Source organism: Saimiri boliviensis, chromosome 2 (genome assembly GCF_048565385.1).
Source record: "Saimiri boliviensis isolate mSaiBol1 chromosome 2, mSaiBol1.pri, whole genome shotgun sequence".
Classification (NCBI taxonomy): domain Eukaryota; kingdom Metazoa; phylum Chordata; class Mammalia; order Primates; family Cebidae; genus Saimiri; species Saimiri boliviensis.
The window spans coordinates 32028996-32605711 of NC_133450.1; the positions used below are offsets into that span (position 1 = coordinate 32028996).

Sequence of the window (576716 nt, forward strand, 5' to 3'; positions counted from 1 at the left end):
GAGAGGGCTCTGAATCACCATTTTAGTAAAAAGGGAAAATTAAGTTATTTTTTCTAACTGAATTTTCGAGTTACAATTTAAGCCTGTTTCTTCCTGCAAGGTGCTCTGTGGATGGTTGTCAACATAATACTCAGTTATCTGGACAAGGTAAGTGCCTCTTACCTTAGTTTCTATTTCTTTTAATACTAGCACCAATGGCTATTCTCCTGTTAACCTTATTCTTCTAAAGCATAACCTCGGAACTTGCGGAACATTTAAATATTTTCTACTTAACAGCTGCACAATCACAGATCCTGGGGGTGCAGCCACGTGGCCTGTCTAGACAAACTCTCCAGGTGATTCGGATGCAAGCTCAAGTCTGAGTCACTGTTTTAAAGTTTATAGCAAAGGGTTAAAAGCATCTGACCAATATTAAGCAAAGTGGATGAGCTCATTCTGACTCTTCTATCCCTTAAGCAATTCTATGTAAGGAAAGACAGGACCTGGTGCTTGTCGGGGAGTAGGGTGTAGACTCACTGCTAAGGATTCAAAAAACTCTGCTATTAATACGTCAGGGATCTGTCCTGGAAAAATAACATAAAAGCATGAATGTATCAGAGATGTAGGACAAAAGAAGCCACTGATGTTTACTGAGTGTGTACGATTTGCCAGTCATTGCCTTTACACGTCTGGTTCTGCTTAGTTCTTAAAACATGAGGCTGTCCTAACGACTTTACCAGACGAGGAAACCATGCTCGGAGATTAGGTAATTTTCCTAAGAACGCAGATGGTAAGTAATGGATGGGCTTTGAGCTCCAATCGAAGCCAAATGTCTTTTTCTCAAAAGACGATGATTCCTATGGAAGAGTCATTAGTGACAAAATTCATACATAGAAAAAGTATCCAACATTACTGTGGCATCCTTATTCTTTTAAAATCACACAGGTCATATTTAGTACCGCCCAAGTCTTTTGTTTTTTTGAGACAGGGTCTCACTCTTCACCCACACTGGAGTGCAGTAAGGCAATCACAGCTCACTGCAGCCTTGACCTCCTGAGCTCAATCTATCTTCCCACCTCAGGTAGCTGGGACTACAGGTGTGTGCCACCATGCCCAGCTAATTTTATTTTTTGCAGAGATGAGGTCTCACTGTGTTGCCCAGGCTGGTCTTGAACTCAGGCAATCCTCCTGACTTGGCCTCCCAAAGTGTTAGGATTACAGGTGTGAGCCATCACACCTGGCCAGCCTTCACTGGTCGTTTCTGACCCAGGTATGCCATCTTGCACTTTAATCTCCTTGGTTTAGTTTGGAAACACCTCATAGTTGCTCAGACATTGCACTGTGAGTCTGAAATCTGGTTTCAGACCATCATTTTACATTTCACTAGAGGCAAATAGGGCGTTTGCTGGGCCTGTGTCCTTTGCCCTTGGACTAGTGTTCTTATCCCCACCCAAGGAGTCAGTAACCTAGCCCACCTTATCACCAGCACCAGATCTGGAGCACAACCATGGGCCTTCCTACTCAGCTCACGGATGAAGATCTTCCGTCAATGCAGGCCTAACAGCACCTTCTCCCAGGAGCTCCCAAGCCATGTGCCAAGCCCTACAGAAATGACCAATAAAACCTCCGGACCACATAGGAATTATGATCTAAACAGACCTTTTCAGCTTTTTTGTTCACCGTCATATTCTGTGGCATCGTCTTATCCTAGTCCAAGAGTTCTAGAATCTGTAGAATTGTTGAACCAAATAAAAGAAACTCTACTGCCAGCTCTCAATTAGCTGCACCGCTGGAGAGGAACAGTGATGTGGTGGATTAAAAAAAAAAAAAATTGGTTCGGTTTGACTTTGGAATGCATTGATTTTTTTTTTTTTTCAGTAGATTAACTTTTCTAATTATATTTTGCACAGCCTAGTATTAGCAGGCATTTGTATTCCCTGAGCACACAACATCTGACATCGAAAGCTGGGAGATGCCGTCCAAAAACGTGCTGGTCTCAGAGAAGAACAATGTTATGAAAAATCCACACGTGGATAATGAAGAGGAAACTAATTATGAAGTGCTCTGCAAATATTAAATCATAAGCAGAGAAGGCAAAATAGTAATTCTCTAGAGACATGTGGACAGAGTAAAAAAGTTTATTAACATTCTGAAAAGGACGGAAATTTTCAAGAATCATCATTAGTGTTAATGAAGCTTGATGAAAAAATTAGGATGCAAGGCGGGTCAATGAATTATTGGGTAGTCTTTCAAATAAGCAAACCTCAAGCAATAATACCAAAGCATTTTAAAAGAGCGTTTAAAATGAATTTTATTGTTTGAATTTTACAAGTAGTCTTTAGAGGCTTCAAACAAGAACTCTGTTGCAAAACTCTAATAAATAGCTTGCCCCAAGTCCCCAAACAAAATGTAAAACAAAATGAGAACTAAACTCAGAAGGATAAGCAAGACTTCAGAATGCTTGGATGTTAGCAGTATTTCTCATTTACAAAGAGATATCAGGCAATGTACAATCTCCTTCATACAAGTCAAAGAGAGAAAGAGACAGACAACTGAAATCTTTACACAAAGCACTCCGAAATCTTCCTATTTCCATGATAGAAATGTCACCAGAAAAAAAAAAAATCCCATGGAGAAATCACAATCAATAATGAAACTGTAGCATAAAAATCCGGTAGTGGATGTAGCGGGGAGAAGAGAGGAAAATCCATCCTGTTTCTTTCAGGGATGGAGAGAGGAAGGAATTGAGATTAATTGAGGGAGGGAACTTCCAAGCAGATGCCACTAGAGTGCTGAGCGTTCCCTTAGACCAGAGTTGCCACTGAAAGGGCAGAGAGGGGTCAGTTTAGTGACAAGTTATGAAGGCAACAAACAAAGAGGTCTCCTCAGGTCAGTCAGCACTGGTCAGCCCTATGTCTCTGTGCTCTACAGCAGTGAGGGCCTTGGAACAGTGACCCAGGGGCCCAAAGCAGCCTGCATCACAAGACAGGAAAAATAGCACATCAATAATTTCTGCAGCAGAATCCTTTGGATGGCCACAAAAGGATGCAGAAAATGCCGTGCTGCAATTTCACACTGGGACATGCAGATTTCAAAAGCCCATTCTACTATCACAGTCATTGCTCCTAACAAGCAAGGATTAAAATTCACAATTAAACATTCACTGTTAGCTTTTCCTAGTTACAAATACTGGTGAAGTCTTGCTCTGGAGAGAAAGATTAATTTAGTGATATGGTCATTTTGAGCAAGCTAGAAAACCAATTGCGTCACATTTTTATCTTTAGAATCTTTAAAACAACGTAATACTTTGACCAAAATTCATTCAAAATGCATACAGATAGTAAGTTTTTAATCTGTGGGGAATTCCTAAATCAATTAATGTTTGGAGCCAGGAAGCTGTAGAGAGGTTGATTCCAATTTAGTGGGGCTCAATTAAGCGGAAGATAAAGAAGAGTCCTGCAGCAAAAGTGGGAGCATCTCCCTGGGAGAAGCAGGAAGTGACCTCACAGTGTGGGACTGGAAAGGGGTGTGGCCTGCAGGCACTGCAGAACTGCTCTGGTTTACTGACTTGCTGATAATAACCCTGATCCTGCTGATCTCTGGAGGACAGATACAAACAGCACTAGCTCATGCACAAGTCATTCAAGGGAGGTAGGCATTTTCTCAAAGCAACTCCCTCTCCAGGCATTTTAGGGAAGAAGGTAAGGAAATATCCCTCTCTACTCCCCAAACAAGTTAAAAAAACATTCTTTTTCTAGGAATAATGACATTTGTTAGGATAACAAGGGAAAGCCTGGGTTACCTGAAATTGATAAGAAAGCAGATGGGAATAGAGGCAGATGGGCCAGGGAGCACCGTGGTCCAAGGCCCAGTTTCTTCTTAAATACATAACAGATAAAGATATTGTGCAAAAAAATAAAGACATTCACATTTTAGCAGTTAACCTTTTATTTTACTTTTTAAAATCTTTATTTCCTTTTTTTTTGTTGTTTTTCTTTTCTACAAAAGGCAGGTGATGATTGTTGATCTGCAACTGTTGTGCTGCGCACTCCCTGAAAGGGGGCGGAGTAGAACGCCGGGGAAGGTGCTCTGAGGATGCTTTCTATGGTGGGATCAGGGCTGCAGGACACGGGCTGGAGGGAGTGTCCGGCCCTTCTCCTGTCCTCCTCAGCCTTCCCTAGCTCATGTCTATGGTGTTGAAGACCCATTCCGTGAACTTCTTCAGCTTGTCCGAGGCGTTCTGGGACTCCTCCTGCAGCCTCAGGTTGTCCTCTCGCAGGTGCTGCACTTCCGCCTGAAGGTGCGCTTTGTCTTCTTTTTCCTGGGAGGGAGAGTGAAGTGGAAAGGAACGAGGAGGTGGGGCCCCACCTTGCCCAGCTCTTCTGAGAAGTAGCTATGGACCTGTTTTGATCTTTTGCCCATTTCTATTCTTCGTTCCTCCGAACACCTGTCTAAACGGCCTGGTACCAGGTACTAAGACACTCTAAGCTCAGGGAATGGGGCTTCTAGAGAGATTCAACCCTGCAGGATTAGCTGTAAGTAATCCTGGAATGTAAGTAGGTACATTAATGTGTATTTCAACGTCCTTGTTAGTCAGGACTGTCTTAAGTTTTAGACAACTCTTTTGGTGGCTGATGTCTTGATATAGTCAAGGCCACCCAAGAAACAAAACATTCAGTTCTCTTGGTAAAACAGCCCCAGTAACACCGACTAGATGGGAGTCTGGGCTACTGACACATTACACAAGGAGGAGGGTGGCCAGGAGAGGACCCAGATGGGGCTGGCTGAGGTTCAAAGCCTTTCGCAAAATAGTGAACAGCTTTTCTGTACACCTGACGCTGAACGCCTCCTTGCACTGTGTGTTCCAGTGGCAACTGAGATCCCTGCAGCCCTGGACATGTGCAGGCAAAGGGAAGACACCCGCATCTTACTTCACTACACTACTTAAAAAGGACTCTCGCCGGGCGCGGTGGCTCAAGCCTGTAATCCCAGCACTTTGGGAGGCCAAGGCGGGTGGATCACGAGGTCGAGAGATCGAGACCAACCTGGTCAACATGGTGAAACCCCGTCTCTACTAAAAATACAAAAAATTAGTTGGGCATGGTGGCACGTGCCTATAATCCCAGCTACTCAGGAGGCTGAGGCAGGAGAATTGCCTGAACCCAGGAGGCGGAGGTTGCGGTGAGCCGAGATCGCGCCATTGCACTCCAGCCTGGGTAACAGGAGCGAAACTCCATCTCAAAAAAAAAAAAAAAAAAAAAAAAGGACTCTCACGGGTCAGGGGCAGTTTGCAGGGACCGAGCAGTTAGCTTTGAGAACACGTGTTTACCTTCTTCAGATCTTCCCGAAGCATCTTCAGCATACCTTCCAGCTGGTCCACTTTAGAAGCCAGAGTGGGAGAGGAGTCTTTACTGCCGGGAACAACAAACAAAAGACCATGTTGGCAGGGGCCTCCATGGCTGTTTTTTTTAATTTGAGAAGTCTGTATTTATACAATGGTTTTCAATGTCAAATTACTCAGAATGGTGACCCAATGTGTATTTTTACTTTAAAAAAGAAAATGGTAATCTTAACAAAAGGTAATACAAGCTTGAACTACAGCCAATCAGTAGCTTCCTTTGTTAAGGATGCTGCATCTTCACGACAAAAGAATAAAGGACAATAGTGAAAATGGTCTCTTTGGCAGCACAAGAGGTACTTTCTGGCAGACACAATTGTCAGACAGTAAAATGATTCCCCGGGAGGCTCTGGGATCTCTCTGGTGGGCTAAAGGAGTTACTCCTGTGTGTGTGGGAAGAAAGCTGGGGAGGTGATGTGACAGGGCAGTCGTCTCTGGTCCCCAAGTGTGGTCTTGGCTACTCATGCAATTGCAGCTAAGGTATCATGCCTACATCTTAAACCACTGGTCTAAGTATCTTGTTAGCCTAGCCTTAATGTCTTAAATTCTGTGCTAGTTTGATCAGAAAACAATTTTCTTCTCATTTTCTCACCTTTTGTTTATGGCATGCTAATAATGCCATGCTAGTGGAGTACCGAAAGAAGCATGAGCAGGGGATGGCAGGCCAGCCAGCTAGCCAGACAGATGGCACGGCTGGGCACACTCTCACCGCAGGGTCCTATGGCTGAGAGATTGAAAACTTTTCTTGCCACATTCTCCTCTGCCTGAGTTCAAGCTGCCAAAAGTTTCCTGATTCCTGGCCAAGCCATCCACCTCCGGGGTACACCACAGAGAACCCAAAGTCTTCCATTGGGAAAGCGTGCAGCAGCCTCTCTCCAGGGCCGAGGGGGAAGAGCTAAGTGACTGAATTTTCTGGGTCATGGAGTAAAAGGTATTCTTTACCTTAAAAATCAAGGTTCACGTTAGAATTCCTGACCTCATATGAACTGTGTTGATGTCTTCTACTAACTCTAAGGCTACAACAGGCCCCAAAAGGCAAAACCCACTGTGGCACAGAATGTGGCAAGGCTGTGGGCCGATGGAGTGACCGTGACCGCCAAACTCTAAGACAGGGGTGCAATGAAAGGCTGACAATGAATGGGTTTTAAAAGGGACATGGTCAGCTGCCATCCATCAGTGCACAATATAGTACAGCAGGCTGGTCCGATTTTGGGTGGGCTGAAGGCCACAGACGTGGTAGAAAAGGGGCGGTGTGGGACAGATACAAAGAGGCTGGGGCCAGGCAGCACTGGTGTCTTTTGCAAAGCCACTGCAGCTCATCAGGACTGCAGCCGTGCTTAAAAGCATTCCACTATTCACCTCCATTTGCATTTGTTCAGTCCACGCTGACCCAAGAAAAGAGCCCATCATCATCCTCATCTGCTGATTTTTTAAATAATCCTTTTTCAGGAAAACAGTCTTGGCTCCCTCAGACTTGTCTTTCCTGGAGGCTCCTTCCTAACAAGGCACATCTGGGGCTCTCCTCCGACTCTGAGAGATCTATTTTGAAAATTCTCAGGCCGGGCGCGGTGGCTCAAGCCTGTAATCCCAGCACTTTGGGAGGCCGAGGCGGGTGGATCACGAGGTTGAGAGATCGAGACCATCCTGGTCAACATGGTGAAACCCCGTCTCTACTAAAAATACAAAAAATTAGCTGGGCCTGGTGGCGCGTGCCTGTAATCCCAGCTACTCAGGAGGCTGAGGCAGGAGAATTGCCTGAACCCAGGAGGCGGAGGTTGTGGTGAGCCGAGATCGCGCCATTGCACTCCAGCCTGGGTAACAAGAGCGAAACTCCGTCTCAAAAAAAAAAAAAAAAAAAAGAAAATTCTCAGTAGTGGACCTGATTCCTGCTCTCCTCACCCCAGCAGTGCCAGTGATGAGTGAGCGTGCCATCTCTCCTACGCTCATAACAAATGATCCGCTACTCTTGTGCCTTCTCCCTGAGAGCACTTCCTTGCAGACTTGTTCAGGGAGGTCCTCAAGCACAAGCCCCACAGTTTATCTGTGCCACTTACTTCAATTGCCTTTCCTGTTCTTGTCCGTTTCTGACCAAGTTTTATAGATACCTGGAGTTTTAATCACCCGTGAAAGGTTTTTTTTTTTCTTTCTTTTTTTCTCTTGAGACAGTCTCGTTGTGTCACCCAGGCTGGAGTACAGTGGTGTGATCTCGGCTCACTGCAACCTCTGCCTCCGCCTCCTGGGTTCAAGTGACTCTCATGCCTTGGCTTCCTGAGTAGCTGGGACTACAGGTTTGCACCACCACACCTGTAGTGTGTTTTTGGTAGAAACGTTTTGGCGTGTTGGCTAGGCTGGTTTCAAACTCCTGAGGTCAGGCAATCCACCTGCCTCGGCTTCCCAAAGTGGTGAAATTACAGGCATGAGCCACGGTGCCTGATCTCAACAGGTTTTAAGAGAAGAGATTTCAAATGAATGAAATGATTATGCAACAAGAAGTGCTTACCAAATGCTCCATGCCTGACTGACGGGATGCTTTAACATACAGAAATTAGCATACATAAATCCAGCAACCTCAAAGAGTCAGCCTATCCATAAATAGAAGTTGTAAAGTCCCTGCTCCTGACTCAGAAAAAAGCCCTCAGGACCTCAGTTATTGCCTACTTTTCCTCTTCCATAACATCTTAACACATCCTGGCGATTTAGCTTTCCAACACACAGACGTGAAGCAGCACACTGGGAGCCACTAAGACTCAGCAAGCGCGTGTACAAGCATGACCATCAGCGACACAGGGGAAGAGTCCAAAAACCCAGACTGCAGGACAACACAGCACAGAGCTTGGGGACACTTACAGTAAATGGTCTCTCCTACTTGACCCAACGGGCCCCGGGGGCATAAATGTATTATGGCCTTAAATAATGAATATTCATAATTATGGCCATATGAGTCATCAAGAATAGATTAATTATGTCTACAGTATTTAGTTACAAAGAATTCCGACTAAAATGTAAAGTGTCTGGCCCTGCAGTGATGAGCTTCCCTCAGCTCCTCCGTGTGGCTCCCATCTCCCCTCCCCACAGCTGTGGTCACTGGCAGGTGTGACACAAGGTGCAGATATACAAGGATACACAATGATATAGACTGTCCTCGCACGGGAGACCAACCTGCTGTAAGGCTTCATCTGGGCCAGAGCCTGTTCCTCCAGCTGATCACTGTTGGATGCAGCACTCAAGGGGCGATGGTTTTCATCACTAGCAGCGAAAAAAGAGGCTCTCTGGACTGGAAAGGAGAGAAGAAACCATTTAGTATTCGAAACCACACCCCTGGGCCCTATCTATCAAAGTCAACAAGTAGTCTAGTGGGCAGTCATGTCTAGTATTTCCAGTGCATCCTGCATCCTGCATCCCGCACTGGAAATCTTATTTCCCAACCCTCACAGGGAAAAATAGGACTGTTTTAGCTTTAAGAGGATTGTAGCATTGTAATTTCCCTTTAAAAAACATTTGTGAGTCAATTCCTAGTCCCCCGTTTTCCCTGCTCATCAAAGTAGCATTCTATGAAATGTTTCTCTGGAAACAGGCCTTGTGCCAAATTTCCAGACCAAAGCTTTCCACTCAGCAATGATATAAATGTATTTGAGAGCTAGTATTACGCTTCTTAAAACTTCCTGAGGTATGTTTTCCACAAGATTCCTGGCCACTCTGGTTGGCTTTAACATAAATCCATACCACCTGTGTTCCCAAACATATCAACTTAAAATTTAAGCCAAGAAAACACAATCAAATTTAAAATAATCTCCCATTAAAACCCAAAACTTACACCATTTGTATAGGAAGGAGATTGACCAACACACTGAAAAATCAAGTTAGATCTGGAAATTTCCATCTGCTAAATAAAGAGCATGAAGGTAAAAGGATTCGCTGCTGACCACTCTATGGGTGCCTGACTTAGATAGATTCTGTGGCCTGGTAAATTTCCCCCCCAAAATTACAACTTGACTAGCAATTTTCAATTCTCCCAATTAAGAGCAACAACAACAACAACAAAGCAAGAAAAATCACCTGCTATCATAATTTTGTAAAGAGTATTTAAAAACTAAAAATTTTAGAAAGATCTTTAGACTTAAGAAAAAAGTCTTCATTTAAAAAAAAGCTCTAACATAGGTGTCAAAAAAGAAAAGAAAAAAAAACCCCAGCTGACAATCTTATGTCAACATACATATACTGCACTACTTTTGTGTTTTCATGACAGTAGACAACATCATCACCAGTGTAAGCACCTGCATTTAAGAACCACCAGTGTAAAGCAAGCACATGGGTGGTAGGCTGGCAGAGACAATGCTGGCAGACAACGTGTTACTGCAAGCGGAGAGACAAGGAGAGGGGCGAAGGAGGTGCCCCACATTTGTCAGGATAGGCGCGGGGCCAAGCAGGACAAGCACTGTGATGTATCTGACTGTGTATTTAGCAACAATGTCTGCAACGTGATGAAAGACCCTCTCTGGATACATGTTCTTTTCAGTCAAGGGACAGCTGGGATTCCTCTGCCTGCTGCCCTTCCCATATACGGAGGAGGTGAGGCATTCATGTTATGAATCCTGTGGAGGAAACACCAGGTGGCATCTGATTACGTAAGATGTGCCTAAGTGTCCAGCCTAGGGGCTGGTCCCTACCGAGTGCTCAGTAACTGGTAACTTGTCTGGTGAGGCACCTATGTTGTGAGTGCGTCCAGAGAAGCAGAGTGGACAGAGACTGCTCACTCCGCCAGCCCACCACAGAGTGGCCCTGCAGGATCCTGGACTGCCCTGTTGGATTCGGTGGACTCACCCTCATAGGCTTTGGCAGCATCTACCAGGTTGGACCAATCCAAGTCTGCAGCAGCATCAGGCAGGGGCATCAGGCCAGGGTCGGGCATAGGCTGCCTGCGGGTCTCCTGGATGTCAGTGAGGGAGCTGTCCGAGGCCGAGAACTCTCCTGCAGGAAGGGAGGAGCAACAAGATGCTTCTCGTGCCTGTGGGAAAGCCACTCAAAACCCACCTACTTCCTGTTACAATAGATTTGTAAGCCATTTGCAACTATCATCAATATCCAGTTTAGCCGACTGTTTGTGGTCATTTGAAAGCTGAGTTGAACTATGCATGGGCTTCCTCTAGTCTGTCTTCATTTTCTTACAATCTCCCATCATCTCGTTTCCAGCAGTGAGTCATGGCAAAGTCAGTTTTGCACTGAGGCATTAAGTCTGCTTTTGTGAGCGGTCTGTCCACAGAAGGGCCTGGGCACTGCTGGCATCTGCTTTCCCACACAGAGTCCAGGGATTTGGGCTGGGAAGAAGGGGCCTACTTCAGCAGAGAGCTGGACTTTGGAGCCAAGCCAGGGATGTTTCTTCCTATTAGAGGGGACAATAAGGCTTATTTTTATCTGGCCTGGGAGTGGTGAGAGACAGATGGCCCATGCCTGTCCTGTGTACTATTCAGGAGCAGCCCACTGGGTTTCATGGTCAAAGGTATCCAAGCGGGTGTGAGGCAAATCAGGGGATGTGAGTGTGCTGGGTTACACGGACAGAGCTAAGACAGGAAGGTGATTTTTGGATGGAACTGGCATTATTCTTCCCAAGGATGTGGTCCTCACGAGGTATTCTTTGGATCAGTTTTGGGTTGTAGCAGTCTAACATCCCGAGCTCTTCCTAAGGGGACAATTTGTTGAACACAAATACTAAACAAATGTTTAACAACAAACTGACATCCTAACAACTAAGCTCTGCTTAGCCTGGAGTAGGGAGCAGGGAGGACTGGGCACTGAGCCACCCTGTGCCACTGAAGGCAGCTGCTACTGCTCAGGTTCGTGCAGCCAGACAACAGGAAGGGTGGGCTGCTGGGGGCCAGGGAAAGCATCGCTCATGACATGGAAATGCCCTCCATGGGCAGAAGCTGGGTGGACCAAGGGCAGAGCACACCACCCCACAAGAGGGAGCACCCTCTGAAGGTGACTGCAACACTCAGGTCCATGCAAACACACAGCTAAAGCTAAACGCTCAGCTAGAATATTAACGTGACTCTAAAAAGACCTGCTTACAAGGAGTTAAAGAGTCTCATGTATTAAGACAGCCCAGTAAGCTAGTGTATTAAGTGCTTGTTTTCCCTTTCAAATTACAAAAACTGCTCTGAAGTACAGCTGCTAGTTGTTACTGTGCTTAAAAGTAGCAAAATTATGAGTAAATGGAAGTTAAATACTACAAAATATTAAATGTTCAGTTTTAATTAAATGTGCTCCCACCAAGGGTAAGTAGGAGGAACAGATAATTCTGTGTGTCACTCACAACCCTTCTGCCCTTTTATCTCTGGGGTCCAAATTTCCATGTGGGGGATAAAAGAAGTCACCCTTCCTTATCCCCCAAACACACTTCAGTGGAAGTCACCAAGCAAGGCAGGGCTGAGGGATCAGCCCAATGAGGACTGCTTGGTTAGGATGTGAAATCACTGCAACTGCTGCCTCATTCAGGAAAACAAGAAAAGGTGATGGGAAGGGGCTCGGAGAGGGCTGCCTGTTCCCTCCTTCAGTGGTGGACTCACATGGGGCTTTTGGTCCCCGGAATCCTCGTCTGGACAATGATCATGTGTTGGAGGCAGATTTCTGGACTGCTCTTTCAGAGTGTAGGCTTCTATTACTCAGGGCCTACTCTGATATGACACATGCAGAGAAGATTTCACAAAGGGGCTACTGTTTTTACACTGCAAAGGTAAAGTTAAAAGTACAGGGAATACGAGAGCAATCAAAGTAAGGCAGGAAATTGTAGGAATAATGGAATTCAGGGAAGAGTGACCCCGATGCGGGGAGAGAAGGAGAAAACAAGGTTAAGGGCAGGAGATCACTTCCAGAAGGCTTGTTCTGGAGTCTGATGATAAAACGTGGTCATTTCATGTGCCAACCGTGGTTCATTGCAGGTGACTTCCTGGAGCAAAGAGGACCCAGATTTAAGCTGCAGGTAGATGGGGGAGGGAGCAGGGGAAGCCGGCATGATCCTTGCATGATTCCTGCCAGGGATGAGCAGGACAGGTGGGATTGTGCTGCTGAGCAGTGAGCAGGGCAGAGACAGTGAGGAACATCCATGAGCATGGACTGAGAGGTCAAAAATAAGGCAGTAAAAGCAAGAGATGTAAAGAAAATACCGCTTCAGAGAAGCAGCAGAAGGAAAAGAAATGTGGGTATGAATGGACACCAGAGATATAAAAGCTGCAGAACTCGCAAAAGGAAAAAGGACAGAAGGGAGGCAGGGTGACGTCAGCGCGTTTGGTAAATGATCAGGAACATCAGTGCGTGACAGGCATCTGCTGTGCTGGGCCACAGCTGTGAGGGGATGTATAGAGCCCTGGAATGGAGTGGGACAGAGACAGGACAAAGGGAAAGGCCAAATCTAAATCCAGAGTCCCAGAAAATGGCCCATAATGAATGTGGGATTTTGCTGGGTCACAAAGCAAACAAGGCATATATGGACCAGGTGCAGGAATATGGAGGTACTCCTTACCCACAGGCCTTTTCCTTACATAAGGCTTGCCTGGCTCACTGCATGAATAAATGAGTCAACAAACGAGTGCTTGACACCACAGGCAATTTTCTTAGTCTGGGAAAGACCAAGAGCAATGGCAAGTCTGGGTTCTTATGGTGGCTACAGAAAGCAGTGGATACAACTCTCTATGAAATAACTAATCTAATGCTAGCCAAATGTGCTCAATCATAACAGCAGCTGGCATGGTTGCTAAGAATATCAATTCCCAGCCTACTCTTTTGGGGATTCAAATTCAGTGGGTCCTGGGTCTAGTGTGGGACTCTGTTATTTCTAGCAAGCAACCTAGGTGGCCATGGTGGTATGGGATTACAGGGGAGAGAGGGCGAATAAGGGAGGGGCAGGTGTGCCGAGACCATCTGAGCATGGATACAGAACCCCTCTCTGAGCACATCGAGTGGCAGCCACATCTGGGGACACTGACCATCATCAACAGGGCTGTCCAGGCTGCAGCTGAAAGACCACTTACCATGCAACGACTTCATTCCTAAGGTGTAAGAAGGCCTTCTCAATGGGAGAGACTTGGGGAGAGAAGGGTACGTGCTACTGAAGAGGACGTCGTTGGGCAAGGCTTGGTCCAGAAGTGAAGCCCTCGAGGTGAAAAAGTGCTCCCTCTGACCACTGTAAATGCTCTCGTCCGACAGTGTTCTGTGCAAGGCCCGCCGCGAGGTGGGGGTGCTGGGGAAAGGAGACTGAGGAGAGGAGAGTGCGTGGAACTGAAAAACAGCATCGAGACAAAAGAAAGTCAATTTTCTGGTTCAGATCCCTGAGACCAAGGTTGGGGGAGGGTGCGATAACCAAGTTACTGCTCCCGACACACCTCCAGCAAGGCAGCTTCAGGGCCCATCATCTATTTCTACATCCGCAAGGAGCTAACCCAAGAGTTCCTGGTCATTATTCCTCATAGCCTGGCATGCTGCCTGCAGTCTATCAGTGCTCTCTATGTGATTCAGGTAAGTGATTAAGGGGACCTATCAAGACCGTATGTGGTTAAAAACAAGACTTTAAGATCAGACAGATGTGAGTTTTATTTGAATCCCATGTCTTTGACCAAATCATACAATCTCTCTGAGCCTAATTCCTCATTTGTAAAATGGGAGCACAAAACCTCTCAGGATTACCACAGGGATTAAACAAAATGCTGGAATGAGCACAATGGCTGGTGTCAGTGGCATGATGAAATGGTGTTACCACCCCTGGGAGAACAGACAGCCACAGTGCCAGGAGGGTATCCTGACAAGCTTGTCAGATGATAACATGCTTGCTGGGCAACAAGGGTATTTGATCATCAAAACACATGAACTCACATGGCAGGTAGCATTTGATTAACTACTAACTTACGCCAACTGAACCTATCAAGGTAGATACACTTCATGAGTTTCGGAGAACATTTATTTTTTGAAGATGCACTTCTATTCACGAACTAAGAATAGGGTAGGCTGAGCGTAGTGGTTCATGCCTATAATCCCAGCACTTTGGGAGGCTGAGGTGGGCAGATCACATGAGGTCAGGAGTTTGAGACCAGCCTGGCCAACACGGTGAAATCCTGTCTCTAATAAAAATGCAAAAATTACCCAGCTGCGGTGGCGTGCGCCTGTAATCCCAGCTACTCAGGAGGCTGAGGAAGGAGAATCGCCTGAACCCGGGAAGCGGAGGTTGCAGTGAGCTGTGATTGCGCCACTGCACTCCAACCTGGGTGACAGAGCGAGACTGTCTCAAAAAAAGAATAAATAAATAAATAAGAGGGAAGTCTACTTTATAAATGACAAATAATTACACATTTATCTATACATGACAAATAGTTCCAGATAGATCTCTCTCTTATTGACACCTTTTGCCTTTGTGACCAAATTTGATTCTACTTGAGATTTTTTTCCTGGAAATAGCAAGCTTCTGAAAATCCCTTGCACTGAAGAACAGGACACACTTAAAAATATTTAAATATACGGCAACCGGAAGAGTCAAAGAGCATTTGGCCCATGAACAATAAAGTTATTATTATTCAGTTCCTCTGAGGCCACCGTCTGCCCCTATAGGGGAGACAATGTGGAGCGCAGGTGAAGATGTGAAGAGGCTGTCCCTGCTGACTGAAAGCCACCCTGGGACTTCCCCTGACACTCTGAAGGGGCAGGAAGAGAGAACAATTTAGCAAATGCTCCATTCAGTGGGCTGATTACAGACCCAGAAATCCACAGTGGATAGACAGGGCCTAGCCTGCTTCCACTCAATGAGCCAGGAGTGAATCAGGTCCAAGCCATTCTCAGTGTGGTAAGCACAGCTGCTGCATAAACACCAAAAGATGATTAATCAAACACATTGTGGATATAACCAAGGTGTGACCAATTGGGCCAAAAATTATGTTCACTTTAAAAAAAGATTCATGATGAATTAAATCCAAGGTACATATGTACTTGTCTAGAAAACTAAACTGCTGTGCTAAAAGCTTTGAGAGAACTTGGAATGAAAACTGACAATTTCCCTTCTCTCTTTGTGGAGAAAAGTGTGCATTAGAGCCATTATACGGCTTGCTGACTGTAATTTTCTTAAAAAATAAAACCAGATTAAAAATAAAACCAAATAAAAACATCTCCACCTGCAAGGTTCTAGGACTATCACATAAGGCTCCTGCCTGCCAGGTCAGAGCTCAGATTCCTGTATTGAAAAAACTGCTGCTAAATAGTTTTCAGCACCTCAGTTTTAGTAAAGGGATTTCCTTTTCCAGTATCCCCACCCTGATGGTTTTACAGGTGTGAAATCCTCCACCAATTCTAGTTTCAGCCTCTTTCAGAAATGTTAATATGCTTCAAGGCCATGAACAGCTACCTTGAAGAGCTCCTTTGAGCAGACAAAAGAAACTTCTTAGGAGAAGTTAAAACACCCTGCACCAAAGGAAGGCAGGACAGGAAGCAAAGGAAGTAACCTGCCTGGAGGCATGCTGCTCATTAACAGGAAGGAGGACCCAGCCTTGTCCAAGAATGCCAGAACGGCCCCTCGCCCCATCCTTTTCAACTCCAGTCTTAAAGGTATACAGAACTATCCACTTCCCAAGAGCAGCCCCTGCCTGCCTTGCCTGTGATTACCCAGGAGCACTGCCTGGTGCTGCCAGCACTTGGAAAAGAGTCACAGTGGAGTGGGACGGCAGACCTGGAAGGGATTTCAGAGGCCATTCAGGAAGGAGGCTGGTTCTGACTTGTGCTCCGAGGAGTCCTAAGGGTTTCTTATAGCACCACTGCTAGGGAGAGGTTCAGGTGGGACCCAGGAGTCCAGGCCATCCCACCCCTCCCATAAGAAAAATTCTGCTTTCTAAGTTCTATATAATGTGGTTCCATGTGTGATTAAAAAAACAAAAAGGCTTCCTGAGCTTTAAGACTAGCGGGGCACCACTGATCTCCTTTGGTCCTCTATCTCACAGTTGAGGAACAGGGCCTGGAGACGTGGCAATTTGCTTCATGCCAGTCTCCTGTTCTCTCATTCTTTTCAGTGCCCCTGGCTATTAGTGACATGTGTCACCTGCACTCACAAGAAGCTCTTCCTAAATACTGGAGCCACACGAAGCCTCTTCCTTTGGTGTATACCTGAGAGCATTGGCACTACTGTCTCTTCACTTGTCAGACTGTATGCCACCCTTGGGGAAAATAAGGTTATCCCGTCTCTACTTGCTGGTGAGGTTTCTTAGAGTGCTGCAGCTCTGCCACTGTTCTTGAGGTCCATTCTCTGCGGGCAAATGAGCCTGGGAGTGACCCTGCCACTCGGTATTAACAAAAGCTCATAGGTAGTACTGGCTATCCAGGAAAACCAGCATGGCACATGAGTGGCTTCGGAGTGTCATAGCCCAGAGCTGGCCAGGATGCTTAGTACCCTGAAGCCTGAGGCAGCAGCTTGGAGCCTTGAGCCAGGAGTGGCCTAGAAGACCTCTCAAGGGCATGCCAGCCTTACTGACACAGCAGAGCCTCCAACATTCAGATGACGACTCTCAGAAGACAAAGGGAGCTACTAAGCTGAACTCACCTGAAACTAAACCTGCTCAAAGAAGATGAAACTGGAGAGAGAAAACCTGAGCCCATTCCCAGTTCCTGCTTACAGCCTTCTCACTGTGACAGTTTAGACAGCAGAAGCACTTTCTTCACAGAGTCTCACAGTAACACAGTCACAACATAAAGAAATCACACTCCTATTTCAAATAGGAATGCTAAAGTAATTCATTTCGGAAATAAAAGCCAACACCTTGAATAAGGACAAAGTCAGACATTTGCGTTCAACTATTTCTACTGCATAAGTAAATCAAAAGAATGAAGGCTCTGAGCTTGCCTCTTGCCAAAAATATTAAACTAGGAATTGGAAGAAAAACTCCATTCAAGGCAGGTTTTATTTTCCTTTAACCTCAAAGGAAACATCTGAAATAATTTTTTATTTTGAAACTGGTGCTTAAACATTTTAATATACCTCTTTGGGTTTTGATGGATAAAGAAGTTTCAAGCACTATCTTTCACAAGGTTGCTAAGGAAACCGTTTGTGCCCTGAATGATGAGTCAGAACTGTTAAGTGCCGGCTTATGAGACAGAAATTACAGAAATCAAGAATGGCTACATCTGTACAAGGATTTATTAACATAAACCATGTTAATAAATCATTTATTTCTCAGCAAGACCCTAGAGTGGTCCTTGAGGGTATATTCAGTTCCTAGGAAATGTTGATTTTTTGGGTTAGGGGTTTATCTGGCCTATCTAGGAGATGTATGCACACGCACACACACTCTAGCATGGTGCTGGGACAGCCTGAAGGCTACACCCCCACACAGCTGCTCCAGCCCGCCACGCCTCTTGCACTCTGATCACAGTTTGAAGCTGGTGTGTGGTTTAGGAAATAGTCTAGCTTCTAGCTTCCATTTCAATCAATTTAATTCTCAAAGTTCTTCTTAAAGCCTTCTAGTCTCTTCAAATAGACTGCAAATCATCCAAGAACCTAGAGATCAGAAAACTTCAAAGTTTGCTGCCATGATCTTTCTGGGGGTACAGTACCTTCTGCCAGGAGACCCAGAAAACCTCAGACAGAAATATCTATACTCAGAGTGACATACCTTCAGGTCCAGCTCAATAAACACCCATTCCAATCCCCAGGAGTGTGAGACTCCACACTTAGAAGACCAGAAAGGAGACAGCCGTAGGCGAGTTTTAAAGGTCCTACAAGCTGTGGCGAGTATACCAATTTTTCCATGTGGTCACATAAAGGTCTGGATGACACACAAACATACACACTGGACAGGTATTCAGGACTTGGTACACAGAGACTGAATTTTAGAGACTGAAGACATTTTTAGTCTGGAATTCGGAGAGCAAAACAGAAGGCTGTATGAAGTCAGGAGAGTCTGGAACGTTCTGAAGGTGTGCAGGTAGACTTAGACTGCGGGACTGAAGAAGCAGCTGTGCGTTTCCTTTTGGGGTGTGATCATGGCAGTGACTATTGCAGGCAGTTCTGCAATAGTCTGAGTGAAGAGCTCATCATGTAGGGCCAGTAGGTTTGCTGGACACTGTCACTAGCAAACAAGGCCATTTCTGAGAAGAGGAGGAGCCTCTGGGAAGAAGACACTAAAGCCCTTATAGAAAAAGTTCTAGCTTTCCACAGGAGCCACAGGCGTCTCTGCAGAGTTTCTAAGAAGCCATATCACCTAAGTGATGTTCAGGGAATCATGCACTCTGAGCAGGATGCAGTAGAAGAATCAACAGCTGTAGGGTTAGGACCAAGTTAAAAGAAACCATGACTAATGAGACGTGGCTGCAGGGACAGAGCATTGTCAAACACTGTGGACTAGTTATGGGGAAATGGGATGATAGCAGGCAGTGAGACTCAGTAAAGAGCAGTAGTAACGAACCCTTTCTGGAAAGTGTGACTATGGTTAACAGCCCCATCATGTCTGGCTTGTTTCTAATTGCTATCTACCCTGAACTCTGTCTTGTACCTTAAAATTCTTCTGTGATTCAGGGGTTGGGCTTTCAAGGTCGATCAGTTTCTTTAGATCTTCTTCAATGGTGGACTTGGAGGTTGGCTTAGGAGATGCCCGGAGGTCTCTGGTTGAGGCACGCAGCCTGGTGTGGGCTATTTCATTGCCATCACTCTGGTGACGCCTGGAAAGAAAGGGAAGAGAAGATAGATACCAAGGCAATAAGGTTGACTCGAACGCGATGGGCTCCAAAGGATGTAAGTCAATCGAGAAGTATTATGTGGAGAAACAGATAATTACTTGTGTTTATATCAGAATCTACTCATATAAATGCTTACTGAAGAAACAAAACCAATTTGAAACACAAAATAAAATCTGATGAATAAGTCATTTGTTTAAAGCAGGTGTCCCCAAACTACAGCCCGCGGGCCGCATGCGGCCCCCTGAGGCCACTTATCCGGCCCCCCCACTGCACTTCAGGAAGGGGCACCTCTTTCATTGGTGGTCAGTGAGAGGAGCACAGTATGTGGCGGCCCTCCAACGGTCTGAGGGACAGTGAACTGGCCCCCTGTGTAAAAAGTCTGGGGACACCTGGGTTTAAAGAAAGCTATTAGTTTTACTAAGCCAAAATTACCAACAGACTTACTCAAAGACCACAGAGTATACATCCAAAATGCAAACTTTGCACAAACGAAAACAAAATAATTGACTCATTTAATTTTTTCCTGTACTACCTTGTCAAAAAGGCCTTTATTTTCAGGGGTACTCACTCACTTTCTAATATTCCCTCTGGTGCCTACTGGCCTAATTAAGAATTACATGGGAAGGGCTGTGATTGACATAATCAAAGGGAGGACTGGTATGGTCTTAGCACTAGAGGGGCAATTATTCTGAAGTGTATTCTTCAAACACATCCTTTTCGAGATGTAAGATTCGCAAATCCTAACATTTTGCAACACATCTAAGGAATGAGGCAGAGAAATAATTTAAGAAAATTTTACTTAGGAAAAAAAATAATCCCACCAACAGACCAACTCCTCCCAACCCCCTGGCCTGGCCTCTTTTGTTGCAAGAGATCTCTTCAGATTCTTCTGTTGTCATGTTAAAAGCAAGCCACCAGCAAGGAAGCAAAATGACTCTTACTTTCTCGTATCCATAAATCCCACAGAGTTTATGGTTCCTTCAGGCTTTTTCCATCCAATTAGGTACTTGCTAGTAGCGCCCTGGCGAGGGTAAAAACTTCTAGGACCCGAGGAGGAGGAGGAGGAGGAGGAGAAGGACGGTGCGAGCTGTGAGGAGGCGGCTGGATGAAGCTCTTCTTTAGGTGAACTGCGGGCACTGGTGAAAACCACTGGGCTGGCAGAGTGTCGGGAGCTCATGGTACTGAGGAGAAGCAGGGCAAAGACGTGTTCATCAGGACCATTATGTCAGCTATAAAAGTGTTGTTCAGGGTAGAGGTGATGGTTGGGTTGAACAGGAGTGAATTTTTCATAAACTATTAATGGTGATGGCTGGCTGGCCTTCCTGGCTTTCTCACTATAATTTAAATGTCTGCTCTCCAAATCACAGATGGCCACTAGGGCTTAGTCTGCACTTTAAGTTAAAAAGTAAAAATAGTTAAGACTGTCAGGGACACCTTCAAACACACCGGCACCACTGACGTTTGTCACAGGGGAGTTCAACAGTGGCCACAGACAGGAGAAAGAGAAGTGAAAGGTCCAGTCATCTCCATGCCTCTGTCTTGGTTTCCTCATGACTAGGGATTGTGGTAACACTCTCTAGGACCAAGCTGAGGAGGGGAGAGGACACTGAATCAGGGGTCTGGCTCTTCAGACTCACATCCAAGGCCAATGGGCACAGTGAGCGCTCCCTCCCCACGGTAGCTGACGTTTTTATCAGCTCTAGAAGCTGCTCATCAACATATTTCAAACACTGGTTAAAGATTACATAACTAGGTCCAGGCATGGAGGATCACCTGAGGTCAGGAGTTTGAGACCAGCCTGGCCAACATGGTGAAACCCTGTCTCTACTAAAAGTACAAAAATTAGACAAGTGTGGTGGGGGGCGCCTGTAATCCCAACTACTCGGGAGGCTGAGGCAGGAGAATCACTGGAACCTGGGAGGCGGAGTTTGCGGTGAGTGGAGATTGCGCCATTGCATTGCAGCCTGGGTGACAGAGGGAGACTCTGTCTCAAAAAAAGATTACAAAACTGAAGTCTACGTGGCTAAAGAGTCCAAAACTCAGGGGTTTCAGGAGTTCCAGAACAGAAAAAGGCAGGATTTTCAAAATAAGAGATGAGAGTTTTAGACTAAAACTTGAGTTAAAGGTGGAAGGCTTTTCATTGCAGGATTTCCATACTTCCTGCCCAGTGGTCTCACAGGACCACACTATTTGAGTCTTTCTGAGTTCTCTAGCATGAGGTGAGACCAAAGACAGCTAACTCTTACTACAATGGACTTTCAGTTATTTTTACTTGAGGTTTATTTAACAATATGTGGTCCCAAAGCATTCCTCAATGGCACTTTGATTTGTCAAAAATGAAGGGTACTGACCTAAATGAAGCATGGACTTTAGTTAATGATATTGTATCAATATTGATGCTTGGGAAACCCTTGGGGAGGAAGACAGCTGGATAGAACCCTCTAACAAATGGCCCTCCACAGGAACACCAAATTGAACAACTATCCACACAAAGAAGCACCTTCGTAAGAACCCAAAATCAGGTATGCAATCACAGTACCTGCTTTTCACATCGTATCAAGGAAAGAGGCACTGAAGAGGGTGGGAAAGAGGGTCCTGCATTGTCTAGGCCCGCCGCCCCCCTCCACCGCCCTGGCACACCAGCTTGGAGAGAGACTCTCTGCACGCTGGGGAGGGAGAGGGTGTGGGACTCTGCATTGGAACTCACTGCTGCCATGTCGCAGCACAGCACAACACGGAGCGGAATTCTGCTGGTACCTATGGACAGAGCATTTAGATCAGCTCTGGGCCAGGGGAGAATCCTCAACCAGAGTGGGAGGAAGCAGAGTCCCAGCTGGTTCCGCCACCATCTAACCAAGGTGGCCTGGGGTCCTGAATAAATAAAAGTGGCAGTCAGGCTACAGGAACCGCAGTCCTTGAACAAGCCCCAGAACTGCGCTGGTCTAGGAGGAAGTGGACTTGGGGTGCACATGACCCCGTGAGACACCAGCTGTGGTGGCAAAGGGAGTGCCTGCACTACCAGTCCTCCAACTCCAGGCAGGGCAGCTTGGGGAGAGGCTCCTTCCACTTGGGGGAAGGAGAGGAAAGAGCACAGAGGACTTGGTCTTAAAACCTGAGTGGCAGCTCAGCCACAGGCAAATAAAGCAGGAAGACTCCTGAAGCCCTCAATTCCAGAACTTTGCTCCTGAATGGCTTTCCAGATCCACCCAGGGGTCTGGAAGAGAAGCGAGAAGAGAGTCTGGTGCCCTGGAGGGAAAGACCCAGACCCAGGAGGATTCACTACCTGCTAACTGGCCCCTGGGCTTTAAGTAAACATTGGTGATAGCCAGGCAGTAGTCACCATGGGCCTTGGGTAGGACCCAGTACTGTGCTGTCTTCAGGTCTGAACTTGTGCAGTGCCAGCTGGGGTGGCTATGGGAGTGCTTGAATCACTTTCTTCAACTCCATGCAACCCAGCAGAGACAGGGTCCTTCTGAGAGGGAAGAGAGTAAGACTGTCTAGCAACCCAGAGATTCTCCCTATCCTGCCCAAGCCCATCAAGGCAGTGTGTCTTGGAGTTGGTGAGAGTCATACTGTTCCTGGGCTTAGGGCGCTCCCTAGTGCTGATACATCTGCAGCCACCACAAGCTTATATCACATCAATCTCATCTGAGTATGTGGAAAGCCTTCTCCAGAAGGACGGGTACAAACAAGCTCAGGTTGCCAAGACTGGAATATATACCTTACTCTTCAATGCCCAGACATTGATGAATGTACACAGGCATCAAGAACATCCAGGAAAACACAACCTCATCAAATGAACCAAATAAGGCACCAGTGACCAACTGGAGCGTGACACAGAATTCAGACAGAGAATTCAAAATGCCTGTCCTTGAGAAAGTTCAATAAACTTCAAGATACCACAGAGAAGGAATTCTGAATTCTATCAAAAATTAACAAAGAGATTGAAATAGTAATTTAAAAATAAAGCACAATTTCCAGAGTTGAAAAATTCAATTGACAAACTGAAAAATGTATGTTTCTCAACAGTGGAAGTGATCAAGCAGAAGGAAGAACTAGTGAGCTCAAAGAGAGGCTACAGGAAAATACACAGTTAGGCCAAGTGCGGTGGCTCACGCCTGTAATCCCAGCACTTTGGAAGCCTGAGGTGGGTGAATCATGAGGTCAGGAGCTCAAGACCAGCCAGGCCAAGATAATGAAACCCCATTTCTACTAAAAATACAAAAATTAGCCAGGCATGGTGGCAGGTGCCTGTAATCCCAGCTACTCGGGAGGCTGAGGCAGAGAGTTGCTTGAACTTGGGAGGCAGAGGTTGCAGTGAGCCGAGATGGCGCCACCGCTCTGCAGCCTGGGCAACAGAGCATGACTCCAGCTGCAAAAAAAAAAAAAAAAAAAAAAAATAGAGGAGAAAAAAAATGAATGAAACATGCATACAAGATTTAGAAAACAGCCTCAAAAGGGTAAATCTTTTTTCTTTGAAACAGAATCTCATTCTATCACTCAGGCTGGAGTACAGTGGGAGTATCTTGGCTCATTGCAATCTTCACTCCTGGGCTTTTCTGCTTCAGCCTCACAAGTAGCTGGGATTACAGGCACACACCACCTGGCTAATTTTTGTATTTTTAGTAGAGATGAAGTTTCACCATGTCAGCCAGGCTGGTCTCAAACTCCTGACCTCAAGTGACCTGTCCACCCTGGCCTCCTAAAATGCTAGGATTACAGGCGTGAGCCACCATGCCTGTCCAGTCAAAAGGGTAAATCTAAGAGTTACTGGCCCTAGAGAGGATGTAGAGAGAGAAAGAGATCGGGGCACAAAGTTTATTCAAAAGAATAACGCAATTTTCCAAATCTAGAGAAAGATATAAATATCCAGGTACAAGGTCATAGAACTCCACAAAGATTCAATCCAAATAAGACTACTTCAAGGAATATATTAATCAAACTCTCAAAGGTCAAGGATAAAGAAAGGATATCTAAAAGCAGCAAGAACAAAGAAGCAAATAACATAAAAAGGAGCTCTAATACATCTGGCAGCAAGCTTCTCAATGGAAACCTTACAGGTCCACAAAGTGTGGGACAACATACTGAAAGTGCTAAAGGAATACTGATTCTCCAGCTACAAGAAATGTACTACATGAATGTAAGATGATGCCAAGAGGAGAAACCTGGTGAATGGTTTATGGGAACTCTATCTTTGCAACTTTTCTGTAAATATAAAACTATTTTGATATTTAAAAAGTCCTCAGATAGGCCGGGCACAGTGGCTCACGCCTGAAATCCCAGCACTTTGTGGGCTGAGGCGGGCAGATCACTTGAGGTCAGCAGTTTGAGACCAGTCTGGCCAACATGGTGACACCCTGTCTCTACTAAAAACACAAAAATAGCTGGGTATGGTAGCGAGCATCTGTAGTCCCAGCTAGCTACTCAGAAGGCTTAGCCAGGAGGATCGTTTCAACCTGGGAGGCAGAAGTTGCAATGAGATGAGATCAATAAACACAGGTGCTCAAATCATCAGTTACCAGGAAAATGCAAATTAAAACCACAATGAGGGACCACGACACGCCTACCAGAATGGCTAAATTAAAAAGGCTTATATACTATCAAGTGACAGAAAGGATGTGAAGCACAAGAGCTCTCATCTCATACACTGCTGGTAGGAGTGCTACTTGTTAGAACCACTTTGGAAAACTACTTCAGAGGCTCTACTAAGTTGAACATATGTGTATTTTATGACATGGATATTGTATTCCTAGAAACTCAAAAGAAACACATACGTATGTGTACCAAAGGACATGTACAAGAATTCTTTTTTTTTTTTTTTTTTTTTGGGACGGAGTTTCGCTCTTGTTACCCAGGCTGGAGTGCAATGGTGCGATCTCGGCTCACCGCAACCTCCGCCTCCTGGGCTCAGGCAATTCTCCTGCCTCAGCCTCCTAAGTAGCTGGGATTACAGGCACGCGCCACAATGCCCAGCTAATTTTTTGTATTTTTAGTAGAGACGGGGTTTCACCATGTTGACCAGGATGGTCTCGATCTCTTGACCTCGTGATCCACCCGCCTCGGCCTCCCAAAGTGCTGGGATTACAGGCTTGAGCCACCACGCCCAGCCTAAGAATTCTTAATATCAGCTGGGCGCAGTGGCTCACACCTGTAATCCTAGCACTTTGAGAGGCCAAGGTGGATGGATCACTTGAGCTCGAGTTCGAGACCAGCCTGGGCAATATGGTGAAACGCTGTTTCTATGAAAAAAATGAAGAAATTAGCCAGGTGTGGTGGTGTATGCCTATAGTCCCGGCTACTTGTGGGGCTGAGGCAGGAGGATCGCTTGAGCTCAGGAAGTTGAGGCTGCAGTGAGCCAAGTTCACACCACTATATTCCAGCCGGGGCGACAAAATGAGATGCTCTTTCAAAAAAATAAAAAGAAGAAAAAGAAAAAAAATATTCTGAATATCCCAAATTGGAAACAATCCAAATGTTCATCAACAGCAGAATGGATGAGTTCTGCTATATTCTCACAGTGTCAATATAATATAGCAATGGAGATAAATTAATGTTACCTGTAACACATGGATAAATCTTAGCAACATAATGTTGACTTAAAGACACTGGACACAAATTAATACATGATTCCATTTATATAAAGTCTCAAAATAGACAACATAAGGCTATGATTTTCTTAAATTTTTTTTTTGTTTTTGAATCAGGGTCTTGCTCTGTTGCTCAGGCTGGAGTGCAGTTGTGCAATCACAGCTCACTACAGCCTCCGCCTCCTGGGCTCAAGCAATTCTTCCATCTTAGCCCCTGCTAAATAGCCAGGACTAAAAATGCTCACTGCCATGATGGGCTTACACGGGTATTCTTAAAAGGATAACTGCTTAAATAAGATCAACCCCGATTCCTGGTTTTACCTGTGTATACAATGGGCTGACACTAGCTCCCGGGTGTGAAATGGCAGCACACTTCTGTTCACTAATGGTTATAATTGAGACAGCACTACTTAATGACTGATTAGATTTAGGCACAAAGATACAAGAGAAACAAATGAACCATTCACTGGTATGACTTCCTTCTTTAATGCACACAGATCACAGCATGCAGCTGGGCCTTTAGTACACGTGGCCTGTAATTCAGTGGGCCTGTGAGCATCCCCCGGGAGCTCTTCTAAAGCATACTTTCTTATGTCCCAATCTTAGGTATTTTCATAAAGGAGGAATGATGCCTGGAAGATATGTAAAATATCCTCTAAGTGTTTCCACCAACTGAGACCTACTGCTCACTCATATCCTGTTGAATTGTACACACTGCTGTGACTTGGTCAAAATGTAGTTCCATATTGTCTAGCTGAAAAAGGTGAAGTTGTGGCAGCAGTGTTTCTCAAGCCACAGAATGTGGCCTCCTGTAGGTCTTGATGTAACTGTGGAGTCCTGGGCTCACGGCAGATCTTCCAGAGCCCCAGAAATCTGTATTTTAACACAATTCCAAACTATTCTCGTGTTTTTTGGGGGTTGAAGAACTATTGCATTAGCCCTTCAGCTTACCCACTCTAAAATGAGTCTGCCTCTGGGCCCAGCTGTGGGTGGGCTCCTTGCAGCTGACCAACCCACTGGCCTGAGACCACCGCAAAGGTTGTTCACCCACATACTTCACCTAAGAATCTCTGAAGTAGATTTAATTACAATACAACTAATATGAAGCTACCAGCTTCATACTTTTTAGGGGGAGCTGTGTGGTGGGGCTCTTTCATTATCCTGGAAATTTCATGTTAAATTAATAGGCTGCAATTTCATTTTACCCACAGAAAGTAAAATCTCTTCATAGGAATTATGTAAGAAGGGAATGAGCCAATAATAACCAACAAAAGGAAAAGAGCACTAGATATAACAGGAAATAACTGTAATATCTGTTACTTTTCTCTATGTATAAGAAGTGAGTTTAACTGAGTATGGCAAAATTGGAATCACTAGAAATTCAGTCAAGGTGTCTCTAAATCCTATATGAAGAAACTACTAACTTTAATTTTTCTATCAACTATAGGGCACTTCTCCTTTCCTAAAAAGGAACCACCTTAGATTCTATTCGGCCATGTCAGGACGTGAATTTTGCAAAGGAAGAGAGGATACACAAGTACATGATAGCCCATATAAAAAGAGGAAAAGTGGCCAAGTGGTGGCTCATGCCTGTAATCCCAGCACTTTGGGAGCCTAAGGTGAGTGGATCACAAGGTCAGGAGATTGAGACTATCCTGGCCAACATTCTAAAATCCTGTCTCTACTAAAATACAAAAAATTAGCTGCGTGTGGTAGCATATACTCGTAGTCCCAGCTATTCAGGAGGCTGAGGCAGAGGAATCGCTTGATCCAGGAGTTGGGGGTTGCAGTGAGCCAAGATCACACCACTACACTCCAAACTGTCAACAGAGTAAGACTCCATCTCAAAAAAAAAAAAAAAAGGAAAAGAGGCAATGGGGTCACTGAGGATCTGGGACAGCCTTAATCTGTCCAAACTTCTCATCTTGACCTAATGCTCAAATGAAACCATGGACCACATGCGCTGCAACCTGGTGATTTACGCTCCCAGCTGCGGTGAAGCTTTATAGGAGGGGATGCTAGATGACCAAACCGCAAAAAGGATGCTACTCTCACAGGTGCTGCTTTACAAGGAGGACTTACATTTTCTTGCTCACTTGGCCAAGCGATGAGCCACACAGGATTGGGGAGCCTGAATATCATCAATCAAGGCCCTGAATGCTGAACTTATGAGGGCTGGGGATATTGTTCTGAATTCCTGCATCGTTACTGAGACCAGCAATCCTGTGAAACACATCTGCCAGCCACTGTCTGTGCTGTAGAAAGCTCCTGATGGGAAAACTTGGAGTCATCTACTATTTGGGCATGGCACAGGGGTTTTAGACAAGCTTGGCTTCTTAAAGACAGTATTTCCAGGAAGGGGAGAGCAGCAATTAGTCACCTGTCAAACGGCTGTGGCAAAATCAGGGCAAAGGCTGAATGCTGGTCTAATACCAAGGAGAGGAGAGCTGATCAGGTTTCCTATGATTGCCTGTACAAATAAGCCTTTGGGTGACAGATAATGTGGAGGACAATGATTAAGAAGGACTCCTCCCACTGTGTTCAGCACAAGCCAATTCCATACTCTGTCCAAGAGTATGGAACACAATTGAGAAGACACTAATTCCAAAGGACTGGTAGGGGGAAAACAAACCAGTGAAATAGGGATGATTACGTTGACAAAGAAGATATCCAAGTGACTGTAGTAAAGAAAAACTGTCCATCTATAAAAGGCATATTAGTACATGCAGAATAGGGAAATGAGTGGCTAGCTGTATGCAGCAGAAGAAGCCTCAGGGATCACTGTGGACCACAGGATGAAAAGCTTGTAATGCTGAGCTATTTAATGAGGAGCTAACAAGACATCTATGAACATTATTTTGTTGGGCATAGCTGAGAAGACTGTCATGTCCAGGTTTTGCATCTAAAAAGGATAAAGAAAATAAAGCACAAAGCTTGAGAAGAGAAAATATGATTACAGGATGAAACACAAAAAGTACAGTTTTAAGAGCCATGGGAGATACCTGATTGTTGAAAGATAAGAAACTAGAAAATTGTTAAGGCAGGTTATGTAGAGCTTCAAAAGGAAATGACAGAAAACCTTTGGTCTTAAAAGGACGTTTACAGTTTACAATGCATTTGATAATCTTTTTAATTCTCAACAACATATAAAAACAGCCATCTAGTAGGTAGAACATGACTTTGGTTTGGTGGTCCTAGGCTATGCTAATGTATATGCAATGCTCCCTTGTTACCAGCTGCAGGCTTTATCCGTCAGTCACTTAGTTTCTGACCTACTATCTATTGTATAGACTCTTAACAAGCTTACTGCTGAATTGCAGTTTGCTGGCCAGTGAACTGAAAGATGCAATGGCAAGCCATCTTCAACTGTCACCAAGTGCTTGTATCTGTTTAATTTGTGCACCTTAAAGTCCTACCATGTATTCCACGGCCAGTACGCCATCTCCTAGCTTACAGATGATGGACAAGCCAGCTGAAATGGTACAACTGGCTACAGGCCACATAGCTGGTCAATGGTAGAGCTGAGACTTGAACCAGGGTGTCAGGCTTCAAATCTATTTCCCCTACGTCCTTCTCTCAACTTGCCTGGAGGTAGAGGGCTATACCAAATTTTCCTTCTTTCTTTCTTTTTTTTTTTTTTTTCCCAAATAACCACCTTATAGTCAATAATCTAAATCCAATAACCAGGTTAAGGCAAGCAGGGCAAACCACATTTTCTCATAATCTTAGATGTCAAAAATCTTCATGTTTAGAAAACACTCAGCTCAGAAAAAAAAGAAAAAATTTATTCTCTCTTAATTGTGTATTTAAGCTGTAGCCAGAGGAATGGAATTAAATACTGAAAAGGGAGAGGACTTGTTATATACTGAAATTATTTAGAAAAGTTGCATGGACCAGATTCAGTAGCTCATGCCTGTAATTCTAGCACTTTGGGAGGCCAAGGTAAGAAAATTGCCTGAGCCCAGGAGTATGAGACTAGCCTGGGCAACATGGTGAGACCCTATCTCTACAAAAAGATAAAAATTGGCTGAGCAAGGTGGTGCATGCCTGTAGTCCCAGCTCCTCGAAAGGCTGAGGTGGGAGAATCACTTGAACTCAGAAGGTCGAGGCTACAGTGAGCTGTGGTCCTACCACTGCACTCTAGCCTGGGTGTCAGAGTGAGACCCTGTCTCAAAAAATGAAAGAAAAAAAAAAGAGAGAAAGAGAGAAAGAAAAGTTGTGAAATCTCTTGAAAATTTTTCTTTTCCTTTTTTTGTTCCTAAAAAAGCAATTGTATGAACAATACAATCCTGGTAGAATGCTTTACATATGACAAATAATAGACTCCTCGCCCTTTCTGAATTTCTTTTGTCTTATGATTTAATGACATTTGGAGAATTTGCGCTTACCGTATCAACTGAATGAATGGATTAGTTGCTTCACAGAACAAAGCAAAAAATGTTTTGCTGGTGAGATCTGCATCAGGCATTTGTGGCCTGACAGAGGGCTCATGTTCTCAAGGTTCACTTGAAATTTCTCCCACAGTGGTTCTATTTTTCAGTCTTTGAGGTTACTAAAAGTAACTGATTCTGGATAAAATAATCATTTAACCCCAAAAGCTGGAAGACGTGTGGCAAGATTGTTTAGGCCAGTTCACCAGTTCTGCTGTGGAACAGCAAGATAAAACATAATCATGAATGTTCCTTGTGTACAGTGACACAAAGCAAATACTGTCAGTTAAAATCATCCATACCCACTATCTTGGCTAAGGCAAATAGAGCCAACCACATCTCTTAAGAGAAGTTCTGGTTTTGTTATTTTACAGGTTGAAATTTCAAATTCTGAATTAGTCCATAATATTTAGAAAAATAACATTCTCATCTGTTAATAACTAAAATAAATAAATAAATAAATAAATAAATAAATAAAATCCAGGGAGAAAAGATTTAGAGAAGGAAATGTCACGGATAAAGACAACTGAGTAACTTTTAAACAAAGATGAAGGCATATTTTTCATGTACATAGGATGCCAATGAGGGTGCAGAGAACAAAATTTACACATATCAGAGCATACACAGAGGCACACAGACAGCCTAGTGTGCGTGCCAGAGTAGCCTGAGGTAGTCCTAATGCTCAATGTAAACCACACGTAAGAAGTCTTTCTTTTCCTCAACTCTCAAGAAACATAGAGCTTTTGTGGCATGAACATTTAACTTATTAGGTCAACCCGCAAAAGCACATTCATGAAATTGAACTGTATTGACAACTGTGGGCAGGCATTTTTCTTGGTCTTTAACCAGTTCCTCTAGTGATAATGTCAGATACTGACCAACATATATCTAGATCCTGACTGATATTTGCATATAAGCTATTCTAAAGTTCTTCCTTGTCATATTTTGTAGAGTTTAAAAACTTTTATGTAGACATGACTTTACTAAGACTTCATGCTACACAAGGACTCTATGTACACTCTCATACTTAAAACAACAAGCACTATAGTGCTGTGCAAATACTGATGCTTCCATACAATAACCTTCAAAATAGTGGTTTTCTAAGAGCCAGGAGTTGAGGATTTATGTGACTTTTGAACTGGTTTACTGAGTCAACAGGCAAAAAACATAAAGGAAAAGTTATTCTTTCTCTTTTTTTTGAGACAGCGTCTCACTATGTTGCCGAGATTGACCTCTAACTCCTGGGCACAAATGACCTCCCTGCCTCAGCCTCCTGAGCAGCTGAGACTATAGGTGCATGCCACCGTGCTCAGCTAGTTATTCCTATTTGCTCACTGGCATGTATTGAGCATCAGTCTATTATGTTCATGCTGGTACAGCCTGTGCAAATAGGATGAAAGCATTGGGTAAAAAATCCTCTTGTACTGGATGGCAGTAAAAAGGTATATGTGATCACACAAGTGGGTACTAATTGGCTACAGGTGTCTGAGGGGGCCTTAGGGAAGCAAGAGGAAGCCAGTTTTGAGACTGGGACAATGGCTGGCTAACAAGCGTGGACACCAAAGCAGGTCAGGTCAGTCAGTTACAGAAGAGATGTGTATGTGCAAGCATGAGGTGGGTTTTTTCGCTTTCTCATGTGTGGCCTTAAAATTAAGCTCCAACATCAGAAATAGCATTGGTCAGGAGGACTGGAGCATTTTATACTAACTGAGGAGGTCCTTGGTTGCTACGCAAACTGGCACTGCCTCCTGTCGAGGCCAGAACGCTAAGAAGAAAATGAATGCTGCTGGCAAGAATGTCTTTAAATTACTACCATCTTCACCTCACCTATGTTTACCACTAGTCATTTTTTTTAGTGCTTCATTTTAAGATCTGAAAGTTAAACAGCCATTACCAAAAAATAAAATAAAATAAATTTTCTCCCTAAATTTCCAAGCTTCCTAAAGATAACACATATATTGTAGGGAGCAATAATTTAGAGTAATTAATAGACTTTTTATTACAGAAAGTTATCAGTGTGTATGGCTTCTTTTAATGACATTCAAAAATAACAACTCTAGGCCGGGCGCGGTGGCTCAAGCCTGTAATCCCAGCACTTTGGGAGGCCGAGATGGGTGGATCACAAGGTCAAGAGATCGAGACCATCCTGGTCAACATGGTGAAACCCCGTCTCTACTAAAAATACAAAAAATTAGCTGGGCATGGTGGCGCGTGCCTGTAATCCCAGCTACTCAGGAGGCTGAGGCAGGAGAATTGCCTGAACCCAGGAGGCGGAGGTTGCGGTGAGCCGAGATCGCGCCATTGCACTCCAGTCTGGGTAACGAGAGTGAAACTCAGTCTCAAAAAAAAAAAAAAAAAAAAAAAAAAAAAAAAAAATAACAACTCTATGTAATTACCAACCTGTATTAATGTAGCTCTCATGAGGAGCTACAAGAAATCTGCATGATCATCAAGAGAGAGACTAGAGGACAGAGGAGGTGGGAATGGAGCCCAGCCAGAAAGATACAGTGAAACTTAATCACTGTAATTTGGATTTTGTCACTGAGTCCCAGGTACAAGCTCTTTTAAGCACTGTCAAGACATCTCTACATTAATTGCTGTTCCTGTCTTCTGAGGACACAAACACTCTAATTTGCCGTGATTTTAGTTTTTCTATAGCAATGTGCATTTGGTGGCTAAGTCCCCTTTCCTCCAGAAAAGGCAGGCTGCTAAAGCTTTGATTATCCAACTCACTCCGCCAAGATCAACATACCAAAGTCTCAAAACATCCCTACTTACCAGAGCCTAGAAATGAATGTGACTCAACAACTGAGTGGGTGAGAAGCTCTGCCACCCTCCCTGAAAGGCCACATTCTTCTCTTCTCTAGTAAGTTTGACTTTCAATAGGAGAGTTATTTCTAAACGGTGATTTCAATGATTCTGCATTCTTCCAGTTAGAAGTAGAAAATGTAGATAATCCTTTGAAGCCTTCAGGCAGCTCCAGTCAGCACATTCAGATAATACAAACCCAGGTGCTTTTTTTCAGGGGGGTTTGTTGATCCCCTGGGATTTGTTAGATGATGGCATGGCTGCACATTTTGTGCTTTGCTTTCAGGGGCCCAGCTGTGTCCAACCTCATTCCATGGTGATGCCATTTGAGATAAGATCTCTATAATCAACTTTCTTCTGCTATCACATTAGACCAGCGATACATCTTCAGAGGGAAGACCATTCTCAAAAAAACGTGTCTTACTTTTAAAATGGAGAATTGAAAACCAAAGAAACAGGAGTCAAACTAAACTTAAAAATTAGGCAGAAACTGTTCAGATCTGCAAAATGTTCTAAGTCAATGCACAATCTACTGAGATGTGCCAAGAACAGCCAGCAAGTGTCATCATTCTGTCCTGTGTGATTCTGTCTACATGGTTATGGCATCTGAAGCCCACTTCCTGTTCTACTTTGCCAAACACATCTCTTATACCATTTGCACCAAACAATCTACTTTCTGAATTGTGGAATGGAATACGTAGTACTCAAAAATATGAAGACTACTTTCCCAACTTCATTTTGCTTGGGGGCCGTGGATTTTACAGACCTATCACCAACATTTTGAAATCTGCAATGTGGTAGCACTAAACAGAAACAAAACGCGTGAAAGGCTTCGGACCATAGGGCGTAAAATTTTAAATGAAGGGAAGCTCAATCATCAGTAACAACAGTGAGTCCATGAGAAAATGGAATACTTAGCTGGGCAAGTGAAAGGAACCTAAATTAAGTAGAGGATGTCCTCTCTCAAGGTTACAGGGGCTTACTGACAGATTATGTGCCTGGATTTTCATTTGAAAAATAAAAACTAAATTAAGCCTCTCTATTATTTTTCTTTTTTTGAGTCAGAGTTTCACTCTGTCACCCAGGCTGGAGTGCAGTGGTGTGATCTTGGCTCACTGCAACCTCTGCCTCTTGGGTTCAAGCAATTCTTTTGCCTCAGCCTCCCGAGTAGCTGGGATTACGGGTGTCACGTCCGGCTGATTTCTATACTTTTAGTAGAGATGGGGTTTCACCATATTGGCTAAGCTGGTCTCGAACTCCTGACCTCAAGTGGTCTGCCTGCCTCAGCCTCCCAAAGTGCTGGATTACAGGCGTGAGCAACTGCGCCCAGCCTCTACTATTTTTCTTGAGGTCATAATCATAACAGCCGCAGAAGACAGCAAGGTTAGGTGCTCTCACATGTTGATCAATGACTGGCAGCAATCGAAGATAAAAGGAGAAACCACACAGAGATTAACAGGCCTAAAATGACAGTGACGGAATGCTTCCTTTTCATACAGAAGAATCATGTCACATTGGGATTTTAGGCTCCAATCAAGAGGAAATGACAAATGGTATTTATTTTATCTAGAGGTGTGATCTCCAAGGATACAGGGAATGTGTACTTTCCTATTCTGAAACGTGTGTCTAATTTTAGCTACATGTTTCTGTTGGACATCCCCCACTCTCAACACATGCTGTCAGGAGCCAATTACGGAAAAAAAGTGACCATGCAAATATCAGGTAAGTCAGGTTCTGAAATAGAAAGGCGTGTAAAGGACATGCCTGGCATTGTAAACAATACTCTGTTCCTCGGAAAAGACCCCTTTCTTTTAAAACTACGGTCAATATTTTAAAAACATAGTCTTCAAAGCTTGTCCCAGTATATAGTCTCTGTCACCAAAAGCTGACATTATAAAATTACAAATTTCCTCTCAAATTGTGGTAGCTAGAAAAATTAAAAAAAAAAAAATCAAATCCAACTTTAAAAAGAATAAATCTGAAAAATTTTATCAGCTTAAAATAATGCACTAAAATGGCAGGATTAAAGTATTTTGAAGGCAAATAAAAGGCATTAAACATACAAAATTAATTGTCACTGCAGAAAAACCTCCTTTCCTTATACACTACTGAGCAAAGTAAAGTGCGATAGGGCTAGGAAACTGGGCTTAGGTCTCGGCTGAGCATCAGAGAGACAGCGGAGCGGGCAGTTACCTTGTGTGGGAAGCAGCATCATTTATACTGAAGGTGCTGTTCTCCCTTGTCAGAGGGCTCGAGCCAGCTTGGCTCTTGCTGTGTATGTCTAAGCTCAGGGAAGACTCTGTTTTCCGGTCCAGGCCGTGGCTCTCTGTCTCCAAAGTCCGATCTGCCATGGAGATTACTTCACTGGAGCTGTGCCACAGGGGTGGCACTTTCTCCTTGCCTGGCCCTGAGCGAGGTGACGATGTGGCAGCCCCCAGGGAGGCTGTGCTGCCGTGACTGGGGCCATAAGAGGTGGTGTCAATGCCACTGTCAGCAGAGGTGCCTTGCAGATAGTTATAGCTGTTGAGTTCGGATTCCGTGCGGTCCCCATCGTACCACTTCTCATCACTATGGGCACTCGACGCATTGCTGGAGAGAGTATTGCTACTGGAGTGGCTTGAGTAGTGGCTATCAGACTGCAAAGAAAGCAGGATTTATTTGAGTGGAAAGGTTGTTTTTTTTTTTTTCCTGAACAACAAGGTAACAGAAATGACATTGTGATTAGTTTCTAGTTTGAGGCTCTGAAGGCCTAAAAGTTCCAATAATGACAAGTCAAAGTAAGACAGGGAACCTATGTGATTCTGGTCCATTCAGAAGTGTCCATGGCAAAGAGTACTGGAAATGTGCTTTTTGTTTTTTAATCTGTTTTTCATTATTTGACTTATGCTAAAGTATCAATACTATTGAGATTATTTTAGTCAGGAAGAAATCTAAATTGTTATTAAAGTTTTAGTATCTTAAAATAGAAAGGAAATTACATTTCCAAAGGGTTTATAACTAGAATGCATGCTAAGTCTAAAAGCCTTATTTGTTCAGAGTAAATAGAAGGCTGAATATAAGACTTCTTCCTAGAGAGATCTCTTTCCCCAATTAGCCTGTGTTTAGAAGACAGCCTTTTATGACATTCTTTGAGGTAAAATTTATACAGAGGTGCCAAGACAATTCAATCGGAAAAAAAATAGTTTTATTATGGAATGATAGTGAGACAACTGAATATTCACATGCAAAAAAGAATAAAGTTGGAACACTGGCTCATGCCTATAGTCCCAGCACTTTGGGAGGCCAAGGCAGGTGGGCTGCTTCAGCTTAGGAGTTCAAGACCAGCCTGGGTAACAGCAAAACCCCATTTCTACAAAAATTACAAAAAGTAGCCGGGCATAGTGGCGCCTGCCTGTAGTTCCAGTTATATGGGAGGCTGAGGTGGGAGGATTGCTTGAGCCCGGGAGGTTGAGGCTATAGTGAGCCGAGATCATGCCATTGCACTGCACGCCAGCCTGGGTGACAGAGACAGAGAAAGACCTTGTCTTAAAATAAAAAATTTAAAAAAAGAGAATAAAGTTAGATCTTTACCACATAGAAAAAGAAATTCTCAAATGATCACAGATCTAAATGTAAGAGCCAAAGCTCTAAAACTCTTAGAAGAAAACATATGTTTAAGTCTTCAGGACCTCTGGTTATAGAAGTTTCTTAGATACGACAACAAAAGCATATGAAACAAAAGAAAAAAATAAATTGGACTTCAAAAAATTTAAAACTTTTATGCTTCAAATAAACCAATTAAACAAAAAAAAGTCCAACAAGCACATCAAAAAATAACCAATACCATTAGTTATTAGGGAAATGCAAATCAAAACCACAATGAGATACCTTTGGCTATAATAAAAAAGGCAGAAAATAATGAATGTTGGCATTGTTGGGAAAGTAAAATGAGGTAGTCGCTGTAGGAAAACAGTTTCAATTCTACTGTTGGTATATACCCAAGAGAAATGAAAATGTGCTTGCATAAAAACCTGTACATGAATGTTTACAGCCAAATATTCATAACAGTCAAAAAGTAAAACAAATAAAACATACGAATGCCCATAAACTAATACATGAATTAAAAAGTAGGGTATATCTATAAAATGGAATATTATTCAGCCACAAAAAGGAGTAAAATACTGATTCATGCTACAACAGGGATGAATCTCAGGAACATTATAATCAGGGAAAGAATCAGGCTCAAAAGGCCACATATTGTATAATTTCATTTGTATGAAATGTCCAGAGTAGGCAAATCCAGAAAGAGAAACTGGTGACTGTCTAGGTCTTAGAGGGGATGATGAGCAGTTGGTGGTGATGAAAATGCTCAGGAATCAGGTGGTGCTGGCTGCACAACTCTGTGAATATGCTGCTAAAAACCACTCAATTGTATACTTCAAATGAATAACTATGGTATGTGAATTATACCTCAATTTAAAAAGTATATAGAACTCTTTCTATATGCTGGCTTAGATACTTAGAACATTTTATAGAGTTTTGCAAAGAAATAAGAATTTAAAAGATGTCTGAATAAAATAATATTTTAAATTACAGGGAGGCAGGAAGTCCAGATGCTTGCTGGAGATTTAGAAAGGAGGAGAGAAGGAACTCTGTGTATGCGTGTGTCTGTGACTTTTGGTGGAGGAAGGAGCAGGCTCTTCATTGGCTAAAGGGAGGGACAGCATGCCAGTTTCTCTCTTTCTTTTTTTTTTTGATGAAGTCTTGCTCTGTTGGCCAGGCTGGAATGCAGTGGCATGATCTCACGGCAACCTCTGCTTTAAGGGTTCAAGCGATTCTCCTGCCTCAGCCTCCCAAGTAGCTGGGACTACAGGCAGGTGCCACCACACCTGGCTAATTTCTTGCATTTTTAGTAGAGACAGGGTTTCATCATGTTGGCCAGGCTGGTCTTGAACTCTTGACCTCAAGCAATCCACCCATCTCGGCCTCCCAATGTGCTAGAATTATAGGCGTGAGCGAGCCACCGCACCCAGCCACCAGTTTCATCTCAAAGTGAAACATCTCTTCCCCTTGAAAAAAGAAATCAATCCCAGTTATTTTGTTGGTGTTACTCAAGTTTTTCTCAATAACAACTTACATTAAGCCTTCATTTATTCTTAATAGGGCAGAACTTCTTTAGCTACAGACCTGTGCTGTGGAATCTGGTGACCCTTAGTCATGTGTAGCTACTGAGTACTTTTAACGTGCTGGTTTGAACTGAGATGTATCAAGAGTGTAAAGTACATAATCCATTTCTACAGAAACATAATGGGAACCATATATGTAATTTTAAATTTTCTAGTGGCCAAATTTTAAAAAGCAGAAAATAAACTGGTGAAATTAATTTTAATGGTATATTTTATCTAGCCCAACCTGTACAAAATATTATTTTACCATGTAATCATTATAAAAATTATTAATGAGAAAGGGGAAATTTACAAATCAATTGGGATAATCTATCATTTACAAGTAGAACAGTGACAATATCACACTGTCACAACTTGCCTCAGTAAATATTTTCCTCTTAGGAAGATTTTCCTCAGTGAATCTTTCTCTTCAGAACAAAGTGCAGGGCATGCTCACTCTCTGTTGTTTTTTTAGCTTTAATATTCATTTTTCTACCATAAAACTTACATGCATCTCTCATTAAAAGTTCTCTGGGCATCTTCCATACTGAACTAGTAAGTTGGAAATAGAGTATTTCCTCATTCCATAGAATGAAGTGAGTATAAACATACACATTCCAATGAACAGACACACCAAGGAAATCAACAGCATGGGGAGGGTGTCCTGTCCCAAAAGAGGCATCAGGGGAAAAAAGTGAGAAAAAAAGAGTAAGAGAGGGGTTGGAGAATGATAACCTCTTATTCCCAATTTTACCTGTAAGTGAAAAGGAACTGTGTATTACTACAGCAAAAGGATGAAATGTGTATGGCTATGGAAGACAAGCAGTAGAGGAAGCATAGGGGAAGCTGTCTGCCTGTCTCTTATACCTCCTCTACTGTAGCAGTATCAAAGATATGGTTGGAGCATCAGTCCTGCTGGAGTCCTCTCATGGTTGGAGCAGGACTGACAGTCCAACCGTATCTCATGCTTGCAACTGTGTAAGCAAATAAAATCAACTTCTAACACAGTTCCATTCTTAACATTTCACGATTGTTAGTGATTCAATCAGATGACCAGACCTGTGGAGGTGGCAGAAGCACAGCAATTAGGAGTCATAATTTATCTCAAAGCAATCTAGAGTCCACGGCAGCAGAAACTGCAAGGCCATGGCATCAAACGACCACCCTTTGCCCCAATGATTTCCTCTTTGGCCATGCGGAGGAAAGAGCAGAGCATTTTCACAGTGCAAGGAAGGTACATTGCTAGGAATCTAATATTTTTTAAGTTTACAGTTAACTTACATGCCCTTGTTTGTTTGGAGACAAATGAACCACTGGATCCTGCCGCATTAATCTCCCACTGGGGCTCTCTCGGAAAGCTGGCAGTACCTTTGATACTGCTGGGAGATGGCATGTTGGCTCTGGAATACAGCATAGGACATTATGGTGCAGGCACCAAGCAGAAACAAGCATATGGTGACAAATGAAGATGGCTGGCCATTGCATCTTTCAGTTCACTGACCAGTGAACTATGCATTTCAGCAGTAAGCTTCTTAAGAGTCTATATGATAGACAGCAGGTCAGAAATTTAAGTGGCTGATGGATAAAGCTTGCAGCTGGTGACAACCTGTCACATCATACACATGAGCATAGCCAAGTACCACCAAACCAAAGGCCATGAACAATGCAGCAAAGTTCAGAATCAGCTTTTGGTTTGGGGGAAAATTTAGATTATATGAATTAAATTTATGAAATTCATTCGTTGCCAAGTGTGGCTAACCTAGCTTGGTCTACATTACCTAGACAGGCATGGATGCAATCACGTGTTACTTACCATGACACTTTGGAAATATTTTACCTGTATATTCATGCTGCTCGAGGACAAAAGAATTGAAATCCTGAGGTCCTCTATAACTGTAAGCTGAGCACAACAGAAAAGACACACAGCAACTAGTTTACTTAAAACAATTGCTTCCTTTTGGACTCCAAGCTGGCGTTCAAGATGGGTTCCAAAAGTGAGAGATAAGGAATTTATCCTCCATAACACTACTATAGCTAATAGCAAGAATCCTGGGTCTTTGCAACACCCTTCCTAACATGTAGAGGACAGGGCAAAATACTCCTTGACTCTCTCAACCATTTCCAAAAGCAGAGGCAGAAAAGCAAACATCCATAAAGATAAGTGAGCCAATTCAGTAAGTTACACTCCTGTCTCCACTGCCTGGAGGGTACTTGTTGATAATACACTGATACCTAACCAATAAAAACCTCGTAAACATTCTCAATCAGTGCAAGTCATTAGAGAACGCTATTCTTATAAACTGAGTAGAGAAAGGTCAGCCCATTATATACTGAATATCGGGTACTGAGTAATAAAAATGCAACAATTATTTTTCTTGACTTCTCCCTGGAATGGCTTATACCAGCTAAGCCTTCTGATTCCTTCTGATGTGCCAATTAGGAAAGGCTGGGTTATTTTCCTGGAATGCTGGGATATCAAAAATTACTTTAATATTTTATCTGAAGGGTTGGATTTTCAATGGTGAAAAGCCACCACCTGGACCTCTTGTACAGTGGTGAAAAGACTACTTTGCAGGCTTCAGGGATATCTTATTTTTTAAAAAAGGTATACCTTACAAAAAAGATGAACAAATATGTTTTAAAAATTCATCTACATTCATTTTTAAGTCTTACCTATTAAGAGTGGGATGTCACTAAAGCAAAGTAGATGCAGGGAAAAAAAGACTAGAGGGAGGTCTGTGTAAAGAATGAACAGGGGTCTAGGAAGAACCTTGTAATTACCCTTTGCATCCCTTTTCACTCTGTGTGACTCCCTGAGAGTAAGAGGCATGACACTGCATGCTTCACAAAGGGCTTGCTGGCAGCCTTGTTCAAAGCCTGCACCAGGAGCCAAAAAAAACCGCTAAAGTCATGCTGAAGAAGGGATCCTTTTCACATGTGTCGTTACCATCTCAACAGTATCAAAACATATGGGATTTAAAGCATTCTGTCAAGAGTAGAAAAGCAGATCAGAATATGCTCAGGTTTTCTGTGTGGGGGTGGGTGGGATAAGAGTGGAGAATGACAGATGGCTTCAATAACAAGGCACATCTCACTGAAGCTACTGGAACAAAGCATATCTTCAGAACCTAGGAATTCCATTTCTCTTCCTCAACTCCTGTTTTAGTGGGACACGTCTCTACTCCTTTCTAAGTCCATGGTTAGTACACTCACTTGGGCACAGTCATTAAAACAGGACAAAACAATAAATCTGCAGAGAAGATTAACAGATGGGGCTTGCCTTATATAGCCCTGAAATGTACACCTTTTTGTCCTAAATTGACGCAACTAGAGATTAAATAAAGGAGGGAAAAACCCAACAACCTAACAATCTAGATTCAAGTTAATGATACATCAACTGTGTTAGTACCAAATCCCTGAGGCTCTTGTGTTGAAAATCTTGTTTCATGGCAAAATGTTATTTTATCAACTAGTGTTATGGCGTCACTGTGAAACAAGACATATATACAAAGAAAGGGCTATGCACTAGAAATCCAGGCGCGAGCTCACTAATGCAAATCTCTTCCACCCAGCTGTTTCTTACCACTAAGACATTTCCTTAGCTGACACCTTAATAGCAGAGAAGAATTTTTTTTAAAGCACATCAGGGAGGAAAGAGATTCTAAGCAAGCTACAGATGTGACTAAACAGTAATTTTATCTCTTCCCCACTTTGTTCATAGTTTTGTTTTTTAACTTGACATTAAGTATACCAAGGAATCTCTCAGGGCATTTATTCTAGTCAAAAACAAACAAGGCGGAAGAAGGTACTTAGTTTGGTAGTCTACTCTTGTAATCTAGGTGCTCAAAATAATTCCTATCACCTTTCCACTTTTAAATTTGGGGTTACTTAGAATTCCTTTTCTCTTAGGTCTTATTTATTGCTTTCACTTATACATAATCTAACAGACTTCATTCTAATTCATATTTATTAACTAGAACTGTCTTTTATAACAATGCTTTGATAATGTCATCAAAAGGTGATCTAAGTCACCTTGTAAAAGCAACTTGCTTCTTGTAGAAATTGATTACTTACCCATCTGGTCAGCAATGCTATCCTCACTTCTTTGCCAGCTAGGTATTGATTTTCCGCTGCCACCGATATCTGATTGGGTGTTCTGCCTGTCAATGGAGGCCGGGGATCTGCGGCTCACTCCAAACCTGTGTGATGATTTCCACAAAGGCAAAGACAACATCAGGGACCTTACCCACGAGGGGAAGGCAGGCCTGGGTGTAAGGAACTAAATTTTAATGACCGGCACTACTGGTTTTTGCTTACGTGTCTGTACTTGTATACACACCCTGCTTCGTGTTATGTGGGTGTGGAAATGTGGATGTTGTGGTCAATATACATCACTCTGCTCAGAAAGGTATGTACGCTATGTAAACAAACTCCTAACAACAAGGGCGGAAGCCATTAGGAATGAGCTAACCTAAGATATGTAATGTAAGAAACCAAAATTTCCTAAGCCCTCCTACAGCCAAGTTCAGACCTACTCACAGCCAAAAGAAAAATTTCAGAATCTAAATATCAATATTCCATATGTAGCTTCCAAATGGTACATTGTGGAGGTTTGTTTCTCTTAACTTGGTAGTTTAGTAAATGAGTAAGCAGGTAGTTCTTGGAACAAGTATTTTCTGAGTACTAGCTCTGTGGTCTGAAATACAAAGATTACCATCATTTAGATCATGTAGAAACCATGTTCAAACTGTACAAACTTTAAATTGCCTTTGGGAAGGGCGATCTGGAAGCAGGTAAACGGGCCAAAAATAATGGCAAATGTTTACTTCTGCAAAGAACATTTAGCTATTTAGCGAGCCAGTTTTATTTTTCCCTTTGTAGAATAACAACACATCCTTAATTAAAGCATATGCCTTGACTAGCAATATCAACAAAGTAAAGACTGACCGAGCCCATGAAAAAGTGGCAGAGTGTAGAATTTAAACATTCATATGGACATTGGGCATTTACTAATTTATACGTGGTTACTAATGAACGTATGCATAATCTATACAATAAAAGACCAAATAGGAGCTAGGAGCAGTGGCTCACACTTGTAATTCCAGCATTTTGGGAAGCAGAGGCAGGAGGATCACTTGAGGACAACAACAGAGACTGGCCTGGGCAACAGTGTGAGTCCCCAGTCTCTACAAAAAATAAAAAATTAGCTGGGTGGGGTGGCCACCGCAGTCCCAGCTACTTGGGAGGCTAAAGTGGGCCTGGATCTCGCTTGAGAGGGGCCTGGATGAATTGATGCTCGCAGGGTGTCTTCCTTGCTATAGGCTGATACATGTGTGGGCAGAACCAGCAAGTGGGGCACTGGAAAGGCAGGAGATAGTAAAAAAGACCTGGAGCCAAGTTCCAACCCCCGCGCAATAGGACTGAACAAAGTCACTGAATATTTGCCTTAATTTCTTTATGTGTAAAATGGCAATTCCATTCTAAGAATCTAAGGAGAAAAATCTACATAAAGCATCTGCAAAGTGGAAGGGGCTAGAAAAACATTTATCTTAATAAAAGTCTTATTGTACTATCTCCCCAGTTACTGTTACACAAATGCAGTTCATGTACATACCCCATCATAAGGCTCACTAAGCAAAGCTACCTCACATACTGATGTAGCACTTATCAAAAATAAAAACCTTGATTTGTGAAAACTTCTAATTGATTAAAGTGCTCATTTTAAAAAAAAGACTCACAATTATACTTTTTGCCATCTCGTCCCTCAGGGTCCTTGTTTCAACCTATTTATGATCCCACTGTATTAAGATCTTTTCAAAAGGCATGGAGATACAAGTTAGAAATGGATTCTAATCATGCTTTTACTTTTTTTTTTTTTTTTAAAGAGACACTCCCGGCCTCAAGTAACCACCTCCTGCCTTAGCTGTCAAGTATCTGGGACCACAATGCCCAGCTTGCTTTTATTTTTTGGGAGCAGTGTAAACTAAAGATAACCTTTTAAACATTTGAACTTAATTCAAGCTGAACATTTTTCTGGCCCTCTTGTTTTAAATAAACAATAAGGTAAGACTATCTTTAAACTTTCCTTTGAAAAACAGTTTCATCTGATGAACTTACAATTTCATTTCTCATATGTGCCCCCCACCCTCATTTTATTGTATGCCAGAGTATTAGGGATACTCAGTCCTGAGGAGCTCAGACAAAAGTTGTTCTAAATTTTACTCGGTGTTGTTTTTGAAGAGTTTAATTGTTCCTTTGTTTGGAGAAGCCTACAGTAGTTTAAGAGTCACAATTAGATTTGAAGGAGTTTTAAGTAATCATTTGGCTGATACATGCAATACATTCAGTGAACAGGGACTCTACCTCATGAGGCCATCTACTTCATTCCAGGGCAGGCTGACAGCTCTGAAATATCTTCCTCAAAATGGGCCAAAACCTTCTTCTCTGTAACTTTCATTTACTGGCCTCAGTTGTTCTCACAGACAAGCTTGATCCCTCACCTAAGAGTGCCGGAAGAAAGCTTGTGGCCTCCGCACCTCAACAATTCTCATCCCCGGCTGGCACATTCTCAGTTCTTTCTCCCAAATGGTCTCCAAGCTCCTCATATACCTGGGCCCTCTCTTTGGACCTGCTCTGCCTGGTTGGAATTCCTTAAACTGTGTGGTCCAAAAATAAATCTCCAAGGAGGGTGGAACAGGTCCAATGTCTTTTAAACAGTTTTGCTTTTTAACTGCCTCTCATTCCCATCCTAAACTTGTGCAGGTGTCTTTTCCACTTTGGAGGAAATAACAAGTGACAAAATCTGAACTGTGAAACTAAACAATATATACATAACGGACAAACGAATGCAATTTGATTTCTTTGCCACTGAGTTCTTTGTAGAGGCTACAGGAAGATAAACTTCCTAAGAAGTAGTTTAAACCAGCCACGAAGGCATTTTTCTATCTGGAATATTAACTAAATTTTCTCGTTTGTTTGTCTGCAAATTGATCAAGGCTGGCTGAACGGAAGTCATTTTACATGTCTGAGTCCAGATGAAAGAAATGATGTCAACAGGGGCCATGTACAATGGGACACACGCATACCTACCCTTCGGGCATGGACTTCTGCCTGTAGGTGCCCCCCACAGAACCGGTATCACTGGATGAAGACAGGTTGCTAGGAGAGTTCCGACACTGGGATCTTGCTAAAGCCATGGATGAGACCGTCACATAGATGTCCGAACCAGGAGACAGCCTGCATGTGCAACGCAGAAACATGAAGTCAACAATTCAAAAGGAAAATCCCAAGGCAATGCACGATGGATAATATCATATAAATGTGACAAAAACAGCAACTTCATGGAGATAGTGAAAATGAAGCCAGCTGGAAGCCTACAAAAGAAACCTTCCCATAAAATGACTCCCTAGGGGAACAGCTGGAAAACTGCCTTGAAGAGGGTGGGGGTGGGTGTCAAAAAATAACAGGGAATAAAAGATCTAGAAAACATGTATGCTTCCAAAAGCTAACAGAATTCAACTGGCTAAATTGCTCATGCAGTTTCTTAGTATGGCAGAGCAGAAGATAATTGAACCCAAGTGACATTAACATAGCAATTAATTCCAATTTCTCACACTAGTCCTCCCAGAGTGTATGACCACAGTCACACTGGTACATTTTTTGTGTGCTTCTTTGTTTTCCAATTTTATTATTCAGAGTCTGGAATGAATATTCAGATTTTGCTATTTAGTAAAATTTATAATTTTTGATGGTAGTAGTAACACTATATAAAAACCTCCATGAAAAAATGTGTAAACTGCAGTTGTTGAATTTAACTAGAATTATTCAATGTATATAATATCACCATAGACGTGTACTCCACATGGGCACCTCAGGTATCTGTCTGTGAAGTTTATGGATCCTTCACACTGCCAACTGGCTGTCAAAGCAGAAACCATGGCTTTGTGATCAGGATAGACATATTTTCCCCCTCTCCTCCTCTACGCTGGTAGGCAACAGGGCAACTACAGGGATATCAGTAAGTGATGCTGTGCTCACAGTTGTGACTAGGTGTAAGCTAACCCTAAGTAACAAAGGTATTTTATTTCAGAAGCAAATGCTGGCACAAATGACTTGACTCTTACAGCAGGGGAGGTCATCTCCATTTTATAACTTAGGAAATGAAATCTAAGTCATCATTCAAGTTCACAATAAGCCAGGTATCTAGACTCTTAAGTCCAGTGCACTTCATGCTAAATTACTGCTGTCCCCTACAGAAGGCCTGGGTTTTTGTTTTGTTTTGTTTTGTTTTTAAACTCAGACAGTTTGCAATGGGTCTGCATGCTCAAACAACTTACACATAAAGCTATCCTAAGGCAAGTCAAAGTTCTGAAGCCTTGAGATGAAAGCTGCCTCACTGGCAGAGGCCCTATCCCACAGTGAACCAACTCATCTTCTGAGAGGGCCAGATAGGGCTTCAGATACAGAAAGCTGAGAAGCTTTTCAAACAGAAAAAGAATAAGGATAGATACTAAAAAGTACAACTCCCAAATTCATCCATGCCCAAGGGGCAGATCTGATTTGAGAGCCCAGATTTGTTTCCACTGTCTCCTAAGCACCTTCATGGACACCCTTCACAGACACCCTTCACCAGCAATCCAAATCAGACCTTGTCAAGACTAATATGTTTTAACCCATTCCCTAATGCCCCAAACTGTCCTTTCTATATTTGTTATCTCAAGCCAAACATCTCTCTTTTTTTTTTTTTTTTTTTGGTACCACAAAATGGCTTTATTCACAGGACAACTTGAAACTACAAGTCATGTGACTAGTCAAGCTAAACATGATTAAGCCATTTCTTTTCTTCCTTTCTTTACCTTCCAGTCAATTGGGTTAATTAAGTTCAACTACTATTTACTGAGCACAAATTGTGTGTCGGCACTCTGGTGCTGGTCCTGAAAACACAAAGACAAAGAAGATACCTAGTTTCCAACCTGTTGATGGGCTTCTGAGTTCTCTCATGTTCAGCCCGGGTCAGTACAAGTGTCCCAACGGGTCTCTCGACTTCCAGGATCTCTCCACCCCATTCCTACAAACGCCCCAACCCACCCTCTTACTCCAAGTCACCCGATGGCTAAAAGCCTATCCAAAGCTTCCCTTTGCCTACAGAATAGAGGACCAGCCCGCTGGGATCCTCTTTAAGGCCTTGAACTATGTGACCAAACCCATTTTCATCTCCATCCCCATTAATGGCTCCATGCACCCTACATTCTGTGACAGTTGAGGTGTTCCAGTTTTGACTCAACTCATTCACACTATTCATCTTATTCTCTTTGCCTGGAATGCCTTCTTCCTTTGCTAGCTACTCACATAAAATCCTTTCTCTTCAAGGCCGGATCCCAACATCATAGCTCTGAATTCATAAATTAGAATCTCAAATCCCATGAGAGTCTGTTCCTTGCACCATTATACCATGTCGTATACAACAGTTATTTTGTGTGTATTTTTCTCCCTTAATTTGAATTAAGATTTTCTCCTTAAGGGGCCAGGACTGAGCCTTATTTAACTTTACATCTCTGAGTGCTTAACATGTTTTCTGAATGAAGGAGAATCCTCATCAGCAGTGTAGAAAATGAACAAGAAAAGGGGGATTCAGGACAAGTACCAAGTCAGGGGTTCTGAACTATGGTGGGGCTAGATCCCTTGAACAATAGTTGGTCACTAATAATGAAGTGCCAACATTTGTGAATAATTTAATACAAGCAATTATGACAGACTGAAAGTTAATATGCCTTCTAAAATGCCAGAAAAAGAAACAGAGTTACTGGTGATAAAATTATGTCTAAGCCCAAACACCCATGTGAGTATCATCAATTTTACCTCTAATGGCAAAAGAACTTAGGACAACGTCTGTTCTAACTAGTGTAAAATGGGGTAAATACGGAGACTTGAGATGTCAGTGTTTGGGAAATGTGGTGAGAAGAAAAAGGGGCAGGGTTTGTGAAATCTTCCTATTACCATTGTTGATCTCATTGTTGCTATAAAGAGTGTGAGAAATACGGGCCAACCACCCACTGACACTCTCAGTAGGTTGCCAGATCTGGAAGTAGGGTATGCGTGGGGCAGGTATGGTGAGGCCACAGACTAGCAGGATACTGGTTCATCTCTACTTCACGTCATGTGTTTTGACAGGAGAAGATCAAAAGACATTTATCTGGGTACCAGAACATGGGTTTCTCTTTATTCTTTTCCACTGAGACATTGCACAAATTTCTCACTATTCTTCTAAAGTAATTAACTGTAAGATGATCTGAAAGGGGTAAGAATGAGAGGAGTTGGTTATGAAAAAGAAAACCAAGTAAGGATTAAGGAATGACATGAATCCCAATGTAACAAAATACCACATTCCTTTCAGCCTGAAGAGTTTGGCTCTTACACACACACCTAATAGAGAGAAACTTCAAATATGGCTTCATTTCATAGCTGCTTTGACTTTCTTACTGCAAAGGAGAGGAGGTGTTACAGAAAAATAGAAAAAAGGAGACTGCAGCAGAACATTAACCCAGTGAAGGTTAATGCAACATGTAGGAGTCTGATGATTTTTTTGTCTTGGGGTAAACAAGTAATGCCAATGAAGTATATTTACAGTGAATGTTAAAATGTTTATGCTTCTATGAGGAAGTAACAACATAATTCCATAGGAAAAGTCAAGACGTAACCTTTACATTTGTATTTAGAGTTTGTTTTTCTTACCCTGCTCTCCAAAACGTATATTAAGTTAAGATGTCTCAGGCTAGTTCTCAACCTCGGCTTTCTTATTTGGCAAATGTATCAGAAAATTCTATTTGGTTATTGGAGTTATCCCAAAGTGAAAAAACAGCATTTCCAGAAGGTTGGCATTCATTCCCATCCCTCTTTTGCATTTATATAACTCAATAGTGGCTTTGTTTTCTGACTGTTCACACACATAGAAGACACATAAAGCAAATGCTGGAATGCCACCCAAATGTTTTTACGACTCTAGATGTATGTATGCTAGGCAAAGACAAATTCAGAATTAGCCCTTATTCTGATGACTTACTATTTTTTCCAAATACTCTCAATTTGATACTATCACACAAATATTATTTGAAAACAGACCTAGTAGGAGAGTGGGAGGCACTGCCTGGCTGGGTACTGGCAGTCCACTTCTGCAGAGATAGCCTGCGGCTGATTATTAGAAGTTGGGCTGATTGCTATCCTGCCACTTTGAAGAAGTGCTTCAAGAACTGGGAGCAGTAGCTCTTACACTGGCTCACATAGGGAAAGCAGCACACTGACCTCCTGAATCTCTGTCCACCCCACCCCACCTCACAAGTGTACTCTGTTTTAAGGATTGTTAAGTCCAGTGAAGTTACAGCAAGATCACAAGAGTCTTTTCTTCTCTTTTGAGACAAATTCAGATCTTTCTGCTTAAAGAGCCCCAAATGTCTGGTGTTAATGCCCCAATAGGTTTAGAGGATGAAAATTAATACTGCTTTCAACTGCTGTTGAGATCTTTCCATTCTGCTGAATACAGGCAATATTCTTTCTAAAGAATGCTCTCTGGTCACTGTCAGAGAGGAATTCTATAAATCTTTTAACGTTAATTTTCAGAATATTTTCTTTCCTATGTTTTTATAAATTTAGTCAAGAAATAAATAAACATTTTAAAAATAGCTGATACTAAACATTCTCTGAGGCTTCCTTCTGCTGAACTAAAACACCAGGGCTTTTTTTATTGTATGCAGCAATTGAAAAAGTCATGATCATCACCATCAACAGACATTATTTCCACCGTCTTTTGACTATAGTTAATATTACACTTAACACCAGCTTTTCATTTATATGCAATGCATTTCACTGCAGTGAAAACAGAGTTGAAGGGGTTGGACATTAGGAAGAGATGGCCCAAGATAAGTCCTTCATTCTTCTAGAAGTAGTCTCACACGAGGCTAAAAGAGAAAAGAGGGCTCACACACACACACACACACACACAACACAGAGTCTCACACCAGGCTAAAAGAGAAGAGGGCACACGCGTGCACGTGCACACACACACACAGATTTCTAATATAACTACCCTGTCCTCCACTAAACCTATTCCATGAATCAACTCACAGGATGATATATATAGTGCCAAGATTAATAGATACTTATTAAACTGATCACTCCAGATTATGACTGATTACAACTTATCAACTTATGGGTAAGGAATTCTACGTTAGAAGTTGACGTTAGAATATTTTCCTAACTGATTAGGTAGGATTATTACATGTCTATTCTATTTCCTACTTTTTATTCCAAGGTGAGATATGCACAAGGACATAAGGCTCTCAGCAACCCAAGTGCAAACAGTGAGGTGGTGGTATAAACAACTGAGAGCGTTTCAAATAGCAGCAGTGACGGACAAATTGAACGCTTGAGTCCATAATTAAGCACAGTATTTTTACCACAACTTAGCAATTAAAATGCTATCCAACCAGGGAACAGGACCAAGTTAAAGTCCTCTGTCTTCAGCCATGTATATCAACTAAGCTTCCAGAATTACGTAAAAAAAAAAAAAAAAAAGAGAGAGAGAGAAAAATCTCTACAAGGATTCAAGGTGATTTAATTGAGTGCTATATCCAGACTAGAGTTTGAACAAGTTGTGTTCAACTACAAGCAACTTGTGCCTGGTCTCTTCCTCTGTTCCGGATGTGTACTTTGTGAACAGCACTTGGATTTTGAATTTGGGATGTTCCACCAGCAAAGTTTAATGCAAATATGCCCAAAATTAAAAGAAAAAAATGAAATTTGAAACATTTCTGGTCCCAAACATTTTCATAAGGGATGCTGAATCTGTATTACGCTAATTAATCTTCACAGACTCTAAGAGGTGGGGCCTCTTGAGTCACAGGGATGCTAAAGTACAGAAGGACAGGACCCTGCCCAGAGCCACACACTCCCAGTAGTGTAGCCAGGATGCAAATCATGGCCCCTGCACAGCACAGCCTACACTCCTGGAGCCTCTAGGAGTTACCAGGCAAGTCACACTAATACACACGTGGTCCTGCAGAGTGGAAGCCGGTATAAAAACATTTCCCTAGGCTGAGTGCAGAATAGCTACTTTTGAGGCCCAAGGAATGATTAATAAGTAACTGAAGAGCCTGAGCAGGGCACTGTGCTGGGGCATCCTCCTCCTGTTCCTGGGCTACTCTGGAGTTTACAAATGAAGGGGAACTGGGAGGTGTGCCAAGCTCAAGCCATTGTGCCTATTTCCTGAATGCCTGAATAGGAACCACTGTTGAAGTATCATCTAAAAATGTGAACTTGCAAAACACATCAGCTCTAATCCTAACGTGGATGCCAGAGTGCACTGTTTCCTGTGAAGAGTGAAAACAGGAGCCTTCAGAGTCCACTGACTTTAAGTTAAATATGGCACTCTGCTCTTCTCTCTTGTCTTGGCTGACAAATACAACACCAGAATTCAGTTTCAACTAAAACCTTCTGAAGGAGTCAATCAAAAAGATCTTGCATTTCACTTTGAGTCAATTTTAGAAAAGCTCTACCAGCAACATACTTTTAAAATGAAGTATTCTAAACTTAGTCAACAAAAACCAAAGAATCGTACTTAAATCTGCCTTTAATGCTACAGCTTTATCAGACTATCAAGTGCTTCGCCTTGAACTATCATTTAATTTTTATAAAAGGAAATGGGTTTATTTTATCCAAGATAGATTAAATGCTGTCCCCGGTTATTTTAAAAAGTTCTTTTAATATTAAAGGGTGATTGCCACAAACGGAAAGTTGGGGAAACTCTTTGGGTAGAAAGTTGGACTACCATGTGAAGTGTAGACATAAGATGGTAAACTACTCTATGGGGTTTCCTGGTGTGATTATCAAAGAAAGTTTTTTAAAAAGTGCATTGGGAGCCTATTAAATGCCAGAGTCTGTGGTGGTTATTTGGAATACAAAGATGAGTAAAACAGCCTAAGTTTTAAAAAATGGACAAATAACATTAGAGAGAAGTTTAATAAATTTTGTGAGTGAAGATACCATGCGGTGGTAAGAACATTCCTAGTAGGGCAATTAAGGTAGAAATGGGAGGATAATCATCAAGGGGAACACGGTGCTTGCAGAGGAGAGAGAGCCACTCACATGCCTAGGGATTGGTGGGGAGGTGCTGACAACGACAGGGGAAAAGGGAAAGGCAAGGCCACACAGGTAAACTTTTTGGGAGCGGCAGGGTCTCACTGTCATCTAGGCTGGAGTACAGTGGCATGATCATGGCTCACTGCAGCCTCAACTGCCCAAACTCAGGTGATCCTCCCACCTCAGCCTCCCAAGTAGCTGGGACTACAGGCACGTGCCACCACACCCAGCTAATTTTTTAAAAATTTTTTGTAGATACGGGGTCTCACTATGTTGCCCAGGGTGGTCTTGAACTCCTGGGCACAAGTCACGCACCAGCCTTGGCCTCCCAAAGTGCCGAGATTACAGGCATAAGCCATAGCACCTGGCCAACACAGGCACACTTGCTGGGGAGTTGGACTTGATCCTAAAGGCTGTATGGAACCATGGAAAGGCTATAATGAAAGGCACAGCCTGAGGAGCATTTCCATTTTTATGAGGTCTCCTTTCCAGGGGGAGGCTGGTAATTCTATCCGGAGGCTGTTGGCAACGGTTTAGGTAAGCAAAAGAATCTTAGTGCAAAATGAGAACTCTGAAGGCAATGGCAGGAATGTGTGTGGAGATGGGATGATGGTGTGTGGAGGGGAAGCTGACAACAAATCCTACTTCTGCTCTGGATACTCAAGTAGATGGCAAAGCTGTCCACCAAGGTGGGTAACACATGAGACAGAAGAGGCAGAAAAAGGGGTAGGAGTGAAAAAGGTAAAGTCAGCTTGAACTTGTGAATGTGAGACACTTTCGTGACTTTCAAATGCAGATGTTCCATAGGTAGTCAGGTATATGAATATAAAAAGTAAAAAGAGACCGAGGCAAAACAGATCAACTAAGGAACTGCCCACATTCAGATGACGGTTGAGGTTGCTAAAGCAGCTGGACCATCTAGAGGAACTGCACAGTGTGGGATTCAAATAAAAATGAGGAAGAAATGGGGAAAACAAATTTCAAGGTGGTAAGATAGGTACAAAGAGCTGATGATACCAAAAAATCAGGAAAAATTTTGGAAGACAAGGAAATGGAATTTGAAGGAGGAGGGACTAGTGAATGGTATCAAATAAGCAAAGGACTTAACACTGTCCAGAAGCTTTAGAAATGTAGAAGTCAGCTGGGCACAGTGGGTCTCATCTGCAATCCCAGCACTTTGGGAGGTTGAGGAGGGAGGATCCCTTGAGGCTAGGAGTTTACAACTAGTCTGGGCAACACAGTGAGACACTGTCTCTATAAGAAATATTTTTACAACATTAGCTGGGTGCGGTGGCATGCACTTGCAGTAATAGTTACTCAGGAGGTTGAGGTGGGAGGACGGCTTGAGCCCAGGAGTGTGAATTTTCAGTGAGCTAAGATCAGTGCCACTGCATTCCAGTCTGGGTGAGACCCTGTCTTTAAAAAAAAAAAAAAAAAAAGAAGAAGAAATGAAAGGAAATATGGAAGTCAATGGGCAATGGGGACCTAGCTGGAGCAATCCCAGTGAAGTACAAAACTGTCATGATTTCAGGATCCTCGTGACTAGGCACAAAGTTGTGATCAAAAGGGGCAATATTTGGAAAGCACAAGTCCTGATGCTTCTAACCACAGCTAATACTAGAAATAAAAGAAGAGTAAACGTTAAACGGTGCTTGTTTGGTTTGAAAGCAGAAAATGACACAGTGGAAGATTAGCTTAGAATCTATATGAAATAACAAACATAGAAAGCATTTCCTTAAAAATCAAGACTGGAACGGTCATATGACTATGACGCTCTCTGAGAGGAGAACTCTTTTCAGTTTGTTTCCATGATATTCATACCCTATATGGTGCTGGAGTCTGCAAGCGAGGAGGAAGGGAGGCTGCAAAAACAAAAAAGGCCCCTATCCAGCTTCTCAGAGTTACATGCAGAGGACTCAAGTGGAGTGACAGTGACATCCAGGTAAAACTCAGAAGTACCAAGTCAGCATTCAGTGAGTTCTAACATCAAATATTTACATAAAGGCTGGTAATACCAGCCTAAAAAAGGAGAGAAGAAAATCATTTTAAATGCTAAGATGTCTGTTGTTTATCCAAAGCCCCCTCAAAGAGCTCAACTTTTATAAGCATATTAACACACATCAGGGTTTTATTGCTGATCCCACATTACATTTAAACACAGTAATGTATCAAATTCAGTGTGCCACAGCCAGTAATATTCATTTTAATCCTACCCTTAAGCTCTAGGTAAATTTGAGGCCAAAATAGTGATTGTATCATATTACCTATTTCTGTTGAATGAATGTTAATTCTGTCAATAAATACTACTCCCACAAATACTGTAAAATTCTGTAATCAGAAAGCCACCCGAAGACCATAAAACTCATATATTCAAACCAAATAGAAATTAGACTTTATTTAGATGGCAAATGGATCACCAGTTCTTACTATGTCAGTTTCTCTTAACTATGTATAGAGAACATCATCCAACTGAAGAATTTTTATTAAAACTCAAAACACCCACATATTTCAGTATGTCATAAAAATCCTGACCTTGATATTAAAGGAAAAATATTCCACAGTTTTTGTTGTTGTTGTTGTTGTTCCGAATGCCCTTTAGGTCTGGGATATTACACACAAATTAAAGAAAAACTATGCTTCTACAAGCAGTAAATTAGTGTTTTCACCCAAAATGGACTGTGCTGGATCCAGCCATGGTGACTTAGGTGGGCAGATTTGGGGAACACCAGCTGCAGAACAGACTTGAGATGGCTGCTAACTTAAGCCTAAGTATAGCTGGTTTCTCTATGGTCAAATACAATTCCCCTAACTGGGGGAGAAAAAAATGAATGCAAGGAACAACCATAAATATCAGGCCATGCCATTACTGGCAGGACAAGATTCAAGGTCTGGGAGACCCTGTCATTTCTTTTCATGATTTATGATTCCTCTGAAAGGCCCGAATCATACTTGGTGAGTTTCCTAGGTACAAATGTAAATGCCACTCAATGGCACTGACACAGGGAGAGTCAGATGGATGAGGGGTGCCCTGGTCCTCCTCACTTCTAGATCTCAATAAGGTATTTTGTTCTCAGTAGGACTACAAAGGGTACACTTAAATTTTTCAGTTACATTTTACTAAATTTCATGGAGAAAATTATATTCTAAAGTGAACTTTATGGCTCTGGGGACTCAAGAAGGACTCTGGAAGTTATTTCTGATAAAAGTCATGAATCTGCTCTATCCTCAAATATTCCTGGAGTCACAGTAGCAAAACAAAGTTCTGAAACATGGGTTGACTAACTCTTAGCCCAAATTCTTTGGACCAGAAACGTTCTGGATTTGGGATGCTTTTGGATTTTGAAATATTTGCATTACACTTGCAGTTCAGCATCCCTAATCTGAAAATCTGAAATCCTCCAATGGGCATTTCCTTTCAGCATTATGTCAGTGCTCAAAAAGTTTTGGATTCTGTAGTACTATGGATTTCAGATTTTTGGATTAGAATATTCAACTTACTGTACCTTCTCTTTATGCCTCAAAAATAAAACTTAAAAAGATATTTTTATTAAAAATTAGGAATGATGTGGTAAGAAACTAACTTTAAATTTTCACAAAAGAGGAATATCCATCCAATTACCATATACTTAAAAATGAATATGAGCCAAATCATCTTAATATCCTGGAAATTCAGGACTGAAATCTCACAAGTCATCTCAGCCCTGCATCCTAAGATCTGAAATCCTAGACTAGTGTACTTAACATATATCAGAGACTCAGGGGGCAGTGAGTAGAGGTTAAATTTTCCTGAAAACCTCATCAGCCCCAGCTATGGACCTTTCAACTCTGCAGCTTGGAGCCTCACAAACTACTTTAACTGTTTTCTAGAAGGAGCCCTTGACGAGATGTATTTTCCTCTGGGTGGAGTAAAGATGAAAGGCAGACACGAGTACACACAGAAATTACCTCTAGAACTCAAGGACCTACATCTGGAAAAAATAGAGTTCTGCATTCTCTAGCACTAAAAACTGCTCCCATCGAAAGATGATACCGAGCTACAAAAAATTTTTTCCCTTTTGAAGGTCAGTATGACCGGCAAGGAGCTTCAGTTTCTGGTGCAGAAATTAAATTCATCATGGAATCAAAATACATTCTCTAATGGAATATTGTATAAAGGAAATGACACAAAGCCAAATTCACTTGTGAAAGCCTGCTGATTGTTCTGGAGAGAAAGAAAACAGCACTGAGGGGGGGAAAAGGTCCTTCTCTACACAATGATTTCCTGGGTTCATCTTTCAAAATGTGGGCCAAATCATAAATTTCAGTTAGCACACCCCTCAGGGGCAGCCAAGTCTGGAATATGTCGAACAAAGAATTTACTCAGAGGTCTCTTGAATGTTTTCCTCCTCAAAAATAAGGGAAGAGAGAGGAGTCCAGATGGTAATGGGGCCACTCTGGGAGAGGAAACTTTTATTGAGATAAATAGCAAGGCTCTGGAAATAGAGTTCCAGGATGAAATGAGAAATTGTAGAAAGATGACTATTTTTTTGGTTTGTCTATTTTAATTAAATTTTACTTGTCTGTTTTTATTAAATTTCTATACAATATCCTAGTAAGCTAAAATAGGTAAGTGGCAAAGTTTTATGCAACAGCTCAAAAGTCAGACTAAGATAAAGACTTCACAGTATGATTTCTAAAGCTTCCTGCTCTCTGCTCCCAAACTGAAGTGGTGAAGATTAATGTGTATATGGGAACCGTTTTCCACTGCATCCTGCTCCTGCCAGACCTGGTTCTTGCCGCTCAGATGAGTCAGGTTCCAGTTATGGCTTCTACTTGGATTCTCCCTTCTCCCCAACACAGTTCCCGGAATACAGACTTCTGCCTAGCTCTAAGGGTTTTCACAAGAATATTCGGAGATGTGATCGAGGCAAGCAGAAGAGATGTGGAAAGGACAGTGGATGGACAAAAAGAAGTTGACTTCTAGGCCAGGCGTGGTGGCTCGTGCCTGTAATCCCAGCTACCTGGGTGACTGAGGCAGGAGAATCACCTGAAGCCCGGAGGTGGAGGTTGCAGTGAGCTGAGACCGTACCACTGCACTCTAGCCTGGGCAACAGAGTGAGACTTTGTCTCAAAAAAAAAAAAAAAAAAAAAAAAAGGTTGATTTCTAGAAGATGACTAACAGATTATTCAATTAAACTGTCTCCTCCTTTAGTGTACATGATTCAAGGTAACCAAATTTACAGTGCAATTACTTATAATCTATATAGACAAATTCTATTCCCATTTTAAAAGTACTTAATCTAGTTTAATTTTAGGCCTGGACTCTAGTTCAAAATACTGCAGTTTACTGTTAACTCCAGACAAAAGTGCCAGGGCATCCTTGTAAAGGCAGAGTTACCTCTTGCAAGGGAACCCTCTATGACTTTCAATTAAACCACAATCTTTGGTTTCTTACTTTCCAGGATCACTCGGTCCCTTTCCCTTTGGCTTATTTTACTCAGGACTAAGTGTTTTAACTTACCTTCATGTATATCATCTTCTCCTCACTATTCTTTCCTATTTTCAGAGTAGTGAAAAATGTTTGTGCTATACTAGTTTTCCTTCCCATAAGCCTTTATTAATAAAGTGACACTAATATATTCAACCAAAAACCTGCATTCTGTTGCTCTTATATGGTCACTGTCACCCCAAAGAGTCGCTGAATTCTAAACCACAGAGCCACTAAGCATGTAGTAATGACATCTATTGATCATCACATGGAAATTAAAGAGCAAAGCAAAACACCAGTGTGCAGAGCTGAAGGCTTTGCTAGAATCGATCTCTGTTTATCCCTATGGCTTTGGAACTGTATATGCTTTGAAAGCCACTATGGTATGCACCTCAGTTTAATTCTTCATTTCTAGTAAAATATGAGAAGGCCTAAAACTGGTGCTTATGGGTCTGTGTTATTTACATTTGGGACAGAGATGTAGAGCAAACCTTTGAAGGCACACTTACCGCCTCTCTAGTGGGCGCCCATCACTGGAGATGCTTCGAGGGATGTTGGCGGCTCTTTCTGGAGGAGGCATCTTCCCGTCTCCTTTTCCAGCATTCAGCCGTGAGGTCATGGGACTCTGCACCTGGGATGGGACTTGAGGTGAATGAGGCCCCTTGTTGGCATTCCTCTGCCATTTGTTATTATTTCGGAAGGGAAATTTGAATTCATATGAAACGCCTTCATTCATTTTGTACTCCATAACTGGCATGCGGTAGGTTTCGGAGCAGCTCCTATTACGGGTAAGGCACAGGGAGAAACACAATGCGTATTGCGTTTTCTTGTTGGTGGAATCACACTGATTCTCATTAACCCTTAAAATGGATCTAAAATTTCACCCTATGTTTCAAACCACCTTTCAATCTTCAGGCCCTATACTTACTTTCTTTTCAAAAACCAGAACTTCGGAAGGAAGTATTACAGTAGCATTTTCCTTTACTCAATCCCAACTGATGAGTGTTAGATGTGGAATCTTTAAAAAATAGTGGGACCCATGATCACCCTGGGGGTGGCCAGATTACTGAGACCTGAGGGGGAAAAGCCACCAGGACAGCATGACAGGGGCATACCTGACAGCATGCAAGCAGCTTCACACACCCGCCACTGCACACAGCAACCAGGCTCCGAAAGGGTAAAAACGCAGCTTCACACACCTGTCACTGCACGTTGTGACCGGGCTCCAAAAGGGTATACACACAGCTTCACACACCTGTCACTGCACGTTGTGACCGGGCTACAAAGGTTGTGCAAGGGTGTCAGAGTGTGCAGTGGCAGATGTGTGAAGCTGCTGGTACAATTCGCATCTCCAAGGAGTACTTTCTTCTTGGGGTTTCCTTATCAGTCCCCCAAATCTCCCCAAAGCCAAGGGTGACCTTTATCTGGCCCTATGCTCAAGGATCCACTCAATCCTTTTTAAGTTTTAATGGCAATGGCTTTCAAAATTTTCAGATAACAACCTAAGTAAGAGATACGTTTCACACTGGAACACGGCACCACCACATACAACCTAAGTAAGAGATACGTTTCACACTGGAACACGGCACCACCACATACAACCTAAGTAAGAGATACGTTTCACACTGGAACACGGCACCACCACATACAACCTAAGTTAGAGATACGTTTCACACTGGGACACGGCACCACCCATACACACACAGATGCACATCCTTCCTCTCCTATCTTCCATTTTGCTATGTTCTGAATACATTTCATCCAAAAATACATTGGGTGCAATGTCCTAAATTGATTTTACAATCTACTTGAGAGCTAGGGTCTGTAGTTTGTAGAACATTGTTTTATGGCACATTTGACATTACTTTCAACAGTTAATGACTACTATGTCATAAAACTTTTTCTCTAATATTAAGGAATACTACTTGAGGCTCTGATATAATTTCAAGATTTGATTCTGATATTTATGACAAAAATATGCCACTGCAACCCTTTTTCTTGGTTGACAAAAGAGGTAATACACTGTAGTATAGTTTAGAGTCTTTCATTTCTGACTAAATAAGGCATATTATAAAGATCTAGTCTTCTGGATCTACAAATACAATGCAAAAATGTTACATTTTATCAAAGGATTATTGATTAAAATGTATAATAATCCACAGAAAAATTTCATTTTTGCTCAAAATCAGGACTAGCTTTGCTTCTCATAAGCAATGCTCTGTTTTAACTTGTAGATTCAAAGAAAAACATCATCTATGCCCCTTTCTCTTGGCTGCTAGGAACCAGCACATGTACAGAACTTTGTTGTTAGGTATTTTCGGCACCAACTTTCCAAAAATTTTCACCTAGACCATGTTTTGCTTTCACTACTACCTCTTCCACCACAAATCCCCTAGCTAAGCTTCTATTTTGTGATACTGTAAAACTGCTTTCTTTCTTTTCTCTTCTTTTTTTTGAGACAATGTGTTGCTGTCTTGCCCAGGCTGGAGTACAGTGACATAATTAAGTTTCACCACAGACTCAACCTCCTGGGCTCAAGTGATCCTCTCATCTCAGCCTCCTGAGTAGCCAGGACTACAGGTATGCACTGCTACGCCCCGCTAATTTTTCCATTTTTTGGCAGAGACAGGGTTTTACCATGTTGCCCAGGTTGGTCTCATACTCCTGAGCTCAAATGACGCACCTGCCTTGGCCTCCCAAAGTACTGGGATTCCAGGCATGAGCCACCGTACCCGGGCCACAAGTACTTCCATAGGCTGTTTCAAGTCCATTTTGCATCAGGCAAAAAATAAAATAAAGATAATGGTAACAGACACAATAACAATAATAATGTAATATCAAACAGACAAGTTACTTTTATCTTTAGGCTTCTTCAAACACTCTTTGAAATAACTTTTAAACTGCTTAACATTTAGTATGAAAACTGGCTACAAGACTTCTCTGGCCAAAGACGCTGTTTTCCCCATAGTCTACATTTTATTTCCACTACTCATAACATATAACTAGCAACTTTCTTCATATCCTACATTGGCCAAATATAGTATGATAAAGTCTGAGCAGGGCGAGATCATTCATATGCAATGAAAAGGCACAGAAGGTTCCACAGAGCTAAACTTTAGCTACTCGCCATTTCTGATTGCCTTTCATGGCCAGGGTAACCATCACTGGCTCCTGGTCTCTTACTTATCTCTGCACAACAGAAGAATGATATGTAGAACCAGGAAATACACAACAGACTGAAGAATGCAGATAAAATCTGGCTTTTAATGCTATGTATAAGCTTTCCTAAAAGGGTTTTCATTATATCATTCTAAGTAAAATTCAGTGTTGAGGAATGTTAACTCTAATAATACTTATACAATGAGGTAGGCACTAATTTAGCCACATTACCCCAACTCTATGAAGTAGATGCTATCATTATCCCTACTTTATAGAGGAGGAAGCAGAGGTCTAGAGAGATTTACTTGCCCAACTTTACACAACCAGCAGGTGGCAAAGCCAGGATTTGAAACCACAGAATTAATCTACCTGTAGGTTAGTCTTATTTTAGTCATTAACTAAAACATTCCAATTCTCCAAGGAAAACTCAACAACTTTTATAAAACCCAATTAAAGAGCAAGAATTACAACGTCAATGCTAAACGTGACAAGAGGTGACCTGCTGAAACCCTAAATTAATGGAAAAGCCACTCATCTCCTTATTCTGTTTTTCCGTCTTTGTATTCTTTCTCTTTTAGTCTCTTATTTCTCATAACTCTCTCCTTTTTCCTTAAGGCCCTATGGAATACAGAGAAATGGGTGACTAGGAAATTGAACAGATCACAATACTGAACTCACAAGTTAGAAAAGTTTCATTTTTGAGGATGGCTTGGTCCCTATAAGTCATGTGACTCTGGCTTGGAAAAAAACCACACAAACTCTTTGGATCAAAGCTCCTTATTTGACAATTGAGAGATCTGAACGAGATGATTTCTAACTGCCCTCTTCACTCTAAAGCAGTATGCTTTAGCACTTTAAAATACTGGATTTTTAAAATGAAGAAACAATGGTGTGACCTGTTCTTATTTAAGAGGTAATTTGGACTTATGTAACCAGTTTACTTTTAGCTTGTCATTTTGAACGGCTCTTGTTTTCTTTAAGAACTACAGGCTACTGGCCCTCAACAGAATAAAGGGTAGGCCACTCCACATGATACCATCCAGAACATCACAGTTTAGTCTGTTCATCCAGGTACTTTTCATCTTGTCCTGGAAATGATGTTGAAGATCTAGAGGTCACAGACACTAATCTATGGATGTTGGCTACATACTCCAGGGGGGCGACAGCTGAGAGGTGAGAAATCAGGCAAGTCCTGCATAAGGGGCTTGCTCACTCTAGGGAGGTTTGCCAGTAAAGTCTCCCAGGACTGTGTCCATCGGGCTGTCATGCTAACTGGTTCCGTCCACTTTTTGGACAGCAAATTTACTTCTCCCAATCTCATTCTCATCATCGTTTTAATAAAAATGAAGTTGCTGATACAGAAGTGCTGGGAAGGAAAGAGTATGGTCCTTTTAAATGATATGGAAGCGGGGAAGGGAAGTGCTGGGTAGAGAAGGGCGTGGTACTGGTTAGCACTCCAACCCCATGGATCTAGCTGAGGACAGGCACTCCTCTGACTTTACACCCAGATGTTGCATTTCCCAAGACAACCCTGGTGTGGCACACCCCCATCCTGTGCCTATAAAAACCCAAGACCCTAGTAAGACAGGAACAGAAGCGCTGGACGTAGAGAGGAACACACTGGTGGAGGCACACAAAGGTGGAGGTACACACATGGGGCTGGGCATCAAGAGGAACTCACCAACAGGCACCAGCAAAATCACGTGGAGTTTGGCTGGGGCAGTCGGAGGAGAGCCCAGGCCACCAAGCAGCCTGACTCCAGGGAAAAACCATCTCCCTTCTGGCTCCCCCATCTGCTGAGAGCTACTTCCACTCTATAAAACCTTGCACTCATTCTCAAAGCCCACAGGTGGTTGTTTCTTCTGGTACACCAAGGCAAAAACCTCGGGATACAGAGAGCCCTCTGTCCGTGTGATAAGGCAGGGATCTAATTGAGCTGGTTGGCACAAATCACTTACAGATGGCAAAGTTAAAAGAGCAAAACTAAAAGAGCACCCTGTAACACAGGCTTCCCGGGGTTTCAGGAGCTGTAAACATACACCCCCTAGACACCGCCATGGGGTCGGAGCCCCAGAGCCTGCCCATCTGCATGCTCCCCTAGTGGTCTGAGCAGTGGGGCACTGAAGAAGTGAGCCACGCCCCCATCACACAGGCTGTGAGGGGACAAGGGAACATTTCCCATTTCACTGCCATGAGGATTAAAAGAGAAAATGTAGGGCATATAGTGGGGGCTCAGAAAGTTTGCTCTACTCTCTCTATCCCTTCTTCTCTTCAAAAAAAGTATAGTTTGGAAACAATTCATAAAGGGGTCTGCATATTTTCCAAGAACAGGGAAAAGAGCCTTGTTTTACATTTTATTCATTCATTTAGAAGTGGAGTCTCCCTCTGTCGCCCAGGCTGGAGTGCAGTGGGGCGATCTAGGCTCACTGCAACCTCTGCCTCCTCGGTCAAGCGATTCTCCTACCTCAGCTTCCCAAGTAGCAGAGATTACAGGCATGTGCTACCATGCCCAGCTAATTATTTTGGTATTTTTAGTAGAGAAGGGGTTTCGCCATGTTGGTCAGGCTGGTCTTGAACTTCTGACCTCAAATGATTCACCTGCCTCAGCCTCCAAAGGGATTACAGGCTTTACATGTTAATTAAATACCACTTCTTTGTTGTTGAACTACTATATCCATTTTTAAAAAGCTGCTTTTTCAAAATGAATGACTCTCCCATGTGAACACACAAATCCATGTGTGTTTGTATTACATCCTGGGGGTGTTCGTATTACACACAGTGGGAGATGTCCCCCACCCCCTTGCCTGTGTCCCACTTGGGGTCCTGGTGACCCTAAGAACCACCAGGCTGAGGGGCAGAGGAGTAGCTTGCCTCGAGGTCTGTCCTGCCTCTTGCTGCAGCTGCAGTGACTGGTGGTAAAGTCTACTATTCAAAGAACAGTGTAATTAGTTGCTAGAAAAACAACAGTGGGAGTGTGAAAAGCAGAGGAGAAGAAAAAAATGGCACAAGAGCATTATTCTATTTTGTTGAAAATTGTAACAAGGTGTTAATGCTTCAACTGTTCCTTCTGAAGTTACTTCTTTTTTTTTTTTTTTTTTAGAGATGGGAGTTTCGCTTTTGTTCCCCAGGCTGGAGTGCAATCTCAGCTCACTGCAACCTCTGCCTTTGGGGTTCAGGGGATTCTCCTCTCAGCCTCCGAAGTAGCTGGTATTAGAGGCGCCCACCATCACTCCCAGCTACTCTTTTTTTTTTTTGTATTTTTAGTAGAGACGGGGTTTTGCCATGTTGGCCAGGCTTGTATGGAACTCCTGATCTCAGGTGATCTGCCCACCTTGGCCTCCCAAAGTGCTAGGATTACAGGCGTGAGCCACTCCCCCAGCCCTCTCTGAGGTTATTTCTAAAGGAAGGAGAGAGGAGCAGGCTTTCAGCCCTCCAAAGGTATCAAAGCATTTCCCACTTGCCCTGCCCAGGTCTGATGGCTTTTCAGGCGGAAACTATAGTGAAAGGGACCCTGTGCAGAGCACTAATTCTTTCCCTAGCCTCCCCTCCTGGCACCCAAACGACAGGTCACTGACAGCTCCACTGGCTCCTCCCGGAAGGCCTGAGAGCCTCACAGTGCTGTGACAGCTCATTCACTCCCTGGAGTGCTGGAACTAGCAATCATCCATCTACCCCAATGCTGCCTGCAGTGATATCCCATCAGTAGCTTGGAACCAGCCACAGTGGGAGTATCTGCACCACAGAAATCAGCAAATACTACAAATAAAGTTGTTCCCCCCGCCCCCCACCACCAACAGAAAGCCAACTTACCAGCACATCACTCCTGATTCTGGTGTACAAGGCAAGGATCTGTGCTCCAAGCACACAAAGAGCCTGGACTCTGATGTTAGACCTAAATTTGCCAGATGAGCTTAGCAAGTTACTAATCTTTGACTCTTGGTTTGTTTTAAAACAGGAATAATACTAACACTATCACCAGAAAGGTTGTTATAAGAATTAAATGCACTAATTCATAAAAAGGTGCTTTTTCCAGGGTCTGGCATATTAAAGCAAAAAACTCAGTACATTAGTTATTTTCACCAATACACCACAATATACGTAGTCTAGTATACCTTCTATCATGGCTCCATCTATCCAGGTCCAGGTCTCTTATCTGTCTTTCTAGTAACAGGTATTTACAATGCCAATGTCTGTACTGTTGTCTCATTCCACCCACAGTCACACAATCCCACTTCCCTCTCCTTTCCCGCATATAACCCTGGGAGCTTAGCTACAAGGGAAAGACCTCTGAGAAGGCAAGATGGCACCATGAGGTCAAAGGCTCCATATTTCAGTAGACAGTCCTTAGACTCATGTGTATAACTCTTTACTGTAGGTAACTACGGTTGACAATTTACAAAGATTAGTTATCTTCTCCTGTTTTTAACTGCCTGTTCAGAGTAATAAAGCAGACAATTTGAAGGAGAGACAGCAGAGAAAGAGACAAGAGAAGGAACGCAGCAAGGCTGGAGACCGTCATAAGCAAGAACCCCGCTGCCTTTCTGAGCCACCTCACATCATGTTTTGAATCACAGTTCAGCACATTACTTAACATTTAATGATGATATATTTGGGGAAACCAAAAAAAGCTAACAGGGTTCATTAGGCCTGGTTAACTAAGGCAGGGTATGTGGGTAGGGCAGTTTCTGAATATTTCCTTCTCTCTAAAACAGGTGAAATTAAAAGTTCATATTTTGATTTCCAGGGAAATGCAGCCATCCAAAACGCAGTTCTTCAAATTATCAGACAAAGGAATTTTTTAATATTTTGACATACTGTACTCACATAATCCCTGGACCCCCTACGAGGTAAGCAGCATTAGGAAATACCATCCTGAGCAAAGTATACACACACACACACACACACACATACACACACACACATTTGCTGTACTTTACTTTTTTTAAAAAGACACAAATAGCCTATCATCACCATTACCTTTCTACCACCTGATATTCATAAATCCATGAGAGCTCAGGGTGTAGGACTGGTCATCTTAGTGGGAAAATAGGATACAGAACACGGTCTTGGCTTTAGAAAGCCTAAGAATCAATTACCAAAGCTTAAGAAAAATTCTTAGAAAACAATGGCATAAAATAAAAAGATCTTAAAAACTAGCAAAAAAAGCATGTACGTGTCCAGGAGAAAATAAACAGTTGACTAAATTTGTTCCACCAAAAAACCTTCTCAGAGACAGAGAAATTAAATTTTCAACAGTGTTGCTGGCTTGGCAGGAGCCGTGGGGGGTTTGGGTAGGGCAGGGAGCTCCTAGGCTTTCCTTTCTGGCAAAGACTAGGAACCAAAATGCCAAAGCACCATGAGCAGGGGAAGCTCACCTAAAGCCAATCCCTAGCACATGCAGATACAGTTAGGAAAAGCAGCTGCCGGGCTGAGACAGCAAAGGTCCAAACAATTGCTGAGTTTTGGGCAGCAACTGGGAGAGAAAAGAGAGTAAGAGCATCATGGAACATAAAACAAAAAAAAAAAATCTGACAATTTGAGGTGCTGAGTGTCTTTTAATGTTAAGTGTTTAATCTTTCTCAGCTCCTATTGGAAGATTCTTAAGACGGATATTGCCAGACTTCTCCATCTGTAATGGCAACTTTATATATCCAGAGATGTAAATCCCAGGAATGGTCTCATTTAGTCACTCTTTCCAGCTGCTGCTGCCACACACTGAAAGGGAGCTTCATCCTGAGTCAGGCTCCACAAACGAAACACTCAGCACCACACGCAATCTATTGTTCTACCCAACACCTTACCCCGCTACCTGCCAAGAGATGTTCTACATGGTACCCAAACCCTGCACTCAAGTCTCAGGCCCACAGCTGCCTCCTCAGACCTACCTCCGTGGGGTGCAGTCATCATGGGGAGGAATGATGACAACCTTCACCGTGACAGATGTTCTCAGGAGATCGATCATCTGCTCATGGCTAAGAGTGGCCACAGCTACCTTGCAGATCTCCACCAGGCGACTGCCCTGCCTCAGCCCTGCCTGCCAGGCATAACCGTAGGGCTCCACATCCGCCACGATGCCCTCGTAGTTGACATGGAAGCCAAGCTGTCCTAGCCCATTTCTTCGTAGAGTCATCTCCACTGATTCACAGCCTTTTGAAACAAACTAGACAAGGAAACAAAAGACACTGTGGTTTAAAGCAATAGGGTATTAAGTGGTGGGCACGGAACTGGAAAATCGTTGCAAGAAGGGTTAGTTTTGAATACCTTATTGCCAGCTGAAGAGCAGTCTGGTTATTTCTTCTTCACTAGTCTCCTATTCATTAGGCCAAAAGGAATATACTTGTTGCATCCAAAAAGCTCAACGGCTTCCCTGAAGTTACAAGGAAACCTCTAACAGAGACCTACAGGGAGCTGGCAGTAAATAGAAACCATATACTGCTACTTATTTCGCCTTTGTAAAATTTAAGGCAGCAGATACTCAAACAATTCTTTCACCACCACCAGCAGATGACTGGGCTGCAGCATCAGGGAACAGGTCACAGGCAAATGGGTTACACACACACACACACACACACACACACACACAGAGTAAATGTGTCTTCCCCGACTTCTTCTACTTTTCTGAAACATCCGTGGAAAACACAGACATGAGATAAACTCTGTTTGCTTCATACATCAAGCGAGTTTTCAGAGGAGCTAATAACAGAGGGCAAAGTTCAGTAACTTGGCTCTAGTCTGCATTGAAAGCTTTATGAAAGAGAAATGGTATGTAAGGAAGTGGAAAGAAAGACTTACCTGCAACCTTTTGACAATCTCTTTGATCTCCTCGTTGTTAATAAAACTCTCCACTGAAACACATTCTCCTCGTTCATAGAAGATTTTGAGGCTGGTGTCAGTGGAAGTCCACCCTATCACATCTCTACAGGAACAATTGAAGACCACGCTCTTCGTTTCCTGTTCAATAAGCACGATGAACTCATTGGAGACCCCTAAAAGGCAGTCTAGTTCCATGGCCTTGCTGTAGTCTTTAGCCCGGACCACCCACACAATGGCCCCCATGCTGCTGAGCTCAGCTCCTGGGTATGGCTTAGACTTTTCCTTCTTCTTGGAAGCCAGAGAGATGAATGGAAACTTGCCAGAAGGGTCGATAGGGGTGTTGGTGACATTCTTTTCTGCCAGATCTTTCAGGTATTCCTGGCGGGTCCGAGTTGCCATGGCCCGGAACTTCTCCGATTTATGAGCAGCATTTTCTGCGTTTATCACTTTGGCCAAAAGGAAGTCCCTGAACACATTTGACTTAGGGAAAGTGACCCCTTTAGGAATGGGAGGCCCAAAGGAAGGCACATCTCTGGACCTGGTAACAGCCACACTGAGAGACAAAGATCAAAGAGAGTCAGGTCAGTACTTCTCAGTCTCACAACATCAGAATAAAATACACTTTCTCAAAGACAGAGATGTACCTCAGATGCAAACTAGCTGCTTATTTTTCCATGAGAAACAACATACATTTCTGCTTAATTGAAGCATATTTTTTCATTCAATCACATTTAGGATTTATACAACATAAAATTTTTTCTAGGCCAAAAACAAACCTCCCCAAATCCCAAAAGCTTATGCTATTAACTTTCTTTACTAGATAGGAAACTGACCATAACTCCATGGAAAAAGAAAAACAGGTTTACTGTAATATTCTGCATAAGACATTTTAAATCCTACTAATTATTTTTGGGGGGTGGGGAGGTTACTGTAACCACATCATCTTTCAGAACAAGCATGCATTCTGTGAGAACACAAATGTGTTCTTCATTTTAGATATGATGTCTATAAGCAGAGAGCTTATACTGAAAATACCAGAAGACGCATGCCATAAAAGAAATGAATTATATTTTAATAAAATTTAACCAGTATTTTTTGGCCTACGTGTGAGTCATTATGCAACCAGATTAAAAACATAATTTTAAAATGAAAATTAGAATCTAAGTAATAGTATGAGAATAATCTTTATGTAATATCAACAATGCTTTAAAATCATATCTTTAAACTGAACTAACTATTCCTTGGTCCTTTTGGTATTTTATTCTGACAGGCTATTTGTAAGAAAAATGTTTTCCTTCTTCCATTCTTCCAAGCAAGATTGATATAAAAAAGTCTGTTCCAGTCATTCCTTGTGAATATATATTTAAAAGTGGGCCTAAGAAAAGGATCATATGAACATCTGTAATAACCTATTATTTTTAACCTCAAAAGGAAAAAAATCTTCTAAAACAACAAAGGAAGTTGTTGAAATACAAATAGAGAGGTTGCGTGTTTTATATCATGTTCCAAGATTTTAGTGAAGTTTGACATGGCTGGAAATAATGATTCCAACACATCAAATATTCCTCCTTCCAAATTAAAATTGAGCAAATTATGCAATTATACTTAGTATTAGGGAAACAATTAAAAAATCTGTTTCTCTTGAACTCTTGGAATAGAAATGGCATCATCAGAGAATACGCATCTTTCAAATAAAATTGAAGAGCTTTGTTTCACTTTTTTTTTTTCTCATTAAACTTTTTTAATGGGTCTCAAAATTCTGTGACAAATTTTTGGTCAAGTTGTTTCCATTAAAAAGTACTGATTTTAAAAACTAATAACTTAAAACTGCCACAAGCAAAAAAGAAAACCAAAGTGGTCCACAAAACATTCTCCTTTCCTTCTGAAGGTTTTATGATGCATTGTTATCATTAACCAGTCTTTTACTACTAAACTTAAATGGCCAATTGAAACAAACAGTTCTGAGACCGTTCTTCCTCCACCACTGATTAAGACTGAGGTGGCAGGTATTAGGGATAATATTCATTTAGCCTTCTGAGCTTTCTGGGCAGACTTGGTGACCTTGCCAGCTCCAGCAGCCTTCTTGTCCACTGCTTTGATGACACCCACGGCAACTGTCTGTCTCATATCACGAACAGCAAAGCGACCGAGAGGTGGATAATCTGAGAAGCTCTCAACACACATGGGCTTGCCAGGAACCATATCAACAATGGCAGCATCACCAGACTTCCAAGAATTTAGGGCCATCTTCCAGCTTTTTACCAGAACGGCGATCAATCTTTTCCTTCAGCTCAGCAAACTTGCAGGCAATGTGAGCTGTGTGGCAATCCAGTACAGGGGCATAGCCAGCACTGATTTGGCCTGGATGGTTCAGGATAATCACCTGAGCAGTGAAGCCAGCTGCTTCCATTGGTGGGTCGTTCTTGCTGTCACCAGCAACGTTGCCACGACGAACATCCTTGACAGACACGTTCTTGACATTTAAGCCCACACTGTCCCCAGGAAGAGCTTCACTCAAAGCTTCATGGTGCATTTCAACAGATTTCACTTCAGTTGTAACGCTGACTGGAGCAAAGGTGACCACCATACCAGGTTTGAGAACACCAGTCCCCACTCGGCCAACAGGAACAGTACCAACACCACCAATTTTATAGACATCCTGGAGAGGCAGGCGCAAGGGCTTATCAGTTGGACGAGTTGGTGGTAGGATGCAGTCAAGTGCCTCAAGCAGTGTGGTCCCACTGGCATTGCCATCCTTACGGGTGACTTTCCAACCCTTGAACCAAGGCACGTTAGCACTTGGCTCCAGCATGTTGTCACCATTCCAACCAGAAATTGGCACAAATGCTACTGTGTCGGGGTTGTAGCCAATTTTCTTAATGTAAGTGCTGACTTCCTTAACGATTTCCTCATATCTCTTCTGGCTGTAGGGTGGCTCAGTGGAATCCATTTTGTTAACACCAACAATAAGTTGTTTCACACCTAGTGTGTAAGCCAGGAGGGCATGCTCTCGGGTCTGCCCATTCTTGGAGATACCAGCTTCAAATTCACCAACACCAGCAGAGACAATCAGGACAGCACAGTCAGCCTGAGATGTCCCTGTAATCATGTTTTAATGAAGTCTCTGTGTCCCGGGGCATCAATGATAGTCACATAGTACTTGCTGGTCTCGAATTTCCACAAGGAGGTATCAATGGTGATACCACGTTCACACTCGGTTTTCAGTTTATCCAAGACCCAGGCATACTTGAAGGAGCCCTTTCCCATCTCAGTAGCCTCCTTTTCAAATTTTTCAACGGTTCTTTTGTCAATGTCCCCGCATTTGTAGATTAGATGGCCAGTAGTGGTGGACTTGCCGGAATCTACATGTCCAATGACGACAATGTTGGTATGAGTCTTTTCGTTTCCCATTTTGGCTTTTAGGGGTAGTTTTCACGACACCTATGTTCTGGCAGCAAACTCGTTGCGAAAAAGCCACTTTTTTTTAAAGAAGGGTTTTGCTGTAAGATATTCAGTTCTGCTTTTCAAGAAATAGTTACTTCTTGTGAAAATAAGAAAAATAAAAATCAGCAACCTCAGGATGCAAATTATATTTTTGGCAGAACGGAAAAGCTACATGCTCAGAAGATACCATAGGATGGCCTGTTTGTTGGTTTCACAAATATATTTTTAAAAGACGACTTAGTTCACTTCATGACAAAGAAAGGTGGCAAGCAACACTCCATTTTCTAACTGGAGGAGAGAATTCAGAGACTTCTATATGGCTTAATTATACCAATATGTATCAGGAAGGCAAATTTTCTTATCTATTGTGAACTGCCTGACTTGAATGCTGACAGCTGTATATTTTTAATTTGATCATGTTAATTTTTTTCCCTCCTAAAGGCAAGCAAAAGATGCTGAAATCCAGGTTTGCTATATTTTTCTAAGTGGAATCCTGTAAGAATCCAGAAATATTTAATATATTTCCTTTTAAAATTTGCAATTTTTCATCTGCTAATTTCACTCAAATTGTTATTTTTTCTCAGAAAATATCTGTGATTTCATTTTACATAAGGAGAGCAAAATGCTCAGCAGAGGTGTGATTATAAGCACCCTCCATCTACTTGCCCCTTTAACTGGTTTTCTACAGATCCACTTATTAATTGATAGAACTTTAGACAAACATACACTGAAAACCTACCAATAATTAAAGCAGTTATAATGAACTGTGAGGAAAAGAACTGAATCCTTAACATATAATTTTCAGTGATTCACTGTGGTAGGGAGGTAAATGATACAGGCACTGAAATCAGCTTTGCATAGTCAGAAATAGAATCTTTACAGAAGATGAGGAAGATGATACCCTGGAATGCTCTTTTCAAATAAAGAATTCTGTTTTGGATAAATCAAACTGGCAAGGTTTCTACAAAGTTAAAAGCTCGTTAATTTAGATGTCACAAATTCTGAACTCTTGATAATAAGTCCTGAGTTAAGCTAAACAGAATATTTTTGCCTCTGTAAGAAAATTAGCTGTTCTAGAATCTCAGTTTGCTATATGCAGTTACTTAAGATATATTAATTATAAATGGTTCTTGGTATTTTTAAAAGCAGATTCCAAAGGGCCTCTGCTTGGCCATGTTTATGTTAGCCTAGTTGGCAATTCTGTGCTTTCTTGGAAATAATACATGCTTTAAAATCATAGCCGAGCTTTATTTACCCAGCATTGTTGAAGACCGGAACGTTCTACTCAAGAGGGTTATCTAGATGACAGAATTCAGAGGCTACAACAGTGATGGAAAGTTATCACAGGAAGAGAACTTAGAGAACTCAACGTTCCTCATATTCTTCCAATAAAATCTTGGGTTTCATCTGAAAATTCACCCCAATTTTATACTCCACTGAAAAATACTTGTGTTCATTTCAACATAAAAATATCTTCTCATACCAAAATCTCTGGGTACACTGAGGGACCAGGAAGGTGTCTTGTTTTTATTCTGTGGTTTGACATCTTCCCCAACCTCCGGTTGAGCAGCTGGTATAAATTCTTCACTTCTCCAGGAAACAGATGCAGAGAAGTACAAGGATTTGCCCAGATTTGTCAGAGAGAGCCAGGATTGGAATGTAAGCTTCTGGACAGCCAAGAGAGTGCTCCACGACAAATCCACACTTACTCCCTCTGAGGAAGTGCTTTGAAACCTTCTACTCCTGAGGTACCTGCTAAAAGGACCATCCCCATGGGTTACAGGGCCAAAGAGACGACAAGGCTGTTTCTAGTTGATATGGGCCATGTAACGTTGGTTGGTATCAAACAGCTTGGATGAAGTAACAAGTCTTTATACCTATGGCAAACTTCAAGCTTACACATAAAAATATCCCAAAGACTTCTAAACAGAAGTTTAGTGGATAAAAAGTGAGAAAAATAAGACATTTTAACTTTGGAAGCACCATGGGAAACCAGCAATAACCAACAACCTCCAGCCTAAAATTTAAAAGGAAGGTAACAAAGAAAACATCGAATGGTAGATAGAGGGAAGTCTCCTCTTCTTGGAGCCTAGATCAGATTAACTGGCCAGGGCAGCTTCCAAGAAAGCAGATTTGGGCAAAGGGCAGGAAAGATCAAACATGTGCCAATCATTCTCTTGATTTCTAATCATATTGATCCACAAGTCACTGAGCACCTACTATGCGCTAGGCACTGTGCTCTTGTTGAGGACAGAGGGTGAGGATGTCCTGGGCTGAAAGTCTGGTGGGAGCTTTGAGTCTTCTACTTGAAAAGTACAGGGTGCTGCCGGTAGCACTTAGGAAAGACGCTTTAGTCCTGGGAAGTCCAGGGAGCCTTCTCAGAAAAAAGAAAAGCAGAATTCATCAGATGAAGTAGGGGCAGGGGAGTGTGTGAGAGGAGGCCGGCCTTCCAGCTGAAGAGCAGCATGTGCAGAGTGGAGGGGCAGCGCACGCTGTTCTGGTGAGCGGTGAGTGGCTCCAAAGGAACGAGGTAGGTGTGGGGTGCAGAATGGTAGAAGAGACTGACTGACAGGAGGCCAGACCTGAAGGCCCCCATGCAGTAAGCTATGCTTGAAAGTCTGAACTTTTCTCTCGATGCCTTCAAGCACAATGAATGATGTAATGAGACTCTTATCTTAGAAAGGTCAGCTGCAGAGGACAATAGGGATGATGATTAACTGAGGCTTACAACAAACTTTCTTAGAGAAATTTTGACCACTTGATCTTCTTGGATTTTTCTTCTTCTCAGTTGAAGCTTGCAAATTCTTTCTTTTTTTTTTTAAGAGAGGAAAGAGGATGAACACAGACATTTACTGGACATGCATCACACTTCCTCTCTGCCTATGCTAGACATTTTACTTACAGGATTTTAAGTGGATGTCACACAGCTTCCCACTGCACTAAGAAGTTTAATAGTTGGGTCTAATTCCAAGTGCTTTTTGTACTACATCATACTGATTCCTTTCAACAGTTATTACATTTTAATTACCAGGTATGGAAATCTCTCTGAGAGGAGTAACATACATTTCTACCTTCCTAAACATACCTACTGACCACAATTTAACATTTGTTTTGAAGACTCAGGGTCATTGTTATAACTACTTATTACTATTCTAGTTTTAAAATGATAAAAATTATTTAATTTCATCAAATAGTGTGTCAATGTTCCAATTTACAAATGTTTAGGATGTCCTAAGATCTTCTTTAAGAGTCTTTCCCTCTAAACTGGCATCTAAATAGGGTCCACACATTGCAATTAATTTAGCTTTAAAAAAACGTTTTATTCTATAAATTCCCCTCCATTTTCTCACTATTTCTTACAACTTATTTATTGAAGAAATTGGGCTTTTTGTCTGCAGTTATCCAGCGTATGAATTTTGTCAACTACGAACATGCTCCTCTGTCTTTTGTATTTCCTATAAATTGGCTTGTCTGGAAGCTTGATGAGATTCAGATTTAATTTTTTTGCGGGGGGTGGGGAAGAATAATTCATAGGTGAGGTTGTATTATTCCATTATGAGGCACACATTTGTCTCTTTTTATGGTATTTGCATCCTTTGGTGATCAATGGTTAAATCCATTAATTCATTAGTTGTTGAAAAATGGTATTATTCTATACTGTGTTTTCACAGTGAAGCCCTCAGGACTGACTGAAGCATACAACAGTCCCCCTTATCTACGGTTTCGCTTTCTGTGGTTTCAGTTAGCCCTGGTATAGTACAAGGAGGTATTTTGAGAGACACCACATTCATATAACTATTATTAAAGTACACTGTTTTAACTGTTCTATTTTATTAATTACTGTTAATATCTTACTGTGCCTAATTTATAAATTAAACATTATCATATAGGAACAGGGTTAGGTACTATCCGTGGTTTTGGGCCTCCTCTGGGGGTCTTGGAATATATCCCTGACAGATAAGGGAGGAATTACTGTATTTGGTTTTTTGGTCCAAAATCAAATGACCCCAGACTGCTATGGTGATTGAATTCATATCTTTGATGTGAATAGTTTTTCAGCATCTCCTCTATCAATAAACAAATATTTGTTTACAGCGTACACTCACTATTAACAGCCCCTTCATCTTTTTTTATTTTGTTGCTTCTGATCTTCTCTATCGACTGGGATCAGACAATTAAGGTCACTGCAACGATACAAATGAAACAATGGAGACTGAAGGGCTCCCTTATCTGTTATAGGATAAGCTTTAGCATGCAGACTTAGTGACTAATTTCTGAGTTCTTGGCTACATGATGACTCACATTAATTGCCCTCTGGAATTAGTCTGAATTAGGCAGTTATTCCTGTGTAGGCTTTCTAGTCTCCAGGGAGATATAATACCACATTATTTTGAGATCTCATCTCTGCATCCACTACAGGGATTTTTCTCTCTTTGTTCTGTTATATTCCATCATCTAGAGTAGTGTCTAGCACATACATGCTAAGGGCTGGATAAAGAACTAATACAAAATAAATGAATAATGACAGTCTCCAAATTTATCTTTTTGTGTACAAATTACCTAGCATGGTAACACTGGCTAATTTTCCCTAGAATTCCACTTACGTAGTGTTGAACTGATGGCCTAGCATGCCGGGGGCCTCCACTATCTGTCCTGCATCAGCAGCCTTTTTATTGTGCTTTCCACCCTCCTTCCCATCTCTAGGCGTCTATCCTTTCTACTGACCACCCCTGGAATGATTTCTCTTTTTCCCATTGAATTCCATGTACTTACGCTTTAACATACACACTCCAAATCCCAGCTGCTCATAAACATCCATGTAACTTCAGCCTCTAATGACCCGACACCTCTCTGCACTATTACAGCAGGACACTCTTTCAAGGAAACTTTTCCCCTTTCCACAGTTCAGATACCAGGTAGGTGTAAGTAAATAAATAGATGTGTGTTCATGGTGGAGAAAGTTGGGACCAAGAGGTTTTAAATGCTTAAAAGCACTTGGGGTACAAAAAAATAGTTAAAAAGAATGAATATAACCTAGTATTTGCTGGCACAACAGAATGACTCTATTTTTAAAATAATTTTTTACAGTTAAAAATAATTTAATTGCACATTTAAAAATAACAGTATAACTAGATTGTGACACAAAGGATAAAAGCTTGAGGTGATGGATACCCCATTTACCCTGGTGTGATTATTATACACTGCATGCCTATATAAAAACATCTCATGCATCCCCAAAATATGTACACCTACAATGTACTCACAAAAATAAAAAATAAAAAATTAATTTTAAAAGCATTTAAGTTACTCTAGCTGTATCACTTAGGGATAAAATTAAATTAGATTTAAATAAAATGAGTATAAATCAACCCATGTCTAAGTTTATCCACCAAACCACCCCTAACAAAAGAGGCCTATAAATTCATATCCTTAGTAGTTTGAGGAGTGGCTGGGTTTGAGAAAAACTCATGGTTGTAAAAATTCTTTGAAGACTGATGTTTCCTCTGAAAATTGATATTTTCCATTTCACCTCAGAATACATTTATTTTCATGAAAAAATAAGCTCGTCTTCACCCCTCCCTCAACATTAAAGACTAGAAGAAAGGAGCTCTGTTTATTCTGTGCCTTCAAACACTTCCTGACATCACCATCTACCCAGGAGGTATGCCTGCCTCTTTTGAGAAGGATGGCAAAAAAAAACTACTGATCCTTTTAACTTTACAATAGGCAAAGGTCACTACTCTATAATCTCTTGTGATTTCTTTCAATGATGTTACAAACTGGTATGTTCTCTTGGATTTATAAAAAGGCCAAAATTCACCACTTAAAACCTGTGTGCTGGGCCTTCAAATAAGCCTGCTAACTAAGAAATTCCAGACGTGCTCACATGTCTTGAGCAGGGGTGTTCAGTATACCACTCGCCACAAAGACTCCTAGTGTTACATGATGGGGTTATAAAGATGGGCTCTCAGGCAACAGATTACAAATAAGAGAGAGAAGGTAAAAATCATAATTTTCAGGAGAGGGGTGATAAAAATAAAAAAGCAAAGCACTGAAGAAGGCAAACACACCTGCCCTCAGCAGTCTCTTTAGACTTGTGTGGTCCATTACAGTGGCCGCTGGCCAGTTGTGGCTATTGAGCACTTGAAACGTGGCTAGTGTGACCAAGGAATATAAAATTATATTAAATCTTAATTAATACATAATTTTAAAACTGAAACTTAATTGTTATTTTAAAGCTTTGAAAAAGTCCACTTGGAAGAATCTGGGTGTATTAAATCTACTTTTTCAATTGTAAATTTTATGAAATCTAAATATTGATTAAGCATCACCAATGAAAATTTAGCCTTCTAACTGAGATAAGTCTAAAATGTACTTCAGGTTACAAAGGCTTAGTAAAAAAAAACATGTAAGATGTCACAGTAATTGTTAAATGCTGGAAAAATTAATGTTGAAATAATACTTAGATATATTAAGTAAATAAAATGTATAAATGGGTCAAAAACAGTGTCAACATTAATTTCATCTATATCTTGGCACTTTTAAAAAAATCTGGCTATTCAAAAATGTAAAATTAATATGCAGTTTGCATTATAGTCCCATTGGACGGTACTGATTTAGACAAGGGCTTGAAAAGAAGAAACTTTCTTTAAAAGAAATTACATAGCTTCGGCTTTCTACTAAAAGTATGAAGTGGTATGAAATCCTTTGCATGAATCTAGTACATAGCATGTTTGAATTACTCAGAGTATTTTCTAAATGCAAGCAGTTATCCGTCCCAATTATAGCTGACTGTTCTGTGCTTTCATTCTACAACTAACCAGAGCAGCTTTCACACACTATTTCCTTGATATGAGGTTTCAGATCTAGGTCTCCATTGTTGGGGTTTCTACCCCAACTCTAGGATAAACTACAGACACCCTTGGTCTTGGGTGTTCATCTAGGCTCAGCACTTGAGAAGTTCTGGAACAGCCCCTGTGTTGGGAGCTAGGAGTGCAAAACTCAGCTTTCCCAGCCTGTGAGAGAGACAGCATAGCAGCATGGATAAGAGACTGGGCTCTAGAATCGGACTGGCTGTATCCCTGACTAATTCTGCTCAAAATACTAGCCAGCTAACCTGAGGCAAATGACTTGGCTTAAATGTCATCACCTGGAAATGGAGATAAAAGCAGTACCCATCTCACAGGGTTTAAAGATTAAACGGGATATACATGTAAGATGTCTAGAACAGTGTGGGGCTTATAACAAGAGCTCAACCAATGCAGTTATTAGGATATGTGCAAGGAAGGTGACAGCCAGCAGGAGACCAACATAACCTCTACTTGTTTTTTTCTCTAAACTACGCTTACTCTACTCCTAGAATTAATTTGTCTTACTCCTAGAAATAGACGATGTGGATCCCACAAACTGTCAATCTGCACTGGTCACTTTTCGTGCAGGCAACATTTTAGGATGGAAAGATATGCTAAATTGTCCATAGTTTGAAAGGACTGACACATATATTAGAAACATCTTACAAATGCCAGAACATTATCCTTACACATTCTGGCACTACACCCATATCAAGCCAGCGTCACAGATCCCTATCCCCTTCAACTCCTAACTCTCCAGTATTCTTTCAAAGAAGGTCTCTGCAGATAGAGGCCTGAATTCTGATACTCATGTGACGATGTCAACAAGTGTCACTGAACGCTAAATAAAGTACAGAAGCGCTTTTAAGCTCATAGTCAGAGTGCTAACGTGAATCATGTAAGTTAGAGGCAATGACTTAAGCTTCTTTAATAACAATGCTTTTCAAAAAATTAACTTCTCTTCCCTATATATTATAATCGTTCTTCTCTGCCCTTGGCATGCCAAAAGAAAAATATAATTAGCAAAATGAGTAATTAGTTGGTTGGTGACCAGATGGTATGGATGAAGGACATCACCTAAGGAGGAGGTGCAAATGGAAACGGCAGGTGTCTAACCAACATGCCTGGGTAGTGTCAATGCCACCAGATTACGTCAGCATGTGAATTCAGCCATCCGCACACACAGTTTAAAGACAAAAAGAAATAGTAATAGATTTCCCATTGCCACTTTAGAATGCAGAGCTGGATAGAGCCTCTGTGTGATAACCAGCCAACATCCATAGAGCCCCTGCTGTGACACCCATACACACCTATAACAGACACTGTCAGAGCAGGGATTGTGCACCCTGACGATGACGAAAACGTGCTGGAAGTGGGATCGGATGTTTTTTGGGCTGAACGGCTGTGCTCCAGGCTCTTGGAAAACGATTGTTACAATATCATTTCCAATGTGCCGCTTTCTTAGGAGCTGCAAGAAAAAAAAGCAACCAACATAAATGACAATAATTTGCTCCCCCCCATTTCCCTTATGTGGTTGTATTTAAAACATTCATTATTAATCAGTACTCATTAAGGTAGGTAATCTACAAAGTTACTGTCAATGTTTTAGCCTGCCTTATCATTCCCTCAAAGGAAGAACATGGAAGTGAATATTCTGAAATTTGCATAAAAGATATAGCCATTCAAACAGATCTACCCAATAACTAGCATACTATGCCAGGTCCCAACATCTCCAAATCCTGTTTCTGTAACAACATTTCTGTTCCATTTTCACATAAGAAAAAAACATGCCATAGGGAAGATTTTTAGAGATGAGAATGGCTGAAATAATTATAATGTAATTTATGTTCTGGTTTAATTGGCTTCACTGAAAGAAAATATGGCTAAGGTGTTTTCTGATATACGTTTTGTGTCACAAGCAGGGCATGTAGAAAAGTATAATATTCCAGAATGTTGCAACAATTAAAAGCAGGTAAACCTCAAGTTTAAAACAGCTTCTTTAATTGCAATGAAAGCTGCTTAGGGACACCCTGTTTCACATTCAGTGGGTGTTGGATGCGTGGCTTTCAAACCCAGGCATCCCAGATCATCCTAGATCGGCGCCTTTCAGCAGTTAATTCAATAGTGTAAAGAAAAACTGGCCGGGCGCGGTGGCTCAAGCCTGTAATCCCAGCACTTTGGGAGGCCGAGGCGGGTGCATCACGAGGTCAAGAGATCGAGACCATCCTGGTCAATACGGTGAAACCCTGTCTCTACTAAAAATACAAAAAAGTAGCTGGGCATGGTGGCACATGCCTGTAATCCGAGCTACTCAGGAGGCTGAGGCAGGAGAATTGCCTGAACCCAGGAGGCGGAGGTTGCGGTGAGCCGAGATCGCGCCATTGCACTCCAGCCTGGGTAACAAGAGCGAAACTCCATCTCAAAAAAAAAAAAAAAAAAAAGAAAGAAAGAAAGAAAAACTGACGGGAGGCTGAGGTAGGAGAATTGCTTGAACGCAGGAGGCGGAGGTTGCGGTGAGCCGAGATCGCGCCATTGCACTCCAGCCTGGGTAAGAAGAGCAAAACTCCATCTCAAAAAAAAAAAAAAGAAAAAGAAAAAGATAAACTGAACAAAATTTGTGTTTCTCATACTTATTATATGGAGGCTCTTAAAAAAGAAAAACAACTGTGACATTTATATAAACTACCCATTAGACATAATCTTCTTATAAAACCTGTCTTTAAAAAAATTCTCTAGTGACGTTAAGGCACACAAATTGCATACCAGTAAAATCAGTGATCTAGTATTGGCAGCCAGCTGGGAGAGACAATAGCCTTTTATATTACGATTGAGAATTGGGAGTTAGAATGTTCAGGAAACGTACTTTTAACCTTAGGAATTTGAAAGCATCCCAAATTGTCTTCTAATGAAACAGTTTATTTCTGAGTTCATTTCTAAATATGACATACAATCAGATGTTATGAAAATAAAGGCTGGTGTGTATTGATTGCTCTACAGAACATACCAATTACTAAAGATTATTAATCTACTCAAGATTGTGAACATATCAAAAACAAATACTATTTATCTACATGTTGTGCCATTCCTGCAATGTTATTCTTTCTTCAAAATATGGCTTGACATATAAAAACAAGAGTCTTAATAAAGGACCCAAATAGAAACAAATCAGTTTTTCCATATTTACTATATATAATGACAAATAGTATTTATATTAGAAGTGCTTGCAAAAGAATTTTTAACGATACATTTTTCCTGTTTTTTCCTCCCCCCGGGCCCCCCACCAAGCATAAAGTAATCTATATAGAGGAAAATTAATTTTTTGGCTAGAGAGTGAAAATTTCTTAATATGTTACAGTACCAATTTATTTCTCATTATGATTTAGGACTGTTAACATTTTTGCCTTGACTGGACTCGAAAATTAAGTAATTTAGATAGCTACCATTTAAATGCCAGCTTTCTCTGCCTGGTACTTCAACTCATTTAGTCAGAAAAAAACAATGCAATCTTGTTACTAAACTTTCTCCCCTTACAAATCTCATCTTTCTCTTCTAAGTGATCAGGCAGAATAATGCTTCATGCCCTCTTTAAGGATCATTTGTTAATGTTCTTAAATTTTTTATCTACTGACTGGTCAGAATAATAAGTTTAGTATGCCTTTCTTAGCATGTTTTTCTTTCAAAGAGAGCTAAAATTTGGAATTTGCATAAAACAAGTTATCAACAAAATACAGATCAGGGAGTTTATCTTAAAACAGGTTTACTTCAGATTTATAGCCAGTTCATTGCTTTGCTACCCATTTTTTATTATGCTGACAATCATGAAAGGCAAAACTCTGTTACCTAGATTTATGATTTAATCAAACCTAAAGTGATAAAATGTTAGATTGGAACAGTGTTTGGTTAAATTCTGTGAAAGAGGATGTGATTCATTCTGCAGCTGTCCTGTGCTCTGTTAGCACAATTGACAAAAACAGAAATCCATATCCATTTGAAGGTCAGAAGTAAAACTGGACTGCTCAAGTTTACAACAGCTTTTAAAATAAGAGTTTGTTAGTTCTCTGATTCTTTTAAATTTCAGTTTGCTATTATTTATTTTGAAATATTTTAAAAAATCAACTACCACATATTCCCTAAAACAATACTGCCAGTTTCTAGTCTGCTCTGTAACAATCTGTCACCTCTTAGTTTCCACATTTTACTGCCTCACTTGCACTTTGGTATTAGGCAATGAGCTTTCAGATCATTTTAAGAGAAGCTCTGTGTATGATGTACCCATACGCAATTGTTACTATGTTCCTTGCTATCTTTCAATCAACATGGTAAGGAAGAATATTATTCTGTTGACATTATTTTGACTTTTTTCCAAGTTAGTATTCTAAATCTCCTTTGAAATCTACAATGAAGCATCACAACTTTCCTGCTCTGTGCACTAGCCTCTTGAGATGAAACTTCACCCACTCACGGATGTTCTTTGCAACCCTGCAGAGTCATCTAATACCAATGATTTCAACTTGTTCTCTTCAGATTTCACGAAAACCTCAATCCCCGTGGGTGAAAAGCAAATGATTAATTCACAAAGGCATCCAGCTGGCTGTTAACCTAAAATTTGTGTCTCTTCATTTGTTTTCAGCTCATTTGCTGTTCCTTAGCACAAAGCTTCCCGCTGCTGTGACAGGTGCAACACTAAATTCTGGTTTAAGATTTTACAAGCTTGCCACTTAGGCTTCTAGAGGAAATGAAACAAATGAAAGACAGATAACAGGAGGATCTCTTACCTGTTGCTTGTTGTTGGGTGTGTATGGCAGCATGGTGGAAACATGGAACATAATTTCATAATCTTTGTATGTTGTGTACAGAGAATGGGTTCCAGTGGAGTCAGCTACAGTTAAAAAAAATATAATGATGAGATGACTATAACAGGAAAAATAATTCATTTAAGAGAAATACCTCAAAAGAAAAGAAAAGAAAATGATTTAGGATGAAAAGATTCTAGACAAGACAGGTGGTTCTTCCTATTTTTTGTACCTGATCCTCTTTGGCAGTCTAGTGAAGCCTATGGATCAGATCCCTTCTCAGAATACTATTTGTAAAAATATAAAATAAAACACATAAGAGTTCAAAGAAATCCATTATACTGAAGTGCATAAGCATCAAATAATTTTAAATATAATATGCACAAGATTTATATAATAAGATTTAGCAGTTGGTCTAATATCTACTATAATTCTGAAGACATGACGAACACAAGCACTCTTGAGATATCTGTAACAACAGATAATATGAAAATATCTGTGCTTTCTGTTGGCAATGAAATCACAGGTAAATGAATTACTGTGGTTTACTGCCTATGGCCATGATTAAAGGAAATGCTAAATTTCAACTTGGAGTCAGTGAAAATAAAGAAAAAATTATTTCCCATCCAAGTTCACAGACCTCTGAATTCTGTCCACACACCAAGTTAAGAAACTATTTACTAATACTTCCAATTCAAGCAAAAGACCCATTTTGTTCTTTAAAAAAAAAATAATAAATAAAAGTAATTTAACAATACCATTAATACTGAAGAAAAAGGTGATACAGCAACGTTTAACAATTTTTTAAGACAAATATGTTGTGCTTTCACTTTCCTCAAGAAAAAAAAAAACCTCTATTGCCTTAATCTTAACAAAGTTTCAGAATCAACATGCCCACAAATACCTGGAGGGTGCAGGAAAAAGTTACTAACTGCCCTACTGAAAGGGAGTATCTGTTTAGACTTGAAGGACCTGGACTTAGGGGTTGCAAAAGGAACAGAAGTACATTCATTATGGGTAAACTCATTTGACTCCCCTTTTTTTGAGAATGGAGTCTCGCTCTGTTGCCTAGGCTAGAGTACTGTAGTGCAATCTTGGCTCACTGCAACCTCTGCCTCCTGGATTCCCATCTAAGTTCACAGACCCCTGAATTCTGTCCACATATCAAGTTAAGAAACTCTTTTCTAATATTTCCAATTCAAGCAAGAGACCTGTTTCGTTTAAAAAAAAAAAAAAAGATGATAATTTAACAAGACCATTAATACTGAAGAACAAAGGTGACGAGTCCGAGCCTCAACCTCCTGAGTAGCTGGGACTGCAGGTACACACCAGCATGCCTGGCTAATTTTTGTATTTTTAGTAGAGACAGGGTTTCACCATGTTGGCCAGGTTGGTCTCCATCTTCTGACCTTGTGATCCACCTGCCTTGGCCTCCCAAAGTGCTAAAATTACAGGCGTGAGCCCACCATGCCCGGCCTCAACCCTATCTTTTGAGGACCAAAACACCTCACTGCATTTTAGAGAATGATGCTCTCAGACAAAGTCTCTGGCATATACCTAGAGGCAACAGTAGTTCTTAAAACTTAGTGTGCATAGCATCAGCTGGGGAGCTAGATTAAAAGGCAGATTCCCAGGGCCCACTCCCCAAAATACTTCTTACTGGGTATGGGGCCTCATAGGGGAATCTATTGTTCATAGACACTCCCAGGTAGCTCTAATGCAGTAGCTCCACTGCCTTTAGGTATGGCCCTAAGAATAGACTACAATTGTGGTTCCAGACAGCTTTCTAAAGATATTCTAGAGCTCTGAGTTTCAAGCTTGAGCTTGTTGGAGAATCTTAATTTTGAAGCTGACATAAAATGCTAAGGCTTAAAAACAGCCAAAAATAGAACAAAGCAAAGACTACTTTTCAAAAATTGGAAAACTATGTAACAACATATAAATATCCAAGAAAAATATCTTTTAAGTATTAATGACCACCATTACAAAAAATCTGTATTACTACAACAAATGATTCAACAGAACTATTTAAGACAGGTCTTGAACATGAAGAACTAATCTGTTGTCAAGGACCCTTTCTATAAATATCTATAGAATAGATTAGTACATTTTAAAACTTTACAGGGAATGTGTCACCATTGATGTGTACTTATACATGTGTTTTGAGTCAATTATAAGTTAAATTAATGAACCAGAAAAAAAAAAAGACTGTCATTGGTATTCATTTATTACATTGTGCTTTATATTCCTGTCTAGTTCTAAAAGGATAACTGCCAGACAGGAAAACTGCTGGGAAAGACAACACTGAAGATCATTTGTTTTTCTACTTCTAGCCCCTTCTCTCTGTTCTCTACATGTCTCCTTTCACACAATGTAGGCTGCCTGACCAGCCTTTTTCTAAGGTCTTTTAGATTTGTAGAATTTGCTGATAATTTTTAACAGTTTGGAAACAGTTTCAAAAGTTTCAGCGATGAAACTAGGGCTAAAATAATGAAACTTTTCTTTTGAGAAGAAAGGAATTCCAAAATCCTGAAATTACTATGCACATCATAGAGGTGCTAAACTTTACCAGAAAGAATGCAAAAGGAATGTTTGTTATAAAGAAATAATTAACAGAGTAAACAGACAACCTACAGAATGGGAGAAAATATTTGCAAACCACAAACCCAATAAAAGACTAATATCCAGAATCTCTAAGAAACTTAAATCAAGAAGAAGAAGAAAAAAAAAACAAATAACCCCATTAAAAAGTGGGTAAAGTACATGAACAGGCACTTCTCAAGACATACACTAAGCCAATGAACATAAAAAAATGCTCAGCATCACTAATCATCGGAGAAATGCACATTAAAACCACAATGAGATACCATCTCATACCAGACAGAATGGCTATCATTCAAAAGTCAAAACATAACATGTTAGCAAGGATTTGGAGAAAAGAAAATATATATACACTGTTGGTAGGAATGTAAATTAATACTGCCACTATGGACAACAGTATGGAGATTTCTCAAAGAACTAAAACTAGAACTATCATTTGACACAGCAGTTCCACTACTGGGTGTCTACTCAAAATATATATATTTATTAAATGGCACCTGCACTAATTTGCATATTGCAGCACCAAAGGCATGGAATCAACCTAAGTGTCTTTCAAGGGAAGATTGGATAAAGGAAACATGGTACATATACATCACGGAATATTATGTAGCCATAAAAAAGAACATCATGTCCCTGGCAACAAAATGGATGCAGCTGGAGGCCATTATCCTAAGTGAAGTAATGCAGAAACAGAAAGTCTGCATGTTCTCACCTACAAACAATGGGTACATATGAACATAAACATGAAAATAACAGACAATGGGGAGTCCAAATTGAGAGGAGGGGTTGGAAAACCCTACTCAACTTCAAAATCTCCACCTACTAGGTACTATGCTCACTATTTGGGTAATGGGTTCACTAGAAGCCCAAACCCCAGCATTACGCAATACATCCATGTAACAAACCTGCACATGTCCCCTTGAATCTAACTTTTTTTAAAAAGAAGATTCTTTCCTGTATTACTAAAGAATAAGGCATCCAATGTTCTTATTATAATATTTTTAGTGACCATGAAACCCTGAAACTATGAAAGTTTAAGAGAATGACTGTCAGGAAAATGCAAAAAAAGTTTTTTTAATCTGATTGAAGAGTATATTAAGCAATCTCTAAAGGGACAATGTGCTTGTAGAAGAAGGATGAAAGAATGATGCTACTTCCTATTTGTATAGAGCTTTAAAACTTAATAAGCAAATTCAGGCATTATAGAGGTCACCTTAATAGTGACATGATCTGCCTCCAAATCACACTACCAGTGAGTCCACTAATATGGTGAGCACTCTACAGTTAAGTCAAAGAAAGCAAAACTTCTCATATTCAAAGCAGATGATAAAAAGGCACTGAATAATTGAGGAATGGTAAGAATATTATTCTCAGTCGCTTTGAAAAGGTGTAGATAAGTGATAACATCCTACAGTAAGTATTTCTATTTGAAGACAGTATGAACAGGTTGGTAAGTTTGTAGAGCAGTTTCAGACAGAGCCAATGTCATGATCATCCTTGACTTCTCCTTTGCCTCAACTCTTTTGCTTTTAGGTAGTCTAAAGGTTGGATGACAAAGGTGTATGTATGTGAATCTGCATCAGGAAAACGTAACTAGACTTTCATATAACTATTTCCTGGTAACTAAAGGATATATTTAACAAAAGCCACATGAAGAAAAAAAACCTATGCAACTTGGTATTTAGAAAGTTCCTTTTAAATATATGTGAACACAAAGAGAAAAGTAATCTCATTAACTAAATGCATATAAACTAATAAAGTAATAGAATAAAGAAATCTTACTCGGCCAGGCGTGGTGGCTCATGCCTGTAATCCCAGCACTCTGGGAGGCAGAGGCAGGTGGATCACAAGGTCAGGAGTTCAAGACCAACCTGGCCAAGATGATGAAACCCTGTCTCTACTAAAAATACAAAAATTAGCTGGGCATGGTAGCAGATGCCTGCAATCCCAGATACTCAGGAGGCTCAGGCAGACAATTATTTCACCCTGGGAGGTGAAGGTTGCAGTGAGCTGAGATCGCGCTACTGCACTGTGGCATGGGTGACAAAGCAAGACTCTGTCTCAAAAAAGAAAAAGAAAGAAAAAGAAATCTTAACTTGGAAGTTTTTAACTTCCTTGCCATTACAGAACACATCAGAGATAAAACAAAATCACAGCTATGTTGTGGGTGTGATCCTTATCCATAGTTTGAAATATTGTAATAGTCAGCTGGCTGCTGGGGACCACTTATTCAAGACCCCTATGGAAAAGACAGATACAGACAGGTCTCACTCTACATAACCCTGCCTCAGGATAGGGGCCAAATATTCACTTTGTGAACAATGGCATGTATTCAAAGAACGCACACTTTGGATCTTGTGGTACACTATTTCACTCACAAACTAGAATTCCACCTGCTCTGGCATCTACAGTATTTATTAATTTTGAAAAAATGAATCTGTAGTGATGATCAGGAGATACATTACTCTATTTCCATAAGGATGGAGTCAAAAAGCTTCTAGTACTTATTGCAGGCAAATTCATATCGAGCTAGTTTAAGGAATGTGTGATTGTGCATGGTTACGTGCCTGAGGATCAAAGTTTCTTAAAACTGCTAAAATATCAAGAGAAAAGAACAGAGCTAGTGTGAGGCTGGTACTTAGGATTAGGCCACTTATATTTTCTACCTACTGTTCACATTGCAAGATACCCGCAATTACCTGGATTCCTGACTTGGAAGAAAGATCTGAATTTGAATGCCAATAGTATCATTTGCAAGGTTACCACAAACAAGTCACTTCACTTCTCTGCTTCCCGATATTTTTTAGGTTGTGAGGATTAAGTAAAATAATGCGGAAAGTGGCAGCCCATAAAAGATGCTCAATTAATGTGTCAGCTGGAATTTAGAATCTTGTGCATTAAGGTAAAAAGCAGTTTCCTTAAAAAGAATCCTTGTCTTCATCTGTCAGTCTCTAGAAGTCCAAATAGCCCTTTGCATGTGCAAAGCATTTAGCAATGCTAGCTGTCCCTTTCCCTATCAAAGTTTATATTCTGAATAAAGAAGGATTAATTTTCTTTACGAAAAGTCTTATATCTCTTCTAAGACCCTGAACCTCAACTGCATTTTATAACACTACTAGAAAATAGAGGAGACAACAAACATTCACTACATTGCAGCAAATTATTGAAGGCAGGGCTTTGAAGGAAAGTTTTACAAAGGGCTTCTAACTCTCCTGTGTACTAACTTGCCAAATAAGCCTCAGTTAGGAAATAACTTCCCATAATAATCTATGTGGCCGTACTTGGTGGCTCACACCTGTAATCCCAGCACCTTGGGAGGCTGAGGTGGGTGGATCACTTGAGGTAAGAAGTTCGAGACCAGCCTGGCCAACACGGTGAAGCCTCATCTCTACTAAAAATACAAAAATTAGCTGAGTGTAGTGGTGGAGCCTGTTATCCCAGCTACTTGGGAGGCTGAGACAGGAGAATCACTTGAACCCAGGAGGTGGTGGTTGCAGTGAGCTGAAATCGTGCCACTGCACTCCAGCCTGGACAACAAAGAGCAAACCTCTGTTACAAAAACCAAAAAATCCATGTAAACAGCTAAAAATCAGGATGGTCTCAGCTTTCCCAACAACCAACTGCTTGTTGGGAAGTTTATTGTTGTATTTGTTGTAGTGTGAGGGAATGGTAATTACCTAGGTTATATCATCCAAATAAGGAAACAAAAAAGAAGGAAAAATCCCCTATTAAAAATTTCTTCATTGCAGAATTGTTCCAGTCTGTAACATATTTATTTGCAGCTTGCTCGACACAAATCCTTATTTCTGAAATGTGGAGATGGTCTTTGTACAGAAAACTGGGAAAAAGAAGAAATAGTTCAATAGTTCATTACTCCCTTTCCGGAGCCTCTCCTCCTTTATGAAAGTACTAAGATATCAATATGATCATAATGTATGACAAGTAGAGCTATCTCATGAGCTGGTTTGGGTACTGTTAGCCCAAGGGCTTAAGAGGGAGGAAGACATAGGCTAAAGGCCGGTCTTGGGGCTTTGCTGCGCTTCATTCCAGATTTATGCTTTCTCTGAACACGTCATTACCCACACTATTGGGATCTGTACTACTTCCCTAATGCTTACTAGCTATCTAATCATGGGCATGTTACTTAATCTAAAGAGGCCAATTCTGTAAAGTGGGAATAAATGGTATCTCAGTAGGTTTGTGAGAATTAAATGAGACGGCATATATATCAAAAGTATCTGGGACTTCTGCTTCCAGCCATAACAAAGTGCTTGATACAGCATGCACTGTGCCATTGTGAATAACTAAAAAAAATTGATATAATACCTGAAACAACTGTTTGCAGATACAGGACAATAGGCAGCACTGAATAGTGATACTTGAGAAAAAAGAATAAAGAAGATAAGCCCTATGATCCCTGAGCTTTCTACCTCGAGACACTTCTGGGACAGTGACACAGAGCAGAGCACTGAAGGGAAAGCCAAGACAGACTAGAATTCAGGAAGTCTGATGTGGCTGGTATTTGCTACGCAGAATACCAAAGAGAACGAAATCTGAGATTAAAGGTTCAGAAATCTATACAGGGGTCCCTTTGAGTCTTGAGTTGGACGGTAAGCTGCACATGCATAAATTCCGAAAGTCTAGCAAAGACAAAACTTTAGGGAAGGAACAACTACCAAGGAATTATGAGCCAAATCATTCTACAGTTCACACTGCGCTGGGAGACATTAGAGTTCTGAGCAGTCATAGTAGAGACAATTGAATATGCAAGTATTGAAGTGCAAGAAAAGTCATGTCTTAGTGGTATGGCTAAGTTAGCCAGAGTAAAAGCTACTCTAGGTATGCTTTAACAAAGCTTAAAAAGTAAGACTCATAAAAATCACACTGTTCTGCAACTTCACTGCCTGCCAAAACAAAACTTAACACTTAAAGAAGATAACAAAATTAAGACACTTGACAATGAAACATTTACAATATCTAGTATCTTATCAAAACAACCAGACAAGTGAGGAAGTAAAATGTAACCCAAAGCAGGAGGAACTCCATTTAAAAAAGGAAACCAAAAATGAGAGAAATGATGAAATTAGCAGATGAATATTTTCAAACAACTATTATAAATATGTTTAGGGATGTGAAGGACAGCATGAACCTAGTGAGGCGAGAATAGAAGACATTTAAAAAGATTATCAAATGCACCTTTCAGCCCTGAAACACAGTATCTTAAATGGAAACTTCATTGGATGGGATTAACAATGAATTAAGACACCATGGAATAAAAGAAAAACACAAGGAGCTTGAAGATATATCAACAGAAATTATCCAAACTGAAGCACAGAAGAAAAAAAAAAAGTTGGGGGGAGGGGGGAAGAACCAGGGCCTCATTAACCTGTGGTATACTACTGAGTGATACAACATACGTGTAATTGGAGTCTCAGAGAAAAGGGAGGTAAGACAGAAAAAATAAAGAAATAACAGCAAAAAGTATTTAAATTTGATAAATACAACAAACCCACAGATTCAAGTAACATCTACAGTGGGAATGATCCTTGAACATTTGTTCTGAAAAGCACTTTTTTAGAAAAAGAATTATATTCAAAATAGTTTCTTGACACAAAATAAAGTTAGATTAAGTATGGTGAGACTACATCACAGCACATGGAACAAAGTCTTATCTCTAGTACTGTCATGCCCAGTAGGTGGCGGCTTAGGTGTACAGAGGCTGGTTGTTGCCTATTTTGGTGGTCTGTTATTATTTAATGCAGGTTTAAATGGCATGGTGAATGGACTCCTCTAGTTTTTCCCCCTATTAATAAGCTTGGGGTAAAAGAGATGATTTTGCATATTGTCTTCTTAGGGGCTTCACAGTTGGAATACTTTCCTACTTTTTGTTCATTTTAGGAAATATGACATTTTAAAAGGACAGAAAAGGATACTTTTCTGTGACTCCTTCTCAGGAAATATGACCTGAAAGGTCAGACATGCCTCATACATTTGAACTATTTAAAGGACAGTAGTTCAGTGAAAAAGAATCTTTCCCTGTTGAATGTATTATGTAACTCTAAAACTATAGTAAGAGGCTGTTTGCTAATCCAGGGTCATCCCCCTCTAGCCTTTGCAGTTGTTGGGATAATTGGGCAAACTCTGCACAAAGTGCTTATTTTCTGTATTCCACTGCCTTACTACATGCCACATTGCTTAACGATATCCCAGCTGTACATTTCTCACATCACCCTTCATCACAGATAACGCACAATCATATCAACTCCCAATCTGACCATTCATTTCTAGTATCACCGGGCTTATTTACACATTCTCTTCCCAGATCCCTTCAATAATTCGTTGTGGTAGTGATAATTTACACAGCACAACAAATGGGGGCCACATGAATGAACTGTACATGGTGAATATCAGAATACCTGGATAAAAAGAGTTTGAGGAGATATTGAAATTTAACATCTTTATGCAGTTGCAAGCAGAGTATAGAATGTTAAAATAATATTTAAGCGGCTAGGCTATTTATGGGTTTTAATAGTCTCTCTTGCATGTCGTTTCCAAGTTGGCAACAGCAAAACCATAGCAACAGGAAATTCTTCCCTGCAGTGGAGTTTATGAATGCTTTTCTGTTTTCATGACTCAACTCCTTATTTAATTTCCTGTACAGAAAATCAGAGAGATTACTATAGACTGCAATACAGATGTGCTAATCCAAAGACCCTCTCAAAGAAAAACAGATCACAGGTGTCTATGGATGAATTTAAAGATAAAATTTAAAACTGCCTTCACACAGACACATAGCAAAAGTCAACACACTCTTTGGTTAGTCCCAGCTAACCAAAATAGGTATTTGAGAATGTTAACTATTTTATTGACAACTTGGGGACTCAGTGTAGACTACCTTTCAGATTCATGCACCATAAACAGACTGTTTCATTATCATGCTTTTAATCAACACATTTTATGAGGTAAACTAAAAGCGAAGCTAAAAAGCCTATTTTCTCAGAGATTAAGTTAGACTGTGAATAATAATAATAGAAACAAAAACCCTAGATATGAAAAGAATATGAAAAAAACAAAAACAAAAACAAAGGCTGACTACATAGATGAACATGAGGACTATGAAATGAATTAATGGAAATCAAAAATTCTAGGCTTACACTTAGATGGTTTTAAGTTTCTGGAGTTTTTAATCACCCTAACATTTGGCTAAATGTAATGAAATTTATGCCATGCTATCCAGGAGCAATTCTGCGTGATCTGTGCCACTGCCCTACTCCATCCACACACCTCTGACAACATTATTATTTTTTTAACAGTCTAATTCTAGCTACTTTGGTTATGATCTTCGACTGTTCTGGTGCTACGTCCTACTCTCTGGCTTTCTCTCCCCCATCACCAGCACTTTTCTGCAATACATGGCAATGTTGTTTTACAGATAATTTAGCAGATGTACAAAGCACAGCAGGAGGAAAATAACTTAGTAGGAGTGTGTAAGTATTTCTTACTTTTGGTATCAAGCTGTGCGCGATACTTCTCAAATCCTTTGAGCCGAACTCGCTCTCCCAATAGTTGAAGGAATTCTTCGAAGGCTGGGCCAGCCGACTCATTGTTGTACATCTCTTCTTCAGTGCTCTGTCCAGCTTTGCAGTACATGATGCCTACTTTCTGCTGGTAGTTCAGCTGTGAAGGCAGGTAAGACAATGCATATAAATACAGGCAGATCGACTTTGTTCCACTTAAATGCTAAAAGGTCCTATAAGGCATATGCCCAGAAAATAGCTAACATCTTTCTTCTCTTGAAGCCCTTCTGTGTTTTGTGTCTTTGATCCAAAAAAAAAAAAAATAAATAAAGTAGAGCAAGTATCTATAAACTTCATGAATTGAGAAAAATAAATGAAAATTTCCTGTATCTAAAGATCATGCATCATTAGGCCAGATCTGTTGATACTATCGGAAATTTGTTAATCAATTACAAAGTACAAAATAAAGTTATTAAAAAAAAAAAAACCCTGATAACTAAAGGCAATTCTTTATGGTGTCCCCCCTTTTAAAAGGGAGGCCTTTATAAATTTAAAAGCAGAGGTCTACTTTATAAAATATACTTTAAAATAAACTGTTTTGCACTAAAAGGTTCACTAATATTTTTTTTTTTGTAAACTTAGAAAAGACCTATCTCCCAATACTGTTTTCCCAATATATTAAATTATAAATCTTGCTTATATCTTTGTTACAGCACTACTATCATCAATACTATACTTAGAGAAACTTCTCTTTCAAATAGTTTTCTAAAAGATGAGTGTCTGCAGAGAAACTTTAAAAGAGGCTTCAGAATGGCAAATCAACTCGTGGTGAACATTTCTTCCTCACATGCAATTAAAATGAAGGATTAAGAGATTTACATATAACATTAATCAAAACATTTATTCATCACTGAAAAGTCATTTTGCAAACAAATTTCAAGGTGGTACTACTGATCATTTAACAAGCAATGAGTTTTCAACATAAAAACGTATGCTTTGGGCTGGGCACAGTGGCTCACTCCTATAATCCCAGCACTTTGGGAGGTTGAGAGGGGCAGATCACTTGAACCCAAGAGTTCAAGACCAGTCTGAGCAACATGGCAAAACCCTGTCTCTACAAAAAATACAAAAATTAGCCAGGATGTGTTGGTGCACACTTGTAGTCCCAGCTACTTGAGAGGCTGAGGTGGGAGGATCATTTAAGCCCGGGAGATCGATGCTGCAGTGAGCCATGATTGTGCCACACACTCCAGCCAGGACAACAGTGCAAAACTGTCTCAAAAAAAAAAAAAAAAAAAGAAAGAAAGAAAGAAAAAGAAAAAGAAAGAAAGAAAGAATGAAAACAAAATGTAGACTTTGAATTCTCCAATGGCATCAGGACAATTCTTACAACTTAATCCTATTACCAGAGTGGCACTGCAACCACCACATCAGTAAGGTTTCATCTAATAAAAGGAAGGGAAGAGGTGAAATTTTAATAGCTAACATTTACTGAATACCTACTATGTGCCAAATACCATGTGCAGTGTTTAATCTACATAAATTCTTACCCTCATAATGGCCCACAGGGCAAATACTACACCTGTTTGACAGATGAGCAAAGAGACTGGAGAATGGAAGAGGGAGTAACTAGTCCAGTAGGGAGAGACACAAGATTACAAACTGTCAGTTCCATTGACTCAGTTCCATTAAATATCACCAGAACTCAGCCAGGTTTGTCTTGCTCTATTTCTACCATTGTAACATATGTCTACAACTTCTTATTTGCAATTCTGAAGTTGAAAGGTAGAAACCAAATTTAAGCAAACACATTTGGCAGCTAAACTTGATATGGGCCTGACATTAGTACTTTTAATTTATTCATATTTGTGCGAATATTCACACTCTCCCTGCATAACTGATTGTGGGGTGCTGCCCCAGATCTCACTGGGAATATTATTACTACATGGGCCATGCATTTTATTACCCCTCTAAAATCTGAAAATTCCTGAATCCTGAAACATAGCTAGCCCTGCCATTTTTTATTAAAGGTCTATGAACTTGAACTACCATTTTCAACTTTCCAAACCAAATGGTTCAGACAGTGATAACAGAAAATGTCATTGAGGGGGAAAAAATGCAAAAAACCTTTGCTTGCTTTGTCCCCCTCCCCTGCACTCTGTTTAGCTGACAAGAAAGCTCAGCAGCCTTTGCATTGTGCATAGACAAGAGAGTTCCTGGAGTTCCATAATCCTATCGGCCTGACTCTATTTTACCTGCACTGATTAGAGGAAAGTAAGGTTCCAAGTCAGAAACTTGCAAATAATTGGATATACTGATACTGGAATATTTTTAAAACAGCATAAAACCTGACCTATTGCTACCTCAATTATTAACAGAAATACATTTGGGACTTAGTTCATTTTTGTATAGCACACATAAGAAAAAAAAATCAGGATAAAACTTCTGCCCACTACTGACATTTAACCCCTTTCTCAGCTGGCCTGCTTCTAATGGCTGAATTTGGCTAATGCTTAGAGGGGAATGCTCCCACAGATGAAGGTTTCATCTTGGCTTTAGAATTGAGCTAAGCATCCTATTAGGTCTCAACAAATAAAAAGAGAGAGATAGTCTCAATGTCTATTATAAAGGAAGTCCTTAATACAGCCAGATCCCAGGGCTGAACATTACCTGCCTCTCCCTCCAGGCAGAACAAAGAGATCAAGCAATCTGTGGAGACTAAGGGGCTTTAAGTTACATGTTGTCTGGCTGTGCCTCCCAGGACAGACTTCACTCGCAACAATGTAAAACAAAGTCACTCTGACTAATGGAAAGCCTTACAGACACACTGAATTTGTAGGTGCCTATTTAAAAATTCTAAGATGGAGGTCTAAGATTTCATTGTGCAATACTCAAAAGGATTCATTTATTTTAAAAAAAAAGTTTCCTGCAGAAAGAAGATAAGAACTTCCCCCAAAGAAGTGGACAAGCAGAATTCAAGGACATGACAATGTGCCTCTTCTGATTGAATTCTCATACCCTAGTGAGCTCCATCTGCAGAGAGAACAAACTGGTTTCCCCAGTTGTAAAAGGAATGATCCTTTAAAAGGATTAGGAAATTCCTTTGAAAGTCCAATTTCCTCTGGTTTGAAACTACCAAATGTCACTTGCTATATCCTCAAAGGTGACAATATGACTACATCTTGATTTCTACTCGAATTAGATAAAAGGTAGGTGGCATTCTCTGAACTCAGAATCCTTAGTTAGCAGCCATGCTCCCAGACAGAATGACATGTTGACACGAAGTTAAGTAAATGTAATCAGGAATATTCTAAAAGAAGCAAATGTACATGGAGGTAAAGCCATGATGTGGGGATTCTGGATTGTTTTGTGGTTATATAAAATGGTATTTATTGTTTGAGAAGCACAAAAACATACCTATATGGACTTATGTATCTGAATATACAATACTTTAAGTTAATGATCAAAATAGAGTTATGATGACACCAGAAGCCCTCCTGGAACAGGCTAGGTTTATCCACAGTTTAGCATTCTGCTTTGGATAACCTCTGGGTCATTTAGGAATGCTGCTATAATTCATGTCTGCAGATCAGCTGTTCATATGGAGCACTGAGGGAGGTGTTGGGCACTCAATAGATGTTTGTGCCTACAAAAGTGATGATGGTCAGTCCAACAGGACAAAGCCTATATTTGAGATGAAAGGTCTTGAATCTCAACAAAGTAAAGGGGTCTTCCAACACCTACTAAAAGTAATGTGAGCTTCTACAGCTGGGAACCAACAGTAGATAAATTTGCTCTTCCTCTCTAGAGTTAAGACACAGGCACTGCAATCTGACTTAAACAGGCATAACTTCCTGGAAACATGGGCGATGGTCACAGCCCTGTGCTAGAAGAAAGAGATGTGAATAACCAATTCTCAGAGTCCTCTTAGGAAGTTTTGCATTTTACCCCATCTTTCCTGGTATCATGGCCAGAGGAAGGCCACTGGGGTAGCACAAACCATGAGAACAACCCAATTTTAACATTCTTATGAAACCTCTACTATTGTCTAATTAAATTTAGAATTTAAAATAGTCACTATGAGTTATTTCAGTGTGCAACAGTTCTTAAAGTGTGGACCGTGAACTTTTGAACATCTCTGAGAACCTTCTTGAGGGGAGTGATGAATCATGACATCAAAACTTTCTTCCTAACACCATTAGAGTCAATCTGGTATTTTCCATGGACATGTGCACTCAGGTGCATATGTCAAATTGCTGGCATCTTAGCATGAATCAAACAGTGGCTCCAAACTATACTAGCACTCCTTGCGTTCTTTTTCTCTGCTATACAGTCACCCCTTCCCCAAATAAAACTCCAGTTAAAAATGTCCTTGATGAAGCAGTCAAATATTAACTTGTTAAATGTAGACATTGAGTATATACTCTTTAATATTCCATGTGACGAAATGAAGCGTATATTTAAAGCATCTTTTGCCTACTTAAGTACCTTCTTAAAAGGAGAAGCACTTGTTCAATTGAGCTGGAAGATGAACTGTGTCTCTTTCATAGAAGACTGCTAGGCAGAATAATTTTCTCCTCAACCCAATTACTTCCTAATCCCTAGATCCTGTGAATATGTAATGTTAACGGTAAAGGGGAACTCAGAGTACAGATGGATTTAAGATTGCTAATTAGCATATGGGTAGAGTAGCCTAGATTATCCAGATGGGCCCAATGACTGAAAAGTCCTTAAAAGTGGAAGAGGAAGGCAGAAAATGATAATCAGAAAAAGACAATGGAGGCGAGGTAGGGTCAGAGGGATGCAACACTGCTGGCTTTGGAGATGGAGGGCTATGAGCCAAGGCGCACGGACAGCCACTAAAAGCTGAAAAGGCCAAATACAGATTCACCCTTGGAGCCCCCACAAAGGACACAGGCCTGCCAACACCTTGATTTTAGCCCAATGAGACCCATATTGAATTTCTAACCTATAGAATTGTAAAATAATGAATCTTTTTTTTTTTTAAGGAACTGAGTAGGAGTAATTTCTTATAGCAGCAATAAAAACATAACTAAAATCACCATTTTCATATGAAAGAACAAACAACAAATTATAATTATGCAGGCTTGTGTATTTGGGAGATACTGTCTTGAAAATAAAAAGGGGAATCTGTTACTTCAGCAAAAACAACTGACAATATTTCCCGACAATAACAGAATTTAAGCTCTAAAGCAAAATTTAAATTTTGGGAAACTTATACCAAAAGAGTGTAAGTTTTTGGTATAAGTTCTCACTATGAGCTTGAGAGCTTCCCAACACTTAAATCTTTTTCTAATAAGATCAATTGAATATTCTCATTATTGTAAACTAAGTAAACCCTTAAAAAATCTGCATAGGAGAACCAATTTTTCCAAATGACTGATGCATGAAATTACAAAATCATGGATGAGTAGAAGATTCATTCAAGGCCAGTCATGGTGGTTTCATGCCTGTAATCCTAGCACTTTGGGAGGCCAAGGCAGGAGGATCACTTGAGGTCAGGAGTTCAAGACCAGCCAGGGCAACACAATGAGACCCTGTCTCTCTAAAACAAAAGAAAAATTAGGTGGGTATGGTGGCATGTGCTTGCAATTCCAGGACTTGGAAGCTAAGTTGGGAGGATGGCTTAAGCCCAGGAGATCAAGGCTGTAGTAAGCCATGATTATGCCACTGCACTTCAGCCTGGGCAACAGAGTTCTACTCTGTCTTTTTTTAAAAAAAAGATTCATTCAAAGTGCATAAAAGTCAATGAATTTTGAATATACTCATGATTTCAGATTCCACATTGCTATTAACCTTTAAGAAACCACCATTTGTTGAGTTTTGGTGTTATATCAGAGGAAAATATCCACAATTAACTGAAAGGGCCATACAAAAGTCCTTCCTTTTCCAAATACATAAACTCTTGTGAGGCCAGATTTTCTTCATCTACTCCAACCAAAACAACATATTGTAACAGACTGACAGCAGATGCACATATGTGAGTCCAACTGCCTTCTATTAAGCCAGACATTAAAGAGAGCTGCAAAAATAATACTTTCTTTGCACTGGTTTCCCATTTTAGAAAACTTTTTTCACAAACATGATACTTATATTAACATGTAATCATTTTATTTTTTTAATAATATTTTAAAATGTTTTGATTGTAATGTGTTAAATAAACACAAACAAAAAAATCGAATAAACAAAAAGCTCTTTGGGATCCTTAACTTTTCTAAGAGTGAAGGAACTCAGACATAAACATCTGAGAACTGTATTGCTATGCTTTCTTTTCCATTTCTCTAATGACTAAAAAAGTCATCTAATTTTTCCTATGTTCATTGGTTATTTTGATAACCTTTCTTTTGAAAATCAAGATTTTTCCCTTTGGCTGCTGTTAAGATTCTCTGTTTATCACTAATTTGAAACAATTTGATTATGTGTGTTGGTGTCATTTTCTGCATGTTTCTTATTCTTAGGGCTCATTGAGTTTCTTGGGTCTGCTTGCATCATATGTGGAAAATCTGGAACTATTATTTCCTCAACTACTTTTTCAGGTAGTTCCTAACTCCTCTGGGGACTCCAATTATATGAATATTAGGTGAGGTGAAGTTGTCTCACAGTACATTGGATTAATGCTGGTTTTTTGTTTTTTTGTTTTTGCAATTGTTTCTATTGCTATGTCATCAAGTTTACCAATCCTTTCTTCTACAATGTCTATTATGCTATTAATTCTATCCAGTGTATTTTTCAACTCAGATATTATAGTTTTCATATCTATAAATAGAAAATGTTTATGCTTTCCAGATATTTACTTAATTATGTTCGATCTTCCCACTTCCTGAACTTATAAAAAGACATCAGAGTCATTTTTGTGGTTTTAATTTTTTTTTTTTTTTTTTTTTTTGAGACGGAGTTTCGCTCTTGTTACCCAGGCTGGAGTGCAATGGCGCGATCTTGGCTCACCGCAACCTCCGCCTCCTGGGTTCAGGCAATTCTCCTACCTCAGCCTCCTGAGAAGCTGGGATTACAGGCACGTGCCACCATGCCCAGCTAATTTTTAGTATTTTTAGTAGAGACGGGGTTTCACCATGTTGACCAGGATGGTCTTGATCTCTTGACCTCGTGATCCGCCCGCCTCGGCCTCCCAAAGTGCTGGGATTACAGGCTTGAGCCACCGCGCCTGGCCGGTTTTAATTATTTATTTTATCTCCTTCCCCACTATAGGTCATATGTTCCTGCTTATAGTTTTTAATTAAATGACTGTTCATCAGACACTATGAATATTTCCTGGGTACATGCTGGATATTGTTGTATCCTATAAAGTAGTATTGAGCTAAGTTCTGGATCACATTTAAATTGCTTGGCAATAGATTGAGCCTTTCAGTTCTTGCTTTTAAACTCTGGTTGTGCCAGAGCAGTATTTAGTCTAAGGATAATTCTGCCCCACTATTGAGGCAAAAGCATTGAGGCTCTACTCAATGCCATGTAAATTATGAGGTTTTCCAGTCTGGTTTGTAGGAGTTGAAACTATTTGCACTAGGGATAGACTGCTTATGGCTTTCTCCTCTTGATATTCTCTGTGCTCTGCAAATTCTAGCTTCCCTGGACTCACATGTCAATCTCAATCAGGGAGGCCTCTGGGCTTCAACTGGGTATCCCCTCCCTATACTGTAGCCTGGAAACTCTCTTCAGGCAGAAAGCTGCTGCAATCTTAGGTTTCACCTCATTTGTTTCCCACCTCCCAGGCAATCAATATCCTTCACTGCCTGATGTCCAACATTATAAAAAGCATTGTTTCATTGTTTTGTCTAGCTTTTAAATTGTTTCAGATGGAAGGTTAAAATTAAGCCCCTCTTACTTAATCTTATCAAGAAGCAGAAATTTGCCTTCAGTTTTTAAATCAACTTTATTGATGTACAATTTCTGAATAGTAAATACATCTGTTTGAGGCGTATAAGTTAATAACTGCTGACAAACCCCCAACACAATCAAAATACAGAACATTTCCATTACTCGAATAGCTCCTGGTTCCCATTTGCTGTCTGTCCCTACATCATCTAATAGCTTCAGGCAACCACTGTCCTATTTTTTTTTTTTAACTATAAATTAGTTTTGTCTACATTTTAAAGAATTTTTGAGGGGGAATAAAATTCATTGTGAGGGATACTCTTTGAGCACTTTAGAAATGTCTTCTGGCTTCCACTTTTTCTTCAGGTTTATAGCCCAGTAAAGGTTTAACAGTCTTGTTGTTCTTTGAAGGTATTTTTCCATCTGGCTATTTTAAAAGATTTTTCTCTTTTTCTTTTATTTTCAGCAATTTTTACTATGAGCCTACATTTGATTTTCTTTAATATTACCTTGCTTAGGATGGACATAGCTCTTTGATTATATCTTAATGCAATGTCTTTCAACATTTCTGGAAATTTCTCTATTAGCATTTCCTCAAATATTACTTTTATTCCCAAATAATGCATAAGTATCTCCTCTTCTTCTGGAAAGCGAATCATATATATATTTTGCCATTACCTACATGCCTTTCAGACATATTTCTATATTTTTCCATGTTTTCTTGTCTCCATTCTTTAGACATAATTTTTCTGATAATCTGTCTTCATCAATTCTCTCTCTTCTACTGAGTCCAATATGCTCTTAAACATTGCTACTTTAATGAGTCTAACTTTAGGGGGATTTTAGTTTTAGAGTTTCAATATAGGCTGGGTGCGGTGGCTCAGGCCTGTAATACTAGCACTTTGGAAGGCCAAGGCGAGTGGATTACTTGAGGTCAGGGGTTTGAGACCAGTCTGGACAACATCATAAAACCCCATTTCTACTAAAAATAGAAAAATTAGCCGGGTGTGGGGGCACATGCTTGTAATCCCAGCTAGTTGGCAAGCTGAGGCTTGAGAACCACTTGAACTCAGGAGGTGGAGGTTGCAGTGAGCAGAGATCGTGCCACTGCACTCCAGCCTAGGCGACAGTATGAGACTCCATCTCAAAGAAAACAAAAAAAGAATTTCAATATGATTGTTTTACAGATTTGAGTTCTCTAGTGAGCCTTGAATTCAATTTGTAATCTACAAAGCCCTACAAAAGCTCTGATTTGACCTGATCACTGAAAGCTCTGATCTGTCTCCTTTTTATCTGCTGCTTTATGCTAGATGCAAAAGCCCCAAGATTCTTACCTGTCAGCAAATGGCTAAGGAAAAAAAGCACTATAAAAATATTGTTAGTCTTGATAAATCCCTATTTCTCAATATTTTTTTTTCTAGGTCAAGCTCTTATTTTTTTGAGACAGAGTCTTGCTCTGTTGCCCAGGCTGGAGTGCAGTGGTGCGATCTCAGCTCTCTGCAACCTCCACCTCCCAGGTTCAAGCGATTCTCCTGTCTCAGTTTCCTGAGTAGCTGAGACTATAGGCGCACGCTACCATGCCCAGGTAATTCTTTTATTTTTAGTAGAGACAGGGTTTCACTATGTTGGCCTGACTGGTCTCAAACTCCTAACCTTGTGATCTGCCCGTCTCAGCCTCCCAAAGCGCTGGGATTACAGCCATGAGCCACTGTGTCCAACCTAGATCAAGCTCTTGGTGCCACATCTAAGAATTCTTAACCAGGCTCAATGTTCCAAAGAGTTTCTCCTATGTTTTTCTCAAAGAAATCTTAATACTTGTAGATTTCAATCCATGATCTATTTGAATCAATTTTTGATGCTTAAAAGTCAAGGTTTATGCAGGGGGCACGGTGGCTCATGCCTGTAATCCCAGCGCTTTGGGAGGCTGAGGTGGGTAGATCACTTGAAATAAGGAGTTCAAGACCAGCTTGGCCAACATGGTGAAACCCTGTCTCTACTAAAAACAGAAAACTTAGCCAGTCATGGTGGTATGCACCCGGATTCTCAGCTACTTGGGAGACTGAGGCATGAGAATCACTTGAACACGGGAGGCAGAGGTTCGGCGGGCCAAGATCATGCCACTGCAATCAAGCCTGGACAACACAGCAAGACTCAGTCTTAAAAAAAAAAACCAAAAAACAAAAACAAAAAGTCCAGGTTCATTATTTTGTTTATGGATGTCCAGTTGTCCCAGCACTGTCTGAAAAGCCTATCTTTCCTCCACTGAATTAAATTTACATCTATGCCAAAAATCAGCTAGATATATTTGTGTGGGGCTATTCTCTATTTCTTGTTTCTCTATTCTACTGATCCCGGTGTCTATCCTCCCAGCAATGCCACACAGTCTTCACTACTGTAGCTATATAACATGTCTTGAAATGAGAATAATTTCTCCCACACCAATTCCTCTTTCTCAAATTGTTTTAGGTATTCTAGTTCCTTTGTTTTTTCCATGTAAACTTTAGAATAATCTTGTCAATAACTACAAAAAAGCCTTGCTGGAATTTTGATAAAAATTAAGAAGTTAAACTTTATATAAGTTTGGAGGAAACTGACATGATTAATATATGTTGACTCTCTCAATTTATGAATATATTCTGCCTCTCCATTTATTTAGTTCTTTGGTTTTTTTTTTTAGAGACAGGACTTAATCTGTTACCCAGGCTGGAGTGTAGTAGGATAATTATAGCTCATGGCGGCCCTGAAATCTGGGCTCAAGAGATCCTCCTGCCTCAGCCTCCTGAGTAACTGGAGCTACAGGTGTACACCACACCTGGTTAAATTTTTAAATTTTTTTTGTAGAGACAGGATCTCACTACATTGCCCAGGCTGCTCTTGAACTATCGGGTTCAAGCAATCCTCCTTCCTTGGCCTCCCAAAACGCTAAAATTACAGAAGTGAGCCATCATGCGCAGCATTAGAGTTTTGATTCTTTCATCAGGGTTTTGTTCAAAATACAAGTCCTATTCATGTTTTGTTGGTCACATACCCAAGTTTTTGTTTATGTTTTGAGATGAGGTCTCACTGTGTTGCCGGGGCTTGTCTTAAACTCCTGGGTTCAAGTGATCTTTCTGCTTCCTGAGTATCTGGGATTACAGGCACATGCTACCATGTCTGGCTTCAAGTTCTGTTTGTTTGTTTGCTTAGGGACTGTAAATGGTATATTTTAATTTCAGTGTCTGCATATTATTCACTGAAAGACATCTAATTGATTTTTATAAGTTGGTGTTGAATCATACAACCTTGCTAAACACATTTTGTAGTTTCAGGTTGTTTGTTTATAGATTCCTTAGGGTTTTGTACATAGACCAGCATGTCATCTGAAATAGGAGTTTTATTTTTCTCATTCCTGTATCCATATGCCTTTTCTTTTTCTTGCCTTATTGCACTGACTAACTTCCCATACTATGCTGAACAGCAGTGGCAACAGCACATATCCTTCCCTTTCTCCAGTCTCTCACTATTAAGAAAACTGCAAGCTATAGAAGTTTTGTAGATGTTCTTCATAAAGCTGAGAAAGTTCCTAGTTTTTATCAAAACTAAGTTCAAATTTTATCAAATGGTTTTTCTCCATCACTTGATATTATCACGTGATTTTTCTTCTTTAGTCTGTTAGTATGATGGGTTACAGTAAATTTTTTTCCAACACTGAATCAGCTTTTCATCTCTAAAATAAATCCAACCAGGTCATGGTCTACAATTTTTTTTCTACTTTATTACATTTGCTAATTTTTTTTTTCCAGGAATTTTACATGTACATTCATGAGGGATGTGGTCAGTAGCTTGTTTTTTCCTACCTTTGTCTGGCTTCGGTATCAGGGCTTCATAAAGTGAAATGTAAAATGTTCTTTATCTTGTATTTTCCGGAAGCAATTGTGCAGAACTGGTGATAATCTTTCTTGAAATGTTAGGTAGAATTCTCCAAGAAAACCATCTGGCCCAGTGGGTTTCATTTTTGGAGTTTTAAAGTTATGAATTCAATTTTTTCCAATAATCACAGGGCTATTCAAATATTCTATTTCAGTAAGCTGAGTTGTGACTGTTTTCTGAGGAGTTGTCCCATTTTGTCTTGTCAAAATTATATATGAAAATTCAGTTGTATACAGTATTTCTTCAATACACTGTTGCTACTGGGAGGGTTGGTGGTAATATCTCATTTCATTCCTGATAGAGTAGTACTCCCGTATTCATGAGGGATATGTTCCAAGACCTTCAGTGAATGCCTAAAACCGTGGATAGTACCAAACCCCGTATAACTATATACCATGTTTATGCCTAAAAATCTATAGTAAAGTTGTTATTATTATTATTTTTTAAGAGTCTCACTCTGTCATACAGCCTAGAGCAAAGTGGCTTGATCATGGCTTACTAAAGCCTCCAGCTTCTGGACTCAATTGATCCTCCTGCTTCAGTCTCTTGAGTAGGTGGAACTACAGACATGAGCCGCCAAGCCTGGATAAATTTTTTTATGTTTCATAGAGATGAGGTGTCTCACTATGTTGCCCAGGCTGATCTTGAACTTCCGGCCTCAAATAGTTCTCCCACTTCAGCCTCCTGAGTTGCTGAGATTATAGATGTAAGCCACTGAGCCTCGCTCAATAAAATTTAATTTATAAATCAGACATAGTTAAGAAATTAACAACTAGTTATAAAATAGATCAATTATAACAATATAATGTAATAAAAGTTAAGTGAATGTACTCTCTCAAAATACCTTATTGTATTGTACTCTGCTATTTTCAGACCACAGTTGACTGCAGAAAGTGAAACCATGAATAATGAGGGACTACTGTGTTGACAAGATTTGTTATCGTCTCTGTTTTTCTTTCTCAGTCTTGTTAGAGGACTTTCAATTTTATCAATTTTTTCAAAGATCTAGCTCTGTGTGTGTGTGTGTGTGTGTGTGTGTGTGTGTGCGCGCGTGCATACAGGATCTGGGCTTTATGAAAAAATTTTAAGGCCTAGAAGATGTAGCGTTTTTTTAAAAAAAAAAAACAACAAAAAAACCGGAGTCTCATTCTGTTGTCCAGGCTGGAGTGCAGTGGCACAATCTTGGCTCACTGCAACCTCTGCCTCCCAGGTTCAAGTAAATCTGCCTCAGCCTCTTGAGTAGCTGGGACTACAGGTGGGTGCCAACATGGCCCAGCTAATTTTTGTATTTTTAGTACAGACACAGTTTCACCATGTTGGCCAGGCTGGTCTCAAGTGATCCTACCTCCTCCGCCTCCCAAAGTGTTGGGATTATAGGTATGAGCCACCACTCCCAGCCAGATCTAGCTTTTTCTTTCATTAATTTCCGTTAATGTTTTTCTATTTTCAATTTCATTAATTTACGCTCTATACCATTTCCTTCTTTCTACTTGCTTTGGATTTATTTTGCGCTTTTCTTTCTAGCAACATAAGGTTATGACCTAAGATTTCTGGTGTGAGATGTTTTGTCTTTTCTAAAGCTGCATTTAGTACTGTAAATTTCCCCCTCAGCCTGCTTTAATTGAATCCCCCAAAATCTCGTATGTTGTCTTTTCCTTCCCATTCAGTTTACATACATTTCTTCATTTCCCTTCAAGTGTTTTCTTTGACCCACTGGTTATTCAGAAATCTGTTTTTTAGTTTCCAAGTGCCCAGAGATTTTTCTATGATGTTTGTTATTTCTAGTTTGATTGTGTTTCCATTTTTATTAGAAAACACACTTTTTGTCATTTGATTTCTTTTAAATTTGAGGATGTTTATTTCATGGGACAGGATATAGTTTATCTTGGCATATATTCCATGTGCGCATTAAAAGAACATGTATTCTGCTTTTATGAGTGAAGTATTTTATGTCAATTAGATATTTTTAGTTGATTTTGTGAAGTTCTATGTCTTTGCTGATTTTGTCTAGTTGTCCTTTCCATTGTTGAAGGAGAGATGCTAAAATCACCAACTGTAATTGTGTGTTTACCTATTTCTCCTTTTGGTTTCAACTATCTTTTTTTTTTCTTCACATTACAGCCGTTGGATGCATACATATTTAGGATTGCTGAGTTCTTGGTGGATTGACCTCTTCATCATGCAATGATCCTTTCTGTCTCTGTTAATTTCTTTGCTCTGAAGTCTACTTTATCTGACATTATTAAGCCATTATAGCTTTCCTTTGATTCATGTTTGCATAGTACATCTTTTTCCACTCTTTGCTTTCAACTTACTTATTCAAGCAACTCTATAGTTTATATAACTGGACAATGCTTTTTAAAATTCATTCTGCCTATCTCTGTCCTTTAATTGGTATATTTAGATCTTTTGTTCTCAATGAATTTCTGCATTAAAGTCTGTAATTTTATCTTATTTTTCATTTATTTTCTTTACCTTGTCTTTCTGAGAATTACTTGAGTGCTCTTTAGAATCGCTTTTTGATTAATCTATAGAGCTTTTGAATGTATCTCTTAGTCTTAAGTTTTTTTAGTGATTGCTCTATGTATTACTATATATATATCTTTATCTACATAGCTGATATCTACATGCATCAGCATTTTACCAACTGAAGCAAAGTGTAGAAACTTTACCTCTTAGTCTCTTTACTCTCCCCCATTTATAAAATACTTGTATTTTAAAATTCCTGTATATATGTTTGAAAAACACATTTGACACTGTAGTTTTTGCTTCAAAGGGCAAAATAATTTAGGAAACTCATTAAGAAAAGTACCCATATTTTTACTCTTTCCTTCTCTCTCAAGTTCCAAGATTCCCCCACCCCTTTTTCTTCAGGATGGGAGTTTTGCCTTTGTTACCCAGGCTGGAGTGCAGTGGTATGATCTCAGCTTACTACAACCTCTGCCTCCTAGGTTCAAGCGATTTTCTTGCCTCAGCCTCCCAAGTAGCTGGAATTATAGGCACATGCCACCACACCTGGCTAATTGTTTGTATTTTCAGTTAAGACAAGGTTTCATCATGTTGGCCAGGCTTGTCTCAAACTCCTGACGTCAGGTAATCCACCCACCTCAGCCTCCCAAAGTGCTGGGATTACACGTGTGAGTCACTGTGCCCTCCCAAGATCCCTTCTATCATTTCCTTTCTGTTTAGATGACTTAGCCACTTTTAAAGGGTTGGTCTACTCATAACAAGTTCTCTTAATTTTCGTTCATCTGAGATATCTCAGTTTCATTCCTGATGGATATTCTCACTGAACACAGAATTCTGGGTTGACAGTTCTTTTCTTCCATCTCTTGAAAAATTATCATGCGACTTCTTTTTGGCCTCCATGGTTTCTGATGAAAAATCTGTGATTCAAATTGTTCTTCTCTTATAGGTAACATGTCATTTCTCTTTTGCCTTCTCTTATAGGTAACATGTCATTTCTGTTTTGCCTTTTTTTTTTTCATATTTAGTGTTCAAAAATTTTACTATGATGTATCTTGCTGTGACTTCTTTGGGTTTATATTGTTCTGGATTTGCTCAGTTTCCGGTTGTCGGTATAAGCAGTGATTTTGAATTGAATTCTGGACATTTGAGATACTAACTTACAAGACCCTGGATCTTATTTAAATCCTCCATTGAGTAGGCTTTCTTTATTACCATTCTGGTATGGAGAAAGGGACACTGACAGGTGGAGGTGAACTTCAGATTTCCTCCATGACATCTAAGGGAAAGGGGGACCTCTGAATTGCTAAGCAGTGGAGAGAGTTCCAGCTCCCTATTAGGTCTCTCCTAACACCACCGTGGCTGGTATCAGGCATGCATGATTACTACTCCCTGTGTGGCTTTCACTTACACATTGATAAGGAGACCCTGTTATTGCTGGGTGTGCCAAATATCTGACTCTCCACCAGGCCTCTTCTGATGCCACACAGTGGGGAACTGGAGGGGTGCTTCATTACCACTACACAGTGATGAAGGTTCCAGCCCCTCAGTTAGCCTTCTCTAATAATGCCTCAGCAAGGATTAGGGAAGAGGAGAGGCTGTGGGTTTTTGTTTGTTTGCTTGTTTTTGTAGTGTTCAGTTGGAGTAGAGAGGTTCCTGTTTTAAAGTTTTCTAAGTTTGTCCTTTTTTTGTTGTTGTTGTTGTGTTTTTTTTGTTTGTTTTTTGTTTTTTTTTTTTTTTGGTCCTTTTGCAAAAAAGAACAGACTTCTGGGGGCATTTTGGCTTTGTCTATAGGCATTTCTGACTTCTTCAGCCCAAGACTCAGATATCTGAGCAAAGTGAAAACCCAGGGACCTCATGGCTATGCCATTTCTGAGATCTCAATGTCCCTAACCAGCCCGCTGCTTCTTTCTGCCTTTCAGATTGATTTTATGTTTGTTTTATACATGTGTTCAAGGTTGCTGGCTGTCCCTAGCAGGAAGAATACAGAGAACTACATCTACTCCATCTTTCCAGGACCTAAAGTCCAAACTTAGTTTTAAAAATATTTTGTCCAATCTTCCTCGTTATTCTCAATGGGTGGGCTGGTCCGCAATAAGCAACTTTGCCATTACTGAAAGTAAAGACCTTGGTCATTAAAACAACAACAAAAAATTCATGTATTTCACATTATTTGCTTTGATTTGTTCTCTATATACCTAACTCTCTTAACTACTTCCTGAAGATAAATCTCTATACTGTCCTCCAAAAAGACTGGCAAAGAAACTAGAAAAATTCAGTGTTGAGAGCAAAAAAATGCCAGTTAGAAAATGTATATCCTCGTTGGGAATTACTAACAAAAATCCAACTCCTTTAAAAAAAATGACATGTGGATACTAAGTAGTAAAGTTCAAAAAAAAAATCTGACAGAGACGCTTTCAAAATTATTTATATACAAGTACACAGACACATTCTAATCTATTTTTATATTTGGCATATGTAAAGGAAATACACACAATAATTTTATCTAATAATGTGTTGTTCAAAATTTCTCACAAAGATAAAAAGCTTCATATTAGGTATTACGTTGATACTAAATGTACCCAATATTTTTCACACTGAGATGAATTTCAATTATATAGAAAAAAAGTCTTCATTGCAGTACTGTTTGTAATAGAGAAGGACTGAAATCTACACATAAATGCCCATCAATAGAGAAACTGATGAAATAAACTATGGTACAGCAGTACAACGGAATATTATGCAGTAGCAAAAATACTGGGAAACCATTCTATGTACTGACAAAAAAAATCTCAAAAATATATTACTAAATGAAAAAACCAAGTGTCTATAGCCTGTTATATTTTGTATAAGGGGTGAAATAAAGCTGCATATGCAAATTTGGTGGTATATGCATAAAGAAATAGAAATACAGAAACTAACAGGGTGATAGCTATGAGGGAGGAGAGAAAAGGGTCATAGGAACAGGTGGAAATGGAACCCCGCAATGTAAACATAGTCATATTGCTTTGACTCGGGGACCATTTGAAACTATTGCCTACTTCAAATAAATCCTATAGGAAAGAAATTAACTTTCTATTTTAAAGCTAAATTTAAAACACAATCCACAATTCAAAATCCAGGAGACTGAAATGTCTGCCACCAGTTCCCGTGTCTTTTGGAATTGTGAATCAAGAGTCCTCACCTGGGGTCTTAGTCTTACTGTGTTCTATCACTGCAAACTGCAATCCTATCATAGCCATATGTCTTCCAAATGCTAACGCTATTGGTCCCATTAATCACAGAATCTTCTCATTGGAAGGGACTCCATCCTGTCATCCAATCCAGCCTCAGCCAGGAAAAAACAGGGATGGGCTAGCACAGAGTGATGACTACTTGTGAACACACAAGACAAAGCTACAGATGTCACTGCCTTCCTCCCCTGACTGGAAGGCCGTTGTGGCTATTTCCTTCCTGAAAATGTACAGACAGATCCACCAGTTGTCTGGAATCAATTTGGTAGCCATCTGAACTCTAAACATGCATTTGCTAATATCATACTCTAAGAGAAGATTAAAATTCTAGAAATGACAATTGTTCTGCCAAAGCTTCATTTATAGACAATCAGTTTTGGAAAAAATATTTCCCCAAGGGGTCATTTTTCAAAACTAGCTGCCTAAATCAAAGAGAAAATGACTAGTCAAACTCATTTCTCTTCACAATAAAATAATGGAGCAAGGCAATGAATAGGCTAAGTCAGCAGAGAATTCCACTCATGTCCTTAATCAAAGGGTCGGTGCTATTCATTACCACATAAACATTGCTCATTTCCTTACATCCATTCTTGAGATATTTATTGCAGACTTAAATTAAATAAGATCACTTTCTCTCTTACTCTATGAAAGATAACGTCTTAAAAATTTGAGAACCCAATAAATATTTTCATTTCACTGAATTTTTAATAATCTAGAAAAATGGTGACGATTCATTTAGGCAGTCATTACCGTGTACATGAAACCTGACATTTCCTAATGAAAACAGAACTACCAATTTTCTCCACTGCAAACTAGCAACTGTAACTTAAATATTTATAAACCAGATCCATTCCAATTTTATTTGGGTTGAACATATTCACTGAATACTGGGTACTGAAGTCTGCAGCAGTAATTCCAGTTTCTTATCCCATTCATGGGGAGGGAAAGGAGGACAGGGTGGCTGATGCATTGGTTAAGAATGCAGGCTCTAGAGCAGGCGTCCCCAAACTGTGGCCCCCTGAGGCCATTTATCCGCCCCCCCCACCCCACCGCCACACTTCAAGAAGGGGCAACTCTTTCATTGGTGGTCAGTGAGAGGAGCACAGTATGTGGCGGCCCTCCAACGGTCTGAGAGACAGTGAACTGGCCCCCTATGTAAAAAGTTTGGGGATGCCTGCTCTAGAGTCTAAGTGCCTGGATTCAAGATCAGGCTGCGCAGACCCTAATTGTGATTAGTGTTTGTGTCTCAGTGCTTTTATCTATAAAACAGGAAATAATAGTATCAAAGGATTCTAAGGATTAATTAATTCATAGAGACTATTTCTTTCACACAGTACGTGGCTTAGTCACTGCCAATAAAAATCATCTACTTTTCTTATTCCTTTACATGTGCCTCACACTTCTGCTCAGCAGGATTCCTTGCTGCCTCATGAATGCACTGTGTGTGTCTGTCCTTCCAAGCCTTGTTCCTATTGTTCTGAGTATGGACCATCCAATTGCTTATTCCCTGGCCTGTCGAAACCTACTTCCCTTCCAAGGCCCACCTCATTCTGATCCAGCAAACGAATTATGACTTGTCCCCACTGGCTGGTACCTCCATTGCTCTTCATTTGCAATTCTCTTATTAGATTCATTGTTAACTGACATCCATTCCAGTAATTTATGACCCTGTCTCCTTCATGGATAAAGACAATGTCTCACTATCCGAATTTGTTCTCTAGAGTATTTAACAACCCACAGAGTCATACTTACGAAGCATTTATTGGATTTGAAACAGTCACGCTTACTTGTGAAAGTAAGCATAATATGTCACCTACAACAGAAGCTCTCTCATAGGATATTTATAAAGATTAAATGAGATAATGCATTTAAAGAACTACTAACAAGTTACTATCTTATTATCAACAGTTCCTATTTCTTGAATGTTTTATCACATGCCCAGCATTATAATAAGCTTGACATGTGGGAACGCCTTAAACCAGGGTTTGACATAATCATCTTTCATTCTCCTTGCATAAAGTAGATGAAATAATAGGTATTTTAAAATGATTGTTGATGAAAAATGGTTCTAATATGACAAATTTAAAAGTATCTGAATTTTCTACATCATTTAAAAGTTAACTTGATTAAATGACAAAATTCCTAATAATTCACAGCAATGTTTTTACAATTATTTATTTATTTATTTAAGAGACGGGGGTCTCACTATGCTGCTCAGGCTGGTCTCGAACTCCTGGGCTCAAGCAATCCTCCTGCCTTGGCTTCCCAAAGTGCTAGGATTACAGGTGTGAATCATAGCACCCAACTTACAGCATAGTTTTGAAGATCAAAATATTCCAATATTCTACACTGAATTCCTAATTAGAAATAAAAAAATAAAGATAACAGATTTTTTTAAAACAATTAAAAACAAAGTAATTCAAGATATGTAAATAGAATCTTGGAAATCTTAAAACTGAAGAGCAGTATTATGCAAATTTGTATCTAGTGCTCAGGACTATTAAGGGATGACAGGTAAGAAAAACAGCTCTGGGAACTTCTGTATGACTTAATCCCCTTGACTGTTTAATAGGCCAATTGCTGCAATCTATTGCAAAGGGTTGCTGTGAGGATGAAATCAGATTATGTCAGTAAAGTGATTAGAATATAGTAAAATGAAGTATATATTTATCTCATTTGTTTCTATCATGAGAGATGCCCCCAACTGTACTGAAAGTGAAGATCAAGATGCATGACAATAAGAATATAAATTTTCTAAAGCATAAAGTGTTCTTCTAAATTCTTACCAGTGTGAAAATATTAGCAGGTTAGTTTTGTCTTCTCACTGCCATTTTATATTAACAATGAACATGGACATCAATACGTAGTGAAAGGCCAGGCACGGTGGCTCATGCCTGTACTCCCAGCACTTTGGAAGGCTGAGCAGGTGGATCATTTGAGGTCAGGAGTTCCATACCAGCCTAGCCAACATGGTGAAACCCCATTTCTAATAAAAATGCAAAAATGAGCAGGGCATGGTGGCAGCCCTGGGTAATCCCAGCTGAGGTGGGCGAACTGCTTGAGCCTAGGAGGCGGAGGTTACAGTGAGCCGAGATGGCATCACTGCACTCCAACCTGGATGACAGAGTGAAAGCCCGTCTCAAAAAAAAAAAAAAAAAAAAGTAGTGAAAGTCCCAGAAAGGCATCAGGATGGAGAATGTAAAAAGCGTGGATAAGCCCCAAAAAATCAGTTCATTTTCTAAAGTAAATTTCTTCAGGAATTGAAATGCCTACTTCAGCTCCCACATATATATCAAGTTAAATAAAAAACAAATGACTAGGTTTTTGTGCAGTGCTTTCTATTTTACAGATAAAATTTTAATTTGTTTTTCTGTTCACTTTAGCTTTTAATAGTGGTAAAATGAGGAATTAAAGCACCGAAGTGTTGAAAGGCAAAATGCCACTATATAGGAAACAAATTGTGTCTTCTTTTTCAAAGCATGATTATGTAAGACAGTTAATAAAAAATAGAAACGATATTAAAGGAATCATTTAAACCAAATGTAGAAAGAGATTTAAAGCTCTTTTTGATGAGTCCAGTTTCCTGGTATCACACTATGAATCTCTTTAAATATAAAGATATACAAAGCTGGATATTTTAAAATATGACGACACAGATGGAAACTAAAAATGCTTTGCAATGATTCATATGCGTAATCCACTGCACTTATAAGCATTTCCTTTTTAAAATCTGTATTTGTAAAGGCACCAAAATAATCAGTTTCTCAAAATAATTCCAAGGCACTAATGAGATTTCCTACCAAAGAAAATACTCCCAAGACTAAAAGCCTAAGTATGCATGTCGTCTGCCTTATCTCAGTGCAATCCTGGCTTTCAATGCTGTGTGTATGGAGATAAAAAAGACCGAGGCCAACCCCGGTGCTCTTTAGTTCCAGACACAGAGCTGTTCACATGGAATAGCATGCTTTGAACCTGTAGATTCCAGTGCCTAGTAATAACTACTGTCTAATAGTAATACTCCTGTTGAACGGGATGACATATTTAAGGCACTTACTTTCAAAGTAAAATTTAAGAGACTGATTGCCAAATTTTAATTTTGCCTAGTAAACATATTAAAGAAAACAACTCTCATATATTATGATTAATAATTTATGAAGGAAGGGACATTTTAATATTTCCAAGAATAGGAAGGGCGTAATTTCAAAACAATGGCCAGTTTTGAGAGTTAAATTTAACTTTGAGTTCAACTCTTTACAGTGTTCTTATCTTTCGTATGTGGATAGGACTACTCTTAGCAGATCAGCACCATCTGTGATCTGGCACTTGGCAATCACTAACAGAGGACACAAAATGTGTCAAATTCCCATAACGTCTACAACTAGGGTATCCATTTTGTATTTACTGTAGTTAAAACAAAGGAATGGCAATAAATACCTCCTTTACATAAAATAATGTTTTAATAGAAATTTCAATTGTTAAGTACATGACTATGTTATGTCTAAATGTTTTTATTCTCCTTAATAAACACAGTAATAGAAATGACTGAATCAATGAAGTTGGACCTAATCATAGTTTTTCTATACCTGTTAGAATAAATGTTCAGAATATTTACTGGAAAACAGCCTCCAGAATAGGTATGTTTATACATCAGTAGTCTTTTGAAGCATTCAAAGTGCATCAAATTTTCACATTACAAACAAGGATACTACTCACAGCATTCTTTAGATGTTACGTGTCAAACAGACATTAGCTGTGCATTATGAAAAGTCAAAGATTAGAAAAGAGACATCTGGCCAGGAGCAGTGGCGCATGCCTGTAATCCTAGCTAGTTGGGAGGCTGAGGCAGTAGAACAGCTTGAACCTAGGAGGCAGAGGTTGAAGTGAGGTGAGATCGCATCACTGCACTCCAGCCTGGGCAACAGAGTGAAACTCTGTCTTCCAAAAAAAAAAAAAAAAGAGAGAGAGAAGGCGTGAAAAGAGGAGAGAAAAAAGAGAAAAGAAAAGAAAAGAGATATCTAACTATTGCTTCATTATATATTCTCAGTGGCTGAATTAAAATAATAAATATACCTTAAAATGAATTTTTTGGACTCCCATTCGTTTTAATAAAATCGGAATTTTTGATTAAGGACATCCTATCCAAATGTGTTCATGAAATGACATTCACTACCTGGACCCTTCTGTGAAAAATGAACATAATGAGAAAAAGAAAGAAATAAAATATCTGAACCAACTTTATTTTTGGAGGAATTTTTAAATGTAATGTTAAAACTACTGGCCGGGCGCGGTGGCTCAAGCCTGTAATCCCAGCACTTTGGGAGGCCGAGGCGGGTGGATCACAATGTCGAGAGATCGAGACCATCCTGGTCAACATGGTGAAACCCCGTCTCTACTAAAAGTGCAAAAAAATTAGCTGGGCATGGTGGCACGTGCCTGTAATCCCAGCTACTCAGGAAGCTGAGGCAGGAGAATTGCCTGAGCCCAGCAGGCGGAGGTTGCGGTGAGCCGAGATTGCGCCATTGCACTCCAGCCTGGGTAACAAGAGCGAAACTCCGTCTCAAAAAAAAAAAAAAAAAAAAAAAAACCTACTATCACCCACTATTAGGATGCAATAGAGCTAAAATGCTAAAAGAAAGAATTAAAATAAGAGTATATAAATACATTATCTATAAAATTAGCCCATATGTTCAAATTATTCTAAGCAGAATGTGAAATTTTACATTTTTATATTTAAAAATCTTGGCTAGAATATACCTTTGGTGGTACTAATAGACTTTGAAACTCCTAAGCTTTTAAGAACAGTGTGGTGAAGTGGCACAGACGTTGAAGCAGACTATATTTGTACCCTGGTTCCAAAACTTAATAACTGTGGGAAATTGAATTTATTACTTAATCTCTCTGAGCCCCAGAGTCCTTATCTCTAAAATGCAAATAATAATAGTACCTTTCTCACAGGGTAGGGAGATTAAATGAGATAGCATAGTTAAGGCACTTAGAGAAGGAACTTGCAAACATGCTCACTACTATTAATAATTTATTATTACTGTTTTGTTATAAATATAACACTATTATTGCTGCTGTTATTTATTCTCAAGACACTTGAAAAATTTACTGTATATATAGATTATAAAAGAATTTAACATAAAGTGTCCTATTTATAAATTCTGACATACAGAATTCATCAAAAGAGAAATGTTCAGCATTCAGAGTAAGAAAAAGCAAAATAAGTAATTGCAAAGAGAGTGTCTTTCACAGTAAAAGGTATCCATTTTCTCCATTAAAACAAGAAATATTAAAGTCTGTATTCTGGAAGCCTAGTGGGAAATGTGAGCAAGAATGCCCTCCTCAGAAAGACAAACTCACCCCTTGTTCATCCAGTTTCATAAGCTGCTCTGTGACCTTGGGCGTGTTGAAGGCCAATCGCAGGCACTGGACGTTGAGCTCAGGAACCACGTGCTCCAGCACTTCTTTGAGAGGCAGCCCTCTGGCCGTCGAGTGCTTGGCTGTCGAAGGAATGGCATCCTCCAGGACTGAACCTCTCAGTGTCATGAGCTACAAGAGAGACAAGTGTGGTGAGGCTTCTGGGATGTGAGATGCCTGAACACATGTACATGCATGGCAGGCCTGAATTGTGGGGCTCCTCATAGAGTTGGGGAATGATTTTTGATGGGTAAAGCCAGTGAGAGAGAATGAATGAGAAAAGTGGTGGAGGATACTGAATACATGAAAAATGAAACCAGTCTTTCAAGACTGGTGGGGTCCAAAGGAGCACATAATCAAGACTTCTGAGGATTTAAATACCAAAACACCAAAAGTAACCAAAAATACATTTCCAAAGTAACAAAAATAACATTTCCTTAAAAGATATCAGTAAAGATCACCATGTCTATATGGCTATACAGTGTCACTATGCATACTAATTAGGGAATTAAGAAGGCAGAATCCCAGAGCAATGTCTGAAGAATAAATAGAGTTTGGATGTTATACTTCTTTAAATTATAAAAAGGGGGAGATAAAGTTTTAAGCTTCAGAATGAATGGCTGACAAGTGTAAACTATTCATGTCACCAAATGCTGCTGACACCGGACAATCATCGCTGTCAATACAGCAGCAAAAGCAACAGCAGCTGAAATTACTTTTGATTTTCTCTTATTTCTTAAAATGCTTTCCCTTCTTAAAAGACTCTCCATTACTACCTTAAGCAAAGACATTTTCCTAGGCAATGATGATTTGTCAGAGAAAAGTTAACCAGACATAAAGCCTAAAGTAGACTTAATTTCCAAGAATGTCTACATGGCAAAGTTGTTAACATAATTTAAATACTACATGAGGAAAGAAGAGAAAACCCATCAAATTGAATACATTTCCATTTAGCAACAGGAGCTACAAAAGCTAGTGAAGTGTATGTTGAGGACTGGGTGTCAAATATAAAGGTATGAGGTCAGAAACACGCAAATGCAATCTCAGAAGGACAAGATACTCAACAAAGCCTAACAAGGTCAGGTCCTCAGAGAGTCCAAAGGCAGAGAATGGATCACATGGCTCAGGGCATAAAGAAAGGCCCTGTCAAAAGGAATGATTTTAGGAAATGGCCATGAAATAGAACAATTTCTACAAAAACAAAATGTCAAGAGAGAACATGAGCAAAGGTATGGAGACTGGGAAAAAAAGGAGTTAAGTGGGAAGGAGTGATTATTGTAGATGGACACAAGAGTGCAGGGAGGAACGGATCATGCAGCTGCGAGCTGGGGGCGCACAGAAGACCATGAGGCTGACTACGTGATACATGCCTCACTGGGGTCCTACCGGTCAGCTCAGGACGTGCTCATAGAGGGACAAGGTATACTCAGAAATTAAGTGCAAATAAGACGAACTGCAGGAGGAAGCAACTGGAGGCAGAGAATATAATTAGAATGGAGGCCCTAAGAGTCTTCAGGTAACAGGCAAACCAGCCACGATTTAGGATTAGCAGGGAAATGGGAACCAAAGGAAGAATCACCAGGGAAGTAAAATCTAGAATCTAGAACAGGGATGTCCAATATTTTGGCTTCCCTATACCACAATGGAAAAAGAAGAATTGTCTTGGGCCACATATAAAATACACTAAGAGCTGATGAGCTTTAAAGAAAAAAAAAATCTCATAATGTTTTAAGAAAGTTTACGAATTTGTGTTGGGCCACATTCAAAGCTGTCCTGGGCCACATGTGGCCCTCGGACCATGGATTGGATGAGCTTGATCTGTAACATTTGCCCACAGGTGAGGTCAAGACAGATGGGAGTAGAAAAAGCAAAACTTAGTAACACCTTATTTTCAATACAGGAGAAAGTCAGTAGAAATATTTGCAGTCTATTCATTTGATGAGTATCTTTCCTCTTTCATTATAAACAATTTCTTTGAAACAAAAAGTAAAAATCATTTTCCTATTAATGTATAATTTGACTCAAATAGTTTTTATATCATTTTTAAATCATGGAAAATAGCTAACTCAGTTATTTGACTCTTTTCTTCATGAGATAATATATAGCTTGAAATAGGGAACCACAAAGGCTAGACGTGTTCTCAAATTAGAAGCCAAGACCAAAAACACGAGTCACTGCATCCTGAGCCACAGAAAGTAGCTAACTTCATGAAAGCCAAACCAGATGAGAAAAAGAATGGCTCATTTTTGACATCCCAGTCACTAGTATTACTAATATTTTTGTTAATGACTTCCAGAAACAAGAATGAAGTGAATCCTCCTAAGTTCTGTGTTTCTATGCTTAAAAACTCGTGCGTCATAAAATTTTGCTTATAAACAAACTGCCATGCCTACAAAGGTATGTCTTCTTTTATGTTTTGCACTGTTTATTTCTACTAAAATCAAAGAGATCTGTTTGTATTTCTGTTATCTTGCTGCCAGTTACTGGCACTAGAGTGTCACTGTAATGTTTTCTTATTTCTTGCCTTATTCATCTGCATGGGAAATTAGTAAAATGAGAAGTCCCTGATACAAATTAAATCTTATTTCATTTGTAATAAGTAAAAGGGCTTCAGTGAAGAGTGAAGTAACTATCTCTCAAAGTCCAGGAGCTACAGACAGGGACCGCTATTTAGAAACTCTATCAAAAACCTTATACAATATTACCATTAAACCAAATTTAGGGATTATTTTGTATTGGAAAGAAAAAACACTATATAAAAACTCGGGGCGATTAATTATATAAACATTAGAGGGAGGAAGGGAGGAAGAGGAGGAGAGACCTGGAGGAAAGGATGAAAGGAGAGAGGGAAGGAGGGAAGAGAGAAACAGGGAGGCAAGGCACTATCTGAGGCATCAGGCAGGTTGTCCTGAAGTACTCAGACAGAAGCCCCACCCTCACGAGGCTGCACTCTGGAGGAAGGGATTGAAAGCAAACAAAATGAATAAGTACAACAGAGAAGAAAGTGTTAAGTATTAGTGAAAAATAAAGCCCTGAATTGGAGATGAAATGGGAAGGTAGAAATTTTAGATTCAGTGGTCAAGGAGGGCCTCTGTGATTTCTGAGTGAACTCTAGATGGAAATGAGGCAACATGACAGAGAACACAGCAGTGGGGAGGAATGACAGGCATCTGAGCCCCAAGGCAGAGGTGTCCTGAGGTGGCCCAGGGAGGAAGGAGGCCAGTGTGGTGGGGAAAGGACCGAGCCATGAGGAGTTACAAGGGATGAGGCGCAGAGATGATGACTGGGAAGCAGATGTGCACGGTTTCCCAGGCTAGCAGGACAGTGGCTGTTTCTCAGAGGGAGATGAGGAGGCTTTCAAGGATTCTGAACTAAGGAATGACAAGATCTCAATGACATTTCAAAAGGAACCCCATTGGGTCAAAAGGATGCAGAGCTTCAGCAAAGAAGCGGGAGAGCAGTTCTCAGAGCAAGACCAGGACCAGGACTGCGCAGTGAGGGTAGGAGAAGTAGTTGAGTTCTGGGCATATTGTGAACACAAAATGAGCAAGTGCTGCTGACAGACCAGATCTCAGGGGCAGGAGGGAGAAGAGGAGAATAAAGTGTGACTTTAATGGTTTCCAGCCTGAGAAAAATGCAATAATAGAGTTGTCATGAAGTGAACATTAATTTGAATGTAAAAAACAAGTGGTAATGATTTTTTTGAACACTTGACTTGAAGCTTTTAGTCAAAGGCTAAGAAAACAGACCGAACAGACACAACTCATTCAAATGGGTTAGCTGGAGAGAGAGAGAGAGACTCTTATGATCACAGAAAGCAAGTCGAACATTTTGGGTAAAGGTAGCAAAGCAGAGAACAGAGGTGGGAAAAGTAAGAGTCGGTGTGGTTCACAGACCAGAGTGGAACTTAGGACAGGTATTAAGGTAGGAGGCAGAGGCTGGGATCAGCTGTGGAAAGCCTGCAAGATATGCTGGGAAGGGAAGCTCCTGCAAGCCAGTGACAGAATCCGACTGAAAAAGGAATCGTAGGAAACTTTAACCTCTGGCATGAGGGATGGGATGAACAAGTGGCAAGGAGATGAATTTAGCTGGATTAAAAAACAACACAGAAAAGGAAGAATTTGATGGGAGTTTAAATCAGAGTGGCCTTGGGAAGTGAAGAAGAGAATGGGAAAGACAAAAATACTTGGAAGTAAGATACCTGAGGATCACTAAAAACTGGTAGGATCTGGGAAGCTGAAAAGGAGCAACTACCTGCATATAACTCCAAAACACAGAATGTGATGTTCTCTGTGCCTCTGTGCTCAACAAAAGAATTTGCACCACGTAATGATTAGCTTTGTCATGGAGAAAAAGCACATGAGAGTATATTAGTTCACTTCTCTCTGGCCAGTATAAACAACACATTAGATATTTAAGTCTTGTCTTTAAAAGTCCTATATTTAATTTCCCTGGAGTTCAGGCTTAGGAACAATTACTAAGTGATGCCAACCCCTGAAACTTGCTTTGCATTCAGTGGGGGAAATGAGGCCAAAGGCCCTATTTAAACTAGTTTCAAAACCATTATTTTCTAGATGACTCAAGGGTATTAAGTATTAATGCACAGCAAAAATCCTACAGTGAAATAGCAGCTGAGAGGCAATAAATTGGGAACTGGCCCAATTATATAAGTTTACAAAGAAAAAGAAGAACCTCATAGTCCCAGACTTGTGCATAGGTTTTTTTAAAAAAAATTATGTGTGGGTTCTTTTTATTTTTCCATGTCTTTTTTTTTTTTTTTTTTTTTTTTGAGACCGAGTTTCGCTCTTGTTTGTAACCCAGGCTGGAGTGCAATGGCGCGATCTCGGCTCACCGCAACCTCCGCCTCCTGGGTTCAGGCAATTCTCCTGCCTCAGCCTCCTGAGTAGCTGGGATTACAGGCACGTGCCACCATGCCCAGCTAATTTTTTGTATTTTTAGTAGAGACGGGGTTTCACCATGTTGACCGGGATGGTCTCGATCTCTTGACCTCGTGATCCACCCGCCTCGGCCTCCCAAAGTGCTGGGATTACAGGCTTGAGCCACTGCGCCCGGCCTCCATGTCTTTTTTTTTAGTCCAAACTTCATTTTAAAATAAAAAACTCATTGATTGTATTTGGATTCCTAAAGAGCTCTAAAAGCCTGTTTCACTTACAATTAGCCCCTGGTTCAAAGAGTATACCTTCTAGGTCTCAGACAACGGGTCCCAAAGACAGTAAAGTGAAAGTGGAAGTGTCTCTTTCCCTCCTTTTTCTTGGGCGAGAACACGCTCAGCAAGAGCTTGGAAGCGTGGATTAAGTCTTCCATGGCCTTCTCTCATCCCTAACACTCCGGCCCTCAAGTTGCCTTGGTGCTTTCCAGCAGCCCTAAGCAGGATACGCAATATCCCACTGGGGATTCTGAGGGCTCCAGTTTCCTTAGGCCACACGTAAAGGGCATATCTTTCTCTGAATCAAAACTCTTCACACACATATTGCATCTATGCAGAGGCCGATGAAAAGAAGGGATCCAGATCTAACCATCTTGTCCACCTCCATCTCCACCAGAATAAATGAAAGGGACCTTCACTTATTCCAAATACATCTGTAACCATGTGCTATTAAATGTAATTGCTTTGCTACTGTTACTATTTGCCTTTCCCCCGCCATTTCAGTTAAACCTCAAATCTCTCTCATTTGTGACTTACCTCACTAGTTCTAAAAATTATTCGGTAGTTGTATGGAGATCCATTTTCTTTCATTTCTTCCGGTTTTTCCCTTCGAATGCTCACAGCCACTGGACCAAGATTCTCATCAGCCCCAAAATAGTTCCAATGTTCTTAAAATAAGACAAAACAAAGTTAGAAAATCTACCTAATACTTTGAAAATGTTACATTCTGCTCAGTATTTAAAGTCACCACTCAGAAATCGGATCAATAAAATGTAAACATTTAACAAATATTAATATTGTTCAATCAGTTATAAAAACAAAAACTTGGCTACACAGGTTTTGTTCCAGAGAAGATAACATTGAACACAGGTGGCCTGTTGAGTTTTTTACTACTCTACAGATTACTATTCTACTATTTCTCAAAATAAATTTGTATTTTCTCCCAATATCCTACTATTTAAATGGGTTACATTTGTGCACACTTCCTTGCCTAATAGAAGGCTTGTGTTAGGACTTTCTAGCTTCGGCTTTTTTTTTTTTTTTTTTTTTTTAATTCTAAACATATTAAGAACAAACTTTGAAGACAGGGGGATTCCGCCAGATTAAAAAAGATTTCCCTGAATTAGAGAGAGAGATGTGGAGCTGCAAGTCACTGGGTGACTCTGCCCCCAGGTAGCCTGTGTACGGTGGAGCAGGCACTCAGAGGAAAGAGCTTCACAGTGCCCCAGGGAGGAAGGACCCAGGCTCTGGGCCACAGCACAGTATCCCACAGTGCAGGGCTAATGTGACCTATGTGATCACGTGACTGACGAGCCCAGAGCCTCTCTTCAATGTTGGGGCCTTTTGCCCAAGGCCCCAAACCTTAGCACAAGCCTCCAAAGGACTGGTGCTGAATTTATCTTCTTGACAAAAAGAAAGGTAGGAATCAAAATTAAGTTAATTTATAGAAAATGCTGAAGTGATATTTACCGTGCATATACACCTTTTAAAAATTTAAACTGTTGATACATACGTAAGATGTTCACAGACGAAGAAGTCCACAAAACATGAAAATATATGAAAAACTAGGATAGATAATTTATTTTTCAAACCTCCAAATGCTTACTTTTTACATTATTCTGTTTCATTTATATCTGACACGGCTACATGACTGAATTGTGACATAACGTCATCACACAAAATGCACACATATTTGACAATACATGCTATTTCCATACAAAATATAAGTATTTGAAAATCCATGAGAATAATAAGAAAAATAGTATAAATGTCTAATCACATAGTTTAAAATTTAAGTAATGCATATGAAAATACTTTGCAGGTACTAAAGCACTATTACAAAAGCTACAGTCATAAATGTTGAGGGCTCTCTAAGAATATTACCATAAGCCATGGGAATTCAAAAGAAGAAAAACACAATGGGAATACAAGCAAGAAATATGTCATATATGAGAAATAACCCAATAAATGTCACAAAATTCATGTACAAACACTTATGTATATCCTCAAAGCACAGCACATGAGAATCACACTCAGATTATTTACTCTTACTTTGCACACAATTCTAATAAGCTTGGTTGTCTGGTCTTCAAGCTCACAGCTTTATTTCATAGGTGTGATAATTCCAGAAGTTGACAAAGTCCAGGCTGTAGGGCTGATACAGACTTGCATGCAGACAGCAATGTGATAGAACAACTGACAACAAGGAAGAAAACAGACAGGGAGGAGACAGAAATAGTATAAAAAAGCGGACAAGAACTTAAGGAGAAACAAGACAGTAGTCTGGGGCCATTTACTGAAGGAGCAGAGCTTAACACGCTTCGATAACCTCAGAGGATATTGTTGTATCACTGCAGCACAGAACAACGGTGGATGCCTTGAAGATGAGTGTGAGTCATATTCATTATCTGGTCCTTGTATTTCAAGGACTCTAATAAAAACCAACTTCTAGGAACTCCTCAAATACACCCACATACCCAAGAATGGGCAGGTGGCATGATAGTTCTCTGCAGCTGGAGAAATATCCAGATATAGGGCCACTATAAATTCATCATCAATAATCTCAACTCATCCTCATCTTCAAGCTTTCCCTGGTCAACTCTCTCTCCATTTCTCCAGGGAAGATGTTGCAAACACTCTCTATTCTCCTGTAACCATCCCTCACCTACTTTCTCCTTCATCTTAGCAAATGACAATGTGTCTGCATCACAAAGGAAATAAAGAAGCCATTTCAGATGCAAACTTACTCACCATCCACACAAATTTACCAGCATCCAGCCTCTTGCTTCCTTTTCTGTATGATCCAAAGCCCCACCCTGACCCTCATTTGCCCATTCCTCCTTCCTAGGGACTCAGGTTCCTTAATGCCTCTCTTTTTATCTTCAACTTTTCTCTCTAAACTTGCTAATTTCCATCATCATTTAATTACCTTTTAAACTCACATTGATTCTCAACTCCTTATCACCTGTCAGAACTAAAGAGTTATCTCTTCTGTCCTTTCTTCCACTGGAAACTTTTTGAAATAGCAGTCCGATTCCTCACTTCAGAATTATCATCTGAATTCCACTGCATGGGTCACCAATGACTTTCTCAAAGTTAAAACAAATGGCACTGTTGGTCCTTACCTGGCTCAAACTCTCCATAACATCTAGCATAGATGATCACTTTATGTTTCTAGAAACACTCTTACTTCCTAGTTCTTAGGACATCGCCTTCTTCTGATTTTCCTTCTACCACTCTGGCTGTACCAGCTCAGTTTCCCTCCCTCTTCCTATCTGAATATTCCACCCGCTTTCAGAAGTTCAACTGCCACCTCAATGTTGATGACTCTATAGTCTACAAGTCCACTCTAGACTTCTCTAAGTGTAAGATCTTTGTTTGTTTGTCTTTTGTCGTTGTTGTGTGTCTGTTTTGAGACACAGTCTTGCTCTGTTGCCCAGGCTGGAGTGCAGGGTGCAATCTCGGCTCACTGCAACCTCCACCTCCTGGGTTCAAGCAATTCTCCTGACTCAGCCTCCAGAGTAGCTGAGATTAGAGGCATGTGCCACCACGCCCACCTAATTTTTTATATTCTTTGTAGAGATGGAGTTTCACCATGTTGGTCAGGCTAGTCTCGAACTTCTGACCTCATGTGATCTGCCCGCCTTGGTCTCCCAAAGTGCTGGAATTACAGGCTTGAGCCACCATGCCCGGCCAAAGCCTGAGATCTTTACATTTACCTACTGGAACTGTTTGTCTCATAAACATCTGTAAAAGTGAAGCTAGCTCCTTCCCACAGAAACCTTTATGGTTCTGCCTCCAGTCCCTATTTCAGCAACTGCTACCACATTCACCCAATTGTTTATGTCAGACCCATCAACATGCTCTGTGAATTTCAGTTTCTGGACACCTCTGAAACCTATCTTTTCCCAATCCCACTGCCAGTGATTTGTCCTATCATCACTTGCCTGAGTGTTTGTAGTAGTCTTCCAACCGGTTTGCTTTTCTCCAACTCATTCACACTGCCAGATGATCCTTCTAAAATGCCAATCTGACCAACTACTACGAAACTTAAAACACTTAGGTTCTTATACCCTGAATTTCATGGTTTCCCAAAGGTCCTCATAACCTGTCACCATCAATCACTCCAGCCTCAGCTCAAACCTTTCACCCTGTTAAATCTGGAGAACCAGTGATACTAAAACTTCTCTTTCAGGTGCTCAAACTCACTGTCTTTTATTATCTGAAAAACTCTGCCTAGAACATTCTTTCCATAACCCCTCTGTATTTGGCTAAGTCCTCTAATTTTTGGGGCTTATCCTAAGTATGAAATAGACATCTTTGGTAAGAGGGACTCAATAATGAAAGAAAATTAAAGTGTTTACTTTAGATATTGATACTAATAACTTTATTTAAAAACGTTATGAATTCATAAAACACAATTTTTTAAACCAAATATTTAATATATCTCATGAACAAAAAACAGAAACATAAAAAATGTAAAAAATATATAAATTTATAAACTAAAAATATTAAACTTAATCATTTTAGTATTACTGGCAGATAAAATTGTGTTATTTAAAAAATCCTACATAAATGAAAACTAGAGACTAAAAATAAGGCTCCTTTATTAATAATGAAAACTGTAAAATTAATGATGATTTAAACATTTTGTGTGTCATCATCAAAACCTGACTACATTTTTTTGTAACTTTTCCCAGCTGCTGATGAAGTATATTTCTGAGTTGGGGGAATGGTGATGGGATAATTACAAACTAAATTCAAACACTTTCTTCAGACTGTAACTTCAAACAAATCCATCTCTGGTTAGATAATGCTAGGAAGCTATTTTTGAACTTGTGTCAAGTTTTTTCACTGAAAAAGAGCTGTAGCTATTATTTCCCAAGTATCTTTTCCAGCCAGTCTTCATCAGTATCCGTTCTATTAGTATGGATGGAGACTCCGGTCCAATATCCCATGCTAATTTCACCACTATCATCACCAGACTCTGCTTTTTGAAAAAGTCTTTGAACTTGAAAAAAATTATTTTTACACCAAAAGCTCTGTTTTTGTTCACTGTCCTTTTTTTGTCTCAAGGATTACAGAAGTATAGAAAAAAACTCTTTCTTTTTTTTTTTTTTTTTTTTTTTTGGAGACGGAGTTTCGCCCTTGTTACCCAGGCTGGAGTGCAATGGCGCGATCTCGGCTCACCGCAACCTCCGCCTCCTGGGCTCAGGCAATTCTCCTGCCTCAACCTCCTGAGTAGCTGGGATTACAGGCACATGCCACCATGCCCAGCTAATTTTTTGCACTTTTAGTAGAGACGGGGTTTCACCATGTTGACCAGGATGGTCTCGATCTCTCGACCTCTTTCTATATGAACACAAGTTTATTCTATTCCATGCCCTAATGTACTATTTACCTTTTGGTAGAGAAGAGTTTCATTAAGCAAAAATTTTGAGTATATTTTTTTTAGACAGAGTCTCACTCTATCGCCAGGCTGGAGTGTAGTGGTGCAATCTCAACTCAATGCAATTCTTCGGCCTCAGCCTCCTAAGTAGCTGGTACTACAGGCATGCGCCACCATGCCCAGCTAATTTTTGTATTTTTAGTAAAGACGGTGTTTCACCATGTTGACCACGATGGTCTTGATCTCCTGACCTCATGATGTGCCTGCCTCGGCCTTCCAAAGTGCTGGGATTACAGGTGTGAGCCACTGCGCCTGGCTGAGTTCTTTTTCTTTTTTTTAATATGGAGTCTTGCTCCATGGCCCAGACTGGATTGCAGTGGCATCATCTTGGCTCACTACAACCTCCGCCTCCCAGGTTCGCAATTCTCCTGCCTCAACCTCTCAAGTAGCTGGGACTACAGGTACATGCTGCCACGCCCAGCTAGTTTTTGTATTTTTTTTTTTTTTTTTGTAGAGACAGGGTTTCGCCACATTGGCCAGGCTGATTTTGAACTCTTGACTTCAGGAGATATGCCCGCCTTGGCTTCCCAAAGGATTGGGATTACAAGTGTGAGCCACCACACCCGGCTACAATTTTGAGTTCTAAGCTGGAAGATACTGGACTGCAATGTCTTCCTTCCTCTCAGGTCCCTGGTCCCTAGGCAATGCATCTACACTTGCTCTGTAATGTAGCATTTTAAATTTGTTTTCTTACTGCTCATAGACTTCCATTGTTCACTAGTGAAAATATCTACAATTACAAGGAGTTCTTCTAGCCTGATCCACAATTGTCATTCTCTTTCTTCGGGAGTGGAAAATTTAGAGGAAAAGGGGAAAAAGGACGGGCAGTTACAGATGAAGGGCATTAAAGAAAGGCCAAGGAAGACTTTGATGAGAAAATTCAGGATGAGGAAAGTCAGAAAAAGAAAAGGGGAAGGGAAGAAGAATTAGAAACTCAAGTAGGGTAGATAAAGTTTCTGATGGATGAACTGAAATACAGGTATTATGCCCCCAGAAATTATAGCATTTGAGAGCCAGCATACTGGGATGTCAAAAACCAATACAGCAATCACCATATTAGAATGACGTAATATAGCAAAGCAAAGCATTTTGCCAAGTACTCTAATAATCACCGCAATCATAAAAATATATGTATTTCCTTCTTTTTTACAGATATGGCAACTTTGATTTAAAAAAGATAAGTCACTTAGCCACAAGTAGTATATAGCAGTACCAGAGTCAAACATTATTTTAACTGCTGATTTCAAAGCTCATTTTCTTAGCCATTATAGGAAATATTATGTTTCCATATGTTTCTAAAGTTGTATTATGAATAAAAAATCATTAAATAAAACTTGATTCCTAAAGGAATAAACTATCTAGTCTAACGAGACATAATGCTTTATCCCTTGATGTGCTGTTTAGCTAAGGTTTTGTTGAAAGGGAGAGAGACTGACATTATATCTGTATACGGCTGACTTCCTTCCACCTACTCCATTCCTCACATTTAAGACCTAAACAAATGTTTAGTCTGAAGTTTTCTTATTAGTTCTGGTTCTTGAGTTTTAACCAGGATGGTACAAAGAGTACCAATGAATAATTATGTCATCATTAAAATGTTCCAGATAAATAGCTGTATTTTTGGTTGATGCATTCACAATAATAATAAAAATTTCACATTCTTAGTGAGGGGAAACAGTAAATAGTTCAGAGCTCAAAGTAATTAGATCAGGGGCAGTTCAATCACCTGATTATAAGGTGTACATAAGCATGTGTGTAGAAGGCAAAAAAAGTAAAGCTTGGTGTTTTACTTCTAAGGGGAAAGGAAACTACAGTTCTAAGAGTTATAGGCTTCAACTAGCAACTTCTGGATTGTTGTACTGGTTATCATGGTATCTGTAGGCTATGTATTAATCCTTCAGTTGCATACTTCCCTAAGGATATCGATGGCATAATCTGAACTGAATATAGTAATTATGAACAGTAAAAACAGTTTAATCTGTAAAGCTCTAATTTATGGCTTAATTCATCTACAATAGTTTAAATTTTTTAACAGAAAAAATAGACATGATGAACATGAATCAAAGAAACAGAAAGCAAATAAAACTTAGCTACTATCTCATACCTAACATAAAAAAACAAAACAAAACAAAAAAAACAACTACGTTTCTGAAATGAAAAACCAGCCCTTGATAGAGATGTAATATTGCTGTAACACATTGCTGGTGGCACTACAGATTGGTATCAACTGCTTCAGAAAGCAGTATGGCAAGATACTTTAAACTCACAAAAATATTCATATCCAAATCTTAGAATTACCCTAATTGATCATATAGAAAGCAAAATAAGACCTTTTCCATTTTTCTCTAGGAAAAAAAAAAAAGTATGTCCATGTATAATGGGGATGCTGAAGATACAAGTATAAGCAGACAGAATTGGGCTTCATCATTTATCAGCAGATCAAAGAATGAAACAGTGACAACTTCAATAGTTTAAATTAAAATTATCTCACCATTTTTAACATTCTAAAGTATTTTTAAAAAATAGTCTACTTGGTTGGTTGCGTATGTGCCACCATCAGTATAGTTAACAACTTAAAGTTTGATCCTCAATGTTTTCATCAGTTTAATTTTTCATTAGACACACACATGCACACACATGTTTAACTACAGCACTATTTACAACAGCAAAGACTTGGAACCAATGCAAATGCCCATCAATGACAGACTGGATAAATAAAATGTGGCATATATAAACCATGGAATACTAGGCAGGCATAAAAAGAATGAGCTCATTGTCCTTTGCTGGAACATAGATGAAGCTGGAGGCCATCATTCTCAGCAAACTAACACAGGAACGGAAAACCAAATACCACATGTTCTCACTCGTAAGTGGGAGTTGTAACAATGAGGACACATGGACACAGGGAGGGGAACATCACACACCAGGGCCTGTCAGGGGGTTTGGGGCAAGGGGAGAGAAAACATTAGGACAAACACCTAAAGCATGCAGGGCTTCAAACCTAGATGACAGGTTGATGGGTGCAGCAAACCACCATGGCACATGTATACCTATGTAAAAAACCTGCATGTTCTGCACAGGTATCCCAGAGCTTAAAGTAAAATAAAATAAAACAAAATACCAAGTAGAAAAACCACTCACTCTTCAAATTTTTCAGGTTTTGTTATTGTGCAACTTCTTACATCTTAATCTGACTAATGACTAAGTTAGAAAGAGAGGGCAGAGCTAAAAGACTGGAGAAATCAATGTAAAAAAAAAAAGAAAGAAATTTCTTCTCTTGTTAAAATGAAACACAGGTTTGCCAAAGTGGACATAATAAGAGGCCAATTGCTTAAAGAATGGCTCTCCGTCTGGGAAGTGCACCATTCAGAGAGTCTCAGTTTCTTGTCCTCAAAGGGCTCATCCTAATTATAAGGGTAGAAGTTCCATGAAAACTAAATAGCCTTAGACTTTGCACCATAATCAAAACCAGGTCAGAGTAATGGATGGGGACACTTAAACAGGACTGGCCACATGCCGGAATTCTCTCCCAAAGCATGGCACTAAGCTTCTAATTATTGCTGCCTAAGAGTAATTGCCCACATTTACAAAGTGAATAGTATTCTGACATTCCATTTCTTCTTCCCATAGGTATGACACTTAAAAAGTAGGGCCGGGCGCGGTGGCTCAAGCCTGTAATCCCAGCACTTTGGGAGGCTGAGGCGGGTGGATCACGAGGTCGAGAGATCGAGACCATCCTGGTCAACATGGTGAAATCCCGTCTCTACTAAAAATACAAAAAATTAGCTGGGCATGGTGGCACGTGCCTGTAATCCCAGTTACTCAGGAGGCTGAGGCAGGAGAATTGCCTGAACCCAGGAGGCGGAGGTTGCAGTGAGCCGAGATCGTGCCATTGCACTCCAGCCTGGGTAGCAAGAGCGAAACTCCGTCTCAAAAAAAAAAAAAAAAAAAAAAAAAGTGGGGTAATGTACTTGTCAAGATGGAATTTGGGGGTTTAAAACCGTAGCTGATTTAAAACTGTAGCACTTAACTGGCCTCTAACTTTTCAATAAAAGGTAAACTTTAGTATGAAGTTATATTGATTACTGTACCAAAATGATTCAAGAAAAAAATACAAAGAAAACTCTATTTAAAATAAAAGGAGGACATACATTCCAACTTTTCTGTACAGAAAAAAATAAAAAATAAATAAAGGGAGGATAAAGATGAGCAGAATCATAATGAGAGTTTTTTTGTTGGCTGCCATCAGTCTATGACAAATAGCCAATAGTTATATTTTTTAAAATCAAAACTCACTAGTCATCAAAGAAACAAAATGTCTTTTGTTGGTTTATAATAAACGTTCAAAAATAAAAATCGTAAATATTCAAAATAGTTAAGAGAATGTTAAACTACAGTCTTAAACATACCAGTGGATCTTTCTGGTCTAAGCTTTCTTAAGAGCAATTTGGCAATAATAATCAAGGTTCCTGTAAAGCTTACATTTCTTTCATTTACAGGGCTCCACCTTATGGTAATAATTAGATATGTGTAAAAATTTATATTAACAAAGCTGTGGCTATAAATAGAAATTAGGGGGTCTATAAACTTAACTTAAAAAAACCACATCTTTATTTTCACTAACTTCTAACTGAAATTTATTGTTTCCATCTATTATAAATGTAGGCAACAGACTATATTATTAGTTGAACATGTGACTTTGACACCAATAGAAATTTGTTGCAGACATTATCAGAATATTAATTATACTCACCACTACTTTGAAATGATGGTAATTAACAGAGCTGCTGCCAGGTCTTTTTTCATGAAATAAGAAAGCAGCACATCCATTACTATGTCTCAAAATTTTAACAGTTTTGCAACTGTGTTTGAATATGTTTGGTTTGCTTTGTATTTTTATTCCATGCACTTTAACATTTTTCTGGCTGGGGGTCAGTGGCTAACTAATCCTAACACTTTTGGAGGTCAAGATAGCAGAACTGCTTGAGCCTAGTCGTTCAAGAGCAGCCTGAGCAATAATGAGACACCATCACTACAAAAAATTGGCAGAGTGTGGTGGCTCACGCCTGTAATCCCAACACTTTGGGAGGCCGAGGTGGATGGATTGCTTGAGGTCAGGAGTTCAAGACCAGTCTGGCCAACATGGTGAAATCTCCCTCTAAAAATAGAAAAACTAGCCAGGTGTGGGGGCGGGCACCTGTAATCCGAGATACTTGGAAGGCTGAGGCAGAAGAATCACTTGAACCTGGGAGGCGGAGGTTGCACTGAGCCCAGATCACCCCACTATGCTCTAGTCTGGGCAACAGAGAGACTTCATCTAAATCAATCAATCAATCTTAGCTAGGCACAGTGGCGCACACCTGTAGTCCCAGTTACTTGGGAGGATTGAGCCCAGGAGATCCAGATGGCAGAGAGCTGTGATCACACCACTATACTCCAGCCTGGGTGACAGAACAAGACCCTGTCTCAAAAGAATAAATAAATACAATCTTATTCCAAGGAGAGTTCATAGGCTTCACTAAACTGTTATAGGCATCAATGGGGAAACAACAACAAAAAAGATAAGACCAGCTACTGTAAGCATTATCTATTATAACAAGAAATGGGGAAAACAACTGAAAAACTTTAAGAGATGGCATAGCCCAATACAGAAGCAGGACAAAAATATAAAACTGTATTTAAGAATCTTTATTTATGGCCGGGCCCGGTGGCTCAGGCCTATAATCCAAGCACTTTGGAGGCCAAGGTGGGCGGATCACCTGAGGTCGGGAGTTCAAGACCAGCCTGACCAACATGGTGAAACCCCGTCTCAAAAAAAAAGAATCCTTATTTATTTAAAGAAGGAGTATGCATGTATTAAGACTGATGGGGTAGAAATAAAATCACTAGTATCCCGACCGAATTAATTTTCTATAGTTTCTATGTTTTTCTATAATTTTATATATATATAATTTTTATAACTGTAAGCTTGTTTTGTTTTTTTTTGGGGGGGGGTGGGGGGTGGACAGAGTCTTGCTCTGTTACCCAGGCTGGAGTATAGCGGTACAATCTCAGCTCACTACAACTTCTGCCTCCTGCGTTCAAGCAATTCTCTTGTCTGAGCCTCCTGAGTAGCTGGGATTACAAGCACACCACCACACCTGGCCTTTGTATTTTTAGTAGAGATGGTGTTTCACTAGTTGGTCAGGCTGGTCTCAAACTCCTGACCTCATGATCTTCCTGCTTTGGACTCCCAAAGTGCTGGGACTAAAGGCATGAGCCATCACACTCAGCTGGAAGATTTTTTTTTTTTTTTTTACCATTAATAAACGCATTTGGTTTGCAAATGGTCAATGACTGTAACAAATATGTTTAAAAGTTGCATATTAATGCAACTTTTTATTTTTAATGTTAATACCAATTCAAACATTTAGCTTAGGGTAAAAACATTTAAATGAAAGAAATGACAATGAAACACCTGTTTATAACTGAATTTCCTTATATTTAAAACACCCTTTATACCTCCTTAATGGGGATATCGTAGCAAGATGTCTTCCTACATAAAAGGCTTTAGAAGAATTTAGGAGGAAGTCTCTAACAGGTGGCCAGAAATTCAGTTAAGGCAGAAGTCACCACTGCTCACAAGGGCAAGGACCCTGCAGTGTCCCAAACACTCAGCACACCCTACATATTTGTTGACTAAATGTCCACATGAGTCCTAGAGGTAACTTCGGCTCGTGCTTCTCTCATACTTGACTTGAATACCAATAGGAAGATGTCTCGTCTCATTGCCTTGATGCTCGGATTAATGGGGTCCCCATACAGAGGAGGGAGTTCCATTAGAAGACAAGAAAAGGAATTGATGCAATAAAGCAAATATCTTTTTGAGCACATAATGTCAGGGCTCAGAATAAGGGTCTCATTGTCTGAAGATATAATGAGATATGCATTTGGGAAATAGGTGGCAAGCTTGATTTTATATGTCATCAACTTCTACTGAAACAACAGATTTAAAAGGCCCTTTGTTTTGAGAATGTCAAAGAGCACAGAAATTCAGTGGAATATGGAAATCAGTAAACAAGGTAGTTGCTTTGATCTTTTATGTGGATGGTGTTGGGGCACAGGTAACAATACCCCAAAGTATGGTGCTTTTGCATGCTGGGCACTTTTGAACTAAAGAAACTGAAAAGCCTGAGAAGCTGCCTCAGAACCAAGGACCTTCTAATCTTCTCTAGTTTCTTCCCCAAAAGCGATGGGAGGAACTCTCTGGAATCTCCTTACCTAACCGAGAAAATCTCGTATCAAAAGAAGTGAAATTGTCTTAAAACTCCTTCCCCAGGAATCACATCAGATAACCAGGAAAGATTAACCACCTGAAAACACAGGCCAATTTTTGCAGTGATGGTGTCTCACTATGTTGCTGAGGCTGGTCTTGAACTCCTGGGTTCAACCAGTCCTCCCAACCACCAAAAGCGCTGTGATTAGTAAACCATTGCCCCCTTGCCAGAAAAATGTTTTAAAGTGCATAGAAGAAAAATGTTTTAAAGTGCATGGAATAAAAATACAAAGCAAAACAAGCATATTTAAACACAGTTGCAAAAATGTTAAAAGAGAAGACACTAATAGTCACCACACCATGGCAGGTTTTTCATCTATTATGCTGAGGGCAGTTCCTGGGAATTACCTGGGAGACTTTATCTGCAAATTAATACAACCACAGTTTGTAATGGAGTTCTGCCCCTCACCTTCCTGTCACCTCCTCCTGGAACCCAGGAAGCTTTGTCCAGGACGTTATCTATTCTTTGGGCTCATTCATTTCCCGCCCCCCCACACCCAAAATCATTTACTACCCCTCACAACTGCCTATATTCCCAACTCCACATATACCATAAAGGTGCTTTTTAAGCTTAAATCCTCTGGCCAATCTTTCAGTGTCATATCTTCTATGGTTCCTGTTTATGCATGTATGACTGTATATGAAGGTTTTTATTTGTTTTTAATTTTTTTTTTCTGCCTGAAAAAGAAGTAATTTTTTTAAACTTTTCATCTGGACTACTTTTAGAAAAGAAAAGTTACAAAAATGGTACAGGTAAATTTCCATATTGCTCACTCAGACTCCCCCAGTGTTAACATCTTATATAACAGCATACAGTACAATAATCATTGTCAAAATCAGGAAACTGAGCCTGCTTTGTTGGGATGGGTTGGGAGTGTGGAAAGACTCCCCAGTGCAGGGTAAGTGAGAGATAACCAATGGGCCACATTTCCATTGTGGATTCACTCCTGTGATCCTCTCTATGGAAGAGCCCCATGACCCTTGCAGGTCTTGAAACAGATAAAAGATGCCTGGAAACCATGGCAGGGCATTGCTCAGGAGGAAGCTCACAATTGGTCCAACATACCATCCTGAGTCCTGTGCAGCTACAGCAAGACACCATTTTGAGAGCCTAGCCCCAAAGAGACGGCATTCTGCGCTAGGGATCAACAGCACTTGTGTCTCCACATTTCTGGAACCCCACTGACATCCCCTATATGCAGCCACTGCCACAGCAAGCTATTACCACCAGGGCTGAAGCATAGGCCACCTGGAGAGCAACCCCTCTTCCTCCAGCAGAGAAGATGACCCATTTTCACATGCCCAGACAGACTTCACAGCCTCCAGGTGCCACTGTTGTGGGCTGCCATCACTGGGCTGATGCACAAGGGAAGGGCATGTTTTCCACCCATCTGCAGGTGGCTGCTGCCACTGAAAGCAATCCCACCCTCCCCAGGAGCACAGACATAGGGCAGCTGCTGCCATCCCTACCTGAGCAATCTTCTAGGGGTCTGGGGATAATCCAGCCCCTACCAACCACAGCCAATGTTTCATGTGCCATCAAGGGGACTGAGGACAAGGTCTCTTGGCCCACCAAAGCCATGGCTAACACCAGTGCACACCACTTAGAACTCAGAGGGTCATTTCACCACTGTTACTGCTATCACCCCTATCATGTCTGCGGCCCAGGACCCAGGACTCCACAACGGTACAGCCCACTGCCATCATTACTGGTATCCAAGCAAGCCGCCTCTAGCCCCTGAATTAACCTCCTAGGACCTGCTGGCACAAGTGCCACTGTTTGCTGCTCTGAGGCCCAGGAACATGGAGACTCAGTCCAACACTGCTACCACGGGGACTCCCAGTCACCAGCAAAAGGTCAGCAGAGCCTCCATTAACAACTGTAACCGAAGTCACTGAGGAAATCACAGACACCATGATGCTGCTTATAGACAAATTCTACAGAGACTATACTACTACAAGCATACCGAATCAAAGTCAAAATGCCCTATCCAACCAGTACCACAGATAGATTTTCAGGAAAAACTTCTTCCCCATGAAAGCAAACTCGAAAAACTGCAAGAAGCAACCGTTACACCAGATGTGTACATAGCAATGTAAGGACATAGAAGACATAAAACAACAACAACAAAGAAATGTAACACCTTAAAAGGAATAAAATCATTCTCAGGAACAGACCCTAATCAAAAAGAAATACGCAAAATCCTGGAAAAAGAATTCAAAATGTTGATTTTAATGAAGCTCTGCAACCAAATACTGAAAAACAACACAAATATATCAGAAAAGCAAATGTATCAGAAATTGAATGAGAACTTTACCAAAGAGATAGAAATTATAAAAAGAAACAAACAGAAATATTGGAAGTAAGAAAATCATTGAATGAAATACAAAATACCTTTGAAAACATCAATAATAGACTAGATTAAACAGAAAAAAGGAATCTCAGCACTTGAAGACAGATCTTTTGAAATGACCTAGTCAGTCAAAAATTGCAAAAAAAAAAAGAATAAAAAAAACGCAAAGACTATGTGACATGAGACATTATGAAGTAACCAAATATTCAAAATTTCAGAGTCCCAGAAGGTGAAAAGAAAATCAAAGGGTTAGAAAACATATTTAATGAAATAATAGATAAAAACATTCCAAGTCTAGCAAGAGACTTAGATACCCAGATACAGGAGGCGTACGGATCCCCAAACAGAAACAATAAAAAAGGGTTTTCTCCATGGCATATTTTGGTCAAACCATCAAAAGCCAAAGACAGCAACAATTCCAAAAATAGTAAAAGTGTGTAGTCACTTATAAAGGGACCCCCATTAGACTAACAGTGGATTTCTAGGCAGAAAACTTATAAGGTAGTAGAGCATGGGAAGATATAGAAGTGCTGGGGGAAAAAAACAACCTGCCAGCCAAGGATACTATATTCAGTAGTTATCCTTCATAAATGAAGGAAAAATAGTCTTTCCAAGACAAGCAAAAGCTGAGAAAGTTCATCACTAAATTCAGTACTAAAAATAAATGCTTAACAGAGTCCTGGCCCTGGAAGCAAAATCATGATATTTACTATCATGAAAACACAAAAAAATGTTACCACTCCAGAAAGCCACCAAACTTGGCCAGGCGTGGTGGCTCCCACCTGTAAACCCAGCACTCTGGGAGGCTAAGGCCAAAAGATTGCTTGAGCCTAGTAGTTTGAGACCAGCTTGGGCAACACAGTGAGACTTCATCCCTAGGAAAAATGTTTTTTTTTAAATTAGCTGGGGCCAGGCACAGTGGCTCACACCTATAGTTCCAGCACTTTGGGAGGCTAGGGAAGGTAGATCACTTGAGCTCAGGAGCTCAAGACCAGCCAGGACAACATGGTGAAACCCTGTCTCTACAAAAAAAAATACAAAAGTGAGCCAGGTGTGGTGGTGAGCCAGCTGTGGTGGTGTGCACCTACAGTCCCAGCTACTCAGGGGTATGAAGGAGAAGGATCACTTGAGCCCCGGAAGCAGAGCTGCAGTAAGCCAAGATCAGGTCACTACACTCTAGCAAAACCCTGTCTCAATATATATATATACACACACACCATATATATATATATAATATATATATATACACATATATATAATATATATGTAATAAATATATATATTAAATAAATATATTTTTTTTTAACTAGCAGGGCATGGTGGCACATGCCTGTAGTCCTAGATACTCAGGAGGCTGAGGTGGAAAGATTACGTAAAGCCCGGGAATTCAAGGCTGCAGTAAACCATGATCATACCACTGTACTCTAGCCTAAAAAACAGAATAAGCACCGGAAGAAGAGAAGAGATGAGACGCGACACGACGTGACAAGATGAGACAAGACGAGAGAGAAAGAAGGAAAGAAGGAAAGCGGGGGGAGGGTGGGGGGAGAGAGAGAGAGAGAGAGAGAGAGAGAGAGAGAGCGCGAGCACACGCGCACCACCAAATCACAGTGGTAAACAATATGAAAAAGAAACATATATAAAATAACTAGAAATCAATTAATAATGTAACAGGAATATGTCCCCACTTATAAATAATAACCCTGAATATAAACAGATTAAATTTTCCTCAGAAAAGATACAGACTTGCCTGCATGGAAAACAAATATGACCCACCTATATACTGTCTATAAGAAATTCATCTTACCTCTAAAGAAACATACAAGCTACAGTAATAAGATGAAAAAGGTATTCCATGGAAATGAAAACCAAAAGTGAGCAGGAATGTGTACATTTAGATTGAACAGACTTTAAGTCAAACAAAGTAAGAGATAATTTAGGCCATTATTTAAGATAAAGCAATTCAACAAGAGGATATAACAATTCTAAACATGTATGCACTCACCACCAGAGCACCCAGATACGTAAACCAAACATTATTAGATTTAAAGAGAAAGACTCCAGTACTACCATAGTTAGAGCAGTGGTCCCCAACCTTTTTGGCACCAGGAACGGGTTTCATGGAAGACAATTTTTCCACAGATGGTAAGGGCAGGGGACAGGCATTAGTTTGATTCTTTTAAGGAGCACACAACCTAGATCCCTCTCATGCGCAGTTCACAACAGGGTTCATTTGCGCTCCTATGAGAATGTAATGCCACCGCTTTCTGACAGGAGGCAGAGCTCAGGCGATAATGCTCGCTCACCTGCTGCTCGCCTCCTGTGTGCAGCCTGGTTCCTAACAGTCCACAGGCTAGTGGTTGGGGACTCCTGAGTTAGAGATTTCAACACTCTACTCTCATCCTTAGACAGATCATCCAGACAGAAAATTAATAAAGCAACACTGAATTTATGCCACACATTAGACCAAATGGATGTAACAGACATTTTATAGAGTATTTCATCCAGGAGCTATAGCACACACATTCTTTTCATCAGCACATAGAACATTCTCCAACACAGACTGTATGTTAGGACCCAAACAAGTCTCAATAAAACTTTAAAACTTGAAATAATATCAAGTATCTCCTGAGACCACAATAAAAACTAGGAACCTATAATAGGAAGAACTCTGGAAACTATAAAAATCCATAGAAATTTAACAACATGCTCCCAAATGACCATTGGGTCAATGAAGAAACTAAAGAGAAAGTGAATAAATTTCTTGATGCAAATGAAAACCAAACTACAATGTAAAAAAACCTAAGGAATACAGCAAAAACAGTGTTAAGTGAGAATTTTATAACAATAAGTGACTACATCAAAAATGGACAAAGATTTCAAATAAGCAATCTAATGGTGCACCTGAAGGAACTAGAAAAGCAACAAACCAAACCCAACATTAGTGGAGGAAAAGAAATAACAGATCACAGAAGATTTATACAAAATAGAGACTAAAAACACAATAGAAAAAAATCTACAAAATGAAAAGTTGGTTTTTTGAAAAGACAAATACAACTGATAAACCACTTGGTAGCATAACCAAGAAAAAAAATAGCAAAGACCAAAATAAAATCAGAAATGAAAAAAGAGACATCGTAACTGCTAACTACAGAAATACAAAAGATCAGAGGCTACTATGAACTACACACTAACAAACTAGAAAACTTACAGGAAATGGATGAGTTCCTGGACACATACAACATATCAAGATAAAATCCAGAAGAAATAGAAAATTTGAACAGACCAATAACAAGTTTTAAGAACAGGCATTAATAAAAAGTCTCCCAATAAAGAAGACTCCAGAACCCAACGGCTTTGCTATTGAACTCTATCAAACTTCCAAAGAACACAAATTTTCCTCAAAGTATTCCAAAAAACTGAAGAAGATGGAATTCTCCCTAACTCATTCTATGAGGTCAGCATTACCCTGATACCAAAACCAGAAAAGGACACAATGAAAAAAGAAAACTGCAGGTCAGTGTCCCATACGAATATAGATGCAAAAATGCTCAACAAAATACCAGCAAACTGAATCCAACAGCACATCAAAAAAATAATACACCATAACTAAGTGGGATTTATCCCAGACATGCAAAGATGGTTCAAAATATGCAACTCAATAAATATGACCTATCACATCAATTGAATGGAAGACAAAAGCCATATGATCATCCCAATAGACATAAAATGTTTGGCAAAATTTAACATCCCTTCGTGATAAAAACTTCATTATAAAAGCTAGGCATACAAGAAACATACCTCAACATAATAAAGGCCATATATGACCAATCCACAGCCAACATCATACTGAATGGGGAAAAGCTGAAATTCTTTCCTCTAAAAACCGAAGACAAGAATGTCTACTTTCACTACTCTAATACAGTACTGGAAGTTCAAGCCAGAGCAATCAGGTAAAATAAAGAACAAAAAGGCATCTAAATGGAAAAAAATGAAGTCAAACTGTCCCTCTATGCTGAAGATACAATCTTATATCTAGAAAAAAATTAAATCTGCACCAAAAAACTCTTAGATCTAATAATTAAATTCAGTAAGTTGCATGATACAAGATCAGTATCAACACAAAATTCAGTAGTGTTCCTTTACACAAATAATCAGCTGAGAAAGAAATCAAGAAAGGAATCCCATCTACAATAGACACACACACACACACACACACACACACACACACACACACACAGAAAGAAAGAAAAGAAAAGAAATGTCTAGGAATAAATTAAAGCAAAGTTGTAAAAGACCTCTCTAAGGAAAACTACAAAACACTGTTGAACAAAACTAAAGAACACACAAACATGTCCCATGCTCAAGGACTGAAAAAAATGATCATTAAAATGACAACATTTTACAGATTCAGTGCAAATCCCCATTCAAAAATACCAATGTCATTCCTTGCAGAAACAGAAAAAACATCCTAAAATTCATATGGAACCAAAAAAGAGGCAAAACAGACAAAAAAATCCAGAGCAAAAAGAACAAAGCTGGAAACATCATACTACCTGACTTTAAAACATATTACAAGGCTATAGTAATAAAAACAGCATGGCACTCGTCTAAAAACAAACACAAAGACCAATAGAACAGAATCCAGAAATACATTCATATATTTACAGCCAACTAATTTTTGACAAAGGTGTCAAGAACACACACTAAGGAAAGGACACCCTCTTCAATAAATGGTGCTGGGAAAATTTGATACCCATATGCAAAAGAATGAAACAACGTCCCTGTCTCTCACCATATACAAAATCAACTCAAGATGTATTAAAGACATAAACATAAGACCTGAAACTATAAAGCTACTAGAAGAAAACAAAGGAGAAATGCTCCAGGACATCGGTTTAGGCAAAGACTTCATGGCTAAGACCTGAAAAGCACAGGCAACAAAACCAAAAATACACATATGGGATTATATTAAAGTAAAAAGCTTTTATATAGCAAAAGAAACAATCAACAGAGTGAAGAAATAACAAGTTTAATGGGGTAAAATATTTCCAAATTCTTCATCTGACAAAAGACTAATATTCAGAATATACAAGGAACTCAACAGTGAAACAAAAACGAAAGACAAATAGTCCTATTAAAACAAGTATAAATAAACATTTCTGAAAAAAATACAGACAAATGGCTAATAGGTATATTTTAAAAATGCTCAAGATCACTAATTTATAAGGGAAATACAAAGCAAAACCACAATAAGATAATCATCTTACCCCAGTTAGAATGGGCATTATTAAAAAGACAAACAAAACAAAACAAAACAAAAAAAAACAACTGATGTCGGTGAGGATGCAAAGAAAAGGGAACTCATATACTGTTGATGGGAATGTAAGTTAATACAGCCACTATGGAAAACAGTATGGAAAAAAACTAAAAACTATCACACAGTCCAGAAATCACTACTGAGAATTTATCCAAAGGAAAAGAAATCAACATATCAAAGGGATATGTACACTCATATGTTTACTGCAAAACTATCTGCAGTAGCAAAGATACAGAATCAACCTACGTGTCCATCAATGAATGAATGATGAAAATGTGGTATGTATATACAGAAGAGAACATTATTTGGTGACAAAAAAGAATGAAATCATGTCATTTGCAGCAACATGAATGGAACTGGAGGTCATTATGTTAAATGAAATAAGCCAGGAACATAAAGACAAATATTGCATGTTTTCAGGCATATGTGGGAGCTAAAAATGTTGATCTCATGGAGGTGGAGAGTATAATGATAGATATCAGAGACCAGGAAGGGTGTGTAGGTGGAAGGGTGGGGGGGGTGGTTAATAAATACAAACATATGGTTAGACAATAAAAGGTCTAATGCTCAATAGCACATTAGAGTGACTATAGTTAGAACGATCTACTGGTGTATTTCAAAATAGTTAGAAGAGAGGCCTTGAAATGTCCCCAGCACATAGAAACGATACTTAAGGTGACAGATACTCTCCTTCGCAAATGAAACCAGAAAAGTATTGGTACAATACCATTAACTGAAGTTCTTATTCAAATTTCATCAGTGTTTCCACTATGTGGAATCCCCCCAAATTCCATGTTACATTTTGTTATTTCTCTTTAATCTCCTCCAGATTCTAAGAGTTTCTTAGTCTATTTGTCTTTCATGACCTTGACACCTTTGAAGAGTATTTTATCTCTGAATCTGGCTTTGTCTGGTAGTTTCAGGTGACTGGGCTGAGTCTGGGCAAGAAGACTAAAGAAATGATGTGTCCTTCTCAGTGTATCCTAAGGTTCATATCAACCTCAATTCACTTATGTAAGACTGTGTCTGCCAGGTTTCTCCACTTAAAAGCTACTATTTTTCCTCTGTAGTTTACAAATGTCTTAAGGGAGAGGGAGACACCTGGAGATCATACAAATTCTGCTTCTCCTCCCATTTCTCCTTAAACAGTCATTCACTGATTTTAGCATCCATCAGTTGTGTCCAGTAAAGTTTACAATAGTAAAAATCAGTCTCTGTGATGGTGTTTTGTGCCTATGGGGATCAATTGGTGGTCTTGGTAAATTTCCACAAAACCACCATGACCACACGCAGACCTGTCTGTGGTCTCATTTCCTGAAAACGGAGGAAGAGGAACTGCAACGTATTATTCAGTGTCTGGAGTATAACACAAGGCCATATACACAGAGGGCTTCCTCTACCATTATCTTTCGGATGCTATACATACAAGATATGCTGGCTCCTCAACTCAATAAATTTTATACTTTGTTCAGCAAGAAACATTCATTCATTTGTAAAACCTGACCTTCTGTTCTGTGGCCTCTGCCTTCAAAGCATGCTTAGACTGGCTGTGAATTAATGCATCATAGAAATCATAATGCAGAAGCAAGAGGTGCTAGGGTGAGTCGGGTCAGTGGTGGGAGAGGATCTGCACCTAGGAGGAGAGGAGTTCAGAGGGTTGCATAACCCTGGAGGACGGGCAGGAACTTGTCAGGTGGCCAGGAGTGGAAAGGAAGAGGAATCTATTCCAATGCATACCCTGGGGAAGAGGAAGGAAACTCAGCTCCATGCAGGAGTGGAACATGATAAAGCCCTTCCAATTCTGACACACATGTGGGCTTCTATCCTGCAGCCTGATCATTGTGCTCTCACTCCACAGGGACACCTCCCTATAGAAAGGTTACACTACATCTTCTATGTAAGAAGAAGCCAGCTGGAGAGCTGCAGGGGAACCCAAGCCACTTATATTAAGCCACCTTGGCCTTTATTATAAACATGATAAAGGGTCAGGCGCGGTGGCTCAGGCCTGTAATCCCAGCACTTTCGGAGGCTAAGACGGGTGGATCAAGAGGTCAAGAGATTGAGACCATCCTGGTCAACATGGTGAAACCCCGTCTCTACTAAAAATACAAAAAATTAGCTGGGCATGGTGGCACATACCTGTAATCCCAGCTACTCAGGAGGCTGAGGCAGGAGAACTGCCTGAACCCAGGAGGCAGAGGTTGCAGTGAGCTGAGATTGTGCCATTGCACTCCAGCCTGGGTAACAAGAGTGAAACTCCGTCTCAAAAAAAAAAAAAACACAAAAAACGTGATAAAGATCACTGGACAACTAAAAGCATGAAGGAGAAAAAACAAGAAAAGCAAAATATACAGCCAGGAAGATACAGATGATTCCAGAAAAAGAATTTAGGAAAAAAATCTTTAATAAATACCAATATAGAAATGGGAGGGGGAGGTTATATAATAAGGAAAAGCTATTATGAAAAATAGCTACAAGGCAGGCACAGTGGCTCACACCTATAATCTCAGCACTTTGGGAGGCTGAGGTGGGAAGACTGCTTGAGCCCAGGCGTTTGAGACCAGCCTGGGCAACATGGCAACACATGTTGCCATCTCTACAAAAAAATCTTAAAAAATTAGCCAAGCATGATGTGGCACACTTGTGATCCCAGGTGTTGAGACGGCTGAGGTGAGAGGATCCCTTGAGCCCAAGAGTTTGGGACTGCAGTGAGCTATATAACTGTGCCACTGTATTCCAGACTGTGACAGTAGAAGACCCTGTCTAAAAATCAAAAAACAAGTTACCGGGGGATTAAAACTTATGATTGCTGAAAATAAAATTCAGCAAAAGGACTGAATATAATAGAACACACCGAGCTACATACCAACCTGTCATAAGATGAAATCGATGAGTATAGAACAAAAATAAAAAGAAACTGAAAGGCCAGGCATGGTGGCTCATGCCTGTAATCCCAGCACTTTGGGAGGCCAAGGTGAGCGGATCATGAGGTCAGGAGTTCAAGACCAGACTGGCCAACATGGTGAAACTCCATCTCTACTAAAAAATACAAAAATTAGCTGGGCATGGTGTATCGTGCCTGTAATCCCAGCCACTTGGGAAGCTGAGGTAGGAGAATTGCTTGAACCCAGACCTGGGAGGTGGAGGTTGCAGTGAGCTGAGATCGTGCCACTGAACTTCAACCTGGGCTACGGATTGAGACTACATCTCAAAAAAAAAAAAAAAAAGAAAAAGAAAAAGAAAAAGAAAGAAGAAAGGAAAGGAGAAAAAAGAAAAAGGAAAGGAAAAGAAACTGAAATTACAAAAAAAAAAAAAAAGTGGAAGATAAGTCCAGGGGTTCAACCATCCATCAAAACAGAGTTCCGACAGAGGAAGCAAAAAGATTGTAGAAGGCTTTTTAAAAAACCGCTATTTAATAGCTTCCCATTCATCTTAATTGCACTAATTGCAGGCTATAAATACCATGAAGGCAGAGGTGTATCTCTATTTGTTCTTCTCCAGGCACTGTATCTAGCACAAAACAGATGCTAAATATTCTCTGAATGATTGAACAAATGGATAAATGAGTGTATAAATGTGCAGTTACTTCAATTTTTAAAACTACTTTAAAAAAAATGAAGGTCATTCTTGTCAATAATAAATAGAATAATACGTTTTTATATGTGGGTGCAACACTCTGATTTCCCTTCTAGGAAGAACTTGCAACCCGTTTGGTCACAAGAAATGGGATTAGTTAAAAGTCTCTGGATGCAATGCCTTCAAATCTACTAGAATTTTTGAGCTGGGCCACACTCTTCCTGGGCAGCCCCTGTCAATAGTTAAACATGCGGGGTAACAGGACCTGGCTGTTACTCCCCAGCAGGGAGTAATGTTCTAGTAATGCTTCTCTAATGCTCATTTTTGTCCCTTTGTGTTGGCTGAGACTGTCAGATTTGCATCAGGGTCTGAGGCTCTCCCTGCCTAATCTTCCTTTGTCTCCTGTTTCCTTTTAAGGACTGAAGGCTTTCTCTGCAAAATCATCTGTCACAGAACTAAGTTACTCTCACCCAAGCTCCTAACCACTTTCAGTCTTGTATTGTCTTAGCATGTGCCTCTCAGATGACCCACATGTTTGTTATATGATTAAATAAAGGACTATTTGGCAAAGACAAGAGGTTAGATTTTAAGTAGAGTAGACTAAAAAGGCACTAAGAAACCTAGAATTTGGGTAAGAGGCATGAGGACCTGAAGTTACATATAGAATTGGCAATGGGACTTAAGGAACAGAAGATATCTGCAATTCAAAGGTAGACTAGCAACTGGAGGTTGAACACAATGAAGATGAAGGAGGCATCAAAGAAGCTTTAATACAAAAGGAGAGCAATGATGAGGACGGGAGAAAATTGGTGAACTCCAAATCTCTCTGCACATGGGTTTCGCATGCCAATGATAGCCATCCGGGTAGAGGCAGATTAACAGCTGGTGAGAAATGCAGCTGGAACTAAGGAAAAAGCCGGGGGACAGAGGCATTTTATTTGGATATAAATGTATCCAAATACTAATCATCTTTTTCCAAAAATAATTGAGGTCATTAATGATACAGGATATATATAAATCTTGCTAATGAAAGAGAATAGGAAAATAAAAGATGAAAGTGGAAGCAGATGTGTTAATAATCAAAGTTGTAGAGTTGAGCATCAAATTTGGTTCTGGGAGTTGCAGTAAAACAAGAGACATAGTGAAACAAAACACACACAATACCTATCAGAAAGGCAGGCATTTGGTAGCTACTGGTTTCAACTTCTGGCATCAAATTCTAAAATAAATTTTTCATGTCAGCTTTCTAAAGGGACTGATGAATGACATAATGAAAATGTCTTCATCACCAGCTTTACCGCAAAATAAACTTGGTTTTTATATAACTGGTTCTTAAAAGATGACCTTTAACAAAGTCAAGTGATTGAACTAGTGTGATCTTTGATGGCCTATCTTGATTTTAAAATAAAACACATGTAGGAGCAGTTGAAGCCCATGCTCCTTTAACCAGTTTCCACAGACCTCTGACTTGAGAGGCTTAGGAACTGTGAAAGCCTTCCAGATCAGTGTGCAGCTGAGCCACGCTGGGACTTTGAGATCACAGTGAAGACGAGGACCTCTGCTTTCCAAAGAGCAAACACACAAATCCACAATACCTACTGGCTTCGTTGCTACTGGAAGCCCTGGGCAGAAAAAAGGACAGCAGCAAAACACACCCCTAGCTTAGTTTCTCAGGAAGGCATTTAGTGCCTCAAATCTTCCTGTGAAGGAATACATAAGGAGCTACCATCAAATGAATTACATAGTTTATATATAAAGTGTGTAAAAATAAAACAACATTGAAAAATATTTCAACAAAAAATGAAAGGCAAGGGCATTAAAACAATTGTTATATATGTATAAAATCTTTCACCAATCAATTCATTTTTGGCAGAAGTTAACTGCTAAATTCAACAATGTAGAACACGACATGGCTCAGGAGAGCAGACTTGTTGACCTTGGAGTTTACCACTTATCTGAAATCTAAAGCTGTCCACATCCAAAACCTAAATGCAGAATAATTATGCTTAAGGAACTCTGAATTTTAAGGTATCCTATGGTACATTTATTAAGCCTGATATTCATAGCAGAAGGATTTTTTTAAAAGCCAAAAAATAAAAAATAAAAAATAAAAACCTGAACAAAATAAGCCCATATTTTTAGAAATATACTTAGCTAATCATATTCCCTGATATTCTATATGCATTATAAAATAACACACTAAACTTTATAACAGCTATTTATGATGCTTATTTGACACACTAGAATTTGGAGAATAGCTCTTGATAGCAAAATTGAGAGTATATGAGGGTCCTAAAGCTGCAACTTTAGTACAAATGAAGTGTGGTATTCTAAAGAAACTACGTTAAAGATGGCTGATTACAAGAGGGTGAGAGGTAAAGATAAAAACAGCAACTGAAATATGCCTTGTCTCCTCAATCACTGTTCAAACTGATTTGTGTGTGTTTTGGGATGGACGAGGAGGAAGGTGAACAGTAAGAACAATCAAATCTGGTAGCTTACAGTTATCCAAAGAATACTTAGGTGCATAAGCATTAGTTTCCCCTCTTTTAGGGAATGGGAAAATATTCTTAGATGTGCTTCAGACCCAGATACTGTGTTTCTCCTGCACAGAGTGCAGTAGAGGGAGGCCCTTCCCTATCACAGCACCTTCAGTAACTTGACTTTGAGAGTAACACTTCACCTACTATGCAGATAAGCCTATCAACCCTGTTGATCAGTGGAAAGCAACAAATGCCACTGTCGAGAGCCCACGGGCTCCTCTGTCTTCATTAATGCATTCCTCTGTATAAGATTCAAGGAGAACATACTTCACAGACAATTATATGCTCAGTGTAACATTGAAGAAGTCCTGTGGGCCACAGAAACCAAGGTGAGTAATGGCTTGAAAAGGGTCTCCTTCTCAACAAGCTATGCAGGATACAGGCAACATCATAATTATTCTATAACTTAGTATTTTCCACTTACAAATTTCCTTAGTACTCCGATCATGGTACTATTTTATCTAAATAAAAACACAAGCCGAACACGGTGGCTCACACTTGTGATACCAGAACTTTGGGAGGTCAAGCAAGCAGATCACTTGAGGCCAGGAGTTTGAAATCAGCCCTGCCAACATCGTGAAACCCTGTCTCTATTAAAAACACAAAAATAAGCTGGGCATGGTAGTGCCCAACTGTAATCCTAGCTACTTGGGAGGCTAAGGCACAAGAATCACTTGAATCCAGGACGCAAAGGCTGCAATGAGCCAAGACTGTGCCACTGCACTCCAACCTAGGTGACAGAGCGAGACCTCATCTCAATAATAATAATAATAAATTAAATAAAAACACAAAACATACACCTACTCAAAGGAAGATAAGTTAAGTAATTCAGGTTAATCTGAATGCAGAGCTATTGCCTACTTTGTGCCTCCCTAAGGAAGAAGTGGCTGTATCACTTGGACTTCTATCACCATGACAGGTTCACCCTGGGGTCCAGTGGGCATTAAGTGAGGAACTCCAAATAAAATACCATGAAGTAATGCAAGAAATGTTAGCTAAATTATTACTGTTATCTAATCCTGGGTCTCAATATAACCACACCGTCACTAGCAAAATGACAAAGATAAGTGGGCATGAGGAAGGACTAGAAAGAAGAGCATTGATGGCATGTTGCTTATTTTATTAAGTACAAACAATGGGATTCCTCTATTGATCCAGCATCTTTCCAGAAATGGACCTGGCTTATATGGAGTCAAATATCCTCTGAAGTCTAAATTTGTAACATAATGTTTATAAAAACAACATAATAATAAAAAGTGATGATAGCTTCTTCAGCAAAATATGATTAAAGTTTACATATAATATCAGCTGTATAACATACTTTAGTAAGGTATTCCCCCTCCATCACCTCCCTGCCCGAGACTTAGCCACAATGAAGTCAGGAATGCATTAAGTAGCCAAATGGAAACTACCTGGTGATAAGAGGCTGAGTGACAGCCAGGTCAGCAGTGCTACACCTTGGTGCTAGAGGATAAATTACATCTGACACTGGTGTACTCCTTCAACAAGAAGACTTGCTTTAACATTCTGATTAGGAAAAATGAATTTGTCTGCTAATTTCAGTGAATCAAAGTTGTCTATTATAAGACAGAGTTATTTGTTTAGGTATGTTTTAAGCTATATAAAAATATAAGTAACAGTTTTTTAAAATGTACAGTTTATACTTTACAGAGCTTAATTTTTGCTTCAAATTTTATTATCCAGAGCTATTATTCGTGGTATTATAACAAACTGCCTGTCTGACTTGAAAATTCTAAGTTGGATGGCCCAAGAAAAGCTATTACAGTAGGTGCTCTGTGTAACTGACTTCCACTAGACAACTTCCTGGAGTAACCACTGCTCATCATTCCCTCTGCAAACTAAACTGATGAATACCCAATGGCACTAGCAGTCTAACGGGCAATCCCTAGTGCCATACATACTTTCTGCTCCCACCAGAGTGGGCTGTGTCTTCCCAAACCTGTTTATACCAACTGATTTGCTATTTTAATTATAAAATTTAATTAGTATGAAAGCTAATGAAGTAGTACAAAAGATAAATGTTGTTCCCATAAAAACTACGTTTTTATACAGACTTAATAAAGGCAAGTCATTAAAAAGAAAGCTGTTAGATTAAATCTGTGCAGGACAGCTATAAAAAAATGAGAAAAAATGATAAAATCTAAGATTCTGTACTTAGATTGTGTCGTTAGTCTCTGTTTTCACTCTTATGGTTTAGCCTATTAATACAATGTAGAATTTAAAAGAGTAGAATCGTTGTCAAAGAAAAGCCCTTGGCCTCACAAGAGTCTGGCAAACATATTTGTATGTTTTAATGACAATAAAACAGTTCGAATGTATACTTTTTAACAATTCCCTGCTTTAGTTGATACTTTCAATTCATTAGTTCCAATTATGCTGGGAAAGAGGGTGTTTTCTAGGCTTCTAATTAGTAACTACTGGATTAGTGGCCATTAGATTTATGAGGTTATTATGAATAAACAGGATTAATCTGGAATCTAGGCATTCACATTTTTATTCCAGACCTTTCAAAGATAAAATACTTTAAGATACTCCATCTCTTTAACATAGCAGAGATCAGAGAACAGTGATGAACAACATGACTGCTCAGACAGCCTGGCTCCAACATTTGCTAGCTCCAAGACAGCCTATCACTTAAGCCCCAGTTTTCTCAACTGCAAAATAAGGTTAATAATAGTACCTACCCTCCTGGGCATCAAGAGGATGAAATGAGAAAATGTGGCATAGCAAATGCCTAGTGCAGTGCTTGGTACATAGTAAGTGCCCAAAATGTTCATTAGTATAGTAATGTTATTATACTGCCTGATATGAAAAAAGTACCCATTACTATACAAATTAGATCATAACTAGTATGTCTGATTCAGTGTCAGTTTTTTGGGTGGAGTCCTTTTTGCCTCCGCCTATCAACAGATCAGAAACACCTGCAGAAAATGTGTGCGGGTACAGTAAAGCAGGAGTTCTCAGCTAGGGGTTAGTTTACCTCCTAAGAGACATTTGGCAATGCCTGGAGACATTTAGGCTGTCACAACTAGAGGGAGGAGGAAAACCTGCTGGCATTTAGGGTGTGGAAGCCAGGGATGCTGCTAAGCACCCTGCATTCTGTGATGCACAGGACAGGCCCCCACTCCACCCCACCCCAACAAAGAATCATCTCGCCCCCAAATGCCAAGTTGGCAAAAATGAGAAACCTTGTACCTTAAAGGACAGTGTAAGAGAGATGTATTTTCTATAATATGAACTTCAGAAAATTATTCTCAGAAAATAAATGTTTAAAACGACATTGGGATATTCAATACAATATTGATTCCAGAACCCATGCCATGGATACATAGGAATGAGACACGGATATTTAGTCACAAGACAAGATTGTCTCCTGTCAATAAACCTTCTGGAATGGGGTCTATCATGTAGTAATACTAAGATATGTTTTATAAAGCAATTATTATAAAGTTATGAGTACTAGATTTGAAACTAAACTTCACTCAGAAGAATACATTTAAATACCATTCAAACTCCTAAAACAGTGGAAATCAAAACACTGCAGGAGTAGTTTGCAGACAGGGAGCCTCTCGCCACAGGCCTCTTCACTTGGTTGCAGAGATGACTGATCTACCTAGTCGAACACAGAGGTATGTCCTTTGCGGGTGATCATCCTGTTTCCTCCTTTGCCTATCTGGATAACTTAAACTCATTCCTTAATTAATGCTGCTCAAAAACACCATTAGAGAGCTTGTAAGAGTTCACTTATACTACTTACTTTTCAGTAAATCACTGTCTTTCGTAAAAGTATGAGATAAAACTGTGTATAAAGTATTATCTCTCTCTCTATATATATTTTTACTCTCCCACTCAAAAGATTAGAAAGGAAGTGGACAGAATGTCAAAGGTACTTCTCTCTTCTGTGCCTTTACTACTCAAAGACCTAGATTTGATTCTTGGCACTGAGACTTATTGGCTCTGTGACTTTTGTCAAACAATGTAATTTGTTTTCAAAATACTTCCTGTAAATGGACAGGAATATATTATAATTCTTATCTACTGATGACATTGAAGCAGCAAAAAAATGGTTCCTGTACTTACTGAGAAAGTGTTAAAAAATGAAAGTAGCATTAAAACTAGTTTTGCAATCCTTAAAAAATAGCTACATTTCAAATATTTTCAACTTTGTACATTTGTCCCTGAAGGTGACACAGCAAATCTACTATACAACAAAGACTATAATTTCAAACACTAAGTCAAAGGGACTTTTTAATTTTAAAAGTACTATTCAAAAACAAGACATTTACATATCTGAAAGGGGAAAGTAAGTCAAAAAATGGAAAAAGAAATAAATTGCAGCAAATGGCTCTTTAGCTATTTACCATCAAGAAAGAAAAGGAAATCATGCAAATCTTACATCACATTGCTAATAAAAATCTTAATATACAGTACTTTTCTTCACAAAGTATGGTAAAAGAAAACATAAGAAATAAAAGATCTCTACTTACCCTTCTGGTAGAAAAATTTTCTATAATAGTATGCACCCAGATCCACGTGTTCCACGATGTATCTTTTCACTCTATCTAGGTGCAACACCAAGTTCTCCTTGGGCACTTCAAGTACTGCCACTCCTGCATTTGTGCAATGGGAACTAAGAGTAGACTCAAAGGAGGCACTTTCACATCCACTAAAGGAGCCAGAATTTGATTTTGAAAGGCTGATTTTCCTCTCCCCTTCTCCACCTATCTCATTCCGAAAATATGGACAGCTCATTACAAGCTCATTGCTTTTATCATCTCCTTGGTCCATGCTGAGGCTTCCTTTGGAATTCAGGTCCTCTGTGCTGCCCATTGGGGAGCTAAAACTGGCTGAATGAGACAGAGGGCCAGAGACCAAGGATGCCACGGCAGCTGCAGAAGCTCCAGTGGTGGTGTTTCTCCTCTTAATCACATTGTGCCTGTTCATAATAGCCTCATTCAAATCAAATAATATACTCTGGACATCATAGTGGGCAAAGCACTTTGGACACGTCCAGGGCCTGACAGAGTCTTCTGATCGGTTATCTTCAAGATCTGATGACTTCCCAAGTTCTTCACCTTTGGCATTGCGCAATTTACGAAAAATAGATGAGTCTCCAGTTTCAGATTTTGAACGTCGCTTGAGTGGTTTTTCCCTTTCCTTAAAAAGCCTGAGGTTCTCTCTCTGTGAGATAGGCCCGTCTATAACGTCCAAAGAGAAACCAGAACCCTTGCCACCACCAGTAATGAGGAAGTCACTGAGCTTGGTTGGAGTTGGACCTCGATCAGATTTGTCATCTTTGTAGCCCTTTAACAAATCAAAAAAGCTTTCTCCGGACGTTCCCTGTTTATCAATTGAAGATGTGCTACCATATTCCCTGTGCAGGGATGGTCCAGTCTTGTATGTAGGTGAGATACATTCATCAAAGCTATCCACATCAAGTTCACTTATGGTGATATCACTGTTGCTTCGCTGCCGTATTCTGCGAAGAGCTTTTCTGGGGGAGCTGGGGTAGGCTTCAGGCATGAGAAATCTGGAGTCCATGTTCTCCGACGGTCTTGTCTTGTTTTTCAGCGTGTTCTGTATGCTTTTCAGCATGGCTGAGTCATTGGAATTGAGGCTAACAGAACTTCCCTGACTCACAGGACTGCTTTTGGAGGACAGGCTATCAAGGCAACTTGAGGTTTCTATTTCCTGGCTCGAACGGCTAGATTCTTTTATGTTTTCCTTTCTTGGGGGCCAATCTGCAATCCTTGCCCTTACCCCCATCTTTGGGACTCCGGGGGTTGAGGTTATATGGTGAGAACCTTCACTTCGGGGGGGTCCTACAGGAGCCATAACTGATGATCCTAAGCTGCCATTTTGGGACCGGAAACGCCGCATGTAGAAATCATCAGTGTGGACTTTGGGGGTGCCATCTGTGCCAACAACAGAGGTCCTGTCAGTGGCAAGAGGCCTTTCTGTCTGTGACCGTTTCAAGCTGGTCATGATGTAAAAGCAAGTAGACTTAAATCCCTGCAGAAAAGACCATCATATCTGTGTTTTAAATGTGCACACTTCCCTTTTGGAGAATGGCTTCCAGAAAATACAATGGTTGCATGAGATCTTAATCTTTTTCATTTAAAAGGTTAAATGATACTTTATTTGTAAACTGAAAATTTGGAACTTCTAAAGGTTATAATCCACAACAGTTTCTTTGCTTCACTTTAACAGAGGGCTTTCTTTCAAAAAAAACTGAATGGAGCTTGTATTACTGAGATTCTGTGGTTGCCATAATCCCATGCTTTCTCTAAAAGAGAAAAGGATAATTTAAATTAGCAGAAAAATATATCTAAACATAAATATGCAACTGTCAAAACCAGACACATGAAAATAAAAGACTCAATAATGGATTGGGAGTCACAGTTCCACAATCCATATTTTTAGTAAAGCAGGTTTAAAAGAAAGGAATAAAGTAAAAACCATCTGATAAAATCCATCATTTATATTCTTTAAAAAAAAGACTATTAAAACTTCATCTTAACTGAACAGTTCCATAAAATGGGAGGTTGGGGAGGGGTACATCTTGTTCTAGGATATCATGGCTCCTACTCCAAGTACAGACTTTTGCTCCAATGACCTCTAAAAACGTAGAATACCATGAACCACTGTGGCGACCAGAAGTTTGAGATGTAACCAACTGAATAACTAGAGCAACACAGTTTTTTGACACAAGTAAAAACTGAAAAATGACTTTATCAAATTCACATGCTGCAACAATCACTTTTTAACTCCTCTCTTCCAAAATGAATACATGCTTTTTTTGTTCCTTAACAAAGGCTTAACATAGTTGGCAAAAACAAATACAGCAGAAAGAAAATAAAAAGGGTTTTCCTGGAGCCATTCTATCTATGAGCACTCTTCTGTATTTTCCTCTGCTTTATTACTTACCAAGACGAGGATATTGCAGAATGAATCCAGCATTCACCACCACCTCTTCTCAAGCTTTCTTTAGTTTCTTCTACTCTTAAAAGCTAGAAGTATCTCACTAATGAACAAAATGCCTGCATTTCCTTATGCAGTACAACCTACTCCACCCCATCAGTGCTAATTTATGAAGACGGCAGAAACAAAACACAGCTCTGGGTGGCCCTCTCCATATCCCCAACAGATTACAGAGAACCGTTAGCATCCTTCCAGGTGACAGGCATGGAAACGAACTTCCTCATGAGCACGTCAGGCAGGAGGCAGGAGGCACAGATTCTGAGTACAAAATTCTGCATGGTTGCGTACATTCTGAAAAGAAAGGCAGAGGCTCCTTTTCCAAGACTCCACAAATTACACAAGAGGTGGCCTTTAAATTCTTGCCAAATACATGTTTGGAAAGATGCTGCTGAACCAGCACTGAGCTGACAGGGCGGCATTGTCTACAAATCACGGCTCTGACACCCGAGGACGACCCGCACTTGCTGCACTCTCCACTCAATGGTAACAAGCACTTACTTCCACGATAATTAAGCATCTCCCTAGTCGGCTTCCTGCCTCCAAGGCAGGCGCTTTCATTTCTCTTGCAGCACACGGCATCATTTTAGAAGACTCGCTTCTATTTAAAGGTTGGAACATGTAGGGGTGTTTCAAAAAAAAAATGCATGCTGCCTGCAGAATGCAGGGCCAGGCGAGCTCCGGCTGGGCTCGTGCTGGCTGGGTCTGTGCAGCCGTTCAGATAAACGCCAATTGTTTTCACTAGCACTCCTCTTCACCATCTTTTGTAAAAGGGATAATAGTTTTGCACTGCTACCTAGTTAAACCTGGCTTTTGAGCTTTCTAGATACTTCTACTGTCAGACTGCTATTATTCCCTTTACATTCCAGAACTTTATATGTTTCTCTTTCAACAACAAGCCTTCAAGTGACAGAACATGCTAACTGTTGCTTCCAAGGATATCAAAGGACAGCATGTACATCCACAGCAGAGGTTCAAGAAGTGATCCTCATAAAATGAAAGGAAAATCGATCAACTGAACCAAAATGCAAACACCTGTTCATCTTCCAAAACACTGAGTATTTCAATATTCTACATAGAATAAATAATAAGTAGATTCTTATAAAAACTAGATGGTTTCAACATTTCCCACAACCTCACAGAAATCCAAATAAATCATCTTTCATTCCCCAAACATTCATTCTCTAAAAGGACAACATACCAATCCCACCATGATAAAAACTCTTGCCACATTTCATTTGCCTTAGAAAATAATTTACTGTGGAACTCGTTCTTAGGATATGTGAAGTTATTTCTATTACAGGAGAAAACTAAAAGCTGGCAGTAAAATACAAGAAATAAAACTGACTTGGAAATGCTCAGTCTTCACCATCAGTATTTCTCTTCCAAACCATCTCCTATACTTCCAATATTTTTAATGGATTTATAAAATCTTATTTTTAAATAGAAAAATTTCTTACCAATTTGAAAGAAATTTCAAGACTCTCATTACATTATATAACAACAATTCAATGTTTTCTTTTCATTTCAAAATACAGATGAGCACATGGGAGAGAGAGAAGCCAGCTTAGTGGCCTGTAAAAACTGATGAGGTTTGAGATGGGCAATTATGTTAAATAACAGATTTTTTTCAGTCATAAGGACCTTCCTTTTTATATATATTTTTCTCCCTCTCAGTTTCCATCTCTCTCCCTCCCTTTTCCCATTCTTATTTATAGCATCAAACCTCTCTGAGGTACAATATAAACTTAGGGCACTGACTAGCATATATAGAAATTTACATGCTTTGCACTTATTAAACTAGCTGGTCAAAAATAACACTGTCCATCGCTGTGTGTCATATGATGACAGATAATTAAAATCAATTCCTTAGGGCTGGCTGAAACAGTAAACTTATGTTGTCAATGATTCGCAACTCTCTTAAATATCAGCAAACCTACCTAAGTACCAATATGGTGAAAAGCAATAGAATTACACAGAAGAGCAATACAAATTCACAGCATGTCACCTCCATCTGTTGAAAAAGCAGGTTATATAAAAATTTTCCTTATTACACGTTTAATTTTACAGCTCTAGATACTATTTAAGTCTATGGTAGATCCATGTAGCTAGAATACTAATCCTATCTAGAGCGCCCACAGTTTTGTTCAATGAGTTCAATTCAACTAGTTGAAAGTCTTTTCATCACTCAAGATTTCTCACAACATAACCCACCATTCTTCCAGAAGAAATGCTTCCTCCACTCTTCTAAATCACTCCCTATGTTTCTGTAGTCTCTTCTGAGCATGTCCCTCCGTCAAGGTAAGCTCCAGGTGGTATCAGGGAGACGCAGACAGGGAAAAAGATGACAGGGGATGTATGGGTCATGCCTCCTTCCTGTACACTTCCCATTCTGATTGTAAGCTCTTTAATAACAGTCCTGGTGGGACTATTTGTACCACAGTAGGTCAGCTATTTAGAATATCAAGTCCCAGAGAATGCTGAAAGCGGAACCTCTTATGGGAATCTCTTGATTGCTAAAAACCCTTGTCATTCTGGCTCTGTGAAGCATCTGCACTCCTGAACCCATTCTCCATCCTGAAACTCTCTTTTCTTGACCTCTGTGATAACCACATGCTTCTTCACTTTCTCTTAACTCTCTTTTAGCCCACTACTCAGTCTGTAGTGGGGTCCATTGAAAAGCTAGTGATCACAGAGTAGTGTCTATGGTTCACCTCTCTTGCCATTTTTCATATTTCTGGAAGGGAGTATAAATGGTATTTCTATAAGGATGCATGTGAGCATTGAGCATATTAGGATGAGACAGAAGCATGGGTCCACTAGAGTAATAGTATCACTGTGGAAAGCAGCGTGTTGACTGGATTGGATCACATTTGTCTGTGCAGCTGAACAAAGACAGAATAATGAAGTTACTGGCTGGAAATCTGCATGGTAACCAATGCTCTGTCTGGTGATGCTATAGGTGCCTGCAGCTTTAAATATCATTTCTATGCTGTTACCTCCAAATCTCTGGTCATGATTCTCTCCACTAAACTCCAGATAAAATAGTGGCAGGTCCTCACATTTGATATCTTCTTTATCTATTTTACAATGAATTAACCAACAAGCAGAATAATGAAAAAAACACTTTTTTTTTCAAGAAATGATTAAGTGGTAATGAAGTGAGCACAATAATTCAAGGAATAGAATGAAAGAAACAACACTGTGCCAAGGGCATAAAGAACAGTTTAAGGTTACATAAAAGATGTGGGAAGGTGTGCGGTTGGGGGAACACTGCCGTTCCTGTTACGAAAGAATTACCATGCAATATGGTAGGGTCACCAAAAACATGTAGTCTTCCTCATCAAATACTTCCACATTCCAAAATGAGATCTTCTCAGATTATTTAACTGGTATAGCCTAAAATACAAGGCCAGCTCTCAATGTTTCAGGGCAGTAGAAAAAACCATGCTGATGAATAAACTATTCAAATGTCCCAGTCATCCAGAGATAGACCCTAAAGATGAATTTATGAAAATTTCCAGGCCCAGCACAGTGGCTTGTGCCTGTGAACCCAGCACTTTAAAGAAGGCCAAAGCGAGTGGATGGCTTGAGCCCAGGAATTTGAGACCAGTCTAGGTTACATGGTGATAACCAGGCTCTTAAAAAAAAGAATCAAGGGAAATAGTTTTTGAAGTTGTGTACACAGACATAGAATGCCTGTAAATATTTAGTTCAGAATGTAATAGAATACTATTAAAAACAGAAATGCAGAAATGTAACTTCACGTACTTGAATATTAGATTAGGTAATATAATCAAATAAGGCAAACTATTTTCTTTACATTCCTTCTTGGCATTCCTGAATTTCACTCACATTACATAAAAGTAACATCTCAGACAGAAGGGATGTCTCACTCTTTCAAGTCAGCCTGAAACACATCTTAGTACAATGTCATGGTTAATTTAAGATGTATGAATCAGCACAAAACCTTTTAGAATGGAATTTCTACCTCCTTTCATTTCCCTATTCTCCCTTCAACAAAAGCAGGAAGAGCTGAGAGAAACAGCTGATAAATCTAGTTCCTGCTCTCCTAATGTTCACTCTGAAAGAGACAAAACTGATGGAAACAAAGTAGATTTTTTAAAAATTTGTGGTAAAATTAACAAAGTAAATACAAAAGTTATAGATACAAAACATGGAACATGATAAAGCCACATTTGAATTTAGAGATAAGAAACCAACTTAAAATGTGCCTGTTTGCATAAAGGAAGGGTCAAAAGGGAAAATCACATTTCCCTCCCACTGACCCTCCTAAATAAGAAAGTTCAGTGAAGAAGGTTATGCTTCAAAGGTTTTGTTAAGCTTGAATATACTTTGTATAGCTGAAGGAGAGAACACAAAAGTTTGGCAGGAAGCTTGAGGGTAGAACAACAACAACAGAATAAAAAATGTATGGAACAAGTTACATGGTGGAATAATAGTAATTACTATTATTTGAGACAGGGTCTTGTGCTGTCACCCAGGCTGGAGTTAGCTCTACGATCATGGCTCACTGCAGCCTTGAACTCCCAGGCTCAGCTAACTGATCCTTCCACCTCAGCCTCTTGAGTAGCTAGGACTACAAGCATGCCTCACCGTGCTTCGTTAATTTTTAACATTTTTTTTTTTTTGTAGAAATAGGGTGTTGCTATGTTGCCCAGGCTGATCTTTAACTCCTGGGTTCAAGGGATCCTCCCAAAGTGTTGGAATTACGGGAGTGAGCCAGTACACCCAATCCATTGTGGAATGACTGCTAAAGAGTAAATTGATTCAACAGCTGGCAAAATAAAGGAGAACAGAAGTACATGTGAGTGTTTATCTCTTACATTTAAATATGACTAATCTCACCCAACAAGCAAGTAATAAAATACCAAAGATCTAGGTTGGAAGAGCTTAAAGTAGGAAGGGCAAAAGGAGTAAAAGGTAGTAAGAAAGGTAAAAGTGAAACAGAATTATTAGAGGAAAATAGTGTTTGAGGTGTAACAAGTTATAACAACACTTTAGCGGAAAACAAATCAAAAGCTCACCAACTCATTGGAGGCACTGAGTTTCCATGCCTCTCACCAGGAAATCAAGAGAACAGATGAGACTAAAGCAGCAAATGAGTGCTTTTATCATAATAATTGCATGATATACAACTATCACACATTTTAAATACATTTAAAAAACTTGATCACCCAATGCTGTAAATTGAACTGATTATCAAATCAAATCTGATATTAAATAACTTATTACCAAATATATCCGGGGAAAGAGGAACATGAGAAACAGACGCTCCGGGACAACCAGTAAAAACCTAGCACACAGGGTAAGTGCCTGTCCATTTTCCCAAACTGTGCTCAAATTCAAGTAATCCACAAAAAAGCATTCTATAATTAAATAAGGCAGCAATAGAGTGTATATCACCTTTCTCAGGAAATCACGATACATGTTGGTCTATTAAAGCCTCCAAGAAATCTGCAGCCATAGTGGCTCATGCCTGTAATCCCAACACTTTGGGAGGCTGAGGTGGGAGGACTGCTTAAACCCAGGAGCTCAAGACTAGCCTGGGCAACAGAGTGAGTTCCCATCTCATTTTATTAAAAAACAAGAAATACTACCACCACCACTAATTTTATTAACTAAGAAATTTCTTAACTGATTTGACCATGGACTCACTTAAAAAAAAATCATTTTATACCATGTATTCTATTGAATATAACTGGGGACAAGCAAGCCCATATTTCAGAAGAATACAGGATAAAAAGAAAACCAAATATATATAACAAACTTTGATATGTGATAGATAGATGATTGATAGATCGACTGACTGACTGACTGACTAAAAGGGCAACGTAAGTTCACCAAAGGACTGATAACGTTTCTTTGAATTATGAGTAATTTGGCTTTTTTTGTATTTGTCTATTTTTATTTTTTTGAAATGAACATGTGTCACCTTAATAATAAGAAACAAAACTTACAAGAAAAAAGCCATCTTTCTGTTGCTAAAAATATAAAATGATCTGTGACTGTGGTATGATGATTGTACGTTTAAATACTAATTATAAGATACTACACACTTTGTTAAACCTCCAACCATTCAAATCACCAAAAAAGTAAAAATCCAACAGATATCAGGTCCTTCCTGTAAGATGTTCTTGCGCTAAATCCCCTAATTAAAATAAAATCAAAGAAGGCTGTATAAAGTAGAGGCTACTAAAGATTATAAGATTTGCAGTATTTATAGGATTTGATTAATTATTTCACATAGATGATGAACACAACTGCTTATATTTCCTCATTTACAGATGCTTTCTTTATATTTAATATAGTCCCCTTGTGCCCGGCAGCCTTCACCTTGTCCCCTCACAAGACTGTAGTGACCTAGGAAAATCAGATGAGGCTGTCTCAACAGAACACAGGTTGCCATCGTTGGTTCCCCTTTCCTGGGAAGCATCTATTTCCCTGTGCACATTCTGTCCTTTTCACAGTCCTTCTTCTGCAGAGACTGGGGCTAAATTTGAAGAATGTCTCTATGTAGACTTGACACCGACGCCCTGGAGAGCTTTACTGAAGTGCTACCTGGTATCAATGGCTGAAGGAATCGCATATTGGGAGAATAATAATCTGATAGTACCAATTTTCTTCTTTCAGGGCAGAAGGGAAAGAGATGAAGTCAGATTTTCATTAGATAAGCCGTAAAAATTGCCTTTGATCCACATATAATGAACTCTGTAAAAACCACAGCAGAGAATCTGCATCTCTAAGACAGATTTTCAAACTGCTAACGTTGGCAATTTGAGCCAGTCACTGTCAGTGACACAGGGGTACCATCTCTACCCTCAAGTCTCTAGTGTCTAATTGGAAACAAGACAGGTATGTAGGAAATGGGAGGGGGCTCATCAAGAAGGAACACCACAAATGGCTTTATTAAGGATATCATGGTTTTCTTATTTGAATATTTATGTTCCAAAAAGAATTTAAGAAACTGCACTTGCAAAAATACATTTAAATTTAGCTTAGGAAAAGAGTAAAAAGGAATGCAAGAACAATGGGAGAACACAATATCCAAACCATTATGAATCGTGATTGATATCAAGAGTAAGTACATTTCCCTCAGCAGATTTTGAAATATCACCCGAGAACCTAGAAAAAAAATAAAATCACTCCACATTGCTTTAGCATGTCCTTAAATACAGACTGCAGATAGTTCCTGTGTCTGACTATACCATTATCTCTGAGCATAACCTCTCTCCCTCAAGGTATCTAAGACAGCAGGACTCTGTCACCCATTCCATTTTCTCACACGTGCTCATTTCTTCAGTGCTTGCCAGCACCCCAGGAGTACAGCTAACCCTTGAACAACACAGGTTTGAACAGTGAGGGCCACTTATCTGCAGACTTTTTTTTCAACAAATACACTAAAAAATACCTTGGAGACAGTGACAATTTGAAAAAACTACACAGCCTAGAAATATGGAAAAAAAATCAGTAAAAAGTTAGGAATGTTATGAAGGCATAAAATACATGTAGATATTAGTCTATTTTATCATTTACTACCATAGAAGATACATAAACCTATTTAAGCCAAATGTATCAAAACTTACGCACAGAAACACAGATCATAAATGGTGCCATTTGCAGTGGAGAGAAATGTAAACAAATGTAAAGATATAATATTAAATCATAACTGCATAAAATTAATTATAATACATACTGTACTCCTAAAATAATTTCATAGCCACAGCCTGCTGCTATTGTGGTGAGCACAAGTGATAGAAGTCTGTGACTAAAAACTAATCCTCTCCAGGTGAGCAGTTCCTCTCTCTGATAAACTCTATGTCAGAGTAAAAAAGACCTCTCATGGTTCTGGTGTATTTTTCATGCTTAGTAAAATACGTAAACCCTAAATAACACCATGGGACCCACATGAAGTGCCACTAGTGATGCTAAAAGTGCTCCCAAGAAGCAAAGTGACGACTTTTATAAGAGCTGGACTGCTCGATCCGTACCATGGATTGAAGTCTGCAGCTGCAGATGCCTGCCACTTCAGACAGACGAAGGAAAATCACGATACTGACAAATACAGTCAAGTACTGCAAACGTATCTTCCTAACGATTTTCTTAATAACATTTTCTCTTCATTAGCTTACTTACTGTAAGAACACACTACATAATACCTTGAACATGCAAACTATTATGTGTTTATTCACTGTTCATGTTATCAGTAAGGCTCCTGGCCAACAGTAGGCTATTAGTTAAGTTCTGGGGGAATCAAAAGTTATACTCAAATATTCATCTGCATGCGGGGTGAGAGTCTGGGCACCCTAACCCCTGCATTATTCAAAGGTCAACTGTATCTCCATTTTATGAATAAAGAAAGAGGATATAGAGGTAAAGGTATGGCCAGGCCAGGTGCAGTGGCTCTCAACTGTAATTCCAGCACTTTGGGAGGCCAAGGAGAGATCGCTTGAGCTCATGAGTTTGAGGCTAGCATGGACAACAAGCAAGACCTTGTCTCTATTAAAAAATAAAAAAGTTTTTAAAAGGCTGGGAGCGGTGGCTCACGCCTGTAATCTCAACACTTTGGGTGGTAAAAAATGGCAGTCAAGCGTTCAAGACCAGCCTGGCCCCCATGGGGAAACCCTGTCTCTACTAAAAATATAAAAATTAGCTGGGCGTGGTCATGTGCACCTGTAATTTCAGCTACTTGGGAGGTTGAGGCAGGAGAACTGCTTGAACTTGGGAGGCAGAGGTTGCAGTGAGTGATGGAGCAAGACTTTGCCTCGGGGGGAAAAATTATCCAGGCTTGGTGGTGTGTGCCTGTGGTCCTAGCTATTCAGGAGGCTAAGGTGTGAGGACTGCTTGAGCCCAAGGGGTTGAGGCTGGAGTTAGCTGCCATCGGACCACTGCACTCCAGGCTGGGTGACAGAGTGAGACCATCTCAAAGAAAAAGATTTGCCCAAAGTCATAAAGTTAAGCAAACTGTGTATACACAGAGTGGGGCTTGGCACAGTGGCTCACATGTGTAATTCCAGTACTTTGGGAGGCCAAGGCAGGCAGCTCACCTAAGGTCAGGAGTTAGAGAGCAGCCTAACCAACATAATGAAATCCCATCTCTACCAAAAAAATACAAAAATTAGCTGGGTGTGGTGGCATGTGCCTCTAATCCCAGCTACTCGGGAGGCTAAGGCAGGAGAATCATTTGAACCTGGGAGGAGGAGGTTGCAGTGAGCCAAGATCACGCCATTGCACTCCAGCCTGAGTAACAGAGTGAGATCCAACACATACACACACACACACAGAAGAAGTGCTGACTATATAGTGGGCTCTCTCTCAGTCAATACCGGGCTAGTGGTTAAAAAATTTATAGCGGGAAAACTACTTTGAAAATATATTAGAAAAAAGGCTCCCTTATTGTGGGGGAGACCCCATAGGAGACCCTGCAAGTGCTAAGGCAAGGGTCTGAAGTCTCAGCCTGATCCATATGAATACAGTATTAGAAACGAATTAGTGACATAGTTACATAAACTACAGGCTCCCGCAACCATGCTCAGCTAATTTTTGTATTTTTAGTAGAGACAGGGTTTCATCATGCTGGCCAGGCTGGTCTCGATCTCCTAACCTCGTGATTTGTCCACCTCAGCTTCCCAAAGTGCTGAGATTACAGGTGTGAGCCAACATGCCTGACCCATGCCATTATTTTTCTGATTTAGGCCTGGAATTCAACAGTAACTGGCACCAGCCCACAAACTGCTTCCTTCTTAATTAACAGAAGGAAACAGGCTTGCCCTAGACAAATCACTGTGCCCTCTTCACAAAGCTCTATCAAGTCACTGAGCCCAAATCAAGAATTCAATATTGAAAATTTAAAACTGTAAGTTATTAAGAATACCTTATCTGAGCCCGTCATTTTCCACCTGTGGTATGTCAGAGCCAGAAACTATAAGGCCACCTAGGGTTAAATAGCAAGGGGCAAGCCCACGTTTGCAGCCAGATTTCCTCATTCCCCAACTCTTACCCTGCCTGGTGCACCATGCTGTCCTTTCAGAGCATGCCTGTTCAATAATCTGCTTCCATCCACTGTAACCAGTTATACACCAGGCACTGCTCATAATCTCACTAACTCCCTAAAGCAGGCATCCCCAAACTACGGCCGGCCCGTGGGCCGCATGCGGCCCCCTGAGGCCATTTATCCGGCCCCCCGCCGCACTTTAGGAAGGGGCACCTCTTTCATTGGTGGTCAGTCAGAGGAGCACAGTATGTGGCGGCCCTCCAACAGTCTGAGGGACAGTGAACTGGCCCCTGTGTAAAAAGTTTGGGGACGCCTGCCCTAAAGCAATCTTTGAAGAGCTTATCCACTGCAGTTCATACATGAAGACTCAGCAGCTCAGAAGTCACTGGGTCACTGTTCAAGAGTCTGATCCCTAAGCCATGTTGCTTGTACCAGAGCACCCTCCTTTCTAAAAATGCTTCCTTTTCTGCTACTTACTGAAATTCCAGGATTCAGTCTACCTGTGGTTTGGCCTTCTCTTTCCAGTGAGACTTTCAGGCTCTTGAGGACAAGATCTGTCCAATCCTTATCCTTAAAGCATCTAAGCTTAGTACCCTTGAAGTGTAATCACCAGAAATAAAAGTTACATGCTTTCAGCTAAAATAGAACAGAAATTAACTGATAAATTATCAGAACTTCTATTGTAATCTAAAATATAATCATGGTTATTTCACACATTTCTATGTTGAAGGAGAAATGCCAACAAGTCCACATTAGCAAAATTTAATACAAGTTTCAGCTTCATCTTTCTTTTTTAAAGAGCCTTCACAACAGTAATGAATGAAAAATAGGTTTGACCCTCTCCCCCCAATCCACTCATCAAAAGAGCATAGAAAACAAGCATTAAAAACAAGCAAATCTCTTAAAAGATTAACAAGAAGTGACACAGAACTGGGTAAGACACCATCACAATGAAATAACTAAAAGGCAGAAACTAATCCACAATAGAATAACTATTTAAAATCCTACCAAAGTAAATCCTACACATTCTCACAGGACAATGGAAGGCAGTGTGATTAATACAGCACTGAAGGGAGAGACAATAGAAACCAGAAATTAAAAATAATTACCATCAAATTAATGGTGGTCAAAATAATTTTTACCTTTCACCCTCAAGTAATTTTTCTCCCCACAAAATCTCTCCTTTGGCCTTTTACAAAGTCATTTTTTAAACCGAGTTATATGCTTATTGAATATTTTAAAAACTGAAATATTACAGAAAAAGTGAAAAGTATACCTCTTCAACATGACCGAATCCCAAGCCCAATGGTAGTCACTCCTAATAGTACACATATTCTTCCAGGCACTGTGTGTGGGATGGGGGCACTGACAGTAAGACACTGAATGATAAGGACAGAGGACAGAAAAGATCCAGCACAAGGGACAGTCACTTCTGTAGAGACTTAAGTATTTACAGAGCCAGAAAAAGAAAGGCAGAGGGATGGATGATGAAGAGCCAAAGAATCTGCTTATGCTCAGTAGCAGCAAAGGACCTCCTCCCATTCAAAGCTGACGTAAAACGCTGGATGAAATGCTTCTTATTGGACACATTTTAAATCCTTTATTTATATGATGGCTCCAAAAATAGAAGCCCTATACAAGTAATGCTGGCAACGTGTCAACAGAAATGAAAGCAGGAGCAAACAAAATTTATTTAATGCATACCACATCCTTCCAGCTTTTAAAAACAGCTATGCACATATGCAAATATATGTACATATGTGTAACTTTCAAATAAAATTATTTTAATCTAGTCCCCTAAACTTAAAAATCTCTGATTTCTCAGTGATATTTTCCTCACAATTTTATTAACTTGATTATTTAAATGCTTATTAACAAACTAAAAAAAAATAATCAAAATGCAAACCAACCAATTATTCAAAGATAAAACCTTGTGGCAGGAAGTCTTTTGTTTTTTTTTGGCCAACCTTTTCATTTTTGTGACAAAGTAAAATAAATCCTCTAGCCAGAATAGTAAGTTTGATCTTAAAATGTAGTCTTGTGTGTCTGCAATAATGCTTATTTTAAAAACTGATCACTTTGCCTATTCAAGACTGTTTATAAGGTACATACGAGAACAAGCCTTTTACACCCTTTTGCTTACATGCTCACAATAACTTCTCCGTTTTCATAATATCAGAATTTCCTAAGTGCAAGATAAATCTCCCTAATTAACAGCTCAATCTCTACACACTCTTCCCACCATGCTCCCTGAACCCTGAGCTCCAGTCAAAGGGAAAGGAAACCAGTTAACAATTTCTTGAATGCACCACGTTCTCATGAGACTTCAGGAGAAGCTACGTGGTAACTTCTGCAGGAATACAACTCCACACAATTCTCTTCCCTCCACATCCTGTTTTATTCTTATCCACCCATCACTCCTCTTTAACTCTTACTCCTCCTTCAAGATTGCACTGGGGTATGTTCTCTTTCAGGAAGTTGTCCACCTCTTCCACCCCCACCCCTACCCCACCTTATTCTTTTTACAGCATCCCTTAGATTTATGGCAGTTAAAAATCAAGATTTTTGCTTTAGAAATCAAAATTTCTACTCTAAATAAATCATGATTTCACTATGTGTTATTACCTTCTAACACTAGATCTGCTGCCAAAAAGTGAGGAACTGTCTTTTTGAAACTTTCTGGCATCACTGCAGTTAAAACAAGTTTTAAAGAAAGAATATGTTGAAATAAGAAAAATTCTGTAACACAAGCACAAGAAAAGGTCGATCTAGTGCCCTAACAATCATGAGTATAATAAGCATCAAAGACATATAAATCAAAACAACACTATACCCATTAGGAAAAAGTACTGGAATGCCTGTGCCCACTGTTAACAGTGATACAGTTAAAACAGACGTGTTGCAAGAGATAATAGACATTTTTTCCTTTTGGGGAGAGAAAAACCATTGGTGGGTAAACCAGAAAATACTCATGTTGTTGAGCTCTGCAATCTCTCTTTCAACATTTGGAAATGCATAGTTGTCAAAAAGCAGGAGGGATTTTCCTGTGCACAGCTCTCAGGGATCTTTCCTCCTGCAGCAGGTCCCAGGAGCTCTGCTGGTTTGCCCTTTCCTTATGCAGCTGTAAACATCCTCTCTTTCTCTTGAGGTCCCAAACTTTCTCCACATCCTTGGTTCCCAAAAAGACAATCACAAAGAACACACTGTGATTGTTCAGTTTTCTGATGCACCACCCACTGAAATGTAAGTGCTTCAGGCCAGGAACTGCATATTCTTTGATTTTAGGATACTTAGTCCTTAGTAGAAGCTTAATCATAAATGTCAACCACATTTGAATAGGAAAACAGTGGTATAACAAACACTGAGAAGTGATTTTACAATCTATAAGAACTGTGCAAGGATGCTTACAGCCACTTTCAATTCATAGCACTGTTTCCTTCACTATTTCCTTATACCTTAATAACATGCTCATACTGCGACTTCTTAATTTATCAGTCTTATACAGTAACTGTTGAAGTCCTGTTGTGGAAGATGAGAAATCAGCACGCTTCCATTAAGTGTCTCTCCCATTTCCTTGCCCCATTCTATGGACCTTCTTATGTATTTATGTTCACATGTGTGTACCTTAGTTATATCACATAGCTATACATATCAGGATTTACGTACTATGGCTATATTTGCTCAGTTGCCTACTTCACTGTTCCTGAACTTAGTAACTGTTTATTTTCATTAGCTTGATTTCTATTATACCTACGTTTAATTTTTCCTACATACAACAAAAGCAGCAAAAAAAATCTTGCTATTGTTTCCACACAGTCAAAAACAACACATTCCTATCACTTCCATTTCTCTTCCCTGAAGACCTCTCTCCTAGAGCTCCCCGCATGCCCCAATCTAGCTTCTGATTTCTAGGTCTTCTGAAGAGGCATTCCTGGGAACATCTCACCAGTTAGCATCTTGGCATTTCCTTCCTTTCTCTACTGGATGAATCCCATGTCTCCCAGATTTCATTTCTTCTTTTCTTAGTTCACTCCCTCACCTGGATGGACCACTACCATCTTAATTTACTAACTGCCTAAGAAGGGGTATATGGGTGGTAAAAGCTTTGAGTCTTGGCATGGCTAGCTTTAAACTGACTGACAGCTGGCTGGGCATAAAACTACAGAGAGTAAAACATTTACCATTAGAATTTTCAAGGTTGCTATGGTTTGAATATTTGTACAATCCAAAACTCCTGTTGAAACTTAATCCCCAATGTGGCAGTATACAGAGGAGGGGCCTTTAAGAGGTGAGTGAATCATGAGAGCTGTCCTAGCGAATGGCTTAATCCAGTCATAGATTAATGGATTCACCGGCTGTCATGGCAGTGGAACTGGTAAGCTTTACAAGAAGAGGAAGAGAGACCCGAGCTAGCACATTAGGAGGCTCAGCCCCTCGGCATGTGATGCCCGGCACCGCCTTCTCGGGAGGCCGCAGAGTCGCCACCAGCAACAAGGCCCTTGCCAGGTGCAGCCCTTGGACCTTGGACTTCTCAGCCTCTGTAACCGTGTGAAATAAATTCCTTTTTAAAATAAACTATCCAGTTTCAGGTATTCTTTGTAAGCAACAGAAAATAGACTACGACAAAGGTATTATTTCATTAACTCCTAGCTTTTACTGTTGCAACTGAGCAGCTCAAAATATTCTGATTCCAGTTTTTAAAATATATGTTCTTTTTCTGGATGTTTTAGGATTATCCCTTTAATCTGGAGTATTCTTTGTGTTGTTCTTTTTATGGTCCTTGTATTGGACACTTAGTGGACCTTTTTGACTTCCAGTTGAGTGAATTTTTTTTTTTTTTTTTTTGAGACGGAGTTTCGCCCTTGTTACCCAGGCTGGAGTGCAATGGCGCGATCTCGGCTCACCGCAACCTCCGCCTCCTGGGTTCAGGCAATTCTCCTGCCTCAGCCTCCTGAGTAGCTGGGATTACAGGCACGCACCACCATGCCCAGCTAATTTTTTGTATTTTTTTAGTAGAGACGGGGTTTCACCATGTTGACCAGGATGGTCTCGATCTCTTGACCTCGTGATCCACCCGCCTCGGCCTCCCAAAGTGCTGGGATTACAGGCTTGAGCCACCGTGCCCGGCGAGTTGAGTGAAATTTTATTTCATTACTCTTTGATTAATTCCTTTTCCTTCCCATTCTTTGTTCTTTCATTCTGTAAATGTTCTATTCATTGGATACTGGGCCTCCTGAACACTTTCTGATTTTTTCTCTTGTACCCTCTATTTCTTTGTCTTTTTCTCTTAGGCATTTGAGAGACCTTTAAAAACCTCATTTTCCAACCAGACTATTTAATCTTCCACATTGATTCTTGGGCTCAATTTTGAAGAAATCTTGTGTTCTCTTTTTCTCCTGTTAAAAAAAAATCATTCTGGCCAGGCATGGTGGTCCATGCCTGTAATCCCAGCACTCTGGGAGGATGAGTCAGGCAGGCCACCTGAGGTTACGAGTTCAAGACCAGCTTGGCCAACATAGTAAAATCCTGCCTCTACTAAAAACAGAAAAATTAGCTGGGCGTGGTGGCATGAACCTATAATCCCAGCTACTTGGGAGGCTGAGGCACGGAGAATCGTTTGAACCCAGGAGGCAGAGGTTGCAGTGAGCCGAGATGGCACTAATGCACTGCAGCCTGGGTGACAGAGCAAGAGTTCACTTCAAAATAAAAATAAAAAAATTTAAAAATTCTATTCTTGTTTATGAATGCAGTATTTTCTCATTCTAATAAACTAATATTTTATGTTTTTTTATGTTTTCTTTTTTTTTTTTTTGAGATGGAGTTTCGCTCTTGTTACCCAGGCTGGAGTGCAATGGCGTGATCTCAGCTCACCGCAACCTCTGCCTCCTGGGCTCAGGCAATTCTCCTGCCTCAGCCTCCTAAGTAGCTGGGATTACAGGCATGTGCCACCATGCCCAGCTAGTTTTTTTGTATTTTTAGTAGAGACGGGGTTTCACCATGTTGACCAGGATGGTCTCTATCTTTCGACCTTGTGATCCACCCACCTCGGCCTCCCAGAGTGCTGGGATTACAGGCTTGAGCCACTGCGCCCAGCCTATTTTATGTTTTCTTTTCATCTTCACTATCTATATATTCCCAAAATTTACTTTTCTTCTGTTTTTATCACAGTCTTTCACATCGTAAGTTTTGCTCATATGTCTGCTGTAAGCTATCATTTTGTATTTAAAATTGAGGCATTAAAATAGCAGACTGGGCCAAGCACAGTATCTCATGCCTGTAATCCCAGCACTATGAGAGGCTGAGCGTCTGAATCTTTTGAGCTCAGAAGTTCAAGACCAGCCTGGGCAATATGGCCGAACTCCATTAACTACCCAAAATACAAAACTTTAGCCGGGCTAGTGACGTGTGCCTGTGGTCCCAGCTACTTGAGAGGCTGAGGTGGGAGGATTGCTTGAGGTTGGGAGATGGGAGGCTGTGGTGAGCCAAGATCATGCCACACTATACTACAACTTGTATGAAAGAGTGAGACCCCATCTAAAAAATGAATAAAAATAAATGGATTTTTAAAAAGGAAAAAAAATAGACTGAAGCTCTGCATGGGGCAGGGCTTGCTGACTACTAAACCGACTTCATGAAATGGACTAAGTAGAGATCCAGTTGGTTTACCTGGGGAAGCGGGACAGAGGGGAAAACAGTATGACTTCCCAACATCTGCTTATCCTCTAAACTTTCCTATCTACATCCAGGGAATCTCCTTTCCTGATACAAAGTCTGCCTTCCATAAAAGAAGCTAAAAATGCCGAAATGTTACTTAATCCAGCCATTCTTACAAATAGGGAGCAGACACACAACCTGCCCCTCAGCCAATGAGACGTCCCGACTCTGAATCAAGAGTAGTGTCTAAAGAAAGCAAGAAAGAGGTGAATCCATTTACACGGAAGGCGGTGGCAGAAGCAGTACCCATGGTGCACACTGGCACCCTCAGGAAAGTGCTAGTGGTGGCGACGTCAAGCTAAACATCCAGCGTTCAAGGGCAACACCACACCAGTCTACCTGTGGGAACAACTATTGTCTTAGCTATGTGGCTTCCTTTGTTTTTGCCCATTTTTCAAACCTACTTCTACAGCCTTTCCAGTCATTCTATAAGCCACTAAATATTATTTCTATAAATTCTATTTCTTCTTAAATCAGACAAAGGGTTTCCTCTTCTATACTGAGGGATCCACAAATGCCAGTATTTGTAGTTCATTTCTAGGATACATTTCAGTGTCTCTGAAGAAGAATGGTTCCATTTCCTGTCTGACTATCAGCATCCTGGGAACAAATCTCAGCAAAAAATACTTCAAATAATTTCTATTTCCAGAGCCTCTATAATTACACAACAGTTAGGGAAATGATCCCATGAATCTACCTAAACGAATTCCACCCCTTGGTGCAATCTTCCCAGCCACCTGCAGCCCTCCAATCCTGAGGCTGCATAGGGTCAACACTTTCTGGAATCCCTCAGTAAAAGCCATTCAAGCGACTCTTTTCATATCACTACATTAGTTGAATTAATTCGTGCCCCTCTCTCTGCTGACCAAAATGATGTTGATCACTCAAATCTGCTCCTGTGTCTTTTCCCCTTACCTGTCCTTGTAAATTTGTATGTTTCTATATTCCCTGAATAACACTGGCATAGGGCTTTGGAGGGGAGGAAATAGCTGCACATGTTCAATCCAACATATTTAACTGGAAACTGCTACATGATAAACTGAAAACTACTGATTATAAAACATTTGACACAGGCAAAAACATACTCACCATCCAGATTTAATAACTGTCAAGTTTGCTGCACTTCAAAAAGGAATGAAACATTACGAATATAGCTAAAATACAACTTCCCCTTCCATGCTTCTCTTGGCCTCTCCAGAGGAAATTTCTTCCTAAGAATGCTATGCACTCTTCCCACACAAATTTTGTTAAACTTTTACAAAATGGAAATGGACTCATAATAGTACTGTGTGTTTATGAAATTTATATAGATGGTATCATTTGGAATATATCCTTTTGCAACTTTATTTTTTCACACAAAATTATTATCAGGATTTGGTTGCTCTATGGAGTAGCCATTCTTTCATTCCTTTACCTGCTTAATAAACTCGCTCTCACTTTACGGATTCAACTTAAATTCTTTCCTGCACGAGATCCAAGAACCCTCTCTTGGGGTCTGAATTGGGAAGCCTTTCCAGTAACATCTTCCCAGCGAACTAAGGAGGGACTGGGACAATACTAAGGAGACCTCGACCCAAAGGAAACAGTGCAGCACCAATTGGCCGACTCTGGATACCACCTTTTGTCAGAACTCTGAGTTATGAATGGCCCTCACCATACTGTTGCTTTCTGACTGCGCTCCTCTCTACCCTGGATACAAGACACCCTAACAGGTGGGCAAGAATATTATTGCCTCATTTGGCCTGACAAAGTTACAAAAGATGGATTTTAGGCCCTCTACAACCCTTAGGATTAAGGGCTTCCTTGTAAAACGGAGGAGAGAAATATGTCAGAGGTGTTGAAACCAGAGTGACTCCATCTTGCATAGGAGCTGGGTGAAATGAGGCTGACACCTATGAGCTGTATTCCCAGGTTAGGCATTCTAAGTCACAGGATGAGACAGGAGGTCCACAGAAGATACAGGTCATAAAGACCTTGCTGATAAAACAGTCCTGGTAAAGAAGCCAGTCAAAACTCACCAAAACCAAGATGGCAATCAAAGTGACCTCTGGTTGCCCTCACTGCTCACTATCTGCTAATTATAGTACATTAGCATGCTAAAAGACACTCCCATCAGCACTATGACAGTTTACAGGTGCCATGGCCATGTCCGGAAGTTACCCTATATGGCCTAAAAGGGGAAGAACCCTCAGTTCTGGAAAATGTCCACCACCTTTCCCAGAAAACTCATGAATAATCTGCCCCTTGTTTAGCATATAATCAAGAAATAACTCTAAGGAGGCTCAGTCGAGCAGCCCATGCTGCTCTGCCTATGGAGCAGCCATTCTTTATTCCTTTACTTTCTTAATAAACTGTCTCTCACTTAAAAAAAAATTATCAAGATTTCTCCTTGTTGCTACAAAAAATTACAGATCCTTGATAACTACCTTCTGTATGATTTTCCATTTCTTTGTATACACCAGAATTTGTTGATTGATGTCTAGATTTCCAATATTTTGCTATTAAAAACAATGATATGATGAACCTTCCTTTCACACCTTTAGAAACATGTCAAAGTCTCTCTAGGGAGCTCTAGAATGGAAACTGCTGAAAGTTTAAGTTGAAGCATCTTTCAACATCCTTAGAAAAAGCCAAACATCTCTCCAAAGCTCTAACAATTTTACAACTCACAGTAATGTATGGGGCTCTGCTTGCCACCACAGCTTTGCCTTTAAATTATTACTAATATAAAGATACAAAGTGTCACCTTGTTCCTTTCACTGGGCTTTCCCTGACCATTAGAGAATTTTAATTTGTTTATTGCTCTTACCCACTTAGGTTCTGTCCACTTTTCAAATAGATCTTTTTCTTCATTGTTACTGGTAAGGTAGAATTTCTTTATATACTATGGCTATTAACTCTTCATTAGACATATATGTATGAGTTTACTCTCAATCTGTACCTTGTGTTGACTTTTATTTAAGGTTTTTATTTTATTTTTTTAATTGCACTTTAGGTTTTGGGGTACATGTGAAGAACATGTAAGATTGTTGCATAGGTACACACATGGCAGTGTGTTAAGGTATATTTTTTATACATCTGTATTTGAAAATTTTAACATGGCAAAATTTATAACTTGGGTGTTTTGCTCAAAAGGCCTCCCAATCTCCAATATCATACAGATGTCTTCCTATATTTTCTTCTAAAAGTTTAGAAGTGTTCCTTTAAAATAGGATTAAACATCTTTAATTCATCTACAATTTACAGAAATATACTTTTATTATACTGTCCCACCACTACTTCTTAAATAGCCATCAATACTTCTGAATTACTGACTTGTATACAATGTCAAAAACAAGTTCTCATGCATGTGGAGGTCTCTTTTTGTGTTCTCTCTTGTGTTTTGATGGTGCATTTCTCTACCTGTGTGCCAATGCCACACCAATTCAAATGCCACAGCATTATAATACATCCTGCTAACCCCATTAATTCTACTTCTTTGGTTAACTTTAGAATCACTCTGTCAAGTTTCATGCCAAACACTCTTGGTTTTGTTTCATTTTTGAATTGCACAAATTGATAAATTAGTTTAGGAAATTTAAAATTATTTTTAATATTCAGATTTCCCATTCAGTATCATATACAGCTCCTATTTATTTAGAGCTACTTTAATATCTTTTAATTCATAAGGCCATTGCATATCTTCTCTTAGATTTACTATTATAAAGTAAATTATAGTATTTTATTTTGTGACTAGGGTCATTCATGTTATCCTATTTTCTAATATACTATTAGTGGTATATTACAAAACTATGGGGTTTTTTTTGGTTTATTTACTTCATATCCAGTAATCTTACTGAAGTCTTATTAGAGGTAATATTTTGATGATTCTCTTTAATTTTCCTAGTTAACACTCATATCATTTTCAAAATGATAATGTTTTCCTTTTGTTGTCTTACTGAGTTGGCTAATAGTTAACATGGCCGAAATTTAAGATACAATGTCAAATTTAATAAATAAATATATTACATTCCACTCTGTGTACATATATTTATATATGCAAAAGTGCAAGGACTTCAGGGGAATATAAAAAATGAAAACAGTTAATTTTTTGGAAGGATTTTTCTTTTTATAAATATTTGCTATAAAGCAGTTTTCCAAAAACTATAGTTACTTTGGAAGTAATATACAGGAAATTACATACACCGCATAATTTTTGTTAAAAGTAACATGAGATCAGTAAGAAAGTCATAAAAACATGGTCAGAATATTTAAAGGAGGAGTAAATCTTACCATCAACAGTATTTATTTGTGCAATGATACAGGATTTGACAAACCTAATGACTATTATTGCATATAATCCACTGCCTTCCTTAAAGCACATGGCAAGGAGTTCATTACAGATTATATTATCATATTTCTTACTACATGACTTTTGTATGAAGAAGAGACAGATTATGCTTTCAAAATCATTTTCGAAATGCTATTAATTTTGGCTTGATTACAAAATTAATGAAAGGTGGAACCTTCGATAAAATCTCTGGGCAGAGCTACCAACCCCCTTTCCAAAACCACATTCAGGATCTCTGCAATTAAAAACACATATGGAAAATGACCTCAAAAAGTCTCCTGTAAGACAAGGTCTCCAAAGCCTAGCAAATTACTAGGAAGAAAATAAAAGCAACACCTGACCCAACTGAAAAGCTTGTGTTATATAAGTAAGACAAATACTGATCAACAGAATAAAGGAAGAATTGTTAGATCATGCGAATGGAAGACATTAGCATATACATTAAAAACAAAACACTAGGATAAAAACGAGAATTTCTAAATAGAAACTCCAAAAGAAGAAAATATTAATAAATAGAAAAGAGCCAATGTTCTTCAGAAGGGGACCCATTTTTCCACATTCTCACCAACAACTTAAATTTTTTGTAAATCCTGATCATGTAAAACCAAGTACTCTTTGCAGGGAGAGAAACAGAAGGCACGGTTCAGAGGGTGAGTGGAAAAGACAAGAAACACCTTTAAATGAGGAACTGAAGTAAGGAAAAGTACTGATAAAAACCTGTGGAAGTAACTAGTACTTATTTTACTATTAAGTGGACAGCTACACTAAGTAGAGAAAGAGGTTAGGAAGAGGAAAGAAAATGCCCACGATGGCCGGGTGTGGCGGCTCACATCTGTAAACTCAGCACTTTGGGAGGATCCTGAGGTCAGGAGTTTAAGACCAGACTGACCAACATAGGTGAAACTCCGTCTCTACTAAAAATAAAAAAATAAAAATAAAAAAAAAATTAGCCAGTCATGGTGGCGTGCATCTGTAGTCCCAGCTACTTGGGGGGCTAAGGCAGAATTGCTTCAACCTGGGAGGTGGAGGTTGTAGTGAGCTGAGATTCTACCACTGCACTCCAGCCTGGGTGACAGAGTGAGACTCTGTCCCAGGGTGAAAAGAGAAAAAAAGAAAATGCCAAGGATAAGAAGTCATGACAATATCAAGGAAGAGGAAGAAGACTGCACATATTTCTAAGTGGAGTGCCTGTTGAAACAAAAGCAGATCTCCAAGTATGCTGAAAAATAAAAAATAAGAAAAAAAGTCATAAAAGTAAATTCATTTATGCACATTATACCCAAGAAAAGTGGGTCTGGAGTATAGAGAGTATAACAAGTTATAAAAGAAAATAGTATTAAGAATGAAAATGAGGTTGGGTATTGTGGCTCATGCCTGTAATTCAAGCACATTGGGAGGCCAAAGCAGGAGGATCAATTGAGCCCAGGAGTTCAAGACCAGTCTAGAAAACACAGCAAGACTCCATCTCAAAAAAAATTCAAAAATGTATACAGGCTGGTGCATGCCTGTAGTCCCTCCTACTTGGGAAGTTGAGGTGAGAGGATTCCCTTGAGCCAGGAGGTGGAAGCTGCAGTGAGCTGTATTTGTACCACTGCACTACAATCTGGGCAGAGTAAGACCCACAGTCTTGAAAAAAGAAAAATGAGAAGAAAAACATAACTAAGATTTGTTGAGTACTTTCTGTATGCCAAGCACTGTGGAAAGTACACTACACTATAAGAAGAAAGTGCCTACAAATAGACATACAGGAAAAGTGCCTAAGATTTCTGAAGAGTCACAAAAACCTTCACAGAGAAAACAGTGGAGCGGAAACTTTAAGGTAAAATAGGACAAACCTAGGGTGCAAAGTCTGGAGACAGAAGTAAAGAAGACAGTGTGTACTACAGCAGAAACGAATGAATCGAAATCCACTACATTGTGAGGTAGTACAGAATAATAATAGGACTAAGAACGGAAGCAATGAGATAAATAGGTCATGAGAAATGCTTTAGGTCAGATGTTACACTCAAAATCATTTCAGGATATAAAAGGAAATGTCATGTCCAATAAATCAAAAGGCACTGAGTGTAATTCTTAAGGATCATGGTTTAAAAAAACACCTTAGTAATATAATGCAAAAACAAAAGCAAATTACTTTAACTTAGTAAAAGAACCTCAGTTTGTATTAAGAAAGAAAATACAAAATCCAAGATGTAGAAACCAAAAGAAGACAGAGAAAATTTTAAACAAGATATTTAACAAAATTGTGTTAAGAAAAAAAAATGAGGAGGTACTATTATTGTGAAGTTTAAAAGAAAAACATCAAGCTAGATGTTATGATAAAAGAAATATTTGTACTAAAATAAGACATTTTATGTCAAGTAGTTATAAATAAAATCAAGATAAAAATTGAGATATAAAAGGAGAAATCAACTGAAATGAATCACGATAATTAGACAAATATTTATTATATTTGTCTACTCTATACCAGGTATTAGTACCCAGACTACAGCACTGGATCAAAGTGACAAAATTCCCTACCTGCCTTCCATGGAGTTATAGTCTAGGGAAACAGGCAGATAACAAACGAATAACAATATTTTTGACACACTACAAGATGCTGTAAATAATAATAAGCAAGAAAGGGCGCCAGGCATGGTGGCTCCTGCCTATAATCCCAGAACCTGTGGGAAGCCAAGGCGAGTGGATCACCTGAAGTCAAGAGTTTGAGATCAACCCGGCCAATGTGGTGAAACCCCATCTCTACTAATAGTACAAAATTAGCCAGGCATGGTGGTTCATGCCTGTAATCCCAGCTACTCAGGAGTTGAGACAGGAGAATCACTTGAACCCAGGAGGCAGAGGTTGCAACGAGCCAAGATCGTGCCATTGCACTCCAGCCTGGGCAACAAGAACAAAACTCCGTCTCAAAAAATAAAAAAGAAAAGAAAAGAAAATATTTCGCTTTACTATCATAAAAGAAAAACATTCCAAGGAATTCTTCACTTGTTAATTAACAAAAAAATTTTTAATTGCCAATAATCAATACTGGGGAAACTGACAGAAAAACTTTTTATTTTTACATCTTGCTGGGTTAGCACTGCGAAGTAGTACAATGCTATTATCAGCTAAATGCTTCAAAAGACATTAAAATATGAAGAATCTAAAAATAATATACATTAAAAATAATCTATATAAACATGCAATTACAGCATTGCTAACAGCAGCACAAAATGGAACCAAATGTATAACTGTGAAATTATTAAGTAGATTATGACACCAAAGAAATTTTTAAAATAATATACTACATGGGAAAAATTTTATGATATAATGTTAAGCCTAAAAAGTAGAATGTAAATTTATATATATGATGACCATTGCCCATGTCTTTTGAAAATGAATCATCTTCCAGCCATTTTAATTACAAATAAAACAAAATTAACCTTCTAAAGAGCTACTAAAAAGAATTCCTTTCATAAAGGACAAATTCATTAAATAGCTTTCAAATTTAAATTTCAGAGTATTATGACTAAATTCTCATTTTACCAAATAGTTAATATTTAGGAAGTCCCTAAAACATAGTATTTGGTATCCTGATATCTAAATCATACCCTACAATGACAGGCTATATATGACTACAGAAGACTACGTGAAGAACCTGAAAAAAAAAAATCCCTAATTGATTCCAGAAGACCAAGAATCAAGATAACTCAAAAATGCATAGGACTTTTAGATTTATCTAATACATACTGTCTTCATTCCAGCAGGCACAGAAGACACAGTCCATTACCTAACCTATACCCACTCTCTCAATTCTTTACTAACAACAGATCCTCATGTTGTTCAAGTGGGTGTGTGATACCTTGGTGTGAATCTTCTATCCTAGCCCCAGAATATACATCAGGAATTTTCTAAATTTTCTAATGGACTATTTTGCCTGTGGCCATGGACTGGTTTAAGGGTAACTAATCAGGATTAGTCCCAAACCAGGGCTAATGAAAAGTAAACAGAGATCTGTAGCACTCTTTGGCTTTCCTGATAAAAGGGGGCTGATTCACCTAGTCTTTACCTGCTATCTTCTAACTTCCCCTTCTTCCTCCTGGAGTACAGAGTACCTAGAAGAGCAACCGGCATCTTACCATTCAGAAGGCTAGCATGAGGAAAGCCACCAACTGAATCAAGAAAAAAGATCCAGGGTCCCTTGTGGCATCACTGAGCGTATTTAACAGCCCTGGACTGTTGATTTCTGGGGCTGCTTTGTATGTGGGAGAGTTAATTGCCTTTTGCTTACATGACTAGAGAGGTTTTCTGACGCTTGCAGATGACTGCATTCCTGACACAATAAGTAAATCTGAATAGGTAAATATGATTTTTACTCACAAATACTTACAATGAAATATTTACCAAAAGTAGACAATATTTTGATCAAAGCTGAAGTTTAAACAGGAGTTTGTAAGTAGAATGAAGAAACAAACACATTAGTGGTAGGTAGATTACAGTAGGGTCTTTTGCACCTCTAAATTCAGTTACTATAATAATTAGAGTCCACTAAAAAATATACAAATGTCTTACACATGGAGCACAAATTTAGTGCCTTAGTGAAAAGTCTCACTCCCCCAACCTATTTTTCAATGATTATTCAAGGAAAAGTTTTCCATATCAAGTCTAGTTCAGTAACATGAAGTGAAACCTCATACAAAAAAATAAGTTTACATAATTCTACATTGAATGGAAATAAACTTATTTTTTCAATAGTTAAAAAACATGCTTTTGAAAATTTTAAAAAATATATTTTAATATGTTAAAAAAATGCAGAAAAGTTTTTATACTGTTCATTAACCATGAATCAAGCTGAAATTATACTCATGACAAATCAGAAACTAGGTCAAAATCTTTTGGTTGAAAAAAATTTTTCTTTTTATTAATCTATACTTATTTATCAGGTAAATAAAATGTTACTGTATTTCACATAACATCTCTATGAGACCCTTACCACCCTAAGTGATAAAATGATAAAATCATGAATGCTTGACAATGTTTTGACACAATCTCGGCATAAAATTTTTCTGGGAGAGTCCAATGCCACTGGGCAGGGAGAAATCTACAAACAGCACACACTATTAAGAAGCACTGGAAAAAACTTCCTTTTGATGCCATTCTCTGCAAAAAGTAAAGCTGAGGCCGGGTGCAGTGGCTCACGCCTGCAATCCCAGCACTTTGGGAGGCTGACAAGGGCCGATTAACTGAGGTCAGGAGTTCAAAACCAGCCTGGCCAACATGGTGAAACCCTGTCTCTACTAGAAATGCAAAAATTACCTGGGTGTGGTGGCATGCCCCTGTAATCCCAGCTAGTTGAAAGGCTAAGGTAGGAGAATTGCTTGAACCCGGGAGGTAGAGGTTGCAGTGAGCTGAGATCGTACCACTGCACTCCAGCCTGGAAGTTAGAGCAAGACTCCATCTCAGAAAATAAATAAATAAGATCGAGTAGAAAATGAAAATGATGTTGACATCTGCTGCTAGTTTGCATGCATTCAAAATGCTTCGGGAAGGCCAAGTACCCTGGCTCACACCAGTAATTGCAACATTTTGGGTGGTCAATGCAAGAGAATCACTTGAGGCCAGGAGCTTGAGACCAGCCTTGGCCACACAGGGAGACCCCGTCTCTACAAAAAATAAGAAACGCAGCCAGGCACAGTGGCATGCACCAGTAGTCTCAGCTAGTCAGGAGGCTCAGGTAGGAGAATCACTTGAGCCCAGAGATTTGAGGATATAGTGAGCTATGATTGTGCCCACCGTACTCCAGTGACAGTACAAATCCTGTCTCTAAAAAAAACGAAAAACAAAATGCTTCAGAAAATTAAAAAGAGAGTTCCAGATTATCTAGATTCACAAACTAAATCTTCCAAGTAAACTACCTACAAGTGTACATACGCCCATTCAATAGCAACCACAGCTTTCACCAGCCTTCCACGTCATTTCTGATTACAGTTCTAGTTACAATCAAGTGAATGCAGAGATAGCGTTTAGCTAAGGCTCTTTACTAACATGCTCCCAGAAAAGAAATCTACCTTGGAACATGATGGAGCTCTCTGCATCTATAGTTTCTTTCTGTCTCCTAAAAACCTATCACTCTTGATGTATCCAGAAAGTTAACAGCAAAGGTAAAACCAGGGTTATCTTTAGAAAAACAGTGCTCTCTATATAGTCATGAGATCAGTGAATGCCTCGTACAATGGCTGGCAAATTGTAGGTACTTAAGCAGAAGTATTCCTTTTTCCTATACTTTTAAGACTGTGCCCTGATACTCACTCAACAAATATCCATTATTCCATAAATATTTGAGGTATCGTTCTACATGTTGAGAATACTGCCCTAAAAATGTTTACATTTACTTAGAGAGAAAGATAATAAACATATGATGTAAAAGCAACACAACGTACTTAGGCCTTGAATTCAATAAAATATTTTTTTTTTACCTATGGCACCTGGAATGCCATCAAGAATATTACTTCTCTAAGTGAGTTTTCGGTCTAAAAATCATGAACAACTGATTTACATATCACAAACCAACACTTTATTATTACCTACAGTGTAAGTTAGCGATATTCATTTGCCAGCAAATTGGAAGAACTTTCATTTCAATTGATTTATATATTTCTAAAAAACTGAATGTGTACAAATTAGAAAAATAGCAGTTATCACCACAAACTATGCAAAAGATAATATTTTACATTCTGTTGGCAGTCAACTTGAGCTAATGTTATAATCCATAACTATCACAGGAAAGTGAGGTAAGTTTCTTTATATCTGTTACATTTGAAAAGAGTCATTAATTTCTGGGCCTCTTAAAGTATGAACTCACACAGGAGTCAATCATGACTAATTTAATTTTATTTTGCTTTGTTCATTTTCATCGTTACATTCAATAAGATACTTTCACAATGATCCAAATGTAACAGAAGCACAGATTAACAGAGAATTAAACAGGCGTTCATGTATCAAGTACCACATCAAAGTCAGAAGTTAACAATTAGCGCAGGTGGCCACTTTGCGCAGAGAACTACGAAAATACAACCTGTAGTAACCATGATCAGCAGCAAAGTGCTCCTAATTCTCAAAAAGATTTCTTTTCTTATGAAATTAATGGGTGGAAAGAACTCGGTCTGAAATTAATAAAATGTTAGGGGAAAAATGTGATATAAAATGGGGAAACGTTTTCCATGAGTAAAACTAACAAAAGAAATCACAAAAGAAAATGTTGACAGATTTAGTTACATGAAAGTTTTAAACATCTGTACATTAAAAGGCAAACCAAATACTAGTTTTTAAAAAAGTACAATAAATACAACACAGATTGAATATACAGAATACATGCAAAGAGTTTCGAGGCAAAATAAAACACTAAGACTCCAAAAGAAAAACAGGAAAAGAAGTATTAACAGGTGTGGTGTTATGATATCTACATCAGTTTTTGTCCATAGTTCCTGGCTCCTAACTCCTACAGTCCTTGTTATAATGTTGGGGTACTTCAGGCCTCAGGAAACAGAATCTCTCTTTCTCTTTCTCTGACCTCCTGTCCTTTCACCTGCCCAAGGCAGGACTCTAATATGATTGTGGATCAAAAGACCCTCATTCCAGAGAGTCCTACCCCATATCCTAGGGGAAGGAAAGCTCCACAGAAAAGCCAAGAAAAATCTGAATAGACAGGCCTTGCTGGGTTTAGATAATATGCTTTTTGTCCAATCACATTTCTACATGGTTGTCAACCAGGCCATGTAATGAAGCCTCCTTTTATAAAAACCCAAGAGGACTGGGTCTGAAGAACTTCTGGAGAGGTGAACATGTAGAGGTTCTTGGAAGGTGGTGCACCCAAGGAGGGCATGGAAGCTCCATGCTCCTTCCCTGATACCTCGCCCTATACATCACTTCATCTGAATCCTTTGTAATATCCTTTTAAATAAATTAGTAAACATGTTTCCCTGAGTTCTGTGTGCTGCTCCAGCAAATTAATTGAACCCAAAGAGGGGGCTGTGGGAAACCCACCTTATGGTCAATCAGTCAGAAGCCTGGAGGCCCGGACTTATCAATGATGTCCGAAGGTGTAAGGGGCAGTCTTGGGGTCTAAACCCTCAACCTGTGGAATCTGACCCTATCTTAGGGTAGATAGTGTTGGAACTGAATTGAGGACACCCAGTCAGTGTCTGCTGCTTGGCGTGTACAGAGAAATCCCCACACTTCTGGTCACAGAAGTTGTCCTCTGTGTTGATGATTGTTATGGTGGTGTGAAAGTGGAGAAAAGACATAGTTTGAGAGAGTTTTTCTGAAAGAGTAGGCAATTCACAAAAGAAAAAATAATTGGTTACACATTCAGAAGATGTTTCTGTTAAATATATATAACATACCCACACCTCATTTTATGGTCCTTCACTTTACTGCACTTTGCAGATACTGTGTTTTTCACAAATTGAAGGTGTGAAGCAACCCTGCATTGAGCAGGTCTGTCAGTGCCATTTTGCCCACAGATGTGCTCACTTCCTGTCTCTGTGTCACATTTTGGTTAATTCTCGCAATACGTCAAACTTTGTCATATAATGTATCGGTTTTGGTGAGCTGTGATCAGTGATTTTTTGATGTTACTACTGTAATCTCTTGGGGTGCCACAAACCGCACTCACAGAAGACGGCAGTTGATCAATGTCGTGTGAGTTCTGACTGCTACACCTACAGGCCGCATTTCCCGTCTCTCTCTCTCTTCCAGCTCTCTAGTCACTGAGACACACATTGAAATTAGAATGGCCTCTAAGTTCAAGCAAAACTTGAAAGTGAAAGGAAGAGTTACAGGTGTGTCTCATTTTAAATCAAAAGCTAGAAATGATTACGCTTAGTGAGGGTGACATGTTGAAAGTTAAGAGCGGCTGAAAGCTAGGATTGTACCATTAGCCAAGTTGTGATGCAAAGGAAAAGTTTTTGAAGAAAATTGTAAGTACTACTGCAGTGAATACATAAATAATAAGAAACAAAAACAGCCTTACGGCTGAGATGGAAAAGGTGTCAGTGGTCTGGAGAGAAAGATCAAACCAGCCACAGCATTCCCTTAAGCCAAAACCTAATCCAGATCAAAGCCCTAACTCTCTTCAACTCTATGAGGGCTGAGAAAGGTGAGGAAACTCAGAAGAAATGTTGGAAGCCAGCAGATACTGGTTCATCATGTTTCAGAAAGGAAGCTGTCTCCAAAACATGACAGTGAAAGCTCACCAGCAAATTATCCAGATCTACCTAAAATAATTGATAAAGGTGACTACTAAACAACAGATTTTCAGTATAGATGAAACAGACTTTTACTACTGAACAACAGACTTCAGTATAGATGCAACAGATGTCCTCCAGGACTTTCATAGCTACAGAGAAGAAGGCAATGCCTGACTTCAAAAGTTCAAAGAACAAATCCCAGCACTTTGGGAGGCTGAGGCGGGTGGATCACGAGGTTAAGAGATCGAGACCATCCTAGTCAACATGGTGAAACCCCGTCTCTACTAAAAATACAAAAAATTAGCTGGGCATGGTGGCGCGTGCCTGTAATCCCAGCTACTCAGGAGGCTGAGGCAGAAGAATTGCCTGAACCCAGGAGGCGTAGGTTGCGGTGAGCCGAGATCGCGCCATTGCACTCCAGCCTGGGTAACAAGAGCGCAACTCCGTCTCAAAAAAAAAAAAAAAAAAAAAAAAAAAAGTTCAAAGAACAGGCTGACTCTCCTAATGCACCACCCAGTGACTTAAAAGTTGAAGCCAATGCTCATTTACCATTTTGAAAATGCTAGGGCCCTTAAGTATCCTTTAAGAAAAGTAAAAGGTATTAATTTTACAAAATTTGCTCATTACCTACTGGAAGGAGTAAAATTGTTTTTTTTTTTTAAATTAGGAATATATATTGAGAGCCTTTAAAATGCTTACATTTTTTCCCAGTTATTTTATTCCTGAGTATTTTTTAAGGTAACAATTCCAAAGATAAAATTCTGTGCAAAAAAATGTTCATCACAGCATTATTTAGGATGGCAAGGAGCTATAAACAACCTAAATGCTCCCAAACTGTGCTTATAGTAATAAATATTGTAAAAAAGATGGTAGCCCAAGTGCAGCAGATCAATGGAACAAGAATGAAGTATCCAAAACCTCTCCAAAATATGTTATAAGAACCAAATCACAGGATGTTGTAATTCGTGAACTGTTATCTTTTTCTTGTCAATACAGAAGTCAACAATAACAACAACAAGCCCTCACTAGCGCTTTATACAGAAGGTCACGTGTGGGAAGTGTTACTCAAAAATGCTGAGAACATGTTAGGTTTCACAGTGGGGCAGAACTGACAGGGAGCTAAAGACTTAAAGCAACAGAAAAAGAACATCTTTTCTCACCAGCCCACATCAGAAAAGCAGATACTTTTTTTTTAACTTTCTTTTTTTTTTAAAATCTTTATATTTTTTGTTTTTAAGTCTGTGGTGCTTAAGTGAAACAATTTTCTTTAAGGTCATCCACTTTTAAATTCAATATCATGACTTCATGTGTGCAAAAAAGCAGTAATACTGTTTAAAAAGAAACGAGGCATCTAAACTTCCTTAAATTAACCTTTGAGGGTTTGAACACAGTGAAGCCAAGGTTCAATATCAGGACATTAATTTGTTCAGAAAAAAATAAATACTGTTTCTCAAACAGAAAAAAATTCTCTAAGCTACCTTTGCTGAACAGAAATAACTTATCAGTACCATGTTCCTACAAACTAACAGAAGATGCTACAGGTCATAAATACCAGGAAAGAAAACTTTTTTCTCTAATTTTATATTCACCCTTGGTACATGTGAAAGGACTAAATGGAATACTCCATTTAGATAGGTCAAAGCTCAAAGTCCGTAACTGGAGGAGGGTATGAACTTCAAACATAAACCACAACCTGAAAAATAATCTATCTACTTTACACAAAACACTGTGCTAAGAGGTCAATTTAAGAAATCTGACAAGAATTGCATTTATTCAATGAATCAATCAGTTCTACACTAAAAACCAGGTTACATACATTCTGATATTTGTTTTCTATATGAAAAAAAAAAAAAAGAATTGTATATGATGTGGAGGAGCCCTACTTAAACAATACAATGGGATCTTTGAAGTACACAGATCTATAAAATGGGTGCAGGCCAAGGAAAAAATCTCCTTCCCTACACATTCCCGGTGTATTTTCCCTTATCTCAGAATATCAATTCACAGTTCTGCTCAAATTACACTGTTAGCATTTCCTAAGGAAAAAATAAGCTATGGAAAACACGTCTTTCCTATCTTGACGTCCAATTAAGACATTCAAACTAATACCCTATTTGGTTGACTGAGGTAAGGAGGAAGAGAGGAAAAAAGAACGCAGAAGAAAATGTTTTTTCCTTTTCTGTCATTACTGTTTTTAATTTAACATGTCTCCAAGTGTTTAGCTCCATGGTGATGGGAGCAAGCGAAAAATATAGAAACACTGAAAGAACAAATTCCCTCAGAATATTTTAGGGTTCCTAACGCAAAGTGTACTGTGGAATTATAGAAACATACAAGTTGAAAATAGATTCTTATAACTTAGTAATGGTGGAAGATGAACAATCTTTCCTTATAACAGCTTTTAAAAATCTGTTACATTCCCCTGATCAAAAAAAAAAAACTCAGCCAGATTTCTATTTGATTTTTAAAAATTATCTCCCAGTGTAAAGAAAATAGAAGAAAATGTATTCATTGTTTAGAAGAGTGGATTTCAATGGGGGAGACTTTGCCCTCCAAAGGTGACACTGAGCAGTATTTGGAGGTATTGGCAGTCTGAACTGAGGAGGCACTACTGGCATCTCGTGCGTGGTGTCTGGGGATGCAGCTAAACATGTAATTCCACAGCCCTCCACAACAAAATTATCTGACCCCAAATGCCAAAGTCCTAAAGTTGAGACCCTGGTTTAGAAATACTTTTGACACTGAAAGGTGGAGATTTATAATCACTCAAGTTCCAAAACACAGTTCCTTAGGTCCAAGTAAGTAAGGAGGGCTCCGGGGCACTCTGCCGTCCCCACAGACTGACTGATATACGCAATGGTTGAACTTCATACTAAGGATACAAACTCAAAAGCTGATGCCGGAGAAAAATTCAACTATTCAATAACTCATAAGCTTAAAAGAAACGATGTATGGGAAAATAGATTTGTAAATAAACCTAAAAGTTTAGCTAACATAAAATCAGTATGATAACCTATTAAATAAAGATAATATCAATGATATTCTTTACCTTTTGTGGTAGTAATAACAGCTATGGTACAATTAATTTCCACTTACTGATTTTTGCTTGCTAAAACTTTCAAGATCTCCTTTTCCTCAAAGTTTTAATTAAATGCCTTAGGATGCATTTATTCTTTACTACAATTAATAGTATTTTCTGGCCTCCATTCTGGGAACTGTCCTAAAGCTTGGGGAAAGGACGGTGGGTACAGCAAACAAAGCCATCATTCTTGAGGGGCTTACAGTCTAGTAGGGGAGAGTGAGAACAAGCAAATCAATAAACAAGAGAAAAGTCAGGTAGCTGGAAGTGCATCCAGAAAATTAAAATATAGTAATACGGTCAAGAGTGGCTGGCTGGCTGGCTACTTTCAACTGATTTGGTCAAGGAAGAACTTCTTCTCTTTGTGAAGAAGTCATTTAAGATTAAATGCCTAAATATCATGAAGGAATCAGCTACACAAAGCATAAATATTCTAGGCAGAGGGAAGAGCAGGTAGAGAGATCCTAGGACATGAGCAAATAAAGGTAAAAAGTGTCAGTGTGGCTGGAGGGGAAAGGGAAATGACCCAGAAAAGAAAAGACCGATGGTGTGGGGCTGTGAGGAAGCTTGCAGGCCCTGGTATGGGGTTGGACTTTAGGAGTAATGTGAGGCCAGGCTTGATGGCTCACGCCTATAATCCGAGCATTTGGGATGCCGAGGCGGGTGGATCACAAGGTCAAGAGATCAAGACCATCCTGGTCAACATGGTGAAACCTCATCTCCACTAAAAATACAAAAAATAGCTGGACATAGTGGTGTGCGCCTGCAGTCCCAGCTACTCGGGACGATGAGGCAGGAGAATCACTTGAATCTGGGAGGCAGAGGTTGCAGTGAGCCGAGATTGTGCCACTGCACTCCAGCCTGGTGACAGAGCGAGACTACATTCTTTAAAAAAAAAAAAAAATATATATCGCAATGTGAAAGACTTCAGGTTCTACATTCTTGTCTCATGACATAACCTGGCTCAAGATCAAACCAGCTTGCTTTAAGGTGGGATCAGCAGAGATGCAGAGAAGCAGACAGAGTTGGACACTTTCAGAGGCAGAGCCAAGGCATACGGACAGATTAGATGTGGTTAAGAAACATGTTACTAGAAGAAAAAAAAAAAAAGAAACATGTTACTGATGGGTTTAGAAAGAGATGAATCAGGGATAACTCCTGAATGCTTAAGCTAACTGGACAGATGATTCTCCCTAGGAATTCCAAATGAGAGAGAAACAGGTTTCAGGACCATAAATAGAAAGACTAGCTATCTTGGTTTGCCTGGGAAGAAGGGGTATCCTAGAATGTGAGATTTCAGTGTCAAAACCAAGAAAGTCCCAGGAAACAAGGATAAGCTGATTATCCTAGACATACATGAAGGTTTTTGTTTTTTCAGCTCACTGCAGACTCAAATTCTGGGATCAAGTAACCTTCCCACGTCACCCTCAACTGATTTGGTCAAGGAAGGCCTCCCTCTGCAAAGAAGTCATTTAAGATAATATGGCTAAATGACAAATGTCATGAAGGAATCAGCTAGCTACACAACGCATGAATGTTCTGAGCAGAGGGAAGAGCCAGCTAGGATATGAACAGATAGCATGTCCAAGGTAAAGAGTGCCAGTGTGACTAGACAGGACAGGGAAATGGCTCACGGACTAGCTGGGACTACAGATAGATGCCACCATGCCCAGCTAATCTTGATTTTTTGTAGAGAAAGGATCTCGCTTTGTTGTCCAGGCTTGTCTCAAACTCCTGGGCTAAAGCAATCCTTCGGCTTCAGCCTAGGACTGATCACAGTTCTTCACTGACCATGTTAAATAAGCAATGTCCATTGGACATCAATGTGGAAATAATCAGAAAAGCAACTGGAAACACAATCTGAGGAAAGAGCTGGATAAACAGAGTTAGAAACAAGAGAGGCATACAGAGGATATTTCAAGTCATGAAACTAGATGACATTGCTTCAAGAGAGAAGAGAAACCAGCCCAAATGGAGCCAGTCTTTCTCTTTTTCACAGATCATATACTGAAAGACAGCTGTTTCAGTCTGGTTCTCCATCAACACATTCACTGCTCTTCAGACTTGAGACTCCATGTTTTGACTCTTACTTTCCAGATCTCACCAGATAATCAGAAACACAAAGTAAAATGGACATTTCAGTTATTTTCAGTGAGCTAACAAACTGCGTTGCTTAAAACTTCAGTTCTGACTACTCCACACTATACCCTTTCAGAGCTCCTCTCTGAGTCACAGAGAAACCCAGCTGCTGGCCGGGCGCGGTGGCTCAAGCCTGTAATCCCAGCACTTTGGAAGGCCGAGGCGGGTGGATCACGAGGTCAAGAGATCGAGACCATCCTGGTCAACATGGTGAAACCCCGTCTCTACTAAAAATACAAAAACATTAGCTGGGCATGTGGCGCGTGCCTGGGATTATGTGTGGCGCGTAATCCCAGCTACTCAGGAGGTTGAGACAGGAGAATTGCCTGAACCCAGGAGGCGGAGGTTGCGGTGAGCCGAGATAGCACCATTGCACTCCAGCTTGGGTAACAAGAGTGAAACTCCGTCTCAAAAAAAAAAAAAGAAAGAAACCCAGCTGCATGAAACAAGTTTATTGTCCTTCATTTCCATTTAGCTTTTTTTAACTTAAAAAAGAAAAAAAAATATTTTTTTTGAGACACTGTCTCACTCTGTCACCTAGGCTACAGTGCAGTGGCATGATCACAACTTACTGCAAAACTCCTGGGCTCAAGTGATCCTTCCACCTCAACTTCCCAAGTACCTGGGACTACTAGTACACATGCCACCACACCTGGCTTTTCTTCTTTTTTTTTTTTTTTTTGAAAATTTTTGGTTATACAGGGTCTTGCTGTGGTTTCCAAGTCTTAGATCAAGTGATCCTCCTGCCTTAGTCTCCCAAAGTGTTGGGATCACAGGCGTGAGCCACTGTACCCAGCTCCCTTTGCCTTGTCCAAAGCTTTTCTGCAAAGAAATCCTACTATTGCTACAGCCATATGTTTGGCCTCATTTTTCCTATTCCCAAGCAGTACTACTTGCCCTCTTTTCTAATTATCTTCAAGAAGCATGGCCGTCAGCTCCCACAATCAAAAAACCAAACTCTCACTACTGAGACAGAAGAAATGGAGTCAGTGAAAACTCTCTGAGGGCAGGTTTCATTTGAGAGGATCCCACTGGTCAGCATATTAGTCTCTTTGAAAAGAGTCTAACATCCTTGGCTTGAACTTAACTGGGTACATTGGAATTTACAAAAATGAACAATTACCAGAGTGACCCAACAGATGGCCCATTAAACTCTGGGATTTGTACAATGTGTCTGGTGACCTATTTCAAGGATCTGGATAAAAACCTCCCAACTGGCCAACCTGTGATTGAAAATAGGAAATGTTTTCAGCTGACCTTCAAATCTAACTCTTTCTGACCAAGCTAGGCAGAAATAATAAGAGAATAAATAAAACATCAGAAATAATCAAAAGAGATCCTGGGACCTGGAATAGCTGTCAGCAGAATCACTTGGCTCACATATGGGACGGCTCCTTTTCTACGAGGGCAAGCATCGTGGCTAGGGAGAATAAGAAATCTTGGCATTTAAAAAAGAAAAAAAAAAAAAGGTAGTCTCTTCCCTCGGTGAATGAAAAGGTAGAATTCCAGAGACAGAAAATCGATGGGAATAAATTATGCCCAGTAATCCCAGTATACTTATAAATGGGCTTATCACCCGAAAGGCCAAGGGAGCCACCAAGGTCACCCTTGAAAAACGCATTCCAAATCTTTCTCCAACACTTAAAAACACTTAAATGCTGAATCATTTTAAACTCTTATTAAGTTTAGTAAATTGAAGCATTTTTATCATATGTAAGGAAAACAGAAAAAGCCGACTTAAGTTTAAAATTACAAATAATAACAGTAACCTCTGAATGATAAGGCTTAATTGCTCACGGTTAAATAAAGTTTAAGCTGTATTTCCCTATATAAACCTGCCTTTTCATTTCACTTTTTTTTTTTCTTTGGAGACAGTCTCACTCTGTTCTCCCAGGCTGGAGTAGAGTGGAGCCATCTCAGCGCACTACAGCCTCTGCCTCTCAGGCTCAAGCAATTCTCGTGCCTTAGTCTCCCAGGTAGCTGAGACTTCCAGTGTGTGCCACCTGTGCTCAGCTGGTTGTTGTACTTTCAGCAGAGATAGGGTTTCAACATGTTGCCCAGGCTGGTCTGGAACTCCTCGCCTCAAGTGATCTGCCTGCCTCAGCATCCCAAATTGCTGAGATTACAGGTGTGAGCCACCATGTCTGGCCTCATTTCACTTTTATACTGAATACTAAATCAACTTTCTTCTTAAGAATATTAGAAACACGAACATTGAAATGTAAATTATACTTGAAACACTTATTTTTCTGTTGATTCAAAGTTGATAACTGCATTTTTAAGGCACATATAACTTATTCATATACAATGATTTTATCTGATATCTAAACACCTCCTGTGATCACCATACTCCTCCCCATAAGGATATAAATAAAAAATCTACTGGTGATAAAAGACAATTTATCTTTCAAAGTTATTTCAAATTTTGTAAATGACAAAAATGTAGTAAATAAAATGCTGACAGCAGACTTCATTACACAGTTGAGTTTAAACATTTCTGACCTTATACTTCAGCAAAATAAGGTGATATGCCCCCATATTTAATGGATACTAGGTAGCACAGATTTGGCAGAAGTAAGAAACATATATTTCAATTTGAAAAAAAGTAAATGCCTTTGTTTCACCTTCATTCAAATGAAATCACTAAACAATGCCTCACACATCCATTACATTTGCAATAAGGCATTGTTCATAGTTTCCTAATTTAATTATCTGGATATAATCACTAGTTGGTACCTCCTCAAAAATAAAATGTGTTCTGTGATGCCATTATGGCTTTACAAGAACAAGAAGAGCTACTGAGTAAGAGAGGCAATCTGGCAAACAAAGATGGAGCAATAGACATTGTTTGGGTGAAGAGATGGAATGAAAAACCCAAGACAGGAATCTTGAAGTGGCAGCTCACCAGCATTTGTTATTTAAGGAAAGGGTCTGCTCTGGGTAGACTAGCAAGTTAGAGGGTCATCCAACTGTCCAGGAGCATGGAAGGAAAGAAGCCCCCAAAGGAATAGTTGAACAAAAAATTAGTCTAGAAAATTAATACAATCCAAAATTATTTTCAGGCTGGGCACAGTGGTTCATGCCTGTAATCCCAGCACTTTTAGAGGCCGAGGTGGGCAGATCACCTGAGGTCAGGAGTTTGAGACCAGCCTGGCCAACATGGTGAAACCCCCATCTCTACTAAAAATACAAAAATTAGCCAGGCGTAGTAGCACACACTTGTAATCCCAGCTATTTGGGAGGCTGAGGCAGGGGAATCACTTGAACCTGGGAGGTAGAGGTTGTAGTGAACTGAGATCACACTACTGCACTCCAGCCTGGGCAACAGAGCAGGACTCTAGCACAAAAAAAAACCAAAACACAAAATTATTTTCATATTAAGTTATGAATCTATCCAATAATAATATATGACACGTATGAACAAAAAAATGAGTTATTCAATGAGCTCATTCAAAAACCTTTTTTTTTTTTTAGTTTCTAACACATATAATATTCTATAGAATTTCTAAAAATAAAGACAAACAAGTTACTACCATCGAGAGCTAGGGAGCTATTAGAGGAGCTCTTTACACAAAAATTATATAGGATATAATAAGCACCACAATATAGTTCTGACAGTTATGTTTCTGGCTGGATTTGGAAATTGTGGCATGAAAACAAGAAGAGGTATAATCAAGTGTGGAGGAAACAAAGAAAGTCAATCCTTAATCTTGGGTGACTGCAATGAGGAACAAAAAGAAGTGGTACGAGCATCTCCTTCAGTAGGCCTTTTCGCTGACCCTCACCAGATCAAGTGAGAAGGCCACAAGGAGGTCCAAGGAGGCATCCATTCATAGGACTTTCCATGCTTTACAGTGATCTTTTAGGACAGAGACCAGGTCTCGTCAACTGGTGTACCTTCAGATACCAACACAGTCAGTCATATTGTACCTGCTTGATAAACACTTGATAAATAAGAATTCATTAAAAATAAGTGAATGCAGGCTGGGCACAGTGGATAACTTGATGTCAGGGGTTCGAGAACAGCCTGGCCACCACGATGAAACCCTGTCTCTACTAAAAATGCAACTATTAGCTGCATGTGGTGGCATGTGCCTGTAATCCCAGCTACTCAGGAGGCTGAGGCATAAGAATTGCTTGAACCTGAAAGGTGGAGGTTGCAGTGAGCTGAGATTATGCCACCGCACCTGCACTCCAGTGTGGGTGACAGTGCAAGACTGTGTCTCAAAAAAAAAAGGAATGCAGAGAGAAGAGAGTAAAAGGGAAGAAACTATGTTCACAAAAGTAGAAGGGCCAAGCGAAAAAGCAACAGGTAACTGCTTGGGAAATGAGGCAGAAAACAAACAGAAAAATGGGAGTAACGCAGTAACGTCACAAGCACAGGAAAGCTTAGTATGTAGATTAAACATTGCAAACTTAAAAAACAGGAGTTCACAAAATTATAGGGCTTTAAGAGCAGAAGCCATAGTGTAAAAAAACCTATGTATGAGACGTTCTCTTTTTTTTTTTCCTGACACAGGGTCACACTCTTGTTTCCCAGGCTGGGGTGCAATAACACAATCCCAACTCATTGCAGCCTCCACCTCCTGGGCTCACCTTCTGTGATACAACCTGGAACTATAGGCACGTGCTACCAATCCTGGCTAATTTTTTATTTTTTGTAGAGATGGGTTCTGACTATGTTGCTCAGGCTGGTCTCAAACTCCTGAACTCAGGCAATCCTCCCACTTCAGCCTCCCAAAGTGCTAGGATTATAGGCATGTGCCACCATACTGAGCCAAGTCAGAGACTTAAAACACTGAATGCCTTTTTCTTAAGATCAGGAATAAGGCAAGATGTTCATTTTCACCACTCCTAGTTAGCAAGCCACTACAAGTTCTAGCTAGTTCGATGGGCCAGAAAAAGGGTTTTAAAAAGTATAAAGATGGAAAAGGAAAAAATAAAACTGTCATTATTAACACAATCAATCATGATTACATATGACAATTACCTACATACACACACACATGCATACATGCACACACAATCCGAACTAGCAACTGAATTTAGGAGGTTTGCAGGATATCAGGTCAATACACAAACAGCAATTGCATGTCTGTATACTAGCAAGTGAACAAAAAGGAATTCGAAATACAGTACCTAAAGGATCACAAAAAATCCAGTATACCTAATGAAAATCTACTATATCTAATGAAAGATGTACAAAACATCTATATTGAAAACTACACAACACTGTTGAAAGAAGTTAAGTGAAGAGGTTTGTGAATGGGATACTCAGTATTATTAAAATGTCTGTTCTCCACAGACTGAAAAATAGACTCAATGAAATCCCAGTCAAAATCTAAAAGGCTTTTTTTTTTTTTTTTTTTTTTCCCTGAGACAGACTCTTACTCTTTCGCCCAGGCTAGAGTGCAGTGGGACAATCTCAGCTCACTGCAGCCTCCGCCTCCTGGGTTCAAGCAATTCTCCTGCCTCAGCCTCCTGAGTAGCTTGGACTATAGGTGCCTGACACCACACCTGGCAAATTTTTGTATTTTTAATAGAGATGGGGTTTCACCATATTGGTCAGGCTGGTCTTGGAGCTCCTGACTTCAGGTGATCCGCCCACCTCAGCCTCCCAAAGTGCTGGGATTACAAGTGCGAGACACCACGCCTGGCCTGTTTTTTTTTAAATGACAAGTGATTCTAAAATTTACAGAAGTAGTCAAAGAATCTATAATATACAAAGCAATTAAAGGGAAGAAATCAGGCTGGTTGTAGTGTCTCATGTCTATAATCCTTGAATTTGCAGGGGCCAAGGCAGGAGGATTGCTTGAGCCCAGAGGTTTGAAACCAGCCTGGGCAACATAGTGAAACTGCACCTCTACAAAAATAATAATTAACTGGGCATGGTGGTGTATATCTGTAGTCCTAGCTACTTGGGAGGCTGAGGCAGGATGGTCACTTGATCCCAGGGATTTCAAGGCTGCAATGAGCTATGATCATGCCACTGCACATCTTTAAAAATAAAAATTAAAAAAATAAAATAAAGTTAGGGAACTTAATTACCTGATTTTAGGCCTTGTTATAAAGCTACAGTATTCAAGACAGTGTATAATTGACTTAAGAACAGACAAATAGACCAGCGGAACAGACGAGACTCACAGGTATATAGTCAACTGATTTTCAACCAAGAACTAACTCAGCTCAATGGGAAAAGAACAGTGTTACCAACAAATGGTACTAGAAAGAAACAGGAAAACAGTGCAAGTAAACCGTAACAGTGTTTCACTTCATACACAAAAAAATTAGTGATGGTTTATCAACCTAAAAGTAAAAGACAAAACCCTAAATCTTCTTGAAGTAATCGTATTAGCTCAGCAAACATTTCTTAGATAACACATTGTAAAGCATTAACTATGAAAAAAACCCAAGAAATTGAATTTTAACTTTTCATTCATAAAGAGACATCGTTAAGAAAATGAATAGGCAAGCCACAGACAAGGAAAAGTATTCATAACATACATATCTGACAAAGATCATATCTACAATACATACATAATCTTACAAATCAGCAATTAAAAAGGCAATAACAATCATTTAGAAAGACAGTCAACACTTGCAAAAGACATTCTGCAAAAAAAAAAAGGTACTGACCACAAGAATGGCCAATAAGCACATAATAAGATGCTCAAAAATCAGTCATCAGGAAAAAGCAATTAAAATAATAATAATATACTATCAAACACCTGCAGAAGAGCTAAAAGTTTGTTTAAAAACTGATAATACCAAATGCTGATAAAAAATGTGGAGCAACCAGAACCCTCATGAATTGCTGGTGCAACTATAACATGGCACAACCATTTTGGAAAAACAGCTTAGCAGCTTCTTACATAGTAAAATATACATCTGTCCTATGACCCAATGATTCTATTCCTAGGTATCACCCAAGAGAAATGAAATTTCACGTCCACAAAATGACTTGTACAAGAATTTTGGTAGCAATTTTATTCCTAACAGCCAATAACCAGAAACCCAAATCTTAAGGACAACTAAGATCTTTGCCTTTTATTGGACATAAACAAAATACCTAAACTTAAAAAGAACTTTTAAGAATTAAAAATAAAGATATAAAAGAGTGATGAGGTAATTCTCCCACTCCCTCACTTTTTGTGATCTCCATACTGGAAGCAAGAAGAGAGAGAATGGAAAAGATCTGAGAGTGGGTGGGGCTGTGAGTGCTGGAGAGAACAAGGGAGAGCCAGGGAAGATTTACAAAGAAAAAGCATAAAGAGATGAGGAAGGAGGAGTAAGTGGAATGACACAATTAGAGAATTCACATCCCAGGGAAGATGAGAGGGACTGGCAAAGACACAACCAAGAGGTTAGCTACAGAAAAGAGTAGGACTTCATACAAGTTAAGAAACATACAAAGTTAAGAATGAAACACAAAAGAAATTAAGGGGCTGATGCACAGTGGATCACGCCTGTAATCCCAGCACTTTGGGCCAAGGCAGGAGGATTGCCTGATCCTAGGAGTTCCACACCAGCCTGGGCAACATAGCATGACTCCATCTCTACACCACCCCCCCCCAAAAAAAAAAGAGGAAGAAGAAGGGAGAAGGGAGGAGGGAGGAGGAGAAGGAAAGCCAGGCATGTTGGTGCACACCTAACTACTCAGGAGGCTAAGTGGGGAGGATAGCTTGAGCTGGAGCCCAGGAGTTCAAGGATGCCAGTGAGCTATGACTGTGCCACTGTACTCCAGCCTGCTTGATAGAGCAAGACCCTATTTTCAAAAAATATAAAAATACAGAAATGAAGGAGTTGGGGAACTGGGAAGTAACTTCATTCCCTAGCAGGTTGGATCCACGGTCATGCCATTCATTGATTTCTTCCTGTCCCTTAACCCCAAAGTCAGTAAGTTGTTACTGAGCCTTAGGTGTTTTTCTTTTGTGCCATTCAATGGGAAATATATGGAATGGGGAGCCTTGAGCTATTACTGTGCCATGACTACAATACTTATCTAAAATAACGAGAGAATAACTGGCAAAGAACTAGAATCTCTATTTTGAATGATGTATGCATTGTGTCAACATACCTTAACTTTTTTGTTGCTATTGTTAGAGACAGAGTTTTGCTCTGTCACCCAGGCTAGAGTGCAGTGGCACAGGTATAGCTCACTGCAGCCTTGAAGTCCGAGACTCAAGCAATCCTCCTGCCTCAGCCTCCCAAGCAGCTAGGACTATAGGTGTGTGCCAACATGTCCGGCTAATTTTTATTTTTTAATTCTTATTTATGTAGCAATAGGGTCTCACCATGTTGCCCAGGGTGGTCGCAAACTCCTGGGCTCAGCAATCCTCTCAACTTGGCCTCCCAAAGTGCTGGGATTATAGGCATGAAGTGCAACATCCAGTTGAGATTAACTTTCATAGAAAGAAAGTTAGGTAAGTATTGTAGCACTGGCCCATCTGTTTCCTGCTCTCTGAATGATTTGTTTTGCCACTTTTTACATGTAACTACACTTTTATCTACTTATCCTTAAAATGGAGATGTTACAGATAGTAAACATTAGAATCCTTACATTACTCAAATATTTTAAAAATCAAACATGCTCTCTTGATTAATGTACTCATCTATAGGCAGAACTTAACATTTAATAAATGATTCAATAAAGAAGCAAACTCACCTCACATAGAGCAGCAAATAATTCTCAACAGGAGGAGAGAGAAAAAATTATCTTCCATATAGCATAAATAAGTTCGTTCTCTTTCTTTTTTGAGATGGAGTCTCACCCTGTTGCCCAGGTTGGAGTGCAGTGGTGCAATCTTGGCTCACTGCAACCTCTGCCTCCTGGGTTCAAGAGATTCTCCTGCCTCAGCCTCCTGAGCAGCTAGGACTACAAGCATGCGCCACCACGCCTGGCTAATTTTTTTATTTTTTATTTTAAGTAGAGACAGGTTTCACCATGTTGGCCAGGCTGGTCTCAAACTCCTGACCTCAGATGATCCGCATGCCTTGGCCTCCCAAAGTGTTGGGATTACAGGCGTGAGCCAACCGCACCCAGCCAGCATAAATAAATCCTGATTAATGTGTTACAGCTAGACTTTCTTTTCACTGTATATTTGAGTATACTTTTTAAGCACTATATGATTTTCCCCTAATTTCAAAAAATGTAATATCTAAATAACCATATCTCTAGAAGGAGGAAAATTAGGTTCTAACAAGAGTCCAAATGTTTTCAGTAGAGTAAAACAAGTATTTCCCTTATCAGTGTATTCTTCTTTTTCTCATTTGGCAAAGACAACACTTCCAACACAAATGACACACCTTTTTGTAAGTCTTGGCTATTAACACTGCATTTTAAATTTACTTTTTAAATTTTTAAAATTTTATTTTTTGTAAAGATGTGGTCTTGCTATATTGCCCAGGCTTCTCTTGAGCTCCAGGCCTCAAACAATCCTCCCACCTCAGCCTCCCAAAGTGCTGGGATTATAGGCATGAGCCACCACCAAGCCTCGCTGTACTTTAAAAAATCCAAAATTCCTAAAAACAAAATTCTGTGAGTCAGTTCTATCAGACTTTCATGGTGTTTTTATTTCAGTATCTATTGGAAATGAAGGAACAGACGTGAACTCAGAAATGTCCCTCTAATCAGGCAGTCTTGTAATAAGAGGCAGGATCAGCCCAGCTCTACCCCTCAGAGGAACTAGCTGCTGACAGCAAGCGATTAGTGTTCTGAAACAACTCCAAGGGGCTTGTCAATGTAAACTATCGGCTGCTATAAGAAATGTCAAATCTCCATGATATGATATTTTTAGAACTCCCCACCAGAGTCAACACAGGTTTACTATAAAATGCGAAAGAACATTTCTGATGAGGAGCTGCTGCCAATGCCGAAGCATTTCTCAGCCTGCTTCCAAACGTGGATGGTATCGTCCCTCTGTATGAGGCATGCGCCCAGATACTGTCTTGCACAAAAGCAGCTTCTCCTCACCCTGAGGGTGTTGCTGACAATACAGACAATAGTTCCGCTTTCTAGCTACTGTAACAGATTAAATTACTTGGCTATTTTGGGAGACCAAGGAAGGAAATGCCCCCCTTCTCCAATTCTTCCTGCAAATTATATTTCCTGTAGTCCAGGTCACACATCTCTCCATGAGGAGAGTTTTTCAGATCAACATATACAAATTGAAAAGCCTGAAGGCAAAGAGTTAAATCACAAAACAAAAAGCATTATTCTATGTAAAAGATCAACAAAGGCAACAAAAATCCATCTGTCAGAAAAATAGTCCTCTCTGAGTAAGAAGTTAGATTCAGACTGTCTGGTCCATTATTTTTCATGTGGCCAAGAACTTCATGGTCATTGCCAATAGAAATTTATTGCCATATATAAAATACATTGATTCTTCAACCTGTAAATATGATGAAATACTAGCAACTCATTTTAATGCAATATATGTCATATTTGTTCAATGTGCAAATAGTTCTCCACTGGAAAAGTTCCAAGCTGGCCTAATCGAAAAATAGTTATTCTCTGGAAACAGTATTGTCAAAAGTAGCCATTTCACCAATAGAGACCATGTACTGAATAAAGAATATTTATACTAGGCCACACAAGCAAAGAGTAATATAGAAAAGATAATATTCCTTCCCATTTGTGACACTTCTACAGCTTATGAGAGAGTGTTTTTGTATTCATCATCTCATTTTGGAAAATGGGCCAAGGAGCAGGAAGGACTGCAAAGGGCATCCTTGAATGGGGTGTGCACTGACTGTCCTCCAAACAGACCACATGGCTTTATAAAGACCACACGAAAAACAACGCAGCTCTCTGCTCTTGGAGGAAAAATACTAAGGAAGTCAAAATGAGTGCATCTTCTCTTGTGCTGAAAAACAGTTAAGAAATAGTAAGAAGCCATTTTATAGACCACTGTGTTCTCCCAGATTTGAAAGCAACCCTTCATGATTGCCGTTAATGATGTGAGCATTTAATAAACACCACGGAAACAAACCAACAAAAAAAAGAGTCTGAAGAACAGACTGTAACTACTTAAGAAATCAGGTTTTCTTTTTTTCTTTTCTTCGGTCATTTGTCAAGCACTGAAACACAGAAATGGGACTACTTCGCCCTCTTATATCCAGAAACACCAGAAAATAGACACAAATTCCAAAAGCACCATGATCCTGCCTCTATTACAACCTCAGGAAGACAGTAACTTAACAATGAAGCTTACAGACCAGACTTGGCAATAAGGGCAGAGATATCTGAAATAGTGAACTGGAGAAGGCAGAAGAGACACACTCAGGAGTCCAGATCCCATTCCAGCAGACTATACACATTTAACTGCCTTCCTTGCAAAGGATGATGTGCCTGTGGTACCAGGTGGAAAGACTATTCCTAAAGCAACTGTTCCAAGCTGTGGCTCCATACCATCTCTAGAGAACTCTAAGAATCTCAAAGAATTTGGCAAAATTTCAGGACAAAATTTTATTTCAGCTAATTTATGCAAGACTGAAAAAAAATGTAAGAATAGATAGAAATCACCTCACTGAGACCAATTCTTACCTTAAAACCGTAAGGGAAAATAACTTACCCTTTTGAGAAAAAGGGAGATCTTGGTGTATTAAGAGTAGGGAAGAAGATTCAATTATTAAAAATCAAAACTGTTTAAATTATTTCATAGCCTCTTCACAGAACTGATGAAGGAGGAATTCATCTGGTAGGAAATTAAAAACAAGAGAGTGAGCCTTTTATTCCCCCTGCAGTTAACAAATCAGGAAGTCAAACTATTAACTGACTATCCATTATGAAAACAAACACTGACAAACTAGCTATTGCTCAAACACAATCCTCAGACCCTGATGAGAAAATGGCAGTTATCTGGTCCAATTCAGGGTCTCACAAAAACAGTTAAAGAAGCAAGGACGGATTTTACTTTTTAAGACTACAAATTCCTCACCGGAACTCTTTTTCTCTCTCATTTTCTTCCCACATCTGGCCCACCACTTCATTCTTTACCTGAACTTGATTTTATTACCATCCTCCACTTAGAAGAAAGTAAAACTTCTCTCAGTTAGAAGAAAGTAAAACTTCTCTTTCAAGGAAAAAAACAGAGAAGGAAATGGACATGCAGGGGAAAAGATAGCCCACTGTGAAGGAAGGAGAATGAGGAATGGAAGGCCAACTGAAATACTTTAAATCTTCTGAAAAGAGATTACACTGGAATTGCTCATCTAAAACAGAAACCTATCAATTTTTCTTTGTGCAGAAGTAGTAAACTTAGCCAGGCACAGTGGCTCACGCCTATGATCCCAGCATTTTGGCAGGTAGAGGCGGGTGGATCACCTGAGGTTAGGAGTCTGAGACCAACCAAGCCAACATGGTGAAACCCTGTCTCTACTGAAAAAAAAATACCAAAAATTAGCCAAGCCTGGTGGCACATGCCTGTAATCCCAGCTACCTGGGAGACTGAGGTGGGAGAATCATTGGAACCCAGGAAGTGGAGGTTGCAGTGGGCCAGGATCGTGCCACTGCACTCTAGCCTGGGCAAAAGAGCGACACTGCCTCAAAAAACATAAGTAAATAAATAAAAGAAATAGTAAACTTAATAGAATAAGTAACCTAATGATAAAGAGATCACATTGTAATTTGATAAGAATCCAAGAGGTAAATAAACAGGGATGTCGCTACCATTAGGGCTGAGAATAGGTAACCGAAATAAACCTAATGAGAGCTGTGCAAGAAAACCAACCAATGCATAGCCCTAGCATTGTGCATAAAAGACAAGAGTTCAGAACTACGGCATATGATCACACAAAATCTAAATATCCCATAAAGAAAAACAGGCAAGAAAGATACAACTGCTACTTACTAATATTTTTTAACAAGTACAAATTTGCTTATTGCTTCCTTCAGGTATTTAAATGCTAAAATCTCAATGGGATGCCTAAAATTAAAAACACATCCAGTGAATCAAAATTTGAGCATTTTCCAACAATACAACACTATAATTTAAGACTTAGCAATATTCGCCTAATTTAAATCAGTTTCTCAATGGAGGGACTGCAACTGCAGAAGTGCAATCCAGCAAGCTACTGTTGCAGAACCGAAAGATCTTCCAAGACACTGCCATGTTCTTGCTAACATTAACAGCTGCTGAAACACATTCTTTTAAAAATCATTTTCTTCCAGGGGTGGAGTTTCAAAAAGAATTCCAGGCTAAAATCTAAACAGACACTGTTCCAAAACTGAATGAGACCACAAAATGCAGACTTCCTTTAAAACAACTTTTACACTCTTTACTTGAAAGAGAGGGCAGTGACGAAGCTCTCATTATTTGCTCTGTTTATACCACAATGGCTTCAGGACAAGAAACTGTGGGGATCATCACTAGCCAATTGGTGGTTTAAGTGGATTATTGCTCATAGAGAAAGCACAGACACTTAAAAGAAGCCCAGTGGAAGTTAAGAGGGCTGTGGCATACTAAGTTATTCTGATCAGAGAAGGAAACCAGCAAACAAGTGCTTGGAAGCCATTAAACAGCACAAAGGACAACTACTTTCAGATCCAGGAAAATGATTGTTACTTATATAAACCTTTATAATGTAATGATTTGAAAGCCAGACACTATCCCAAGTTATTGTAAATTAAAGGATGAGAGAATGTTAGTGGAATAATCAGAGAGATCTTAGTGCAGAATTCCTTAAATTTTACAACGTAGCATTGTTAAGTTATGTGAAGCTGCTGTAGGATGGACAAGGCAACAGACAAGAGAAGAAGGACATCAGATAGGATGTGGCAAGGGACAGATACAATGTGTTAAAAAAACATTTTTAAAAATCTAGGGCTGGGCGTGGTGGCTCATGCCTATAATCCAAGCACTTTGGAGGCCAAGGTGGGCAGATTACCTGAGGTTGGGAGGTCAAGACCAGCCTGACCAACATGGTGAAACCCCATCTTAAAAAAAAAAAAATCTAGGAGGGATCGGGTACAGTGGCCCATATCTATAATCCCAGCATTTTGGGAAACTGAAAGAGGCAGATCATTTGAGGCCAGGAGATCAAGAACAGCCTGGTCAATATGGTGAAACCCCTTCTCTACTAAAAATACAAAAAAAAAAAAAAAAAAAAAAATCAGCTGGGTATAGTGGTACATGCCTGTAATCCCAGCTACTCAGGAGGCTGAGGCAGGAGATTTGCTTGAACCTGGGAGGTAGAGGTTGCAGTGAGCTGAGATCATGCCACTGCACTCCAGCCTGGGTAACAGGGAGACAGGAGAAAGAAAGAGGAAAGAAGAGAGAAAGAGGAGGAAGGGGATGAAGGGGAGAAAGAGAAGAAGGGAGGAAGGGAGGGAGGGGAGGGAGGGGAGGGGAGGGAAAGGGAAGGAGAGAGGGGAGGGGAAGGGAGGGAGGGAGAGAGGGGAAGGGAGGGAGGGAGGGGAGGGGAAGGGAGGGAGGGAGGGGAGGGGAAGGGAGGGAGGGAGGGGAGGGGAAGGGAGGGAGGGAGGGGAGGGGAAGGGAGGGAGGGAGGGGAGGGGAAGGGAGGGAGGGAGGGGAGGGGAAGGGAGGGAGGGAGGGGAGGGGAAGGGATGGAGGGAGGGGAGGGGAGGGGAGGGCAGGGACAGTAAATCAAGAGGAAAATTCATGCTTACATAGAGAAACATGACCCGCATAAGAAAAACACTTCCTAAATATCAATGGAAACAAACGTTAACCAGAATAGGACAGTTTCTCCTTCAAGAGGTGTTTTCCTTTATCTTGTAATAAAATGAACGCAGCTAATAAATACTTGCAGTTTAGAAGACATTAAGTCTAACACACACCATATATAGGTATTTAACAGTTTCTGGCTGCCATCACCTCCAGGCAGTCCCTTTATTAATCATTGGCATAGGGTTCCCCTGCCCCTTCTTGATGGTGTGCTCTGTATTCTGTGAGAAGATTATTATTAGCCAATGTTAGTAATGGCCAATTCTGGATGGTAATATTATAGATGGTTTTCATTTTCATCTTTATGTTTACATGCATTTTCTACTTTTTTTACCAGTATTTTTTAACAGTTACTTTTAACATTTGTTGAGAATAGTGTATTAAATGAGATTTTTCTCCATGCTCTGAATGAATACAACTGAATGAACATTATTCCAAGTGATCATCAAAATACAACTAAAGGATCAAATTATAGTAGCAATGAATGCTGCACCTTGGCCTAAATCTTTACGATCAACAGACTCTATACACGTGTAGAATAGATGAATGTACACTGGCTTATCCATCTTTAAATTAAGGTCACTGTGTAGTAACACAACGGGGATACCGTCACATTTAGGGAAGGAGCCAAATATTCAGATAGAAATAGAGACAGATGGTCTCTCTGCACACACTGTTTAGTAGAGCTTTCCATTTCACAAAAGGGACACCTAACTCTATAGGCCAGACTAATTCTATTCAATTGGTTTGGAAAGGAATTTTTTTAAAAAGTGAGAGTGGGAAGCTTTTATCATCAGGGATTACCATTCACAAAACTGGGAAAGCATCTGTTACTAGATGGAATAAGATATAATCATGCATAAAACTCCTTTAGGTATTTTTCTACCCACTAAGAACTCTAGAAGTCTTGGTTAAGGTCTTACAGCACTGCACCCACAAACAAAAGATATTCGCGGCCATAAATAAATAATTTACCCAAGTTAATCCAGAAGCCATAATGTGTTGTTAAATTCCCACTAAGGTCAACCTTTCAGGCCCCTCCATTTACATATTGGCTAATGACCTAATTATTTATACAAATGCAAACCAAGAGTAATGAGGTTGGGTATTCTGTTTTTGGTACTAAGGCATGGTCTTTTGGCTTACGATTGCAAAAAGAGATTAGGGGAAAGGTTAACTGGGTACTAAGCAAGTTCTGTGACAAACAGGATCAGTTCTTAGATTTTATTTTTTGTAGAGACGGGGGTCTCACTATTTTGCCCAGGCTGGTCTCAAACTCCTGGCGTCCAAGCAATCCACACACCTTGGCCTCCCAAAGTACTGGAATTAGAGACACAAATCATGGCACTCAGTCAAAGTGGCACTCGTTGTAAACACAGCCTAAATCCCTAACATGGAAGTTTTTGTAATTTATATTAGGGAAAAGATCTTCACCTACCCACCTCGGGAGGAATTTTATCAAAAAATTTTATCGAATTTTATGAAGAACTATTTTACCAATCCGTTTCTTAGAAATTCACTCTAAAGTCTTTCAGTTTAACTCAGCATATGTTCTAACAATAATTTTGTAATTTGAATATGCGATTTTCAACAACTCCAAAATGAAAGTGGCAGGGTCTAACAAATAGCAGTGCCCTATACTGACAAAGACAACCCGACTCACAAGCATGTTCATGTACAACCACAGACACAAAACGGCAGTTATGCCTACAAAACACGAAATTACACAGTGAGCTGTGGCTTTCTGCTACTTACTGCCAAAGATGCATTCCTGTGAGGTGCCTGCTCACATGTATCCCAACATGAATATAAGGGCTTATTCACATATTAAAAAGCCAACTCACATTACAAGTTGAAAATTTGGCCTTTTTGCTGCTGAATGAAGAAATTTGCGTGTCTTTTTTCTCTTTAGAGCAGACGCAGTGCTGGGAGATAAGTGCTGGTAAAGATTCCTAATAAACAAATCAGGAAAAAACAAAAAAGGGTCCTCTATCTAGGAGAAGTCTCCATTTTATGTCTATCCCTATGTGACTTATAAATGCCTTCGACTTTAGAATGTAATTAAAGTTTTCTTATAAAGAAAATTGAGACAAAGTAAGAAAACTTTTGATTTTTAAAAAATAAATTGAAACATTGTTAACTTACTACTTAGCAAACACACAAAAAATGACTTTTACCCACTTCATTGCCAGGTACCTACAGGTCTCAATAAGTCTACTGACCCACCATTTTGAGAAAGGTAAGAGAGGAGTATCAAACTGCCATTCTAAATACTGAGATACTGATTTGTGAGACTAGTTAGGAGGAAGCAAAACACATACAAGTTTCTAGGAATTCCTTTGCCTCCATTGCCCTGTAGAGGTTAAGCAGAGGCTGCAGGCAGCAAGACAGGATTGAATGTCTAAGTGGAGCAATACATGGGAGCTAGAAGACAGGCCATACTTCCTACCTTCTCACAAAGGGAAGACGCATAGAAAGCATGGAGGAAGCTTCTCAAACTGACCCATGAGATCAGAACTGCTTACAAATGACAAGTATTCCACTGCTTTTCACTCTATCCAGGGAAAAAAATTTACTTTCATGAATATATATGTGTCCTCTGTAATACTTTCAAAGAGTAAGTCTCCTTTTCTAATTTTCTCAATCACAGAGGAGTAGAAAACATTTAGTAGCATTTTGGATAATTTGTGCCAATTTAGATGACTCATGTATTGCTTTTCCAGACTAAATGGTCTATGGCCAGAAAAGTCAACAAGGGTGCGGAGAGCAAGACCTAATTACAGATCTGAGTCAGTGTCTAGAAGTTCCCTCAGCCCAGGGGGCCGTTCCCCACAAAGACAGCATTTCATCTGGCAGTACAAAAACAAGCCAAGTTTTTGTACCACTTTTGATATATATATACAAGTCCTTTTGTATGCCTTTAATATACGTGCAACATGGAAGTCCTTTCATATAGAAGAAAGAAGATGACTTCATTCCACAAGAAACAAGCAAAAAGGAGTAATATCAGTTCATCACTGAATTGATTTTTCAAAAAAATTTTTCGACAGGCTTTTCCCCTTAAAACCCAACTATAACACTCAGGTTTTTTAAAAGAGAAAATGCACACAAAACATATTACACAGCAACAAATGCATTCAAAAAGTGTAAGAACTTCAAACAATTTCAACGAAAGATGTTATTGTTTTTCTTCCTGTAACATGGATATAATACGTATGAACGGGAAAAAAAATCTTTTGAGCTCACTTTTTTCCAAATGTTAAACATTTAAGTAAAAATGGCACCCAGAAAAAAAACCCAGTAATTATCACATTGTTGTAAATTTTTCTCTGATACTTTATCAGTAATTTGGTTCCCAAGTTGAAAGAATTAATGATTTCTGAATGGAACTAACTATTCAGTTTCATGGAGGCAACACTGCAAACAAGAGCAAAGGGTAATATGACTGCTCCAATAGTAAAGGACTCTTGGGGCTGAGGTGGACAGAAAATACAAAAAATTAACCAGGCTTGGTGGTTCACGCCTATAATTCTAGCTAATTGGGAGGCTAAGGTGGGAGGATAACTTGAGCCCAGGAGGTCAGACTGCAATGAGTTGAGATTGCACCACTGTACTCCTGCTTGGGCAACAGAGTGAGACCCTGTCTCAGGAAAAAAAAAAAAAAAAAAAAAAAAAAAGCAAACCAAAAAAATACATTTCACACAAGAACAAGATGATCCCTAATATCATCATATAAAATGATCCCTAAGGTCCAATATTGGGTCACAAAGAAAATAAGGGTACAACAAAGATCAAGGAGGCTCCCAGATGACAGGTACAGTACTGCTTCAAGGTAGAGCCCCACAGCCAGTTCTTGAGTAGATCCCTCTTCTATAACTACTGCTACCAGTACAAAGTAACATAGTAACAAACTGACAAATTTGGAGGGGGGGAGAAATAGAGAAAGAAAAAAAAAACAGAAGTAAATTTCGTAGGCATAATGGCAAATTGTCACAATGCAGAAAAATGATGCCAGAAGCATCACTCGGACTACAGGATGAACAGAGCTATTTAAATGAAACAGCAACTAACACACTCAGAAAAGCTCATTAATGACACAGTTGATCTATCAGTATCCTGCACACTCCACACCTGCACAGGCGTAGATAGAGAGTGAATTCAATGGTAATGGTAGGCCAATTACCAGAGAAAAGTGCTTTGTACTAGCAGATAAGATAGAAAGCTATCAGCATGTTGGTACAAACTCATCAACAATTCAAAATCTAAAACATTCTATCACAGATCACTAGGATGCCTAATAATAGATCTTTTCACAAATGCCTAAGAATAGATTTATACCCTCTTTCAGTGATCCTGCATTTATTCTAAACTCCCTTATAATTTTGAGTAATAAATGCACATAGCACTTACATTTACCCAAAATTAAAAAGCATCTAAAAATCATAAAATGCATTTGTGGGAAGAGCACAAACAAATGCATGGGAATCATAAAGACCAAAACCAGGATAGTGGTTTCTTGGGGAAAGAGAAAGGGAACTGCTATTAGGGAGAAATATCCTGGGATTTTTAATGTTCAATGGAATTGGTAAACATTCGATTTCTCTATAGAGTGTTGAGGAGAGGTTAAAAAATATATATATGGATTTTGTTTTTCTGCTAATCAAAAGAGAGTTGGGGTAAGGATATTTGTGTTATGCCTTATATTCTTTTAATATTTAAAATATTTCTATTAATTTTTCAAGAACAAAAACAAATAAGGAATTAGACGAGTATAGACTGTTCTAAGAAAACACAAAGAGCAAGTCTGCACTGCCAAATACACACCTACCTATACAAAAGGATGATTTCGCCAGTACCTAAGACCCTTTTTAGTATTCACAGCCCAAGTTGGTTGATTAGCAGGCAAAACCTTCTGGGGTGGGGGGAGAAACAGACAATCTAAAAGTGATATATTTTATTCTCATGTCTTTGAATACTAAATCATTACCTCCTAACTGTTAAGACTGAAGAATATGCCAGTCAACACCAACACACTCTGCTAGTTTAATTTAATGGTATTATTTTGCCTTGCTTTGCAATTACTCCCACATTTCCCCAGGGAGAAACTAATGGATTACTAAAAATAAAATGGAGATTAAGTGAATCACTTAGGCTGTTTTGGCTCCTAACTCAAACTGGCTTAAATAAAAAGGAAATATATTGGCTCAAATGCTTGGATGTCAGGGAAAGGGCAAGCTTCAGCGCTGGTTTCCTTGTGATTCTGGACTCTATCCTCCACCCTGTGTGGCTTCTCATGCAGTCCAGAAGCCAGAATGCTCCAGCTAGACCAGACCTCACACCAGCACACAACAACATCCAGAAGAAAGGAGGCAGCTCTGTTCTAACCATGAGAAGCCTTCTGCCAGAAGATCCAGGCAAACCTACATTGGAACCATGCTAGGTAGAACAGGATTACAGGACCATCTTTGAAAGCATCCCCCTGGCCAGGTAAACTCAAAACTCACTGATGTAGCCAGAGTTCATGAGTCAGTCATGGACAAGGCAGAAATGAGATTGTTCCTCATCAGGGTGAGCTACAGTCAGTTCCTCAACCCCGTAACACGAGGAATAGATGGGATGAATGATATGGATCCAACCCTAATGCTCACTCAGTATTATTTACAGGGAATAGTCTTAGCAATACTGTGTGTACCAGAATATGAAATAAATTACTATTACAGTATACATGTATATAAAGCTGTAGATTCAAAACGCAGATAACAAATGAATTCACCTCTTGGAGAAAAGTAGATTTTTAAAAATTTTGTCCCTATGTTTTCATTTCTCCAATCAGAAATTTACACACAGAAAATCAACACTTGGCAAAGCAGATAGGTCATAAGAAGTATGGCATAGTACTTACTATATTCCTGTGCCATGGCTACCAAAATTTAGACAACAGCATCCACACCAGTAAGATATAACCTAAAATAAAATTAGGGGGGGGAAAAAAGCCTGTTAAATATAAAGCTGAAACAAAAAGGATATATATATATATATATATACACACAGAGAGAGAAAGAGAGAGAGAGAGAGAGACCGAGTCTCATTCTGTCGCCCAGGCCAGACTACAGTGGCATAATCTCGGCTCACTGCAACCTCTGCCACCCGGGTTCAAGCAATTCTCTTGCTCAGCCTCCTGAGTAGCTGGGACTACAGGCACACGCCACCATGCCCAGCTAACCCTTATATTTTTAGTAGAGACAGGGTTTCACCATGTTGGCCAGGCTGGTCTCAAACTCCTGACCTCAGGCAATCTACCCGCCTCAGCTTCCCGAAGTGCTGGGATTACAGACGTGAGCCGCCCCACCTGACCAAAAAATAGAATTATTAAACAGACCTCAAAAATCATGTAGTCTACTCACTACAAGACACAACTAACCTGTTTGATCCAATGTAATTTAAACCTAGATAAATCAGCTTCAATTTCTAAATTCCTCAGTCTGAATATCTGGAGAGGTAGTTCTCAGAAGAAAAAAATGCAAAACTATGATTCTAGTATTTGACATTGCATCATCTTACTTAGTAAAATCTACGAATACTCAGTACATCATGGAGTGCTGAACAAACACACCATAGAACCTGAGATTCTTAAGACCCTGGAATTGCTTGTAATAATTTCAAATGTTAAAGATAATGGCTGGGTATAATGGTTCATGCCTGTAATCCTAGCACTTTGGGAGGCTGAAGTGGGTGAATCACTTGAGACCAGAGGTTTGGGACCAGCCTGACCAACATGGTAAAAACCCTGTCTCTACTAAAAATACAGAAATCGGCTAAGCGTGGTGGCACACGCCTATAGTCCCAGCTACTCCGGGGGCCAAGCACAAAAATCTCTTGAACCTGGGAGGCGAAGGGGGCAAGTGAGCCGAGATTATGCTGCTGCACTCCGGTCTATACAACAGAGTGAGAAGCTGTCTCAAAAAAAATAAAAAAAAAAAAAGGCGAGTGGGGCGGAATTAAGAACTTTGTCCTTGTCCAAACCCCAGTTCAAATAACTATATAACAAACCACACTTTCAATTAAGAGAGACTGAAAAACATAAAAGTCTAACTAAGCTATAAGACAGTGAAGCTTACAGGTAGTATTATGACAAGGCTGAGGATCACTGTCCATGTATCCACAAATACACTGTCTAACATCACCTTAATGTGTGTGAGATTCAGCCATGTTGTTGTACTCATTATGGTTAATAAAATTTTTTATTTTTAAATCATTAAAAGAATAAAAGTAGAAGCCTCAAAACAAAAGGAAATATTTGCTATACATATATCTACTAAAGGACTAATTCAGAACACATAAAGAACTCCTTATAAATTAATAAGAGGACTGTGCACAGTAGCTCATGTCTGTAATCCCAGCACTTTGAGAGGCTGAGGCAGGTGGATAACTTGAGCCCAGGAGCTTGAGAACAGCATGGGTCAACATAGCAAGACCCTGTCACTACAAAAAAATTAAAAATAAAAATAAAAAATTCAGTATCTTCCTTGGTTTAAAAAAATCAAAAATTAGCCAGGCACGGTGGTGTGCGCCTATAGTCCCAGGGAAGCTGAAGCAGGTGGATCGCCTGAGCCCGGGAGTCCTAGGCTACAGTAACTGCATCACCACATACCAGCCAGAGCAAGACTCCATCTCTGGGGGAAAAAAAAGAAGAAGAAGAAAAAGACAAGGCCACCCAAACAGAATATAAAAATGGCTAATAAGCATATAAAAAGGTGTTCAACTTCATGCATCACCATGGAAATACAAATTAAATTACAATGAGATAAAATTACATAATGATGAAAATGGCTAAAATTTTAAAATCTGACAACACCAAGCCTTAAAATGTGCAGCAGTTCAACTCTCACACAATGGTGAAGGGAATATAAACTGTAAAGCTGTTTGGCAGTATTCAATAAAGCAGAATATAAACATACCCTGCAACCCAGCAATTCTACTCCTAGGTAAATGCCTACTGGGAATGTGGATACATAGGTTCCCAAAACACAGTAATTTTCCAATAACTATTAGTTGTACTAGCCAAACCCCAGTAACAAATTGTGGAATACTAATACAATGGAACACTATACAGCAGGAACCAGGATTTTTTTTTTCTATAAAGGGCCAAATAGTAAATATTTCAGATTTTGCAGGCTGTAAAGTCTCTGTCACTGTCAAATCTGTTTAAACCTGCCTTTGGAGTATAAAAGCAGTCATAGACATTATGGGCTTGGCTAGGTTCCAATAAAACTTTATTTACAAAAACAGCCAGTCCACCAGCCTTAGTTTTGCTGCTACACAGCAATGAATAAAAATAAACCATAACTAATACAACAACACTGATAATTCTCACAAACATAATGTTGAAACAAAGAAGTCAGACACATGAAAAAATATACTATATGATTCTGTTTTATAAAGGTCAATAATAGGCAAAACTATGTAAGTCAGAATAAAAGTTTTCACTGAGTGTAGGATGTAGGGGAAAGTAGAGACTGGGAGAAGAAAAATGGGGGAATTTTCCCCTGATTTGAGTGGTAGTTTCACGGTTATGTTCAATTTAGAAAATTTCATTAAGGTATAAATCTATAATGAACTTGTCTTCATTCTAAATAAAAAAGTAAAACATTTTAGTAATTATTATAAAGAATACGGGACCCATTACTAAGTGGATGCTTTCTCATAGTGTGCTATACCCAGATATCAAACACTGAAGAAATGCAAGCCTTGTGCCCTCACAAAGCAAGTTCCTGAAGCTCTCCCTTCCCATTTACAGTGTGATGTCTACATTGCAGCTAAACCCCTCTTCCAAATTTCACGTAGGACTTGAGAATGAGCTAGCATTTGATAGCATACACAGGAGTGGCAGTAGGTAAATGCAACAAAGAGGGAGGAAGAAAAGTAACAGATGGATGAAGAGACTGGTAGCAATAATGCCCTGCATTTTAGCATAATCTGCTAAGTAAGCAATACAGAATTTAAAAACTAACATAAACAGCTTAGAAACACAATTTGGAAGGTCACTGAACTTGCCTTTTGGACGGAAGTAAAGACAATTTAAAAGCTTACTAAGGCTCTTAAAAGACTGATGAAGGGATTTATTTCTGGTATGACAATTTCTTCCAATCTAACAGATTAAATAGGCAGGAAGTTTCAACTTTTCAAGTGAAGAAGCAAACCTGGCAATGATACAGTCTTGACTTTCTAAGCCTACATGTTTTCACATTACAAGGATTTACGTTTCATTGTATGGGCTTATGTCATTAGCGAAATGAAAAGAGAAGAAATAAAGAAAAGACGGTGAAAATAATTGAAGTCTAGTCACTCTACTGAATTACAAACAAGTGCAAGAACTGAACTATAGGCTGGGAATGCAAAGACAAAGTTCCTCAAAGGAGCTCACAGCATAGAGAAGCTGGCAAGCCTATGTGCCAAAAATTTAAATGAAAAGTCATAAAAGTCAGCTGGGCTACATGGGAAACCCCATCTCTACAAAAAATACAAAAAATTAGCCAAGCGTGGTAGTGTGAGCCTGTAGTCCCAGCCACTCAGGAGCTGGGGTAAGAGGATGGCTTGAGCCTGGGAGGTTGAGGCTACAGTGAGCCACGATCATGCCACTTCACTCTAGTCTGGATGACAGAGTGAGATTATTAAATGCAGGGAGAGTAAGAGGCAAGTGAAAAGAAAACAAGGAAAGGAAGTCTTCCCATAAAGGTAGGAGTGGAATTAAGTTTTGAATGATTACAGATAGGCAAGGTTAGGAGAAAAGAAGCATCATTCCAGGCAGAGGGAGAGAATGTATGCATGGAGACATGAAGGAGTCTGTCACATCTGAGGTATAACGAAAAATCTCAGACAGCCAGAATATGATGTACAAGGACAAGCTAAAACTGAGATGTGGCCAGGTGCGATGGCTCATGCTTGTAACTCCAGCACTTTGGGAGGCCGAGGCAGGAGGATACTTGAGCCTAGGAATTTAGTTTGAGAACAGCCTCGGCAACACAGTGAGACCTTGTCTCTATTTATAAATAAATAAATAAATAAAACTGAGAAGATGAAGGGGCTTGTGAATCACATTGAAGTTTCAATTTTATCTTACAAGCATTATGGAACCATGGGAGTGGGAATTGGAGAATGAAAATGGAATACAAGGACTAGAGGGGAAAGTGGCAGGTCTCAAAATACATGTTTTTGCATAGTTTTGACATTCAGAACCATGGTAATGTTTCACATAATAAAAATATCAAATAATTAACATCAACCAATATATGAGGGGAACCTAAAGTAAAACATAAACAGTAACAACTAAACTACATTAGGAATATACAACATAACCACATAACCACCCGGAAAAGAACGCAGAAGAACTAACCACTGTGGAAACCAGTATCTTGACTATAGACATTGAGGCTAGAGACAAAATGAACACAGAAAGGAGAAAGGCTAGAATGAACTCCAGGGTGTTAGATTTGAATCAGAGGTATCACTATGAAATCATGGTTTTTAACATGTATTTCAATAGGCAGACAGGAACAGACAAATGCAGTTATGTGTAAACATACATATATTCATTTCCTAGCTCTGTCCTCTGAGACAGCCTAAGGGTAATTACATCTTAATAGCAAAATTAGCACCTAGACGGTGGTTTCTAAACATCATCCTTCAATAAAAAGAACCCAGCTACTCAGGAGGCTGAGGCAGGAGAATTGCTTGAACCCAGGAGGCGGAGGTTGCGGTGAGCCGAGATTGCGCCATTGCACTCCAGCCTGGGTGACAAGAGCGAAACTCCGTCTCAAAAAAAAAAAAAAAAAAAAAAAAAAAAAAAAAGAACCAGGACTACTTGGAGAGACATCTGGTTGCAAAACTGGGACAGGAAAAATACCAGGTGAGCCTGAAATACCTTGCAGTGCCAAAAAGTAAGGAAGTCCTCAAAAAAGATGGGGTCTTCTTAAAAGGAAGTGGAAACAAACTGAAGAGGCCAAATCTGGAACAATTTAATGGATTATAACCTATAGTATAAAACAAACATCACAAGTCCATAGTGATAAAAATAAATAAGTGAATGTATAAGTACATGGAAGAGAAGGCCAAGCTCTTTTTTATAGAATTTCAATGAATACATGTAAAAAGAATAATGGAAGTAGAAAAACCACCATTTGACAAACACCACAGATTAAAGGAAATAAGGAAACATAACAACTGCAATGTTTGATCCTGGATTGGGACACGATCCAGACAAAAGACATTATTGGAATAGCTGACAAAAAACAAATGCAGTGTAGAGATTAGTTAACAGTATCCTATCAATGTTAATTACCTGATTTTGATAATTTTATTGTAGTTATATAAGATATTGACATTTGGGGAAGGTGGACAAATGGTAGATGAAAGTTGTTTAATATATCTAACTTTTTTAAAAAAAAATTCTGAGATTGTATCAAAATGAAAAGCGAAAAAAGAAAAACATACACAGCCAAGAGATTCTGAGTCATAACCTTCATCTAAAGTCTAGTTTCAGGATTTTTTCTCTCTATGCCAAATATTAAAGCTGACAAAGTGTGATATTTACAAAAAACATATATGCACATATGTATAAATGAGAAGTTTGAAAATATGAGCAAATAAGGGACTGTAAATAACCAAACAGTATGGAAAAAGAACCAAACAGTAGAGAAATTTAAAACATGATAACTGAACTTTAAAATGCAAACCTTAAAAAGAGAGATTAAAGCCAGGCACAGTGGCTCACACCTGTAATCGCAGCACTTTGGGAGGTTGAGGCAGGTGGATCACCTGAGATCAGGAGTTTAAGATTAGCCTGGCGAAATCTCATCTCTACTAAAAATACAAAAATTAGCTGGGTGTGGTGGCGGGAGTCTGTAATCCCAACTACTCAGGGGGCTGAGGCAGGAGACTCGCTTATACTCAAGAGGCAGAGGTTGCAGTGAGCCGAGATCGTGCCACTGCACTCCAGCCTGGGCAACAAAGCAAGAAGAGAGATTTAAGAAGCACAGATGACAGAGTGAATAGACCTAACATTTGCCTAAAAGGAGTGCAGCCTGAGCATTCCAAATCGGAAAATCTGAAATCTGAAATGGTCCAAACTTTGAAACTTTTTGAGTACTGACACAACACATGATGCTCAAAGGAAACGTTCACTAGAGTATTTCGGGTTTTCAGATTTTCCGACAGGGAAGCTCAAATGCAAAGTATAGCACGAATATTCCAAAATCTGAAAAAACCTGAAATCTAAAATGCTTCTGGTCTCAAGCATTTCAGATCAAGGATACTCAAATTGTACTGGACAAAGGTAATGGAGAAACTCTCTGGTACAAATGATGCCAATCCTTGAATCCAGATAGGCCAGCAAACAAGAAGCAAGTGAAAAATCAGTACCAAGAGACATAAGAGGAAAACTACAGGCCACTAAATAAAAAGCAATCTTAAAAGCAGTAGAAAGAAAAGAAAATCACCTACAAATGTATACCAATTAAGGTGAGGCTTATTTCCCAACAGCAACAATGGAAGCCGAGAGAGAGAGAGAGAGAGAGAGAGAGAGAGAGAGAGAGAGAGAGAGAGAGAGAGAACGAGAGAACTATTATTTTCAATAAACTAAGAGAACTATCAACCCAGAATTACATAGCTAGAGATAACTCCTTCTAGAACAATAAACATTTTCAGGCAAACAAAACCAAGATTTTACCATCAATAGACATATTTTTGCACGGCAGAAAAATAATCCCAGATGACACACCTAAAAGGCAGATGAAGGGTGATACCATACAAAAGATGACAACCAAATAAAGGGCTAACAGTCAGATGAAAGATGACTGACCACATTCGTCATCAGAAATAAATCACAAGATAAATCACTACATAGCCATTGGAATGGCTGAAATTAAAACCATGTCACTAAGAATGTGGAGCAAATGGGACTCTCTTATACCTTTGGTAGCAGCATTAACTGATACGGCTCCTTTGGAAAATTGGCAGCATGTATTAAAGTCGAACAAATGAATACGCTATAACTCAGCAATTTCACACCTAGGTAGACAGCCAGCATAAATGGACATATATTTGTAGCAAAAGATACTAATGGGGTTCACCATATGCTACTTCAAAATATGGTATTCTTAGCATTTGAGAAAACCACAGAAGCAACCTTCTCCTGTCCTTCTACTATGAAGTAGGCCATAAAAGAATTCTCTAGCTTTCCTCCAAAGTAGGTCATAAGACCTTTATTCCATAGGTACCCTCCTTATACCTACAGGAAAGGAATGTCCTTATCTCTGAAGACACAGGGACACGGAGCAGCTGGACAAACAGGCCTAGTTTATTATCACTACATCATGCCCCCTCTGTCTAATCATCCTTCTGCACAACTGCCCAATCATCATCAAATCTAGCATAAAGACACAGAGATGTCCCTGCTTCTTTGGGTCTTCATTCCTGAAGACTCCTGTGTCACGTAAAATTTATATTAAAAAAATTTGTATGCTTCTCTCTTGTTAATCTATCTTTTGTCATAGGATGTCAGCCATGTACCTAGCCATTGGTAAGAAAAAGAAATCTTTCTCCCCTACAGAATAAACAAGGATGTTCACAACAATGCAATTCCTAATAGCCAAAACACTGCAGTACACATCCATAGCAGAAAGAAAAGATGGGCTGGGCACAATGGCTCATACCTGTAACCCCAGCACTCTGGGAGGCTGAGGCAGGCAGACTGCACGAGTCCAGGAGTTCGAGACCAGCCTGGGCAACATGGCGAAACCCCATCATTACAAAAAATTTTAAAAATTAGCAAAACATTCCTGTAGTCCCAGCTATTCAGGGGGCTGAGGTGGGAGGATCACCTGAGCCTGGGAGATGGAGGTTGCGGTGAGCTGAGATTGCACCACTGCACTCTGGCCTAGGTGACAGAAAGAGGCCCAGTCTCAAAAATAAACAATAAGAAAGAAAGAAAAAAATAATAATTGAGGAGTTCCATGTAACAGAATACTGTAACAATAAAAGTAATAAAATATTGCTACCTGCAACATGAATGTAATGCTGAAAGAAAAAAGCCATATATAAAAGTATATACTACCTAATTCCATTTACATAAAGTTCAATGCCAGACAAAACTAATCACTGCTATAACTAGGAGTCCCATCAGGGGCTTCTAAAAATGACACTTCATTTTCTTGATCTCCAGGCTAGTTTCTTGGATGAGGCCAATTTTTGAAATTCATTGACGTATCCACTTAAGATCTGTGTTCTTTCTGTGTGCATATCATACTTCAAAATAACATTTATTTAAAAATAAATAATAAGCAAAAACACTAGCAAGAATATCACAGAAAGAATACTGTGTCCTCATGGCATCCTATCAGTGATAAACAATTTTGACTTGCATTCTTACCAACGATGTTCGCTTTGATTAACTGATTAAGGTGGTATCTGCCAGGTTTCCACCACTGTAGAGTTACTTACTCTTTCCCACTGAATACTAAATATGTAATTAGTATTTCATAGACAGGTAATCTAAAACTATATAAACATCTGGTTCCTCATCATGCTTTCAATTAATACATTTCTTTTTTTTTTTTTTTTTTTTTTGAGACAGTCTCGTTCTGTCGCCAGGCTGGAGTGCAGTGGTACAATCTCTGCTCACTGCAACCTCCACATCCCGAGTAGCTGTGACTACAAGTGGGCACCACTACACCCAGCTAATTTTTGTATTTTTTAGTAGAGATGGGGTTTCACCATGTTGGCCAAGATGGTCTCAATCTCTTGACCTTGTGATCTGCCCGCCTCAGCCTCCCAAAGTGCTGGGACAGGCATGAGCCACCCCACCGAGGTTCTGCATTTCATTATTTAAAAGAAATTTAAAAAAAAAATTTTTTTTGAGACAGGGTCTTGCTCTCTCACCCAAGCTTGAGTGCAGTGCTGCAATCACAGTTCACTGCAGCCTTTATCTCCTGGGCTCAAGCAATCCTTCTGTCCTTAGCCGCTAAGACTACAGGTGTGTGCCACCACACTTGGCTAATCATTTATTCATTCTTACATTTATGTTATTCATTAATTTATTAAGTGGATTATAATCCATTATTATTGTTTACTATAATTAATCACTACTATAATCAATCAATCCATCTTTTTTTTTTCTTAAGAGACTAGGTCTCACTCTGTCATCCAGGCTGGAGTACAGTGGTGTGATCCTAATTCACTCAAACTCCTGGGCTCAAGCAATAATCCTGTCTCAGTCTCCTGAGTAGCTGGGACTACAGGTGTGTAATATCATATCTGGCTATTTTTTTTAAATTCACTTATTTAGAGACAGAGTTTCATTATGTTGCCCAGGCTGGTCTCAAACTCCTAGCCTCAAACAATCTTCCAGCCTTAACCTCCCGAGTAGCTGGGATTACAAGCGTTAGCCACTGTATCTGGCAATCACTACCACTATTTATTTGGTAGCACAACCTTCCCAGATTTGGCCAGTGGAAACCCCTTCAAGATGGCTTCTAGGTCATTTTGACATTACCAGATCATTTTTTTTTTTTAATCATTTCCTCATTTTCTGAAACTACACGTTTCAGTCTCATTTGTCCAAGGAGTACTGGTTCCTTTTATTAGTGAATTGTATTTAGAAATCAAGATTTGGGGGCCGGGCGCGGTGGCTCAAGCCTGTAATCCCAGCACTTTGGGAGGCCGAGGCGGGTGGACCACGAGGTCAAGAGATCGAGACCATCCTGGTCAACATGGTGAAACCCCGTCTCTACTAAAAATACTAAAAATTAGCTGGGCATGGTGGTGTGTGCCTGTAATCCCAGCTACTCAGGAGGCTAAGGCAGGAGAATTGCCTGAACCCAGGAGGCGGAGGTTGCGGTGAGCCGAGATCGCGCCATTGCACTCCAGCCTGGGCAACAAGAGTGAAACTCCGTCTCAAAAAAAAAAAAAAAAAAAAAAAGATTTGGGTGCCAGATATATTCACTGTTACTGAGAGATACTTCCAGACACTGTCAATGGGCAGTGCTAGGGAATATAAATGCATATGTGTTATACATCCACATTCATAGGATTTCATTGGGAGGGTTTTTTTTTTTTAAGGTAGGGTCTTACTCTGTTGCCCAGGCTGCAGTGCAGTGGTGCAATCACAGCTCACTACTGCAGCATCAACCTCCTGATACTCCCACCACAGCCTCCCAAGCAGCTGGGACTATAGGCGCACGCCACCACAACCAGGTAATTTTTCTAGATTTTGTAGGAATGGGGTAATACAGTTTGGCTGTGTCCCCACCTAAATCTCAAGTTGAATTGTATCTCCCAGAATTCCACGTTATGGGAGGGACCCAGGGGAAGGTAAATGAATCATAGGGGCCCACCTTTCCCAAGGTATTCTCCTAATAATAAATAAGTCTCATGTGATCTGATGGGCTTGTCAGGGGTTTCTGCTTTTTTTCTTCCTCATTTTCTCTTGCCACCACCACGTAAGAAGTATCTTTTGTCTCGTGCCATGATTCTGAGACCTCCCCAGGCATGTGGAACTGTAAGTAAAATTAAACCTCTTGTTTTTCCCAGTCTTGGATATGTCTTCATCAGCAGTATAAAAACAAACTAATACATGGTGTTTTGCCATGTTGCCCAGGCTGGTGCCAAACTCCTGGGCTCAAGCAATCTGCCTGCCTCAGCCTCCCAAAGTGCTGGGATTACAGGCGTGAACCACTACATCCAGCAGGATACTTTTTTAAAAAAACTCAACAAATTCCAATCGATGGTGCCAATACTAGCAACAAAAAGCAGAGAAAAAGAAAAAACTTGACAAACTGACTATATTTGAAGGTCACATGAAAAATCGAAAGTGCAAGAAGAATCAAGATACGACACATGAACATGACACTAATGAGAGGATCTGCCATACAAACTATTAACTATAACACAGTAAGACTTGCAGATTAATGGAGAAAGATTGAATTATTTAATAATGGTACTTGTAAATGTGTTTATGCATGTGGAGGGAAATTATACTAAATTCCTGTTCTACCCTATATATAAAAATAAACTTTAATTAAAGACTTGCCTGTAAAAAATAAAATACAAAACTTTTTTTTTTTTTTTTTGAGATGGTCTCCCTTTGTTGCCCAGGCTGGAATACAGTGGTGTGATCTTGGCTCACTGCAACCTCCACCTCCCAGGCTCAAGTAATCCTCCCACCTCAGCCTCCCAAGTAGCTGGGACTACAGGTGTGAGCCATCACAACACGGCTAATTTTTGTAAAAATGAGTTTTCACCATGTTGCCCAGGCTGGTCTCCAACTCCTGAGTTCAACGATTCAACCGCCTCAGCCTCCCAAAGTGCTGGTATTATAGGCCTGAGCCACTATGTCTGGCCAACCACTGTACCTGGCCTCATTCTACATTAAAATAAAAAACTTCTGTTCATTAAAGGATACCATCAAGAAAATAAAAAGATAAGTCACAAATCAGAAATCATATCATCAACAAAATATAAGTATCCAGAATGTATAACTCTAATAAATGTGTAAGACAAACAATCCAAGAGAAAAATAGATAAAAATTAGAAATGAAAACACAAAAAGTCCTTAAATACAAAAAATGATGCTCAGTTTCCTTCCTTTGTAATTAGGAAAACATCAATTCAAAGCACCTTTACACATCTTCTAGCTTCACTAAATTTAAAAAGTCAAACAACGTCAAATGTGGCAAAGACGTGAGGCAATGGAAACATTCAGATGCTCTGGTGGGAATGTACACTGGTACAATCACTTTGAAAGACAGTCAAGATGTTAGGTAGACAGATAGTATGGCATATCCTACCATCCAGCAATTCCACCCTTAAATTTATGTTCACTGAGAGACGTGTCGCCCAGAGACACATACAATTGTTCATAACCACAGAAAACTGCAAACAACTCAAATTCCAACAGTAAAATAAGAAAACAGAATGTGGTTTTGTTTGTTAGAAAATCAGTGAACTATGAAGTTAAATGCATCAAATAGAAAAACTCAAGGAGACAATGTCCCTTAGTATTTCTGCAGAAACCAAAAAAAGTTTTGGTTTGCAGTAAACCAAAAAAAAGTTTTTTTAAATTACATTACAAACTTACTTTAGGCTGGGTCAGTATCACTTAATAGTCATTAAAACCTTCCCAAAAGTTTTGTACTAGGTATTTTAGATGTTTCTAAGACATATACAATTAAGTCCACCAAGATATAATGACATGGTCCCCCAGTTTTGAAAATGATAGTGAATTCATGGCACACACTAAACAAAATAAAACAAAACCACAGATGTTATTTTTATTTATAGAAGGTACTTACATACCCAAAGTTCAATTAAAACACTTCAGAAAGCACCATTCACACTGTGGTTTTTCAAAAAAAAAAAAAAAAAAAAAAAAAAAAAAGTGTTTTTTCTTTGTTTGTTTGTTTTTGAGAAAAAGTCTCACTCTGTTGCCCAGGCTGGAGTATAATGGTGAGATCTTGGCTCACTGCAACCTCCGCTTCCCGAGTTCAAGCAATTCTCCCACCTCAGCTTCCTGAGTAGCTGGGATTATAGGGGCCCACAATCACATTCGGCTAGTTTTTGTATTTTTAGTAGAGATGTGGTTCTGCCATATTGGCCAGACTGGTCTTGAGCTCCTGACCTCAAGTGATCCACCGCGCCTCAGCCTCCCAAAGTGCTGGGATTACAGGCATGTGCTACCACACCCAGCCAAATAAAGGTATTTTTTTTTTTAAATTAAGTCTCACACTTACAATCCCAACTATTTGGGAGGCTCAGGCAGGAGGATTGCTTTAGCCCAGGCTGGGCAATACAGGGAGATCTAATCTCTACAAAAAATTTAAAAATCAGCCAAACATGGTATCACATTCCTGAAGTCCCAGCTACTCAGGAGGCTGAGGTGGGAGGATTACTTGGGCTCACGAGGTCAAGGCTGCAGTGAGCTTTGATGATGTCACTGTACTCCAGCCTGGGCAACAGAGTAAGACCCTGTCTCAAAACTAACAACAACAAAGTTAAAACAAAAATCCTGCTATTTTATTAGTTAGCTACAGGGACACATGGGATTGTTCTCTTAGGCTTAGACCAAGTAGACCAAAAATTTGTTTAAATACATACATATTTAAGAACAGCATAATTTCAACCAGAAAAATTAAACTCTTTTTAATATTGATTTTAAACAAATCAATATAACTGGATTTTAAAACAAAACCACAAGTCACCTTGCATGAGCAGAACGCTTAGAGTTCCATGCATGATGCCTCTCATTTCAATCGGCACTGGTGTCACCACTGCCAAGCTGATCTGACCTAAGTTAGAGTGAGATGCACTTACAGGCCTAGGGTTCTTTATACCACTTAAAGTTAACATATTTTAACAGTGTGAAAACAACATAAAGTACATAGTTAAATCTGGCATCAAAAATAACTATCTATTTTTCTTGGGTTTAAATGTTATATAATAGGCCAGACACGGTAGTTCACGCCTGTTAATCCCAGTACTTTGGGAGGCCAAGGCAGGTGGATCACTTGAGGTCAGGAGCTCAGGACTGCCTGGCCCACATGGCAAAACCCTGTCTGTACTAAACAACAACAACAAAAAATTAGCTGGGCACAGTGGCATGTGCATATAATACAAGTTACTTGGGAGGCTGAGACAGGAGAATGGCTTGAATCCAGGAGGTGGAGGTTGCCGAGATCGTGCCACTGCACTAGAGACTTGGCAACACAGTAAGACTCCATCTCAAAAAAAGCAATGTTATATAATAATGTTCAGAATTTAGAATATTAGGGACCATATTTTATATGGGTGACAGTATGTACAAAATCTTTAAAACAGACGGTAAGTTACATAGAGACATCAAGCGACAGTTCTAGCTGATTCAGCTCTAATTCACTGTTTACTTTCTAACAGCACTATTTCAAAAAGAGCAATTCCATAGCCCATAGAAGAGATTTTCATTTTAAGTAGAGGTGACATCTTTACTTATGTAAGAAGCAATTATACAGGTTAACAGAAGAAATGAATTGCTACAGAATACACTAGAGATATGTTTCAGCAAACCATTAGTTTTCATTCTCAAGGGTATGTACTAAGTGTATCAGCTTAACAGTCATTGAATTTATTAAGCCATGATTTTGCTACATGAATTCTCCATTCTCTCCTTCAGAGCACTCTGAATAAATCAGAAAGCAATGTTTGCTTTCCTCTCTACGGTAACAACTGTGTATTTGGCCTGAATTCTAAATAATCAGGTTCTTTATAAAATTTTTGGAATTTAGCCAATACACAGATCTTTTCACTAAACATAAGCATGAAGGAAATAGGCTCAAATCATAACTTTCATATTTAACTACTCAAAATGGGGGAAGACAGCCTCCTCAGACAAGTAGGATAAACATGCACAGAACTCCCCATCAACATACACGCTCTCCTATCACTACAAACAGAACTGTTTTTGAAAACTTGAGGCACAAACATTCACTGGATGTTTGTTGGTATCAGTATCTATAGTCTAAAATCTATTGGTGTAATACTTAGCACACAGTGTCTTTTACACTGATTAAGAGCACACTAGTTGTGATGGTTAGTTTTACATGTAATGTGGAGAGTCACAGCACTCATATAATAGAACACTAATCTAGGTGTTGCTGTGAAGGTATTCTGTAGACGGGGCTAACATCTACTATCAATTGCTTTGAGTAAAGAAGATTATCCTCCACAGTGTGGGTGGGCCTCATCCAGTCAGGTGAAAGTATCACAGGGGGCAGTTAGTCAGACGTATACAGGGCCGGAGTGGGCCTCCATACCCACCAGGAAAGTTAGGCAGCAGCCATCAGGTAGTGGTCTGGCAGTGGTCACACTGCCTCACTAAAATAATAATAGGTCACAGGCAGCACCAGGGAAAGGAAGTCTCCCTACAGATAGGAAACACCTGAAACTGGTATCAGCAGCTTCCTAGTAAGTTCTCAAGGGTTGGGCGAATAACCACAAGCATGCACATCAAGAGACAAAATGGCAGAGGATGACCTTCCAGGGACATTCTGCTGGTAAGGGAAGTGCAACTCCAGTAAACACACTGCACACGCTCCCTTCCCAAGCACTAACAGGCCACTATGCATACAGACAACCCACCCCAAGGGAAGAATCAGGGGAGAATAGACACCAGACCCTGGAAGTGTGCCACCATCTAAAACCCCAAGTCAAAAGGTCAAACCCTGCACTTGTCCTTCAAGTCGCCCTCAGTATCTCTGCAGATGCTGGGCCACTTCCAAGTGTACTTTCCTCCCTTGCGTTCCTGCTCTAAAACCTGCCTGGGTATCTTCTTCTGCCTTATGCCCCTCAGTAAAATTCTTTCTTCTGAGGTGGCAAGAATTGAGGTTGCTACAGACCTGCATGGATTCACCACCGTTAACAAAAAGCCTTAAGAGCATCAGCGGAGGACTGACTCCCAAGGAGGAAATTCTGCATCATGACCGCAGCATCATCTGCCTGAGTTTCTAGCCTGCCCTACAGATTTCTGACTTGCCATCCCCAACTGAGTAAGCCAACTTCTTTCTTAAATTAAGTCAGTCAGGCCAGTCTCAGAGGCTTACTCCTGTAACCCCTGTCTTTTGGGAAGCCTAAGTGGATCACTAGAGCTCAGGTGTTTGAGACCAACCTAGGAACACAGAAAGACCCCATTTCTATAGAAAAATTTAAAAATTAGCTAGGCACAATGGTACATGCCTTTAGTCCCAGCTACTTGGGAGGCTGAGGCAAGAGAATGAATCCCTTGATCCCAGGAGTTTGAGGTTACAGTGAGCTATGACTGCACCACTGCACCCAAAATGGGCAACAGAGTGAGACCCTGCCCCTAAAACAAAACAAAAATCCCTCAATATCAATTTCAGTGTCTGTCTTTACACATATAAATACATTTGTATTTATAAACACACACACACTGGAGACCCTTGACTGATACACTAGGTAAAAAGAAACACTATGTTTCTTCTACATACCACCAACAAATTCCAACATCAAATCATCAACTAGGTTATGGGGAGTTCCACAACAACCAAGTGTCTGATTCTTGGCAGACACCAAGACACCAACCAGATGTCTTACAGTTCAATTCTATGGTGACACTGTCTACCTGTAGTTAGTTGCTGATGAAGAATGCCAAACTCTGTAAAATACTTGAAAAGATTTATTCTGTAACAAATATGAGTGACTATGGCCTGAGGCACAGTCTCAAGAGGTCTCGAGAATATGCGCCCAAGGTGGCTGGGTTTCGGCTTAATTTTAGGGAGACATGAGACATCAATAATAGATGTGAGGTACATATATTGGTTCCATCTGGAAAGGTGGGACAACTTTAGGGGGCAGTGGGAGGTGGGTCTCAGGTGAATTCAAAGTCTGATTGGCAATTGTTTGAAGGAGTTATTAACTAAAGACCTAGAATAAATAGAAAGGAGTGTTTGGGTTAAGTTAAGGGATTGTGGAGAAAAAGGTTCTTAACACACCAATGAAGTCTCACAGGTGACCGCCTAGAGAGACAACAGATGGTCAAACCTTTAAAAGGTGCTAGACTCTCAGCTAATGACTTCAGGATTGGGAGGGCCGGAAGGGGAAAGATCTAGTTAACAGAGATTCTTTATAGATGCACATTCCCACCCCACCCCCGCCACACACACATAAGATGGCTTTGCAGGGCCACTTCAAAATACGGCAAAGAACATACTTTAAGGTAAAATATTTTCATTTCCTTATTTCCTGTGATGTTATGCCAGAGTCAGCCTGGTTAAGTAAAACTCAGCTGATGAGATTTTATGGTTTATAAAGAGTGACTCCCCAGACCCCTGCAGGAATTTGGGCAAGAGACAGAAAGGTCGGAGTTTAGTCCTCATAGCTCAGATCCACAAGGATGCTCCTACTGCAGATGATAATCGCTAAGTCCAGGCCTCAGGTATTTTTTACCTACAGAAAATAAACTGCATGTGAGGTGGGAAGGAAGTTTCTCCTGACCCTCTCTCCTTGAGTTCCAGAATTTCCTAGAAGGGCTCACAAACCAGAAAACAGGTACTTACATTCACCAGTTTGTTACAAAGATACAAGTGAGCCAAATGGAAGATGCGTAGCATGGGGTAACAGAGGAGGGAAGCCCTCTCAGGGCACAGTCCCCTCCAGCACCTGCATGTGTTCACTAACCCAGAAGCTCTCTAAGACTTTCCTTTTAGAGAGTTCCCATCTTCCCTCCATAGATCTAATGGGATGGGATGGAAAGTTGCAAACCTCTAATCGCATGATTGATTATCCTGGAAACCAGTCCCCATTCTAAAGCTGTTCAGGGGCTTTCAACCACCAGTCATCGTATTAATATACAAAAAGACATTCTTACCACTCCTGAGAGGTCAAGGGTCTTAGAAGCTCTGTCAGGAACCAGGGACTAAGATCAAATACTGTAACAAAAGATGCTCCTGCCAGGAGCAATGGCTCATGCCTGCAACACTTTGAGAGGCAAAGGCAGGCAGACTACTTGAGTCCAGGAGTTTGAGACCAGCCTGGGCAACAAAGTTAGACCCCCAATCTGTGCAAAAAAAAAAAAAAAAAAAAAAAAAAATCAAAAATTTGGCCAGGCATGGTGGCCCATGCCTATAGTATCAGCTACCAGGAAGCCTGCGGCAGGAGAACTGCTTGAGTCCAAAAGGTAGAGGCAGCAGCGAGCCGTGTTCGCACCACTCTACTACAGCCTGGGCAACAGAGTGAGATCCTGTCTCAAAAGGAAAGAAAAAAAAAAAAAAGATACTCCTATCATCCCTGACAGTCATGAAGGTTCACAGGGGTTTTAGAAGTTTTAGAAGATCTGTGCCAGGAACCTGGGTCAGAGACTAAATATATATTTCTTATGTCACACTAGGCAACATGGGAAACGCTAGTTTTAAAGGTTTTTAAATTTTAAATCATACAAGGAAAAAGGCACTTTAATTCAATTCACTTGGGGAAGAAAGGCATTCCTTGTTTACTGAAAGACCATACATAATGACTGAAATAATCCCCAACTAAAATAAAAGAGGATCATGGGACGCGTACTACACTCTCCATATGAAAAACATTTTGGGGGAAGACAAGGGAACATTAGTTCTGGTGTGGGGTCTGGAAAAAGGGGAAGAGGGCTAGAAGAAAATCAGGCAAAGTGAAACAAAATGCCACACCTGAGCTGAGCTGCCAAGGCACGTACTCATTCACCCAACCATTTTAAACTAACAGGGTTTCAGGACTATGTCCCAGGTGTTTTACTTTGACTGTCTCATCTGATTGGTTCATACCAACATTAAGTGGCACATACTATTATTATCCATAATTCTCAGGAGAGATGGAGGAGCTAAAGACATAATTCACACAAGGTGACACAGCTATGAAGTGGTACTGGTTCCCAAACGTGAACCTAGGCCTTGATTTGAGTTACTGAGCTACATGCACCCATGGGAATATTTCCCTGGCAAAACAACAGGGCAAAAACATTCTATGCCAGATAATCTTAAGAGCAATGTCACAGATATATTAAAAGCAAATGGTATATTATGTTTGAGATTTGTACATAAAGAAAGGGGAGTAGACTGGGCACGGTGGCTCATGTTTGTAATCTCAGTACTTTGGGAGGCTGAGGTGGACGGATCACCTCAGGTCAGGAGTTCGAGACCAGCCTGGCCAGCATCATAAAACCCCATCTCTACTAAAAATACACTGGGTGTGGTGGCAGGTGTCTGTTACCCAGCTACTCAGGAGGCTAAGGCAGGAGAACTGCTTGAACCTGGCGGGTGGAGGCTGCAGTTAGCCAAGATCGAGCCACTGCGCTCCAGCCTGGGCAATGAATGGGAGGGAGGTATGGGAGGAAGAGAGGGAGGGAGGAAAGGAAGGAAAGAAGGGAGGGAGGGAGGGAAGGGGACTAAGGGGAATTAGCATGAGCAGAAACAGAAAAGCGATCCTATAAAGAGAAAAGATTTTTGGTTCAACGTTGCCAAGAACTGTTAAATAAAATTTATGGGAGGCCACTGTTTTGAACTGAGCTTCTGCATTTGGCTCCAGCAGGCCAGATCAAAGCAGAAACACTTGCATCAAATTGAAACTTTAAGAACAGATAAATACCTAACAGGCCAGTGTTTCCAAAAAACCCAGGAGATTTACAAAAACCAATCCGAAAGAGCCCAGTCAGTCTGAACTGGCATGACACAGAAGTTCCGGTCTCTTCTGCTTTAACCCTTACAAGAAAAGTAACCTGAACTAACCTGATGTTAACAAATCTGCTCTTTTATATTGCGCTGTTTCCTTGATGTTGCTCAAAGTACCTTACAAAAACACAACTGTTTTGCCATGCACAATGGAGCTTCAAATCTGTAGATGTAATGCTTCCCAGTTCATGAATAACGAATAAAAGCCAATTAGATGATCAAATTTGTTGATTTTGTTTTTAAATACAACATACAAATTTACCTGTTTTCCATCCTATCTCAACTTAATAAGAAAATAAAAATCAAATTCATAAAGTATAGGAAATCCTAGAACAGATGATATCAGCAGACCAGACCAGTGAGAAATAGAAAGCATATGGAAACAGCGTGAGGACAAACCCCATAGGGCCAAAGAACTGTAACTCCTTACAAGTAAGAGGATGGACCGTCAAATAAATTTTCCTAGCAGAATCCAGGAATGACTAGCAATGTCAGCCGATACTGAGAGAAGCAGCAGGGCAGGCCTTGGATGGCAAGTTAGGGAATTAAAACCCACACATGTTATGGGAAAATCTACCATACCCAACATGGTACACTCTGCATGGCTTCTGTAATAACAGTCTACATGCTCTACCAGGTGAATAAGAATACAGCAAAGCTGAATTCAACTTCTTATTCTACCACTTACTACAAATAAATCTATGACAATAGCTACTCATCCCATGAAAATCAGCAATACAGAAAGGAGTACTGAATTCAAGAATACCTAAAAAAAAAAAAAAAATACAAAAAACAGACTCCATTTTTCAAAGTATAATACATTCCCTCAAGAAATTTGAGGAAACACGCTATCCATAAAAAGAAAAACTAAAATAAAACTTTTTGGCTAAAACATAATTATTGGGAAATAAAAGCAAGCAGGGTGAATCAGCATCAGCTCCTGGAAGTCTGTGGCTGGCCTCTACCCTGGATGCCATCCCCAGAGGACATACTGTGTTCTAACATCTTTTCTCTTTCTGGAATCACTTCTTTGGTTTCTCTTCAGCTTCTAAACATGTACGAACTTCCTTTAAATCATAAAAAGTCTTTCCCATGACCCAGATCCCTTTCCCAAATAAAGAAGTAATGAGGTAAGGAGGTACTAAAAAGCTGAATATGGTTTTACTATTATACGAACAAAGAAACAAGAGAAAAATGGGGAAGGATAGTTGATAACATACCAAACTTAAAGTGCCACTTATATAGGAGAAGATTATAAACTAAGAACCTGTATACAGAACTTTATCTGTGGGCATATTTTCCTTGGCCCATGTAATGTTTCACAGAAATTCAACTCCATTTAAAAAAATCATATATTTAAAATGAAAATACAGATTAACAGCTTCATTAAAAAAAAAAAAAAAAAAACTGTTAGATCTGATAGCTTTGAGGCCACAATCTCAAATAGCAATGGTGGCTGGAGCCAATGGCCGGCAGGAGACCTCCATCTCCTCCTCTCCTCGGTCCTCAAGACTGTCTTCCTCACCTTGAGCTTATGCCGGCTGCCATCTAACATCCCACTTGTCCTCTTTTTCTCCCACAGTAGAAAAACATTTTTTCTTACCCCAAGGCCTGCTTTTACTCATTGCCATTGTAGGCCAGGGCCCTGAGGTCACTTAAGTTGGTGACTCTAGGCTGGGTGCAGTGGTTCACGCCTTTAACCCCAGCACTTTGGGAGGCCAAGGAGGGTGGATCATGTCAGGAGTTCAATACCAGCCTGACCAACATGGTGAAACCCCGTCTCTACAAAAATACAAAAATTAGCCAGGCATGGTGGCACATGCCTGTAGTCCCAGCTACTAGGGAGGCTGAGGCAGGAAAACTGCTTGAACCTGGGAGGCAGAGATTGCAGTGAGCTGAGATCATGCCACTGCACTCCAGTCTGGGAGACAGAGTGAGACTCTGTCTCAAAAAATAAATAAATAAAAATAAAATAAAAAGTTGCTGAATCTGCTGCAGGATGACAGAGTCAAAAGAAGAGTTAAAAACACAGACCTCTAGCTGGTAAGAGAAGGCTGACAAGGCTAGAGCCATGACTTTAGGGGAGCTTGATATAAGTTCAAATGAAAGAAGACTGAGCTTACAAAAAAGAATATATTAAAAGGAGATGTCAATTAAGAAGGAACTTTAAGAAATAACCGTAATTCAAGTCACTATGAGAAACTGAAAGGTAACAGTACGTAACGGTAAGGGAAAGGAAGTACAGGAGTGAGATGGTCAAGATAGATTTCAAAATGAGGTAAATTGATGGCGCAAAGATGACAGCAAAAATTCATTCAATTATGACACTTCAGCCATAGGAAGAGATGATGGTCCACTGTAAAGTAATCTGTTTACCTACCAAATTCAAGTCTAAACTACCCATGAAACTGTACTACATCAGTTGGTTAAAGTTAACACAGAAAGATATGTGTCTTAATTACTGTCAATGTAAATGTGTATCAAGGTCTTAGAAGATATTTTTCATTGACCAGAATTATCATATGACAAGTTTCCTCTTACATGTTAAAAGCACTCTCAAATGAAATGAACAGGCAGGAAAAAAAAATTAGGCATAAATTAACAAAAAAAATTCCCTCCAACTGCTGCACTGTATGAGAGTACACTGTGCTATCATAACAAAAACGGCCAGTTAATAAAGTGAAAAATTACCAGATTTTCCTCTAAAAAGGCCCATTTAACCTAGAAGAATTTAAAGCATTACATTGCAAAAGCCATCAAACTGTGAATAAACATTAGTACCTCTGCACATTTGGCTTAAAAAGAACATAATTTAGAAATTCTACAATATAAAATAGGTATATCTGCTATGGCATTTGTACTAGACTACAATACAGGCAGGGCAAGGTGGCTCATGCCTGTAATCCCAGAACTTTGGGAGGCTAAGGTGGGTGGAACGCTTGAGCCCAGGAGTTCCAGACCACCCTGGGCAACATAATGAGACCCTGTGTCAAAGAAAAAACACACTAAAAAAAAAAAAAAATAGATTGCAAGATAGATAAATGGGAGATATAATATGGAAAGAATTCACAGGGAAATATAAATTCAACATTAAACATACAGAAATACCCTTATTAACAATCAAAAAAAACCACTAAAGCAAAAATGAAGTACCATCATTGTACAGCTACTAAATTAGCAAATAATATTTTGTACATTTGGCCGGGCACAAGGGCTCGGCCAAATCCCGGCACTTTGGGAGGACGAGGCAGGTGGATCGCCTGAGGTCAGAAGTTCAAGGCCTCACTGGCCAACATGGTGAAAATCCATCCATACTAAGAATACAAAAATTAGCCAGGTGTGGTGGTGCACGCCTGCCATCCTAGCTACTCAGGAGGCTGAGGGAAAAGAATTGCTTGAACCCGGGTGGCAGAGGTCACAGTGAGCCAAGTTCGTGCCACTGCACTCCAGCCTCAGCCTGGGTGAAAAGAGCGAAATTCCATCAAAAAGATATATAAATATACGTATGTATTTGTGTGTGTGTGTGTGGGTATATATATATATATATATATATATATATATATATAAAATTGTAAGTAATGTTTAGCAAACTGCTGATAATCCTTAGATAAGTAATTAATGGCATTCTTAGAAAAGGATCTTACCTAAATAACACAACAGAAGCAAAAGGTTATAGAAACAAAAATACATTCTGCTACAATGTTTTTGAAGCAAAACAAGTATCTGGAAACAAGTCAATTATCCAACAATAGACATACATAGGAAGCTATGGAGCAACAAAACTATAACCTATAACTTTTTGTTCATGTGATAATAATGAACACCGTGTCCAAACCTGGAAAAATAACTGATGCCATGTGAAGGTGGAAACAGAATACAAGTTGAGTATCCCTTATCCAAAATGCTTGGGATCAGAAGCATTTCAGATTTTAGGTTTAGCGTTTTTTTTTAATATTTGCATATCCATAATGAGATATCTTAAGGATGGGACCCAAGTTTAAACACAAAAATTCATTTATGTTTCATATATACCTTATACACACAGACTGAAGGTAATTTCATACAGTATTTTCAATAGTTTTGTGCACAAAACAACATTTGTGTACATTGAACCAGCAATGAATCGTAAGCTGTCACATCAGGTCAGGTGTGGAAATTTCCACTTGTGGCGTCATGTTGGTGCTCAGAAAGTTTTAAATTTTAAAGCACTTCAAATTTTCGATTTCTGGATTAGAGATGCTCAACTTGTAATGTACCTACCAAGACTGAAAGTACAGTAGGAAACCAATGAAAAACGGTAACCAATGAAAAACAAGGCTAAGACAAAGAAAAACAAAAAGTTCAAGTAAGTACTGTACTGGAGTGATACATTTATGGAGCATTTTATATTTCAGTATTATTTTAATAATAGAGTAGATGGAACAAATAAAATCTAGGCATCATGGGATAACAAGATTGGCACAGAGACAAAAAACTATAGCAACAGTGCTAAAAAAAAAAGAGGAAAGAGAGCTGCGAGATCCCAGTGTTAGACAGCGATAAAGACAAGTCTTGAAAAATGAACTAAAAAGAGGTCACCAGTTTCAGAAACTCAGAAAGCTACTAAGAACCTAAGAGTGAGCCATTTCAGCAAAATGGTAGAGACACAGATCTTACACAGAGAACTGCTTAATAAATAAATGAGGTAGGGAAGTATCTGTGAGTGACCCGGGCAATGCAGGGAAAGAAGAAATTGTTGATCACCTGGGGGAAGAAAGAAAGAACCCTGATAGTTTGCAAAAGAATCAAGGTTGAGAAAAGTTTTTTAAACTATAAAACAGAAGGAAAGTGAATAGTCAGTAAAGAGAAACACTAAAAATGCAAAGGAGAAAGAACACTACGAAATGGCTCTTGGAGGCCACATAACACAAGAACTCAGGTTATATGAAGCACAATGTGGCTTTTCATTGTCTGCTCCCAAAAAGCACAGAAATTTGTCTACAAAAGTGATCCTTCATTAAAAATTTTCATATCTTCTTCAAGTCAGACATACTGATTAGAACATGTCTCCAACAGTATTTTAGCAAAAAGCAAGCCACAGTGCAAATGAATGATTCTCTACTGACTTCTAAAAAAGCTAGAGGTCCCAAGTGAAACCCCAAATAAAATAATTGTGTTAGAGCAGGGAATGTTGGAAAGGGATCTAAAATTCACATTTTTCTTCACTTCATCATCACTGAAATCAGTATGCATCCTATAATTCCTGGTATTTTAGCAATGTAACATAGTTTAGAAGGCTCAATTTTTTGCCTTTGTTTTTTTAAAGTTTTCCGATTCAACTCAATTCCTCACAGAGCATTGTTTTTCCTTAATAATACATAAGATGATGGTGTGCCTTACACTAGAAAGTATCTTTTATTTTTAAAAATATAGACTTTTTGTCCTTAAAAACTGCCCTTACATGTTACTATATAACTACAACAGAAAAGGAGGTAGGGAATAGAGAGGAAAGCTGGCATGTGCAGTTATAAACTACTTTGTTTTATAAAAATAGGAAACTGTGAACATATCACCCCAGATTTCTGATTCTATAACTAAATGATCCCTATGGTCCTGATTCAGTAACGTTTATTCATGCTCATAAATGCAGAACGTAAATCTTCCATATACGCATTTCACAGCACTCCATGTGCGTAACGGTCATGTTACACCACAGGAAAAGTGACATTTAGGGAAAAAAGATAACAAAGACAGCATACTTTTGTTTAAACAAAAAAAGTTGAAAATATTTTTCTACTGAACAAAGATCACAGGCAAGAATATTTTTATTAAAAATATTAAACTTTTAGGGCTGGGCACGATGGCTCGCATCTGTAATCCCAGCACTTTGGGAGGCCAAGGCAGATGATCACTTAAGGCCAGGAGTTTGAGACCAGCCTGGGCAACATGGCAAAACCCCATGTCTACAAAAAGCACAACAAAGTAGCCAGGCCTAGTGATACGTGCCTGTACTCCCAGCTACTTGGGAGGCTGATACGTGAGAATCACTTGAACCTGGAAGCTGGAGGTTGTAGTGAGCCAATATTGCACCACTGCAAGACTCTGTCTCCAAAAATAAAAAATGAAAATATTAAACCTTTAAGAGAAATACTAAATAAGTAACTATCACTCAGGGCAATTTAAAATACGTATTAACACATTTGCAACTTTTCTGTAAATATAAAATTATTCCAAAATAGTTTACAAAAATAAATATATACATACATATTAACAACTTTAGTGACAATTTTATTGGTGTTTTATCTCTACAAATGGGTTGTCTAGAAACACTAAAGAAAAATATTTGAAACATATACACTGTCAAGCACCTTTGGCAATTACTATAATCAAAATTAATCACTCTGAACTGGATGCACTACAAATTTTTTAATGTTTTAAAAATAAGGAAACCGAATTTGCCAATCAATAAATGTATTATACTTCTGCCCATATTGTTGGAAATATAAAGGATAATCAAGTCAATGAAATCAGCATCTTAAAATGTTTCTTCAGCATAGTCAGCTTGAGGACAGCCATTTACTCAGAAAACATTTAAAAGTGTGACTGAATATACACATGGGTTCAGCATCAAAACCAAAGCAGGTATCATGCCTAAATATTCCATCAAAGGCATGATGGCTACAAAATTTCAAGATAATCAACCAGGACAGATGTTACATCATGCAAAAATTGCCACTAATATTGTCTTATAGCAAGGGGGACACACATAAAAATTCAAAACTTCTGGAATTTTATTACTAAGTCTTCTTCTATAACATATGGAGACAATCAATATTTTCTGATTAAATAATATGAGCAGTGTACTATGCTAGGGGAAATTTAAAAAGCAGCTCCTGTCCTCAAGAAAATCATAGTATAATGGGGAAAGAAACATAAAGAACTTCATTAATATGTAGCAGAACATGGTGTTAGGAGTCTTATGAAAACACAGGATAAAACTAAGAAGTATATTAAACCATAACCACATCTGCACTAATGTAGGTGAAAAGAAGTCTCTCTGGATTAAATGGATCACTAAGAATAAGACCTGATCAGTATTTTATTTCATTATCTGTAACATGTTTTAAACATTGACAGGTTTTCATATTTAATATACTCTACCCCAGGCGTCCCCAAACTTTTTACACAGGGGGCCAGTTCACTGTCCCTCAGACCGTTGGAGAGCCGCCACATACTGTGCTCCTCTCACTGACCACCAATGAAAGAGGTGCCCCTTCCTGAAGTGCGGTGGGAGGGCGGATAAATGGCCTCAGGGGGCCGCATGCGGCCCAAGGGCTGTAGTTTGGGGACGCCTGCTCTACCCTAATAACCCTAATAACCAAGATTTTTTGTTTCAGGGCCTTTAAAATACTCAAGTTTCTAGGCTGAGTGTAGTGCCTCATGCCTGTAATCCCAGCACTTTGGGAGGCTGAGCCGAGCCAGGTAAATCACTTGAGGCCAGGAGTTTGAAACCAGCCCAACATAGTGAGACCCTGTCTCTATTAAAAATACAAAAAAAAAAAAAAAAAAAAAAAATAGCCAGGCATGGTGGCACATGTCTGTACTCCCAGCTACCTGGGAGACTGATGCATGAGAATCACTTAAACCCTAGAGGCAAAGGGTGCACTCCAACCTGGGCAACACAGCAAGACTCTGTCTCAAAATATATATATGTATTTTTTCAAGCATTTCTAAGGCCCTTGTAATAGTAAAACTAAAATAGCCCAATAAAAGCATCAGTTCATTAAGGTAAAATGATTTCTAACAACAATCATGGCTAATACTGAAGAATTCTAATTATTTGTTACATTCAATTATTATTATTATTATTATTATTATTATTATTATTATTATTATTTTGAAACATGGTCTTACTCTGTCACCCAGGATAGAGTGCCTTGGCAGCTCACTGCAGCCTCTACCTCCCAAGTTCAAGTGGTCCTCCCACCTCAGCCTCCCAAGCAGTTGAGACTATTGGCACACACCACCATGCTCAGCTAATGTTTTTATCATTTATTTATTTTTTGATAGAGACAGGCTTTCAACATGGTGCCCAGTCTGGTCCCAAACTCCTGGAATCAAGCAATCCTCCCACCGTGGCCTCCCAACTTGCTGGGAATATAGGCATGAGGCCACTGGGCCCAGCCTTCAATTAATTTTTCAATTAAGCTTTTATTTAAAAAAAAATGAAATATATAAATCCTATATCTTTTAGAACTTTCAGAAATGGAACCTACCAATGTAACTACTACTTGATCAGGAAAGAACATTACAACACTCAGAAGCCACCCTCATAAGTCCTCAGTAACCTCCAGTGCTAACAACCATTATGACTTCTAGCACCACAGATTAGTTCTGCCTGGTTCTGTATGGTCCCTTTACAACATTGGAAAAGCAATTTATTTAAATGAGGTCAGAGAAGTATGGACACTTCCTTGTGTCTTCTTTTGTTCCATACTGTGAACTTCATCTTTGTTGCTACAGAAAGCAAAATACCACAGATAATTTCTCCATTTAACTTTTTTCTTCATATGTATTTATTTTTGAGACAGAGTCTCGGTCACACAGGCCAGAGTGCAGTAGCTTGAACATGACTCACTGTAGCCTTGACCTCCTGGCCTCAAGCGATCCTCCCACCTCAGGCCTCCCAAGTAGCTGGTACCACAGGTACACAACACTGCACCCAGCTAATTTTTAAAATTTTCACTATGTTCCCCAGGCTGGTCTCAAACTCCTGAGCTGAAGCAATCTTCTCGCCTTGGCCTCCCGAAGTGCTGGGATTACAGGCGTGAGCCACTGTACTCGGCCCCTTTTAACTTTTGATGAACACTTTGTTTTCTTCTTGTTTGATATAAGCACAAATAATGCTGCTATAAACACTTCTGGCATATTCTTCGGGGCACAGATGTGTGTGTTTCTGTTGGATCTGTACATTTGGTAATAAAACCGCTGGGTCAAAAGTTCTAGTAATTTATACTCCCTCTAACAGGGTGTATAAGGTCCAGTTGCTTTACACTTGGGATTATCTTTTTCATTTGTTCTGCTGGTAAGAATACAATAATATAATTGTTGCTTTAATTTACACTTCCGTACTATGATTTTGAGAACCTTTTAAGAGGCTTATTTTACGTTCCCATTTGTGAACTGCTTCAAGTCTTAGATCTTTGGCTGGAGGAAGGCAAGAGGAAGGGGGGGTGTCTGGCTTTTATTGATTTGTAGCTCTTTATGTATTGGGGTTATAAGTCCTCTGTTGGATGTATGTGCTGCAAACACTTCCTCCCACTCTATAGCTTGCCTTCTTGCTCTTAATTTTTATTTTGTTAAAGAGAAATTCTCTCTTTTTTTTTTTTTTTTTTTTTTAAGACAGGGTTTCACCATGTTGGTCGGGCTGGTCTTGAACTCCTGACCTCAGGTGATCCACCCACCTTGGCCTCCAAAGTGCTTGAATTACAGGCGTGAGCTACCACGCCTGGCCGTGAAGAGAAATTCTTAATTTTAATATGTTCAATTTATCAATGTCTTTTTTTATCTAGTTAATCTCAATGACATTCAAACACTATCTCCAAATGTAAAAAAAAAAAAAAATATATATATATATATATATATATTTATATTAATTCACCTAGTATTAGCATGTTTATAAAAGATATTTTAAACAAGTTTATGCAGGAATTTTAATTTCTAACAAATTTGGTACACTTGTTCAACCAAAAAGAATCTTAGTGCTTATTTTGGTGAGAAATGGTTAGGAATTGAATCCCTGCTTTCTGGTGGGACACATATTTATGACCTCCATCTCAATCCAACAATTTTAAATTTCTGTTCTCATTCAAACAATTTTACACAATGGCTCTCAACGACAGGTTTTGCTTTAATTTCATGAAGAAATTGAGAATCTAAGTAAATGTGATTTTTAAAAAACAAAAAACAAAAAAGGCCCCAAACACAAAGTACAGCCCTGAATATCTCATAACTAAAATTAGGGCAATAATTATTTAGTACATCAATCACCTTTTTTTCCCCCCTTTGGCTAATTTCTATTGCTATCCTATTTCACATTCTGAAATGAGAACCAAAAATAACTGAGAAAAATAAAGCTGTTACATTGATAATTTAAGATATGATATTTGCATAACAAATTACCATATTATGATACAATTATATATTCCTTAAACAAGAACTTGCTTGACAGGATGAGGCATGCAAAGTAGCAAAGTACTTTAAAGACTTCAGAAAAAATCTGGTCAACAATACACAAGCAGATGTTGTGCTTATATAAATTACATACATAGGAAGAGTTTACTTTTCTCTCTCTGTATAAATATGTATTTTTGAGACAGGGTCTCACTGTGTTATCCAGGCTGGAATACAGTTAACATGATCACAGCCCACTACAGCCTCAAACTCCTCAGGCTCAGGTGATCCTCCTACCTGTAGCTGGGACTACAGGCACGTGCCATCTCCTTTTCTATTTTTATAATCTTTGTATTAAACCAACAAACTACTAATCAAGTTTTATTTATAACAAAGGCATCAAAATAACTTGATACATGTGGGAAAGAATTGCATGATTTAAGCGTTTCTTTTGTGCAGTAACAAATGAGAAATACATATTTTCTCGTCACTTGTTAGGTTAGTGTTAAAGACAAATCACATAAACGCTATCATTTGAAGAATCTGAAATATCATGCTTTTTAGCAAAAGTATGCCATACTACATCCTCGAAAATCAATAAATTAATATAAGTTTTGTAAAGAATATTTGATAACATATGGTTAGTTAAACAGCACAAGCAAAAAACCTAATTCATCCTGTCCAGTCACAAACAGCAATACCTCACTTAACAGGAAAGCTCCATCTGACAAATTCCACTCACCACATCATGGCCTAGAAAAAGCAGCAAAAGAGCTGGTAAGCAAATTACATAAAGAAAAAACAAAAACTGCCCAAATCAAGACTGTTCAACAGTATCCATACAATTCTGAAAATAGTAGAATATATATTGCACAGAATACTGTTTTTTCAGCTTACAGACAATGCTCAGTGCACACACAGATTCATACTGACAGACTCCTTAGATGAATTTCACGGTCCTAGTCTGGAGGAGCACTAAAACAGATGTTACAGAGTTTACGTACTTTCCTTAGAGAAGAGCTCTTGGGGAATTTACCGAGAAGCACTTTACTATTTTTTTTTTACAAACGTGGTTCTAATAGCCTTATTCTTGATCATTTCATAAAAGCAGTAAACCAGAAAGGGAATGGAAGTGGAACCATTGCCAGAATCAGGCATGCTAACAGCAGAAAAGGAATGCCTGAAAGAGACATCAGCAGCCTTACACCACTCAATAGTCCTTGCAGCCTTCCCTGTAATTCCAAACCCACATGACAATTACAGTTCATACAATGACTCTGTTATCAAGAAAAGATTATATTTTTAAATGTACTTAAAATAATATTTCTCAGAAAAGGTTAACATAGAAAATTTAAAGCTTAAAGAGGACACTCTACCAAAGAGCTATAAAGACGGCAAATACATGAAAGATGTCTGAAACCATTAGCCATTACAGAGATGCAAACTGAAGTCATAAGAAGATAACGCTACACACCTATTAAAATGCCCAAAATTAAAAATACTGGCAATACTATGTGGTGGCAAGAATGGGAAATGAGAATTCTCAAACATTGCTGGTGGAACGAAAAACAATAGTCACTCCTGAAAGTGGTTTGTTGGCAGTTTCTCATACAACACTTAACCCTATGACTCAGAAATCACGCACCTGGGCATCTATCCTAGAGAAATGAAAGCTTACATTAACAAAAAAACCTGAACACAAATGTTTATGGCAGCTCTATTCATAATCACTCAAAACTGGCAACAACCCAAGTATCCTTCAACAGGTGATTATAATAAACAAATTGGTATATCCATACAACAGAATATCCTGCAATAAAAAGGAACTACTGATACATGCAACAGCTTGGATGAATCTCAAAAGCAAGCTTAATGAAAGCAGCTAGTCTTGGAAGATTACATATTGCATGGCTCCATTTATATAACATCCCAATTTATTAAGTTAAATGACATTTTTTAAAAGAAAAAATGACAGGAATGGATGGCAGATCAACAGGTGCCAGGGATTATGGGAAGGCAAAGAGATGACTATATAGGAATAACATGAGGGAATTGTAGGGAGTTACAAAACTCTTCTGAATCTTCATTATAATGAAAGTGACAAAAATCCATACATGTGTTTAAATTCCTGGTGTTGTGTATGTGTATGATCATTTAGAACGGTATGCCTACCCATAATCCCTGGCAACTGTTGATCTGCCATCCATTTCTGTCATTTTTTCTTTTAAAGAATGTCATTTAACTTAGTAAATGAGATGTTATATAAATGGAGCCATACAATATGTAATCTTCATGTGTGATGGCTCACACCTGTAATCCCAGAACTCTGGGAGGCCCAGGGAGAAGCTGAGTTCAGGAGTTCAAGATCAGCCTGGGCAATATAGTGAGACCCCCATCTTAATAAAAATAAATAAAACTGTAGGATCATTTTTAAAGGATTCTCTTTTTACTTTAAAATAAAAATACTACTGGAGAAAAAGAGGGTCAATTTATAATGAAAAAATGGGTTATCAGTGAAATATAGTAATTAAAAACCCATATGCAATCTAATGACAGAGCCCCAAAACAAATAAAACAAAAATGAACAGAACTGAAAGGATAAAGACAATTCACCGATAATTGAAGACTTCAAAACCCCACTCTAAATAATTGATAGAACAACTTGACAAAATATCAGCAAGAGTATAAACACTAGACAGTATTAGTAACCATACTGACTCAACTAACATCTATAGAAAACTTCATCCAACAACAGCAGAATACACATTCTTTTTAAGGTCCAGGTTAGACCATTTGCAGTGTCACAACACAAGTCTCAAATTTAGAAGGATTAAAATGACATAAAATATGTTTGCTGACCACAAAGAATTAAAATCAATAATCAAAAGAAATTTGAGAAATCTCCAAACACTTGAAAATCCAACAATAACATCCAAACAACCCATGGGTCAAAGAAAAAAAAGACACACAAGCAAACTTAAGAAATATACTTATTTAATTTATTTATTATCATTATTATAACTTTTATTTTTAGACAAGGAGCCTCATTATGTTGCCCAGACTGGCCTTGAACTCCTGGGCTGAAGTGATCATCCTACTTCAGCTTCCTAACTGGCACTATAGGCACATGCCATTACAACCAGCTCAAAATTAAGAAATATCTTAAACTGAATAAAGACGAAAATACAACATGTTGAAAATTAATGGGAAGCAGATAAAACTGTGGCTAAAGCCAACTTTATACTTTATTTTATTTTATTTTTTGAGAAAGGATCTCGCAGGCTGAAGTACAGTAGCAAGGTCATGGCTAACTACAGTAGTCTCAAGCAATCCTCGCAAGTCAGCCTCCCAAGTAGCTGGGACCACAGGCACATGCCACCAAACCCAACTGATTCTTGTATTGTTTGTTTGTTTGTCTGTAGAGACAGGGTCTCATTATGTTACCCAGGCTGGTCTCAAACTCCTGGCCTCAAACAATCCTTCCACCTTAACCTGCCAAAGGGCTAGGATTACATTACAGGTGTGAAATACTGCTCACAGCTGAGAATTTTATAGCTTTAAACTTAAACCTATTTTAGAAAATAAGAAAGATCTCAAACTCCACATTAAGAAACTAAACAGTAAACTAACCCCAAGCAAGCTGAAAGAAAGAAGTTACAGTTTAGAGCAAAACCCAATGAAACTAAAAATAAGAGAAAAATTAATAAAACCAAAAGGTGGCTCTTTGAAAAGGTCAGTAAAATCAACAAACCTTTATTAAGATTGACCAAAAAAAGAAAACTACCCTCCAAAAAATTACCAAAATCAAGAACAAGGGAGCATCACTATTGACTCTACAGTATAAAATACAAATGTATTTCAAATATATAAAAAGAAAACATAAAAACAATGTCATCAAGTTAGACAAATTAGGTAAAATGAACAAATTCCTAGAGAGACATAAATAACCAATACTGATGCCAGAAGAAACAGAAAATCTCAATATACCTAAAGCAAGAAACTTAATTACTAATTAAAAATCTTCCCACAAAGAAAATACCAGGCCTAAATGGCTTCACCATGGAATTCTATCAGATACATAAAGAAGATAAAATACCAATTCTTCACAAACTCTTTTAAAAAACAGAGAAACACTTCCCAACTTATTTTGTATCACCACAGTACTAAAGCCAGATAAGAACATTACAAAAGAAGAAAACAATGAACCAATACCCCTCAGGAATATACAAACATTCTCAATTTAAAAATCCTCTGTCTGGGTACAGTGGCTCCCACCTGTAATTCTAGCACTTTTAGGAGGCCAAGGTGGGAGGATCGCTTGAGCCAAAGAGTTCAAGACCAGCCTGGGCAGGGCGCAGCGGCTCATTCCTGTAATCTCAGCATTTTGGGAGGCTGAAGCAGGCGGACCACGAAGTCAGGAGTTTGAGACCAGCCTGGCTAACATGGTTAAATCCCGTCTCTACTAAAAATATAAAAATTAGCCGAGTGGGGTGGTATACTCCTGTAGTCCCAGCTACTTGGGAGGCTGAGGCAGGAGAATCACTTGAGGTTGGAGTTAGCCAAGATCGCACTACTGCACTTCAGCCTGGGTGACAGAACAAGACTCCATTCCCCGCCCCCCAAAAAAGACCAGCCTGGGCAACATAGTAAGATCTCAACTCTACAAAAAGTTTTAAAAATTAGGTGGATGAGGTGGTGTGTGCCTATAGTCCAGCTACTCTTGAGGCTGAAGTGGGAGAATCGCTTGATCCCAGGAGGCTGTGGCTACAATAAACCAAGATCACATCACTGCACTCCAGCCTCAGTGAGAGAGCAAAACCCTATTTCAAAAAAACATATATATATAATATACATAATATATATATATTAATTAAATATTATGAACAAATGGGATTCATCCCAGCAAGTTTAGTTTAACATCCAAAAATCATTATAATAAAACCTCCAAAAGTCAATTAATAAAAGACAAAAAGACACATGATTATGTCAATATATACAAAGTACTTGAAAAATTTAATTCAACACCACTAATGATTTAAAAAGGAAAAAAACTAAAAAGTCTTAGTAAACAAGAAACTTAAGGGAACTTCTTCAGCCTGATAAAGGGCAATTATATGAAGCCTAGAACCAACATCATACACAACAGTAAAAAAACCAAAAGCTTTCCCTCTAACATCAGGAACAAAACAAGGACATCCACTATCACCATTTCTATTCAACAATCCAAGAAGATTCTAAGGTTACAATAAGGAAAAACAAAATAAAATAGAACAAAAATTAACGGCATCCAAATCCGACAAGAAGGTATACAACTGATAACCTTTCAAAGCCTCAATTGTTGAGATTCTTCAGTACTCACACGTGTACTAATCAATCAGAGAACTCATGTTTAAAAGCAAAAGTCCCTGTGCTATTGTATGGTAAATACTGAACTATGAATTCCCTTGGGGCTAGCCTACCCACATTATCAGTGATCAGGAGTATAAAGTTCCTTCATGATATTAAAAAACAAAATGCTGAATCTATCATTTAGGAAATAACAGAAACAAATACTTGCTGAATTAAAATTTATTAATCATAAAATATCTGACATTTTCCAAACAGAAACAATTTTAATTTTCTTAATCCATTTGAATAAAATTATATAGACTTTACAGTATCAGCTTCACTGCCGACAGAACATGTATAACCTTTGTTCCACTGACTGTTTTTCGAAAAGAAACAGTAATTCAAGTTTCCAGCCTGTGCTATACATTCTGATGAGGGATACTTTTGTGACGATACTTTGTCAAAATACTTTTTTTGTTGTTCAACATTATGTCCTTGGAGAAACATAATGAAGGTCTCCTCAATCACTCTGGTCAATCAATTTAATGGTTTCACTAGTCCCTAGGAGTCACATAAACAAAAATATTTAAATTTGTATCATTCACAAACATAGCAGTAAAGCAAGACCTCTATCTGTCTGAGTAGTTCTTCAGTAACTGCTTTCGCCAGATGCAGCAACTCACACCTGTAATCCCAGCACTTTGGGAGGCTGGGAGGAGAAAATTTCTTGAGCCAGGATTCAAGATCAGCCTAGGCAACATGGTGAAACCTTGTCTCTACAAAAAATAAAACAGTTGGAGGCATGGAGGATTTAGGCACCTGTAGTACTAGCTACTCAGGAGGCCGAGGCAGGAAAATTGCTTAGGTCAGGAGTTCGAGGCTGCAGTAAGCTACAGAGCTACAGTCATACCACTGCACTCCAGCCGGGGCGAAACAGCAAGACCTTGTCTCTAAAAGAATAAATACCTAACTATTTTGTGGGGGAGGGCTAAAGGGGCAAGCACCACAGACATATTCTTTTGACAGGAATTGAACTGGAAACTGGAGAACAGTTACGGAAGTAAAAGAGATCTCAGACTGCCTTCCAGGACAACAAAAAAGGAGGTAAATGTATGAAAATGCCATTTGCTGGCCAGGCACAGTGGCTCATGCCTGTAATTCTAGCACTTCGGGAGGCCAAGGTGTGAGGATTGCTTGAGCCCAGGAGTTTGAGAGCAGCCTAAGCAACAGAATGGACCCCATTTCTACAAAAAACAAAGCAAAACAAAAGCAAAAACAAACCTAGCCAGGCATGGTGGCACACGCCCATGGTCCCAGCTACTTGGGAGGCTGAGATGGATTGCCTGAGCCTGGGAGGTTGAGGGTGCAGTGAGCCATAATTGTGCCCTGGGCGACAGGGTGAGATGCTGTCTCTGAAAATGAGACTGGCTTTCACTCACGAATGTTTTGACCGCTAAAGAGCAGATGCACAGGCCTGGTCCTATCACACAGTCTTCAAGTCTTAACCAGACAACAGAGGTTGTTTACATCCAGAGTTTATATTAACATGATCTATATCCAAGAACAAAACTGCTACATCCAAGAACAAAACTGTCTCAACAGATGTCTGCACTATTAAATAGCTCTGTCAAGTTCTTTCAGAGTCAAAGATTTTTCTTAAAGAAAAAGAACATACTAAAAATGTCACTTGTAAACCCCACTTCTGGCTCTTTTTTAATAGAACATCAAGTTGACCCTTTTTGCTGTTGGAAAAAACACGGCTATATTGAAAACTGCTTGGGCCTCGGAGTTTCTAAACTAATAAAACCAACACCACAGTTCTAAATTATCTCCTGCCTCATCTCCCCTTGAAACTTCAAACAATCCACACTTATTCCTTGCTGCCAAATCCTTGCTCTAACTGTGGCATCAGGCTCCTAGCACAAAAAATTGAGTTAATATACCACCTTCTTTGCACTCAGCCCTGGTAGTAGCCAATATTTCCCAACGTAGCCAAACAAAGACTTTGTTGTCAGGGACCAGCGTCTCAGCCCATGCTGGCTGCCCTGCTGCCCCGCCATTAGACAGGTTCACATACAGTCACATCATTAGGTGACAAAGGGGAGATGGTGCTGACAGACTTGGATTAGCAGAAACAGGAGAGCATTTTTCCCACACACACAACCTGAACTATAATAAATGAGGATTAGCAGGTAAATTCTCACAATTCTCTTTATTTACAATTTACTGAAAATGTAGCTTACAAATGCCAACTCTGTGTGTGTGTGTGTGTGTGTGTGTGTGTGTGTGTGTGTGTGTGTGTGTGTTTGAAATAAAATATCAGGCCTGAAATGGTGGCTCATGCCTGTAATCTCAGCACTTTGGGAAGCCAAGGCAGGCGGGGTCATTTGAGCCCAGGAGTTCAGAACCAGCCTGGGCAACGTGGCAAAACCCCATGTCTACAAAAAATACAAAAATTAGCCGGGTGGGCTGGCACGTGCCTGTTGTCCCAGCTAACTGGGGGACTGAGGTAGGAAGGTTCTTAAGCACAGGAAGCCAAGGCTGCAGTGAGCTGTGATTGCACCACTGCACTCCAGTCTGGGCAACAGAGCGACAGTCTCAAAAAACAACAATCCGGTTGCTCCCTAATACTATTGCTTATATTGCCCCTAGAGCCCTTATTACAGTTCATATGTCCATATTTGTTTCATGTCTCTTCCACTAAGCCATTAAGTTCCAGGAAGATAAGTACAATGTCAGTTTGGAGAAATACAACATCCCCAGAGCCTAGGCCTGACACAGAGAAGGGGCTCAAGGGAAAAAAAAAGAATGAATGATAATCACCAAAAGAAACGACTGTAATTTAAACTTCAGAGATCTGCGCCCAAAGATAGTCAGAGTTTCCAAAAGTCACACTTAGTTTGCTTGAGTATCCTGCTGTAAGGAAGGCTTTACTGGAAAAACAAAATCGAAATTAAGAGACTGCTGAAAATCAACTAGCAGTTGACATTTCCTCTCCAATGAGTTAGAAATATATTAATATGTGGATTTAATTTCTTTTAATTTTTAAATATGGATGCCCTGTCTGGTTTTTTTTTTTTTTTTTTTTTTTTTTTTTGAGACAGAGTTTCACTCTTGTTGTCCCAAGCTAAAGTGCAATGGTGCAATCTCAGCTCACCGCAACCTCTCTCTACCAGGTTCAAACGATTCTCCTACCTCAGCCTCCTAAGTAGCTGGGATTACAGGCATGTGCCACCACACCCCAGCTAATTTTTTGTATTTTTAGTAGAGACGGGGTTTCACCATGTTGGCCAGGATGTTCTTGATCTCCTGACCTCGTAATCTGCCCGCCTCTGGCCCTGTCCTGTCTGTTTGAAGGGAGGACTCTGAGGATTAAAAAGGGTAACTACTTAAGCACTCAGTGATACAGAGAGCATTATAAAAAAATAGGATAGGATAAATATCATTGCTAATAAGTTAAATTAGCAAACTTCCCAGTATCAGGAATAGGCATCTTCATTCCTATAAAACTACTACCTTTGAAAGTGTTCTCTACAATGTATGTATGATACTAGGTAGCTAATACTTAAGGTCACCTTTATTTAAAAATTCTACTTTTTAATGGATTCAGCATTTATGTTACTATGAAAAATAACTATGCAAGCAATTAGTTTGCTTTTGTTCAAATAGGTATACAACAAAGAAAAAGTAATAGATGCTTCAAAATGTTTCCACCAGTGTTTCAAATAATGTCGCTGTATGACACTTTATGGGAGCTAGTTAATGGCATGACAATCTTGGAGATGTTCAAACATTATCTGTGTGGGCAATGCAAAAATATTCACAGTGGTCCTCTGTTGGAAACACATCAATTATTATACTAACATGGACAATATATCCTCTTATAAAATAAAACAAGTTAAAAAACCTTATTTTCTTTTTTAAAAATACTTATTTTGATGTAAAGAAAAAAATTACAGACACAGTCACAAAATAATATATAATTTTGTGTTGCTGAAAGTACCAAAAAGACACAATGTTAAGCACTAAAGGTGTCAGCCTCAAGGAGAACGATTATACAAAGGTGTTCCTTAAGATGACAATCATTAGACTGCAAGAAAAGTGATGACCAGAAATAAATAGAGGTTTTCCTACATCAAAATAAATGCTTAGGTAACACTGTTAAATCACGAAGAAAAAAATATTGTCCTTCAAGGTTATTTTTAATCAAGTCAAAATAACTTATTATCACTTTGTTTCAATTTTAGTTGAAATTTTAGGCAATAATTCAAAAATATCTATGCTAACTCAATATATGTTCACTTCTCTGATAATTAAAAAATTAGCAATAACCTTCTCAACTCCAACCCTACCCTATTAACATATCTGTTTAACACAGTCTATGTAAACCTTAGACTTGGGTGTGATAAAGGAGGCTTGAAAGAATCACTTCATATTTTGATAACTGAGTATTCGTTTGCATAAATGAATAATGTTAAGTTGCGACGTGTGATAAACTGACTTCCAGCCCCGTGAAAGCTGCCACTAGTCTCACCTTTCTCGTTTGTAGGCTTACCAACATTTATTTACAAGCCTGTCCAACCCACAGCCTACAGGCGACATGCAGCCCAGGGAAGGTTTGAATGCAGTCCAACACAAATTTATAAACTTTCTTAAAACATTATAAGATTTTTTTGCAATTTTTCTTTTTCTTCCTCTTTTTTTTAAAGCTAATCAGTTATCATTAGTGTTAGTGTACTTTATGTGTGGCCCAAGACTATTCTCATTCTTCCAGTGTGGCCCAGGGAAGCCAAAAGATTGGACATCCCTGATTTGCACAGTCTCCAGAGGAAAAATTCCTGATCTCACCTAAATAAAACTGAAGAATATATCAGTACAATGGTCTTATTACCTTGCAATTAACCTGTTAAATTGTCTTTCCATAGTCTCTAACCTTTCCTAATCAAACTGGAAAACTACCAATAAAATTAGTGTTGAGAAATCAGATTCAATTCTACAATGAATAACCTCTCCTCTTCTCACAAATTTACTAGAAGTATTGAGTGTGGACTGAAGCTGTATGGCACACAGACTGGATCCCAAGTTACAAACACACTGACTTCATCTAGCTTTGAACGCATACTGCCTTTCAGAGTCTAAAACAGAGCTATGTGAATTATAAGAGACAGCCTATCAGATCCCTAGGCCCCAAATGTACCAAAGGTCAGTTTTCTAAAGGCAATGTCTATTTTTAAACTAATGTAAGTTGGGTTCTAAACTGGGGAGGAATGTCTGGCTGGACTCTTAAGCAGTTTAAGTTGCTTGAGGAATGGTCCAAACAAAGTTCATTTTATACACAACAGACAAAGCTTCTCTTAGCAGCAGGCGTCTTCAACAGAGGCGAGAGCGGCAGCCATGAACAAGGAGCCATCCTGCAACTGAGGAGCCTGGAATTCACTTCTTCACATAATGATAAAAGCAGGCCATTCTCCACTAAGATGGTTTGGGAAAACCAATTTCCGATTGCTCAGTATAGAAGAATGAGCATATTTTATAAACAACAGAGCATATTTTCAATGGCGTGCAGAGTACATGAATACCATCCAGAAGAAGACGCCAACAAAAACCTACAGTATTTTCAAGCCTCCTCACAGTACTCTTCTCTTCACAAAGTACAAGTCCACAGGCCACACTGACCAAAAGAGTCTCAATGGCAATGAAGAAAGAATTTTCTTTTGAATTTTGTGTTCAGAAACAGGTTTTCCTTTATTTGAAGGAAAACCATGAATTTCCTATTACAACATTTGAGATAATTATGGCACCAAGTAGTAATTTTGGAAATTTTCATCATTCTTAATTTTGAGGAAGCCTCAAGGTACTGGGAACTTTCAGAGCTTTTTAAAAATTATTTTCAAGGGTACTACAACAGTGATGTAAGGTTGGCACTAGCATACTGTACTACTTGAGAAATTACGGCCTGTCCATTTTAATATCCACATTTGAAAAATCACTTCCAGGACAAAGTGATTTATAAAGAAACAAATACACCTCTGAAAAACACATCTATAAATACAGAACTATATAAATTATATATCTAGTTTTTAAACCAAAATAATAGTAATTCAGTAAACTCCATTTAAAAAACTATTAATAATCAGTAATAAAAATGAAAATAGCAGATATGCCCATATGTACATGTCACTAACAAGGTCGGCCTTCTCTCATTAGCCAGCAGTTCTGACCCCCTTCATCAGGCCTAAAGATAAACCAAGACAGTGATTCAGAGGGCAGAACAAAGCTAGACATCTCCTTTTCTAAATATCTGAAAAATCACTCAGACTTTAATATTCAAAAAGTATTGACCATGAGAAGTCAAAGTACAGCATCTGCATCAAAGGCCTTGATTTTGTCATAGCACTTACACACTGAGGATAAGGTATACGTATAGGTATCTATCTGTCTCCCTCACTTCCCTAGAAAATCCTAAAGGTAAAGACTACTCTTGTTCTCTTTTGCAGCTCTAGAACTCAGCCCATACTCAAGTGTTAGATGAACAACTTGAGCAAATGAATACAGATCTCCTATACTAAGTCTTCCAGTGACAGATAATTATAACTCTCAATTATGCACTGGTATCCGCATGAGGTGCAGTTCATTCAATATAACAAAACGTGGTGGAAAACTGCTGTTACCCACATGTTATCCATGAGGACATCTCATGTCCTCACTTCCTCATGTCCCCAAGGGCCAAGTAGAGTGAAAGTGGACACTGGAGAGTTCTACCCATGCACATTCATTTATTACCTATTTACTGAGTACCTACCATGCCCTACACACCATGCATGGATGCCAGGAACAGAACAGCTCTAACAAACACAGCGTAACAACTGCCCTCCAAGAATTTATCACTGAGAAAAGCAGAAAAGTTATTGCAATGCAATGTGTAAAAATGATGGATATACAGAATGTGTGCTTCCTATGAGAAGTCAAGCACTGTTTGGAGTATTTACAGGAACGATCTCATTTTCTCCATATTACCACTGCTGAACTTCCTCTCTGTGATGCAGCAGGCAGAGACCAGGGAACATTCAGGAGGAACACCTAAGCCACTAAACCAGTCAGAAGGTGATACGGCGGGGAGGGAAAATAGCATGTCCATGAAAGGAAGGCTAAGCAGAAGAAGTGAAACCTGAAGGATCAACAGAAGTTTCCAGTTTGAAGGGGGGTAAGCAGAACTTTTCATGCAGAGAACTTACCAGACAGAAAAATCCAGAGGCTTCAATAAAAACCACTGTGCCACCAGAAGATCATGGTAGAATTTGGTACTGGATCAGAGTGTAGCTACCCAAAGCAGTCCTTAACATGCAAGGGAGAGAGTGTTCAAGAGTTCTGGCTAAACGGCCTCTGTAAGAAAGAAAGACCAGATAACTTCACATAGATATGTCTAAAACATGTGCCTTTGGGAGAGGCATGAAAAAATTTCTTACTTGGTAGCATATAGTATCAATCCTGTTCTATTTTTAAATTCCAATTAATATTTATAGATTTAAAAGATTACTTATTGGAGAGTAATAAAGATGCATTAAGAATTTTACAAAAGCATAAAATTGACCTGGGAAATAATTTGTCCAAAGCTGAAATATTTCTTTAAAATACTCTTAACACCCTTCCCTCTAAATTTTGGCAAGATGTTTAGGCACATTCATGACTTAAGAAATAAAAGTTGTATTTGATGGCAGAAAGTCAACTTTTTCAAACTCAATTTTCACTCCCCTCTGCTTCTTTAGCAATAGAAGTATGATTTTATTTGGGCTGGCAAAGTGCCCTTTTAAACACCACACTTGAGCCTCCCTTGAAGACAGCAGTGGCCAAGGAGTTTCACGTAGAAGTCAATGGGTGGAGATTCCAGAAAGCCTCATTTGCCTGTTTTCCTTTCCCCTCCTCTTGCAGACAACGAGGCTGCAGCTCCTGTGGATTTGAGGACAAAGGCCTTATACTAAAAAGGGTGAAAGCCAGGAGCCTGCATCCCTTCCTGATGACTTGATAGAACCACCACCCCAAGTGGTTGCCCACCAGAAAATTAAACCCTGTATAATCAGTCAGATACCTGTCCTGTCCCTACTAGTCAAACAGAAATTTCATTGCAGATGCTGGAGAATATTTAAAGTACACACAGTAAGATTTGGCAAAAAGCAGTTGCAAATACATTTAGGGTATTAAAAATATTTCATGATTCACTATCTTTTTCTGTCTAAATCGTACATCTATATGATTATGAAACATCTTTTTAAATCAAAATAAATGTTTTCCAATGTTTTCTTTGGGCAGGAAAGACATCTAGTTCTTGAAACATCTGATCTACTCTGGGTGCTGAATTAGGGAGTGTGAGTAGGGCCAGCAGAAAGATCTCTGGAGAGCTGGTATATGGGCAATGTCAGGGGGGAAATGAAAGTTAAACATCAACAACAAATGCAAGCAATTTACAAATGCTTCCTTGTGTTTTACAAGCCAGGTGAACTATTACATAATAGTCAATTTGGGCAGGCGTCTATGCTCTAAACCAGTGCCTCAATCTTGTTGGCACCAAAGACCAGTTTTGTGGAAGACAATTTTTCCACAGACTGGAGCAGCAGGGAATGGTTTCAGGGTGATTCAAGTACATTACATTTACCATGCACTTTATTTTTATTATTATTACATTATAATACATAATGAAATAATTATACAATTCGCCATAATGTAGAGTCAGTGGGAACCCTAAGCAGGTTTTCCTACAACTAGATGGTCCCATCTGGGTGACGGGAGACAGCAACAGATCATCAGGCATTATTTTCATAAGGAGCACACAATCTAGATCCCTCACATGCACAGTTCACGATAGGTTTTGTGCTCCTATGAGAATTTAATGTCACCAATGATCTGACAAGAGGTGGAGCTGAGGTGGTGAGGGGCACTGGGGAGCAGCTGTAAATACAGATGAAGCTTCACTCGCTTGCTCGTCACTCACCTTCTGCTGTACAGCCTGGTTCCTAACAGGCCACAGACTGGTACTGGTCCATGGTCCAGGGGTGAGAGACCCCTGTTGTAAATGAGTATCTGGTTGCCACTGCCCATCATCATAGGATTTCGTGAACTTAACTATAATAGTATTCTTCTTCTATTGATACCCTGGCATTTTATTTTTAAAAGGTAGAGTTGCTTAATAGCAACTCACCTGATAAGTGAGACACATTATTTTATTTGATTTTTGTGGAAATATTATTGCACCTCATTCTCTACTCCTATCCTCCAAAATAGCTAAAGGGTTATGGGCAATGAATTATGCTAATCTAAACATAGTAATTTCACAGGGCTGGGATGGCGTAAGGAGAGGAGAACTCCTGTCTTTGCAGAATCAGAAGTGTACTGACTGCAGAAGAGTCAGGATCATATTCTCTATTCTAACTTAATTCTAAGTATAGGTTTTGTCTAAAGCTAAAAACGAAATCCAGTTGGAAACATTAAGCAAAGTAATTCCATTTCCATTTTTAGCTCTGTTCACTTTAAAAAAAATTATTCCTCTCTATTTCAAATATTGGTTGCCAAACTAACAATCAGCCTACTGTCAAGTCTCTGCTACCTGACAACTGTTGATTTCCTACTGTATGGTAAGTTGTTACACAAACATCAATTTTCTTTACAGGCAAACTGGGATAGCAAAATGAGCATAATGTGCAGATTCAAACCTAGATTTCAATCCTGAGTCTAATAATCACCAATTGTAGGTAAAACCTTGTAGATTAATTTCTCTCTCTCTGGCACCAATTCCTAAAAATCATAAAACGAAAATAATGCTTGGCCCTTCTGATACACTTTGAAATCATTCCCCTTCTAACAGTGTTGGAAAAATTAGCGCTAATATATATAAAGAACCTAGCAAAATGTTTGACACATAATGGGCATTTTGTAATTATTAATATGATGCTAATTACTAAAAGGGTTTTAAATATTTAAGTAATTAGATTACTTGAGTATCAAAGATGAAAGACAAGAAGTTAAAAACGTAAAAAAGATGAGAAAGCTAAAAAAAAAGCTGTCCAACTAAAACCATCAAACAAAATAACAAATAAAAGGAGAGGCAGAGTAACTTCTAAGCAGCAGTGTCCTCTCAGCTGCTGCTTGGAACACCTGTAGTGTTGGGAAGTCACTATCTCAAAGGCAACTCCACCATTCGTTCAAGGCCCCATTAAGACATACTGAGGACAGTGTCTATTTTATGAGTCAGTTTCTGCACCAGGCTTGAAGAATACAAATAAAGAGGACACAATCCCCTGCTTCTGAGGAATCCACAGTTTCCTCATATGAACAGACAAACACAGCATAGACAAACACAGGGTGCTACGGAGTGCACAGGTGGAGCATGCAGCCCAACCTAGTGGTGTCAGAGGGAAGGAGTAGAATCTTACAGGTAGGTGACAGGGCATAGTGTATCAGAAGGGCCTAGTTCCAAGCAGGAAGTGACAGATGATATGGTTGAGCAAGGCTTCCATCACAGGGCTTGAAGGTCACATGGAGAATCCTGAACTTTCTCCAATGAGCTGTGAGGAGCCTTAGAAATGTTTTAAGCAGGAGAGTGACATGGTTAGACACGTTTTTTGTACAGGAACTCTGGTGACAATGTGGACAATGAAATGGGTACGAAGGTGGGATGCAATGGTAAATCAGTAATCCAGTAAGCAAGAATAAGGCTATAGAAACATTAACTCACATTTTAAACTTGCCCAAACTGTTAAAATTACAATAAAGTTGGGCCTCCCTTGATTTCTGCAGAGGTTTTATACAAATGTAATTTCCCAACAATTATCAATGGCTCCAGAAGAACAGAATCGAGTGGTCTGGTTTTAAAGTCTCACAATGCATGATAAAATGTAAGCAACATTGTACATGAAAGATGAATTAGGAGACATTTCACAAAGAGCAATGTGTAACTTAACCCTAAAATACCACAGAGCACGTTTCCCATGACCAGTTTCATGCCCAAATGCCTTTATTTATAATCAGCTGTTAATAGAAAAACTATACCCCAAACATCTATAATTTGTCTCTATGGTATGGAAAAACTACCATCTGAAACAAATATTTAGATTTAGGTAACAAATAAAACTCTAATCGCTCTCAAATTCTGACCACCTTTAAGACTTTTCCCCCCAAAGACTTGGATGTCCTTGGCCTGCAAATGTAAAGTCACTTATCAAAAAGGGACTAAAACAAATCTCCAGATATCATAAAGGATCATATCTGTGCTTAACTGTTGTTTGAAATTGTTCATAAAAAGGAAGAATACCACACAAGTTGTCTGGCTGACTATGAGTTGGCTGCTGCCTGTGTATTCACACACACACACAAATGTGTGTAAACATGAACATCCAGGCACAATATCCATCTGGACAGGATGTTAACACCATTCCTCAATTCCTTACGGGTCCTATTTTCTTTTAGAAGTATAAAATCTACCAACTGGATAAAAGTACTTCAATTTGGGTGAGAGTGAGAGAAGATGGAGAGGAGTCAATTCTTTGGACCCAGACAAGGACTCATCTCCCTAAGATCCTTCAGAAAGCTTAAAAGGTTAAATGCATCAGAGCCCCAATTCATCCCTATGAAAAAAGTACCAAATTCTTCTCTCCTTGAACCTAATCCTGTCTAAGTCTTTCTTGGATTTGGTACCCTGGCACAGGTTTAATGAGGCGCATTTCCACACACTTTTACTCAGAGAGATGTACTCAGGGAAAGAGCGGCAACAAAAAGGGGCTCCTTACGCCACACTAACTTGGGGAAAACTGGCAGAAGAAATGTGCTAGTGGCATAATGAATCCTTGAACGGAGACTGTTCCCATTCTTTCCTTGGTTGAGACTGGATAATGACTAAACCCAGCACTTGATTTTGAAGCTTCTGTATCTCTGGTCAAAATACCCTTCACTACTTCATCTGGGCTTCAGTATTTCTTCCCTCTCAGACTTTCTCCCCACTTAACTAGGGAATCTTATAGCCGAAAGCTGAAGAGCAAAGGCTCTACAGCCAGACCCTGTAGATTCTAATCTTGAGCACTTACCTACTCGCTGTTCCTGTTTCCTCTCCTGCTGATCAGGACCAGCTTCTCAGGGTTCTCCTGAGGATGACATGGCATCACCCACGTGAGCTGCTCAGCACAAGGCCTGTCACAGAGCTCCATAAAGGGTCCCAATGGTCTTATTAGTCTTTTTTTTTGGGGGGGACGGAGCTTCGCTCTTATTACCCAGGCTGGAGTGCAATGGCACGATCTCGGGTCACTGCAACCTCCACCTCCTGGGTTCAGGCAATTCTCCTGCCTCAGCCTCCCAAGTAGCTGGGACTACAGGCGTGCGCCACCATGCCCAGCTAATTTTTGTATTTTTAGTAGAGACAGGGTTTCACCATGTTGACCAGAATGGTCTCGATCTCTTGACCTCGTGATCCACTTGCCTCAGCCTCCCAAAGTGCTGGGATTACAGGCATGAGCCACCGCGCCCAGCCTTATTAGTCTTAAGTAACAAAAGCATGCAAACACTTAGGAGGGCAGTGTTCAAGCCCTGTGACACTTGCCATTTTGTGGCAAATAAATACTAAAAGCATAAAAATACCAATCAGTTACCATCACGATATTACCTATAAAGGGATGTCATAGGATTATCCAACTATCTTCCATCTTTATATTTTATTATTGTTTTCTATTATTAAAATGCCATGTGAGCTATTCTTAATTACCTTAAACTTCACCTTCCTAATTTTCTACTCTTATATCTTACTGTGACTCTATTAACATGGCCTGCTGAGGTAGATTGCAAGAGATTTATGATCACCTACAGTTAATTTCCCCCTCCCTAATTTTTAATGATTTTCTACTGATAAATAATGACTTAAAATAAGTTTGCTAATTTTTAGACCATGTAGTTGTTTTCACTAGGAATCCACTGAACTGTATTTGTTTTTCACCAGCTGTCTGGATAATTATATTCAGTCCATGTTTTTAAAAAGTCAGTAGAGAATGAATATGTTAATCATTAGCCTCTCCCTTTTTTTTGGATTTATGGTGTTTTTTTTTTTTTTTTTTTTTTTTTTTTTTTAAGCAAAGGTCTAGACTGGAGTGCAACTGGTATGCAATGCACTTCTCAGCTCACTGCAACCTCCGCCTCCCAAGCTGAAGCCATCCTCCCCACCTCAGCCTCCCAAGTGGCTGGGATCACAGGCATGCACTACCATGCCTAGCTAATTTTTTAATTTTTTTGGTAGAGGTGGAGTTTTGCCATGCTGCCCAGGCTGCTCTCGAACTCGTGAGCTCAAGCCATCCACCCACCTCAGGTTTCCAAAGTGCTAGGGTTACAGGCTTGAGCTACCACTCCTAGCCTGGACTTCCCTGTGTTCTCTAATTCGTCTTAACTTACACAAGGGATTCAGAATGAAAACATTACCGACTCACATTTCAGAAGCAACTCAATAATTGGACATAAAAGACCTAAAATTAGACAATTTTTAATGTAACAAAAGATGAGAACCACAAGGTAAACAGAACAGTGAATGGTATAAGTGTCCTGAGTGCATCTCTACAAAACCCCGTCTCTGCAAAAAAATACAAAAAAAAAATCGGCACCTAAAGTCAAATAGCACTAAACATAAATTTATATATAGTATTAAAATGCTTAAATGTTAATTTTTTTGGTAGAGAAGAAAAGCAAGAAAAGAGCCCACTGTGATCCTAGCACAGAATTTCCACAAATCTGAAAGGTTTCTACTTTGTTCTTGTATTTTACACAATGTATATTAATTCAGCCAAGGTAATATGACCTTTTGTACTTTCACGCTTTTTTTGAGACAAAGTCTTGCTCTTTTGCCCAGGCTGGAGTGTAGTGACTTGATCTCGGCTCACTACAACCTCTGACTCCCAGATTCAAGAGATTCTCCTGCCTCAGGCCCCCACGTAGCTGGGATTACAGGCACCCACCACCATGCCCAGCTAATTTTTGTATTTTTAGAAGAGACAGGGTCTCACCGTGTTGGCCAGACTAGTTTCGAACTCCCGACCTAGGTGATCTGCCCGACTAGGCCTCCCAAAGTGCCGGGATTACAGGCGTGAGCCACCACGCACAGCTGACTTTTTTTTTTTTTTTAAGTCTAAGAGAAACAACTGTCCACAGAATGCATATTACTTTAATATGTGTGCAACTTGTGAAAAACACTAGTCTGGCCGGATGCAGTGTCTCACACCTGTAATCCCAACACTGGGAGGCCAAGATGGGCAGATCACCTGAAGTGACTCAATAGTTTGAGACCAGCCTGGCCAACATGGCAAAAACCCATCTCTAACAAAAACATTAGCTGCCAAGATGGCAAACACCTGTAATCCCAGCTACTCAGGAGGCTGAGGTGGGAGAATCGCTTGAACCTGTGAGATGGAGGTTGCAGTAAGCCGAGATCACGCAACTGCACTCCAACCTGAGAGACAGAGCAAGACTCCATCTCAAAAAACAAAAAAGAAAAAGAAAAACACTAGTCTCAAATTTGTATTTAAAAACAGAGGAGGAGTGCATGCAATGGTTCATGATTGTAATCCCAGCATTTTGGGAGGCTGAGGCTGGAGGATCCCTTGAGCCCAGGAGTTCAAGATCAGCCTGGACAACACAGTAACGGCTTGTCTCCACTAAAAATAAATTTTTTTAAAAAAAGTAGTTCAGCCTGGTAGCATGTGCCTGTAGTCCCAGCTACTAGGGAGGCTGAGGCAAGAGAATACCTTTATTCTGGGAGTTCAAGGCTGCAGTAAGTCATGATCACACCACTGCACTCCAGCCTGGGTGACAGAGGGAGACCTCGTCTTGAAACAAAACAAAACAGGGGTTTAGGCAGGTGTGTTGGCTCACGTATGTAACCTCCTAACTTGGGGAGGCCCAGGCAGGAGGAGCCTGGGCATGAGCTCAAGAGTTCAAGACAAGCCAGGGCAATATAGGGAGACCCTATCTCTACTTAAAAATCAAAAGAAACTGGCCCTGCATGGTGGTGGCACACGCCTGTAGTCCCAGCTATCCAGGAGGCTAAGTCCCAGCTACCCAGAAGGTCGCGGCTCCAGCTACTCATAATCATGCCACTAAACTCCAGCCTGGGTGACAGAGCAAGACCCTGTCTCTAGGAAATGAATATATACATACATACACACATACATACATACATACATAGAAAAAGAGGGGTGCTGGTCCTGGGTTGGATAAAGGAAAGACACTTCATCTCATTTCTCCATTGAATGTAGTTATAATACCTGCACTGATTACAAACAGCTATTTGAGGGGTCTGAAAAGTAAACAATATCAGGCTAATTAGGGAATGAGAATGAATCTCAAGGAAATGAGCTTCTCATTTTTTTTCCTATGACATCACCAGACTCAAGGCAGCTGGACATGGCATACCAAGATGTGGAAAGAGGGAACAAACTGAGTTTTAGCCAAAGGAGCAGAAAAGGGGATTCCTAAACCTGGAGAGAATGGGGGAAACACTCCATTTTTCTTTCTTTTTTTCATTCTCTTGCTTCCCAATCGAAGGCAATTCCAAGATGGTGGTGGGCAGTGGTGACAACAGTCACGTAAACTCTGAGGGAATGGAAACTTCCTGTCTGATCAGAGGAGCTATGATCCCAAGATGTAGGGGCAAACAGCTGCTGCTTTTTTCTGTCTTCCTGCCTCTTGGCCCGGAATGCAAGCAGTCACAGGAAGTACACTGCCCCATTCTAATGTCTCATCTCTGAGATCGGAAGAATAAAAAGGGGAACCCAAGGGAAGGAGGAAGTCACAGAGAAACCGATTCACACAAATATAACCAACTGATTCTTGGTAAAGGTGCAATGGCAATTTAATGGAGAAGGATTGTCTTTTCAACAGAGGTGCTGGAATAATTAGACATACATATCCAAAAAAGGAAACCTGACCTAAAACAGATCATATACAAATATTAATTCAAGACAAATGATATATAGCTAAATAGAAACTATAAAACTTTCATAAGAAAACATAAAATCTTTATAACCTTCAGTTAGTCAAAGAGTTCTTGGAAATCACCTCCACTGTACTTAAAAAAAAAAAATGATTAACTGTACTTCTTCAAAATTAAAAATTCTTGTTCAGAGAAAGACACTATTAAGCAAACAAAAAAATAAGGTCTAGACTTGGAAAATATTTGCACATCACATATGCAACAAATACTTTGTATCCAGAATACATAAAAACAAAATAAAACTGAAAACTCAACCAATAAATACTCCAATTATTAAAAACTGGAACAGATGTTTCATCACAAAAAGATATACAAATGGCAAGCATGTGAAAAAATGTTCAAGCTCACTGGCCACCAGGGAAATGCAGATTAATACCATAATGAGATACCACTATACATCCATCCAAATGGGTAAAATAAAAAACACTAATACCCTAATAATGGCAAGAGCTGTCAAGGATGCCATGCACCTGAAACTTTATACACTGCTGGTGTAAATGCAAAATGATACAAATAGTCTGGAAAATAATTTCAAAGCTCCTCAGAAAGTTAAACATACACCTACCATGTAATCCAGCAATCCCACTCCTGGGAATTTACCCAAGAGAAAGAAAGCCTATGTTCATACAAAGACTAAAACACAAATGTTCACAGTAGCTTTTTTTTTTTTTTTAATACTCCCAAACTAGAACTAGAACAAACCAAATGTCCTTCAATGGGACACTGGATAAATTGCAGTAGTTCCACACAGACAGTAGTTCTACTCAGCTATTAAAAGGAACCAAGTATCTATACTAACCACAACAACTTGTATGAACCTCAAGGCATTGTATTCAGTGAAAGAAGTCAGCTTCAAAAGATGATCTAGGTCCTAGTACTTTGGGAGGCCAAGGTGGGTGGACCGCTTGAGCCCGGCAGTTTGAGACCAACCTGGGCAATATGACAAGACTCTGTCTGTTAAAATAACTAATTAAGTTAATTAATTAAATGATTAAAGATGGTCTACTCTATGCTTCCACATAAGTCACATCATCCCAGAGATAAATACTATCTCTCTCTGGGATACGGCCTGGGCAACACAGTGAGACCTGTCTCTTTTTTTTTTTTTCCTAAAGAGAGAAAACTATAGAGATAGGGAAGAGATCAGTGTTAGTTAGGCAGGAGGTAGAGACACAAAGGAACTTTTTTTTGTTGTTTTAAACAGAGTCTTGATGTCGCTCAGGCTGCAGTGCAGTAAGACGCATGGTCTCGGCTCACTACGACCTCACCTCTCTAAGTTTAAGCAACTCTCTTGCTCTTGCCTCAGCCTCCCAAGTAGCTCTGAGTATAGGCAATTTTACTTCATGTTAATTTATTTTAAAACCAACAAATTGACAGATCTGTTATTCAGAGGCACAAAAAAAAGTTTTTAAAAAAACATAAAAATATCTCAAATTTACAAAACAATATTTTATGACTAACTTACATAAATATGATACTGAAAATTGCCACAGAAACGATTTTTAAAGGTGACAGAACAATGTAGTATTAAGTGTTATTTAAGCCGGTGTACTTATAAAACATTTTTAAAGCTGCCACAAAACCATTTCTTTCCAAAGTTAACTCCTCAGCCACAAAAATATGACTGTTTAACAGCAAGAATGCTAATGTTGAACAGACCCCAACAGTTCCTGCCATTTGGCTTCTGGATTTTGAGATGCTGATGTTACAAAGCAGGTGAAATATCCGGGAAACAGATGCATGAACTCAGAGTCATCCAAAACTTGTCCACTGCAATCCAGGCCCATCTCTATTCCCAAAGGGTTTTACACAACTCCTCCATTTCCTCAACAGGAAGCACCCAATACACACACAGTTTGTTTTAAAACTTGAAGAGTGTGTACACAAAGGGAAAAGGTCACAGAAACCGGTTTCATCAGGAGCATCTGCATTGTGTCATCAAGACCCACCACAACGGCAGTGGCTCTACAACATACCCGAAATTGACCTACCTCACTGTAAACCTCCTGCTACAACTGACGCTTTCCTCAATGGAGTAAGTTCCTCCACTGAGGAACAGCTCTTAATTGCACTGTTAAACGAAAATGATCCAGCCTAGGTTCAAAATGCCGTGATAAAATTGTTTCCTAACTCTGCACTCTCTCTGTCCAAATACTATTAGTCTTCCATTGCTTCAAAGCATTTTTTTGGAGTCATTTCTGCCTTTTTCAAAGAAACACAATAATGACCATTAAAAGAGCAAAGGGATGCTGCCCTCATTCCACTTTAACTGACTGTACCTTCCCTTTTTCAGCTGTGTCCTATGTACACAGCTCTGGCCATTCAATCCATAAAATAACCATAAATGTGCTATTTGAAAGACATTTTGAAAGGAGAATTTTTGTTTTAATGAAGAAGCTACAGATAATTTTTTCTTTCTAATTTTCTCTATTTTCTAAATGTTCCCAATACTAAACCATCAAGATAAGTGAACAATTCCATTTCCTCTACTCCTGACATAATTTGCAAGAAATTATGACAGTGACTTGTATTGCTTTTCAAACACAAGGAAAAATCCTAACGTTTGAAGGCATTATCTAATTCCCCACCACCATCACCACAAAGGAGGAAGGGGAAAGATATACCAAACTTTCCAACAACATTGTTCTCACCAGAGATAAATACTATCTCTCTCTGGGATACGGCCTGGGCAACACAGTGAGAAAAATAATTCATTACAAACACATGGAGAGTCTGGTTATTTCTAAATGGGAGAGACTGCTTCTTGATGTGTTTAGCTTGCTGGAGAACAGTATGCAGGAACAGACAAGGATTTAACAAGCCTGCTTTGATTATAATATTTCAAGCCTAAAGTATATGCTACAGCATTCTTTAAAGAGTGGTACTTCTTGGTGTTCTGTCAGACATGTACTTAAAAATAATCACCTGGCTGCACATGACCAAACCTTGACTCACATACACCAGGAACACTGTTTTTTATCAGACATCAACCATGAACAGGGATGTCAAGTGACACCTTTACAGCAGTGCTTTTCTTTCTGTTGCCTAAGATGCTATTATTTCTATTAGTCTGAGTGGCCAGCAAAGACATTCTACATTCAAAAGAAAATCAACAGAATTTCACACATGCACACACACCTACACACGAAAAATTTTCTTAAGAAAACTCATTCATTTTACATGATTTAGAGCCTGAAATTTAAGAGTTTTCCCCCTCCAGGCTGGAATATATTAGCAATGCCTACTGGCAAAAATGCAAGTTAGAAAATCAGAATTAAGAATGCAACTATAAATAGCCAAATGAAGAGAGGGAAAACTGGAAGCTATTATGTGAAGCCCGAAGATTCCAATCAGGGGAGGGATTCTGAAGGGTCCTATGTACTGACAGTAGAGACTGATCAGCACTATGGTGCACAGCAGAGAGGTCCTCACCTAAACGATCACAGGGTTGAACTGAGATTACTCCACAGACCCCTTACAACTAAATAATTCTCATTCTATAATTCTGGCACAAGATTGAGACCTTTTTATATTGTGAGCTCCTTACAGGCTTTGTCTTCTTTATCATCCTGGCATGGTATCTAGACCTAAGAGATACTCAAACAGCTGCAGAATAGAATGAATTAAAAAAGAAGGTCAACTATATGCAAAGGACAGTATCTCCCAGTGGGCATTATCCACTGGTCCACTGAAGTACTCGGCACACTCGCAGGTGGCCAACAGCACAATCGCCTTCAGTTTGGAGAATATTTGTAAGTGCATGACAATTCCATGAAAGAGAACTAAATTTTCTTAGATGAAATTCACTTTCCAGCTAACTTCATAGTTGATCATAGCTTGTACTGGGAGAAGTCTCAGCTCTACCAACTGTTTACAGTTCATTTGTATTTGCATTATCTATATTATCTTCAACCCATAATTCTCTGTAGGAATCTTTATAAGCCAAGGTCAATTTTGTAGCTGTTGCTTTAATTAAAACTGGTTAACATAATCCCTGAGTCTGATGAGTAAAAAAGGCAGCATGTCACAACAGGATGAAAGCAAACCAGGGAATGCAGGACCCTTTGCACTGTGGAAGTTCCACATAATCCCAGGATAGCTGCATTCCATAAAGGACATTTGTCATCTGACAGATGACCTGAGCAAGGTTCCCAGTTTCAATCAAATGTTAAATTATTAGTAAATTTTACCTTATTTCTTAGAACAGCTTAATGACAGCTCTAATATTTTCTTCCTGTCCTTCAGCAAATGCACACATTTTAGATAACACAGTTCTAGACTCCTTCTGAGAACATTTCTGTTCGCAAGTTATTTTTCTCCTATCACTTTGACCATATCGCCCAAATCCTTCCTCAGCATTTTTAAAGTACCATTATATAAGAGAGAAAGCCTAGAATGATCTTCCTGTTTCAAAAGACTTGCATCTCATACAGTTTAACCTTTTATCTTTTATCCGTGAGTAGTTTCACATACAGGATTTTTAAGGCAGATCCCCACTACTCCTCCTTTTTGTACCTAACTTTATGGAAGAAAAAAAACAAAGAGCAGTGCCAGAAATAAAAAGACCAATAAATTTAGGATCAGAAAACCTGAGCTCAAATTCTCCCATTATCAGCTGTGTGACAAGCGGTGGGGGAACAAACCTTCTGAGACTATTTCTAAACTCAGGAAAATTCTACTTTGTTCCATTATCTTGGTTATTATAAAGAGTAATAACAATTACAAATGATGAATGATTATGAAAATCAAAAGTAATTTTATCTCTAAACTTATAAATAATAATATATGTACATCTGATTAAATAAAGGTAATTTTGTTATCTCTTATTGTACTTACATATAAAGGCTGAAAGCAATGCGTACTGTTTTCATTCATGTTCTCTTTTTGTCATTCTATGAAGCACCAACCTCAACAGCAACCAAATTCAAAAAGCCTCTCTTTCAAGTTTCATGTCACCCATTATTATAATACAAGTATCATGTAATTAGAAAAATAGCACCAATTTAAAGTGGAAAATTAAGCCAGGTGCTGGGGATGGCTATAGTCCCAGCTACTCAGAAAGCTGAGATAGGACGATCATTTGGGCCCAGGAGTGTGAGGCTTCAGTGAGCCATGAAGCTCCAGCCTGCGTGACTGAGTAAGACCCTGCTTCTTTTAAAAAAATGAAAAATAAAAAGTTTTCACAGAATTCTAGCAAGACAACCATTATTAGGGCTCTTGGCATATACTATAAGATTATTCTTTACAAAGTTCATATAGCAAAAACTCACTTAACCAAGATACTAGGATGATACTTGGTTTGGAAACTGAGAAACACTATGTATCTTAGACATTTGAACTGAACATGCTATATATTCATTTACCAATTTTCTAATGTAAGGACAGGGCCTTTTCTAAGAATAATCAGTCTACCAATTGACTGTTAGTCTAGTCATTCTTATACAAACCATCCAAAAAAGCATCATTACAACTTTCAATTTCCCTTTTTAATAGAGTAGAGCACAAACTCCAAGGCTCTCAAGAAGCAATCTGAGAATCCTTACAGTAGTTTAATTATTCCCCTCAATCTTTCATAGTCATCATGACCACATGTAACACTGTAATAGCAGTTTTGAGTTTGTGAGTTTGTTTTTTTCTTGTTGAGACTTGCCTTTGGAAGCTTTCCAAAGTATTTAACATATTTTAATAGAAAAATAATACTCATTTAATCAGATTACATAACATTTTAATTACATAATTAAAATAACAAGTCCTACTGACCAAAACAGGGTTTGCTACAAACAAAACTGACTCTTGATAAACATTCAAGTCAACCAGCTGACGCAGAAGGACATAAGAGTCTAGATGGTGGTTGCCTGGCCCTAAGCAGTTAGGGTGATGGGCATCCATGCACTTCACAGGAGGAGGTGGTCCCTGAAGAATGCTCGCCTCTCTCACTGAGTATAATTTTAAAAGATATTTATTAACCCTTATGTGTTTGCAGATGTGATATAAACACAGGAGGCCCTGAACTGCTTCTATTTTCCTCTTCTACCCAACCTCCAAATGTTGCACCTCAGGGCTTGGAGTCAGGTAGGCCCGGTCTCCAGCACTCCTAATTTTTCCATCTCAATTCAATCATTAGCTGACCTCACCCCCAATCCCAAAGCTTTAAATACTATCCAGAGGCTGAAGAATTTCACATTTAAAACTACAGATAACATCTCTCCCAAGCATATCAAACTTAACAGAACATGGACTATGTAACTATCAACCTGTTCTGTCTGCCAGACCAATAACCTCTACCGCCATCCACACAGCTACTCAGGCCAAAAGACTAAGCTGTCTTTGCCTTTCCCATTTGTAACTCCATAGCCAATCTAATAGAAATTCCTGTCACCTCTCTGTGTTTCAGTGTTTTCCTGTCTTCTGTCCTTAAAATGTAAGCATCTAGAGGGAAAGGACCCTGTCTTGTTCAAGGATGTGTCTCCAGCCCCCAAAGCGGTCCCTGGCACACAGTAAATCCTTAATTCACGCTATTCCCCCACTGCCCTCCCCTGAGATGAAGTCTTGCTCTGTCATCTGGGTGGAATACAGTGTGACAATCTTGGCTCACTGCAACCTCCACCTCATGGGTTCAAGCAATTTTCCTGCCTCAGCCTCCCGAGTAGCTGGGATTACAGGCATGTGCCACCACACCCGGCTAATTTTTGTATTCTTAGTCGAGACAGGGTTTCACCATGTTGGCAAGGCTGGTCTCAAACTCTTGACCTCAAGATCTGCCCACCTCGGCCTCCCAAAGTGCTGGGATTACAGGTGTGAGCCAACCCACCCAACCCAATTCACACTATTAAGTGGAAAACACTCCTAAAAAACCCGAATCCTCTGGGAAGTTTTCCATATATAATTAGAAGAGTAGGAGAAAATCTTCCAACCCCTATTAAACTACATAATACTCACAGCTTGGGAACAGACTACTGCCCCAACACTCTCATTTAATATACATATGGACCCTAAGGTTTAGAAAGTTTACATAATTTACCCCAGGATCATAAGAACCCAGAGCTCCTAATGCAAACATCCAGTGACCTACAAGCAACTCCACCAGGTGAACACCCACTGAGTCCCCACTCCTTTTGTTATATAACAGACAACTCTTGCAAGTAGTTGGAAAACTGGATTGAATAAACATCAACTTTGTGTATTTTTTCATTGGGGTATGTAAGAAATCATTCTGCAGGTGCTTTCTTGCAATGTCCCCAGTTACACAGTCACTTGAAAAGTCTGGGTGCTACTGAACTGTCAGATAGCAATTCAAAGCGGACAGGAATTAAAAGTCAGATTGTCCAGATTCAAAATCCCAAAGTCATTAGAGCAAGCTATTACTGCTAACTTTGCTTCCTTCCTTTACAAACATATCCCTATCAGGATCTACTATAAACAGAGAAAGTAACTGGGTGTCTGTGAATTTGGTAATGGTCATCCAGTTTCATATTTATATTCAAAGATTCTTTATAACCTAAGGCCCCATCCAAAGGCTCCCCAGCTGGTGTGAAGAAATGTTACCTTACAGATTTAATCATTTCTCTGTTTCAATCTGAATACCCAGGTATTTACAAAGCTCCTAGAATTTCTTCATTAAGCTTCCTTGACATAAGTAAGGGGTCTGCCAAGCACCACCAGTCCCAACCCCAACTCATGCTGCTACCCCAGGCTCAGGACTGACCCGACTACAGAAGTCAGGTCTCCCTTCAGTTCCCACCCTACTCACATGACCACACCATCCTCCTGGCTATGACTGAGCATGACTTATGAATTATCCAATGCTTCATCAAAGTTCTGCCTAATTTGTTATTATTGGAAACAACTAATAAGCACTTGAAAAGCAATAAAATAGTTTTTCCACAGATGTCACTTTACTCCTCATAAACAATGCCCTATGAGGTTTACAGCAACACCACCTTCCTCATTTTTCACATGAGAATATGGATGAAAAGGGGACCAATGACACACTGTAGTAAAGTCCAGAACTGCACCAAAGTCCTCCCGAACAAAACCCTTGCCCACACTATCAGTGTGTGCATTAGATATCTTTGCTACGATTAGCCGAGAGAGCATCATTCGGTCCACTCAATCGTTCATTCCAGCTCTATACTGCCTTTGATTTTTTTTTTTTTTTAATTTTTGCACTTGGGGATGGGTTAAGAAACATAAAGCTTTTGTTTGTCCTGCTATGTGTTTTTGTTCTACCCTCCGAGGGTCATAATTTGGAGAAAGGGGATGACAGGACAAACACACAGGAGGTAAAACAAAAACAATCATGAAAGAAAAACAGTGTTGCCCTCTCACATCTGTACTGCACTTCAAGTATGTAGAGTTTTCATGTGGATTTAGAAACCCCTCATCCCATCCCCGAATAATAACTAAGCACTAAAGTGATGCTGGAGTTTGGTTTAGGTGGCTGGGGAAGGTATCTTGGAGGTGAGACTTCAGTGGACTCTGCAGATGGGTAAGGTCTCAGAGAAGTTGAAGTTATGGAGAGAGCATTCCAAAATCAACACATAACATAAATGGCTTGAAAATGGAAAAAGACTTGGAAAGTAAGGGAACTAGGCTGGAGCACTTGGTTTCTAGTGTGGTGTAATAAGAGCTACAGATGAAAACAGGGGAGATTGTTAACCAGGGCTTAGAACTCATCCAAAATGAATGACGATGCCTGCAAGAGAACAATGAACGTAACAAGCTCATTTTCATTATGTTTTTCCCAGATACAAAGCTGAGACTTTTCATGATGAGTTTTTATAGCTCCTGTCCTCCAAAATCAAAATTCACCATTTATACTTGTTCATTCTATTTTTACTGCAAAAGATTAAGATCTTTTTACTTATACATTGCTGTAATACTTTTATTTGTATATGACATGGTTTGGATATGTGCCCTTGCCCCAATCTCACGTTGAAATGTAAGCCCCAGTGTTAGAGGTTGGGCCTGGTCAAGGTGTTTGGATCATGGAGGCAGATCCCTCATAAATGGCTTAAAACCATCCCTTTGGTGTGAGTGAGCTCTCATAACATCTGTTTTTTTCCCAAATGTGTGGCATCCACCCCTGCCAATCTCTCTTGCTCTCATTCTCACCATGCGAGACACCATCACCACCCCTTTGCCTTGTAAGCTTCCTGACTGTAAGCTTCCTGAGGTCTCCCCAGAAGCTGAGCAGATGCCTGCACCATGTCTATACAGCATGCAGAACTGTTAGCCAATTAAACCTCTTTTCTTTATAAATTAACCAGTCTCAGGTATTTCTTTATAGCAACACAAGAATGAACTAACAGTATATATCTTCATTTGGATACTTGCTTAAATATGGCTCTGGCTTTCAAAGTAGAGATAATCCCTTTTATTTCCTTTGTCTGCCTTAGAGGGTCTAGAACATGATTGTAAGCTTCCTGAGGTCTCCTCAGAAGCTGAGCAGATGCCCACACCATGCTTGTACAGCATGCAGAACTGTAGGCCAATTAAACCTCTTTTCTTTATAAATTAACCAGTCTCAAGTATTTCTTTATAGCAATAAACTATAAAGAATGAATGTTCATTCATTCAAAGAATGTACTAACAGCATATATCTTCACTTGGATACTTGCTTAAATATGGCTCTAGCTTTCAAAGTAGAGATAATCCCTTTTATTTCATTTGTCTGCCTTGGAGGGTCTAGAACAATACTCAAGAAAGTTACTCTACAAATGTCACTGATGGATCAGGAAATAAAAGACCTAATTTTTAAAAAACTGTAACTGATTATAGAAGAAGCCCCTGTAACACACACACACAAACAGAAGCCCCTGTAACACACACAAACACACAGGCCCTACCTGTATTTCCCCTTTATAGTCTCACTCATTTGTCCTTACTGTGTCCCAGACATTATTTTAAGCATTTTATGTATACTTTCCCAAGGCCACACAGCTACTAAATAATAGAAGCCAAGACCTCTTACTTTTTTTTTTTTTTTAAAGATGGGAGTCTAGCTATGTTTGCCAGGTTGGTCTTAAACTCCTGGTCTCAAGTAATCCTCCCACCTCATCCTCCCAGAGTGCTAGGACAACAGGCATAAGCCACCATGCCCGATCAAGATTTGAATGAATCCAGACAGTCTGATGCCAGAGGTAAGCACTAAACCTTTAAGCATGATATTGTCTCTCAAAATGACACATTATACTTAAAAACCTAAGGGATAATTTTTGCTTCTTCAGTTTTTAAGCTGTGACACCAATCAAATACTTTCTCAAAACTGAGCACAATGCAAACTACAGTTACTTTTTTTAATTACAAAAAAAATACTTAAAGATTTTAACAGGCTTCCACATAATGCATTTAGATTTAGCCTTTGCATGTTGTTTTTATTAGAAAGTGCATCTGCTCTTGACATTAAACACAACAAAATTAGCTATTTTATAATTACACAATAAGAATGTCTCATCTGATCAAACAAATAGTGAGTGATGAATGCTGCTTCTTGGAGACATTTCTTTTTAAACATATTAATATATAAATAGGGAAATATTACTTAACTCAAATAATCTCTTATCTATAAAAAACAAGAGTATTCTTTACCTATAAAAATAGTCAACACTCACTTGGATGACAAAGAATCCAACAATGCATTTGTAAATATCCATACACATACAATGTTGGCTCATAGAATCCCAGCGACAATAATTAATGCTGACATAAATCTGGACACTGAAATGGCAATGAACAGAACTGCTGGTTTCACATGACAATTAAAAGTATTGTTCCAAGCAGGCAGGAAAATTTCTCTCTAGAAATGTTGAAAACTATGTCTATGAGTTATGAGATAAAAATAGTTTTTGTTATATCCCTAAAATCATTAAATACTACATATATTAATGACTGATTTATAGATCAAAAGCACTCACATAGCATGACTTAACTTAAAATGGAGAGACTACTATGAAAGAGAAAATTGCTATCAAATAAACTGAAAGAACAAATAACTAATGCCATTATACTGGTTCCTGTGCACAATAAAAAATAGTTCATTTAAAGACAACTGGTCAAGGTGCTTGAGACCATGAATATCCATTTTAGTCAGAAATAGTGGCAAACCCTAAGCACAACAAATACTACTTAAGAAAATGTATTTAGTTCATAGTGCATACAAATCTCCACTTTAGGCATCATTTTGGGGTTAAAAAATATAATGCTGCTAAGAGGACACAATTAGAACACAGTGAATCTTATTACTGGTTCTTTTTTCCAGCATTAATGCCTGCTGTTTATCTACACAAATAAAGGGCAGCCTGGGAACTGTCCTAGTTTCTTTGAGAGTTATCAACTGAAGCTAATGTTTCCTTAGAGAACTCCACTTTGAAAGGGTACTATGAACCTGGCCAGTTTTCTTAGCTGTTTACACAGACACAAGCACAATTTGCAGTGTGGGCAACACCAGCTCAGATGCAATCTGTGTATCTTCAAATGACTCTCCCAGTAGTCCTCACTGTGTTCATTTGCTCTGCCAAAAATAAACAACGGCCTTCCACCTAGTAAAAAGCAGGTAAGAATGGGTTTAATCATAAATTCTAATGGATGGCAGTCCAATCACAAAGTAAAGCTCTCTTTGGTGGTAGCCTTAGCTTCCTTCTGCCCTGCTCAAAATACCCCTACAGTACATTGTCTTGGACAGGATCTCATTTAATATATGAAGCCCTGTGATGATTAATACTAAGTGTCAACCTGACTGGATTAAAAGATGTGACGTACTGATCCTGGGTGTGTCTATGAGGGTGTTGCCAAAAAAAGATTAACATTTGAGTCAGTGGGCTCGAGAATGCAGACCCACCCTTAATCTAGTGGGGACAATCTAATCAGCTGTCAGCGAATATAAGTAGGCAGAAAAACAAAAAAAGGTCAGACTGACCTAGCCTCCCAGCCTGTATCTCTCTCCCGTGCTGGATGCTTCCTGTCCTCAAACATCGGACTCCAAGTTCTTCAGTTTTGAGACTTGGACTGGCTCTCCTTGCTCCTCAAGCTAGCAGACAGCCTACTGTGGGACTTGTGATCATGTAAGTTAATACTTAATAAAACTCCCCTTGAGCTACATATATAATTTATATGCCTAATTTGTTTTTATTGGAAACAACTAATAAGCACTTGAAAAGCAACAAAATAGTTTTTCCACAGATGTCACTTTACTCCTCATAAACCCCCCTGAGGTTTACAGCAACATCACTTTCCTCACTTTTCACATGAGTATATTGATGAAAGGGGGACCAATGACACGCTGTAATAAAGTCCAGGCCTGCACCTGTATCTCCTATTAGTTCTATCCCTTTAGAGAACCCTAACTAATAACACATTGTGGTACCAAGAGTGGTTCTAGAGGAAGGGAATATTAAGGACAGAGTTTTTTCATTGGTTCTGGGGTTTCAGGAGTTGGCTGCTTAATATGCTAAGGACTCTACTTCTAATATTATGGAGAACACTGAGAGTCCTTGACATGAACTATTTAGAGAGTAAGGCAAAATAAATGCATTGGACACTCCTGAATCACCCCTCACAAGAGGCAAGGAGTTTAGTGACTCTCTACATAATACCTTTGGACCATATGTTGGAGAACCAAGAAACATAATGAAGCTCATTGGTTGCTCCTAAGTTCAGTGGACAAACTGATGAAGGAAAATTATGAACTCAGGGATTCTGTCTCTCTGCTTCAGAAGCAGATACTGAGCCTCAAATCTGCTAAGGTTGTCCAGAGTGACAGTCTTATTTCATGTAGAGAAAGAGCTGAAATTGTGGAAAAGCAGACACAAGCTCTTATCATGCAAGTAGCTGACATGCAACAAAAGGTGCATGCACAGCCTCGCCAGGTGTCTACTGTTAAAGTAAGGGCACTGACTGGAAAAGAAGGGGACTCTGCAACATGCAATGGGGATGGTGGGAGGATCCTGATGAAGCTGGGGACACTGAGTTTGTAAACTCTGATGAACCTCTTTCGCCAGAAGCAACGGCTTCCCCATCCCTAGTAGTGGCAATATCCACTCCCCGGCCCACGCTGCCTCCAGCCTTTCCACCTTTGTCTGAGAAGATAAACCCTGCACTTCCTGAGGCAACAGTGATGGCCTCCCCTGAGGCAGTTGCCAAGCAAAATAATATTGATTCTCCTCAAGAGCCACTCCGACACCCCTGTTTGCTTCTAGACCTATAATTAAAGTCCCAGCAGGCCCCTAAAGGTGAGGTTCTGAGTGTGACCCATGAGGAAGTCCACTACACTCAAAAAGAACTGTTTGAGTTGTCTAATTTATATAAACAGAAATCTGGAGAACAGGCATGGGAATGTATATTGAGGGTAAGGGATAATAGTGGAAAAAAAACACAGAGTTGGATCAGGCTGAATTGATTGATTTGGGCCTATTAAGTAGGGACTCTGCTTTTTTCTTTTTTTTTTTGAGACAAAGTCTTGCTCTGTCACCCAGGCTGGAGTGCAATGGTGCAATCTTGGCTCACTGTACTTCTGCCTCCCAAGTTCAAGTGATTCTCCCGCCTCAGCCTCCTCAGTAGCTGGGATTACAGAAGTGCACCACCATGCCTGGCCAATTTTTATATTTTTAGTAAAGACAAGGTTTCACCATGTTGGTCAGGCTGTTCTTGAACTCCTGATCTCGTGATCTGCCCGATTCCGTCACCCAAAGTGCTGGGATTACCGGTGTGAGCCACCATGTCCGGCTGGGACTCTGCTTTTAATGTTGCAGCTCTGGGAGTTAAAAGGGGTTCTAATAATGTTCTCTGCTTATCTGAAATACGGATTAAAAGATGGTCCACTGTGTACGAGCTGGAAAGGCCTGACCCCCCTTGGTTTAATGCAGAGGAAGGGATCCATAAGGCTAGGAAGACTGGGATGGTGGGGTAGATTAGTCACTTTAGACCTACTCATCCCAGCTGGGAGGGTTCAGAAGTTATACCCTTGATCAATGCCTTGTAATGCCTTGTGAAACAGATTTCTCAGGGAATTCCTGCATTTTTGAAGAGCCCTGTAATGGCTCTTCTCTGTATGTCAGATCTCATAGATACTGTGGGAAGCACAGTCACTCAACTACAAAATTTAACTACAACGGGAATAATTGGATCCTGAGGTGGCAGGGGGCAAGTGGTGGCACTCAACCACCAAAGGCAAGGTGGGCATAGCTACCCTAATAAGCAGCAGAGGCAAAGAGGCAATCAGAATAATCTGACTTGTGTAGAGCTCTGGCATTTGCTAATTAATCACGGTGTTCCTAGAAGTGAAACCGATAGGAAGCCTACTGCATTCCTACTTAATTTATATAAACAGAAAACTTCTAGGTCAAATGGACAAAAGACTAATTTGAATTCTAAAAACAGAGAATCATGGCCATTAATCAGTCTAGACTTAAGCCACTTTACAGACCGAGAACCCCTGGAGAAGGAGGGGAGGCTGCGTCCCCTGGAAGAAGAACCCCACTATATTATCAACAATTTATGAAGTGAATCTTTCTCCCATCCTTCCCCAAGGAGACCTCTGGTGCTTTTTCAGGGTAACTGTGCACCAGGGAAAGGGAAATGATTAGACATTTCAGGGACTACAGGACACTGGATCTGAACTGACGTTGATTCCAAGGGACCCAAAATGTCACTGCGGTCCTCCAGTTAAAGTAAGGGCTTATGGAGGTCAGGTAATAAATGGAGTTTTAGCTCAGACGCAACTTACAGTGGATCCGGTGGGTCCCCAGACTCATCCTGTGGTCATTTCCCTAATGCCAGAATTTGTAATTGGCACAGCCATACCTGGCAGCTGGCAGAACACCCACAATGGCCCTCTGACTAGTAGGGTGAGGGCTATTATGGGGGGAAAGGCCAAATGAAAGCCATTAGAGCTGCCTCTACCTAGAAAAATAGTAAATCAAAAACAGTATCGCATGCCTAGAGAGACTGCGGAGATTAGTGCCACCATAAAGGACCTGAAAGACCACATCCCCATTCAACTCTCCCATTTGGCCTGTGCAGAAGATAGATGGATCTTGGAGAATGACAGTGGATTGTCGTAAGCTTAACCAAGTGGTGACTCCAACTGCAGCTGCTGTACCAGATGTGGTTTCATTGCTTGAGCAAATTAACACATCTCCTGGAACCTCATATGCAGCCACTGGCTTGGCAAATGCCTTTTCCTCCATTCCTGTCCCTAAGGCCCACCAGAGGCAATTTGCCTTCAGCTGGCAAGGCCAGCAATATACATTTACTGTCCTACCTCAGAGGTGTATTAGCTCTCCAGCTTTGTGTCTTAATTTATTCGGAGAGACCTGATCGCTTTTCACTTCCACAAGATATCACACTCACTGATCCATTACATTGATGACATTATGCTGACTGGATTCAGTGAGCAAGAAGTAGCAGAAACACTGGAGTTACTGGTGAGACATTTGCATGCCAGAGGATGGGAAAGAAATCCAACTAAAATTCAGTGACCTACTTCAGTAAAATTTCTAGGGTTCTAGTTGTGTGAGGCCTGTCAAGATACTCCTTCTAAGGGGAAGGATAAGTTGCTGCATTTGGCCCCTGCTACACCAAGAAAGAGGCACAAAGCCTAATGCACCTACTTGGATTTGGGAAGCAACACATTCCTCATTTGTCTGTGTTACTCTGGCCCGTTTACTGAGTAACCCAAAAGGCTGCCAGTTTTGAGTGGGGTCCAGAACAGGAGAAGGCTGTGCAAGAGGTCCAGGCTGCTGTGCAAAATGATCTACCACTTGGACCATATGACCCAGCAGATCCAATGATGCCTGAGTTGTCAGTGGCAGATAGGGATGCTGTCTGGAGTCTTTAGCAGGTCTTCATAGGTGAATCACAGCAGAGGCCTCTAGGATTTTTGAGCAAGGCCCTGCCATTTTCTACAGATAACTAATTCCCTTTTGAGAGAACTCTTGGCCTGTTACTGGGCTTTGATGGACACTGAACATTTGACTATGGGTCAAGTCACCATGCAACTTGAACTGCCTATCATGAACTGGGTGTTTTCTGACCCATCTAGCTATGAAGTGGCTTGCACTGCAGCAGTCCATCCTCAAATGGAAGTGGTATATACTTGATTGGGCTCGAGCAGGTCCTGATGGCACAAGTAAGTTACATGAGGAAGTGGCTAAAATGCCCATGGTCTCCAATCCTGCCACCCTGCCTTCTCTCCCCCAGCACCAATGGCCTTATGGGGAGTTCCCTAGGATCAGTTGACAGAGAAGAGAAGGCTAGGTAGGACCTGGTTCCCAGATGGTTCTGCACGATATGCAGGCACCACCCGAAGTGGACAGCTGCAGCACTACAACCCCTTTCTAGGATATCTCTGAAGAATGGTGGAGAAGGCAAATCTTCCCAGTGGGCAGAACTTCAAGCAGTGCACCTGCCTGTGCACTTAGCATGGAAGGAGAAACGGCCAAATGTGCAATTATATACCGATTCATGGGCTGTAGCCAATGCTTTAGCTAGATGGTCAGTGACTTGGAAGAAGCATGATTGGAAAACTGGTGACAAAGAAATTTGGGGAAGAGGTATGTGGATGAACCTCTCTTAGTGGTCAAACACTGTGACGATATTTTTATCCCATGTGAGTGCTCACCAACGGGTAACCTCAGCAGAGGAGGATTATAGTAAGTGGATAGGATGACCCGTTCTGTGGACACCACTCAGCCTCTTTCCCCAGCCACCCCTATCATTGCCCAATAGACCCATGAAAAAAATGACCATGGTGGCAGGAAAGGAGGTTACATGTGGGTTTCCACTTACCAAGGCTGCTCTGGCTATAGCCACTGCTGAGTGCCCAATTTGCCAGCAGCAGAGACCAACACTGAGTCCTCGATATGGCACCATTCCTCAGGGTGATCAGCCAGCTACCTGGTGGCAAGTTGATTATACTGGACCTCTCCTATCACGGAAAGGGTGGAGGTTCGTCCTCACTGGAACAGACACACTCAGGATATGGATTTGCCTATCCTGCATGCAATGCTTCTGCCAAGACTACAATCCATGGACTCATAGAATGCCTTATGCACCAACATGGTATTCCACACAGCACTGACTCTGACCAAGGCACTTACTTTACGACTAAATAAGTATGGCAGTGTGCTCATGCTCATGGAATTCACTATTCTTACCATGTTCCCAATCATCCTGAAGCAGCTGGATTGATAGAACAGTGGAATGGCCTTTTGAAGTCACAATTACAATGCCAACTAGGTGACAATATTTGCAGGGCTGGGGCAAAGTTCTCCAGAAGGACGTGTATGCTCTGAATCAGCATCCAATATATAGTACTGTTTCTCCCATAGTCAGGATTCACAAGTCCAGGAAGCAAGGGGTGGAAGTGGAAGTGGTGCCACTCACCGTCACCCCTAGTGATCCACTAGCAACAGTTTTGCTTCCTGTTCCCATGACATTACATTCTGCTGGCCTAGGCGTCTTAATTACAGAGGGAGGAACACTGATACCAGGAGACACAACAACGATTCCATTAAAATGGAAGTTAAGATTGCCACCTGGACACTTTGGGCTCCTCCTACCTTTAAGTCAACACTAAGAAGGGAGTTACAGTGTTGGCTAGGGTAATTGACCTGGACAATCAAGATGAAATCAGTCTACTGCTCCACAATGGAGGTAAGGAAGAGTATGCACGGAATACAGGAGATCCATTAGAGGGCATCTCTCAGTATTACTATGACCTGTGATTAAGATCAGTAGGAAACTACAACGACCAATACAGGCAGGACTACAAATGGTCCAAACCCCTCAGGAATGAAAGTTTGGGTCACACCACCAGGAAAGAAAACCATGACCTACTGATGTGCCTGCTGAAAGCAAAGGGAATACAGAATGGGTAGTAGAAAAAGGAAGTCATCAATACCAGCTATGACCACATGATCAGCTATATAAATGAGGATTGTAATAGTCATGAATATTTCCTCCTTCTTTTGCTAAAAACATGTTCATGCATGTATACACTTATACTACGAAAATATCTTCATTTTATTTCCTTTTCCTTTATCATGTGGCATAAGATTTATTGACTTCACATCAGCATTTAAGGATTGTTAACTTTATGTAACAGTATTTGGGTTCCGGATTGGTACATTTCCAGTTGTATGAAAGACAGCTGTATCATGTTAGGCATAATTATGACTTTATTATTGTCTTTACTTGAAGATTATGTATGACCTCAGGAGATGTGTACGGGTTCAAGTTGACAAGAGGTGGACCTGTGATGGTTAATACTGAGTGGCAACCTGATTGGACTGAAGGATATAAAGTATTGATCCGTGGTATGCCTGTGAGGGTGTTGCCAAAAAGATTAACATTTGAGTCAGTGGGCTGGGGAACGCAGACCCACCCTTAATCTGGTGGGCACAATCTAATCGGCTGTCAGTAAATATAAGTAGGCAGAAAAACAAGAAAAGGCCAGACCGGCCTAGCCTCCCAGCCTATATCACTCTCCTGTATTGGATGCTTCCTGCCCTCAAACATCAGACTCCAAGTTCTTCAGTTTTGAGACTTGGACTGGCTCTCATTGCTCCTCAAGCTTACAGACATCCTATTTTGGGACCTTGTGATCGTGTAAGTTAATACTTAATAAACTCCCCTTTGTGTGTGTGTGTGTGTGTGTGTGTGTGTGTGTGTGTACATATATGTCCTATTACATATATCTCCTGTATATACATATCTCCTTATTAGTTCTGTCCCTCTAGAGAACCCTAGCACAAGCCCCATTCATTTCCCCCAAAGTATCGCAAAATTGACTAGATTACCAGTATATTGTAGTGTTACCTATTTAAATTCACATACTTGGAAGGACTTAAAAGAAGCCAACATTCAGAAAATTTACTGGAGATCTATAGTGTGTTCCCCTACATATCACCCACAAGTGTGTGACTATGAAAACCTCTCATACTCTCTTTCCCCTTTAAAATGGGAATTTTGTGAGACATATTATGCTTACGGCATTGCTAGCACATACCAAACACCTTCCTAAAATGTGTACCAGCAAAACAACATTTATTGCTGAGAATTCTGTTTTTGTTTTTGTTTTTGTTTTTTTTAAGGACAGAATCTCACTCTGCTGCCCAGGCTGGAGGGCAGTGACGGTATCTCAGCTCACTACAACTTCTGCCTCCTGGGTTCAAGTGATTCTCCTGCCTCAGCCTCCCGAGCAGCTGAGATTACAGGCGCACACCACCATGTTCAGTTAATTTTTGTATTTTTAGTACAGACAAGGTTTCACTATGTTGGCCGGATTGGTCTTGAACTCCTGATCTCAAATAATCCCCCCTCCTGGGCCTCCCAAAGTGCTGGGATTACAGTCATGAGGCACCTGGCCAGACAGAGAATTCTCTTTAGCATTAGACACTGGTAGCGATAATGTTGATTACTACAATGTCAAGGGAGAAATCTCAAAGGCTAGGAATCAGGGGTGACTCTGGCAGAAGTAAAAGCTGATAGCATATGTAGAGCCCCATAATATATCTAGTAAAAACAATGAATTAGGCCAGGTTAAATAGCTGAATCAACTCATTTTACTTCCACTTCTTCTTATATAATATCTCTACCTGATAAAATAAATGCACACCAAAGTTGCAGTCTTCTTTTACATTTAATACCACTGGTTTCATAATGGGGATGAACCCTGTTACTAAAGAAAATTCCTTTATTAATAACAACATTTTTGTTACTCTTATGGAAGTAAGTCTCAAAAAAGGATTTGACCAAAATGTTATACAGAAATATGATTTAACATATAATCTTCACCCCAATCATTGCTCAAAAGGTTCTAAACTTCTAAATCAAATGTACTATTACATATACTGTCTAGAGTACCAAAATCTACCAAAATGCTCATTTATAAAATTGAAGTAATATGTCTCTTAAGGAGCTGAATGCCAATAATAAAGTATGCAAAAAAAAATTAATTCAAGTTGGATCAGACACTTAAAGCCAAAACCAAGCTTCTTAAAGCTTGCAAAAGAAAACACAGAAAAATGTTTTCGGGACTAAGGAGTAAGTAACATCTTCCTAAGACACAGAAAGTAATAACCAGAAAAGGAAAAAAAAAAGATAATCAATTAGATCTCATCATATTTAAAATTTTGTATCTTCAAATGATATTGTTTAAAAAAAGACTCAATAGGCAAGCCACAAACTGGGAGGAAAAAGTTGCAAAATATAAATCTAAAAAAAGAACTGGAATCTAGGATATATAAGGAACTCCTATAATTCAATAATAAACTGTTCATTGCAGGCCAGGGGCAGTGGCTCATGCCTATAATTCCAGCACTTTGGGAGGCCAAGGCAGGCAGATTATCTGAGGTCAGGAATCCCAGATCAGCCTGAGCCAACATGGTGAAACCCTGTCTCTACTAAAAATACAAAAAATTAGTTAAGCGTGGTGGCACACACCTGTTATCCCAACTACTTAAGAGACTGAGGCAAGAGAATCACTTGAACCTGGGAGGCAGAGGTTGCAGTGAGCTGAGACTGTACTTGTACTCCAGCCTGGGTGACAAAAGCAAAATTCCATTTAAAAAAAAAAAAGTGTTCATTGCAGCTTGTTTACCATAGCCTGTTTGGAGGGAGTAGGTCAACAGAAAAGGAGATCTGACAATTTCTCTTTTATGAAGAATGTTAGAAGAGGACGATTGGTAGCTAGTGGAGGAGAGGAGAAGATTATGTGAAGGAGAAGGCAGGAAATAAAAGTCAGATGGATGCTGGGACAGTTTCAACTATTAAAAAATATATTCTACACCATGTTGGTAAGCCTCCATTTAAAAGATATTTACTGTAATCCCAGCACTTTGGGAGGCTGAGGCGGCAGGATTTCTTGAGGCCAGGAGTTTGAGACCAGCCTAAGTCATGTGGCAAGACCCTGTCCTCGATTTTAAAAATAAATAAATAAATTTGGATTTCAGATGGCAATATTGATGTCCTATTAAGTTGGTTTCAAAACACTTCTGCACAAACTCAATGCTGGAAACAATAATTTTATTTAGATTTATTCAATTCACCAGATCAAGAAACTAAAGGTTGTTTGGAAGATGTTTTTTATTTTAAAAAAGGGCATTCATCTGCCAGGAAAAAAGAGTGAGTAAAGACTGAAAGATTGAAAACTTAAAAATGTAAAAGGTTTTTAGAACTGGATTAATATATCACATTTTTTACACTCTCTGTTTTGTCTAAAAATAAACTAAGTCTTCTATAATAATAGGCCAACGCTATAAGGATGCACACAAAGTAATATAAAATAGCACAGAGTTGCCAATAATAATTAATGTTTTTTGGCCGTAATTCCTGGGCTGTGATATTATATAACCATACAGCTGGTTCTGTCTAGACATGCTATTCAGTTGGATTCATAAAACATACCACACAACCACACAAGTGCTGGCACACCAATGTATAATAAACAGTTATCCGCTGCAGTATTTTAGTACATAAAATTGATAGGGTTGTATTTTTAATATATAGATGTTGGATACTTTTGACAATAAGAATTTCTTATATTTATTGCAAGCTTTTCAAACATAAATCTAAGCATACGATGAATGACGGATCAGTTAAGGTGTGCCTGTTCTCTCTCATCTGATACGCTCATCTCTTTGTTTTGTGACCGTGGCTGCTTTTGTGCTAGCCATTACTATGCTCTTGCAGTTAAACCATACAATAACTTGAGATGCTGTTTTACATAAATTAGTAAAAGAAATATCTCAACAGTAGGTTTCTGTCTCAGAAGATTGTTACAATCTGTTTAGACTAAACTGCCAATTAGAAAATGATATTACATGTGAAACAAAATAATTTATGTTTTTCCCTTTAGCTGTAAACAAAAACAAACAAAATCGCACACAATTTCTGAGTACCATCAACACAACAGTAAATGAAAGAGTTTTGAACAGATTAGTTGTCAAAACCAACAGTAACCACCAAAATTGTATTACCTAAGTAATATTTAAGTAAGAATGCATCCTACTACCATAATATGTGAAGGGAGAGACATCATAAATACTTGGAAAAAACAAGAAAGAGCAATTTAACGTAATAACTCAGGCACTGAAGGCAAACAGATGTGGGTTCAAACCTCAGCTCAGGTCCTTACAAACTATGTGACCTTGTAGAAACCAATTTATCCTTATTAGTAACATGAGAATTTCACAGGATGATTTTAAAGATTAAATAATACATGCCAAAGTCTTTAGCAAAGTCCCACATATGAATTAAATTTAATAATAATGGCAAGCATTATTATTATTGCTAACTTCTCAAAAGGCCATAACCTAAGATAATCAAATTTAATCATAAAATAACACCAATTAAATCACAATGATTTCTAGTTTAGGAATTCTGCCTTGTGATCACAAGAGCATTATGGAACACAATAGAATTCTAAATTATAAACAAGCGATATAGACAGTGGAAATAAGCCATTCTTCTTCCTTTCTCCTAGTCCAAATAATTTAAGAAAAGAGATAAAAGAAAGAAACAAAAACAGTCATTTGGAATCAAACACTTCGAAAATCATTCACTTATTCAAACACTGGCATGCACAGCTAAAGATAAAACTAAACAATTTCCAAGTAACTAACAAAATTGCACACTCATTTCCTCTTACCTGTAAGCCAACTTGTTACAGTTAACATTACATTTTCTGAGACAGGCCACAACGATCCGAACAAGTATCTGCACATGATAAAAATATGAACTTAGTAAAAAGGCACTGCATTCTACCTCATTCAATTCTTCATTTGTACACTCACTCATGAAGGATCTAGCAGGTTCTGACCCTGTGAACTATTAATAAGGCAACAAGGGCAATCCCTGCAGGGATACAGCATCCATGAAAGTGTAAAGAAGGTGTGACATCGGATGTCCTGTCTCAGCACATGATCCTGAACCTCCACAGTAAAAGTGCAGATAAAGGGAGTAACTGGGGTGACACCAGGTAGACAGAGCCAGAGCTTACAGGGCCTATCTCACGTGTGCTCTGTCTGATCTTTACCTTGAAAGCTATGCTTTTACAACACACACCATTTTGTTGTTTCTCCTTTTATTCATAGTACTCATTTGTTTAATCAGCATATGTGTTCAGTTATAAGATAAACTCTACACTGCCTTTGCTCCTAATCAGACACCAAGTTCTAAGTGTCCATTTTCTAGGTGTCTACCCATTCTTCAAAGATAGTTCCAAGACCACCTCCTCGGGAAAGCAGAAGGTTTCAGTTAAAAAAATATATCTCTTTGCTGCTATGGTATTACATTTACTGATATATGTATCTTTAATTAGATGCCTACTTAAAAAGGTTACTTAATATTAATAAGAAAGTATTAATCAAGAACAACTCTCTCCATAAATTCCCTAATAGCCCTTTATCTGAGATTCAATAACTCTCAATCCACTTTTATATATTACTGGCGCCCAGGATACCTAAAGAGTTGACAGAGACTTGTTCAATTTAAACCAAAGGTTCTAAATACTAGAGTTTTCCATAAGTATAATCATAAGATCAGAGTTGGGAAATTTCCATCTACTCTTTCCAATTATGTGACCTCCTTTAACCTTTTTCAGCCTCAATTACCTTGTACATAAGATGGGTATAACAAGCCTGTATCACAGTACTGTTAAGAATAAAATAAGAAAATATGGATGACAATGTCTGGTCTCCACGTTTTTTTAAGATGGCCAAGTGATGTTCTATGAAGTGTCTTTCTAGGATTTCTCTTTTTTTTTTTTTTTTAAACCAGTTTTTGAAACAGTCTCGCTCTGTCACTCAGGATGGAGTGGAATGCAATGGCTCAATCTCGAATCTCGGCTCACTGCAACCTCTGCCTCCCGGGTTCAAGCGATTCTCCTGCCTCAGACTCCCAAGTAGATGGGATTACAGGTGTGCACCACCACAGTTACTATGAATAAAGGGGATGAGTCATTCTTGTATTTTTAGTAGAGATAGGGTTGCACCATGTTAGCTAAACTGGTCTTGAACTCCTGACCTCGGGTTATCCATCCGCCTCTGTCTCCCAAAGTGCTGGGATTACAGGCGTGAGCCACCACATCTGGCCTCCTTCATCTAAGATTTCTAATGTAACACTTCAAGGATCTCTGAGTTTCATTTCATGATCAAATAAACTTTAGTATTAAAAATTAAGAACTGCACTCCAGGATTATGATTCTCCTACAAATATTCCATATAGCTATTAGACTCAGACTTAGGTCTCAAATGCACTTTCTACTTGCATTAAATTTACTTGTAATTTTCTATCCTAGAGTGAGATTCTTTTCAAAGTTACTCTGCAGCCTGGGCAGCACAGTGAGAACCTGTCTCTACAAAAAAATTTTAAAAATTAGCCAGGCATGGTGGCACACACCTATAGTCCCAGCTATTTAAGAAGCTGAAGTGGGAGGATTGCTTGAGCCTGGGGGTCAAAGAGCCAGTGACCTGAGATCATGCCACTGCACACAGCCTGGGGGGCAGAGCAGGATTCTTTCTCCAAAAACAAAACAAAAGAAACCCTTAAAAAAGCCAAAACCAAAGCTACTATGGATAAAGGGGATGAGTCATTCTTGGCATATTGTTCGGAAGACAATTACTGCACTAAAGCCAGAAAGCATTTCCTTGTAGATTTTTTAAGTTGAATTCTTTGATAAACCATTTTAATCAGTTACATTGTGAAATGGACACATAACTCTAAATATTTCACAATTTCAAACATTCACTAAATATGGAACAGAAAGTCATATTAAATTGGATAATCAAGCAGCAGTCTCGATGCACTGACAAGTTGTTTCTATTCATGATTATCACAAAAAATGACACAGAAAGGTCTAGAGATTTGAAAAACTTGGGGCACAGTACATCCTGAATGCCAGAGGAAAATAATAGTTTCTGTGAATATTGAAATAAAGTCAAACTAAAGAGATCAGTTTAAAAATCTAAGATTTAAATAACATAAGATTTCCCTAGAGGGGAAGTTCTTGAGGTCAAAGCACTAGTCCTCTCTAGTCATCAGGGAGATGCAATCTGTACAACAATGAATACCACTTCATACCCACCAGAATGGCTAAAATCCAGACTAAAAATACAAAATGCTGATGGGGATGTGGAGCCATTGTAACTCTCACACATTGTGTGTGATAATTAGTAAACTACTTCAGTAGAAGGCTTTGCTTTGCAGCGTCTATTAAATCTGAACAAATATTAATACATATCCTATAACTTGGGAATCCCACTCCTAGGTATAGGTACCTAATGGAAATGTGCACACATGGCCAAAAAAGCAAAAACAAGTATAAAAATACTTATAACAGTATTAATTGTAAAATGGTCAAAATCTGCAAAACAAAACAGATGTTCAATAGTAAATAAATTGTAGTATATTCACATTATAAAATACTACACTAAAAAATAACCCTTCCTATATATGAAAATGTGAATACCTTTCTCAAACATTACATTGAGTAAAAGAAGCCAAACCAAATAATACATAGTATCTCATTTTTATGAAGTTCAAAAGCAGGCCAAACAAGTCTATGGTGACTTAAGTCAGAACAGTGGTTACCCTTGGCAATATGGGGAGAGGTAGGTAGTGAAATGGGAGAGGACATGAAGGGGCTGTTGGAATGTTGGTGGTATTCTAATGTTTCATTTTGATGATGGCTATACATGTCTGTTAAGTTTGTGAAAACTTATCAAAGGTGAAAATGAATCTACCTGCTCTTCTATATACATGTTAAGCTTTTTAACTTATAAGCAAATAAATATCTGAATATAAAATAGTCAAATATTTTATATAAGCAAAAACATACATATTCGGAAGGCCAGAGTAGTGTTTTGTTTACAAAATTGTTCTTGATGCATCCAATTCCATGCATTTTTGTCTTATATAATGACCATCTTCCCTTCTCTCAAATATTTTATTTTAACTCACACGTAAAAATTGTGTTTATCATGTACGTGTTGTTTTGAAATGGGTACACACTGGAGAATGTTAAATTGAGCTCATTAACGTATGTATTACCTCACATACTTTTCATTTTTTGTGGTGGAAACACTTAAAATCTACTCTCCTAGCAAGAATACAGTACACAGTTATTAACTGTAGTCATTGTGTTGTACAAGAGTGTGTGTGTGTGTGTGTGTGTGTTTTTGAGACAGAGTCCCACTCTGTTACCCAGCTTGGAGTGCACTGTACAATCACAGCTCACTGCAGCCTCCACCTCCTGGGCTCAAATGATCCTCCCACCTCAGCCCCCTGAGTAGCTGGGACTTCAGGTATGCACGACCATGCCTGGCTAATTTTTAAAATTTTTTTGTAGAGACAGGGTCTCACTATATGGCCCAGGCTGGTTTTGAACTCTAGGACTCAACCCATCTTCCTGACTCAATCTCGCAAAGTGCTGGAATTACAGGTAGGTGCCTGGCCTACAAGACATCTCTTATCTACTAACTTATCTATTCATTTATTCTTCCTATCTAACTGAAAATTTTGTACCCTTTAATCAATATCCCCCCAAACCCTCACTATCCACTTTATCCCTGATAGCTACCATTCTACAATATACTTCTAGTTTCCATATGTAGGGGAGATCATGCGGTCTTTCTGTAACTGCTCATCTCACTGACATAAAATCCTTCAGGTTCGTCCATGTTACTATAAATGAAAGCATTTCCTTCATTTTTATGGCCGTATAGTATTCCACTGTGTATATATACCATATTTTCTTTACCCACAGATCTGTTATTGGACACTTACATTGATTCCATATTTTGGCTATCATGAATAAGGCTACAATAAACATGAGAATGCTGATATTTCTTCAAATATTGATTTCAGTTCCTTTGGATATATACCCAGTAACGGGATTGCTGGTATTAAAAATAGTGGTAGTTCTATTTTTCATAATTTGTGGAACCTCCATTATTGTTTTGCATAATGGCTATACCAATTTACATTCCCACCAACAGTATGCAAGGGTTCTCTTTCCCCCATCCTATCAAACACTTGCTCTATTTTTATCTTTTTTAATAACAGCCACTGTAACAGGTGTGAGGTTCACTGGTAGCTCTAATTTACATCTCTTAATTTCTCAAATATTTTAGAATGAAACTTTTTATGGCTCTATAGTTGGTAGTACTAGATAGAGCTATAAATCAAAAGGCTATAATCTAGAAAGGTTTTCATCAACAGTAGTCAAGATATTTTGTTATTCATTAACTAGTTGAACACCTAACAATATGGAGAGCCCACCCAGAATGACTCATTTCTGTGAGATTTTGTTTAATTAATAGGTTTATTACAAAGATTTTAAATACTTTTACATAAATGAATACACAGTCTTAGAGAACACACTAGCTATAAACTGACACCTTAGGAAGTAAATTAAATCTACAGTATCAGTACAAGGGTGATGAGAAAATCAATAAGGCCTCCAAACAGAAATATGACAGAATATAAATCTAAATAAAAAACTGTATTTATTTCTGTTATATTTGCATATTAACATTATAAATCCACTATCGGGAATGTAAAAAATCGTAATAGAAATTATACAAAGATGCTACATTTAGCAAAAATATTAGATGTATCTCTGGGTTTAGGATTTGGGATAATTTTTACTTTAGTAAGTTTTATTTTATTGCTTGCATTGTTAACAATGAACATATATCATTTTTAAGGTTAAAAAATAAGCTAAAAGGTCTGAGAAAAAGGCAGATCCCTTTCAAAAAATGAGTCGCTGCATGTTTTCTTCCTGATTCACAGAACAAATTAAATTAGTGGGAGAATTATTCTCAATTTTAAGACCTTTCTCCCAATGTTAGCTTTCTGGCATCTGTCGCAGAATACCTACAAGCAAATACCAACAAAGCTCACATAGCAGAACAAATAAGAACAGTAGCAGGAAACTGGCACCAAAAAAAATTCATAATAACATTAATAAATCATGCTTAACTGAGACAGTTTCCCCACCTCACCTCTAACACGGCGTCAATGGTTGTATACTTGTTAACTGTGTTTATTTTCTGCTAGTAAAATCACTGTTAGTTCCTAAGATAAAATTAAGTATATCAATATTTCCTGATTTTCTATTAAAATCACATAACTTCCAGATGCTCTATTGTCTGAACAAGAGGCATCCCTGTCACCATAGGTATAGCCTTGTAACTAACGTTATCTATATCCTAAAGACAAGAAAAGGGAAAAGGTGAATTCAGCTCCCTAGGAGCTCAGTAGTAAATTACTCACCAGGTAGAATTCTACCCATTATTTCAATTACTCTTGCCAAAAAAACTTCATTTATTCAGAGAAAAAAATAAAAGCCCAGTCTGGTTTACTCTCCCAGCTAATCAAACCATCCAAACAAACCTAAACTAAAACATACCTAAATTTCCTGATTACTTCCTTGAAAGGTAGTCTTACTAATTAGGTAATTTACAATAGAACCTTGGCAAACCAAAGAGAAACGCTGAAAGAGCAGCAGCCTTTTGCTGTCCCTCTGGCTTTAATCACCATGAAAGTCACGCAGTCCTGCTATCAACCAACTCTCCTACATTGGAAAAGCATGCTTACCCAAAGAGCAAACATCTGTCTCTCACAGTAATGACTTCATTCTCCAGGCCTAACTTCATACAAGAGAAAACTGAGAGAGTAAATAGCTATTTACATTAACCCTGTTGTCACTTTTTTAAACAGTTCTATTTTTCAAACAGATTGTGTCTTGCTATGTTGCCCACGCTGGAGTGTAGTGTCTATTCACAGACACAGTTGCACTAATGATGAGCAGAGGAGTTTCTGACCTGGGCCAGTTAACCCCTTTTTAGGCAATATGGTAGTCCCTCACTTCCAGGAAATGCTGAACTTAGTATGGACACTCCACTGCCATAGAGCACTATGCCTTAGAACTCCTGGGCTTACCTTAAGCAATCCTCCTGCCTCAGCCTCCTGAGTACCTGGGACTACAGGCATGCACCGCTGCACCCAGCTTACAACTGGACTCAAAATGCAGGCTGTTAGGAAGAGTTTTTTGGCTACAGTTCAAAGAAAACAGAACACACTAATGTGAAACGTCTTCAGCCTTCCCCAATTCCACTTCTTTCAGCCAATTTCAGAAACGTCCTCTTTATTTCAACTTGAAAATTCATGTTATATTTGTTATAAATGTCAAAGGGTCTTCAGAATACAGAATTCCAGTGGCTAGAATTAGCATAAAGGCCATTTTAAGGGTATAGATGCTTAGGAAAACAACTAGCCCCATAAACCTTGCGAAAGTTACTTATCCTCTCTGGGTCTCAGTTTCTCCAGCTCTAAAGAGAGGATAGATCTACTCCATAGGATTGAGGGGAGGGTCATGAGAACACTTAGAAAACATGAAAGGCCAGGCGCGGTGGCTCACATCTGTAATCCCAGCACTTTGGGAGGCCGAGGTGGGCGGGTTAACTGAGGTCAGGAGTTCGAGACCAGCCTGGCCAACATGGTAAAACCCCATCTCTACAAACAAAACAAAACAAAACAAAAAATTTAAAAAAGAAAACCCACAAGAGCCCTTAGAAAACTGTGGCACATGGCAACTGACTGATCAATAAAGGTTAGTGTTGTTATAATCACTGGTGTGGTTGGTTGATGTTATTACCATCAGAAAGACAACCAAGAAAGCAATGGAAGTGTAGGGAAAAAGTGAAAAACAAAAAGAGCAGCACTAAGAGAAAGAATGGCATCTGCCGCACAATACCCAAGTGGCATTAGGCAAGCTCCTTCAGATTCCTCATCTACAAAACGGAGATGACATCCACTTGCTTGATCACCCTCCTCACAGGACTGCTCCATCCCCAGAACACAAAGCTAATGTCTCACATTGTCACTGACAATGACACTGAGAGGCTCAACAAACCTTGGAAAACAATGAAGTTTCACAGTGAGCCATTAGACAAATAACTATGCACATTAAATGAATGTTCTGGAAAGCACTCTAACAAAAGATCAATACTAGACCCAGTGTGGTGGCTCACACCTGTAATCCTAGCACTTTAGGAGGCCAAGGCAGTTGACTGCCAGAGCTCAGGAGTTTGTGAACAGCCTGCACAACATGGTAAAACCCTATCTCTACTAAAAAACAAAAAAATTAGCCAGGTGTGGTGGCGCACACCTGTAGTCCCAGCTACTTGAGAAGCTGAGGCACAAGAACCACTTGAGCCCTGAAGACGGAGGTTGCAGTGAGCAGAGTTTGCACCACTGCACTCCAGCATAGGCAATAGAGTAAAACCCTGTCTCAAAAGGGGGCGGGGCTTTAAAAAATTCCTATAGTTAAAGTAAACCATAGTTAAGTATCCACACTACCTAGTGACACCAAATATCATCCCCACAATCCTGCACTGGCAGAATAATCAGAACTCTAAGGGAAGCATTTGATACTATTTTTAAAAGGCAACCCTAAAGTGAGCTGAGAAATACACCATAGCACCATGGGCTTGTTTGGGGTCCCACAACAAATCCAGCTGAGTAGATCTAAATTGCCTCTTATTTAGACTATGAGCATTTGAATAAAGTGATTTTCAAGTTTTATTCTTTATTATGTTCTACAAATTTTCCGTGCAGTACAATACCAATATAAAAGCTAACAGACAACGAGCACAGTGACTCATGCCTGTGATGCCAACACTCTGGGAGGCTAAGGCAGGAGCATCACTTGCCCAGGAGTTCAAGACCAGCCTGGGCAACACAGTGAGACCTTTTCTCTACAAAAAAAAAATTTTTTTTAATTAACTGGGCATGGTGGTGCATGCCTATAGTCTCAGCTACTCAGGAGGCTGAGATGGGAGGATCACTTGAGCCTGGGAGGTCAGGGTTGCAGTAAGCCATGATCATGCCACTGCACTCCAGCCTGGGCAACAAAGCAAAAGCCTGTCTCAAAAAAAAAAAAAAAAAAAAAAAAATCTAACAGAAGGTAAAGTTTCCAAGTCAGGCTTCTACAACTTCAGATACACAAATGCCTCTGGCACTATTTTGATCTTCTGGCCAGTTATTGTAAGATCACAGACAGCAAACAGATGATTCCTATCCTGTGATATTTTCTTAATAGAGGTCATCTTTTGGCTGGGTACGTTGGCTAACGCCTGTTAATTCCAACACTTTGGGAGGCCTAGGCAGGCGGATCACCTGAGGTCCAGCCTGACCAACATGAAGAAACCCCATCTCTACTAAAAATACAAAATTAGCAGGGCGTGGTGGTGCATGCGGAAGCTGAGGCAGGAGAATGGCTTGAACTTGGAAGGCAGAGGTTGCAGTGAGCCAAGATTGCGCCACTGCACTCCAGTCTGGATGACAAGAGCGAGACTCCATCTCAAAAAAGGAAAAAAAACAAACAAACAAAATAGAGACCATCTCTCTTATCTGCAGGATCTATTTAACTCATTGGCAATGTATTTTCAAATATGGTTTGTCAAGAAGAGAGGAAAAAAAGGCAAGAGCTTCACCCCTTAATGTGTCGGAAAAAGAATTTGGGACAGCAAAAGAAAAAAGTCATTTAAACACTCTGACCTATTCTTATTCTAGATAATTATCCTAAGAAAATATTCATATAAAAATGCACATACAAAAAACAACCCTGAAGACTGATTTTTAACAAGTGATTAGACAAATTTATAACAAGATAAAAACATAAATTCTTTCTTTCTTTTTATTTTTAGAGACACTGTTGCTCTATTGCCCAAGCTGAAGAAGACTGCCATGATCATAGCTCAGCTGCAGCCTGGAACTCCTGGGCTTAAGCAATCCTTCTGCCTCAGCCTCACAAAGAGCTGGGACTACAGATGTAAACCACCATAACTAGCCTCTAAAAGTTATTTAAATAAAATAAAAGGTATGCTAAACATTAAAAGCAGAATACAAAACATATATATGATAGAATTCCAATTTTGTTTTTAGAAAATATATATGCATAGAAAAATAAAAGAAATTTAAAAAAACAATATTAGAAACACAAATGAGCATGGTTTCTTTTCTGATCCCTTTCTATTTTCCGAATTAGCTAAAATCAGCGTTTACTTATTTAGTCGGCAAAAAACAATCCCTTTAAAATAAACAAAAAGTGTGAGCCAAGCATGGTGTCTCACACCTATAATCCCAATACTTCGTGAGGCCAAAATAGGAGGACCGCTTGAGCCCAGGAGTCCAAGATCAGCCTGGGCAACATAGTGAGATTGCATCTTCTACCAAAATAAAAAAAATAGCTGGGCATGGGGGCAAATCCCTGTAGTCCCAGCTACTCAGGAGGCCGAGACCAGAGAACACTTGAGCCCAAGGAGGTCGTCGTGGCTGCAGCGAGCTATGATTGCACCATTGCACTCCAACCTGGGTGACAGAGCAAGACTCTGTCTCCATAAAAAGTAAATAAATAAATAATAAACAATTTGGTTTCCATTAATAATTCTGTTAAGTTACTTAATATCTAAATTCCTTATTTGGTACAATTACAATAACTGGAAGAGAAGATGTATTTTGCAAAAGTAGCAATTCAGGTAAGAAATAATTGTCATCCAAATGTTACAATCAACAAATGTTGAAAATATTTACATTAATCAGAGTGTTTTACATTTAAGAGAGATAACTATGTTAAGTAATATTAATGTGAAATGCATGACTCCATATAGTACATATGCACTTAAGTGAACAACCAGTACAACCAATTTGAGAGAGATTATCCAGTCTCTCTTCCCATGCACCTCTAAAAGCTAAAATTAGTACAAATTCTGCCAGGCTAAAATCAGACTTTGTTTCTAGATACAAGAATTAAAATTTTTAAAAAGCCTTAGACTTTATTTCAAAATAAAATTCCCGAGAAAGAAACAGTGATCAGTGTAGCTAAACAAGATTAAATTTCAGCTCCAGCTGATAACTTCTCTCATCTCAAGACAAAAAGAGATGACAGGTAAAACTGCTTATCTTCCTTAATATATGGACTAAACAGTCATCAACAAGTATTTCCTATAAAGGGCAAAAAAACTGAATTTTGATTCTAATCAAGGTCTCAGACAACTGAGAATACTCTACATATCAGGAAATATACAGGAGGTCACTATTTTGAAAGAACAAAGTTTTCCCTCTTTCCATGACAATCAGAAGATTTGCAGCTTAATGGATTTTTTTCTCATGCCAGGATAAGCAAAAACTGTCAATGAAGCAATTCGACTGCATGCTGTCTTCCACTAACTACCATTATTTCACATGAACATGCGTTCTTTCTCCAAAGACAATGCTTTGAAAGTTCATATCACAAATATTCTATACTTAAATGTGGCATCGGTTAGCTTTTGCTCAGCCTTCTAACTCCTGGAACCACCGAGTCCTGAGGTGGAGGTATCCTTCCCATGTTTAGGAACCAGCTCTTCCAGGCACAGAACAAGCACTAGCTAGTAGCTCCCTACACCAGGCTTTAGTGGCAAAGAGCACTTCATCAGCTTCTTTATAACATTCCAAAGCGGAGATTATCCTTTGTTATTCCTTCACGTAACCCAAAAACTCCAATTCAATGACATGCGGGTACAAAGTCTAAAGAGTCTGGGTTTGGCTCAAAGACACCTCATGACTCCATTCTCCAGGGACCAAAGGGAAAGAGGTCTGTCTAGCTTTTCACAGTCACACTGAGAACACGCACTACTGTCTTTACAAAAAAGTAAATTACAACCAAGCTCCCAGGATGAGCAAAAGAAATGCCAACCTGGGAACTGTAGACAGGAAATGATCTCAGGCACTGAAAAATTCATTGGATATTCACTCCCTATTCTGAGAACCATGAAGCAGGGGAGTCTGAGAACTTTTTACCTTCTTCTGAAGTTGCTCTGATTTCAAAATGTTATCATATAACCCCCAAAGTACCGAATGGCATACTTTTATTTTTTGAGAGTGAATCCTAATGTGATTGAGAATTTTATAGTGATCCCATTGAAGTAAATGAAATCATTCTTGGTGTTCACAGAGAGCTGGGAAGGGCTATAGCTCCATGCTATTTGTAAAGGCACCTAGTGCCTAAGAGGAAGCAATGGGTACTACTTTCGAGAGCATGAATTGGCTAACGCACTTGCTAGGTATACTAGGTATGCTAGAAACTAGACCTCAGGGTATCTGAACACAAGACAAGGAACAGCCTAACACCACTGACATCTAACCTTCACAAACGTTTTCTTCTGCTTTGTTTTTGTGACGATAGGATTGCCTGACAGAAACTGATAAATGAAGAAAAACAAGACTGCCTGGACTTCACATATTATTTATCTCCTATGGCTCCAAGATGTGTGTGACTCTAGGCTCTTCTCCCTCCTACCCAGGTAAGTGCCAAGGAATGTACTCCAAAGACCTGTGGAGAGGGGGATTCCCATGCAAGTTATTTTCAGCAAGGGGAGGATGAGAGTGGGTCCCAGTGGGGGAAGAGTATAGCACCTGTTATAGAAGTAGTCCCTATTGACTTCCTTTCGTTCTCAGAAAAGGATTGTTGCAACTATGGTTGCAGGTATATGTGTATGCCATCTAATACTGTGAGGTTGGCTTTTAAAAGTCTAAATTCTGGGCCGGGCGCGGTGGCTCAAGCCTGTAATCCCAGCACTTTGGGAGGCCGAGGCGGGTGGATCACAAGGTCGAGAGATCGAGACCATCCTGGTCAACATGGTGAAACCCCGTCTCTACTAAAAATACAAAAAAAAAAATTAGCTGGGCATGGTGGCACGTGCCTGTAATTCCAGCTACTCAGGAGGCTGAGGCAGGAGAATTGCCTGAGCCCAGGAGGCGGAGGTTGCGGTGAGCCGAGATAGCGCCATTGCACTCCAGCCTGGGTAACAAGAGCGAAACTCCGTCTCAAAAAAAAAAAAAAAAAAAAAAAAAGTCTAAATTCTACAGAGTAGAAATTACTCTGCCTTACCTGCTTAGCATAACACAAGCTCATTACCAAAAAGAAAAACCATTCATTCATGACAGAGGTAGGGAAGGGCTCCTGGAAGCACATTTGTTGGTTTTCCAAAAGTCTTATTGCATGTCATCTCCAGTACCTTAAATATTGGCAACATCTGTGCCTCAAGTTGGTAAGTGGCTTCCATTTGAAAACCAACTTCATTTTATATTTATTCAAAAGCCCATAAAAAAGAGGATTATAAGAAACTATAAGTACAAACAAGTATAAAAAGATAAAATTCTTTATCAGTGATTAAATGTGACTAGTTTCCAGAATTTGTGTATTGATTAGCCCCAAAAATTACTTTTAAAAAAAATATGATCAGCAACAGACAAATACCTAGAATACCAATAAAGTCTTCTGTGTGATCCAACAATTACCTCCTTCACACTAGATACTGGACTACAAAATTATAAAATGGAATTCCAAAAGGTTAAATATTTTCAGACAGAATGACACTATGAAATTTCTTACAGAATAAAAACCAAATCTCAGGACTTTTTGAACACAAGCACTGTAAGCACAAAGTTTACCTCCCTACCTACTACTGTAAAGTGGTTCCAACATGAATTATATCCACAGGTTTCTAAATTATCTTCCAATAACCATCTCAATGTGCAACACGCCATACATTGTCTTCAAGAAAATGTAAGAAGTCACAAAAACATAGGCTCATTTATGATTATCAAATCTTTCTTATTTTTTTAAGAAACAGGGTCCTGTTTTGTCACCCAGGCTGGAGAACAATGGCACAATTATAGCTCACTGCAGCCTCGACCTCCTGGGCTCAAGTGATCCTCCCATCTCAGCCTCCCAAGTGGCTAGGACCACAGGCACATGCCATCGCACCTGGTTAATTTTTATTTTATTATTTTTGAGAGAGACAAGGTCTCACTATGTTGTCCAGGCTGGTCTCAAAGTGTAGGAATTACAGGCGTGAGCCACCACACTTAGCCAATCATCAAATCTTTGTGTGTGTGTGTGTGTGTGTGTTTGGAGACGGGAGTCTCACTGTGTCACCCAGGCTGAAGTGCCGTGGCAGAATCTTGGCTCACCGCAACCTCCTGGGTTAGAGCGATTCTCCTGCCTCAGCCTCCCAAGTAGCTAAGACTACAGATGCCTGCCACCATGCCCAGCTAAGTTTTTTTGTATTTCTAGTACAGGCAGGGTTTCACCATGTTAACCAGGATGGTCTCGAGCTCCTGACCTCGTGATCTGCCCACCTTGGCCTCCCAAAGTGCTGGGATTACAGTCGTGAGCCACTGCACCTGGCCCAAATTTTTAAATAATCACTTTTTTCTGTTATTTTCCCATTTTTCCCTATCAGTAAAAAAACAAAAATCATAATATTTATAGAACAAAATTTCTCCATTTATTTCAACTTTCTCTTCATTAAATGTTAACAAAATAACATTTTTTCATAGTTAATTACTATAATTTAAAAAATAAATTCCAAGTTGCCAGGGGGAAAATCTCATTGCTCTTCCATGCTTTGGCAAACCTTCTTGTGCTTCCATCTATACTCTGGGCCTTGAGTCAAGTAAATGAAATCTTGGCTGGAAAGGAGATACGTTACTAAATAATTTAGAATACTGACCCTTTCTAATGCAAAAGGAAGAGGATGTCAATATTACACGTGCTGAATGTTGTTAATTAGCCCACAAGATATTACATTTTAAGTTACTTTTTTCTTTCTTTTTTTTTTTTTGAGACAGAGTCTTGATCTGTTGCCAAGGCTAGAGTGTAGTGATCTCAGCTCAATGCACCCTGGGCCTTCTGGGTTCAAGCCATTCTCCTGCCTCAGCCTCCTAAGTAGCTGGAACTATACGTATACACCACTACGGCTACCGAATTTTTTGTATTTTTAGTAAAGATGAGGTTTCATCATGATGGCCAGGCTGGTCTCAAAATCCTGACCTCAGGTGAATCACCCGCCTCGGCCTCCCAAAGTGCTGGGATTACACGCATGAGCCACCACACCTGACCATATATTTTAAATTACTTCTGATCTATGTGGTTACTTTATCTAAAAAAAAAAAAAAAAATTTAAATGTTACTAACATTTTAAAGTAACACATCAAAAAAAAAAAAGTTTTAATCTCTGTAATTAACTAAAACCTACAGAACTAGGAGAAAGGAGTGTTAATCAAAAACTTAGCCAGTCTTTTCCATCAAGTATAATAATCACTGTATAGGAACAATTAACCAAGATTTACGTTCATTCAACAAGCATTTATTTAGTACTTACATGTCTCAGGGACTATACTCAACCAAGGAGAGGCAATGATGAACATATCTTACAGACTATGTCCTTCCATGACACCACCTTTAGGCTCAACTAGAAAATGTGCTTCACAATTAATCCTAGTTTTGAATGGATTTTCTCCTGACACTGATAGTAATACATGGAAAATTTTTTATTAAGAAGCATAAAAATATAATGCTCTCCAAATAGCAGTATGATGACTATGTTTTTATAAATAACCTAGATGGCTAAAGGTTCAACCAAGATCCTTTGGGAACTTCTGGGCAATAATACGAGGACACAGGCAACTAGGAAGTCTGGCCAGAGCTGGCTCTTTTCTCGGGCTAAGGAAGTCAGTTTAGGGAAGGCCACACCAGGTCCCATCTAAATGTTTTGGCCAGCCTATGCCCCATGGGAAACTCTCCCTATGCAAGACTTTGGATCAGAAACAAAACTATAAATAACCTCCATCAGTGGCAGACTTAGTGGCTGAGTATGTAAAATAAGTTGCAGAAATTCCATTATTCAAACAGATTTATGACAAAACCATGCTTAAAGTCATCTCAAAGCCATGAACTCACCAAGGTAACAAGACGCTGAAAATTTATACAATCAGAATTACAACTCATTAAACAAAAAACTAGATTTAATTGTCTTTTTCAAATATAAGTCTGAGATTTTTTTACACTGAATCTTCTTTCCTTAGTGATATCTTTTAAAGAACTGAGAAATAATTTGTTTTACACAAAGATACATAGCTAAAGACAAAATTCAAGTTCAGTATGAAGAAAGAAATCACACATCTTCACCTGCCCCAAAACCATCAATGATTTCTCAATACCTACATAAAAAGGGTACAAATTCTTTAATTAGCCACTCCAAGACCTAGACAAGTCAATTCCAACCTAAATTTTCAAACCCATTTCTCTGAATACCAATCCACATATACACTACTCCAGGGAAACTGAACTATTCTTTCTTATCTGAATACACTCTTCACTTCAGATTTTTCTTTTTCTTTTTTTTTTTTTTTTTTTTTGTTTGTTTGTTTGAGATGGGTTCTCACTGTCATCCAGGCTGAAGTGCAGTGGTATGATCTCAGCTCACTGCAGACTCAACTTCCCAGGCTTAAGCTATCCTCCCAGCTCAGCCTCCTGAGTAGCTAGGACTATAGGCACCCACGCATATCTGGTTAGTTTCGTATTTTTTGTAGAGATGGGCTTTAACCATGTTGCCCAGGGTGGTCTCAAACTCCTGAACTCAAGTAGTTGGCCTACCTCACCCTCCCAAAATTCTGAGATTACAGGCATGAGCCATTTGCACCTGGCCATGTTTTAATTTTTTTCACCATCATACTTATGCTACAAGTTTAGAAGCTTTAGGCAGTGGCTCATGCCTGTAAATCTAGCACTTTGGGAGGCTGAGGCAGGCAGACTGCATGAGCTCAGGAGTTCAAGACTAGCCTGGGCAACCTGGTGAAACCCCATCTCTACTAAAATTAAAAAAAAATTAAGTCAGGCATGGTGACATGTGCCTGTAGTCCTAGCTACTCAGGAGGCTGAGGCATGAAAATTGCTTGAACCTGGGAGGCAGAGGTTGCAGTGAGCTGAGATTGCGCCACTGCACTCTAGCCTGGGCAACACAGTAAGACTCCACCTCAAAAAACAAACCAAAAAAGTAAGTTCAGAACCTTTAGGAGGGCATGGCCTGTGTACGACTGACCTCCTTTCCCTGCTCCTCCTCCCATAAAACAGGAATTAAATGAGTTAATAGGAAGTGTTAATGCTTCTAAAAATAAATTATCCAAATCATGAGATTATTTAATATCTCATGGTTCTTCTGCCAAGTAATTCATCACCACTAAGACCCAAAGGTAAAGTTTGAATAGATGTAGACAGCTCTATCACATCTGGGCAAGGAAGTCAACAAAAATCTTTTAAAAAATCAAAAGAAAACTTTTTACCTGAATAAGCTTCATTAGTGGTAAAAATACTCAAAAAACAATAGAAAACCATGAACTGAAACTAAAAATGTAGGGGAAAAAAGACTGTGCTACCAAACTTTATAATGTCCATGACACTATTCTTTTCTCCTCCAGCCAAATCTTTTCTTCGAAAGACAAATATTTTCCATTCCATACTCATGACTAGTTATGAAAATAAAGTAGCATATACTACGGTAGAGGGTTTTAAGTTATTAGATTCATCAAATTAAAGTTGACTCAAAAAATATATTTTGACCTTGATGCTTTTCAATGTGCGTATCACCTCATTAAAACATCTGTTTTCTAACTCCAACATTTCATAATCAGTAAACTTATGAAAAAAACAGAATGCTCCACCATACCTTTTCCTTGCAAGAAGTGGTGATAGTGAAGAAGAGGGAGAGGGTGGTAGTGAAGGAGACAGTAGTGAAGAAGAGAGAATTAAACATTGACTTCCCCTCTCCTGTCTGCAGCACATTCCTTAACACTATAAAAAGAGGCTTGAGTTTAATCCTCAGTTCAATGAAGCCTGAGAAGCCAGCTGCTGAAACAGAAATTCATCTGGGAAACCAGCAATCCTTTGTGTTGCCCGCCACTCTATGAGGTCTTCCTGGGTGAGGGGGATGACAGCTCAACTCCTCCTTAGGGTACCACAGGTGCTCTTCCCAGCTATAACTACATTAAATAATCAAATCAAAAATTAGTAAGCAAGAAAGCAGAGGCCAAAAAAATCTGCTCTCCTAGGATTTTGGATCAATTCTAAGTACTTTCCTTCTCCTACTGCCAGCAGCACCCATCAATTCCCATAGTAACCAGCCCACGGCTTTCCAACCAGCCCAAAAGAGAGGCGAGTAAGCTGCAGGCAGAAGAAGCACAGGAGAGCATGACCAAAACCCAGGCACTGATCTAACAGTTACTTGGTGGCTTCAACACTCCAATTCTACTTCCTTGCTTCCTTAATTCCCAGATTCCCAGATGGCCCTCTTCTCTTTCTTGTCAACCTGATGCTGAGACAAGGAAGAGGATTTTTTTCTAGAACTCTGCACAAACAATTTTTCTGTATTCTGGTGCAATTTCTGTTCATGTCTGTTTGGTATTAAAGCAACCATGGTCCCTTTACCACATGTGCAGAAATGTATAATGTTGAATCCTCTGGAATGAAAGTAAAAATTGCAAAGATATGGGGAGTGATATTTTGAGATCTGGGAATAAGGATGAAAAAGGAATGAAGAACAAAAGGTGCTGCTGACGTGGGTGGAGACGATCTTAGCTTTGAGAACAGGATTCATTATGTGGGCTGGTCAGGAGTAGGAACAAGAGCAGGAAGGCCACAGGGGATTGAGAGTACTTCTGTCCCCAACCATCGAGGTCATGGAATCAGGAGTCAAGACTCATTACAGTGATTTTCAACAGGGAAAGAGGGAATTATCAGAACTAGGATGAAATGTGGGTGATTAAAGAAGTTTGAGAGAGAAAAAAAGCATACCTAGCTGATTCTAACATCTAAAGAATTACTATGGTGACGAGAGGTGGTTTTTTTTTTTTTTTTTAAACTAAAAAGTAAGGTAGAGAATCCAATTACAAGTGCCTAGCATAGGCTATGAACCAATTCTGAAATCTTTCACACCTTTGGTAACAGAATTTAATGACTAAAATGAAAGGAGATAAGGAGGCTGACAGAAGGTACTGCAAAAAGCAGTAAGTAAGTCACTGCCCATGTTTTCCTTAGGAAGACGCTGAGTAAACAACTACAGGGTTACAGAGCGAGCATGAGTACTTTTTAAATTTCAATAGATAATTCCAAATTACTTTCTATTGAGGATCCCACAGCGATATGGATAAGCTCTCTAAACTTTTACCTACTGTATGCATGCCACTTTGCTAATTACAGAATACATAATAATAAAAGACCCTATCTTATTCAGCATCACTAAAAGTACAGGGAAAACAGGAATGTTTGTGGCGATAGAATTACTATGATGAGTAACTGCCATCTGTAGTATCAGTAATGAAATATTTGTAAAATAGGCCAGGCATGGTGGCTTACGCCTGTAATCCCAGCATATGTTATAAATATATAATAATTTAAAAGGTCTGAAACTGGTTCATGAACAGGCCATCAAAGCAATGGGTACAACAAACATTCTAAAAAGACTTCAGGAATTTGATAAGATGAAATGTGACATCAGTGTAGAAAATATAAATTGCTCAATAAATGATGTTGGCACAACTATACAGCCACATGTAAAAGAGAATGGATTACCAACTCGCATGAAAATAAATTCCAAATTGATTTAAAGTCTTAAACATTAAAACACACACACACACACACACACACACACACACACACACACAAAAGTATTAAAAGCAAGAGATATTTTTCATAATCTTGAAGAGCTTAAGACCTAAGTAGGACATAAAACCCCAAAACCATAAAGTAGAATAGTAATAAATCTGATGATCCAAAAATAAATGCATACATAGCAAAAATTACCATAAATGACAAAATACAAGCCCAGTGGAAAAAACTAGCAGCCCCTATCACAAAGTGCTAATTTCCTTTTTACATAAAAAGATTATTTCCATAGATAAATTGGCAGAGTCAATTCACAGAAAGGGAAATTATTCTTAAGCACATGATAGTATGTTCAACCTCACTTATAACAAGAAAAATGTGCAGAAAAATAGCGATAAAGTTCTGTTTTTTTCACCTATGAAATTTTTAAAGATCAAATAGTTAAATCAGACACTACTTGCAAGGGAGAGGTAAAACATATATGTGGCTAAGAGGGGTGTAAAGGTATACAAAGTTTAGCAATAAAGATATGAATATAAATATTCTTCAACCCAGAAATTCCTCCATATAAACTGCATATGTGCAAGCTCAAGGATAGCCACTGTAGCAGTGTTAATAATATCAAAGACGGCCTGGTGAGGTGGCTCACGCCTATAAGCCCAGCACTTTGGGAGGCTGCAGCAGGCAGATCACTTGAGGTCAGGAGTTCAAGACCAGCCTGGCCAATGTGGTGAAACCCCATCTCTACTAAAAATACAAAAATTAGCCGGGCATGGTGGTGGGTGCCTGTAATTCCAGCTGCTCGGAAGGCAGAGGCAGGAGAATCACTTGAATCTGGGAGGCAGAGGTTGCAGTGAGCCGAGATCACGCCATTGCACTCCAGCCTGGGTGACAAGAGTAAAACTACGTCTCAAAAAAAAAAAAAAAAAGGAAACAACTTAAAGTCCACTATTAAGAGACTAGGTAAAAACTGGAATAAAACAGAATGAAAGCATAGTACAATATGCTACCATTTGGGTAAAAATAAATTTTTACAAAGCATACACATTGCTGTGCACAGTAGCTCATACCTGTAATCCCAGCACTTTGGGAGGCCAAGGTGGAAAAATCACTTGAACCCAGGAGTTTAAGACCAGCCTGGTCAACATAGGGAAACTCTGACTTTCCAAAAAAAAAAAAAAAAAAAAAAAAAAAAAATAAATTAGCATGGTGATGCACACCTGTAGTCCCAGCTACTCAGAAAGCTGAGGTGGGAGGATCACTTGAGCCCAGGAATTCAAGACTGCAGTGAGTTTTAATTGCCCCACTGCATCAGCCTGGGCAACAGAGCAAGACCCTGTCTCAAGAAAAACCAAACAAACAAAAGAACATACATATAAATGAAATGTGGCATTTCTGGATTGATCCCAGAAAAGAAAAAGAACAGGAGCAAAAAACAGGTGAAATATGAATAAAATTTATATAGTTTAGTTTCACTGCATAACCTTGGAATATTATTTATTCCATGGGCATGTAATATCTCATTGGATAACATAAAATATAGCTTTTAAAATCTAATTATTTTGTGATTAAACTAACTTTATCCATGATATTCCTATCCTTCTGTATATTGCTGATAAGAAACATCAAAGGTGTATGTATTGCTGTAACACTTTTAAAGTACATCCATTATGAACCTAACATACAGGACATCTGTCTCATCTATTAGATTTCAGGTCCTTAACAGTAAAGGCTATGTCAAACTCATCTCTATACTCAAAGAATCTGAAAATATTTATCACATAGAGTTCAACAAATGAAAGCCAAAATTAATAGGTTCTAGTCCAATGATCCAATTTTTAATTAGTGAGAAATTTTGTATTCCAAATGTCTCAACAATTCTAAGGGTTTCCTTTGATCCTTAGTCACAATGACATGGAAGAGAAAAGCAAAGGACAAAGAGAAGTGAAGTAATTATCACTAAGGATTTAAATAGGAAAATAGAGAGGCATTTTAAATATACTACCTTCCAACTTTCTAAGCATTTTGCTCTGTTCTAGGGGCTGTAGAGAATATAAAGATAGATGATATATAATCCTTACAATGAAGTTTGGGCATGATTCATTTAAAGTCAACACTTGAAAAGGTGAAACTATAAAACTGCCTTGGATTTTCAAGAATGTTTTCCATGGGGAAGCTATTAAATGTGCTTTTCAATAAGGAGCTTTTGCACCTTATTTTGTAATGTAAGAATGTGATAAAACTCTGATTTTAACAAAGTTTTGGTCTTCTATGATGTTTTCTCAGGAAAAAAATCTCACAGACAGCATGTTTAAGAAGTCCAGAAAAGTGCTAGGTGTGGGGGCTTACACCTGTAATCCCAGCACTTTGGGAGGCTGAGGTGGGAGGATCCCTTGAGCTTAAGAGTTTGAGACCAGCCTAGGCAATATGGTGAAACCCCATCTCTACAAATAGTACAAAAATTAGTTCAGGCGTGGTGGTGCACACTCATAGTCCAAGCTATTCAGGAAGCTGAGGTGGGAAGATTGCTTGAGACCAAGAGGTTGAAGCCACAGTGAGCTGTGATTGTACCACTGCATTCCTGTCTGGGAAAGAGAATGAGACACTATCTCAAATGATAATAAGATTAATTATAATATCCAGACAAGAATCTACCTTCAAACTCCATTGATAACCTAATTTTTCAAATACAAAATCCAAAAGATAATTCAGGAAATACAGACTCTGAGTTCCCTGAATGAGTAAAAAGAATACAGCTAAAGTTTCTCCCAAAACATTAACAGTGCTCTCTAACTCCAGGAACTCAGAGCTCTAAGCCTTAGTTCTAACATTATACAGCTAGAAGAGAAGTAGGAAGAGGAGGAGGGGAGGGGAAAGGGGGGGAGGGGGAGAAGAGAGGGGCGGGGAGGGGAGGAAGAAGAGGAGGAGAGAAAGGGAAGGAAGGAAGAGGAGAGGGAAAGGAGGAGAGGGGGAGGGGGAGGGAAGAAGGGAAGAGGGGAGAGGAAGGAGGGGGGGAGAGGAGGAGAAGGGAGGGGAGGAGAGGGGAGGGGAGGGGAGGGGAGGGGGACAAGGAAGCACCACCTAGACATACAGGCCTTGATGAGTTTCCCCACTCCAACTGATTACCATTTATCACCTCCTTCTAGTCAATTCTATTTCTACGTGGCTGTCCATTCTTTGTTGAACCTAAGCATAAAAATAGACATTTTCCCAGAATCTTTGGGTCTTCATTCTGAAGGCTCCTGTGTACACATCTTAAATGAATTTGCATGCCTTTTCTCCAATTAATCTGCCTTTTCTGAGTTGATTTTCTATCAAATCTTCAGAGGGGCCAAGAGGAGGTCTCCCTTGGCCCTTACAGTTCATTCATGTTAAAGATTATGAAGTCTTCTAACTTGGCTTTAATGTGATTGTTTTGTTTCGTTTTGTTTTGGTTTGGTGGGTTTTGTTTTTTGTTGTTTTTTTTTTTTTTGACACTGTCTGGCTCTGTTGCCCAGGCTGGAGTACAGTGGTGCAATCACAGCTCACTACAGCCTTGCCCTCTCAGGCTCAAGTGATCCTCCTATCTCAGCCTCCCAAGTAGCTAGAAGTACAGACATGCTCTATGATACCTAGCTAATTTTTGTATTTTTTTGCAAAGGTCTCACTATGTTGCCCAGGCTGGTCTCGAACTCCTGTATTCAATCAATTCTTCTGCTTCAGCCTCCCAAATGCTGAGAGCCACCACACCCAGCCTCATGTAATCTTGCATGTACTAGGTTAGTCCACATATAACTACTTCTGTGAGTTATCTTTAAGAGTGTGTACTGCTACTTGACATTTTTACTTTCCTTGCCACTTTTCATAGTGTGGAAGAAAGACAGCAGCACTGGGGAAAGAATATTCACCCATATGAAAAGACATGAATTACCAGTGGGTGGTTTTCTTCTAATTTATTCAATATAATTCTTAGCTCTAGACTACTAGCTTGAAAGGTGATTGCATGAAAAGCAGACCAAAGGTCTGTGAGTAGGAGTTAATAGAGCATATTGTGCATTTAATTATCTCATCAACTGAAATTGTCCCTTTCGAAATACACAAATAACACTGGGCTGCTAACAAATCTGTTCTAAAGAAGTTATTTTTCCCCAAATAACAAAAAATATCATATAAGTGTATATGATATTATCTCTACAGGACCTGTATATGACCTGTATAATATCAATAGCAGGTTCTTCACATTTCCACAGTGAAGGATAAAACTGAGTTGATCAGGATTTGAAATAATACTCATCTTTAAGGATGAACCAGAAAAGCCTCCCTGAGGAAATGAATTTGAATGTGTTTCAAAGAGAGGGAAAGGTGAGAGACGATGAAAAGAAAGGGAAATTACAAGTAAGGAAAATGCCCTTTGCAAAAGCTGCCCCTGTGGTTTCTCAAGAAGCAGCATCCCAAGGTGATCCCATGACTAAGAAAGATATTAGTTAACCACAAACAAAAGTGAGAGAAGCTACACATTATGTGACACTCAGTCTCAGTGTTCTCATCTGTTATAGGAGAAGGCTGGAGTAAGTGATTTCTCTGGTCCCACTCAGCTTGTTTACTAAGAGGCACCTGCACTGGGAACCTGATGCTCCCAAAAACCCTGCTGGTCTCCTGGCTTCTTAGACCCATTTGTTAGATGAGTAGAGTGAGGCTCAGAACACTGATGAGATCTCCAGCTAGATTTTAGAGATAAAATGGAACAGACACAACTATCACGGAGAAAGAAGTTGCATCTTAAGACTGATAACTTTAAAAACCAAAGCTTCTGAAAATAATTTATTCATAAGTATTACAGTTTTTTCTTTGCTTAAAAGATCAAAAGGAAGAAAGATATATTCCCCATCATACCAGACAACCATGCAAAAAAAAGGCGGGGGGTGGGGGATAAATACCATTCCTTACTTTGAAACCAACAGTCCTTTAAGAGAAACTAGAGGAGGTGGTGTGCGTCTTTCTGCCCAGCAGTAGCTCTCATTTAATTATGTATTCCCTCTGCCTGTGATGTCCATAATGAGGCAGGTGTGATGCCGAATATACAACACATCCCTTAGCCATTAGAACACAGATTAGCAGTTAACTGAAGAAGTCTTCCAAACTTCAGAAGCACTTAAGACAACCCTCACACCTAGCTTTACCTCCAATGCACGGATTCTAAAACTAGGTGTTACGTTCACACAAAACCTCAATGGTAATTATAATAATTTACCTGCAATTATTCAATACCAGAATTCTTTACTTCTAAATAAATTCACATCTGGTAGCAAAATACAGTGCAATAAATAAAACTATCCTTAAACTTCAAACCCAGGTATTATAAGCTAATGAAGTCTATCTATTTGTAAATAAGAAGTCAAGTCTTCAAACATAGCTCCTACCCTGTACCATTTCTTCACACAGAAACATACGGGATTAAAGAACCTATCCTCTGCTGATGGAAGCCACTCTGATAAAACAATTAGAGAGTGTCTAATACAACATCCCATGACCTGACAACTGCACAGAAACATGCCCATAGACACAGGGCCAAGGGCAAGATGTTGCCTGCAGCCTTGTTTATAATCAGGAACTATCAGAAACAGCCTAGAAGTTCGGCAATGAGAAAAATGAAGAAAAAAAAAAAAAATCAATCCCCATGACTAGGCAGCAGTTGAAAAGGATGAACTGGGATTATATGAACCAACATGAACAGCCATCCAAAACATGTTGTTGAATGAAAAAAAAAAAGCTACAGGTATTAAATACAATGGCAATTATGTGAAGTTTTTAAATACAAAAATACAGTGCTTTTACATTATAAATGAAAATAAACGTACCAAATCAACAAACTGTTTACCAGAAAGCAAACCAGGATGAGGGAGGTGGAAGTACACAGGTACTCAAACCTTATAGATGGACTCATTTATTACTTCCATTAAAAAAATTAATTTTGAAAAAATGTCTCACAAGATCATAACTTTATCAAGTGATTTAGGATTAAATAATATGGTGAAATAAAAATAATATCTCAGGAAATATTACTCAATTAAAATGAAATTGAGCAGCAGGTTCTGGGATGACCATAGAGTAGAGAACACCAGGAATCTGTCTTCTCAACCCAGACAATACATGCACTGGCTAAATCCATACAAAATTATTAATTTGGAGCTGTGTAACCTAATGGAAAACTTCCAACTTGGAAGGGAAGGCTTAAAGAGCACATTGAGGTTATTTTCACTTAATTTCGACTCTTCCCACAGTAGCAGCTACCCATCATCTACCCCAAGTCCTGTGGCAGGCAGCTGTGCACACATTCCTAAAGCAGTTTGCACACAGCTGGTAGTAGCCAGAATGGGCAAAAAGGACCCTGTCCTCTAAATATCAGGGATCTGTGCTCTAATGGCTGACTGCTGCTTCTGATCACAAAGGTGCTGAACCTCCCCTCTTGCAGTAAGACCCTCCTTTTTGGCCAAAGGAACTTAGGACATTTAACAGGCCAGATCCCTTCTCCCCAACCCCCCTTCAATTTTCTCTTTCTGCCTAAGGGTCAAAACCAACCACATATATGGGGAAAATTAGAAAGTGACCATGTATGGCCAGGGAAAGCTGTGGACTCAGAAAACATCTGTCAGATTGATCCTTAGCAGAGAGACAGCCTACAATAAAAATTAAAATAAACGTAAAAAAAGAAAAAAAACAGCAGATCATAAGGAAGGGGGAGAATCTGATTTCCAGAGTTAGCACATTATGAGATTAAAATGTCCAGTTTTCGGACAGGTGAACCGAGTACTGGAAGTTCCACCAGAGAGCATTTAGGCAAGAAAGAGAAATAAAAGACATTCCAATTGGAAAAGAAGTAAAATTACTTCTGTCCACAGGTAATATAAAATATAATGAAATCCCAAAAGATTTCACAAAAACACCTGTAAGAACTAATAAATGAATTCAGTAGCATAGCCGGAGACAAAGTCTCCATAAAAAATCAGCTGCGTTTCTATATACTTATCAATGAACAATCCGAAAAGGACATTACGAAAAAGCATCAGAAGAATAAAATACCTAGGAATTAACCAAGGAAATGGAAGACTTGTACAACGAAAACTATAAAACACTGCTGAAAGAAGTTAAAAGAAAATAATTAAATAGAAACACTTTCCATGTTCAAGGACTTAAAGGCTTGATACTGTCAAAATAGCAATATTACTCAAAATAACATAAAGATATAATACAATCCCTATCAAAACCCCAATGATAGCCGGGCGCGGTGGCTCACGCCTATAATCCCAGCACTTTGGGAGGCTGAGACGGGAGGATCACGAGGTCAAGAGATCGAGACCATCCTGGTCAACATGGTGAAACCCCGTCTCTACTAAAAAAAATACAAAAATTAGCTGGGCATGGTGGCACATGCCTGTAGTCCCAGCTACCCGGGAGGCTGAGGCAGGAGAATTGCTTGAACCCAGGAGATGGAGGTTGCGGTGAGCCGAGATCGCGCCATTGCACTCCAGCCTGGGTAACAAGAGCGAAACTCCGTCTCAAAAAAAAAAAAAAAAAAAAACCCAATGATATTTTTGCATAAATTCTAAAATTTACACGAAATATCAGGGGACCCAAATAGCCACAATAATCTTGGGGAAAAAAAAAACAAAGGAGGAGGAATTATACTTTCTGATTTCAAAACTTACTACAAAGCTATGATACTCAATATGGTACTAGCATAAAGACAGATTTAGAGACTAGTGGAATAGAACACAGAGCCCAGAATAAGCTTTTGCATATATGGTGAAATGATTTTTGACAACAGCGCCAAGATCATTCAATGGGGAAAGGACAGTCCTTCCAACCAATGGTGCTGGGAAAACTGGGTATGTAAAATAACACAGTTAGATAAACACTACTTACAAAAATTAACTCAATGTGAATCAAAAACTTAAATGTTAAGACCTAAAACTATAATGTTCTTAGAGGAAAACATAAGACAGCTTCACAGCACTGGCTTTGGCAATGTCTTCTTAAATATGACATTAAAGGTATATTTAACAAAATTAAAAATAGACAAACTGGACTTCATTAAAATTTTAAAATTTTGTGCATCAAAAGACTATCAACAGACTAAAAAGGCAACACACAGAATGGAAGAAAATATCTGCAAATCACATTCATATGTCTGACAAGGAATTAAGATCACAACTATATAAACTATAACTCAAACAACAAAATGACCTGATTCGAAAATGGACAAATTTCTTGAATAAAAATTTCTCCAAAGAAGATAGTAAAATGGCCATAAGCACATTTAAAAAATGTTCAACATCACTAAGCACTAGGGAAATACAAATCAAAATTATGAGGTGCCACCTGATACCCATTAGAATGGCAACTACAAAGAAAAAACAGAAAATCCATGTTGGAGAGGATGTGGAGAAATTGGAATCTTTGTACACTATTGGTAGAAATGTAAAATGGTAAAACCACTGTGAAAAAAAGATTATGGCAGTTCTTCAAATTTTTTAATAGAATTACATATGACTCAACAATTCCCCTTCTGGGTGTTTACAAAAAAAATTGAAAGCAGAGTCTCAAAGAGATATTTGTACACCCATTTTCACAGCAACATTCTTCACAATAGCTAAAAGGCAGAAGCACCCAAATGTCCATCAATGGACGAATGAATAAGAAAAATACGGTACACACATACAATGGAATATTTTTAGCTTTAAAAAGAAGGAAATTTTTACACATGCTACAACACAGATGAATCTTCAGACATTATGATAAGTGAAATAAGGCAGTCACAAAAAAGACAAATACTGTATTGTAACTTCACTTATCTGAAGTGCTTCAAGTAGTCTAAATCACACAGAAAGAAAGGAGAATGATGGACATCAGGTCCTGGGCAGAGGTAGGAGTGGGGAGTTACTGTTTAATGAGTACAGAATTTCAGTTTTACTGAAATGAAAAAGAGTTATGAAGATGGATGCTGGTGACGGTTGTACAACATTATGAATGTATTTAATAGCAATGAACTATACAGTGAAAATGGTTAAGATGGTAGTTGTATTTTATATTTTTTAAAAAGGAAAAAACAACAAATAAAAGTTAAAATACCTACAAAAACTCAAATCAAATGGAAGAAGACAAACTACCATACGAACAATTATCACATCATAAATGAAGGTGACTCTGTCTACTTAAATGGCCCCATGAAGCTTCAGCTGGTATAATTAATTATTATTGGTTTGGGCCTACACATAATTTCTTTCCCAGGCTACAACTTTGACAATAACGAAAAGGGGTCCTTATATAGAACTGTTAAAAATGTTAGCATCACTAAATAAAAATGTCATACTCCATTTTCATGACTAAGAATCCTTTCCCACTGTATTGGGATTACAGAAGCCTAATTTATATGAAAATAAAAGCTTAACATTGTAATAAAGGTCAGTAACAATAATAATAAGGGTCCCCTTCCTGTAGTAAATCTCCAGAAAATCAGGGCCTGGGTGAGCACCATTTACCTCCTCTACTTTCAGCCCTGTCAAGGAACCACCAGGCAGGCTGTGTTTTACACAACCATCTTCTACATTCCCCAGGGAAAACAAAATGGACTTTCAATCCAGGGAATTGCATCTCTCATATTATAACCAACCACAATAGCTACTAGAGTAAAAAAGAAAGGAAGAAAGGGAATCAAGGAGGAAAGAAAGAATCAATTTGCTGTTACAAATACATTATCATTAACGTAAGCTTTACCTATTTTATTATTTTCTTTTATAATTTTTTTAAGAGATAGGGTCCCACTCTGTCAGCCAGGATGGAGTATCATAGCATGATTATAGCTCACTGCAGCCTTGAACTCATGGGCTCAAGCAATCCTCCCACCATAGGCTGCCAAGAAGCCAGAACTATAAGCAAATGCCACCATCCCTCCCCATCTTTTTCTCTCATTTCTATAGAGATGGGGGTCTCACTATGTTGCCCAGGCTGGTCTCAAACTCCGGGCCTCAAGCAATACTCCTGCCTCAGCCTCCCAAAGCACTAGCATTACAGGCTTGAGCCACCATGCCTGGCCAGATTTACTTTAAATATAATCAACTGCATCTTTCTCATTTTAGTTACTATAATCCCATAGTATTTAACAGAAAATAAAAACTAATTGAAGAAGAGTAAATAATAGAAAAATGTCTTTATTCGATCACTAAGTATTAAAAGTAGCTCATAAAACAGTATGTGCAATATGATCTTAATTTTGCTTTTAAAACCTATCTTTGATCACATAGAAGAACAAAAATGAAAGAAAACTATTAAAATGACCCGGGACAAATGACCTGGTTTCTTCCACAACAAATACATGAAAAAAAGGGAGGGAAGTGAAAATGCTACAGACTAAGAAAGACTTAAAAAGAGACAGGTGCTATGTGTTAAGGCCGCTTGGACCCTGATTCCGACAAACCAATTGTAAAATGACAGTTTTGAAACAATGGAGAAAACATGAACTAGGGCTTATGTGACTAGTCTACATAGTAAGTTTGTTCATGGTGATGACATTGCAGCTATTTTTAAAAGTGTTTCTCTATTAATAAAAAATAACTGAAGTATTTACAAGTTTAATAGTACAATATCTGAAACTCCAACCAAAAAACACAAAAGCAGGAGAAAGACACAGAATGGCAAAACGTCCCTGTCTGTGACTGTGGAAGCTAGATGATGAGTACATGGGGCTCACTGCACTTTTCTCTCTAATTATGTGTATGTTTGGAAAATTCCATGGATAAAAAGTAAAAATGCTAGCAGGGATAGTTACTTCTGGGTGGTGAAGACTGAGTGATCTGGTGGGAGTTAGGTAATTTTTACTTTCATCTATGTGCCATTAAGAACATTAAGATTTTACACAAAGATGAGTTACTTTGGTTACCCAAAAATCCAAAAGTTACTCCTTTAGTAGATAGATAGATGGGTAGACAGGCAGGCAGGCAGGCAGATGGCCTTTCGATGCCCTGTTCAAATGATGTCACCTTCATAGATTCAATCCTCCCTTTATAAATGCCTCAATGCATTTACTTATATTTCTACTAAAGGCCTTATGTTTGGTCATTTATTATGACAATTTTCAATTATATCCAACTCTCCTCTAGAAAAACAATTTGATTATGAGGGGGCATTTCTTTTTCATATTTCTATCCTGGCTAACACTTAAGCAAAATGTTCTCTCTGTAAAATTGATATAAAATAATTATTTGCTTAATCAACTTTTCTACCCATAAATCCAGGGAAAAAACAGTGTCAAAAGAAACAGAATATCTTACCTTATAACTACAAAAGCTTTAAGGTTTTTTTGTTTTGTTTTGTTTTGTTTTTTGAGACAGGATCTCGCTTTGTCATCCAGGCTGGTGTGATCATAACTCACTGCAACCTCAACCTCCCAAGCTCAAGCAATCCTCCCACCCCAGCCTTCCAAGTAGCTGAGACTACAGGTGCATGTCATCATGTCCAGCTAACTTTTTTTTCTAGAGATGGAGTCTCACCATGTTGCCCAGGTTCGTTTTGAACTTCTTGCCTCAAGAGATCCTCTTGAGACTTCCAAAGTGCTAGGATTGAGCCATACCAAACAAAGTGCTATGTATAAGCCATCAGCCCCGGTCCAAAACTTTCATTTCAGTCCCGAACCTGAAAGTTCCTGCACAAAGACAGATACTCATCAAATGCTACCTAGTCAACTTCTCAAAACATTTACTTTTCAGTTGACTGGAAAAGAACACTGGTCAGTACCAGACAAGGGTCAACTACTGAATTAAGTTATAGAGTTTAAAAAAAAAAAAAAAAAAACCTGAAAGAAAACAAAGTCCATTAGCTCTTCAGAAACCATTCACTGTTTAACCTATTGAAGGCTCATCCAGAGTATCAATCAGACCATTTTAATTAAGGAAACTATTACAGGCGGAATTCAAGGCTAGTCACGTACTGAGACAACAACGGTTCAGGAAACACCCCTGCCCTAAGAGGCTGATATCACACGGAAGGGCTGCCCACCCATACCACTTATGTTTCCCTTATAATCTACTCACTGGAGACCTTGGCCCATTTTTTGCAGATGTGAGTAGTAACAACCTTCAAGCCAAGGACATTCATCTCAACATTCTCTTGCTTATTAAAAATCTTATCCAAAAAGATACAATAAAGCCCTCCCCCCAGGAGCAGCAAAACCTCCAGAACGTGGCATGCTGAACTTCCCCATATGTTAAGACTTTACCCACCATATGGCCTTAATTTTGCATACACGGTTTTGGTGAAAGGCACTCAAATACTGGTAAAGACATTTACAACTTTCTTTTATATATAAAATATGCTTAGGGATTGACAAACATTAAAATAAAGTCCAGGTTTTAAAATAAAATCCCCATCACTAACAGTTTCCCAAACTCTTCGAGAAACATTAGAGGTTCATGATGAACTGGTAAATACAAGCTTCTCCCAAGCTGCTTCTCCAGTTCTTCCCTGTAATCTGCTGTCTCAGAAGCCAGGTATTCAAAAATGCTTAAGCAACCCAACTTTTTAAGACAAACGGGGGCAGAGGGGTTGGGGCTGAGCTCCGTACAGTCCCACTCTGACCTTCACCTACATCCATACAGTTCATGTTCTCTCTTCTCTATGTTCTGATTCCTCCCTTCAGACTTTTGTTCAAATCCACTCCTACTGGCAAATTTTAAATCTAACAGGCAGTCAAGAAAGTGGGCAACATGGTACCATTATAAAATTACAATATGATAGTATTATAAACAATCATATTCATGCAGATCTGGGCCGAAAAAATGATAAGGTACTAAGAAATAAGGCACACTCCGCCAAAGACAACTTAACTCAGATGTCTCTTACTATTTGCTCCACTAGAATGAGTTTAAAAGAGGCAACTCTATTTGGCATGGACAACTGCTCTCTTACGTTCTGGAGAACATAAAAATAAGAGAAGAGATGAGTGAGAATAAGTTGTTCCTAAGGAAGAGAAAAAGGGTCAATAGCACTAGTAAACAGGAAAGTGTCAAATCACCATTCCATTGGCTGATAAAAATGTTTGTTAGGCCAAATGATTTCATATCATTTTCTTCATTAAGAACAAAGAAATGGGCTTTGAATAATTAAAAAAAAAAAGCCTAACCAAATAATTCTGAAGTGACCTCAGGCCATGCCAAACTTAATTCAAGCTAGTCACAGCCAAACATGAAAGGAAGATGCTATAATCATTCTCTTGCTGCTATATATTTTTAATATTTTTATATTATACTATAGTTAGCATTTAGAAAATCAAAAAGTCTAGCACTGCTGACCCTTCAACAATATGGATTTGAACTGTGCACGTCCACTTAAAAGTGGACTTTTTTCAGTAAAAGTTACACCAAGTGTGCCTGCGTTCCTGCCTCCCCTTCTTCCTCCTCCACCTCTGCCACCGGAGCCAGCAAGACCAACCTCTTTTTTCCCTCCTCCTCATCAGCTTACTCAACACAAAGACAATGAGGATGAAGACCTTTATGATGATCCACTTCAATTAATGAATAGCAAATATATTTTCTCTTCTTTAGGATTTTCTTAGTAACATTTTCTTTTCTCTAGCTTACATTATTGTAAGAACATAGTATATAATACATATAACATGTAAAATACAGGTTATTGAACTATTTATGTTATTGGTAAGGCTTCTGGTCACCTGTAGGCTATTAGTAGTTTTGGAGGAGTTAAAAGTTACAGGCACGCCAGGCATGGTGGCTCATGTCTTTATTCCCAGCACGGGGGAGGCCAAGGGAGAAGGATCACTTGAGGTTAGGAGTTCAAGACCAGCCTGGGCAACATAGTGAAAGCCTGTCTGTCTCTATTTAATTTTTTAAAACTGTTAGAAACATTTAAAGTGTGCTTATTCAATTCAGTGTTTATATTCTAAAATAATGCTGCTCAAAAAATAATTTAAAAAAGAAAAATTGATTTAATAAGGTACACATAAAACTACATATATACAAGGTTGTGTGTGTGTGCATGTGTGTGTAGACTTTTCTTTCTTTTAGAGTATGGAAATTGTTTTAGATATCCGTTAAGTAGAGAAATAGCATTTAGGAAGGAAATATACACTTAGAAGACCAAGAACCATGTCACCAACAGGTTGGGAAAACTGTTGAGTCATAGCCTCCGCCTCTGTTGCCTGAGGAGACCTGAGTAAGTATGGATGTATAATAGAAGAATCTCCCCCCGACCTAACAGAGATGTTGTACCAGCATTACCAGATATCACTGCTATTAAAAGAAGATTATTTCAGTGCCCAGAGCTTCAAGTTATCGAACTATGCAACTCAATTCAAAAGCAAGGTGTATTTAAAACATACATACACCAAAAAAAAAAAAAAATTAAGAAATCTTAAGAAGTAAATGAAACCCAAAATGCTCTGTTTTGAGTCATGAGATCCATCAGTTCTTGCTATTGTCTAGACTTACATCTAGAGCTACATTGTAAAATCTTTATAGGCATGTGTTAATTTCTGTGAAAACTTGGTTTAAATGTAGTTTTTGTCTTAATAAAACTATAGATTATAAAAAAGAACAAGACAAGGTGTAGTTACATGACACAGAAGCTAAACAAGTGCCTGGTCTCACAGTAGTATATAGAACTTATACTATATAAACAGGTGCCTGCTCAAAACTGTCATATTGAAGCTTATCAACCAGGAGTTAATTCTTAAAATATCATTAAGATGTCCAGGCACAGTGGCTCATGCCTGTAATTCCAGCACTTTGGGAGGCCAAGGCGGGCAGGTCACCTGAGGTCAGGAGTTTGAGACTAGTCTAACCAATATGGCAGAACCTTGTCTCTACTAAAAATACAAAAATTAGCTGGGTGTGGTAACACGCGCCTATAATCCCAGCTACTCAGGAGGCTGAGGTGGGAGGACTGCTTGAACCTGGGAGGTGGAGGTTGCAGTAAGCCCAGATCACCTCACTGCACTCCAGTCTGGGAGACAGAGTGAGACTCCATCTCAAAAAAAAAAAAAAAAAAAAAAAGCCGGGCACAGTGGCTCAAGCCTGTAATCCCAGCACTTTGGGAGGCCGAGGCGGGTGGAACATGAGGTCGAGAGATCGAGACCATCCTGGTCAATATGGTGAAACCCCGTCTCTACTAAAAATACAAAAAATTAGCTGGGCATGGTGGCTCGTGCCTGTAATCCCAGCTACTCAGGAGGCTGAGGCAGGAGAATCGCCTGAACCCAGGAGGCGGAGGTTGCTGTGAGCCGAGATCGCGCCATTGCACTCCAGCCTGGGTAACAAGAGCGAGACTCCGTCTCAAAAAAAAAAAACTTATTAAGACATATGAGAACTGCACTGAAGGTACACATTTCTATAATATACAGCTATTCTGGAAGGAAAAAATAGTATATCTAGAAAAGCAGTTTCTGGTCAGGCGTGGTGGCTCACACTTGCAGTCCCAGTCAGCACTTTGCGAGGCAGAAGTGGGCAGATCACAACGTCAGGAGTTCGAGACCAGCCTGGCCAACATGGTGAAACCTCATCCTACTAAAAATATAGAAATTAGCCAGGCATGGTGGCAGGCACCTGTAATTCCAGCTGCTTGGGAGGCTGATGCAGGAGAATCACTTGAGCCCGAGAGGCGGAGGATGCAGTGAGCTGAGACCCAGTCATTGCACTCCAACCTGGGCAACAGAGCAAGACTCCATTTAAAAAAAAAAAAAAAAAAGCTTCGAAGACTGAGGTGAAAATTAGAGGGCATTCAATAATATGCGCTGATTTATCTTTCCTCTTGAAGTACCAGAGCAGGGCTATGCTCACAGAGCATTCCTGCAGGCTGCCCACTTCACCATTAAGCAATTCTTGACAGTTCCAAAGATACCGTTTTCAAAGACAGTTTTTCAGTTGTGTTGCTATTAAAAACCTGGCCTTTTCAAATGGCTAAAAATTACAGAGATCTAAAAATCTTTTTTAGATTCTCTCTCTATTAAAGAAGAATGATGCTGGGAATGGTCAACTAAATGCAACCAAAAAAAGTGTCCTAATGTACTTTAACAACATTTTCAGAGATAATCATTCCCAAATTTCCCTTACTGAAATTCAAGGAAAGTCACAAACAGCAAGCCACTTTGAAAGCAGTGCTCCAATTACCCAGCCCTTAAGCTCTGCACAAAGGTTTACAGAGGGGAGATGCTCAGATAACTTGACCATCCTTCACAGGATGCAGTCACTCCAGAAGAGCTGACTCCTTAGGCAATTTTCTTCTAACAAAGCAGCAAATAAGAAAAACCTCAAGGTCTTTGTTTCAGCATCTGGCTGAGATCAAGGTTAAGTATAATGAAACCTACATAACCCCAGAATTTAACATATGACAGTATTTTTGGCCTGTAGAAACTATGTCTCCCTAATCTGCATTAAGCTGTTATTTTCTCAGTAATAGAATATCTTTTTGTAATCATTACAATGTTTAAGAAATGTCCCCAGAAATATTTGAGTAGGCCTAGGATAGAACTGGAATTCTGCCTAGGAGTAAGCCAGTACAGCCACTCTACGAGCAACAGTAATACATATACCACTATACATCAGTTAAAGGGTAGACCATCCAATCATTTCTCAATTGTTCAGGATATGCTTGGCACCCCAAATTACGCAACAATGCATTAGAGTTAATAAGATTCTCAGACCATGCATTGAAGTACAAACTCTCATCAAATTTTAAGAAATACAGAGAAGATTTTTAATGCATTCACTATGGAGGGAAAACACAAATATGTAACAGGAAACCTTATTAACTTAAGTAGCCAGAAAATTATAAGAACTACTTCATCTGCAAAGATGACAACACTGAATTCTGGAATCAATAACTAAAACTGCACAAGCATTTCCCATCTTTTCCTTTTCCATTTCAAAAAGGGAAAAGCCAGTGGACAGAACATATAGGATTGATAAACGAAAATTCTGCTATAAATAGCAGCTCTTTTTCTTTTTTTTTTTTTTCCTGAGATAGAGTCTCACCCTGTCCCCCAGGCTGGAGTGCAATGGCGCGATCTCAGATCACTGCAACGTCTGCCTCTCGGGTTTCTAGTGATTCTCCTGCCTCAGCCTCCCGAGTAGCTGGGATCACAGGCACCACCAGCACCACGTCCAGCAAATTTTTGTATTTTTAATACAGATGGAGTTTCACCATGCTGGCCAGACCAGTCTCGAACTCCTTACCTCAGGTGATCCACCCACCTCGGCCTCCCAAAGTGCTGGTATTACAAGTGTGAGCCACCGCGCCCAGCCAGCAAGTCTTCTAAGAATGATAGTCTGAGTGACACTTCCTCCCCACAATGTGACTTTGGGACTAATCCACCAACTCACCTATCCCATTTCAAAGTTAGCAGTAAATCTTGCTTTTGAGTCCAATTTCAGGTAATCTCTCAAACCTAGATTAGAATAATTACAAACTTTATTAATAAGTAGTTATTTCCAAATTTTTAAAAACACACAACTATATCGCATAGTAAGTAAAAGGGGGAAAAAATCACCACCACTAATCAAATCACAATTCAGACTCGTCTTGAACTCCTGAACTCAGGTGATATACCCGCCTCAGCCTCCCAAAGTGCTGGGATTACAGGTGTGAGCCACTGTGCCCGGCCTCAACACACATTTAAATTTAAGCCAACCAACAGCCATTCCCACTTAAGCAACAAATTCTTGCTTAGCTACTCAATCAGTCTGTACATAGATTTGCTACTCAAGTAACTCACCCTGGAAGCTGTATGTATAAAACAAAAAAAAAGTGATTTTGATGAGTTGGTTTATCACATGCATATGGGAATCACTATTCCAAAACACAGGGAGCAATTCTGTACCCCCAGGGGACATCTTGCAACAACTGGTAACATTTCTCATCATCACAGGTAGGGGTACACTATTGGCATCTAATATATAGAAACCAGGGAAGCTGCTAAACATCTTACGATGCACAGGACACTCCCCTAAAAAAAGAATTAACCTGCCTAAAACAAAAACAGTGGTGAGGTTGAGAAACCCTGTTCCAAAGAAATCAAACACTCTGCTTTTTAGAAATTCCACAATTCTCACACTGTTCATTTCAGATCAGATAATAAGCTCCCACATAGTTGGGTTTCCTATGAATGTTAAGCTTATTGGTTAAAAGAATACGCATACATGCCCAATGGTAGTAATCTACAGCACATGTACCAATTTCTAAAATGTATTAAAATAAGTCAGACATGTCCATAAAAGCTTCCAAAAAAATAATTTTTTCGGTTTGCTGAGGTTAAACATTATTTCAAACTATGTAATTGCCAAATTCTCTTCCCAGTCACAGAAAATGGAAGCTAAGAAGAATAAAAATCATCAGAACTTAGTTTCACTCACAGATATTCTCAATTCCTACTGAGGACAAAAAGGGGAAGTTCCTCTTCCCAGCCTATCACCCTGGACATTAGGACTCCCATCTTTTATTTAGCTAAATATAAAAGCACTTCAAACAAGACTTACTCAGGGCCTATCATGCCCTCACATTATGTTCTCATGTAATACAGCAGAACAGAGCTTGGCAAGACCCTACAACAAGCCTTTCCTATGCTGCCATAATCAAATCATACAAACATCAGAAGAAAACTGTGGGTTAAATAAACCTGTGAGGAAGAAATGACCGATCTTTTTGACTTCCTTGGGCCACAGCAGAAGAATTGTCTTAAGCCACACATAAAATACACTAATAATAGCTGATGAGCTTTAAAAAAACTTGCAGTAAGATTTCATAATGTTTTAAGAAAGTTTACAAATTTGTGTTGGGCCACATTCAAAGCCATCCTGTGCCACATGTGGCTTGTGGGTTGCAGGTAGGACAAGCTTGCTCTAAAGGATATTCTGAGAGTCAGATATCTAAGACAACAAAATCTGCTGTTCTCACACGACTGGCCTACAGCTTGCATTCACAGAATAGGTGAAGAAATTTATAACACTCAAAATATATACTTCGTTTTGTTCATCTTTAAATTAATGAACCATAACTAATTATATAAATAAGATATACCTGGCATCTCATGTGTACTAGTAATCCACTTAGGAACCTGAATAAACATGCAAATTTTAAACTCAAGCAAAAGGTTGGGATTTATGAACACACTTAGAAAGATTCCATCAGAATTACTCCATTCTAATTGACCAAGATTTCCATATGTGGCAAATGGGCTTATTCTAATTAAAGTCTGACTTTGTCTTCTGAATCCTCAGTGCTACACAGAAACTGCCCAAATCAGGCTCAGTAACAGTAACTCGAAGCAGAAAGCAGGTCAGAGGCCATGGGTAGAGGGGCAGAGACCGGTGCTCACACCCCAAAGTACCAGAAGGTCTGGCACTGCAGGTAGAACCTGGTCCAGAGGCAGGACTCCAATCAGAACCTCCCACCCAATGCAACCAGCCAACTCCTTGGGAAGCTTTGCCTAATGCCATGCTTATCCAAAGCTGAAGCAGAGCAGATGAGGTTAACATATGTTCTAGATTCAAGGTGCCTGTGAAATCAGTGTAGAGACTACCACACCTCCATTATAGAGAGAAGACAACTGGGGAAGGCAGCCCCAGTCAAGAGCTAGAAAAGTAATGACAGAGTCAAGGACAACTTTTCAATATCCATCAACGGCTAAGAGAACAAAGCAATGCTACAAAGAAAGGAAAGCCCAGAAATTACTAGGAAGGTTCAGAAGTAGTAAGGCACAATATAAAATTTAACCTCTACTCCCATTTTTTCTAGATTTAAATTTGTTCTTAAGTAAAAACTCATATATAAGTTTCAAAACATAAACATTTTTACCCTCTCTTAGCAGTAAAATATATTCGGTTCCAAAAAAGAAAGGTTGCTCAATTTCCTGTCAAAAGCAATCAGAAGGCCACCTACACTGTAAAAGCAGCAAGAAAAAAAACAAAATGCTAAAGAAAAGTCTGATGTGTGGGTGTATACTAAGTACAATGTAACTACCACCCTGAGTTTTTAAAAGTTCTTTTCACCGATCATTTTGAGAAATGTGAAAATTAGTATAACTACTAAAGAGAAGTTTGACCTCCAACCTATTTAAGGAAAACAAGCCCTATGATGGATTTAAGTCTCCTTCAACTTCAAAAAAGGGGAAATCCTGAAACATATTAAAGATTTTCTTTGTAAACTCCGAGATAATAAATTTTGGATAAAAATCAATATGGCTTATTAAAAAATAAATTCCCCCAAGGTAATCTAATTTACTGTTATTGAGGACACCCTCTTATCAAGAGACTGCAAGAATTGTATTTCTTAACTTAAATATTGATTTGACAACCCATGAAGACACAAGACAGGTGTTCTTCCCAGAAAAGTACATCCCACTGGTTCTTTGACCCCAAGGCATAAAATGTATTCTTATTCTTCCTTTCCCTGCAATTCTAAATATAAAATTACTACATAGACAGAGACAAGCAAATGAAATGGTTGGAAAAAGGCCAGAGAAGTGATGACATCAGTGGTACCCATATAATCATTACAGCCCTTGCAGTATACGTAAACAGTGTATTAGAAATTTTTATAGGTTACTTATCTTCATTTTTGAGGCTTCTCCATCTCAGAAGTTGATCTTCCCAGTTGCTCAAGCCAAAAACCTACAATTCATTTACATTCTTCTTTCACACCCCACATCCATTCTGTCAAGAACTATAAATTCTACCTCCCAAAGACCATCTTGATTTCTTTACTTCTTTCCATCTCTACTGTCTTCACATTGGTTGAAACCGTTATTATCTCAACTAGACAGCTACCCCCAATTCCTCATTAATCTCATTTCTACCCATGATCATTTTCTACAGAGTAGTCAGACTGGCTTGTCAAAAGGTTAGTAAACTACATCTTATTATTCCCCTGCTTAAAAGCCTCTAACGGCTTCCCATGGCCTCAGATGTCAAGATATGTGAACAATGTAAAATTTCTGCCCTATATGTAAGCTAACAAGTTAGCCTGCCACAGTCATATGGATGCCTACAGAAGACACGACTCTCTTGGGTCAGAGACAAAGGACATCATTACAGCAATAGCAGTGACCAAGGTATCAGCATTTTTTGGTGCTAGTCCCTTAAGTCTCAATTCCCACGAGGTGACACAAAGAAAACAAGATGATATCAGCACAACAGCAGGTTGCATCAAGGAGAGTAACTCCAAGCTCAGTGAACTGAAATATTTTGTAATGCGCAGTAAGCTTGCCTGGCCTTTACCCCAGAAGGGACATTCTCTTTATCTTCCAAGGTAATGCACTATACAAGTCATCCTTGAAAAGATTATCCAGAAGAAAGATAGTCAATGTGGAAACACAAGAGACACATGGAGAACTGTCCCCAACCTTAGAGTAAGAACCAAATTTCTTGCTATGGTCTATAAGGCCCTACATGATTGGTTCTTTGTCTTCAATTTCATCTGCAACTTCTGTCTCCCCAGCATACACACTCTAGCTCCACTGGCCATCTTTGATGCCTTCCAAAAAGCCAAGTTTTTTCATGCCTCAGGGCCTAGGTTTGCACTGGTCCTTTGTCAAAAATATTCTTTGTCTAGCTTAGATGTTACTTCCTCAGAAGGACCTTTCCTGGTCAATCTATCTGCTTAAGCACCTACCCTCACTTGTTACTATCTTTTTACCACTTTGCTCACTTACTCATTTGTATAGTAAGCATTTACTGAGCACCTACTATATACCAATCACTGTTACCATAGGCACAATAATTACTTTATGTACTTGTTTATTTACTGAGTCTTCCTTGAGATGGAAACCTTGTCTTTTTATTCATCCTTAAATACCTAGAGCTTAAAATTGTGCATTCATTAAAAACTCTGTCGAATAAATGAACAATTATTACAATATGAAGAATCAACATATTTGCAGGTCAGTATAGGAAACCAGCATGACACTGCACAAGAAGTATAAAATTGGAGCTAGAAGTCCTAAATTCAAACCCCAGAATCATCATTTAATGGTGCCCAAGGAGTTCTACTAAGTTCTTTGTAAAATGAAGTCCTTTCCCGCCTAACTCACAAAATTATTGAGGATCAAATAACTTGAATTATATTTAGCATTGCAAAGGCTTCCATTTAAATTTGTTAATAAATCAATTTATTTGTTAAATAAATTTAAATGGAGGCCTTTGCAATGCTAAATATAATTCAAGACCTATAACAAGTTAATAGTTGACGGTCAATAGTCATTCATTCAACGAGAATATACTACATGCCTACATTGAGGCTGGCCCTACCACGGAAACTTACAATAAAAATGTATAACTTAAGTGAAATTAGAAAATACTTTGTTCTTTAATAAACTTGAAGGGGAAAAATGGTTCTATCTCCCTTAAATACCGTTTGGACATGCTTGCTTTTTTTTTTTTTTTTTTTTTTTGAGACAGTCTGTCACTCTGTAGCACAGGCTGGAGTGCAGTGGTGCAATTTTGCCTCACTGCAACCTCCATCTCCCAGGTTCAAGCAATTCTCCTGCTTCAGCCTCCTGAGTAGCTGGGATTACAGGTGCATGCCATCAAGTTCAGCTAATTTTTGTATTTTGTAGTAAAAGACAGGGTTTCACTATGTTGGCCAAGTTGATCGCGACCTCCTGACCTCAGGTGATCCACCTATCTCAGCCACCTCAGGTGAGCCACTGTACCCGGCCTGGACATGCTTTTAAATTTTTCAGATAAAAGGTGAGTTGCCTTTACCTGATCTTGATCCTAAAAGACTCAAAGAATGCTTTATGCTTTTTGGTTTTTTTTTTTTTTTTTTTAGGCAAGCCAATCCAATGCAAATTTTAAAAAAGTTAAGACTATAGTTACATCCCTAAGTGCCAACCCTCAAAACAGAATTTTAGCTTTGTGGCAAAAGTATGAATGTATAAATTTTAAGTATTAATTTACTGATTTTAACTGAAACCATCACTGTGAGGTAGAGGGGTGTGTGTGTGTGTGTGTGTGTGTTCAAGGGAAAGTAAGCTTCATCTTATACTGCACCAGGCGGCCTAAAGGAAGAAATACAGAGATCATACTGATGTGTGACCAAAGAACTGGCAACTCAACTACAAAGCAGACTATCAACTCAGACAAGTCGCACAGCTGGCTTGAGCTCACCCACCCATAAACTCACTTTCTATAAACTCAACAATAAAATTACTCGGAATTTAATTTTAAAGGGTACTGCTTCTCTAACCTAACACTGAAGTATAAACTGATAAAAAGGACATTTTTTAAAAATAGAATGTGAACAGTATGATTAAGATTCTTTTTATAAAACATTTTTCAAACTCAATATACATTTATGTAAATAATAGCAGGTACACTGTGCTAGCAAAGAGAAGGAATATGAATTGGTACTTCTAAAACTTAAAATCAAAAAGAAAATATTAAATTGAGGGAGAAAAGTATATGAAAATTCTGTTTGGAACTGCTAAGAAAGATATCCAGTTTAAGAAGAACGGAGGCAGATGATCTACAATGTACATATGAGTGGCATTAACAGAAGCACATATTTCAGAAGCACAAATATTCAGAAGCTTTTCATTAGTCACGTGAAGGTCTCTCAAAAACATTCTTCTTTACATGTTATTTTAAAGATGGCTACCTATTCCAAATGTGGAAGAAGATGGGGACAGCAGCAGTTATAAAACTGTTGACACAGTCCTCAATAATAATAAATACTTTACAATAGTAAAAATAAAATTTAGGACATCTAGAAGCTTCCTCCTTGATACTAATTAAATAGCAAAATATCAAATTGTCTTCCAATTAAGTCATTTGTCTGCAATACGCCAGGCACATATTCTTTACCTCTTATAATCAGTGTAACAATTCCAGGACATGGACATTATCTATATTGTAGGAAGGAGTATAATAATCAGTGAAATTTTAAATCTTACCCGAGGCCAGGCACAGTGGCTCACACCTGTAATCCCAGCACTTTGGGCAGCCAAGGCAGGTAGATACCTGAGGTCAGGAGTTTGAGACCAGCCTGGCCAACATGGTGAAATCCTGTCTCTACTAAAAATAAAAAAATTAGCCAAGTGTGACGACATACACCTGTAATTCCATCTACTCAGGGGGCTGAGGCAAGAGAATCACTTGAACCTGGGAGGCGGAGGTTACAGTGAGCCAAGATCACACCATTGCACTCCAGCCTGGCAAAGAAAGAAAGACCGTGTCTCAGGGGAAAAAAAAAAAAATCTCACCCAAGATAAACTAAGAAGTGGTGGCACTGTCATTTAAACCCAAGACAATCCTATTCCAAATCCTTGCCCTTTTTATACAATGCTATTAATATACTGCCTCTCAATATTCCATGTGTTCCCACCAGTGTATGAATGAGTAAGATTCATTATTTCATTTAATGCCTATAATACTCTTGCAAAGCAATTATTAGCGACTTTTTTTTTTCATTTAAGAAAAAAAGACTCTGAACAGTTAAGTAATTTGGCCAACGTCCTACAGCTAAATTAGTAACAGGACAAGCAGGGATGCTACCCAAAGTCTGCTCGATACAAAGCCTAGGTTTCTACCATTGCATTGCACAGCCTCCACCTTACAGTATTTACAATAATTATAATTTACGCATAATTTATAAATTAGTTTACTCTTGACAGTGCTACATAAAAATGCATGCTATTAACAAACTTAAAATGTGTATTTTATATTTTTTCAGAAAAAAACTGGAAAAATACACAAGGAAAAAAATTTTACAATATTTACGAGTGGTAAGATTACTGACCAATTTTTTATTTCTATTTTTCTGGTTTTTCCTTAATTATGATATATAACTTACCAAAAGTTAATTGTTTTCTTAGCATTCATTTAACATTTCATGCCGGGCGCGGTGGCTCAAGCCTGTAATCCCAGCACTTTGGGAGGCCGAGGCGGGTGGATCACGAGGTCGAGAGATCGAGACCATCCTGGTCAACATGGTGAAACCCCGTCTCTACTAAAAATACAAAAACATTAGCTGGGCATGTGGTGCGTGCCTGTAATCCCAGCTACTCAGGAGGCTGAGGCAGGAGAACTGCCTGAACCCAGGAGGCGGAGGTTGCGGTGAGCCGAGATCGCGCCGCTGCACTCCAGCCTGGGTAACAAGAGCGAAACTCCGTCTCAAAAAAAAAAAAAAAAAAAAAAAAAAAAATTCATATAATTTGTTATGCCTATCTGCCTTAATTAAATATAATTTTTGCTAAAAATAATTGGGTTAGGCCAGGCTCGGTGGCTCATGCCTGTAATCCCAGCACTCTGGTAGGCCCAGGTGGGCGGATCATGATGTCAAGAGATGGAGACCAACTTGGCCAGCATGGTGAAACCCCAACTCTACTAAAAACACAAAAATTAGCTGGATGTGGTCATACATGCCTGTAGTTCCAGCTACTCAGGATGCTGAGGCAGGAGAATCGCTTGAACCTGGGAGACGAAGGTTGCAATGAGCCAAGATCACGCCATTGCACTCCAGCCTGGCAACAAAGTGAGACTCCGTCTCAAAAACAAAACAAAAAAAAACAAAAACAAAAAATTTGAGTTAAATAGGAACACTAACTGAGGAAAGTAATATAAAGAAAAATGTTTTAGAACACACACACAAAAGCAACATTTCAGGACAGATATGTGTCTTTCTGTTTTCTGGAACCTATCAAAACTAAATTCTGATTGTAAAACATGATAAAGTTTAACATAACTGCAGAGTTGAACAAACAGACGAACACAAAGAAAAATATGTCATACAATTAAACCAGACAGTTGTTAAGTAACACCAAAAATAGAAAAAGGCAGCCTTTTTCTATTTACCCAAAATAGAATAAAGTAAGAGAGGTATTCAGAATCCCTTAACTTGAAGGCGATGTTCAAGAAAAATTACTAAAACCAGCCAAGTCAATGTAACTTGAAAAGAAGACCCTTAGAAACTACAGCACAAAACCTTTCCAAAAAAATTGTCAGTTTTAGTGACTACTCAGGCATTTGAGCAGATTAACAGTCATCTGAACAAACTAGTTAGTGGCTCTCAAATACTATTTAAGCTAAACAACAAATCAGACCATGAATGCCCACATTCAATCAAATTTACTTTTCAAAATATATACTCTTCTCATTGTGTTCAGTGATCCCATATCATGTTCACTAAACCTCTTTGGAAGTACTGCTCCTTCATTGTGGAGGTAGCAGCAAGTGCAACCTGAAAATGGGAGGTGCATAAATTTCATTTCCCTAAAGGAAACCACCACTCAACTACTCACTGCATAATCTGACAAGAATTTAGCATTTGTCTTAGAAGCAATCAAGTAATATGCACTCCAATAGAAGCACAGGATCGGGATGGTAGAAAAGAGGAGCTCCAACTTTTTCCAAAAACTATTTCAAGACCTGAAGCAAACATGATAACACATTAAGATCTGATGAAGCTGGAAGGCACCGTATTATTCCTTATCCTTTCCAGTTTGTTTGAAATATTTTAAAATTAAAAACAGTAATAATGTTTAATATGCATAGGTTAATACAACACTCATTCGTCCTGGTATGTTTGAATCAATTAAAACACACACATACAATCTCAACATCCCTCCGGCCTTATCTATGCCACTTGACCACCCAAGGCAGCCACTGCTGACGTGAATACCAAACATTTCCCAAGATTCAGTTTGCTCCTTTGCAAAACATGAATTCGGAAAAAGTGCCATATGATAGGATAAAAAAAAAATCCTTTATGTCATGATGCCAAAAATAGTCGTAAGTCCCCTGAGATGGTTTACATGGATGACTTCAATCTATTTCTTTTTTTTTTTTTTTGAGACGGAGTTTCGCTCTTGTTACCCAGGCTGGAGTGCAATGGCGCGATCTCGGCTCACCGCAACCTCCGCCTCCTGGGTTCAGGCAATTCTCCTGCCTCAGCCTCCTGAGTAGCTGGGATTACAGGCACGTGCCACCATGCCCAGCTAATTTTTGTATTTTTAGTAGAGACGGGGTTTCACCATGTTGACCAGGATGGTCTCGATCTCTTGACCTCGTGATCCACCCGCCTCGGCCTCCCAAAGTGCTGGGATTACAGGCTTGAGCCACCGCGCCCGGCCAATCTATCTCTAAAATGAAAATAAGTAGGTTTACTTCTTGAAATGGCACAATTCCAGAACAGATAGTCCTAATCCCCCAAAGGAAAGCACAGGTTCTCAAGGCACCTTGCAAAGTGTGCTACCTACTTTTCACACCAGAAAAGTCACTTTTGATATTAAGAAGATCTATTAATAATAAGCTCAGACCTTTAAAAAGTGAGTTTTTGGGCTGAGTCTGGTGGCTCAGCTTATGCCTGTCATCCCAGCACTTTGGGAGGTGAAGTCAGGCAGGCAGATTGAGACCAGGAGTCTGAGACCAGCCTGGGCAACATAGTGAAACCCCAACTCTAAAAAAAAATTTTTTTAAATACACTTTGTGGGGCCAAGGAGGCTGGATCACTTGCGGTCAGGAGTTAGAGATTAGCCTAGCCAACGTGGTGAAACCCCGTCTCTACTAAAAATACAAAAATTAGCCCGGTGTCATGGTGCAGGCCTATAATCCCAATTACCCAGGATGCCAAGGCAGGAGAATCACTTGAACCCGGGAGGTGGAGGCTGCAATGAATTGAGACTGTGCCACTGCACTCCAGCCTAGGGGACAGAGCGAGTGACTTAAAAAATAAAAAAAAGTTTGGTGGTTTACACCTGTAATCCCAGCACTTTGGGAGGCAGAGAAGGGAGGATGGTTTGAGGCCAGGGATTCAAGAACAGCCTAGGCAACATAGCAAGGCCCTATCCCTACCAAAAAAAAAAATCTAAACCCTAGTCAGGAATGGTGGTACGCACCTGTGGTTCAAGCTACTCAGAAGGCTAAGGTGTCAGGATTGCTAAGCCCAAGGATTTGGGGTTGCAGTGAGCTATAATGGTACCACTCCACCCCAGCCCAGGCAACAGAGCAAAACCCTGTTTCAAAAATAACAACAACCACCAAAGTGCATTCTTAACTCTCTTCTCACTGAAAGAACCACAGTCCACATTTGTATAGTACTTTTGACTACATGGGCAAAGGGCACTAAGTGGAAACTGCTCTCATTTATAGGAAACAGATGGGGTGAATAATACATCATCAACTGCCTCCCTCTTCCCTTCACTAGAATTTAAGAAACATTCGGTTAGTGATAAAACAAAAACTTGAAAAGCAGAAGTTCACATCTGAAACAGGACTTGAATATGCATCAAGGAACATGTTATGAGCATCACAGTGGTTAGTCCTATATGACATGATTTCAGCTGTATGTTTCCTTGTTCTCAAAAATAAGTGCTGTACTTGCCACTCCTCAATGAAAGCTAAGATCTGCACCCTCACCAGCCAAACAGATTAGATTTTAATTAAGGTGCAATTACTACTTAAGAATATGTATTTACTTTAATGCAAACACATATGAAATGTCTATTGGGTATAATGTTCTGAGCAAAAAGTTGTGGAGCTCCAAAGATCACGATGATCTTGACCTTCCTTTTGAAAAGTTCACAACCTAATTCCCAGGAAGGATATGTAAAAACAGCAATAATGCAAAGTATAAGCAAGAACCACTTCAAGGACAGCAAAAGAACATGAAGTTCTACTTTGGCCCTACTATCCACCTGGTGTCTGTCATCTAGCTTTGGCCTCACCCTTCAGAAAGCCAGGGAACTGAGATGCCTACTTCAACATCATTTCTGGCATCCATGAACTTGTGTGCTATCAATCATCATGAGATCATAAAGATGACCATCAAATCTCGGCATCCCAAGAGTGTCAATTATTCACTACACAAGGCATGTCAATCAGAGTCACTGATGATGTTGAATATCCACTTATAAATACAGGGAATATATTCATCTGAATGAAACTTGGAGGACTTGTAATTCTATCAGGTAGATTAAGTTCAAGTGAGTACTGTATTTATTAATGCAAAAGAAAATGCTACAATTCTTCCTTGGTTCCACTCAGACCCAAAGTATCAACATTTACTAGGTGAACTGCTGTTGACAAAAAGTACTGCCATGATTGTAGTGAAAACGTAATTTTATGTACAAAAATAGTTCAGAATTTTCAAATAATACCTAAATTGGAACATAACCTCCAAAAATTAATCTAAAGAAATACAATTACATTTTAGTTATTTAATTTCAGTTAGGCCATCAACCTCTCAAGAAAAAAAGAAACTCTCTGCAGGAATTTGCCGCATCTTATAAAAGTCAATTAAAAGCAGAACACAAAGATGCTAAAAATGCCTCACTGTGTACTTACATAAGATGTACAAACAAGATGAAATAGTGGCTTTTGTGATTAAAAGCCTCCTGAACAACAGGAAGTCTGAATACCATACTTGGCAAATAATACTAACAAAGCACCACTCCACTAACAACCAAATTGGAAAGAAAATAGTTCATTTGCTGGAACCAACCAGAAGGACAAGGAGGGAGACTGAGGGATTGGCACTGGAAGGCTGGAACCATTCCGTGAAGTTTTTAAATGACCTGCTCAGGAGCTTAGCTTAGCCTGCAGGCCGTGAGCAGCTACCAAAAGGTTTATTAGAAATTACCACAATCAAAACCATATGGGCCTATATATGTGTGTGTACACACACACACACACACACACACACACAACACCTTATTCCCTGACCGTCCCCAAAAAAACTAATAGCATTGTGAAAGCCTGAAAGAGGAAAGATACTGAATAAAGAAATACTAGTAATACGATTGATTGCTGCAATTTTTGAGGTGAGACACGATTGGAGACTGAACTAGGGTAGTGGGAATAAAGAAAGTAATGAATGTAAGATAGACTTAAGAAATAAAACGGACCACACATAGAAAACAATTATATGCCAAGATAGAGAAAAATGGGATCAAAGTCTACTAAAATCCTTATCTTGAAGGACTGGAGAAGATGGCAGTACTGTTGTCCAAAGAAAGAAATTGCACCATCATAAAATAAACACACTATTCTCAAAAATAGTATTTCTAGCAAGTAACATTTGACTGACCTTTAAAGTTATTAATAGTTATATTCAACAGTCAGAAACCATCCATTAGTCACACAGAGGCCAGTCCTAGAAAGAGCCTCAGCTCTAAATGGGCATTTTGAAATCTGTCCATTTCGTTTACCTTAAACAGATCAGTAAATAATTTATCAAAAAATATGAGATACTCTACAGAAGAAACATTCCACAAATGGAACTCAAGAGTCTCCATAATGAATACCATTTGTTCAATGAATTTTATAATAGAACCTAATTTTAATGCTCTTAATGAGTTTTAGCATTAACTCATTACATGGCATTTTAAGGTACAGTAAACCTTTTTAAATGACACATGTAGCATAATGTAACATATGGTAAACTATTAACAATGCTAATGAAAACAATATAAAATTATAGATACACAATGTAATTTAGGGTTAATGTCTAACGTAGGAGTCAAAGAAAATTTTAGCAAAAAAAAAAAAAAATTATACCAATTTTACCATACCACCTTCTTAATATTCAACCTCAGTTGACAACCTGGACCAAATTTGCTTTGCACAACATGCTGGTTTCTAAAGATCAACAGACTGATCCTGAACTGGGAAAAACACACACACCCAAGTCAACAAGTCAAAGTACAAGAATAAATGAACAAACTGGGGACAATAGTTGGCCAGGAGCATAAAAATTAGGTAAAAAAAGAAGTGGGGCAAAAGAAACTAACACATTTTGAGGGTCTGCTAAAAGTGTGGCACTGGGCTTAGAAACCCAAGTGAACTGATTTCAGAACCCAGACACTCCCCTTTACCCCAAACTCACTATATAATGAGTCTTTAGATAATTGGGTATAACTTCAAGAGAGCAGAGAAGACTTGGTAACCAGCATATTCACAGGAACTAGAACAGCACCTGGTACAGAGTAAGTCCTCAATAAATATTTACTAGATGCATGCATTAATGAACAAATGGATAGATGGCTGAAGGATGGACTTTATTTTAAATAATCTGGATCATGCATACAGAAGGAGATCTTGACATCTTAAGCAAGAGAGGACAAGAAATGTTCTCCAAGCTACTATGTTCCCTTCTCTAAGGAGCATAGGACATCACAGTAGAGTGTAAAAGGCATGAATTCCATTACCAGACCTGGAAGGGAAGTCAAGTTTCAGACTTACCCTTACTGTGTCCCTGGGGCAAGTTACTACTCTGTGGCTGAAACACGTAGACTAATTCCTTAATCTTGAAGTTGTAAAAAGCCTTAACTAAAATAACACATACAGAGTTTTTAGCAAGTACCTGGCACATAGTTTCTGTACTTAATAAATATAAATCCCTCTATATACGGGCCAAGGGAAACAACACTGGTGCTGACACAGTCCTGGTCTTAAAGTCCACAAGAGGAGTCTCAGTGAAAGGAATCCTAGCGTGGACTACAGCAGGACCAGCTCTGGAGTTTTCAAGAGACAGAGTCTTGCTCTGCCACTGAGGCTGGAGCGCAGCAGCACAATCACAGCTCACTGCAGTCTCAAATTCTTGGACTCAAATGATCCTTCCACCTCAGCCTCCCCAGTATCTAGGGCTACAGGTGAGCCCCACTGCACCTAATTGTGTTTTTTTATTTTTTGTAGAGACAGGGTCTTGCTATGTTGCCCTGGCTGTCTGACACTCCTAGTCTCAAGTGATCTTCCTGCCTCAGCCTCTCAAAATGTTAGGATTACAGGCATGGCCACTACACCCAGCCTTTGAGTCATTTTTAACCAACAATCTCAAAGCCTCATTTATCATATTATGTCAGCAGCATAAACAGTCATAGTATGAGCTTATGTAGAACTCGAAAAGGAAACTGGACTCTGCCAGTCCAGTGAAAAACAAAACACCACATGCTCTGTGCCTGACAATTTCACACTTGCCAAAACTATGCATATTTTTTGTTATTATGTCACAGCTTCTTTCTTGAAAATATTTGAAGCATATTTTGTAGATCTGATGAAATTATGAATCATTACAAACTCTTTTTAAGAAAAATTTCCGAAGGGCCCTCTTCAAACTAAGAGACCAAAATAACTGCACATTTGGCTATAATTATGTCTTTATACATTTTCTTATTTCAATAGCATCATATTATATAATGCAGCCTCATTATTAAACATGACAATAACACCCAAACTTTTTACCCATAATTGAAACAATGAAACGAATTTTTGAACAAGCTCTAATATAGTTTCTTCTTTTGAATTAGTATTAAAACAAATCATATAAATTATTTTAACTATCTTCCTTCTTACTGCTTATCTATCAGATGAAGTAAATAGCAGGTCTCCTTAAGTTTACCTAAACTTTAGATGGTAGCTTGGGCACATTATTCAACTATAAACTTCAGGCATGTCTACAATGTGTTTTGCAATAGGAATTCACACATACTTAATTCAAACATGATTCCAAATCACTAAACTCAAATACACAGTTAAACAGTTTGTTTTTGGATGAGCTCATTTTATTCACTGCTGATTTGAAATGAACACTACAATGGATGTATAAACCGGGAGAGACTGGAGAATAGGTGAATAGTCTGAACAGAGGAAGACGGTCACATCAGAAACATTTCTCAGGCCAGACAGTTCTCTCTTACGAACAAGATCTGAGTATCATTCATCAAGTCTAGAGAATAATACATAAATGGAACAGGAGATAAATAATATTCTGATAATTTCAAACTATTTAACAAACCATTTTCTAAGCTACAAAATAATAGTAGCAGGGGGTTCCAGTTAATGAATGGACATTTGGAAATCAATACTGTAACACTAAATGGTGAATGGAGAAATTTAAACTATTTAGGGTAATAGGGGAGGCACGCCCTATTTTGATTAGAATCAGCCAGAAGCTATGAGAAAAAGGATGAGTGCCCAGTAGAACAACTCCCTGAAGAGATCTAAGCTGATATGTTGGCAGGTGATGAAGAACAAAGTTTGGGTAGCAAGTCTTGAGCTCCAATTGTAGCCACACCTGATCAGCTTCAACACCTTCCTCCACCCTTGCTGGCATACATCCCAAGACACTTTCTGAAGATAACAATGCTGCCCTAGCAATCTACCCAGCTAGGAACAGGATTTGCTTATTCTATCAAATACTTGTCTGCCTGAAAATTTACTTCCTATTGTTTGTTAGTACACATCAATGTTCAAAAAAATCTATTTAAGTATATCAGATTTTCCAGGATCTGCTCAGCCCCAGATAACCAGACCACTGGTGTTACTGAACTACAAAGCCATTATTATTATTTTTTAGAGATGGGGTCTTGCTGTGTCACCCAGTTTGGAATGCAGGGACATGATCATGGCTCACTGCAGTCTTGACCTCATAAGCTTAAGTGATCCTCCCATCTCAGCCTTCCAGGTAGCTGGGACTATAGTTACATGCCACCAATCCCGGCTAAAGTTTTTTTTTTGGTAGAATTGGGGGAAGATATAGACTGGGTTTTGCTATGTTGCCCACGCTGGTCTTGAACTTCTGGCCTCATGTGATCCTCCTGCCTTGGCCTCCCAAAATGCTGAGATTACAGGCATGAGCCACCATGCCCAGCCACAAAGCTATTAATAAAGCAAGTCCTGCTAGCATAAATATGGTCCAATAACATTTTATAAATCAGCTTTGGCAAACTATGAGCTCCACACCATATCAGAACACAATCTGTTCTTTAATTGCCCATAGTGTACACTCAATTTAATTTGGAACATTTCTTACCACAGATTTCCTGCACTCTCAAATGCATATTAATATCATCTTTCTGTAAATGCCTATCACTTCTTTACAAAATTATTTTATCCTTTTTAGAACTAAGATGTATTTCTTATTGAAAATATGATTATAGTAACTTGGTAATTTTTAATGAGTATTATTAAAAGAAAATAATCCAAAATAAAACATGGTCTTGTAGAAACTAGGAATGCCCCTCCATATATCGACATCCTCTCTATTGGAATATTTAATAACGGAGTCCAGAAAAGTACACACCTACACTCTTAATAGGTTTAAATCAACTGATTGGTATGTTCAACTATGTATTTATGATATCTCATGATGTTAAATTCCAAAGCCAGAGCCACAATAAAGTATCAATATGGTAAGGCAAATGAGAAATATATTCATTCATTCAAAAATTACTGAATGCCCAGAATGTGCCATTTATTGGGAGCTTGCAGGCACTGAAAAGTTAAACAGACTACATAGTCCCTGTCTTCAAGGATTTTATGGTCTAGAGGTAGAGGAGCAAGTTAAATAAAAAGTTTCAACAGTACTGTAACAGAGGTATGTGTTATGAAGTAACTCGAGGAAAGCAGAAAAACTCTGAAGAGTTGACTTTTAAGATGGTTCTGAAAGGAGAATAGGAATTTATTCAGTAATTCAGAGGAATGTTCAAGGAGAAGAAACAGCAAGGGCACAGGCAAGAAATCACATTATGCAAGGACTTCACCACCACTAGAACAAACAAGGCTCAGTGACAGGCAAGTGAGAAGAAAGCGATCAGCAGGGAAGGCAAAAGCCACATCCAGAGGGCCTCTGCCATGTTAAGGCACTCTGCTTTCATCCTACAGATTATGGGGAACTCCTGAAGCATCTGCCTGCACAGGAGCCCATCCTCAGGAGATAACGGGTATTGGAAGTTACAGCTTTTCTGGCTCCCCAAGCCTCTCTGGCTTCCTCTTGCTTGGACAGTTAAGACCTGAGGGAGTCATTGGTAAGGAGAATGGGTGGATACTCTTCCTCCAAATCTGAATGAACATAGGCTGAAAATCATCCTCAGGGTCCTCTTAGTACCCACCTGATATCGAATGGCTTCAGATAATCCTTAACAGCGAGGGATCTTAGAATGGAAAGGGAACCAGTAGAGCAGTCTCACTTCTCACACCCGCAAGAATCCGTACAATGCACCTTCATCTACTGCTGCACACTGGACAACCACGACGTCCTCCCTGTGCCTTCTTTCCTCAGAATCACTTGCTATAGTCCTCCTAACCTGGCATCGCTTGACTGCCTTTCTGAAACTGTCTCCCTCTCTCCTTAAAATGTACTCTCCTTCGAGAGTTTCTTTTTAGAATGTATTCTAGTTGGTCAGAAGAAGACAAAAAGAACCCCCATGTGCTCTAACCATGGCAGCATACCATAGGCACATTAGATTCTCAGAGCAGAACATGCTATTTTTTGGCTGGCACTGACCTGTACAAAAGTACAGGACCTAGATCATTTTAAATCTGTGGTCAAATAAAACACCTGATCCTTGTTCATATCAACTGTTCTCATAAGCACCACTTACCTGTCCTTCAAATCACATATCACAGTTAAAATTTAACATTTATATGTGTGATTATTTAAGTAATGTCTACATCCCCAGCCTATAGACTAAGAATACTGAATGCAGGCACAAAACTAATTTTCGTTGGCTTTTTTTTTTTTTTCATTTTCCCTTCCATTGTCATTATACTGTGAAGTCTTAGTAGAGTACCTATTCCAAAGGAAAGGTTCAATAAATGTCAGATGAAGAATTAGATACATTCAAAAATTACATGAAGCAAGCTATATTAAGTGTCATTCTAGCAACAAAATCAACATTCTACAGAAGGCCAGTGGAGACTTTTTTCACTTCCTCTGCGGACAAAAGGTGTCGTGGAGGAAGGGACACGTAAGCAGATTCCTGAATAGTGAGGTTTTTGTTTTTGCTTTTGTTTTTTTGAGATGGAGTCTCATTCTGTCACCCAGGCTCGAGTGTAGTGGCACTATCTTGGCTCACTGCAACCTCCACCTCATGGGCTCAAGTGATCCACTCCTGCCTCCCAAATAGCTGGGACCATAGGCACACACCACTATGCGTGGCTAATTTTCTTTTTCTTCTTTTTTTGCTAGAGACAGGGTTCCATCATGTTGCCCAGGCTGGTCTCAAACTCCGGAGCGCAACTGATCCAACTGCCTGGGCCTCCCAAAGTGCTGGGATTCTGAATCGTGTTTTAAATAACATTGAAATTAAATAATTCAGGTACCAAAAAAAAAAACAACAGTAATAATTGTTTTTGAAGAACAGTTATGTGCATGAGAAAAATGCTTAAAATATTAAGTTAATAAATAGGATACAAAAGAGTATGCCTGCCTCTTCCTCCAAAAAACCCTGAAAGAAAATAGTTTAAATATTAATAATAGTTGCTGCTGGGTTGTGGGCTTACTGATTATTTTTATTTTCTTCTCTATGCTTTATTGTACTTTATAATTCTTCTCTAAGATTTCTACAATCAGAGGGAAAAATATTTGGATTGTTTAACTCAACAGCTGTATCACTGTAAGTCTTTAGGTTTTATGAAACAAGTTTCTGGACCATTTTTTCACTGTCGTACTTTATTTGAATGGCGTATGCATAAGGAATGCCGGATAAGAAATTTCAGTCCTAAAGAAAATTACAAATTATCCTCCTACCCCAACCTTCATAAATTGCATTTACTCTCTAATCTTTTTTCCATCTTGACAACATGTGAGAAAGGACTTATATTTACAGGTAATACTAGAAAATCAGAAACTAGTACCAGCGGGTGCACCTGCCCACTGAGTATCAGCCCTTTCCTACTCTCCTCTGGGCCCTTCAGATGATGAAACATAGCACCACACTGACCCTCAAAATGTCTGACTGAGGAAAGGGTGGGTTTCTGATGACAAGTCCCTACTAAACATGAGGAACACAAAGACCCATTATCTGCATTTCTACACACTTTAGTCTAATTGATTTAACAGGTTGAGAAGTATGCCACAAAAAACTGCCTATTACCAAATAAATGAAGAAAAATATATTCAATAGTCCTAAACATGAAACATCTCACTTGTCCCCTGCAATCTGTAGGAAATCTGAAATGGGAGATTAAAGTGTGCTTCTATGTCTAAGACTACATGAAATATAAAAAAGTGGTGGAAAAAACTACCACTTTAAGTAGGTGTCAGATTTCCTACAAATGGTACTATCTTAAAAATAGAAATCCAAACAGAAGTAAAAGATTTTCTGAGCAATGATCATCAATCAAGTCTCTTCCTTACCTAGTCAAAGATAAAAGAAAAACATGGAAACTATGAAGAAATGCCCAGTTTCCAGATAGTTAAACCCATTACCCACTGAGCCATCTAGACAGATTCCTTATACAATTCATTTTTCTTTCCTCTTAAAAGCCCTAAGCTTTGATCTACTGGTCCCTCTTCTCTCCAGTTACAACTAACTACCCATCTCCTAGGGGTCTATTCCCCTAACGATTTCCTGCAGAGGAACCAGCCCTATCTCACATTTTATCAAGTCTTCCTATCTTTGAAAAATCACACAAACAAATCTTTGGTGATTCATCAAAAGCCAGTTCTAACAAACAGGTCAAACACAGTGGCTCATACTTGTAATCCCAGCATTTTGGGAGGCCGAGGGAGGAGGAATGCTTGAGCCTAGGAGTTCAAGACCAGCCTGGGCAATATAAATATAGTGAGACCCTATCTCTACCAAAACAACAACAAAAACTAAAAAACTAATAAATAGGTAAGGTGGTAAAAAATACATATGACACATTGTGTCTGCAGAATCGAAATCTCAGAAAGCTCTTCAATGAGGAATAAAAATTCTGGCTGAAATGTAGGTAGCACTAGGGAGACTTTGATTTAAAAATAAATCAATCTGGGCGGCTTTAAGATCCCAAAGTCCCACGGGTGGTACTGATGATCAGCCAGGGCTGAGAACCACTTTCAGAGACCTTCAGACTGTCACTTATGTAATCATGTATTTAAGCTTCTACCATCTTCTGTGAGAAATATCTCTAGCCTCTCACTCCCTACTATGCAGCTTCTAAGTTATCCTATTAAAACAGAAGAGCATGTGTGACGTGCAGGCCAAACGAGTGCCTCTAGAGTCTGGAATCTGACGTAGAAAGGGTAAGCTTCAATTATGTTAAAATCTCAGTTAGATGCATTCAGAGTATTTCCCCAGGCTATGAAAAGTAAAGCTAAAGTATGTGCAGAAACTATGCACTCTTAAATCCTTAACATATACAGTGGACAACAATATTCATACTGTTTTATAGATAATTCCTTGTGAATGATCTCCCAAATACATAAGATAAATTAGACTTAACTTGGTTTGTAGCTTGGGTCAATTAAAATCTAGGTGGTAGATTCTGCTTTGACAAAAACCTGTGTCTGTATCTTTTATTGAATAATTTTTGCATTACTTTTTCAAACTTGTGGTACATTATTCTAAAATGAGCAATAGTGAACAAAGTATTGTGCAATATCTACTGACTTAGGGAAAACCTAAAATCATATTTTAGGCCTTCTTCTCAATAAATGCCATTTTCTGAACACTAGAGTTGTTTCTCAAAAACTGAAATATTTGAACACTTTGTATAAAGTATATACTGCGCACTGACAGCTCAGTTAACAAGAAACCTTGCTCTGCAGAGTGATCTGTCTCGGCTTTTATCCAAAAGGAAGATGAAATGTAATGTCTTTATATCATACCGATACTCTAGAAATTAAATTGGATTCATCTTTAGCAAAACATACTGAATAATACCAAAAGTATCTGCCTTAGATTTTTATTTAAATGTTAAGTACAACACAAGTAACCATTTCAATGGCTCCAGAAACAAGACAGACACAAAATTCATTGACTTAAGCAACAAAGGGTTATGATGCTGGGTAAGTAGTTTCCTTTACATAAAAGACATTCTCCATATGTAGAACAGAAATCATAACACATTCCTGCTAGAGAACAACTTCTGCAGAGGTGAAATGGTTATCTAGAAGAATAGTTTGAAACATATGTATGCATACCTTTTTGTAAAGTCTTTTTATTTAATAAATTTTTATGTGCCTTCTGTTACTCAGACAGACTATGTTAACACCTACAGAAGCCACATACACAACTTTCTCGACTACAGTAATCATGTCTTTGATTACTGAATTAAAGACAAACTTTAAGATATAACTTTTAGCTAAATTTTTTTCTTTTTTTTTTCCCTTAGGCAGGGTGGCATGATCATCACTCACTGCAGCCTTGAACTCCTGTGCTCAAGTGATCTTTCCACCTCAGCCTCCTGAGGAGATGGGACTACAAGCTCATACCAGCACACCTGGCCTAGTCAACTATTTTTAAATAGTTCTGTATTAATAATATTCACTCAATCCATCTTTTAATATCTATCCACAACCAAGAGCCAGCTACTGTTCATAGGGAAGATAGGCAAACCTAACATAAACTAATGAGAAAATTCACAGTAATAAGAAGAAAGAACTGGACTGAGCCTGAAAAGTCTCAAGTTTGGATCCTGGTTAAACCTCACACATCCTCAGAAGATCAACTTGATCTGTCTAAATCAACGGTACTGAAGGTCTGTATCAATGAGAGAATACATATGAAAATGATTTTAAACTAAAATAAGGATCACTCAGGTGTCTTCCAGTCAGGAGCTGCCAAGACACCAAAACAAGTAAAACAGTGTTCCTCTGTTCGTTTATCTTTGAAATTTGCCATTTTCTTCTTCCCTTCCCTTTCTTTCTCCCTTTGTTTCTTCATTTCTTCATTTTACAGTTATTTACTGTGCATCTACCACATACCAGATATAATCACTGTGATGGTTGATATTGTGTGTCACCTTGATTCGATTAGAGAATGAAAAGTAATGTTTCTAGGTGCATCTGGGAGGGTGTTGCCAAAGGAGATTCACATTTGAGTCAGTAAGCTGGGAAAGGCAGACCCACCCTCAATCTGGATGGGCACAATCTAGTCAGCTGCCAACACAGTCAAAATAAAAGCAAGCAGAAGAACAGTGAAAAGACTAGACTGGCTGAGTCTTCCAGCCTCCATCTTTCTCCCGTGCTGGATGCTTTCTGCTCTCCAACATTGGAATCCAAGTTCTTCAGCTTTGGGACTTGGACTGGCTTCCTTGCTCCTCAGCTTGCAGATGGCTTACTGTGGGACCACATCTTGTGATCTTGTGAGTCAATACTCCTTAGCAAACTCTCTTTTATATATACATCTATCCTATTAGTTCTGTTCCTCTAGAGAACCCTGACTAATATAGTTACCACACTATCCAACAAGATAGGCAGCAGTCACACGTGGCCATTAAGAATTTGAAATGGCACTAGTACAAACTGAGATATACGGTAAGCATAAAATATACACTAGATTCTGAAAACAAAGGAATATACAAAAGAAAGTAGCTCTGTAATTTTTTACATTTATATATTGAGTTATTTCAAATGAATCAGGTTAAATAAAATACATTATTCAAAGTAAATTCAATTCTTTCTTTTTACTTTCTCTTAATGCAACTGGAAATACTTAAATATAATAAAGGCTCAGTGTACCTCTATTAGACAGAGTTATTCTAGACCCTGAGGCTTTATCTGGAACAAAACCAAGTCGCTATCCTCGTGGAGCTTTTATTTCAACATCTATAGCAATAAAATCTTCAGTAATCAGCAGCAAACACTAAAAACCAGCAACTGTTGAAGAGAAGAGTCTGGGATGGAGGCCACACCCCACCTACCTACTTCCCTTTAGTCCTCACTCCACCAAACGCAGGGCCCATGGTCCCCAGAAAATTGTGAGTTATGACCTTGAACATGTTCAGGAAGACTGTCTCTACCCTGCTGGGCACTTCTGAGAACAGGACCAATTTTAATCTGAACTTCTGAGGGAGAAAGCTTTTAATCTGGAGCATTGGTAGTTTTTCAAGGCATCATTTTTTTTAGTACTCCGGGTTGTGCCTTAAAAACATTTTAAAAGGTTTCCAACTGTTGAAAGATCTGTCTTCACAATGACACCCTCTCCTGGATTCTAACACCCTCCTTTATTATAAGAGTCCTTTATCGCTGTCCTCTCCACAAGTCTGATTAACCCTGACTCTCCTCAATACCTTTCACTCCCCACATCACAGCCAGAGTGCTTCCAGATAAAGAGCAAAAAGCTGAATTAAACAACACAGGTCTATTACAGCAATGCTGAAAGTCCCTACTGATCTGAAGGAGACAGTCAAAGGAAACGTGAGTCAGGCTGACTACAGAAGACATGCCAGTTAAATGTAAGGTTACTGGCAGTCTTAAGATTTTAGAGAATATCCGAAGAGTGAGTTTAATTTAAATCAAATGGGCCCATATTTCAATAGCAGTTTGCCACCAAAAATGGCATGTTGAGCATTTGAATTTCATATTCCATGTGTTAGGAACTTACCTTAAATTCAAACCACAACATGGCAAATGTTTTGCTGGCCCATACATCTTTCTGGCTGACTACAAACAAACCCAGGCTTTTGAGAGAGTCTGTATGCCATAAAAGGCTCTATCGGGTGTAGCAGGAAAGCGCAGAGGCTCCAGTTTCAAGGCAGGTGGTGTCGTTTCATGTTCAACCCATTCCTGTGCACCACTCACATTGCTTTCTCTGCTGGGTGTGCCTCATCCCTTCTGCCAACTCAAATGTTAGGCCTTCAAGGCCAAGCTCCAAACCCGGGCCCCAAACAAACCCAGAATAATTTCTCTCCTTCATTCTCACAGAAACCAAAGTATTAGAGCATAAATCACTTTCTCTTCTCTAGGGATTCTGAACACCTGCAACTCAAAGAAAGCAACAAAAAAAGTCAGCATGACATCTGAAAATTCGTCACCCTCCCTTTCATTCCGTTGAGATTCATCTGATCTTTATTCAGCAATAATGCTGTGCCTAACACCAGGGACATGAAAACAATGCACAGGCAGAATTCAAGTAATTTGCAGTCTGGCTGAGAAAAAAACAAGCACATAATGACCCTGCTACCTACCAAATGCTGTATGAAAAGAACAAGCAAAGTGCCGCTAGAGCCCACGGAGGGCCCTTCCTCCTGGGTGTTTCAAAAAGCCACAAATACGTAATAAATGAGCAAAGAAGTTAGGAATAAGTAGAAATTCACAAGGAAAAGTGGGTGATATGGTTTGGATATTCCTGCCTTCCAAATCTCCTGTTGAAATGTGATCCTCAGTGTGTGCAGTGGGGCCTGGTGGGAGGTACCAGATCATGGAGGCGTATCCCTCAAGATGGCGTAGCACCATCCCCTTGGTGATGAGTGAGTTCTGGCCCAGTTAGTTCACCTGAGATCTGATTGTTTAAAAGTGTATGGCACCTTCCCCCTCTGTCTTCCCCTACCACCCCTGCTCCTCCCTCTCCTTTTCCCTTTCGCCATGATTGTAAGCTTCCAGAGGCCCTCACCAGAAGCTGAGCAAATGGTGGTGCCATGCTTGTACAGCCTGCCGAACCACGAGTTTTACACCTCTTTTCTTTATAAATTACCTAGCCTCAGATATTTATAGCAATACAAGAATGAACTAACACAGTGGAAAAGCCATTTCAAAAGCAGTAAAGCATGATATATTAAGAGAAATGAGAGAATGAGCTTAAAACCCTCACACAGAATCATTTGTAAAATGTCTTCCAATATATTAAATTATTCATCTGGGCATTCCAGACTCTATATAAATGAAAGCCCATCCAGCTTTGCTACAATTCGCAAAGTACAACACATCAAGACTGGACTCTCCAGGACCAGTCTGGGGTCAGATCCTACTATGTAACCTCAGTCAAGTTTCTTAACCTCAATTTCCTCATCTGAAAAATGGGAGGATAATAATACCTACCTCATAGCGTTACTACGTTATTGTTATGAGGAAATTATAATATAAGAACACTTAAAACAATTAGCACAAGTTAAACATACAATAAACACTAGCATTATTATTATTTATTTTCCATGTTAGACAACGTAGCAATCTGCAGTTGTTATCCTCAACACATGCCCACACCTCAATCTGAAGAACTCTTCATAGGCCCAAATCCCACCTAGCAAGACACTTAAATACCAGCTCCCACATGAAGGCTTCATTCCCTTTATTCATTGGGGAAATAAGCATCTCTCCATCCTTTAAACTCTGAGAATATTCTGCTGGGCTTCTCTGGGGCACCCATCACCATATTATGATTATGCCCACTTCTGATTTCCTCAACAAGGCTACAGCTCTTTAAGAGCAGAAAGTATATCTTACTGATCTTGATCTTCCCCAGAGAACTGATCTTTCACGTATGGGCACTCAATATCTGTTGTTGAACACATAAAAATACTTTTCATTTAATTAAGTCAAGAACAGACTAGCCCTTTTAAAAGTGCAATAATATCTATCTAGCAATTCATCCTAATAAAACAAACCCTTACCCAGCAAGAAGCTCTTGAGCGAAATTCTACCATAGCTCAGTCGGTAGTGACTCCTGAAGAAAAGTCAAGAACAAAATCGTGTTCTTAAATCCTTTAGACTACTACTGACTAAAGGAATCTCTCTCCTTGGTTCTTTGTTCTCCTTTGTTCTCTGAACAAGTTCTAATGTAAATTTGTTTAGGCTTTTGTTACCTTTCTGTTCCGTATTTACAAAAGGTGGGACAAAGTTTCCATATCATATTCATTGCTTATCCAGATTCTAAAGCCTATTCTATCCAGTTATGTTTTCTACCACCCAAGTAAAGGAAAGCTAGCTAAGAAGCACCCAAAACATTTGGCTTATGCAATAATAATGTCAGCACCAAACTACACAGAATTCTCAGCTTTAGCGACTCTCTTCCTAGTGAAACCAGAGGGAAAGAGCAACTAATCCAGAAATCACCACTGTCCTCCAACACTGTCCTAACTATATAACATCATTATCGCTAAGTATTACTTGATTAAAATTCTAAACTTTAATTAGCAGAAAAAATGTCAACTTGTATTGGCTTCCTATTACAATTAGAAACATTCTCATATTCAAGCACACTCAAGGAATTCAAAGACATTCTTCATTTACTATGCAGTATTGATGACTTTTCCTTAAAAAAGAACCTCAAAAATTTAAACGAAAAAAGAGAAGAAAATAGGATAAAGCAGAACTCACAGTACTACGCCTTCTCTGTAATATGTATATGCAGTTATTTTCATAACATTACAATGGGTATCATGGGTTCAAAAAGGAATTAAGCACAGAAAGGTGGTAAGGTTATCATACCAGAAATATATTCACAAAGAAGAGGGCACCAAGAATAAACAACCTGACCAGCACACACACACTCTACCAGAAATCTAGAAAATCACCACACTGCAGTTGCCAATGAAGTACCAAAGTCAGTCTGTCTGTTCAATTTAATAATAACGTTACCTTATGGTAAAGATTATTTTTAATATTTCTAAGACCAAAAAGATCGTAAGGAAAGGGAATTCACTAGAATAGCTTCTAAAACCTGAATCCACCTGATTATTCAAGTGTTAAAGCTGTTTATACTTTATGTCAACAAATACAAACATTCATAATTATATAACTCTATTTTCTATTTTTTAAAACTATTTTTAATATAACCATCACCATTATCACAAAATTAGCAAAATCATTATAAATTTATCATTTCCTCTATAATCTACCTTCTTCCAAATACATAAATATGAAGAATGGGATGAGGGGATTCCAAACTCATTAAATAAGTCATATCATATAAATGAATGTCTGACACTTTATCCAAATGCCAATTGTACTATGGTGGTAATAGCCAATTATTAATATTCCTTTTTTTCTTCATTTCTTCCCATTAAGGGTGGGAAACTTCTACTTTTCCTCACGTGTGAAATATGCTTTAAGAGGCTTACATGGGCAGCATACAAGTGTTGCTAAACTGCTAGTATTTGGATCTTTGGTCTTCAAGTACCATGGATTTTATACTCAAACATGACAATAACTATGTAAGTATTATGATGATTAAGAGATCAAACAGGGCTGGATCTAAAACGCCTGTAAGATAGATACTGTATCCCTACTCTACTTGAGATCATTTCCCTGCTTCCCAAGCCTAACAGCTATGGCTTTATCAAGGCTAACCATCCCTGACTTGCATGGATTTTAGATTTCTTCTACCCTTCTTTCCAAAAAACTTCACAGTCCTGTATCCTATTCTCTTAAAAGTCTTGTTCTCCAGATAAAACCAAATTTTTGTCAAGAGGCCAAAGGCAGATAACATCCAGCATATAACTTCTTCAGTAATGACACAGGCACTTAACAGGAATCTTTGGAAAGCATCCCAAAATAACAGATGGAACATGGAGCAATTTAGAGGCCTATAAGATCTTGAGCATTAAAGTGCAGCATTTGGGCAGCTGTCTACTCTACCTTCATGCAGAACTGCATCTGGGATGCAAAGAAGTTTGAGATGAGCATCATTTTACAAAGCATGAAATAAGTTACCAGTGTTGAAAAATGAAACGTATTGTATGTACTTTTCAACATTTTGTATTTTTCTCCTCTCCTTCCTTCCTGATATCTTTGTGATTTGTAAGCTATTTAAAATGAAACCCTGGTTGGGCACAGTAGCACATGCCTGTAATCCCAGCACTTTGGGAGGCTGAGGCAGGAGGATTGCTTGAGGCCAGGAATTCAAGACCAGCCTGGGCAACATAATGAAATGTCATCTCTATAAAATGAATGAATGAATGAACGAATGAATGAACAAATGAATGAATGAATGTCATCGCTACTAAATAAATAAATCCTTAGAATTAATTCACCCTCTACATGATGGGTGGAGTGGAATTTAGAGACATTCTGTTTGAAACGACTGGTAATGTGTCCATTCAGGGTAACACTGTTATGAATGTGAGGAACTGGTTTTTGGAGCTCTTGTGCAGTATTTGAAAGTACCTCATGTTACTGTAGACAGCTAAAGAACGGAAATAGAGTGCCTCCAATACTGCTTAGAAGATCCTATAAAGCATACTGTATTTTTTTTTTAAGAAAAGTTCATACAATACATTTCATTTTTAAACACTGGTAACTTTTTTTTATTTTTTAAGACAGAGTATCACTCTGTTGCCCAAGGTAGAATGCAACTGCACGATCTCAGCTCACTGCAACTTCTGCCTCCCAGGTTCAAGTGATTCTCTTGCCTCAACAGCCCAGGTAGCTGAGATTACAGAGGCCAGCCACCACGCCCACCCAATTTGTTTATATTTTTAGTAGACACGGAGTTTCACCATGTTGGCCAGGCTGATTTCAAACTCCTGACCTCAAGTAATCTGCCCACCTTGGCCTCCCAAAGTCCTAGCATTGTAGGTTTGAGCCACTGGGCCCAGCCAACACTGGTAACATTTTAACCCATTCCTTTAGATGTTAGGCAGGATATTATTTGGAAACCCTAAAAAACTATTCACAGTTCCATTCAATCAGAAACATTTCAATTAAATGAAAAATATTAATATCCTTAAGAAAACACTCAAGGGAAGATGTAGGCTCCATCCTATAGAGCAATTTTTCACTGAAGACTTATGTGACCCAGGTACTTATTCCTGTGTTTGTAAAGTGTAATCTATGATTACGCAATTGAATATTACACACACCCCAGGCCATTCTGTGTTTAAAAATAAGTTTTTATGGCTATATCCTGCCAAACAACCATAATACCACTTAACCTCTGTTCAACTACTGCTTGAATGAACTTGTTAGGTTTACACTGAAATACAAATGCAAAATGAATACTAGGCCAAGGAATGTAATGTCAATATACTGAAAGAGGAAGAAAAATTCCTTACATAATGCTCCTTAGTCACTAGGACAGAATGTACATGAATATTTAAATTCTACATACTAAAAATTTAAATGTAGAACACAGACAGAAATAGTGAATTGTAAATTTTGGAAAAAAAAGTAAATTTCTCTAAGAGGAATTTCACCTCAAAAAACAGCTCCTTGTAGATAGCAATAAGGTATAATGTTGTTCCTGAATCTATCCAAGTAAATAATCTGGATAAGGGAGAAAAAGAAGAAACGGAGAATTTTGTTTACGTGTACTGTTTAGAGCAGAATGCTCAAAGTTTTATTTGAATCTATGCATAACTGATAGCAACTGAACGTCACTACCACTCAGTTGCTTCCTGGAAGCAGACTAATTCTTAGTGTACAAGTCCACACAGGAAGGTGAGCTAGCATACTCTCATTCTCTTCTGTCAGGGAATCACCCAGGATGTACTGACCAAAAATATGTCATTTAAAAGACTGAAACCATGAACAAGACAGTATCCTATTATCTGAACTGTGGTTTCTCGTATTTTGTAACCTCTTAATAAAAACGAAGAGTTCAGCCAGGAAGTCTCAGAGTCCATCAAGAGATTTGTCTCAACCATTCAGCAATCGTATGTTAAACTTAAGATGCATTAAGATCAACTAAGGGTTAAGAGGCTGACACCTTCACCTGGCCTCCAGACTATGCCACTTAGAACTGTTTTATTTTACCATTCAAATGAAATGTGACACAAGAGTATAAAAAGAATGTATGTGAAACTATATATTTGCTTAAACTCCAATTATACTGAATATTATTGAGAAATAACCACCCATCGCTCCTTAAAACACTCAATTATGCCTATAATAAAATAATGACAGATATTTTAATATGCTTAAAAACCTCTGGCCAGGTGCTGCATTGCAGGCCTCTAATACCAGCACTTTGGGAGGCAGAGGTAGGCAGATCACTTGAGCTCAGGGTCAGGGGTTAAAGACCAGCCTGGACAACAGGGTGAAACCCTATCTCTACGAAGAAAAAAGAAAATTAACCAGGCATGGTGATACATGCCTGTAGTCCCAGCTACTCAGAAGGCTGAGGTGGGAGGATCACTTGAGCCCGGGAGGTCAAGGATGCAGTGAGCTGAGATCACACCACTGCACTCCAGCCTGGGTGACAAAGCAAGACTCAGTCTCTAAAAAAATTAAAAAAAACTTTGAAGCTGCCTTCTGTTACTTTCATCAATAAAGACAGACCATTTTAATCTTTCATCATTCATAAACAATCCATTGCAAAAATATTCTCCTTATTATTACTCAAGGTAACGCAAGCATTACTACAATTCCATTTCGAAATTCATTTTGATTACCAGCACCAAATGTTCTAACAAGTATTTGTTATTCACACTAAAAGTACTCAGGGTAATGGCTGATTAAATATGAAGTGAACTACTTAGTCTAATACTATGTCACCAGTGAGAAAACAGCGTTATTTATCAAGGTCATCCTGTTATTTAACAAATAGAATTAAAGATCAACTTCTCGCATTTAGTGGCCCTTTTCACTCCAAAATATCATTCTTCTTAATTCATTAAGTATTTGCCTTTATATTATAGTATTAATGTTTATCACTTTTACTATAAGTACTTTCTATAGAGTAGATACTGCAGAGCCTGGACTATTTCTGCTTATGTTAAATTATTACTACTATTTAAAAACAAGATGTACAAATATAAATAACATAGAAACTAAACTGTGATGTCATAGATACAAGGTACCATTTCTGATTTTGGTAAAATCCTGGGAGACTGCTGAGCATCACAGTAGGAAGCAAGAGCTCTGAATCCTGGATTCATAACTGACCTTGGGCAAGCAAGTTGGCCTCTCTGATTCTCCATTTCTAAACGCTTCGCCTGAATAATACCACCAATTTCACTGGGTTACTGAGAAAATGAAATGATACACTGTATGCTCTTAGTAAAAGTATGTATAATAAGCTCTTAGTAGCCACCATAAATAAGTACTGGCCCTTGCTGTTGTGTTGGTGTTATCACTGAAGGGCAATTATACAGCAGTCATGCTAAAGGAGTCACACTTAAGCAACGCACACACCTGTCTTTAAAAGTCTATCCTAACAGTGAAACGAGAGAACCACAAAAATAAAACAAAGTGTACAAAAAACACAGAAAAGCTCTGCCAGAAAAGGTCTAACATACTTTCCAACAACAACCAAAAAAAAGTTGAAGTTCTATTTTGACTTGAGTAAACAAGGTCTAAGATTTCACACAGAAGACACTTACTACTTAACCCCCAATATCTTGGAAATAGATAAATCTTTTAATAAGAATTAACTAATGTTTTAACTTGGGGGGAAAAAAAAAAGGCAAGACTGGGCATGCTGGATCACGTCTGTAATCCCAGCACTTTGGGAGGTGAGGGTAGGTAGATCACACGAGTCCAGGAGTTTGAGACCAGCCTGTCCAACATGGTGAAACCCCATCTCTACTAAAAATTTTAAAAATTAGCCGGGCGTGGTTGGGGGGCACCTGTAACCCCAGCTACACAGAAGGCTGAGGCAAGAGAATCGCTTGAACCTAGGAGGCAGAGGTTGCAGTACGCCAAGATGACGCCATTGCACTCCAGCCTGAGGGACAAAAGTGAAACTCTATCTCAAAAAAAAAAAAAAAAAGCGACAAACATTCATTAGCTTTCTTATAAAAGTAAAAAATTAGAAACAGGCTAAATGTCCATCCAATGGAAATATATAAAAATGTACACAGCTATTAAAAGAATGAGAGGTTTATATATTCTTACATGGAATGATCTAAGACATGTTAATTTAAAACACACACACACACACACACACACACAGTATTACTATTTATGTTAAGACAAAAAAAATTTATGTCACAAACATACATATTTATGCACTTAAATGCATACCAAAGGATTCAAAGTATGCAACTAACAGTGACCTCTGGGCATCACTCTGCATAATTCTGTGTTATCTGACTATTTCAGTGAGACCATATTTATGTATTTCTTATGTAACTTATAGATCCCAAGGAAAGTAAGCCAATAAATGCACTAGGTTAAAACTTGAGTAAAAAGAAGTTCACTTTATAATTTACAAAAATCCTTTAACATACTACTTAACTTGATCCCCACAATGAGCTTTAGAAATTATAGTAGTATCCTTACTTTTAAAGTGAAAACAGACTCAAGTAGTTATTAATCCAAAGTTAATAAACGCAGAGCCAAAACAGAAACATAGTCCCCTTAATTTCAGTGTTCTGGTGTTTATGCTACAGCACCTCCAAAAACTGAAAACACTGGCATTTACACCAAGGCTTTCTCTCTCTCTCTCTCTCTCTCTCTCTCTGCATTGCTTCTGGTTCCTGTGAAAGATCACAGTGCAGAGAAAAAGGCAGTAGAATAAGGAGTCAAAAGACCTGGATTCTTGTCTTGACTACACCACCACCAAAACATCATGGTAAGTCGAACTCTATAACAGTAATTGTCTGTAGCTGCATGGCAGATTCAACAGTGACACTTTTAAAAAATACTAACACCCAGGCCTGATCTTTAGAGATTAAGACTTAATTGGTCTGAGCTATCAGAACTTCTACTGAAAGCTCCCCAGGTTATTCTAATGTGCCGCTTAGCTAAGAGCCAGTTTTAAGACTTAGTAGCCTTGCCAGGCACAGTGGCTCATGCCTGTAATTCCAGCACTCTGGAAGCCAGAGGCAAGAGGATCACTTGAGCCCAGGAGTTCGAGGCCAGCCTGGGTGATATGGCAAAACCCCTTCTCTAACAAAAATTAACCAGGCATACTGGCACACAACTGGAGTCCCAGCTACTCGGGAGGCTAAGGTGGGAGGATGGCTTGAGCCAGGTAGGTGGAGGTGGCAGTGAGCCAAGATCTGAGCACACCACTGGGTGTGGTGGCATGTGCCTGTAGTCCCAGCTACTGGGGAGGCTGAGGCATGAGAATCCCTTGAGCCCAGGAGACAGAGGTTGCAATGAGCCGAGATCTCACCACTGCACTCCAGCCTGGGCTACAGAGTGAGACATGCAGATGATGTGCTGTAGGGCAGAGGTTCTCGGCAAGAAGTTTCAGGACCCTGAGGGGTCTACAAGGTCAGAATTATTTTAATAATAAAACCAAGACACATAACCACCAAAAACTAGAAACAACCTAAATGTCCTTTAACTGGTAAGTGCACAAACTGTGATTTATTCATATACTGGAACAGGACTCAGCAATTTAAAAAACAACAACAATAAATTAGTGAGACACACAACACGACTGAATCTCAAATGCCTTATGTTAAATAAAAGCAGCCAGATTCAAAAGACTACATACTGTATGATTCCATTTATATGACAGTTATGAAACGGCCAGACTATAGGTTGGGAGAAAAAATAGGTCAGTGGGTGCAGGGGTTGGGAAGGGGAACATTTAGGAAAGATAGAAATGTTTCATATCTGCATTGTATTTAAAATCGTATGTGTTTACACTAAAAAGGGCAGATTTTCCTGAATGTAAATTAAATCTTGATAGATAAATCTAACTTTCAAAACTAACATAATTTGCCTTTTTCACTCTTGGAAGAGTAAAGTGTTTGCAAAAAGCCACATGATTGTGATAATGCCATCACTCTGCAGCTAAGGAATGAGTGCTTATGTATTCTTAGGTTTTATCTTTTTCTCCATTTTAATTTCTAATACGGTAAATAGTCATGAATGTAACAGACATAAACAAAAACTCTCCTGAGTCCTCAATAATTTTTAACAGTGTAAAAGGTTTCTGAAGGCCAAAAGAGTTTCGGAACCACTGCTGTAGATAAGGAGGAAGCCCTGATGTGTTCCAGCAGGAAAAACAGGAAGGAAGAGTGGACAGAGGGAAACTAGTAAAGAAGTAACTACAGCATCTGATTAAGGCTGATCCTGGGACAGGAAAGAAAACAGGTCCACACATCATCTGTATCTTGTTATAAATCCCAAGCCAGTTTCTAGGCTGACACTTTGCTGGTGCATTAAAGTTTAAAAACTAGTTTCTGTTAACTAGTAATATAGTTAGGAAATTAAATCTGCTACAGGAGTCATCCTACAACACATTTCTAATCAGTGATTTGTAGATTATTTCCTCAGTTGCCAATGTCCCTCTTCACACGATGGTAATAATTTAAAATTGACCTTCATCCATTTTAAGCTTGAAAACTATCCATCCTAAAGAGGCTCAAAAACTAATTTACAAGTGACTCAGTACCCTCATGATCCATTAGGCAAATTAGGTCGTTCTTTAAAAACCCAACGTGTTACTTCTCTGAAATACATTTTCACTTGTATACAGAAACACTATGACAATCTCAACTCAGCACAATTTTTTCTATGCATTGTGGTTTTCTGGATGGGAGAGGAGGGTGAATAAGTTGTTTCTGTCTGTGTTTGGCACAGTTCCCTTTCTTCTTGGGGAAAACTCATTTCTAAACACAAGCTCTGTAAATTCCAAATTATTCCAAGTACAGATCTTTTTCTACAATCTTCTCATACTTAGAACTATTACAGTACTTTGGTATGCCACAGAGGTAGAGAAGTTAATTCTTAAAACCATACTTGTCTTTAGCTGTAAGCAAATAGAAAACAGACTGATTGATGACAGACTGATAAATCGATCATGGAATAGAGGTGATTATTAGAAGGTATTAGAAGAAAGGATGATCCCCTTCCCAAAAAAACTTAAATACAGTTTTATAAGCCACTTTAAATGAGAGAGAGATAAAGAGAGAGAGTGTGTGTATTATTTGCCATTATATATTGCTTCTCTAATTGTTTTAAGTAACCAAGCCCACTAACACCTCAGCTAACACCAAACAGATGGTAATCCGTATGAGGAATTCAACCTGCCACCTTTCAAAAAATTCACCTATACTTCTACTACAGACGTCTGAGAAACTCCAGACTCCTGCGGAAGTATCTGTGAATTATTAAAGTGAAACTAGATTTTTACCTCAAAGTATAGTCCTTTGATTCTACATTTCATAAAAATCTTGGAAATTAGACTACAGTCAATACTACAGAAGATTCAAATTGAAAATTTCACCTAAAAACTGAAAAGGGGGAAATAATTAATTTGAAATGCATGCAAAGAATGAAAAGGGGAAATAATTAATTTGAGATCCATGTACAATGCAGATAAAAATATCAATTTGATCAAAGATGAAATTTTCGTAAATTTGTTAAAGCCAAATGTTTTCTGCAGGAAACCTGTTTTCTGTGACTCAAATCCAAAATGGAAAACGTGGGTGGTTCTTCCTGTCTTACCATTAGAGTCAGCCAATTGGCTAGTGAAGCTTTCACACAACTTCAGCTCAAATCCCAGCCTTCCATCTGCTTTAACACTGCCATACCTTAGTAGAATGAGAGAGGAATAAAGGCTTTCTCTAGCCTCAAAGTAAGTCTTTCACAGGAAACCTTTGGCTTATTCTATCTAAACCATACTTGATCAAACTGCCCAGCTTTTTAAAACTTCAAATCCAAAAGACGTGAAAAAATAGTCGCAGCTAAATCACAAAATAATTCAAGGACATTAAAACTATCTCTGACTACGGAGCTGATTTCTAAAAAACTAGCAAACTCATTTCTCAAGTACAAAGCTCCAGTGGCAACACACATGCCAGCTCCAGCCCATTACCTTGACCACAGTGGCATCTCTTCCCCACCCACATGGCACTTACCATTTGCCAAGACGGGCTGCGAACAGAGACCACATTTGAACTTCTAAATATGTGACTCTGCCAGAATGGAGTATGAATCCAGTATTTCTGTAGGGTATGTCTGCATATCCACCTAAAGCTTCTAAACTAGATAGTGTGAAACATTTAACTGAAAATATCACACACAACATTATGCCTTCAGTGAGAAAAGACCGCTGATACATGATACTAGCACAGTAAAACAATTGTTCATACACTATTGCCCAATTAAATCTTAAATCCTTAAAGCACTGGAAAACCTTCTAATGCAAGACAACATAAATTCAGGCAGTGGCTTCCAATGATGATGTAAGGACACCACAGGGCAAACTGCTCAGGGGTAGCAAATGTCCATTCCTAAAAATTCCAGGCTCACTTAAAAATCCTCATGTCTCAGGAGGCTTTTTTCTGAGACATGCATAGTAGAAAAAGGCCCTTCACAGGCCACCAGTGACTGCATAGCAAGTTCTTACACTTCTCTGGTAGTCACAGGAAAACCCATTGACCAGGCTACAATGAAGGGCCCTGGTCCTCAGTCATCTCAAGAGAACTGTTGTTACATGTGGAGCCATTTAAATGTGAAATACATACATACTATTTGTACATGTGAGTTTTGGAAAGTATTTGTAAGGAAGCACTAAGCATATCACGAACAAATACAAACCATAAGCTTGCAGAGCCAAAAGAGACCCCAATACCCCTTTACCACTATAATACCCTAATTTTACCAATAAAACGAAGTCAAAACCTCCTGACTGCCAGCCCAAGGCTCCTAATGGTACACCTGCTTTCTAATCAATTGTGAAAACTGCATTTTGGAGCTAAATGAAATTGAGTCACAAATCAGTTGCATGATAAATATCTCATTCAACCATGTGCTGCAAAACCACAATTTACATAAAAGATTTCAGTAAAAACCTTTATTATATTCCTAGTGAAAGGGGAAGGGTACAGTGAGGTTTGCTGTCTTTCTCCATACCCCTATAACTTTATCCTCAGGAAAAAAGCATATATAAACTATGTATACAAATCATCTCTCTTTTCAAAAACTCCTGTCAAAACCAGTACATCTAGCAAAAAGATACAAAATATGATGTCTTACTGCCCTTACAAAGAATGCTGAAATGGCATAAACAACAATTCTTTCTTCTCAAGATTTAAAATATTTTCTAAGTTATTTTCACTGCATTCTCATTAATTTCCTCTAATTTAATTTTAGAACAGATCAAGTAGATATATTTCTTCATTTTAGTTTCTTTAAAACTTTTAACACTTCCTCTAAGACAATAACCTACAGTGATCTCTCATTCTGTGCATTGTCTCAACTTCCAAAACACAATTTCTCAACTAAGCACGTTTTTGCAAGACTATAATAATGCACATGCTTACACACATAAAAACAGAAAGACATAAATACTTCGTACAGGATGAAATAGCTGCATGACTTCTGAAATTTTTAAGGTAAAATGCAGATCTCAAGTTCATAATTGCTCCCTAGTTATCTCCAAAGAAAGGCTTGTACATTCCTCTCCTATTGACACTTCAGTGAAAATCTGTGACAAAATTCATTGCAATTTTGCCATTAACTAGCTGTGTGATAGAACACTGAGTGGGGTCATTTAAGCTTTGGCCTTAGGCTCATAAAGTTAGCATATTTGATTTCTAGGGTATTTTCTAGGTTTCCTAACATCTTCCTAAGACATTATCTATCATCTTTATTGTCACTGAATTCTAAAACTCAAATGTATCTTTAGATAATAAAAATGATCGTTTATAAACTACTTTACACCCTAGAACACAATAGAAGACTACCATCAGTTTAGCTATCGAAGACTTTAGAAGATTTTAAAATTTATCTGCCTTAAATAGAAGGCTTTGTTTCATGTTTTGGCATTTCTTAAAAGGTTTAGATTAGTAGAAATGTACTCTCACATCTAAATGACTCGGCTGAAGCACCATCCAAATCTCCCAAGATGGGAGATCTTGATGACTTCACTTCCTTCCTCATCCATCCTCTATCACCTCATACTCTACATCCATCCTCTATCATCCTCTACCCTGATAATCTGAAACTCAACATTTTCAACCACAATGTTGACAATGCAAACATTTTCAATCACTTATGTTACAAACCAGCTACATGTCCAAGTCTGTATCTGAGAATCTCTGTATGCATTTTTATCATTTAGTACTCTAAATTTTAATATCTAAAGATCGGTTCTGGCTGGGTGCAGTGGCTCCTACCTATAATCCCAGCACTTTGTGAGTGTGACTGGGCGGATCACGAGGTTGGGAGTTCAAGACCAGCCTGGCCAACATGGTGAAATCCCCATCTCTCCTAAAAATACAAAAATTAGCTGGGCATGGTGGTGTGTGCCTGTAATCCCAGCTACTCAGAAGTCTGAGGCAGGAGAATTGCCTGAACTGGGACCCGTAAGGCGGAGGCTGCAGTGAGCTGAGATCGTCCCACTGCACTCCAGCTTGGGCTACAGAGCAAGACTGTCTCAAAAAAGAAAAAACAAAACAACATGAGGAATCTCTATCTCTCTCTCTCTCTCTCTCTCTCTCTCTCTCTCTCTCTCTCTCTTCCTCCTACTCCAGCCATGTAAGATGTACCTCCATCCCCTTCACATTCTGCCATGACTAAAAGTTTCCTGAGGCCTCCCAGAAGCGGTCATGCTTCCTCTACAGCGGAACTGTGAGCCAATTAAATCTTTTTCTTTACAAATTACCCAATCTCAGGTATTTATTTATACCAGTGTGAGAATTGACTAATACAGTGCTACAGTAAAGAAAAAGGACAGGCTGGTAGGAAAAAGGGACTCAGGAATGAATGGAGGGCAGGTGGGCTGCAATCTTAAACAGGGTGGGGTCAGGGTAAGACTCACTGAAAATGCAGAGTCTAAGCAAAGACATCAAGGAGAAGATGAAGTAAGCCAGACTGAAGTTTCCTAGTAATTCTTAACTTGTACTGTCTATACACGTAACGGCAAATGCTCTAGCAAAAGAGTTATATATGAGCAAATTTATAAACAACCCAGAAGACTAAAATAGGAGAGTTGTGTGTAAACCCCCTTCATTTCTGCAGCTTATTTTACCAAGTGAAACTTACAACTTCAATTAGGTATGCTTGGTGTGTTTTTATCCCAAGTGTTGTTTTGAACAAAATTCTTACTTCTGTGATTCATTTTCCTCAAAATTCAAAAATAAATGTCCCACTGTTCATTTGAAACATAAAAGAGCACTAGGGTTTGTGGGGCAAGTGGCTGATGCCTGTAATCTCAGCACTTTGCAAGGTCAAAGCAGGCAGATCGCTTTGAGTTCATGAATTCAAGACCAGCCTGGGCAACATGGCAAAATCCATCTCTACAAAAATACAAAAAATAGAGGCCAGGCACAGTGTCTCATGCCCCAACACTTGGAAAGCCAAGGTGAGACACTCACATGAGGTCAGGAGTTTGAGACCAACCTGGCCAACATAACCTCATCTCTACTAATAATACAAAAAAAATTAGCCGGGAATGGTGGTGTGCTCCTGTAATCCCAGCTAATTGAAAGAAGCTGAGGCATGAGAATTGCTTGAGCCCAGGAGGCAGAAGTTGCAGTGAGCCAAGATCACACCACTGCACTCCAGCCTGGGTGATAGAGTAAAACTGTGTCTCAAAAAAAAAAAAAATTAGCCGGGCATTGGTGGCTCATGCCTATAGTCCCAGCTACTTGGGAGGCTGAGGCTACAGAATTGCTTAAGCCTAGAAAGCAGAGATTGCAGCGAGCAGAGATCATGCCACTGTACTCCTGCCTGGGTGACAGAATGAGACCCCTATCTGGGAAAAAAAAAAAGAGTACCAGTGTTAACCAACCAACAATTTCACTAAGACATCCTGACTACTACATCAGGGCTCAAATCTCAGAATGGCGAATCCAGGAGCCTTTACCAGTGTGGAGAATCCTGTGCTTTCCTAGAAAGTTCAGTAGGAAATGAATGGGCTATGAAATCAGGCACCCTTATCACCAACCAGCTATGCAGACTTGAGCAAATCACTTCTCGCCCTGGGCTTCCGTTTCCTCGACTATAAAATCAGGGTGTTGGACCATGTGATTTCTGAGTCCCTTTTAGGGCTAAGTCTATTTCACACACATACACACACACACACACACACACACACACACACACACACACAAAAGGAAAAAAACCTTCAGATAAATAGCCACGTATTAAAAAGTATTATATTAGCTAGGCATAGTGACACATAGTCCCAGCTACTTGGGAGGCTAAGGTGGGAGGATCACCAAAGCTTGCACATAGGAGTTTGAAGCTGCAGTGAGCTATGATCACACCACTGCACTTCCCCCTAGGTGATCACAGCAAGACCCTGTCTCTAAAGAATGAATAAATTTTTTTAAAGATATAATAATGTCATGCTTTATAATTCTGCTAACCTACCATCAGACTCAATTTCATTCTTCAATATTCTTCAAATAACTAATGAATTTATACTGACTGATTCATAAAGTCTCAACTCTCTCTCTCTCTCTCTCTCTCTCTCTCTCTGATTAGAACAAATTCACAAGAATGGGTCTTGACTTGCAGTGGTATTCACCAATGATTAAAAAAAACATGGAAGTTCTCATCTTTGGCTTTCCTATCAACATACTCCTGCTATAGTAAATAGAATTTTAAAGTAACACAACCATAAAACTCCTAAAATTTTAAATATTCTTTATGTATATCCCCACAATGAAATATTATTTGTTGATGTTGTTATATTTTGTAGGGACATGGTTTCACTCTATTGCCCAGGCTGGAGTGAAGTGGCACCATCATAGCTCACTGCAGCCTTGAACTCCTACACTCAAGCAATCCTCCTGCCTCAGCCTCCCTAGTAGCTAGGACAACAGGTGTGATAATTTCTTTTATTATTATTATTTTTTTTTTTTTGGTAGAGACAAGGTCTTGCTATGCTGCCCAGGCTTGTTTTGAGCTCCTGGCTTTAAGTAATTCTCCTGCCACAGCCTCCCAAAGTGCTGGGATCACAGTCATGAGCCACGGTGCCTGGCCCAAAAAGTGTGTTTTTAATTAGTAGGTTTCCTTAAAGTTTCACTTAAAATCTTATATTATGAATTAGTATTATACTGCTTATAATTAACATTAAATTATTTTAAATAGGTACTGTAATGGGTATGTTATTCATGGAGCCCCAAATCATCTTTGTTACTTTTTCACTATTTCCTTACTGTGTAAATCTCACCTTCCCACTACAGAATTTTTAAAAACCAAGCAAATAAGCAAATTGGGGGTATACAGGCAGACACGTGAATTAAATTCCACCAACCAGCCATGCCACATGGGACTCCTTCGGAACAGAGTTACGTAGGGAAAGTGGAAGAAGTGGGGAAGAGTCTTGCTTGGCTTCCTGGTTTGCAGCACCCTGACTATCAGGAGCAGCAGCTCCTCAGCAGGCCTTTTCCACAGTGCAGAACTGGCAACCATTCCCAGAAACTCAGCATACAGTCTCTTTTATCAGCCTTCCCAATCTGCTAAACTATCGCCCTTAGTAAATCACTTGCTGTTAATACTACTAGAAGAAATCTTAGTATCTATAACAAAAACCCTAACCAACACACATAGCAAATATTCATTTCATTATTTCCACATTGAAGAGCTGAGACTGAAGAGAAAACAACACACAGAATATTCCACCATATAAGCCAAGAGTTTTTTGTTTCAAGCCAGGGCTTACAGTCACAATCGATGCTTCGAACCTTCCCTTATATGTACTTTCTCATAAATTTCATCACCTCTGCCATGCAAGGAGAAGAAAATGGTTTTTGCCTACCTAATTTTCTATCAATAAAGAGTCTGATGACAGTAACTTGGCAAGATATTTGAGAAGAGAATACAATAAACATCACTTTCTACATCAGCTCAAGTTTATGGAGAATCCTGCAGTGTTAGGTAGCACTTTCAGAATATTCCACAACTGCAGGCAAAGTGATCTAATGCTGTATTTGAATGCCAAAACGATCGGTACTTCGTGCCAAGGCATAACTTAGCTCACAAAGAAGCAGTGAACTTTTCACTGATTTTCTGCATCCCTCAGGGTAAGATAATCATGTTAAAACTACAGACACACCAGGTAGCTAAAATATGACACTACTACCTAATACTAAAAACAGACTGCAAGCACTGAGAAGTGATTATGCATGTTAAAATTCTCTTCTTGGTATAAAGATTAAGTCCTATAAAATTACTTGGCAAAGATGGAAAAAGTAATCAGCCATTAATAATACTGGTCCTTAAAGTGGCAACAGAATCTTAGAAAGGACATTTGATGTCTTTGACTAATCGAATTACTCTACTATCAAACTATACAAGGTACTTTCCAGGCAATACTCAAAGGCAAAACTTTATAAAGATCACTTACACTTTGAAGGCCATTAATGACACTGATAATCATTCACTGCATCTCAATGCTCTGCCAAAGCACAAGTATGCATCGTCAGGGCAGAGTGATTCAAGACAAGTCTCAGTAATTTTAGTGCCCCACGGGCCCTGGGTCTCCAGACACTCAGCAAGCTCTGCCTTTGTCACTGTAGAACCTCACCTTGCCTACTGTTCCCCAAATGGCTTTTATCAAACAATTTATAGTGCACTTAGCTTTAGCACTGATGGCAGGGAGAATGAGAATATGCAAAAGTTAAAACATAAATTATATTTTCCCTAAGAACAAAGCAAATCAATTTGCTTAAGAAAACTTAGAGCTTGGCTGCTTCAAAACAAAATTTTAAAATTTCTTAGAGAATGTCTGCAAAGAAGTTACTAAGATGACTCTCAAGCTTTACTATGACTACACATGTACCATATGTGTCCTCTGGTTGCACCTGGCACACACACTTTTTTTAAGAAATGAAGTATCAGACTACTGTGGCTCACGCCTGTAATCCCAAGCATTCTGGGAGGCCGATGCAGGCAGATGACCTGAGGTTAGGAATTCAAGACCCGCCTGGCCAACATGGTGAAACCTTGTCTCTATAAAAATACAAAAAGTTGCCAGGCGTGGTGGTGGGCGCCTGTAATCCCTGCTACTCGGAAGGCTGAGGCGAGAGAATCACTTGAATCTGAGAGACAGAGGCTGCAGTGAGCCAAGATAGAGCCACTACACTCCAGCCTGGGCGATAGAGCAAGACTCCTTCTCAAAAAAGAAAAAAAAAGAAATGAAGTGTCTCTAGGCCAGAAATGACATATGGCCTACTTTAATTTTTTGTTTGCGTCTCATGTTTAGACTCTAATCTCAATCAATCTTATTGCAAAAGTAAGGGTATAATGCTCATTTGTTAATAGTGTCAAGATCTAAGGATACGTACATGATACCACAAATCAATGATTCCCAAAGCTGGTGTGTAAAACAATACCTGCATTTGTAGGTCCTCAGAGAAATGGGGAAAAAAAAACTGAGCATTTCGTAAGGCTAAATTTATCCAATTTAAATGCTTGATCTTTACTCTGAAATTGTGTCTTTCCTATTCTTTTGGTATTGAAATGGTCTTTCTTTATAAAATGCTGAAAAAAATATAAGATTACATCTGTAAAATACAAGCAGATGGCTAGCACTACTCCAAATCTTCTGCACCTTTTCCCCATCTCCAACTTTCCAATTTCCCTTTCCAGTTGCTCAGGCAAAAAATAAAAATAAACACTAAAATAAGACCTAGTGCCATTCTTCTCTCTTTCTTCCACATCCCACTTCCAGACCATGAGCATATCCTTCAGCTTCACACTCAAAACCTATCAACAGTCAACTATGCCATTTATTGCCACCGCCAGGTCGAAGTCACCATCACCACTACCTCAGAACACAACTGCCTCTTAACTGGCTCCCAGCTTCAACCCCACCCCCAGCAGGCTACTCTCAACATAGCAGCCCAGCGACTCTGAAAACCTAGGTAGGACCATGTCAATGCTCGGCTCGAAACCGTTCAGGAGTCCCATCTCAGTGAGAGGAAAGTCTTTAGTAAGACCCACCTGCTGTCTTAAAGCCTCTCTCTGCTCATCTGTGCTCCTCCGTTCCTGGTCACGCCCTTCTAGGGACCTGGCCTTGTGTTCTTCACACCTGCTGCCTCTTTGGTCTGAAATGTCTCCCCCAGGTCAGACATTTGTATGATTAGTGACCTTACTTCTTCATGTGGTTACTTGAAATTCATCCTTATCTTTGTGACCCTGAGATAAACTAAAATTTCTTAAAACAGGACACCATTAAGAGAGTTGAAAAGGCAAGCCAGCAGGTGGAAGAACATACATGCAATGCACATATACAATGGAGAACTCATCCAGAATGTATTTTTTAAACTCCTATAAATCAATAAGGAACATGGTATTTAGTAATTTTATTAACTAACAATTTGCATACAGTGAAATTCACTCTTCTTAGTGTACAGTTTTTCCGTGGGTTTTCACAAATGCGTATGGTCATTTAACCACAACCACAATGAAAATACAGAACATTTCTATAATGCCAAAAAGTGGTACCATAATGGCCAATAAGTATGAAAAGGTGCTCAAATGCATTAGTCTTCCACAATGGAACATCTCTACACAACTACCGGAATAGCTAAAGCTAAATGTCAGGAAATGCCAAATCTTGACATGTCTGTGGAGCTCTCACATGCCACTAATAGGTATATAAATTGATACAATCACTTTGGAAAACTGTTTCTCAGTTTCCACCAAAGTGAATATACACATATCCTACAACCTGGCAATTCCACTTCTAATTATATCCCCTATAGATGACATCACTAAAAAGAAATATACAAACATGTTTGCTGCAGGACTATTCATTAGCTAGAGACAGAAGATAGTACTCTGGTATCATGGTACCTTTAGTCTCGAGTCCTAAATGCAGAAATTTTCAACTATCTCCATCTACTCCTATTGTAAGTTTTAGCTAGCCATTTCCACAGCTTTCTGTTAAAGCTGTGGTTCTCAACTTTTTCCATCACTGCTCCCCTAAAGAGACTTTTTTTTTTTTTTAGACGGACTTTCGCTCTTGTTACCCAGGCTGGAGTGCAATGGCACGATCTTGGCTCACCGCAACCTCCGCCTCCTGGGTTCAGGCAATTCTCCTGCCTCAGCCTCCTGAGTAGCTGCCCTAAAGAGACTTTTTAGGCATTTTTTCTTAATCACCTCTCCCAAAAAATTCTGTTATCACAGATATACTATTTATCTGTTTATGTAATTATACTGTGCTTTCGACCTAAATAGTAGTATTTCTGTCCCCACAACCCCTACAACCAATTTCACGTTGCTGAAATTTTATAAAGGCATATTTTAAACTTTGAAAGTAGTTTGTCAACTACTACCTTACCTTTCTAATTTTACTTCACAGGTAATTTTGTCAATAATACAACCATTTCAAAGATCAGAGCTGTAACCCACAGAAATCAAATACAGAGTGCAAAAGCACAGGATGAAATGCTTCTCTCCCAGCTCACGCAGATCCATCAAATCTACTGCTCTGCTCAACAAGCTAGAAATCTACCTAATACCCGTCGCACATTTTCTCAACTTATTCAAAAGGACAGCATTTTGTTAAAACTAAATATTCTGTTGAAATCAAAAGACAGCATTCCCTTAACTAATAACTTACTTAAACTTTTCAGAATCTATTTTTAAAAGAAAACAAGATTAGCACAGAATGACTTATTTTAGTCTCTCTTAAGTCCCTCCAGAATCTGTTCAGGACCACTGCAATTCCTGACTTCACTCTTGTAAAAGTTTCCTATTTCCCTGGGCTGAAATCAGTACGTACTATTTTCTATATTATGAGCAAACTTTTTCAACGTAAATCTGATCATTCTGCTCCCTGGATATTTAAAATCTTTCCAGGGCTCCCCTAGGTCTATAAAAGCCCCAAGTCCATAGCATAAACAGGCAAAGCAATACCTCCCACTTCTTTTTTCTCGAGATGGAGTCTTGCTCTGTCACCCAAGCTGGAGTGCAGTGGTGCAATCTCGGCTCACTGCAACTTCCGCCTCCCGGATTCAAACAATTCTCCTGCCTCCGCCTCCCGAGTATCTAGGATTACAAGCCACCATGTCCAGCTAATTTTTTTTTTTTTAATTTTTAGTAGCAAGGGGTTTTCACCATGTTGACCGGTGGTGACGGCTCACGCCTGTAATCCCAGCACTTTGGGAGGCCAAGGCAGGTAGATTACGAGGTCAGGAGTTTGAGACCTCCCACTTACAAAAAGCTTTTGCATAATCCCTTTACTCCATCTAGCAGAAAAGCTCTTATAACCAAGCCTCAGCATCTGCCTGCCCGCCCTACCCTACTCTATTTTCCCTTTGTCTCTTCAGATTTTGGAAGTAGTATCACCTCTTCAAAAGATGTCCTATTCTCCACATGATCCCCTATGCCACAAGAGCACTCCTTAACCAGCTTCCTAGGCACTCTGCCTATATTTAGGGCTTACTTACTAATGCGTCTGTTTCCCCCACTCTTGGGCTATCAAAAAATATGTGCAAGGAAATGCATTAAGGATAGTGGCTACAAGCTGACCTCCCAAATTTAGAACTTGACATTGACCTTTGTTCCCCTGGCAGCAGGAGTACTAGGAACCCACAGGAATTAGAAGCCCAATGAATCTTTTTTGTAATACTGAAAACATCCTGACTCCTGGTAACCACTACCTTTCTCTCTCATGCTATCAAATCACCCGTTTAAACCTACACTAAAATTCTGCCAGAAAGTCACATGAAATTTTTCTATTTTCCTTTCTTTAGGAAAAAAAAAAAGTTTTCCTTTAGGGGAAAAAAAATAAAACACTGACTTACCTTCAGATTTCAGGAGTGTTGGGTCAGAATACATTGCCCCAAAGTATTCTAAACTGAAGGAAACTAGAGGGGCCCAGAAATAAGGTCGCTTCCCCTGCCTTCTATGTGAAGCATAGTCATACAGAAATTCTCTGACCCATCTTACCTGAAAATAGATCATAAGACCCTTATTCCAGAAGGGTTCCGCCCCACACCCAGTGGAAAAGTAATGCTCAACACAAAGAGGCTGAGAAGAACCTGGACAGGCCTTGCTGAGTTCCCCTCTCAATTTATTACCTAGATCATTCCCTTTTTGTGCAATCACATTACTACATGGCCATGATTCCGCATCAAATCTAAGCATAGAAACAGTTTTCCCTAGGTCTTTGGGTGTTTATTTCCAAAAGTTCTCATGTCATGTAAAACTTTGCTAACTAAAGTTGTGATGCTTTTCTTCTTGCTAGCCTGCCCTTTGCTACTAGGAGTGTTGACCACAGCCCTTGTGATGGGTGAGAAAAAGATATCATCTTTTTGCCCCAGAAGACATTCTCTCACCTTCTCAGTTCTCGAAGTTTCCCAACTAGGGTTCCTCAAATTAATGGTAGAGTTTTCAGTATCCTGGGGAAGAATCCCTTTCACCCTGGAGATTCTTATTTAAGGGGCCAAGAACTTGTTTGCTTTACTCTCATCTTTCATAGTCTACTCTTCTCTTTCTGAAAAATACTTTCCTGCTATAAAAGATAGTAAGAAAAAGGAGTGAATTACTCTGAAACCCCTTTTTTTAAGATTAAACAGTAGGTTTAACCTCTTTTTAGTTCTTATTTTGTTTTAAAGATTAAAAATTAATTTGCATACACCTTAATAAAGCGGAACATAAATACATTTCATGACACAGCAAGTTCACTCTTAGACATATATCCAGTGGGAAGGCATGCCCCATGTGCACCTCAACATGCATACAAGAAAGGGCCTAAGGAACAGAAGTTGAAAACTGAAACTCAAATGTCCATCAAGGGAGTTGGATATTGATACAATGGAAAACTATTGACTAATGAAAATGAACTATAAGAAATACATGGATAAATTTTACATGTTAGGCAAAACAAACCAGGCACAAAAGTAAACATGCTGTATGATCCCATTTCTATAAAATTCGAAAATATATAAAAACCAATCAATGGTGACAGATGTCAAAAGAGCTGCTATCTTTGGGGTACAGGAGGGCTAATGATTGCAAAGGTTCAGAAGATGGCTTTTAGGAGCCTGGTAATTTTCTTTGTCATGACCCTGGCATGGTGATTACATGTGTGTATGCATTTTCTGATAATTTATCAAGCTGTACCTTTATAATTTGTGTATTTGATGTAGATTATACTTCCAAAAGTTTTTTTTAAATCACTGTGGTAATTTCAAATTTTTTTCCTGCAAGTCACAGATCACCCTAGGTATAATCTTTCTAAAATATTTGTAGCCGTTCAGCCTATTCTTTCGTTTTCATGCTTACTAAGTGGCCTTTTCTCTTTTGTATTCCCCTCAAAGTCTGGCCTCCTGAGTAGAAAGATAACCTACAGAGTGAGAGAAACATTTTGCAAATCTGATAAAGGATCTGTACCCAGAATACATTAAGAATACTGATGACTCAACAAAAGACAAAAACTTTAACTTTAAAATGGGCAAAGAATGTGAACAGACATTCCTCCAAAGATCTATTAATGGCCAGCAAACACATAAAAAGATGCTCACCATCGTTAGTCATTAAGAATATAAAACTGAGTTGTAATTTTTTGTTACTTGTCTATCAACTTGGTTTAATCCTAGAGAGGCAGGGACACCTTTTGAATCCCAAGGACTGGCACAGTGCAGTGTATACAGGAAAGCATCAACAACTGTGTGATGACTAAGTGCATCAAAGAGTATGACTATGCACGGAGAACCAAACATCTTCCACATAGTTCCTGTCTCCCACAGAGAACCTCTGCTCAGTTACAATCTCAGCCACACATGGCCACAGTACAGTCCTTGCTAAGGCTGGTAGGTGGCAAACTAGGCCAGGAAAATGTCCAAGTTGACTCCTCCTGCTCTCTTCCTCCCCCGCCCCCACCTGAGCTCTTAGCTTTCCTACCCCTAGCCTTCTCCACTGACACCGAGGAGAAAAGGTTCAGGATGACCTTTCAAAGAAAACTACTGATGAGATGGAATTTTCCAGTGCAGTGCAGATGACACTTACTTTACAAATCCAAGAATCCACCATGATAATTCAAATGAAATATATCTTTCCATTAAGGTCCTTCAAAATCCAAGAGAAAGACACTAGAAAAACTGAAAAGTTGGCAGGCCAGACACAGTGGCTCACGCCACCTCCCAACACTTTGGGAGACTGAAACATGTGGATCGCTTGCTCTGGTCTGCTGAGACCAGCCTGTGCAACGTGGCAAAACCCCATCTCTACCAAAAATACAAAACATTAGCTGGGCATGGTGGCACGTACCTGTGATCCCAGCTACTAAGGAAGCTGAAGTGGAAGGATCACTTCTGCCCAGGAGGCAGAAGTTGCAGTGAGCCAAGATTACGCCTGGCATTCCAGCCTGAATGGAAGAGTGAGCCACGGCAAGAGTGAGACCCATCTCTTTCTTTATATAGACATATAGAATATAGATAGATGTCTATCCAGATAGATAGATAGATAGATAGATAGCAGATAAGATAGACAGATAGATATAAATTTTCAAAAACTTGAAAAGTTGGGAGGGCTCGTAAGAAGCACTGGGTCCAACATCTATTAGACATTTACTATATGCCAGGCACTGGGCCTGCTGCCTTACAAGTGACATTTTAGAGCTCTCATTTATTGGTCCTAAATCCCAACTGTAGGAAGGTTGTTACATATATTACCTCATTTCATCTTTATAATAACCTTGAGTTAGCATCATCGTTGCCTGTTAAAAATTGAGAAAGAGGTTGAAAAATTGTCTGAGATCACTGCGTTACGGTGGAACCCAGGTCTCCGGTTCCAAAGCCTGCATGTGTCCCTGCCACTTAATATGAAACACTATGACCCTAAACAAGCAATTAAATCCATTTCCTAAATCTAAACTACAAAAATGAGAAAAATGCTTCCTTCAAATGTTTGCTATGAAAATTAAATGAAACACTGAATTCAAAAAATGTGCTAGTACCTAAGAGATGCTTTTTAAAAAGCTGTTTCCTTTCTTGCTTCTCCTGTTATGAAGTTTCCCAACCTTAAACCATGGACACGCAGTGGACACTGCAATCTAAAAATCGTCTTGCACATTCTGTCCTAGAAGGAAGACTCCATTTATTCACCTAGCATAGATTAATGCCTGAGAAAAGCATCTGGAATGCCAACTATCACCTTATCAAGTTTTAGAACACAACAAACTTTTAACTTGGAAATTACTCACAAAGAAATGTAAGGTAAACACTGTTACTGGTTTTGTTCCCCGATACTTTCTTCCTGAGAACTCCCAGACATCCCTTCCCTAAGATGCTGCTTCCACATCATGGTCCCTTCAACAGCGGAAACACTTGTGGGGGACTTTTCCCCTTTTCCTCATAAAATTTCACCTTAGGCCAGATACAGTGGCTCACACCTGTAGTCCTTGCACTTTGGAAGGCCAAGATGGGTAGATTACAAGGTCAAGAGATCAAGAACATCCTGGCCAATATGGTGAAATCCAGTGTCTACTAAAAATACAAAAGTTAGCTGGGCATGGCGGCACTGCCTGTAATCCCAGCTACTCAGGAGGCTGAGGAAGGAGAGTCACTTGAACCTGAGAGGCAGAGGTTGCAGTGAACCAAGATCACGCCACTGCACTCTATCTGGGGACAGAGCAAAACTTAGTCTCTTAAAAAAAAAAAAAAATCACCTTTTACTGGACAGAGCTCTGTTTTGCTTGTTTTTGGAAGCCAGTTTTTTCAAAGACAGGAAACATGAAAGTAGTAACAGTGGTTATTCTTGGGTGGCAGAATGATGGATGATGTTTTTCTTCTTCATACTTTCCTGTATTTTCCAAATTTTCCACAAAGTCTTATGGTACTTTGTGGTACTGCTTCCATAATACAAAGAGGAAAAAATCAAAGATGGTATATTTAAATTATTTCCTCCATCTTCTTCCTGATAGACATTTTTCTCTATTCTTTCTGAATTTCCAACTAGCTGGAGGCATGCTGAGAACAGAACTGCAGCGTTATCTATGAAACACATAGCTCATCCACAGCCACTGCCTGACACAAAACAGCTCAAAAAGTATTTGTTGAGTGAATGATGAATATTAGGTAATATTTAGAAATGGACTTTGTAGATTGATGGTGGTTGGACCAAGGTTTGAGGGTGGCATGTCCTCAATATTGTTGGATTATTGTAGTTACATGACATTATTTAAAAGGTAGCTTTCAAACACTCTTAAGCAGTTCAACATGAAAAGTGTTTAATGCAAAGACAAAGTGAACCAATCAAGGTGATTTACTGCTGCAATGGTAAACCAAGAACAGGATGATAAATAGGCTAAGGTCCTTGCACATCTTGCTATAAATGAGTGCACCAGGAGTGGAATTCATTCAATAACTTCGGGGCTCTCTGCCATTCAGAAGGCACATCATGGCCTTCTTTTTAAAATTAATTCTTTTTAAAATTAATCTTTGTTCTTAGGAAATTAATAATCCTAAATACTAAAGCAAACAAGAGATTAAGATAAAACCACCCCAACCCAGTTATTACACCACCAAAAATCCTTATCTAATAAACCCAAGCAGAAAATCTTGAGGATTTACTGACATGAAGGAGAAATCTCAAATATTTGGTTTGGAGAAATAGGCTGTACATAAGGTTTAAAGAAGGTTTACTAGATTCAAAAAACATACAAAGTCCAAAACTCAATAGAAAAGTTAAGGTATAAAAAAATGTACTCCTTTCCCACCATAATCTAAGTTAACTACAGGAACTTTACTAGCAATTGTATTTGTCTGATCAACTGAACATGTTTCCTAGATGCACACTTGGAAAAGCCAAGACTGAACTTAAACGTACATTTTTGGTATTTTCAATAAACTTCAGTTCTGTCAACATCTCCTTAAAAATCTGTGTATTTCTAGGGGACTCTTATACACTGTCGGTGGGAATGTATATTAGTTCAGCCACTGTAGAAAGCAGTTCAGAGATTTCTCAAAGAGCTTAAAACAGAGTCACCATTCAACCCAGCAATCCCATTCACTACTAGGCATAAACCCAAAGGAAAAGAGGCCAGGTACAGCGGCTCATACCTCTAATCCCAGCACTTTGGGAGGCAAAGGCAGGTGGACTGCTCGAGTCCACGAGTTTGAGACCAGCCTAGGCAACAAGGCAAAACCCATCTCCACAAAAAATACAAAAATTAGCCAAGTGTGGTGGTGCACACCAACAGTCCCAGCTACTTGGGAGGCTGAGCCGGGAGAATCACTTTCACCCAGGAGAAAGAGGCTGCAGCAAGGAGAGATGGCACCACTGCACTTTAGCCTGGGCAACAGCGTGAGACCCTGTCTCCAAAAACAAAAACAAAGAAGAAAAAGAAAAGAAAAACAAATCATTCTACCAAAAAGACACACACACTAACATGTTCCTCGCAACACTATTCACAATAGCAAAGACATGGAATCCACGTGTTCATCAACGGTGGACTGAATAATGAAAATATGGTACATATATACACCATAGAACACTATGCAGCCAAAAAAAAGAATGAAATCATGTCCTGTGCAGCAAAATGGATATAGGTAGAGGCCATTATTCTAAGCAAATTAATGCAGAAAAATAAAAGCAAATACCACATGTTCTAGCTTAAAACTGGGAGCTAAACATTGCGTACTGATGACATAAAAATGGCAGTAATAGATACTGGGACTACTAGAGAGGGTAGGGAGCGAGGAAGGGACGAGCTGAAAAACTAACTGTTGGGTACTATGCTCAGTACATGGGTAACGGGACCATCCAAAGCCCAAACCTCAGCATCACGCAATATATCCAGGTAGTAAACCTGCACCTGTACCCCTGGATCTAAAACAAAAGTTGGTGGGAAAATCTGTATATTTCTAATATGCCTCCAGCCTCTTAAAAGACATGTATTTCAAAACAAAGCAGATGGTGTCTTGATGACAACCTGATAATTTTAGGGCAACTGGCGGAAGTCAATGACAAGATGACAATTACACAACACAATCCATGCTGCAAGATGAGAAATAAAGCATTTCACCCCCAAAAATAAATGTCTCAAGTTTCCTGTCTTGCCCAAGTTGGGAAGTAACATGAAGGCGTTCTTACTAGAAAAAATCCTGTGGTTATTACAAACTTACTGAAGATTTGTATTTATTTCACCAAAACACACACATTTCATCTAGCTATTCATAGTAAAAGCATCTGCAGTCCTGGGCCTTGGACTTCCCTTGGCAGGTGTCAGCCCATTGTGGAAGTTGTTCCCCACATCTCAATAAGTTCTGTCAGCCAGAAAGGACATTCAATGACAACCACTACTTTGAATCCAGGCAAGAGAGGAAATTAAATATACTATCTATGACTTTTCTCTAGGAGTTTGAGATACTAGCACATCTTTACGTCCTGAAAGTTCACTCATCCACCACTTATTTTTTTTTTAAGACAGTCTTGCTCTGTCACCCAGGCTGGAGTGCAGTGGTGAAATCACAGCTCACTACAACCTTCACCACCTGGATTCAAGCAATTCTCCTGCCTCACCCTCCCGAGTAGCTGGGACTACAGGTGTGCACCACCATACTTCGCTAATTTTTTGTAATTTTTTAGTAGAGATGGGTTTTTGGCATGCTGGCCAGGATGGTCTCAAACTCCTGACCTCAGGTACCACCTAGTTTTTCTTAGTAAAGCCTACAAGGAAGTGAGGGAAAGTAAAAGTTATGGTATTAACTCCTATGCAAACCATGCCTGAGTCTCCAGGAAAAGGTAAACAAGAAAGCATCAGAAAGTTAGGTGAGTATCTAAAAGCTAAGGGAACATCCTGAAAGCTAGGGGAGCATCAGAAAGCTAGGCAAGTTATTTAGCCTGTCTTAGTTTCCTTACATCTATTAAATGTTGATAATACCTATTTCTCAGGAATTTCATGAGAATAAAATTAGACGGCATAAGTAAAGAACCTAACATAGAATGAATTCGTTGGTGGTGTTCAGCAAAAGATATTTATGACCATTATTAACCTAGGCACTAGGGCCATCACCGTGACAGGCCAAAGTCCTACAGCAGATAAGGAAAAGAAACCACCAAATGGGCCACACACCAACTCTGTGAAATCCAGATCATCATTAAAAATACAAAAAAACAGTCCCTGACTTTCCATCTGGGCACAACATGAACGAATAATAAAACCACATACTAAGCTACAGCAGCAAGACCAGCCTTTCATTGAAAAATCAGATGAAGATCTTTTATCATCAGTACAGCATAGCGTTTAAAACAAATTATAAGTTTACAGGGTGGTGGTCATAGCTACCTAGGTAGACAGGCTTTATGGCATTCCCAACAATAAAATACACTTTATGCACACAGCCAAAATATGACTGCAACTACTCTAGTCCCAACAGATGACTGCATCAGATAATGCTTCAACTCAGTAGCTGCTGCAATGTATGTTAACAGAAGCAGAAATTCTGTAACAGGAACTCAATATCCTGGCTCCCACAGAGTCCTGGCTCCCACAGAGTAGTTACTCAATAAATGATAGCTGATATTAATCACCAGGAAGCAACAAAATCTAAAACCAGAATCTGCCATGAAACAACAGAAGACAGAATGGCTCCCTTTCAACCAAGACTGAAGGTATATGAAAACACTTGAATAGGCCGGGCACAGTGGCTCATGCCTGCAATCCCAGCACTTTGAGAGGCCAAGGCGTGTGGATTACCTGAGGTCAGGAGTTCAAGACCAGACTGGCCAATATGGTGAAACCCTGTCTCTACTAAAAATATAAAAAATCAGCCAGGGCAGTGGCACATGCCTATAATCCCAGCTATTAGGGAGGCTGAGGCAGGAGAACTGAACTCCAGCCTAGGATACAGAGCAAGACTTCATCTCAGAAAAAAGAAAAGAAAACACCTGGATAAAGAATACAGTACTAAGCCCTACCAAAAGGAGGGCTTGTCAGTAAACATTGGATTAATCACCTTGCCAGGTAAGAAGGAATGCCAAAGTGCCCATTCCTCTGGGCAAAGAAAGAACCATAAAAGACAAAAAAAGAAATGGTCTCTATCCTCAGAGAATCTACCCTACCTGAGGAGAAATCACATGGTTTCAGCTGTCTGTCTGCATTCCCCCCTTGACTCTATGTTCCATGAAGGCAAAAACCAAAAACTTTATATTGCCATACAATACAGGCACTCAATAAAAATCTAGTAATCTGGCCGTGCACAGTGGCTCACATCTGTAATCTCCACACTTTGGGAGGCCAAGGCGGGCAGATCACTTGAGGCTGGGAGTTCAAGATCAGCCTGGCCAATATGGTGAAACCCCATCTCCACAAAAAATACAAAAATTAGCTGGGCGTGGTGGCACACACCTGTAATCCCAGCTACTCCAGAGGCTGAGGCAGGAGAACTGCTTGAACCCAGGAGGCAGAGGTTGCAGTGAGCTGAGATTGCACCACTGCACTCCAGCCTGGGCAACAGAGTGAGACTCTTGTCTCAAAACACAAATCAATAAAATAAAAAATTAAAATTAAAAAAGTAAAAACCTGGTAATCAAATGAGTCTCATAGGATCTCAGGACTAAAAGAGCCATCTAACTCAAAACTTTCCAAGCCTGGCTTCACAAACTGCTCAACCAAAATCTAAAGGTGGAGACTGGGAATCTTTGTATTTAAAATGCTCCCCAGATGACTGTGATACTGGAGACACACAATCACTAGTGTTACTGAGCCCATGTGAATCATCTCAATGCCCTTCCCAATGACCCTGTCCAGAAATGATCCAGCCTTATGCATGAGGACACAGTCTCCAAGAGTGGGACACAGTCTATGACATCTGCAAGCACCTCAACCAGCAAAGTCCTTTCTAATGTTTACTCAAATATCTGTATTGATTCTATTCATTGGTTTTGTCCTGTGAAGCCTGAAAAGACAAAAGGTAACCTCTCCTCCTTCCACATCATGGACTTTTGACTCCTGTGACAAAGGATGACGTCCCCCTCTGAGTTTTCTCCAGGCTAGACACTCTTGATGAACTATGCATTAATCATTAAATACCAGGCTCTTTAAGTATACAACACAACACCATGTCTGAGAAGGGAGAAATCAGGGTGTGTTATGGTCATCAGTAAGACATCAATGAAGAAGGATGAGAAAGACAGGGATACTAGAGTTCAGAGGCTGGAGCTGAGAGAGAAAAGGAAGACAAGATACTGATAAGGAGCACGGTATGCAGGGAAGGGGATAAGAGTGATAAAGCAATCACTGAGGAAATTAGTAGGTTTCATATACTTTTTTTTTTTGAGACAGGTTCTCACTTGGCTACCCAGGCTGCAGTGCAGTGGCGCAATCTCTGCTCACTACAACCTCGACCTCCTGGGCTCATGCAATCCTCCCATCTCAGGCTCCTGAACAGCTGGGACTACAGGCATGCATCACCATGCCTAGCTAAATTTTTTGTATTTTTGGTAGAGACAGGATTTTGTCACGTTGCGCAGGCTGGTCTCAAACTCCTAAGCTCAAACAAACCATCCACTTCAGCCTCTGAGATGGTTTGGCTGTGTCCCCATTCACATCTCATCTTGAATTGCAGCTCCCATAATGCCCTGTATTATGGGAGGGGCCCAGTGGGAGGTAATTGAATCATGGGGGTTGCTCTTTTCCATGCTGCTCTTGTGAGAGTGAATAAGTCTCATGAAATCTGATGGTTTTATAAAGAGGAGTTCCCCTGGACACACTCTCTGACCTGCTGCGATGTAAGACGTAACTTTGCTACTCATTAACCTTCTGCCATGATTGAGAGGCCTCCCCAGCCAGGTGAAACTGTGAGTCCGTTAAGCCTCTTTGCTTTATAAATTACCCAGTCTCAAGTATGTCTTTATTAGCAGCATGAGAACAGACTGATACAGCCTCTCAAACTGCTGAGATTACAGGTGTGAACCACCACACCAGGCCTCTATACTTTTTCAACAGAACTAAAACTGAAAACAAACTAAGGTTTGAAGAAAATTAGAATAGGAGGGAATAGGAGAGAGCAAAAGCCTAGCACAGAAAGACTTTCCTGTTTGGTCTCTCCTTTTTTGGCCGGAAAAGGAGAGACCAAACAGGAATGTCGTAAAAGCAAGCAAGAAAGTGTGAGTTTGACGTAGCAAAGTATTAGAGCCACTTGAGTTCCTCCAGGGTGGCACATGTACCTAAGTGGTCTTTCAGAAAGAATGATCAGACAAGATGGCATGGAGAATGGGACAGCAGGAGTCAAAGGGGTCAGCAAGGAGGCTGCTAACAGCCACTAAGACACAGGGGTCAAAGTCCACTCTAAGATGGTGACAATAAAACTAAGAGCAAAAGCTGAAAATGAAAATCAATTCAAAGAAAAAAAATGATAAAGCTTGGTCACAGATCAGACCAGAAGTAAAAGAAAGAGAAAAAACAGAAATGATTTCTAAGAGGTGCTAAAAATTCAAGTGAGAAGCAGGACAATACTTGGGAAAGGAGAGGTAAGACAATTATGCAATGACAGGTACTGAATGCACTCGTGGATTAGTACTAGGGTGGTTTTATTTTATGAAAGCTTCAAAGTTCACTCCCTGTTCTACAAACACACATGGTAACTGGTCATTTTGCTATTTTCTCTGGTCCCAGCACAGGCTGTAGTTTCTGTGTCAGCAGACAGGGAATATCTGGTTTTGAATCCTTGATCTGTAACATTACCAGCAAAGTTAAAGCACTTGCAAAAAACAAAATGTGCTTTGACAGAGCTAGGTGAAGGAAGCCAGTCACAAAATACCACATATTGTATGATCCCATTTATATGAAAAACACAGAAGAGGCAAATCTGTAACAACAGAAAGTAGGTTAGTGGTGGCCTAGGGCTGGGGTCAGGGAGGAGGGGTGAGGCTGGAAAGAAATGGGGAGTGACTACAAATGGGTTTGGAGTTTTTTTGTGAGATAATGAAAATGTTCTAAAATTGCTTATAGAGATGGTTCCAGAACTGTATGAATATACTAAGAACTACTGACTTGGTAATTTAAATGGAGAATTATAACTTAATAAGTGGTTACTTAAAAAAAAAACTTCAGGTGTACAGAAATAATTACTGTGACTTCAGATGCTCAGCATCTCTCCAATAAAAGCAGCTACTACACTTAAGTTCAAATAAAAAGCCATCAGACAATTTGGAAAGCCTAAAAGATATTTTAGGAAGACTAAGACAGTCATGTTCCTTTTAGGGGGAAAAACAAGCATGAAAAAGACACAGATTTAAACACATAGATCCCCTTTAAATAAGTTCTTACAATTGACCAAAATTTTCTAACACGTGCTTAAAAAGGAAAGAAAAGGTTTGAGTTTTCTCTTCAACAAACAGGAACAATTATGTCAGTAATATCATTCTGGGTACCTATGGTTCAGTTTATCAGAAGCTAAAACAAAAATAATGTACAGTAAGCCAATTCAATGAAAAGCAAAAGATTATGTAACTTAACAATTACTGAGCAGATGGGTAAACCTATTTTATAGATTTGAAGACCTAACAAAAACCGTAATGTAGAGAGAACTCCTTTTGCTTGAAACATACAAGGAAACTATTCAAAATAACTTCTGCCCCCATGGTATCTCCTGAAAAACATAGTTCCTACCTCTCTGATGCCTTCATTACTAAAGCCATTGCCATTCTCTTTCCACTGAACACTTAGAATGCTTACTTAGATGGTATTCCAACAGTTACCATACTTCCTTAGATGGCAGTCATCAAGTTATATTCACTGCATGTGTCAGGCCCTTTCTAAATCAGAGGACCTGCAATGGGTGTGCACATCCAATGCCCAGTGGAACCTTGTTGACTGATAATCAAACGAGGATAGCAGTGAAGAGTGGTAGTATTTCTGTTCAAAACTGCTTATGGATTGGAAGAACCCAAAACCACCACACCTGTTGGCTAAAGACATTCTTAAAGGAACAATTAACTGCTGGGAAAGTATAGATTATAAAAATACTACATTTCAAAGATATAACTATTTACTACTACCTCCGATGACAGACATTTAATAAATTCAAAATGCCACTGATTAAACACAAGACTGATGCTTTCAACATGGTGGAGCGTAAGCAAATTTTAATTCTATAGATTAAAATACATACTTAACGTATTTCACCTGCCTACCAAAAAAATGTAAAGCAGTCAAAAAACCTAGCAAGTATTCTGAATCCAGAAACATGAAGAGTGGTCTCCCTAAATCATCTAACCTATTAGACCCTATCTGTTAATAGATTCAAGTTATAGAAAGCCTAAAATAAAGAATTTGAGAAAGATAGTCATTTTTCTACTACAATACCCAGCCACCTAAATAAATTACTTTGGCCCAACGCTATGTTTATTAAGAGCAAGTCTGGTACCACACTCTCAAATAGCAGCTCTACACAAAATGAAGCCCTCTGACACCCTGGAGACAACTGAAATACATACCAAGTTCTCCAAGAAGCTGCCCACAAACTGCAGGAGGGATGAAAAAGCAAGCTTTCATATCTACTGGGAAAGAAACCAGGCTTTGGAGGGCAAATGCTAACTTTCCAAAATACAGTGTGGCCTACGAGTTAAATAGTGCAAAACAGACCACAAAGGACACAAGATGGTAGCCAGTCTACTTTCCAGAAATAATACAAGACATAGCTTTACAAATTTTTAACTTCTTTTTTTCTCATTTTATCTCAAGAATTGTGAGAAGGGCAGACACTTTCCCCATTTCACAGATGAGAAAAGTAAAGCTCATGTAGATTGACAGAACTTCCCAGCTGCCTACTTGACTGCTCCACTTGGCATGTCAACTTCATCTCATACCCAACACGTACAGATCAACTCTTAATACCACACCCAAACCTGCTCCTCCAGGCATCTCCATTTCAGTAAATGGCTGCCCCATTATTCCAGGCTAAACACCTTGGTGTCATCCTTGAGTACACTCTGTCGCACTCCACATCATATTACCATCAGTGGATCATTTTAGCCCTACTTGAGACATATCCAGAAACCACTCACTTCTCATCACCTTCATGCTGCTATCATATCTCACCTACAGAGCATTGCTAGAAATCTCTAACATTCCCCAATTTCCACCTTTGCACTGTTCCCCATTCTATTCCCCTACACGACAGTGTCACTTTTTAAGATCTGTCAGACCAAAACCCTTTGTACAAAACCCTCCAGTGGCTTCCCATCTCACTCAGAGTTGTTCACTGATGTATCCCTAGGATGAGAACAGTATCTGCCATCTAGAAAGTGCAGAATGATACTGCTGACTGGTAAATGAAAAACCACTAAAGTCACACAACTACCATTTAGTAGAGCCAGGACTAGAGCAAATCTTCCAGTGTTCTTTGGTAACACTGAAACCAGATTTACGAAAAGCAACAATCCACATGGGAGGAAATTCTTAAATTCTACTTTGTACAACTGAATCTTTTCATATATAGTCAATACTGTGTTGAATTTCCAACAAATTAAAATGAAAATATCACTTATAAAGCCATGAAATCTCACACTCAGAACTCTAAATATTACTTGTTTGACACCATGAGCAAATGCCTGCTTAATTATCACAGTACTGGCAGTCAGATCTTTAGCGTGACTGTTTTGCATTCCATGACATGATGTTACCATTATCCCAAGACTACTCCACATAAAAATGACCAGAGTTTGAAAGATTCAGAACCAAGCACCTAGAAGAGGTAACAAGCATTTCCAAATCTCCTGCACACACATTATACCAATCACCTGAAACAGGAATTCAGTTTCCAGGGTGTTACCAGTAACAACAGAAAGGTTAGGTTCAGAATTGTCTACTACCAAAATTATAAAGAAAAACTCTGAGCCTAATTAAAATGTTGATTGATTTCAGATCAGAAGGAAACTAACACTAAAATTATCCACCATTATGGCATTTTCTCACTAAAATATTTTAGAGTTAAAAACTCTACATTTCCTTCTTCAGTTCTTTCAAAAACATTTCTACTATCTACAAAGAGGTCTAAATCTTACTAAATCATAGTAATAAATTTTTACAGGTCTTAAAGGAAACTGAATTCAACCCTCAATTTTCTCCCTTTTAAAAAGAAGAGATTACTTGATACATAAACAATGAAGACTTATTAAGTGAATGAAGAAATGAATGAATGAATGAATGAAGATCCAGAAGGGTTATATGACTCTTCAAAGCTCCAAAATCAGTATCAAAATCCAGGATTAGTCATAACTAGCTTTCCAGATTCTTTTGGAGTGGGTGTGGGAGTAGAAGAAACCAAGATTTTAAAACCCTATCTGGGTCCTCAGGAAAATCCTAACCAAACGGCATTACAGCCAGTTTCTTTCAGTTCTCTTTCTTTGAAAAGCACTTGATAAAATAAATTTTGCCAAGATATATCTCCTTGGAAACCAACATGCAGCTGCCTAGTGTTTCTTTCTATGTATAAATAATATTTAATATAGGACCATTATAATAAACAACTGCAATTGTTTTTCCATCAAAAGCAAAACAGGTGGCCTTGACTTAAAGAAAAATCCAACGAGAGGAGAGGAACAGAACACTGAAAAGGCCACATAAGTCACTAGAAGAATATCAGCTACACAAGAACAGGAACCATGTATCCTGTTTACAAGCAGCAACCACCAGTTCCTGGCATATAATGGATTTCAATAAGTACTTATAGGAAAAGTGAATGAATTACTCCATAGAGACCCACCAATGCAAACAAGAATTCATTTGGTCACCAGTCAACATACCTTGCAGATACAAATTCATTTGGTCACTAATAAATCTTTACGACAGGCCTACTACATACAAGCATACTACATTTTTCCTCCATGAAACTTCTACCAAATGTCCCTTCAAATAATATACTCAACCACAATTATCCCCATCATTGTATTAAGAAGATGAGAAAATATGTCTTAAGTAGCCAAAATTAGTTACTACAGCTGCCACTAAATTTGCTGTTCTGGCTTCAATCTTGCCTTCAACTCATCCTGTATAACCCAGCCAGATCAGTTTTTCGGTTTGTTTGTTTTTTTTTTTAACACATCCAAAACATAAAACAGTGCTGTGGTTAAATAGTCTACCTTCATATATGGCCCACTGCTATTCAACAAGCAGATATACAGTATCTAAAGTGACCAGATTGGAAAAGGAAAGACGACTCAGCGTCAAGGAAAAAATTATCACAAGGACAGTTCTTATAATAATTTCTCTGTATCACTGTGATACAACAACTGGCACAGAGTGCTGGGTATGAATACCCACTAAGGTACACATCTGACTGTTGTGGTAATTCAAGATTCACTGCCTTTTTGAAGCGTTCCCAAACCACCAGACTCAGTATCTGTGAAAGCACTTTGCAGACCGGAAGTGCTAGACAAACAGCTTTTACTATGCTGCTTGCCAATTGATAGCCTCATACATTCTGCCATTAAAATCTTCTTACCTCATTTTCTAAGTGTGTCTCGATCCTTCAAAAAAAGGAAACATTCTTTATGTCACGTCTTTATTACTCAATATCTAGAACAACATAACTTAAAAGTGCCATTACACTTCCTGATTTCAGAACATATTACTAATCAAAACGTGTGATAATGGCATAAAAACAAAGAGACCAACAGAATAGATAACCCCAGAAACAACCCCACACATACATAGTCAAATGATTTCTGGCAAGGGTGCCCAGACCACTGAATAAGGAAAGGACAGTCTCCTTAACAAATCGTGTTGAAAAAATATGACCCCCACATGCAAAGAAATAAAAGTTGGACGCTTATACTACACATAAAAATGAACTCAAAATGGGCTAAAGACCTACATGTAAAACCTAAACTATAAAACTCCTACAAGAAAACATGAAGAAAAAGCTTCCTGACTTTGGACTTGGCAGTTATTTCTTGGATATGACCAAAAGCAAAATTAGCCAAGTGGGACTACATCAAACTTAAAAATTCTGTGCATCCAAGGACACAATCAACAAAGTGAAAAGGCAACCTGGAGTGTGAGAAAGTATTTGAGAGTAATCTATCTCATAAGAGTGATCTATCTCATATTAACATCCAGAATATATAAAGGACTCCTACAACTCAACAACAACAAAAAAATAAAATAACCCAATTAAAAAATAAGCAGAGGAACTGAATAGACATTTATGCGAAGACAATAGACATATGGCCAACAAGAATAAGAAAATATAATCAACTTCATTAACCATCAGAGAAACATATATCAAAACCATATGAGATACCACCTTGCATCCATTAAGATGGTTACTATTTAAATTTTTTTTTTAATTAGCTCTGGGTATGGTGGTGTGCAACAGTAGTCCCAGCTATTCAGAAGGCTAAGGCAGGGGGGTCACTTGAGCCGGGGAGACAGAGGCTGCAGTGAGCTGAGATCGCACCACTGCACTCCAGCCTGGGTGGCAGAGGGAGACCCTGTCTCAAAAAAATTTTAACTGATTAATTAATTTTTAAAAAACAAAATAAGCATTGGTAAGGATGTGGAGAAGTTAGAACCCTTATGAACTCTTGATGACATTGTAAAATGGTACAACTATGAAAAACAGTATGGAGACTCCTCAAAAAATTAAAAATAAAACTATCATATGATGAGCAAACCCACTTCTGGGTATATACACAGAAGAATTAAAAGCAGGGTCTTGAAGAGATACCTGCACACCCACGTTCATAGCAACAACACAACCGCCAAAATGTAGGAGCAACCCAAACATCTATCCACTGATAAATGGATAAACAAAACATGGTATACTCATACAGTGGAATACTATTAAACCTTTAAAAAGAAAGAAATCCTGTCACATGCTACGACATAGATGAACCTTGAGGATTTTATGCTAAGTAAAGCACTCCAGTCACAAAAAGACAAATACGACATTATTCCACTTATATGAAGTCACCTAAAGTAGTCAGATTCATAGACACAGAAAGTAGAATGATGGTTGCCAGGGTCTGGGAGAGGTGGAAATGAGGGCCACTGTTTAATGCTTACAGAGTTTCAGATTCGTAAGATGAAAAAGTCCTGGAAATCTGTTTCACAATAGTGTGAACACACTTAATAATACTGAACTATACACTTAAAAATGGTTGAAATGGTAAACTTTCTATGTTTTTACCACAATTTTTTAAAAAGAAATGCCAACATACAATTATCAAATTGCATGTACATGTCCCATCTCCACTGCAGGAGTCTAAGCAGGCTGACTCTTTTTACAGTCATTTCAGGAGTTCTTCCAAGTTGTCTTTTTGAATCAATGGGCCTCTACAAAGGATGCAGAGGCTCTCCTTTTCACCCATCCAAAATGAAGTTTCTACAATCCCCAAGTGGCTGCATTCTGGTTTAAGTCCACTACTTATTTACCTTATTGTCAAACATAGATCTAAAAATTATATAAAAGCCACTGTGTTTTCAACTGAGTGGGGGAGAAGCATAACAGAATCACCTACTGAGCTTCAAATCACCCATCAACCTTAGTATCTAGCATTCTCCCCCAAGAGAAAAGCCTCAAGGTTCACTGCAATTCTCTACCCCAGCACTCACTGCTTCCCCCAAACACACATCCTACCCAAACCACAGAAAACCGCTACTTTCAAACATCACCTTGAAAATGGCCTTCAGAACAATCCTACCCAAACCAATTACTAGGCTGAGGTTCCTGAACTTTTAATAAGCCTTTTCTGTGAATCCTATAGCTCTCTGTAACCTACCATTTATCTACCTGAAACATTATTTTGTTATGCAATTATTATACCTTGCTTCCTATTAAAAAGGATCACCATTAATATGCTAATTTTAAAAATGTATAAAACAACACTGAGACTCTTTGAAGAACCACAGGCATTTCTCAAACTGGAAAAGAGACATGGTTTAGGAATCACATTCAGGCTTCTGAACATGTTTCCCAAGAGCATATTCTGAGCTAGGAGTCTAACCTGCCCCAACCACACAAACACACACACAAGCATGCACACATATGCACACAGAGCACTCTCCTCATACGTCAAATACCAGCTACTAAGAAGTCAGGCTCTGGGAAAGCACACTGGCAGAAGCTTCTGAGGTCTTCAGTGGAGCAGCCAGAAGTATGGTTAGGGAAAAGGGAGGAGTTAAAGCAACTACATACTTATTTCAAGAACATGTGTTTTTGAAAAGTCTTTAAAAGCAAGCAGTATGGTTCAGAGCCACAGCATCATGCTTCTTGCAAGAATATGGGAAAATACTGACTCCATTTTTATTCCTAGCTATATACATGTGAAGCAAGCAATAAAAGTATCAAATTTGGTGAAAATTTTAGGACATTCTATTAATGTATAGTTCTCCATCTTATAAGTACCTCCTAATAAGCAGACTATCTTTTCCTGAAGGCATCGGATACCACAGTCCAGTTAGCATCTGCTTCTGAGAGCATCAAGAACTGAAAAGAAACGTAAAAATAGAGGTTCAGGCTGGGTGCAGTGGTTCACGCTTGTAATCCCAGCACTGTGGGAGGGCAAGGCAGGCGGATCACCTGAGGTCAGCAGTTCAAGACCAGCCTGGCCAACATGGTGAAACCGTGTCTCTACTAAAAATACAAAAAATTAGCCAGGCATGGTGGCACGTGCCTATAGTCCCAGCTACTCAGGAGGCTGTGGCAGGAGAATCACTTGAAACTGGGAGGTGGAGGCTGCAGTGAGCCAAGATCACACCACTGCACTCCAGCTTGCATGACAAGAGCGAAAACTCCGTCTCAAAAATAAATAAATAAATAAAAGAAAAGGAGTAAGCAAGTAGAACCACAAAACCAACCAATGACTATAGTTGTTCACAGCTTTGGTAAAAGACTTTACAGAAAAAGTAGAAAGAGAAGAGAAATAACCACAATTAACTTTAACTTTCATATCTGTGAAATTCATAAAAGGTCAATCAATTCTGGGAGCTAGAGACTATTAAAGGAAAGGCATTTAATGAGCTAAAAAAAAAAAAAAAAAAAAAAAAAAAAAAGCAAATTTGGCCAAGCGGCTCACACCTGTAAGGCCAAGCACTTTGGGAGGCCAAAGCAAGAGGATCACTGGAGGTCAGGAATTCTAGACCAGCCTGGCCAATGTGGTGAAACCCTGTTTCTACTAAAAGTACAAAAATTAGCTGGGCATGGTGGCAACCGCCTGTAACCCCAGCTACTTGGGAGGCTGAGGCAGGAGAATCACTTGAACCCAGGAAGCAGAGGTTGCAGTGAGCGGAGATAGTGCCACTGCACGGTGGCCTGGGTGACAGAGAGAGACTCATCTCAAATAAAAGGAAATCGGGTAGACACAGTGGCTCACACCTGTAATCCCAGCACTCTGAGAGGCCAAGGCGGGTGGATCATGAAGTAAAGAGATTGAGACCATCCTGGCCAACATGGTAAAACCCTGTCTCTACTAAAAATACAAAAAAAATAGCCAGGCATGGTGGCAGGCGCCTGCAGTCCCAGCTACTGGGAAAGCAGAGGCAGGAGAATCGCCTGATCCTGGGAGGCAGAGGTTGCAGTGAGCCTGGTGCCACTGCACTCCAGCCTGGAAGACAGAGGAAGACTCCGTCTCCAAAAAAGAAAAAGAGTAAGCAAGTAGAACCACAAAACCAACCAATGACTATAGTTGTTCATAGCTTTGGTGAAAGGCTTCATGGAAAAAGTAGAAAGAGAAGAGAAATAACCACAATTAACTTTAACTTTCTTATCTGTGAAAATACATTTAACCCAGACCTGCTCTGGGGGAGGAAAGAGGAAAGAAATCCAAGGGCAGCAGCACTGGCTGTCAGTTCTGCTCAAGCTGCCTTTGACTGACCTGAGTTTGTGCGAACCAGCAATTCTCCTTCCCCAAGCCGGTATTCCCAACAAACACACATTCTCCTGCCTCTCCTGAATTGGGAAAAGGGAACTCTAACATTATGTAATTGCCTGCTTCCACAATTCAAACTTAGGCATACTACAATCCTAATTAGAGGGACAACTTAGTGAAACATGACAAGCAACAAATTAGAAATCTACAGGCTGAAACTTCTCATCCCAGACTCGGGGCAAAGAGAAATGTCTTTGCCTGACTTTGTGGCACACCCACTACTACTTACTACGGGCCAGCTAAAGAAGCCCCCGACATCCCTCCAATGTCATTTTGGTGTCTTATCTCTATGCCTTTAAGAAAACACTCTGTTCTATTTGCAAATGGGGTTATTTTACTCTCTCCAGGCCAGAATAAAAGGAGAAAATTGTTGTTGACTGGTGAACATTACCTACTGTTAAAAGATCTGCCCTGATGGTTTTTTGTACCCTCATAATTACAAACCAAAGCACTATGTTCTTCTGTCCCTTATGCAGATCATCCACGTTTAAAAGACCCAGAACCCATGGAATCTTTCCCATGCTTCTATGACTCACTCCAGAGCTCATCAACAGCCCACCAGAAAAAAAAAAAAAAAAAAAAAAAAAAAAAAAAAGAGCTATCATCTAAAAATAATTAACTTAAATATGACCTTTGAAAGCAAGGTGCCATCAAAGTGTGTGTGTTTTGTTTTTGTTTTTGATTAGCTAGGCACAGGAAAAAAACTAAAAGCAAAAATTCAACAAGGCCAATTTTCCATACCAAAAAAAGTGCTGCAGACAGAAGGTCGGATCGTCAATCTCAAGGGATAGTGGAACACCCTTATTTGTGCCTGTCTGTAGTATAAGACTCAAACTTCTGTGTGAGCACTGACAGAATACTATAATGCTTCTCCAGGAAGAAGGAGACTCCCTCACCTCAAGGGCATTCACCCAACCAGCAGGGAAGTTTCTTCTCTACTGGTTCACATTACTCCACTGGAAGGCTGGGTGACACAACATAAATTAGTCCCATTTTCAACAGGAAGCTCCTACGTTTTCCGTTTTATGTCCTGTTTTATCTCTTCACCTGACTGACCCCCTTGCCCCACTCTCTAGCAACCCTTCCATATCACTGAGAAAGAAGGCCTGAAATTTAGTTGGCCATGGTCCAGAAACAAGGACCGTACACCTAATTCCTTCTGCAAACGGAAATGAGTTTAAAAAGAGAAGAAAAAGGTGAACCAAAATACACTCAGTTTAGTTTTTCTAAAAAGCATACAAGTACATTATGCTCTGAGCTAATAAAGATTTCTTTAAAAACAAAACAAGAAAGCCTACAGAATTTACTATGTAGAAACTTTAACTCTTATTTACTTTCCCCATAACTTTGTCATTTGAGTAACTCTAAAGCTTGGTTACCAAACATTACATCAATGTTGTTTTCATTGTTCCTTCAATTTTGCATCTTCTCATTTTGGATATTTAATAAATTCTGAACTCTTAGGTGAAGGGAGAAAGTAGCAAAATTTTAACGTACTCTAAGATAGAAAAAAAAAAAAACAGAAAACAAACGAATATAATTAAATATGGACACCTGTCTTCCAATCACTGCCTAGTCATTAACTAATTCCGGAACTTTCAACAAATCACTTCAACTTTCTGCGCTTCAATTTCCTCATATGCAAAATGGGAAAGATGAGCCAATTGAGTCAAAATCCCTCCTAGTTCCAATAATCCATGAATCTGTCCAACAAAAAGTAAAAAAAAAAACAACATTACAAATAAGACTTTATAGTTTACAAAGTACTTTCACACATATATTCTCATTAATTTTCTTTTTTTTTTTTTTTTTTAAGACAGGGTTTCATCATGTTGGTCAGGCTGCTCTTGAACTCCCGACCTCAGGTGATCTGCCCACCTTGGCCTCCAACTCATTAATTTTCATTGCTCATTTGTGAAGCAAGTTATGAGTCCATCTCTCCAGGAAACAACAGTGAAGTTCAGAAAAGAAGTTCGATTATTTTTCAAGATCTTACAACCAGAAAATAGCAGAGCAGGTTTCTGAAACCCAGACCTTCTGAGGACAAATATTAGGCTATATTATTTCAAAATGTTTAAATACATTAAAATTCAAAATAAATAAATACATACATTAAAATTCAAAAATAATTGCCTACAATGCATAACTTTTATGGGGAATCAGGGTATCATAACTCCATACCAGGAAAGATTACTACAAATAGCCCCACAGGACAAGTTCCAAGCAGCCAGGAACACTCTTTTGCTCATCACTGGAATCACAGAAACCAAACGTGCACTCCCAGATAGTGGCACTCAATAAACAATGCTTGACTCACCACTCAAAAGGTTAGGAATATAGGAATGCTTGGGGGAAAAAGTTTTTCTGAATTTATTTTGACATTTGAACTTTTATGATTTGAGGCAAAGGAAAAAATTTAAAAGGTACTCTATCAGAGCTCTAGTTCTTTATTAGGGGAATGAGTCTATTTGTCTATCATAGAAAAAATCTAGTAAGGTCAGTGAATCAACAGGCTCAAATCTGAGATGTCACCCAAAAATCTTCAGGATATGCATACTTCATTTGTGCACTAACATGGACCAACAGAAATGATAACACAACCATGAGGAGTGAGAAGAGGCACATAATCGGATTATTAATCATGACAAACTTTCCACCAAATTCCACTCTCATGCCATTTCAGCTCTCTTTATGCTGTTTCACAGCTCAAAGAGATTTTTTAAAAAAGAAAAAAAAGTCACATATCTACAAATTCAGATTGCAACTTAAGATAGAACAGATACACATCTCAACTAAGATCTCCCAAAGTCTACAAAACTGCTCATCTCAAGCAATCTTCAATCTATGACTTCAATAACTTACTGGAAGGTGTTTTTTTAAAGTTCCGAAACAATCAATGTGGGGGCACTATACCAAAATTACACACATACTTCAAAGCAAAAGCAAAGCAAATGCAGAAGCCTGAAAATACTAGTGAAAGGATAGAGACAAAAGAGGAGTTAAATGAATCTCAATACGAAGTATCAGAGAGGTGCACTGGAATTATTACCTAGAGCTCAAGTCAACCTTGCCATAGAATCCTCCAATGAAATCACAACCATCACTGACTGACACTCAGATTTTTAAAGTTCACTGTACCAGAATTGCAATTTCAAACTCAAGGAGCGGAAGGAGGAACTGCAGAGAAGCTAACAACAGCAACACCTACTGACTGTCTCAAGCCACTCACCAAACTTGTTCTCTCAGTCAATTGGAGAAATCGAATGACAGTCAACCTCAACAGGGCTTTACTTAAGCATTAATGAGATAAGAAAATTAGTTGTCAGAGACATAAACGCATTCATCTCCCAAAATCTCTTATTTTGCCTCTAATCATTTATGTGGAAACAATCGTTCATTTTAAATGCACTGTTAATTGCTAATGCTTTAATAAAATTTATTCCATGAGAAAAATGCTTTAATATTAATATAGTTAAGAATGGAGATGTCATCTAAACTAGCTGAGACCTACTATTGCCACTGTTCCATATTATCCTCTTTGTAATCCTGGTAAAGATAGCTTAATTGCAGCTTTCAAAAAACGAAGAGAAAAATGAAAGTCGTTAAATCAGGATTATAAAGAAAATTAATATTGTTACTAAACTGGCTGCAGGAAGGGATTCTGTATGATCTAACCTTGCACTTTTTCAGAAGATTCAGTCAGAGAAGCTTTGCCTTGGACGGATACTCCATAGGAGAAAACAGGAGAAAGTTGACACTTATCTCCCACAGAGTACCAGCACAAAAACAATGGCTTTAAGAGTCTGACTCAGAGTTTCAACATGAAAGGTTTGCTTTATAGAGGAAACGCCAATCCCAGTCCATCCAGATAGACCTGGAACCTGATGAAAGTCGACACCTCTACTCCGAAATTTGCATCGCATCACTGGCTCCAGTTTAGAAACATAATCGCTTCACAGGTAGTATGCATTTCAGTGAATGCTGCCTCTAAACTATCCATGAGGAAAAATAAAATCTGTAAGGTAAACGTAGTCTAGAAGCCACCAATCCCCAAAGGCTTCCCTTAGAAAAATGCCAACAATTCAGCCAAACATCTTCCTTGAAAGTGAGCCATTTCCCATCTCTCTCTGTTTTCCAAACCGCGATGAAATTTCAACCTGCCCAACACGATTACTGGTCCACCTAGAAATGCCATGGAGCGATTTAACAGCCTCGGAAATTTCCTTTAAGGTCAGGAGAGAAGCTGGTAACAGATGGGGCGAAGGAGGAAAAGTTCTTTTTGCGGCACACTCACGCCTCCCAGCCCTTTCGCGGTTTACTCGCTCCCTGGAAAGCAGGTTAGAGCATCCCAAAATTTCATGTCCCCAAGACCCCCAAAGGGGAAATTAACCACCCTCGGGCACCGAGCTGTACCTCTCCATTTCCCACAACTCAACCAACTCGGCCTGCCTACTCCAGCACAGCCTGCAAAGCGCTCACCCAGGTGACCAGAGAGGAAGGGTCGCCAGGTGGAACCAGAGCAGCGGGGTGGGCGCAACCGCCCGGGCTGGGGCGAGGGTCTCCTGGGCTCCCGCAAAGGCGCCTGCCCCGTAGTTATGCAGATTCGGGTTCTGAGGTGCGTGCGCGCGCCGGGCGCGGTGGAGTCGGACTCGCCCCCGCCGGGCTGCACTATCAGCAAGCCACCAAATCGGAAATCAAACTTTAATCGGCCTCCCGGGGTCCTGCTCCGGGCTCTGGACCCCAGCCCCGGCCAGAAACGGGACAGGGGGTTGTCAGCGGCCCTGCACCCCCGCACTCCCAAGGACCCAGGTGCGGGGGCCACTTACCGTTCGGCCCGACCTCCCGGTGCCGCCGCGCGTCCCGGGCGCGTCCGTCGCGCGCTCTCCCTGGGGAGAAAGAGAAACCGTGTAGACGACCGGCGCGCGCTCACTCGCCGCCTCCTCTGCGGAGAGCAGCGAGGCCGGGCCGGGGCGGGCGCCGAGCACTGAGCGGAGGGGGGCCTGGGGGAGGCGGGGGCGGAATCAGCCCAACTCCCGAGCCCGGCTTCGAGGGAGACCCGGAATGCAGGCTGGCGGGCAGCCGGCGTGGGCCGAGCTCACGGAGGAGGGGAAGGCGGAGGTGGCCCCGTCCTCGGGCATCAACTATTGTCTAGGCGCCCGGGCCCCCGCTCGCGCCGTCCCCGACATTCAGCAACCCCCATCCCGCCCGCCCGCAGGGGAAAGAGCTGAGGGGGCGGCCAGTACAGGAAGCAAGTGCGGGGGTCCGGGCTCCGAAGATCCGAGGTGGGCGCGGGGGGCGGGGGAGGACGGGGAGGTGCGTACCGCGTGGGGGAGGGGACAGGTAAGTGCCGACGGGGGCGGGAAGGCCCCGAGGACCGGCGGGGGAGGAAATGGGGAAGGAGCCACCGAGGCGGGAGGGGATGGAGTGGTTGTGGGGGCGGCCTCTGGGGCCCAGACCTGGCCCTCCCCGGGGACCCTCCAGCCGGGGACTCGGCGCTGCACTGACTTTTCGCTCACTCGCTCACGCACGCACTGAACTCGCTCACAAAGTTGCCGGCAGTGGCGGCGCCTCACTCGCCCTTCCCCTCCCCGCCCCGCCTCCCGCCCCATTCCTTCCCCTCCTTCACTCCTCCCTCTCCCCCAAGTCTCGGGTGAGATCACCGCCGAGCGGTTCTGAGCGGCGCGCAAATCTCGCGAGAGAAGCGGCGGCTGGGCCCTGCGGGCGGAGGAAGTGGAAGAAGTCGCGGGAGGGTAGGGGACCGCGGAACTTCTGGTTGCTATGACGACGGCAAAGCCCTGGATTCCTGTCTCTAGCGGAGAGCAGAGGCTGCAAACGTGGGTGCAGTTTTCAACCTGCCCCCTCCCCTGCCCGGCGCACGGGCGCTGGGGAAAGCGAGGGGTGGTTGCAAAAGGAGAATTTTTACACCTATTCAACAGGGCATCTCTAGAAGACCACAGTCATGGTATCTGGCCAAATTTGCCAAATGAGGCTAATGTATTAAGAGGTTCTGGGACACGTTTCTACCTAGAAGCCAACACATATCTGCACCCCAAATTTCTACCGTGTATTCAGTTTTTCAGCCTTTTCTTCCAGTCTCATTCCGCTACCCCCACTCCCCCATGCTCCCTTCCTCCTCCTCTTCCCAACACATAGACACACACACACACACCAGACTGGGCTCCTTCAGGATCTGGCTCATTCATCTCTGTATTCTCAGCGCCTCCACAGGCTTGGTCCATACTAGATACTGGCTACTTTTTTGAAAAGTTGAACGCAACAGTCCATACCTGCCCTCAGTACTTGCCTTTGGCCCTACCCTGGAGAGTACCGTCAAATTTGGACTCTATCAAACCACGCTCCCATTTCTATTAACACCATGTCTTTTTCAATGCTCATAATCTCTCCATCTTTTTCTCATAAAAACCCTATATTCATGATGGGGAGGGGAACATTTTTTTAAAAATCATTAGGCATCCTCAGACGCCTTTATACCTACTACAAAATGCTATTAAGAATGAAGATGAACTCTCCTCAGGCCCGTGTCTTCTTTTAATTGTAGAAACTTTTCTGAAGTGAGGGGTATTATATACCCACTGCCTAAGTAAAATGGATATTGTGAATAAAGTTAAGCTTCAGCTTTGTATTTCAAAATGGATGAGTAAAATCAGATTCCATGGTAGGTGGATTATATCTCAATTTTTTAAATTCCTATCCATGAACGTGTGGAAACCATTATTTAACTCAGTCCCGCATAACTAGAAACCTAAAGCATGAACCTAAGCATATGAAGACTAGGCAGTCAAAACTTTTAAGTCACTTGCAAGTTTAAATCCTAAATCAACTAAAGTTTGTGTATTAGAAACCTAAGTGGGCCAGGTGTGGTGGCTCACATCTGTAATCCCAGCACTTTGGGAGGCTGAGGCGAACGATCACAAGGTCAGGAGATCAAGACCATCCTGCCAACATGGTGAAACCCGTCTCTACAAAAAATACAAAACTTAGCTGGGCATAGCGGCATGTGCCTGTAATCCCAGCTACTCTGGAGGCTGAGGCCAGAGAATCTCTTGAACCAGGGAGGCGGAGGTTGCATTGAGCTGACGTCGCGCCACTGAACTCCAGCCTGGGTGACAAAGCGGGACTCTGTCTCCACAAAAAAAAAAAAAAAAAAAAAAAGAAAGAAACCTAAATGACACTGTGATAAAAAGTAATAGACAAAGTAGTCAGGAAACTAGGGTTCAAGTTGCCACAAATAATTCAGTCTCCTAAGAAGTTATTTAATCTCTGATTCTTCATCTGTAAAATGAGGGGGTAGCCCACATATTAGGTTATTACAGCTTTGAAATTCTGTAGCTGGCTGGCATGGTGGCTCACATGCATAATCCCAGCACTTTTGGAGGCCCAGATGGGAGAATTGCTTGAAGCCAGGAGTTTGAGACTATCCTGGGCAACATAGAGAGACACTGTCTCTACAAAAATTAAAAATATTAGCTAGGTATGTTGACATGCACTGGTAGTCCCAGCTATTCAGGAGGCTGAGGCTTGAAAATCACTTGAGCCCAGGAGTTAAAGGCTGCAGTGACCTATGATCACAGAACTGCACTCCAGCCTGGGCAACAAAGTGAGACCCTAAACATGTATATCTGTAGAGCTCTTAAAACTATAACATTTTCCAATAAATAACAAATTTTCCTTTTACAGAAAATGATTTTTTAAAAGTTTCATTTTTACAGTAGGTCAGTTTCACAAAGTATAGCTACATGTTGACAACTTTCTTTAAATGTTGACAATTTTATTTTAAAATTTCTCTTGTCCCAACTACAAAGACAAGAAAAATATTTACTGTGTTACAGTAATTTCAAAGGGAATCTATAGTTCATGATTTGCTTTTACACTAACTCAAAGCGGATTCCTTGCTATTTAATAAATACTCTAATTCAAACCAAAGACCCGAACTAAATACACTAAATACACTCCCAAAATAACTATAAGGAAAGAGGGAGGAAGGGAGGGAAGGAAGGAAGGAAGGAAGGAAGGAAGGAAGGAAGGAAGGAAGGAAGGAAGGAAAGAAGGAAGGAAGGAAGAAGGGCAGGAGGAAGGGAAGGAGGGAGGGGAGGGAAAGGTTGGGCGGGCCTCAGATTCATTGACTGGTATGTTTAATATCACTTTCACAAAGAAACACAATGTAACGTCACCATCAGTCCTGTAAATCTGTTTTAAGGAACCATCTTTCATAACATTGCAAAATACTATAAATCAGTTGCTGCTCATTTGTTCTGGCTTAGCTTTTAACATGATTTTGACCTTAAAGGATGGCTGCCAATCTCCCTCCACCAACACAGTACAATTTCAGGGCCATCTGTTTTATGACTCCCAGATAGCCATTTGAAATAACTGACCCAAGTACTAGCCAAACCTATTAACATTTTTTCAGTGCTTCTTATAAGGCTCAAGAGATGGGTGTTGGCCTCAAATTACAAAAATAACTTCCCTAATCTTCAGACATAGTAAAATAGTAGAAATTGTCCCAGGGATCTAAAACTGCTCTTTCAAGGCCCTGGGCTACTATTTGTCCCTCACTGACGGCAGAACTTTCATCCGTGTTTCTAAAGGAGATAAAAAGTGAAAGCTACCAAAGCCTAGTTTCCAACTGCACTTTCTTTGGGTCAGTCACTCCTGCTGTATCCTCCTGACCATTCTAGGGTTTCAAAACAGCAGACATCAGGCAGCAGAAGAAGGAAAGGGAGAACAGAGTTTGCCAAGAGCACAGACTAGATCTCAGTCCACTTCCTGTCCACCCTCTTTCTTGGTTCCTATACCCATCTCTGCTCAATTCCCTTTGCTCCACTCCACCCCACTCCCCACACACAAAGGATATGTAACCTTTCTAACGGAAAGAACATCTAGTCATTTACTACGTTGCTCCTTCCCTATTTGCTTCTTCCTTCATTTGAACCCAGGTGAATTCATTTCTCCCTGGTTATTTACTTCTACTCAACAAAACACCCTAATGTATAGACTATATCAAATATAGAATGAATTTTGACACAGAGGCCTACCACACCAGGAAATTTTATGTATTTCTTAATATTATAAACACCAATTCACATTTGCATGACTTACAGTTAAAATCTGATTTTACCAGCCTATTATCAGTCAGTTCACAACTCCGGTAGCTGTACATCTACAGGGCATTATTCTAAGTGATATTTGGGAAGATTACTCTGAATAATTACAAAGGTCCAAAGTGCTCTCAAAATTATTCAGGATTAAATGATATCCCATGTTGTTTCAATTTTAGGGTTGTATTGTTTTAGCCTTGTTAGTGTAACTGTGTTTTCGTGAATACTGGATTCCTTAGAAAACGCCCCTTCTCTCATCTACATAGTAGTATTCATTACAAGTCTAAAACACCAACTACTTTATAACCAATTAATATTCCGTTACTCTATTAACAGCAAAACTGCTATACTTCCCTGTACTCTCCCCTTCTCTTTAAAGGACTATTTCACACTTTCTCCTCCTTAATCAAACCTCCGCTTAGTACTTCCAGCTAATGGCCTTGCTCCCTCTTTTGTTGGTAAAATAGAAATAATCATAAGAGAACTGAACACACACACCCTCCCTACCACTCTGTCTACCAGCCTACCTGCATCTGTCTGCATATACTCCTCTGTCCTTCCTATCACTTATGAATTCTCAGTGCTGTTAGCCAAGAGCACTTAGCCTCTTGATCTGTGTAAATAGAGTATCGCCTCTAACTCAGGGACATTGATTCAGCAACTGTCTCCACTCTCTTGTATCATCAATTTTTCCTTCTCTACTGCATCACTTCTAAGGGCTTACAAGCATGCTAGACTATCTGCCATGGTAAAAAGTAAAAAGCTTCCTAGATTTTATGTCTCCCCCGCTTCACTTTATAACTGGAATCTTCAAAAGGCTCTTCCAGGCTTGCTGTCTTCAATTCCTATCCTTCCCTTCCCTTGAATCCACTCTGAGCACCCTTTCACCCCCACTACTCCACAGCAACAGGTCTTCTCAGGGACATCAGGGACTGCCTCATTGCTAAATCTGGTGCTCAACTTCCAAGCTCACCTGGCTGGAGCCCTCCGCAGGCTCTGATTCCTAACCCCTCCCTCTCTCCCCTCCCTCTTTCTACCCCAGCCACACTGGCATTCCTGCTATTCTTTGACTACACCAGGTGCTCTACTGCCTCCAGGCCTTGCATTTGCTCTTTCCTCTGCCTGGAGAGCTCGTTCCCCAAATATCTGCATGATTCACTTTCTGGGTCTGTTTAGAAGTCTGTACAGAAGTAACTGTTGGTAATCTGCCTGCTTGCTCTTGGGTGCGCTCTCTCTTTTCCTGCTCTACCTTGCAGTGGGGCTGACCCCCATGGGCCATGTTCTCCAGGACCCCTTGTCAGGGGCTTCCAGCTGGGTTCAGCCATCGAGATGCCTAACAGGAATTTGGACAGATGGAATAGACAAGCGAAAGCCTTTCTTCTCCTCTCTCTGCTTCAGGCAGAGTTTTAGTAGCAAATGCATCTCCTCAGGCCCCAGGTTCCACTGGGTGATAACCATCCCCAAGTTCTGATACAACTTCAGCTGGAGGGGGATAGTAGCTTCCTGGTGTTAAGAATCTCTGGGTTCCCTCAGCACCCTAGTTAATTTCTCAGCTCTTCCACATGCTGTGTAGCTTCCCTGTATAAAAATTCTCTCATTTTGGCAAGGCACAATGGCTCATGCCACTAATCTCAGCACTTTGGGAGGCTGGGGAGGGCAGATCACTTGGAGCCAGGAGTTGGAGACCGACATGGCCAAACCCTGTCTCTACTAAAAATGCAAAAACATTAGCTGGAGCCTGGGTAGGAGGATCGTTTGAGCCTAGGAGGTCGAGGCTGCAGTGAGCCAAGACTGCACCACTGCATTCCAACCTGGGTAACAGAGCCAGACCCTGTCTCAAAAAAATAATAAAAATAAAATAAAAAATTAAAATTCCCTCCTTTTGAATGACCAAGACCAGCTTCCATTCTCCTAACTAGACTTTGATTGTTACAGTCACGCTTTATGAAATAGCAATCACCCCAATCTCATACTCCCCACACAGCTCTATTGCTCTCAGAAGTCCTTCACTCCCTGACATATTATCTAATTGTTTGTTGGTTTATTGTCTGTCTTCCATCTAGAAGGTAAGATCTCTGAGGGCAGGAACTGTATGTCTGCTTTATTCACTGTTGTATTCCCATCACCTGGAACAGTGCCTGGCACATAGTACGCACTTAACACGTTTTTCAAATGAGCAAATAGTGCTAATTCAGACAAAATAAACGTGCTAGCAGAGTGTGGTAAACAGAACACCCCCACCCTCCAAGATGTCCACATCCTAATCCCCAAAACCTGTGAATATGTTACCTTATGTGGAAAAAGAGATTTTATAAAGATATGATTAAGTTAAGGATCTTGAGATAGGGAGATTATCCTGGATTATCTGAGTGGGCTCAATGTAACCACAAGGTTTTCATAAGAGGGAATTAGGAGGATCAGAGTTAGACATGGATATGTGACCACAGAAACAGAATCAGAGAGGGATCTGAAGATGCTATACTGCTGGCTTTGACAATGGAGGAAGAGACCATGAGCCAAGACATGTAGACAATCTCTAGAAAGCTGGAAAGGCAAGAGAAACAGATTCTCCCCTATAGATTTCATAAGGAATGCAGCCCTGCCAATACCTTGATTTTAACCAAGTGAGACTTATTTCAGACTTCTGACCTCCAGAAATGTAAGATGATAAAATGGTGGTGTTTTAAGCTGCAAATCTGTGATAATTTGTAACAGCAGTAATAGGAAACTAACAGTGTTTAATCAGGTATGTAATCTCTTCGTAGTTATAATGTGTGTCTTGTTTACTCTTAAATCCCTACAATTTAATACAGTTCCTGACACAGATAGGCACTCCATAAATGTGCAATGAAAGAATCAAGTTTAACAGCAAAGCAGAATCAGGGCTCCCATTCTGATAGAGTGGAAAATCCCTTACCTGGCTTTCTGGCTCAGAAAGCACCTTGCTATTAAGAAGACTTTGTGAACTTTTTGAGCCACGAAGATATAGGGGTATAGGGTAGAGGCCATCCAGGTCTTAGGCACCAGTGTCAGCTAGAGAGAATGAGGACAAGTCACAAGGGCCTCGTGTGATATACTCAGGACTTGGGCTTTATTCTGTAGGCAATAGGGAGACATTGAAAGATTTTCAGCAAGGGTGGAAACATTCACATTTGCATTTACAATGCATAGAATATTAGAAGCATGAGATTAAGACATCCATGAGTTGGAGAAGAGGTCAGAACTGTGATCACAAATGCAGCAAGCAGTAGCTTATAAATTGCTAGTATGTTGCATGTAGGTAACATTTTTTTTAGAAGGAGTTTCCCTCTTGTTGCCCAGGCTGGAGTGCAGTAGCACCATCTTGGCTCACTGCAACCTCTACCTCCTGGGTTCAAGTGATTCTCCTGCCTCAGCCTCCTGAGTAGCTAGGATTACAGATGCCTGCAACCACGCCCGGCTAATTTATTTTTTGTATTTTTAGTAGAGACGAGATTCACCATGTTGGCCAGGCTGGTCTCAAACTCCTGACCTCAAGTGATCCGCCAGCCTCAGCCTCCTAAAGTGCTGGGATTACAGGCTTGAGCCACTGCACCCAGCCTAGGTAACATTTTAATTAACATGCATCCTCACAAACTTTCTTTCCTTGTCATAGGCATTTTCTTTTGAAACATTTTTCCAATAAGCTACTCATGTGTTCCCTGGGTTTTCAGGTAATTTTCCTATAAACATGGATAAAAATTTTTTTTAATCCCAAAAAGGATGAAAAGTTTTGTCCCACCAATACTTTTGATGTTTTTCTCTATACCATAGACATCAGCACAAAATGCTACTCTAGTTATAGTATTTTTTCTTTTTCTTTTCTTTCTTTTTTTTTTTTTTTTTTGAGACAGAGTTTGCGGTGTCACGCAGAATGGAGTGCAGTGGCTCCATCCCAGCTCACTGCAACTTCTACCTCCCAGATTCAAGCAATTCTCCTTCCTCAGCCTCCTGAGTAACTGGGATTACAGGCACACAACCATGCCCGGCTAATTTTTGTATTTTTAGTAGATACAGGGTTTCACCGTGTTTGCCAGGCTGGTCTCAAACTCCTTACCTCAGGTGATCCACCTGCCTCAGCGTCCCAAAGTGCTGGGATTACAGGTGTGAGCCACTGCGCCAGTCCCAGTTATACACACACACACACACACACACACACACACACACACCCCACCACCACACCACACACACATTAAATCGTCTCAGAACCATTTCAGGATTTTTTATTCATCTTACTAATAGTATTTCCTTTTAGGAAGCTCTTTGAACCATTTAAAATAACTTCAATGTTGTCTGAGGAGCTGGAAATTCCCTTCCAAACAACCCTTTCCCCTTTATTCCTTTCATCAAGTTTCACAGTAGGGAAGATATCATGGAAGGAAGGTGAATTTTAAAAGTCCTCTCTCTACTCTCTTGTCTTTTTTAAATACCCAGAAATGAAAAGAAACTTGCTCATGACTTGGAAGCAGTGGGCTGAGGCCTCCCAAGACCATCTGGGCTGTTCCATTGCCAGCCAGAGTGGAGGCGACATTCACACAAACCCAGGAGCTGCAGGGGCGCGTGAGCTGCAGCTGCTTTGTGGTATCCAAGGAGCCCATAGTGAGATTCTGCAGGAGAAATCACGCTTTGCATGTTCTTGAATACAAGAAACATGTGTAGTGAGGGTTTCTGTTTGCAGGCAGGCCAAGCAAAACTACTGGAATATTAAAGCGATCACAGCCTTTAAGGGAAGAAAGGACAAGAATGAATATGCTGATAGTTCAGAGATATTTAGGACCTTCAACAGCTCAGCACTCATCCTAAATTTTTACAAATCTTAGATGAAGCTTTTAAAAGCCCTTTTAAAAGGACATTTATTTGTTCTTTTCACATGGGGGGAAAGTGATGAGTATATCTACTCAAGTATGAGAAATGGCCATGGCCACTCGATGTAATTTTTTACTTATCCTCTAGCTACACAAAGAAAATAGCACCAAGTATAGTGGAGGAAAATCTACTAGAACTCAAGCCTGGCTTGAATTCAATTCTGTACTCGAATTCAGACTTTGTCTTTTACCTAGCTGAGTCAGATAAATTATTTAATTTTTCTGGACTTTTTTCTTTTCTTTTTTTTTTTTTTAGACTGTTTAGGTCTCACTCTGTTGCCCAGGATGCAGTGCAGCAGCACGATTTTGGCTTACTGAAATCTCCCCCTCCCGGTTTCAAGTGATTCTCCAGCCTCAACCTCACAAGGAGCTGGGATTACAGGTATGTACCACCCACCAGGCTAATTGGACTTCTCTTTCTTTAAATACAAAAGGAGAGGGCTAAGAGGCCATCCTTCCAGACTAAAAGTTTGTATGTTGATGTGTCACCGTCTTTCAAGAGTCAGTTTGCTCCTGTCAAGAATCGTTCAGGGGTCTGTTTGCTCCTGGTCAAGAATCTGAGGTCTAGACTTTTGCTCAGAGTTGCTGAACCTCTCTCCCTTCCTGTTTATTTTACTCTTCTTAGGATGATCTCTACCTTCCCCTCCCCTCTCCTGTCCCTACCACACCCCATTCTACAACCCCATCTGAAATATCAAGGGTGACCATAACTCACTGGTAGGTTGGAGAGGAATAAAGACTTCTGAGCAATTCTCATAGACACCTCCTGTTATCTGGTGCTGGCTGTGACTGGCACTGCTAGAGTGGATCTTGATCATTGCTTCTGGCATGGCCAGCCCATACAAGCTGTTCTTATTGGCAGTGGAATTTTCAGGACTGCTACTCCCAGCTGCTTTCTCTTGGAACCTTAGAACAGCCAGCTTCCATGTTCCAGAGCTTCTGGGCAGTTCCTTTACTCATTCCATACTTCCTCTAGAGGGCAGCACAAATCACAGTCTCTGCCAAGCATATGGAGTTGGGATCAACACCACAACTCAGGATTGGCTTGTAGAATTCTTTCAAATTCCCCTAGCCTGGCATGAGAGTACGGGAGCAAGAATGAATAGGTCAGGCACAGTGGCTCACACCTGTAATCCCAGCACTTTGGGAGGCTGGGGTGGGCAGGTCACTTAGATGCCAGGAGTTCGACACCAGCCCGAGCAACATGGCAAAACCCTGTCTCTACTAAAAATACAAAAATTAGCCAAGGGTGGTGGCACACATCTGTAATCCCAGCTACTCAGGAGGCTGAGGCAAGAGAACTGCTTGAACACAGGGAGTGGAGGTTACAATGACCAAGATTGTGCTACTGCACTCCAGCCTGGACAACAGAATGAGATCCTGTCTCAGAAATAATAATAAATAATTAAATCAGAATGAATAGATTTATTTATTATTATTAATAGATTTATTTATAATAATAATACAAATAAATAAATAAATCACACCCATTTGCCTTCACTTGAAGACAGTTCAGTATGGTGGAGTCAGATGGAGCTGACTTCAAGTCCCACGCCCACTTCCAGCCTGAGTAACAGAGTAGTTTTAGAAAAAGTTACTTAACTCCTCTAAGCCTTGGTTTCTTATTTTTCAAGTGGGAATAATAATGATTGCTTCTTAAAAACACATGATTATTTGAGGATTCAAATAATAGACTGGCTATCTAGGGGCCATCACAACTCCCTTTTCTCTTGCCCTCTGAGACTTCCCTGAAGTCTCCAGAACTAGCTAAACATAAAACGAGGGCTTTATTCTGAAAACTGTGAGTTCCAAAAGATACCTAGTGGTAGAAATACAGTCCCATCTAAACTCCCTCCATCACTCATGTGCTCCTCTTTCTGCATCTCCCTCTATCTACAGCATTCTTCTCTCTTTCTAAAGACTAGTTTCCTCCATTTTTCTGATCCACATGGGGAAAATATCTCCTGGGCTCAATCTGAATTCGAACATCTCCCCAGTTTTCAAACTACCTGGGGAGAAAAGTAACTGACTGACATAGCTTTAAATCAGGTGCCCACCTCTAGATCAATCATCTGTGACCAGGATCCTGGAGGCATGTTGCATAAAATGTCATGGAGGAATCATGACGTGACTGCGGGGGTGGCAGTTCCCAGGGAAGAGGGAGGGCAGACAATAATAAATGTCTAGGGTGGAGGAATTATATAAAAAGCGTTAAGACTAGGTTTCAGCCATTAAGATTATGATATAGTTGGGGAAAAGACACTAACGTTGTTTTCAGTTTAAATTTATTTTGATGCTGACGGGGTTATTGTAGGGAAAAACCAAAACAATCAATAGTGATGGGAAAAAAAAAATCTTCTGCCTCTTGAAGTCCAGTCAGTGAAGCTGAACAGTGCAGTGGTGGGGGTAGGTGGAGTGAGAACGTTTCACGTTTTCTCTGGAAGACATTGGCTCCTCAGGACTTTCTGCCCTTATGGAGCTCCGAAAGTACTTTTATTAAAAATAGAAGATGGCTACGAGGCAGGTCTTGTCAGAGGAATAAACCATTTAAAGCAGGATCTTTCTGCCCTGGGCAGGAATTAATAGAATTAAGCCATGAAGGGGGATTTACTATACCCACGAAAGAGGTTACAAAGTAGGATAAGACAGGATTACGAGCATAACTAGAGTTCGTGAAGAAAGGGATCAAGAAGTTGGGGACCGCCCCAGGAAGCCAGTGGGTAAAGAAAGTAGAGAAGGGGGGAGTGTTCCTAGAGGGAGAAAAAGCAAAGGTACTGAGGATGGGGTGAACGTGGCATATTTGTGGACAGTCACATTGTGCAAGAGAGTGCAGCAGTCCTTAAACTATGAGATTTGCAGTGAAAGCACCCAGGGTACCTATTGAAACAGATTCCTCACCCCTGGTACAGAGGCTCTAATTTAGTTGGTCTGGGATAGGTCCCAGGATTGAACCTTAATAAGCCCCCTAGGGCCTGTGCTCAGGGAGTCTACAGAGGACAGCTTGAGAAACACTGGTATTTTCACTGGCGCTGACTATTAAACAAAAGAAATGGCTTCTCTTTTGGGGTGTGTGTTTCCTGGGTGACAACGACTGACTACCAGAATATGAAGTCCCTCCTGATGGCCCAAGAGAGCTGCTGTCAACCATTTCCACCAAGGCCACCAATTTGCCAGTGACAGTTCTCGGGACTCCTTTGTACTCTCAGCCCCCAGAGGTGCACTTGATTATCAGCTGGTTTGGCCTTCATCCCACACCTTTTATGCTTTTACAGGATTACACCCAGCCCAAGATGCAACAGAATCAGTCTAGATGTTGAATTCTTCTTAGACAATGTTGCTGTTTGTATGTCTTGCTGATTCAGTTACTTGTCTTTCACTACCTAATTATAGTTAATTTTTATATAAACTTAATAATCAGCATTTGTATAATAGTAAAAGAGTGATTTGTTTACTTTAATCTGAAAAAGAGGTTACCTGTTTGAAGGGGAAAATGTTTCTATTCCAGACTTCTGAAGAACTATTTACTAATTGCATATTCTTTTCTTTTCCTTTCGAAGCCACTTTTTATCTCCTCTCCTGCATCCAACCCACATAATTTCTGTGAAGAAAAAGTGGAGTGGTGTCATTTTACAAGTAAACTCAGTTAAGAATAAGTCCAATCAATTGCCAGGTGTTGGGACTGAAATGGAAGTTTCTTAGTACTCCACCCAAGTATTTTCATATTAAATAATTATCTTGTCATCATTTTATTTCTGAGTTATTCTCTTCAGTTTTTGTTGTCTTCAATTTTCCAAAAAATTGAAAATGCTAATAATGTGTTCAGGTCCCTTGAATCAGAGATTTCTTTTTTTTTTAATGAATATATATATTTTATTGCACTTTAGGCTCCGGGGTACATGTGCAGAACATGCAGGATTGTTGCATAGGTACATACATGGCAATGTGGTTTGCTGCCTCCATCCCCATCACCTATATCTGGCATTTCTCCCCATGTTATCCCTCCCCAACTCCCCACCCCCCACTGTCCCTCCCCTAGTTCCCCCACCCCACAGACCTCAGTGTGTGATGCTCCCCTCCCTGTGTCCATGTGTTCTCATTGTTCAACACCCACCTATGAGTGAGAACATGCGGTGTTTGATTTTCTGTTCTTGTGTCAGTTTGCTGAGAATGATGGTTTCCAGGTTGATCCATGTCCCTACAAAGGACACGAACTCATCGTTTTTTATGGATGCATAGAATTCCATGGTGTATATGTGCCACATTTTCCCTGTCCAGTCTATCATTGATGGGCATTTGGGTTGGTTCCAGGTCTTTGCTATTGTAAACAGTGCTGCCATGAACATATGTGTGAATGTACCCTTATAATAGAATGATTTATAATCCTTTGGATATATACCCAGTAATGGGATTGCTGGGTCAAATGGAATTTCTATTTTTGGGTCCTTGAGGAATCACCACACTGTCTTCCACAATGGTTGAACTAATTTATACTCCCACCAACAGTTGAAAAGTGCTCCTATTTCTCCACATCCTCTCCAGCATCTGTTGTCTCCAGATTTTTAAATGCTCGCCATTCTAACTGGCGTGAGATGGTATCTCAATGTGGTTTCAATTTGCATTTCTCTAATGACCAGGGATGATGAGCATTTTTTCATACGTTTTTTGGCCTCATATATGTCTCCTTTCAAAAAAATGTCTGTTCATATCCTTCATCCACTTTTGAATGGGTTTGTTTGTTTCTTGTAAATCTGTTTTCGTTCTTTGTAGATTCTGGATATTAGCCCTTTGTCAGATGGGTAGTTTGCAGAAATTGTTTCCCATTCTGTTGGTTGCTGGTTCACTCTAATGATTGTTTTTTGTTTTTGTTTTTGTTTTTTCTGTGTAGGAGCTCTGGAGTTTAATTAGATCCCATTTGCCTATTTTGGCTTTTGTTGCCAATGCTTTTGGTGTTTTAGTCATGAAGTCCTTGCCTATGCCTTTGTCCTGAATAGTTTTGCCTAGGTTTTCTTCTAGGGTTTTTACGGTGTTAGGTGTTATGTTTAAGTCTTTAATCCATCTGGAGTTAATTTTAGTGTAAGGTGTCAGGAAGGGGTCCAGTTTCTGCTTTCTGCACATGGCTAGCCAGTTTTTCCAACGCCATTTATTAAACAGGGAATCCTTTCCCCATTGCTTGTTTTTGTCAGGTTTGTCAAAGATCAGATGGTTGTAGATGTGTGGCGTTGCCTCTGAGGCCTCTGTTCTGTTCCATTGGTCTATATTTTTGTTTTGGTACCAGTACCATGCTGTTTTGATTGCTGCAGCCTTGTAGTATAGTTTGAAGTCAGGTAGCATGATGCCTCCAGCTTTGTTCTTTTTGCTTAGAATTGTCTTGGCTATGTGGGCTCTCTTTTGGTTCCATATGAAGTTTAAGGTGGTTTTTCCAGTTCTGTGAAGAGGGTCATAGGTAGCTTGATGGGGATAACATTGACTCTCTAAATTACTTTGGGCAGTATGGCCATTTGCACAATATTGATTCTTCCTAACCATGAGCATGGAATATTTTTTCATCTGTTTCTGTCCTCTCTTATTTCCTTGAGCAGTGTAGTTCTCCTTGCAGAGGTCCTTTACATCCTTTGTTAGTTGTATTTCTAGATATTTTATTCTCTTTGTAGTAATTGTGAATGGCAGTTCATTCTTGATTTGGCTCTCTTTAAGTCTGTTACTGGTGTATAGGAATGCTTGTGATTTCTGCACATTGATTTTGTATCTTGAGACTTTGCTAAAGTTGTTTATCAGTTTCAGGAGATTTTGGGCTGAGTCGACGAGGTCTTCTGAATATACAATCATGTCATCTGCAAATAGAGACCATTTGACTTCCTCATTTCCTAATTGAATACCCTTTATTTCTTTTTCTTGCCTGATCGCTCTGGCTAGAACTTCCAGTACTATATTGAATAGGAGTGATGAGAGAGGGCATCCTTTTCTAGTGCCAGATTTCAAAGGGAATGCATCCAGTTTTTGCCCATTCAGTATGATATTGGCTGTGGATCTCTTGTAAATAACTTTTATTATTTTGAGATACATTCTGTGGATATCTAGTTTATTGACAGTTTTTAGTATAAAGCGCTGTTGAATTTTGTAGAAGGCCTTCTCTGCATCTGTTGAGATAATCATGTGGTTTTTGTCTTTGGTTCTGTTTATGTGGTGAATTACATTTACAGACTTGCGTATGTTGAACCAGCCTTGCATCCCCAGGATGAAGCCTACTTGATTGTGATGGGTAAGCTTTTTGATGTGCTGTTGCAATTGGTTTGCCAGTATTTTATTGAAGATTTTTGCATCTATGTTCATCATGGATATTGGCCTGAAGTTTCCTTTTCTTGTTGAGTCTCTGCTAGGTTTTGGTATCAGGATGATGTTGGTCTCATAAAATGATTTGGGAAGGATTTCCTCTTTATGGATTGTTTGGAATAGTTTCAGAAGGAGTGGTACCAGCTCCTGTTTGTAAGTCTGGTAGAATTCAGCTGTGAACTCATGTGGACCTGGGTATTTTGTGGTTAGTAGGCTATTAATTGCTGCCTCAACCTCAGCCCTTGTTATTAGTCTATTCAGGGTTTCGACTTCTTCCTGGTTTAAACTTGGGAGTGTGCAAGTGTTCAGGAATTTATCCATTTCTTCCAGGTTTACTGGTTTATGTGCATAGAATTGTTCATAGTAATCTTTGATGGTGGTTTGTGTTTCTGTGGGATCTGTGGTGATACGCCCTTTATCATTTTTTTATTGCACCTATTTGATTCTTCTCTCTTTTCTTTTTTATTAATCTGGCTAGTGGTCTATCTTTTCAAAAAACCAGCTACTGGATTTATTATTTTTTTGAAGGGTTTTTTGTGTTTCTACCTCCTTTAGTTCTTCTCTGATCTTAGTTATTTCTTATCTTCTGCTAGCTTTTAGTTTTTTTGATCTTACTGCCCTAGCTCTTTCAATTTAGATGATAGGGTGTCTATTTTAGATCTTTCCTTGATTCTCATCTGGACATTTATTGCTATAAATTTTCCTCTAGACACTGTTTTAAATGTTTCCCAGAGATTCTGGTATGTTGTGTCTTTGTTCTCGCTCGTTTTGAAGAATATCTTTATTTCTGCCTTCATTTCATTGTTTATCCAGTCAACATTCAAGAGCCAGTTGTTCAGTTTCCATGAAATTGTGCAGTTCTGAGTTAGTTTCTTAATCTTGAGTTCTCATTTGATTGCACTGTGATCTGAGACACTGTTTGTTATGATTTCCGTTCTTTTGCATTTGCTGAGGAATGATTTACTTCCAATTATGTTGTCAATTTTACAGTAGGTGTGATGTGGTGCTGAGAGGAATGTATATGCTGTGGATTTGGGGTGGAGACTTCTGTAAATGTCTATTAGGTTTGCTTGGTCCAGTTCTGAGTTCAAGTCCTGCATATCCTTGTTAATTTTCTGTCTCATATATCGGTCTAATACTGACAGTGGAGTGTTAAAGTCTCCCACTATTATAGTGTGGGAGTCTAAGTCTCTTTGTAGTTCATTAAGATCTTGCTTTATGTATCTGGGTGCTCCTGTATTGGGTGTGTATATATTTAGGATCGTTAGCTCTTCTTTTTGCATTGATCCCTTTACCATTATGTAATGCCCGTCTTTGTCTCTTTTGATATTTGTTGGTTTAAAGTCCTTTTTATCAGAGACTGGGATTGCAACCCCTGCTTTTTGTTGCTCTCCATTTGCTTGGTGAATCTTCCTCCATCCCTTTATTTTGAGCCTATGTGTGTCTTTGCACATGAGATGCATCTCCTTAATACAGCACACTGATGGGTCTTGACTCTTTATCTAATTTGCCAGTCTGTGTCTTTTGATTGGGGCATTTAGCCTATTTACATTTAAGGTTAATATTGTTATGTGTGAATTTGATCCTGCCATTTTGATACTAATTGGTTGTTTTTGCCCATTAGTTGACGCAGTTTCTTCATTGTGTCAATGCTCTTTACCATTTGGTATGTTTTTTTAGTGGCTGGTACTGGTTGTCCCTTTCTATGTTTAGTGCTTCCTTCAGGAGCTCTTGTAAGGCTGGCCTGGTGGTGATGAAATCTCTGAGCAATTGCTTGTTCATAAAGGATTTTATTTCTCCTTCACTTAGGAAGTTTAGTTTCGCTGGCTATGAAGTTCTAGGTTGAAAGTTCTTTTCTTTAAGGATGTTGAATATTGGCCCCCACTCTCTACTGGCTTGTAGGGTTTCTTCTGAGAGTTCCACTGTGAGTCTGATGGGCTTCCCTTTGTGGGTTACCTGACCTTTCTCTTTGGCTGCCCTTAGCATTTTTTCCTTCATTTCAACCCTGGTGAATCTGACGATTATGTGCCTTGGGGATGCTATTCTTGAGGAGTATCTTTGTGGTGTTCTCTGTATTTCCTGGGCTTGAATTTGGCCTGCCTTGCTAGGTTGGAGAAGTTCTCCTGGATAATATCCTGAAGAGTGTTTTCCAGCTTGGATTCATTCTCTCCATCACATTCAGGTACACCTATAAAACCTAGATTAGGTCTTTTCATATAATCTTTTCATATTTCTTGGAGGGTTTGTTGATTTCTTTTTACTCTTTTTTCTCTTACCTTGCCTTCTTGTTTTATTTCACTGAGTTATCTTTGACCTCTGATATCCTTTCTTCTGCTTGGTCAATTCGGCTGTTGAAACTTGTGTATGCTTTGCAAAGTTTTTGTCTTGTGTTTTTCAACTCCATCAGTTCATTTATGTTCTTCTGTAAGCTGTTTATTCTCATTAGCATTTCATCAAACATTTTTTTCAAGGTTCTTAGTTTCTTTGCATTGCGTTAGAACATGGTCTTTTAGCTCAGAGAAGTTTGTTATTACCCACTTTCTGAAGCCTGTTTCTGTCAATTTATCTGGTTCATTCTCCATCCAGCCTATTTCCCTTGTTGGTGAGGAGTTGTGATCCCTTGGAGGAGGAGAGGCATTCTGGTTTTGGGTGTTTTCATCCTTTTTGCAGTGGTTTCTTCCCATCTTTATGGATTTACCTACCTGTGGTCTTTGTAGTTCATGACTTTTGGATGGGGTCTCTGAGTGGACATCCTGTTTGTTGATGATGAAGTTATTTATTTCTGTTTTTTAGTTTTCCTTCTAACAGTCAGGCCCATCTGCTGTAGGACTGTGGAGGTCCACTCCAGCCTCTTTTTGCCTGAAGATCACCTGCAGCAGCTGCAGAACAGTAAGGGTTGCTACCAGTTTCTTCTTCTGTTATCTTTGTCCTAGAAGGATACCCGCCTGATGTCAGCCAGAGCTGTCCTTTGTGAGGTGTCTTTTTGGATATACACAGGTCAGGGAGTTGCTTGAAGAGACAGTCTGTTCCTTATAGGAGCTCAAGTGCTGAGCTGTGAGCTCCATTGTTCTGTTCAGAGCTGCTGGGCAGGTACGTTTAATTCTGCTGCAGCGGAACTCATAACTGCCTTTTTTTCCCCAGGTGCTCTGTCCTGGGAAGGGTGGGCTTTATTTATAAGTTCCCGATATGCTGCTTTTTTTCAGAGATGCCCTGCCCAGCTAGGAGGTAGCCTAGTCACATCTGCCAGCAGAGACATTGCTGAGCTGCCGTGGGCTCTGCCCAGCTGCTGTGTGAACTTCCCGGCGATTTTTTTTATAGAGGTATAGGTAAAACTGCCTTGGTAATGGTGGTCTGCCTCAGTAGTGGCAGACTGTCTCTGTAATGGCAGACTGCCTTGGTAATGGCAGACTGCCTTGGTAATGGTGGACTGCCTCAATAATGGCAGACTGCCTTGGTAGTACTGGACTGCTTCAGTAATGATGGACGCCCCTCCCCCCAGAGAGCTGGTCTATCCCAGGTCCAGCTGTGCTTGCTGTGAAACTCTCAATCCAGAGCATTTCAGATTGCTGGTCTTTTGGGGGGTGGTACCTGCTGAGCCAGATCACCTGGCTCCCTGTTTCAGCCCCCCTTTTTTTTTTCAGTTGAATGGGTGACTCTGTCTCCCAGGCATTCTGGGCATCAGTTGAAATGGCTGCCCAGATTTGTGTGAGTTTTTGTGCGGAGACCCACTGCACCAGCTGAAACAGCCATGCTGGAGACTCATGGTGCTTTTCCACCTGGAAATCTCCAGGTCTGTGGGCAATAAAAACTCCTTTGGAAATACAGTGATCACTCACCCTCTGCGCTCTGATTGGGAACTGCATTCCAGAGCTGTTCCTATTTGGCCATCTTGGATCTTCTTTGAATCAGAGATTTCAAGTACACACAGAATGAAGGAATTTTCATTGATCCTCCTCCCCTGTGTACTCAGATTTCTCTTATTCTTCATCCCATCTATATTTCTGATTTTTTTTTTCAGCTGTATTTCTCAGGACCTACCATTTGGGTGAGAAAGGAAATGCATCTGCTCTCGGTTTTTATGTTTATTTAATCTAGTGGTTCTCTCTCTGTCATTACCATGAAGAGTCTTTTGGTCTTATATCTAATTTCCATCTAATCCCATTCTATTAGAAATGTTAGTCTATTGAGTGATGAACTCTTCCAATAATCAGAAGAAGAAAGAATTATGAGGGCTCAGTCCTCTTGAGTCTGAAGTACTAGATATAATCCTATTTGAAATCTGTGTCCTGAGGTTGGTCAGGTTCTCTGGTCTATGCTGCCCAAGAACACACAAAATGAGAAACAGCACTTACTGGCCACCACTACTTGTGGTAAATCAGCTAAACTGTCCTCACATGTGTACCATCCTGCTCTGGTCAGGTGAACAGTAGCTATGAATATACGAGTTGATCTCTGCATGCTGAATAGTATACATGGAGCCCCTGCCAAGATTTTGTTCTGGTTATTTATGGTTATATAACAAAGTAACCTAAAACTTAAGTGGCTAAAAAAGTAATAATTTTATATATCACAGATTTTGTGGGTCAGGGAATTCTGACAGGGCCCAGCCAGTAATTCTTCTGTTCCAAGTGGTGTTCTGCTAACAGTCTGCAGGCTCCACTCACCCCTCTGCACCTTGACAGATGTATGGAAGGCTGAACTCTTCTGGGACTGTGAACTGGCTTCTTCAGCAAAACAGCCTTAGGGTATTCAGACTTACATGTCAGAGCTTCCAGAGAAAGTGTTCTAAAGGACAGAAAGTAGGAGCTTCCAGGGCCCAGGAATTGACATAACATTACTTCTGCCATATTCTGTTGATCCAGCCATTATATCACCTGCCTCTGTAGTGAAGAATATGTAGCCATCTTTAATCCATCACAAAATTTATTCACTAAACATTTATAGAGAATGCAGTAAGGCCCAGGCTCAGTGTAAGACTCTGGGAATACAGAGGAAAGTTACCACGCTCCTATAACCTAGAGGTAAAGCCAGTGTGTTGTATGGTTCCTACCCACAACCTTCTAGTAATTCTCCAAAAGAACATGTCAGGAAAACCTAGAATACATTTTAGAAAGAGATAATTTAAACGAAAAAGAGAGAAAATTCACTAATAGTCTCCAGTTGCTCGTAATTCAAGTGTCTGTTTAACACCTGGCATGCAAATAAATTGTGATGTGGTGCTGAAGGTTGACCTGCTAGAGGGCAAAATAAATGGCAAAGATAACATCTTTGAGGAATAACTCTTGTGCATCCTAAGAAGAAACTGTAGTCAGAGCTTAGTGATAGAGGGATACATTTCAAATGGCTTCAGTTCTCACCTGTAAGGCAAGTGATTAGGCTAGTTATCACCCCTGGTAAACTTGTCAATCACAAATCAGAGAAAGTTCACCCTTGTAAACAGAATGTTAGGATCATGAAGGAAGGTCACAGCATTCACGTATCATCTTCTTGGGAGAAAGGAAAATTAATGTCTCTAGTTCAGCATCCTTCTAGTTAGGATGTTGCCAGCCCAGAAGTAGAGGTGTTAGGTAGAAAGCCACTGAGTTTAATAGACTGATTTGCCACAGTTGTTTAAGATTTGAGATTTCCAGCAAGTGTTCCAGAGAATATGGTCACGCTGTAATAGACTACTGTGTTCTTGAAGCAAAAATATCGTAAAGAGATTTTGGCTATGGGGAAACGGGTTTAGGTTCTGCTTTTTAGGCATGTTTTCTTAGGGGTCTGGCCATCAACATCACTTACCTACAAACTGTTCCCTGAATACCATGTTCTCTTGGGTCTCAGGGCTTTGCTCATGTTGCTCTCTCTGCCTGGAAAACCTAGATCATACTGGAAAAGGGAAAGGAAAACTTGAGAGGTGGTTGGGACCAAAGAAATGGCTGGAGAAGCCCAGTAGTTGGAAGGCACTTAGTTGTTCCCATCAGTGATGCAAATGACAACTGCTGTGGTTTAGAGAAGGGAAAGATAAGTAAGGACTCACGTGATAGGAAATGGCCTCATGTAGCATGCACAAGCTTTAGCTAAACAGAGATGTCAAAGAAAAGGATTCCAGGCTGCCAAAACAGCACACGTAAGAAATGGATGTGGTTCCGGCCATTGGTTTTGGAGCACCTACTCTGTGACAGGCACGGGCTGTTAACAAGCCCAGTAAGGGAGCAGGATGCATTTGGGAGACCCCAAGGAGACTGGCCCAGTACCAGAGTCTGTGAGTGTTTGAAGAATGTTGGGAGATAAGCTTAGCAACATAGGGATGGCCAAGTTAGAAAAAGTATTGAGTCCTCTACTGAAATCTTTGAAGCCAGTAGTCCTTGTTCTATAAATAGAAATGTCTTTGTTTATTTCAGAGAACTTTTTTTTTAAAGACAGAGTCTTGCTCTGTTGCATAGGCTGGAGTGCAATGGTGCAATCTCAGCTCATTGCAACCTCCACCTCATAGGTTCAAGCAATTCTCCTGTCTCAGCCTCCTGAGTAGCTGGGACTGCAGGCACACACCACCACACCTGGCTAATTTTTGTACTTTTAGTAGAGATGGAGTTTCACCATGTTGGCCAAGCTGGTCTTGAACTCCTGACCTCAGGTGATCTGCCTGCCTCAGCCTCCCAAAGTGCTGCAATTACAGGCATGAGCCACCACACCCGGCCTATTTCAGAGAACTCTGGATAGATTTCTTTCCAAAAGCATAATCCATATGTCAGAGAAAAAAACAGTACCTGTACACTACATATATCTCTGTTGTCATCACTGCTAAACATAATTTGTATATAGGATCGTATGTCTAGTAGTTCTTGATACCAGTCCCTGTACTCTTTTGCTTTTCATTTTTATTTATATATTTTTGCTACAGACATGGTCTCAACTGCACATTGTGCAAATGATCTTCAAAGTATCATTAGATTTGTTTTAATGAGCAATTATGAAATTAGGGTTACCCTCTTTTACATGTTGTATTTTCCTAAATCACATTATTAAAATACTCACTTTATCCAGGAAGATGAGGCTAGAAGAAGGAAGAATAAATGACACGTGTAAAGCAGTCTCCTAAAAACTGAGGAAAAATATAATGAGTATCCCCACTCTACCTATCACATAGGGCCCACCTTAAATCCAACTTCCTCCATGGTATTATCCCTGACCCTTCCATCCTCAGTGATTATTCCCCTTCCTCATTCCCTCATGCTTGTACATCATTATTTAATTCTCATTACTCTTTTTGAGACCACAGGGTCTTGCTTTGTTACTCAAGCTGGAGTGCAGTGGCACAATCACAGCTCACTGCAACCTTTACCTCCTGGGCTCAAGTGATCTTCTGACCTCAACCTCCTGAGTAGCTAGGATTATAGGCATGTGCCACCATGATTTTTTTATAGATATGGGGTCTCGCAGTATTTCCCAGGCTGGTCTCAAGCTCCTGGGCTCAAGCAATCCTCCCATCTCAGCCTACCAAAGTGTTGGAATCACAGGTGTGAGCCGCTGCACCCTGCCTCTCATTACTTTTTAGAAACTAACATAATAACCACTTTGCAAACAAGAAGTAGGTCCTATACATCTTTTATATCGCTCACAGTGCAGCTAATAATGGCCAACATTTACTGAGTATTTAACCATGCCAAGTGCTTTACATGCACAATTTGAATTAATTTTCACAACTATCCTTTCAGTGCTATCATTACTCCCACTTTACAGATGAGAAAAGTGAGACTTCATCAAGATTATATAGGCAGTAAGTAGTGAATGCAAGACTTAAACCCAGGTATTCAGACTCCAGAGTCCATGTACTTAGCTACTTCTTGAAATAATATAAATAGCATTTACTGATGATTTAGTGTGCTCCAGGCATTGAGTTAAATGCATTACATGGACTATTTCATTATATATATATATATATGGCATATAAATACATAAGGCAAGTACTATTATTGTCCCCATTTTAAGAATAAACCAACTGGCCAAGCATGGTGGCTCACTCCTGTAATCCCACTTTGGGAAGCTGAGGCAGGAGGATCACTTGAGGTCAGGAGTTCGAGACTAGCCTGGCCAACATAGTGAAACCTCATCTCTACTAAAAATACAAAAATTGGCTGGGTGTCGTGGTGCAAGCCTGTAGTCCCAGCTTCTTGGGAGGCCAAGGTGGGAGAATCACTTGAACCTGAGAAGCAAAGGTTGCAGTGAGCCGATATTGCACCACTGCACTCGAGCCCGGGTGTCAGAGTGAAACTCTGTCTCAAAAAAAAGGAATGAAGAAATTGAGAGGTAGTGGGGTTTAATGTCTTTGTCAAGATCAGATCGCTAGCAGGGGCTAGAACACAGATTAAGACCAGCTATGACTCTATCCCCTTAAACTGCCACTTAGTATAGTGAGGGTAAAGCATGTAATGAGGGAATTCCGAATGTAGGAATGCTTTCTCTAAACAACATTCCTGTTGCTAGAATTCTATTACTTCAACCACTTCTTGCATGACAGTTTTCCAGTATCTTAACTGTCCTAGGCTTATCTCAAATAATGTTTATCTTAAAATATGGTCTTCTGAGCTAGAGCAAACAACTCGTGTGGAATGTGATCAGAGCCTATCCTAAGATTGCTCACTCAAATGAAATTACAAGGTCCTTAGGCCAGAATCACTGCCACACACATTTCCATGACTTCAGCCCGTGGCACAGTGTCATGTCCATTCCCATCTTCTGTCATATGGTCTCTGAAGGTAATGGAGGTCAAGATTTCCATCTCCATAGGAAGTGGGGGTGTTAGGAATGCTTTCCACTGTGAATAACAGAATATCTATTGATAGCTTAAACAAATGGGCTTATAATTCTTACACAGCAGCAGTCAGGACATATGTGGCTGCTGACATTAGTTTGGTGGTTCAATGATGGCAGAGCTGGCATCTCTATGATTTACTTGGCCTTTTCTTGCTGGTTACAAGTTTGCAGGAAAGTCATAAAGAAAGGGCAAAGGGCTGTGCCAGTCCTGTTTCTTTTAGCAGAAAAACAAAGCTTTCCCAAAAGTATCTCCAACCAAGTTCCCATCTGTCTTCCTGGTTACAGCTGGGCCATGTGGCACTGGCTGCTGCAAGGGAGGCTAAGAAGTCGGGGAACAAGACTGCCCTGTGTGTACGTTAGTCCTTTCATGACCCATTGCCTAGGGTGGGACACACTGCTGCCCAGAACAGGGAAAAGTGAAGAAGTACTGGATGGTGGAGGGTAGATAATGGTGTATGCCACAGTGGATCATGGAAGTAATCTGTAGCCCTATACCCAATGTCTAATTTACTTGAGGAGGAAATTAGTTTTTGGGCAGCAACATATACATCCCATCATATTCATCCTCCATAGCCTCAACCACCTGCTATCCATTCCAGATTCCCAATGGAACTGAAGTCCAGCCATGAATAGAAGCCATGAATCCACCTAGTTTCTGCCAGTCTCTTTCTCTGTCATGAGGCCAATCATAACTTCCAGCAATCCAAATAGTTATCTCCGTTCTTGGACTCAGACATGACCTCTAAGAACAAGTGCTGTTTCTTTCTCGGAAGCCCTGCCTCGTGTCCCATTCTACCAGATCAGACTTCTTGGTTTTGGACTTTGGCCCGGATGGGGTTGTGGTCCTGGCTGGTTTCTCTTCAAGTTCTCTTTGCAACTGGGACCTCCTAGCATGCCTTGAAGCTCAAGCCACACCATTTATGACACATAATAGATTACTAAATAAATTCTTGTTGAATTGCTTTGAATATTTAAATTCCCAGGATGTCAACTGCTGTTATTAACAGCAATGGCCATCTGTCAGAAATGCTATTAAGGAAATAACCTCATTCAATGAAGATTTGTAGCAAGCTAATTCCAATATATTAGGTAATATGGTAAAAGATAAATGAAGTTTCATTTTTAAAAAAGAAACCGTTGAAAGTTCCATGCATCAAATAATAAACCACCACAACAAACAAACAGCAATAAAACAGGACAGGTCTAAATATGGATTGATCTTGTGCTCTATTGCCAATTTACACTGAATATTGATGACTGAGGTTTCAGATAAAGTTAAGTAAAAGGAGAAATTCATAAGGTTTATAGACTAACAGGAAAGCAAATATGGTAACAGCATGTATGACTCTTGGTATCTATATTCAGAAAAAAAATAAGTCTCATTAGAAGAGTGGAAACACATTTCATTACCCAGATAATTTTATTTAACCTACCATATATCTCTATAGCTTAGAGCTAAGAAGATTGCTTAACCACAATAACCACATTCTCCAAGAGTCCTGGTATATGTGAATCCCTGTAATTCTGCCAACTTTTGATTTTCTATTTTTTTCTTTAATTGACTTATTGCATATATGTACTATTGAAAGTCATCTCAAATTCTTTTTTTCAAAAGATGGTTTTATTTGGAGAGAAGAACAGCTCAAGGGGGACAAAGTTCAATTTTTTGTCATCTAGCTTTTTATAAAAGGTAGCATATTCTAATAACTAGAAGCAGATAAATAGGTAGATAGTGTGTGCCTTTCATACTCCTCAATTGGATGTTTAATGAGGTTTGACAGGGTTTGAATGGCAATTACCATGGAGATTGGGCTCTCTGGCAAGAGCCTGCATGGCAGACATTGTGCCTATGTTGCTAATTGAGGAAATTTTCATACGCTGTAGTGACTGAGTGTGCATATGTTAGAGATGTTATTTGGTTATAAAAGTTCAGAAATCCAACTTCCTTTCTTATTGTCTTGAGGGGGTCTCCTAACCTATTTAGGTAGGGCCATATTTTCCTCCAGGAGAAATTCAGAGAGTTGAATGAAGGCTTAATTGAGACCTCAGAGCACCACACCCTGACCAGACATACACACTTAGATTGATTTGTAGCGACTTACAGCACTGTGTTATAAAGGGTTCTGAGATTTCATCCACACTCAATGGAAGCAATGCTCTGCTTCATGAATGGGATCTCTCAGGAATGAAGCGGGGTGTGCAGTGGGAAGCATGAATCCACATGCCATCAGTGCTACGGATCAGTGTCATCCCTGAGAGCTTATGAAACCACAGATTGCCATGTTTTAATAAGTCTGGGGTGGGACCTAAGAATTTGCATTTCTAACTGGTTCCCAGGTGAGTCTGCTCCAGAAACCACATTTTGAGAATTACTGCTGTAGGTTACGAGACATTTTTAACCACAACATTTTAAAAACAATTTTAAACAATTGTTTCCAATTGCTCTAGTCATAGAAAATCCTTGATAGATAACAGGAAGATTTTCTGATTTTAATTAACAAACATCTCCACGGAGTCACTTGGAAGAGCTAGTGCCCTATAGAAATTGACATTCTGGATGAGTTGTTTGATATTGATCATTTGAAGTTTAAGGAGACGTTAGCTAGAAACAGCGATTTGCAATTTAGTCTAACTAATATAGAATAGCGTTATTAGTGCCAATTAGATACCAGGAAAAACTGCATTGCAAGCCCCCAAACCCCCACCAGTGCATGGATCCTGTAATCAGAATACATGAGGACAGCTGTCCTCCTGTTTGCTGGGCCTGTGGAATGGCATCCTGCTCATCTAACAGGCATTAACATAGTTAATAACTTAGTGCATGACAGGCAGATGGAGTCTTACATATGTTACCACACTTACTATAGCACCACATTTAATGCTCATATCAATTCATTCTCCAGATAAGAAAACAGAGGCTCAAAGAGGTTAAATAACTTCCTCAAGGTCATAGAATTGGTAAGTGTCACAACTGAGACTTAAATCCAGGCAGTCCACCTCCAGGGCTTAAACTCCTAAGCCCTGCACAAGATTGCAACTGTCGGCCAAATTGAATTGAAAAAGCATTGGTTAAAGAGCAGAGCCTTGTTTTCATAACACTTGGATCAGATATTGGATGTTCAAAGATGATTTCTCTCCACTTTGATTTGAGAAACGCTATTTTAATACCACCTTGGTTCACCTAGATCTCTGTTGTCCTTACGTGGCAAGGTCACCCCAGTGACCTGTATGGGACCTGTTTCCAAAAAAGCTCGACACGTGTCATGCATTGTCAATCATATCTCTTTCTAAACATGCCAAGGGACTTGGTTATTTAAAGGAATCTACTGGCAAATGCTCTTCTTGGAAAATGAAAAAATTTTGTAATTAAAATAATCACCCCATGTTCTGTTTTTGACAAGTCTGATTATATTTTAGCACCAGATTTTCCTTGGCAGGTGGGAGGTGTCTGGTTTGAGTGGGAAGAGTATCCCCCAGAGGAGAAACCAAGAGCCAAAGCTCGAAGCCCGTTTGCTATTTTATCCTTTTCCTTCTTCTTCTTTAATCTAAGGGGCAAGAAGGGATTTAGACCAGGAGTGGACATGAGTACTCTGACCGTGGATTTCTCTGTCTAGGTAGTCGTCACTCCTACGCCAGGAGAGTGTCACCTTGCCCACCAAAACTCCCCACAGTGGTCTCCACCGCAGCCTGGTGGGCACACCGAACCAAGTCACCAGCAACTGTGAGGCCAGCATCATTTATTTTTTGGTAAAGATCAAGGAAATGAGAGGAAAGGGTCATCAGAAGTTCTCATACCAGAAGCCAAATAAATCCTTTGTAATTTTTCCATGTATTCACCTGAGGGGGAATTATCAAAAAATTCAACAGCACTTTCTCGCAGAGGGTTCTCAGCTGTGGGAATCTTAATGAGATTCTTCTCATGCATGTGAGTTTGCCTGAAATTGTCTCTGTGTACTTAACTGATTCACAGAGCTGTTTTGTGTTATGAAAACTCTGGGGTCATGAATAGGGAAGGGGCGGGAAGACAATCCCAGACTAAAGCCTGGGATCCTGGAATAATTGCTCTGCAGCATCAGCTTCTTTATGAACCTTCACTTATTGTTATTTAAATTACGTTTGAAAACCTGAAAAACTGTCTCTAATACCTGAGTCATATTTAGATCAATGCTTCTCTAACTTTTCCATTGAGGTGCCTCTAATGCAGCAGAAGGGTTGGACCACACTCTGTCCCTGGCCCTCCCACTCTCCTGATGTCTGTGGGTCATGGAAGGAGATCCATGACATATCCTCCTCCAAGTCCTCTATTTTAGCTAAAAAATTCACGTAGATTTTGCACCCCTGCTTTGGGCCTTGGAGTGTGAGCTACCCTAGCATAGGAAGATGGGCACAGGTCAATTCCACCTACTGAGCTGTCAGATTACCTCTGGATCATCTGACTCTAGCTTTTGAGGTCGCATGTGAGGCCAGATCCTTTCTCAAATATGAACAGATACAGTAAAATCAGTGTCAGTTACTACTGATTATGGTAAGGGCAGAGGGAAAGAATGTGTATAACTTTAGCCTGACAGAAGGATTTGTAAAAATTCAGATGTCAGGTCTGGTGTAGTGGCTCATGCCTGTAATCCCACCACTTTGGGAGGCCGAGGCGGGTGGGTCATTTGAGGTCAGGAGTTCCAGACCAGCCTGGCCAACATGGTGAAACACTACCTCTACTAAATATATAAAAATCAGCTGGGCCTCGTGACAGGCACCTGTAATCCCAGCTACTCTGGAGGCTCAGGCAGGAGAATCGCTTGAACCTGGGAGGTGGAGTTTGCAGTGAGCGGAAATTGTGCCACTGCACTCCAACCAGGGCGACAGAGGGAGACTCCGTCTCAAAAACAAACAAACAAACAAAATCAGTTGCCGTGAAATTAGGGCTAAAAGGGAGAGAATACAGTATGTGATGGCCCAATTCTGCCACCTTAAATATGTAAAAATATTTTTACAAGGCAGGGGAGTGGGGTTTGGAGAGAGCATGTACAAAAGCATCTTAACTCTTTTCAGGGATCATCTCAGTGGTGGTGGGATTGGTATTGTTACACTGAGTCTGTTGTGTATAAGATCAAGCAGTAGCACCCTGGGAAATACACCCCTCAGATCTGCCACCTTTGGAAGCATAGTTGAGTGACAGCCCCAGCTTCCATGCTCTGGATCCACCCCCTTCATCTATTGAGTTGGCAGAGGGACCATTCCCCCAGGGCTGCTCCCAGCCATTGAATGAGCAGGGCAGTACATTAGTACAGACCTACTCCTATCAGAAGCAGGACTCCTGCAGCAGGTGACTGTCCCCTCCGCCTGGACAAAGGTTTCTTAGAACTGAGCCGCAGTCTAGGGCACTTCCTTCAGATCCACTTCCCTCCTTCAGTCCCTTTCTCAGTGTTAGACATACAACTGGATCCCTGCTATTCTTGTTTCCTTCCCTTTGCCCTTCTCAAATGTTTCCCTACCAAAAGCTCTTGCATGTTTAATCCCATCTTGGTATTTGCCTCTTCAAATACCCAAAGCAACATACAAATAGATGGGCAATTGCGAGATGTTCTAATTGCTAGGATTCTTAGTATGAAAAGAGTTATATATTAATATGGAATAAATTAAGTAAAAACCTTGAGTCTTGAATGTGACTTGGAAGGATAAGCATGAATTCATGAGGTTTTTTGTTTGTTTGTTTGTTTGAGACAGGGTCTCACTCTGTTGCCCAGGCTGGAGTGCAGTAGCACAGTCACGGCTCACTGCAGCCTTGACCTCCTGGGCTCAAGTGATCCCTCCTGCCTTCAGCCTCCCAGGTAGCTGAGATTACACACATACCACCATACCCAGCTATTTTTATTTTTTATTTTTTGTTATATATGTTGCCCAGGGTGGTCTCAAACTCCTGTCCTCAAGTGATCCTCCTGCCATGGCCTCCCAAAGTGTTGGGATTATAGGAATGAGCCATGACACCCTGCTGATATTTTATCTTTAAATATCAACCAGCCTCCAGGATGGTCCCCAGTATTTCTCTCCTTTGCATGTTCATGTCCTTACATAGTTTCCTCCCTTCCCACTGACCTGTATAAGCAATAGAGCATCATGAGATAAACAGGGTGTGACTTCCAAGACTAGATCATAAAAGACATTGTGGCTTCTGCATTGTTCTTTTTGATCACTTGCTTCTGGGGACATTAGAGCATTCAAGCAGCCCTGAGAAGAGGCCCACGTGGTGAGCCACTGAGGGCCCTGCCAACAGCCAGCACCAACATGCCAGGTTTGTACTGTATCACCTTAGAAGTGAATCTTCCAGTCCAGCCAAACCTTCAGATGACTTCAGAACCATCCATGTAAGCTACTCTTGGATTCCTGACCCACAGAAACTGTTTGAGGCAATAAATTTTATTGTTGTTTTAAGAAGCTATGTTTTGTGGTAATTTGTTACACAGCACTAAATAACTAACACATACACACTTACAACTTTGTCAATTGAAAAGGCCTAAAAATAATGTCCTACCCAGTCAAAATGGGCTCCATGGGAACTTAGATTATGGTCTTGAAATATCTATTCACTCTGAAAGAAGCCAGGACTTCTTAAAATTGTGACTTAGGGTAGGAAATGTACCAAATGAACCTGAAACATACTGTTACTTCAAATAGTTCTCTCAAAACGACCCAGGAACCAACTTGAAGTGGCATCTTTAGCCCACAATGGCAGGATTTGAGCTTCAATAATGACAATAACTGCAGTGGATTGAAAGCCTATCAGATATGTTTAAATCCATGAATCCAAAATGCTACTTAAAAATAATTGGCCATCTTTGGAGGTTGATGTGGAAGTAATTAGTTATCTTGAAAACTGGTTAAAAAAAAATAGGAGTCAAGCATTTACTGGCATTTTCTATGTAAACTGTACCACTGGAATAGTAAATGAAGGCAACATCTCTTTATAAAAGTATTTTAGGCCAGATGAGGTGGCTCACGCCTGTAATCCCAGCACTTTGGGAGGTTGAGGTGGGTGGATCGCTTGAACTCAGGAGTTTGAGACCAGCCTGGCCAACATGGTGCCCATCTCTACTAAAAATATAAAAATTAGTTGGGCATGGTGGCAGGCACCTATAATCCCAGCTACTTGGGAAGCCGAGGCAGGAGAATCACTTGAACAGGGGAGGCAAAGGTTACAAGTGAGCTGAGATTGTGCTAGTGCACTCCAGCCTGGGCAATAGAGTGAGACTCTGTCTCAAAAAAAAAAAAAAAAAGGGATTTTAGCTAATAAATGAAAAAGAAATAATAGAATTAGAACATCACCACTTTGTAATCCTTTGAATTCAGGGATTTTAGCGTTATCAACAGCTTCCAACATCACAGGCAGACAGACAAACATTATGTGCCTCCTGATTGAAAGAACAGAACACCATCTGTAGTCTTGCCAGTGCGATCAAACTGAAGTCCAATTAACCTTTGGATCCAGCTGCCAATTGGCAGGAAATAGAGGACAGAAGCATCTGTTGAACTCCACCAGGAGTATACAATCAGCAAAGGCCAAACTGTGGAAAATGATGCAGGTCAAACAGCCTGAATTCTTTAACAGGTAAATTGCAAGGAAAAGAAGTCGCTGAAGGGGAAAACTTTATATTGAAAGAGCCTTAAAAGAAACAAAAATTTTTAAATGGGCAGGAATAAACTAGTGTTTAAGAGTACACAGTTTAGTGATAAAATGACGAAGAAACAGAAGGAAGTGACTCCTATGAAACAGTGGTTCTCAAACTTTTAAGTATTCATGAGAATCACCTGGAAACAAATTTAAAACAGGGATTGCTGGACTCCACCCCAAGAGTTTTTTATTTCATAAATGTGTTATGGGGCCCCATAATTTGCTTTTCTATCAAGATTCTAGACACTTTGAGAACCACTGCTATAAAAGTCAGAATCGCAATTTCTTGGGATGGGAGGGTGAGAATGGAGGGAAGGGACTGTAATTGAGACAGGATATGTGGAGGGCTCTGGGATAGCTGTCCAAGTTCTATTTCTTGACTTTGGTGTTGGTTATAAGAAAGTGGGACATATAGTAATTCATTAGGCTGTACATTTGTTTCATGTGTCTTTTGTACCTGTTTTAATTTTATTTATTTTGAGATGGCGTTTTGCTCCTGTTCCCCAGGCTGGAGTGCAATGGCATGATCTTGGCTCACTACAACCTCTGTCTCCTGGGTTCAAGCGATTCTACTGCCTCAACTTCCCTGGTAGCTGGGATTACAGGCATGTGCTACCACGCCCAGCTATTTTTGCATTTTTAGTAGAGATGGGGTTTTTCCATATTGGTCAGGTTGGTCTCGAACTCCCCAACCTCAGGTGATCCACCCGCCTTGGCCTACCAAAGTGCCGGGATTACAGGTGTGAGCCACCATGCCCAGCCTTGTATCTATTTTATTTTTTTTTAAATAATGAGATTAAAAATAAACATTCTGTAAGATTAAACAAATAGAGATTTAAATTTTTACAGTCCAATTGAGTGACTTCCTCATGTTCCAAAACCAGGAAGTAGGTGTGGGACATCTATCTCCGTATCGCATACACAGTCTGGATTCTAGCTGTAGACTCCATATGGGCTGTCATACACCCTACTACAGAAATGAGAGAAATCCCTGGGAAATGGAACAGTCTCACACATGAGAGACATCTCTGACAACTTATTCATAACTGAATACTCATTCATCTTTACCAGTAAGTGATATTTCTGAAGCACCAATGAAAATGATGTCCTGTGCTCAAAATGAAATGTTGAAAGTTAGAAAGAAAAAAACAAAACTAAATGTGGATCCAATCTCAAGGCACTTTTGGTTTATTGGGAAGAAGTGGATTATTTAAAAAACTACAAATAAAGTTACATAAAATTAGCAAAGTTGATATACTTTCTGTTGCTCTTTTCAATATATTTAATTTTAAAAATTTATAAGATCATCAATTTAGAAGTCATATTTATAAAATAGTCTTAAAATATTTATGAAAAATGTTCTGCAAAGTCTTTATGAAAACATCTTTACAGTATCTTATTTTTTATTTCATCTTGCTTCCTTCGCATCACATCAAATTTTATTCGGTATCTTCCCTTTGCAAGATACTGTATTGAGGGTTTTACAATAGCTTGTTATTAAATTAAGATAAATAACCGGCCGGGCACGGTGGCTCAAGCCTGTAATCCCAGCACTTTGGGAGGCCGAGGTGGGTGGATCACGAGGTCAAGAGATCGAGACCATCCTGGTCAACATGGTGAAACCCCGTCTCTACTAAAAATACAAAAAAATCAGCTGGACATGGTGGCACGTGCCTGTAATCCCAGCTACTCAGGAGGCTGAGGCAGGAAAATTGCCTGAACCCAGGGGGCGGAGGTTGCGGTGAGCCGAGATTGCGCCATTGCACTCCAGCCTGGGTAACAAGAGCGAAACTCCGTCTCAAAAAAAAAAAAGAAAAAAAGATAAATAACCTAGGCATATTGCCATTTGGCTGGGGGCATAATGTTAATATTAAGTGATAATCTTCCTGTCTCTTGCCTCTCTCCTACTTCAGTGTCAGCAAGACGATCACAGTGTTCAGATTTTCATTTTCTTTGTATTTCTTCTCTTTGAATTTGGTATTACATGGACAATACGAATGCTGTGAAATTGTGTAGGTGCCTCCAGAGTGCCAGTACCTCTGAGGGAGTGACCAGGAATGGATAGTTTATGTACTAAGGACCTCTTTTATGGTTTTTAACAATTTTCTTGGATCACATTTTTGGACAGTCAGATGAGAGATATAGACTTGAAACTCAAAAGATGTGACATTTCTAAGCTGTTTGCACGCATGCATTTCCACTTGGGTTCAAGGACTGGTTAGAGAATATCTAGCTTTGTTATACCATACCGTGCCGAATGTTGGGAATAGAAATATGAAAACAAGTTGTACCTGTTCTCCAGAAACTTTCACACTCAGTGAAGAAAAATCAGACAAAAATATTTTATTATGATGAGATAATTCTTTTTTTTTTTTTTTGAGACAAGGTCTTCCTCTGTCACCCAGGCTGGAGTGCAGTGGTGCAATCACACTCACTACAGCCTTGACTTCCCCAGCTCAGGTGATCCTCCCACCTCAGCCTCCTCAGTAGCTGAGAGTACAGCTGTGCATCACTATACCTAGCTAATTTTTTAATTTTTATTTTTTGTAGAGACAGAGGTTTGCCATTTTGCCCAGGCTGGTCTCAAACACTGGTTTCAAACTCTTAGATTCAAGTGATCTTCCTGCCTCAGCCACCCACAGTGTTGGAATTACAGGTGTGAGCCACCATGCCTGGCCAGATAATGTTTTAATTGAGCTACGTATGGATAAAAGCCTTTTGGTAAATGACACTATTATTTCTATATGTTTATGCCTTTTTCTGAAATGCCTTAGAGCTCTTTATAAATCATACTATCCAGATGGAAAAACAAGGAAAAAAGAGATCCTGAGCTTGCCAAATATGACTCAGCAAGTCAGTGACATACCTAGAAATAAAAATGAGAAATGAAGGAAGTTTTCGACAATTTACCTTGAAACAAGCCATCTCTGCACTTGCTCAGCAGTGCAGTTGGAAGAGAGGTAACTATGACACTGTAGGAGGAGAAACCAGTGAGTCAGCTCAATGTGGAGACCATGTTTGAAGAGAGCCCTCCTGTGCAGAGCAATGCAGAAAAACTCTGACTCCACGCCTTAGTCACTTCCTCCCTTGCGGCTGGAAAGCCATTGTCAGAGGCATCTGAACCAGAGTGACTCCATCTTGAATAGGCGCTGGGTAAAATAAAGCTGAGACCTGCTGGACCACAGTCCCAGGAGGTTAGGCATTCTTAGTCACAGGATGAAATAGGAGGTTGGCACAAGATACAGGTCACAGACCAGACGTGGTGGCTCATACCTGTAATCCCAGCACTTTGGGAGGCCGGTGCAGGGGAGGGCAGATCACTTGAGGTCAGGAGTTTGAGACCAGCCTGGCCAACATGGTGAAACCCCGTCTCTACTAAAAATACAAAAATTACCTGGGTGTGGTACCGCACACCTGTAATCCCAGCTATTCAGGAGGCTGAGGCAGGAGAATTGCTTAAACTCTGGAGGCAGAGGTTGCAGTGAGCCGAGATTGCACCATTGCCCTCCAACCTGGGTGACAGAGCAAGACTGTCTCAAACAAACAAACAAACAAACAAACAAAAAAGACAGAGGTCACAAAGATTCTGTTGATAAAACAGGTCATGGTAGAGAAGCTGGCCAAAATCCACCAAAACCAAGATGGTAATGAAAGTGACCTCTGGTGGTCCTCACTGCTCATTATACGCTAATTTATAATGTATTAGCATGCTAAAAGACACTCCCACTGGCGCCAGGACAGTTTACAAATGCCATGGAAATTACCCTATATAATATAAAAAGCAGAGGAATCCTCAGTTCCGGGAAATCTCTGCCTCTTTCCAAGAAAACTCATGAATAATCAATCATTTGTTTAGCATATAATCAAGAAATAGTTATTAAATATACTCAGTTGAACAGCCCATGCTGCTGCTCTGTCTATATAGTTAGCCGTTCTTTTATTCCTTTATTTTCTTCCCTTCCTTCCTTCCCTCCCTTCTTTCTTTTTCTTTCTTTCCTTCCTACTTTTTTTCTTTCTCCCTCTTTCCTTTTTTTTTTTTTTCCTGAGACAGAGTTTCACTCTTGTTACCCAGGCTGGAGTGCAATGGCGCGATCTCGGCTCACCACAATCTCCGCCTCCTGGGTTCAAGCAATTCTCCTGCCTCAGCCTCCCAAGTAGCTGGGACTACAGGTGCACGTCACCAGGCCCAGCTAATTTTTGTATTTTTAGTAGAGACGGGGTTTCACCATGTTGACCAGGATGGTCTCAATCACTTGATCTTGTGAACCACCACGCCCGGCCCCTTTCTCTCTCTTTCTTTCTTTTTTTTTTTTTTTTTTGAGCTGGAGTCTCGCTCTGTTGCTCAGGCTGGAGTGCAGTGGCATGATCTCAGCTTACTGCAACCTCCACCTCCTGGGTTCAAGCGATTCTCCTGCCTCAGCCTCCTAAGTAGCTGGGATTACAGGCACATGACACCACGCTTGGCTAATTTTTGTATTTTTAGTAGAGACGGGCTTTCACCATGTTGGCCAGGCTGGTCTGGAACCCTTGACCTCAGGTGATCCACCCACCTCGGCCTCTCAAAGTGCTGGGATTACAGCACCTTGCTCTGAGCCACCTCACTCAGACTATTTCTTTACATTCTTAGTAAACTTACTTTCATTTTATGGACTCACCCTGAATTCTTTCTTGCATGAAGTCCAAGAACCCTCTCTTGGGGTCTGGATGGGACACCTTTTTGGTAACACCCCACCAGGCTTTATGCAACTGCCTATCCTGTCACCTGCATTTTCTTTGTTCTGTGACACAGAACCTGTCACTTCTGACTTTTTAGAACAGCTTCACTTCCTGCAGGTGGACCAAGTGGGTGAAGGTGGAAGGTGAAGCTTGTAAACTGTCCCACAGTCTTCGGGGGAAGTGTATCATGCTGGCTTGAGAGCCCTGTGAGTGTCCTGGTGGAAAACAATCCAGAGGAAATTAGGTGTTTCTGTCCCCAGGACCTAGCCTGAGTCCTGGCTCACAGGTGGATGCTTAAGAAAGGTATGTTTTGAAATTGAGGCCATACTTCATGACATGTAAAGTCATAAAATCATGTAATCTGTGAAAGGAAAATAAATCTTGGGACCCCAAAATCGTGAAGCCAAAGGGAAAAATCAAGCTGGGAACTGCTTAGGACAAACCTACCCTCCATTCTATTCCTAAAAAAGACAGCTACTAAGATTTAAAAGCTACATACCTCTCTCATAAGGAATTTCTTTGTGGACAAAGGACAGAGAGAACACAAAGTCACCCCTCTGATCACTGAGATAAATGCATATATGTTGCCTTCTTTGGAAAGGCTAATCAGCCACTCAAAAAAATGCAACGGGTTGTCTCTTACCTACCTGTGACCTGGAAGTTCCCTCTCTGCTTTGAGTTGTCCCACCTTTCCAGACGGAACCAATGTGGAGCTTACATATATCCACTGATGTCTCCTGTCTTCCTAAAATGCATAAAACCAAGCTGTGCCCTGGCCACCTTGGACACATGTAGTCAGGACTTCTTGAGGCTATGTCACAGGCACTCATCCTTAACTTTGGTAAAATAAACTTCCTAAATTGACTGAGACCTGTCTCAGATATTTGGAATTCCCAAATCATACTTGCCAGAATGTGTTAGAGTTGTGTGCTTAGTATTCTCTGCTAAATTGTGGTTTCCTAAAAGGCAAATATGACATTCATTTATTTCTGAATCCTTAATACCTAACAGATGACCTGTAGCACAGTATATAGATGCCCAATAAATTAATGAATGAGTGATTGTAGAATTATGGAGAGTCTATATTATGCTAGTTCTGTTTTTAAAATAAAAAATTTAGAGATGTCTCATTATGTTGCTCTGGCTGGTCTTAAATTCCTGGGCTCAGGTGATCTTCCCACCTCAGCCTCCTAAGTGGCTGGGACTACAGGATCAAGCCACCATACCTGCCTTCTAGTTACTGATTTGGGGTTGCAGGAGGAGTTGCAGAGGGAAAAAGATTCAAACCAAATTGTTTAGGACATTTTTGCTAGCCTAGTTCTTGTTTTTTTAAAAAAAAAAAATTCCAGCAGTAACCGAAAGTACAAAGAATTAAGTAAAATACCAGAATTGCCTGAATCCAAAAGCAACCATGATGAAATTTGGTTAATATCATTTCAGATGTCTTTGAATATATAAGTTAACAGATAATATTTTTAAGTATTAAACTGATCCATTCTAATTTCTTTTTTAATTGGTTCCCCAGTAGCCTTCCACCCTTAGGGTTGACTTACTGAGTTAGGAGGCTTATTGTTCTGGTAAAGAACAGGTACTACCTGGAACAGGGAACATTGATCACAGCTAAGTTTCTTGATCCCTTAATTTCAAACAAGAAAATATTCATGAAAGGCAGACACTCTCAAGAAAGAAAAGAATCCTTAAGCTATATTTTCTTCCCCTTTAATGTCAGGACTAGCTCTGTGAGGCTCTGACCAATTTCTTCCTTAGCATAGAGTGAACCTCCCTTCTGCACAGCTCATGCCATGAGGCTGGCTCCTCTAGGAAGAGCATGTCAGAGGAAGTACATGCTACAGATGAAATGGAAACCCCACACCTGCCCCTTCTGGCTGGCTGCAGAAATGGAAGGATCAGACAGGGGTTGAGGAGCTTAGACACAAGGTTCTGGTTTTTGATCTCCCTTAGAGCCAAACTTGGTGGTAGGAAAGGAGGAAAGGGAGTGCTTTTTTGTTGTTGTTTTTTGTTGTTGCTGTTTTTTTCTGAGACGGAGTTTCGCTCTTGTTACCCAGGCTGGAGTGCAATGGCGCCATCTCGGCTCACCGCAACCTCCGCCTCCTGGGTTCAGGCAATTCTCCTGCCTCAGCCTCCTGAGTAGCTGGGATTACAGGCATGCGCTACCATGCCCAGCTAATTTTTTGTATTTTTAGTACAGACGGGGTTTCACCATGTTGACCAGGATGGTCTCAATCTCTTGACCTCGTGATCCACCCGCCTCGGCCTCCCAAAGTGCTGGGATTACAGGCTTAAGCCACCTCGCCCAGCCTTTGTTTGTTTTTTTAAAGACAGGGCCTCACTCCTGTCACCCTAGCTGGGATGCTTACTCAACTTCCTGGGCTCAAACAATTCTCCTGCTTCAGCCTCCTGAGTAGCTGGGACTACAGGTGCACACCACCACGTCTACCTAAACTTTGTATTTTTTGTAGAGATGGGGTTTTGCCATGTTGCCCAGGCTGGTCTCAAACTCCTGGGCTCAAGGGATCCACTTGCCTCAGCCTCTCAAAGTGCTGAGATTACAGGTGTGAGCCAGGAAAGGGAGTGTTGTGTTTCCCCCCCCCCCCCCCCGAGATGGAGTCTCACTTTGTCACCCAGGCTGAAGTGCAGTGGTTCAATTTCTGCTCACTGCAACCTCCGCCTTCTGGGTTCAAGCAATTCTCCTGTCTCAGCTCCCAGGTAGCTGGGATTATGGGTGCACACCAGCACACCTGGCTAATTTTCTGTATTTTTGGTAGAGATAGAGTTTCACTGTATTCCCTAGGCTGATCTTGAACTCCTGAGCTTAGGCATCCATCCACCTGGGCCTCCCAAAGTGCTAAGATTACAGGTGTGAGCCTCCGTGCCCAGCCCAAGAAAGTGAGTCTTAAAGCATCCAGATAGTTAAAGGAGGTGCAGGAACTCAGAACTCAAGGGCTCCCCCCAAAACACTACAAGGAGATCTCAGTCTCTAGCATAGCCCTGCACTCCCCCACCTTCAGCATGGCACAAGATAATAGTGCAGCAGCATTGATTATCTACAGATAACTAAACTAAGTATCTACAGGTAACTGAACTATCTACAGATATGTAGATAATTTAACCTGATACAGTGTTTCTCATCCCCCATGGCTTGTATGTGGCCTTCAGAGGACCCAGAAGCTCTTGCATGTCTGAGGGCAGAGAACGCAGAGACGTTGATAGGGTAGTTGGACAGGCAGAAGCCTGAATGTAGAGACGAATGGCCAGGACCATAAACTCCAGTGGCAGGGTCTCAGAAGCCTAGAAACTGCCTAGAGCAGCCAGTTCACAGCAGAGATCAATGATGATGGGAGGATTTAGCATGGATTTGAGGATCTTGACATAGGAATATCATTGCGGATCTTGACATAGGAGTATCCTGAATTATCAGAGTGGGTCCTAAATGCAATCACGTGTATCTTGTAAGAAGGAGGCAGAGAGATGTTTAACACTGATAGAAAAGGAGGCTGGGTGCAGCAGCTCACGCCTGTAATCCTGGCACTTTGGAAGGCTGAGGTGTGTGGATGACTTGAGGCCAGCCTTGTCAATATGGAGAAACCCTGTCTTTACTAAAAATAAAAAGATTAGCTGGGCATGGTGGTGGGTGCCTGTAATCTCAGCTACTTAGGAGACTGAGGCAAAGAATCCCTTGAACCCAGGAGACAAAGGCTGCAATGAGCCGAGATCACACCACTGCATTCTAGCCTGGGTGACAGAGCAAGACTTTCTCCAACAACAACAACAACAAACCCAAACAAAGAAAAACCAAAAACAAGCAAACAAACAAAAGGAGAAGGTGATTGAAGATGGAGGTGATTGAAGATGAAATAGAAAAAAGCCAAACTTTAGATAAATATATCTTTACCACTCAAATATATTGCTTCCTAAGAGTTCCTTACAGTTAAGAAGATAACTTTTTTGTTGCTGCTGCTGTTGTTTTGAGATGGAGTCTTGCTCTGTTGCCTAGGCTGCAATGCAATGGCGCAATTTTGGCTCACTGCAACCTCCGCCTCCCAGGTTAAAGCTATTCTCCTACTCCTACTCCTATTCAGCCTTTGCAGTAGCTGGGATTATAGGCGTGCACCACCCCACCCAGCTAATTTCTATATTTTAGAAGAGATGGGGTTTCATCATGTTGGCTAGGCTGGTCTCGAACTCCTGACCTCAAGTGATCCACCTGCCTTTGCCTCTCAAAGTGTTATTACAGGCATGAGCCACCACACCTGGCCAGAAAACCTTATTTTTAAAAAACGCAAAACATAATAGGTTGGAGTATTCATAAATATGTTTCAATTTTTAGATATGTGGACTTCCTAGTATACTTTCATAACTTGCTCCCAACCCTTCTTCTAATGCTACTCAATTCTGACCACATTAATTTTACCTTCTTAAGGTTTCAATATTTGCATTGCATTCACTTCTATAGCATAAATCCCATGGGATTTAATGATAATTTCATATTCTTTTAACCTGGTATTTCTATTTCTCACTTCTTTATTTTGATTCATCTCCCAGTTGCCTGCATTTCAACTTTATCAAAAAGGCATTTTTTTCAAGAAGGGTGTATGGTAATGAATTCCTTGAATTCTGGCATGCTTTAGACACTCCACCTGTAGCCTTCGTACTGATAATCTTCATACTGATAATCTGGATAAAATTCTAAAGTCACAGGTCTTTCCTTCTGAACTTGGTAAATATTTTTTCACTGTCATCTAGCATTAAGCATTGTGACAGTTTCCTTTCGTTTGCTTTTCACCTCCCTTTCTCCCTCCCTCCTCCCTTCCTTCCTTTCTTCCTTCCTTCCTACCTCCCTCCCTCCCCGCAGCCCCCTCTTTCAACTATAGTTTACCCACTCATTGCTAACTGACTGGATTCTATTCTTGAGCCTTTTCAAAATTTCTAGTAAGAAATTGTATTTCTCTCCTTGTTTGATTGCTGCTAATAAAAACTGTAAGTTGATTGGTAAGTTTTTTTTTTTTAAGTTTCTTTTGTTTTAGAGACGGCAGGTTTTATTATTTGCATATTAATCTGGAAACCAGTTTTTCTTGCTATCTTTATCTGAACCTCTTCAAGGACTAGTTTGGAGGATCAGTGTTAGAAGCTGTCCTGGAGCCTCTCTTGATTGTAAATGTGGAAGACACACAAAGTCAGAATGTCTCTACAGGCTGGTTCTCACAGCTAGTACAGAATACGTGCCTGCTGCAAGTAGGATCTTGAGAAATGGCCCTGATATATCTGAAAATAGCTCTCCTGTTTCCACTGTCTTTGTGTTTTGAAGCTAGGTTTTCCCAGATCCTTTCCACACTATCTCCATCTTCATCATTTATCTTTATCACCATCCCTTTTAAAATGTGATTCCCTGCACAGAACACTGTAGCTGTGATCTCATTAAAGCAGGGCCCAGCAGGTCCTGGTCTTCCTTTGTTTTGGACCCTCTAAGTTTATTAAAATGGCTCAAGTTCATGTTAATGTTTTCAACAGCCATATTTCACTATTTACCCATTATATTCTGTATCTAAAACTGCTATGCCTTTATTTGTTTCATATGTGCTGCTGTTAAGCTATCTCGCTCCCATCTGGTATTTGTGTAGCTACTTTTATTTCCTTGTTGTATGTTGTGTTGTTTTTAGACCTTCGGTTATTCTTTCCACTTAAGTTCATTATTTTAAATTTTGTCTATCATTCTGGACTGTGGCTATTTTGGATAATAATATTATTATTCAATGCATTGGCTATAGCTTCATGCATAAGAACATCACCAGTGTCCTCATCTGGCTAGTCGTAACAGTTTTGGGGTCCATCGGGCATAGGTTTAAGTTCTAGTTGCTCTATTTATTAGTTATGTGATGTTGAACAAGCTAATGGTTCATTCCAAGCCTCAATTTTCTCATTTATGAAGTGGCAATAAACAATACTACCTACTTTGTAGCATTAAAATTAAGTGTTTAGCACTGTGCTGAGCATATATTAGGCACTTAATAAAAAGGAATTATTGTTAGCATTATTGATTAAAATGCTAGAAAGGAGCTGATAGGAAAGAGTCCCTTGGCCGGCCCTTAGAAATTCCCCCAAGATTTGCCTTAACTCTATAACCAACAACCTTTGGCAATGGTCTTAACAATTTTGCATCTATTAATGGCATCATCAAAGAACATTCATTTTGTTTGCAAGGTTATAATGAGAGATGTGTCAAATATGTTGCTCAAATCCAGTTGAACTCTACTGTGGCATTGCATCAGCAGCCTACAGAAAAGGAAACAAGGTTGCTCTGGCCTTGCTCTCTCCTGGGGAACCTTTGCTTGCTGGTCTCTGGGATTCACTGCTTCTCTTTATATAAGGAGCTAATGAGTGATTTATTCAGCAGATGTCAACCTCACTAATCTGTAGAGGTATGTAGTTGTCCATTCTCACACTGTCACAAAGATACTAGCTGAGACTGGGTAATTAAGGAAAGATGTTTAATGGAGTCACAGTTTCACTTGACTGTGGAGGCCTCAGGAAACTTACAATCATAGCAGATGGCAAAGGAGAAGCAAGTACCTTCTTCACAAGGTGGCAGGGGAGAGAGAGCATGCAAGGGAAATTGCCACTTTTAAACCATCAGGTCCCATGAGAACTCCCTCACTATCACAAGAACAGCATGGGGGAAATCTTCCCCATGATCCAGTCAGCTCCCACCAGGTTCCTCCTTCAACTCTTGGGGATTACAATTCAAGATGAGATTTGGGTGGGGATACAGAGCCAAACCATATCAGGTGGTTTTCACAATAGGGTTCAACACAGTGCCCCATCCTGGGGAAGAGAGGGAGATAGGATGCAGGAGGCCTTGCCACCTCTGTGATACCCAGAGCATCTTTACTTTGACCAGTTATCTATACTTGGGTCCCATACATAGATGCAGCCTACATCACTTTTGAGACAGGGTCTCACTCTGTCATGCAGGCTGGAGTGCAGTGGTGCGATTATGGGTCACTGCAGTCTCAACTTCCTGGGCTCGAGTGATCTTCCCACCTCAACCTTGGAAGTAGCTGGGACTACAGGCAAGTGCCATCACACCTAGCTAATTTTTAAATTTTTTTTTTGTAGAGATGGGTTCTCACTACACTACCCAGGGTAGTCTCAAACTCCTGGGTTCAAGCAATCTTGCAGCCTTGGCCTCCCAGAGTGCTTGGACTTGCTCTACCAAGTATCTAGGTTTTAGAGTTCCTGTGGCTTTTCCAAGTTGTGAATATCACTCCCCTCTCCTAATCTCTCCCTCTCTCCCGCATTTCTACTTTCATTCTTTTCTCTTGTTTTTGAACATAGCCCCCAACCCCCAAGTGTGTGTGCTAGTCTTTTCTAATCCTCTTTGGGCTTTTAAACTTACTTCTCTTCCTTGTCTAATGTTTCTTAGTTTTTATACTTACATTTCTCATAATGCTGCCTGTGTAATCACATTTAATTTTTTTTTTGTTTTCTCCCCATTTTTCCTTACCAGTCTGCTTCATGTATTTAGAAAATATTGACTGGACACAGTGGCTCTTGCCTGTAATCCCAGAACTTTGGAAGGCCAAGGTGGGAGGATCACTTGAGGCAAATAATTTGCGACCAGCCTGGGCAAGATATCAAGACCCCATCTTTACAAATAATTTTTAAAATTAGGCAGATCTGGTGACATGTGCCTGTAATCCTAGCTCCTCAAGAGAATGAAATAGGAGAATTGCTTGAGCCTAGGAGTTCAATACTGTGGTGAGCCATGATTGTACCACTGCACTCCAACCTGGGCAACAGAGACCCTTCATCGAAAAAGAAAAAAGAAGAGAAAAGAAAATATTTGTCAAAGCTTATCTGTGTGCCATACAGGGGTAGGACCTAAGCACTGGGGATACAGCACCTGGCTTCCATTTCCAAGGAGCTGAGGGCTATCAACAAATGAACAGGCAGCTGCAATACAGTCACTGCTTTGTCACATTCCCATTTCTGATATTTTCCCTTTCTTTTGAGCTACTTTCATTTCATAGCCTGAGACATTGGAATAAAACTTGGGCAAGTAATTACCTTTGCCAGCTGTGAAAGAACATGACTCTACACTGATTGAAACTTGGGCAATGGGTTTATATTAAAGGCTGGAACAAGAAAGGGAACTGGCATGTACTAAGTGCTTAGTGCATGCTCAACATTAGGCTGGCTCTGCTAACATCCCTTATATTACTTATTTTTCACAATTACTTATTTTTCATCCTAGCTCTTAAAAGGATAATAATAGTAGCTAACACTGAATGTTCACTATGTGGCAAACTCTTTTAAACCTTCACTTCATCCTCATGACAATCTTCAAAGTTGAGTACCATCACTCCCCCATTTTACAAATGAGAGAGCTTGGACAAAGAAAGATTAAATAGGGGAAAAGGGGCGATTGTGAGTTCCACTGCAGCAGATTTAAACATCCTTGCTTAGCAGCTCTGAAGGCAGTGGTGGAGTTGGGACAGAGAGTGGGGGCCAATATTCAACATCCTTAAAGAAAAGAACTTTCAACCCAGAATTTCATATCCAACCACACTAAGCTTCATAAGTGAAGGAGAAGTAAAATTCTTTACTGACAAGCAATTGTCACCACATGCACATACTCAAGCCTGATCTTTTTTTTTTGAGACAGTCTCGTTCTGTCACCCAGGCTGGAGCACAGTGGTGTAACCCCCACCTCCTGCGTTCAAGCGATTCTCCCGCCTCAGTCTTCCATGTAGCTGGGACTACAGGCACCCACCACGAGGCCTGGCTAATTTTTTTTTATTGTTTATAGAGATGGAGTTTCACCATGTTGGCCAGACTAGTCTTGAACTCTCTGACCTGAAGAGATTTGCCTGCCTCAGCCTCCCAAAGTGCTGGGATTACAGGCGTGAGCTACTGCACCCAACCACGCCTCATCTATATTACTTGGAATCATATCTAAGTGCCAGGAATCAGAAAGCTACCCCTTCCTTGACTCCCTGCTACTATCCATTACTTAAGTAAGACAAAAAAGAACAAAGAAAAAAATTTTTATTGGTTCGTACTAAGCAAATATGGGTATGTTAATACACTCACTTTCAAACTCCATTTGTTTACTGATGGAAATTACTTGGGTATATTCTTTAAACTGAAAGAAATTTCTTCTGAGGAAAAGATAAAAGAAACAGGGCCTCTGACCTTTGATATTAAAATACCTTTGTATCCTCAGTGCATGGCAAAGCACAGGCAGATTTTACAGGTTTCTCAAAAGCTGCTGCAAACTGTACTTTCTAAGTGCTGGCGCTACAGCTCAGGGGACTATTTCCTCCTCAAAAAGGTGAATTAGTGAAAAAGTAGAATGACTAATGCTAGAAAGATATTACCAGAAAGTATAAGTAAATGTATCACCCGGGGGCAATGTCCCTGAAAAATAAAAAGTAATATACTGGAGCCATTTCAAGATTCTTCCATGAATCTTTCTAGGATTTAGGAATTGAATAAATTCTTAGGAAGGAAGCACTAGCAAGCCAGGTACTGTTCTGGATGGTTGGAGCAGGCATAACAGCCCTAAAAATTGAAGACCCTTTTCTCAGGGAGCCCACATACTAGAGGGAGAGCAGGGGATAAACCAATGAACCAAGAAGTTTAGAGTTTGTCATGTGGTCTGGGGGCTGAGAAGAGTAACAGAGCAGGGTAAGACGGAGAGACACTGGTGGGATGAGGGTTTGGTTTGATAAAGTGAGCAGTGAAGGCCTTTCTAAGAGGGTAACAAACATTTATATGTTTATATTTATTTATTCATTTATTTATTTTGTGACAGTCTCACTTCATCGCCCAGGCTGGAGTGGCATGATCTTGACTCACTGCAACCTCTGCCTCCTGGGTTCAATTGATTCTCCTGCCTCAGCCTCTCTGAGTAGCTGGGATTACAGCCACACATCACCACACCCGGCTAATTTTTGTATTTTTAGTAGAGATGGGGTTTCACCATGTTGGTCAGGCTGATCTTGAACTCCTGAGCACAAGTGATCTGCCCACGTTGGCCTCCCCAAATGCTGGGATTACATGTGTGAGCCACCATGCCCGGACTGAAAAGGTAACATCTAAACAGAGACCCAGTGAAGGTAAGGGAGTGGGCCTTGTGGTTTAACAAGGGGAGGAGCCGTCACATGCAATGGTCTGAGACAAGGCTGTCTCCCATATCCAGGGAAAAGCAGGGAAGCCTGTGGAGCAACAGTGTAATAAGAGTGGGGAGAATGGTGGAAGAAGGAAGAAACTTAGAAGTTCATTCTGACAGGGTTGGGTAGCCTTTCAAGGTTTGGAGCTAAGAAGTGGTAAGAACTGAGGTGCCTTTTAGAAGGACCGCTCTGGCTGCTATGTGAAGAATGCTATCCCTCACCACAGGGAGTGAGAAAGCTGACAGCCTAGTAGAGAAGGTGGGTGATGTATGGGTAATTGGAAACTGAAGTGCCCGGTGTTTAGAAATCTGTAACAGGAAGGTCTGACCCAGTCTCCAGACCCAGGGGAGGTTTCCTAGGGAAAATGACATTAAACTGAGACTTACGGGATGAGTAGTAAAGGAGATACTGAAAACCAGAGGGGAACCGGTTTAGAACACCCCACTGTCTCTAGGGAAAATCTGACCCTGGTTTCGGGCCCCTCAGTGACCGGTTGGCTGGCCCTTTAGTCAGTTGGGAATACAAGTCATTATTCTCCAATTTTCTTATAAAATGTGGGTCTTGCTACATGGATTGCATTAAATGTATGGGTGCCTTTGTGTACAGCTTGTCTTCTTCAGGCTCTTGCCAGAGTTGAGAATGGAAGCAGCTGTGGCACATTGGAAAGAATGCTGAATCTAAGTGGTCTGGGGTTCATATTGCAACTCTGTCACTTACTAGTTGGATGACACTGATATGATTTCTAAACCTCTCTGGGTCACCATGTTCTCAGTAGATAACACTTAGGTCTGAAGGATATACGAAGTAAGGTATATAAAGGGTCAAACACATTAGCAGCTGCTTATATTAGTCTGTTCTCACACTAAACGGATGCATTAGACCATTTCTTGCCTGAGAAAGGGAGAAGAAAAGAGAGGGAGGATTAAAAAGATACCTAAGACTGGGTAATTTATGAAGAAATGAGGTTTAATTGTCTCATGACTCTGCAAGCTGGACAGGAAACAGCTGCTTCTGCTTCTGGGGAGGCCTCAGGAAACTTACACTCATGGTGGAAGGCAAAGGAAAAGCAGGCAGGTAAGATATGACCGGAGCAGGAGAAAGAGATGGGAGGTGCTACTCACTTTTAAACAACCAGATCTCATGATAACTCACTCACTCACTCACCATCATGACAATGGCACTGAGGGGATGGTGCTAAACCATTCATGAAGGATCCTCCCCCACGATTCAGTCACCTCCCACCAGACCCCACCTCTAACACTGGGATTACAATGAGATTTGGGCAGGGATGCAGATCCAAACCATATCACCATGCAATAAATTCTAATTCAAAATCAAAGCAGAGTGGACTTCTAACCAACTGATACTTGCTGTTGCTTGAATATGTATCTCAAAAGTTCATATATTGGAAACTTAATCAATCTTCCCTCATGGATTAATGTCACTATCATGGGAGGGAGTTTGCTATTGAGGGAGATGTTCTGTTATAAAATTGAGTTTTCCCCACCTCTCTTGCTCTTTCCCTCAAACCATGTGATACACTCCTTCATGTTATGACACGGCAAAAAGACCCTCACCAGATGCTGGTGCCATGCCCTTGGACTTCCCAGCCTCCAGAACTATAAGCTAAATAAACTTTTTGTCTTTATAATTACTGTCTGTGGCATTCTAGTATAGCAGCAGAAAACAGACTAAGAATATTTGAGGAAGATACTTGGAAGGCAACTTTGCATCCATTTCTCTGAGCAGTATATAGCTAGGCTCTGGAGTTACATCCACTAGTTACTGGCCATGGGTACACTCTCTAAACTTGAAGCACCAATTTTCTTTTTTTTTTTTTTTGAGACGGAGTTTCGCTCTTGTTACCCAGGCTGGAGTGCAATGGTGCGATCTCGGCTCACCGCAACCTCTGCCTCCTGGGTTCAAGCAATTCTCCTGCCTCCGCCTCCCTAGTAGCTGGGACTACAGGCATGCACCACCATGCCCAGCTAATTTTTGTATTCTTAGTAGGGACAGGGTTTCACCATGTTGACCAGGATGGTCTGGATCTCTTGACCTCATGATCCACCCGCCTCGGCCTCCCAAAGTGCTGGGATTACAGGCGTGAGCCACCGCGCCCGGCCGAAGCACCAATTTTCTTATCTGTTAGGTGGGGCAAGTCATGGTTCCTGTTTCACTGGGTGGTGGTGAGGACCAAATGAGATGATGCAGGCAAGCTGAGAGAATGCCTTAGGTACAGCAACTACTCTATAGAAGTGTCTAAATCCATTTTATGCTGCTATAACAGAATACCTGTTTATATCTGTTTATAACAAAGAGGAATGTATTCCTCACAGTTCTGGAGGCCGGGTAATCCAAGATCAAGGTGCCAGCAGGTTCAGTTGTCTGGTGAGGGCTACATCATCTGAAAGGAAGGAATGCCATATTCTCACATGGCAGAGAACAAAAAAGCAAACTAACTGAAAGTTACATGAAATCTCTTTCATGAGGGCTTAATCTCATTCAAAAGACAGGAATTCTCATGACCTCAATCACCTCTCAAAGGCCCCACCACTTAATCCCATCATACTGGGCACACCTTAATTTTGGAGAGGACACATTCAAGCCACAGGAGTTAGATATCATGATTATGTTCGTTCCCTGTATCTGGCTAGTTCATCAGAAGGCTATTCCTCCAGATTTTGTTGGTTTAGTGGATTCTTACTTCCTCCCTTCACCTGTGGAATATACAACTGTGCTTGAACTGTTGGTGTTGACACTCTGGTAAAAGGGGAAGTTGAAGCTAAAGTAGGAGGGTTGGTGCCAATAGAAACATCTCCCACTCCACATCCCTACACAAAGGCCCCAGGAAAAGGCTCGATACCTTAAGGCACTCCCAGTACAAATTCTTGGCTGCTTTTCTATGTTATGACTTTCTGAACTTCTTGTCTAGACACCTTGCCTTCCCTTGATTTCTTATCTAATTTTAAACTCTTTCCACCTCTGCCTGTTACCCAGTTAACAATGTTGTTTCCACATTTTTGGGTATCTTTACAGCAGCACCCCACTCACTGTGGTACCAATTTACTGTATTAGTCCATTCTCATACTGCTGTAAAGAACTGCCCGAGACTGGGTAATCTATAAAAGAAACAGGTTTAATTGACTCATAGTTCAGTATGGCTAGGGAGACCTCAGGAAACTTACAATTATGGTGGAAGGAGGAGCAAACATATCCTGGCAGCAAGGAGAAGTATGAGCCAAGTGGGAAAAAAAAATCCCCTTATAAAACTATAAGATTTTGTGAGAACTCACTCACTATCACAAGAGCAGCATGAGGGTAACCACCCCCATGATTTAATTACCGCCCACCAGGACCCTCCCATGACATGTGGGGATTATGGGAACCACAATTCAAGATGAAATTTGGGTGGGGACACAGCCAAATCATATCAAAGCCTACGGGACTTTAAAAAATTAACAAAAACTGGCTGGGTGCAGTGGCTCAAGCCTGTAATCCCAGCACTTTGGGAGGCCGAGGCGGGTGGATCACGAGGTCAAGAGATCGAGACCATCCCGGTCAACATAGTGAAACCCCGTCTCTACTAAAAATACAAAAAATTAGCTGGGCATGGTGGCACGTGCCTGTAATCCCAGCTACTCAGGAGGCTGAGGCAGGAGAATTGCCTGAACCCAGGAGGCGGAGGTTGCGGTGAGCCGAGATCGTGCCATTGCACTCCAGCCTGGGTAACAAGAGTGAAACTCCGTCTAAAAAAAAATAAATAAATAAAATAACAAAAACTATCAACCTCCAAAGAGGCTGTACCAATTTATATTCTCACTGGAGGCAACATTCTTGAGTGCCAATTCCCCTAGCAGAAAACATGTAAATATGAAGAAATAAGTAGTATCATGAGTCCTTTCACTCTTTATCAGACACTGTCAAATTCCCTTTACAATAATTATTTTATGTAATCCTGACTACCCTCTGAAGTGAGCAGTAGTATCATGCCCATCCTAGAGAGGAAGAAACTAAGTCTTGGAAAGGTTAAACAGCTTGTCCAAAGCCACATGTTTATTGGCAAAACTGAAACTGGAACCTAGGTTTGCCAGGTATCAAATCTATCCTCTCAAATCCTGTACTCTACTGCCTCACTATTTATTCTTACTGGGTCTTTAGCCCACATGGAGAAACACAGAAAAACTTTTCTATCTTGCCTCAAGATTCTGCCCAGAAGCCCTAACACTGCCAGTGCCGGAAATTGGTTGAGGGCAGTATTGCTCAGAATAAGCTTGGGGCACTAGAAAGCTGCAAAACCGCTAATATTAATAGAACCTTCAAGAATCATAATGAAGCCTCATTGTTATGGTTTCCAGCAGTGTGAATAACATAGGAGCAGAGGAAATTTACTTTCACCTTTCTTTCCTTTGCTAAGTAAGAACTAACTGTATCTGCTGGTTGCATTTTTTAAAGGCAGTCTCAGGCTTTTCTTATTCTTTGTCATGGACCTGAGGCAAGGTTCGCACAGGTCCTAGTCTATGCCTATCTGATGCTTATTGGATATGTGCCCAGTTGCACAATCAGGTATTGAACTTCATTTTTTCATAACACATAACCACTGCAGGAGGGAAAAGAAAGCCCTGAATGGAATGACCTGTGCTTATAGTATAGATTTTGTTGTAACAAGGTCAAGAAACTGCAGTAGCTATTAGTCATTGACTAGTTATTAGAACCCTGCTAAGACAGAAATTGCCAACACAAGAAAATCTTGAGGTTCACCTGGGCCTTTTAAAGTAATTAAGAAAATTGGGTAAGGGCAGAGCAAAGTGGTCACTACAGAGCATGGGGAACCTTGATGGGATGTGGTAAGTTGGCCCTTGAAAGAGGTATGATCTCACGCTGTGGAGAAACACAGGGGCACTCTTATCAACCAGTGATTGAGACAGAGACCTAGATCAGTCTGAAACAAAGTGATTTAACCCAATAGAGAGTTCTCTATCTTGAAGCCTAGAGAACAGGCAGCAACCGATATAATCATATAGTTTTTCTTCTTTATTCTATTAATCAAATGGATTATACTGATTTATTCTTTTATAGCTTTATTGAGGTATAACTTCTATACAAATTCACTCACATTAGATGTGCAATTTAATGAGCTTTTAAATATCTATACAATCATCCAATCATCACAATGGTTTTAGGCTTTGTTCTGAAATCTTCTATTTAATGTCTGTTATCAGTAATTCATATTTTCTCTTTTTCTTTATCAATCTTGCTAGGTGTTTATTACTTTTATTAGTCATTTCAAAGAATTAATTTTTGATTTATATTCTCTTATTTTTCATCTGTTTTCTAGTTCATTGACTTGTGCTTTAATCTTTATTATTTCCTAATTTTTACTTATCTTGGGTTTAATTTGTTCACTTTCTTTCTAGTTTCTTTCTTTTCTTTTTTTTTTTTTTTGAGATGGACTCTCGCTCTGTCACCCAGGCTGGAATGTAGTGCACAGTCTTGGCTCACTGCAACCTCCCCTCCCAGGTTCAAGCAATTCTCCTGCCTCAGCCTCCCCAGTAGCTGGAATTACAGGCACACGCCACCATGCCCGGGTAGTTTTTTGTGTTTTTAGTAGAGACAGGGTTTTGCCATGTTGGCCACACTGGTCTGGAACTCCTGACCTCATGATCCACCCGCCTCAGCCTCCCAAAGTGCTGGGATTACAGGCATGAGCCACCACACCCAGCTATAGTTTCTTATGTTAAAAATGTAGATAATTTTGGAGGGTAACAGCATTATTGAGATAGAATTCAGATACCACACAATTTACCCATTTAAAGTATACAATTAAAAGGTTCTAAGTACATTCACGGGGTTAGGCAACCAATATCAAATATATTTTAGAACATTTTCATCACCCCAAAAAGAAACCATATATTCTTTATCAATCACTTCACCCCTCCTTCAGCTCTGAACAACCACTAATCTAATTCTAGTCTCTATAGATTTGTTTATCATGGCTATTTCCTATAAATGGAATCACAGAATATGTGGTCTTTTGTGACTGATTTATTTAGCATAATGTTTTCAAGGTTCATCCATGTTATAGTATGTGTTAGTACTTAATTCCTTTTTATTGCTGAATAGTATTCCATTGTATGGACATAGCATATTTTATGTACATTCATCAATTGATAATAAATGGCTGATTTTAAGTTTTTCTTCATTTTTAATATAAACACTTAAAAGTGTAACATGTCTCTGAGCACTCCTTTATCTGCATAATACAGTTCTGGTATCTTGGATTTTAATTACAATTCCATTCAAAATATTTTCTAATTTCCCTAGTCAAATAAATCATGGATTTAAAAAATAAACACATTAATTAATTTCCAAATGTTTGGGACTTTTGTCTATGTCCTGCAGACTGAATAATCTCAATCGATCTATCTTCACATTCACTTTTTCTCCAGTTGCCTCCAAGATGCTGTTAAGAGCATCTAATGAATTTTTCATTTCAGTTATTGTACTTTTCAGCTATAAAATTTCCATTTTCTTCTATTTTAATAGTATCTATTTCTCTTCTCTAACCTGATTCCCCCACCAGGTTTATTTGCTATGACCAAATGTTTTCTAAATTCCTAAACACATTTATAATGATTGCCTTAAAGTCTTGTCTATTTATTGCAGCAACATCTAGGTCATCTCTGGTTCTTTTTTTCCCCCGAGTGTGTGTCATATTTTTCTTGTTCCCTCGCAAGTCTTGTGATTTTCAGTTGAATGCTTCTTATAATGGATACTACAATGTAGAGACTCTGGGTTCCATTATGTTCCTTTGAGGAGTAATCTTTTTAACTTGGCTGGACTCAGATTCCAAACTCTGTCTCCCTGCAGTCAGCAGCAGTTGAATTCTCTGCTCAGGTCAGCTTCCAGCTGCTACTTTTTAAAATTTCTCTCTCTCTCTCTTTTGCTATTTATGGACCAGTCAAGAAGTTGGGTGGATTTCTTTAAAGATAGATTTTGGGTCTCACACCATCTACAATAATTCTCTTCTAGTATTTCAACCTTAATTCTCACCAATCTGCCAGTCTGATGCCATGACAACTCCAGACAGTGGATTAGTGAGTGCACACAGGTAAAAAAAGTTGCCGACTTGCAAATCTCACAACATATATTCTATCTTTAAAGGTGAACTTCTTGCCACTTTGTTTTTGATAAATCTCCAGTATATCGAAATTGTTCTTTTTTTATAAACATTTTTCCAGGTTTTAGAACTGTTGTTTATAGGAGGATTAGTCCAACCAAGCTGTTCTGCCATTACCCGAAGTTGAAAGTCATTTTCAAACAATTTTCAAAAAACATACCACTTACCAACACCTTATAGGGAAGATATACAAGGATCTACCTATGGTATATTATAAAAATATGATTTCAGAAAGAATCAAGGTTTACCAAAATATTATAGTAATTTGAGAAATAGAAATCTTTACAGAAAATTACCTTCATCTCCCTTAGGTACATATGTTAGTTTTTAAAAGGGAAAGAAAACTGAGGAAGGAATAAGCAATCAAACTATTCAAATAAAAAATTGGCATTTTTCACAGAAAACTTCATTTAACATTGAAGATGTTGTCACATTTCTGCATGAAATTTAAAGTTTAAAATTTTTCACATGTTCTGCCAAATGAGGGTCAATTGCTATGTTAGATGTCTGCTAGTCAATCTTGTCTCACTCAAATTATCTATCTCTGTACACGACAAATAAGCATCCCTCAGGCTGTGGCTACAGCAGCTGCCACAGAGTTAATGTGGCTGAGGATGGCTGGGGCACAAAGCAATCCCACAGACTTGAGGTCCCAGTTGCTGCGATTAGAAGCAGCACAGCAAGGATTACCCTGTTTAACAAGCAGAGGTCATGACTGATTTTATCCCACAGAAAAACTCAGGTGAACTCTTTGCAAGAATTTTACAGTAAATATCTCATGCAGACCAAAAATTTTAAAGTCATATAAATGAAGATAGTCTTACAACCAGGTAATTGGTTAATGGATTGACAATATGAGTCAGGAAGGAAGGAAGGAGGGAGGGAAGGAAGGAAGGAAGGAGGGACGGAAGGAAGGAAGGAAGGAAGGAGGGAGGGAGGAAGGGAAGGAAGGAAGGGAAAGAGACAGAAAGAAAGATCTAGAGAAAGCCAAAGAGAGAAAAACAACTTGGTTCTCAAAGGTAGACTGAGACCTTGGCTGAAAGACAGAAGGGGTGGAGTAAACTATGAAAATGTTACCAGATGAAAAACAAGAATGAGTTAGGGGAGGCAACATAAAAACTCTGTCATTCTGAAGAGCCACAGACATTTAACATTCAAAGCACCTTGCCATGTTATTTTAATTGGTCAGTATATCATTCTGGGTATATTTGAAAAGTATTAAAAATGTTTAATTGTAGCAACATATGCATAGCATAAAATTTACCATTGTAAACATTTTTAAGTGTTCAATAGCATTAAGCACATTCACATTGTTGGGCAACCAGTGGCATATTTTAAACACTGTAGACTTTTACCATGGCCCCACCATAGCATTTCCTACTGCCTACTGTCTCGAAACCTAACAATTTTCCCTTGAGGAATAAGGGACTCAGGAAAAGACATTGAGACTGATGGGTAAAAGTTACAGAGAGAAAGAATTTGGCCCAACATGAGAAAGAACTTTCTAAGTTTAGATCTGACCAGCAGAGGAACGGGAGGCCTGTGCGCTCCCCTTTGAAGGTGAAGAGTGTTCACACAGGGGCCCTTAAGCCATCTGTTGGGTGTGTTTTAGAAGGGATTCCTGTCCTGGGTGGGAGAGGGATCTCTGGGCTTCCTTCCAACTAAGAGATCCTATAGTGGAACTGACTTAGAAATTGCTGGATGCTCAGGTTTCAGATGAGTTACTGGAGTTCAAATACATTAAATTTGAGCTTTAAAATAGTCACACTTCAAACCACTCATTGACAGGTTTTACCCTTGTCTTAAAATTGTCTGTTGTTTTGTCTAAACTATGTCTAAAATAATTAAAAGTTGGTTACTTGGCTTCAGGCCCAGCCCAACCACTTATCAGCCAAGAGACGTAGGGCAGACAACCCTAACAAGGAACTGCCTTCACTTGAAAGGGCTCTGCAGGCCTTTAGGTTTGCCCCATTCCAATCCATTTTCCACACTTCTACCAGAATAATCTTTTTTTTTCTTGTACACTTTTTTTTTTTAAATGAAGTCTATGCTGCTCAGGCTGGTCTTGAACATTTGGGTTTTAGCGATTCTCCCACCTCAGTCTTTGAGTAGTGGATCTTAACAAAGCACATGCCACTAGGCTCAGCTCCAGAATCATCCTTCTAAGATGGAAATCTGATCATGTTACCTTTTCTTCCTTTAAAAAGTTCTTCGATGGTATCCTTTCATTTTAAAAATAAAGTTCAAGTTTCTAATCCAAGGCCACCCTGCTCATCTCTTGAAGCTTTTCTCTTGTCTTTCCTCCCTTAAACTCCAGTCTTTCGCTTTATCGAATGACTCTGTTCTCCAGTCTTATTTGTCTGGTTAACTCCTACATACTCTTCAAGACTCAGATCAGATGTGACCTTTTAAGGAAGCCTCCATTTCCCCTTATGGCTCAGCCAGGCCTCTTTACAGCACCTCATCATCTGTGGCCATTACACAAGAATTCTAGATAAAGAACTTTTGGTGACCTTTCAGGTCTGAAGGGAAAAAAACGAAGCTGGATTCCTGCCTGAATCCACACAGGACTGCAACCAAAAGATGGAAGGATAAAAAACTAATCTTGGACTGGGGAAGGTCTTTGTATACGTGACATAAAACACAGAAGCCATTTTAGAAAGACTGTTAAATACAATCATATGAAAATTTTTGAATTCTCTGTGTCAAAAAACATGATTAACAAAATCTAAATACAAATGATAAATAAGGAAAATTTGAAATATATCTCACATAAAGAGTTCCTACACAACAAAAGAAAGCAAATGCATATATAAAAATGGGCAAAGAATATAAACTGTATGCACAAAGAGTTACATATGGCTTTTAACCAAACGAAAAAGTAAACATTATTGTAAATTTTATTAATGATAAGAGAAGTGCAAATTAAAAGTGCAATGGGATTTTTTTCACCATTCAGATCAGCAAAGATTTAAAAATCTGAAAACGCTGTTAGTAGGAATGTGTAGAGACAGGTATGCTACCCATACATTGAGTGGAAAGATAAATTTGTATATTTATGGTGACATGACCAAAATTTCAAGCGCACATTCTGTGGATTCAGTCATTTCATTGCTGGGACTTTATCCATAAATATGTACATGAGTAAAACGGCAAATTGAGTGCGAAGCAGTCCTTTTTCCATTCTCTGATTGGAAAGTCTCCTAATAGCTGTTCCATGAAAGTCTCCTAATTTTCTTAACATATTTGATGTTTGTGGGGTGAGTATGCAGCACTTTAAATCACTGACTCCATTTTTCTAATGGGTATTGGTTTGTACAGAATTTTTACTTTTTCTTACATTAGTTTTGATAATTGATTCTTAATTTCGGTAATTTATATTTTGTCTAAGTTTCTAATCATAATTTATATCCATTTCAAATCATTATTTATATTATTCTCAAGATTTTAAAAATATTTACTGTTTATTTTTATATCTTTCTTGTTAATATTTATCTGAACATTTTCTTTGTTTTCTTTCAGTCTTTCTCAGTGTAATATTCCTTAGTTGTTTAAATATAAGCCCTTGGTTATGTTGACTCTCCACTGTTTGCTATTTTGTCAATATTTGCTCTAAATTTTCTTATTTATTTGCTTCATTTTATTTTCTTTGGATTTTACTGTCTTACTCAATTTTCTACCTTTTTGAGTGTAAGAATTTATTCATTTATTTCAAATCTTTTTAGTTTTAACACATTCATTTCAGGTTATAATTTTCCCTTTAAATATTGCTTTAGTTTTCCATAGGTTTAATATGTAATCCTTTTGTTTTTCATTCTAAATATTTGACAATTTCTTCTGATTTTCTTTTTATCTCATGAGTTATTCAAAAGTGAGTTTTCCCCAACTTTTTCCCTTATCAAATTTTATTTTGAAAGATATAAAAACTATAGAAAAATTAAAATGAAGAAATAGTAAAATGAACACACTTATATTACTTATCTAAATTCATAAGTTGTTAATATTTTACCACATATTTTTTCTCCATCAATTTTTTTGGAGGAACCATTGAATGTAAGTTACAGACATTATGACACTTTCCCCTAACTAAACATTAACTATTATTATTATTGTTGGACTTTTTTTGTTACATAGCATTACTCTTAAAGCTTATTAAAAACTTTTTACTTAAATTCTATTTTATCTGCTATTCATGTTGGTATATAGGCTTTGTTTTGATTAGCATTTGTAAGGTAACCTTTTTTGTTTTTGTTTTACTTTTTTATTTCAAACTTTTCAAATATAGTTTGTTTTAGCATGTTTCTTAAAAGCTGTGCTTTCCTGGATTTTATACTAACAATGAACTATCTGAAAAGGAAACTAAGAAAACAATCCCATTTACAATAACATCAATAAAAATAAATACTTAGGAATAAACTTAACTAAGGAGATGAACAATTTGTACACCGAAACTATAGAACATTGACAAAATAAAGAAGACAAATAAATGGAAAGATACCCCATGCTCATGAATTGGAAAACTTAATATTGTTAAAATGTTCATACTGCAGATTCAATGTAATCCTTATCAAAATGCCAATGGCAGATATAGAAAAAACACTTCTAAAATTCATATGGAACAACAAAGGACTTCAAATAGCCAAATCAATGTTGAGAAAAAAAAGAACAAAGCCGAAAGAATCACACTTATTGATATAAAAATATATTGTAAAGCTAGAGTAATTAAAACAGTATGGTATGGCATAAAGACAGATCTATAGACCAATGGAACAGAACAGAGAGCCTAGAAATAAATCCACATATATACAGTTAGCTGATTTGCAGCAAGGGTGCCAAGAATACACCTTTGGAGAAAGGATAGTCTCTGCAACAAAGAATATTGGGAAAATTGCCTATCTCCATACAGTAGAATAAAACTGGACTTATACACAAAATCAACTAAAATGAATCAAAGACTTAAATGCAACACTTGAAACTGGAGAAATCCCAGAAGAGAACAGAGAAAAGCTTTATGACATTGATCTTGGCACTGATTTCGTGGACATGACACCCAAAGCAAAAATGGACAAGTGGGACTAAAAAGCTTTTGTACGAAAAGAGAACAACCAACAGAGTAAAAAGGCAAGCTATGGAACAGGAGAAAATATCTACAATACAAAAAGAACTCCCACAACTCAGTAGCAAAAAGTAAATAAATAAGTAAAATAAAATAACCTGATAAATAATGGTCTTGAATTGAATAGACATCTCTCCAAAGATAAGAAGATGCTTAATGTCATTAATCATCAGAGAAATTCAAAACAACCACAATGAAATAGCACTTCGCACCTGTTACACCTGTTAGGATGGCTATTATCAAAAAAGCAAAAGACAACAGGTGTTGGCAAGAATACGAAGAAATTGGAACCTTTATACGCCATTCATAGGCATGCAAAATGAAAAACAATTATGAAAAACAATACAGAGTTTCCTGAAAAAAAATATAAACAGAAATACCATCTGATCCAGCAATTCTACTTTTGGGTATAGATCCCAGAGAATCGCGATCAGGATCTGAAAGAGATATTAGTACTTCCATGTTCACTGCAACACTATTTACAATAGCAAAAATGTGGAAACAATCTAAACATCCAATGACAGATGAATGGATAAAGAAAATGTGGTACCTTTTCCGCCTCAGGTCGCCGCCGCGAGAGGAGCCGCCGCCGGAAGAGGAGCCGCCGCCATGCCTGCGCATCTGCAATGGGTGGTCGTGCGGAACTGCTCGTTTCCTGACCAAGAGGAAGAAGCAGACCTACACCACCGAGCCCGATAACTTGAAGGCCCGCAACCATCTTCCGCTACAACGGGCTGATTCGCCTCGAGACTGTGGGCGTGGAGCCGGCAGCCGACGGCGAAGGTGTGGTGGTCATGAAGCGGAGATCGGGCCAGCGGAAGCCTGCCGCCTCCTACGTGCCGACCTCCATCAGCAAGAACGCTCGCGCCACGCTCAGCAGCATCGGACACATGATACACAAGTACCGGCCGGACCTGCTCATGGCAGCTATCCGCAGGGCCAGCGCCATCCTGCACAGCCAGAAGCCTGTGATGGGTAAGAGGAAGGGGACCCGCCCCACCAAGAGCTCCTGAGCCCCTTGCTCCCAAAGCAGTAAGTCAGCTGGCCTTCTCAAAAAAGAGAAAGAAAATGTGGTATATACATATAATGGAATATTATTCGGCCTTAAAAATGAAGGAAATCTTGTCACATGCTGCAACATGGATGAACCTTGAGAATATTATGGTCAGTGAAATAAGTCAATGTAAGGACAAACATTGCATGATTCCACTTATGTGAGATATATAATATAGCCAAATTCCTAAAATCAGAAAGTGAAATGGTGGTTACCAGGGTGAGGGGTGAGGGAGGGAGGAGAAATGGGGAATTAATAAATCAAGGGGCATAAAATTTCAGTTATACAAGGTGAATAAGTTCTAGAATCTGGTGTACAACATTATGCCTATGGTTAACAATACTGTGTTGTAAAGTCAAAATTTTGTTGAGTGTAGGTAGATCTCATGTTAAGTGTTCTTATTACAGAGGAATAGAATTTTAAAAATTTTAAATGCAATTTGTGAATCTCCATATTTTAAATGTTGAATCAGTTAGCTTACATTTATTGTTATTACTGTCATATTGGCAATAATTTCTATCTTTTTTTTTTTGTATTTTCTGTTTGCTATTTTTTTTTCTTTGCTGTTTCTTTTCTTTTCTCCCTTCGGTGAAATATGACAAAGTTGGGATACTTTTCTTCTTCTTTTCTGGATTGGAAGCCTAGATTGTATTTTTGTGCCTTTAGTGATTACCTTTTTTTTGTGATTTTAAAAGTTGGCACCAACAAACTATGTCATACATGTATATTCAGATCCTACCATTGAATGCCTCTAAGTCAGTGGTTGCTGATGTGGTTTGGCTGTGTCCCCACCTAAATCTGATCTCGAATTGTAGTTCCCATAATCCCCACGTGTTGTGTGAGGGACCTGGTGGGAGGTAATTTAATCATGGGGGTGGTTAGCCTCATCCTGTTCCCATGACAGTGAGTGAGTTATCATGAGATATGATGGTTTTATAAGGGGCTTTCACCTCATTCACTCTGCACTTCTCCTTGCTGCTGCCATATAGAGATGGACATGTTTGCTTCCCTTTCTGCCATGATTGTAAATTTCCTGAGGTTCCTCCAGCCATGCAGAACTGTGAGTCAATTAAACCTCTTTCCTTTATAAATTACCCAGTCTTGGGTATGCCTTTACTAGCAGTGTGAGAATGAACTAATACAGTTGCAACTCTTAGCAAGAGAAAGCACAGAGGTTCTGCAGTGGTTGTTAGATTTTGTTTCTCATGAAGTTACCAGTGCTCTTTTCTCTTTCTTTTATTTTCTCAAGGAAATTCTTCCTTTGTTTTGTTTTAAGGACAGCCACTATGTTTTATACATCTTTGTATGTTTATAATTTGAGTGTGTATGTGTGTATATGTGTATACATCTGATGAGTTTTAACAAACACATACATAACAAACATGTAATCTACATTTATATCAAGATAACAAATACTTCCACCACCCCAGCAAGTTTCCTTGTGCCCATTGGTCCTAGAATTTTTTTTTCCCAAAACTAAATGAGTGTTGCCGGTTCTAAAACTTCACCTAAAAAGACTCATACAGCATGCACTCGTTTGTCTCTGGCTTCTTTGCTTAGCATAATGTTTATAAAATTCGTCTAGGTTGTTGTGCATATCAGCAGTTTGTTTTGCTGAGTAGTATTTAATTGTGTCAATATATAAAATTTGTCCATTTATTCTCCTCTGGGTAAACATTTGGCTTGTTTCCAAGTTAGGCTGTTGTGAATAAAATTGCTATGAACATTCTTATGTAAGTCTTTTTGTTGGACGTATGTTTTCATCCTCTTGATTAATTACCTAGAAATAGACTACTGGCCCATAGATAATTACATATTTAAATTACTAGAAATCATTTAAAATTGTTATGTCTTCCTTATGAATTGAAACTTTTATTATTATGACATGATTCTCTTTATTTCCAGTAACACTCTGTCTTAAAGTCTATTTGTCTGATAGTAATGTAGACATCCCAGTTTTCTTATGTTTACTATTTGCAGGAAAAAGCTTTATCTAGCATGTTACTTTCGATCTGAGTCTTCACATGTAAGATCTGTCTCTTATAGACACAATGTGGGTGGGTCTTCATTTTTTTATTCAGTCTGACTGTCTGTTTTAGTTGGAGTATTTAGTCTTTGAATGCATTTATGGATATGATGAAGTATAGGTCTAACAATTGCTATTTGCTTTCACTTGTCTAATCTGTTTTTGTCCTTTTGTTCTTCCTTTCTTGTCTTTCTGTGATAAAGAAATATTATACATTTCCAGTTAAATTCCCACATTGACTTTTTAGCTATCCTTCATATTACTTTTTACAGTGGTCGTTTTAGGGCTACAAATATGCATCTTTAACTTATCACAACCTACTTAGAGTTAACATTGTACTACCTCATGTAACATATAATTCCTCAACACTATGGTTCCATTTACCTCCCCATCCTTCATTTTGTTGTTATTCTATGTATTTTTTCTACTTACATGATAAACCCCGCAATATAGTGATTTAATTTCTACTTTACAGATTGATAGGAGTTTTAAAAAATAGGATAAGAAACAAATTAATTCTAGTCTAGTGGCAGCCAAGAGAGTGTGTTGCTCAAACCTCCGTTTAAGAACCCTGCTGTGATATCTTCCAGTTGCTACACTTGCGGGTCTGCTGGGGCATTCATGCCAAGGCCGTACTATCTCCCAGCCAATGACTGAGCATAGCAGAGGTACTAGAGCCAGGCCATTCTTGGCTAATGTGGGACTCCTCTCATGAGCATTCTTTACTCCAGAGATTCTGATTGGCCTGGACAAGATTTTCTCAGAGCTGCATTGCAGTAAGACTTCTACACAATCTTCATTTCTTCCCTTTAACTTTTCAGTTGTCAGACTTACCAGTGCCATCTAAGGTTCTCCCTATTCTTCCTTCTACTTCCTTTTATCCTTCACAGGCTTTCCCTCAGTAAATCTCATGCATGTCTAGGTCCATCTTGGCATCTGCCTTTTGGAGGACCTGAACTGACGTAAGTCTGTTATACATCCATATATTTACCATTTCTGGTGCTCTCATGACTTCCTCTGGATTTGAGCTTTAAGCGTTTGTCTTTTTTTTTTTTTTTTAATCTGAACTACCTTTCTCATAGTGCAGGTCTGTTATTGACAATTTTTTTCATTAAAAATAAATCTGAATGTTTTCAGAATTCACCTCCATTCTTGAAGGATATTTTTGCTGGATATAAAATTCTGGTTTGGCAGAATTTTTTCTTCCTTCAGCTTTTGAAATGTTGTTCAGTCGACTCTAGCCCTCATTATTTATTTATCTTTTTTCTTTTTAGAGACAGAATCTTGCTTTGTCACCCAGGCTGGAGTGCAGTGGTGTGATCATAGCTCTGTATAGCCTCAAACTCCTGGGCTCAAGTGATCCTCCCATCTTGGCCTCCCAAAGTGCTAATATTATAGGCATGAGCCACTGTGTCTAGCCTCTTCATTATTTTTTGTTAGAAGACTGACATCATTAGTATCATTGTTTCCTTGTACAGTATAATGTGTCTTCTTATCCCTGAATACTTTCAAAATATTTTTTTCATTAGATTGACTGAAAAAAAATTTTTTTATTAGATTGACTGTGATGTGTCTTGTTGTGGTTTTATTTGTTGTTTTTCTGCTTAGAGTTTGCTGAGCTTCTTGAATTTTTTAAATGTATGTTTTTTAATCAAATTCGGAATTGTTTTGGCCATTATTTTCTCATATGTCCTTTTTTTCCCAAGAATTGTCTCTCTCTTTTCCATTTACATTAATGATGAGCTATTTAATATTATTTTACATGTTACTGAGATTGTGGAGGGTTTGTTACAATCTTTTTCTGGTCTTCAAGTTGGATAATTTCTATTGACTTAAAAGTTTTCAAATTTACTAACCTTTTCCCTTCCTCCCCCTCCCCAAAACGTTTTTTTTTTTAAGTTGTACTTTAGGTTCTGGGGTACATGTGCAGATCATGCAGGATTGTTGCATAGGTACATATATGGCAAGGTGGTTTGCTGCCTCCATCACTCCATCACCTATATCTGACATTTCTCCTCATGTTATCCCTCCCCAACCTCCCTACTCCACACTGCCCCTTCCCTAGTCCCCCCAACAGACCCCAGTGTGTGATGCTCCCCTCCCTGTGTCCATGTGTTCTCATTGTTCAACACCCGCCTATGAGTGAGGACATGTGGTGTTTGATTTTCTGTTCTTCTGTCAGTTTGCTGAGAATGATGGTTTCCAGATTCATCCATGTCCCTACAAAGGACACAAACTCATAGTTTTTTATGGCTTCATAGTATTCCATGCTGTATATGTGCCACATTTTCCTTGTCCAGTCTATCATCAATGGGCATTTGGGTTGGTTCCAAGTCTTTGCTATTGTAAACAGTGCTGCAATGAACATATGTGTGCATGTGTCCTTATAATAGAACGATTTATAATCCTTTGGGTATATACCCAGTAATGGGATTGAAGGGTCAAATGGAATTTCTATTTCTGGGTCCTTGAGGAATCATCACCCTGTCTTCCACAATGGTTGAACTAACTTACATTCTCCACATCCTGTCCAGTATCTGTTGTCTCCAGATTTTTTAATGATCACCATTCTAACTGGTGTGAGATGGTATCTCAATGTGATTTGGGCTTGCATTTCTCTAATGACCAATGATGATAAGCATTTTTTCATATGTTTGTTGGCCACATAAATGTCTTCATTTGAAAAGTGTCTGTTCATATCTTTTGCCCACTTTTTGATTGGGTTGTTTTTTTCTTGTAAATCTGTTTTAGTTCTTTGTAGATTCTGGATATTAGCCCTTTGTTGAATGGGTAGATTGCAAAAATTTTTTCCCATTTTGTTGGTTGCTGGTTCACTCTAATGATTGTTTCTTTTGCTGTACAGAAGCTCTGGAGTTTAATTAGATCCCATTTATCTATTTTGGCTTTTGTTGCCATTGCTTTTGGTGTTTTAGTCATGAAGTCCTTGCCTATGCCTATGTCCTGAATGGTTTTGTCTAGGTTTTCTTCTAGGATTTTTATGGTGTTAGGTCTTATGTTTAAGTTTTTAATCAATCTGGAGTTAATTTTTGTCAGAAATAATCAGATGTCAGAAAGGGATCCAGTTTCTGTTTTCCACACATGGCTAGCCAGTTATGCCAACACCGTTTATTAAACAGGGAATTATTTCCCCATTGCTTGTTTTTGTGAGGTTTGTCAAAGAGCAGATGATTGTAGATGTGTGGCATTGCCTCTCAGGCCTCTGTTCTGTTCCATTGGTCTAGATCTCTGTTTTGGTACCAGTACCATACTGTTTTGATTGCTGTAGCCTTGTAGTATAGTTTGAAGTCAGGTAGCATGATGCCTCCAGCTTTGTTCTTTTTGCTTAGGATTGTCTTGGCTATGTGGGCTCTCTTTTGGTTTCATAGGAAGTTTAAGGTGGTTTTTCCAGTTCTGTGAAGAGAGTCATAGGTAGCTTGATGGGATAGCCTTGAATCTATAAATTACTTTGGGCAGTATGGCCATTTTCACAATATTGATGAGCATGGAATGTTTTTCCATCTGTTTGTGTCCTCTCTTATTTCCTTGAGCAGTGGTTTGTAGTTCTCCTTGAAGAGGTCCTTTACATCCTTTGTTAGTTGTATTCCTAGGAATAACCTTCTCTTTTGTGAACTCAGTCTGCTATTGAGTTTAGGCAGAATTTTTCCTCAGATATTGTAGTTTTCATTTCTTTACTTTTATTTATTTATTTATTTATTTTTGAGACCGACTCTCACTCTGTCACTCAGGCTGGAGTGCAGTGGCACAATCTTGGCTCACAGCAACCTCTGCTTCCCCGTTCAAGCCGTTTTTGTGCCTCAGGCTCCTGAGTGGTTGGGATTATAAGCACGTACCACCACACCCAGCTAATTTTTGTATTTTTAATGGAGACAGGATTTTGCCATGTTGTCCGGGCTGGTCTTGAACTCCTGCCTTCAAGATGAGCCCACTTTGGCCTTCCAAAGTGCTGGGATTACAGGTGTGAGCCATTGCACCTGACCCGTTTTGTTTATTTTTATGGTTTTTATTTTTCTGCTGATACTTCCCATTGTTCATTTATTATGATCATACTGTCTTTATGTCCTTGAATGTATTTATAATAGCTGCTTGTCTACTAATTGGTTAGTAATTACAACATCTGGTTCATCGTTGGTATTTATTGATTACTTTTTCTTTTGACTATAGGTAATATTTTCCTATTTTGTCATATGGATCATGATTTTTATGGCATGCTACACACTGTGGATGATACGTTGTAAGAAGTGTGGATTATGAAGTCTTCTTTTAAAAGATGTTGAGTTCTATTCTAACAAGCAATTTATTCTTAATTCTTTTAACCTTCATATTTAACTATACATTTTTCTAACACTTAAATACTTATCAATATTTTTATCCTCCCAAATTCAATAACAGTTCTAACTTACTCTATCCTTTGTATATCTTCTCTCCATCTTATTGTTGTTGTTTAGATTTATAGTTTTAATCCTTTTTGAAGTCTCAGATATTATTCATTATTTTTTACATCAATACTTTTCAACCTATTTTATCATTTTCTAGTCTCAACGTTGCTTCTGTTTTCCTAAACTTTCTTTGTGGTTTTCTTTTTTTTCTTGCTGAAATATATTTAGTAATCCTTTAGTGATGGTTCACTAAAGGTGAGTGGTTCACTAAGATGGTTTCTTATTGCTGTATGTTTGAAGCATGAGGATATGTCAAAGCTTTCACTTATGGGTCATCTTCTGAATTAATGTATATACAAAAGTATTCATTGCAGGGATGTAATAGCAAAATATCATAAACAACCTAAATGCCCATCAATGGAGGACTGATTGAATAAGTTGGAGTATGTAGAACAGAATATTGTGCAGTCATTAAAATGGCAAAGTAGGGTTTATTTTTATTTTTTTTAGAGATGTGGTCTTGCTCTATCACCCAGGCTGGAGTGCGTTGGCACAATCTTAGTTCACCACAGCCTTGAACTCCTAGGCTCAAGTGATCCTCTCACCTTAGCCTCCTAAGTAGCTGGGACCATAGGGGTGTACCACCATGCCCAGATAATTTTTAAAATATTCAGCCTTGTGTTGCTATGTTGCCCAGGCTGGTCTTGAACTCCTGGCCTTAAGCAATCCTCCTATCTCAGCCTTCCAAAGTGCTGGGATTATAGGCATGAGTCACTGTGTCTAGCCAATGAAGTGGTTCTGTGTATACACTTCTTACTGAATAAACTCCAAAATATACTAATTAGTGAAAGAAGAAAGATGCAAAAAGCATGCATCAGTGGTCACCAGAGTGGGATGTGTGAAAATCTACTGAGGTATGGAAAGAAAGTTTTAGAACTTCTATTCAAATTTATTTTGCTATTTATTTTAAAGACCAATATATACATTAGTCCAGTAGTAAATGTATATAAATTATCTATGTCTATATATTTCTATCTGTCTATCTATCTATCTATCTATCTATCTATCTATCTATCTATCTATAGTGATATTGGGTTTCATTCTGTTGTCCAGGCTGGAGTGCAATGGTGCAATAATCTCTCACTGCAGCCTTGAACTCCCAGGCTCAAGAGATCCTCCTGCCTCAGGCTTCTGAGTAGCTGGGACTATAGGCACAGGCCACCATTCCTAGCTAATTTTTTTAAATTTTTTTTGTAGAGTTGGAGGTCTTCCTGTGTTGCCCAGGCTGGCCTGGGTTATGAGATTGGCCAATTTTTGTATTTATGGTAGAGATGGGGTTTCGCCATGTTGCCCAGTCTGGTCTCAAACTCCTGGCCTCAAGTGATCCACAGTCTTCGGACTCCCAAAATGTTGGGATTACAGGTGTGAGCCCTCAGGCACAGCCAATAAATATATTTTTTAATTTGATAAGGTACAAATTAGTAAAGACTGGGTTTAGTGATTTTTTTTTTTCTGAGACAGAGTTTCGCCCTTGTTACCCAAGCCGGAGTGCAATGGCGCGATCTTGGCTCACCACAACCTCCGCCTCCTGGGTTCAGGCAATTCTCCTGCCTCAGCCTCCTGAGTAGCTGGGATTACAGGCACACATCACCATGCCCAGCTAATTTTTTGTATTTTTTAGTAGAGACGGGGTTTCACCATGTTGACCAGGATGGTCTCGATCTCTTGGCCTCGTGATCCGCCCGCCTCGGCCTCCCAAAGTGCTGGGATTACAGGCTTGAGCCACTGCGCCCGGCCAGTGATTTTTTTAAAAAGGATCTTTGTATATGTTTGTATATTTTTTTAAAAATTAACTCTGGAAGGGTAGAAAAGAGATTGGTTATGGTGGCTGTTTCTAGGAAGGGGAACTACCTAGCTAGGAGCACAGAGTAGGAGGGAGGCTTCCCTTATCCTAGATTGCCTTTTGTCCTCTTACATTTGGATAGGTTCATATTATGTATCCCCCTCCCAAATAATTATATTTTATTTTGGAGAATTCACATTAAAAAAGAAAAGTCATTTGTTGCCATGATCACATATGATCACCAAGTTCCCTTGTTCCCTGGGAACTCCTCTAGATTCTTGCCTCTTTGAATGTGGTCCAGCATCCACAGATTAGGCATTACCTGGATGCCTCGGGTAAGACATGCAGACTGGCCTACTGAATGAGAATACACTTTTAGCAAGATGCCCAGGTGATTCTGCATGCACATTAAATTTAAGAGGCATAGCTCTAGACATCATCATACCACTTAGCACACTATTGCGGTATTTTCATTTTTCCCCGTCTAGGGTGTGAGCTACATAGTCACGTTGTCTTTTATAACTCCATCTCCAAAACTTACACAGTAATCGGTACAGATTACATACTCAATAAATGCATATGAAATGCCTAAAATAGGGATTACGGGCACACCTACTAAGAGGTGGTTTACTTTTGGAAGAGGGCTGCACCTGAGACTGGCTGGCTGTGTTTCATTCCTTGGTTTGTGTCAACTATTACCCTCTAGCTAATAACGGGAAGCCCTCCATCTTGGACCTACCAGCACTATCTGTCATCTCAACCACATAGCAAAACCATTTTCATCTCTTGATGGAACTGTTAACTTGTTAGGGAATATATGTATATATATATATATATATATGTTTTTAAGTCGTAAATCAGAGAGCAGTTTATTTGGTGGCTTAGGTTAGGATGTAGGACAAAGGAGAATGAAATTAGATTAGGCCACAGCCATTACCCCTTGCCTAGAAGAGAGGCCAAGGCTAGAAAGAGATCTGAAATTTGTCAGGCATAGAGTGAGAAAGTGGAAGCAAGGGGGTAAGAAGGATGGCAAGAGTAGAAGACAAGAGAACAAAGATCCATGTGGGAAGAATGGGCATTTTCCATTAGCATCAGACCCAAGGACAGAGAAGAGAAGGGAAATTTGAGTCCCATCTGTTGCTTGATGCCTACTGAATTAAGTGCAAATGTTTCAGCCTGCCGTTCAAAACTCTCTACATAATGTCCAAAGCTCACCCATCAGCCACACTTTCTATTACCTGCTATGTGTACTGCATCACTTAATATTTGTCCTCACTGATCTGGATCATTGCTAACAATGTCCTCTTGACCTGGATTGTCACCTTGTCTAAGCTCCTTCTATAAAAATCCTACCAACCCTTCAAGGCTCTTTCAAAATGCCCTACTTTCCTGAAGGCTTTTTTCTTTTTCCTTCAATAGATGCCTGGTTCTGCCCCTTCGTAGAGAATATGCTTTTGTGACTTTTATCTTTATCTTCAAGTCTAGTTATTTGTGTACTTGATTCCTTTTATTCAACTGAAAATGTCACTTACTTTTCTGTCTCTTTCAATTTCCTGGAGCAGAGTCCTAAAATGCAGATCAATGCCCAAGACATTTATTGGATGTGGTAGGTGAAAAGCATTTAGTTCATTGCAGTAAACGGATATATATCTTACCGGAGCGTCTTCCTTCTAAAAAATCAACTCTCACTCTATTTTAAAATGTTGAAGACGTTCTTTGTCAAACAAATTGGCTTCCTTTTCTATCTGCTGATCTTCATTGAACCACATCTTGGTCCCATGAACAGTTCATCCTCCATCTCTTAGTGCCAATAGCTGGTCTTCAAACATGCATTTAACCTGGTGCAGCAACATAGCAGACTGTTCTCACCCATTGTTTTAATCATTCACAGTGGCCTAGAGAGTTGATGACATGCTGTAATTTATAATATTCCTGAAACATGAATTTGTAAGAGCCTGGTGTGCAGGAGTGTCATTTGTAGATGAGTGTAACTAGCTGACTTCCTAACACATCTCACCACGGCCTTGTTTGCTATTCACTCTAGAATCAGTCACATGAGAGTGAAAGGCCAAAGTCTCAAAGAGGTAATGGCCTTAGATAAGTTTGTTTGGCTCCATTGTTGGCTTATACCATATTTAGAAAAATACATTAGTTACCAGCATTTTTTGGATACATTTGTATTAACTAATCCACAGTTTACCTTAGCATTCACTCTTTGTGTTGTACATTTTATGGGTTTTCACAAATGCAAAATGTCATGGACCCACCATTACAGCATCATACAGAATAGTCTCACTGCCCTAAGAATGCTTTATGCTCTGCCTGTTCAGCTCTGCCTCTCTCCCCTAGAACCACTATCTCTGTATTTTCATCTTTTCCTGATTTTTTTACTGTCTCTATAGTTTTGTTTTTCTCTGAAAGTTATGTAGTTGAAATCATAAAGTATGTAGACTTTCTAGATTGGCTTCTTTCACTTAACAATATGCATTTAAGCTTCCTCCATGTCTTTTGGGGGCTGAACAGTTCATTTCTTTTTATTGTTGAATAGTATTCCATTGCATAGCTGTAACACAGTTTATCATTCACCTAATAAGGACATTTTGGTTGTTTCTAGTTTTGAGCAATTAAGAATAAAGCTGGTTCAAGACCAACCTGGGCAACGTGGCAAAACCCTGTCTCTACAGAAAAATACAGAAATTAGCCAGTGTGGTGGTGCTCACCTGTAACCCCAGCTAGCTACTCAGGCTGAGGTGGGAGGATCACCTGAGCCTGGGGAGGCTGAGGCCACAACAGCTGTGATTGAGCCTCTGCATTCCAGCCTGGGTGACAGAGTGAGACCCTAGCTGAAAAAAAATAAAGCTGCTATAAACATTTGTGTTTGGGTTTTTGTGTGGACATATGTTTTAACTTCCTTTGGAAAAATACCTAGGTTTTGCTTGCTGGATCATATGGTAAGTCAATGTTTAATTTTTTAAGGAACTGTCAAACTGTCTTTCAAAATGGCTATGTTATTTTGCATTCCCAGCATCAATAAATGAAAGTTCCTGTTGTTCCACATCTTGACCAGCATTTGGAATTGTCATTGTTTTAGATATTGGCCATTCTAATTGATGCATAATGGTATTCCATTGTTTTATTTTGCAGTTTCCTTATGATATATGATGTTGAAGATTTTTTGTATGCTTAATTGCCATCTGTATGTAATCTTTGATGAAGTATCTGTTTAGATCTTTTGCTGAGATTTTAAAATGAGGTTGTTCACTTTCTTATTGTCAAGTCATAAAAGTTCTTTGTAAATTTTGGATTATAAATCTTGTATCAGATATATACTTTGCGAATATTTTCTTCCAGTCTACAGCTTGTCTTTTCATTTTCTTAATAATACTTTTCAGCTGGGCACGGTGGCTCATGCCTGTAATCCCAGGACTTTCGGAGGCCGAGGTGGGCGGATCACGAGGTCAAGAGATCAAGACCATCCTGGCCAACATGGTGAAACCCTGTCTCCACTAAAAATACAAAAATTAGCTGGGCGTGGTAGCACACACCTGTAGTCCCAGCTACTCGGGAGGCTGAGGCAGGAGAATCCCTTGAACCTGGGAGGTAGAGGTTGCAGTGAGCTGAGATTGTGCCACTGCACTCACTCCAGTCTGGGTGACAGAGTGAGACTCTGTCTCAAAAAAATAAAAAATAATAATAATAATAATATCTTTCAAAGTACATAAGTTTTTAATTTAATAAACTTCAAAGGATTTTTTTTCATTGATTATGCTTTCGGCGTTGTATCTAAAAAGTCATCACCAAGCCCAAGGTCATTTGGATTGTTTTCTATATTATCTTCTAAAAGTTTTGTAGTCTTGTGTTTTACATTTAGTTCTGTAATGTACTGTGAGTTAATTTTTATGAAAGGTGTAAAATCTGTGTCTAGACTTGTTTCATATTGTTTTGTTTTGCATGTACATGTCAGTTGGTCCAGCACCATTTGTTAAATAGACTATCCTTGCTCCATTGAATTGCCTTTACTCTTTTGTCAAAGATCACTTGACGAAATTTGTATGGTTACGTTTTTAGGCTCTGTTCATTGATTTATTTGTCTACTTTTTCATTGGTATCTCACTGTCTTGATTATTGTAGCTTTATAGTAAGTCTTGGCATTGAGTAGTGTTAGCCTTCTGGCTTTGTTATTGTTGTTTTTTTTTTTTTTTTTTGAGATAGCCTTTTGCTTCAGGCTATCAAGCAATCTTCCCACCTCAGCCTCTCAAGTAGCTAGGACTACAGGCACACACCACCATACTCAACTAATTTTTTAAAAACAGTTTTGCAGAGATGGGTTCTTGCTATGTTGCTCAGACTGATCTTGAACTCCTGGCCTCAAGTGATCCTTCTGCCACAACCTCCCTTGGGATCACAGATTACAATACCTAGCGTATTCTTCTTTTACATTATGTTAGCTATTCTAGGTCATTTGCCTTTTCTTTTCTTTTTTTTTTTTTCTTTCCCCAGCCTGGGGTAAAGTGAGCGGGATAGAGGGGCAGGATGGATTCGGGGGACCGAGTCATGGGTAGTGGGATAGAAGGGAGAGGGGCATGCTCAGTCATTTACCTTTTCATATAAACTTTGGAATCAGTTTAAAATAACTTGCTGGAATTTTGATTGAGGTTTTGTTGAATCACAACACAATATAGATCAGGTTGGGGAAAACTGGCATCTTAACAACAATGAGTTTTTCTATCCATGAACTTCAAATATCTCTCCATTTATTTATATCTTAATTGATATCTTTCATCAGAATTTTATAGTTTTTCTCATCTAGATCTTATACATATTTTGTCAGTTTTATACATAAGCATTTCATTTCTTGGTGCTAATGTAAATGGTGTTGTGTTTTCAGTTTCAAATTCCAGTTGTTCATTGCTGGCATATAAGAAAGCAATTGACTTTTGTGTATTAACCTAATGTCCTACAACCTTGTTATAATTATTTATTCATTTCAGGAAAGTTTTTGGTTGATTTTTTTTGAAACTTTCTACATTGGCAAGCTAACACGTAATTTTATTTCTTTCTTCTTAATCTGTATACATTTTGTTTCCTTTTGTTTTTAAAAAAATTTTAATTTTTGTGGATACATAGTAGATGTATATATTTATGAATTACATGGGATATTTTGATATAGTCATGCAATGTGTAATAATTACATCAGGGTAAATAGAGTAACCATCCCCTCAAGCATTTATCTGTTGTGTTTTAAACAATGCAATTATACTCTTTTAGTTATTTTTAAATGAACAATTAAATTATTTTTTACTGTAGTCACCCTATTGTGCTAGCAAATACTTAGGTCTTATTTATTCTAACTATTTTTGCACCCATTAACCATCCCCATCCCCCACCACCCTTCCAATCTTCTGGTAACCATCCTTCTACTCTCTCTCTCTGAGTTCAATTGTTTCCATTTTTAGTTCCCACAGGTAATAGAGAACAGCCATGTTTGCCTTCCTGTGCCTGGCTTATTTCACTTAACATAATGACCTCCAGTTCCATCCATGTTTTTGTCAATGACAGGATCTTGAACTTTATTAGGGCTGCATAGTACTCCATTGCATATACGTACCATATTTTCTTTTTCCATTTTTCTATTAATGGACACAGATGACTTTCAAATCTTGGCTATTGCGAATAGTGCTGCATTATTTCCTTTTCTTTTCCTATTACATTAGCTAGGGCTTCCGGGATAAAATAAAAATACATCATATTAAGATCTGTATTTCTGGCTTCTCTTAGGAAAAAAAATTAGAGAACTGGGCATGCAGCCCATTTGGCAGGTTTTGGCTAGAATTGAGCAGTGGTTACCCTTTTTAAGTGGGGATCATCTTCTAGTTCACTGCAGTCTTCACCATTTCCTGGTAATAAACACTTTATCTCTTTGTGAAAAATGACATTTGAGATTAAACTTTCTCTTTAAATTGAAAAACATGGTCCAGGGATACCAGTATCTGCACGAAAATCAGAGAAAACTCCCTATGGACATGTGATTTAGAAGAAAGTCAGGAGCCTCCACAGACAGCTCCCCATTATACATTTGGGGGTTCACTAAGATCTCCAGATATCCCCTGGTATATGTTTATGTTCTGCTAAACAGGCAGCCCCCATCTCATCTCACCTCAGTCACAGCAACCCTTTCTGTCCCCTAGATCTTAAAACTCAGGTCCTACGCTCCCTGTCTTTGGTCTACAAAGCCCCAGTTCTCACCCTTGAACTTGATCCATACCTTTCCTTGGCCCTCTATCATTGCCATTTGGTAGTAGTGCCACATGCATGTCACTTTCCCTGCCTCTGCAATTGTCATTGTACAGAGTACCTTGGTGTCATCGGAATCCAGTGAGTCGGACCTATGTTGTTAGTGCTCTAACTCGACCGTGGTTACTCTAGAATAATTTTGTACTTCAGTTCACTTGTGTTACGGAACTTTATCACCATGATCACACCATTTCTTTATGGGAACATGTGTTGGAATTCCAAACGAATAACTTAAGATAAAATACAACCTGTTGCTGCATTGAGGCTACCTGCAACCCAGTAAGTGCAGGAAGACCATTTTGACAAACAGATGTCAACTGCTTCAGAGCTTTGTGCCAGGTGGGACAAACCTGGAGTTTGCATGTAGAGCTGTATCATGTCACTCTGTGTGTCTCTCTGTGTGTGTGTGTGTGTGTGTGCATGTACATGTGTGCATACATGAGCATTCTCGTGTGTATGTGTGTAGAGGGGAAGAGAGAGAAAGCATCATCACATCATTTACCCACACAATGTTCTTTTTTTTTTTTTTTCTGAGATGGAGTCTTGTTCTATCACCCAGGTAATAAGTGCAGTGGCTTGATCTTGGCTTGATCTTGATCTTGGCTTGATCTACAGCCTCCATCTTCCAGGTTCAGCGATTCTCCTGCCTTAGCGTCCTGAGTAGCTGAGATTACAGGCACCCACCACAACGTCCATCTCATTTTTATATTCTTAGTAGAGACAGGGTTTCACCATGTTAGCCAGGCTGGTCTTAAACTCCTGATCTCAAGTGATTCCCTGCCTCAGCCTCCCAAAGTGCTGATATTACAGGTGTGAGCCACTGCGCCTGGTGTACAGTTCGCCCAGTGTTCTGATTGGAACATTTTGCTTCTAAGAATTTTGGCCCTTACAGGTTTCATTTCCTTTCTTCTTTGCAGCTAAGTGCAAAGAAGAAACATCTGCTGCAAATAGCCAACTAGCTTCAAGGATCCCCTTTTGAATTTCAGAAGAAAATTAACTGGGTCACAGGGTAACAAAGCTAAGTATGGGCACAATTCTTGAAGCTCTAAGCAGCAGTTCTCAATCTGGATGCACATAAGAATCACTAGAGGCTGCGTGTGGTAGCTCACACCTGTAATCGTAGCACTTTGGGAAGTGGAGGTGAGCAGATCACTTGAGGCCAGCCTGGCCAACATGGCAAGACTCCATCTCTACTAAAACAAACAAACAAACAAAAAAACTAGCCAGGTGTGGTGACATGTGCCTGTGGTCCCAGCTACTTTGGAGGCTGAGGCAGGAGAATTGCTTGGACTCAGGAAGCAGAGGTTGCAGTGAGCCGAGATCGTGCCTCTGCACTCCAGCCTGGGTGACAGAGCAAGACTCTGTCTAAAAATAAAAGAATTACTAGAGAGCTTTTAAAATCTGCTAATGCCTGGGCCCTACTTCAGACCAATTGAATTAGATCTTCCAGAGTGGAGCCCAGGAAATAAGTGTGTATGTGTATGTAGACACACATGCACACACACACACACACTCCCCAGGTGATTTAAATGTGCAACTTGAGCTGAGAGCCACTTCTCTAAAGGTGTGATGCTTAAGCCTGTGCCTTTTCAGGTGTGATGCTAACACCCAATAAGCTTATCTGAGCAAGGATCCTATATGCACTCCCACAGAGGAACAGTTTATAGATACTTTTCTTTTGTAACATTACAGGCATCTGATACATTAGGAGAGAACTTTTTCAATGTTCTTTCAAAGGAGAGAACTTTTTCAATGTTCTTTCAAAGGCAGTGGAGAAGGAGGCGGCACAATTGAAACCCAGCAAGATAACTGAAGCAAATAACTCCAGGCACAGATAACAAAAAGTTGTTCCACATACCCATTAAATATAGGCAATTGTTGCTTTTAGAAGAAACATAATTTTTACTAAATTTTCTCCTCTCTGGAATTACCTATAAATTTCTAAATTAACTTGCAGGTGCTGAGACATTTCTTTTTGAAAGAAGTCTCTTTCCCCGATCCCCTCCAAAATGATTTCCTTTCCTTCCCTTCCTTCCTTCCTTCCTTCCTTCCGTCCTTCCTTCCTTCCTTCCTTCCTTCCTTCCCTCCTTCCTTCCTTTCTTTTTTCCTTCCTTCCTTCTTCCTTCCCTCCCTCCCTCCCTCCTTCCCTTCTTTCTTTCTTTCTCTTTCTTTCTTTCTTTCTTTCTTTCTTTTTCTTTCTTTTTTCTACAAGATGGGAAAGGAAGTTCTTTATGTGTTCAAAGGGAACACATGAAATCTCATCAAATCAGGAATCCAATTAAAATACTTTCTCTCTGGCTCATTCAACAGTTGAGTAAGAGCTGGAAAGGGAGAGAAATTATGAGTATTAGTTCCCTCAGAACAGATCAGTCAGTATCTGGCAGGCCTAAAATGGGTTAAGCCTCCAGAAGAGGGCAATTTGTACAATAAAAGACCAGAAACCAACACCCAACATCTTAATCAAAATGGGAAGTCAGATCCAGTTACTGTCCCAAGTAAATTAGGAGTGAGGAACACTGATCTGCTTTAGAAACTAAGCTGACTTTCTTCTGGGGTAGGGGAATGTGCTCCAGTCTCACGGGCAGGGATATCTAGTCAGAGGTGCTGATTCATTCTCTCAGAATCCACAGGTGGGGACCTTATGGTTCACGGCTCTGGGATAAGGAGAAAGTGAAGAGGCTGAATTACATGGTTTGGATCTGCATCCCCACCCAAATCTCATGTTCAGTTGTGATCCTTAGTGTTGAAGGTGGAGCCTGGTGGAAGGTGCCTGGATCATGGGGGCAGATTTTCCCTTTGGTGCTATTGTTGTGATAGTGAGTTGTTCTGAGATCTGGTTGTTTAAAAGTGTGTGACACCTCCCTTTCTTTTCGTCTTCCTGCTCTGGCCATGTAAAGTGCCTGCTCCCCCTTCACCTTCCACCATGATTGTAAGTTTCCTGAGGCCTCCCCAGAAGCCAAGCAGATGCCCACATCATGCTTCCTGTACAGCCTGGGGAACCATGAGCCAATTAAACCTCTTTTCTTTATAAATTACCCAGTCTCAGGTATTTCTTCATAGCAGTGCAAGAATGAACTAATACAGTGAATATCCAGGGCAGTGGGGGAAACAGAAGTAAGGCAGAAGTAGGAACGAGAGGTATGAGAGATGGGAGAGGGGTCCATATTTAAAGGTCCCTACTTGGATCCTATCTATAACTCATTTACTCTTGTTGTACACTGACTCATCTCTGAGCTAGGAGAAGCTCGCATGGACTGCAGGAATTTGGCTCTTGAGTTTAGAGTGGAATGGTGTCCTGAGCTCTTACTGGTCATTGATGAGTACGGGGAAAAGGGTGTGGCTATATTGACTGGTCAGCTAGAATCACCATCACATCAGGAAACATGACTGAAGGGCCACGCTCTGAGGATGCTGTCATCATAGCAGGAGACACATAGCCTTCTATGTTGTCATTACTGCAGCTCCTGCCAGACTTGCCCTGATAGGCCAGTTTAGTTAGAGTGGAGGGACTCATCGGGCATGGAGAGGCAGGGGCCCATGAGGCACGGACGCAGGCAGGACAGTGAGAGAGCCGAGGAGCATGAGGACTGGGAGCCATGGTGCCCAACACACTGGCTAGTGTGCCAACCTTCCTTTTTATCTCTGCAAACTTTGATTTTTTTTTTATAGAACTTGACTTCAGGATTCTAAAAATAAAAAACAGCAGAAAGTCCTGACATGGTGGCTCCCTCCTGTAATCCCAGCATTTGGGAGGCCAAGGCAGGAGAATCACTTGAGTCTCTTCTCAATTCTCCCAGCTTTCCATGTTTTCTCCATTACCCAGTATTCAGCTTGCTCTCTTCCTCGGGTTTGACTTTGAGACCTGCCTTTTCTGTTTTGGCTTTGACTTCCCATTATTTAAGATCCAGGGAGTGAAGATTTTACTGCCTTCCCATGATTTAGGTAATGTCCCTAGGATTTTCCCTCCCATTTTCTACCTCAGTACTGTCCCCTTGATTCCCATCTGGGTCATCTTGGGATCTTTGCCTCAAATCCTTTTCTGTTTGAATTTCTCTTCTGGGCTCTACTGCTAGCAGGTCTTCTTACTCAGTCCAGAGGTTTTGCCCAGTTGCTGGGACTCTGCAGTTTGTCTGCACTGGCTCTGAGTTCCCTCCCTGAAATGCTGAGTCATGGTCAACTCCGCTTCCCAAAAGGGTTGCTTCTCTTGTGTGTGCACTTCATGAAAAAAGCCAGCAGTAGCTGTTAACTAGGAAGAGTGTCTCCCTCTGTGGAGTCCTGCACAATCGTCTCTGCCCCTTCTCTGACAGACAGAAATGTAAATCTTGCTCTGGATATTTTTGATTCAAACAGACACATGCTCAAACTGGACACGACGCTGTTTTATGCTGCTGACCACCTTCTCGTTCCCAGGCTTAGAAACCAGGCCTTCTTCTGTTTGGTATTAGGTACTTTAGGTATTTTGGTATTTATATGAGAACTACATTCGGAGCTGAGAGGTATGCAAAAATGTACAAAAAGTCTCCCTGTCCTTGTTTTAGTAGGAGATGCCTGCCTACCTTCAAGTCTTAAACTCCATGCTTCCAGATAAGACAGTGAAATATTCCACTTTACAGATTGCTAACAGATTCTTGGACTGAAGCAAAAGTCACCCTTAACACGCCTGATTGGATAACAAGGCAAAGTTCAGTGGTATAACATCTGCAATGCATTGTCTTTTCTTTCTAAAAACTAATTTTATGAAACTCCTTAATTGAATGGGGCTTAAACTTCCTGTGGCATAAAACCAAATAGAATTACACCGATGCTAAAAATGTAAATGTATCCCAGATACTACTAACTGATGTGTTCGTGGGAACAGTTAGGCCTGAAGACTTGTGTGTACACGCTGTGATGGTAAAGCAGAGCCCGGTGATCACGCATTTCAGATAGAAACATACATGGGAATTTCTTTTGAATTCTCTGTTTTCTTAGGATGTTAAAACTAGTTTTGACCTTGAAAGCCTAGAATGTCAGATCTGGGACGAACTCTAGGAGATAGATCATTTGTTCGTTCTTCAGATGGTGAAAGGATGCCTGGAGGAGTAAAGAGACCACTCAAGGCCATTCAAAGTACTGATGGAGGCGGGGCCAGGTCAGTCCAGCACATCTACATTCAGCCTCTATTTCGTGCCTATCACTGTCCTGGACGTTGAGATCCAGACGTAAAAACACAATGACTGCTCTTGAGGTCGCCCCCAGAGTGTTCAGATGTCCAGGTCGGTTCTTCTTCTGCTTTCCTTCTCAATTCTGAATAGATTTCTTGAGAAATAGGAAACTCTATATTTCATTTAATAATAGCACATGCTTAGAGGGGGTAGGAAAAAATAAAAGAATAGCTTCCTATCTCCTAGTCTTAAGCCCCATTCCCCAAGCAGAATCCTACACTGAGTGGCAGAGGGTCAGTTAGCTCTGCCCATTGCAACTTTCTTCAGTGCCCATAATTCATAGCACAAGCTTAATTCTTATTCATTCATAACACATCCATGGATAGCCACAGCCCGGTGACATTTTGGCTCATCACCATCTCCCTGTTCAGTGGCTGGTTAGGGGATATCCTTTGGGGAATGCATGTATGACATGCTTATTTTCCATTTTAGGGGGATACAAAGAACAGGCAGCCACTCAAGTAGGAAAATTGCACAGGGTAAAGCCGCTCTACTAGCGTGAAGATTTTGGCTCTGATGTTGGGACCTGCTATCTCTCTTTTAGTGCTGTTGCCAGGCAGGCTTGTCACTGACACAAATTTTCCTCCCTGATAAGTTGAACTCTCCGCCCCCAACCCCCCAACTTCATTATGCCTGCAGCCGGAGCTCTGCTGTAGAGGAAGCCATGCCAGACACTGTGATTCACGTGCCGAAAATATCAACTGGCCTGGGTATGCGAGTGAGGCGATAAATCTGGAAAACGTAAATCAGATCATCAGATGCTGTATCTGTTCCCGCACACAGGCTGCAGCGGGCATGGCAAAATGCCCTCCAACTCTGGGGCCTACAGCCAGGTGGAGGTTAAAGGATGTAACTTACAGACCAAGGAAAGGTGGGTGAGGAGGGCCAGAGCCGACATGCAAAAGAGGAGTTAAAACCACCGCCATTCAGCACAGACACCAGACTTGCGACATGGATTCAGTCTCTGAGACTGTAGGGAGAGGCTGGACAAGGAAGCATAAAAAGAGGCTCCTAAATCTTCTGATGTAAAGAGCTTGGACTAATGTGTAGTCCCTGAGTCTGGACATGGGAGAGAAGATGCGCGTCAGCTTCGCTAGGAACTGTCAAGACGAGAAGTAGAATTTACAAAATCTGGTAGGTAGAGAGACTACTTAAAGAAGACTCTGGAAAAAGCCAGCCAACATGGCCCTTCCTTTAGTGAACAGAGAAAAGTGCTTCCATTGAGCCACTTAATCATTCCAAAGCACAGAAGAGAAGGGCCTTGTTGCTATAGCTGAGGCTGGGCCATCGGATCACAGGCTTTCTTGACCTGGGCTTGGGAATAGCTGGCTTGTTCACAAATGACAGTGCTCCTCCGTAGGAAAGTAAGGAGAGTTCATAACTCAAATTTCTAATGCTCAAGCCCTGCTTTGCCAGAGTTAGGTCCTGCTGCCTCAGTGTGACCCTAGCCAAAAATCACATCAGACCCTTTGGGGCTTTGTGCCTGGGGACATGGTAGAATAACTAGGAGTAAAGAGGAAACGGATGTGGGGTGAGGTAGAGCTGGGAGCCCCATTGGATATCCACTTAAGGAAATTAAGCAGCGATCCAGGTTCCACTCCCAAATGTCCAAGAGTCACACCCAAGGGAGTGAAGGAAGACCCATGTGTGGATTGAAAGGGATTGAAAGGCTCTACTTGACATCATGGTGTCAGATGAATAAGGCCAGCACACCTGTCTCCAGCCATCAGCCAGTGAGACCATCTCAGCGCACAACAAGGTGAAATGCTGAGAAATTCACTGTGGCTTATCTCTTTTGCTGCTGTGACCTGTCAGCAAAAACAATGGAAAGATAATTTTCCCCTTTCCCTTCCAGGAAAGGCAGCCAGGGCTTTGTGTTCCCAGATCTGGGTGCCTTGACCCCAGGCAGGGGATTTCCAGCTTTTTGTGAATCAGGCCCACCTGGGGGAATGAAGGAGGCTTCCAAGAAGGGAAAGGGATAAGAGGTAGAAGTTTTTGTTCTTTGTGAGTAAGAGCATGCCAGGGCCTGACCCTGAGGAGGTGGTTGGATCCCCGAAACTTGGAAAACAAGAAAGGGTAGGTTTGTGGGATTCTTCAGATAGCCTGTCCCCTAAACTTTGTGACCCAGCCAGATAGGAGACGGGCGTGGATATTAACTGATCTTAGACATCGTGGCTTTGGGAGCAGGATTAAGTATTTTCTTAGGGTGCCTGGGGATGTGGAAAGGAACCTCAAAGGCCATCTTTGTGGTTGCCTGGAACAGAAATACCCAACAGAGGCAGGGACCAACATATGACAGAGGCTTCAAAGAGAAGAAACAGCCACATGACAAAAATGACGCAACTGATGGAAATAAGCTGCTGAATGAGTTGACCTTGATGATCTGCCACATCCAAGACTTCTTATTCTCCATGGCCCCTGTCTCTTCTTCACAAGCTAATCACGATGCAGAATGACTGACACAGCACCCATGGACTTCCAGTTCACAAGCAGGCTCTGTTCTCCTTCCAGCCTGGGCCGGGTGATGGTTGTACAGCTGTGCACCATCTGAATGCTACTATCTAGTGATAAGTCCATGCTCGTGGATACTGGGGGAAGACAAAGGCTGTAGATTGGCCAGGTCCAAGGTGCTGACAGGAAATATTACAAAAGCTTCAGATTTCACTTAAAAAGCTTCTGTTCCTTTCATTGCCAGAATGTGAAGCCCACAGCTGGACATCATCAAGCACCAACATGCAGGGGGCCATTTCCTTGTTTGCACAGGAAGCCCCCGCATACTCTGTATTGCTCTAGAGTCATACCACCGAGCCAGTCAAGGTCTCGACTCTGGCCCTGAAACATGGCTGGCTTTGACTTTGCTTTCTGAGTTCAGTTCATTTCCTGGGTCATCTCCCTGGTAAAGACAGCACTGCCTCATCCAGGCAGGTGCTCAGCCAGCCGTGTTTGAAGTCCCTCAATGCCCTATGACTGGTCAGCAGTCTCAGGGGGTGAGACTTGTGGGTGTCAGTTGGCTTCCTTGTGCCCCAGTGCCGTCCTCGTCATCTCTCTTTATCCCACTTTCTAATGTTCACCCTCTCTTCTCCGTTAGTAAACTCCCAAAACTTCTTTAAGGTCTACCTGAAGCACCCTTCTCTGGGATCCTTCCCCAAACCTCAGCAGAACTCACCGCTTCTTCCTCTACCCTTGGTCCATGATTTTATTTCATTGTAGATTATACTTAATTGCTTACCTATCTTTCTTTCTTTTTTTTTTTTTTAAGATGGAGTTTCGCTCTTGTCGCCCAGGCTGGAGTGCAATGGTGCGATCTCGGCTCACTGCAACCTCTGCCTCCCAGGTTCAAGTGATTCTCCTGCCTAAGTTTCCTGAGTAGCTGAGATTACAGGCGCCCTCCACCACGCCCGACTAATTTTTGTATTTTTAGCAGAGACGGGGTTTCACCACATTGGTCAGGCTGGTGACTCCTGACCTCAGGTGACCCACCCACTTTGGCCTGTTAAAGTGCTGGGATTAAGGCATAAGCCACCACATCCGTAGTCTGTCTTTCTCACTTAAAAAATCCTTGGAGAAAAATAAAGCCAGATTTTACTAATTCTCTCAGCCTAATGTAAATACGGGTGTAATAAGCATTTTTCCGTCTGCCATTTACAAATTCATTTTAAAGAAATACTGTGTACGTGGAAAGCCCAAACTAGGGGAATATCTGGTTTCCAAGAGATCACAAGCCATCCAAGTCAAAAATTCTAGTAAAATGGCGTGTGGAAAGAGAACTTTGTTTTTTATAAAAATTATTAAATATATGTTAACATCAAATTTACTGTTTCGGCTATTTTTATGTGTACAACTCTGTGGCATTAAGTACATTCACATTGTTGTGCAACCATCACCACCATTCATCTGCAGACCTTTTTCATCCTTCCCAACTGAAACTCTATATCCATTAAGCAATGACCCTTCATTTCCTCCCTCCCACCCAGTCCCTGGCAACCACCATTCTACTTTCCGTCTCTATGAATTTGACTACTCTAGATACGTCATATCTGTGGAGTCGTATTTGTCCTTTTGTGACTGGCTTGTTTCACTTAGCGTAATGTCTACAAGGTTCATCCATGTTGCAGCATGTGTCCGAATTTCCTTCCTGTTTAAGGCTGAATCATATTCCATTGTATATGTCTATATGTACACCACATCTGATTTAGCCATTCATCTGTCAACAGACACGGGGTTGCTTCCACCTTTTGGCTATTGTGGCTATGACCATGAACATAAAAATATCTGTTCAAATTCCTGCTTTCAATTATTTTGAGTACAGAGCCTAATTATTTGAAGAATCGTCATACCATTTTCCATGGTGGCTGTAACATTTTACAGTCCCACCAACAATGCACAAGCATCCTAATTTCCCACAACCCCACCAACCCTTGTTCTTTAATCTCTCTTTGTCGCCAAGGCTGGAGTGCAGTGGCGCGATCTCGGTTCACTGCAACCTCTACTTCCCGGTTCAAGCAATTCGCCTGCCTCAGGCTCCCAAACAGCTGGGATTACAGGCACCCACCGCCATGCCTGGCTAGTTTTAAAAAATATTTTTAGTAGAGACGGGGGTTTCACCATGTTGGCCAGGCTGGTTTTGAACTCCTGACCTCAAGTGATCCTCCCACCTCGGTCTCCCAAAGTGCTGGGATTACAGGTATGACCTATCTTTTTTTAAAAAAATCTCTCTCCCGACCAGCGTGAAGTGTTATCTCATTGTTGTATTGATTTGCATTTCCCTAATGATTAGTGATGTTGAACAAAAGATAAATTTATTTACAATTTAGATTATTAAAGAAATATATCCTTTAGAACATTTGTTGGAAAATACAGAAATAAAAATTAGAGGGAAGTGTAGGAACATATAAGAGAAAAGAAAACTTTAATTACCTATAAGTAAATACTGTTAACATTTTAGGATACCCTTTCAGTCTATTTTCCCATGTAAATGAATTTTTCTGGCAAAAATTAATTTTCTTAGCAAAAAGTCCCCACTCAACTCTGCCCCTAGAAGAAAACTTTTTTGTTCAGTGAATTATGTGGTAAGTTCCCTCTGAGGGATATTCTGGAGGAAAGAGATATGTCTGTTGTTAGTTTTTGATTTAATACTGGGTTTTTTTGTTGTTTGTTTGTTTTTTGGCTGAGCAGGCATGAGACAAAGAGTAAGAGTCAATTGCTTGGGCAATGAGACTTTTAGGGCCGTTGAAGTTGGAAGGGATGCATTTAACCAGAGAAAAGTAAACAGGTGAGGTGAGGCTGCTGGCAGAGGCAGAGGAAGACAGCTTCGGAGGAAAGAACAGATACCCATGGAAGAGTTTGATTATATTTCTGTGATCTCACCAGACCTTCAGTAAAACCTTTATTGTTTACCAGTGCATGGCAAAGTACATTTGCTTGCTAGGAACATCAGGAAGGTGCCAGAAGACGAACAAGGATGAAGAACAAGAACAAAGCCTTGTCTCAGGGCTGAAGCAGAAAGAGATAGGGCTCATGCACTTGTATACGGACCTTTAAAAAGCTTGGGAGAGGGGCCGGGTGCAGTGGCTCATGCCTGTAATCCTAGCACTTTGGGAGGCTGAGGCAGACAGATCACTTGAGGTGAGGAGTTTGAGACCACCCTGGCCAATATGGTGAGACCCCGTCTCTGCCCAAAATACAAAAATTAGCCAGACGTGGTGGTTTACACTTGTAATCTCAGCTACTCAGGAGGCTGAGACAGGAGAGTCACTTGAATCCAGGACACAGAAGTTGCAGTGAGCCACGATATTGAGCCACTGTACTCTAACCTGGGTGACAGAGTGAGATTCTATCTCACCAGAAAAATAAAAAAAATCAAACACTGCATGTTCTCACTCATAGGCGGGTGTTGAACAATGGAAACACATGGACACAGGGAGGGGAGCACTACACGCTGGGGTCTGTTGGAGGGAAATGGGGGAGGGACAGTAGGGGGTGGGGAGTTGGTGGGGGATGGCATGGGGAGAAATGCCAGATATAGGTGAGGGGGAGGAAGGCAGCAAATCACACTGCCACGTGTGTACCTGTGCAACAATCTTGCATGTTCTTCACATGTACCCCAAAACCTAAAATGCAATTAAAAAAAAAAAAAAACCTTGGGAGGGTACTGTAGACACTGCTGTGTTAGCATTTTAGCATTTCCTCGTAATTTAACAAGCTTCTAAATCATCCTGTCTGCAGCTAATCACCCAGAGTCCACTTTTTCTTCCTGGGATCCTTTGCAGTTAGATGTGGCCATGTGACTGAGTTTTAGCCAAGGTAGCGTGGATATGGTTTGTTTCTGAGCCAAGGTTTTTAAAAAGCAGGGGGTGCCCCTTTCTGCTTCTTCCCCTTCTGCCAGCTTAATGAGGGTGATAACAAGCCCTTAGGGGACGTGGGAGCCAAAAGGCGGAAGAAGCCTGGGTTTCTGAAAAACCAATGGAATCATATGGAACAGAGCCATCTGCTGATCAGGATCGCTTGCTTCAGACTATTATGTGAATGAAAGTTAAGCTTCTATTATTACCACAGCCTAAGATGCCATCAATAGATGCAATTTAAATTACCTAATACTCTATTGTTAGACATTCATACTGAATAAACTGTATTTTGAGGTGTAACATTGTGTATTTAGCTCAGCTTCCCAGTAGTGGGGTTCATCAGATAAAATGCTTTTGGCTGTAAGTAACAGAACACCCAATTGAAACTCATCAACGAGAAGGGATTTATTAGCTAACTGGGAGTCCACCGGTACAGTGGACTACATTGTTTGCTACAGTGATGTGAGGACTCAATTTCTTTCTGCCTCTCTTCTCTTTTAGACAAATGTTGTTTGCCTCCTAGGGTTGATTTCCTGGTGATTGTAGAAGAGCAGGCTGCAATCAGGCTTATACACTCCATTGTTCCCATGCAACAGGAAAGTACGTTTCCCACAGTCAACCAACAGCAGCTCAAAGCTTTGTGCTGATTGGCTCATCCCTGAACCAAATCCTGTGGACATGCAGGTTGGATTCCCTAATGTGGCCTTGACCAATCAGGGCTGCCTGCTGGAGCTGAAGTTGGCCTGGTCCCACACAAACCACATGACTGCCACAACTGATGCCTATTTTTATAAAGGGACGGAGAGACTGGGTTGCCCAGATATACAGAGGAGGAAGTCACTTGACTTCAGCTTTTTCTGAAATAGAAAAAGTTCTTTTGAGGATGCTAAAAAAAAAGTGAAGTAATTTCACCCTTACATGGATTAAAATATGTCTCTGGAAAAATTGCTTTCTGCAAAAAAGACAAGAGGATTGAAACTGTGAAAGAGGTAAATGATTTAAAGCCAAGGACACAGATTCTACAACCTGGGAGAAACTAAATGACTTGGAAACAATGTCCAGCTATTTCAGAAATTGTGTGTGTGTGTGTGTGTGTGTGTGTGTGTGTGTGTGTGTATGTGTGTGTGTGTGTTTATATATGTGTGTGTATATATATATATATATATATATTTTTTTTTTTTTTTGAGTTGCAGCCTCAGCCTCACTCTGTCGCCCAGGCTGGAGTGCAGTGGCATCATCTCGGTTCACTGCAGCCTTCACCTCCCAGGTTCAAGCAATTCTCCTGCCTCAGCCTCCCTAATAGCTGGGATTACAGTTGTCCACCACCATGCCTGGCTAATTTTTTTGTATTTTTAGTAGAGACAGGGTTTACACCATGTTGGCTAGGCTGGTTTCAAACTCCTGACCTCAAGTGATCCACCCACCTCAGCCTCTCAGAGTGCTAGAATTACAGGCATGAGGCACTGTGCCCGGCCAGAAATAATATTTTGTAAGAAGCACTTTCAGAGTGAGATGGCACAAGGTGGAATAAAAAAAGACAGTGGTATATCCTGATATCATGTGCAGAATATTTAAGTTCAAATGTGTTTATCAGACTGTTACCTCCATGTTATGGAAATACCTTGTACACTTACTGTGTGCATTAAGCCATGAGTCAAGGACACTACCTCTACACAAAGTTCAAGCTAGATATGCTTATCTTAGCTATTTCCTGGACATTATACCATGTACTAGTAATAAAAGAGAGGTAGTTAAGTGCATGCTTTTCTTCTCTTATTACATTGCTCTTTATCTTTAAGACAGGAATTAGATTTTACTTGTTGGTTCAGAGAATTAGGCCAATTATTTTATTTTATTTTATTTTATTTATTTATTTATTTTTTTGAGACGGAGTTTCGCTCTTGTTACCCAGGCTGGAGTGCAATGGTGCGATCTCGGCTCACCGCAACCTCTGCTTCCTGGGTTCAGGCAATTCTCCTGCCTCAGCCTCCTGAGTAGCTGGGATTACAGGCACGTGCTACCATGCCCAGCTAATTTTTTGTATTTTTAGTAGAGACGGGCTTTCACCACGTTGACCAGGATGGTCTCGATCTCTTGACCTCGTGATCCACCCGCCTCGGCCTCCCAAAGTGCTGGGATTACAAGCTTGAGCCACCGCGCCCGGCCAGGCCAATTATTTTAATGCAACATAAGTAATTTCTCTCAGCACAGACGCTCTCTGATAGGCTTAAAACCCCTGCCTGTGAAATCTGCACAAAGAAAAGAAATGTAAAGAGATCTGCTATAATTAAGATTAAGCTCAACAGCAAAGCAGGCACTGAATTTAAAATTAACTGGCAATGCCAACCATAAAATGTTCGAATTCACCTTTTCTACCGTTCTATGGAGACAACAAAAGCAAGGGAGCCCGCTCCACTTCTTTTCCTTTCCTACCCCCTTCCCTATGCAATCCTAATTGTCTTTCCAACACAGTCCTCAACATCTAATTCAACTACTCCTCCCTCCACAGAAACCTCCTGAGCTACTCCAGCCCTTACCTCCTGACTTCCTGGCCCTCACCGCAAGGGCAGTAAAGAATAGGCACGAAAGCTCGAACAGTGAAGTCAGTCAGACCTGCAGTCCACGCAGATCTCAATATGCTTGTATGTGACTGAGGGCAAGTTACTCATCCCCTCTAAGCCTCAGTTTCCTCCTCTGAGATAATACACGCAGAGCACCCAGCACAGTGCCTGGCTGGAAGCAGTCAATGAATGTCAGCTGTTATTCATATTTCTTTTTTTTTTTTTTGAGATGGAGTCTTGTTCTGTTGCCCAGGCTGGAATGCAGTGGCGTGATCTCAGCTCACTGCAACCTCCGCCTCTTGGGTTCAAGCGATTCTCCTCTCAGCCTCCCGAGTAGGCTGGGATGACAGGCATACGCCACCATGCCCAGCTTATTTTTATATATTTAGTAAAGACGGCATTACACCATGTTGGCCAGGCTAGTCTCAAACTTTATTCATATTTCTATATAGTCTCTCTCCATGCCATTTAGAGTCTCACAACACTGGACAGGTCATCCAGTTGGACAGTGCATGACCCATCTGCTTGCACTGAACTAAAGAGAATTAAAAATGCATTTCAAAGTGGAGATGGTTGTGGACTGGGTTTGACCCGGAAGGCAAGTGGCTGCAGGGTGAGGGCTGTACCAGGTGCGTCTCTGTTCTAAGATAGGCTTGCAGCGAGTACCCATAAATACAGAATGAAACTACTACAAAACTCCAACCAACTCAGGTGACTAAAAGAAACTCCAGGGCTGCTGCTGAGAGAGAACTTGAACTTGAATGTCAGCACACGGTCCAAAGAGCACTGCTAGTCAGAAGTTTTTGTTTAATGTCTGGTCAAGCAGACATTTGGATTTTGCTGGAATTTAGAAATAGGCCAGACTCACATACGAAATTTTTATGTCTTAGATTCTGTCTTAGTCCATCTACTACAACAAAATACCATAGACTGGGTGGCTTAGAAACAATGAAAATTTATTTCCCACAGTTCAGAGGCTAGGAAGTCCGAGATCAAGGTGCAGCACATTTGATATCTGAGAGTGCCCACTCTCTGTTCATAGATGGCTGTCCTGTCGCTGTATCCTTGAACGGCAGAAAGGGTGAGAAGCTCTGAGGTCTTTCTTATGAGGGCACTAATCCCATGTAAGAGGGATTTGCCTCATGACTTCCTCACCTTCCAGAGCCCCACCTCCTGGTGCGCTCACCTTGGGCTTTAGGATTTCAACATATAATTTGGGGTGACGCAAGAATTCAGGCTAGCAAATTCCAGTTGGGTTGATGGGAGAGGCGACATTTTGTTACAGGATCTTTGGGGCGTCACTTTTCTGGCTGGAAAACTGGCCAGTGGCACCCTTGCCTGAGTTTTGCTCAGATCCACTGGGCTCATTCTGCCCACTCAGCCTGGCAGGCTGTGCTCGGCTCATGCTACCAGCCCGGATCCCACACCTCCAAGGGAGACTGCAAGTCAGGTGTGGAGCAGTGAGGGGTGTGTGAGCAAGTGTGGGGTCCAGCCACTGTGCACAGATACACTGACTGCTGCCATGGGGCGGGCAGCTCCAGGTGCTGGCACAGGCACCGGCTCTGTGCGCGGCTGTGGCTGGGCCTGCCGCACCACAAGCAGGTTCCACAGGTGGCACCAGGGAACACAGAGGTGCCCAGAAGCTTGGAGACTCTGGGAACCGCAGAGCCCCAAAGGAGAGTCACAGCCCTGGCTTGGGGAGCAACCGGGTCTGGGCTCCCCGGAGGGCCGCAGCTCCTCTCTCTTTTTCACTTCTCTCCTCCTTGTCACTCACAGCATGGCGAGCAAGGAGCGTGTTTCAGCCCTGCTTGTATTACAGCTCTTTTAGCCTCGCCATTTGGCAGGTCCCAGGTTCTCATCCTGTGTCCAGGAAGAATGAGGTACACAGACAAGTGAAGGGGGAGCAAGACAAAGAGGAGCTTTATTGAACAACAGAACAGCTCAGAGTAGACCCAAAGTGGGCAGCTCCTCTCCACAGCCAGGATGTCCCAGCGAGTGCTCAGCTCTCAGCAGAGAGAGTAGCTCCTTCCTGCTGGGCAGGCTGTCCCAAAGAGTCTTCAGCTTTTGGTAGAGAAGGTAGCTCCTCCCTACAGGCAGGTCTTCTCATAAGTGTCCAGCTGTCAGCAGAGAAGGTAGTTCCTCTCTGCGGCTGGTTGGCCTGTCATCTCCCCATCATCTCTCTGTCCTCTGCTGGAGTCTGGCTGAATCTGAGGTTTTCATGGGCCTTAGAGGGGAGGAAATGTGTGCTGATTGGTCCATGGGCGGCAGTGGGCCAGCCCAGGGAAAAGCACCATTAAGATCCCCCTGCAGTCTGCAGGATTGGTGGCAGAGCCCCCAGGCTTCAGGCCCTCCCCAGTTTGAAGGTGGGGCTTCACCAGGGACCAACCCCCTTCTGCCCAGGTGTCTGCCTTCTGCCACTATTCATGGTCCCAAGCTGTTCATGCCAGGGCCCACCTGCAAGGCCAGTGCCAGGCTGTCTCGGCCCCTCCACCTCCCTCCCATGCTTGTTGGTACCCAAAGTCCAGAGGGGTCTGAGGTGGCAGGGGAGGGGTCCTAGGTGGCAGGGGGCTGGTGTTTGAGGCATGTCAGCACTGCCTACAGTGTGTGCACACTCTTCCAGGCTATGACAGTGCCAGGGCTCGGCCTGGACTTTTCCCAGACCAGAGCAGCACCAACAGTGGAGAGAAGTCAGGCAGCGGAGGAGGCATTTCTCAGAGGCGGGGGTGAGGTGGGGAATGGCAGGGAGCCTTCCTGGGCCCCCGAGTGCAGAGATGCCTGGGTCTGCAGCCAGGGACCTTCCACTCCACCAACTCAGAAGGGGTGGAGCTCCTGCTTGTCCCCGGCTCCCACTGGGTCCGTGGAGTGTGCAGCCCCAGCCATGCTTCCTTGCAGCCTGGGGTGGGGCCTCCAGGTCCTTCCCGGGCTACTCTGCCTGCTCCTCCATGCCTGACAGCACTGTTTCCCCACCAGTGGGCAGCTCAACTGGGTCTATCATAGTGACCCCTAGGGCAGCAGGCTCCAGGAGGCTCCCAGGGGCAGGCTCTGGGGACTCTCCACTTCCTCCTTGTGCCCTCCTTGCAGTGACCACGGGAAAGAGCAGCAACACGGGGCCAGGTCCAGGCCTGGGAGTGGGTGTCCCCTGGCCACGCTAGGGTGGGCGCAATGCAGTTGGCTGCCTCAGGGACGTGGGGCACAGGCATCCCACTGCTGCTCCTGCCGCCACTGCCCGCGTCCCTGCTTCCATGACTGACATAAAGGCAGCAGATGCTTCAGATGGCCCACCACTGCCATCAATTTAACATTTTTAAGAGAACGACATATTTTCAATCACCTAAAAAAAATGAGTCAATAGTCTGGGCATAGCAGCTAATGCCTGTAATCCTAGCACTTTAGGAGGCCAAGGTGGGAGGATCCTTGAGTTCAGAGGCTTGAGACCAGCCTGGACAACATAGTGATATCCTGTCCTTACAAAAAATCAAAAAATTAGCTGGACATAGTGGTGCACCTGTAGTCCCAGCTACTCAGGAGGCTGAGGCAGGAGAATGGTTTGAGCCCAGGAGGTCGAAGCTGCAGTGAGCTGTCATCACACCACTGCCCTCCAGCCTGGGTGACAGAGCGAGACCCTGCCTCAAAGTAAATAGATAGGCCATTTACTAAGGACTTTTTATAAATTTATTAGTTGAAACAAGTCTGTTAGGCCCTGAACTGGGAAACACAGGCTGACCAGCACTTGTACTTGGAGTGACAGATGTTTCTTTCTTTCTCAAATGCAAATTTTCATTCGTTGCTTTTTCATGGCCAGTGGTAAGAGCCTGGGCTACAGAATAATGTAAATCAGCATCAGAGCCCTGGCTCTGTTCCCTGTAAGGAACAGGATCTAGAGTAAGTTACCTGTGCTCTCCAAGTATCCATTTCCTCATCTATGAAATAGAAATAATAATTCTCCCCATCTGATATGAGATTTGGCCCCACCCAAATCTCATCTTGAATTGTACCCCCCACATGTCATGGGAGGAACCCGGTGGGAGGTAATTGAATCATGGGTGCGGGTCTTTCCTGTGCGGTTCTTGTGATGGTGAATAAGTCTCATGGGATCTGATGGCTTTTTAAATGCGAGTTCCCCTACACAAGCTCTTTTGCCTGCCACCATGCTCTTCCTTTGTCTTCTGCCATGATTTTGAGGTCTCCACAGCCATGTAGGAACTGTGAGTTAATTAAACCTCTCTTCTTTGTAAATTACCCAGTAGTATGTCTTTAGCAGCAGCATGAGAACAGACTGATACACCATCTCACGTGTTCACTATGAAGATAAATGAGATAAACCACGCAAAGAACTCAGCCTAATATCTGGCACATAATAAACACTCAATAAATGCAGGCAGTTACCATAGTAACTATTCCACAATTTAGTTTGACTAAAGTGTTTAATCACAAACTTTACATGGAACTTGCAGATAGTACTTTGCTGTTTTGAGGAACTGACATTTTTTAACCCATGAATTTTCTGATTAGTGTTCTGTGGATATTAAGAATGACAGAATGAGGCCAGTTATGGTGGCTTACACTTGTAATCCCAGCACTTTGGGAGGCGCTGGCAGGAGGATGGTTTGTGCCAGGAGTTTAAGACCAGCCTGGGCAACACAGCAAGACCCTATCTCAGAGAGAGAGAGAGAGAGAGAGAGAGAGAGAGAGAGAAATGATAAGGATGAAAGTTGTCACTAAAGGTTTGTGTAGGAGATGAGAAAACTAGACCCAGGGGTGAGAGGGATTGATATCACTTATAATTACTTACCTGAGAAATCAGCTCTTCTTCCAAACTGAGTTATTTTCCTACCCTTAGCAAAACATGCTTCAATTTATTCTCTGACTTCAGAAAACTTCTATAAATCAAATACGTACCAAATCACCTATGCCCTTGAACTGAATCTGGGAAACTCTGACTGATCATATTTATGCACTATATTACCGCAAGAATGGGCTAAAAAAGTAATTTTCCTTGGAGAGCTTTGAAGAATAGGGCGTCTTTTGTTTATGTATTCTGAGGTGATGTCATTGTCTTGCTGTCACTGGGAGGGTGCCAGGAGTTGCGATAGTGCTGGGCCGGGAGCAGTGATGGATTGCACCTCTCACCTGGACCCTTCCTGAATAATAGCCCCTTTGTCAAGCTGTGGGCCCAGGGCTTTCTGCTTGTAAAAGAAGGTGCAGTCACGTGACCTGCATGAGGCCTGAAATTCTCACGTCAGTCTTCTTATAAGACAACTGTAGCCATAGAAGCCAAAAGCTATAGCTGGGGCCGGGCTCTGGCCAGGCACTGAGAATGCAGGGGTGACGACCCAGACAGGCATGGCCACTGGCTTCCTGAAGCTCACAGTCTAGTGGGAAGGATAGCATGTAAACAACTGGGAACCACGAATTAATTACAGTTGAAATGAGCACCATGAAGCACAGAGGAGTGTAGAGTTTTATAATGGAATCTAATGGGGAGGGAGAGGAAGAGTTAGGCATGACATTGAAAATACATTTTTAAAAATATCAAAACGAGCACAGAAACATGATATAGAACACAAACTGTTCCTCAGTTTTAAAGATAAAGCTGAAGACAGCAGAAAAATCACACTTGCCTAGGGTGGGACTGACAGTGCCTCGTCCTCTCCAAAGTTAGGAGTTGAGGCTTCTGGTTGCTGGGAATGGCTCAGTAGACAGAGTTTGAGAAGCTCTGGCAGGGACACAGAGGGTTTGGGCTCCAGAGGTGAAGCCCTCCAGAGGTAAAAGGCCCCTAAAACAATGAGAAGGGATCTCCTGGATGGCTGGAGGGCAGCCAGTGTCTAGGAGGTCCACAGCCTGGACTGGCAGCCATCAGTACCCTTTCCTGGCAATGCCATCCTCCACATTGCTCACACAGCTGGCAGTGTTGCCTCCTCAGCCCAGGCTGCCCACCTCATTTTATGCTGCCATCTGATCTTCCCTCAGGGTGTGGATGAAGCTGTTTGTCTTGAGACACAAAGGAGCCTGTGTGTGTGTGTGTGTGTGTGTGTGTGTGTGTGCGTGTGTGCACGCACACACACAGAGAAAGAAAGAAGATGAGAGGAGAAAAGCATCTGACCCACTCTTATTTCTTACCATAGTCTGTTCCAATCTGTTCATCTCTCTTTTGGGGGAAATTGCCAATTCATCTGCTAATTTACCCGATTTTCAGTCCATTCTCTTGGGACACAGTGGGCTCAAAGACATCACCAAATAATGTCGGCCATTATTTGACCCTTTCTCCAACCCTTCAGCCCCGGTCCAGCATCTTCAGACTTCTCTTACTAGACTTTCCTGGATGAGGCATTTCTGAGGCGTGGGGAAGAAGCAGTCAGATGGAAGCAGTCAGGAGCAGTCACTGCCATGGGATGAGGAGTGACTGAGGGAAAGAGAAGAAAATGGAAGTAGAGAAGGCAGTCTTCCCTTTCACAAAGTGTGTGGGCCACGGTGGTATCAATTGCAGGTGAATCTCTGGAAACAGAAAAGCTCACAGAACAACAGAACCTGAATGTTTTGGGGGTCTTTCCCAGAACTACTAAATCTTAGAATTTTTTTTTCTCATTTTTAATTGTGTTTGTAGAGACAGAGTCTTGCTATGTTGCCCAGGCTGATCTTGAACTTTTGGCCTCAAGCAATCCTTCTGCCTTGGCTTCCCAAAGTGCTGGGATTACAAACATGAGCCACCATGCCTGGCCTTGAATCGTAGAATTCTTGAACATCATCAAACCTACAAAGGCCCAAGGTAAAACATAGAAAAGAATAACTGAAAAATAAATTGATCTCTTCAAATCTTTAATAATTCTATTCTGGCTGGCTGCAGTGGCTCACACCTGTAATCCAGCACTTTGGGAGGCCAAGGCGGACAGATCACTTGAGGCCAGGAGTTTGAGACCAGCCTGGCCAACATGGTGAGATCCCATCTTTACAAAAAACATAAAAATTAGCCAGGTATGTTAGCCTGTGCTTTTATTCCCTGCTACTCAGGAGGCTGAGACATGAGAATCACTTGAACTGAGGAGGCGGAGGTTGCAGTGAGCCAGGATCATGCCACTGCACTCCAGTCTGGGTGACAGAGCAAGACTTTGTCTCAAAATAATAATAATGATAATTCTATTCCTACAGGACTCCAGTTATTTATAATGGCATCTCACATTCTTAGATCCCTTGACATGCATCATTAGCGGTTGTCTTGCTGATAGATTAGTTTGTCACATACAAAAAGTTTTTACCTTTATGACAGTCACAATGAGCAGAGAATGTTGGTGTTGATACATGATAATTCATCTCATGCTCCCTAAAACTGCACTTTTGTATTTAGCTTCACTATAAAATTTGATGCTTTATTATACTGAATACATTTTTTAAATCCTAAGAATTTAAGTTACACAATGCTACAGTTTGAATGTTTCCCAGAATTTATGTTTTAGAAACTGAATTCCCAATGTGACAGCGTTTGGAGGTAGGGGCTAAGGGGAAGTGTTTAGGTCATGAGGAATCCATCCTCATGAGCAGATGAATGCCATTCAGAAAGGGCCGGTGGGAGTGGGTTCTCTCTCTTGCGCTCTTGACCTTCCACTTCTGCCATACAATGACAAGCAAGAGGGCCCTCACCAGCTGCCAGTGCCTTGATCTTGAACTTCTTAGTCTCCAGAACTGTGAGCCAATGAATTTTTGTTTGTTACGAATCACCCAATTTCAGGTATTCTGTTACGGCAGCACAAAATGGACTAGGACAGTAGCATTTCAGACCAGCTGGAGACAGAATAAAATGTTCAATACATAGCACTAGGTTACTATGCTAATTGTTTGGGGACAGAGAAAAGTTAGACTGCCCCACCCCACCTCATACCTTACTTAACAATCAATTCCTTATGATTAAAGAGCTGAACATAAAGCAAAACTAACAACTTTAAAATATATTTAGCAGAATGTGAAAAAATCATCCTGAGATGGGGAGAATCTCCTAAAGCCAGACCTAAATCCAGAAACCTTAAACAAAATAACTGACAGATTTGTTTATATGAAATGGTAAATTTTGCATCTAAAAAGATACCATAAACAAAATTTAAAAATAAAATGGGTGGGGCATAGTGGCTGTCGCCTATAATCCCAGCATTTTGGGAGGCTGAGGTAGGGGAATCACCTGAGGTCAGGAGTTGGAAATCAGCCCGGCCAACATGCTGAAACCCCATCTCTACTAAAAATACAAAGATTGGCTGGGTGTGGTGGTGGGCACCTGTAATCCTAGCTGCTCGGGAGGCTGAGGCAGGAGAATCGTTTGAACCTGGGAGGTGGAGGTTGCAGTGAGCCAAGATCATGCCACTGCACTGCAGCCTGGGCAACAGAGTGAGACTCTGTCTCAAAATAAATAAATAAATAAATAAATAATAAAATAATAAAATGAAATACAAAATGGCTAGGCTGGAAGCAAACAGAGTATACCTCACAAGCAGCCTCCCCAGGTAATCTTTTCTCAGTAGAACTACTCTTAGCTTCAACACTCAGACGTCATAAAATGTCCGTATTTATCCAATACAATATTTTTTGTACCAGTGTTTATATAGAACATTTTATTCGTACATTCCCCAAACTCAAGATAACATTTTAAACAAAGTAGGATGTGTGTGAGGGAAAGGGGAAGAATTTTCCAGTTACTGTCCAATTCTAATTGGAAGGATGTCAAAATCACATGCAGATGTTTTGGAAAGTGCCAAGTGTCAGCAAAGGGATGTGGGTAGGAGGCTGACGGCTCCACACAAGCAAACGTCTGTTAAAAGTCCTATTAACTGTTTGTGATCAGGAAACAATGTTTTGTGAGGTGGGGTGACTCATGCCTCTAATCCCAGCACTTAGGGAGGTCAAGGCAGGAGGATTGCTTGAAGCCAGAAGTTTGAGACCAGCCTGGGCAACATAGCAAGACTCTGTCTCTACAAAAACTAGAAACTTAGCCAGGTATGGTGGCACACACCTATAGTCCAAGCTACTCGGGAGGCTGAGGTGGGAGGATTGCTTGAGCTCAGGATTTAGAGGCTGCAGTGAACTATGATCATGCCACTGTACTCCAGCCTATCAGAGTGAGATCCTTACTCTAAAAAGATTAAAAAATAAAGAAAGCAATGTTTTATGCATCTTATATACTAAGTAATTTGTTAAATACATTGACATATTCCAGCGTTCTAGGAGATTTACTGGCAGTGTTATATTGATAGGAAATGGACTTCTCATTAGTATTTTCATTCAGTTTCTGGTGTTTAGGAATGAATTTCTGTTGTAATCTAGACACAGATGATAATATAGACAGATTACTATTGAGAAAATACATAAAATGGTTTGTTCAAATCTAAAAGAAAAAGATGAAACAGAAAAAGATTTAAAAATCACTAATGGAAACAGACAATTCACAAGAGAAAACAAATTGTGAAATTAGCCAGTAAATATGAACAGTACTCAACCTCACTATAAGCAAAAAAATACAGTAAGTATATTCACTTGATCCTAGCCAAAAGGCCGAGAAGTGATATATTAAGTATATTTAAACAATGAACTACCCGTTTAAAATCCATCAGATTTACAGAAGTGAAAAAGTCTGATAATACTGAGTTGTTGAAGATTTGGGAAATCAGGCACCTTTACATTTCTAGTGGCTGTGAACATTGACAAAGGCATTTTTCATGGAAAATTTCTGGAATCTATTAAAAACTGTAATGCATGCATACTTTAATGACTAATTTCTAGAAACCTATCATTCAGAAATACATATATTCACAAAGATGTATGCATACATATGAATAAATATTGCAGCATTATTTGTAATATGAAAAAATGTTGAAAAGATCCAAAATGTACACAAAGAATTTAAATATATTATGGTATGAAACACTGTGCTATCGTTAGAAAAAGTCAGGTAGACTTATATACACTGGGATGAAAGCATATTAATTGAACAGAGCAGGTTGCAGAAAATTACATGCAAAATTCGATATTTACGTGAATGCCTGTAGAGATATGTCAGCAAATACATAGGCAAGGAGATTGAAAGGTTGCACCCTGAACTGTCTAGAACAGTTGCTTCTGGGAGGGAAGTAGTTGTTGGAGGAGGTGCTGGATGCTGGTATCCTTTACCAAACATTCCAGTTTCTTACCCTGCAGTGCCTCTCCCTGCAGGAAGATATTTTCCCATACTGTTGATCTCAGGAATGACCATATTACTTGCTTTGGCCAATAAGTGATGTTGGTCACTTTTGTGCAAAGTTGTAGAAGTCAGGGCACCATTTGCCTTATCCACTTTTTTCTGCCATGAGATCCAGATAGAGGTTAGGTTCTTCCATTAGATTTGGTTCTGGAGTCAAGATCATAAAAAGCAGAGCTCATGAAAAGCAGGACTTAATGAAAAACATGTATGGTCAGGTGCCATGGATCACGTCTGTAATCCCAGCATTTTGGGAGGCCAAGGCGGGTGGATCACTTGAGGTCAGGAGTTTGAGACCAGCCTGACCAACATAGGGAAACTCCGTCTCTACTAAAATACAAAAGTTAGCCAGACGTGGTGGGGCATACCTGTAATCCTAGCTACTCAGAAGGCTGAGGCAGGAGAATTGCTTGAACCTAGGAGACAAAGGTTGCAGTGAGCTGAGATTGCTCCACTGCATTCCAGCCTAGGCAGCAGAGCCAGACTCCATCTCAAAAATAATATTAATAATAAAATAAAATTAAAAATAAATAAATATTTTTTAAAAGAAGAAGAAAAATAGAAAAACTTGCAATGCGAACAAGAAAAACAACCTCACACCTATAATCCCAGCACTTTGGGACGTGAGGTAGGAGGATTGCTTAAGACCAGAAGTTTAAGACCAGCCTGGGCAACACAGGACAAATAAATAAGTAAAGCCACTGAGGTTTGGGGACATTTGTTACTGCAGTATAACCCGGCCTGCTGTGACTGATACCAATAAAGGAAGACTTCTACGAGTTTTCTTCCGTATTTTTTTTAGTGCATGGACATTTTGCAATACACGTAGACTTAGTATTACTTATAAACTAATTTTTAAAAATTGACACCTCAGCAAAATTGCAAATGACCACCTGTCAAGGGCCTTCAGGACTGTTGACAATTAGAAACTGCAAAAGCAAAATCCTGGAATTCCAAGGGCAAATTTGAAGTGCCTGCCTGAAACGTGACTGCACACCAGCACACTATGTAGCGCTGTGAGGAGGCAAGAGGGATGTTGCCGAGCCAGTGACCAAGAAATATAGAGGGTAACTAGATAGGTGAGAATTCTTGCGTACACTCGCGGAAGGAAATTAGGGCAGTCAGCATTCCACCCTCTAACCACAGTGCTGAAGCGCATCCCAGTAAATGGTGGGATCATAGTGGCTGCTTTTATAAACATTATGAGATGTTGTTCTTCAGTCATAGGGATTAAGTTGCAATGATTGCTGAGTCACTGTTGTCTGAATATGCCCGTCTCTTCAGATGTGTCCTGAACACAAAGAATTTGAGAACCTCTGGCTCAGGAAGCAGGGTTGGTAATTATGCATAGATTCTTCTTTCCTGGTGGCTGCTGCCCCTCGCCAAAATCTAAATGCTCAGCACTTACTCCTTCATGGAGCACCTGTTCCATGGGGGCCAGGTAAGACCAAAGAAAGAGGCTGATAGGCCGGGCGTGGTGGCTCACGCCTGTAATCCCAGCATTTTGGGAGGCCGAGGCAGGTGGATCACGAGGTCAAGAGATCGAGACCATCCTGGTCAACATGGTGAAACCCCGTATCTACTAAAAATATAAAAAATTAGCTGGGCATGGTGGTGTGTGCCTGTAATCCCAGCTACTCAGGAGGCTGAGGCAGGAGAATTGTCTGAACCCAGGAGGCGGAGGTTGCGGTGAGCCGAGATCGCGCCATTGCACTCCAGCCTGGGTAACAAGAGTGAAACTCCGTCTCAAAAAAAAAAGAAAAAATGAAAGAGGCTGACAGATCCAGTTCCTCAGAAACATACATTTAATCGGGACTCACAAACAGAAGCCATGTCTGTGTCTCAGGCAGCAGTGAGGCAAGATGGTGGATCCTGCACCATTTATTCTCACACCCAGGGCTTATATGCTATTGGAAAGGGTATATGCGATTCAGAATGGATATGTAAAACAATCGAAGTACTATAACATTAAGGTTGTTTTGACCTCAGGGTAGGATTTACAGTAACTACCCACTCTCACACAAGGAACATCAAATAAACTGGAAATCTTAGAGGCCTTCCTAGAGCAAGGGTTAATGGGAAGTTAAAGTGATGCATTAGCATCCAAGATGGAGTTGCTTTGGCCTCCACAGCACCGCCTCTTTGGCAGGCACTGTAATTGCCATTAGCAATACAGACTCAATTCTCGCTCTCAAATGCATAGCCTCATAGAGGAGACAGGTACATACATAAAGGCACAGATAACAGTAATAGCAGTAGTAACCCGTTCTTAAGGGTATAGTAGTTTTCAAACATTTATAGTTCACACATACACATACAAACCAATCCAGCAAGCCCAGTATAATTCCCCTACTTTTGCAGATAAGGACACTGAGACTGAGAGAAATGAACTGGCTTTCTTAGGTTCCGACAGGCCATAGATGAAGACTCAGTCTCCAGTTCTTCTTGTCTACACTAGGTGACCTCCTGTGCAAAAGGATGAGTAAATAGTAGCATCACAGTGGAACACAAGGCTGTGAGGCACTGAAAAGGAAAGCCTTGAATCAAAACTTTAGCCTTGAGAGCAGAATGCAACAATCCAGCTTTTCATTTACTTTGTCCCCAGAGGTTAAAGCAGACCCCAGTGAGTGGAGTGGCCTGAAAATCTGACTTTGGTTAGCATTCCTTTCATTTCTGCCTGCATGCCCGCCTCCTTCTAGTACTGGAAGTAAACATCTTAACTCGCTTGGGGCATGGGGTAGGGAGAGTAAAGTCCTCACAATAGGTCTGCTGTTGTGCAAAGAATTCTGCAAGATGCACATTTAGACCAAGGCAGTGGGGGCAGTGGGGGAAGGGGTGGTGCCAAGGTGCAACCCATCACGTCCCTTCTGTGGCTGAGGCCAGGAACTGGTCACATACATTTGCCATCAGCTGAGTGATCTGTTTTAACGTTTTTCCTCGTTAGGCTCTCAGCACAGAGAAATATCCTAGGAGATTAAGCTCAGTCAGTTATGTTCTCTGTTAGTGAAGGGAGTTTAACCTGAACAAGCGTTTAGCAGGGCTCCCAGTCGCAAGACCATTTTCATACGGGCTCATTTTCCACTTACCAGGGTGAGTGAGAACAGTGAGTGGAGGTTTCACCAACAGAAACAAAATATCTGAGCAAGGGCCTTGGTGGTGGTCTCCTGTGCTGGGCTCTGCTTTAGGGCTGGGGTCTCAGCCTTTGCACCACAGGATCCACAGGAACCCATGGACATGCAGCAGAGCCAGTGGCTTGTTAGCCAGGAAAGAGAAATTCTGGACAACCTATGGGATGTGAGTGACTCAGCTCTATATTGTGAATGGAAGTCAGAGAAAAAAGGGATTCATAAGAGTCTTTTAACAAGTGCCCCAGCTGACAAAAATAGTAAATAAAGACAGAGAAAGCCTGGGTGCAATGACTCATGTCTGTAATCCCAGCACTTTGGGAGGCCGAGGCAGGAGAATCACTTGAGTCTAGCCTGGGCAACACAGTGAGACCTTGTCTCTACAAAAAATAAACAAAATTGTCAGAAGCGTTTGAACCAGAGCAATTCCATCTTGAAAAGGGGCTGGGTATAATAAGACTGATAACTACTGGGCTCCATTCCTAGAAAGGCATTCTAAATCACAGAATGAGATAGGAGGTCAGAACAAGATACAGGTCACAAAGACTTTGCTGCTAAAACAGGTTGCAGTAAAGAAGCCAGCGCAAACCCACCAAAACCAAGATGGTAATGAGAGTGACTTCCAGTTGTCCTCACTGCTGCACTCTTACCAGTGCCACGACAGTGTGCAAATGCCATGGCAACGTCAGGAAGTTACCCTATATGGTCTAAAATGGGGAGGCATGAATAGTCCACCCCCTGTTTAGCATAATCAAGAAATAACCATAAAAATGGGCAACCAGCAGCCCTCGGGGCTTTTCTGCCTATGCAGTAGCCATTCTTCTACTCCTTGAGTAAACTGGCTTTCACTTTACTCTATGGGTTTGCCTTGAAATCTTTCTTGTAGGAGATCCAGGGATCCTCTCTTGGGGTCTGGATTGGGACCCCTTTCTGATAACAAAATTAGCTGGGCAAGGTTGTGCATGCTTGTTGTCTCAGCTACTTGGGAGGCTGAGGTGGAAGGATTGCTTGACCTCAGGAGGCTGAGGCTGCAGTGAGCTGAGATTGCACTATTGCACTCTATCCTAGGTGTCAAAGTGAGACCTTGACTCAAACAAACAAACAAAACTGAAAACAGAAGGAGAGAGAAAATGTCAGTGAAAGAGGCAGTTACCTTGTGCCTGAGAAACATGGGCTTTTTCATGGAATGTGAGAAAACTGTATAATCATTTCAATGGAGCAACAGGTGGTGAAGATTTCTTCAGTTGTGATTCAGTGACATGTAGTGTCAAGTTTATATGAGTGTCACATTTTCTTTTAATAGTGTTAAAATGACTCTAAACTTTTGAATCATCAAATTATACTCAGCTGTTCTTAGGGGACGTTTTGTGCTTTTGTGAAATGAGCAATTGAGGTTGCAAAAGCCAGTATGGTATGCCCTGTTTCTGACCTCTTAACCTGTGGGTGTCTTGAGGAAAAAAGTGGCTTAGAAAATGAAGTCTTTATTTCCCCTGTGCCTGGAAGGGCCAGGAGAAGGTGGAGGGCAGGCAATGTCAGGTGGCACTCTCTCTCAGGGTTGTGCAAGTGAGTTTCTCCTTAAACCTTGTGCTCTCAGGGCCTTATTGGCCACAGCCTAGCCCTGGCCCTGGGCGGAAGCACAGTGCAGAGAGGATAATAGCAGCTCCTTGGCCAGGCACAGTGGCTCACGCCTGTAATTCCAGCACTTTGGGAAGCCTTGGCCGGCAGATCACTTGAGGTCAGGAGTTCGAGATCACCTTGGCAACATGGTGAAACCCTTTCTCTTAAGTAGAATGAAATAAAATAAAAGGAGCTCTTTTGTTGAATGAATAAGGGGATAAGCAAATGAAGTGTATAAGGAAGGGCATACACATTGGAAAATTCTAAATACTGAGATACTGAGTGTTTCACAGCCTTTGTCCAGCCTGTGTTACAAAAGGCTCATGTTGAAGTATGTAACAGGGCCTCCAGTATCATCTTAGCTCAGGCTGCTATAACGGCATAAGATTATGGTGGCTCAGACAACAGACATTTCTCTCTGATGGTTCTGGAGACTGGAAAGTCCAAGATCAAGATGCTGGCAGATTCAGCTCCTGGGGAAGGCTCTCTTCCTGCCTTACAGATGGTTGCCTTCTCACTGTGTGTTCCTCACATGACAAAGAGAAAGAGTGGGTAGTCTCTTTTCCTTTTTTTTTTTTTTTTTTTTTGAGATGGAGTCTTGCTCTGTCACCTAGACTGGAGCACAGTGGCACAGTTTTGGCTCACTGCAACCTACACCTCCTGGGTTCAAGCAATTCTTCCACTTCAGCCTCCCAAGTAGGTAGGACTACAGGCACATGCTAAATGCCCGGCTAAGTTTTGTATTTTTAGTAGAGACAGGGTTTCACCATCTTGGCCAGGATGGTCTTGATCTCTTGACCTCGTGATCCACCTGCCTCAGCCTCCCAAAGTGCTGGGATTACAGGCGTAAGCCACCAAGCCCAGCCCCTTTTCTTATAAGACATTAATCCTGTCATGGGGGCCCACCCTCATGACCTCATCTAAACCCGAATTACCTCCCAAAGGGCCCACCTCCATATCTCATCACATTGGGAGTTAGGACTTCAGCAAATGAATTGGGGTGAGACAAGGCACAAACATTCAGTCCATAATGTAGTGCATTAAAATGATACATTTTGGGTCCCTACTTCGGCACAAAAGTTTGATCACAGTAATAGAATTCTAAAGTGGCCACCAAGATTCCTTCACCCAGTGTGCACAACCTGTGTGATCCCATCCCTTGAGTGGGTGGGCCTGACCTAACCAAGTGACTCTTTAAAAGAGGGTATAGAGGTTAGACATCAAAGAAGTCAGAGATCAGAAGCATGACAGGAATTTTTCTTGAAGCCAATACATACATTGTAAGAGGGCTACAGGATCAGAAAATAGAAGAGGCCTCCAGGAGCTCAGAGCAGTCCCCAGTAATAGCCAGCAGGAGAGTGGGCAACTCAGTCCTACAACCACAAGCAACTGAATTCTTGATGCCAGCCTCATGAGACCCCGAGCAGAGAACCCAGCCACGTCACACTTTCACTTCCGCCCCACTTTCTTGCTGGCTGTCACCAGGGACTGCTCTGAGCTCCTAGGTGATCATGAGTTTGTGTTTTGTTAAGTGGCTAGGTTTATAGTAATTTGTTACATGGCATAGAAAGCTTATCTCCTTTCTACAATAGATCAGTCCACCTTTCCTGGGTCCTCTGTCTTATTAAAAATAGCTCTTATTTGGTTGTTGATTATATTTTTCCCTTACATTAATATATAACCTCTTCCTTTTAATCCATAACCTTCTTCTTTTTTCCCTGCTGTTTCCTTTAGGAATTTACATAGCAATTTTGAATCTACTCCACACATATTGCTATTTAAACACTCACAGAAAACTATTATCTTCCCCTCACCCTCCACAAAGCATCTCCAGGGCACATATTATTGCGAGGCCTCTATTTTCATCCTCGCAACCGGTGTTCCGAGCTTACAGAGCTTATCATGTTTATTATATAACAACAAGACATAAGCCAAAACAACTTGCCGTGGGTTTTTAAACATAGCAACAGCAGAAATCTTTTCTGGGCTTGAGGAAGAGACACTTCAAATGTCTACTAACTTCAGCAATTTTCTGGTCTATGGGATGGAAACTGGTTGTGAAGGTTTTTAAGTACACTTACAGAAAACCCACCGCTCCACCGTCAGACACCGTGACGCAAAGTGCTCCCTGGTTGAGAATCGCTGGCTGCCTCTCAAAGGAGTATGGCCTGTGTGGCGAGTGCTCTTGGAGTAGAAAAAGAAAGGCACGAAACGGGGACCCTCCAAAGTTGCCACCGTGGTAGTTCACGCTGTGGCACCGGGCTTGTTCCTCCCTTGTGTTTCCTTTTCTAATGGGGGAACCATTAGCAGTTGTATTCAGATGAAGAGCTCATTTAGTTCTAAGTGCTAAAAACTCAATTTGGTTTAAGCACAGCAGGTTTCTTGGCTGTGATAAGGGATCGAGCCAGGCCTGTGCTATCTTCCTTGACCTCCACTGTTGGTTTCACTCTCAGGCACCCACTCCCCACACAATGCCCTTCGCTTCTCCACCCCATCCCCCCGTCCAAATATCTGGCCTTACCCCATGGAAAAAGGGTGCCTCTTTCCTCTGTTCCAGCCATAAACCCTGGGCTGACCCCCTGAGCTTTGGTCACACGTCCTCCACTTAAATTAGTGTTGTGGCCAGGGAGATGGAACCCACTGGCCAGCACAGGGCATGTGTGTCTACTTCTAGAGCAGGAAGATGGGGACTGAGCATGGGGGAAGGCTGGGTCCCCAGAGGAAAACCAGGGTGCTGTTACCATTGTAGGATGGAGTGGACACTGGGTGAACTGCACACGGCCTCCAGCAGCAGGACCCATCCCAGCACCAGATAGAGCTGGGAAGACTTGAAGCCTAGAGAGGCCACAGGGAGCAGAGGCTTCTCTCCAGCTGGATGCTTCCACTGAGCCACCCAGCATCCGACACATTCATCTATGTGTGTGTGCACTTCTCACCCAGGTTACCTGCCTGGAAGTAGAGTCAACGTGGAGGCGCATAGCACAGTGTTTCTCTGCCTCAGGCCCTCTAATTTTCTCTCTTGGCCCACAAGGGGTGGGAATTTCTGTGCCCCCTCCCTGTGTTCCTCTGAGAGTGGTGGACTGCTTCTCCTTACGCAAAAATCCGAGGCTGTGGATGGGAGTCTGCGTGCAGCAGGAAGTGGGAAGCTGAAATAACCTTGGGTCCCAGGTCTTTGGAAGCCCACATTGTCCCTAGAGCTGTTGCTTCTCTCCATGGGCTTGTGGGGTTGTTCTGTCCCCACTCGTGTCCTGTTGGATCGGCCACCCAGCAGGACCTCTCTGGATCCACTTCCTGTGGGATCTTCCCAGAGCATCTTTCACGGGTGCCATGACCCCTGTTTTCTGGATTGAGGTAGTAGGAAGGGCTCTCTCTTGTTTCTTTCTTCCTTTCTTCCTTTCTTTCTTTCTTTTTTTTTTTTTTTTTTTTTTTTTGAGACAGACTCTTGCTCTGTTGCCAGGCTGGAGTGCAGTGGCACAATCCCGGCTCACTGCAACCTCTGCCTCCTGTGTTCACGCGATTTCCCTGCCTTAGCATCCTGAGTAGCTGGGACTACAGGCACGTGTCACATGCATGTCTAATTTTTTGTATTTTAGTAGAGATGGAGTTTCACCATGTTGGCCAAGATGGTCTCAATCTCCTGACCTCATGATCTGCTTGCCTTGGCCTCCCAAAGTGCTGGGATTACAGGCATGAGCCACCACACCCAGCCTCCTCTTGTTTCTAATTGAATACTGGCCTATGCCAGACTAACCAAATACTCCCCGTTCATTCAAATTGTCTACTCCGTGTCCTTGGGCAGATTCCATTTCTTTCTTTCTTTCTTTTTTTTTGAGACGGAGTTTCGCTCTTGTTACCCAGGCTGGAGTGCAATGGCACGATCTCGGCTCACCACAACCTCCGCCTGCTGGGTTCAGGCAATTCTCCTGCCTCAGCCTCCTGAGTAGCTGGGATTACAGGCACGCGCCACCATGCCCAGCTAATTTTTTTGTGTGTTTTTAGTGGAGATGGGGTTTCACCATGTTGACCAGGATGATCTCGATCTCTTGACCTTGTGATCCACCCGCCTCGGCCTCCCAAAGTGCTGGGATTACAGGCGTGAGCCACCGCACCCGGCCGGCAGATTCCATTTCTGCTTAGCCAGAGAGACTTCCCTATTCCCTCAAAGAGTTAAACACTCTTTGATGGGAAAGGCAGGAGATTTTCTCTATGTAGTATACATATTTGGAAACTTGTATCTTAGCAGTTGGGTGTATTATATGCAAAAATAAAGTGCCTATTAGTTTTGCTGAATTTAATCAATATTGAGTGTCCATTATAAAAGCACCCATTAGGTCTATAACAGCATACCTTAAAATATATGCCAGTGAGGTTATCTATTTGATTCATGACTATTAAATCATTAATTTTGTACTTAACGTAGGAAATGTGATTGATTCATTCACGTGGCAAACTTGTACTTATTAAATATTTATAAAGTGTAAGGTACTGAGCTGAGGAATACAAAGAGATCTAACACTTATATCTTCTCCTCCAAAAGTTTATAATCTACTAGATGAAGCAAGCACATAGCACAAAAATAGCTAAATGAGGTTCTGTGTCAGAATCAGTCTGTTTCTTGAGAAATACAGCTTATTTGAAATTCACCTAACTTCAGGCTTGAGGAGTTTTTACTGAAACTAACTAAGGTTTGGCTCAGGTGTCTGGTATTGGAAAGGGCCACTCGGAAACTCCAAATACCATAAAGGTTCTGCATACCAGGGAGGAGCTATAGAGTTTCAGGGATTCTTTCACTTTAAAATTAAGAATTTTTTTTGGACTGCTCTGCAAGAAGCTGTGTAAAACCCAATGGAAAAAAATGACTAAATCATTCTTGATCTTCTGGCATTTAACAGAGCAAAATGTAAGTGGAAAGGGAGCAGGAATATCAGATTATTAATAGCACATTAACTACCTGAAGAACCTGTGGGTCAATAGAATGTGCAGAGAACCCTTTAAAGGGAATGTATCAAGTAAAGTCAAAACAGATGGATGGCAGAGTGAGTGGGCAATTATGAGGGGACGTGTGTCAGACACTGACAGGGTCTGCTACGGGCACCAGGGAGAAGCCGTCTCAAAGACTAGAGCCCCGCATCTACACATCTCTGGAAAGGGCCCTGGTTGGCTTATCTTTGGTCACAAGTCACCCTTGAGCCAGTCAATCACCTGGGCCCAACATAGCTATGGCTCTGTAGTAGCCATGGGAGCTACTGGGGTGGGAATATATGGGGAAAGTAACGGTGAGGGGTGTGCCCTGGGGTGATAGTCCTAGAAAAGGGTGCCCAGGATGCCTGACTTTAGCTGGAGAAATTTCTGCAGCTCAGCTTTCATTCTCCATCATTCGGCATTGAGTTACTCTTGTTTTGTCTATGACTCTGACATTAGGTCCTAGTTCTAAAAAAAAAAAAAAGCCGTGGATGAGACACGAAAGTGCCCACCTGGATTGCTGAAACAGGGTATTGTTCTTCACCATGCACCGTGTGGGTCTTGCCCCCGGTAACTCAGTTCTTCTAGAACTGGACTTCTCAGAGACGGGGGTCTGTATGAGTCTGTTCTCACGCTGCTGGTAAAGACCTACCCAAGACTGGGTAATTTATAAAGGAAAAGGTTTAATGGACTCTCACAGTTCCACATGGCTGGGGAGGCCTCACAATCACAGCAGAAGGCAAAAAGCACATCTTACATGGCAACAGGCAAGAGAGAATGAGAGTCAAACAAAAGGGGAAAACTCCTTATGAAACCATCAGATCTCATGAGACTCACTAGCATGAGAACAGTATGGGGGAAATCGCCCCCATGATTCAGTCACCTCCCACTGGGTCCCTCCTGCAACAGGTGGGAATTATGAGAGCTACAGTTCAAGATGAGATCTGTGTGGCGACACAGCCACACCATCTCAGGATCCTTACCCTGAACCTGGACCTATGACCCAGCTCCACTCTCGCTGGTAGACTAACCGGATGCTAAGTGCAGAACATCCCGTTTTCCTGGAATCTCAGCTGCTATGCTTGTAGCTCCATGTCTGCCTCTTCCTGCTGCCGTTACTGAGCCATGATGACTGCCTCACAAAGGCTGTCTGCAAGGCAAGGCTTGTTGTGAAGGTTCTGCAGAGGCTTGATCCACGGAGCAAAATAGAAAGCGACTGACAGAGTCGGGTTCCTGGAGGCAGCCAGCACCAAAATTGTCTGGGAGGGCAGGGTTACTCCAAAAGACCATCTGGGGGCATTCTCACACATTCCTGACATCTTCTCTCCATACTTTAGATACAGGGAATTTGAGTGGCTGGAGTGCGTGGACGAGGTGGAAAAAGACAAAAAAATGCAGAAAGCTTCAGACACCAAAATCACAAAATCTTACTGTGGATTCTATCCATTCCTGGACATTTTAGGAGGATGTTTTAGGAGGATGTTTTGGACGTTTTAGGAGGATGCTTGAAAACCACACACACATGCAGATTACACGCAGACCACCACATCGCTCCCCAGCACTTTCCAGTTTCCTGGCTGTGACCCTTCAGAAACCTCCCTGGAGAGGGTCTTCGCCATCTCCTCCCCCTCCCCAGAGAACTGTAGGGTAAAGGAGGGCTAAGAGTGAAGTTTGACGGTAAACTGGCGGTGTGCACCTCTTCTTACTTAGATCATCGAAACCCCCTCCAAGGATGTGAAAAGCTAGCCCGCATCTTTGAGGCTTGCCAGACTCCAGACATGACTTCCAAGACTGACTCCACAGATTAGGCAGGAAAGATTTCTCTGCTCTCTGGGCAGTAAGGAAGTCATCAAGTCTGGGCATGGTGGCTCATGTCTGTAAGCCAACACTTTGGGAGGCCAAGGCAGGCAGATCCCCTGAGCCCAGGAGTTGAGATCAGCCTGGGCAACATGGTGGGACCCCCCCATCTCTACAAAAAATACAAAACTTAGGCCGGCGTGGTGGTGCACACCTGTAGTCCCACCTACTCTGGAGGCTGAGGCAGGAGAATTGTCTGAGCCAGGGAGCTGGAGGCTGCGGTGAGCTGCGATTGCTCCACTGAGCCACTGCACTCCAGTCTGGGTGACAAAGCAAGATGCTGTCTCGAAAACAAACAGACAAAAAGCAGTGTTCAAAACATCTGGTTTTGAAAACTTCAGGGATATGAGGAGACTGATCTCTAAGGTATGCAAGTCCTTGGTTTTTAGAAAGAATCACTAGATTTTTCTTTTAAAAAAGCAAACTCTCATAGTTAATAACAATATATTGTGTACTTGAAAGTTACTGACAGAGTAGATCTTAAGTGTTCTCACCACAAAAATAAGTGTGTGAGGTAATGCATATGTTAAATAGCTTGATTTAGCCATTCTACAAAGTGTGTGTGTGTGTCTATATATATATATGTATACAAGCATCATGTTTTATACCATAAATATATACAATCTTTACTTGCCAATTTAAAAAAGAAAAAGCCAACTCTCAAAAGAGAGGAGTGGTAGAGTTGGTGCTAACTCTCTGTCCGGTTCTCTGTTCTTTTTATTCTGAGCATTTCGGTGAAGGCAGCATGGCCCAGGAGGAGGATGGGCCTGGAGAGCAGGCTGTGGAGGGAGGATACTGGCTGGACCCTTTCCTAGTGGTGTGACCTTGGGCAACTTACAAAACCTCTTGAGCCATAGTTTCTTTATCTAAAAATGGGCATAATAAGAGAATAAGAATAACTGATGTGAAAAATGAAATGAAAGAATGCGTATCGACTGGGAGTAGTGGCTCACGCCTTAATCCCAGCACTTTGGTAGGCCAAGGTGGGTGGATCACCTGAGGTCAGGAGTTCGAGGCCAGCCTGACCAACATGGCAAAACCCCGTCTCTACTGGAAATACAAAGATTAGCCGGGCATGGTGGCACACACCTGTAGTCCCAGCTACTCAGGAGGCTAAGGCAGGAGAATCTCTTAAACCTGGGAGGCGGCAGTTGCAGTGAGCTAAGATTGTGCCACTGCACTCCAACTTGGGCGACAGAGTGAGACTCTATCTTTAAAAAATAATAATAATAATGCATATCAACCCTTAGTTCATTACTTCGCACATGGAAGAATCTCAAGAGGACACACGTTTTGTGAAATGGCGAGGGCAGAAGGTGGACTAGGATGAAAGCAAGCATCTCAGGAGGGTGTCATGAATGGACCTCACCCTTTTTAAGCTCTGTGAGTGTCTGGCTTTGTCCTGCCCATTCTGGAATCTCCAGCACCAAGCAGGGGCCCAGTGGAGAGTGGGCACTAAGGAAATTCTTGTTAGACTGAACAGAGCCTTGACTGAGCCCTCATGGAGGAGAGATTTGCAGAAAGGGAAGGAAGGCAGGTGAGAGAGAAAAGGACAGAAAGACAGGATTGAGGTCGCAGGAGGGGACAAAGGCTACACAGAGAGACAAAGATGCCCAGTGATAAACTCTAACTGTGCCTGTCTTTAGAGTTCCCATAAAATGAATGGACTGGCAATGGAATTGTTTCAAAAGTGCTTTGGAAGCCAGATGGGAAGCTTATGTAATTGTTTTTACTTGCAAGCTCCAGTGAAAATAATGAGCCCTTTTCTTGCCTGCAGGGAAAGAAGGTTCTGGTTCAGACATCCTCCACCTAGCCCTCCCATGTGCTCTGCAGATGCCGTTCAGAAAAGCTGCCTCTTCTATGCAGTGCTTCTGGGCAGCTGGAGAGCAGGTGTGGGGGCAAGGGCTGGGGGGTTGGGCAGGGCGAGGAGAACTGGATGTTCCACCCTCCCAACCAAACACATCCCACATCTCCTCCCAGAGGCAAAGAGACATCAATAGAAAACCAAATTCTGAGGCTGGGTGTAGGATGGTGGGGTGGGGACCACGGAGAGACTTTTAAGACTTTTAATTCTTAAAGGGTAGTTGTAGATATGTGGTATATGAAAGCTGCTGGAAAGCGGTAAAGTGCTGTACAGATGCAGTCATCATTTGGTATCTGAGGGGGATCGATTCCAGGACCCCCTCACTCTAGGACACCAAAATCCAAGGATGTTCAAGTCCTTACTATAAAATGGTGTACTATTTGCATATATCCTACACACATCCTCCCATAGACTTTAAATAATCTCTAGATTACTTATAATACCTAATAAGATGTACATGCCATACAAATGGTCGTTATACTGTATTGTTTTTTAATTGTATTATTTTTGTTGTTGTTTTTTAATATTTTCAATCTGCAATTGGTTGAATCCATGGATGCGGAACAAGCAGGTAGGGAAGGCTGACGATATAAAGCTTTGTTAGTTATTAGTGTGGAGAGAAGAAAAAACACCAGAACAAGAGGTAGGTCAGGATTCTTCTACCTGCCCTGCTGCTCACCCCTTGATGGGCAGGCCCACTGCTAGCCTCTCTGGATCTTCGTTTTTCAGCTGCAAAACAAGGTTAATCTCCCTGATCCTACCTATGATCAAAAATGATCCCTGGCTTTTCCATGCTCAGAAGGCACGTGGCCCAGGTTTTTACTTGACCTGTACTTCACTCTGTCTAGTGTGTGATTTTTCTCAATACTTCAAAAAATTATTTACACAACTCCTGACTCAGCAGATTATAAGCTCCATGAAGGCAGGGACTGATGGGGAACACGGTCAATAATTTTTCATTTTCAGTCATTTACTTAAATATTTACTGAGGTCACTAGGCACTGTGTTAAACTCCAGAAATATAGCAGTGAGCAACTCAGATAAAATCTCTGCTTTCTGACTTTGCTTTCTGGTGAGGAAGATAGATAGTAATGATCAAACGTAGCATAAAGAAGAAAACGAAAAGGCAGCAGGCCCCTGTGTTGCACACCGGCAGGGGGCGCTATTTGCATGAATGTAATGTTAATGGATCTCTCTAGTATTGTGCAAAGGCAGCAACTCTGGTGATGCTGTATCACCAGGATCTGGCCCAGTGCTTAATATGCGGTAAGCACTCTGTAAATATTTATTCAAGAATAGGTGAAGGAATAAATGAGTGGTCTTAGTGTGGTAAAGTCTTTTGGTATCCAACTATATCCATGTTTCTCTCTTTTGGCATACACCTGCTGGCTCCTTGGAGTTAGAAAAGCCATGTTACTAATTCTGCCCAGTGACATGTAAGCAGAGGTGTTGAAATTTACTTCTGGGTGGGTACCTGACCATCTCCAGCTGTTCCTTCTCCTGCTGCAATGACCAGGGCAGTCGCAAGACAGTGGGTTCTCCATCACCCTGAGCCCCTGACTGATTTTGTGGAGCAGAGCAGACCCTCACTGGATATGAAGCATTTGCAAGATGAGCCTTCGTTATGTTAAGGCCCCGAGACTCTGGGGTTGTTAGCTACCATGGGTTGTTTGCCCAACCCATTCTGACTAACGGTCTCACTCTCCTCTTAAGTTCTTTGAGGGTGGGGGCCATGGGGCTGAGCATAGGGGCAACCTGGAAATGTTCAAAAAGAAGTGATAGAAGAAAGAGTAATGCACATTGATTAGTAAATACTATCAGTCTCTTTTCCCTCTGCTTGAATTTCTTCGCTCTTAGGAAACAGAATCGCTAGATTGTTCATTTCCAATGGGGGGGTTTCCTCTAACCCCTGAGACCCTCTTTGTGGCAGGTGAGGCAATGCTGCCCTTTTCTACACAGGAAAAAAAAAAAAACAAAAACACCAGTTTCTTTCCATGTGACTCAAATGGTCTAGAGAAAGGACACAGGAAAATCCCCAGGTTTGGAGCAAATGGGGTCTTTGCCTACTCAAGCCCCTTCATTGTGGCTTGCATGAAACAAAGAGAGATTTGTGGCGGTGCTGTGAGTACAAACAGAAGAACGGACGGAAATTCTCCATTCTCCACAGGGTGGGGAGCACACTGCTGCAGGTCCTCTCCTTAGACCCGGGGTCCTCAGACCCTGGCCTGCACCTGAGTCCCTGGAGGGCTCATTTGAATAGATTGTCAGTGCCCACATTACATTTGTGATGTGATTTGTTTGGAGTGGGGACTGAGAATGTGCATTTCTAATAACTCCCTGATGAAACTGATGCTACTGGTCCAGGGACTGTATTCTGAGAAACCATTGCCGAAGACCGATGCTCTGCCTTTCAAAGTCAAGAGTAAATGCAACACCTGTGAGATTGGCGCTATAAACTGCTATTAGTTATTAACGACGCGGGATCAACTAATTTTTTTTAGATTATTCAGATAAGAATGGGATAAAAGATGGAGGAAAGAAAAGTTTCAGTAAGGTGTGGGCCTGGGAAATAATCTAGTTTGAGTACTGCTGCCCAGAGGAGAGACAGATGATGTCTTAAAGGAAGGTCCTGGGTTGACAGCCAGAGGGACCTGGGATCAATATGGGTGCAAAGGTGGCCATGGAAAGACAAGTTTGAGAGTTGATCATTGCACAGTGGAAAGAGCAATGGACTTGGAGTCCAAAAACCTGCAGGCCTCTCCCATGAGACCTTGTGGCTGCTGGCAGCAGCCAAGGTGAGCCACTTTGAAGTCAGGTTAAAGCAGACTTGACAGCTTTTGCAGGGAGAGCCTGCTGTGGTTAACTCAGCTCCAGCCTTAACCTCTTTTGCACAAGGAGGTAGGTAAGCCCTTTCCAAGGCCCCACGTCCAGTGCACTGTCTGTACCCAGCCTGTGTTCCGGCATCTTCCTGCTGGCTTCTTGTCTATGGTCTCCAGCAAAACAGAGCTGTGCTGTGCCAAGGGTTAGTGTAGGTGGCTGTGACTCATTCAGCCTCATGGGGAAGCAGATGCTGCCACTGTAACCAGCGCTGCCAGGGAAACAGGCTAAATAAATCCCAGATCCTTGTGGAGGGCAGAGAACAAGCTGCCTGCAGCCAGTAAGCCAGCAGCTCTGGTTCTGATCTGGTTCAGCCACTGCAATAGCCTGTGCCCAGCTCTCAGCTTCGGGGCTTACTGGGGACTGGGATTGGGAACAGCAACAACAGAGGCTTGCGCAGAGGCTGGAGCATGTGACAAGAGGTGGTGTATTAGTCCGTTTCCGTGCTGCTGATAAGACATCCTCGAGACTGGGTAATTTATTTTTTTAAAAAAAGAGGTTTAGTGGACTCACAGTTCCACGTGGCTAGGGAGGCCTCACAATCATGGTGGAAGGCAAGGGAAAAACAAAGGCATGTCTTACATGGTGGCAGGCAAAGAGAGAATGAAAGCCAAGTGAAAGGGGTTTCTCCTTATAAAACCACCAGATCTCATGAGACATATTCACTACCATGACAACAGTATGGGGGAACCATGCCCATGATTCAGTTATCTCCCACTGGATCCCTCTTGCAAAACGTGGGAATTATGGGAGCTAAAGATGATGAGATTTGGGTGGGGACACAGCCAAACCATATCAAGTGATCAGAAGGCTGTGTCTGATGATGGGTGCCTGTGCACAGTTACAGGATCCCAAGCTAAGCCTCGGGCACTAGGCTGTCAAGTTCACACAAATCCCTCTCCAAAAATCTGTGAGATATTTGTGCTTACTAGTGGGGTGGGGAGAAGAGATGAGAAACTCACTCTTTTTTTAAAGACAGGGTCTCACTCTGTCACCCAGGCTAGAGTGCATTGGTGAGATATCAACTCACTGCAACCTCTGCCTCCTGGGTCTAAGCGATTCTCATGCCTCAGCTTCCCAAGTAGCTGGGACTACAGGTGTGTACCACCACATCTGGCTAATTTTTGGTAGAGATGGGATTTCACCATGTTGTCCAGGCTGACCTTGAACTCCTGATCTCAAGTGATTCGCCCATGTTGGCCTCCCAAAGTGCTGGGATTACAGACCTGAGCCACCATCCCCTGAGCCAAGAAACTCACTCTTGATTCTCTTCTCTCTCCTATTTGGAAAAGAGCAGTTCCCTCACTAGACAATGTGAAGCTGCTCTCTATTCCAACTGGCCAGAAATCGGCACGCTGAGAAGTGTTTGTTTTGTCATAAACCAAGAAAAGGAAACTGAGGCCAGAAGGTACAATGATCTAACCAAAGCCCCACAGAGGCTTTTAGAGAGAGTGTCAGGCTGGGCCCCTGGTATCCTGGACACAGAGCCTCATCATTTTCCACTGGACACTGCACCCCATGGAAACAATTTTGTGGGGCTTAGGGAATTTGCTTTACCATGAATAGCTGCTCTCACAGGCAGTGGGTGGTGCCATTAACAGCATACGCTGCTTTTTCCAAGAGCAACAGGGAGTCTCTAGCCAGTTTTCTCCAACTTCATCAACTCCTAAGCCAGGCTAATGAGTCCGTGGCTCTGCCGGTCAGATAGTGGGACTCCCAAGAGTTTTTAGGTTTGCCTAACATCCTGTCATTGCAGGGTCAGGAACAGAGTCAGAGTTGGGTCTCTTGGGTTTTCAAACCAGCCCTCCTGAGGTAGTGAATATCCAAACTCATCAGTCCCACCTGATGATACTCAGGTCATTCCCTCCCCTCCAAAGGGGAGAAAATGATATCCCTAAGTAATAATTCCTAATAAGGACTCCAGACAGATGAGACATGAAAGATAGATAGGACTCTAGTTCTATCTCTGCCACGAACAGCTGTGTGGCCTTGGGAAGTCACTACACCTCTCTGAACCTTGGTTATGTCAGCTCTCGCGTGAGACGTGATCTGCTCCACCGCCTTTGAAGGTGGTTGGGATCTGGCATATATGAAAGTGCTTTGAAAACGTTTACATAAAAGGATCTTTTCTTATTCTGAATGAATGTTCTAGAGGGGTACCAGGCAAGGTAGTGCAATGAGGAATATTCTCTATTTTCCTGAGAATGTGCTTGTTTAAATATAACTGTGTGTGGCTCAAGCCTGTAATACCAGCACTTTGGGAGGCCGAGGCGGGTGGATCACGAGGTCAAGAGATCGAGACCATCCTGGTCAACATGGTGAAACCCCGTCTCTACTAAAAATACAAAAAATTAGCTGGGCGTGGTGGCGCGTGCCTGTAATCCCAGCTACTCAGGAGGCTGAGGCAGGAGAATTGCCTGAACCCGGGAGGCGGAGGTTGCGGTGAGCCGAGATCGCGCCATTGCACTCCAGCCTGGGTAACAAGAGCGAAACTCCGTCTCAAAAAAAATAAAAATAAAAAATAAAAAAATAACTGTGTGGAAGCAGGCTCTGGAACAGAGGGCCTTGGCCACCCACTGTGCCTGTCTCTTGGTGGGACAAATGAAGCTTGTGAAATACAGCTGGGGCTTTTTAGGGGGAGTCTGGCCACTCCAAGGAAAATTCTGGAGTCACAGCAGAGATTCTAAGATGTTGTGCAAATGCTAGTGGAGCTCCTACGCTCATGGGGTGCTTAGTGTTAGGGTTTTAAAAGGCAAAGGCCCTACCGGGGAAGATTGCTAAGTGTGTACAGAGGAGATTAATCAACACTGGAGAAACTAGAGAAGGCTTCAAAGAAGAGGAGTCAAGTGGCCTATACAGAGGCTAATGATGGTGACAGACTCATCTGAGCCAAGGCCAGGGCAGAGAACTCCTATTTGAGACCATGGAAGAAGTTGGGTCTAGGAAGCTGCAAGTCAAAGGAACGGGATAAACAGGGCCACACGGTGGAAGTGCTGCAGAAGCACAAGCAGAACACTAGCCACGGAGCAGGGGCCAGAGATTGCGATCAGCCTCCCTGAGTCTAGAGCTTGGACCATGTGTGAGTGGAATCCACCCACAGACAGCTCGGGAGCAGCCAAAGCTTCTGGGGTGACCATGGATTGATGGCCTACATTTTTTTCTCCGTTTCATAGGCCACCTGGTACAGGGCACATGGGTTGATCCTCCTGCCTGAAAGGACCAGGTTCAGCACAGTGAATAGGACTTCCAAAGATGGAGACCAGAGATGATGGGTGGGAAAGTGGGTTGATGGAGTCCGGAGATGATGAAGGGACTGAAATGCCAGCGAAGGCCCCCGGGTGATGGCAGGCCCAGCGTGGGATGGTGGAGGCCACTGTCAGAGTTGGGGAATGCTGTGAAGTCCAGTGTGATTTTATTTGGTGAGCCTGGGGGTTAAAATGAAAGGCAAGAACAGAAAGCCAGGGAAGGCCAGCGCTTAATGCACAGCCAGAAATCTGTACTTTATTCTGCAGACAGTGGGGAGCCATTGGCTGGTTTTGAGAATATTTCATCTGGCTGATTATTCTGGCAACAATGCGGGGAAACTCAGGTGAAAAAGACCTCTTGGCAAGAGGAAATAGAGACCTTAACAAGAGCAGGGGCAGTAGAGAATAAAAGACAGATTTCAAAGAAATTCTGGAGGCAGAATCAATAATACCTAGTGATAGGCTGAAAAGGGGAACGAGGCACAAAGAAACATCCCAAGGAGATTTTAAATTGCGAGCTTGTGTTGAGGAAGATGGTGATATAAACAGAGAAAATACAGGAATCAAAATTGGAAATATGAAAAGCAGAGGATGTTTATGAGAAAAGATGATGAATCCAGTTGTAAATATGTTGACATCGAGGTGTGTGTTGGGTCACCTGTGTGCCAGCATCCCTTCGATACATGGAAACACAGGTCTCCAGCAAAAGAGGGAAGTAGATTGGAGATGAACTCATCCGGGGAGGGGGCCAAAGTCCTGGAAATAACTGATATTTAAAAGGAGAGGGTATAAAATAAAAGGAGGAATGGGCTTGAAAAGAAAACCACGAGAAATGCACAAGTATAAGTTCGCAGGAAGGAAGGAGGAATCAAGGAAGCAGGCAAAGAAGTCGTGGTTGACAAAGGCGAAGGGAAAAGCCAGGCGCTCTGTTCCTGATGCTGAGGGAGGTGCTGCAGAAACAGGGTCAAGGCATTAGCCACATCTCTTTGAAAATCAACTCCAACTAATGTCAACGTCTAGTGGATTTATTGGCTTGAAATTCAGCCAGTGTGGAGTAGTGATACTGGCTGAAGTGGCACTTGGTGTTTTGCAGCCTTCCAGTGTTGATGTCCTCTTCTGGCAGCATGCAGATTTCCTTTTGAGGCATTTACTCTTCCCTGATAGACGCAGTCTGGTGGGGCCCATCCCTAACTAAGGATTAGGCTTGTGCCTCCAGCTGGGCCCATCTACAGGGTCCCTAGAACTTGAATCTTGAGCAGAATGAAATGAAAAAGACAGAAGGGTAGGATCCCACCTCACAGAGGGTCTGTCTGCATAAATTGTTCCATGTGATTATTGTAATCTATATTGCATCTTAGGCCTTACAGGGACCTGGATTCCTACCTGTTTCCAAGCTTGGCTCTTCAGACTTCCATCATTTCTCTGAAAACCTGACATCCTTCAAATAAACTCTTTGGCTGGAAATAACGTGGCTGCATGTAACCAAGAAGTGCTGACTGATACAGCCTTAGGCGCATACTTCCATCTGACTTCCTCCACCATTAGGATCTGGCCTCGGCAGCCCAAAGACCACAGGAGAAAAATTCAGGATTGAGCAATTGTGTGCACTGCTCGGCAGTCACTGAGGCCTGGGAGGTGGCGTCATGTCAAAGGACGGTGGCCCTTACTCCTTAATTTCACGAAGTGGAGGAAGGAGCCATGCCCCTGAAGATGGGTGGATAAAACTGTACCTGTGAAGCCCGGACATCTCACCAAGACGCAGATTGATTCTGTGGGGCTGGGGCTGGTCCCAGGTTGAGGCTGATGCTGCTGGCGCCTGGTCCTCATTTCAGTAGCAAAGCCCTCGGGGTCACAAACAGGGAGACTGTGTAGACTGAAGAGGGGGGCGTTTAGGCAATTCAGAACATCTTCAGTAATCAAAACAGCTGTTTCAGTAGCATTACTGGGGTGAAAGCCAATGACAGTGAGCAGAGAGAGTTGGAGGGAGGGGACAGATGACGAACGATGGAGTGTCTGAGAGCGCGGCAACACCTGCCCTCCTTGGGGTGTCACAGGGATGTGCTTCGCAGTTGAGTTCTGGGTAAATACGTGCCAGTGTTTGTGGGAGGGGGGCGGGTGCGTGGAAGCCTGTCCCACTCGCCCCTGCCCAGTCTTGCATCCTGCTCCTCCCAGCACTCGCCATGCCGAGCCTCACAGGCTTCAGCTGGCGTGGCCCCTCCACTCGCCCTCTCTTTCACCCACTGGGTGCTCTCGGCCTCTTAGGGGCTTTCCACACCTTTCTCCCCTCTCTTTCTCCATCCTGTCCGTGTTGTCTCATCTTTCCTGTCACCTCTGAGAACTGTTTGAGGTAAAATAGAAGATTGGGGCTGGACGTGGTGGCTCACGCCTGTAATCCCAGCACTTTGGGAGGCTGGGACAAGTGGATTATTTGAGGTCAGGAGTTCGAGACCAGCCTGGGCAACATGGTGAAAACTTGTCTCTACTAAAAATACAAAAATTAGCTGGCTGGGGTAGTGTACACTTGTAATCCCAGCTACTTGGGAGGCTGAGGCGGGAGGATCACTTGAACCAGGGAGGCAGAGGTTGCAGTGAGCCAAGATTGTGCCACTGCACTACAGCGGGAGGAGACAGAGTGAGACTCCATCTCAAAAAAGAAAGAAAGATGGGACATGAGTTGGATTCTGTCATTTCCCTGCTCAAAACCCTTCAGTGGCTCTCACGTTACCCCAGTAAAAGCCCAAATCCTTCCAGTGGCTCCCAGGGCCTTCGGTGACCTGGCCACTCACTCCCCTCAGTCCTCCTCTCCCACCGTCACCTCACTCTCAACATTGGGGTCACAGAAGAGTCCTGGCTTTTCCTCAAACACACTGCACAGGATTCCAACTTCAGTTCCTTACAGTTTTGTATGGAGTGGGTTCCATCACCCTCTCCACATCTTTGCATGAAAGTCACCTTCTCCACATAAAATTTGACCATGCATGTTCACAGCAGCACTGTTCACAAGGGCCAAAAGGTGGAAGCAGCTCAAGTGTCCATCACCAGGTGAATGGATGCACAAACTGTAGTCTATTCATACGATGAAATGCTATCTGGCCATATAAAGGAATGAAGTCCTGATACATACTACAACATGATGCATCTTGAAAACATTATGTTCAATTATAGAACCTGGACACAAAGGACCACATATTGCAGGATTCCTTTCATTGAAATGTCCAGAATTGACAGATCTACAGACACAGACAATAGATCAGTGTTGTCCAGGGCTGGAGGGAGGGAAGAATGGGAAGTGACAGCTAATGGGTGTAGAGTTTTCTTCAGGGTAATGAAAATGTTCTACAACTGATTGAGGTAATGGTTGCATAAATCTATACATATACTAAAAAACATTGAGTTGTAACTTTAAACAGGTAAATGGTGTGTGCTATAGTTTAAATGTCCCCTCCAAAACTTATGTCAAAATTTAAAATTTAATTTCCATTGTGATGGTATTAAGAGGTGGGTGGGAGCTTTGAGAGGTGATTAGGTCATAAGGGCCCTGCCTTCATGAATGAATTAACGCTGTTATTGCAAGAGTGGGTTAGTGATCCAAGGAGCCAACTTCAGGTAAAAGGATGGGGTTGGCCTCCATTTTTTCCGTCCTGCGTGCACACTTGCTCACCATGTGGTATTGCAGCATGGGATATTACTGCACAGAGCTTCTTGTCAGATGTCAGCACTGGGCTCTTGGATGTTTCAGCCTCCAGAACTACAAGTCAAATTAAGTCTGGGTTTTTGGGGTTTTTTTTGTTTTTTGGTTTTTTTTAGAAGGCGTCTTGCTCTGTTGCCAGGCTGGAGTGCAGTGGCGTGATCTCAGCTCACTGCAACCTCCGCATCGTGAGTTCAAGCAATTCTCCTGCCTCAGCCTCCTGAGTAGCTGGGACTACGGCACGTGCCACCACACCCAGCTAATTTTTGTATTTTTAGTAGAGACAGGGTTTCACCATGTTGGCCAGGATGGTCTCGATCTCTTCACCTCATGATCTGCCTGCCTCGGCCTCCCAAAGTGCTGGGATTACAGGCATGAGCCACTGCACCTGGCCGTTCTCTTTTCTTTATAAATTACCCAGTAAATGGTACTCTCTTATAGCAGCAGAAAGTAGGCTAAACCAGTTTAGTATTAGTTCGAGTGCTCTAGCACTCAAAAATCAATAGGTTATATACACACATATATATGAAGAGATTTATTATAGAAATTGCCTACTCAATTATGGAGTCCAAGAAGTCCCATGATTTACTGTCTGCTATTAACAGCTAAAGACCCAGAAACGCTGATGGTGTAATTCAGTCCAAATCTAAAGGCCTATGAATTAGAGACCTAATAATGTGTGTAAGTCCTGGCCTGAGTCCAAAAACCTGAGAACTGGGATCTCTGATGTCTCAGGGCCAGAGAAGATGAATGCGTCAGCTCAAACAGGAAGAAAACGTTCCTTTTCTCCATCTTTTTGTTCTATCCAGGCCCTCAAAAGATGGGATGATGCCCACTGGGGTGGATGAGGGTGATCTTCTTTACTGGGTCTACCTGTTCAAATGCAGAAACACCCTCACTGACACAGCAGAAATGATGCTTTAACAGGTATCTGGATACCCTTTGCCCAGTCAGGTTGACATATAAAATTAATCATCACATATGTGAATTAGATCCCAATAAAGCTACTACCCGTGCCCCCACAAAGGTCATCTCGTTGGACCTTCCCCCACCACTCTGTTTGGATTGCAAGCGTCTTCCTCACCCATCCTTCTCACTACAGTATACATGCTCTATTTTTTTCCCATAACTCTAACACAAACTATGCCATTCACTTTTTAACAAACTATTCTTTTATGTTTCTTGTCTCTCTTCCACTACGATGTAAACTCAATGAGGGGAGGAATCATTTTTTTTTTTTTAACGGATGTATAGAGCCTAGAACAGAGTCTGGCATTTTAGTAAATATGTGTTTATGAATGGATGATGGAGAAGTGTAGGAGAGGTGCCAGGAAAGAAGCTTGCTGGTGAATTGCAACGTGGCACCTTGGAGGAAGTTGGAGCACACATTTGGCACCAGAATTCTGCATCCAATACCTCTCCTCTCTACTTTCTGTTTTCCAGAGGTAGCTTCCCGCAGGAGCCCACAGGATCCCATGGGAGAGATGTGGCCACGAACTCTCATATGCCTCGAGACATTGGACAGCACTGGTCAGCTTCCAACTGGAGACTGGTGTGTACCTAAAATGTGCGGCTCTGTGTTTAAAAAAAATGTTGTAACATATACATAACATAAATTTACCATTTTAACAGTTTTTAAGAGTGTGGTTCAGTGGCATTGAGTACCTTCACACTAATGTTCAGCCATCACCACCATCCATCTCCAGAGCTTTTTAACCTTCCTAAACGAAATCCATGCCCATTCAACATTAACCCCCCTTCCTCTTCCTCCCCTCTGCTCATAAGCATCATTCTACTTTCTGTCTCTATAAACTTAACTACTCTAGGTGCCTCTTATGAGTAAAATCATACAGTATTTGTCCTTCTGTGACTGGCTTATTTCACTTATCATAATGTCCTTAGCATTCATTCTTGTTGAGCATGTGTTAGAATTTCTTCCCTTTTTAAGACTGAATAATATTCCATTACATGGATATACCACATTTTGTTTATCCATTCATCCATGGATAGCCATATGGATTGCTTTCACCTTTTGGCTATTGTGGATAGTGCTGCCATAAACATGGATGTCCAAGTATCTGTTGGAGATCTTGCTTTAGTTATTTTGGGTACACATCCACAAGTGGAATTGCTGGATCATACAGTAACTCATGTATAACTTTTTGAGAAATCACCATCTGTTTTCCACATGGGTCTGCTCTTTGCATTCTGTGAATTTAAGGATCCTGCTCCAGCCCCTGAGCCCATGTCCACAGCAAGAGGAGCTTTCTTGTCCTGAGACTCCACACAGGGCTGATGCTGTGCCTGGTGCTCTATGTCCATTATCCAGAGGATGAGTATTCTCATAGCCCCTTTAAAAGAGAGAGGAGGCTGGGTGTGGTGGCTCGTGCTTGTAATTCCAGCACTTTGGGAGGCTGAGGCAGGTAGATCATTTGAAGTCAGGAGTTCAAGACCAGACTGGCCAACATGGTGAAACCCTGTCTCTACTAATACAACAATTAGCCAGGTGTGGTGACAGGTGCCTATAATCCCAGCTACTCAGGAGGCTGAGACAGGAGAATTGCCTGAACCCAGGAGGCAGAGGTTGCAGTGAGCCAGATCCCGTGACTGCACTCCAGTCTAGGTGACAGAGTGAACCCCATATCAAAAAAATAAAATAAAATAAAAAGAGAGAGGAGACTGAACCCAGGAAGCTTGTGAGGCCGCCCTGGTTTACAAAGCTAGTGGGCAGCAGAGCTAGATTTGAGAGTAGCTCCCTCTGACCCCAAGTCTTAACTTCCATACCAGCAGTGCCTGGTGGCTGCCTGCAGGTCTAACCGGGTCCACAGAAGCATTTTGTTTGATCATCATGTTTTAAAAATGCATTAGTTTCTATGGGACATGATATGACTCCCCACTCTTCAGCGCCCCACTCTGTGGGAGGCTAGCAGCTCCCTGCCCCATCTGGAGGGAGGAAGACACCTCCTTCCCTCCTCTGCAGTCTTTGGAGAAGCTTGGGGGAGACATGCTAGCCCTGCTTCTCTACGTTTTCAGAGAGGATTAGGGGATCCCTTATAACTCAGTCTACAGCCTCAAGCTGTGGTCAGGTGGTGGGAGTCCACCTTTCAGGACCTGCCTGGGAAGTCTGGCTGCCTCCTCAGGTGTGAGAGTTGCTGGAAGCCCCACTTCGTCTGCAAACCCCAAATGAAGGAATTAGGCATTTCGAGGAGGGGCTGAGAGCTGGAGTGAGCCTAGCTTTGCCCAAGACCTTAGGGACGTGAATGGGTTCTTTATGGTCCCATGGCCTCGTCCCCTTGTATACCCTCCAAGTTAAGTCACACAATTTCCTTCTTTTTCTTTTTTTGGCTCATGCCCATTTTCTGTACAGTAAGAACCCTGATAAACTGCGCAAGTAACATAAGATCCAACTCACAGGGCTGACACCCGCAGAACTTACTGTTTTAACATAATGAGGAGCCTGGAAGGCCACAGTTGTAGGATGATTTTAGTAACTCAACAGTGTAATGAAAATCCCAGGATTTTTCTTTCTTTCCTCTCAACTATCCTTGGTATACAGTTTTTCATCCTCAAGCTTGTGACCTAGTAGGTGCAAGAGGGCTGCCACAGCCCCTGTCATCATGTCTGGATGACATCAATAAAGGAAAGGAAGTCATCCACCATGTTTTTCTCCTTTTAACAGAAAGGCAAAGACTTAGAGAGGTCTCCTGCAGAATTTCCCTTATTTGTCTGTATTAGTTTCTTACTGCTGCTGTAACAAATTGTGACAAACATATTGGCTCAAAACAATACAAATGTATTATCTTCCAGTTCTGGAGGTCAGCATCCCAAATGGGTTTTACAGGGCTAATATCAAGGTGTCAGCAGACGTTCCTTCTGGGCTCTAGGGAGGAGAATCCATTTGCTTGCCTTTTCCAGCTTTTAGAGGCTTTTTGCATTCCTTGGCTCATGACCCCTTCCATCTCTGAAGCCATCAATGAATGGTCAAACCTGTCTCATGCTGCATCTCCCTGACACCAACTCTTTGGCCTCTCTTTTCAATATTTCAGGACCTTTGTGATTATACTGGACCTACCCGGATACTGTCCCTATTTTTGTTTCACCCATAATTCCATCTACAACCTTAATTCCTCCTTGCCATGTAACTAACATAGTCTTACGTTCTGAAGATTAGGAGGCAGACATCGAGGCCATTATTTTGTTTGCCAGTGTCCTGGGCCAAATCAGACCTCATCACCACCACCAACTGCAAATGGTAAGCTTGGTAAATCCATTAACTGGTGAAAGGGAGCAAGCTAGTCATGATTAGCTTAGACTAGTAATGTTTCCTCATCTGAATCTGTTGCTGTTACTCAAATCAAATCAGGGGTTTTTTGGCAAGAAAAAGGCGTGAAGAAACGGCTTATTGTGTTGGCTGCTAACTGCTGACCACAGCAAGGTAATAGCTGACTTCTTGATCTTCGCTAGTCACATGTCACATTTGTGTTTTGTATTTGAGATGGGATGGAAATTGCTCATATGAATGTTCTCAGCCTGGGCCCACACCCTGAGCGATCCAGAGGACTCTAGCTTTGCCAGCCGGAGTTTTCATTCTCTCCGCTTCTCTTCCCCAGCTCTTCAAAGAAAGAATCTGCCCAGACAATATGGTTTTCTTGTTGTTGTTTTTTGTAAAGAGCAAAAAGGAGCAAATTAGAGAGATGGGAGAGTTAGGGAAGAAATTGTGCCAATGTATGTAATAAAACTCTAATAGAATGGGGGGGGGGAAGAGAATGAGAATAGAATTAGGAAGGTTTGGAGGTAATAGGGGAGTTTTCCCAAGGGTTTTTAAACTACTTTGAGTTATACAGTTAACTGTGACTCCACTCTGGAATTCAACCAAATGGTAGATTCAACATAAATTATTACCAGTTATGGCCCACCCTATCCCCCCTTCCCCTGGGCTAACCTTCTGGTCAGTGGTACTAGTGAGTAATAGTCAACACTGGCCTCAGAGTCTTATTTGTAAAATAAGTATTTTGACAAGATCTTCAAGTTCCCATCAGCTCTGATCATTTATAGTCCTGTGGTTACTATGTGAAGTGCAGGTCAAGCTACTTCTTGTATTTGGATTTTGGAAGTGTCCAAGATTCCAAAATTGGCTGGCTGGAATTGTCAGAAAAACTGGCTCCCTAGAAATATGCTGGGCTGATTTCTGAGTGCAGGCTTCCAGGGATTTTACCCCTCCGGCTTAAAGGGGGGTTACTTTCTTGTGTTCTAAAAGATGGACTCAACATATATAATACACAATTTGGAACTCGCACGGATAAGATCACTTAAATCCTCTTGGCTTCAGTTTTCTCTAATGCAAATGGTCTCGGTAGTTCCCATCATGGGGTGTTGATGTGAGTATGAAAGATAACACATGTAGGGCATGTGGCACACAGTAAGCACTCAATAAAGACTAGCTATTATTATGCCCGCCAAGAAAGAAATCCTTGGTGGGGCACAATGGCTCATGCCTGTATTCTCAGCACTTTGGGAGACTGAGGCGGGTGGATCACCTAAGATCAGGAGTTCGAGACCAGCCTGGCCAACAGGCAAAACCCTACCTCTACTAAAAATACAAAAATTAGCGAGGCATGGTGGCACGTACCGATAGTTCTGGCTACTTGGGAGGCTAAGGCAGGAGAATTGCTTGAATCCCAGAGGCAGAGGTTGCAGTGAGCTGAGATTGCACCACTGCACTCCAGCCTGGGCGACAGCAAGACTCTATATAAAAAGAAAGAGAGAGAGAGAGAGAGAGAGAAAGAAAAGAAAGAAAGAAAGAAAGGAAAGGAAAGAGGAAGGAAGGAAGGAAAGAATTCTTTATTCCAAAAAGAAAAGAAAAATGAAACTTGATGTTCAGTAATCAAAGGCAAAAAATCTAGCTGTTTTTTGGATAGTGACAAAAACCACACAATTATCAAAAGCAACATCTTGAAATTTTTGGTTACAGATCTCAGAGCATTCCTATTTTTTCCTGTTCTAGACATTGCACAGATGTTGCTTGATCACCCCTGCACCTGATTACTAGCATACAGAGTGTATAGAAGAGCATACCTACTAATGAAACAGGGGAAGAATACATGTTTGCATGTCCCCTTTCAAAACACGGTGTAAGATTTTCCTACTCTGTATGACCAGGACCCTGTAAACATCACACAAGAGTAGAAAAGCTGTTTCTGCAAATTTGTTGTCAAATTTCATCCCAAGATCCCTCAGCCCTACACTGTCCAATACAGTAGCCACTAGGACACATAAACTGAAATTAAGTGAAATGAAAAATCCATTCTCTTGGTGGCATATGTCACATTTCAGCTGCTCCATAGCTCCATGTGACTAGTGGCTGCCACACTGAACAGAGCATAGAGCATTTCCACCATCACAGAAAGTTCTATTGCACTGTGCTGCCCCAGGCTGCTTCACTTAGCTTTTAATAAAAACAAACCTTAAAAGAAATCAGTCTGGCAGCTGAAGCACTAGTCCTGATAAAGGGCAATCTGCCACTCTGGCGAGGACCGTTTTCCCAGCAACCTATTGCATGGGAACAGAGCCAGGCTGGTGACCCCTGGGTGGAAGAAATTTTGTGAAGCCCATCTCCCTGTGCCCACGAGGGCTCCGCTGGGAATTGCGTTTTGGTCCAAGTGAAGTGCCAGCAGCTTCTTGACTGATAGCTTCACTAGTCACTGTTCCCAGTTGGAGATTCAGAGAGTAATCTCTCAGATCTAGGTTTTAAAAGTCCCCTTCAGTGCTTAGTTCTGGAGCAATTAAGGGTTGCTGGCTTTCCTCGCAGCCTGCCCAGGCCACAGATAAGCTGGTAGGTATGTCTTTGCCACTTTCTCTGCCCGTCAAAACCTCCCCAGCTCTTAGCTACTTTCTCAAATGCCACCTTCTTTCAGGACCTCCCTGACTCCCTGTGATTCCCGTCTTGGCACTTTTTTGCAAATCTCCAGGAGTCTTTTGCTGCCTCTCGGTGTCTGTGGACTTTCTACTCTTTCCTGTTAGCTAGTAAACTCCTCAGAGGGCAAGGCCTGTGTTTTGCACCCAGCACAGCGTGGGGTACTGCAGCTTCACGTGGCAGATACTAACTGGCGGAACTTGATCCTTGGAAACCCCACATGGTCCGGGTGCACCCTGAAGCATTCTGTGGGAGGGCTCAGCCCCACACACTTGTCACAGAGGAACCCTGATGGTGGCCTCCGTGCCTGCCACTCACCACAGCTTATTCAGCCATCTGCCAGGGCTCCCACCTTGGGAGGGGCACGGTGGAATGACAGGCTCAGGTTGCCAAGGCACAAACTTCCCTCTGCTCCTAACTTGTGCCCCTTCCTTGCTGGGTGGCATTAGGAACATTATTTTACATCTCTGAGTGTCATTTTCTGCAAAACGGGGACATAAATAGTATAAATCCCCAGGAGTTCCTGTAGTAAAGAAACAAAATAACGTACATAAAATGTCTGGCAAATAATAAACAATCAATCATAATTATTGCATTATTATTATTATTATTCTCAGCAATAGCCTAATTGTTCAGGGAAGTAGCTTCCTGGCTTCACTCATACCCATATTCCCACTTTTAACCTTCAGTTCCTTGATCTCTGAAATCATCATCACACTAAGCATCTCCCAGCCCTGCTTGCCCTGGCCTCCTGCAGCCCCTTGTGGGCACCTACCTGCCTCCCAGGTGTGTGAGCTCCAAGATGCCAACTCAATTGGGTAAGTGTGCCTTCTTCAGGTGGAGAATGTAAGTTTCAGCTGGCTGGAATTGCCATTCTCAGAAAACTCGCTCCCTAGAAATATGTTGGGCTGATTTCCACATGCAGGCTTCCAGGGTTTCTACCACCTCCAGCTTAAATAAAGTGTGTTTGCGGGAAGAAGGGAAAGGGTATTGGAAAATCAAAGGAGAGAGCCTTCAGAGAGTATCATGTATCACCAGGAATAACAAAACAAAAGGCGTAAGCCAGTTCTAAGAGCTTTCACTAAAATGGCATTTTGGAAAAAAGAATTTGGGACCCATGAAAGCGTCAATGATCAAAGACCAGTGGTTGACAGTGTTGGTAAGAGTGCAGGCAACAGGTATCCTTCTAATGATGCTCTTCCAAAATGTGGAAAGAAACCTAGCATATTGATGAAAATGTTCCTATACTTCGTACTAGAAAGACACTTCTAGAAATACGGCTCAATGATATAGTCAGATCTGCAGGACAAAATTTAGATAAAAGAGTATCAGTGGCAGTGCTTCTTTATGAAAAGGAAAATTTGGAATTAGTCTAAATCAATGCCCTGATATGTAGAAATGCTTTTTGCAAGAGTTGAGATCTATTATTAACTGAATGAAATATCATGAAACATTGAAAATATTGGGTTTAAAAAGGTTTAATGATGGGAAAATTGATACAATGTAATGGGAAGTGAAACGAGCAGTATGTAAATTCCTTTTAGGGGTTATCAGAAGGTGGAGTCATATTGAATGAGAGTTATTGACTTCTTAATGGAAGGTGGAAGATGGAGTTAGAGCACAGCGTTCACTGAGCATCTGGATGCTTGGACCCAGGGGCCTTTAAGGGATGCCTTGATTTGGGGTGGCAAGCTAGGACACACAGACTGCCTAGAACAAGGAGCAGACAGGATATTTGCCTCCCAGCTACGGCATCTCATCAGCATCAGCTGTTCCCTGGCAAGATCAAACCCGAGGGCAGGTGGTGGAGGGGGTTTGCCTGCCGTTGTACTACGCTTGTGTGCCCCCTACCCCGGGCCTTCCTTCAATATCTCATGTGGCTGCTCTTCGCCTTGGCGTTCACCATGATAGCGGAGCCAGTGTTCCTTGAAATGATGTCCAGCTTCATGAATGGCTGACTCAGTGTCCCCTTGGCTCACTTGAAGTAAAATTGTATCTTGTTTGTTGTTATCGAAACTCCAGTTTTGTTCAGGTATCTTCTCCCCTGCAGACCCAGCCCCAGCTCAGGAGGTGGAAGCAGATCAGGGTAAGCACATCGGAGCTCGGTCTTCCCTGGTTATTGGTCCAGGGGTAAGCATGTGACCTAAATGGAAGCCGAAGGGGAAGTCAGCGATGCACCTGTGGCCACGTGGGGGATCAGCCTGAGGATGAAACTAAGTCACAGTGAGGGGTGAACAAACTGGAATCTCAGTGATCTCACTGAGTTACCATCTTACAGCACTTAGGGGCCACCATCCTGCGGACTTTCAGTTAGGTTTGGGATGTTGCTTTTCTCACTAACAGAATTTCTATTTTAAACTTCTTAACTGATACCAGTGGGGAAGCCAGGAGAATGACAGACTTGAAGTCATGGAATTGGATTCTAGCCCTGATCTGCCACCAACTGCCATGACTTTAAGAAATCGCTCAACATCTCCGAGCCTCGGTTGAGTCATCTGTGAAATGGGAGTGTCCCAGGTTAGATGCCATCCCAGGTTCCTTTCAGTGCAAAGGTTCCATGACTCTTCATCTCTAAAAGAGCAACTTATCAGCATTTTCTAATTTCATCACCAAAAACAACCTCCTTGTACAAAAAGCATACAAAATCCACTTGCTGCTGGGCACAGTGGCTCATGCCTGTAATCCCAGCACTTTGGGAGGCAGCGGAAGGCAGATCACGAGGTCAAGAGATCGAGACCATCTTGGCCAATATGGTGAAACATGTCTCTACTAAAAACACAAAAATCAGCCTGGCGTGGTGGCGCCCACCTGCAATCCCAGCTACTCGAGAGGATAAGGCAGGAGAATCACTTGAACCGGAAGGCGGAGGTTACAGTGAGCCGAGATTGCCCCACTGCACTCTAGGCTGGCAACACAGCAAGACTCCGTTTAAAAAAAAAAAAAAAAATCCACTTGCCTTGATCTAAAACAAAAGCAAGCACATATCGACCAGATTTTCAGCTCTGCTGTTTCCCTGGAGCTGCCTCTGGGTACCGAGGCATCCTGGAAGTCATTCCTGCACTACCCTTCTCCTGCTTGCGAGCCTTCCTGGCCTCTCCCGTGTTCCGGGGCTGTCTGAGAATTGGTCCCATCCTTTCAGCCACAGAATCCTCACATGAAGAGAAAATGGACAACTAACCCCACAGACTTCACCATCACTTGCGGGCTGGCATACAAGGCCCTGATGTCTACTCTGGGCCTGCTTGAGCCTTACTGAGCTCCAACCTCACAGGATCCTGAGAAAAGGGATCCCTGGATCACTTCCAGGTTATTCATCTGTGTTCTTCGCAGTCTGAAGTGGGTGTCGTCTTTAACAGCTTAGCAGTGGCGAGCACATTCACCTCTAATAATGAAGAGAAATTATTTGGGCGGGTAATTCCATTTCATTATGCATTTCTTTTCCTTTAAAAACTGCCTCCTTTGCCATGATCAGGTCTATGCACCCGGTAGTGTGAAATGCCAACTCCAAATTCTAATTGCAAAATTCATGCATGTTAGAATTGAGAAAATATAGATAATCATGAAGAAAAAAAAAAAGGAAATCATTTATATTATCTTATTATCCAGAAATAGACACAGGGGCCCTGGAGTATATTTTTCCAGCCATTTGTGTGTGTGTGTGTCTGTGTGTCTGTGTGTGTCTGTGTCTGTGTCTGTGTGTGTGTCTGTGTGTGTGTATGTATCTGAGTTTTAACTAAAAAAGGACCATCCCTTGTTAAGAAACAAAGCAAATTGTAAGGTATATACATTTATCCCTTAATGGTGTAAAAAAATGGGGATTATCTTTCCCAATACATAAACATCCACCTTCGGCATCATTTTCATGACCTCAAAGTATGACACCCACACACAAATCACTTATTTAACCAAACTCCTAGTGTTAGACATCTAGAGCCTTCCCATGTCTCCAAAAAGCATAGTGTTCCCTAAACCAACATCACCAGACCACCCAAATAAACCACTTGCTGTCTCCTACTAGGATTCCTGGCCCTCCTTCATGGGTGGTCCCCCTTGCTCTCTGCCACCAGCCCAACTTCAATGGGGACTTCTTTTGGTCACTCCCAACCTCACTTGCACCAGAACTTCTGGTGCCACAGCTGGTGTCGGGTCGACTTCCAACTCACCAGCCCTTACCTCATGAACTTCTACCAGCTTTGTTTGAAAAGTCAGTCCCAAGGGTGCAGTCCTGTGCTGCTAAACAGGGTTCTCTTAACCTAAACCCACTGAAAGGTCTAGAGTGAGGGTCCAGAGGTTGGGGCTCTGCATTTCCCTTGCTCTTCGTCCAGGAGCAGGAGTCCTGCTCTGGAATCTGAGCTGTGACTGGTACCCAGCCTCCAGTATGCCAAGGGCCCCTGTGCAGCATGGTACCAAAGCTTTGGAATAACACCACGAGGTAGGTTCATTATTATCTTCCTTTTACATGGAGGGAACCCAATGCAGAGGGGATAGGTGACTTGTCTCGGTCTAGTGGCTTGGGAGATCAGGAACCTATACTGAGGTCTGTCCGACCCCATCACCTTTGCTTTACTAGATCATTACCCGGTATTACCTGCCAGGGCTTCCTCATGAGGCCCACAGCCAGGCTGCATAAGCACAAACATGACCACTGACCTTCAAGCACATACCATTCCTCCTTCTTCCCACATCTCTACCTTGTGTGTGTTAGGATAACAATGAAACTGCTGTTTTTAAAAAGCCCTAAAGATGGGCCAGGTGTGGTGACTCATGCCTGTAATCCCAGAACTTTGGGAGGTCAAGGCGAGAGGATTGCTTGAGGCTAGGAGTTCAAGACCAGCCTGGGCAACATATCAAGACTCCGTCTCTATAAAAAAAAATTTTTTTAAGTTAGCTGGGTGCAGTGGCACATGTCTGCAGTCCCAGCTGCCCTGGAGGCTGAAACGGGAGGATCTCTTGAGCCTTGGAGTTCAAGATTACAGTGAGCCATGATCACTACACTTCATATCAGTTGACAGAGCGAGACACTGTCTCAAAACACAAAGTCCTAAAAATGCGATGGCTCTCTGCCGATGCATCAAATGGCTAAAATTGAAAAGGATTTGTGTTGGCAAGGATGTGGAGCAACTGACACTCCCACACATGCTGATGGGAGTTTCTAATTGAGTTTAATATGCTTCTAAGCTGTGACCCAACAGCTCCACTACCAGGTATCTATCCAAGAGAGATTAAAAAAAATAAATAAGTCTAAAAAAGAATTGTTTAAAGCCTGAATGTAGCTACTTTATTCATAATAGCCAAGAAGTAGAAACAATCCAAATGCCCATCAATAAGAGAATGGAGAAACCATTTGTGATATATTCATACCTGGGAATTATACTCAGTAATAAACAAGAATAAATTCCTGAAAACACTTAACAACATAGATCAATCTCAAAAACATTATGTTGAATGATAGGAGCCATATACAGAAGAGTTCATACTGTATGCTTCCATTTATATGAAGTTCAAAAATAGCCAAAACTAATCGAAGTGGAGAGAAATCAGAAGAGTGTTTACCTGGAGAAGTGGGGGCAGAGGTAGGGATGGCTTAGAAAGGGTAATGAGAGAATTTACAGGGAAGATGGGCATATTTTACATAGTGTTTAAGCTGGTGGTTATAGGGGTATATACCTTTGCTAAAATCCACCAAACTGTACCTTAAGATTTGTGTATTTAACCATATATAAATAACATCTCATTAATGTTAGCATTTTAAAATGCAAGGGCTCAGACAAAGGAGTTTATTTCTCTCCCACAAATCAGTCCAAGATGGATAGGTGAGCTCCACTCTATAGAGTCATCTAGGTAGCAGATAGCTTTGCCATGTACAGATCATTACCATCATCAGCATGGTCAAAGATGGGCCATCAAGGCCTGGCTCCAGTCAGTCCACAGGAGAAAGAAGCTTAAGGGAGAAGCAGTGAGCAATGTTTTCTCAGACCTGCCTGGAAGTGACACCCACAGCTTCCTCTCCCATTCAGTTTGTTGGGACTTGATCACATGGCCATAGCTCTCCACATGAAGGCTGGGAATTTTAGCCCTGCTATTGGAGAAGGATGAAATGGGTTTTGGTGCCTAGCTGGCAGTGTCTGCCCCATTTGGCCTCCTGATACTTAGAAAACTCTTGGACCTGTGGCCCTCTCCTTGTTTCCAACTTCAGGACCCTGGCCAAGTTCTTTGCATAGCAGAGGAGTCACCATGAACTTCAAACTCAAGACCAGCCCTTGCCAGCCACAATGGTGGAATCCCGTGGTGCTATAACTTGTAGAACAGTGTTCTACCTGAAGAAGCAGTGGCATTTGCAACCACCTGGCAAGTACTTAGGTAGAGTGCACCAGTTACCACAAGTTCCCTGGGCAGACAGCAGAGCTTCTTCTCCATCATTTAGACTGAAACAGGAGACAAAGGATGGGGGTGAACTGACCCACCTCACACCTCAAGATCTCCTTATGGTGAGTTCTGGTCTGGAGACAAGCCCATTTGTCAGAGTAGTGATACAGGTTAGGCAGAGCCAACCCTAAGGGAGGTTAATTCTTTAATGTGATTAAATTTCCCATTCAGTTAGGCTGCTATTGGGAGGTTCCAAGGAAAACCGGGAGGGGAGTGAGCATTGCTTAACAACTGCCACAAATTAAGTCCAGGGAATTTCAGATAGAGGTTTCAAGCCTCACAGCAAACCTGTAAAAAGTGGGGTTTTCGCAGCGTGTACAGCAAGAGTGAACTCCAGCATAAACTGTGGACTTTGGGTGATAATGTTGTGCCAGTGTAGGTCCATCGATTGTAACGAACGTACCACTCCAGTGGGGGATGTGGGTAACGGGGGAGGCTTGTACGGGTGGGGGTAGGGGGATAGGGGAATTCTCTGTCCTTTCCTTTCACTTTTGCCGTGAACCTAAAACTACTCTAAAAAACAAAGTCTGTTAAAACAAAACAAAATGAAACACTGGGGCCTTCATCCATTTCAGAGAGAGGAAAACTGACACTTGGCCAGGATACTCTCAACTACTGTTTCCCCATTGGGTCAAAAGGGCCTGGGAGGCCAGGAGCAGTGGCTCACGCCTGTAATCCCAGCACTTTGGGAAGCCAAAGTGTCAGATTGCTTGAGTCCAGGAGTTTGAGACCCGCTTGGGCAACATAGTGAGACCCATCTCTACAAAAAATTTTAATATTAGCTGGATGTGATGGTGCGTGGCTATAGTGCCAGCTACCCCGGAGGCTAAGGCAAGAGTATCACTTGAGCCTGGGAAGTCAAGACTGTAATGAATTATGTTTTCACTTTGCTCCAGCCTGGGCAAAAGAGCAAGAGAGCCTATCAGGAAAAAAAAAAAAAAAAGGCTTGGGAGCAGGAGTTAACTCAAGCCCCCGACACTTCTCTTCCAAGCTACCTCATGCAATTAGCAGGTGAGAAGAGAGCTGGCAGGCCAAGCTGGGAAGCCAAGAGAAGACTTTCTGGTTCCAGGGAATTTCAATCCCTGTATGTTCTGTGGACTGAGGCTCCAAAGCTTCCAAAACTCAAAGCACCTGCCAAAGCTAGCAGGTAGGTGATCCCTTCAACAAGCTGACTCATCAGGCAAATATGAATGTCCAGGTAGAGCTGGACGATGGAAGGAGAGTATCTGCACATGAGCTGTTTTCCCTATGCCTGTATTTTACTCTACTTACTTTTGATTGATCCGTTAATTCTTTTTTTTTTTTTTTTTGAGACGAAGTCTTGCTCTTTTGCCCAGCCTGGAGTGCAGTGACACAATGTGAGCTCACTGCAACCTCTGCCTCCCAGGTTCAAGCAGTTATCTGCCTCAACCTCCCAAATAGCTGAGATTACAGGCTCCCATCACCACGCCTGGCTAATGTTTGTATTTTTAGTAGAGACAGGGTTTCACCATGTTGGCCAGGCTGGTCTGGAACTCCTGACTTCGTGATCCACCTGCCTTGGCCTCCCAAAGTTCTGAGAATACAGGTGTGAGCCACTGTGCCCAGGTTGATTCATTCTTGTATTCATTCAGTACACTCTTACTGAATTCCCCCTCCAGGGCAGATTTAACTTTTGTTGGGGCCTGATACTTATTTGGGAAACTTCTGTAAGAAAAAGTATGGCCGGTGTGATGGTTCAGGCCTGTAATCCCAGCCATTGGGAGGCTGAAGTGGGAGGTTTGCTTGAGCCCAGGAGTTCAAGTGGCCTGGGCAACACAGCAAGACTCCATCTTTTAAGAAACACAAAATTTGGGCCAGGCGCCATAGCGCACGCCTGTAATTCCAGCACTTGGGGAGGCCGAGGCAGGCAGATCACCTGAGGTCAGGAGTTCAAGACTAGCCTGGCCAACATGGCGAGACCGGGTCTCTACTAAAAGTACAACTATTAGCTGGCCGTGGGTGGTGCACACCTGTAGTCCCAGCTACTTGGGAGGCTGAGGCAGGAGAATTGCTTGAACCCAGGAGGTGGAGGTTGCAGTGAACTGAGATCGTGCCAGTGCATTCCAGCCTGGGCAACAGAGAGACTCTGTCTCAAAAAATAAAAATAAAAATTAGCCTGGCATGGTGGTGTGCACTTGTGGTCCCAGCTACTCAGAAGGCTGAGGCAGTAGGATAGCTTGAGCCTGGGAGGTTGAGGCTGGAGCGAGCCATGATTGCACCACTGCACTCCAGCCTGGTGACAGAGTGAGACCCTTTCTGAAAAGAAAAAAGAAAGGAAGGAAGAAAAATGACACATCAAAAATTAGATATAAAGGTGAATATTTATTTAGAATGAGAAGAGAAATCACAGCGCATGAGTGTCCTGAACATTCAGCTTCCTTTTCTCTGAGGTCTTTTGGGCAATTGACCGTGTATAAAAATGCATCCCTCATTGCATCCTGCCCCACTAGAACATTCTAGACTCCTAGCCCTTCCAAGGCCCCTGCAGGGGAGGGTCCTGAAGCCTGAGTTTCATTAACTCCCAATAAGTTCCACCTCTGCAGGAGGGGGAGGCACAGATAGCGTCTGCTCTCTTGGCACTGTCCATCAAATATCATCAAGTAATCATACTAATCATTTATAATCAAAAACTGATGAGTTCCATGGAGAACAGGAAAATGGCACAGTCCCTAAAATTGTGTGATAAAGAGAATGGCAGACCAGAGGCTTCAGGTGGCCAGAAGAAGGTTCCAGACAGGGGATTGATATGTCCCCAGATTATTTGCTCACTCCTTAATCTTGCTGAGGTTCTCTGTTCACGTGTGAGCTTCCCTCCCCCCATCACCTTCTGGCTTCCGCCAAAAGGCCCTGCACTGAGCCTGTTTCCACCTGCACAGCTGATTAGCTCTGAGCTGGTGGCTGGTGGGTGAACTGGCCCTGAATTCAATGCCCAAGGAACCTCCACTATTCTGCCCCACTCCTAAATGGACTCCAGGTCTAGCTTGGATTTGCTTCCCGTCTCCATCCCCAAGACAACTCCTCGCTGCCTCAGCTGCAGCCAGTGGCATGCTGCTACAGGGCACTGGGAAGTTGGCAGCTGGCACCACACAGGGAGTGGGAACAGAGCCAGATGCTTCAGCAATTCCCAACTTCACAGATGCTGGCCACAGTGGACTCTCTTTCACCACTGCTCAAACACCAAGACCTGAAGAGTCCCTGGAGCAATACTGTGATGAAATGAGGGCTGAGGGAGAGTGTGGGGCTGGGGTTGGGGTGGGAGGGACAGGGACCACCATACAAGCCATTCCAGGAAGCCCTGGGAAGCACTTACATTAGTCGCACACTTCATTTCTTTGTAGCTGGGAAAGGAAGAAGCACTGGCACCTAGCTCAGCACCTGGCACTAGCAGGCTACTGGCAAATGTTTGTGGAAGGAATGCATTAATGGATGAAAGGATGCATGTCCTGCTCAGTCTTTCTTAGAGAATGAAAAGGGACAAGCGGCGGGTGGAGGTGTGTTTCCTGCAGGATCTCTGTGCTGCGAATGCATCCCAACCTCAGGCTTGCAGGAGAAGGTCATCAGGCCATTTGGTAGGGGAAGCAGAAAGCAGAAAGCTGCAGAGGTGGCTCCATTTCCAAACAGGGAGAAGTGCCCGCCAGGCAAAGCCCAGCCTCCAAATGGGAGGTTGAAAACCCAGGCCCCACCCCATCCACCCCAGAGCACGTCCTTATGGATCCTGCTGAGCCCCAAGCCCTGTACACCGCACAGGGTAGAGAAGGACTCAGCAGACTCTGGAAAGCGGCTTCTGTAGCTCCTGCTTCCCATCGGCCCCAGGTCTCTCTTTTTGTAACCGCCCAATGGGTTCACCTTGCCACTGCAGAGCCAATTTAAGACAGGGGAATTGCAATGGAGAAAGAGTAATTCATGCAGAGACGCAGAGCTGGCTCTGCAGGAAAGTGAAGGGTTTTGTTTTTTTGTTTTTGTTTTGTTTTTTTTGTTTTTTTGAAACAGAGTTTTGCTCTTCTTGCCCAGGCTGGAGTGCAGTGGTGTGACCTCGGCTCACGGCAACCTCTCCCTCCTGGTTTCAATCGATTCTCCTGCCTCAGCCTCCTGAGTATCTGGGATTACAGGCACGCGCCACCATGCCCAGCTAACTTTGTATTTTTAGTAGAGACAGGATTTCAACATGTTGGCCAGGCTGGTCTCAAAACTACTGACCTCAGGTGATCGCCCATCTTGAGCTCCCAAAATGCTGGGATTACAGGCATGAGCCACAGCACCTGGCCTGGAGTTTTACTATTACTCAAAACAGTCTCCTTCAGCACTCAGGGATCAGAGTTCTCACAGATAATCTGGCTGGTAGAGCCTTGGGAAGTGAGAGTGCTGATTGGTCAGGTTGGAGATGGAATCATAGGGGTCAAAGAGAGTTTTTCTTGCTGGTTTCTGTTCCGGATGGGATGGCAGAACTGGTTGAGCCCGATTACCCATCTGAGTGATGTCAGCTGATCCATCCAGTGCAGGGTCTGCAAAATATCTCAAGCACTGATCTTAGGTTTTACAATAGTGATATTATCCCCAGGAGCAACTTGGGGAAGTTCCGACTCTTGGAGCCAGAGGCTGCATGACCCCTAAATCATAATTTCTAATATTGCAGCTGGTTTGTTAGTCCTGTAAAGGCAGACTGGTCCCCAGACAAGAAGGTGGTCTTTTAGGGAAGGGGCTATCATCAATGCTGTTTCAAACCGTAAGCTAAATTCCTTCCCAATATTAGTTCGTCCTATGCCCAGGAATGAACAAGGACAGCTTAAACGTTAGAAGCTAGATGGAGTTGATTAGGTCTGATCTCTTTCACCGTCATATTTCCTCAGTTATACTTTTTGTAAAGGCAGTTCCATTCTTGCCAAGACTTCCTTGAAAATTAGTCTATCTCCCCCGTGACTGATGCATTCATGGCACTTTTGTTGGGCTTCTCAATGAGACAGTAAGAAAGTTTGAGGACTACAGAAAGGACGAAACCATCCGTGGTGCCACCAGCCGGATCCCTCCTTGTCCTTGGCATGTTTGGTCTCAGTCATTGTTCACAGCAGGCAGCGCAGGGCCCTTGGCTCCAAGTGTCCACCTGTGCATGAGCCATCGCCGCCCACCCCCAGGTCCTCCACTGTAGTACCCAAACCCCAAAACTGCCTACACGGCAAGGGCAGAGACAGGCTGGGGTGGACGGAAAGCTGCTCCCGGTCCGAGCGTGCCTGAAAAGACGGCAGGCCTTATTCTCCAGAAACACCAGAAGAAAAGGGAAAAACTGGATGGAAGGGAGCTGACTACCGGGAGAGGGCCAGGCCTGGCCTGAAGGCCCAGAGATGAGGGGTGGATTGCCCCAGGACCCCAAAATTGCACACAAGTGGCAGTCCACCTTGGATGATCGTCAGGGTTGGTATAGGAAGGAGAGACTCAAACCTTACCTGCAGGTCTGCAGTTCTCCCACTTCCTCTGGCCAGATCTGCATCTCACTTCTCAGGTCTCCCATCTTCTTTCATTCCGGGCCGAGTCCTGGCAATTTCCAGAAGTTAGTTTCCCTCCAATGCTTCGGTCGTGGTTGCCGATGGCATGCCCAGGTGGAAGAGGGAGGGGCCGGGTGGCAGGCGCTGGTGCTGTTAGCAGTGCTGACCTGCTCTCTTGCTCCAGGGCTGCTGGAGGCCTTGCAGAGACGCTCAGGGAACTCCTGACTCCGCTTAGGTGTGTGCCATGGTCCTGCTTGGGGATGAAAGCGAGGGAACCTGGACAAATTCCCATTTGATGTCGTTGTTCACGGCACATGGCATGTGTGTCTGGAACACACACACACACACACACACACACACACACTCTCTCTCTCTCTCTTTTGTAGAAGAATAATATAAAGCTACATGGCTATATATATATATATATGCATATCTGGATATAGACATAGATGTCATATGGTTATAATGCTTTACAGTTTACAAGAAGCAGGAATTGTGTGGGCACAGCATCTTCTCTCTTCCTGCAGCCTGGATACATTTTGCTTACTTTGAGATTAAAAAAATAGGAAGAGAGAGGCAGACAGGTGATTCTTTCTGTGAAAAGAGCAGTTAGAAGTAAAATGGCCACATGACTTTGGGCAAGTTATTTAACCTCTCCCAGCTGCAGCTTTCTTCTCTGTAAGCCTGGGATAATATATTATCTACTTGAGCATATCTAGTGCCCAGATCTTGGTTCCTAGTGCTATTCTCCAGTAAAATGAACTAGGCTCCCTGGGAGAAATGGCTGATTCTAGGGCTGGGGCAGAATGGAAGATGAGCCTGGAAAGCTAAGAAAAAAAAGAAAAAAAAAAAAAAGTTGGTCTTATAGAAGTGAAGAGTTAAAAAGTAGTTACTAAAAGCTGGTAAGAGTGAGAAAGGAGGAGAGAGATAGAAGTTGGTTAAAGGACACAAAATTAACCTAGATAGGACTAAGTTGTAGTGTTCTATAGCACTAGTGTGACTATAATAAAAAATAATTTATTGTATATTTTCCAATAGCCGGAAGAGAGGACTTTGAAGGTTCCCAACACAAAGCAATGATAAGTGTTTGAGGTGATGGATTTGCTAATTACTCTGATTTGATCATTACACATTTTACGCATGTACTGAAATATCACACTGCGCCCCATAAATACATAGAATTATTATGTATCAATTAAAAATAATAGACAGTCCTGGAGCAGTGGTTCACGCCTGTAATCCCAGCACTTTGGGAGGCCAAGGTGGGTGGATCACAAGATCAGGAGTTCGAGACCCACCTGGCCAAGATGGTGAACCCTCGTCTCTACTAAAAACACAAAAGTTAGCCGGACATGGTGGCAGGAGCCTGTATCCCAGCTACTTGGGTGGCTGAAGTGGGAGAATCACTTGAACCCAGGCAGCAGAAGTTGCAGTGAGCCGAGATCAAGCCACTACACGCCAGCCTGGGTGACAGAGTGAGACTGTCTCAAAAGAAGAAGAAGAAGAAATATACAAATCAATCGATCAATCAAAGATGAGCCTGGTGCATCTTGGAGTATCAGAAAGTAAGAAAGTACTAAAAAACAAAACAAAACACCTAACCCACAATAAAGGTGGTGATGGTAGTGGTGGTCCTAGGAGGGGTGCATGAATCTACCAGAGGCACACAGGGGCGCACTGAAAGGGCAACGGCCAAAGTTAGAACAATTTAATCCTTTTCCCATCTAGGAAAAAAAAGTGCAGCTCGCTGCCAGCGCTCATTTAATTTTAAATAAACATGCTCTTTGAGGCTGAAGAAAATCTGACTGGTTTTCAATGTGAAAATAAAACAGAAAAACTGTTCTTGGAGTTATTTCTAAACAGAACTAACATCAGAATTATCTGAATCATCAAAATCATCTATTTCGGAAAAATCGGATTCATCAAATGAATCTTCCGCCAACAACTGTTTGAGAACGATGTTAATTAACATCACGTGTAGGAATCCTATATCTTCTAGGATTTGACATTTTTCGTGATTGAGAATCACTACATTTTTAAATGGAAATACCACTACTAAAAACAGAATGCTATCAATAGAATGATGTCTTTTGTTTCCAAATTCCATATACTAGAGGGATCCGAAAATAATAATAAAAGTGAGCTATTTCGAGGCAAAGTTATCTCGAGGTAAACGCTGCAGCTGCAGGCACCACCAGTGAGTATTCCTGGGGCAAACGGGAAAAGAACTAGTGAACAAAAGAATGAATAATTCGATTATAACCCAAAATACAAAATAAATATCCATAAGCCCAGATTGACATAAATAAGTGATTGGATGAATAAATACATGGGAGAGGAAGGACAAATCTTCCACGCACAACAATTCCAAGTAATTTTCTATAGATACTCTGCTGTTTTAAAATTATTATTATTATACTTTGAGTTCTGGGATACATGTGCAGAATGTACAGGTTTGTTACATAGGTATACATAGGTGTACATGGTGGCTTGCTGAGCTCATCAACCTGTCATCTAGCTTTTAAGCCCTGCATGCTTTAGATGCTTGTCCCAATGCTCTCCTTGCCCCCCACCACCCAGAGCACCTGGGGGAAGGGGCGATACTCTGCTCTTAAAGAGGTGCCGATACTCTGCTTCTTAGGGGCGGGCTGCACACAATCACTTTCTTCCAATCCGTACAGCGTGGATAGGGGATTTAGAAAGGGAAACATTGCAGTGAAGAAATCTGACAACCGCCCCCTCAGCCAGGTGGTCAAGGTCAACATCGACAGTGATACGCTGTTTTAAGAGTACATACCCGTGATAGGATGTGATGGAAATGGCACTCCGCCTCTGTGGTCTCCTTCCAGAAAATACACGAACCCAGTCTAGTCCCAAGAAAAATATCAGTCAAGTTACAATGAATGAATATTTTACAAAATATCCTGATCAGTACTCCTCCAAACTGTCACGGTCACCTGAAACAAGGAAAGTATGAGAAGCTGTCACAGCCAAGAGGAGCCTAATGCAATATCCTAGATGGGATCCTGGAGCAGAAAAAGGACATTATATAAAAACAGTGGAAATCTGAATAAAGTTAACAAAATATCGGCCAGGCATGGTGGCTCACACCTGTAATCCCAACACTTTGGGAAGCTGAGGTGAGAGGATTGGTTGAGCCCAGGAATTCGAGATCATCCTGGGCAACATAGTGGGACCCAACCTCTTAAAAAAAAAAAAGTTATCCGAGCATGGTGGTGTGTACCTGTAGTCTCAGCTACTCAGAAGGCTAAGGCAGGAGGATCGCTTGAGCCTGGGAGAGAGTAACCTGTGATTGTGCCAGTGCACTCCAGCCTGGGTGACAGAGTGAAATGTCTCACACAAAACAAAACAAACAAGGCCAGGCAGAGTGGCTCATGCGTGTAATCGCAGCACTCTGGGAGGATGAGGCAGGTGGAGGAGGTCAGGAGTTCAAGACCAACCTGGCCAACATGGTGAAAACCTGTCTCTACTAAAAATACAAAGATTAGCTAGGCCTGGTGATGCTCGCCTGTAATCTCAGTTACTTGGGAGGCTGAGGCAAGTGAATTGCTTGAGCCCAGGAGGCAGAGGTTGTAGTGAGCTGAGATTCATTCCAGTCTGGGTGATAGAACAAGACTCCGTCTCAAAAAAAAAAAAAAAAAAAAAAAAAAAACCCCACTAAAGTATCAATATTGAATCATCAGCTGTGAAAAATGTACCATCCTAACATGGTAATAGCAGAGGAAACTGAGTGGGAGGTAGAGAGGAACGCTCTGCACTATCTGTGTGATTTCTCTATAAGTCTAAAACTGTTCTAAAATTTAAAAGTTTATTTTTAAAAAGGTTATCTCTCTCACAGGGTTGCGAAGATTAACATGCAAGGAAAATGCTTAGCATAGAGCCTGGCAGGTGGTGAGTGCTCATGGCAACTCAGTTATTATTAGGTACCAGAGAGGAGAGACGCTGCAGTGAGCCATGTGCTGGAAAGTGTATGAATATGAATTATGACTTTAATTCCCAGTTCTGGCCACAGCCCCTTGTCAACAAACAACACACAAGAGCTGCTCACCTCCTGGGGAGGGCCACCACATTGGGTTGCCTAATTTGCATCTCTCTAAAAACCAACAGATAAATGGGTGGGTGGCAGTAGCAGTGCCAGCTGATGCACTAATCATAGCAAAGATTGACACATTAGGACCCGCTGATTTGTACAGAGCCAATCAGGGCAGAATGTGCACAGCAACAGCCCCCAGGGGAAAGGAGTTCCTCCCACGGAGCTTTCCTAGCTGGATGGTGATGGTGCTGGCTCCCCTGCAGGGCTGCGCGCTGCCGCTCTGGTTAAACTGGATCTTGTGCGCCAACTTGATCCCCTGAACCAGCCAATGATGAGATTCCTCATGCCAGCCACCACCTTTGTACCAGACACCTGTCACAATGAGAGACCACCCCTATCTGCCAGGTCACATGGTTTACTCTAGGGCTCAAATACCTGTGGTGTTGACTGAGTCCTTGCCCCAGTGGGGCACTATCATCTGGACATAGGGCAGAAAGAGCAGTGAAGATCCCAGTGGGCAGTCTTGGCTTTGGAGAAATCTAAGTTATGGAGAAGAAACAAATCCAGAGGTAAGAAATCCAATAGTCAGTGTTATTTTGCATATTTCGAGTTGCAAGAATAGAAACCCAAAGCAGCTAAGTTGGGATGGGGTTTGGGAAGGGCAGTGACATTTATTAGGAAGACAGAGAGATTAGCTCATACATCCAGACCTCAGGAAAGTAGAGTTGGGGTTGCTCGAGGGACCACCCACTGAAACCTGCACTCCAGTACTGTGAAGAAACCCTTGGTGGGTTTCTTGTATCTGCCCTCCTTACTCTCAGGGTTCCTTCCCCTAGGCAGCTGGAACCGTGGCACAGATGGCTCCCAGATCCACTGTTACCCCAGCTTCACCAACAGAGAGAGAAAAAGCACTACTCACCTCCCTCCTATTGCCAAGCTTCATTAAAAAAAAAAAAAAAAAAAAATCCAGGAAAGACACTGATTGGTCCACCTTGACTCACATGCTCTCTTCTACATCAATCAGGCTCAAGGAGTCAATGTCATGGAAGTTGTTTGCTCAGTTCAAACCACAGGCCAGCATTAATTAGGACAGTCCAGGCACAGAAACCACTACAGTTATTTGTTTATTTTTAAATTCTGCTTCCCTTTTATTTTTTATTATATTTTAAGTTCAGGGTACATGTGCAGATCGTACAGGATTGTTACATAGGTATACACATGCCATGGTGGTTTGCTGCATCCATCCCCCCAACCAATATCATCTACATTAGGTATTTCTCTTAATGTTATCCCTTCCCAATCCCTCTACCCCCTGCTATCCCTCCCTTAGCCCTTCCACCCCACATGGTGTGTGATGTTCCCCTCCCTGCTGTGATTTAAACACAGTCTCATATAAAGAATTTCCAATTATGTGTAAAATAGTGAATCGAGTGACTAAAAAGAGTTAACAGTTGCCTGAGACAGCTAATAACACCAGGGCTGGAGGAAAAAAGGAAAGAGTTTGGAATAGTTAAAATTTAGAAATTTGAAGGAGGGACCCAGGCTTTTGAGGAGGAGGTGCCAGAGGTACCAGCTGGTTGGTATCTCTGAGGGGGATGCAATAAAGTTGATTGATTCAACCTGAGGTGGGAAAACTGCAAATTGGATTCAGCTGCCCAGGGACAAACAAACATGGTATATCCATACAATGGACCACGATTCAACAACCAAAAGGGGCCAGGTGGTGTGGCTTATGCCTGTAATCCCAGCACTTTGGGAGGCTGAAGTAGGTGAATCTTAAGGTCAGGAGTTCAAGACCAGCCTCCAACGTGGTGAAACCCCAGCTTTACTAAAAATACAAAATTAGCTGGGTGGTAGTGGCATGCACCTTTGATCCCAGCTACTCAGGAGGCTGAGGCAGGAGAATCACTTGAGCCCGGGAGGCGGAGGTTGCGGTGAGCTAAGATGGTGCCAGTCTGGGTGCACTCCAGTCTGGGTGAGAGAGTGAGACCCTGTCTCAAAAAAAAAGGAACCAAGTACTGATACTAAGACATGGGTAGACCTCACAAATATCACACTAAGTAAAAAGCCAGATGCAACAGGACACCGAGTGGAGTGTATTCTTCCACTTAAATGAAGTGTCCAGAAAAATCGAATCTGCAGAGACAGAAAGGAGGTTGGTGGTTGCCTAGGGTGGGGGTGAGGCTGGCACAGAATTACTTTAGGGAGTGATGAAAATAGTGTAAGATGTTATGGTAGCCATGGTCACACAGCTCTGTCAGTAGACTAACAATTATTAAATGGCACACTTAGAAGGAGTGAATTTACAGCATGTAAATTCTACCTCAATAGAGCTTAAAATAAAATTCAAAACACAAGTAGACAGAAAACCATAAGCAGCAGCAAATTCCTTCACCTTCTCTTGCCTTTCTGCATCTCTCTCATGCCCCCTATGTGTAGAGCCTCAGCAGGAAGAGCTTTGCAGCTGGCAAAGCAGAAATATGTTCGCAAAGTTCCAGCCTCCGCCTCGCAGAGTAGGATAGAGCAGGTGAATTTGGAGCAGAAAGACAATTACTTAATAACTGTTACAGGAAGGTGAGTGCTACCCAAAGGAGGGAGAATTCCTGGAAAAGGGCTGGAAGATTTGCCAGGCAATCTGAACAATAAGGCTCCAAAGCAGAGGGCCTGGGAAGCTGGGGGAAATGCGTAGGAATGCAGACTGGAAACCCTGGAGAAGACGGAACCTGGAGAGAGAGAGAGAAAGAGAGACTCTGGTGCCCCTGGAGTCAAAGGACCGGGCGGGTGCTGATAAGCAGGGCGCCAGGGATGGGGTGAAACGGTTCTGCGCCTACAGACTTTGTGGACAGGGAGTGCCTTGTTCCAGAAGGCATCACATCCTAAGAGTCGAGGGGCATGCCAGTCTCACCCACGGTGGGCGGAACTCATCCCAGTACTGTGGGTCATGAGAGCCACTGGGTATGAAATACTCTGGTTAAAGGGCTCCTTCATCTGAGATCACCGCTTTCCGCCCTTACAAAATGCAAATACTCTTAAAATGGCAGCCCAGGTTTTTTTCAGTCTGAAGTATGTACCGCATGTCTCCCATGTGCCAGGCACTGCGCTACCTCTGGCCATTTCTAAATCACTCCTTCCCCCCATAGGAGACAACACCAGCAGATGAGAGGGATGAGGAAATCAAGAGAAGGGAAGTTTCTGAACGCAAAAGCTTCTGCACACTCAGGAAAGGCCAGCCTAGAGAGACAGAAAGTGGATCTGTAGTTGCTGGGAGTTCGGGCTCTGGGGACAGTGACAGCAAGTGGGCATGAGGTTCCTTCCTGGGGCAATGGGAATGTTTTGAGATTAGATGGTGGGGATGTTGCACAACTCTGCCAATAAACTGTCAACGACCACGGATACGGTCCACTGAATTGTGCACTTAAAATGGGTGAATTTTATAGTATATGCATTACACCTCAATACAATAATTTTTTAAAAAAGAAAAGTATCTCAAAAGCAAGTGTTTATGGACACTTGAGTAGATAAGGACAAGAGTCCACTGAGGACTCAGCGCTCAGCCAGCACAGGGGTTGCTGCCATGAAGATCTGTGAAGCTGATGGCCGCCGCCATGCCCTCTCTGTTGCAGCTGTGCCGGGGCTGCCCCTGCCTGGGTCTTCCTGGTGGCCCTGGGGGAGAAGGCATTGCTCATCAGATTGGTCAGAGTTTCTAGACGTTCGTCTTCTCCCTTTACTGGTGAGCAGGATCATCGCGTGCTCCGTTCCACATTCCTGCCTCGGTCTCTCCCCACTATTGCTGTGCCTGTGAGGGACGGGGGCTGACAGTCAGCCCTTGGGCAGGCCCTGGCAGGGAGCTCTGCCCTCAGCTTCCTTTTTCCATGCAGCCTGGGACTGAGAGTCAGGAGTAGGATGAGGGTCTACGGCTGTGGATGCCCACCCAGAGGTTACTGGGTTCTGGCTCAGCTATTAGTAAAGTGGCATATTCATTCCTGTTCTGCACTTGTCACGTGTGTGTGTGTGAAAATTAAGGCAGCATTTGAGCATTTCTGATCTCTCGCTATGAAACACTCAATCACCATCCAACTCTCAGCTATATTGCCTTAGAGCATTCCAGGTTGAATTAACGACATGCTTAATTATAGCTGTAGCAAATTCAGATGCTGGGTTGCAGCAGTAGGGCTGAACACTTACAGATGAGCCTGGCTCTTAACTGACCAGCGCTTCTTACACTTTAATGTGCATTCACATGACTTAGAGGGTCTCCCTAAAATGCAGGTTCCTATTAACCGGAGGTTGGGGTGACACCCTGGATTCTGTGTCTAATACGCTCCCTGTGTTGGTGTCCCTGCTGGTGGTTAACGGACCACAAGTTGAGCAGCTTGCATCTAGGGTTTCTCTGCCCAGGCTATGAAGCTTCTGCTGCTTCTCCTGGAGCAGCCACCTGCACAGGAAAGGCCAGGCCTTTTCCCAGCAGAAGCTCATGTGTGTACACTGAGGGACTCTAGGTCTCTACATCGGATCCTGGCTCCACATCCTGCAGTGGCTGCAGGTCCGAATCAGCCATAGCAAAGGCAGCAGCTGCCTCACTTACCACCCCGCCCCACTGCCACCAGCAGAGAATGTAAGGAGCAGCTGATTAAGCAGAAAGGGACGTGCTCCAGCTGAGATCAGCCGTTCACCAAGGACTCCCTTAGTCAGGAGAGGACAAGCGCCATCTGTCCCCTGCTCAGCACCTTTGAGGTCTGACTCCTGCAGGTGAGGGGCCCTGAAGTGCTGCCCATAGCAAACAAGACAGAATTTGCTGCCAAAGGCAGAAACAGCCACCCCTGAGCTCGCGTGGCCATTGCCTGATCCAGAGAGCATGTGCTTAGCATCACTAGGTGCCATGGACAGACACGGAGATGATGAAGACCAGGTTCTTGTCTTTGGGAGCCCACTTCCCTGGGCAACGTGAAGTGTCAATGACCCATGGGCCATGGAAGGGTGAAAAGGAGGCTCCAATACAGAGAAAAACTTCTTGGAAATACAGAGACACACACCAGTAGGGAGAAGAAACTCCCTTGGAGAGGGTAGCATCAGAGCTGCGTCTCAGAATGTGGCTAGGATTGTAGTGGGTGGAGACGAAAGAGAGAGAGAGAGAGAGAGAGAGAGAGAGAGAGAGAGAGATCACTGTCTATGTGGGAGAAATGTGGAAGGGGAATGCTGAGCACACATCTGTGGAATGGAGGGTCTGTGTGCCTCTGATAAGGAGAGAGATGTGCAGCTCACCATGCCCATTAGCATCTGCTATGTGCTAGACCATTTGTGGACATCGTAGTGGCTGCAGGAAGTGAAAGAACAGGAAGTACTCTTAAAATGACAACACATTTGTGTGTGTGTGTGTGGTTTTTTTTTTGGTTTTTTTTTTTTTTTTTTTTTTTTTGAGATGGAGTTTCGCTCTTGCTACCCAGGCTGGAGTGCAATGGCACGATCTCAGCTCACCGCAACCTCCGCCTCCTGGGTTCAGGCAATTCTCCTGCCTCAGCCTCCTGAGTAGCTGGGATTGCAGGCACGCGCCACCATGCCCAGCTAATTTTTTGTATTTTTAGTAGAGACGGGGTTTCACCATGTTGATCAGGATGGTCTCGATCTCTTGACCTCGTGATCCACCCGCCTCAGCCTCCCAAAGTGCTGGGATTACAGGCTTGAGCCACCGTGCCCAGCCACATTTGTGTATTCTAAAATATCCAGAGGTCACAGGCAGACAGGGCCATGAGCAAAAGAGAGAGCAATAGAGGAGTTCAGAGAAGGAGTCATATTCCTCGGGGCCTGTCTTTGGAGAACTGTCAGTGCCTAGAAAGCAGCCAGCCAGGCAGGTGATCTGAGTAACCAGGAACTGGCCTTCCTATATATGGAACTAGAAAGTGTGGCCCTTTTTCATTGGTGTTCCACCTCCACATTCAGCAAATTCTCCCCACCTGCCTGACACTGAAGGATCTGTTCAGTATCCCGGAGCAAGCTGCTACGGCTGTAAGGGTGACCTGATGAGATAAGGAAAACTATCCAAAGCCTGGAAATAAGGCCAAGAAGATATTTATACATCCTTTTAATGTTGTGCTGAAATATTAACAGGCTTGCCTCACAATTATTAATTTTCTAGGAGAATGTACTGTATTGTTTGACTATCCTGTTTACTATTAACTGAGGGCTCAAACTCTGAAGTTGCAAGTTAGCCTGCAGAGTTGTGTAGATGCAAATGATTCCTGTCCAGTAGAAAAGTGTGGGAAGTAGAAAACTTCCTTTTAAAAGTTTCCTTTCTTGTTAAAGAGTAAGTGTGCTAATAACTTTTTGTTAAGCCCTATCCTGTGTAGCTGTTAGACATGCCATACTTACAGGCACATAGTACATTCTATGTCCTTGTACTTTAACCAAGATATCTGTGCTGGATGTGCTCACAGGCATGTCCCAGCTCTCCATGGCTTTTACCTGTTTATAAAAGTTTTAAGCTGTTAGCCAATCGTGCTTTAGTTTAGATTGTGAGGTCTGGCTCCAGCCAATGGAGACTACCCCAAATGTGTAAGGAATAAATTTGGGTGTTTTTCTTTGTTCATTGTACTCTTGTGACAAGATGGCTAGCGAGAGCACCCTTTGAGTACCAACAAAAAGATAACCTCAGAGATTAGGGTTAATTGCCCTGTAACATGTTAGCCAGTTGTGTATCTAACCTATGTATCCAATATTCTTTCTTTTTTTTTTTTTTTTTTTTTTTTTTTTGAGACGGAGTTTCACTCTTGTTACCCAGCCTCAAGTGCAATGGCGCTATCTCGGCTCACTGCAACCTCCACCTCCTGGGTTCAGGCATTCTCCTGCCTCAGCCTCCTGAGTAGCTGGGATTATAGGCACGTGCCACCATGCCCAGCTAATTTTTTTTTATTTTTAGTAGAGACGGGGTTTCACCATGTTGACCGGGATGGTCTCGATCTCTTGACCTTGTGATCCACCCGCCTCGGCCTCCCAAAGTGCTGGGATTACAGGCTTGAGCCACCGCGCCTGGCCCCAATATTCTTTCTTTAATAAGACTGTATAAACTCCAATTCTTCAAATGTTTTTTGTTTGTTTATGGTTTTTAAAATTTTCTTTCCAACTATGTAGCTTTGAAACTAGTTTCGCCTGGGCACAGTGGCTTGCAGCTGTAATCCCAGCACTTTGGGAGGCCAAAGAGGGCGGATCACATGAGGTCAGGAGTTTGAGACCAGCCTGGCCAACAGGGTAAAACCCTGTCTCTACTAAAAATGCAAAAATTAGCCAGGTGTAGTGGTGTGTGCCTGCAGTCCCAGCTACTCGGGAGGTTGAGGCAGGAGAATTGCTTGAACCTGGGAGGCAGAGGTTCCAGGGAGCCAAGATCGCCCCAGTGCATTCCAGCCTGGGCAACAGAGAGACTCTGTCTCAAAAAAAAAAGCAAAAAAAAATAAAAAATAAAAATTATCTTGGTGTACTGGCAAGCGCCTGTGGTCCCAGGTACTCAGAAGGCTGAGGCAGGAGGAAAGCTTGAGCCTGGGAGGTTGAGGCTACAGTGAGCCGTGATGGTGCCACTGCACTCCAGCCTGGGTGACAGAGTGAGACCCTATCTCAAAAGAAAAAAAAAAGGAAGAAAAATTACAAATCAAAAATTAGGCACAAAAGTGAATATTGATTTAGAACGAGAAAAGAAATCACAACACCTGAGTGTGCTGGACATTCAGCTTCCTTTATTCTGAGGTCTTTTGGGGAATTGACCTTGTATAGAGATATGTCCCTCATTGCATGCATCCTGCCCCACTAGAACACTCTAGACTCCTAGCCCTTTATATCTTTCTCTTGCCTTATTGCAGGCGTCCCCAAACTACGGCCCCCTGAGGCCATTTATCCGGCCCCCCGCCGCATTTCAGGAAGGGGCACCTCTTTCATTGGTGGTCAGTGAGAGGAGCACAGTATGTGGCAGCCCTCCAAAGGTCTGAGGGACAGTGAACTGGCCCCCTGTGTAAAAAGTTTGGGGATGCCTGCCTTATTGCTTAAACTAGGGCTTCTGGTACTATGTTGAATAAAAGTGCTAAAAGTGAGCATTGTGTCTTATTACAGAGCTTAGCAGAAAGGCTTTCAATTTTCCCCATTTAGTATATTAGCTGTGAGCTTGTCATATGTGGTCATTACCATGTTGAGGAATGTTCCTTCTATTCCCAATTGTTGAGGATTAAAAAAAAAAAATTAAGGGAGGCATGGTGACTTACATCTGTAATCCTTGCATTTTTGGAGGCCAAGGCAGGTGGATCACTTGAGCTCAGGGGTTTAAGACCAGCCTGGGCAACATGGCAAAATCTCATCTATACAAAAAAGTACAAAAATTAGCCGGATATGGTGGCATGTGCCTGTAACCCCAGCTACTCAGGAGGCTGAGATGGAAGGATCTCCTGAGCCAGGGAGTTTGAGGCTACAGTGAGCTGTGATCACACCACCGCACTCCAGCCTGACTGACAGAAAGAGTGCAGCAGTAAAATCATAGCTCACTGCAGCCTCAAACTCCTGGGCTCAAGCAGTTCTCCCACCTCAGCCTCTGGTGTAGCTGGGCTTACAGGTGCAAGTCACTGTGCCTGGCTTGTTATGGATATCCTCATGAAGGAATGTTGGATTTTATCAAATGCTTTTTTAGTACCTACTGAAATGATCATATGGCTTTTTTCCTTGAATCTGTTGATGTGATGAGTCATGTTTTTTGATTTACATATGTTGAACTATCTTTGCATTCCTGGGATGAATCTCACTTGATCATGGTGAATGATCTTTTCAATATGTTACTCAATTTAGTTTGCTAGTATTTTGTTGCGAATTTTTGCATCGATGTTCATCAGGAATATTGGCCTGTGATTTTTTTTTTTTGTTGCATCTTCAAATGCCCTTTGAACCAGCCTTACCATTTCACTGTGTTTCCCTCATTAATGAATGAATCAAATAAACTTTTCAACCTGTGTTCAGTACAAAAGTCATGCTTCTGGCCAGGCATGGTGGCTCACACCTGTAATCCCAGCACTTTGGGAGGCCAAGGCAGGCAGATCACCTGAGATCAGGAATTCAAGACCAGCCTAGCCAACATGGTGAAACCCCTTCTCTACTAGAAATACAAAAATTAGCCAAGTGTGGTGGTGCACACCTGTAATCCCAGCTACTTGGGAGGCTAAGGCAGGAGAATTGCTTGAACCCAGGAGTTCAAGTGGTTGAATTGCTTGAACCCAGGGGTTCAACCCAGAGGTTGTCGTGACCTGAGACCTTGTCATTGCACTCCAGCCTGGGCAACAAGAGTGAAACTCTGTTTCAAAACAAAAACAAAAACAAAACAAAAAACAAGAGGGCCAGGCACGGTGGCTCGCAGCTGTAATCCCAGCACTTTGGGAGGGAAAGGTGGGCAGATCGCGAGGTCAAGAGATTGAGACCACTCTGGCCAACATGGTGAAGCCCTGTCTCTACTTAAAATACAAAAAATTAGCTGGGCATGATGGCGCGCACCTGTAGTCCCAGCTACTTGGGAGGCTGAGGCAGGAGAATGGCTTGAACCTGGGAGGTAGAGGTTGAAGTGAGCTGAGACCACACCACTGCACTCCAGCCTGGTGACAAAGCAAGACTCCGTCTCAAAAAAAAAAAAAAAAGTCATTTTTTTAACTTTTGAACATTACATTTACCCAGTTAGAAATTGGGGACTCTAAGTATTATGAGAGAAAAAAAAAACGTGAATTGACATTAGAACTTTATGACAGACTAAGAGAGTCATTACTCAGTTCCACTGTTAACAAAAGAAGCCAGAGACCCCAAGAGGTAATCTTTAAGAAGGAAGAGCTCACATAGACTAATTCAGTATGTTCACAGGTGAGGTTTGAGATTGCTTTGCTCATGATGTGTGGCTCAAGTTGTAAGTACTCCCAGACATGGAAACCTTAGTAAACAACAGCAAAACATGTGAGTGTAACATTTAAAGGGCATTCGTCTTGGGGCCCTCGTGCAGGCATCTGGACCAGGTGGTTGAGCATCATCCCAGCAAGTCGGGGCACTGGTCACATCGGTCTGTGTAGGACCAGTTCTCATCAAGGCACCATTGGCAGCAATGACAACGGAGACCTAGGTCTCATGCATGCCTGATCAGATATTCCCACCCCAGTCCCTCTCCACCTGACATTTCTTCTCCAAACTGGTAAACTGGGCCAAACCCATTATATATACATGAGACCATGTAAGAGATTTCCTTTCAAATAAGAATTCCTAGTGGGGTGTGGTGGCCCACTCCTATAATCCCAGCACTTCGGGAGGCTGGAGGCTGGTGGATCACAAGGTCAGGAGTTCGAGACCAGCCTAGCCAACATGGTGAAAACCCATCTTTACTAAAAATACAAAAATTAGCTGTGCTTGGTGGTGGGTACCTGTAATCCCAGTTACTCAGGAGGCTCAGGCAGGGAGAATTGCTTGAACCCAGGAGGCAGAGGTTGCAGTGAGCTGAGATTGTGCAGCTGTACTCCAGCCTGGGTGACAGAGCAAGATTCCATCTCAAAAAAAAAAAGATAAAATAAAAAAAGACTTCCTCAGCTAAAAAGGAAAAATTTGGAAAAGTCTGCTCTGGATCTGTAGGCAAGCATGGAATAAATGACCAACCTCATGAAGGAGGAAAGAAAAACCCCAGAGAGAATGAGTGTCCTTCAGTGGTCACCTGGATCATTCTGTGGGGCAGACCATGGCAGCCAGGTTGGGGTCATGTATCAGTTTTGCTGTATAACAAATCGTCCCACATTAGTGGCCTAACATAACAAACTTCATTACCACGAATCTGTGCGTTGGCTGGACGCCTCCTCCTGTCTAGGTTGGGCTCTGCTGGGTGGTTCCGCTCCTTGCTGCAGACCTATGGATTGTCAGGGGTTGCTCTGCTCCCTTCCAAGAGGGCAAGTGGAAGAATATGAGGCCTCTTAGGCTCAGAACCACACACCATTATCTCTATCAGTGTTATTGGCTAAAGCAAGTCATACAGCCAAGGTAAAGGTCAAATCTTTGCCGATAATTAGGCAATGGCAAGGATTTGGGTGCAGGGAGAGGTGGAGGATTGGGGCCATCATTCACAGGAGAGGAAGGGTTCACGTGAAACCAGTGCTAATGGCCCATGGAAGCCCCTACCTCCTGCGTGCTTGCCTCCTGCTGGTGCAGCAGGCAGGGCTGGACCACCTCTCAGCCGCACCTCCACACACCCGGCCAGTCTCCAGGGGAACCAGGGCTAAGACACACAACTGAATGGCACCAGGCCTTTGAAAAAATAGTCATCGTCACCTCAATCTTTTTTTTCTTCTTTCTCTTCCCTCCTCTGATGAAAATTTTAATCATTTCAAATGAGCTGGTTCCTATAGCCCATTAAATTGGTTCTTGTTCCACCTCATTGTGCAGTGGAAGTTTCAAATCAGTTTAATTACTGTGTTGGCATCCAGGGACAACACGACATGTCAAGTGGATTCTAATGGAGGTCTTGTGTTTACTGTGATGGCGTCTACAATTATCAGTAACATTTCTTGCAGCTCCTGCTGCCCTCCCTTGTGAGGATGGAGAAGAATTATAATGACTAGACTGTGGACTGCGAGTTGGGGCCTCAGCACACAGACAGATAATCGGGGAATTAAACAACCACAGTTACTATTTATTGGGTGTTACCCAATTCTGTGGTGAGCCCTGGGGGATATGTAGTTGTGTGGGGGTCATGGCCCAGAATTCAGGGAGCTGGAGGAATTTCGGGATGTGGCTGAGGTCAGAAACCGTTTCATACCAAATTTACTGGCACTGTAGAAAAGAACTGTGTGTGTGCTCGCACCTGTGTGTATGCGTGTAAGAAAGAAAAAGAGGAGAGAAGCTGGGTGTGGTGGCTCACGTCTGTAATCCCAGCACTTTGGGAGGCTGAGGCAGGTGGATCACGTGAGGTCAAGAGTTCAAGACCAGGCTGGCCAACATGGTGAAAACTCAGACAGATATGGTGGCGGGCACGTAATCCCAGTTACTGGGGAGGCTGAGTCAGGAGAATTGTTTGAACTCAGGAGGTGGATGTTACAGTGAGCCGAGATCGTGCCACTACACTCTAGCCTGGGTGACAGAGCAAGACCCTGTCTCAAAAAAAAAAAAAAAAAAAAAAAAAAAAAAAAAAAAGAGAGAGAGGAGAGAGAGAGAAAGTGGCCAAAGAGCTGAGTAATTAGAGGACACACTCAAGCCCTGGCACTTATAACCAGCGGTCCACCCCCCTCCTCCGAGGTCATGCAGATGGGGGAGGTGGAGCACAGGAAGGTGAATTGCACACACTCTGCAGTCATTCATGGCCACCCCAGCCCCATCCTCATTAGCCAGTGGAAACTGAGAGTGTGGTGGACAGGGCTTGCAGCAGCCAGCAGGAACCCTGGCTGCAGTGAGGGGCCGACCTAGCTCTCCACTGGTCCACAAGGCAGGAGCGGAGGACAATGCAGGAGCAGCCCAGAGTTCCAATGCGACCCGAGTGCCAGCAACCACCCAGATTCCTACTCTACAGCCTCTGAGATTCTCCAAGTCCCTCTCCACAAGGAAATTGCAATCAGGACCTGATGCCTTCAGCCTATTCTGCCCCCAGGGGTAGTCCATTTTTATCAGGGAAGGACCCTGGAGCAGAAGGCTAAGGCTGTGATAGTGACAGAGATCCCCAAGCTGTTTATTCTGAATAGAAGATGAACTGTGTCCTCACAAATACTGCACGCTGGAGACAAAGAACATAACAGTTGTACACATATTCTCTCTACTCCTTCAGAACCTTGGGAAATATATATTACTGTATTACTATCATTCCAATTTTTTTTTTTTTTTTTTTTTTTGGAGACAGAGTCTCACTCTGTCACCCAGGCTGGAGTGCAATGGCGCAATCTCGGCTCACTGCAACCCCTACTTCCCAGGTTCAAGCGATTCTCCTGCCTCAGCCTCCTGAGTAGCTGGGATTACAGGCGTGTGCCACTGCACCCAGCTAATTTTTGTATTTTTAGTAAAGACGGGGTTTCAGCATTTGGGCCAGGCTGGTCTTGAACTCCTGACCTTGTGATCCACCCGCCTCGGCCTCCCAAAGTGCTGGGATTACAGGCATGAGCCACCGTGCCCGGCCATCTATCATTCCCATTTTATGCATGAGGAACCAGAGGTTTAGAGGGGTTAAATTACCCAAGTCTGATTTCTTTGATCCTATAAGGAGTTTTCAGTCCTTCTTCTCTTTGTTCTAATTCTCTGAGGTTAGACCCATTTTCATCCAGCAAGAGCCAGCCAAAGCCTGGTCAGTCCTGTGCATGGACGGAGCAGGGCAGTGGGCTGGGGAGAGAAAGCAGCCTGGAGCAGGGCGGATGTGCTGACTGGAGGTCGGGGGCAGGCTGCGTCCCAAAGTTCAGTGCCGGGTGACAACGAATACTCAGAGGATCTCTGAGGAGGCTCAAATGTGCTTGAAGGACAGGGCTTCCTGAAGCTCCCAGGATGCAGGTTTAAATGACAGTTATCTAAATCTCTAAGGGACAGTTGGCTCTGATGGGCTGGGGAAGAGGGAAACTAGAAACCTGGACTGCATGCGCTGCGTCCCAGATATGTGGTAGGTCTCGTGGCTTTTACATGCGTTACCAGGTTTTATCATTGAAATTTAAAACATAAAAATGAATATACGTTTGGAAAGATTCAAACAACACAACTGTATGTAGAACAAGAAGTGAATTGCCTTGGACACGTCCCATCTTCCTCTTACTCCTGGCAAAGATCCCACCTCTCCTCACCGGTGGCCTTTCTCCCACATTTTGAGAGCTTGGTGTGGCTTCTAGACCTGTTCAGACAGTCATATTTGTAACATAATAACAGACAGCACATAGGAGAGCTTACTAGGCACCAGATACTATTCTGAGTTTACACACAGACACAGAGACATGTATTTCTTTTAAACAAGTAAGTGGGATTACATTCTATCTATTTCTTCAACTTGCTTTTTGCTTAATACGTTTTTGAAATCATTCCATGTTAGTACTCATGAAACTGACTCCTTTTTTTAAAAGTTATTTTATCTTTTAAAAAGTAGTGCATGTATGTGGTAAGAATTTCAGTGCGAAGAATGAGAAACAAAAGGTTAAGAGCTTCCCGCCCACCCATTTCACCTTGCTTAGCTGTCCAGGCGCCTCACTCAATGTAGATGTATTTTTGCTCTTTCACTGAATGGCTTTGGAGCTCCATTTTCTCGCTTCATATAATCTAGACATCTCTCCTTATTACAAATAAACATTTACCACATTCATTTTTAACTGCTGCATAGTGTTCCACTGAACAACCGTATCCCTCTTTCTTTAATCAGTCCCCTAGCGGTAGCTGTCATCCAGACCATTACTAGGGTTTTTTCAGTTACGACTATGCTGCAGCTAATATCCTCATGCCTACATCTTCACCTACTTAGGTGAGCGTTGTGTAAGAGCCTGCTCAATGGTCTCTGTTAATGAGTCTCCTCTGCTTTCTTTTGTCATACATCTCGGAATTGTAGTACATTTATTCAAAATGCTTGAAACGAGAAGTGTTTTGAATTTCCATCTTCTTTGGATTTTGGAATGTTTGCACACTGGTTGCGTATCCCATATCTGAAAATCTGAAATTCTCCAATGAGCATTTCTTTTGGGTGTAATGGTGTTAAAAAAAAAGTTTCAAATTTGGGAGCATTTCAGATTTTTGGATTTGAGATGCTCAGGCTGTAGGCACATGGCTCCCAGAATAGAGACTTCATTTCTCCACACTCCTGCGTTTCGGTACGGTCACGTGACTAAGTGCTAGTCAATGGGACGTAGCAGACGCAATGCAGTGAACTCTGGGATTGCGGCTTTAAAGGGAAGAAGTGTGGCTGCGAACCTTTCCTCACTAGCCTTGCAGTGTGGATGTGGCAGGGAGCTCTTTTCTATTACGCAGATGAGGGTAGGATAGCAGAGCAACAGAATATAAACCTTGGACCCCCAACACCATGGAATCACCCAATTCCACACTAACAGCTGTAGACTGATTAAGCTGGGCTACTATCCCCAGAAAGAAATATACCTCTGTTGTGTTTAAGCCACTGCTATTTGGGTTCTCAATTATGGCAATCAATCCAATATTCTGATTAAAATTAATATATTCATAGGATAAATTCTGAGCAGTGGAATTGCTACATCAAAAACTATATGCATTAAAAATGTGATTTCTGAGGCCAAAATGCCTTCTACAGCTGCCGCACTAATTTATACTCCGACCAACAGTACCTGATGGCACCTGTTTCACCAGAGCCTTGCCAACACTGCACATTAGCAAGCTTCAAATGTTTGCCCATAGTTGAAAAATAGCTAATAATTTAAAATGTTATATTAATATAGTTATGGTGAAAAGCAGAGCCTAAGCCTATGGTTATTATTTTTTGCGTATGCTATCTTCCATCCTTATGCCAATTCTATGGCATGTTATTACTATCACCATTTAGTTTACCTCTAAAATGTGAACTGTGCAAGATGGCACAGTGTGTAAGTGATGCAGCCAGCTCTGAATTCAGGTCTGAGTCGCTCTAAAACCAGAGCTCTTTTATCTGCCTTGCCAGGGTTTCCACCTCCCTGTATTCACCTGTATATGTACTGAACAGGAACATGAGGGCCCAGACAGGCAGACTGGTCTCCATGGCCAGGTCCACCTGGGCCCACTGAAGCATCGATAAATTACCGTCATCAGCTCTGACCTCAGGTAGTTGGACTCATGAACTCCTGCTTAAGAAAGAGGTCGATGTGAGGTCTTTTTCTGCTTTTCTCATTGAATGGGAAAGGCCACCAAGCCTGACCAATTTGTAAGCATCTTCAAAAACACTTTTTCCCTTTAGTTGTATTATGTCTAAAACCAGCGGAGAAAATTGCCTTTCAGAATAAAAGTTGTAGCATGATCGTTGATGCCCTACATTCCAGGCAGAGAACAGCATCCTGACCAAAAGAAGAGGCCTTTGAGCTTCCATTTCCTCATCTTTTACTGAGAATAATCATTAGCCTCTTATCTTTGGTGAGAGAGAAGTAAATGTAAATGTATGCTTTGTATATAGTAGAAACTCCATAAATGATGCCTATTACTTTTTTTTTTGAAACGGAGTTTCGCTCTTGTTACCCAGGCTGGAGTGCAATGGCACGAGCTCGGCTCACCGCAACCTCCGCCTCCTGGGTTCAAGCAATTCTCCTGCCTCAGCCTCCTGAGTAGCAGGGACTACAGGCGTGCGCCACCATGCCCAGCTAATTTTTGTATTTTTAGTAGAGACGGGGTTTCACCATGTTGACCAGGATGGTCTTGATCTCTTGACCTCATGATCCACCCGCCTTGGCCTCCCAAAGTGCTGGGATTATAGGCGTGAGCCACCGCACCCAGCCGCCTATTACTTTTTAATCATTAAGACTTCTTTCCCAGATCCCTGCAGTCACAGGTTTGTGAAGCACACACATTTATAGTGATATAAGTAGGCCTCATTTATAAACTCATTCAGAAAATATGTATTTCTCAGTCTTGACATCTTTGGGCATGACATGAGGATGCGTGTCATAACACTAATTAACACATAGATAGTGCTTACACCAATCCAGGCACTGTTCTGTCCTTTTCATGTAGTGAACTCATTTAATCATCACAACCATAACCCTAAGCTGGAGGATCCCCATCTTACAGATAGGAGAGTCTGAGTTGAGAGGGATCAATGAGCCCCACCTCTCAGAGTTAACCCCAGCAGCCTGGGTGAATTTCTTACACCTCCTATAGCCACATCAGGCTTCTCACCATTCTCAGCTGCTGTTCCCAGGTGTTCCTCCCCTTGGAGAATATCCTAGCCACCTGTGTTAGTCTGTTCTCACACTGCCATAAAGAAATTCCTGAGACTGGGTAATTTCTAAAGAAAAGAGGTTTGATTGGCAGAACTGTGAGCCAATTAAACCTCTTTTCTTTAGAAATTACCCAATTAAAGAAGAAGCAAAGCAGCTTCTTCTTCTGGGGAAGCCTCAGGAAACTTAGAATCATGGCAGAAGATGAAAGGGAAGCAGGCATGTCTTATGTGGATTAAGGAGGAGGAAGAGAGGGAATAGGGAGTTGCTACACACTAAACAACCAGATCTCCTGAGAACTCACTCACTATACAGTACCAAGGAATGGGGATGGTGCTAAGCAATTCATGAGAACTTTGCCCTCATGATCCAATCATCTCCCACCAGGCTCCACTTCCAACACAGGGGATTACAATTGAATATGAGATTTGGGTGGGGACACAGATCCAAACCATATTATTCCATCCCTGACCCCTCTCAAATCTCATGTTTTCACATTCCAAAATACAATCATCCCTTCTTAATAGTTTCCAGAGTCTTAATTGATTCCAGCATTAACTCAAAAGTCCAAAGTCCAAGTGTTATCTGAGATAAAGCCAGTCCCTTCCACCTATGAGCCTGTAAAATAAAAACACAAGTTAGTTATTCCCAAGAGCCCTCTGCACTTTTCCAGCCTCTGCCCATTATCCAGTTCCAAATCTGTTTCCACGTTTTCAGCCATTTTTATAGCAATGTCCCACTCCTCAGTACCAATTTTCCATGTTAGTCTGTTCTCGAATGGCTATAAAGAAATACCTGAGACTGGTAATTTATAAAGAAAAGAGTTTTAATTGGCTCACAGTTCTACAGGCTGTACAGGAAGCATAGTGGCTTCTGCTTCTGGGGTGGCCTCAGGAAAGTTAGAATCACGATGGAAGGTGAAGGAGAAACAGACACGTCTTACATGGATGAAACAGGAGGAAGAGAGAGGGAGGCAGGTGCACACTTTTAAACAACCACATCTCGTGAGAACTCACTTACTATGCAATACCAAGGTGGGAATGGTGCTAAACCATTCGTGAGAATTCTGTCCCCAGGACCCAGTCACTTCCCATCAAGCCCCGTGTTGGGGATTATGACTGAACATGAGTTTTGGGTGGGGACACAGATCCAAACCATATCACTGCCATTTCCTTCCTGGCGTGCCTCCAGCATCACCCTTCTTCTCCCTCCCTTTGCATTGTTTCCTACCCTGCTCCTGCCTCCCCTCAAGCCTTCTCAATTCCCTGCTCTATTGTAGGTCTTCACTGAGACCTATATGACAGCCCTCAAGGGCAGGGATGCATCTGATTCATCTGTGCATCTTGGGCCTGGTCTAGCCAGCAGAGGCAGCCTGTCCAGAGAAGAATCAAGGGAAAAAGAGCTCAAGGGAACAGGCCCGGAGCTCCCTGGTTGAATGGAACTAGGGAGAATTTTGCAATAGTGTCTGGATTCTAAGAGTACTGGCCCATCTCTGTACTTCTTAGAGTACAGGAGAGAAGAGCTGGCATCCAGGGAGCCATGAGACCTCATTGAAATGGGGGAAGATCTGCCATTTGGAAGGCATAGCCGGAACATCCCTCACCCCGATTCCCCTTTCTGAGACAGAGAGAAGCACTCACAGGGACATCTGCTCACACAGCCTGTGGGAGCAACCACTCCTGTAGACCCTGGTGAGGGCTGGCTGGGGAGAAGGGAAGGACAGCAGCAGCCCAGAGTGTGGCCAGACAGCCAGACCTCAAGGACAGGAAGCACCCAGTGGATTCCTAAGCTGATGTCTCCAGGCTGGGTTTAGGCTGGCCCCTTCTCTTGTGTTTGGTCTTTGTATTCTGGGAGAAGTTTCCCAAAGATTATGTCCTAAGACAAGAGAGTCCAGTCAGGAGAAAGAATTCCTCAGGCTCCCTGAACCTAAGCACTGGGTGCAGGGGCCCAAGGCTTCATGGCCATGGGGTACCATGTGCCCTCTTTGGCATGTCCAGGAGAACTAACGCCCACCCAATACAAAAAGGGAAAAGTCCAGGGGATTTCCACTAGATAATAACTCATATTTTGCCTGACTTGAACGCATTTTTTGCCTGACTTGAACATATTTTGCCTGACTTGAACCCAGCTAGATTTCCAGGCGGACCCAGGGAAGAAGTGAGTGGGCCAGAAGGGCACTTTCTAGTGGGACTTTGACCTCTGCCTGTTGCTGGCAGCACTGAACCAGGAATGCCTCGAGGATGGGGATGGAGTATGACTCTTTTTGCACCCCTAGCCATTAGCACAATACATGACATACACAGAGTTATCAATATGTTTTCATTGATCGAATTAATGAATAGAAGGAAAAATAGATGAAAACGGATGAAATGAAGATCAACAATGGATCTAAATGATTAAAGTTTAAAATGCCAGTCATTAGTTAGACCACCCCTCCCAGCACCACCCGGTAACTAACATCATCTTCTTTTACAATAATTAGACATGCTTTACGATAACTTAGGTCACACCTGCTAACATGTCCCAAATTTTACCTATGAGGTGGCTTCTCAGGTAGACTTTCTGGTCTGTCCAGGGCAAGTGCTTCCAGGATAAAATCATTAGACCTTATTAGTTGAAAGACTTTGAAGAACACTGTAACTTCAGTTTCCCAATCTGTAAAATGGGGGTAAAAAGCATAACTCTCTCCAATTATCTCCTGAATTAAATGAGATGATTCATGTAAAGCACTGAGCTGAGTTCAGGGCATCTACTAAGTTCTTAATAAATGCTAGCATCATTATTGCTGCACTCCTGTAGTCCAGGGTACCCCAGGCTGGAATACGGTGCACAATAGGTCACTGTAACCCTTGAACTCCTGGGCTCAAGCAATCCCCCCGCCTCAGCCTCCTGAGTAGCTGGGACTATAAGCACGAGCTACCATGCTTGGCTAATTTTTAAAATTTTTTGTAGAATGGGTCTTGTTTTTGCTGCCCAGGCTCAAAACTTACGACCTCAAGCAATCCTCCTGTCTCAGCCTTCCCAAGTGTTGGAATTGCAGGCATCAATACCACACCCAGCCTTGGGATACTTTTTCAATGGACTTTCATAATATTTTAGAGAATGGAATTTCCCACCCTCAACATTATTCTTGCCTGCCAAGTGCAGGTGTTCTGTCTTTGAAAAGGACGGAGTTGACTCTTTAAAAGACTGAGCCCCAGGAGGGTGGTGGCTGCTGCCTCTGGAGCGTAGTCTCCCCAGAGCAGGGTGGACTGTGAAGGCTCCCAGCCCCGAGGGACTGAACGGGCACTAGGTCGAGCAACGGCCTGATGATCAGTCTGGATCTCCACACTCCCGTCCCGCCACCCCCATCTGCAAGGGAGGGAACCTCTTGCTCCTCTGGGCTGGAGCTTCCCAGAACAGTTCCAGGGAGAAGGTGCTCTCACTCTTCCCACAAGACTGCAGAACACTGTTAATTTCAGAGTCATAGGGTGGATTCTTTTTCAGGTTGTCAGCAGCATCTACACGCAACACGGATCCCCTGTCAGCTCCTGCAGGCCTCATTCTGCGAAACGAAATGGGAGACTCAGGGTCAAATCATTTGGAAAGACAGGAGTTCAGTCCTTGACAGAGCAAGAAAGAGGTCAAAGCCTGAGTTACTACCTTTACTGGGCTTAGTTTCCACGTAGGAAGGTAAGACAAACACAGCAGCACAGCACATTGTTGCTGAACTGAACTCAGGTTGATCTGGTCTGGCTTTTTCACCGTTCACTTGAGGACACCAAGAGGCTCGGTAGCACTGCCCAAAGCCACAGAGAGAGCTTGGGCTGAGCCAGACTAGACCCAGGTCTCAGGCCTCATGCTCGACCATACTTTTTTGTAAGGTCTAGTTTTTGTCATAAGGGAATAGCCACACTTTGTGGAGGCAGCCAGGGAGTTGTTGCTACTGGCATCTAGTGGGTAGAGGTCAGAGATGCTGCCGAAAACGGTACACACATGACAGCTCCACAATGAAGAACTGTCATGCCCAGAGCGTCAACTCAGCTGGCCCTGTCAGTGAGTGGAGGTGCACTCTAGGCTGATCACCAGCTTCCTGGAAGAGTGGAATTGCAAGAGGGGAAAAAATGTAGTGGGAATAGCTTGTAGTTTAGCATTTCCACTGTTTGGTGAGAAGACAGATGTAGCATCTTTTTTCTGACACTTCTGATACCAAGTGCGTGGCGTGTGTTCCACACCCGTGACCTATTCTCTGACATTAACAGGAATCCAAAAATCAATTCAGTTCTGACACTAACTCCTCGAGTTAGAGCCCACCGCACGTGGCACAACACCGCACGTGGCACAAGTCTGTATCCCAGACTGCCCTGCTTCAGATGCCAGCCACATGTCCAAGAAGCCGCCCATACTTCTGACTGACTATACATCTGGGAGTTTCTACAAGCCCTTCCTCAGTTTTGATAATTCACAGCTCATAAAACTCAGGAAAATAATTAACATTTGCCCATTAAGTATAAAGGACACAATTCAGGAACAACCAAATGGAAGAGCTGCATAGGGAGGGAAGGTTTCCATGCCCTCTCCAGATGCACCACCTTTAAGTGCATCAATGTATTTCTTTTATTTTTTAAACAAGGTCTCACACTTTTCACCAGGCTGGAGTGCAGTGGTGAAATCGTAGCTCACTGTAGCCTTGATGTTCTGGGCTCAATTGATGTCCTGAACTCAAGCAGTCCTCCTGACCTGACTCAGCCTTCCAAGTAGCCGAGACTAAAGGCACATACCACTATCCCTGGCTAATTTTAAAAAAAAATTTTGAGAGGCCGGGCACAGTGGTTCACACCTGTAATCCCAGCACTTTGGAAGGCTCAGGTGGGAAGATTGCTTAAGACCAAGGGTTTGAGATTAGTCTAGGCAACATACTGAAACCTCATCTCTACTAAAAATAAAAAAGTTAGCTGGGCACGGTGGCACATGCCTGTGGTCTCAGCTGCTCAGGAGGCTGAGGTGGGAGGATCACTTGAGCCCAGGAGGTCAAGGCTGCAGTGAGCTAAGATCACACCACTGCACTCCAGCCTGGGCAACAGGGCGAGATCCCTGTCTCCTAGAGGCTGGTCCTGAACTCCTGGCCTCAAGTGATTATCTCACCTTGGCCTCTTAAAGTAATATTTTTCTCAACCCAGAAGTTCTCTGAATCCCTGTCATTTAGGTTCTGTTCTTGTTTTATTCAAACACATTTTTTTTAAAAAAAGATATAGGGTCTCTCTGTTTCCCTGGCTTGCCTCAAATTCCTGGGCTTATGCATATTTCTCCCACCTCAGTCTCCCCTGTAGCTGGGATTACAGGTTTAAGGCACCGCGTCTGACTTCACTTAGGAGTTTTTTGGGAGATTTTTATCTGACTTCTTTCAGGAGGTATGTCTTAGTGGGGAGATTTTCAACACAGCTACGCTGCTGCGCTTGTCTTACCCTCCTATGTAAAAATTAAGCCCATTCAAGGTAGTAACTCAGGTTTTGATCTCTTTCTTGATCTGTCAAGGCCTGAGTTATGCAGACATGATTGATGAAATCAGACCATTTGGCAATTGGACTTAATCTCCACTCCCTTTCCTCTCCTAGAAGGTCAGGAGGGCGGGGGTGGGGCTGAAAGTTCTAACCCTCTAATCACACGGCTAATTTTTCTAGTGACCAGCCCCCACCCTGATGCTGTCTAGTAGAGCCTCTCCATGAGTCATCTCATTAGCATACAGGACAATAAGTTCCAAGGGTTTTGAGGTGCTGTGTCAGGAACCAGAGACAAAGAGCAAATATTTATTTTGTATCATACCATAGCAAGCCCCGGATGGCTCAGTGTCTTGGGCTGAAAGGGAGGGACTGTTTGGGTCAGGAGACAAGAGCACAGCAGTGGGAGTGTCCTCAGTGTACACACTCTCCTGTGCGGTTGGTGACCTCAGGCTTTACGACATGTAGGTGACGTCAGATCCGTGTCACCTCATCCTATACTCAGGCTATCCAATGTGTCACACGCCAGCCTTTTTGTAAAAGTTGGGGAGAGGGTGCTATGGTCAGAATGTTTTTGTTCCCTCCAAAACTCAGGGGTTGGAAACTTAATCCCCAATGCAACAGCATTGGATGGCGGGGCTTACTGGGGGGTGTTCGGGTCACGAGGGTGGAGCCCTCATGAGTGGATTAAGGCCAGTCTAAAAAGGGCTTGTGGATGTGGGTTCCCTCTCTTCTGCATTTCTGTCCTGTAGGGAACAGTGATTGTCCTCACTCTGGAGAATGCAGTGTGTAAGATACCATCCTGGAGGTAGCCCTCTCCAGACACCAAGCCTGTTGGCACCTTGATCTTGGACTTCTCAGCCTCCAGAACTGTGAGAAATAAATTTCTGTCCTTTTTTAATTACCCAGTAATTTTTATAGCTGCACAAAATGGATTAAGACGGAGGTCATGGCAAGCTGCAGTTCTTACTTTTTCCCCTTGCAACTGAACAACTGCAAGCAGAAAGAACAACCGAGTGCTTTATTTCTGCAACCACCATGCTAATAGTGAGTGAAGGGGAGCGAGGGATGAGAGTTTGCCTTCTTTCCTTGTGTTAATTGCAACATCTTCCAAAATCCAGCAAGGAAGGCATGAAGTGAGCCTACCCAGGCCAGTCTCCGGAGGAGAGACTGTAGCTACAGATTGGTATATTTCCTGTGTGTGGTGGTGACAAGATTTCATAGGGGCCTTTGCTTGCCTTTGCCCAAAATGAAATGCATTAACATCAAAGGAAGTGGTGAAACTGTGGGCATTCTATATTCTAGAAACGTGCCTGAAGAGGCAGTAGCTTCTCATGAAGACCTGATACCCAAGTGCTACCCAGACGAGGAGCTGACTCGTCAGGAAGTGTGGTGGGCCTTGACGCAAAAACTCAAACCACAAACGTTTCAATTCTAAATTTTGCAGGCTTTGTTATATAGACATGTTTGTTAAGCCCTGCATAAAACAATGGGATGACTGGGTTCTTTCCCCTCCTCGTGGTGACTACGTGCATCTTCTGCGAACCTCCCCATGTCATTTGGTCAGCTTCCAAGAAAGACTTTACCAATGAGTCTATTTACAGATTCTCAACCAGAGGCTTTACAGAAATGCACTTTAGCGATTCTTTTGGGATGCAGAAGTACATGAGCCCAAGACCTCATCCCCAGTCAGGCCGTGGGGTGGGAATGGTGTGGTTACTAGTGGTGGGAGAACAGGGATGGTGCGGAGTTTCCTGCGGATGGTCTACTACTGGAGAAATCTCTCTACCTCCTGGTTTGATCCAGGTTTTCCAGGGATAAAATAAGAGGGGAGGAAACAAAGAGGTAATCATTCCCCAACCCCCCAAATCCCCCATTCTGACTCAGCTCCCAGCAGAGCACACCAGGTCCCTGCCGATCCGATGGCATCAGAAAGGGGTGGATGCCTGACTGTGTGCAGTGAGGAGGTCTCAGCAGTAGCCTCTGAAGTTGACCACCTGGCTGGAATCTAGCTGTGCTACTCACTAGCTGGGGTGTTCACAGCAAGGTACTTCACCTCTTGTGTCTCCGTTTTCTCTTCTGTCAAAAAGGAGTACTAATCGTAGCATCATTCACAAAAGCCGGAAGGGGGAAGGAACCCAAGTGCCCATCCACTGAGAAATCCACAAACCAAATGTGGCTAGACACACATGGAATTTGACTCAGCCTCCAAAAGGAAGAGAAATTGGATAACATACTGCAACACGAAAGACATCATGCTGAGTTTAAGGGTGAACACGGATGATTCCACTTAGATGAGGTATTTAGAGCCATCAAATTTGGAAAGATAGAAAGTCGAATGGTTGAGGTCAGGAGTTCAAGCCCAGCCTGGTCAGCATCGCCAAACCCTGTCTCCATTAAAAAATACAAAAATTAGCCAAGTGTGGTGGCGTGCACCGGTAATCCCAGATGCTTGGGAGGCTGAGGCATGGGAATCGCTTGAACCTGGGAGGCAGAGGTTGCAGTGAGCTGAGATCACACCACTGCAGTCCAGCCTGGGCAACAAGAGCAAGACTCTGTCTCAAAAAAAAAAAAAAAAGAAAGAAAGAAAGAAAAGAAAAGGGAAAGTAGCATGGTGGTTGCCAGGGCTGCAGGAAGAGGAGAATGGGAAGTTCTTGCTTAATGAGTATAGTTTCAATTTTGCAAGAGGAAGAGTTCTGGAAATGGATAGTGGTAATGGTTGCACAACAATACGAATGTACTTAATGCCACTGAATGGTACACTTAAAAATGGTCATGATGGTAAAGTCTCTGTATGTGTATTTCACCACAATTTTAAAAAATAAATAAGGAGAAATAGTAATTGGAATCCTAGAATACCTCAGGGTTGTTCTAGGATTAAACGAGTTAACTGAATTAATTTGCTGGTTCTCTACCAGGGAGCTTTCAACCCTTCCACCCTGCCCCCCAGGGGACATTTTGTTCCCAGACCAAACGAGGGTCAGGCTGCTATTTCTCTCGGCCCAATAACAAGATGCAGATGAACTGTGGAGGAAGAGAGGTTTTCTTTTCTGCAACCGGTTACAGGGAGAAAGCCTGGAAATTATCACCAGACCAACTCAAAATTCAAAGTTTTCCAAAGCTTACATGGCTTCCAAGCTATATGTCTACATGTAAGTGTGCATTCGTTTAAAGACAAGTGATTAACTTCTTTTAATCTCTAACTAAAGTCTGCGACCCGAAGACCTTCCTCTGGAGCCTCAGTAAATTTACTTAATCTAAATGGGTGATTACCCTTATTTTGTCTCCTGTTAGATCACGGTTTGGGGAGTTCCTTTATATCCCCAATAACCTTGTTTGTGGGGACCTGGGGAGTCTCTTCCGACCCCCAATAAAACTTGTTTAATCCTAAATGGGTCCTGTTAAGAATTCCTTCATTATTTTGTCATGCTTTAAGGCCCAGAAAAGACCTAGGCAAAACTCTTGGTGGGCTTGTGTTACATTCCAGCCTTTGTATAAGGACACTGGCTGTTTTTAGCTTTTTTTTTTTTTTGAGAAGGAGTTTCGCTCTTGTTACTCAGGCTGGAGTGCAATGGCGCGATCTCGGCTCACCGCAACCTCCGCCTCCTGGGTTCAGGCAATTCTCCTGCCTCAGCCTCCTGAGTAGCTGGGATTACAGGCACGTGCCACCATGCCCAGCTAATGTTTTGTATTTTTAGTAGAGATGGGGTTTCACCATGTTGACCAGGATGGTCTCGATCTCTTGACCTTGTGATCCACCCGCCTCAGCCTCCCAAAGTGCTGGGATTACAGGCTTGAGCCACCGCGCCCGGCCTGTTTTTAGCTTTTAATGTTTGACATAACCACGCAGTCAGTACTGAAACAGTTGTAACGGAGGCCTGAGTTAGTGAGACCTGGTCTGCCACAATTTGACAAAAGTGGAATACCACAACTGTAGAAGGCTGGTTGGTGCTCCTGGCATCTGGAGGTTGGATGCCAGGGAGGGATATGCCCAGGACCACACTCCACATCAACACATCGAAGACCTGTCCCACCCAGGATGCCGAGGCTGAGAAGCTCTGGTACCAAGTACCTGTGGCAGAGGCCAGAGGCAGTGGCTCACGCCTGTAATTCCAACACTTTGGGAGGCCAAGGCTGGCAGATCACCTGAGGTCAGGAGTTCAAGATCAGCCTGGCCAAAATGGCAGAACCCCGTCTCTACTAAAAATACAAAAATTAGCCCAGTGTGGTGGCACAGGCCTGTAGTCCCAGCTACTCCGAAGGCTGAGGCGGGAGAATCGCTGGAACCCAGGAGGCAGAGGCTGCAGTGAGTCGAGACTGCAGTACTGCACTACAGCTTGGGCGACAGAGTGAGGTTCTGTCTCCAAAAAAAGATTTTAAAACGTCTTCCTCGTAATTTCTGTCTGCTGTCCTCACTAAGATTGCGTGTGTGCACACATCACTCACCTGAGGTGTGTCGGCAGCATGAGGCCCCTGCACCGAGAGGCTGGCTGCCTGCGATGTCCCGTTAACGCAGGACACAAACGGTGTATTAGAACACCAGACGCCAGGCGACCTTCACCGCAGCGCAGTCACCTTGTCGCAGTCAGCGGTCCCCCTCGGTGCCCATGGAAGCAGAGCAGCTTGCCCTTCGTCCTCTGGAGGCTGCACTCAGCCCCAGCTGGTGGCCGAAGGCACATCCAGAGCCATCCTTACAGCCCCGCGTGCAGCCTCTCGTGAGAGTCAGTGCACTTTGCACAGCCATTCTGCAAGACCCAGGATCTTTCCACCGGGAATCGTAACGGTAAGGTTTAGGGTGCCAGGGCTCATAAAGAACTTACGCGTGGCAAATGCGCAGAAGTATAGGAGCCACACAATACGTGTGCACGAGACACGGCGAGTCGCCAGGGGAGGGACCTGTAGTGTGCAAAGTCCTGGCTTAAACAGGTCCCAAGGGCCTTTCATCCACTGATTTTTTTTCCTTCCTCGCCTGTTTTTAGGGATGCGTGCATGTCTTGGGGGTCCCTTTTCCATTCCCCCGACCCCAGCACCCCACCCTCGGTCTCTCGGCAGCGTCGGCTGAGCTCCTGCTGCCATCTTGTGGCCGTTCACGCAAGTCGCACTAGAGAGGCGGAGCCCCTGCTGTCCTTCCTTGTCCTAGTACTTCATTTGCAGAGATTTGGGAGCCTTCCTGGCTCTGGGGTGCTCATTTCCTTCACGAACAGAAAGAAGAGCCACTCCTGGGCACATTGCTGTCATGTGTGAGGCTGGAAGCACTCCCTTCCATGGGATTCTCTCAACTATTCATAATTTGCCTCTCTAGAAGAGCAATTCAGTGTGTGTGTGTGTGTGTGTGTGTGTGTGTGTGTGTGTGTGATTGCTGATTAGGGGCAGGTACAAGAAGCAGAGTAGGCACTGATGCTAGTACCGTACTTCAGAGTCCTCAAGGAAGAAGTTGTCTCGTTTTGAGCCAAGGATTTAGGCATCTCTTGAGAGAGGAAAAACGTGAGCTCCAAAGTTCATGAAAAGCTCCATCACAACAAAGGATGGTCTTTTCATTCCAGCCACATTCCCCCATTCACATGGCAGCATGTTGAGGTCTCGGCACTGTCCCCAATTGGCATATGGCTTCCACGTTGTCTCCATGTTGGGTACGGCTTCCAATTTGAGCTCTTTGAGGTGAAGAATCTTTCAAGTCCACAACCTGCATCTCACACCAGGCTGAGCCTAGGGAAGGTATTAAATGTTTCTTGAATGAAAGAACCTGATTTTCATTCAGATGCTATGTGGTCAGCATCTCCTGTCAATTCTTCTTCCAGAAATCATTTTCCTATGTATAGCCCCTTCTCTTTACTCCCAGTGGCAATGTAATGGATGCCACGTGCCACTCAGATTCTCTTTTTTTTTTTTTTTTTTTGAGACGGAGTTTCGCTCTTGTTACCCAGGCTGGAGTGCAATGGCGCGATCTCGGCTCACCGCAACCTCCGCCTCCTGGGTTCAGGCAATTCTCCTGCCTCAGCCTCCCTAGTAGCTGGGACTACAGGCACGTGCCACCATGCCCAGCTAATTTTTGTATTTTTAGTAGAGACGGGGTTTCACCATGTTGACCGGGATGGTCTCGATCTCTTGACCTCGTGATCCACCCGCCTCGGCCTCCCAAAGTGCTGGGATTACAGGCGTGAGCCACCGCGCCCGGCCCATCAGATTCTCCTTTATGATGAGATCCTCATTCCCCTTGACTGCACAAAGTTAAGTCCCTCCCCAGGGATTGCCCTCTATCCAAAGGAAACTGATTCACCCAAAGTTAAATCTCCTCCTGGGGCAGCCCACATCCCATAACTAATCAGTGCTGCCAGGGGTGGTCTCAGACCCTGTACCTCAAATCAAGACAACTCTGAAGGACCATCAGAGACCCAGAACGTCCTGTGGGGTTGGCTGAGGCCTCTGTGGTGACTGCATTGCAGTTCAGCTGCTCCCTCCGCCCAAGGTGCGTCCTTCACTCCTCACAGGTTGAGGGTTATGCTTGCACTGGAGAAAGACGGGAAAAGGCCAAGGGCAGTTAGTTACTCTATGCTGAGGGCAGAATGTCAAAGTCCAACAGGCCTCCTCGGTAGCATTTAAGAGAGCCTCACCTCCTTCAATCAGCTGGCAGAAACGGCTGAGCTCAGAAGGGAGTGGAGCTCCAGAGAAGACTGAAATCTCAATTTAGGCGAGTCCTGTGCCAAGGCCCTTGCTGGGAAGGAGATGAGATGGGAATCACGGTGGCTCTAGAGCTTTCTGTGAGATTGGCTGAAGCCCCTGCTGTCACTGCATTACAGTTCAACCTGAGGTTCTTGAAACCCCAGGTCCACCAAACACTGGCCTGTAGATGCGACCCACACCCCTCTACTTAAAGACAAAGACTCCTCATCCTAGTAGTCTACTCCCATCTCCCTGCCTGGCTAATAACCATAGTCAAGCCACAGCATAACCAGGTCAGGAATGTACTGGATCCCTCCCCTGAGGGAGAAGGAGACTGTATATCAAAGAAGGGCCTAGACAACAGGTAGTGGCAGGAGAAAACTTCCATCAGGAGAGACAGCAAGAGTCCCACTCAACTTTAAGCTATTACTGCTGTCACTGGACCTAAGTTCAGCTGCTCACTGCTAGAAAGCCAGACACGAGAGGTGAGAGCTGGTGGAAGGAAAAGTTGGCTTTAATTAAGTGCTAGCAGGCTTGTGGAGTTGGTCTTTACAACTTGGTTATTTTTCCTTCCACCAACCCTCACTTCTCGTGCTTGGCTCTCAAGTGGTGAGCAGCCAAACCTGGGTCTGGTTACAAATGTAGCACCCTATTAGATTCAAACTGGCCCGCAGCCCCTGCTCCACTAGCCATAAGTACAGCTTTCGTTAGACAAGAGACTGATTTTAGTAACTTTATCCTGATAAGAGATCATGACTATGCACTAGTTCTGGCCTGTTTAGAGAAATTGTGCACTTGTGTGCCTGTGTCCTGAAAAGAACGTTTGACATATAGGGCCTAATTATAATAGATTTAAATGTTAAGTCTCCACCCCAATGAAACATAGGTCATGTTATGTGCATATTTAATACACGTCACGAATACGCCTTCATGAATATTAACAGCTCCTCCTATAACCTGTCAAATATATATGTTTATCTAACCTGACATCTTATCCCCACAGAGCTCTGGGTACAACTGACAGTGGGAAATGTGCACTATAGCTAAGACTGAATGCTGTGTGTACATTCCAGGTAACTCTGGAAATACATCCTCAACCCTACGAGACATGCACAAGCAAATTCATGCTATGCCTGATTCCACAGTGTCCTTAAATCAATGGCTCTCTTCACGATCTCGAACAGGCCCCTCCTGGTAAAGAAAAAAACATGTTGCTCATAATTTTGCTACCAGAAAGGGGTTCTGACCGAGATCCCAAGAGAGAGTTCTTGGACTTTGCACAAGAAAGAATTCAGGGTGAGTCCATAAAGTGAAAGCAAGTTTATCAAGAAAGCAAAGGAATAAAGAATGGCTACTCCATAGGCAGAGTGGCAGTATGGGCTGCTCAACTGAGTATACGTACAGTTATTTCTTGATTATGTGCTAAACAAAGTATGGATTATTTATAAGTTTTCTGGGAAAGGGGCGGAGATTTTCTGAAACTGAGGGTCCCTCCCCTTTTCACGCTATGTAGAATAACGTCCAAACGTTCCCATGGCATTTGTAAACTGTCATGGCTAGTGGGAGTGTCTTTTAGCACGCGAATACATTATAATTAGTGTATAATGAGCAGTGAGGACGTCTAGAGGTCACTTTCACCGCCATCCTGGTTTTGGTGGGTTTTGGCCGGCTCCTTCACCACATCCTGTTTTATCGGCAAGGTCTTTATGACCTGTATCTTGTGCTGACCTCCTATCTCATCCTGTGACTAAGAATGCCTTACTTCCTGGGAATGCAGCCCAGTGGGTCCCAGCCTTATCGTATGCAGCCCTTATTCAAGATGGACTTACGCTGGCTCAAACACCTCTGACAACTTCAGCCATGATTGTAGGGATGAGTTTATTATTCTTCTGCTGTAGGCCGCGTTGCTGTTACACACTCACTATGGCGCTCCAGCAGATCTCTTTTGTAAGCCCAGAGACTCAGGAATACATTCAACTCCAGGAAGACAGGTTCCATTCCATGGCCCCTAAACTATGCCGTTTTTCAGCAGAAAGTAGCCAGGATAAATATGCCATTCCTATTCCACAGAGATGGAATGCAATTTGACAGCAGGGGAGTTTGTAACCAGGAACCTCAGTTTTAAAACGTACCACTTTCTTCTTCCTTCCTTCCCCTCTCACCTCTTCATCCCTTCCCTCTCTAGTCACTCCCCTCTGACGATGCAAGCTTATCTAATTATGCTTTTGCTTAAGAAATCCCAGAGGCTAATCTTGAAACAAATCAGGTGTGGAGCTTCCATTGTGGAATTCTCCTGCTTAAGGGGAGCCAGAAACAATCAGTCCACTACTACCATCGAGGCGGAGGGCAGGTGGGTTAAGATAATGCCAACCAGACCTCCAGAAAAGTGATGATTAAGAAAGCCGTTGGAGCCGGGCGCGGTGGCTCAAGCCTGTAATCCCAGCACTTTGGGAGGCCGAGGCGGGTGGATCACGAGGTCGAGAGATCGAGACCATCCTGGTCAACATGGTGAAACCCCGTCTCTACTAAAAGTGCAAAAAATTAGCTGGGCATGGTGGCACGTGCCTGTAATCCCAGCTACTCAGGAAGCTGAGGCAGGAGAATTGCCTGAGCCCAGGAGGCGGAGGTTGCGGTGAGCCGAGATCGCGCCATTGCACTCCAGCCTGGGTAACAAGGGTGAAACTCCGTCTCAAAAAAAAAAAAAAAAAAAAAAAAAAAAAAAAGCCGTTGGAAAACGACACACAGATTCTGCGCCCTGCACTACTCCTGCGTGTCTCCTATACCGAGTTTCCCTGTAAAAGCCCTATGGTAAAATTTAACATTTTAAATGCTACTTTAGAACGATAGTTCACCATCTTCTTGGTTGGCTGGCTCTCCAATTAAACCTGCTTTTCCTCCCACCAACCCTCTCCTCTTGTGTCTGCCTTTTGCAACAGTGCGCAGCTGAACCTGGGTCTGTTCGTGTTGTCACTTAGTCACTTGAGCTTTTTGTGCGAGACAAGCAGACAAGGAAAGAAAGTACCACCATGGCAGGGTGACTGTCCTGGATCACCAGGCGGGGGTGGGGGCGCCACACAGTGGGGCCAGGAGGGCACACAGCTGGCACCCAGGTGATCCACTAGGGAAGGCGTCCCCAAACTTTTTACAGAGGGGCCAGTTCACTGTCCCTCAGACTGTTGGAGGGCCGCCACATACTGTGCTCCTCTCACTGACCACCAATGAAAGAGGTGCCCCTTCCTGAAGTGCGGTGGGGGGGGGGGAGGCGCCGGATAAATGGCCTCAGGGGGCCGCATGCGGCCCGCAGGCCATAGTTTGGGGACGCCTGCACTAGGGTGTCTCATGGCAATCCCTTGCCCAATTTAAATGGAAAATAGCCATGTAGAGCAGACACTGCCTGAGAAGAGCATGGGGACTAGAGGTCCAGAACTCTCAAGGATGAGGGAGCTTGGGTTACACCAGGAGGTAAGCCACCTTGACTAGCAGAGGCGCTGGCTAAGCGGAACTCTCAAAAGGGTCGCAAGGGAGGGAGATAAGCAGAGATGAACAGTGCAAGAACTAAAGGGGATGGTGTGGTGTTCTGCCCAGATTCCACTTCAGGAGGGAGGTCATCTGTTCCTCTAGATTCCGGAAGTGATCCCTTCCCAGGAATCACCCTCAGCTATCTTTTTACAATTCAGGATATCTTAGACGGGCCATCTAGCTCCAGGCCTCCCTGTGGATTTTGACAAAGCCTTTGTTGTAACAGCATTGCAGTCCAATTTCTTTCTCTGCCCTATTTGCTTCTTTTACTCCTTCACAGTCATTGTTCCTAAAAGCACTCTAACCCCAGTAAACTTCCTCTGCAAAAATGTCAGGCTGAGTCTGCTTCCACAGAACCTGACCCACTGCAGTCAACATCTTAGTCCAGGCCAACATTGCCTGGAGGAACCTCAGTTTTAGCCTTCAATGATTTCCTTAGAAATTCCCTTTCAATGCAAATGCCCTTTAGGTCTGCAGTCTAGCTCCTAAAACCAAAGTCTGTTCAATTTAGCACTGATAATGTCAATTATAAGGTTATCTTCCCAGGTTCAGAATAAAGACAGATGAGATCAATCATTCCTCCACTACCTAGAGATGTCTGCATAATCTATTCTTTCTTCATTCCCCTTTTCTTCATTCTTTTTTCTTTTTTTTCCCTTCAAACAGGGTCTCGCTCTGTCAGCCAGGCTAGAGTCTATGGCATAATCATAGCTCACTGCAGCCTTGATCCTTCCAGGCACAGGTGATCTTCCCACCTTAGCTTCCTGAGAAGCTGGCAGGCACACATGACCACACCCAACTACTTTTTTTTTTTTTTTTTTTTTTTTTTTTGAGAGACAGGGTCTTCCTATTTTGCTCAGGCTGGTCTGGGCTCAAGTGATCCTCCTAACTCACCACCTGAGTAGCTGGGATTACAGGTGTATGCCACCATGCTCAGCTAATTTTAAATTTTTTTGTAGAGATGAGATCTTACAGGATTTCCCAGGCTGGTGTCAAACTTCTGAGACCAACCAATCTTCCCACCTTGGCCTCCCAAAGTACTGGGATTATAGGTGTGAGCCACTGCATCTGGCCTGAACTTTTTTTAAAAAGTTAGACTTTTAATGTCTTTTAAGTATTTGTTTGCTCTTAGTTTAAAAGATATAAGAAAAGTTCTTTGATATAAGTCTCCACCTGCTCCAAATTGATGGTGTATTTGGGAAAAGTAATTAAATTCTTCTTAGAAATGTAATAGAGTAGGAGGTCTTGTAAAGTGGTGTCCTTTGAATTGTAAGATGAAGGGAATTTCCAAGGCTTAACATTAGTAAATTTGACACCTATGGTTAAGATCTATTCTCCCCAGACAAAGCAGGAAAGACGAGGGCTGCAGTAACCCAAATAAAGTGGCTAGGCGGAGGTAGGAGCTAGATGTGAAAGCTGGAGCCTGACTCGGTGTATGAGCATAACCAAAGCAAGAATTTGGTAATGGAAGAAATGGGGTTATTCTGCTTGGGGTCTTGCAAAAGGAAGTCAGGCTGGGCGCTGAGGCTCAGGCCTGTAATCCTGGCACTTTGAGAGGCTGAGGCAGGTGGAAAAGGAAGTCGACCAAAACTTTTGTGTCTGCTAGAGTAAGGAAAAAAATGAAAATAAATATTCTATTACTAGTGAGGATTTTTCTCAGCCCCTTCACTGGACTTGCAATAGGGCTGCCCCATTTACTCGCCTGCCACACTCAACCCCTTGTGGGAGGGAACATGTGAGTGAGTGAGTGTGGGATCCAGCCAGCCACTACCGGTGCCAGCAAGAGCAAGCTCCATGTGGGGGTGCCTGTGACCCCAAAGCCCCAGGGGGAATGTCCCCGTGTTCTCTTAGCTAAGCAATCTGTAGATGGCTATGTGTTAACAGCTCAGCTGGCCCCTTGCCTTTTCAGGTGGGGTGGCTGCTTTCCCACAGCAAGGGCGAAGAGCCAGTGTGACAGTCTTTTCTAGTGCTTACACTCGGTGGGTCTCATGCTCTTGCCTAAGAAGAATGAGGTTGCACAGACACTAGAAGGATAGCGAAGGTGGGTAATTTCGTTAAGTGATGGAAATGGCTCTCAGTGGAGGGGGAGCTAGGTGGGATGGAAAGGACAGTTAGTCTTTCCTGAAGTCCGGCCACCTCTTCCCTGAAGTCAGACCATCTGTTTTTTTCCAAAGTCTGGTGTCTCTCCTCTCTACCAGTTGAGTCTGGGGTCTTTATAGGCATAGAATGGTGGGGATGTAGGTACTTTTGGAAAAGGCAACATTCGATTGGTAAAAAGATATTGCTCAGAAAGAAACAATCAGGAGACCATAGGCAAAGAGGAATAGAAGTTCTCACTTTCGGCTGTGAGTTTCAGGCTAATTTGACTTGAAGGTGGCGTTTTGCTGGGACCTGCCCATCTGCCTAGAATGTCTCTGCCTCTTGCCTCTATCACTAGCACAGGAAAAAAATAATAAAGCATGTTTTTCCCGACCCAGGAAGAAAAAATACACTTCCTTGTGCTCTGCGTTAATTAACTTCTGATGCCAATGTGGCCTCTCGGTTATCTTCTGACAGAAAGCTGGGGAGTGCCCTAAATCTCTGGAACTATAAATGAATAAACGGGTATTTTGATCAACATATTGATCTACTACTTTTATTATCATTAGTCGGTTCTGAGGCTAATTTAGGTTCTCAAAAAAATTAAGTTTATAAAACCTTTAGGTTCTCAAAAAATCAAGTTTAAGTACTAACTCCTAACAAAGCCTGAAGCCAACCGTATTTCAATAATCAATCTGTCCCTTCTTCTCCCTCTCTCCCCACACGTTAATTCTAGCTCTTATGTCAGCTTTCTCCTTTATCTAAAACACACCTTGTACTTTAGCTGGAGGAGGTAATGTTCATGAAAATTTCATTATGAAAAAATGCATCCTAAAGTTGATTTTATTTTCCACGTTATCTGGAAGAGCAGAGACCAAGGATCTTGGATTTTTAAAGGCCCCATGTCCAGTTTCCATGAGGCTTGCTGTATGGCCATGGGCAGGTGAGCCAGGTCTTGCCTGGGTGTTATGCCAAGCCATCTAACTACTGGAGACGCCAATGCCTCTCCTATGGTTTGCTAGCCATCATTTTTTTTTTCTTTTCATTGAGATGGAGTTTTGCTTTGTCGCCCAGGCTGGAGTCCAACGGCACGATCTTGGCCCACTGCAACCTCCGCCTCCCAGGTTCAAGCAATTCTCCTTCCTCAGCCTCCCAAGTAGCTGGGATTACAGGCCTGTGCCACCACGTCCAGCTAATTTTTGTACTTTCAGTAGAGACGGGGTTTTACCATGTTTGATCAGGCTGGTGTGGAACTCCTAACCTCCAGTGATCCACCTGCCTCGGTCTTTCAAAGTGCTGGGACTACAGGCGTGAGCCACCGCGCCCGGCCACCATCAGTTTCTTTGGCCCTCTCATCCATGACACAGATTACCTGTAGGTTGCCTTTGTGACCCGAAATTTCAAGGTGACTTAATATAGGTAGAGAAACAGAGATGTTAATGAGGAACATGTTGGAACTTGTAGAACTGAATATTTCTCCGGTTTCCTGAAAGGAAAATATTTGATCCAAGTGAAGCTATTTTTTGCTTCCTATTTTTTGGCCCCAAATCTACCAAGAAAAAGTCTAAGGTCACACAAAATGAATCATATGCCTGGACTGGGTGGTTTACAGTAGTTAAGCCATTTAACTTTTCCAAAGACTCATCCCACCAAGCTCAGGAACAACACAAAGTTCACTCACTCCTTACCTGAAGCCTATTTCAGTCCTTGGGTTCTCTATGGAGACTTTATTTCATTTGGAATGAATGGAAAGGTTAAGCTCAGGGCTGGAAAAGCACCCTGCATTGGCTAAGCCCTGTCTCCACTATTGCTGCAGCTGTTAACACCCCAGGGGGCTGGTCTGAAATGGAGGAGAGTCATCAGGACCTTAGGCCAGGAAAGTCTCTGCCTAGAAAGGAGAACAGGAAAAAACTCACTGCGCTGTAACACTGATTTCGAAATCACAGGAATTGTGACTCTGTCATGTAACCAGAGCTTGTAGGAGTACAAAATGTTGGTCAGATCCTGCGTGTCACTGGTCTAAACATTGCTGCTTTACCTGAGGTGTCTGGCTTACCTCTATGATACATCTTGGGTTGGATGGGACACAAACGTCAGATAGCTGCCACGCCCACTGAGGCCACTGATCTTGTTTTCCCTCAGTTCCTAGTATTCAAGTGGACTGGTTTGTACCACAAAACCCTGTACACTCCTCTGACCACCTCTAACCCTCCAATAGTGGCTGGGTACAACCGTAGGCTAGCTAGCAACTAAGGCATGGCTGAACCTGAAATGAAAGAATATAGCAGGTAAAGTCAAGGCAAAGGCAAAGGCAAAGCTTAAGTAACAAGATACCGTAATAGACCGGTGAGGATGCCAATTGACATTAAGAATTGACAAGAGGTTAGCTTGTTTCAGATCAACCCTTGAATAAGAGATAATGAGGAAAGCTGTACAAAGCATAAAAATATACTTGAAGGCATTGGAGTGTTACCACAGTAACTAAGACTTTAGGGGCCAAGACCCCAGAGAGAGGATTGGTATTTGGTGTTAACAGGACTGCTAGGTTTGTATGTCCCCCCGGTGACAACAGATAAACACTACACTGGACAATGGGGTCTGCAGCAACATTGGTGTTTAATAATCGAAAAGTCGCCGAATTAGAAAACGGGGGTGGGGAGCGTGAGGGTAATTCTCAAGTCGCAAATCTGTTCCCTCCAGGGTTTGGGGCAAAGGATCTTTAAGGAGGTGGTGGAGGACGACAGGCTGGAGAATTGGAGTTGTTGATTGGTCCTGGTAAAGAGATGAAATCATCAGGATGTGGAAACTGTTCTTCCATGAGTCAGCTTCTTACTGGGCCCTTCAGACCAGCTAGTGTTGTTGGTTTCGTTGGTATGTAAAACCTAAAGGAGAAACTCTTGAATTTTATCTACAGAACAAAGTCTTGTGACAAGGCCTACATTATCCTGGGGTAGCAAACAGTGACCAGCTACAAGGAAGTGGGCCAAAGGGCAAGCTGGCTTAATGATCACTGCTCATTGAGCTGCAAATCTAGTGGAATTTTATTTTCTGCCTTAATCAGTTTTATAGTTTTCTTGGGGATGGTTTCAGTGCCACATCTGCCACTTTGAAAGCAGTGGCTGAAGGCTGGGTGCAGTGGCTCACGCTTGTAATCCTAGCACTCTGGGAGGCTGAGGTGGGTAAATGACCTGAGGTCAGGAGTTTGAGACCGGCCTAGCCAATATGGTGAAACCCCGTCTCTACTAAAAATACAAAAATTAGCTGGGCATGGTGGTGTGTGCCCGTAATCCCAGCTACTTGGGAAGCTGAGGCAGGATAATTTCTTGAACCCGGGAGGCAGAGCTTGCAGTGAGCTGAGATTGTGCCATTGCACTCGAGCCTGGGCAACAGGAGCAAACTCCATCTCAAAAAAAAAAAAAAAAAAAAAAAAGAAAGCATTAGTTGAGAAACTGAGCAACGCCTTTGGACTCTCACAAGGCTGGTATTTGTAATTACAACTTAGGGCCCACCAAAGATGAAAGCCAGTCTTTAAGTTTGGATACCTAAAGGGCTATGCCCTAGGAGTAAAGATGAAACCGATCAGTTCTCAGAAGGCTGAAGTCCATCTTCCAAACAGCTCATTCCCTGATTTCCTACCTTGTTTGCCAAAAGAAAAAGTAGATGATCTAGAGGAAGATTATAACATCCAGAGCCTCAATTATGTACAGATTTTCATATACAATGTCTTGCATTCAATCAGAAATAGGCAAACAAAAGACAAAACAGAGAATCAAGAGAAAAAAAAAAGACAACAGAAACAGAATCACAGGAGACCCAGGTGTTGGAATTATCATATACGCGCTTTAACTGTAGTTAATATGTTTAATAAATTAAATAGCAAACAAGAATACCAGCAGGTAACTGAAAATATATTAAAGAATCAAATGCAAATTCTGGA

At 40.8% G+C, this 576716-nt stretch overlaps 2 protein-coding genes, 1 long non-coding RNA gene, 1 other non-coding gene and 2 pseudogenes across 21 annotated transcripts; 3 read left to right on the plus strand and 3 right to left on the minus strand.

Moving 5' to 3' along the window:
* Positions 1-2264: 2264 nt before the first annotated feature.
* On the minus strand, positions 2265-393724 carry SIPA1L1 (signal induced proliferation associated 1 like 1). 17 transcript variants are annotated; one of them, XM_010335231.3, is made up of 26 exons: positions 393639-393724; positions 392960-393019; positions 284985-285052; positions 253563-253710; positions 211512-211573; positions 152928-154726; positions 122400-122530; positions 116639-116827; positions 92802-92976; positions 82681-82784; positions 79216-79373; positions 67590-68163; positions 66683-66957; positions 58148-58417; positions 45131-45277; positions 42116-42240; positions 39879-39941; positions 39323-39441; positions 35091-35533; positions 20014-20253; positions 18889-19054; positions 13402-13648; positions 10199-10345; positions 8537-8651; positions 5309-5390; positions 2265-4300 (listed from the first exon to the last, which is right to left on the minus strand). In XM_010335231.3, the coding sequence occupies exons 6-26, from the start codon at positions 154423-154425 to the stop codon at positions 4157-4159; spliced, it is 5412 nt and encodes a 1803-aa protein (XP_010333533.2). In that variant the 5' UTR covers positions 154426-154726; positions 211512-211573; positions 253563-253710; positions 284985-285052; positions 392960-393019; positions 393639-393724; the 3' UTR covers positions 2265-4156. The 17 variants fall into 17 exon arrangements, with proteins under 17 accessions (XP_010333533.2, XP_010333534.2, XP_010333535.2 ...); XM_010335232.3 differs by having other exon boundaries at positions 393590-393688; XM_010335233.3 differs by lacking the exon at positions 284985-285052.
* LOC101051034 (elongation factor 1-alpha 1 pseudogene) lies at positions 69500-71036 on the minus strand (annotated as a pseudogene).
* LOC120364155 (small nucleolar RNA SNORD56) lies at positions 332838-332908 on the minus strand. The gene has a single exon (XR_005579498.1). It is a non-coding gene; the product is annotated as a small nucleolar RNA SNORD56 (small nucleolar RNA).
* Positions 392297-426172, plus strand: LOC141583509 (uncharacterized). 2 transcript variants are annotated; one of them, XR_012516141.1, is made up of 5 exons: positions 392297-392470; positions 402392-402517; positions 423469-423662; positions 424742-424861; positions 425407-426172. It is a non-coding gene; the product is annotated as an uncharacterized LOC141583509 (long non-coding RNA). The 2 variants fall into 2 exon arrangements; XR_012516142.1 differs by lacking the exon at positions 402392-402517.
* Positions 426173-452735: 26563 nt separating this feature from the next.
* Positions 452736-453139, plus strand: LOC101052105 (large ribosomal subunit protein eL28 pseudogene; annotated as a pseudogene).
* A 42151-nt stretch (positions 453140-495290) lies between these two features.
* LOC101051786 (uncharacterized) lies at positions 495291-499128 on the plus strand. The gene is given in 5 exon segments (XM_074389642.1): positions 495291-495447; positions 498539-498748; positions 498751-498993; positions 498996-499046; positions 499049-499128. Coding segments are annotated over 5 exon segments (741 nt in total).
* Positions 499129-576716: the final 77588 nt, after the last annotated feature.

Excerpts from the sequence above, each read along its gene's own strand:
- SIPA1L1 (XM_074393047.1), bottom strand. The coding sequence starts at position 154,425 with ATGACCAGCTTGAAACGGTCACAGACAGAAAGGCCTCTTGCCACTGAC. Across the intron at positions 66,958-67,589 it reads AGATTGTCAAAAGGTTGCAG|TTTGTTTCAAAAGGCTGTGA; the intron begins GTAAGTCTTTCT and ends TTCCTTGTCTAG. Across the intron at positions 39,442-39,878 it reads CGAGCAGCATGAATATACAG|AGCCAACATGCCATCTCCCA; the intron begins GTAAAATATTTC and ends GCTGTATTCCAG.